The 519,703-nt window shown below is 33.4% G+C and overlaps 14 protein-coding genes across 29 annotated transcripts; 8 read left to right on the top strand and 6 right to left on the bottom strand.

Annotated features, from left to right (window-relative positions):
• Positions 1-6,892: 6,892 nt before the first annotated feature.
• Positions 6,893-25,370, bottom strand: LOC131853036 (G-protein-signaling modulator 2). Its single transcript, XM_059203829.1, has 10 exons — positions 25,204-25,370; positions 22,602-22,831; positions 21,740-22,018; positions 21,082-21,321; positions 16,922-17,186; positions 16,186-16,371; positions 15,445-15,683; positions 13,286-13,481; positions 12,662-12,799; positions 6,893-11,785 (listed from the first exon to the last, which is right to left on the bottom strand). Exons 1-10 carry the CDS (start codon positions 25,246-25,248, stop codon positions 11,732-11,734), a joined length of 1,872 nt encoding a protein of 623 aa, XP_059059812.1. The 5' UTR covers positions 25,249-25,370; the 3' UTR covers positions 6,893-11,731.
• A 29,912-nt stretch (positions 25,371-55,282) lies between these two features.
• Positions 55,283-111,070, top strand: LOC131853027 (LIM/homeobox protein Awh). Its single transcript, XM_059203818.1, has 6 exons — positions 55,283-55,485; positions 89,047-89,228; positions 103,593-103,810; positions 104,583-104,825; positions 105,017-105,112; positions 106,746-111,070. The coding sequence occupies exons 1-6, from the start codon at positions 55,480-55,482 to the stop codon at positions 106,823-106,825; spliced, it is 825 nt and encodes a 274-aa protein (XP_059059801.1). The 5' UTR covers positions 55,283-55,479; the 3' UTR covers positions 106,826-111,070.
• A 1,043-nt stretch (positions 111,071-112,113) lies between these two features.
• On the bottom strand, positions 112,114-119,372 carry LOC131853141 (protein henna). Its single transcript, XM_059203962.1, has 6 exons — positions 119,283-119,372; positions 116,263-116,566; positions 115,716-116,075; positions 115,000-115,262; positions 114,289-114,518; positions 112,114-112,841 (listed from the first exon to the last, which is right to left on the bottom strand). Exons 1-6 carry the CDS (start codon positions 119,337-119,339, stop codon positions 112,685-112,687), a joined length of 1,371 nt encoding a protein of 456 aa, XP_059059945.1. The 5' UTR covers positions 119,340-119,372; the 3' UTR covers positions 112,114-112,684.
• Positions 119,373-120,683: 1,311 nt separating this feature from the next.
• LOC131853050 (ATP synthase subunit gamma, mitochondrial-like) lies at positions 120,684-130,181 on the top strand. The gene is made up of 5 exons (XM_059203843.1): positions 120,684-120,826; positions 121,404-121,615; positions 128,363-128,526; positions 129,002-129,166; positions 129,532-130,181. The coding sequence occupies exons 1-5, from the start codon at positions 120,735-120,737 to the stop codon at positions 129,796-129,798; spliced, it is 900 nt and encodes a 299-aa protein (XP_059059826.1). The 5' UTR covers positions 120,684-120,734; the 3' UTR covers positions 129,799-130,181.
• Positions 130,182-130,349: 168 nt separating this feature from the next.
• LOC131852971 (glycine cleavage system H protein, mitochondrial-like) lies at positions 130,350-138,995 on the bottom strand. 2 transcript variants are annotated; one of them, XM_059203731.1, is made up of 5 exons: positions 138,901-138,995; positions 136,933-137,050; positions 133,752-133,831; positions 132,381-132,509; positions 130,350-131,819 (listed from the first exon to the last, which is right to left on the bottom strand). In XM_059203731.1, exons 2-5 carry the CDS (start codon positions 137,036-137,038, stop codon positions 131,658-131,660), a joined length of 477 nt encoding a protein of 158 aa, XP_059059714.1. In that variant the 5' UTR covers positions 137,039-137,050; positions 138,901-138,995; the 3' UTR covers positions 130,350-131,657. The 2 variants fall into 2 exon arrangements, with proteins under 2 accessions (XP_059059714.1, XP_059059713.1); XM_059203730.1 differs by lacking the exon at positions 138,901-138,995 and adding an exon at positions 137,380-137,519.
• A 2,937-nt stretch (positions 138,996-141,932) lies between these two features.
• LOC131853040 (uncharacterized) lies at positions 141,933-153,954 on the bottom strand. The gene is made up of 9 exons (XM_059203832.1): positions 153,800-153,954; positions 152,335-152,426; positions 151,241-151,382; positions 149,915-150,083; positions 149,308-149,496; positions 148,795-149,033; positions 145,924-146,130; positions 144,118-144,313; positions 141,933-143,371 (listed from the first exon to the last, which is right to left on the bottom strand). Exons 2-9 carry the CDS (start codon positions 152,419-152,421, stop codon positions 143,236-143,238), a joined length of 1,365 nt encoding a protein of 454 aa, XP_059059815.1. The 5' UTR covers positions 152,422-152,426; positions 153,800-153,954; the 3' UTR covers positions 141,933-143,235.
• A 760-nt stretch (positions 153,955-154,714) lies between these two features.
• On the top strand, positions 154,715-315,742 carry LOC131853039 (protein furry). The gene is made up of 60 exons (XM_059203831.1): positions 154,715-154,856; positions 155,784-155,832; positions 156,261-156,372; positions 157,212-157,433; positions 158,301-158,452; positions 159,073-159,272; positions 161,004-161,219; positions 161,693-161,816; positions 162,627-162,848; positions 163,524-163,758; positions 164,264-164,885; positions 165,754-165,937; positions 166,231-166,436; positions 167,002-167,201; positions 167,546-167,619; positions 168,154-168,275; positions 169,066-169,153; positions 169,646-169,737; positions 171,215-171,346; positions 172,695-172,733; positions 174,197-174,364; positions 174,789-174,938; positions 175,398-175,561; positions 175,668-175,825; positions 176,257-176,367; positions 176,690-176,844; positions 189,768-189,928; positions 246,795-246,917; positions 254,118-254,251; positions 255,433-255,534; positions 258,147-258,281; positions 264,715-264,906; positions 268,019-268,110; positions 276,142-276,265; positions 277,261-277,439; positions 278,080-278,196; positions 278,636-278,805; positions 281,754-281,849; positions 282,804-282,992; positions 284,621-284,787; positions 285,181-285,439; positions 287,051-287,179; positions 287,767-287,867; positions 288,445-288,675; positions 289,143-289,340; positions 289,980-290,159; positions 290,767-290,895; positions 291,214-291,345; positions 292,784-292,928; positions 294,273-294,400; positions 296,180-296,254; positions 299,473-299,646; positions 299,843-299,980; positions 301,412-301,607; positions 303,848-303,993; positions 307,237-307,464; positions 311,433-311,582; positions 312,697-312,827; positions 313,277-313,407; positions 313,961-315,742. Exons 3-60 carry the CDS (start codon positions 156,306-156,308, stop codon positions 314,068-314,070), a joined length of 9,195 nt encoding a protein of 3,064 aa, XP_059059814.1. The 5' UTR covers positions 154,715-154,856; positions 155,784-155,832; positions 156,261-156,305; the 3' UTR covers positions 314,071-315,742.
• A 2,315-nt stretch (positions 315,743-318,057) lies between these two features.
• On the bottom strand, positions 318,058-347,749 carry LOC131852972 (H(+)/Cl(-) exchange transporter 3). Of its 10 annotated transcripts, none has more exons than XM_059203732.1 (18): positions 347,582-347,749; positions 345,026-345,105; positions 338,388-338,565; positions 337,784-337,816; positions 333,304-333,333; positions 331,798-331,934; positions 331,512-331,715; positions 329,724-329,874; positions 329,351-329,509; positions 328,699-328,838; positions 328,151-328,333; positions 327,540-327,754; positions 326,600-326,808; positions 326,209-326,349; positions 325,243-325,453; positions 321,990-322,153; positions 321,396-321,609; positions 318,058-320,868 (listed from the first exon to the last, which is right to left on the bottom strand). In XM_059203732.1, the coding sequence occupies exons 2-18, from the start codon at positions 345,092-345,094 to the stop codon at positions 320,778-320,780; spliced, it is 2,529 nt and encodes an 842-aa protein (XP_059059715.1). In that variant the 5' UTR covers positions 345,095-345,105; positions 347,582-347,749; the 3' UTR covers positions 318,058-320,777. The 10 variants fall into 10 exon arrangements, with proteins under 10 accessions (XP_059059715.1, XP_059059717.1, XP_059059716.1 ...); XM_059203734.1 differs by having other exon boundaries at positions 331,798-331,931; XM_059203733.1 differs by having other exon boundaries at positions 345,026-345,101.
• Positions 347,750-351,003: 3,254 nt separating this feature from the next.
• On the top strand, positions 351,004-365,335 carry LOC131853010 (transcription initiation factor TFIID subunit 4). Of its 3 annotated transcripts, XM_059203795.1 has the most exons (11): positions 351,004-351,864; positions 352,941-353,105; positions 353,595-353,750; positions 354,003-354,212; positions 354,656-354,796; positions 356,411-356,545; positions 358,060-358,406; positions 359,027-359,219; positions 362,336-362,509; positions 363,200-363,361; positions 364,058-365,335. In XM_059203795.1, exons 1-11 carry the CDS (start codon positions 351,004-351,006, stop codon positions 364,184-364,186), a joined length of 2,673 nt encoding a protein of 890 aa, XP_059059778.1. In that variant the 3' UTR covers positions 364,187-365,335. The 3 variants fall into 3 exon arrangements, with proteins under 3 accessions (XP_059059778.1, XP_059059780.1, XP_059059779.1); XM_059203797.1 differs by lacking the exon at positions 352,941-353,105; XM_059203796.1 differs by lacking the exon at positions 356,411-356,545.
• Positions 365,336-368,219: 2,884 nt separating this feature from the next.
• On the top strand, positions 368,220-384,604 carry LOC131852966 (coatomer subunit beta'). Of its 2 annotated transcripts, XM_059203725.1 has the most exons (18): positions 368,220-368,308; positions 368,521-368,679; positions 370,263-370,455; positions 370,748-370,896; positions 371,122-371,296; positions 371,381-371,567; positions 371,650-371,783; positions 372,383-372,682; positions 372,899-372,989; positions 375,724-375,889; positions 376,228-376,397; positions 377,470-377,638; positions 377,939-378,200; positions 379,502-379,658; positions 380,621-380,750; positions 381,029-381,348; positions 382,440-382,563; positions 383,826-384,604. In XM_059203725.1, the coding sequence occupies exons 1-18, from the start codon at positions 368,306-368,308 to the stop codon at positions 383,856-383,858; spliced, it is 2,922 nt and encodes a 973-aa protein (XP_059059708.1). In that variant the 5' UTR covers positions 368,220-368,305; the 3' UTR covers positions 383,859-384,604. The 2 variants fall into 2 exon arrangements, with proteins under 2 accessions (XP_059059708.1, XP_059059706.1); XM_059203723.1 differs by lacking the exon at positions 368,220-368,308 and having other exon boundaries at positions 368,509-368,679.
• Positions 384,605-387,538: 2,934 nt separating this feature from the next.
• Positions 387,539-430,460, top strand: LOC131853052 (proton-coupled amino acid transporter-like protein CG1139). 2 transcript variants are annotated; one of them, XM_059203844.1, is made up of 9 exons: positions 387,539-387,706; positions 409,646-409,721; positions 420,606-420,737; positions 423,241-423,391; positions 424,572-424,781; positions 425,091-425,363; positions 427,712-427,887; positions 428,510-428,679; positions 429,397-430,460. In XM_059203844.1, exons 2-9 carry the CDS (start codon positions 409,654-409,656, stop codon positions 429,639-429,641), a joined length of 1,425 nt encoding a protein of 474 aa, XP_059059827.1. In that variant the 5' UTR covers positions 387,539-387,706; positions 409,646-409,653; the 3' UTR covers positions 429,642-430,460. The 2 variants fall into 2 exon arrangements, with proteins under 2 accessions (XP_059059827.1, XP_059059828.1); XM_059203845.1 differs by lacking the exon at positions 387,539-387,706 and adding an exon at positions 409,130-409,210.
• Positions 413,950-415,733, top strand: LOC131853053 (elastin-like). Its single transcript, XM_059203846.1, has 2 exons — positions 413,950-414,297; positions 414,567-415,733. Exons 1-2 carry the CDS (start codon positions 414,295-414,297, stop codon positions 415,224-415,226), a joined length of 663 nt encoding a protein of 220 aa, XP_059059829.1. The 5' UTR covers positions 413,950-414,294; the 3' UTR covers positions 415,227-415,733.
• A 10,340-nt stretch (positions 430,461-440,800) lies between the features above and the next one.
• Positions 440,801-452,773, bottom strand: LOC131853034 (GATOR complex protein NPRL2-like). 2 transcript variants are annotated; one of them, XM_059203826.1, is made up of 10 exons: positions 452,419-452,773; positions 451,311-451,402; positions 450,733-450,889; positions 450,109-450,220; positions 446,136-446,377; positions 445,681-445,791; positions 445,065-445,199; positions 444,161-444,321; positions 442,887-443,075; positions 440,801-441,340 (listed from the first exon to the last, which is right to left on the bottom strand). In XM_059203826.1, the coding sequence occupies exons 1-10, from the start codon at positions 452,608-452,610 to the stop codon at positions 441,337-441,339; spliced, it is 1,395 nt and encodes a 464-aa protein (XP_059059809.1). In that variant the 5' UTR covers positions 452,611-452,773; the 3' UTR covers positions 440,801-441,336. The 2 variants fall into 2 exon arrangements, with proteins under 2 accessions (XP_059059809.1, XP_059059808.1); XM_059203825.1 differs by lacking the exon at positions 440,801-441,340 and having other exon boundaries at positions 442,883-443,075.
• Positions 452,774-481,653: 28,880 nt separating this feature from the next.
• On the top strand, positions 481,654-519,315 carry LOC131853006 (ecdysone-induced protein 78C-like). Its single transcript, XM_059203791.1, has 8 exons — positions 481,654-481,886; positions 510,150-510,274; positions 511,585-511,726; positions 513,294-513,560; positions 515,691-515,869; positions 517,181-517,294; positions 518,619-518,798; positions 519,021-519,315. The coding sequence occupies exons 1-8, from the start codon at positions 481,751-481,753 to the stop codon at positions 519,267-519,269; spliced, it is 1,392 nt and encodes a 463-aa protein (XP_059059774.1). The 5' UTR covers positions 481,654-481,750; the 3' UTR covers positions 519,270-519,315.
• The last annotated feature ends 388 nt before the right edge of the window (positions 519,316-519,703 follow it).

The raw sequence follows: 519,703 nt of genomic DNA, 5'->3' as shown, positions 1-519,703 counted from the left end.
TGAGTATGATTGTATCGGTCTGGGTATTTTCTAGGTACAATATGTATGTATTAACGAAAAAAAAATTATCTATATATTTGTATCAGGTGTCTAGTACTCATAACACAAGCTTTAGCCAGCTTAACTTGGGTCTAGATGGCGCTGTGTGAATTGTCCTGAGATTTTTTTTTTTTAAAGTTCAACTCTTTATTCTTGTTCCTGCACATTGGTCGAAATAAAAAAAAAACAGCGAGTGTAGCGGAATCCTGGCCAATGATAGTTCTTTTTTTTTAAATAGTGCTGCCTGCTTCATCAGCCATATAATTAAGACAAAGCGAAATTAGGAGCTTATCAGCTTTTAGCTTATATTATGGGACAGTTTGTGCATTATAATTTGTGGTAGCTATATGTACCTATGTACATTGGTAGATATACCTACCACAAATTATAATGCAATGCAAAGCTATAATAAATAAATAAATAAGTAGAAACTTGACTGTAGAAAGACTGACGTAATTACTCTTATGATATCGTATCATATTGAAGCAATTACTCATAAATCCCTATTACTGTTTAATCGCAAGTAGTAGTGAAGAACAATCTGAGCAAAGTTCAAATTTATTGTTTCAATTTCAAAAACAGTAATTGGGGTCTAATTTGAACACTGGTGAATAATTGTTAGATAAAATAAAATAGAATAAGTTTGGCCTTGATTAGTTTAATTGGTATTTCATTTAAGAATAAGTTTAAATAGGTTTTACAAAGTTCAAATAGATAGTCTAATATCATGTAAAAGTTTATGAATAATAAATACAAAAACAGTTCATATTCCAGTACAATAACCAAACGTATTTGATATAATGTTTAATTTGCCTAAGTTTAATTTGACAATTTATGTAAATGCCATATAAATTGGAAAGTTCTACCAAAAAAATATTCAGAGCGATATGATTAACAAATTTTTTTTGGCAGATTATTCTAAAAAGTCTACGACCGATCTCTTTGGCACCCAATCTATCCTGAGTAGGTTAAGTAGTGGTAAGGAGTAAAACATGACATTACATCCTTAAATGAGACGATTTTGATTTAAGTTTTGATTGATAAAAAATAATGATAAAATTGTTTTGATTGACAAGAATCAAATACTTATAAGACGAAATGACATAAGCATAGGCAATGTAAAGATAAACAAAAAAAAAATAGTGGTCGTTCGAGATAAGGTGAATAAGGTTACGATCACCATCATTGTCAAATTCAACTAGCCTTATCAAGTATCGATTTGTTAACTGTAACAATCGGCCTGATTGGGTGCCAAATGAAGTCGTGCATAGACACCATTACATTCCAACTGGACTCGCCACACAGGTTTTTGGCAGTTAAAATATTGTGAATTTACTCTCCCATATATTTGCGAAGAGAGGATTGGTCGTCAAAATTAGTGACTTGATCTTAAAAAGAACCCTTGCTTTCAAAGCTTTAATATCCACTACCTACGGATGTTACTCACAATACATTTTTAATTTATAATTTTGTAAATTATAACCGTTTCATTGCTGTAAAAATTCATTCCATTTCTGTATTTTTTACAGGTTATTTCCATTTATGTCTATATTTTGTAATCGTCACCATAACTTTTCTGCAGTTTTTTTCCGACTGCCATACATAATTATCCGGCAGGATGCTTGGTTGCCAACATAATATCACAGTAAATATCCCATTATAATATCCTTCACTGTTCCAGCTGCAATACACATATTCAATTCCTTGTTATTATTACATTTCTAAATATTTTCTCATGCAAAAAGCAAACAAGTACAGTTGAATTATACATTTAATAATATAGTAAAGTATTAAACATTGTTTATATACCATGACCACGCTGATAGTACATTCATAACCAGCGATCTAGTAGTTTAAAGTAAAATTAAAAATATTTTCGCCCCTATAAATCTTAATCCCTTATTCATAAAAATCTTTGGCATAAATTGTTGTTATTGTTTTCATTCGAAGGAAATTAACAAAACAGTCCAATCTACAATGCATTTACGAATTTGAGTGTTTATGAATAAGGGAATAAGGCTGCTAGTTAACTGAATAGGTAAATACGTGGAATTAGACTAAGGTATATGTATAGCAATCGCGCGCTTCTACAAATATTTGTTTAAAATAAACTTGTTAATAGATTTTTCAAGAAGGTCCAACGCGGCCTAATTTTATATTCTATTGATTTTACTTTTCAAGTTTAAATAGTCACGAGTAAACGTCTTAAGACTCATACATACGTGTGTATGATAGTAAATAATACTTTAAGGTATTTTTGTGAAAAAGTGATTCATAACTATAAACGTATTTCCACGTTACTTTTCTATATACGCTTTATTGTGTGCAGTACTATAATTGTGGTCAAACTACCATATACCACTAGATATTCTACATAGAATTACATAATATCAGTGGCTAGTTCATGCTTATTCAATTGATCCAAAACTTTATAAATTTTATAATAATTGTGGGTATGAGATAGATAGATTAATAAACTTGTAATGGAATATTAAATATGGAATTCATAACTGTATAATCTGAACTGTATTATGCGGATAATAGATGACATTTTCAAAGAACTAAAATAATATTATTATTAATACTGAGAGATTACTAGAATAAATTGATGTAGTAATTATGTACGGAAATTCTTCTTTGAAAATTATGAACTACAGAGCATATTTTGATTTGACTAATTTATATAATAATCATTGACAAATGATATACGACATTATGACCAATAAACTATTTCTATCATGCATGAATAAAATACGATATTTATATGTGTGACATGTAACTTGTTATGTATTTTAGAAGAAAACAATTTTAGTGACATTATTTACTTGGAAACAGATACTATAGTCATGGACAAATAATATAAATTTATATTACGAGATACGACACAACAATAAAAATAATTTATAGCTTCCTAATTAGAAATATTGAGGTATTCATTAGCTTATTAAATATTAAGTATATGGGATCTTAAAAGAGAATATTTTTTACAAATCTATTGAAAAATGAGTTACGAGGCCGCTTGTGCGTATAAAGTAGGTATTATTCAAGAGTCTATACTTATTTATCTATTAAGTAACGAGGTTATATTATACAGGGTTACTGGAAACCTGACGTGAGCATGACAAATAAAAAAAACCCAACAATCTCGAAATTCATGAACTTTCGGCGGTCAAATTTCTTGCATTTGAGCTCCTCAATCTTGACGGAAACCCATCGAGTTCCCAGTCATCCTATATAAGGGACTAAAGACTGACCGGTGCATTTATAAAAAAATCTAACTACCTATCTACCTTATACACGATGTAATGTAATGAGTATAATATATGGAAGTCCATTGATAGTATTTCAAAAGACATTTAAAATAAAATCATCCTTATATATGGGGTTAAAGACTGACCGCTGCATTTACAGAGAATCTAAGTGCCTATCTAACTGATACATGGTCTAATTCAATGAGTATATTATCTGGAAGTCCATTGATAGGTTTCAAAAGACATGATAAAAAATAACCCTTGCACATAGGATTAAAGACTGACCGCTGCATTTACAGAGAATCTAAGTGCCTATCTAACTGATACATGGTCTAATTCAATGAGTATATTATCTGGAAGTCCATTGATAATATGTCAAGACATTATAAAATATTCACCCTTACATATGGGATTAAAGACTGACAGGTGAATTTATAGAGAACCTAACTGCCTATCTAACTCATACATGGTTTAAGGCAATGAGTATAATATATGGAAGTCCATAGATAGTATTTCAAAAGACATTATAAAATATTCACCCTTACATATGCTATTAAAGACTGACCGGTGAATGTATAGAGAATCTAACTGCCTATCTAACTTATATATGGTCTAATGTAATGAGTATAATATCTGGAAGTCCATTGATAGTATTTCATTCACTAATACAAGACATATACAAGACAATAAAAATTAACTGTTAGATATTAAATCAATCACTGATTGATTTATATGAAATACTAAACTATTGACCATTCCGTGTTGCATAAATATATGGATACAATACTAATCTGTTTTTTTTAAATTTACAGTACTTCCTAAGAATTATTAGTACAGAATTGAATTTATAAACACAGCATAGTATGTTAACTTATATTACTTGTTTAAATATATATGTACATAGTTCTCAGTTCTAATGAATATTTTTGGGTTTCATAATAATACACAGATTCATTTCATTTCAAGTGCTCAAATATTTCCAAAAACAACAGCTTCATAGTTCTACAATATCTGCCGTTTGTTTGTTGCCGAGACAATAAAGTTTAAACTTCAATGCAAATGTTCCTACAAATGTAAAATTATAATGTCCAAATCCATCTCTTTCATGCCTCCAATTTCCATCCCTCATATTTATCCTATATTAAGATTCATAAAAACATTAAGCTAATGACCATTTCATGTTGCATTAATGTATAGATACAATATTAATTCTAATTGTTTAAATCTACAGTACATTTTCCGAAATACAGGTACCAATATAATTGAAGTTGAAGACAGAATAATATGTTGATATATATTGTTTAAATATATACATAATAATGAAAATGTGTCGACTTAAAAACAACATATTGATGTTATAGCCTCTTAAATATGTATCAACGACAGCTTTACTGTTCTACAGTAACTGTTATTGCCGTGATAATAAGTTTTTAACTTCAAAATGTAGAATAAAAAATGACACATTCATCTCTTTAATCCCTCTCATACTGTATCAATCTTGTATTAAGATTCAATAAATACAACGCTAATTACCATTTCGTGTTGTTTTAATATATAAATACAATACTAATGCTATTTTGAAATCTATAGTAGATAAAATTTGAATTATAGGTACATAATGGAAGTATCTACATACAGAATAGTATGTTCACTTATATCAATTGTTTAAATTTCATACATAGTTCTTATGAACTATGTATGAAATTTCTTATAAACTTCAAAATATAGTAATATCCCGGACTTACGCGATAGCCGTTTAAGTCGAATTTGCGTAAGTCAGAGTTAAACTTTTCATATAAACACATTTTCAATTATATCATCAATTTGTTCAGGATCTGATCAGTTTGATTCAACTTGAGAACAAAAAATATTTATTTTCGAAATATTTATTGTCTTTGATAATATTTGGTTTACACTCCAAAGTGTTTTTTGTTAGTTTATTAGGTTTAAACGACTGTGTACGTAAGACCATGTAACTCCGAATTGGCGTAAAACGAGGTAGCCTAAGTCGAGATATTACTGTACATATTTCTACCTCATTCATATGTATATAGTTCCAGAATAACTTTTATTGACATGATAATACAGCTTAAATTCCTAATTTTTGACACATACATTTCATTCCTTTCATACTATATCATCTTATTTTAAGATTCTTAAAAGACTATACTAATGACCATTTCGTGTTGCATTAATATATCGATACAATACTAATTCTATTGTTTAAATCTACAGTACGAATTAATAATTATAGGTACCTACATAATTGAAGTTTTAGATACAGACTAATATGTTCATTGAATATATACATAGTCCTAATTAAATTTTGTCACTTAAAAATAACGCATTGATGTTTCAACCTCTTAAATAAATATATCAACAACAACTTTATAGTTCTAGAATAACTTTTATTGCGTGATAATAAGGCTAAAACTTCAATGAGAATTTTTATACAATTGTAGAATGTCATATCTATCCCTTTCATCCCTGTCATACTATATTAATCTTATATTAAAATTCATATAAATCTTATATTAAGATTCATATAAAACACTACGCTAATGACCATTTCGTGTTGCATTAATATATAGATACAATACTAATTCTAATTCTTTAAATCTACAGTACATTTTAAGAAATATACCTATATAGTGGAAGTTTCAGATACAGCGTAGTATGTTGACCTATATGAATTGTTTAAATATATACAGTTCTAATTGAATTTTGTGGATTTTAAAGTGACAATACTAATATTTGAATATTGACAATTGCTTTATAGATAGACCTTTATTGACGTAATAATGACTTAAACTTCAATGCGTATTTTCTAATAATAATGATAAATAATATAGAAAGTTACACTAGAATAAATTTCGCGACGAGAACAACTGTTAAGAGTCTCATCGTCCATAATAAAGCCAAAGACTGTCCATTGTTTGTCCGCTATGTGATAACTACTGAATTGATTTTTATGAGATTTCACATGACTACTTGGTAAGTCTAAGAATAGGTTGTTATCTACTTTTTATACTCGGGACGTCCACACCCAAAAAAAATTAATTTATATTTTTGACTTATTTCATTTTCTTTATCAATCGATATTAAAAATACATACAACCTACATTATCACCCTTCTATCGTCAAGTTGAATTACATACAAGTTTAGCATCAACTATTAAAAAATAGCTATATTCATTTATATGGCATAACAATGATTGCCTGTCCCAGCTACAGATATGTATATAAAATACAAAGGAATGCTTCTACCTATGTCTGATACAGCTTTTGAAATGATCTAACTTGTGAACACAAACTAGTATTATTTAAAATTCAATAATGCGAAGGTAAATATAACCTACAAAAGTAAATATTTTCAACGTCGTCTTATCTTATTAGCACACATATTTCTTATTTTGAGTTAGATTATAAAGTATGCCAAAATATACTTAGAATAAAATTGATTTATTAGATATCTTCCATAATGATTGGAATATCATTTGAGATTATTTTTACATGGACGGTGTTTTTGTTGTAATCACATGTATGTATCTCCAATGAAAAATGTAGTTTGGAAACAATCAGTTTAATATTTTACAATCTAACATGTACGTGATTGTTTTAGTTGGGGATATATTTGTGTACTTTAAGCGCTACTTGACGCACTTTAATTTTGTAATAAATTTTAGACTTTTATGTTACGGGAGTAAGTTTAAATTTGAACAATTCGTAAACCCCGAACATTCATTTTTTTATGTACGAAACTAACATAATATGATAGACTTCATAAAACAGTAAATTAGAAGTACTACACATGTCTACGGTACCACTTTATAGCACAGTTGTCATAAAAAAAAAAGATTAGGTTCGTTTCAGATTTGGATAGTCCATTTATCGAATAAGGCCCTAGTTTTACATCGCTCTACGATCAATAAAGGAGGAAACACATACGTGTAATACAATTACATTCAGATAGCCTTTTTAAGTTCGTTACTGAGGGGGAAAGAGAAGAGGGAGGCTATTGTTATTAACGGGGACTAGATGCCCCATTATTAGCAATGTATGTGACATTCACGTCAGTCGATCTAAACCTACTTTCTAATTAAACTACATTCTCATTACATCGTCCTCCACTGCAGCCCCGCCAGCGTATTCAGTTGGTGCAGACGAGAGTACCTTTCATCACCGTCCATAAAAAACAAGAGCATACTGCATATTTTTCAATTTAAATGCATTTGCATCTGGGATTCTTCATTAATACATATAATACACTCAACAGCGCACACTAAACATTCTAATGTAACATTTTAATTTTAATCAATTCCATCAGACGCTATGTTAAAGAGGTTCAAATATTTTTATTAGTAATAATAAAAATAGTTCATAGGTTTACTATAGTACACCAATAGTCTTAACTATCACGGTGACTAAAAGACGTTACATAAAGGCGCCTGCCTTTGCGCAGATTAGTAGCTAAACTAATCGTATGAAACAGACTACTTCGTATTATTTTATATAATTCATTGCTACTGTGTTATTGTTATTGTTCGCAACTGTATTGTAATATAAAGCATTATAAAAAGCTGCGTGTTTTCATCTTCACTCATAATTTCGATACGCATATAATTTAACGATTCGTTACACTTGTCATCTTGTATACAGAATATGTAGATAAGCAGAAAATAAGTAGAAATTAGTTAAATGATTTCAACTCATATTACTTGTAGACTAGTGTAATTGGAAAGGGAGCGACCTCATATTTATGGTGTAAAGTATGAATAAATAGTTGAATCTAAATCTATAGTATATGGTAAATATAAAATCATTTGGTGCAATTAGTGCCATTTATCAATAAGTATATTATTTTTAATTTGAGTTTTTAGTAAGTAATACACAGAAAAAGTACGTTTTATTTAAATTATACAGAATAATTGTAACATGCTTAATAATTGCATCAAGTATAACTCTTTAAATTCATGAGAAAACTCAGCACGAAGACCATTCAGGTTATGGGCCCAATTGATACCTTACGATTACATACCCTAACAATAAACTAACTAACGCTACTTACATGTAACTGTTAATATATTAATGGATTGTCTATGAAATAATACTATAATAAAATAACCGTAAGTCGTACTTTAAATTCATTAATGAGTACATATATTGTATAAACATGATTGATTCATTTTGAAAATCCTCGGCTTCGTTATACAGTAAAAGTGACACTAATAGCAACAAAGTCAGTTCTTTCAAAGCTTTACCATGACCAAGCCAGCCGTCTTCATACATTTTAGATGCCTTTACATGCAGTGTGCATGAAAAGAGAAAGCGACTTCGCGCCGAGCTTCAATCTCATCAATAAAATTAAAGTTTATATTTTTTAATAAATAAAAATAATAATTCTTCCTCATTAGCAAATATAATAATATACTTATGATTTTCTTAAATGGAGTAAGATATAATTAAATTGTATTCCTACCTACGCTAACTACATGTGCTGGAAGAGCATCATTAGGCTTTAAACGACACGCATTCTTAGAATCACACAAGCAATTGCGTTCACGAGGCTAAACACAATATGGACAAAGACAATCACCACACTTTCCTTTTAAAACTTGCATTTTATGATCGCAGTTGAAAGAATAAGTCGTGTAGAAGCAGCCCTTACGGCAAGACTTTGTTAAAATTACATAAATTAATTATAAGTAATCATAAGTATGTATAGGGACTTTTGGTGTCTCTTTACAATAGGCATACTTATTGTACATTTATCAAAGTAATAAGTTTACTTCTCTCATCAAGGAAAAATAACACTTATCATGTTTAACGAAGCCGTACATTCAAAATATAAAAAGCAAATATTTTCAGAACGTGCGTTATTATGTAACTTAGCGTAATAATTACGTTAATAATAACTGATTAATAAATACAGTCACGATTTCGATAACAAGTGTTGAACAGTTTTAGTCTTATTTAAGAGATGGTAGTTTAAATTTAATTTACAGTAATTAAAAAAGAGGTCGTATCAGTTTTCAGACAAAGGGACTTACATCTGTATAGCTTTTAAAAAGTAACTTATTTGTTAAAAAATAAAGTCTATTTAAGCCATTAACTATTCGAGCTATAAAAACTATTTTCGAAGTACGAAATGTTTTATATTAAATATATTGTAATTAGTGAATTTATTGTGGTTATGTTCGACATTCAGTAAGAATATTAAAGACAAGCGATATTAATCTATTCTCAATTTGATCAAAGACTTTAACATTAAAAAACAGAATATAAATGCGTGTGTGTGTCAAATGCATGGTAGTGCGTAATATTTTTTTTGTTGATTTATTTTTACGCTTAATTTTAAAAAATATTGCCTCTCCCTATCTACATATATAATCTAAAATTAGGCGAAATTTCGTACTCCTCCGTTCGCGAAATTTTTGTAATAAGGGGTCAAAGTTTTTGCTTCGCGAATTAATATTTAGATAACGATGGACATTTAGCCGCGATGTTTACTAGCATCTTAATCCCTACGGTATGTATCTTCTTAGATGAAATGTATTAATTTGGATAATTTCAACAGCACCGCCATTGTATTTCATGTTCATATATTCTTTAGCACCTATATATAGGCCAATGTCAACACTGGTCACACGTGTCACCTTGTCGTACTAAATATTATCACATCCTCAAAACCTTTGGAATTGCAATTTGCAAGACTACAATTATTTATTGCTATACATGAACATTTACGTTTTTTACACATCACATAATTTACAAATTGATTGTCTAAAATCAGTTTTCATATCCTACAAAGACAGAACGTATTTTTTTTAAAATAAAATATTTGAACAATTCCCACAGTGCCATCTAGACCCAAGCTAAGCAGATATTAATGTAAGCTTGTGTTATGCCTACTCGACAACCTAAATATTATATTTAAAACACCCAGACCGATACAAACAATCATACTCATTAATATAAATGTTTGTACCGTGCGAGGAATCGAACCACCGACCATTGGAAATGTGACAATGCTTCTTTATGACAAATCTATTTAATATCGCATTGTCTTACATACAATAATGGCATCAAGCTTATACTAGTATATGAATAGTGCAATTGTAATAATTAGGTACACAATATAAAAAATGTTACACCATCTGTTTTTATACCAATATTATTCAGTACATAATTATGGTATATTTTAATTTAAATAACAAGTGTATGATAGAAGTGATTATGATGTGTACACATGTATCACGAATTGCTTTTAGTAACGTGACCGCCTTATTGTATTATATTATACATATTGTTACTTTACATTAATATAGCATATTCAATTTAACACTGCTATTTATCTTGACTAATTTTGATAAAACGAATGCCATTACTAGTTACTAAATATTTTAAATAGAAAAAACAGACTACATTGACAATACTATCAATATAGTAAAAAACCGTATTATTAAATATGACAAAATACTAAATTGTTAGAATATTATTTATTAGTATGTTTTGATAAATACACTCATAACATCCAGTCGAATAGCATTTGATACCTATATGTAGCAGACAGTATGCTTTTTATATAATTATCAAATGCAAAAAGGAATATCACACAACATAAACTAACTTGATAGAAAAGGAATAATACTTAATTACTTTTTTGTAAAATACAGATAAAAAAAGTGTCGACTATATCAAATGAGAGCCTGCAAATAAGCGAACACACAAACATTTTTAAAATACACGCAATTATACACAGAGCCAGTATACACACCAAATTGAAATAAAGCATAATACAAAATATGATACTGTACATATATAATCATATTCAATAGAACTCATGATATTGAACAATAGTCTTCCTCAGCATAGAGTGTAAAATACTAAAAATATATAAATTCATTTTATTTTCATAGGAAGAAAGATTAAATTCATTAAAACCTAATTTAGAACAGATACGACTATATATTTTATCATTGTAATTATGTGGAAGTATAATATCATTACTTAATGGATTTGTTTTATTTTGTTTAATTCCGCTACTAGCATCTCACAAGATCACAAACATTCAATGCGGAAACATGATCACCAATACAGGAACCGTTAAAACCAGTAGATTCGATATAAGTAGGAGTTTGATATCTAGTGGAGAAGGTACTATAATACAAATCGATTAAGTAAAGACAGGACCTTCCTAAGTCTTAAAATTTCAGTAAGTAATATAAAAATATATAAAACATATAATGAAATTCAATATTTTACAACACACAAATTTCATTTACACAAAGAAAGTATTAAATATGTTGCTTATTAATAAGGAAAGCAACGGCAGCTGAGTGATTGTTATTTCGAGTGATTCACTCGGAACACATTCTGTACCTGACATTGCTTTCGTCAATTCGATGTAAACTGTAAAATATAATAAACAAAATCCGTATCTACTTCTTGGTGTTAGGAGCACTTTTGTTTAGGCGGTTTTCTTGTAACGGGATCTGAAATTAGTAAATGACATCTATTTATTTTAAGGTCGGTAGGTGTGTGACTGTGCCAGTGGTTTAGCGAGTTAGCACTCCGCCATACTTCCGATGATGTTTATTATAAACGTGATCAAATGTACATACAGAAGTATAAAATATTCAGTAGGATTGTACATTGATTTGAATAAAACATTAAAAAAAATTGAATAAAATACGTGGGTAGGCATATAAACCAGTGTCGGAAACTTCATGATGATTTTGTATGTTTGTCTAGTCTATAAGCTGCCAGCAGTTACAAAGAGATAAATATCTATCTACAATTTGTTTGATCGGAAATGTAGGTGCATAAAAGTAGATTATTGTATTAAATAAACGTAGCTCCTCCCAACGATGCCCCGGTTCGATCCCTTAACGCCTCAGAGTAAAGTATCGTATCCGTCAGGTAGGAGTTATGCATTGACTTAAGGAGCATCATAAGTCCTTCCGCGGTTTTGGAGTGCTAGTTCTAGTTCAGTGAAAAAAGTCGTTCAAAGAAAAACAAAAAACAAATAACTTTGGTCTGAGCTAGACAATATATGTAGTTACAGTCTCGGTGACTAGCGGTCTAGCTGATTAGCACAACACTTTAATGGATTTAACTCGTATAATGGAATTTAACTTTCATTTACTAAAAAAATAGTAGAATAAAAGATATATATATTATATATGTTGCATTTATAAAATGAAATGTATCTATGTCAGTGTCTAGCACGCGTAACAGCACTTCTTACCGTAGGCTAAGCGGCGCTGTGTTAATTGTTATGAGATTATTATTATTTTGGTTTAAGCATTTTTGTCTGTTTGGCTGTGTAAATCAAAGCTAATATGTAAGTACTAATCCAAGTATACTACCGTGGCTCGCTGGTCCTCCATGCGGCCGGCCTGCGCGCGCATCAACTGCGCGAAAAAGTCATCGTCGGGTACTGTCTTAGGACGCTCCTCGGGCTTGGGCCGAGGCAATTCTGAACGCTGGTCCTCCAAACGGGATCCCTGTGGATACATATCACAATCGCATTATAAATCAAAATTTACATAAAACAAAAGTCAATAGTCTTGAGACTCTCTCTAACAACTGTAGTTTGTTATAAGGCAGAGACAGCAGAAGCTAGAGGCTGAAACTATAGTTTTATTTTTTATTTTTTCATTCAAATATAGCAGCAATGAAATTTTCGAAGTAAAATTACTTGCTGTGCTAAAAAGCAGGATAGCTTAAAGGGCCGTCTACCATATAGAAAATATGCGCTAAATTTAGTACGAGTATATACAAAATTAACATTTGCATTAAATAGTAAACGACCAAGAATTGGATCGAGAAACAGCTGATTTTGAGCCTACTTTATGGTGAGTAGTAACCATTGCATAGATGGACAGAACCACATTGTAATCTGTTGCCATTCTAAAGGACTACGATGCTATGCTTTCGAACCCTGTAATTTTGTGAAATACTAACATCCTCCGCTGAAAAATCTAAGTTACCTGTACACGGGCGATCATATCCAGGAAATCGTCTTCGGGTTTCGTGGAGGTAGTTTGCTGAGGGCGGAGGCCGGGCAACGAAGCGCCTTTACTCTCCTTGCTGAGTTTCTTTGGTGCGGGACGCAGCTCGGCGCGTTGGGAGTCCATCCGCTCGGACTGAAGATCCGTGATCATGTCCAGCATAGCATCGTTTGGACTGGTAAGTAAATAAAATAAATAAATATGTATTATGTGATTTTTAAAAGAACAACCTGTTACGTTTTATCTTTCTGCTTAGATAAACCTGCATTCTGAATGAGTGGCAGTAAAAAAATACATACAAAATTGTTTAATATATTTTAACAGAGTATATAATACGTATGCATGGGATTCGACTTTCTACCAACTTAAAAAGGAGAATCTGTTGACAGTATAATGCTGGTAATTAAGAACTGAATCTTTTGTACATTTTTATAGAACTTGTCACTCTTGTATCTGTACAATTTTTCTAGAGGCAATGTAAACTATCATCATTTTAATAAATTTTAATATTTCTCTATTGAGTAAATATTTATTAAGAAATAATCACATATAATGTTACTGTTAACATAAAAGATAAATCGAAAAATCAAACTCAGCTGACTGATTTACCCTCACCCTCAATTAGTATCCTAAATATGTACATATTTAGGATTACTTGATTCTTAGAACAATAAATAATATAAGTTAATACGTACGCTATAGCTGGGGTATTTTCGTAGTACGCCATTGTATATCACACTATACCAAACAAAGACCTAATAGTATTGTAGTAAATATATTTATCAACGTTACACAGTGTTGTCTGTTCAGTAGCGCAAGTGATAGTATACGGATTATTTATCTGTGTAAGTGATTGAGTCCTGATAAGAGGTTTAAGAGTAACAGATAATATATGATCAGGTGACGTCCGCGCCGGTTCTCGGCCCGAAATAGCCTTTCATGAGAGGCACTAAACAATAAACAGATGCTTATCAGTTTGAAGTACGTAAATAATATGCACTTCAAATATATATGTGTATTTATTTAAAAAACAAATACACACAGTTCTGTCTAAATTAGCATAAGGTTTAATAGGGATTACAGGTGAATTACGATATATAGAGGTGCAACAAAGTTATCTGCATTCTGTGCGATAGGGCATAGAGATAAATAAATATCACAGACAATGTCTGAGAGCCGATTCATTGGACCAGGCTCATCATTACAATTCATAATGAGAAATAAGCAGATACCAGATAGGACTATTGGCAAAAAAATAAACAGAATGCTAACAAGCATCTTTGAAAAGAAAAAATATCATATTGATTCCTTATAGTACTTACCAAAGCGTACTGTAACCAAAGCTATAAGGCGAATTTAGACGAAATGGAATATTTGTAATTATAAAATTTTATTTGTATGAAAAAAATACTACTGGTACTGCTACACTACTGGTATTTTTGTAATGGAAAGACCCAAAAATATACACGCATCACGACGACCGTTGCCCGTATCAGGTGACTTGTTTATCGTATGAACACAAATACGGCAAATGTCTCTGAATATTTATTAGATTTATATTAAATCATTAACATCTTTAAACTAATGACTCTATTCGTGATATGAAAATACTTGGTAGGTAGTGAAATATGGACGATCAAACTATTTTTTTGGATAAAATTAAATTGCTTTAATTGCTCTATAGTTGTCATGTGATCTAGTAATTTCACTGCCTAATCTACCATATTTCGGTTGTAGGGTGAAGATTAAGCAGAAGCACGAAGCTTACAAAAACAAGCGGCTTGGCGGCTGAAATAGTTGAGACTAAGGTACGAACGCAGACGACTTTTGCGCGATTATTGTCACCTCACCACTATAGCATTATGTACACTGGGGTGTGGTGTTCCTACTAATTTATTTGTTTTCTGTATTATTTAGTAGTGATTATACAGGTGAAATGATTGTTCTGCATTATAAGTTTATTTGAACATGTCCAAGGTTTGCATACATGCTATTAAAAACTAAAACTAACGAAACTCAAAGCGGAGTCTTTACATTGAACTTAAATTTATGTTGTGTGGAGTCATAATCAAATAGAAGAGTGCTGAGTGAAGACATTTACAATTGTAGACATCATAACATTATAATTTGACACTAACCTTGAGTTTTTGTTTCCGCTGCTGGCCGACCGCTGCAGCTTGTTGTTGGGCTTGGGTTTGGGCCTGTTCTCTTTGTTTGCGTTGAGCGTTGCGCGCTGCTCGTCCATTCTCTCCGACTGGCATCGGCTCAGAAGGTCGAAGAAAGAGTCCACCGGGTTCTCCTCGGACTCTGTCCTAACCACCTCACGTTTCTTCTCCATTTCTATTTCGGCTTCAGTCTTCTTGCTGTCTGGTGTTATCTGAACATAAAATGTTAATTATAAATAACATTCCACTGCTATTGATAATCAAAAACATGGAATATTATGTAGATTGTATATAGTTGGGAAATATTAGCCTATATCTACTAAATATCCACCATAATCAAACTTATATACTACAAACAGCTGTACAACTGTAACATCCTCAACAATTGCAGCCTCTCTTGTAAAGAGAGGAGGTCTTAACAAGAAGACAACTTACTCATCGCACCTAATTTGATAATGATGTTATAAAAAAAATGTTATTTAACAAAATATCATAAATTTATGTAAAGAACAATTTTTGTAACGACTACAAAGTTGTAAATTGAAAATTGTAAATTAATGAATGAATAAAGATTATTATTATTATACAAACAGTACTTGCATATTAAAAAGACGTACCTATTTATATGAATTGCCTATTATCCGTAATACAAGCTCTGACTAGGGTATAGATGGACACAAAATATAATCTGAGATATTATTATTATATCCATACCTGTATTAGCGATAGTTGTTCCATGCTCTGTCGACGAACACGCAAGGCGTTGAAGGGAGTTCGCGGCGTCCTATCCTCGTCAATAGGAGGCGCGGGAGGGGACTCCACCTCAACTGGCATCCCTAGCACCTTACGAAGGTCGCTGATGTTCATCTGGGCCGTAGCCATGCCCAGCACATCACCAAGCTGGAGAACATAGAAATTATTTATAGATACTAGTGGTCTAAATACGTGATTCGTTATAAGTGAGTTTAATTGATAGACCATTATTAAGTTTATGTTGTAAAATATTATGCGTGTATGTGTTATACGCGTAATTAAGAAAAAATACTAGCAGGTATACACATCCAGTAGCGGCGTTCAGATTTCCACACTAAATTTAGTATTTGTGTGGTTGATGGTAATAACATTATTCTATTACTTAATTACACACTCGGAATTAAACACAATAATATAAATCCATTATAATACTAATATCTCAGTATAGTTCACCCATTGGTACTAGTCAACTGATGTAAATAAATATATTATATATATAGGAATGACTCAGCCTGATACAAAGAAACATACTTATGAATACAAAAGTTTGTACTGTGCGAGGAATCAAACTCGTGACCATCGGAAGTAAAGCAATGTCTAAATTGCTAGACGAGGTCTTCAATGTCAATTTTTCGAGTTAAAGTAAAGTATTACAGTGTGTTATATAAAAGAATATTTATTGAAAGGAAATCGTTACCTCTTTTGATATATTGTAATGTTCGTTTGCATAATAGAGCGCCTTCTCGTGGTTCCCAAGCGCCGCATGTGCATTCCCCAGAGACCAGCAAGCGCGGCCTTCTCCCACTCTGTCCTGGAGCTTCCTGGCGGCAGTCAGATGCCGCGCATGGTACTCCTCGGCGATTCTGTACTCCCTCAGAAGGGTGTAGGTGTTCCCGAGAGAGTAGCAGGCCTGTGCTTCAACTGCCGCATCGCCTAGGTCCTCAGCAAGTGCCAGCGTTCGTCTGTTAATTATAACATTAACAATTGTCGATACACTTGATGGAAGTAGGTGTTATTTTACGGAGGTACATTTCACTACTTAACGGATTTATATTAATTTGTTTAATTCCACTAATTGAGGGATCACAAATATTCAGCAACTCAGCTGCCGCAGTTTGGTAGCCGAACAGTCAACACTAGGCTTCCAAGCTATATCCGAACTCTATTCAATACCTGATGATGGCTCGTTTGGAGTCGAAATACGTATCTCGATATGGGTGCACTGCAGACTCAATCACGGTCGGAATTTGATCACCAAAAGGAAAGGTCGTAATGTATCTATTAAAAATAATAAAGTTTCTGCACTGATTATTTGTGGTCGATCATATAGTAATGATAGTGGAAGTAAACAAAAAAATATATGTCCATTGAGTAGTGTTTGCGATACAGTACATTCAACCAAATCACGATTTTAAAATAATAATACCGTGGATAATATAAACAACGCCGTCTAGAGGAAGCAGAGTTCGTGTTATGGGTACTAGACAACTGATTGAAATACTTAAAAACATTTCTTTTGTTTGCATTAACATACATAATATACATTGAAAACATGCCGACTATAAAAATTACTCATAAATACAATTTTTTAATCTTGCGAGGAATCGAACCCGCGACCATAGAAAGTAAGCCAGTGTGCTAAAACGCTAGACCGTCGAGTCTATCATTTTTTTAATGCAATAACAATGTGTTAATATTTAAAACACTAAATTAATTTACATGAACATAAGTTGTTTTATCGGTTTTAGTATTTAAGTGAAGTAGATAAACTTTGTCCTTTACACTAAATAATTTCAACAAACAGCTCAAAAATTGTGACGATGACACCGAATTCGTCCAAATGCGGAAGCGAATTCATTCGGCAAATTGTCACGTGATCTTGAGTACTAAAACAATGATGTGTTACCGACGGGCGCAATATGGGCATGCTTAATTAATTCTTAGAAGGTTACATATTAGAAGATCATCAATCATGAAGATAGCAGCGAAGCCGCGGACGGTGGCTAGTATTGAATAAACTTAACTAATACGAAGAAAGACTAGACCAGTAAACCCGTTTTACTCATGAACGGGTTGTTTGTAAGGACTGGTGTGCTCTAATAACTATGACTGATTTATTTTGTTACATGAGTAACAAAATAAATCAGTCATAGTCATAGCAGTTTGTATTCACACAAAAAATGTTAATATGAACAACAATTATTTAAAAGAGTTACATTTATTTTAATAGTTAGTATTATTATTATTATCTATAAATTCTCTAAGTAAATATAATATACAGTATTTTAAAACAACATTAAGAAATTATCTGGTGTTTGACTACACGAGCGGAAAATATATAAGTTTAATTAATACCTTATCATTTTTTTAGCACGCCTACATTTTGTGTCGCCTACAGAATTCGCTAAATTAGACATAAAATCTCGCCTCATGTATGATAAGTACGCAATAATATTAGTCAAATGAAAATAAAAAAATCGCTGTTCAAATAATACGATAATATACGATTTTCAGTGTGAAAACCAAACAAATGTATTTTTAACATACACGGGGTCGTCATGATCCAATGGTTTAGTACACAGGTTTATAGACCTCAGAGGTCGTGAGATCAAATTTAGCCGATTGCACTCGTACTTGATGTTGCATTTTTAAAAATTCTCGGTTTAAAACCTATTTCATATAATGATTCTATTTTTGATCTGTGTCGACTGTATTGTGGCAGGTTTTTATGACTAAATTCGAAACAATAATATGACAACCCACGAAATTAGGATTCCTATATTCCAAAATCAGTACAGAAACATTCTATTATTCTTGGGATGGTTGCATCAAAGACCTAGGAACCTGAGAGGTACTAATGGTTATTAGTACGTCACGTGCACATAAAACTATGGTGTTTTGGGGTTCTTACCTCGACCAAGCGACTAATGTTTCTTCTCCCATTAGGAATATTTTTCAAGATACACTTTCAAGAAGAATATTAAAATTTATTTGAATACCAAAAATGAAGTCAAGACCAGATTCTTCTTAGTTAGAGTTTTTATTTACTTACTGATGCCATTTTACTATTTTACTTTTATATAATAATCATTATTTCAAATGTATTGTATCTTCAAAAGTTTAGTGCCGCTATTGTTACGGTTTGTCTCCCTCAGCAAGCAATGCCATGAGTTACGCCTTTTTGCTTCATTGTGGTACACATATAAAACAGGATGAAAGCAAGAAATTTATGGAATATTTATATATTTGTGTTTGTTTCTTCTTTTTCCCATAGCAAACATACCATATTGTAAAATGTGTATATTTAGTTATTAAATATAAATATTCAACTAAATAGTATAGCAAAATTGTTCATCATTGCAACATTCTAGGCATGTATAAGCACATACTTATAACATCAGAACCGGTGACTTGTGATATAATCCAAATACGTAATATAAGTAATTAATAATGCTAATGATGTACGTAAGCCGGTTCAATCAACATGAGTAATTGAGTACGTCATTATGCAATATATGTACAAGCAATGTTCGCCCATCTCTAGTTGTACTGCGCATGTCAAATATAAGTTTCTACTTTTTTTAATTTTATGTACTTGGAATACAAGTTGAAGGGTCACTGGATGTACCTTTTTAGATATATAGGCGACGATAACTACTTATATGGTGGGCCATCAGCTTGTTTGCCATTAGTGTTAAGAAAAATATTGTGAAGTAAAACTGTTTTTTATTTGTTAATTATTTATATTAACCTGACTACCGCTTGCTGCTGCGCTAACTTGCTGGAAGCGTTACGGCATTCTCTATTGATGATAATATTATTAAGATTATAATAATATAAATATTATTATAATAATACTGATATTGAGTCTACATCCATATTGCGACACGCGTTTGTCTTTGAACAAGGCATTATCAGGCATTGAATAGAGTTCTGATATAGATTGGAAGCCTGTCGCAGTTTGATTCATAGATGCTTCGTGCTTCTGAACGAGATACAACAAAACAATAGATAACAACGCACAGCAGAGTATAAGATACTAAACCCCTTAAAATTATATTTAAAACATACAAGTAAAGAAGTGTATGTATACAAAGTATATAGTTATTAGAGTTTATGATTGAGTTCCGATTTATACTCAACTTAAGGCAGAAAGACTATTCTGAAGTGTCTAGCTTTCTCTTCGTCCCCATTTGGCAAGAACGTAATCAAGATTTTCAGTATCATCATGGTCGACAGTATTTAAAAGTACGTCATATTTCAAATCGTCGGTATAAGCAATTTTTTAGATATATAATAAACAATATATAAGGATTATACCGCTGTAAAACTTATTTAATACAAGCTGTGCCTGCGACTTCGCAAGCGTTATTTCTGTTAATATTCGCCTATTGACGAAATTTCTTTGTGAATCAATCAGGAATAAAAAAATCATTAATTGTCACAGAAAATGTGTTATGGCTTATGAGTCATAAACGCATTCAAATTCATTAAAACATTTCAGAGATTAGCTTGCATGCACGCACAGCCAAACAGACAAATATCCTTAACACAATAATAATAAAAATATCTCAGGATAACTCACATAGTATCGTCCAGTCCCGAGCTAAGCATTTAAATACAAAGATATATTTTTTTGTAAATACATACATAATATGTGTAATAAACACCCAGATCAATTTAAATGTTCATGAATACAAATGTTTGACCACGTTTGAATCGAACCCGCGCCTATCAGAAGTAAGGGGGTGTGTTAAATCGCTGAACTACCGAGGCCAAACATAAGTACATGTACAAGTATTGTAATTTATGTATGGACACAAACATTTAAATTTGATATATGCACGATATACATACTTGTAATGTTCTGCTGCATTCTCGAACTGTCCAAGGAATATATGTGAGTTCCCGAGGTTGCTGTTTGCCCTCCTTTCTGCCGCCTTATCCCCAAATTCTTGTGCAATCTGCAAGCGCTCCATGTGGTAGCGAATGGCTCGTGAGAAATCGCCGAGGAGGTAGCACGTGTTGCCAAGATTGCCACAGGCACGCCCCATTGCTTGCCTATCTCCTAAACTACGCATCAGTTCGAGATTCTCTCTGTGAGCAAGTAATAATAACACCACAGTGAAATAACCAACCAACGGTATTCGGATTTTTGCATGTACTTAAAATCGCAACCAGGCTGTTGTCCCACCAGATGGAATATGACAACTTTCGTTATAGACATGAACTGAAATTTAATTACAGCGAGATCCCAAAACGTCGTTAGCCTGGGTATCTAAGTCTCACCTATTGTAGCCTCCAAGCAGCTTGCTTTGTAAGTTGTTTCTATTGTCATTGTTAGTTAACAAAAGTAAAGAATAAGAGGCACGACATCTTAATCTTAGAATAGCAATGGATAAGTTGTATTTGTAGTATTTTAAGATTATGGCTAACCATCAGGTGGACCTTCAACTTGTTCGACATTATTTATTATTAGATTAGAAAAATACATAAAATATAATTATTTACTTACTCATAATATTCAACCGCCTGCGTGAGACAGTCTCGGACCTCTTGTGGGAAATGTCCGGGATCATTCTGTCCAACCCTGCCTAGCTGCTTGCCTTGAGCGTGGTACACGTTCCCCAAGTTGTACAGTGCTCGACCCTCGCTGAGTCGATCGCCAAGTGACCGTGAGATCTCCAGATGTCGTTTGCAGCATTGGATAGCCTCAGCAAACTTGCCCATCACTTTGAGAGTGTTCCCAAGATTACCAGATGCTTTCGCTTCACCTAATTTATCATTCATTGTCCTATAGGAATAAAATTAATACATTACATTAAATAAATGGACAATACTCTAAATGTCTTGATTTAATAATATTTAAAATGTGTTCTATATGTATACATAATAATGATGATGATGATGATGTGAATCATTGCACCTATTTTACTAAATCTTTTTTATTGTGTTTGTTATTATCTAGAGAAGCTTGTTATGAAAGAAAAAATTAAGAAAATAGTACAGAACCTTACAAAAGTTTGCCTACTATATACAATGTGCAGAGTCAATATTCATAGTTTAGACAACTAGTGAAATATAAATATCTCAGTAGGTAAAATAAGTATATATATATATTAGCTGAGCTAAATTAACAGTATATTTAGTAATATATAGTATAACAGTTATATAGTAATATATAATCTTCTCACAAGAGGGACTAATGTGTTGACAAAGTTATAAGAAATAAGCAGTTATAGCAAAATGAGTATTTGTAATTAAAAGACAAACAAATATTCATTTTAACAATAAAGAGTTTAAAAGTTTTCTATCATATGATACTATTATCTACATGTCACTTGAAAAACAGATGATATAATTACAAAGTTACTCACCTAGCTAATGTCAGATCATGTTTGTGGTATTGCATTGCTTTGTTGTAGTCACCAAGGTAGAAGTAAGCATTTCCAAGTTGGCTGTATATAGCGCTGAGGGTGCGTAAATCATCTGTACCTGCCTGAATGGCAGCCTGGAAGAAAGCAACCCCTGCACGACAGTCGCCTGCCTTACAGAGGCGCTCGCCCTCTAGCGCAAGCTCCAGGCACATGGACCCTCCATCACAGCTCTGTTGGCATTCCATAAATAATAACCTTAGAACTGAGAATTAGAATTCTATGTGAGGATCTCACATAGAATAGCAAGAGGCATTGTCAACTGTCAATGGCATGATAATGTAATACATACTGACTTATTTATAATATAATATAAAAATATACAACCAATATAATAAACATATATATAACCATCTCAACTAAAATGTAATGGTCAATCCTTAACCAAGCAAAATAAATTGACGCTGGTGAAATAGCAGATAAAAATTGGTGGTTTAGAAGGTTTAAGTTGCAGACTCCACTATATAAGATCCTAAAATGTCATCGACCTTCCTACCCTAATGACCTTCAGCCATAGTCATCCCATAGATTCTCCAGTTCAGCCTTCTCCTACATTGGTGTCTTTACTCCCAATACCAATAAGGACTCAAGGTAGACTTTAAGCCTATTTCTAGCAATGTACTATATCAAGTTGACCTCCACACAGCTCCTCCTTACATTGCTAAATCTCTAGTGAATTTGTCATGATGGGCTAACTAACCCGATTTCATGTATGACCAATTTATCATCCTACATCCTATATTATGAAAATATACTGGAGGCAGATGCAATATTGCTTTATCATCCATTAAAAAGTGATTAATAATGTAAATTGTAATGAGGTCAAATAAAGTAATATTTCTCCAAACAACTGTTGACCCAGTAGATATATTATTTTATCAGCTTTATAATTACCTCTTATCAGGTTAATTACTTTACATTTCAATTTCAGATGAATTGCAGTATAAAATATTATATAAGACAATTGAAGGAACAAAGATAAATCAGATATATACTGTTTTAATCTTATTTCATGGTGGTATACAATCAAGCAAAATACTATATACTACAATAGTATTCAATATTGGAAATTCATAAACAATATTTTAAATTATCTTTATTTTATACTATGATAGTGGCAAATATGCACATGGCTCATTCGATGTTAGACTACTACTGTAGTCTATGGACGCCTAAAACACCAGGGTGTCACATATTACTTACCTAAAGATATTAAGAAACCTTCATATACCCTTTTTTTAAAACCCAATGCTGTAGTCTCTATAGTAAACCTCAGAAGGTAGTTCATTCCACAATCTTATTGTGGTTTATATAATCTGTATGAATAAGCAAAGCAAAGTTATGATCTGGTTTTTGTGTAATACACAAACTATTCCAGTTACTTGCTTCTTATTAGTAGCAATTATGGAATGTTGTTTCCAGTTCCGCTAATTGCTGTGTACCAGAGGAGATGAATAAAATATGTATTGATGTATTTATATCAATCGTCTAGCACCCATAATTCAACCTTAGCTTGGGACTGGATAGAGTGTGAATTGTCAGGAGATATTATATAAAGTCAATTATGTTAGTGACCACATGACAAATTCATGATGATTGAATCACAATGATCAAGATACAACCACGAGACAGGACTGCATCGGGGTTAATCTGTTGATATATTGTTAGAAATAGCAACCCCATTATACATTATAGTTCCTTTTTCATTCGCCTCTATTATTAAATTATAATTTTTACTTGCCCATTATGGATACTTTTAAAAGTCAAGTTTAATACATATATTGAGTAATTCAAAATTTAAGTCCTAATACCTAAAGAATTCATACCACTAACACATCAAGTGTAACAACTTTTTTAACATAGTCATTTTTAATTTTAAAAAGTAATCAAAAATTTTTTTATACAATTGTTTGGTTGATAATAGTAGATTAAATAGTAATTTAAACTACATATTTTATATTTTATTGTCACAAAATAAAATTATTGATTGAATTACTCACTTATAATCTTTCTTCCTGTCAAAAAGATTCTGTAACATTTATAGGTGTATAAGTTATATAGACATATTGTGTATATAACATTTAAATAATTTCTTGGTTAATTTTTAATTACTACAATAAAAAAATATTATATGTCATATTGTATATATGTATAAGTTTACTTGATTGAACATTATTTCTATCTGTTACTAGCAATTCCATCCTTTGTTAGACATATGGGTTACTAGAGTGTAAATCAGAAAATTTGATTAGAAACAGTAAATTCACTAGTAATATTAACTGCTAATCAGTTAAACAAATAACTAATGGAGGAAAAAATTGTTGGATTCTTCAGCATATGGGCGCAACCATATCAAAAGACGTAACTTGTGGGTCACAATTTCCGTATTAGTCCTTTGTTATGACTCATAATAAACTACTTAAAGCAAGGAAACGCTCATAAATACAATTATAATAAATAGCATCATAAAATGGGATAGCACATGCAGGCATAGACTAAATTAATTAATCACATAATATTAAATTTATAACAAAAAGAATTGTACCTGTGCATCGGTGGAGAGATTCTCGGCGCTCGCGCTGACGGACATCTCCGAGGCACTTGATGACAACAAAGTAACAAAAATAAAAAAGAAATTGAATATCAGTATATTCTCATACTGGGTGTTTTTATAATTTATGTGATTAATTCGATTTTTGGGCGTATGCAAGCGTTACAAATAGGGTAAAGCAAACTGTACTTTATTTTTTAATTGTAGAACGAAGGGGATACCCGATGTGAAAAATGCGAACTGTGAATCGATTAAACTTTAATTTTCTATTCGATAATAAAATCGATTCACTCACACAAACTATTAGGAGTGAGGGTTACGAAATAATTGCCCGAGCCAGTACTAGAGAATCATATAGTCTATATTTGATCTATGATATGTATATATATAAAAAAGCCATTATTGAATCCCACAATTTCATGAAACTAGTCGGATAACAAATTGTAAATTCGTTGTAAATTTATTGTAAAAAGTGTAAATGTTTTCTAATCATATTTACATGAGTAACACCTAGAAAATTGATACCTTTAATGCCACCTATCTTCATTTAATTAAACTGATTTGACTTAATTTTGCAGTAGTGTAGAAGCATACCGGAACAAAGGGATCGATCTCGTCAGACCACAAAGCGAGCGGCTGCTGGGTATTGTGGTGAGAACAGATGGTTTTTATATAGTTTGTGTTAATAAATATGTTGACTTTCAATCATCTTCAGAAATGTGTTGAAACATATCATTCAAATGTTTTTATATGCACAACTTCATGATTGATTGATTACTTATTTATGATATTAATAGAGTAAGTTTTGCTTTTCTGGAAATTATAAGATTATTTGTATTTTTCAAAGTTAATTAATAATAATTATGTAATATAATCATCAATCTTTACTATATAATAATCAATTTTTACTGTAATAAAGATGATTATCTTTATATCGATTCAAATAATATATCTACGCAATTTATATCGATAATATAATCGATTTAAATCTCAATATCGGGCAACCCTTTATATACGTTCCGTTTCATGTATAATGAAATATGTTAAAACGCATTGGAGAGACAGGAAAAATTGACAGAGAAGACGAATCATTTAAATGTATTCTATTAACATAAGTTAACATAAAAAAGCTATATTTAAAACATATTGCACACTGAACATTAAACTAGAAACGATAACTTATAAGTGTAAACGAGATAGAAAACAACTTTCCGTACAATGCCACGAAACTCTATGTTAGTGATTATTTACTTATATGCTATGTTATGAGCATTAATTGGTAAAGTGCGGAAACTATAATAATCTCTGTTAATTTATAGAAAAATATCAGGAATTTCATATCATATAATTTCTCAATTTGTTTATGAGCAAATATTATTTGAGAATAAAATTACATTACCTCAAGTGCTAAGAATCCCCATAGTAGAAATATTGAAGAAAATTTATTTATAAATTAAGTACTTAGTAATATTAAAGTTTTATTAAAGTCGCCATGCAGGTTATTTTGTATCTTTGTTACTTTTGTGGACGAGTTGAGATAAGATAGTGAAAGGATATCAGGCATAGCACCATAGTCATCTGGAATGGCAAGCATGAATGGTATCACTGGTCTAGCATAATAATCTGCCCTTCCCTAGTGCTGTTCATGTACATAGGCCACTATGTATGTGTGTAGGTTACTACTTACCAAATTGGCCGTCAGCTTGTTTACTATTCCGGCTATATACAATAAGAAAGTCCCATTGCTAGTCACCTTGACTCCACAAGTTTCCCCTTTTTACACATACAGACATTTACAAATACAGACAAAATGTAAACATTGTAATTTTTTTTTAGATATTGTTAATACTCACGCAGTATTAACATAGCATCGCATACAGTTATGACACGCTGATACTGCAGATGCGCATTGTGCAATATTGTGTATCTGTGGCGCATTACGTTTTGCGCGGGAGAAAAATACTTTAAACAGACTTCTTATGCAGACATACTGTTTTCTTGTGTAATTAATTTATTCTTCATACCTTACTTACTCAATAGAGTGTGAGCGATTAAGTTATTAAACCTACATTATACTAACCTGATTTGGTTTGTATTAACCCGATTATTAATAACAAGGGCAAGTAATAGAGACGGAACGGAACGTAAGCCAGCTACTGCCTACCCGATGGTAACGGGGCGAAGGGGATTGTTAGTAATGGGGACTGATGATCCCATTGATAACAATGTACCATGTCAGGTTGACTTCCACGCGGTTCCCCCTGGAAACCATCGTGATAAATTCCCGGTGAATTTATCACGATGGGCTAACTGACCTGACTTCATGTTCATCTTATCATCCTCCACTGGTGCCCCGCCAGCGTAAACCGTTAGCGCAGGTGGGAGCATCATTCCATTATCATTCACTAAAAAAAAAATACCCGATGGTAACCATTAGTAATCGTCTTTACACAACACAGCGTAACAACTAACAGGGCAAAGGGAATTTTTAGTAATAGTGATTGACCCCATTATCAGTTCACCACTCAGGTCGACCTCCACGTGGTTATCCCTGGAAACCAAGTGATTTTATTATAATGGGCAGTCTAAACACACCATTAGTGTAGTGCCTACGTAGTCTATTTTGATAAACATTTCTAATATAATATATTTTTGTGTATAATATATTTTAGTTCTGAGTGACTACTATCATAGTTATCCGTGAGCAATAGTTTGATTTGTTGTCAGTTTTCACATCGCCGAAAAATCACTATGAAATATTAACGACCTAAACTTCTGACAAAACTATGGACTATTATAAAAAACAATAAATTATCATATACCTGTCAATAAGTTTTAACATCTATTGAATTCATTATGTATAATAATGCAGTACTCAGTGCTGACACTGAAAAAAATATCTAACTACGTTACAGGAGGGATTTGGTGGGGGATTGACAGGGGAGGCGACAGGAGAGGACCGCCGAGGGGCAGAGGGGGCCTCGTTAACTATGCAAATAGCGCGGGTGCGGGCGGACTGTCGGCAGCTCACAATCTGATCGCCCACCACGCCCCTCTAATCGACAGACGAGTAACCTGCTAATGTCGGTGAAATAGATGTCTACAGATCTTTGTCCTCTGTGCGGACAACGCGATAATGTTGATGGCAGTTGGCTTTTAAAACTTGACAAGTGGAAGAACTTATGGAGCAGTTGCAGGCTAAACCCACCTGATACGACTTCAATCTTAGCACACCATTAGTAGTTACAACCTCTGCTTAGGTCGTCATCATTACGATCTTTGTGTGATGGGACAGGGGATCGATTCTGCACATATAAGGCCTATATTATTATTAACATTATAAATGCGAAATTGAGGGGCGAATGGAATTATTAGTAATTTGAACTAATAACCCAATTTTTTTAAATAGATGACAATAGAATGATTTACCCGCCTGTACTAAAGGTAGGTACACGCTAGCGGGGCACCAGTGGAGGATAATAAGATGGGAGTAAGGTCAGGTCAGTTAGCCCATCGTAATAAATTCGAACTCGCAGTGGTACTGACATTATACGTTGCAGTAATGAGGTCCTTACTACTAACAACCACTTTCCCTTTAATAACCCCATTGCTAGCAATATAACTGTCGTGGTAACGTAGTATCGTGGTGACCTGACTTCGTATTCGTCGTCGTCGTATCACGCTCCAGTGATACCCCGAACCGTTTGCGCAGGCTAGCGACAGGCTGTTAGCGCTAAACATGAAATTGAATTCTTTCCTTATATTCTATATATTTTTTTCGTATAATATATTTTCATCCTACTTTGAGACATAATGAGGTAACTGTGAGATACATTTTTATTCTCTATTATATCTTTTTCCCGTAACATTTTTGAAACAAACGCACGGTACCCGTGTTCCAAAAATGTTTTCTTTATAAACTTAATTTAAAATAGTCTAGGCATGACAATAAATTAAAGAAACCGCTAGCTTAAGACTTCTTCTACGTGACTATAATTAACCAAGATAAAAAATAAACTAGGGCTTTTCTATCATAATCGCTATGTACCTATATGCTAAATTTCATTATAAGGTTAAACCAAAACACAGAAATATATTCATTTTTTTACTTATGATCAGAATGCAAAGGTACGATGACCTAAATCCATGTAACAAGGGCGTGTTTGGGGTAGAGTAGAATAGGAAAAATAGAAAGAATTAGAGGAGACATTTGCCCGGGACAATAGATATGGGTTATAACAATAAATAAAAAAAAAATCAAGATTTATTTTATTATTACAGGTTAACGGAATTTAACTTAAATTAGTACTTTCTGCTTCTACTTTCTTACTCTTTGATATGGTATATATATAATTAGATATTTATATTGTCTACGTAAATATATACCTATCTACCCTTATCGCAAAGTGGATAGTATAGTACCTATATTTATCTCATAACTCCGTAAAATAGCAAAAGTATTCGCAAGAAAACTCTTCTAAAATACTTTCTACTTAATTTATTCGTCATGGTTGTGTTTTATTCATCTAAACTACCTGTTTTGTACAAGGGAAGCATTTGAGTATTGTTTATATGGATAAATAGAAAAAATAATGTATATTTAACTCGTATTTAGTATGAAAATCCAATAAAATTACGGTCTACCTAGTAGGTACCTACAATAGACGCGTATTAGTGAAATTCGATTACCTAGTCCTTTTCTGAGAGTAGTTTCCACAGACACTGAAAAAAATTGTATCAATCATAGTTTTGGGTACTATTACGTAGAAAGGTAAAATCGCCTCTTAATAGTTCTTCTCTCATATTATCTCCCATGGACAGGATCAGTTATATTTTTATTATATGTACTCATTTCCATTTATGGTGTTTAAGCTTTAAGTTGGCGCCAGACACAGTTTCCAATACTCAAATGTATACTAAGTCGCAATATGGCAAGTGACTTTCAGTTTTAGGCCATGGTACATATATTAAAAGTTTAAATAATCTTTTAGTATACAAAAAAAGGAATATATTTATATTAGTTAGATAGTACCCACAACATAATAATTAAGTGCTAAAGGCCAGGACAATTCACGTAACGCCACTTAGTCCTATGCAGGATTGAATATAAAAATAGCCCCTAAATATGTGGTTAATCTGTTTCTGAGCAAATTCTAACAATCAAATTGAAAGATCTAAAATTTGGTATTTTTATATCAGTCGGTATGTTATTAATCGTCTTGTAATATTTTTCTTTTTATATTCTTTTTTATATATTGTCTTTAACAATCATGTTGGTATAGAATACTTTGTTCAAAGTCTACTAAGTACGGTAATTATTAGATTGAAATATGAACATAAGAATAATATTTGCACAGAGTATGGACTGTACGTTTAAATCCATCTCCCAGCACAATGACGTAATGTTCCCACTTATTTAAACAAGTAAAAAAAACATACGAGTATTTAGGTACCTATCATTCTCACTGCACGATTACCGAAATCAAAAATGACAGATATCGATATTGCGTCGAGTTGTTTTGTCGAAACCTACATACTATACAATACTAGATTGGTGCAATACAATATAGAACTTAGTGGTTGGATATAAGGATGACTGTGGACAGGTAAGGTGGTCTCGAGTTGGAGTGACTTGCAAAGGCGCGGTGGTCCTCATAACAATCGCCGACCACTAGACAAGATTCAGAGTACAGTGTAATATATAAGAAAACAGAGGCAATATGTGATATTATATGTATAGACTAACATTATTGTGAATGTGTTTCGTTATGTCATAACTAACCAGCTGAACGGATTTTGAATTATTGATTAGAACGTAAAAATATATTGTATCACAAGGACTTAAGGCGCCACATCTTTTAAAAAAGGCAAAGAATGATAAGAAATCAAACATTAACCAAAAAAAATATATATTTCCATTATAATCTTTTATATTTGAAAGACAATTTTTAAATATTTTCACTTATTGCCATTCCGATAACCGAGATATTGTGGATATGTTTATTAATAAATAAAATACCTTAATAATAAGCAAAAACCAATCGTATCTATCAAATTTTGGGCTAAACCGCTTGATCAACGAGAACGTCATATGAAGATGGAAAAAATAAGCATATCTAATGGCAAACCGTAACTTTTAGACCTTTGTAACATAACTCACGCACATTGCTCAGGATCTCACCTTTTTGAAGTTGGTTAATTAATTATATTCTCTAGTTCTTCGTAATCTGTATAAGATCGTACTGGCGAAGTGAAAAGGTATCGGCACAGAGAGAATGATATATGGAGAGGCTGTGACGCGGTGCTTTGACGGAACGTCAGTCAGGCGATCGAGCAGCCTCAGGGATGTCAACCGTATGTGGATCCTTGTATAAGTACCAGGTTGTTGGTCATCATAACTGGTAAACACGTTTTATGAGTTTTAGACCTAATGAAATTGTTGAAAATACAATAATGTACGAAAGTTAGAGAGCTAGATTGACTCTGTTTATAGCATTCTCCGTTCGAGTCTAAAGTTTTATAGTTGGCAACCCTGAGTGACCTGCAGTGCCCCGAGGCACGTCTCGTGAGCAAACGGACTCAAGGAGTCAGTCCTTACATCCATAGGTATATTAAAAAGTTGCTGATTCCCACGAACCATTTGGGTTCTATTCAAAATATATACTTAGGTTTATTTTGAACTATATACATATTTTTGTTATTAATATTACAGAGAGATACAACTGATTTTCTTATTAACCACGTAATCTCCCGAATGACTGCAAGAACTCCAGAAATTCTTTCATAGTTTAAAATATACGTACAAATGTTACATACTTATGAATGCAAATTTTGTACTGTACAAGGAATCGAAGCCGTTTGGTGCGATATAACTATGCGTACTAGTGTCGCCACGTGGTCGAAATTCCACCATAATTAATTTAACATGCAGTAGGTAAGACTGTAGACAAATAATTTTAAAGACAAAATAATATTAATTTATTCTCAATTTGACCATAGACTTTAAAAAGGAAGAGTGTGTTTATTTATTCTTTTGCACGCAAAAGTGTATACATGGCGGACTTAATGCCTGATAGCATTCTCTACCAATCTATTGTCGCATTGATCAGAGATAATAAAGGGGTGTACTTTAATAATTAATTAAAAAGAATAAACATACATATATGTGTATATGTGTCAAATAAATGGAAGTGTATGTAATGTGATTTTTATTGATTTATTATAATAATATAATATTTTGTAAGGACAATTATGAAAATATATATTAGCATTCTGCACACCTTCTATAAATAAACTATAATTATGCGAATGTTTATACTCCTCCGTTCGCGCAATTTTCCTAAAAAGGGGTACGTACAAAGTTATAGCTTTACTTATTAATGTATATGTACATGTTGAATACTATGAAATTAATCGTGTTGTAGTCGTATAGGGTTTGACACAGCAATATTTTGGCGGGATGATGAGCAACACGCGCGGTGACACGTGACCACCTATGACCAACACGTGTCACGGTTCTTACCACTTAATTGTTAACTAATCAGTTTACCTAATGCTATTTATAATGCTAACAGAGGCAGCGTATGAACATTAATTTCGAATAGCAATTTATGTAGCCATTGTTTAGTTTTAAGTTTTTACAGTCGTGTAGACCTTTTAAAAAATTCTTTTTATTTATTTAATCATTCATAAATTTCGTTTATCTATATTGTGTTAATAAACAACTTATACACTATATTAGTAAACTACAATATTATATTATATTTATTTATTCAAATTTCTATGACACAAATAAAGACGCATGTGGGGCCGACTTACCTACACCTTGAGACATTTTTCCAGTTAAAACGAAGAGAAACTACTTCTCTTCATTGTTTTATTCCACATTCTATATAGGAATGATATAGGCTGTATATTATTATATGGCTATATTTTGCTTTATTATATTTCTATAATAATGCTAACACTCGTAGATACAAAAGTCACGAAGTTATCAGCACCCGCATGAATCTGAGGTGGGCAGCTGGTAAAATATGTAACATAATTCTAATCAATACAAACCCTCATTGAATAGCTGCCTTTACACGGACACGCTACACGCTTTTTCACGTGTGAATAGGCTTTTCCGCGGGATAGAGTGTGCTTGTAAATGTGACATAAAGAATGAGAAGTTCCTGGGTCATTCAAGCGTAAGGAGACCTTCAAAGACATAATTATAGAGTTATTTATAATTAATAAACATTAAACGTGTCTTTGAAAAGTAAAATCAGTGGAATAAAAAAAATAAAATTCCAAACGAAAGGGCAAAGATATTATGATACATGCACGCAATCACGCTCAAAAATGTGAACACAAAAAATAGTTACATGCGCAAGATTGCGCGCGCTTTTTTCCCGCTCTAAAACATGTGCGCTTATGATTGCGCGTGAGAGAATATGTCGTGTAAATCTGTGTTAGAGGAAAGAGGATTACATTTATCTCCATTCCCTGAATGGGCGCATACCTATGCTGTTGCAAATACATAAACAGAATGACGCATCCTTGATATTAATGTATTCTCACATCTGTGTGCATCCGAAAACATAAATCTGATTTTCGATTCAGCTCGGTTCTCGATGGAAACGGTATTTTACTGATTGACATTTACATAAAACAATAATTGTAGCTCAGTATAATAGTACTCAGTATAATTTACTTAAACACACATATGATACAGATACGAAAGAGCCTACAAAAATTATAGTACACGTATTTCATTTGTTTTTAATTCGAATCGTCTTTGTCATATGTCAAACTACTTCTTCTCTAGTATGACGATACAATTATACACTAATAAATTGATCATAAACTGGTCAATAAAACAATTGAAACCTTGTGTTACCTTTTCTTAATGTGTGAAAAAATCATCAAAACTTTGTCTCCCCGCTAATCCCACATACCTATTGACAGTATAAGCAGGAAGGGTTATACCGTTTGGTGGCTGTCTGCTGAAGGTTCCGTTCTCAGCGGGAGTTCATTACTGCAGCAAGCAGCCCACAATTTGGTGCTCCTGGTGCATTCACTTGCTTATCATATGAAGCACGCGTCACTTCGCTCTGATCTGCTGACGGTATACCCTAGAAATAGTTTTGATACTTTCATTTAGTTTATTTTCTTTTACAGCATTCGGCTTGCTATTAGGGTATTTCGGCAAATACAAATCAGTACACTAAGACAGTATACACGCGCCACATCGTCTGCGTCACATTTTTCTCGATTAATTTTGACAGTTTTTATTGCAACTCCGCTCCTATTGGTCCTAACGTGTTGTTATATAACCTATGACACTTACAAATATCGTGGTTTTCTATTGGTAAAAATATTTTCAAAATCGGTTTAGCAGATCCAGAGCTTATCCCCTACAACCTCAGAAACTTTATCCCTTTATGATAATAGTATAATTAAACTGCTCTCTGCTTACTTTATTAACTATTCCAAACAGGAATCTATAAAACAACTGCTAACCGGTATGAAATATATATATATAAATTGGCAAACTTAAAACTACTTGTATTAGCTCAGTTCAGCAGAACACTATGTGAGTCGACAAAAAATATCAAACATAAAAAGGAATGCACTACAATTACTCCAGTGGACTATGAGTATGAGCGGTGATTACACATCCCTAATTCGATAAATAGGATATGTTGGCCCCTGCAGTCCCCGTCCTGCCCTCTCGAAGGATCAGCGTCCCTTGGCCCTCGGCCCACGGCCTTCGTATACGTGCAGCCCTAACTAAATTTTCTGCTTGATTGTTCTGTTCGAATACAGCTCGCGGTTTATGAATTATGTTAACAAGCATATTTTTGTATTGATTGCTAAGTAAACATAAAATATATGATTTTATCATCTAATTCAAGCAATTTATTAATAATCATAATTTACTATAATATAGTATTGTTCCTGGTAACAAAGTTAGTCTAGTCCCAAGCTGAGCACATGTGTTATGGTTACAACTGATATGAATACAAAGTTACTTTGTTTTGTAAATACAAAAATAGTATACTTAGACAACATCCAAATAATTTTAACCATAAATACAAATGTTTGTACTGTGCGAGAATTCGAACCCGCGACCATCGCAGGTAAGACACTGTGCTAAACCGCTAGACCATCGAGACCGAGATTTATGCACTCAAACTTTTCTCAGAGAGTTTTTTATGAACAAAAACCGCATGAAATCCGTTAAATAGTTTTTGAGATTATCGCAAAACTATAGACAGGTGCGGCAGGGGCCTTTGTTTTTCTAGTATATAAAGATTGTAGATGTAAAGTACACATTTATTGAAATATTAACACATTTTTTAAATACATATGAAAATTTTAAAAGAGTAGTAGAGTCATTAACCTTTGTCTAACTCAGTTGTTCTCAAACTTTTAACGCTACGGAATATTCAACAGATACTATGTATTTAATAAGGAACAGCGCAGGAAATGTGAAATTACTGACTTAGAATGTAATTTCACGGTGCCGTGGTCTTTGTATAAAACATTAACATTTTTATATAACATTATTTTGTATTTGTGTAATATAGTATTCGATGCGAAATTCTGTCTCCATAATGTGAATGAAACAATAGCTGTTTGTAAGCATAGAAACCATCGGAGCTTATACAGACAATATTTACACTAAGTATTCAAGCATGAAGGTATTGAAATAATAATTACAACCCTGGACAATTAACATAGCGCCATCTAGTCCAAAGCTAAGCAGAACTTGTGTTACGGATACTAGACTACTGATATAAATAATTAAATACATACTGAATGTATATAGGAAATACTCAGATCAATACAATTATCATTAATGCAAATGTTTGTACTGTGCGAGGATCATAGAACTATAAAGCGCTGTCCTAAACCGCTGGACCACCGAGGCCGTCAAGTTTAATACAAACTCGAAGATGAAAACCCGTATCGAAGATGTGATTCAATGAATCTGCCCACGATTTGATCTCGTAAAGTTGGATCATTCAAGACATACGAGTGGGTCGCGGTCCATGAAAGCGGGCCGTACACGGTGAAAATAGTTCAATCGGAGCTTCATTTTCAATGTTGATATTTTCCTCCGTTTTTTTATCGTACTGATAGAATAGAGACCGATATTAGTTAAATTAAAATACAATGTAAGTACTATCAGTTCTTTTCATCCCAAGAATATCGAACCAGTGGCCCACGGAATTAAGGCGGTATGCAAGTACGAGGACGCAGAGGACGTTGAAATAAAGCGACAAACACATGATGATTAGACGGCCAATCCTGCAGGACACAGATCACAGTAACAGTCTTCGAGACCCCTAAGGCGACTGTGTGAGTTCCCCTCCCTCCTCGACTGCAGCATGCAGGAGCGGCGCACGCGCCGCGCCACGCTTCGTTACCAATAAGCGTGATTTAGCTCGATCGCGATCTGACACGCCGGTAAACGCGATTTATTCCTTATCCTCAACTGGCGGCACTGTACCAATATACAGGATTATTTGTAAAGGTAGTATATGTGTAAATACATATATCTACGCTAAGTCAGGGATAATATTCTTGAAATGGAAAACCCCTTACATAGAATCACAGTACCCCAAAGAGACAATGTGATAGTTAAAAATAATTTCCATACAAACACCATGGTCACACAATAAATGGTTAGCTCTCAAGACGTGTCTTAAATTCACGAAACTAGTGTATTAATGCCTAGAAGTGAACTGGATTGCCTATCAGGATCGATGACGATCCACCTGATTGTAAGTGGTAATCGCCACCTACATACAAGAACTACATTATGAGCATCTACTGCTATTCTGGAAGACTAAGGTATAACAGTACCGTACACTGTAATTTTACTACTATATCTTAACCTCTAACTAATATCAACATACAAAGCAAGTTACTAAGCGTCGGAAATAGGAATAGAAATTGGACGTTGGTACCTAGTTATGTAGTATAATTTCGTACAAAATACACAATGTTAAAAAATGATTTTAATTTTGTTTTATCGAAATTTTACCTAACTACAAGCCTTGATTTTAGTAACGCAAGATTCCAGTGATTTACGCGATATAGCGCAGCGAAACTGTTTTTCAATTACCTTACATTGTGACAACGGGCCGACGGACCTCCGCTCGAAGCCAGAACTAAATGGATTTAATATCTGCAAGGTAGTAAATCAAAAATTTGATTATGAATATAGGATAAAAAACGTTGCCTCGTCCACGACAGCCACAATTCAAGCCGCTTAAAATGTAAGCTTGGATGTTAGGTAAAAACTCGTTTTCATTAGCGGCAAATTTATTCATCGCACTACTAAATATCTAAGTATTACAATGGAGTGGTTGTGTTCGGAGTGGACGATGCTGCCGCGCGAAAAACATCTCTCATTGAGAAACGAAGTTAGTAGGTATGTTTGTAGTAACGTCAGTACAATAATATTATTATGTATACAATATTTTGTAATAATATTTTTTCATTACTTATTTATCTCACTTTTACAATCAATTTATCCTCCAATTTATTCACAGCACAACATAACAGGTCTATATGAATTTGCTATGAAATTTAAACAATATAAAGCACGCGTTACTGGCGCTTCATTAGGTAGATTGGTTCTTCTATGTATCAGTAAAACCAGCCACGGCCTGCGTCGATCATCATCATCAAAAGTGTTGTCCTTAATAATTTAACGAATACGAAGTACTAATACTGTGTTCATCCTAACTCGCAGTTCATTATAGCCTAACATACTCAAAGCAAATTCAAAATAAACTTACTATGTTACGCTTGCGAGGCGAGACGCTGTAACGAACGAGCCGTAAGTATTCACTCTGTAGAAGACTTTCAGAATAAGTAGAAAATAACGCAAAAAGAATAACATAGTAAGTACATTAAATTCTCATACATAGTTATAACAAAAGCAATATTTGAACTGTTCATTATTCTTTATGTAGACTTTTACCTACTGAGCGTTTTAGACCTAATTAAAATAAAGAATCGAACATACCACTATTTGTAATGGATAATAAAGGAATTCTTCTTCTTCTTCTGCCTGCGCTAACAGTATATGCTGGCAGGGCAGTTAGTGGAGGATAATAAGATGACCATGAGTTCATTCATCATGAGAAATTCACCAAGACTGATTTTTTCATTAATAAGGCCTTGATGTGATTATACATGTGTTCTTTATTATATCTTTTGTCCTTTCTTCACAGTATGTTACAAATCAGTACGAGTATATCTAAGATGCAATTCCATTGTATCCTGCATCTGCAATTGAAACACAAGTCACAGAGCGAGTTGCACGACAACTGAAATTGGAAACACAGAAGCACCCGCGCAGTCGACTTTTTGCTAATATGTCATTTATGAGCATGAAATAATATTTAACATCTTTTAAGTACTTTTGTATATATCAATTTCAAACGAAACATCAGATTGTTTCTTAACAACATGTATTAGTTTAGATAATAACAATCAAATAGCCTGAGTCCATCTGCTGTCTGTACGGTTGCGAACAAACAGCAATAAATACGAGAGTCCATATATCTGTCGACGGGCGGCGAGCGCGATTATTTATGATAGCGGACGAATAAATCCCACTATGAGTAAACAGAACCGCGCGCGCACCGCCCGCGCTTGCGTGCTCCCCTTGTCTGCAATTGTATACGTCAGTCAAAGTTAAACATAAGAACAAAATGTTAATTAAATAACTTAGGAAACCAAAATTACTGGAGAACTCGTCAGTTTAGGCTTTCTAAAACGACTTTGTCCACATCACATGTATCACCACAAATGCTCCGCATCAGGTATAGGTAAAACCTTTCATGAATGTATGTTAACAGTCATCTTCGTCCCTCGTGTTTCTCTCCGTATCCGTATAGCCATTTTTCGTTAATACGTTTATTAGTTTGTAATATTTATTTGTTTTTGCATTGATCTTTAGGTATATCTTTTTCCCATAGTACAGTGAAGACAGTATTACACGTTGAGTTTTTTTGGCGTATAATACTGTTAACATAAGTTCATTAAATTCCCGTATACAGTTATAAAATATTAGTACAGGACCCTAAAATGTTAACATAAGGGATTGTATAACTTAGCGAGAATGACAATAGTGAGGGTCGATTTGTAGCTGATGAGGAGAGTACCCCGCAGCCGTCCTCATTATTCAAATTTATTCAGTCTAGTCACAGTGTAGCTGCTACAGCGCTACAAATCACAAATTTATCGGAGCATCCCGATACAACTGCTGACTATTTGTATATTTAATCTTTATTCTTTGATAAATATTTTAATTAGTTAGAAAATATCTTTTTAGATGTAATCAGTAAGACAAACAAGTCGACTGCATACCAGATGGTAAGTGGCAAAGATTTAGATCTTTGTTTTATACCATCTAGTACTTGTAGTTTCTATAAACTCGTCTTGTCGTCGTAGATACCTCTGGATCAACTGTTTCTATCACTAGCTAGATTGTTTAAGTATTACGTATTAAATATTACCCCGAAGTCTGGATACTGACCTTAACTTTTGTATTGTAAAACTTCTTATCAGTTTAGTGTACATTTAGTATGAAGGGCTCAAAAAAACTTGTATTCAGAACCGTTAAATAAATACTATATTTCGATCTGGCAAATATATAAATAATTCTAGAAACGTCTAGTATATAACGAGTGCAAAACATTTTATAATAGACAAAAAGAATATTAGACAAATATACGCTCTACATTCCACATTCTAAAAATTCCACGTGAATAAGCCTCCTGTATTTCCTTAATAATTATATTTATATACAGCTGTATATAGACCGAGGGGGAAAGTTGTGATGTAGGAGTACGGGGGGAGGGAGAAAAGGCGATCAGCAAGAATAATATAAAATCCCGGGGCCGTTCCACTTATACGGAGTTCGTTACTCGTCTTGTGCCGTAACGAACTGTTTGCAACCGTGGGCCAGGTAATCTAATCTCGAACCCCCAGCTCCCTCGTGCCAAGTATGCTAAAATATTCTACGCAGTAGTACTACTGTGTAGTAGTATTTTCGTGTACACTCTCAATAAAGTTGATTCACGATTATTAAATAATGTCATCATCATGCTCGTTATTCCTCATACTTGTCATCGCTCATATTCGGGTACGAGTGATGTATATGGTATGGCCTGGTCTAATTTGATCACTACGAGTGTATTAAATATTCTGACTTTAATGAATTAGTGCTAGTTGGTAGTTTGTATTTAGGTACACATTTATACATAAACGCTTAAAGTTACAACAAATTTCTTTTATTGCTTACTATCATACTTATAATAATAATAACACATTTCCGAAAAGAAGAGACATTGAAGAATATCCTGCGTACATAACTAACACACCTTTGAAGGATATCCAGCTCGAGTATTTTTTTGTATGGATGAAAATGGTCTTGGTAAATGGTGTCCCAGCAACGGCATTGGATAACTGGTAATAGAGCATGACATATTGCACATGTAGCCAAATCAGTTAGCCAATTGTGGTAAATTCACCAGAAATGAACTAGAACGATTTCTAGGTTCCACACCGAGACCACACCGAGATCGTGATAACATTGTTAACGATAAGACCCCTAGTCTCCGCCATTACTTATAATAACTTCCCGATATTGTACATGTTGCTAGTCGATGTTCATAATTTGAATTATTTCTAGACTTGAACACAGCTTGAAATATAGTTGTGTTGAAGGACTGTATTAGTTAGTTTCAAATGAAACATGTGTCCTTGGTGAGGTAAATGTATATAATCAGTTTCTAGAGAAAATAATACAAAGAATATGGCATTAGAAAAACAGTAGGACGAAACATAATCTCAAAATATTAAGTACAATAATTTATATTAAAAAATCTATAACAATAATCTTCAGCAGTAATGTTCTAAAATAAAAACTTTCTTGTAAGGAATTACACTACTGGGCTGTTGATGTGCATCGCGGCCCGACATCCCACGCGTTGAAACAGTGCCTTTTCCCGCTGTTTATTTCGGTATCAGAATCGGACAGCGCGTGATCTGAATGCGAGTAGCTGATCGATAATCGTGTATTGAAGCAGCAATGCCATATTAAGAAGACCTCCCCAAAATTCGGGAGAATACGAAATTGATGAGAGAAATGCTTGGATACATTTTTGCAGGTCTAAAAATAAGATCAAATATCGTGTATGGTTCTTAGAAAAGTGACTTAAAACACAGAAAAGAAAATATCAATGGAGTAAAATTATACGTAACCTTTTGGCTATATTGTATCTAACTTCTTTAAGAAAAAAAAAGAAAAACTGTTGAATTTAAATTTGTCATTATAATTAGCTAAAATGCAGCCCATCTTTTACGATCGAATAATGGCTTTTTTTTGTCATGTAATCAATTTATTTACACCATAAGTAATGGATAATTGAATCGTACTTTGGTTGAATGATCATGTTTTGTTCAGAGGTATGCAATATGGGTGCAGATCAAATAATGGTTGGAATTTAAGCTTTGATATATAGGGTAGTGATGCTTCTACTGCCAGTGATTAGATTTCCGCACTGATCACTATTTTCTCCCTAATTAAACTTAAAAATGAATGTGTTTTTTCGTATACAAGAATAATAATAAATATACAAAAATGCATTTGAAAAAATAAGAAGCATTACGAACTAATTATAGATTTGACATAATTATAATAAGAGTCTGTAATAGACCTACATGAATGAAGTTATTTCGATTTTAATTTTAAAATTTGGGGTCTCACACATGCTAATTATAGTAGAACTAAAACAAAATGGATGATACAATACTGTGTATATAGTTCCTTCTTTTAGGGAGACTTCAGGCAAAAACAGGGAATGACAAAAGAACTGGCAATATTGATTGAATCTAGTCGAAACACTAGTAGCATATTTGGGCGGTATACTCCTGTACATACGAGTCACGTACGACTGCGCGGGGGCTGTGTTGTGGTAAAACAATTTTGACTAATAAAACACAAACCAAAGTTATAGTTCACTGTATTTAACCATTTTTATTTACAAGCTATTAGTCGTTTTTTATTAGTTAATATAAACTCTCCTCGGCTTCGCATGGATAACTATAGTTGATAGAATTCTTAAATACAACTCTTTCCTCTTTCCACACTATAATTTTACTTCTGTTAGGAAATTCAATTGCTTCAACAAAAGCTATCCTTTATTTTTCAATTTTTTTATCCATTATAAACGAAAACTAGTGCTGATTGGGACCGGTGTGCTTTATTCACTACGACTGATCTTATTTAATTACTTAACCAGTTGATTGTGTATTTAATACTTTTGACTCGAATTAATTAATGCCAGTTGGTAGTTTGATTTCACACATTTCTACTAAAAAAATGTAAAGTTATAACAATAATTTAAAAGAGCAACACTGAAGTTTCTTGGTTATTCTTCTTGTGGTGAAATAGTCTTCCAAATGAGCGGTAGATTGAAAACATCAGTACGTGCATTCGAAAGTTCCTGTTTATTTGTTCTAAAGTTTAATCAATATTCTATTATATTCAAAATAATATATACTTGTGATAATTTTTAGTTAGAGAAAACTTAACGAAATGTTGTTCTTTGCCACCATAGTAGTATAAAAATATAATAATAGTCTGCTAAAATAAAAACAAACGAATTTTGAATAACAGTGAAGATTACAATTAAGATTTAAAAATCAGCAAAATGAGGGCATTGCAAATGTATATACAATATAGTTACCATAAATTAATACTAGTAAGTATTTGTAGCTATTGATATGTGTGTACAATCTATAGTAAATTTTAGAAGTTACCAATATATTACTTTCAGCATTGATTAAAAGTATATCATGAAAAATAATTTATTTTATACCATATTCCTTACCCATAGAGCATAATATAGTCTAAGTGGTACAAACTGATCTATTACATTTGAATATTATCGTATTGCAAGTAGGGAAAATAATACATTATAAGGAAACATTGATCCATCAGTTAATCCAGATATTGTTAGTTAGCAGTGCGAGAAAAGTCGCGTGTCGCAACAGATCTCACGCGGTTCATTCGATATTGAATGATTCTGTGCACATTTTTTGAATAGGTGCATAAAATTGTACATAATTGATCACGCACTCAGCACGTGCGTGTCCTATTATAATGATTTTGTGTCTTTATTTACTTATCAGAATTAAACATGCGGAATTACTAATAAATAATTTGACGGCCTCGGTGATCTAACGGTTAGGAGAAAAGTGGTATGTTGTTGTTGTTGCCGCTTTACTCCTAATGGTCGCGGGTTCGATTATTCGCAAGGTACAAACATTTTTTTTACCACGTGAGGAATCTAACTTGCGCCCATAGGAAGTAAGTCGGTGTGGTAAACCAATAGACCATAGAGGACTAAATATTTAATTAAAAAAGATAAAGATATATACAGAAACTTTATTTTGAAGGTAAATATCTTAAAATTACCGGTTTAGTAACATTTATATCAGTAAACTGTTTATGGTTGCATAGCGTTATGGCCTGAGCCTCTAGAGGAATCAAATTAAAAACAATAACACGTACAATTGGTGCAAACTGATAGTAACACAGTAACAAGTCCCTCGGGACTTTGCCCGCTTGTATTGATACCGAATGTAACAATTACACGAGTGTAGACATTATTATTCACCTCACACATATTTGAAGTATAGAGATGTCAGCTAAAATGTTCTCCCGTCACAGATGAACCGCTTGTTTAATTGTGATGTAATTATTTTGGTAAATCCTAAACACACTGACGCTATAATGTAAGAGTAACAATATGTACATATTAACTTCATAAAAAATACACATATATATATATATATATACATGGTCGTATTACAAACCGCCCTCTAATTGTAAAGTAAGCAAATAATTAAAAATAAAATAGGTTGTGAAGTGTATTATTTCTATTTGTTACAATGCCATAGTTAAATTATTTTTCAACGCATTTCTTATAAATATTAATTGTATTTATATCTTCTTATAAAAAAGTACTCAATGGCGAATTAAATCTAACTTTTTATTATAAAGTTTATATAGAATATACTCATTACTAATAATAGTAGATATTATATTATTTTTAAATGAATTCATGGATATAAAAAGAAACATCTATATATAATGAACATAGAACCAGCCATTCCTCAAATACAAATCATCAGCAGTAACAATTTTAATACAAAGGTTCCCAAAGCGAAATCCGTTTAGAAGTAAAAAATAGGGGTGCAGAGGGGGTTGGAGCGGCCGAACCGGGGTGTAATCGCATTGCTCGGTCGGCTGCGCGCGCGCCTCCCGTGTAATCTCGTTGTCCTAATAGTCTTAAGGCGTACAAAGGGCTGATCAAACGCTGCAATTTGACGCGCCAAATGTCGTGGTCGCCCGCATTCTGTCACCTACGGAGAACGTTTAGAATACTATATATGTGCGTCATGTGTTGATTTTGCCAATAAGCATAAAAAACTTAGATATCAGAAGTGCTTACGTACATTAGCTACTAACTTACATCAACTACTTACTTATTGTACATTGAAAGTAAGTAAGTTGTAAGTTGATGCTTGTAGTTTCGATTCCTTGCACAAAATGTTTGCGCAAATTTTGTATTCATAAGTTGTTTGTATTGGTCAGAGAGTTTATGTATGTATTTATAAAAAAAAGATATTTTTATTTGTTATCTAGTCATGGGTATGACATAATTGCTGATTAGATTATTATTATCTTGGAACTAGATGACGTTGTATAAAATATCCAAGGACATCTCTACCTTAATACATGACGCAAGAATGTTGTACCCCTTTTTACGAAAAACGACTTAATTTCAAAAACATTGCGTATTTTACATTAAATTCACCTCGAAATCATCGCAAATAGAATAAAAGAAAGTCGAGTTAAAAAAGTTTTAGTGTCGCTTTCTCCAAATACTTCTTTTAAACTATGCAAAGAACTTTGATACAATTTTCACTATCGTTTAGAAAATTTCTGTTAGAAGTTTTATACGAACTTTGTGTTCCGTGTGCAGTCAAGCTAGGTCGCTAGTTATTCAAACTTAGTCCCTATTGTTATCTATGAGTTTGTGTATTCTAAATTTGTTGCTTTACTTTAGGTACTTACCTAAAGCAGGTGGCAGTGAGGATTAGAGACCCCTTTGCTAGTAATGCACTATGTCATATCGACCTCCAGCTCATATCTCCTGGAAACCACAGTCATTAATTATTGACGATATTCTGATTCCAAGCAATATAGACCGTTCCTTTCATTATCATCTGTTAAGATTATAACTCAATGCAGCACGCTTTCTGTAACACTGACTTTGTTTAATTTTAATCAGTTCACACATACTGTACTGTAAAACTGTAAATATACTGTACTATAACATTAATTACAGTTATTGCCACACCCTATTCTAATTATTACTATTAAAAAAATACCGTATCATAATAATTATATCACAGGACAATTCACAATTCATATTCAGCAGAGGTTGTATTGTGGGTACTAGACAATAGGTATAAATATACAGATATATATTTTTTGGAAATACATACATAATATACATATGAACTCAAATAATCATTCTTATGAATACAAATGTTTGTATCGTGCTCGGAATCGAATGCGCGGCCATTGGAAATAAGAAGGTATGCTAAACCTCTAGACTACCTAGGCTTCATCGTCATAAATTCCACGTGAATTTGTCTCGATTGGTTTACTGACCTCATAATTATCTTATCATCCACTACTGGTGCCCGCCGGCATAAACCGTTAGCGCAGACGGGTGCACCATTCCATTATCGTAAATAAAAAAAAATAGGATACACCAAATTAACCCCAACTCTAAGCTTGGAGTGACAAATATTTGTATAAGGGATTCCATCCTACACTTAAATATTTGCTAACTTTATGTAGCAGGAGGGAGGACATTATTAGTATGTACTAGAGACAGTATTGCTGCATGGTATCATTTCAGTTCGGACCCCTAGAGACCCGCCACTAGCTCGTAAATTCGCCTCTATGATTGAAACGGAACTAAGTTCATCTTCATAATCATCTTCCACTTGTGTTATTTGTTGTAGGAGTCAGTAGCACGCGCTTGTTTACAAATGTCTTGAAGATATCGAATACTTATATAGAAAAAGAGTGTAGATGCACTGCAGAATACTAATATTTTTTAAAATTATGCATAAAGAGTATATAAAATAATAAATAAAATATGCCATGTATTAAAAACACATATGCATTAATACTCTTTTGTTTATTGTTAGTTTGTGGTCAAATTGAGAATAGATTAATATTGCTTGTCTTTAATATTATTTGTGTAGTCTTACTGAATGTCAAACATAACCACGATAAATTCACTAATTACAATATTATAAATATGTTTAAACTAATGATCCAATTTAGACCAGTATGCGGCAATAATTAAAAATGATGAATTAAAATCCGGATTAATGAGAAAGCAGAGTGATGAAGCTTAAAGAATACGATCATAAAAAAAAGATCTAATTTTTAAACAATAATTAATAAAATAAATTTACATTAAGAAATCGCGTCATCGTGGAACAGTTGTCAAAGAATAATAGCAACGTTTGCGAAACAAAATAGAGGGTTTATTCTCAACAATTGACGTTCCCCGGGGTGGTTAAATGGCGATAATGGTCCCACAACTCCGGTCCATTTGTGTCCATTTGTGTCCGGGGCTCGTTCTATTCACTGGGACATCCTCTGCGACCAAATATGACACTTTATTAAATTCCACTTACCAACAGTGCATGTTACATGCTATTGTTGAAATATGACTTTTGTGGCGATCGTAGCGCATTCCGTTTCATTTGATTCATATAAAATCGCCGAGTCTTCATCAATTCGTGTTACGGCTATAGATTAAATTATTTCCCTTTAATAGAAATTTAATTGCTATTTTGCTGGTGGTCACTACATTATCTCTAATTGAATTTAAAAATGGAACTAACTGTATTTTGTAATGATATACAAGCACATCTTAAAAAAAAGAGTCTGAGTACTCTGAACTGACCGTACATTTGACATATAATAAGAGTCTGTGAAAGTCCTACATCAATACAGACGGAGTTAGATATATGGAATGATATCACAAGCAAATAATAAAATAATCATCCAAGACAATTCAAAACGCAGTTCAAAACTAAGCAAAATTTGTTCTATGGAACTAACATATTGACGAAATTATATTTTTTGTAAATACAGTATTTAATAGTCATTATATTATATATTTTTTGTAAGTTGACCTAATGTCAACAAACGTAATGTCAATAACAACAAACTTCTGAAATAAAATGTAACTCTTCATTTCTAATTGGTTTAGAAACGAACTAACAATATATAATATAAATAAAGGGAAAAATAACGTTATCAAAACTCCGAAAAAAACAAAAATCAAAAGAAAACCCAGAAAATTTTATCCGGAGGGCCTTGTGGGTTGCTCCTCTAGCTTAATTGGCATTCAGGGAGCGTATCCCAAATCAATGGCTGCAGAGAAACCCCGAACGATTGATAATTTGTGTTCGCCTCCCGGGGAGTCACGAGGTAAATACCTACATTACTGTATGCACCTTTTTCTTAGTTTCTTGTCGCAATGGACTAGTGATTTACTAAAAAAGTAATATAACTATTTATTGTACACGGAAAAATATTTACAAATAAAGAACTTTACATAAATGCTCTTAACAAAAGACGGCCTTTTTGCTTAAAGCAATATCATCCAGTCAATCTGGGATATTGAAGATTTGAGTCAATTAAAGCCAGGTAGCGCGCTATAATCCCAACAATAATGGTCGCGAATTTGAATCTGATAAACGGTAAAATAATATATTTCATCTTCCATTTTCCACTTCTGACTAACTTTGACAAGGGAGAAAGCGATCTTAAGTAATCACTAGATATAAAGATGATAGACTAGAGTTCAGTCGCTAGCAATATAATATACAGTACCATCTATCTGCTATCTGAACATATCTAGTTTCCTCCATGCTGGGATCGAAAACAAACTTTGTCATATAAATACCCAATTATTGCCACTGAGTTAGTGCATGAATGAATATTCCTAAATAATATGTTTAATATATTTTGAACAAATAACAAACAATAGTACGGTTATTTATAACAAAACTAAGTACAATAAGTTTATCAAATTTCTAGTGCACCTGCACATGATTGTATAGACTTGCACTTATGCGTAAAAATAACAAGATATCTATTGCAATTGTTACATATTCGAGGGTAGATGGTAATCTAACAGTTATTATACGTTATACTAGTTGTTATAGTTTAGTTATAGTTTAGTATTTCAAATTTACAGATCCCTTTCAATATTATTTAATTTGTATTTATTATTTAAATTTTTTGTTAGAAACGTCTTGTGTTAATTTTCAGAAACAGATTTAATAATATAGGCACAGATAACATAATATTACAAACAAGTTGACGGTCCAACTAATGGTAAGTAGTAACCTTCGCTTATGTACAGACATCACATTATCCTATTTAATACCTACTTTTCATGTTGTAGTATTGTGCAAGTAACTAAAAGTGTTGCCAATATGTTAATATGTTTATGGATTCAACAGATCGGAACCAATGGGATACCAAATTATTGTGATGAATAAATAGATAAAAAACCTATTTTATTACAGTATAGAAATTTACACAGCAGTACAATAATTTGCTTAATAAGCATTTAGTGTTCTTTATTTTAATTCCAAACGGTAGCTTGTCATTAAATGGAAGGTACATTCCAGACAACTTGCCCTCCGTCCAACAGAAAGGGGAGAGAGGCAGTCTTCAAATTGGAATTGTAAATTCTTGATTTGCAATTTTGAATAACGAAATGAATCGATCCTTCCGGCCAATCCGGAGGCGCTTCCGGAGATATCAAATATTCGGTGAAAAACTTTTGAAAAGTGAAATTAAAAGTATGAACGCAGCACCGGATGCGGTCCTCGGATGCGGATGCTCGGCGCCGGCTGAACGGATGAATAGCGCGTAATTATGATGGCGCTCTATGAACATAGATAGCACCTACTGCCATGTCTAATTCCATTTCGCGTTTCTGTAAAAAGTTAGATAGATAGTTAGATGAGAATTTTTATTTCTATGTTGGTACGTATATATAAGTTATATATATATTACAAGTAGTAGGGGGAATGTGACTTTTACGAATGCGAATTCATGAACCCATTGCATGTATTATGTTAGGTTGACCTTCACGTAGTTCCCTGGAAACCATCTGATAAATTCCTGCTGAATTCGTCACGATGAGCTAGCTGACCTGGCATGTTCATCTTATCATCCTGCAGGTGATTTTATTTTCATACAAATTACAATGCACAAATGTTAAAAATCAAATCAAATCAATAAAACAATATCGAATTATATCAAATCACAATATAATTTGCTGTACTGCATTATACATAAATTTTTTAACAAAAGTTAATTTAAGGACATTATAATATATTTATTTTATATAAAACAAGAATTTTGCGTTACGATGTTTGGCCGAAATAGCAGGAACTTCTCCACTAATTATATTTTCTTATAAAATTTCGATCACTTTAAATAATTTTATACATTTTTGACCATGAGTAACCCTCAATATTATTTTGTTTTAATAATAAGGATATTAAATATTTATATAGTCAGTAAACAATATATTATAAGACTGTACCAATGAAAATTGTCAGTCAATCAGAAAGCGCGATGAAATGCTTCCTCCCAAACCGCCAATTACATAATTACGGCCTTAACTTATGAAATCGCCAAAAGGACACGTGACAGTAATAAACAGACCCTTAAATTTGTTCCACTGGATCAAATCGAGACGAAATCATAATTGCCAGCCCATTGACCGGGCGCTGAAGACTGCAGGACAGCTTTGTCTAATCCAGAGCCTCTGTACGCGGGGGCTGGGCGGACCAACTATGTTAAGGGAGTTTTCGAGACTTTTTTAAAATAAAGTGTTGGTGGAATTTAAAGTCTTAATATAAATGAATAGCTGTAGTATATTATGTATACAAAAAAATAATAACTGGATAAGTTTCTATATTTAAAACAATTTGACGTATTTCAAAATTAATACTAGATTTAAAGACAAACTTGCTCTCCCCAAGTATCGTTTAGAAAAAGTCGATAGGTCTTTTATGGGAATAGGTATAAAAATTTACACTAAGATACCAAAAGAATATAAATGGAATTACCTTTAAATAAATTCAAAACATCTGTTAATTCATATTTACGGAGCAAAGCCTATTACTAAACGATTACTTGAATGACGAGCGTGCATGGAAATAGTTGTTCATGCACGGGATTTCCATTTAATGTTAGACATAGACACCTATATAAATCTATATATTGTAAATATACTGGCTTAAAAAACAAAAGTAATTCAATTGAGTTTCTTGCCAGTTCATCTCAATTGGATCTATGTACCGAACTGGACGGTAGGGAAAAAAATTATGATGTAAAAACTAGACGTTCATAACTAAAATGTCTAAAATGTCCTACATGAATAAATGATTATAGATTTTGAAAAAAATTAAGTTGGCACTGGCTAGCAATGTGTATTTAAAAATTCTAAATACACATTGCTAGCCCGTATTATTTTCAATAACCTCCTCAAAACTTTATAAATGAGATGCTAGCATATATTTTTTGAAATGTTAAAATATTTTCTTAATTATTTCCCCTTTCGGCTTCTATGAAATAGTCAGTAGTTACTTGTCATCAGCTATTCTTCACAGCGCTCGTACTAGCCGTTTAGTTTAGTGGGTAAGAATACCACACACTCCCTCATCACCCATCCCGTGGAGAAAGGATCTTTTAAATATTTTTACACATGGTAAAAAAGTCTTCCCGTGAGTCCGACTATAAAGCTTACATTTGGAATATTCGAATCTATTTAGACAGATGAAGAGACTGCCGCCGTCTTTCTAATTTATTTGAATTTAAACTGAAACTTTTTTTTTTATAAGTCGTAGTAATAAACCATACGTAAAAATAACATATCCTAATATAAGTGCGATGTTGCATCGTAATTATCTAAATACGAGGCATCCTGTATAAACCGGAGAGAGTTGGCTACCCTAGCTGAGCGCACCCCAAATGCGACAAAATTACAGTAACGAAAGCAGTGGAGTGTCATCGACTGCTCACAACAAGCGCGCTGATTGCGTGCCGCGCGGTGTGCGGTGTACGCTTCGCTAATACCACTTATTATCTGCTCAGCGGCGGTAATTGCCTACGAGATGATTCGCGTGCTAGCCAACGAGAACTTCATATAGACGCAAATACAGCTGCTATATTTACATATACATGTAATTTCAGGTCAAAGTATTCTATATCAAAGATATTTTTTTATGCACTAACCAACAACAACTTCATATAGAAGCAAACATGCCTGCTGTATTTACATATACAGGTAACTTCAGGTTAATAGTATCCTACACATATATCAAATATTAAGTTAATTTACACATATATACATGTAACTTCAGATCAAAAGTATCCTATATCAAAGACAAAATTATTGAATCACAACGACGACTAACGACAACTTCATATACACACAAATACAGCTGCTAAGTCTAATTTGGTTAGCTACTTCATTTGAGTCGATCTGGTAAAAGCATAATTAGTAAATTTTTTGCGACAGTCTAGGATACCTATAATATATCCGTATGAAAGCGACGAGAAGCCAAAAATAACTGTACCTATAATAAAAAGAAATGATAATGATGAACCTATGATCTATCTGCATAGGAAATTTATTTGTATTCGTTATGTAGTTTTTGCATTGTACAAATTATGTGAATGTAATATTTCCTATAATAAATATATATATATAATATGTATAATTAAATATATTTACCTAGTCTAAGCCTAAGAGAAACTTGTATGGGTAACTGATATAAATTTTTAAAAGGCATTGTAAACTACAGGCAATATTATGTGTAAATAATTAACATTTTGAACAGATTAAAAAAATTTTTGTGTATTAGCCTTACAGACAATGTTTAATGTTTGTGATTTATTATATAATATATTCACGTCTTGGGTATTGTCATGTGTATTATGCACAAATACCTCGATGCATCAGCTCGGTTTAGTCTTACTTCCGATGGTAACGGGGTTGATTACTCGCATGATGCACGATAAACTATTGTATTCATGAGTATGACTGTTTGTATTGGTCTGGGTTCTAGGTTCTAATTTATTAGGGTCAAATATAAATACACAATAAAATTAAATTAGTCGTAGTGATAAGAGCACACCAACACTCATTCATCGACAGACCAGACAAGCAGCACTCGTTCACCAGTATGACAGATAAGCCAGCCATCTCTGCGCTCGACCATATTAGGGAGCCCAATGACCCGGCCCATCACGCCGCCACATGTCTGGATATTTTAGTGAGCATGACTACTCATTCCACTCAACCACTTCATAGCTACTTAAAATTACTATATGGTAATTACAGTATTCCCACTTTACATAAGGATGCATGCGGCAGTTTGCGCCATGCATGCAATGCGGCATGCATTACCCCACAGCAGTATGCCATATGATATAATGCTATGGAAATAACTAAACTATATACATTTTGCCGTCGCCATGTCTGTTAATTGCTTTATTCTTCTAATTTCATAAGCAGCAGAACTGAGTCTACTTGCTAATTTTGTAATATGGGACCCCCGTTGTAACATCGTGTCCAATGTTATTTCTAAAGAAACTGTATGATTAATAAAATTTAATATTTCATCATTAAGCAATAGCTGCGTATTTATTTGTCTTCCATTAAGAAGCGTGAATTTAGGACACTTACTTTTCTTGGAATTTAATAATATCTTATTACATGTGGACCAATTTAATATAGCAGGGATAGCATAATTTACATCGTCTAATTGATTACTTTGGCTACCAATTTTAAACACTAACGAAGTATCATCCGCAAATAACACAACTTTCTTTATTATGTAGGTAAGGTCATTTATATAAATTAAAAAGAGAAGTGGGCCTAAGATTGAACCTTGTGGAACGCCCATCTTAATATTAGTTCCCTTAGACTTTACACCATCAATATCTACAGTTTGCACCTCTAGATAAGTTTTCATTACATTTAGGTTATTATCCCTAAAACCATAATGTTCGAGCTTGTACAAAAGTGTTTTATGATCTACGCAATCAAAAGATTGATACGCCTCGAAAAAAAAGATAGCTCATAAAAAACGCCGAGAGCATCCTGTGAGTTCTCCCATGATCTGTGTAAATTGCCCGCTAAATAGGACAAAAAAGTTTTGTTTGTTAAGCTTTTTTATTTAAAATAAGCTAAAATTAAAAACTAAAAAAAATATTTTAAAATACAAGACAAGTTAATAATAACTTGATGTAGATAATAAATATTTTTGACTGAGGACACTTATAAATATTGTTTATATTGCAGCGACCTATTAAAGTTGAAAATAATGGAAACTTTGGTTAAACTATTAATTCTAGTTATAACCGATGCGGCGTATTAGGCGTAAGGCTTAGGTCAAAATTCGAAAAGTCATATTGGGTGTCCTAATCTAGACAATTCTGGGAAGAGGATTATTAGTGATGTACCATGTCAGGTTGACCTCGACTGGATCCGGCTGGAAAACATCGTGATAAATTACTAGTGAATTGTCACGATGGGCTAGTAGACCTGACTTGATTTGAAATCTTATCATCATTAACTGGTGACTGGTCAGCGTAAACGGGTGGCGCAGGTACTATTCCATTATTATCCATATCTATAATAAAATATAAGCAATTATTATTAAATTTAATGATTACATATTAGTTGTAAAAAGTAGGTGTATATATATATACAAAGTCAAGAGTAAGTAAATCATAGTATACCTACATGAACATGAATATTTACCTATAGAATGGATAGCTACTATACGATTATAATAAAGTCTAAAATAAATGTTTCTTAATTTATATGAAATAGAAACAGAAGTAATCTTTATTAAAATAAAGTTAACATTTTATTGCATTGTTGTCATTTTTTTATTCTACTATATACTCGTACTATTTCGATACGTAAATAACAAGAAGAATAACTGCTTGATTGCCACTTTCATGACACATAAAAATTTAGGAATACTTGTATATATATATATATATATATATATATATTTGTTATAAAAAAATTGATGTATTTTTTATACAGCTCTTTAAATTTTTTACCTTTTGTAAGTCTTCCTTCATATTTTTTCATATCAAAACAAATCAAAATATATTTATGATGTAGTATATTACAGACTCTCATAATATATCAAATCTACCGTCAGTTCGGAGTGCTTTTGCTTTTTGTTCCTCTTAAGTATCTGACAAGAAATTCAGCACTTACGTATTCTTTCAAATGAGCTCGTACTTACATGACTACCTAAAAGCAGATTTATTTTTAAATTTGACGCATCGAGCATTATTGCATTTTTGTCAGAATGAAATAATTTAATCAGTGGCCGTTTTCTACCTATTATTACCTATATTATAGGTACGTAGGTACGTTGTCATTTCTTACTTTATATTTTATCTCTTAATAGAGTCCTCTTTTAAATTAATCTACATATTAGATTACCAACACATTATCAGATTCTGTATATCAGTTTCTGTTTCATATTAAACAGAAACTGATATACAGAATCTGAACACAATGACATTCGGAGTGAACAATACGCTGCATAAAACAAACATTGCATTATATAACTGTAATGCTATAGCAGTGCCAACCCTTTTAATCAGTTTAAAATAATATTAAAACGTGGACATGTAATAATTCAGGCGAGATACGGCTTTTTACTGTATTAATCGAACACCTTTCCATAGTGAGAGTGGAGTGTATCGTTGTGGTATGAACGCGCCACGCCCCGGCGTCGCAGTTGCCACCAATGGGAAGCTGCACACAGCTAGGGGGTCGGCCGGCGCCGCCTCAGCACCCGTGAAACCTTAGTTTGTACTTAACAATCGTGAAGTGAGCTCGTGTGGAGCCCGTATCGCTTTTGTCAGATACTGTGTTTTGGCATTCACCGGTCAGTGCGAGTTCCAATGATTTTGTTTTAGTTGAACAAGAGTGTTGAAGTGGAAGGACTCTGATGTTGGTCTCGTTTTGTTTTTTGTGAGAGACCGCTGATACAACCGGCAAAGTGTTGGGCGTAAAGCTGGAAATGAAGGTGAGTGCACACTGTCGTACTGTACCTACTATGGAAATGCAAAAACAATAGTTATAATTTTATCCGTTTATATGTACATGATATATGCATATATTCGCTTATAATTTCTAAATAAAGAAGTGTTTTGCATGTTGATTATATGGCTATGAAGTTACACACATACACAATATAAAAAATAAATGGTGCAATAGGTATTTTTGCTGATAAAATATCCCGAAACTCCTACCAAAGAATGACAATAACATTATTACCTTTGTTAATATAATGTAAATATGTAGTACCTACCTACAAATACTCACAACAGTCACTCGGTACCATAACATTATAGGATTTAAAATAGAGTCTGCTAGCTTCTGTCTTTATCAATTAACTTTACTCTTACGGTGAACCCTTCAACAACATTCATTAATGAGTGCAACATGTGGCCGGCTAAATGCCGGTAAATGCACACACTTAATTGACGATTAAAAAGTTCCTAATTTATTTTTTTATTTATAATCCCAAAATTATTTGTTTTTAATCTGTTTGTTAAAAACAGAATAGCTTTATAATACTATATTATGTATGCCACATGTTCAGTAATATAACATATAACGTATAATGTTGTTATTGTGAATTCACACAAACCAGACATATAAATTCGTAATTTAATACACTTGTAATAATTTTAGCATATATTTACTATATAATAGATGGCGCACACCATTGGATACACTATTGTATTGGGCATATAGATCTTACAGGTCTATAGGCCCAATACAGGGAGTTATGCCTACATCTAATCTACCTCATACGTGACTTGCGGACTTGCATGCATAATGTTCAATCGGTAGACCTACAATCCGTGATTTATGTTGTGTTCAATCACGCTCATGATTTCGTTTTCGTCCTAACACACTAATGACGTAGAGTTTTTGCGTATGATCATCATCAGCTCATTTCAGTAGTGAAATCATAGAGAAAGTCGACATCTCAATCTTTAGGTATAGCAACGCATTAATGTCCGTATAGCTATTTCACATAAATTTTACTTTTATAATTTTTTTGGGTCGGTTTTCTTTTGGAAAACTTAATATGCCTATTTTATATAACATTAATTTAATTAACTGAATAATAAATGCTATCTATCCTAATTTTTACCTTTGTAGTAGATTTTTTGATCCCTGTCTGAATTCTTTTTTTCATAGCTGCTTTACGTAAATAACCTCTGTAATACGTTAAATATCTAAATATATATAACTCAAAGGTGACTGATGTAGTGATCTATCAACGTACAGCCCAAACCACTGGACGGATCGGGCTGAAATTTGGCATGCAGGTAGGTTCTGACGTAGGCATCCACTAAGAAAGGATTTTGATTAATTCTACCCCCAAAGGGATAAAATAGGGGATGACAGTTTGTATGAAACTTTGTCAATTTTGAACCGATCGGGCTGAGACTTTGCATACATAAAGCTACTATGACGTAGGTATCCCCTAAGAAAAGATTTTGATAAATTCCACCCCTATGGGGATAAATTAACGCGAGCGAAGCCGCGGGCGAAAGCTAGTATACCTATATAAGTGAACCTTATAAGTTGTTAAATGAGTGAAGTACTTTTATCTATTACAAAACTTTGGTCAAGTCCAACTAAATAGTTGGACTTGGCTGTTGTATCCATATCATTCAGATGGTTGTAGGTTGATGGTAGTAGAACCCGTGCTCGATCATACATGCGCTGGACCGACCAAGCAGTCATAGCAGCGGTAGGCGGTAAATTCCACGAGTGTCCAGAATGGCAGCTAGTATAGACAAATGGCAATCTGTCGTACGGCGGATGATACCAGCTTCTTACACTACATAACTACCATGATCATTCTGCTAAGAACGTATAGCGTAAAATAGTATAAACATATAAGAAACTAAATATTTCCTTGTTACTTTCATGAATCGAGAACTACTGAATGCAACGCATGAATGTTATCATGGGTCACATGACAACGTTATGTTCATGGTGCTATTATTGTATATATAAAAGACGGTTACCACATAGCATCTGTTGAGCGTATTTCCTAGGTATTAATGACCAAATGAATACAAAATTTTTTATTGTTCTTAAGAAAAACATTACTCACAGCTATTATAATGTACTGCTACTATAATGATGTTTGTGTCAAATACTTTAAACTATAAAATAAAATAAATTTATTGTAAATTAAATTTTCAATAGTCATTAACTGATTTTGTATCTAAACTTTAATTTATTTTAATTGTAATTTATATAGTGCGGACATAAATGTTATTAAAAAATATTAAAGTAAAATACCAATATAACAAATTAACAAGGAATGACGACCGATGTTTGTGGATGCAAATATATATGAATATATTTAATTCAATTTGTTTAAATATACATTATTTAACGTTCTACCTGTAATGAGACAGAATTAAATAAATGAGCCGTTCCGAATGAACGTAGATTAAAAACATAAGACCTAATTGCATGCGAATATATTTACATAATATATTTAATGTAAGCATCTTGTCTAATGGGTAGATATTAGACAACTTACTATATATATGTAAGTACTTAGATATTTTTTTGTAAATAGATACATAATATACATAGAACCTATACAAATTACAATATAAATGTCAATATTTATTTTTATATATTTATGTCACTATTAAAATTTGTCATCAATATAATCAGTGACGGAATAGTAGGCTTTAGTAATAAAAAAAGACTTTAGTGCATTCTTAAATTTATGCAGTACAACAAGATCTTTAATAAATGATGGAAGCTTCTTATATAGTCGTGGAACGTATGTATATGTTTTTTCCAAGCAAAGATTTAAGAATAAATTTCAATTAGCTATTACTAAAGTAATCGATTCTTAAAAGACAAGGGCACTGTTAGGATTATATACATTTTCTTAATATTCCAAAGTTCTAAAATGTAACTTTATATGAATAAAGAATCATCTATTCTATACTATTTTTTTATTTAACCAACTCACTAATGTACAGTTGCGACATCGTTTTAAGTCCATATCTACATATATCTACGAACTATTACGACTACGAAATATAGGCTATTTCGTTCACAGTAAATCAAACCAATTACTTAATACAGTAATTTTTTATGGTGTATGTATAGAATAAATTACTGAGATGATACTTACCACCCGCCGGTGAAATGAGTCGGACAATCAAAGAACTCTTATACAAAAACAACTGTATTCCATGGATGTCGTTGAACCCAGGGAAATAACTAGATGCCAATAATAAATATTTTTTCATTAAATGACAATTTATGGTAGGTAATGTAGAAGGCATTGCTAATTGCCTGGATGAAATTTGGCAGTGGTATTAAAGAATAAAGGGTGCGGAAAAAATAATGCATATTGTCCTCTGGTCTTCCAGCGCATGAGAGATAGGTAGGTAGGAGGTAGAAATAGATACCGCATCTATTTCTACCTCCTACCTACCCATCTCTCAAGTTTGTTTGAAAATAATGCTCTCTGAAACTACTAGTCGGACATAAAATATATTTTTACGTTCTGTATGAGGTGTGTTACATTATGCTTGATGAAAGTTTCGCTTCACCCGAGCGCCTATATATTTCTGTATTTTGTATATATTAACGTATGTATTATAATACTTATGTTTATCTTGAATAATATACCTTCCAGACAACAAAAATTAGATAAACGCAATGGTTCTGAAGAATAATTTTCTCATATGAAAACACGTTTCCTAGCTTTTAAGCGGTTAAAGTCTTCTCTTTAGGGTAGGTAACCTTAGAAGATAGGTATAAAGAGACAAAATTTCAAGCGGATGAAACGTTGTCATCAGTTTCATTGTTATAAATAAAACAGCAGGTGATACCGCGGGGCACGGCTTTACAGTAGACAAATTAAATAAAATGATAAGGTCAAATGTTATTGACTTATGATTTCTTCTATATTCTATCTGTTATTAATTTGATTCCTAAAATTTGCCTATACAACGCAGGGCAGTGAACCGTTTCTCTATGGGTGGTATAATTTTGTGTTTCTCAGATCTGAATTGGAGGTAAAATAGGTCTCATTAGGTCTCGGTTGGCCATTCAATGAGCCGCTAATAATAACGACGATTATTACCGAAATTTACGAACTTGTTTTCATATTCATTTCAGACAAACTGGGGTATTTGTATTTACAGGAATATAACGTAATATTTTCTTATGTAACTGTAACAACATACCGACTGGCCCACCTGTCCCACACTTACATATGAACAGCACCGAGGATATTGAATGACGTCATCATCAATTTGAAGTCAGTATCTATACTATAGCTATTACTACACTATACTGTATAATATACTTTGCATATACAATATAAACCAGTCTATAGTAATATTGTAAAGAGGAATTTTATTTTTATTTTTTATATATATATATTTGTAATGAATATATAAAAAGAAATACTTAATTATATTGAAAGATGTAGTATCTACGAATACAGGGTATTATAAGCGAGTAGGTACTACAGGTTGAATTTCACATAACTAAACCAGTTAATACAGTTAGCGATAAACGATAATACAATAGACATTTGTTTTTTTTTGTACTTACAAAATTGATGTGAAAGAGTTCAACGGGCGCAAGCGTACCTATACGTACCTTTTCAGAAAAATATATTCACCACCACGATTGTAAATTATAGTTACCTTGACGGCATTGTATTGATATAGATATAGGTTATAAAACTCATTCTATTTCTTCTGTATCAAGGTTTTTGAAATTGATGTTTATAAGCAATTTTTGTCATGTAACTCTAGAATTATTATCTGTAAACAATTTACACAGCGCGGATACTATATAAACTGATATAAATACCTATAAAATACCGAGACCGATACAAATACAATATTCATAAATGTAAATATTTTAATTTGTATCGTGCTAGGCGAATTCACAATGTTATTTAAGTACACATGTATAGAATGTATGCAAGTTTAGAATGTCAATCTTTATGATTCGCCTCAGATGATAACCTTGCTTTAATACCTTTTTGAGAAAATTATCGCGTCAAGAATATCAATTTTGTTTCCTACCATAACTTCCCAAAAATTTCAGTCCCAAAGTTTTCTTATTACTACTTATCGTACAAAATGTTATCAAATATGGAGGGCGAGAAACCTCAGTTTCTCATTACCCCAAAGGTCTAGTCGACTTCATCGCTTCATTTGACGGACACAAAAAATTGTAATGATGGCTATTTGTATTGTGCTTGTCTTACAACATTAATAGGTCTTTGTATATAGATGATATCAGAACCATTTGTTTTTAATTATGTTAATGGAATGGTGGACCCGCTAGCGAACACATGTTGACGTTGGCGATGCACCTGTGTAGGATGATATCTTATCATCATGACATATGAGCATGAGGTTAGGTCAGTTAGCCCATCATAACATATTCAATTTCATAGGAACTAATCACGACGGTTTTCAGTAGGTCAACCCTACATAGTATACATTGCTAGTTGCAGGTTCATTAATTCACATTACTAATAATCCCATTCTCTCCTATCAGAACCGTTTCCAATATTATTAAAGTAGTATTAAATATTCTGACTAATATTATGAACTATCTACACTTCTCAGTTTTAGAACCACGGGAGTAATAAACAAAGAGAGTAAGACTGATTATACTATATTTCCCTTACAGTAAGAGACCCATCTCTACAGATCTTGGAAATTTTGTCAATATTATATGTCACATAATATAACTTGACTTGTATGTTAACTACATTGTAAAAGTATGTATTAAAAGAGCGACCACTTTTAGTTGTAAGGACCATCTTGTTAGTCATTCCAGTTAGTTGAAATTGAAAAATGACAATGTATGTAACATCCTTCTTTTCATGTCTAAAGACGAGTACCGATAAACAAGGGTCAGTTTATTTGCTATATCAGTCGATTAACAAAAAAGGAAAATTTCTCCTGTTTTTGATTAGCAACCGTCGCTGCGCACTATATACATATACTGCGGTCGTACATCACGCGAGAACAACGAACCGGCCGTAATCCGGCCGAGTTACATCAAATCCGATTACTGTGGAATCGGGTGCACGCGATAAATCGTACCTGCGTCGGCTGTCATCGGCGGCGATTCGTTACGTACCGATTTAACGAAAAACTTATTCGATGCATCGAGAAATATGGCGGCGGTCGCTTTGGAGACTAATATGTTATTTAAGCGGGCGCGCCGCCGCGGAGCCCCGCGGTGCTGCCGCCACCTCAATGCTGATATTAATGATCGGAATGTATCACCAGTGCTTGTGGCCCGCAAATGTCTTCTTCTAGCCGCTTGATGGGTCAACAGCTTGCACACCCTCACTCACCTAGCTTCTAATCAATAGCACAGATGGCTAGGTAACAAAGTGCAAAGTGGTTAGCGTGGTTACTACTTAACTATTTCAGCCAACCTGTTTGCAAGATTTATTTCGCTTTGAGGTAATGCAATGACATTATAGCATTTGAAAGCAGAATTATCTCTAGTAGAATCTAATAAAAAAATATTTATCAAAATAATTTTTAATTTAAGTACTTTTGAATAGTCATACTTTTTTTTAGACAGCTTTCCGATTGATCCTACATCCGGGACACAAGTCCCGGAAACTGTATGGAGTTTCCCTCTCTCCAACACGATGTGGAACTTAAAACATGGAAAGAATTATCTGGAAAGATAAAAGAAGAAGTACAGGGTTAAAGAAAAGAAAGATCTCATAATATTATTGAATATAGACGGGGAAGTGTTGGGGCTCTTAACATGACTCTTAACATGTTGATAATATTATTATCACAGGAAAAAGTTAAAGATTGACTGAGTCTTGGAAAATGCTCCACCGTCAAGAGCGCGGCACTTAAATTATGAATGAATATGTAATAATTTATCTTTTAACCTCTAGGTTACCTCAGTCTGAAATCCAATACTTACTAATGTACTCCTATATTTATACAGAAAGATTATTATTAGTAATGTATTCCAGAGTTCTATTTTATCTGATAAGATAACTAACTGAAAACCGGGTTCAATTATAATGTTATAATTGTCACTGTACTAATAAAATAAGTAATAATCACGTAATCTTACAGCAACTGGTAAACAGCTACGACATCTTAGGCACTAACGTATTTGAAAATAAGAAAACAAATATAAGTCTATTGTTACTCATCAAACGGAAATGAAGAGGTCTTTGCTGTTATAATTCATTGAATTTTACCAACTTGTGTGCAAGACGCGTCGTTTAGAACGTTTATCAAGGATGTCAAATGTAGGAGCATTCTTGTATAATTTTTGGACCTGTGTAAAGTATGTATGGCCTGTTTTGTACGTCTGTTTTAGAATATATAGCGTAAGAACTCTGAATTCTGTGGCAATATCGGTACAGTGAAGAAAATTATATCTTTTATTGAATTAGGTGTTATTTTGCTGAAGTCCGTCCTTTATGTAATGAAAATAATAAGCGGGCACAGTGATGTAAAATAACAACTTTGTAACAGGCACATGTGGTGGGTGATCTAGCAAGAGTTTGCGTTCTTTCGCTTCGTCAGTTAACATAGAGCGTCTAATTTAATATAATAATAATAAACTCCCAGGACAATTCACTCAGCGCCATGGTATAACCACAACACAAGCAGGCTTGTGTTAATTTTATTCGTTACATTTTTTAAATATATACATATTATACCTACATAGGAAAACACTCAATATAAACAATCATACTTAAGAATACAAATGTTTATCGTGTGCGATAAATTAAACCCACGACTATAGGAAGCACAATAGTGTGCATAACCGCTGCACCATCAAAGCCTTCAAAATTGGTTGGTCTCTTTTTGACTACCTTCATACGAGAGAAAAGTTTCAAAGTAGGCAACCCTGGAATGGATCCATCAACCGCATGGGAACCGCTACCGTCTCCCAGTGACGTAAAAAAGGGACAAAGACAGATGACAGGCGACGGACGGGCACCAATCCTTTGGTGTGTTTATTGAGCAAACACCAGCCCAGCGTGGACGCACTGAGCGCCCGTCAACTGTGAATAGTGGCATAGTGACGGCATGACGCGACCATTCTACCATTACTATCATAGGGTTCCGTATCAGACGGTGGAATGAACGCAACCCTTTATGCATCATTTTTTTAAAGGATGATAAACGCTATTGGTTTATGCTACTGGCAGTGCACCAGTGGAGCATGATAAAATGAGTATAAAGCCACATCAGTTATCTTGGCAAATAGAAATTTGCTACGATGGTTTTCAGGGGTACTGCTTGAAGGTTAAGCTGACTTAATACATAGCAACGTAGCAAGCAATGGGGTTAGCTTGCATTACTAATAATACCCTTCTCTTCTTTTGTGGATGTTAATGGACTGTTGCCGCTGGCGGGACTCTAGTGGAGGTTGTACAGATAAATATGAGTCAGGGCAGTCAACTAATTCACAGCGTCACAATTTATTAGGAATTTATCACCAAGTAGTTTCCAAGGGGAACCGCGTGAAAGTCAACCTGATTTTGTGCATTATTAGCAATCCCCTACCATTCATTCCCTTCCTCCTTCACCGAACTAATTATAACATTTTGAGATATAATAACATATTATAAACCGCGAAAGTTTGTGAAAATGGATGAAAGGATGGATTTTTCTTACTCTTCTGATATATGCATGCATGCATTGGATACTGGTTGAAATATTAGTTCGTCATTAATTTGTAGTTATTTGCCATTGACTTGTCTATAAATTATAAAAGCAATGGTATATACGGAACACCGTCAAAATGCCGACGGTGCGCGCTCCCCACTACACTTTATAATAAGCCCGCCTTGTGTTGATACGATGACGAGCTCACTAATCAATTGTCCTCATAAAGGTTATAAAGATCAGACCCAAAAAGACGCATACACACCTCGATTCGTAAATGTTAAAAAATATTCGATTATGTTTTGTAACTTATTACATTCTTTATTAAATTCCCATTCGAGAATGATGGTGGATTTAATTAATTTTGTTGCCATTAAGTAACTATTAAAAAATCAATTACGACAACCAAATCGTTCTGATGAACTTATTTTTTAGGAGTTTACAACACACGCTATGTATTTATTATGATATATATATGTATGTATTATTATTATATCTACCCGTGCCGTCTTTCAGAGCTGGCAAAGGTCACATTGATAGTTTATATTTTGCTTCAATCGTTTTTCCATACGTGTTCTCGTGATTTCCTGCTGTGTCCTTTTAACATTTGTAGTTGTTTATTACATAAATTTTAATTATCTTAGTTGCTGTAATATACTAGTTGAATACACTTTATTTCAGTATTGATTCTTACACAAACAGTTTATATACTAAATTCTCTAAACTAGTCTCTACTACATTCACTACATAGCTGTAGTATATTATCTACATATCAGTATGAACGTTCATTCTAATCTCGCTAGCAAATAATTTAAAAAACATTTGAAAAAGTTTCTGTCACTGAAATTATGTAAAGATGCTTTTTTTTTGTTTTTAAATAGCCGTTGTATGCCGATTTATTAGTCGTCAGGACAAGTCTTTTTACAGTTATAGAAGCTTATATCATATTCATCAGTTTGTATCATTACATTTACCTTTTATTGTTATCGCATTATGTGTAGGACGACTAATATTAAATCAGCCGTTTCATTAATGGTATGACCAAATGAAGAACAGATAAAAAGAATAACTCGCCAAACGTTCTTAATTAAAAACAATAGAATTATAATCTCGTAACATCAAGATTACGGCGTAGCGCAGAAACAATTATGAAACGCACACAAACCAGCCTCAACAAATTAATAGATATAGGTGTCTGTATTTATGTTTGTAATACTAAAAATTCGCCTCGAACGGATCAGTTACAAATCAAAAACAGTGGGCGGACATTGTTATGAGATACTTAAAACTTGAACATAACATATTACAGCTTCGTCTACACTGTCAAGTCGACAAAAACAATGTAAAACAGCACCGACTAATCAGCCGGCGGTCAACAGTAATTTATTAAGATTGATTGCACACAAAAAACTAACAGCCATAGATTGCGGCGGGCGGGCCGCTAGTAGCGGGAGCGGGGCGGCGTGGCATCGCACGTGTAGCTCCGACGTCGGGACAGTGACAGATGGACGCACCTCTCGCCGTGAACATTTAACACCTACGTTTATCGCGGACTTGTGTGCTCAGCATTAGGGTGCACGTGGCCGGTCGCAGCCGGAACGCAGTCGCAACGCAGACGGCACGCAGTCCCACCGCACCACGGCCGCTGATCGATCAATAGCCAGCCCGCACGGCGAGCGCGGGCCTCAACAATGTACCGAAGATGATTAATATAGCCGCGGTCACTGCGTGCTCTATGCCCTAACGTTCTCGCACCATAGACTCCAGGAATTCAACACTATTAATATTTCATCAAACAGATGCGAGCCCACGGACGCGCCTCGATAATATTAATAGCGCTCTCGATTTGTGATGTCGGCTCGATTTATAATTTTTATACAGTGATGCGCGTCTCGTTGTTGACACAAAAAAACATATTTTGATTGTTGATGGTTTAGGTACAAAAACATCGCATATCTCATTCTGGGTCCGCTTTTTTGTTCAATTCAACTTTTTATGAAAAGGTATGATGTATAAAAAATACTATGCGGACATCATGGTTTCATTGAAGATTTTATAGCTTGTTTCTGTTAACTGGTGGTCTCTCTTACTTAATTGTATTAGGGCTCAAATAACAAGGATCGATGTTTTAAATAAAGGCCTATCTCAAAACTCTATATAAAATTTGTCAGCGTTTGCAGACAAATTTTAATTAAATTAAAACTAAGTATAAAGCATTGTATTTGGAATGGCAGATTATCCTACATATATCAATTAGATTATCCTACATAGTCAATTAGTAATTTTTCCAAATCACGTAAACAAAATTAGGAAAATTAATTTATTAAAAAGAGACTTGACTAGTTATAAGATAAATAAATTTAAAATATCAGTTCGTAGTAAATTAGATTTTTGTCCTCAATCTGATGAACCTAACAAACTTTATACAGATTTCTTCAATATTGTTTCTTACGAATATAATAAGGCTTTTAACAAAAAAACTATCAGTATTAGTAACAAAACAAAATTTTCAGAATGGGCTACAAAGGGAATTCTTAAAAGTAGAAATATATTATTTGATTTATATGATCAAAAAAAATACCGTTTCGATAGTACATTCGTAAATTATGTAAAAAGATACTCAAAAACTTTTAAAAAGGTATGTAATGTAGCAAAGTCTAATTATCTAAATAAAAAAATTAAAGAATCCAAGGATAAGATTAGGACAGTGTGGAATATTATTAATAAAGAAACTGGCAAAGTTAAAAGTCCATATAATGATTTTACGTTAAATTATAATGATAAACTAGTAACGTCCACAAAAGAAATAGTCAATATTTTTGAAAAATTTTTCCCTAGTATTCCAACTGATATTACGTCCTCTTTGGACTCTTCTCCAAGTACAGCTAAATCATTCCTTATTGACAATGTTGCTTCGTGTCCGGTTACATTTAAATTTACATTTATTGACATTGCTACAATTATGAAAACATTTAAACAATTAAATTAAAAAAATACTGAAGACCATTGGGGCATGTCTGTTAAAGTTATTAACACCGCTATAGATGTTATTGCTCCATATTTAGTAACTATCTTCAATAAATGTATTTTTGACGGTGTTTTTCCCAATTTAATGAAACATAGTAAAATAACTCCACTTTTTAAGTTAGGGGATAAAACTGAAGTAGGTAATTATAGGCCCATTTCTATCTTACCAGTACTAAGTAAAGTGTTTGAAAAAATTATGCTCAATCAGATGCTTCACCACTTTAAAATAAATAGACTGCTTCACAGTCGGCAATTTGGTTTCACGGCCGGTAAATCAACTACTGACGCTGGTGTAGCTTATGAAACACATTTTTAACTGTTGGGAGAGGTCACAGGATGCTATCGGTGTATTCTGTGACCTCTCAAAAGCATTTGATTGCGTTGATCATGAAACACTCTTACTCAAATTAGAATATTACGGTATTAGATATGAAGCACTATGCATGATGAAATCCTATCTAAATAATAGAATGCAAGTTGTTGAAATAAATGGTGTAAAGTCTGAGGGAACTAGTATTAAAATGGGTGTTCCTCAGGGCTCTATTCTAGGTCCTTTCTTATTTTTAGTTTACATAAACGATCTTCCTTATATGGTAGAAAAGATAGCTGACATAGTTCTGTTTGCTGATGATACTTCATTAGTATTCAAAGTCAATCGACATATTGATGATATGGACGAAGTAAACGGTTCTCTCTCTTATGTTTTAAAATGGTTTACGGCAAATAATATGCTACTAAATGCAAATAAAACTAAATGTATCAAATTTACTCTCCCCAATGTAAGGCCGGTAGATTCAAAAATCGTATTGGACAATAAATCTATTAATTTTGTTGACGATACTGTATTTCTAGGTATCACATTAGATTCCAAGTTGCAATGGGGTGCTCATATTACTAAATTGGCGAGTCGACTTAGTTCTGCCGCTTACGCGGTAAGAAGAATTAGACAATTAACAGACGTGGCAACGGCTAAACTTGTCTATTTTAGCTATTTCCATAGCATTATGTCGTATGGTATTTTGTTATGGGGCAAAGCAGCTGATATAAATACAATATTTACTTTACAAAAGAGGGCCATTCGCTCCATTTATGGTATGGGTTCCAGGGAGTCATTGCGAGAGTGTTTTAAGGAATCAAATATCCTCACCGTTGCTTCTCAATACATTTATGAAAATATCATCTATGCCAGAAGGAATATAGACAGTTTCAAAAGAGTTAGTGATTGCACTAATAAAAGCTTACGTAACAATAACAAACTGATTTTACCTAAATGTCGTTTGGCTAAAGTTAGTAATTCGTTTTATGGCAATTGCGTAAGGTTTTACAATAAAATACCAGAGTCTGTTATAAATCTGCCAGAAAAAAGATTTAAATGTCAAATAAAACAGTTCCTTTGCAAAAAAGCTTACTATAAAATTGAAGAATTCGTTAACGATAATAATGTTTTTATAGAAAAACTTTAAATCTATAGCACTGACAATATTATCTGATTACGTTAATAATGAGTGCGTAGCGACTTCTATGTTGATTATCGCATGCCTCTTACTTGTTATACTGTAATTATTTATATAAAAAAAAACATCTATTAAAAAGAGCAACACACAAGTTTCTTGCTCATTCTTCTTGTGATGAATCTGCATTCCGAATGAGTGGTAGAATCAAAATATGACTATTCAAAAGTGCTTGTAATGAGTTTATTTGAATAAAGATTATTTCTATTCTATTCTATTCTATTCTATATATCTCCTACACAACATTATTAGTTAGACAGCGTCACGAAAAACAATCAGCATTAAAACACTGCAAAATAAAGTTGGTTACACATAGCTTTACAAAGAGGGAATATCGGAGCACTGGGGCTATATATATATATAGATGTAGATTTATATCTATACATATATATAGTGTATATTTAAACTGCGTACTGCGTGCTCTTTACGACGCAGAAATTAGCATGTTTAAGTTTATATAGAGAAAGTGTGCAAAATTGTAATAATGAAGCTTATACGCCTTGACTGCCTCGTCGCTCTAGCAGTTTAGTAAATCGCATAACTCCCGATGGGCTGCAAGTTCGATTTCTTGTACGGATACAAACATTTGTATTTATGAGCAAGATGACCTGACCAATACACACAATTTTGATCTGGGTGTTTTATATGATATATTATATAAGTAGTATATTTACAAAAAAAACATATATGTATTTCTAACAGTTGTCTAGTACTCATAACTCAAATTCTACTTAACTTACACCACGTGAATTGTCCTGAGATATCATTATTATTATAAAGCCAAAAAGTACATAAAATATATTAAAATACCGACATTAAGTACTCACTAGTCCATTATTATTTTTTTACATTCTGGGAACATTAATACTATAGACATTGAAGTTAGAATGACAAACGGTGAATGTTGACCACTAGTAGTAACGAATACAATTTAACCTACACACGAGGCAATCTACGAAGCAGTCCAGAGTGCTTCTGCGACTTGTATGACATCGCTGCCGATTTTAGGCCCGTGTGTACACGCTATATTCCGGGCGTGATAAATAATGTGCGTTCCTCACTTCTCAGTATTTAGGCACAATGCGGCGAGAGCCTTTTGTGTGCAATGATTTACCACCCATATGTACTCAGCACCAAACTCGCCACAAAGTCAGATTTTATTTTTGTTTCTATAATTTAACTAAATTTTATCTATCTATATATTATATGACATATCCATATTTTTAACAATCACAAAAATGTATTCAATTAAAATGATGAATCTTTCAAGTCATATTTATTTTCTTGTAGACATATTTTTATAATATAGGATATATCACATATCACAATCCAGTCTTAAACTAATAATTGATGCCTACTAAGATAAGATAGTATTTTAGAAGTATATCTACTGGTATTTCCCTCAAACTCCAAACCTCAACAAGCAAATGCTTGAGACAAATTTTGTTGTATCGTCATGAAATTCAGGACCTTCTCGCTCCTTGTCAAAAATTGTCACTCCTCGTTCTTTCGCCCAAGGTGTGACGTACTATATGATACTCGATCGGAACAGCTACAAGCGCTTGCAAACCTTCTTAAACCAAGCCAAACTCGACCCCAATGCTTTGTGACGCCCTATTGAAGTTGACCAAGAATGTTTGAACTTTATTTTCAGAACGCTGTACAGGAAAACTAGTTCCAATTTCTTTTCCAATATAAAGAGACATTTCTCATTAATTATTAATATATGTTACGTGCGTACATTTTTCATATGGAACTGAATATTGGAGCAACAGAACCGTGTACCATTGAGCGTGTTGTTTACAAATGAGAGGAGTCTCGGTGCACAATGCGCGCCATACATCATTCGGGGTTCGGCATTAAACCTTTCGGTGTCGGTTGAAGTGGTTAATGCCATTGGTCAGGGAGCCCGAGGTGTAATCCCCGCATAAGTGTTCATTTCCTCAGGATTAACTGTGTCCAAGCGGTGTAGTTTATCAATTTTGTTTAATAAAAGTGTAAATGTGTGGCGCTCGGGTAACCTGTAGGGTTATTTCTTACAAGCTGCATGTTATTTACTGGGGCAGATATGAAAACTGGTTTTGTTATGTTCTATTACATGGTACCAGAGGTAATGGTGACGCAGATGTTATAATTGCAAATACATTTATTGTTATTTTTATCAGTTATTAAACAGATCTAAATAATAATAAATAATAAACAATACTTTTTAAATGCAGTGCAATACAACTGAAGAGGCATCGTATTATTTTCATCTTTAATTTCTTTCTGACAAAAATGCAGTAGCATATGCTTGTGGCTACTTTAGCTTTACTTTTAGCGTAGAAAGTTGTATTATATTATCATCACATCATTTGTATTTATTGTCCATTATTTTTTATAGAAAATTATTGTGAAAATTTTATTGTCATTCTTCTTCTTGTTTGGCTTTTTTATACATAATAAGCACACTATTTCTTCCTAATAACCGTCGTTCCATAAGCATATCACCAACATAATAATACAGTTCCTTTATTCATAGGCTATATTCCAGTAAATGACTACATATCAAACAGCAAGAGAACAAAAAAAAAGTAGACAAGTGCATGAATAATATATCTGTCACTTAAGTCGTAGCGAATTTACAAGTAGATATTTCTCGACCATTTACCGACGGAAACGGATAAAACTCAGGTTAGATCTTACATGCAATAATATTACTCAAAGATTACTTGTTTGACGAGCGTGCATGGCAATAGTTGATCATGCACGGGATTTTCATTTAATTTTAGATATAGACACCATGTAGACATAAATATACATGGTAAATAACTGGCTTAAAAAAAGTAATTTAATTGAGTTTCTTGCTAGATCTTCTCAAATGGATCTATATACTAAACTGGACGGTAGGGAAAAAATTATAATATAAAATATCGACGTTCATAAACGGCTAAAATGTCCTACATGAATATATAAATTTTGAAAATGAATTTCATGTATATTCATTAGTTCTATATTTACCTTTGATAGCTTTGATAAAAATATTCATCTTACCTATTAAAACACCTTTTTATTTTTTTTAATGGGTGATAATGCAATGGTACACCCACCCGCGCTATTGGTATACGCTGGTGTAGGATGATAAGATAAGCGATCAGTTAATCTATCGTGACAAAATCACGCTGTTCCTCCTGAAAAGTATCACGATCATGATACTTTTCAGGAGGAACAGCGTGATAATCTACCTGACAAAGTGTATATTGCTACGAATAGGGATATTAGTCCACATTACTAACAATCCCTTTCCCCCACGAGCAACTCATGTGAATAGGAATATCCTATCAGCTCGTGTGCACTACAAGGAGCGCCGGCAAGCGGTCGGCGCTATTTAAGCATTTTCAAAACAATTCATCCAAATTACTGACACGCTCCATGCGCATAGAACAGTGTAAAAGCTATCGAATTCCAGTATAGGAATGTAGGTCGGCAGCGCAGGCGGCGGCTGTTTGACAGAAATGCGTGTGAAACGCAAACTATAACAGCAACACTCTTTTGACAACTATATTATACTGACATCCATATAAAATAATGTCACATCTGTAGCATCTCATCAATCAAATAGCAACTTTAAAACACACGTCATAGGTATTCGAATAGAGAAAAATTACGGCTTGTTTGTACTGCGCGGGAGTCACTTGTGTCAATTCTACAGTTGGTACAGTCTTTGGCTATTCCGTGATCAAGTAAACGGCTATGTAAATAATGTTATTATTTACAAAATTCGCTATTTTCATGAGCATTGTATTGTTCTTGGTAATCGCTTTTATTGGAACTTCGAAATAATGTTAAACTTGTTGTTGTCACTTGAATTCAGTCACCTGGTCACATGACATGGTTATTAAGTACTTTAATTTAATAAAGTCTTTATACTTTGTCTGCGTACCGCATGATTTTTCTAATCGAATATTGTGGATTTATATATTGCCCTATTCTATAATCCTTTCTTTTTATTGACTTCAATATTATTATTTATTGGATCAGGCCGTTGAGAGAGAGTAACATTAAAATAATTTAAATAATTAAAACCTAACAAAAAATATAAGTACAATACATATAGCATTGAAGAAGAACAATGTTAAACTGTGGAATCTCTGTTTTCTTATTTACTATTTAATTTACAATTTGATTATGAATTTGTCTTCTTATCTTACTATTTTTATTATTAGTTTATATATTATTATGACTTTCCGATATTTCGAAAGTGTTACAACCGCTTTGATCAGGTTAAAACTGAATAACAGCGCGTAGATGGTAAAGAAAAGTATAGGCAGAGACCTTTACAGGATACCAGGCATTCGAAATCATACAACTGACTTCCAAATTGAAATTTTATGTTTCGATGACCTCGGACAATTCCCGGGATACGATGTCGCTCTGATATTAACATCAGAGCGACATCGTATCCCGGGAATTGTCCTTGATGTCATTATTTTACAATTTTTGACAGAATAGTCTTTGCATTAATACTATTCCTACATATCTATAAACGTAGTTATTCTTCATACGTCAAATATTTGTTATTAAACAACGTATAAAGTATATTAAATATCTAATTTGTCAATATAACTTAATTAATATATTAATGAGCCTTTGTATGTACTCTTAATAGAGACATAACTTAGTTGTCGCCTTGGTTCTAGAAAGGGCAATCGAAAGTGGGCCGTCTATTGTTAATAATGTACTCAATTTAGCAATGTCCATGTCTTCATTGTTGTAACTATTACGGTATACAATCCTGGCAATGGCACTAACATTCCTCGTTACTAATAATCCCTTCCTTCCCGCTACTGTGCAATCAGAATGATTTCTCTAGATAAGCCTTAGTTATATAACTCAATAAATTCGAAAGCTTCGCTGTTCTAGCTGTTTAGCACATCGCCTTATTTCTGACAATCGCAGTTCGTTTCATCATACTAATATTATAAAGAGGAAAAGTTTGTTTGTTTGTATTGAATAGGCTCCGAAACCACTGGACCGATTTGAAAAATTTTTTCACCATTAGGAAGCTACACTATCCGTGAGTGTCATAGGCTATTATATTTCCAAAAAATTAGGAATCCCTACGAAATCTCCGATAATATAACCCAAGGTGTGAAAAAATTACACAAAAAATACCTAACACCGCATGCGCTGCGAAAACTATTAGTGATAGAACAAAATAAAGTACTACAACTTTACAGTACATTATTTTGTTCTATCACCAATAGTATATTATTTTGGTCTATCACCACCAGAGCATATCATTTTCTATAAAAAGTGTCGCGGCATATGTCTATCTGTCACAGTTACGTCACAGCAAGTGTTTTTTTTTGTTTATAAATTTAATTGAAGCGCCGCCGAAAAGTCTCTTTATTTTCTATCTTGGTATTAATCCTTATCAAAATAAATTACCTCATATTAACAACTGCTTCAGTACCTGTATATAACTTTTTTAAATTATTCAATTCGGACATTCCATTCCAAATATATCACGTATTTAACAATGCAAGTATTAGAAAAAAAAACCTACTCCTCTGTTAGCTATAAACCTAATGCGATGTAGGGGCGTCACTGGGGTATGGGTACACAGGTAGGGGGATACTTGCTAAGATAATACAATCGGGGAAGATAGTGATAGCAGTTGCATCGTCAGGAATTGTTCATTGGATGGAAAAACTGCTCATTCTACTTTTAAACTTCCGCTATCCTTAAATATTGAGCAACAATCTACATGTTGATTTGATAAATTATTACAAAATGCCTCATTGATTATGTTGGATGAATGCACCATGAGTCATAGATGCTTTGGATAGAACATTAAAAGATATTAGAAACACCTCTGCTCTCATGGGCGGGATTACCTTTGTATTTGCTGGAGATTTCTGACAGTATCTTCCTGTTATTAACATCGTCTCTCTTATGAACTTTAATTGAAAGTTTAAAATTACGACTTATATTATGTATGAAATTATAAATATTTTTAGTGCCCATATTAAATGCCCTGCTTCATGTGGTACTTAAAGCTGTGCTGTGTGAATTATTATTATATAATGAATCTATAATTATAATTAGGCATGATTTATAACGCTTTAAAATTAAGGCAAATTATTCAAGAGGTCTCTGTACTACATGAATGTCGAATGAGTTGGCAATTGTAAGTAAAAAAAAATATTCATACAGAAACTTGGGATCTGATACGCATTAGTCAGAAAATTGTTATAATTTCATACTCTATAATGTTACATCCTTAGATAACACATATCTTTAGGATTATTGACAAAGCAAGATGCTAGCGATAGGAAAGTAGCTGCAAGCTAGCAAAAACGAATTCTTCTAGTCATAAGGCTCTAATTCAAGTACAAGTACTTTTTTAAGTAAGCAGAGGAGACCAATTCGGCATGCTTTTATCATTACTAAAGTTATAAGTAGAATAATGTACGGCGTGTCTTATAGTCCTACGTTAATTTTGTTGACACGTATATTGAAATGTCACGTGTGTTTATACAGGCGGCTCGGCGTGGCCGCTGTTTCATCCATGTGTTTGTATGTATTGTGACGCACACCATTAACATGGAAGCAGTATTCCCTTTGCTTACCTCTGGGTACGTCATTCTACTTTTTCTAATAATAATGGATTTTAGGAGGCTAAAGAATATATGGAGTAAATGCATATTATATTGAGGAATTAAATAATATGTCAAGGACTAGACTTTTATTGTCATGTTTATTAATATGACGGCCTAGGCCCAACAGTTTAACACACCTTACTTCCGATGGTTGCGGGTTCGATACCTCACACGTTACAAACATGAATGGGATAGTTTGATCGGTCCGGGTGTTTTCTATGTGTATGTAATGTGTAAAAAGAAGTATCTAGGTATTTGTGCATTTGTCTGTAATAAGATTCAAATAAAACTGTGCAACCCCATCGAGTAGTTGCCAGTTGATTTCATTGCGACGACCTTCAAGGCTTGTTTCTTAAACTTGTTTACAACTTGATCGTGTGTGCAAATTATTTAAAGTCTAGTCCAGGCTTCTAACTCCCTATATGTAAATGTACCATTATACATTTTACATTAAAACTGTTGTATTTCTATTCTTATATTTGTCACACGCCCTGGCATTTCTCAGTAGGTACTCAGTATTGTATATGTCATCATAATATTAACAAACAAACATAATATCAAATCTTTAAGCTAGTTAAGAAGCTAGGACTACAAAAAAATTTTTAATTAGTTTAAATATAAAAGTATGTAAAAAATGTCTATTAATATAAATGAAATCTTAATTACAAACAATATAACATTTTCTATTCAGTCTAAATTAAAGTTATCACATAAACATATATAGTCTTTTATTTAATTGTTATTGCAGGTTCAAAATCTTTTAGTATTTTTTAATTATGGTCGAATTTCGAACACTATGAGACCAATAGTATAATAATATATGTAACTAATCTATATTAAGAAATAAATTTACATATGTTCTCCCCTCAAATTTTAGCTCGAGTGATCTCTTAAAGAAACTGACAGAGCTTCCATTACCTACTACATTATGTAAAAGCATTTTAATTTTTTTTCTCTAATTTGAACGGAAAACAGTAACAATTAAGTGACACCAAATGGCAAATTATTACCTGCATACATAATCAGCAATATGGACTTCACGTCATCACTTGACGTACGTAGTTCAACGCTTACGTTATCATTTCAGAGGCTTTTTAGTTATACCTACCTATCTTTATTTCGAATAATGCCTTGAATAATAACTTGACTGCCTCAGTGCAGCGGCTTAGTATAGATACTTTACTAACGATGGTCGCGGATTTGATTCATGAGTAGGTATAATTGTGTCGGTCTCGACGATTTCTATGTATTATGAATGTACTTACAAACTATATCTGTGTTCTAGTACCTATAACACAAGCTTTGTTTAGCTTGGGACTAGATGGCACTATTTGAATTGTCCAGGTTTAATATAAACTCTAAAATATCGCCAAAATAATTACACCACACAATAGATATTGTGTATTGTTTTTTGATACAATAAGAATGGTTGGCGCAGGTGCGTGGGCGTCGCACGAGCGGTTGGATATTGGCAGTGTTGCCATATGAGAGTTTTACATTCTCCCCAAATTTTACATAAAGTTATCAATAAAGAAAGTCTATATCGGCAGTACTGAGCTACCACACATAACTTGATGCTGATATCATCTCAACATTAATGTCCATCTTGATTTTATAGCCTCCGCCTATTATTTGTGCAATATTATATTATATTTTATTTTAATTTATTATATTTTTGTGTTTTTAAGTAATTAGAATGTTAAATAAACAGATGTTCACCTGATGGGAAGTGATATATAATAATAATTTCATTATCTTATCTCAGCTTGCTAAGCAAGCTGTTTGACAGCTGAAGTGCAGTGCAGAAACTGAGGTGCAGTATACGTAAGTTTATTTCTTAAAAAGTCGGCCTTAGTAGTAAAGCATTACATTAGATTATTTCAATAAAAATTCTCCACTTCTCCCAATTACAATTTTCTTCTCCAAAAAATGCGCCAAAAATTTACTTCTTCCAAATTTAGGGGGAATCCTATTAGTCTGACATCACTGGATGACGGCAATAGACGGCCCGCTGAGCTCGTCGCCTGTACGCGTTAATAGTGACGCCCAAACATAATGTCGATATTTTGCCTGTCGTGTTATCACTAAAACCCATTTGTTTATCACACAATTTTCATTTACGCATATTATTGTACGCTTATAATAATAATAATAACCTGCGACACTTCACAGAACATCGTCTAGTCCCAATCTAAGCAAAGCCTTAGAGTATTATTGTAGGTACTAACTAGGCAACTGATACATATTTTGTAAATATATGGATATTATATACTAGACTACATAGAAAACACCCAGTCTAAACAACAGCACTCTTCATGAGTATGATTATTTGTATTAGACTCCAAATGTTTCTAAATTGTATGGAATCGAAATCACGACCATCGGAAGTAAGGTAAACCGCTAGATCACCGAATTTTATGTTCCTCTCTCGAAATTCGTTATGTATGATACAACATATCAACTTTTAAGTATTTACTATGACATATTTTTTTAGTTGATATTAATGGAATGGTGCATTCAACTGCGCTTATGGTATACACTAGCAGGGCACTAGTAGTAGTAGTAATAAGATGAGTATCAAATGAAGTCATTTAGCTCATAGTGGCTAATTCACCTGAAATAAACTACGACAGGAACCGCTTGGTATTTTCTTCCCTTGTAGAGTTTTTACATAGACATCTACATGAACAGCTGTTTTACTTTGTTTTATGAAGGGTGAATGATTATTTGTGTGTTGCTCTTTTAAATAAATGTTGTAGAGCATTACATTTCTAAAATGTTTGTGTGAATACAAACATCATCATCATTATGTAAGTTAATAATCTTAATGTAACTAAAATATGTATACTCAATTTAAACTATATTATATGTTATTAAAACTTTGTTTAGTACCGGATTCATGCGCTCCATTACTTAAAATCAAAACGATTACTATCTAGATCCGTTCAGAAAATTACGCTAAGTCTAAACCGTCAATTCGGAATGCAGTCTGTGCATAGAAAACTCACAATAAACTCTTCTCTGTTCACTTCAGGCGCAGTTATAAATAGAATGTAGATTAGTAGAAAAGTATACTGATAACGACAATGATATGCGCCGTTTCTTCCATTAGTGTCAGTGAAAAAAGTGTAGCGTCAGGGTGAAATTTCATTTAAAGGTCATTTCGCTCACACAGAATATTTAGTATGAAAGTACTGATTTCCAGGGGCTCGAACTGACTTTGTACTTTGGTACTATACTCATTACCAATATTCCTCCACCCGGCCACTTGGACATCAACTCAAAACCCTTAGGGGGGCGAAACTGCGTATTACGGACCTACTTCTAAATGCATCACGGCAGTCCAACACATAACTGTATTATAGAATGCAAGCACAAGACACTAGTTTTCTTGGCCTTTGTCGCTACTATCAATAAAGAATCCTTTTCTCATATCTGTACGTTCATGTCGCATATACCAAACGCAAACAAATCAAAGCGAACGCCCCGAGCGGCCATTCAATCCCAACCGAATATTAACACAAGTTTTAATTAGTTTAAAATTTTGTTTGAAAACGCTATGAATATTAAAAGGGCCTCGCCGATCGTTTAATTTACTACTTTCCACCCATTCGGTTCGTCGGATCGCCGACTATCACCGACTGGACGTAATTAAACCCGAAAAACAGAACTAGCATAGCGTTATTAATATTGGGAAACAACTGGCGCCCTCGGCTGTTTGGTAAGAAAAAAAGACCCGGAATTTATACGTCAATAAGAGTTTGTTGGGCATTATCGTAAAATGTGAATAGCATTTAATAGTTGGCACAAGGAAAGCCGCGCCTATTAAGGTGTGAGTTATATGACAGTTGTAATGTGACGGCATGCGGCACCGCTCGCCTAGCCGCTGCAGCCGGCTTCGCTTGTCACCGTCACCTCTGGAGTTGACCTCCCACTCTACAGACCCCTAAACTTGGCTCCACTTTGCAATACACCTGCAAAAAGATGTAATATTTGAAATAATTTAAAGACAGCTATAATTTATCACTTAACACAATAAACAAAAAAAATAAAGCACTCATAAATATTTCAATAATAATTGACCTATAAAACAATTGACTTGATCCAAACAATCAGATATTATTATTTCCTTAATAATTGCAAGTCGACTCTTCTGTATAGATTAGTATGAGTTTATTCACCGTGTTATAGTGTTTGTGGGTTCAGAGTGTCCGAGAGCTCGCAGCAAGCGAAGCCGGTGAGCGGGTCGAGAGTTGTGCCACGCGGGCGTTCAAATAATTACTACGCGAGAGCCGTGTGAAATTTTACGACCGTCGATCCATGATTTAAGGTCCATCACAGTTGTCAGTGCCGTCGAATTTGAAACAAAATAGAGCCATATTATCATGTTAATCGGAGTCATAATAAAAGTAAAATGTTCTTTCATATCAGATGATTGACTTAGGCCGGCTAACTATATGCTCATTGGAAAATAATAGTAATTAATGTCGAATGATATTTTATAGTTTATTAGCAGTTATTTTATGTTGGCACTCAAATTGCTGAGTGTTAACATGTAACTTTACAGGTAATACAAGAATATGAAGACAGAAAATAAGATGGGCAGATGATATAAAGTATACTTAATGCGGAAAAGGTTGGATGCTGACTGCCACGTACAGAGAAGGTTGGCGGAAGATGGAGACTTTTATCCATGCGGGTCACATAAAAAAATATATAAACTAATAATAATAATATAAAAATTACACTCAGACCGATATAAGGAACCATATTCATGATTAAATATGTTTGTACCCTGCGAGGAATCGAACCCGCTACCATCAAAAGTAAATCCTAGAGGTTTACTTTTGATAGTAGCGGTACCACCGTGTCCGTAATTTTTTTTACAGTCACAAAAAACATTAATAGCATACACCTCACAGTCGGCTTTTTAAAACTGTGGCGGGTGCGAGGCCCAAAAAACAATAACAGCTACTTTTTAGGATCGCTTTCTTGTTTCCAATATGCAATAAATAGAGTAATAACGAGGTGAGCAGGCGCCGCGGCGGGGGGCAGCTAGATGGCCTATAATTGTTCGTAATTAGCATTTGTCTATGCCCGCTCTCGCGTTTATGGACTGTTTATTGCTTAATATTATGATGGCCGGCCTCTATGTTGTAGGGAGAAATGTGAAGATACAGACATACAGTTTCGTTACATCATTATGGACTGTGGGAATGTTTGGAATTATACAGGGTTGGTCGTATACGACCAACCCTACCCTATAGGGTAGAAAGTCAGCCTGATGTTATTCATAAATCTGAATAACTATGAGTAAGAAAGAAATAAATAAAATAAGTAAAGAAGAAATATGGAAATTTATGAAAACAGGTATTTAAAATTTTCATAATGAATTGATAAAAGTGATTGATAGATTTTTTTTATGATAATATACGTAAACTACGTAAGTAGGTTAGTATAAAACATAGATATATATATGTATAAAACGTAGAAACCATAAAGATAGCTATAGAAGGTAAAATGGCGGTTCTCCACAGCGTGTTTATCGAGAAGACTGTGGTATCAGCATCCAGCATTGGTATTTTTGTAACTAACGTAATATTAAAACCTTGAAAAAAAGCTTCTTCCTCCTTAAACTGCCGGCAACTCATCTGGTGTTGCGCATGCTTACGGGCATCGGTAAACCAACGGCCCGTGGTGTGGCGGTTTAGTACACCGCTTTACCTACTATGGTCGCGGATTCGATTCATGTTCATTCGATGAAAAAAGTAAGTATTTATATAAGTTATTTAGTACCCAAGATAAAACAAGCTCTGCTTAATTTGGGCACTACATTGCGGTGTGTGAATTATTTAAATAATAATAAATTATTATTATCAATCATTTACCATCAGGTGTGCCGAAAGATCGTTTGCTCATACTATAAAAAAAACTTACCAATCCTGTTAACATTACACCACAGAATAAACAGCCTGCCAATGAACGATTTCGTACAACATTTCGTTCTCTAAGCGTGATGGTGGAGTACGCATAGTGACGTCACAAATAGCAAACAATGCACATACGGGCGACGATCGAGCACGTGACGTCACAGTCCCGTAGACGGTAACTGCTCGTTCGCCACGCCCAGCCCCGCCCCGACTGTCGGCGCTCGCTGCCAAGCGGAACCACCGTCTCCCATTGCACCTCTATTTAAAACTCTATTGCAAACTCATAGAGTTCATTATCGAGGTATCAATGTAACGAGCATTATTTGAGCATAATCTGCACAGCATACTGTTTCTGTCAAATATAACTAGTCTTGCATAGAGTCGTGAACGGGAGGCATTACTGTGTTGTATTACGTGTAATTTGTGTATTACAAACTGTTAGGGATGGGATGAATAATGCATTCAAAGTCACTTATTTTTTATTTCATTTTATACTAAGTATATACAATACAATACTGCATTATCTCAAAAAATAATATAATTTGGAATACGACTCTAAACTTTTAATTTTAAAATCTAGTTCCAAATCTTTGTTAAATTTCAAGCAGCATTGTGTATTTGAATACAGTATACCTACATACTAACATAAAAAAGTTAAAATATATTTATAATAAACAAAGTAAAAAAAATTTTAATAATTATTTCACAAATAAATCAAATCAATTCAAAATCTTTATGCCTGTTACAGACTCTTATTATACCTATGTCTACTTTACCATCAGTTAGGAGTGCTATCGATCTAAGAAGAAAACAATGTATTCGAGATGAAAATTACTAATGACGTCCTATCCACAGAACAGAGAAGTAGATGTTCCTAATCATATACTAACAATCCAGGAAAATTCACACACCGCCATCTACTCAAAATAAGTAAAGCCTGTGTTAAGGGTACTAGATAACTCTTAAAAATACTTTTATTGTAAATACATACCTATATTATATACATAGGAAACATGCCAACATATAATCCTACTGACGAAAATCAATGTTTGTACCGTACGAGGAATCGAACTCGCGACCATCGTAACTAAGGCGGTGTGCTCAATGGCTAGACCACCGAGGACGTCAATATAAATAAATGCTTTTCAATTTTTAAGGTAGCAATTCATAGAAACGTGGCTATTAAGAGATAGGGCGCGATAACGCGACATTTGCATTTGCATGCGCCGCGTCTCTGCCTTCTCTCATGACGGATAGTCACCATGACCCGCGTCACATGAAAAAATCGACAGCGTAGCGTGAATAGTGTGAAACTCTTCCTATTGTGCTCGGAGCGGCTCCCGCTGGGCCATTCTCGTCGATGCTTTTGTACGTAGCAAACTCCACACCATACCACACCGTGGTGTAAGCATCACGCACACCTATCTGTGCCAAGTAATTTATAACTGACTAGCTGTTACCAGCCACTTGGACTGCAGCCCCTATGTCATTTCCTACTACATTACTTACACACGAAAACATATAAATACATAAATATATACATAGTCATTATTTCTCATAAATCTAAATAGGTATATATAACTCAAAGGTGACTGACATAGTGATCTATCAACGCACAGCCCTAACCACTGGACGGATCGGGCTAAAAATTGGCATGCATAGACGTAGACCTTATGACGTAGGCATCCGCTAAGAAAGGATTTTGATTAATTCTACCCCCAAAGGGATAAAATAGGGGATGAAAGTTTGTATGAAACTTTGTCAATTTTAAACCTGAGACTTTGCATGCATAAAGAATTTTAATAAATTCCATCCCTAAGAGGATAAATAATGCGAGCGAAGCCGCGGGCAAAAGCCAGTTATAAATATATTTATTTTAATTTGTGTTTTTAAGAAGCTTGACTAATTTGTTTTAGTTTAAATATATACGAGTACCTTGCTCTGGAGATGGGCGCTAATAACTGCAGCACAGTTTCTAATTAATCTAATGTAGTTGTTTACGTGCTATTGTTATTGCATTTTTATGGACATAAATAAACAATGCTTCAATGATTTTATTTTAAATGAAAGATTCATTACCATGTACCAAAAATGTGTAGTATGTACCAAATTCTTTAATTTAAAGAAATTTACAAATCCGATTACTTGTTTTTGTGATTAGTATGTTCTAACAACAAAATTTGTCAGTCTTATATGTATATCTATTTCTCACTCGATTTTACATATAATACACCCACACAAATTGATCAATATAAAGGTGCCAACTCGATTTCTAGGGTTCAAAGTGACATAAAACAATGTATCTCGCATTCCGTTACATCAAAGGGTTGTTGGGACAAATATTTTGAATAAATCGCGTGCGATTTCCTTCTGATTTGTGCCTCGGCCCCGGCGCCTACAAACGGTTCACCCCCTGAATATAAAAGGGAAGGAAAATTTCTATTCGCAAGTCACCAGGATTGCATATTGTTATGCTAATATAAAATGTAAACCCAGAATTGTATGGAGTAGGTATATAGTTTGGTACAATTGAATTTATTCCGTTTGTCTAGCTTTATATTCCTAGCGTAGGTACTATAGTGTATAGATATGTATGTACTCTACATACATTCTAGCTGGACTTTGAACGATACAATTTATTATTAATAAAGTCAAGCCGTGACCAGAGCTACTGCAAGGCTGACATGATTGTTTTTTTATTTAGGTACCTATATCATTATGGTATATACAAAATGACAAAGTCGCGGCAAACAGCTAGATTACCATAAAAGAGTTCCGTTAATTATACAATTGAGTGTCTGTTTGTATAATTTTAAGCTTTTCACTAAATGCGTACGTGTGACGTACGTTACTCACATAAAAATATTAGATATTTAAACATAAATTACCTGTCTGTTTGTTTGTTTGTTCTTGCTAATTTGACGGGACTTTCAATCTAGATAGCAAATGTTATAATTGTTATAATATAAATGTTTACAATAACTTAGGCGAGTTTTATTTTAGGATGGTTCTAATGCCTTTATTTCCCTACTGATAAGTCGAATAAGTTCGATTTGCAATCGAAGTGACAACGATACCGAGAAAAAAGGAGCTCAAACAACATTCTTTAAAATTATTTAAATAGCTAAGCGTGCCCATCGGCACACCGAAGCGCACCCACCCACTAAACTTAATCTCCTAAATACATTTGTCATGTTCAGCCGATAAAAATGCCATTGAGATCAGCTGCACACAATGAGATACAAGCTTGGTACCTGATACGGGCCGAAAGTCAATTATATTCAAATATAAATCGGATTTGCAAACGTAAGCTCATGACAATGGCGTAGGCAGGCGCCGTGATGCCACCTTTAGGTCCACAATTCTGGATAATGGTTGGAACCCGGGACAAAAGCAGGACAGTTTGGATACCCTGCTATCACGCCTCCGTCCGCCCGACTGTCTGTCAGTCAAGCAGCGCCCTCGGCTGGCCCGTGTCCGATTCAATTACGTTTACTTTATGGATTATAGAGTCACTAATGCTCGTGAATTTCTCGTGCCATTATATTTACTCTATTCAGTGTTGGGTGTGTAAAATTGCAAAATGATATACTCAGATTTACTATGAATAGAAAACGTACTTCTTACGTTAAGTGAATTCATAATTATTTTATTTTTATTGCACTTTAAACACATTATTATTAAAAATAATGTTAAGGAAGGAATACTTATCTGTAAAATTGATCTTTTCTTGTATAATAATAAGATCAATATAACTCACACAGTATCATTTGGGACTAAATGATACTGTTTAAATTAATTACCTTAATATTATTAACTTAATTAACCAGACCTTGTAAGAGATATTTTATTGTATATTATTTGTTCACATAACTCATGATCCATCGTATAAGTATCTATACAAATTATATTTTTATGCAATTGGATGCCAAACTATATGATAGTAAGTTTGTATTCATTTTCACCTCCAATGCTATTTGTACACAAAATTATGGACATTAATGTTAGGTTTACTATTTATAGAACTCAAAAAGTAATGAGTTACAAACTGGCTGATACAAATAAAAAAAATATATATTCATATTCGGATAACAAAAGAATTCATACGAGAAATGGTATATATATTACTGCTGCTGCTATCACTGATAGACTAGATTAAAAATCAAGAGTACATAGAGATATTTTGCAATGCTTCTGACTACCCGCCCTATCTTGGATTAATGTCTTGAAGGTGTCCTCTCTGATTGAGTAGTAATGTCTCGCATGCATGCACAGGATTACTGGCTCGTTTTAACTCCAATATCCGACCAATCAATGCGATTTGGTAGCGGACCCTGCGTCACGCCCGCCTAATCGAACACACAATGCGAATTTTGTACACGACGATTTTGTTGAATTCACATGGTACTAGGGATGTCAACCGTATCTAAAGTACTATATTTTTGGTTTACGATACGAACACATTTTCATATTCCTGCTCGCATGTTGTACAAGACTTTGAACTACCAAAATATGTAGGTGGAATGTAATTACCAGAATACGAGGATAGACAGTCAAATTAAATTAATATACAAGCATTTTTAGTCCTTTTTAAGAAGATAAAAATCTAAATGTTGACAACCCTATATTACACTAGTGCAGTCTCGTAGCTGTCGTCTAAACGTTTCTGTACCTTTTGTCAGACGTTATTGGAATTCAATGACGGTTAAAAACGACACCCCATAGATATTAATTGTTCTGTGGCAACATCGATATTGTAGAACGTTATGGAAGTCAGTATTAAATTTAAATTTATTTGAGATCTACAGAAACTTTTACTGTCGCTAAAGTATTATGTTGATTTATGTCACATATTTTTTATTATGTGAGGAAATTTAGAAAATTTGATATGACGGTAATATTTTAAAACTAGCAACCAGTACGTCTATGTTGCGTTTAGAATTATTACAGTCTCTAATTATTTTATACAATAATATTTATTTCATATTCCTCCCTCCCTCGGTCATAATAAATCTTGATTGGAGAACGAGAAACACAAGGGCTTGGTAAGGTATGATTAATTTATTTTATATATTATCAGAAAGAACAGTTTTAAAACCATTTACAGGATGCCCCTTTTTAAATAGCAACCATGAGTATGACGTTACATTCACCTCGTAAGACGCCAGAAGTGACCAACAAAAAGTGATCATTTGCATAATTTCAACGAGAAGGCAGAGCAAACAAACCCTTCTAAATGACGCGTTAAATATACTCAAACAACGTTATTATACACGAGTAGCTCGCTCGTTTCGGGTCCAGCAGAAAAAGTGTCGAAAAAAAGTGATATCAGTCAACTGAAGTCGAATCCGGGACAAAGCGGCCACCGGGGCTCTATTATGCTTTGTCAATGGGCCCCTCAAGAAATTTGTTACGAAGACTTTGATAGGTGCCAACTGCTTTTGTTCGAGAGGGTGCAGAGCCGAGACTATTACATATGTGCGGTTATTATAGGTATTGTCCTGGGACGATTGGAGGCTGGGGACGCGGCAGACGGGTGCGCGCAACGCATAACATATTTATTGCTTACAAAACGCTGTGAATTTGTTTTGGGGTGCCAGAGCGGCACTAAACGTTAATGTTCATGGATTGTTTGTTATTATGTGGCTAGGAGCCGAGAGCCGGGTGCGCACTCGACGAGTCAATAGCTTCGATTCCGTACCTGTCATAATAGCGAAGCTCGAATTATTTATTTATTTAAAAACACCAACGGCAGATACAATGCGGAAACGTTAAAAATTTTATGTACTAGCTGCATGCCAATTATTATCTATCATAAACCGAGACAGACTTTGTTCGTTTGCGTGGGTAACTCAGTCACACCTATTTCAGCCAACTAGCAGCTTGTTTTGTCTGATGTTTTTCAGGTTACAGTATAGAATGACATTTTAGTTTTCAAGAATGGTAAAGAATGGTAGAGAACGACTTTTATGTATGCCTTTGACGATTACCATTTACTATCGGTAGCCGTTTTGTGCTCTCAGCTTATGCCTAAACATTCTTTTTAAATAAACCAATAATAAAATACAGCACATATTTGCATATAAATTGAGTCAAATATTTTTTACAATCCGTTAAGTACTTTTGCATATGTCTATAACAAATAAATCATAATATTTCCCAAAGAAATAATATTGTTCTATCATTCTAATTTATATGTAGTTTCATTTGATCGCTTTTTATCAATAACTAGCTACTCATTCCGGCTTCGCACGGATGTACATGTATTATATATATATAAATCTTCCTCTTGGATTACTTTATCTATTAAAAATACCGCTTATAAAATCAGTTGCGTAGTTTTAAAGATTTAAGCATACATAGGGACGGACAGCGACAGCGACAGCGACTTTGTTTTTTACTATGTAATGATGGGAGGCGCGGAGAGAGTTCATGTTTAATTGGCGTTCCTTAATTATTGTAATTACCTACACCAGGCAACTTTTATTACTTTTACGGAGACGAAGTTACACGCTCGGCTAGTATTAGTATAAAGTTTAGTTGTAAATATATGATTTATAAAATGATGAAAATCCAGTCAACAGTCCTTCCCCAGCCATAAATACAGCCTAAATAAAATTACAAAAACAAACGCTTGTTGCAATTGTGACAAATAACACGTGTGATTATTGAATCAAAGCAAGGGGTGTATATATTTACGCAACATCTCTATTAGATTAGACGACACGACACCCCCTGCTCTGCCCCGACACCCCCTGCTCTGCCCCGACACCCCCGCGACTTCCCGCCAATCATATAAACAATGCACGCACCCGGCTTTGTCCGCCGCACATGTGCGCCACTCGATAAACTAATTTTCAGTTACGCGACTGCATTATTACATGTAATCTCGTTATTTGTTGCGCTCCGGTGTTGATTTTACAATTAAATATTGTAATTTTTGATTGTATTCCAATTTAGTTCAATTATTTCGATGTATCTTTGCCTATTGTATATTACGTATTCGAGTAAATTTCTATAAGTTGTGTAGTACCCATAACAGAAGCTCTACTTAGCTTGGGACAAGATGGTGTTGTGTGAAGTTGCCAGGGTTATTATTATTATTACTTCTCTCACTTATCAGATTAAGAAAATCTGATATAAAAGAAGGTAATTCTTTTTAATTAATATTATTATTATATTTAGGCACTGCCTCTTTTGTCTCTTCTTTTATTTGGTATAAAATAAGGTAATACTCACTCACACGAGCCTTAGCTGAGTGTGGAGAGTTGCGAGCGGATATCAATGAGAAAGTTAGAATTTTTCTTATGATGTAGCAGGTGTTCAGTATTATGAACTTGTATACAAAATATTTAGTAGGCTGAATAATAAGTATTTTTTACTTTTCACTGTTTTTTGTATAGTTATATTAATAAGTGAAGGAAATAGTTTATATTGTTCCTACCCTTTTTTCCAAAAATTGCGCGGACGGCTGAGTAGAAAATTTCGCATACTGATGATATGATAGTTTATACAGAGAGAAAAAAATATTTGCAAATGGCAAGGAGTGCAGAATATATATTTATTATATATTATATTTTTTTAATTATGTATAAACAATATGTACACAATACATAGTATTTCTAACGGACATGCATACATACTCTTTTTTATATTGTTAAAGTCTGTGGTCATATATTCTTATTTCTCATTAATTATGATCAAATTTCGTCCACTAGTTATTATTATTTAACTATCTATGTCTACATGCCATTGTACTATTTTTCTAGACGGAGCACCGCACATGTTGCGCGTGCGGCGAGGCGATAGCGGACCGTTTCCTTCTGGAGGTGGGCGGCGGCGCGTGGCACACCGGATGTCTGAGGTGTTGCGTCTGCGCCGTCCAGTTGGACCGACACCCGTCTTGCTTCCTCCGGGATCGGCAGGTCTACTGTAAGCAGGATTACGCCAAGTAAGTCAAACTTGGCCATTTGCGCCGGCGACTACTATTCTCGTACCACAAAAAATACCATAACATCTGTGTTAATAATATTTATGTTTTGAATTTCTAAATATTTTTATAATTTTAATTTAATTTTATTTATATTAAAAATAAAATAGATATGTATTTAATGGAAATAAAATACTTTCGGCAGCGCAGTTTTATAATACGTTTACGTTTTTTGTTATGTAATTACGTGTTTTAATTATAACGTTATAATGAATTACGTACACATAGTTATATTTCCATGTAATTATTAACATGCTTTATATTACACTACATATACACACTTGTTTATGAAAGGCTTTATAAAGTTTACATAAACATAAACTGATATGTACAAAAATATTTTTTTCAACAAATCAACAATATACCCACTTCGCTCAATAGTATATTTTTTAATTAATATTATAACATTTTTAGTTAAGTATTATATAGATAGAATAAATAAATATTATTGTGTAAAAAACCGTAAACAATTAATTATCTTAAACTGACTGGCTCACAGTTAAAACCTTGGCCTTCAAGGCCTTCTCTATACTCTGTTAAATCTCGTTGTCGAGTCTTGAGCTTTCACATCACACAATCGATCTTCGGAATATTTATCATTCAGTTTATAATCTTAAATTTAACAAATGACGAGTTTTAATGAACGAATATCCCTTGCGGCCTCAGCGCGACTCAATCGACCTCGCCGAAGAAACGTGGCGAAGTTTTTAATTTAAACGCACAGAAATCAAATCCCATTATTTTTTGTTTGTAGTTATTATAACACAAAATATGACGGCGTCGGTGGTCAAGCGGTTTAGAACCGCCTTAGATCCGATGGTGGCAGGTTCAATTATTCGCAAGGTACAAACTTTTGTATTGTTTGACTACGATTGTTTGCCTCAATCTAGTTATCTACTTATATCAGTTGTCTAGTAACCATAATACAAGCTATGCTTAGCGTGCACATTACATTAGCACTTATTGCACACATGGACAGACACGCAGAAAGCTATTTGTTTACAAAAACGTATCCCCGTCTACATGCATTGCATCGTTTAGTGAGACGGTCCGCACGTTAATACCTTTACAATACTCATCCTACGTCCAATTAACCTTCGACGTATTAAAGATATACACAGTCATCGTTTCCCAAGTCATCCGTACGGCGAAGCACTCCTCCGCTGTGGATGGACCCCGGCCGGCGACGGTGCGCTTCTTTCAACTAGTCGTTGCTCACTAGACAGGGTTATAGTTGGTATGTGGCGAGGAATGCCGGCAGGGTAGGCGGTCCGGTGTACAGGTGACCTGTGACCTGCGCGCTGTGTGGCGACCATGATGCTGCAACATCGCCATCATGCGACCGCGCCGGCCTTTTTGTGCACGCACAGACATCGATACTCGCCGGAAAATTTACAATTGATACAGGCACCGATCTGATCTCTCGTTTTTTTGTTTCATCGCTTGTTACTAGTCTTTACATTGGAATCGTTGAGTACCATTATTCATAACATTGACAGGGTGACAAGGAAATGAAATCAAAACTGATCTTTGAGATCGACTATATCGTTTAGAGATGTGTTTACAAAGATATATATTGTTTAGATAGTAATAGTGTGAGATCATCTCTCATAGACTATTTAAAAAAAATATTGAATGTAAAATTAAATAAAATAAATTAATTGATTCAGGAAAGGCTCTGTAGTGTCATTGATTTTAATAAAAGTAATATATAAATATACTAAAACTGGTCTCCTGAATAAGCTAATCAATATCCTGTATTAGAAATAGATAAATTAGATCTTAATTTGTAATATTATAAATGAATATCGGCACATCCATTGAAAATTTGAAGTTTTACATCATATAATATTTTTTCTGTATTGTCATAGGTCATATTTTGAATGAATTCACGAATCTTATTTCTGCAATCAAAGCATGTACTGACACAGAGATAAGTTTCATATGTGAATTTATTTTATTACACATGGAAGTGCCTAAATATTAGATATAGAACCTTTTTGTAAAAGAGAAATTTGTCACATGTAAAATCATGTTGGGTCAGAGTTCACATCTTGTACTCGTAACTACTTTATCATAAACATAATTACAAGAATATATAAAATAAATTATAACTATTTTTCATGACGTAGGTATAATCTATGTAATATATAATCTATACCTATACCTATATATGTATAGATATAATTAACAACCTTTATTTTTATTTCTTTATATAAGTCTCCGAGTTATTTTATTTATACATAAACAATATATATTGTGTTTGATTTTTTAAAGTAAGTACCTATACATATTTACAAGTTTAGAAGTTATTATATATATATATATATATATATATTCAATATAGTACAGGCACTTTTCTAATAATAGTGACATACATTTTCTGGCAAAACAACTTAATTTACACATTATATATAGAAATATACCGAGTGAAATGTGGGCATGTTGTGTTGCGTTTACCTCTTTGACAGTTAACAATACCTTTAACTACCCTATTTAGATTACCGTACGTGAATATACATACTGTAATTAACTTAAGCCTAAAAACCGTTACGTATTTCGAAGTGACTTATCATGTTTTATTGCTGTGCAGTCACAGTCGAGTTTATTATTAATTCATAGATATTTATAGACTGGTACGGATATGCAATAATAAAACGTAACGTTGTAATATAAATGTAGATTAATGAGTTTTTAATTTCACGAACATGGCCAATATTCAATGTGCAATAAATTTACAACGTCCGTACTTACCCCGCGGTCATGTAATTTATTTTCAGTTATTGCAGCCATATAATGTTAGGCGACTGCAGTTACATGGCTATATGTTACTAGTTAAGTCATAATGGGTAATCTACCAACAGAGAAGTTAATTTAATGATCATTGTACATATAGTATACCTATAAGTAAAAATTTGTATCAGTATGTTTGTCCTGTATGCGTTCGTAACCTATTGATGACACTGATGAAACTTGGGTAAGATCTTCTGGGGACCTAGAAAATCTACATAACTATTTCTAAAAATTATCTTATATTCTGTATAATGACATTTTGTATTTTGTAAGCCTTTTATAGGTGAATAACGGGTAGGTACAGCGCATAATATTCGGCCCCGGTGGTATAGCGGTTTAGCAGACCGCTTAACTTCCGGAGGTCGTGAGTTCGATTACTCGCATGATGCAAATTGAAAACATTCGTATTCATGATTAGGACTGTTTGGATGTTTTATACATATATGTTGTGTGTAATAAAAAAAAATTTGACCTATACCAACCCTGCTTAAAATTTTTGTGTGTCATGTTTTTATATATATATTTTTGGCTATAGTTCCGTTGAAGACAAATCAAAAATTCGAGAGACGGGAGGTGCGATCTCTGCCACTTTGGATTCAAATATACCTAGCGAAATAAGGGCTAAATAATGTCAAGAGTTCTAGACACAGTTTACACTACCTCTGACTACCACATAAGAGATAATAGTCGCAGCGATATTTATTTATATCTCTATCTTCTCTATACGTTTGTATATGTATAAAATACTTGTGTAAAATTGAGTGTCAGTTGCCATATTTCTCCGAAACGGCTATTTACCGAATTTGATGAAAATTTATATGTATTCTCGAAATTTCTGAGAATAGGTTATTATCCATTTTTAGTTTTTGAACTTTTTTTTTTATGTTGCGGTATTAAAAATACATACACTCCTAAAATTTACCTATTACCAACCCCTATTTTTAATTGCGTTATTATTATATATGTCAAAATAACGTTTGTCGGCTCAGCTTGTATTTAGTATATGATCCATTTAGTGATCTACAATGTCATATACACAGCGTCGTGCTAAATAAGAAATCTTTTTATCTGTGAAAGTTGTAGTGCCGTAGTAGTTAAAGTGCCTAGTTTATGATCACTGTTTATGATATATATTAAAACTTAACTACATAAAGTCTTGATTTATCGTTGTTCGTAATTATTACTTTAAACATCGTTTATGCATAGACAAGAATGTATTACATTTAGTACATCAAAATATGTTAAATATCGAATATTTGTTAGGTAACTAAATAAATATAGCAGATATTATTCAACTTATTTATTCCTTTCATATCATTGTATGCCTTTCTCAATGTATTACTTTTGCGATTCTACCGTACTTTCGTAATGGACATCTGCCGAGAAGAAATTATAAGAAACTCGGCAGGGATTCTTTTGTAACCAGATGCTTACAATAGTCGTATATTATATTGAATGTCCTATATTATAGAGTTAGATTGTGTATAGCTCTCTAATAAGTATACATACAATCTAACTGTAACATTTAAATACCAATCTACTAAAGTAATCACTAATTGTAACATATATATATATAAATAATTCCTGATACAAGCCTAATAGGTACCTAGTGAACCTACTTAATCGAAGGATAGTTGTTAAAATATTATATTTTTGTATTTTCGAATTTTAAAAGTATGCTTATATTAATAAGTCCTTTGTTTACAAATTTTAAAAATTTTCTTAATGTTAATAGTTTTTCAACACAAAAATTTTTTTAAAAATAAAACGTTATTATGAAAAAATCCTATGTTTTTACTTGAATATCATTTCACTTATTAAAATAATACATACATATTAATTTCACTGTTGTTAATACTGCGTCCTTTTTTTAAAAGTCAAAACCTTTTTTTAATTTAATTTAATTTGGATTTTGTAACCCTAATATAGACATACTTTGTACATACTTATATATACAAGAATACTTAGTATTTTTTTATTTATTCAGAATGTAATAAAACATATCTAATTGACTTTAGTCTGAGGGGACCGACTAGGTTTGCACCTCGGCTGTGGTCGTCGACCAAATGTTAACAAAATTCAGTCACACTCAGAAAATATTTTATTTATTTATTTATTTTACACATAGTTGGTATAATTTAAAAGTAAGATAAGACATACAAATCGACTTTGTTTTATTTACATAATAATATATAGATATTAGGGCAGATTGCCTTTGAATTTATACAACAAAGCGCTTACATAAACAAAATATCGATATAGGTCACGCCAACAGGTGTGAGAGTGTCTCAGATCCAAATATTGGATGTCAAATAAGAAAAAAATCCAAGACGGCGATGAGTGGTTTTATTGAAAATCCGACGGCCTAATGGCTCGTCTACACGATGGTCTAACAATATTATAATTGACCGTAGATTTTTCATCTCATAATAGCCTGTAACTGAATTGCACAAATAATAAAAACACACACATAAATAAATATAATTTAACTTGATTACACTAATATACGGCAAGGCAAAATGATATAATGTACTAGTATGATATTATTTTGTTCATTAGTAAAAGATGTATCAGTGCAGTTCATTGTCAGCACGATATTAATCAATAATAACGATAATCAGTGATCTAGTCCCAAGCTAAATAAATTTTGTGTTAGGGTACTAGACAACTGATATGCTATATATACCTATGTGTCATGGAAGAATTGAACCCACCGTTGGAAGTAAAGCGGTTTCTCTGTTTGGGAACAGCGATTCTAATACTTTTACGCTCCTCTGTCCGCTTGTTGTCGATAATGGTCATCACTTTTTTGGTAATATGGTCAGCATTATTTGATTATTTTTTTAGTAATGCAGTAAACCAAAATTAAATTTATTACGTAGTATACATTGCAACTATCACTGGGATATCCCATCGACGATGGGCCATCGTGTACATTCACCTTAATTTAATGTAGGACTACAAAGCGGCCAGTGGGAATGTTGCCAGAGTAAAAAACACACTGGCGCGCCGCGGCCCGCCATGACTTGCAACACTCACGTTTTCATTTGTCATTTATTTTGATTGTGATAACTGGATTTGACGTGATACTATATATTTTAATCGTGGCAACAGCGTATGCAACGGCGAAACAGAGGACCACCTTCAGATCGTTGATGGAACGTTTTATCCCAAGAACAATAACTTTTTATATGATAATGGAATGGTGCACCCGCCCGCGCTAACTGAATATGGTGGCTGGGCACCAGTAAAGCATGATAAGATGGGCTTGAGGTTAGGTATGTTACGCCATTGTGTCAAAATACCTAGGAATTAGTTAAGTACCCCTTAGAGGTACTCGGACTTGACACATTGTCACATGCAATTTATTTCCAAAAAAATATACATGGGTATATTTATACTTGTAAGTATATTCTATCTACATAAAGTAACTAAAATACATGTATATAAAATATAAATATAATATATATTCATTACTAAATTTATTTTTCTCGTATACTATTTTTATTTACTACAGACATTACCTTATGCCTTATCAATTATTGGAGCTACCAAATATTTATTACTTATTACACGCCCGAAAATTATAATAACTTTACCTAATATATATATCGGTCCGTAGTTACAGTATTTTCGGATTACCACCGGTAATGCGAAACATGTATGTAATATTATATTATGTAGTAACGCGAGAATCTATGTACATTTTCAAACCCATCAAACGTATGAAGCCTCTCGCCGCTTGAACGTTCAAGTGGATTCTTGACTTTAAGTGTGGATCGATGATATCAAGAGCAAGAACGTATACACACACATACATACACTGTATATATTTACTATTAAATATAAAACGAAGCCTTTGTTATAAGTCTGGTCAGAAGTAACTACAAACGCGTTATCTCGGAAACAGATGTAAGTTATACCGAATTGGTACCTCTGATTACACTGAATGTGTATTTTATTATACATATATTTATAAAACTTATATATTAAGACTGTACCTATGTATATATACACATTACCTTGTTCGGAATATTTTCTTTATTCAGAATATTCCAAAATATTTATTTATTTATTTATAAAATTACATGCTCTCAGTGAGTATTACAGTACAATACCAATGCAGTCACTATAATGGAATAAACGTATACAATACATATATTAATAATAATGATAACAATAAGGTCATAAAAAAAACAAAATAAAAAATAAAAAAATACCAACACCAACTATACAAATTACAATAATATTAATAATCTAGAAATATACTAATACTGTGACTCCACAAAATATTTACATCACATAAATTAAAATCTTTGTAAAAATCATGCATCTAATAAGCATCTAGAAGAACTTTATCTACTTGTACTTGTAAAATATTTCTTATAAGTATCGTGCGGCAAAATGAAAACCAGTAAAAAATAATTTTAACATTTTTTGTAGTAACTTTTCTAGTAACTGATAGTTTCCGGTTTTGTATGTATTAATTGGAAGTAGCAGTTACAAGTAAAGTTAAGCTAATCTGAGTGCGGTATGCAATTGAAACTGTGAAATGCCAGCGACCGGAGGTAACGAGATTTTACATTTACTCCTTTTGATTTAATATAATTTTAAAATAATGAATTGTAATTAACAAAAATGCGCGGAACATCACGAAAATATAAAAAAATATTGTAACTTCTGTCTATAGTTGTATTTTATGATAAATTAAAAATAATACCTGTTTCAAGGGACAATTCTTAGCATAATTTTTATATAATTACAAGGGGCTTTCCAAGTCTTTATATACTCTCAAAAGTATATAGTTAAAGTACGATATATTTTTTTCAAAATAATAAATTTGAACTAAAAATACTTAAAAGTGACAAATTTAAGTAATAAGTGTGTGAATTGATTAATGAATTTCTATTTCCTTTGCCTTTATAGCACCAGCCAATAATGTTACCATTGAAAAAAAAACAGTCGCACAAGCGCTCGTTAAAACGTGAGCCGTGTCACAGTTTAAATAATATTTGTGTTGTTTGGAGCGCGTATAACGAGTGGTGTTGCCAGGTACGTAAATCGGCGGTCGCCTTCGGCAACAATCATAATTGCTTTTGTTGATATATCATCTGTGCATTGTTTATTTAACGCGCCTTTTTGTCTGGTAGCGGGTAGCGGCGCACGCGTGTTCACTTGCCATCCTGCCTTTTGTTTTACAAGATCCGCCCGGCACCACTCGCCTTTTAAGTTACTACTCTGTCGGAATGTTTCTTTACCTTACCTTTTGATACTTTTACCTTTCTTTACTCTACCTTACTTTTTTGTATCTTATCCGATGATATCTATTCTTTCTAAGGTTTCTTGTTTTTTAGTCGCGTATCAACACATAAAATTTTATTACATCAACAGAATATCCAGCTGAATAGCGTTAGAAAATAATGAAAATTGGCTAAAAATGAATGAATATTTATTTATTTAACGACTGAACGGTTATTACTTAAGTATTTTGAGACTTTTCTTTGGATTTAGTATATAAGAATTTAATAAATAAGGAAAATAATAAAAATACTTCGAAAGAAAATATCATTTAATTAATAAATACGTTATGTTTATAAAACTTTGCATATAAGCGATGATTCTTTGAGTTTGACGATAGATGTTGCCATAAAAAAAATAAGGTGACAAGTAACTCTGTTTTACTCCTTTATAAGTTTATGTTGAGAACAATGTTCTTAGTCCGTTATGAGGGCCAGTTGGTGCGTAATATTGTGCACATATCGGCCGCTGGTCGTTCAGTTCGCTCACGCGATGTCCTCGCCCACACTCCTACTCGGCCGTAAATGCGCGCGCCATGTCTTATGTAAATGCACACTGTTGTCTCTCAGTTTAATTAATCTCTAGATGCATAAATAAACCGGCCCTAAAGCCTCCATAAACATCACATCGGGCTCAAAGTACCTTTTTATCGGACGTGATGAAAATTATGAAGTTACCAAGTTCATAATGATTGTTGGGTGATGGTTTCAAACAATATATGCGATATCTTATTAACGGTAATTACATTAAGTACCAGCGATATTTTTTTTTATTAGTGGGAACTGTTCTGTTAAATTATTTTCTTTTGACAAACTGCAACAGCATATTTTGCCGGTCACTCCATTCTCACTACTTTGATTTAAAAATTAATATGTAATTTTATAATCATGTGCAAAAAGAACAAGAGCCGAGTTTCTATGAATAAAAATATATTGATTTGATTTATGCAAATACGTTGATAAATCTTGCTGATGTGTGATAGACGCCTATAGTAGATATGTATATATATAGACGACGCTAGATATATACATAGATGCGTGAAGATATAAGGGGAAAGGGATATTTATAATGGGACTAGTGAACCTCATACCTGTTATTTAACCACGAAGGGGAAAAAGACCTGATCTCATTCTCAACCTATAATCGTCCTCTGGTAGATAGATATCCGGCCAGCATATACCGGTAGTACAGACGGGTGCAACATTCCAGTGTTATCCATTAAAAAACCGTCCCATATCGGACGGAAAGGGGATTGCTAATAACGACTAATGACCTTATTTTACTAGTGAAGTTCTAATAAATTCCTGGTGAATTCGCCAAGAATTCGCTGACTAACGTGGCCACATTCTCTTCTTTTCGACCACCACGGGTGGATATATTTATTTTGGACATATAATTATATAACATTAAAATTAGCTATAGATTAAACTAATGTAGTAGTGTGAATCAGTAATAGTCCACATACCTCTAATCAAGTATACATGTCCACGTACCTATATAACAAAAATGAAAACAAATACGCTACCATAAAATATTTATTAAGAAGGACTCAATATTGTTGCAGCCGAAGCTATAGCACAGATTTTCAGCGTATTATTCAGTACTCAAACTGCGTGGGTACCATTGTACCAGCTGAATTCGCAACATGTCCTCCCGTGGTAAGAACTTGCAGTAAAATTACAGACAGAACCCCTTGAATCTCAAGTATGACAACATATCTATGTGAGTTACAACAGGCGTCATGTTGTATTTTCTAATATCTACGCAATATTTACCATTTTATAGTAAATATCCATCCATCTATCCATCATCTTGTATTCTGTCAACAATTATCCCTAATTTCGTTCTGTTTATGATGAGCTTTCTGAATGAGGGGTTAATTATATGAGTATGACTATTCAAAAATGCTTAAATTGAAATTTAATGGCATAAATATATTTCTATTCCATTTTTTAAATAGATAACAAAAATAATTACACATTTCATTATCACACATCATAAAAATGTTGTAAATATTTATTATTAATACAAATTGTAAACTTAACGGCAATGATCTACAAACAGCCGAATGTAAATTGTCGCCCGAACTATGAAAGCAATTAAAAGTGTTAATATATAAGCAATCGTAGGAGCTTGTTAATGGGGAAGTAGACAGTCGTCGTTTGTGGCGCATTGTGCCGCACCATTCGTCAACGGATCGCCCGCGGCCCTCCCCGACTCGAAATTGTTCAAACAAACGCTCGTATAATATTCCAATGAATCTCAGATTGGACTTGTATCTAAAACAAATAACTTAAATCATGTCGTCGAATGGACGTACTGAATGGTATTAAAATGGGGGACGGAGTGGGTGCGGACTGCGCGCGCGCCGCGGAAAGCAATCAACGAGTAAGGATTTATGGCGGGCGCCTGCGGTGGTTTGCGATGCGCCCGCGCCGGCCTGCGGTCACCGGACACCGGACATTGAGCGTCGGACACCGGACACTGTCATCGCACCACATTATTCGGCCATCAATTTATTTATCACGCCAAATATCTAACTGTAAATGATGTCATATCCTTATTTTCTTTTTTGTTTTAATTACTTTAACGAAATAAAACCAAAATAGATTAATTTAACCCGTTTAAGTTAACAAGAATATACAATATCTCTTTGTAAGGCTCAAATATTCAATAGAATATTGTATGACAATAGCGTCAATGTACTCAAACAGAATGAAAGGTATTGAATGTGATTCTGGTGACCAATTCGTTGGAAAGTGGTAACCGTCACCTTTCTTTAAGAACACCGACATGACCGTGTTACCATATTCCATACCTGATGACCACGGAGTCATTGCTCATACACTATAATTAGATAGCTCTTCCAACCAAAAGATAGTTTACATAAACTGCAGCTGTGCGGCAGAAATTGGTAATAAATAAAAATGTATAAGGAGTAGACAATTTACAACAGATAAAACAAGATGGAATAACCTTAATGTCTATATTTATGTGCCACAATGAAACAAAAAAGCTGTCGCTGAGAGAGTAAACAGTAGCCGGACCACCCCATGTTCCCAATGAATAGGCATCGGCTCCACGTTTATCAGACGGGTATACGCGACATCTTCATTACGCCCAAGTGTTAAAACTTGTTAATCTGTCACTTAGTTTAATTATTATGCGAGTGCGGCAGTTAATTGATTCGGGCGGCGACAAAATGTTAATAAGTGCTGATAACGCGCGGCGCTGTGCGCGCTGCGTTTTGAAATGCAAATCCCACTTTGAAACATCGGTGTGGATAAGTTAGATAACGATTCTACGCTGAATTGATAATATAGTAACACGCGAGTTTGCACTTCGTTGCCGGTGCATCGAACATATACTATACCAACCCATTAACGGCCCATTATAGAGAGCAAGCCACATCTAAAATGTCCACATACTAAATGCGACCGGAAATACCTTTCATATGCCCACATTTGCTACTAGATTGTTATATCCATTTTGTAGAAATATTTCCTTGACTTCATTTAAAGGGATTATGTATATTAATAGAAATAGTCATATTATAGTAACTTATATAGTTCGAAGGAACAAGAGGATTGCTAGTATAACGAAAAGTCAGGCCGATCAAAACACAAGTTGAAGTTGATGAGAAGTAAGTCTAAACAATTGCTCACTATGCCGCCTTCACTAGGAATTAACCACGACAGTTTCTAGGAAGTCCAAATCCTGGTAACTGCCAGCTCTTCGGTCTTTTGTGATGTCGACTAACCTTTTCGTTTTTTCCTTAAACTTGCATTTAAATTTTATGAAATACGTCGATAGAATATTCATTCAAAACCATTCCATAGATAGGTGTATACAGATATTAACATTACACAAAACTGGCAGATCGACTTATTGAATACGGCTTTAGTAGGTATAAAAACAAATCCTATAAGCAAACGGCAGCTGCATCTCAAACTACATCTGATTATTAATTCCACAGACGATTCATATGAAATTAATTAGATAATAACATTCAGCATATAATTAATTGGCTGCAATCCGTACAACGCAAACTTCATTCAAAAACAGATTATATTATGTAGTTATCTCTTTTTGGAAAAACAAAAACGAGGGCTATTTTTTAGCATAGCGGGAATTGAGGCAGGCTTATCGAGATCTATTACTGGCCCTTCAGGAACAGAATGAAAACAAGGCTTAGGATTTCCCAGTCCACGTCACAGGAAAGCATCGCCAGATCTCCCACTCATTGAGCGCAACGCAGTAACTGATAAACTGGTTTATTTCTTAGCAAACCTCTGTAAAATACTCCGGGTTTGTGTTAGTTCATTCGTAGTAATAGGTAGATAGATAGGGCGTTTATTTAAATTCTTACAAATCACATATGATTATTCTTATTTAAAGGTGAACAATACATTGTGTTATATATAGTTTGTGTCATTACGTGTTATTTACAGCAATACCGAAAGCTCGTCAGCTCAGTGTAGAAACAAATTGCAAAACATTTTTGTTAGTTTATTATGTTATTGCCATTATTATTATTATTAATTTTTCACTATTCTATACTAGCGCCACCTACCACCATGGATACTAGAAACGGCTTAAAGATAGCATAATATCGCTTGATCTAATTAATCAACTGATAAAAGCGAAGTTGACAAATTCTTCTTTACTGCGTTAAAGAAGCATTTAGACCATAGACTTGGATGCTTCGTACCTACAACCGATACTGTAGGTTTTTTTTTTTTTTGAGAAACATATATTATTTAATGTATAGAAATGGTATCTATATTGCTTTATATTTAACCTCATCCTGATAATTATAATTAAAGGAAATCATTGTATACATAAAAACATACAACATCAGGTGACCGTTGTACCATAAATTTCGAGAAGGCGTGCGCGCTTATTAAAAATGCAATAAAATGTGTAACAACAAAGTAATTGGAAAAAGTGACCACCACGCTCCTGCCATAACTCATGCCGTGCCCACAGATAACTAATCGTTATTCATCGACTACCTACATCATACTTTCATTTATTTTTTACATATAGAGCAATGCGAATAAAACCTTTGTGCGCACTGCGAACATGGAATCCATTTGTAACGTAAATAAGTACCTATATACCAAGTTCCTTTGCATTAGCGTATGCGAAAAAAGTTACCCTGTAATAGAGTTACTATTTATTACTTATTATTTTATCATGATTATATTTCAATTTCATTATTAGACTATAAATTAAACTTTCAATTAATATTATACTTCGGCCTCATTGTGGTTTAAACTTTAATTAAAATTTATTTGTGATAGAATAAACGCATATACATGCCGTGACATAAAAAGGTTTGTAATCATTATACAAACGTAGTTATAAAATTATCAATACCTTATATATATTATATATAGTATACCTATACCTTAAAATATGTTTTTACGAAACAGTTATGCTAATATATTATTATTTGTAGACTGGTAGAAAATGCCACTAGGTACCATATGTACTTTTTACTCATGTATGACGTGCATTAAAGTTATTTAAATAAATTTATTTTCTCTAATTTAATAAGATAAACAATTATTTGACTTGATACTGACGGTAATATATTTTTTCCAAAAAAACAAAAATAACGCTTACTAATAATATGCACTGAGTAGCTGAATTAAAACTCATTTTCGACATATTCAACTAACGGTTCGCGTTCTCTCTTCCAATTCAACGTCACAGAGGAAATTGCCCACAATTCTGTGTCTTTAAATTTAAAGTGCGAGAATGCAAGTGTAACGTTCAAACATAATGTCGACAACTTTGTGTTTGTCAAATATCTGTCTCTACCCGATATAAGTTTACAGTCATGAGGATATTATTAATTACTTTATTTATATTATTATAATGCGTCAATTCTGTTAAGAATAAAATTTATCTGTAACGATCTTGATTTAATTATTAAATAGTTTCTCTTACTGATTAAATTTTTTTTTCGCTTTTGTAATATTTTTTATTATGATTACGTTATATCGACTAGTCACGTGACAATGATGCTTGTAATAATGTCGAATATATAAATATGTACAATCTTTTGTACCGATATTACAGACGTAGATACTAAAAAAATATCAAAAGAACCACAGATGCCGATTTATCAAAATATATTTTAAACCATCATAGTTAATACTGATTTCAAAAATAGTTGCCCTTAATCCCGCCAACGTTGCGATTTGATTCCTCATTTGTGCGCAGGAGCTTCGGTGCCAAGTGTTCCAAGTGCTGCCGGGGCATCTCCTCATCAGACTGGGTGCGGAAGGCGCGAGAGCAGGTTTACCATCTGGCGTGCTTCGCATGCGATGCATGTGGACGGCAACTGTCCACAGGCGAACAGTTCGCACTCCACGAGGACAGAGTACTCTGCAAACCACACTACTTGGAGACACTTGACGGAGGATCTATTTCTTCTGACGGTGATGACCCTAATCAATATCAATATACTAAAAAAATTTTGTTTGTCAAGTTTGTTAATATTTTCTTTTTTAAGAGTGTTCTCTTATCATGACGCGTCTCAACTCCATTTTATTAAAGAAAAAATGTTACCTGTAGCTTGTAACAATTTTTATAATTCGTTCTCCACTTGATATAAGTATGACTCCAAGTCATATTTGTTATTTTCCTAACCAATAAGTTAAGAGTTACCTCCAGTCGTCGGTTCGTTATTTTTTAGTCTCTTCTATATTTCTACCATCAATTTATTTCTTCAAGTCACGATAATCTTTTACTTTAAATAGATTGTAAATTACTTGTTTTATATCTTCGTATTTAGTACACATTATTAATAGAGTTAAACAGGTTTTTGCACAAATAATGTTATCGCAAATATAGATATATATATATATATATATATATATATATATATATATATAAATATGCGCTGTTACTCCAGTCAAGTCGTGACCACGGCTAGTGCAACCTAGTCGAAATGTCGAGAGAAATATTTTTTTATTGCCATATATGTTATAAAACCTGTTTAAGTATACTGATAAGACTATAATTTTATTTGTAAAGCATTTTTACATAAATAACATGTCCTACAAAGATTAAATGAGGTATAATTAGTAATTGATAATCTCTTATCCGATGCTGAATTTAAATGTGTTCTTCATTTCACCACAAAATATCTTTCTACACCATATTTTATAGAGTTTATTGCATTGGATCTAATAGCATTTGTTCAAACAGATGGCTGTGACTCAGAAGGATACCACAAGAGTAAAGCGAAACGTGTCAGGACCACGTTTACAGAGGAGCAGCTTCAGGTGCTGCAGGCAAATTTTCAACTGGACTCGAACCCCGATGGACAGGATCTGGAGCGAATTGCGCAAGTGACGGGTCTGAGCAAGCGAGTCACACAAGTCTGGTTTCAGAACAGTCGAGCTCGGCAGAAGAAACACCAGCATACGGGAAAGGGGAAACAAAGTCAGCGTTAGTATCTGAGTAGATTTGTAGAAGAACATGTACCCTTTTGGTCACGTCGGGCTACTGGCGATTGTCTTTCAGTATCTCCTTGCTATTTGCCTTTGCGAAATAATTAGAATGTTAATTGTCTTTGTAGCAAATTTGTACAGTCTCTTTCTGAATTGTGTCTCGTAGTGTAATAGGAATGTTGTTCACAGTGATGTCGCGGGATAGCGACCCGGTGGGGTTTGGCCGGCCCATCAACCTACACCTCACGTACTCGTTCCAGAACAAACCCCCCTTTGTGCCGATAGGTAAGTGTACTTACAAAATTACACTATATTAAATTCATCGCTGTCTAAACTTTATCAGCGCTACAGAATGAAATTTTGTCTTTTTGTCTATGCGTTTGTGTCTTATCTAACAATAAGAGAGGGTTAACCGATTTGGGTGCGGGTCATGAATGTGTCGTAAACTTCACTTAAATATTTAGTGTCCAGAACGATCTAAACGTTAAAAAAATAATTTAAATCATTTTTGTCTGCCTGCAATATCTGAAATGGTTCGGCCGATTTTAACGGAACTTTCAATAGATAGCTAATATAAGGAGTAACTTAAGGAATTATTATTTTACAAATTTTATTTATTTTAATAAAAATGAAGTAAAATTACATGCGGACGAAGTTGCGGGTAGCAACAAGTAATACTTCTTAAAACTTAAACTTTAGAGAATACGGCAACCACTAGTATATTACTAAAAAAATATACACAAACAATTCAATCAGCAACCAAAATAGTCTTAACTTAGTAAAACGGAACATGGCAATCATCTCGTGTCCCCGGGTTTATCTTGAAGATTATTTCACAGCGAGTGGGTGCGAGTGTAATCACCCGAACACAGCCGTGATATCTAAAAGGCGAATATTCGTTTTAATTGGAATATCATGTTTATATAAACGGGATGTTAAAAAAGATACCGTCATATAGTTGACTGCAGAACATTTTTATGTAATATCCTGGCGGCATTTATGCGGGTTGGAAAAATATTTTACAAATACCTAAAAATAGTTGTATATATATAGTATAAAGTATAACATAGAGGATACAGAAATAGTATAGCGAAAGCACTGAATTACGGCGAGATGGTTTTTGAGAAGAAATAGCATTTATCAAAAGTATGAATTGAACAATGATAAATAAAGAATAGTAACAGAATAATATTTTTCTATATAAAATATGTATCATCATCATTATTACGTAGTATAAAATAAAGTCGCTGTAGCTGTCTGTCCCTATGTTTGCTTAGATCTACGCAACGGATTGAGAAGCGGTTTTTTTTAATAGATAGAGTGACGGTAGTTTTATATATATAACACATGTACACCCATGCGAAGCCGTGACGACTAGCTAGTTAGACAATAAGAAACATAAACAATATGTATAAAGGTGCGTCGTGAACAGATAGAGATAGAAACATAGGGAGTTTATAGTTCTTTATTTAAGTTAAATTAGCTTTATTTTATCTTTAGGACTATACCATCATACTAGTATACTAAAATAATTCAACATTGTATTTAGGCAATAACAAATTATCTAATACACAGACTGAGATTCTTATGCAGTTCTACTATTGTAATCATTCTTGTTACACTTTCGTATACTCGTTTTTAAAAGTTTGGGAGATACGTCAATGAAATTCGTCAGGGTCCATGGAATAACAGCCCCGTTCTCTGGAATGGCATCGCCTAACCTACAACCATCACAAAGGTTTTATTTATTTTTATAGACGTAGACGAATAAGGCTGCCCCTATATTTTTATTATCTACCAGCTGCTCTTCATTTTGCCCGTTATGATGGCGGCTGAAACACTGCCGAAATATCGGATTCTTTTTACGTATAAATAACCGCGAATAAAATATTAAAAAGTGTGTATAATGTGTTTGCAGACGGCACCTCATTCACGGACTCATCGATGGACGAGCTGTCGGAGGACTCTTCGATCCACTGCATGCAGAGCGAGGTGTGAGCACCAGTGACCGCGCTGCCACGTCGTGAACTACGTGGGCTCCGTGGTGCTTACTGAACCTCTTGTATATATGAAGCAAATGTGACCTCCTTTATATGCAAAGGTTGCCATTTATTAAGCTTGTATACTGTTCCAGTCACATAAAAATATATTTATTCATTACTATCCACCCGCCAATTTTTATACAGTGCAACTTTTATAAGGATATCCATCTTTTTTGTAAATAACATATTATTCAATAAGGTAGCTTTTTATATGAGTAACATGGAAGATTAAAAAAAAATATTTAATATGTTTTTTAATATTACTATTACAATTTATATTCAATTTTATAATATAATATTAAATATTAGATCTATAATATTAAACGGTAGATCTATCGGTTATACACATATTTGTATACACTGTGGAAATGGCGGACAGGCTTTCGGCCAACCTGATTTAAAATCTGAAACTATTATATTTAAATGCTTTCCGTATCTAATTTCACAGATCTGACTGTCTTATATTCGATTACGTAGAGTTAAAATTTGCAATTAGTCATTCAAACGTGTTGGATCTGTAAATACTTTGTCATATATAATTAACATGTGTAATTTGTAAGCATATCATATTTTTGTTCCAATTTTTAATCAGGGTTGTCAACCTACAGACTTTTTGTATCTGCGAGGAGACAGATATAAATTCGTACAACGTAAATTAACGATGTTCCCGAACCTCGAACCGAACTCCAAAAACCCTTACAAAGGTCCTAGTGCGGTTGGCATCCCAGATAGTAATATTATCTCCAATTTTCTCTGCCTACTACATTGTAAAATGATAAAGCCGTTAGAAATATTCAATTTCTACGTGATTTAATAACTATTATTATTTATTCAGCATAGCGTGGTACAATGTGGAAAACATAAAAGCATCTAAAAACCAAGATGGCGCTATATGCTAATAGGGCCTTCGCTCAACTTGTGTGTATGACTGCAGTACTGATTTTCAGTGGAACCACCACTCAAAAAAAGTTTTAAGTCTCACTAACTAATATATTTTTAATTTAAGCATTTACAGCTATTTTTTTATTAATTCCACAAGTTTATTTCCTTATTTATAAGAAAATGCTAAAAATCTTTTATAAACCTAGTTTTACTAATTTAATTGTTTCGTGCTCTTCTTCACACCAATTTTTAGATTTAGATTAAGATAAAACAGTATACTAGTTAAAGTGGGTTTGTAGGAGGTATTAGCATTTATGTAGAAGGAAGGATGAAGATGAAATACGAAAACTCCCCGTTTTCGTATTTATTAGCAATACGTATATTGAATACTATTTTGGTTATTCAATTCCTATTATAAGTTATAAACTCTGCATCTACAGTATATGAAGTATTGTATGGTACATATATCCTGTACTACAATTGCCATCTAAGCAAATCTTTCTTTTCTTCTATTGTTCACTTAATAATTTAAAAATAATTAAATATTTTTACTGTACTATAAATCTCCCGCGAATAAAAACTCAATATATTTTTAAGCACCCATTTTATTGATTCCACGAAATCAGATTTTATGGAATTGATTTATGCACATTCTTAAAACTCAGTCATCGTTTAGTAAAACGGTAGGAAGCTGAGTTTAAAACAATGTTTTGTAGAATCAAAATCAGGATATTATTGAAAAAATATTTGCCAATAATTAATAAATACGTTTTATTTATATTATAAATAGCGTGCTATTCTACATTTGAGTAACTGTGGAAGATATTCGTAATATTTAGATACTTTTACTGTAAAAGTGGCAGAAATTTTCCATTAATTAATGATTTTCTTTATTTATGCTAGCTATGTAATGTAATTTAAATTATACAATAAAATGTATTTTACCACTTTCATAAAATAATGTAGACAATGCATATTTATTATCTGTATTTTTACCAAGAGTACACTACAGGATAAGCATTAAGAACAGACTGTCAAAGATTGAAATGTTGACACACAGATCTTTCCGCCTACTCCGCAACCTCTTGGAAAAGCGATGTACCTACAATTTTTATATACTTGTTCCGCTCCTTAAATTACTTCATAAATGATTTACAAATACGTACCTATACAGTCATAATTCATTGTGAGAAAAATGGTTAATTAAGATTATTCATAATTATTGTATATTGTACAAATAAATTATAACTTATTAAATACATAATGAAATATAATGTTATCTTAATAATTTAAGTCAACTTTTTTATTTATTGTAAAAAGTTAAGTTATTATAATAATTTATTTGTATCTATTAACTGTGATATGTCATGTGGTAACTATAATCAACATTATCTTAACGTACTCGTTATAAGGTTTTTTAGATTTCTATAATTGTAAATGCGTCAATAGATATAGAGTATATAGATATTTCATAATGAATTCCTTATTGCACTTAATATCTCCCTCGCACACACACTTCAAGTATATTGTCTAGATTAAAAACGTCCAAAATATTAACGTATGTAGGTAGGTATATTGCCAAATGTCTGCTTCGGTCACTAAATACTAAAAAAATTGTTTTTTCATCTCTTTTCGAATTACATTTTGAATCTGGTGGAAAGACGAAAATAGTCATTTTCATTTTCTCTTACTGTTACAATAACAAATTTACGAATTTATGTATCTATAAAAATTCAATTTATTTATTAATTAAATTAAGTAAATAATAATGTCGTCTCTATAACTCTACCACTGCCTGATCATTACCTCTACTATCTATTACTTCTTTACATTAACTATACCTAAGATATCTTTTAGGCGCTTAATTATGTAATGCTTATACTTCGCATTTAAAACAGATTAAAAGAAGCAGTTTCTTCATTTTTGTAGTTATGTCTGAATTATTTCACAGTTGTAATTGCAAACAGTATAACTTAGGATGCACCTGAAACTCTCAAGAGTTTATAGAAAATTGCATGGGATTGCGATTGTCATCCGTTGCAACTGAGAATTGTTAGTATTACATATTATACATAATTAGTCCCCAACTGAACGTTGTGTAACTCATCACGAGATTCGAAATTGTATTTGTAAATAAGTACTCAAGTAAATATTTTTAGCTAATTGAAATTACTAAACTTTCAATTATCTAAAAAATTTAATTTTTGTATAATATCATTTAAGTGTATGTACATAAAAAGAATCGATTTGTGAAATCGTCTGTATGTATTATTTATTCTATTAGGTTAGCAATTTAATAATTATGATGGTCATTTATATTATAAAATTTCTTTGTTGTCATACAATTAAGTGCAATAAATAATTTATCTATAATACTTTACGTTTTCAGACAGTTTGTGAAAATTTTGTTCTAAAAACGTAATACATTATATATTATACTTATATACACATTACGTATGTATAATAACAATGAATGTTTATACTCAAATTCCCTCACGAGATATAAATACGTTTAAATACTTTATCATTAGAAAAACCGGTCTGGTTCATCACAAATACATAGTCAGTTTTTTCTGCAACTGATATCCTACTATATAATATTGCTCAGTTAAATTGAAAAGGCGCTATTAGCCAGTTCAATTCAATCACTTTGCTTAGATTATAAATATAACGTTTTAAGCACTATAAAGTTTTTTATTATCTTTCAAATCATAAAAATAGTTCGATAGGAAAAGACAAAATAATTCATTAGCTACATAATACGTTTATTAGACATTTGCATTTTTATATGATTATTTTTTAGTAAATTAATTTCTAAATTCATAGTCTTTGCAAATCTATGTCTACTAAATAATCTAATATGTATACAAACATGTAAGTAATCGTGTTATGTTGAAATAGTGCTATATTATTTCTGTATTTATAATCCGTATGTATTTTATATTGTAAATAACTAATTTATGCTTAACAGTAAATGCAATGTAAATTTAATTTTTCTCATATTTATTATTAGTAGTCAGTGAAGTTAATCAGTGTGTGTACAGACTGTTATACAATTACGTTAGAAATGTTTAAAATTATTTAATATTATAATGCTTAAATGATAATGGCGTTTCTAAAATGTTTGTCCTTCTATTTATGTATTATTAACTTCCGAGAACGAATAACAATTTGTAAACAAAAGCAACTTTATATTTATAGAGATTTTTAATGTTAAAAATACATTTAAGGAATGACATTTTGGTACCCGCTCTAATGATATGACCGTATTTGAAACCTTCTTGGTACGGACGGTAAATGAGTGTAGATATATAATATTATTCTGTACAAATTATTGAGTAATATAATTATTATGTTGATTACAAAATGTGTTTTATTCATACTGTTTTCAAAGAATATGCTTCACAGGAAAGTACATTATATTTTTTTCTAATAAAATTGAGTTAATAGAATCTAAAACTACATATAAACTTTAATTACAATTAATCTATGCGTAAAATATAGTGCGTAACTACGGTGTTCTCTACCACCGTTCTGATATGCTTAACAATTTTGAAACATCAAGGACCAAGTATATCTGTAAAAGAGAAGAAGAACTGGTAATAATGTCCTGTATGTTTGATTAAATTTAACGGACACGGTGTGACAATGGTAGTGTAAATCCTGCACGTATGAAGAGACGCAGCGGTGGGATGATCAAATATTATAGTTATAATGATTCTATTGTATTTGCCTTTTTATTACCTAAGAGGAAAATCAGCATCCTATATCTAATTACATGAGTCCGTTGTGTAAGGGAGAGAGAAATTCTAATGCCATTGGCCGAATCTGACCATTACTGCTTCAACTGATAGCACTTTAAACCTGATTAAGGACTTATCGGGTGACCGAAGGCCAACTTCTGCCTGACTGATATGACTTTAGTCTGATGGCACATCAAGGGATTCGAACCTGGGCTCATGCGTAATTATACGGAAATCAAACGGGTACCTAGAGAAAAAATTCGATGAATACTTTATAAAGACATGACGCGAGTGTGAGTCTGAGATCCTCACTCTATTGTTTTATTAGTCGTAGTTTAATTGGTATTGTATTCAGTAATGCGGAACAATTCCGATCATATCCTCGATAAGACCAAGTAAATATTGTAACCATATATAACATGTGTAGTTGAACATAAACAAGATTAGGAATGTCTAGTCAGAATCGCACTCCATGATTGGTTATGACAATGAATATAGACGTCTCTAGAAATAAACATTTTATTAAAGAAGTAAACAACTTTAACTCATAATAATATATCATAATAACTTAATGTATATTTAAGTGCATATAAAAATGCACATCAATAAATAACTTTATAATATAATCTAGCATCAATTATATGACAATAAAACTTAGTCTTACTTAAGTAGTTAATCATAATATCGTTACTTATTTTATTTTAATACTAGATATAAAAATAAATAACAGAATACTTAAACGTAATTTGATATCATCTGTTATTTAAAAAAGTATTTATAACTTAGAATATAACAAAATGTTATTGTCTATACAAATTTCCAATCGCCCAATAGTAATAGTGAGCATATAACTTAGTACAACCATCACGTCACCAATATTACAACACCTTCAACTATACACTACAGGAACCGATCAGCTCCGGTCCCATTCCTGGACAATACAAACATTCATGAGTATGATAGTTTGTTAGTCAGGACATTAACTAAGTATTTACAAAAAAAATCATAATTCTTTTAATTTGAGGCTGACATAAACTAATATGAGGCTTTATAACGTTGTATTATTACTTATTCATTTATGTATAGTTTCTTACTGCTTAAATTATACGATAGTACCTATTCTACAAAATATATTTTAATATTCAGGTATATAGTCCCTTGTCTCATTTGTTGGTGTCTTATGTGTGTGTCTATAGTTTCTCCATGGCATTGAGGAGTAAATCCATTTCTTGGTGTACACCACGTAGTAAATCCTGCATTTGTCTCGAAGAATCCAGAATGTCGATGCTCTGCGTATACGGGTTGTATCGCACACCGAAATCACGTGGTATCATTCGCGCGAATTTGCTGAAATACCCAATAAGTATAATAACTAATGTAACAGTATTATACAAATTAAAACGATTGCGAGGTGGTTCTCCATTCCATTGATTTCAAGTAATGTGAGGTAACTGTTTATATATACACTAATGATGCAGCCATATGTAACCAAAATATGTTTTTAAATCTCTGTAGAATCAGCAAAGGTAGTATTGTGTAGCAAATGTACGACTAACTAACTTGCTTTAATGAGATATTATATTTAATGCTTGCTATATACTAGATGAAAGACACCACGCTTATATTGTTGCAAGAAAATGCATACTGAGTTTTTGATTTTTATAGTCCGGAGTTTAAGTTATTAATTTTTTGAAAACGCACGAATAATTACTAATATTATTGGCTGTAAGATAATGCTGTAATATAAACATGACAACTAGTTACTGTAGTCACCAACGGAGTCTGTTAAATGTCGATATCCATAGAAAACGAATAAAAACTAAACCAGTTCAAACAACTTGCAAAAATTTATAAGCTGTTCAAAGCCGGTTTTGAAAATATTTCAACTTGTCTTGCTGCTACTTGGTAATAATTAAAATAACTACCTGTGCATAATTGGTGGAATTAGGTAATTTGTATATGGATTACTGTTTAGATCTTAATTTGTGAACCTTAATGACTAAGGTAAGTTTGTTATATCATAAGAGTCTGTAATAGACCTACATGAATACAACTTTTGATGCTGAATTCAATATCACCCGAAAGGAAATTAAGGAAAAACTCAACATATCATAATGAGCGAGAAATATGATTAAATATTTTACTATTTCACATGTCGACAACTCAGTTAAACACGTAAGTATTGTTTATATTCGATTTCCTTTTTTTTATTTCCACGACTATTTTTCAATAATACTGCGGATTTAGCCCAAATTTAAAATCTTATCGGCCGGATCGAAGAGAATAAGTTAGTCGCAATGGCATGTTTATGTAGAGATAACACACGATCTCGAACCGATGATGACGTCTAGTGAGTAGATGCTAATGGGTTGTTATGATTATGATTATAATAAATAGTAATCTTAAAGTCGATACTTGGTTCTCTCTGGATATATTTAATAATTCAAAATCTAAGTTCTGTGTAATAATGACTATTACAGTTCATTTTATTATACTGAACTTGTATTTTGGTGGTTTTTACAAGCTCTTATTAAACAGGTTAACTTGGCTGTGAACGAATGATTTAGCGCTGTTCGTATTAATTAGTGTAAAAAGTATCCTTTGAGTTAATTTAGATTATTGTATATATTTGTACAATATTTCATAAAATCGGTTCAGTCATTTTCGTAAGAACAAGTAAATTTTCCCTCATATGTCCTCACAAAAAAAAATCCTTTATAATATTATTAATAATAATAGGATTAGCAAATTGTATTTCAAGCCATTGGTAAAACTTCCTCTCAGATCAACTTACATCATTTTGTCCTTAGCATCTTCGAAACTGTTGGCCACGAAATACACTGGCTGGTACTCGGTTATGGGATATTTAGTCGTGCCTGTCACTTCAGGTTCGAACTCCTTGAGCTCTGGTTTGTCCGAGAGACAGTACTGTAATTCTCCAAACGAGGACAGTAAACCAGCTCCAAAAGCTTTCAACTTGCCTTCTTGTCGACACAGACCAAATTCCACGGTAAACCAAAAGCACTGAAAAGAGAAACAATTTTTTTTCGTCTGTGAACGATTCGTCTATAAGAAATTAAAAAATACAGCGAATATAGCTTAGAGGCCAAGTGTTCACTGTTCGGTGACCAGACTAGGGGTCCGATATCCATTAGATAAATAGGTCTCCTTTCAGACCTATAACCGCTACTGCGTTTGTAGGGATCAATATCTCCTTAAAGAAAATTATGCTCACTAATTATCCATATAAATAAAAATAAATCCAGATTTCCCTTGGTACCGGGCGGCGTCACACGTGAACGGCTGGACCGATTTCGCTAATTATTTTTTTATTGTGTTTGTTATTAGTTCTTATGAAAGTACTAAGAAAATTGCGTGGGACATTAGAATAGTTAATACGATAGTTAAGTTGTTGCAATTTTACATTTATAAATTGATAAGTATAATGCTACAAACTGCCATTAAGTAATTAGAGTCCAAAAAATATATGAAAATACCGACTTACCGTAGCTAATTTTTCGATATAGTCATCAGGGGCTCCCAATGAAGCAAGACCGATTTCTTGAGAAAACTGCGCAAACGCTGGGTCTGCGAATAGTGGGGCATGTCCTAGTAGCTCATGGCAGACGTCAGGCTCCGGAGTGTAGAGGGGACGGGAATGGTGTCTTATATACTGGGTGCTGTGGAAGACTCTAAACGCCAGGCCGGCGAGGAAATCGCGGGATGATAGTAAACCAGCTACTGGACGCAAGGTAAAGCCGGTACAATCTGCAAATAAAAAATTAGGATTTTTATGAAGTGGATCATATAATACTGACTTAATCTTCGTACAGTATTTTTAATGGGCTTAGTTTTTAATTATATTTAATGACAGACTTGATATTATCAGTATATTAGTATCGAATACTGAGGACGATAAAAAGATTCACTATTGAATTTGAGCGCTCTTTTGTATACAATTAAGATTCTATTTATTTGTATATTTCAGTATTTTATAATTTTATACATGGTTAAGTATCACTTGCCATTAATATGATATTACAAGTTAATGACGTCTTAGTCCTTTGGAATGACTCTTAGAGTCGCTAGTGTCGCAACATGTGTTGTCCGTGGTGCTGTTCTTTTATATCGGCGAATTTATCGCTTACCATCATCATCCGCTTGTTGGCTATTTCATTGTCATTAAACATATATGCTCTTGTATAATATTCTTTTAATTACCTTTAAGGAAGTTTGATACGTCCTCTAACTGAGGTATATTATCTTCTCTATAGCCACAGTTCTCGATCAATAGAGGAAATACATGGTTATGCTCTTTACAAGCATGCGTCGGATACAACTCTACTAGTTTTCTGAACACCACACCCCAAGTGGCAATTTCGTCTTTGGTGTAGTCTACGTGTGGCAGTGGCTGCCCGTACTTGTAGTTGTAAGCGATGTCTGCAAAATATTTACGGCGGATGCGATATTCTGGATCCGTAAATCCTGGATGGTCAGAATCCAGTTCGGCGCCATAAGATAAGATCTGATTGGCGAATCTGTCCAAATCACGTATACGACGAGGAAACCACGGGACGGCAGCTGTTGCAAAAACAAGGAAAGATAAGTAACAGGTTTCTACTGACATTCAAAACCGAACAATTTAATAACTGATATAATAAGAAAAAAATGATCAACCTTATAAAAAAACAAAATATATTGTTGTTACGTTAAGACATGAAACATTTTTTATTCTATTTAGAAGTTAGTATCAGTATTCACAACTCACATCTGTTATCTCGGTAATTCCTGGATATAATATTTAAATATCCCACATTTTTATTAAGCTCTTCCAGTGCAGCACCGAAATCACCTGCTCCATGTTCACATTCTACCATAAACTCGTAACCTGGTCTTCTGGCGGAAGATCTAGATTCAATATGAATTAAATTAACGCCATGTGCTGAAAATATGCTTAAAAACTTGGCCAATGAACCGGCCTCATCGGGGGTTTCAGGAGAAAATAGTAGCCAAGTAGATTTGGTGGAATCACGGCCTTCTCGGATATAATTGCCGCCTTTCATCAGTTTTGGCTGAAAGAGGAAAAAAGATTATTTACCAAGAGCATTTATTATTTGCGATCAGCAGTTTGAAATGCTAACTGTGGGCAGATTTGAGTGGTGAAATATGGTAGTAGAATTACAATATGGAATGGCAACAGGAGGGTATTAGAGAGCTTAATATGCTTTGTTTCATCAGTGATCCGGTTTATGAATATAGGTGATGGTTCAGACTTTCCATCAGATAAGCTATCAACTGATATTCCATTGAATGCGACAAGGTTATATCCACATTTGAAACTTTTAGCTAATACCTATAATGGCGACAAAAACGTAGATAACAAAAATGTCCTATTTTAGCGTTGATATTCGGGGTCGTAGTCAGAATTATTACAAAGATAACCCGTGACATCAGCTAATGTCGTCAGCCATGAGATACACTTTCGTTTTGTTAGCATAGGGACCTTATCGCCTAGTGACTACTTAATAATATACCATACAATACTAACTAAAGTATATATACCAATTAAGGAGCCGAGAATTAATTTCCCTAATTAATTCTAATCGATTAAATGATGTTTGATGCAGTTTTGAAGCATTGAGCAGTGATTTACTGCATAGATATCAGAGTATGATTTATTATATTGCCTAGTTCTTGTGTTTATGAAGTGAGTACGTAATGAAAATAAATAATCGTAGACCTATAAATGTTATCTTAAATCTATATTTAATTTTGTATGACACATTGCTTACACATCTTAGTTTATATTACCTTTCAACGCTATGTCGGGCTCGTATAGTGCCTTTATTTGTAATATGTTCTTAAAATACATTAAATATTAAGTAAGCAATATTGAAATGACTCTAAAGCTATTCTCAATATTGATTTCAATGCAGTTTAAATTATTGATCAAATAAATTGATAATATTATCAGGAAGATTAATAATCACAAAACATGAAACTGATACATTGCTACTATATAATTTATTACATAATAATTATAATTAAAGAATATAGAATTCATATATCAATAAATTATAAAGAGTAAGCAATGATACTTTTCAATGACGATCGAAATTGGTTGCGATTAAAAACCGGCTGGCAGTTAAAACCTTTACTTAGATTAAATTACACAACTTTACAATAAAGGTGTAATTATCATTAATTGCATACTAATAATTATGAGACTTGCTGTGCAAAAATTGTAGGTATTTCCTGTATTTTATAGTTCCAGGAAATGTATTAAACATGGCATGGCTCCGTGTATGTCTGCTTGTCTACAAGTGCTGTATAGGTATATACAGCACTTGTAGAAAAGCAGATAGAGTAAAAACAAATACTGATAAATTTAACTGTGGTTAATCTACAAACACTTATAATGCCAATCGTATTAAATATTTAAGCTTTATTAACAATTAAAAAATCTTAGAAATACAACACTTACACAACTTCCTATGATGGTACTCATAATTTCTTACTTTAAGAATTTTAGTTAATAAAAATCTAAATAAAATATATATTTTTTATAATATAGTGTCAATAGATAAAACTTAAAGCAAAATTTAATTTAGCGGTAAAGGCGTAAAGTTATAGAGGTACATTTTGCTTTTCTGTATATTGTATGTGAAATTATACATATCTTTTATATCGTAATAATCTATAATAATTTAGAACCTAAAACCAATTCTGATTTTTTTCTATTATTGTTTTAGTTATATTTAATGCATATAGGTGAATAAATTAAATCTGACCACAATAAAGTTAACTTAGTACAAAATATTAGAATTGTTATTTTTAATTCCACCACTCATTCAGAAAGCAGACCTAAATGTTTCTTGTTCAGTCGGAAGAAATAACTATAAATTTGCTTGTTACTCTATTGCAGAGAGAATCAAAATATAATTTAATTGAATTAATTTGTATACTCAAATACAATACAATGTGAGAATAATACAATAATTTCCTTTATAAAAACAGATTCAGTTCCTTGCCCGTTCTTCTCTGTGGAATATATTTAGAAAATTTTACGTCTAAAATAACCTACATAAATAATAAATAACCTACATAAGCGGCTAAAATATCCTAAACGAATAAATAATTTTTAATTCGATTCGATATCATTGGAATCAAACTACTATTTAAAATGTTTTCGTTTGGTATAAAAATAAGGAACAATATGTATCTTAAGAAATTGTTCCTTGCAAGTCGATGTTAAGAAAATAATAATTATCATGTACAATAAAAATAGAAAGCTGTTATTTACAAGTTTAATTGATTGTACTTCCTGTATAGGCGAGTGTTATATAAATCTGTGAGTGCATTTATTACTGAATATAAAACAAAACATATTTAAATAAAAATAACTCTTCTCACTCTTTTTCATTTTATCACTTAGAGAAATGATATAAATTTTTTAGATTTAAATAATACTATTATGTTATAACAACTTCCATAAGTATATTAAGTATATATAAAATATTAGGATTTCGTTGCTATTTCCAAAAAAATGTTAGGATTTCGTTATTTCTGAAAATTACGTTTGTATAAGAAAATTTATGCAAATTTTCTTATACAAACGTAATTTTCATCTTTATTATCATTAAAAATATCTATTTTTCTTATACAAATAAATCATAATAATAACACATTTGCACATTTAAATAATATAACAGATCGTACTTCGCACAGCGCATTTATATATAATCCAATTAACTTGATTATAATGATATGTAATGAAAAAAAGCTAACCTTGTCAGGTGGGGATAGGGACAGTTCCCTTTCCTGAAACCTCTGCTGGATATCCATGGTGGGTGTATTTCGTATGTGAAGGTGCGTACGCTCAGCTGACGAGTAAACAAATTGGTCGCGAGCGTGCACCATTTATGTGTAGATCTGATGTGACGCGGTGGTACACGGCGGGGCAGTGGTGGCGTCGAGTGACGTTATGGGTTACAGGTTCAACATTCCATCTACGCAGATAGCGTCGGGACATAACAAAAAATATTATGCTTCGGGTTTTTCTCTATTTGGTTCAGATAAATTTCGTCACTTTTCTAAGATAAGGGTTTATTATTTATAGGACTATTGTGATATTTTTTGTCGATTCAAGAACAGGAATGGTAAACAAGCTGTAAAATACCATGAATATAATGTTGTCATGTGATGGTTGTGATGCATACATAACATAATGAATATTTAAAAACCCCATTCTAAGTAATGTTAGGTTACGCACCACTCGGTTACCCCCGGAAATTGTTGCCATCATGTTAAATTCCTCATGAATTTGACACGATAGGCTATCTGACTTGACCTCATACTCATTTTATCATTCTACACTGGTGCCCCGCCAGCGTATACCGCCAGCGCAGTATACGTAAGGACACGATTAGACCAATAATTTCCTGCCGCTACCAGTACCATTACGAACACAAACGTTAATATTAAGCAAAATATTGAACTTATAGAAATCCATTATACTGTAATTAGTTAAAAATAATTGCGTCCGTGGTCAGCGCCCTGAAGGGTCAGGGTCGCGGTCGAAACAATTTGTACGTGATTGCAAACATGCCAGTTCATCCAGATAACAATAAAATTATATTCCGACATGTATTTTTTTATAAATATCACTCGCCTCTGTTATGATTTACATCGCTCTGATAATTATTAAGTCAATGCAATGTTAGAATATATAGTTAGCCAAATATATCAAATTGCAATAAACCAATTTAATCGTTCGGTTTTCTAGAAAGCTTTTTCGTTTTCTGTCGTTCATGTTAATTGTAACATGTACATATATGTACTTGTATGTATCTTACATTTAAGGATATTCGCGCCTTGAATCTTGAGGCCTTCTACAAATGTTGGTGGTATATCAATAAAATATATTATTCTATCCTAAAATATATTATCAGTAGATATTACTGGTGAAGAAACGAAACTAAATCACACTCCTATATACCCTAGAATAGAATAGAAAAAAACATTTAAGTAATTATATTTAATTTTCAATATTCAGAATATAAAACAAATTTCATATATTATAATAAAGAGAGGACGACGAGGAGGAAAAAAGATTTCATTTATAAGCGCAATAAATAATAAGCACTCTATGATTTTTATTGATTAAAAAAAATGAAATTGCGGAATGTCAACGTTTGCAATTGAATTATGTTCAGTAAAGTTTATTAATTAAATAGAGAAATGGTCCAACTGAAACAGGTCTCATTGCGCCTGAAGTCGATAAAGAACATTCAGAAAATTACGAAAACAATGAAGATGGTTTCTGCCAGCAAGTAAGTGCACGTATGAAAAAGTGTATGTGTTAGATATTACACTTTACTTGTTTTTCGACTTTATTTGCTTCAAAATAAAGCAGAGAAGATATCCTATGGCCGTCTTCTTGATACAATTTATCACCACACATTAAACGTGGTAGCAATGGATCCAAGATGCGGATCATTTCTCCTGTAATTACTGATTGGTCCCGGTATTGATCACGAAATCTTCTCAAAATTAGACTTGGAAAATACTCCTTAACCCAGATTGTCTAAAAACATGACGACTAAGCCTTTTTTTAGACAATCTGGGATAAGGAGTATTTTCCAAGTCTAATTTTGAGAAGATTCCGTTTTCAATGTTTTTCTTATTGATTTTACTCATGAAGTGTAAGAACTGGTCTGTTCTGTTCATTATGACTGATTTATTTTATAATTCTGGTAAATCAATATTTAAAATTATGAATTAGTGTCATTTGGTACTTGATATTTGTTTTGTAACCAAAATACTTTGTTTGCGAACTGTGCCCTAAATACGATACGATTGAAGAAATTGAAGAAAAAATTTTATATTTATTTTTTTTTTCTTTATCAGGTTTACAAAAGCAGAACGCGAACTACAAGCAGCTAGACCCTTCGGGTATGGTCCTCGCAAATTCTACGAGGCGAGTCACTTAGTGCTGGATAGAGTGGAGGCTAAGAAGGATGAGAAGAACAAAGAGCAACCACCTCCGGAACCAACTCTTGAAAACACTGAAGACACAAAGAAATTTAAAAGAATTTATGTAGCAGTCACTTCTGATAGAGGTTTGTATTGAGATGTGGTACAATCATTCCAAGTTACTTTACACATATATTTTTATGTCATTTGAATGGCAAACTCACCCAAGCTCACGAGGACTCACCTAAGCTCACGAGGACTCACCTGATGATAAATAACATTTTCGACCTATTAATGCTGTTGACCGTAACTGGCATTTCCAATTTCACCGGACGAAAACGAGTGCAGAGCGCACAGTCACACTCAAACCCTAAAATAAAATAAAAATTAATTAGTAATTAGTTTTATGGATTTACTAAGTGCCAACTCCTTCCTGATTTACTACTACCTACTTCCTGATTTACTTCTTTACTTGAGTAACTATTTATTTATTTATGCTTTATAATAGAAAAGTTATTAAAAAGCTACTTACTGATAAATGGTTATGTCAATGGATGAATAATATTTAAATAGGTATTTTTATAAACGATAATAAGACGTTGTCACTTTGCTCTGTCAGTTTTATCTGCGAGATTATAATGTTGTGTGTTATTTTATTAATTTTAATGCGTCAGTTAATCTACTAAAGAACATTAAATTATTGTATGCCTGCTGGTACAGACATTATTTCGAGGAAAGGATGGTGATTAGTGGAGGTGTGGTATTGCTAGCAATATCATCCTTCAATATCATGCAGATAAACCTTCACACGCTTCTTCCTGGAAACAATCGGCTAGTGAATTTGCCACGTTGTATTATCATCTTATCACCATTCACTAATACTCCACCAACATATACTGTAAGCATATGGGCTGGATCTATTCCATCATCATCTGGCATAAAAAAATCTATAGTCGAGTAACTGATATAAGTATTATACATTAGTAATTTTTAAAAGCCAATGCTTTGCGAATTATTCGAATAATCACGCTCAACATTTAGCAAAGTGGTTCCATTATAAAATATAATATGTAATTAACAACTAGAAATAGAAATAATCTTTATTCAATGAATTTAAATAATCACATTTGAATATTCATTTTGTAATGATGTCCCATTTAAAAAGCATAAAGGTTTAGTTTCTTGTCAGTTCTTAGCTCGGACACACTGAACTGACGGTAGATTTGACATATCATAACAGTTTGTAATAAACCTACATGAAAAAGAAAATAAAAATAAATAAATACCTACACATAACTATTTAAGTAATTAGAATTATTTTTACAATTATATAAGTATATTTCAAAATTTTCATTATTTTTTTATATAATATACTGTAAGTATCCTTCAAAGTTGCTTATATTTAAATTAATACTCCACAGATCATGTAGTGGTCCATACTGAAGCATAGTCTGCCTTTAAAATGTGAATATACAGTTGTTATAACTAAAGCCACCCACTACAAGAGTTTATAAACACGGCAAAGCCGCATGTTGAATGCTATACCTATTACAGCTATCACCTACGCGGGTCAGAGATGAACGTCCCACTCAGAGTATGTATTTCTATAAGTGTCCAGGACAAATCATAGTGCACAAAATTAATTCGATTGACGTCATTATTGGTTTACATTAAATTGAAACTAGAACTAGCTATTTATTGCGAGTCTGCCATCTGAAACCTATTTTCTTGATGAATGATTGATGATATGATTCTGATTTTCCTTTCTAATTTTCAATCATGAAATAAACGATGATGGGTTGAAAAGGTTTATTAAAGGTCATATTGGTAGCAGTATCTTAACTAGAAACTAGGAAGGTTATGGTTAATTCCTGGTGAATTCGCCACAAAGGACTACTGACCTGACATTATTATCATAGTATTATGTAGTATAGACACTTCGCCATCGCTTACCATTAACTCGTGTGGGTTGACATTAATTAGGAATGGTACCCGGATGATTAAAAAGAAACTTAAATATATAATTAATTTAATTCACTAAATTACAGCTAATATTTTAGGTCTAACTCCTGTGGATGTTGATACCTAAATTGAATTTAACATTAATTAAATTATATATACAATTATGACTATCTCCAGTCGATGTCGGTATCAAAGTGTGGCTGCCCGCGGTCTTATGATGGAACAGTTTTGTATACATGGTCAGTAATAAATTATAGCTGTAACACATTCATAATTTCAATATCAGTTCATAATTTTAGTTTCTATTTCAGTCCTTCGATAACGTTTTGCTTATCAAGTTATTCATATAAGTCTACTGAACAAAAAATAAGCGTTGTCAGTATCAGCTTATTTACAAGATTCGAAGAACCAAAAACTTTAATTTATTATGCATTAGCGTCAAAACAACAAAATGTACGGCGTAGATTTATGTTGCAACAATATGATGTAACGCAACCATATTGTTACATTACGAGCACCGTGGCCGAAAGCCATCGAATCTAGGGATGACATTCATCGACGTTAAATGAACATCGATATATAGTAGGAAAGTATACATGTTTTGGTTGCCTGGTTACTTTTCGATAACATCGACAAAAAATTTCAATTTTTTTTCAAATAGTAATGCTCAAAATCACTAAGAACAGTAAATATGAAAACGAAAATAGTTGTAGACCTGTAAAAGAAAATTTAAGTAGTGGCTGCCTAAAAAACAAGTACACTTTTAGGTAAAGGAGAAACATCCATGTTTTCTGCAATCGGTATTTGTCATACATCGATATCGACATCGATTACAACATCGATGTTTTTCTAACGTCGATCATCCCTAATTAAATCTAAGTAATCAAATCTAATATTGGGGTACGTATCTTTTATTTGTTTTATTTGCAACCAAGTGTATCTACTTGCGTGACCCGGTGGACTCGAGTGGACTTAAAGGTCGGAAGTGGTTTAGGTAGGCAAATGATTATTATGGTACCAGTTCAATCTGGCTTTTGCCGAAATTTAAGCGTTTCAATCAAAGCGGTTGTTATAATTAAGTACATGGGCGGTCGAGGTATGCGTGTATACTGCAAAAAAAATCTTCGATTTGTTTTTTAGTACATGACATTGCCAACTATTTGACAACTTTACTGCTGATCCACTCATGCGTTAACATCCCTGCATCGACTTGCCAATGAAATAGGCAATTTGATTGCTACAGAACTTCTGCGTTGATGTACAACGCTAAATAATATACTCGTATACTTATAGTATATCAAGATTTAATTTTATCTAGTGGTTGTGATTTTACTTCACATATTAATAACGATGTCGCATTAAATAATACCAAATATATAATGCTAACTCTCTCCCCTCCCCAACCTTCTTCTAGCGAGCCTTCAGAGCATGACACAACGACACGTGTCGAGAAGATAATATCCAATAATATGTAATAATTATTGTGTTTCCGTGACTCGTGTCACGCACAATTATGTTTATTTTTTCTTATGGATGGAATGGTGTACCCACCTGCGCTAACGGTATATGCTGGTGGGACCCAGTGGAGGATGATAAGATAAGCATGTGGTCAGGTCAATTAGCCCATCGTGATAATTTTACCATGAATTTATCAGGATGGTTTGCAGTGGGCACACGCCCTGCACAAATGTCTTTGATTGTAAACTCAGAGCAAATAGAGAAATTTGTGCAACAATCAGAAAAGTTCCACACACATTTACACGGTGTCTTAGGTCTTAATACAATGTTATTTTTTTCTTTTTACATTTTTTGGTATTCATGTTTATGTTACTTTAACCAATAATAACTGTAACAATATTTTTCTGCTTAAGGTACATTATATATCTCATGTGACCGTGGTTATTTAAAATATTATATTATTTTAAAAATAATAAAAATATTACATTTTACAAAGACGTCCAGGATCATTCGCAGGCCCTTATTGACCGCTGGGTTCGGGCCCAAAGGCGACCTCGTGCTCACCTTTATCTCATCAGGGGGGCCGTCAGCTCGATTCTTTCGTATTATATATAAAAATTGTCGTTACAGTTCCGTAAATGGCTTTTATTAAATACAAAGTTCTAGTTAGTCACATGTGATAGAAAATGTGCACGTTTTCCTTGAATAATAATTCTACTCGTTGTAAATACCAATGTTTGTAGATATATGCCATTTATTAGTAAGACGACATTTTCAATATTTTTTTTATATTAGAAGTAGAAGTAATCTTTATTCACAGAAACTTAATATGCACATTCAAATGTGTGTGTTCAGTATTCAAATAGTTAGTTTATTTATTCTATCCGAGAAGAATGAACAAGAAACTTGCATATAATGGTAGGTCCTATTTACCGGAACAAAATAATTGATTTTCTGTGGTCGATAGTATCCATCGTGCTCATAATTTTGATATCCCTTCTAACCTCAATAATCATGTAATTAAATAAATTCAACGATTTGTTGAGACATGAAGCATAATGATGAAATTCAAATCAATGTTGTGATCTCTTTAGCACTCGTTCACGGCCCGGTAGGTACATAATGATTGTTTACAAACACGTTACGCCAACTCTTGACTTGCCAAGCAACATGCGAGTATGTATATATACATATATACACTGATAGTACAAGTTTTGTTTTTATATGTTTAATTAATTGGTTCACGTTATAGATCAGGGCTGTTAAACTAGTGGAGATCTCTGGTAATACAAACCATAAAATAAAAATTCTGGAGCAGCAAGAAAAAGTGCAGATAGGCAATGGTCTGCTCTAATTAATTCGACTAATTTAATCTTATTTAGTTACTTGACCTTATTAACCAGCTGATTGCGTATTTAATATTTTGCCTATAATGAATTAGTGCTAGTGGGTTTTTTGCATTACATATTTCAACTTAAAAAAAACACACGATAATGTGACAATTATCACTTACCAGCAGCTGGTGTCTGCGACTTCCAACGCCTTCGAATAACATTAACAAAACAGATAATTTTTTCTGACAATTGCGTGCTCGCCCACTGGCCATCTAATAAGTATAACGTACAAAAATTACTTTATTAAGAAAATTTTATGTACGTCATATTTTAAAACTTATTTAAATAAAGTAGTTGCGGGCCGTGCCTTGGTCAGATCTGTAACTGTGGGCGCTTGGCGGGGAATTTTTATAAGTACATTATTTCTATTAATCAATGAATTAACTTAACGGAATGGATGTGGCATTACGGTAGGTATAGAAATCATTGTCACTCATTTCATTAGTGACAATGATTACTAATAATAGTGACGTGCAGCAAATAATAGTGTAATTACAATATGTTACGAAGTACCTTCCAGCATTGTTTTATTGGACCAGTATGTTCATACAAATAATACAACCTACCAGGTATTTTTAGTTAATTAAGATTTAGAGCGAATAGAAATTGTTAAACCGCTCCAATTCTCAAGAGTTAATATAGTTTGTAATCTGTCAAGTATCCAAATACATCATTTGAATTCATCAGAGCTAATCTCTGCCTAAATAACGCCCGTTTTAAATATAATAACGTTCTAACTCGAAAATTGACTTTAACGACAACTGGTATTACTATAATACAGAGAATAGGTGTCATTCTTTGATAATTTTTTTGACAAGGGTTTTGAAGATCTCATTCTTAAAAGATGTCGCTTCCAGATAGTTGGAATTAACACATTCTATATCACCCTAGAAATTGAAGATGCGCAATTGACATTATAAGGTATAAAAGCTACGTAGATTATGAATATAAAACATACATAGATTTGCGAATAATAACAATGGACTTCGGATTATTATTCTGCATGTTATTTATTATTAAAAACAATATAGTATCATACAAAACCCTCGTCTTGTTACAATGTTACGATAACCTGTGATTCCACAGTCTCACAATTATTCTTTTCCTAGAAATTGTTATAGGTACTTAATTAACTTTGTTTCGTTGACTTTGGCAATAATTATATAAGATAAAAAAATATGCTGCGTCACTCAACTTTGTTTAATACCATTTTTAATAAATGCCTATTTGCAAATTTAAGGATCCCAACGAAAAGAGGCCTTACGTGGTTTTACATAAGACATAATATTGCGTAAGTACCTATAAAATATATTAAAATATGCTATTATATTTCATCGTGCGACTATTTATTTATTCATAAAATACGCCTGTCAGAATGTAATAGCAAATAATTCGATTTACCGCGTCAACTTAATAGTATGTATGTTAATACATAGATACTGTCTATTGTCTGTATCTAATCAATCCAACACATACCTACTGCCGTATCTGTTGGATTGATTTAGATGATTTTTTCACAATCATCAACTTACAGTAGCTTAGTTGTTTGTTTGTTAAACAAACAACTAAGCGACTTCACGACTCACCCTTCAGTTTTTTGTAATACTATCTAAACTACTTTAACAAATGGCTATGTAAAGTGCCAATTGTTGAAAGTATCTATTTGTATCGAGATCACAGATCAAGCAAGGTAGACGTTATAAATTTGCTCTCCAAAACATCTTGCTGAGTATTATTGAGAACTTGTTGAGAACAAATTTAACAGATATAAAGAGAAATATAAATAATCTTTATTCAAATAAACATAATAAAAACACATAATAGCCATTATTTTTAATCTTTCACTCACAAAAAATCTAGAATAGAATGAGTAACAAACAATACGTGTCCTAAGATATTTACATGCATATGTGTGCAGTGTAACTGTGTGCAGTGAATTTAGGAGGAGCAGACCAAGGACGGTGCTTAAAGTTTATGGATGCTACGTACTTTGGTTTACTCCGAATATTTTTGCTAAGTATTTTTCTTTTTTTTGTGAATTAGTATATTTATACAGTATAGATTTAATGTTTGTATCAGGTTTGTGTGGCGGTGTACATAGCGGAGTAGCACGGCGCATCCGACGTGAAATGAATGCAAGGAAAGCCGAGGCCCCTACCCACAAGTTGGTCTGCATAGGAGAAAAGTCACGCGCACTACTCCGCCGGACCTTCTCAGACAATATGCTCGTCTGCGTAAAAGACGTAAGTGGTATTTTGATTTACCAACTTCTGACACGTTCACGCATGTATGTACTGTATAAACATTAAAATAACGAACACTCCTATATAACGGTAACCTCGATTTAAATAAAATCTATACAATATATACTTTTTTTATACTATTGTAAAGTAGCTGGCTGTAGCTGGCTTTAATGGATGAAAATGGTGGCAAACGCAGTCAGCACTCCAAACACGCAGGAGAACTTATGGTGTGGCTGAAGGGCTACTAAAATGGGTCTAAAACTATCGTCTAGGAGAGAGGATCGATCGGATGAACGGGCCTGGGTAATTCTAGTGTCCATGACACAGGGTTTGAGTTACTTGAGTCTAGAAGGCGTTGTGTGAAATGTCTTGGGTTATTATAATTATACTCACGCTACCACAACTGCAGCGCGCGTCACATATGTATATTTGCGGTAAATTTGAATTGAATTCTTATATTATTCTTTTTGTATAGATCGGACGCATAGCTCCGGTGTTCGCAGATGCGTCGGTGATGGCGACAGCCATTACCGACGCTGGGTACTCGTATGAGATCGGCGAGATATACTACAACAAATACTTCACGCCTGTCAAGTACGAAATGACTATTGTGCCGTTCTTCAATAAGTTTAAAATTGAGGTAAGAATGCCTTCGCATTTTAGAATTGTTCAGTTAATTATTCTGAATTTCAACTTAAGACCTTTGCTTTAGTCGAATATTAAACGATAAGTCGAATAATAAATCTCGGTGGTCTAGATGTTACCGCCATACTTCCGATGGTCGTGTATTATATTCCTCTCATCGTCTCATAGTACAAATATTTCTATTCATATGTGTGACTGTTTATAAGAGTCTTGGTGTTTCCTATATATGTATTTACAAAAAATGTATCTTTGTATTTATATTATTTGACTAGAGTCCGTAATAAAAGCTCTGCTTACTACATTGTGTTATGTGAATTGTTTTGAGATATTCTGTGTTTTCTTAAAAGTGTTTTTCTGCAGTCAGCACCTAACATCAACGTGTTTGATGACATGGACACTGATCAGCTGGAGTGCTACGCGGAATGGACCCTCGCAGCTCTCCTCTATTATGCACTGAAGGAAGGCGCCGCCAGCGAGCAGTCAGCACGCATGGCCGCTATGGATAACGCCACCAAGAACGCAGCCGAAATGATCCGCAAGCTGACGCTACTCTTCAACAGGACCCGACAGGCCGTCATCACCAGAGAACTCATCGAGATTATATCAGGAGCCGCCGCGCTTAAGTAGCCAAGTCAAGAGCATCAGGCGTTTAGGTATGCATTTACTAGTCAAGCAGGCTGCGGTATACATCAATTTGGAAAAGTAATTACAAAATCCAATCAATGTAAACAGGCAATTTTTGAGGATGTAAATGGATTAAAGTTTCGAGTTTTGTTAATCTTTCACGCAAACAATATTGAATAGATTCGTATGAGAATTAGTTCAAACTACTTAGTAGGTATTCTTTTGACCCGTGCTGCCAGGGCTATAGAAGCAACTACACAGCTTACTTATACAGCTTATTTATATATTATGATTGTAACTAAAGTAAGGTGCTAGATAACGAGGTAGAATGTGCTTTAAATATCTCATTACGGCAGTACTGAAATTTGTACACAGTAATAAAGCCAAATCTTAATATTATAACAGATTTATTAATTAACGCTTTATTATGCTATCGGGACTTTTATAAATAATAATTCAGTAATATTGTATTTCGTTCCATATTTGTTTTTTAAATTAAAGTAGCAGTATTAAGTAATATTACAATGAAAGAAGTAGAATAAAATATAATAAAAATGAATAGAGAAAAAAAAAGAAAATGCGTGTACGCATAAACATATTATATGCCCGTGTCTAAGTTGCAGCATTGAATAGCAATAAATTGCTGCAGATTTGTCGCACTTTAGTGCTGTTTTTCACTACAAACCTAGGCAAAAGAAACACAATAATAAGTTAGATTTCTTAAACGTGTACATACAATAACCTAAATTTATCAGATTGAGACTATACAAGTGTGTTGTCATTAAATTTACACAGAATTCTAATTTTGGTGTTCAGTTGAGATTGGGTATTAATAAAATAATATATTCGTTTGAAAATATTTTTTTTATTGGGACAACATTAATATTAAATATAAAATCGTTATATATATTTATAGTACATTATAATATACATTATCAATAATTACCCTGTTTTAAATGTTTGAATTTAGAACAATTACGATATCACGTATACATCAAATACATTATATTACAACTATGCAGTGATTTATGACATTAGCGCTGATAACAATTGATATATTAAGAACAACTAAATATTAATTAATACACTATATTCTAGTAACAAAATTCTCCGTCCATTGTCTAATGAGAAATATTGAGTAATTTGTTAGCACTGCAACTTTAACATGAAGGAAACAAGATCAAATTATAAAATTTTGCTATTACCAATTTTACTGAAGATACTATAAGTATATATACTAAAGATAACCTACAATCTTGCTCATCAATAGATTCTAGATTAATCATCTTAGTGCTACATGCTTTCTCTCAGAATCCAGGCCAATAGATGCTTGGAGTACTCGAAAATTTATTGTGCTACCGAAAACCAAAATACGGGTACTGCATTGCGCTTCACGGAGTTTTACGGAGCTACAGTTACCGCCACGATCGAAGTTTGCATACAACCGATTATACTTGTACTGTGCTTCGAGGAAGCCACCAAATCACCAATACCTAACACTAAAAGCTTTAAATATGTTAAACGGTTGAATAATTTAACTGACTTGTTAATAAAAATTAAGAACTGCTTTAAAACGCAATTCCTTTTAGTATGTTATAAAATCTCTAAAAAGGACGAAAAAGTTCAACGACCAAAATAGAATAATTAAATATTTGACACCGTCATAATTAATAGGGTTATAATTTCTTAGGATTATTTTGTTTAGAGTCACAGATATTAAAATTTTAATTGAATGTAATCTCGTGATATTAATGCAGTTCGTAAAATTATTGTAGATTGATTTACTAAATTACGAGTTTGCTCCAAATATCTATTTAAGAGAATAAACGTGGACTGAAACTTATATGAAATATCTCCTGCCGTCAATGCGATTCTTCCAAGTATTTGTCATAGGTTGCCTTATCCATTAACAGCTTCAGTTCTTCCGGCTTGGACAACTTGACGCGGAACAACCAGCCCTCTTCATAGCACGATTTGTTGATTAGCGCAGGCGTAGACTCGACTGCGTCGTTCTTTTCCGTTACCTATGTACAAATTAATGAAATTAAGTAAGCGAAATGAGAGAAGATAAAAAGGCGTGACTTGTTTGAATACAAATGACTAATAAAATACAAATGAACTAGTTTACGAGTTAACAAGAAATGGCTAATTTGTATGCGGTCAAAGTAGTATCGAGAGTATACCAGCGAAATCACTCTACAATCTTCTGGCCTGTGTAGAACTGCAGTAAGTTCTATAATAGAACGTGTAACTAAGGCAGCGCTAGTAGGTTTTGACCTAACTTGACTGGAAAGGGAGAGAAAAACAAGCGATGAAGTTGAGAGTTGACGTACGTCAAAGGGGCCCCTAAACCTACACCCGTGTAATAAATCCCGAGAACTGCTCGGAGTTACCTTCTCTGCCACAGGTTGGACCCGCATGGTGAATGCTAAGAAGTTTGCCTAACGAACCTCGTTTTTACCCCAGATAATAGGGAATTGACGTAGATTCTAGAGGCAGATGTATCTATAGTATATGACTTCGAAGTTACCTTATAATAAAGATTAAAAGTTCTTATTAATATAGCAAAGAAGAATTCAACTAACTGTGCCAGAAACCGGTGTGTATATTTCGCTGGCTGCCTTCACACTCTCCAAAGCGCCTGTCTCTTCCCCAGCAGATATCTCCCTGCCAACATCAGGTAGTTGCGCGTAGACCACTTCGCCCAAGGCATCCTGTAACCCGATCATGTAGTTTCATTGCTAGCACGAGGCTCTCGAGGAGGCTGAATTTGCCCATTATTTAAACATACTATGATGGTCGGTCGGATGGACGGTCGTTTAATGGTTTAGTACACTGCTTTACTAGCGATGATCGCGGGCTCGGTTCTTGTATGATACATTTCTATTGATATAATTCTGGTATTGGTGTGGGTATTTTTTAAGTATATTAACAATTCATATAGCCCGATCTCTATATGAATTGTCCGGCGATTGTTATGATCACTACTGTGCTCCAGCTGAAAACGACGACGATTGCATGCACGATTAGTGCAATCTAGCTCTTATACTCGCAACAAACTATATTCTTAATGTCCATTTTATAATATAAAATGGATATTAAGTTTTTTATTTTGGTTTTTTATATAATTGGAATGACAAATAAGCTGACATGCAACCTGATAATAAGTGATAACTATCGGCCAGTATCGTGGATATCACATCATCAAATGCCAACGGTGATACCACTCATGCGTTTAGAGACTATCAGAATAAAGTCATTAAAATAAGGACGAAATATTGCAAATGAGCAGGCTTATGTATGACCTCTCTCGTATCTAACTCAAACAGGATAGCCAGTAAAATCTAAACCACACCAGATTGTTTAACAATAATTTCTTTTGATAAACTTTGTCGTTTAAAATAATGATTAGCCTACACAAAATAGTGATACGCGATAATTTTAATTGCGTTCTCTAATGCTTACCTCAGTCTTTGAATAAAATATCCTTACATTTAACTATTTTCATATAGCTTTGAGGACTGTTATACCTACCTTAATAGCGGTCTAACATGGTATCTAAATTTTCTCATTAATAATATACGTGAAAAATTGTACATTATCATTAGACAATGATGGTTGAACATTTTGAAGAGTAATAAAATAAAATATTCAAAGTAATATTGAAATTGATCATACCACTTAAGATCATAATAATAATCATAGAAAATCTTGAATACAAATGGTCAACTGTAGGAGATATCAAGCCTGAGACCGTCGGAAGTAAGGCGGCGTCCTAAACCGATAGACGACCTAGGCTCTTATTAACGCAAACTTATTAGTATTGACCAAATTGGAACTTTTAACTCTTACTTACTCCCTTACTTTTTTAGGTCACAACCTCAAAAGTTTGTGTACATCTTGAAAGTATCAAATTCGATCCTGTAATTATATGAAAATAATGCAGACAGACTTACCTGTGCGTAACTTGATATGCCGACTGTACCAATGTTGTCGCTCACAGAAACCCACTCGTGTTTCTTCGTGTAGAACCGATCTGAAATGCAATGATATATTGCCATTAATTTGATAATTTTTAAGGACAAATAAATATTTACCAACTAAATTGGGCAGCCGACCTGGACGGTAGGTACAATGGTATATAACGTTGACGTGCATATTACGAATCTGGGGAGCGGATTCTTATTAGAGAGCCAATTTAATTTCTTCTTCATTTTAATTTCTTTGTACGAGATTATGTATCTTTTTGTTTATGTTTTAGGTTGCAAACATAACACGAAATCAATACAGCAGCAGTACGTGCAATCCGAAAATTACATTCGCCTTTAGTAAACACTTGTTTAATTGCATGATATTCAATCACGTGTTACAAATTCGCAGAGCTAGATTCAGAACGAACCTAGGCATTAAACCGATCTTATATATAACATAAGATGTTTCCAGTACTTTATCTGCTACTACGTAGCTTGTAATAAGACTATTCCGTGGTTGTTCTTCTTATAAATTCGCAGCGCCTACTATATGCAGTGGTGTAAAAATATCACAAAATTATATTAATATCATTCGCAAAGCTCTTGTAGTTAAATAGGTAGTGCTAGTTGCTCCCTGTGGCTTTGTAATTGTATTCGTGATAATAATAGTTCAAGACATTTATTTGTAAACAATAGAATGGAATAGATTAGAAAAAGCTTTATTGAAATTAAATTTAAGCACTTTTACATAAATATACTTATTTTTGGAATCTACCGCTCATTCGGAAAGCTGTGTCATAACAAGAAGAACGAACAAGAGCCTTGCGTATTGCTCTTTTATAATAGATAATATTCGTAAATTTACATTTTTAAATTGAAATGTGCATGTATTGTGTATGATACACTAATTCATTAGAGTCAAAATATTAATACTCAATCAACTACTTAAGTAACTATACAAGACTAAATCAGTCGTAGTAATTAGTGCAGATCAATTCCTACTGGTAGTAGGTTTGTCTGGAAGAGAGTGTTAAAGCGATTTTAGATACCACCTTCAAGATGTACAATTTCAGATGTAAATTTTGAATGCTTCATATTTCAGTGTTTAGTGTGTTATCTGGTGCCACTATTCACAATTTTTGTAGGTATTAGTGGTAGTATACCAGTTGTGCATTTTCGTGACAGTACAGTAATGATAGCATATTAACTACACAGTACGAATTAATACATTATTGAAGTTTATCGTTGTTTATAACTTGTATAGAGTTTAATTGGGTAGAGGTCACTCGCTCTACATAGCATTGCTACGTATCCATAAAATATCATTATCTTTCGTAACTTGAATTGCTATGTGATATAATTATTGTAGAAATAGATTAATTCTTCCAGAAACAATGTAATAGTCATATTTGTATAGTACTTCATAAAAATAAGAAAAGTTGTAAACGAGAAAAACTCATTTTATTTTACAATACAATTTATTTATATAATAATAACAATTTATAAATAGACAACATAGTATGAACATTATTCCAGAGTGACATAACATATACCTCTGTATATTATGTACTACCCAGTCCGGCTTCGCACAGGTGTACATGTATTATACATATAAACCTTCCTCTTGAATCACTCTATTTTAAAAAACCGCTTCAAATCGGTTGCGTAGTTTTAAAAATTTAAGCATACATAGGGACAGATAGCGACATCGACTTTGGATATACTATGTAATAATGATAATGATTGACCACAAAGTACTACACATAACTAAAATTTTTGTATTTCAAATAGAGTTTTAGTCAGTTATCCCCTTTTTAAATCACGGAAATTTTATACGGGTTTCGTTCCCAATTTTATTTTCTGAAGACTTTATTGTGCTATTTATAGTAACAATAATAAAAATAAAATTCTTAATTTTATTTTTATACCACGTAGGTGGCATAACTAATATAGTAACAATATGTCTTTCTTTTTGGTCATAGTTTTAATATTACTTGTCAAAGTTAATCTTCTACATCTTTAACTGTCTGTTTTGAATACGAAATAACATTAAATAATAATAAAATATTTGTCGCCGTGATTACTTAAGTCTGTTGTCTTTAATTAACAATGAACACAAGTTGCCCTTAGCTGATAACACAAGTCGCGACCAGTTAGCTTATTTTATAATTAATCACAGTGCTATTGTCATTGATAATGTATACACAGCATCAGAACACTGTTGAGCAACGTGTCTACTGAAGCGACATAAAACTAAATTGTAACTATGTATTCTAACTATTATAATACAGTTAGCTATAGCTGGCCTTTACAGCATCACCGAACAATAGGGATGAGTGTATATACTGTAGATGGTACTCCAGCGTACGGAAGAACTTATGGCACGGCTAAAGTGATAAGGTGGGAGGAAAGTGATAAATAACTCCTGTCTAACAGATACGATTTCAGTCTGAGGGAACTGCTAGGTCCACGTTTGAATTTAGACTATGTATATGAAACTAATATCAGTACAATATATGAGGTTGTAAGGGGTAATTTATGGATTTACAAACCGATTTAAAAAACGTTTTACCAATAGAGATCCATGGTATTTGTGAGTGTAATGGTCCATATAACGTCACGCTATGATTAATACGAACCGCCTGCAATGAAAAATGTTCTAACAATGGGGGAAATTTGACGCAGACGAAATTGCACGTGTCAACTAGTTATATAATACTGTTACCAATTCTCAATTGTAATACATCTGTATTAGAACTGCTGATTTATTATTTCATTTTAGTAAATATGATTAAACCAAATTATTATTTTAATTATAATTAATATATATAAATATATGGTTCCAATTCCGTATACAATTTCATTGAATATAATGAGAACTGAATTTTTGTCGGTTCTTCTAGGCTTTCCTATCCAATTTCAAATTTACTGTAGATTTAACTTATCATAACCGTCTTTAATTAGAGCGACATGGGTATAAAAAGATGATTTTTTGTTTAATATGATTCGATTAAAATAAATGAATTCGTGATCTTCTATGAACCAAGTGAAGTTCTATGGTTATTAACTGCGAAAAACATTCCGAACTGACAAGGAATTTAAATATATTAAAAGTCTGTAATAGACTAAAAAAAATAAAGTAACGATTTTGAAGGTCTTGACCTACCTTTGGCATCTGAAGCTGTGCTGTACATCGCTTGCCGGCAGCACTGTACCCTAAGACCGCTCCGACTCATTCTCGTAGCTACACGTACTATACCACTGAGTACCATGGTTATATATGTCTGCAATTGAATGGACACATTTTTTGATTTAAAACTTATGTTAGATAATAAAATGGGTAATGAGCTAAAAATCCAGTTGACTAATGGACGTATATCACAATGGTATAAGTATAACGCATCAATATACAATATTAATATAGGACAATTCACATAGCGCCATCTAGTCACAAACTGTGCAGAATTTATATCATGGACATTGAACAATTTATAGACATATTTAAATATTATTTTTTTGTAAGTAAATAAGTATATACAAGAGAATTAGAAAACAACCAGTTCAATACAAACAATCACACTCGTAATCATAAATACAAATGTATATTACATACCATATATTTATTCGAACCCGCAACCAACGGAAGTATTACGGTTTGCTGAACTACTAAATAACTGAAGTGGTTAAATTACGCAATACAAGTCAGTACGTCTTCTTGTTGAAAGACAAGACAAAAGATGAAATGATTGTTTACGTTACATCCGTGTAGCTATCGTAAAGCACCGATACAAAACAAGTGCATTGCATGCAACTTTCGCGTATCTTGCTTGGTAACTTTATCATTAATTATATTAAACATAAAATTGACCTGTCTTATGCCGTCACTATACAGTCGCTTTTTTTTAGATTAGTACACACCCTAACGGTGTACGCTGGCGGGGCACCAGTGGAGGATGATAAGATGAGCATGAGGTAACATCAGTTAGGCCATCGTGGCAATTTTAGCAGGAATCTATCACAATGGTTTCCAGGAGGAACCGCGTAGAGTTCAACCTGATATGGTAAATTGATAGCTAGTAATCCACATTGCTAACAGTTCCCCCAGCTCAGTCGGTTGTCGTTTAGACCAACGAGGAGGGACGTAGCAACCAAACATGAGAACCGGTATACTTACATCGCAATATAAATGCCAGGAGGAAGGGTATTGTTAGCAATGTGGATTGTTGACCCTGTTGCTAGCAATGAATCATATCTAGTTGGCACACGGTTCGCCCTGGGAAATAACATAATAAATTCCTGCTGAAGTTGTCACAATGTGTTAACTGACCTGACCTCATGTTCACCTTATCATCCTCCACTGGTGCCAGCGTAAATCGTTAGCGCAGACGGACGTAGCACTCCATTATCATCAAAAACTATATACATAAGTCTCATAACCTGGCGACTAACCGACCGTGTATCAGTGGCCTTATATATAAGAAAAGATAAGCAAGAATACTAATAATATTGTGTTAGACTAAAAATCAATAGTACGTTAGTAAAATATATATTGATATATAGTTGTTTAGTTAACACTATCAATAATAAAATTGCTTCGTCAAAATATACAGTTTCTAGCGTAGATTTAAGTCTAATATGACTGATAGTTATCCCTATTAGTTACTATTTAAGATTATTAGAGACGAAATCATGAGCATGAGCGTATGAGTGTATATTTCTTGAAATTAAATATAAATAGGTATAGAGTATACTGATATCGCCTTGAGTAGTCAGGAGGATTCTTAACTATCTGCATCGTGGTTCAATTAACACTTAAAATCCTTTGAATGTAACGTTGCAGTAACTAAAGCTACAGCCGTCTCACATTTACTTTAAACAGTCACAAAGTCAGTCACAATTATAAATAGTCATACAATAACTACACAATTCAAAACAAAAGTTGCATGTCAGCGTAGAAAGCCACACTACTACGACGCTCTATTTAAAAGTCTCATAGTATCTTTATATTGTAGAGTTAAAATTGCCAATAATTAAATATCTTCAAAAATAAATCTGTTAGCAGACATAATTAATGCATTATTAAACGAAGAATTCGCAAATGTGTCGTTTAAAAATATACACATAATATACTTGCCTAATCTGTGTGCTGGGATGAGTTCTAATAGAGCACGTGTGCAGGTCCGCGCAGACGGTCTCGTAGTGTGGCGCATGCATGGTCACCACGCGGCTGACACTTATCACCAATTACTAATGACGAAACGGTCTTCGTATGTAAACAAGCATTGACAATACATCCCAAGTTTGTGCTGGAAATTAAAAAGTATTTTAACGTATAATTTACGTTATAACTGACTAACCGAACTGACTAATCCCACATTTTTGTTAATTATATAGGTATTTAAAAAAACGTGACTGGCATAAAATTTTGGTTCTATTGGTGTTTCCTTTATTGGACAGTCATGAACAAAAGTTGCAAGTCAGAGTAGAAAGCCACAGTGCTACGACGCTCTATTTAAAAGTCTCATTGTATCTTTATATTGTAGAGTTAAAATTGCTAATAATTAAATATCTTCAAAAATAAATCAATTAGCAGACATAATTAATGCATTATTAAACGAAGAATTCGCAAATGTGTCGTTTAAAATATACACATAACACATACTTGACATTCTCCACATTTTGTTAGTTATATAGGTATTTGAAAAAAAATTTTTGGTTTTAGTGATGTTTCCTTTACTGGACAGTCATGAATATGTAAATTGAAACAAAATTTTGTAAATGTTTGTACTAACAAACGTTTACAATGGCTGGAAAACTAGTTCCAGCCGTTTAAAATACTACTATTTCTGTATCATAGGTTCGATTCTACACACGGTGTAAATATTTTTACTGCTGAGTATAAGTATTACAAATTAATTAAATATACTATATTATTTTTCCGGTACCCACAACACAACATCTGCTTAGGTTAAGACAATATGAGGCTGTGTGAATTATCCATGGTTATTATTATTATTTAACTAAAAAAAGTTAGAGAAATTATAATCACTATACAATTTCTCTATTTAAACATTTGCCATTACTTTGTTTATATCAACGCATTGTATTATTTTGCAGAAATATTTATATCGTAACTTACTTTCCTTTTTAAAGATGTCCTTTCACCACCTTGTGTGGTGATGTGACAGGCTATATATATCCTGTCATATATCGATGTGACAGTATCATTTTTTTTCATGTACCAAACACATGTCAAATAAGCAGACGGATCACCTCACGTAAATGATAACAGTCGTCTATATACATGATAGCACTGCGGACATCACGTTATCATGTCTCGCACGTGATTCCGGTCTTGCGTTACCATTCCCGAGGACTAAAATGTCATGCTTGTTATTCTATAATTTCACCACCTTATCTCAATTCAACCGAAATATAGCTTACAAAGCAACCTGTTTGGCACCTGAAATAGGTAAGACTCAAGTACCCACGCAGACGTCGATTTAATGTCTACCTCAAAGTTTTTTTATGTAAGTCATCTTCGCTTAATACTGGTAGAGCTCACTGTATCATGGGAAACAAATGTACTTAAAGATCATGCAATAAAAACAAATAAACATTAAGAACTACTAAACGAATTAACTAATAATAGGTTTATGGTTAATTTATAGGCGATCGAAGTGGGAGCGACACGTATTATAGCGCAATCTCTCTACCATATTTTAAAATATATTGGCATGTCTAGAACTATAGTGGATACTATACTAGAATGTGTATCTAAAGTTACAAGAGAAATATTTGGTTGGGTGTGAAACAGGAACGGTGAAGGTGAGTCTTAATGGCCCTTAAACCTACACCAGGGTCACAAGTCCTGGGAACTGCTCGGAGTTTCTATTTCTCTCTTGCGGCTTGTTAAATTCATGGAATTCTAAGAAGTTCGTCTCAAATATTAAGTAAATATTCATACATCGGATGGGACAGCTCTTGCTTTTCTCACTCGCGGATATGGTGTCTCAATAATAACTGTATAGTTACAGTCTGCACTGATATTGTCCCAACGAATGGAATAATTAACTGTTATTGTTTACCGTTGCTTGATAGCTTATCTATAAAACAGTAGCCGCTGGGGGTCGGCTGGCGGCTGACGTAACGTTAGCGACCACATCAAGTAGTAATCAGATAGCTGTGCCACAATCTGACAGCTCAACATATTGTTTACTTAGTAGGTCAAAGTTAATACATATTTTTTTATGTTACTGGAATGACAAACAAGTTGATAGTACGTCGCGACCGAGGACTAACACAACTCGGAGAACTCATCTCTGTATAAAACTTATTTCCTGCAATAACTTCTTAAACTAGATGAAATTGTGCCCGTAGGAGAATGAAACAACAACATCGTTTCAGATCAAACTTGTCAGTTTTTCTTTTGTTTGTTTTAATATTACACGTAACTGAAAAAGTCGATTTTCTATAAAAAGAAGTACCTATCCTAGCCCATTCGTATGAATAATCAAGAACAATATAGAAATATCAAAATTATTGAGTAAGTGCAAGATATTGAAATTATAATAATCTTTCGTAATAACGAAACAACATTTATATTTACAGTAACAATAGAGTTTGAGCCAAGTAGGGCATAACTTGAATATTGATGGCAAAATTTCGTTTGAAAATGTTTCTGTCGCGCTTGCTTGAGGGAAGATGACGACGACCCAAGGTCTCTGAATGGAGATAAAATGAATACTGAAGAATACCTGCACCGTAATTTTATTTCATATAAAACGGTTTAAGGTTTGTTCATAAAAATAGAAATGCAAGTGTTAATATTTAGTATGAGTAGTACAGAGACTTGTATTAACGTCACAGCATCATCATACAGCTATGACGTGTTCGTCATCCTACTGCGACTGCGCGCCGTGCAATATTATGCATCTGTGGCCCATTATTTTTACTACAAAAACTACTTCAGCAGACATACTAATTTTAATGTACTCCCAATCCTTGTTATATATTATTGTATATAACTATATATATATATATTCTATACCGAATATAATTACGTACTTACATTGGAAGTTATTTAAAATATTGATATTGAGAGCTTAGGTAACCAACCTATCCGTGATTTATTTTATCATTAAAATCATATTGTTTTTGAGATCAGGATATTTTAACAGATTCAACTAAAAAGTAAAATATATCATTAAATGTAAAAAATGTCAAAGTTGGCTAATAAGGAATTTAAAAATGAAGTCATAATGCTTACACATTTTTATAAATTAGTATTTAATTTCTAGTACTGTTTGCGTTACATATTATTATATACTAATGTATATCACGAATTACAGCTGTTATTAACAGTCTCTAACAAACCTTATTGACTATATAGAACAATTCTTTTACGCTATAAGATAATTTGGAGTTTACAAGAACATGATTTTTAAGAATTGAACAATATTCAAGCAAAATTTCAACTTCCTGATGTTAAGTTACCATTTTTACCCATAATACGTCAAAATCGATTATTTTACTTAACTGTTACTCAACACATGGGCTGTTTTTATAAGATTAGTATGAAAATTTAGCTTGCTCAAATAAATCAGAGTATGATTTATTGCTGTAGAATTGAAAACTGTTATTTAAAAATAACAGTAACTAAATAAAATACATTGTTCTAATAAATTATTGCGTTTCTATAATCCGTAGAACACTGTAAAATATTGCCTGAATACCGTTACTGCATCGAGCGTTTTACAAGAAACTTTTTGTCACATACAACTACAATGAGAAATCAGCTCAACTACAAGGAAACGGCAAATGGTCTTACAAATAACTTAATTACAAATATAAAATAAATAAATTATTTTAGAAAGTTAGGTAGTTTAGAATAGTGTATTAATGATATTATTTATCGATAATTATGGAATATTTATAAACTAATCTGTATGTTATCGATTAGAAAATTAAGTACAGTAATAACATTAGCCAAATATTAAATATTTTGTTCTCGTATTTAATGTAATGAGCCCAAATTAATACCTACTCTATTCTCAAAGTGCATAGAAAAGTTTATGCTAAATTAAAATTTCCATTTCAGTAAGTATAAAAGACTCAACGCTTATCTAACGAATCGTTTAAATTAAAGATACCACAGATTATAAAGAAACTAGTTCAAACAGTGCGTAAATTAAACATTGTAATATATGGAATATTCAATACAAGGGATAATAAAACAGAGTAAGTGTTATTAAAGACATCTTTTTAAAAAAATCTAAAGCATCTATCCTTAATAGTTTGACCAAACGAAATGGAAGCGAATGCAAGGGGCCCTCAAAACTCGCAGGAACAACTAAAAACTCTACTAGAGGAAGCGCAAGGACATAGTCAACAATGAGTACCTACCTAACTAGCTATTTCTTAACTTACAAATTGTTAGAACCTATAGTCGAAAAATTGTATTTAGTTATTAACGTAAGTAGCAGGGCGTAGCTTGTGCTGTGCTGAATATAGCGCTGATGGCGCTGTAGGCAGCCGCGATGCCTCCGACCAAACCGAAGGTGACCAATTCCCAGCATACCATCTTCATCCAGCCCGGCATCTCGCTGGAAAAAACCTATATCAGCATATATACAAGAGAACATATATACTCGACCTCGACTTTTCGGATATTAGAGATTTAGCGAGTTCCATTCCTCGCTCGATGCAAACATTGCAATTAATGAATACATTTTTTTGTATTTTTCTGGTTGTTTTCAATAAATAAGTATTTATATCAATTGTTTAATACCCATAACATAAATAGCTTAATTTGGGACTAAATGGCGCAGTGTGATTTTACTATAATCTGTATCACTCCGGATTACCTTAAAACTGAATTAATTTTTCAAATCAGTGCAGTGATTTTGGTTTCGTTTTCTGTTTTTATGTGATTAATATTTAGTACAGAGTATTTCTACTGAGAGCCCATATTATAAATAATTATAAAACAATTTTTATTCTTCTATCTATCGTATTTTTTTAAATCAATGTAATGTAATCCAATTACTACTTATTATTATTTTCAATAATATCCGTAATTCTTAATCTCATTTACTCATGGTTATACTATATAATAATTAAGGCATTTAATAGTTATATTCAATACAAGGCTTAATATTAAACGTAACTCTGTATAATAGAGCTATTTAGTGGAGTTACTCTAATATTCTAAAAGCGACAGTGTATGTTAGACTGTTTTTTCTTTGATATAAAATTTTAAACACATAACAATTATACCTAACCCAATCACAAAACATAGTAAGAAATATATAAATAAACTGAAATTAGTATTTAAGACTAATATACTCACACAGGCGTCTGTCCCCCCTCCAGTGGTTGTTCCATTAAGCTAAGATAGCAGTAAGAAGGTAGTACGAAAGTGAGGAGCACGATAGTGGTGCCCCCGACCAGCGCCAGGATGGTGTAGAACCGAGGGACGCTTTCACCAATGAACAGGATCGCAAGCATCACCGAAACACGTATCACGATGCGCCATCCCATTGAATCTGCCATGTCAATTAGGTAGAACTAAGTTTGTAACACTCGACTTAGAGCCCCAATTTTCAATACGGGTTACTGGAGCCCGGGAACGCGCATGCCTACTAGATACATTGAGTGGAGCAGACAAGCGTGTCTACAGGTAGAGACAGCGAAACGTCAGTAGTTATATGCGTCAGTTATTATTTTTTAATCGATATGTCACTGTGATGCACTTTATATGAATGTCGTATTGCTACCTGAATTTCAATTATTCAGCACCTATGTTTATTATTTATAGTTTGTTGTTTTTTAGTTTACTTTTCAGTTTAATCAAATAATATGTATAATGTAACTTCTTCTACTATTTAGTTCACGCAATAAACATAGTTATTTACGCCAAAGTATGACCAATAAGGAATGGCAGCTATGTATTTACCACGTGAACTTGTGTAAAAACTATTGAAGTGCCGTACTTACTGTTGAAATATCACAGTATTTATGTAAATAATGATGTTTTTCAACATATTTTGTGAAAATTTCTTTCTTTGACTTTATGTAAATCTAGATGACAAGGGCTTTATTTTGTAAAAGTAAAAAATACAATTCTTATTCTTCTTAAACTAAATCGAGGAAGAACACATTAAATAGACAACAGAGGATACTTGAGAATAGGGGGAACTATATGACACTACAAGATAACTATGGAGTACATTATTTTTGGCATTATTCTTATTTTCACATAATGATCATATTTATTGATGAACTGTATATCCAAGAATTGGACTTACCAGATAGAAGTAATATTTAATAATGTGCTCTATGGCACTCTATGCTACACGATGGAATGAACTAGGTCACGTAACACGTAAAGGCAAGGCAAGCGTGCAGCTGAGCAAGTGGTATCATTCCATGTAGAGGATGTACCAGCAATCCGCATGGTATTCCCAACTTCCACAGCTTAACCAACAGCAGTGATAAATTATCAGTTTCTACTATTAATAAAGTCACTTAGTACATCTGAATTAAGTATACAAGATGAACAATGGCTTACTTACTTACTGGCTTACAATGGAATACTTCGAAAAATGAACTACATAACTTGATGGAAGTACAAATGTTGTTGCCTTTATTAAATTTATAAAATTTTCAATTATATTTTTGCATTATAGCTTGACGCGACTAAGGTAAAATTACCGCACTACTATAGCTACTAATCATTATTACTGAATTGGATTAGTTTTAAATAGTATTAAGAAATAAATACTTGCTTAAGTGGCTAAAATAACCTACACAAGTAAATAATTTTTAATTAATTTTAAGATAAATTTGTAATAAGTATCGTATGAAGCCAGTTTGAATTCAAAATAGTATCACACGCAAGTACTTGTTTATTCTTATAATAAGCCTGCTATCCTAGTGGACGATAGAATAATAATAATATTCAAAAGTGCTCCTATTACGTTTATTTGTATAAAGTTTTCTTGAATTTCTATTTTATTTTTACTTCTATTTCATAAAATATAATCCAAACATTAGGTAGTATAAATAAAACGTTTCTAATAATTTTGTGTATTATTCTTTAAATGATTATTAGAACAAACTATTTCCTACTGTTTGTTTCAATATCTATTCATACCTCTTGGTATATTGTACAGCTGCTCCATTTCTTGGCAGACAGGATTGATGATGATCACAAAAGCGGTGACGAGGTGCAAGGCCATGAGAATATTACCAACCAGCGTGAGCGGCGTGGTAGAGAGGGACGCAGATATATTTGATCCTGCTGACTCGCCATACACAGCATAACCAGCTATGGCAATTGGTAGATATATGCCGAGGATTACTGAAATATAAATTAGTATTTCAATTTGTAGTTACAGGAAGATTTTCTTTAAAGACAGCGTGGGGGTTTTATGTAAATGTATATTGATGTTTCTTAAGGGTTGACTACGCGTACGTGACACCCTTGTTCTTTCAGGCGTCCATAGGTTACGATAACCATTTACCATCAGATGGGCTGTATGCTTAATTTCCATCAGGTTGCATTTCCAGGTTGAAAAAAAAGCCACAATCAACGTTAAACATCACAATTACAATATTAAAGGGTGCAACTCATTACACATCGTCTCCCGTCTACATATATCTGTACAGTTTAAAATGTATGACTTTTATTAAATTAAATAATTCATACATAAAAAATATCCAAGAGACGTAAATCCTAAAATAGTCTTGTTTCAAGTACAAGATTATAGTATTATTAGGTAGACTAATTACTCCGGTTACGACATACTACACTGATATACCCATTTTATTGCCTTTAATCATTGTTTGATTGTTTTAATTGAAAAGTTTGATTGTTTATATTGAATAGGCTCCGAAACTACTGGACCTATTTAAAAAATTCTTTCATCATTAGGAAGCTATACTATCCCTGAGTGTCATAGGCTATATTATATTTACAAAAATATTAGGGATACTTACGAAATCTCCAATAATGTAACCCAAGGTGTGAAAAAATTATACAAAAAATACCTAACACCGCATGCGCTGCGATAACTATTGATGATAGAATAAAATGATGTACTACAACATTGCAGAACACAGCATTATCTATAAAAAGTGTCGCGACGGCATATATCTATGTATTATAGTTATGTCACAATAAGTGTTTTTTTTATTAAAAATTTAATTGATGTGCTGCCGCTAGAAAAGAATCTTTAGTTTGCATCTTGGTATTAATCCTTATCAAAATTAATTACCTCATATTATCGACTGCTTCAATACCTGTATATAACTTTTTGAATTATTCAATACGGACATTCCATTCGAAAGATACCACGTATTTAACAATGCAAGTCTTAGAAAAAAAACCTACTCCTCTGTTAGCTATAAACCTAATGCGATGTAGGGGCGTCACTGGGGTATGGGTACACAGGTAGGGGTAGGGATACTTGCTAAGATAATACAATCGGGGAAGATAGTGATAGCAGTTGCATCGTCAGGAATTGTTCATTGGATGGAAAAACTGCTCGTTCTACTTTTAAACTTTCGCTATCCGTAAATCTTGAACAACAATCTACATGTTGATTTGATAAATTATTACAAAATGCCTCAGTTATTATGTGGGATGAATGCACCATGAGCCATAGATGTTTTGGATAGAACCTTAAAAGATCTTAGAAACACCTCTGCTCTCATGGGCGGGATTACCTTTGTATTTGCTGGAGATTTCTAACTAACTCTCCCTGTTATTAACATCGTCTTTCTTATGAACTTTAATTGAAAGTTTAAAATTACGGTAGAATATGAGACCTCATCTTCATGGAATCACAGACAGTGATTTCTCACAACAATGGCTCAAACTTGGGGAAGGAATTTTTCCCACTCGAATTTAAACAGACATTGTGATATCCTTCTGGATGAGTCCCTAGGCCAAGTCGTCCATAATTTAGAAATTTTGATAGATACTGAATATCCTGACACCCAGAATTTGCATGAAAAAGGCTTTCATTGGTTGTCATCTAGGGCAATAGTGTTACCTAAGAATGATACTGTCAACGAAATAATCTGATTATACAAAAAGGTGCTGGATAAATAAAAAAATATATATCAATCGACACCTTGACTAATATCGAAAACGCAGTTCATTATCCACAGGAATTTTTACTAAACCCTTCTGGACCTCTACCATACGATTTGGCGTCAAAAATCGGAATTTCTCAAAAGCATGATGCAATCATGATTTTGAGAAATGTAAACTCATCAGAGACTTACTAAGGAATTGAACGACAATTAAATTGTAGCAAACATTACTACCGTCACGGGCCACGGCAGCCGGGCAACTAGCTTATATACCAAGAATACCGATGATCCCAACTGATCTGCCAATACCATTTAAACGGCTTTAGTTTCCGGTTAAAATATCTTCTATGTAAAGAACCTATGTACCTCTTGATCTTAAAAAACTACGCGCATTTTGATGTTTATGTTTAAAAGACAGAATAGATAGAGTGACTCAAGAAGGGTTTAAGATATATAACGTCCCACTACAGAACACGGATCTTTAAACGCGAGATAATCCATATATTCTGTCCACGCAGGCGAAGCCGCGAGCGGATAGCTAGTTTCATAATATTACGAATAAAATTTGAAATTTTATTCTATCAACTGTAAATCCGTTGGTTTATTTGTAACATGATACAGCCTATATTGTTTTCAAAACTCAGATTTTGTGAACTCAGATTTATAACTGATGCGGGAATTAATGTATTTACTATGCTTTTTATCTTTTATAAGACAAAAAAACATTGTAAGTTTAGTCATTCTCGTGCATACAATTAATGCATTTAACATGCCTAGCTGTGGTGAATTTATAGTACGACCGAAGAAAATATGGACTGAAAATCATATACATATAAATTTGATCGGTGGAATATAAAGACATACTGCACAGATCTCCAATAAGGAAGAGACAAAGTGAAAAGAACTTATTTATACATTTTCTTACCAAGAAAACTGTAATTCAGGCTCTTATTGAACTTCCTCTTATCAGCCATGTCATTCTGAATGGTGGGGAAGGTTGAGGCGCCGCCGAACGCGAACATGATCGTGCCAAATGCTAGGAAGAAGTCCTGGAAGCCGTGGATCCCGTAGCGGAACACGAAGGGCCTGATGTCATTCATCATCTGGATGAAGTACAGGATGCAAGCGACCACAGTCGCACCAAACGCGATTACCCCAACGTAGCTGTGAAATTATTTCATAATAATAATAATATCTCCGGACAATTCACACAGCGCCACCTGGTCCCAAGCAGGGCGGAGCTTATGGGTCCTTTACAGATATAAATACATAGGTTTTATTATATACATAGAAAACACCCAAATCAATACAAACAATCGTATTCATGAATACAAAAATACAAATACCGTGCCAGAAATCGAACCCGCGACCATTGAATATAAGGCAGTGTGCTAAATCGCTAGTCTACCTAGGGTACTATAGACGTAATAAAACTTACGAAATGTCCTTGGGTGTGCCGTGTAGCATCAGCGGCGTCATGGCCCCCGCCACAATCAGGTACCACGCACAGTATGACACATTCGGCACCAGCGATAGGAACACCTGCTCCACTATCTGCGCAGCCAGCAGTAGGTTCACCACAGCAACGCCGAACAGTGTCGTCGTCATTGCCATCGATACCACCACGCTGCAAGACGTATAAAACAAACTTAAATTCGTTATTTTAAATAAAATCTCGAAAAATTGTCTAAAATTTATAAATATTAGTATCAATTTGTCTAAACTGTTGATTTACCTATAACTAAAAAAATAACGAATTTTTCAGTTACTTGTAGAGTTACAGATACAAAACAAACTTGTTTACAGAAGAGAAAAGTTGATATTAGTTTCTATGATTTGACTTTAATAACAAAATTGTATTTAGTTTAATTAGTTTATTATTAAAAGGTAAACAATGTACATCAATAAGGTGTGTTATTAAAATGATGTCGCGCATATAAGTTCTTCCCATGTTGTGGTGAATGTAGAAGTTTTTATATAGCATATGAATGGAATAAACGATATATGATTATTATCTAGGTAATCATCATAATTAGCTGATTTACCTCCACGTCGTCCCCAAAGACTTTTCAGCAATAATAGCGTAAGGGTTCCTTTTCCTGGTCCTTAATTTTGGATCGCGTTCCTCGAGGATGGACCAGCAATCACCTAAACGCTTGCCGCTGAACGCTGCCGCTGCACACATTACGACTATAATCGGTACTCCCAGCCATCCTGATCATAAAAAATTAAATTGTAATTGTCATCCTAAAAGGATTCGTACAGAGCCTTGCGTAAAGTACAGATTCTACAAAAATCTAAAATAAAGTATTGGTGTGTTTCCATCAAACTGTAGCACTTGGAATTTAGAGAACTACACGACAAATCTTTTTGTTTATGTTCAGTGCATTATAAAACTATACTTTCTTACATTGAATTTTCTTAATGTGGATGTAAAAAGTTTGCCACTCTTTTCGACTATTTTTGTTTTCAGAACTGGTTTTTAATGATTTTTTAACTTCTTCCATACTTTTTAATAGAAGAGTTGAGTCAAAGTTGCTTTCGTTCCTTTATGTTTGTAAGTTTAAAGTTGAAGCAATATAAAAATCTGTTTGTATAAGAAAATATTAAGTTTTGCTATCTGTAAGTTATTTCTATATTTATAATTATATGCTTATATGCGACAAAAATGTATGTCAATCAACTCACCGCCCGGTACCTAAATCTATTAACATAATGAACTTGTTAGGTGTGTTAAGAAATTGTATCTTCTAGGTAATAATGTATGCAACTAACAGGCTTTCTTTTTCTTTCATTCATAATATATCGAAACGGATATATAAAATATGGAAATAGTTGTTTGTCCGCTACGTTATACGCACTCGTAAGTAGATCAATAAATTTTTAGGTATTTTATATGATTTTTCCGTGTGATGAAGTAGTATAATACATAGTTTCACCACTTCACACCACCAGGGTATCATTAGACCCCACTAGGGTATCGTAGATCACAATAGTACAATAGTAATTAGTAATTGCTTAAATTAGTAATTGCTATAATATTTTGATTAGAATATTATCTACTAGTTATTTTCCGCTGCCATAAATGCGAATGTCATTAATTTGTATTCTTTTGAAAAGGTTAATAATTGAATTTTTAGCACTCATTCATGTCAGCAACGGGCGTGAGTACTTAGTCAAGTTATTATATCTCTTTTAACCTTTACTTGTACCCTATTAGCGTTTGCGTGCATATCTTTTCGCCTCTGATCTGATCTGATTCAAACGGGGATCGAAATTACCACGGCTCATTCCAATTGAATAAAAATATCATTCTCGTAATTTGTATTACGATTGCATAATCACACATTAAAAACCGTTGAAAAAGGTACCCGTTCTGACAAGAGCTCTGGGTAGCGCCAAAATACCACTGCCTGCCATCTCGCCGGCGATCAGGAATACGGTCTGCTTGACTGATAATCCACCACGGCTATAGTCATCACTTCTAGGATTTCCATCATCACCACCACCGCTCTAGTAAATTGAATAGATCATAAGTAACCTTTTATGAAATCAAAATTTAATAGAACTTTATACAATTTAAATAGCTTATTTCATAAAAATAAATATGTGATTTGTCCGGATGTATTTATGATGTATATTATAATATATTAAATGGTTCATATTATATTCATTCGTAATTTAAGAAATATTTCATGTTAATTAAATCTACTACCATTAAATAGTATTCCAAAATATTATTTTATATCAGAATAATGGATTCAATTATCTACAAACCAATAGATAGTTAAATCATTAACTTGTCATTCAAACTATTTCACTTTAATTATTTTAAGATGATATTGCATCTTTTTACCAATAAATAACTAAAGCTGCAAAACTGTTCCGTTCATTTCTTATATTTATTTTGAAGAATGTGACTAAATACTGCAATAATAACAGATTATTGAAAATTATCAGGTCATAGTTGATGGTGTCAATATGTGCCATATACATATGTAACGAAGCACATCACAGTCATTACTCTAACATTGTAACATAAGTGAAATATACATAGTTACATGTATACATATATGTCTACAGCTGCAGATATTATTTCAGTATTATATTATCCAATCAATCCACGTTCCATTAGTCGTCGTATGAAATTTGATAGTGTGCAATAACCTTAATATATGATTACACGGTGACTCTGACATAGAAAGAACATAAAGAACTATATACACATTAGTATAATTACAAATTATATATGGAATTTCCAAAGAGTGTAGTCAATATTGAAGTTAGCGAGACATTGCTTCCTCCTGGCCCATGAGAAAAAAAAGCTAAACCGCTAGACCACCGATGTCGTCTATCAATTAATCCAAGGGAATGCAGTAGAAAAGTAGCACACTGTCACACATTACAATTTAATAGTAACCAATAAAACGTGATCATTTAATAATGACTCCTGTAGCTAACTTACATTTTTGCTGACGAGGGGTGTTCTCTCCGTGGACTCGACATCTGTGCTCCTGCCCGGTTTCGGCTCTAATGCGCTTTTCATCGACATATTTGCTTTAAACAAGAAATAAAGTCAAATTGTTTTATAAATAACAGCAAGGAATCCCGAATACTCCTGAGCGACAATCAAAATATAAAGACATACACCTTGACAGAAATATGTATACATATAGGTATACTTATCTAAATCTGTATGTGTGTTATTGTAAACATATTTGAAAAGAATATGACCTGAGTTTCTTGTCAGTTCTTCTCTATTCGAAAGTTTCCGAACTGACGGTCGATTTGACATATCATAAGAGTCTGTAAATAGACCTACATGAATATTTGGATTTGATTTGATCGATACGCTTACAGTATATATCCAAATAGAATATTGTATCTTTGAAATAATTAAAAAGATTGCAATAGGCTCACATATACCATATATACACATATACCAAATTCACCACTAGTTCCAAAATAAACAGAGTTTGTGTTAAAGGTACTAGAAAACTGTAAATGCATACATAATATACATAGAAAATACCCAGTCCGATACAAACAATCACACTGAAATGTGATGTTTGTGGTGTGCTATGAATCGTACCCGTCACCAGCGGAAGTAAAGCGGTGTGCTAAACCTCTAGACCATTGAGGTCGTCAAAAGGCCGAACAAAATATAGACAAATAAAGATATCCAATCTTCCTAATACGTGGGGAGAGGGCTGTTTACAATGGGGAGTGTTGTCCTCATTACAGTAATATATTCTATAACAGCCAATATAACCTGCACTATAGATATTGACCTATACGAACTATTCGTTCCAAGAACTGGAACAGTCAGGGGTTTCCAAAGTAAAATCGAAGTAACTGTAATGCATAGAAACGCTTATTAAGTAGGTATACCAACTTACGCCAAAACTCAAGTCTCGGTTGAAATATGAAAAGAAATAATCGCTGTATCTTTAATTTTAATTTGTTCATGCGTTTGAATGACAAACATCCAAATACTTACGCGTTTAATATATTTCAAATTCGTTTTAAATATTTTAATGAATATGATCATTGTCAACAAAACATACTAATGGAATAAAACCTAACCGCTTAAAATGTAACCCAAACAGGTTTCCGGTTTACTTCAACATAGTATTAACTAGCTATTATAAATGGCATATCGACCGCGGGGATTTTACTTCTCTTAATTAAAATAAATAAAATTTCTGTAATAAAAGAAATCTAATTTACTTCTTACAAGCAATCTACGAGTGAGAGTCCCGTCAAAATCGGTCCATCCATTTCAGAAATGTAAACACCATTAGTGTCGAAATTACAAACAGACCCTTCAATTTTATTTATTTGTATAGATAACGTTGCAGCCCTACACAGGTCAATAGACGTCCACCATATGGGCAGCTTCCTGTCTAGCAATGAGATCAATTACTCACCTGGTACGACCACGCTGCCTGTCACCACGACTCCAATTGACACACTGCACTACTACTGCATCGACCAACCCACTGATGTATCAACAGACCTACACTCTAACCACTAATCCATTCATGACACACGACTCTCAATTCTAATGTAATAACTTAAAAACTAATTTACTGTACCGGGCAATTTTATAAATAATCATATAGCAATAGCTATATGATTATTTATCAAATTCTCCGTTAAATGTTACTCTCAATTTACAGTAAACTGCAATCTTACAAATCAATATATAAATTCCCATATCCTTAATGTAGAGTTACAGATGTTCTGTTCAGTCATTAGGAGGTAGTAAACAGACAAATGTTTGCTACCTCCTACTGACTGAACAGATCTTTTTTTTAGATTATAAGCTAGATAGTATTACGAGGATGGAAATACGCTAACTTTAATTTCTATAAATAATCTTCAAAGGGGTATTTTCTATTGAAATAGCGAATAACCAGGTTACGCCATACATAAAAAAATATTTATTACAAGTCCATCATACATACATAAAATATTATTAATTACAAAAATCACAATTTTCTAAATGAAATGAGAGTTAAATATTAAAAAAAGTCATTAGTTATGCATCAATTTTTTTCTACTGTTTTTTCTGTACCTATTTGTTTTGCAAATTGTGGACCGTCAAATCAGTCATCAGAAACATAATTATTTTTATTTGCCTTACGGTACTTTTGAGCGAGCTCATGCAACGGTGGAACGGAACGCAAACGCTAGAGTCAGTACAAGAACAGAAAATAAATCGATCAATTTGTAATGTTGTCAGTGTGACTGACGTCAGTTCTTATTATGGCGCCTTCTATATTTAGGCGCTTAATACGTTACTAATGAATGGGAAGAAATGTCAAAAAGTTAATTCGCGACAAGCTGCGTGACTGGAGATTTTTGTACCTTTTGTTTTCATCTAATATTAGTCATAAAATAAGCAAAAGCATAATTTTATATACAGAAAAATGCAGCTAATTCTAATGTGATCTCCGTAACATCTACATTTAGAATACAAAGGTATAAATTGCTATAGTTTAGCAATGAAATAACGTTTATTTAATTAATACAAATAAAAAATCTGCCTTTACGCCGCTTAAAAGAAACTCAAATGAAGAATTACTAATAAAAACTTATTGGAATACATTTTGTGCCTAACTTTGTGGGCTGTTATACGATAAAATTGAAAGTGAAGGGTTATATCTTATCTGTTGAATTGTAACCGCAGTATATCACTTGTTGGAACCAAGAGCACTCAATGTTTATACATACACATCCGATTGTACCTACGCATTCAATATAGTGCAGTTGATACACGAAGTTCAGTGTTTTGGTGATTAATTGGTGTTTTAATGAACATAGTTTTGTGTTATTGAGAGATGCTTGCGTCCCCACGCGTTGTGCAGATCGTTAGCTGCCGTTTTATATGCATGATAATCAACTGGGCATAACATTGTAGAATCCATTGTCAGATGTCCCGGTTTCACAAGCTCGCGTTTGTATTGCAAATACAACCTTAGTGTTACTTTGAAACTGTCTAATTTGGTATACTGCTATAAGCAGATCAATTACCAACTTGTTGGATAAAAACATCAATTTTGCCTATGCTGTTGATATTAAACATACATAGACATATTTTTATATCAGTATATAATGCTATGCGAATGTGATAATGTATTATATTTTCTTTACTCAAATTTCTGTACAATAAATAGAGCATTGCCATTCACATAGCAGCCATTGCTCATTGCTAAGCTATAGCTGTATACTGATAATAAAGATATGTAGACATGCTTATTGCGAATTTAATTGTTTATTATTACTTTTCCATTCCATTATTGCCACTATTACATCTTATGAAGAACTAGTAATTCAATGAACAATTTAAATAGTCCAAGTTATGTATGTTATTACATATTTTTTAACATTGTGTTTATCTTGTTTTAGGAACAATGAATCTGCTTTGGATTTTATACACTCATATAGATAGAAGTATGTAAGTAATTTTAAAATTTCACATTTTATATTTTGTTAATGGTAACACCATTTAAATATCAGTAATAAATATCATTTCTTTTATATGAATGGTTTGGTAAACAAGTTCATGGTCCACCTGATGGTAAATAGTGACTGTTGTTTAACATATATAAACAGAACTACAAATATCACATTGTGATTGTTGACACCATGACACATCTCAAGCATTTCTATAAAGAAAGTAAGCCTAATCTTATCTTTCTAAATACTTCTTAGCGAGCTGCTTGGTGTCTGAAATGACTGAGGTAGAAATCCATGCATATGACTTTGTACAAAGTTTACCTCAATTTGTTTGCCTTGTTGATAGCTATATTGTATTTAATAGGATAATGTAAGCATGCTTTGAGCTTTACACTGTAAGATTTGCAAAATTATTTTTTTTTACAGTATATACATTAATAATATAAAAGTACTGTGATTACATATTAAGAAATGATGGCAGAAGAATCAGACTCGATAAGCACATTGCCCTCAGATGGACATCCGGAAGATGCATCAGGTATATATGAATTATTTTATACTTTGTTGATCAGGAGTCTTACCAAACCTGTCAACCAAATCTATTTTTGCAGCTTAGTAGTAGGAAAATTCAATTGGAATGTGACATAAATTATATATTAAAAAAAAACTATATGTATATAGTTGATATTATATGTACAATTAATATATAGTACATATATAATAATACTGAAGGAAGAACATAACACATATAAAGTACCTAATCATTATGTGTTGTATCCCATTTGCAACTTGATTTTAGCTCGACTTTCTCAGGCATAGATGTATACGATTAAGAAAAAGAACCACTTCCATCACCAGCTTCTATTAAGTCATTTGGAACTAAAATAATATATAATATTAATTATAAATTAAATATACATTACATTTGTAAACATGTGTATATAAATGTTGTGTCACTAGCTGTTCCTGTCGTTACATCTCTGTGAAATGTAGCCTATGTGTTATTCTGATGTAAAAGCTGTATTGTATTATTTTAAAATTTCATTAAAATCCATTCAGTGGTTTTTAAAGAGTAACAAACATTCATCCATTCATCCACACTGGCAAACTTCCACATCTATAATATTAATAAGAGCTACAAATGTAGTAATGGTCAATTTGAGTTTCGAGAGTTCTTTAAATAACTTTTACATGTATTATCTTATTTTAATTTTTGAATATTTTATCAATATTCTTCTAATACATGTCTGTTTTAATATTTTTTGGAGCTTAGAGATGTGACATGAGATTTTACTATGATCAGCTCATCTGTTTGCTTAAGAAATAGTGTCAGACAGACACTCTTCTGGATTCATAATTTTAATACTGTCCAATCAGGTATTGAAGAGGCTCCTTCATCGATGGTCTCAAGTGAAGCAGAGTCGGAAGGCAGTGTGTTATCAGAAGTGGTACGCCATGACAATATAGAGCCATCTCCGGTACAGGCGACTGATACCATAAACGAAATGGCTCACACTACCCATGACAAACCCATAACTGTTGTGAGTGATGACTGGAGAAATGTTGGGAGCACTGTGTCCTCATTTGTCTCCACTAGAGGTATGTGTTTTAAATATGTATGTAGAAATATTTAAAAAAAACACTTTCTTTATTTAGTTGCATTGGCAAACAAACTAATAGTAACCCACTTAAGGTGTAACAGCCGCCTATATGCATGTACGATAACACCCATATGCTGCCATTCTGGAGAACTCTTATCCTTTATTCCAGCACATGGCTCTTTATAAAATCAAACTCAGTATACAATATAGAATACACTGTATGTTATATTTATGTTACACAAATATTATGTTACAATTTGTACACATTAATCTATGTACACATAAATAATTTAACTGATTTGAAAAGGTCTATATTATAAAGATTTTCCAATTGATTATTTTTGTGATTATAGCATTGATACCACTAATGCATAAAGTATAAGTAAATTGGACAAATATATGCCCAACAGCAGACATGCTGAAGTAGAGGGCTGTATGATGGTTCACTTACATCTATTACCATATTCGGGTTTGATTCAGGAGATATGGCTGTGAAATTACTATATACTGAGACATAACATATGTCTATACAATCCTTTTATAAGCTTTATTGGCCAATAAAATACGGCACAAAAGGCTGACTTAATGCTCTGATCATTCGTATTTTGCTACGTGTATTCTGGTTGACATGTTGTGTTGTAATAACGTTCTTTAAATATACTTTTAATAAGGATTCAATTACAATTGTACATACCTATAAAAGTGTCATACATGTTTATATATACCTGGCATAATTACTGAATATTGCAGTGTTTGCGATCTCATTATTTTGACATCCGACCTTCCTTATTGTTATTGTAAATTAAATTTGTTTTCCTGCTACGTATTGTTAATTGTGGTGACACAAGACAAGGGTGCTTCACAGGCTCGATGCTACCATGGGGTGCGCACAAAGGCCCCGTGATGCCACCTTCGGACACCGACCTGAGGCCGGGGGAGTTCGTCATGAGACTCCTATTCACCGAGTTCACGGTACAGGCAGAAAGGAAAATGGAAGCAGTTATGGCAGAACCACTCGTATGTACATTTTAATTAATTTACATTGCGTCCGGTAATTGTATTTGATAACTACCTAGATATTTACTTGTTTTCCTTATGCATTTTAAATTGTAACTCTAGATATTTACGAACAATAACGACAATTAGTCGAAATTGGATTATTGTTCACTGATATTTCGAGTTTAAAAGTTTTAAAGGTTAATTGAAAAACAGTAAATGTTGTACGATTATATTTGAGTTTGTCCAAAGCATAGTGTTTTTTTTATTATATTACTCTATTTTTAACTGTGTCTAATATCATATACCTCTTTGTTTGTATTTGTTGAAACAAATACAAACAGAGAGGTATATATTAATATTATAATAACACAACAAATAATATTATAATAACAGTGTATTGAACCGAAAAGAAATATAAAAAGACACAAAGTTTGAAAGCATACTCTTAGAGGTAACCTTACCAAAGTGTAAACTACAATAGTTACTAATTATTTATGTTTATTGTATTATGAAGTGTATATTACATATTATTGTAAAGCTACATTTATTACATTATTATACTTTAATTGTTAACATTTATTTCTAGATTCAACTTATAAAAACCTATGTATTGTATACCATGTTTTCTTTTGTTGCAGGAGAAACCATTGAATAAAACACTGCAGCGCGGTGAGGATCCTCAACTGGACCAGATCTTGTGTGCTTTTGGCACGGTCGCGGAGCACTGTTTACCGTCACTGCTGCGTGCCCTGTTCGGTTGGCTGGAGCGCCAGATGGCAGACTCGCCGCAACTCAGCGAGCAAGCCAAGAAACCACACCAGGATTTGAGAAACAAGAGGTAAACCATTCAAGCATCAATATATGAACTCGCTTCTACCTGTAACTATGATTGAACGAGGTAGAAGGCAATATTGTATATTTCAAACAGAATAATTGTGTACTTATAACTGTAAACATTATTGTTACTTATGTAAATTGTAAGTATGTAGTGATAATTAAAGAAGACCATAGGCTATGTGTTTCCCTAATATAAAACTTCAATGTTGTAGCAAAATAGTAACAATATTGTTTATAGGAAGAAGTAAATTTTTATTTGATTTGTATTTATAATACAAATCAAATAAAAGTAATCTCAAATCAGGTGAGAGATGTCAAACATGCTCTTATTTCGTGTTAAAAATATAAATAAAAAACAGACAACTTTTTTTTCATATATGTAAAGTTTATTATTGTAATATTGATTTTTTTACTGTAATAATGTTTACAATTCTATAAGTTCCAACTTTTCTAGTTGTTATTGTTTACAATGCGGCATTACAATGAGAAGGTCAAAGAAATTAGCAGACACACTCTAATGAACGGCCGTCGTTATTTAATTAGTGTGGAGGACAAGTAGATACTTAGTCAGTATAATATATCGGCTACTAGTTGCTGCTATACAAAAGTTTATTGCAATAGTCAACGGCAAACTTTAATTAAAATTACAATGAAATATTAGTAAAATTATTTTTAGCCGATGTCATACGAGGTTTTGAATTCAAATGTGTTTTTACAAGAGTAGTCTTAAATTGGAGAGTTTGTAAATTATAATAATGTTTTTGTAAAAATATATTTAACTTAAAATTCATAGCACTGACAATATTATCTGATTGCAAAAAGTTGTTGCATGCCTAATAATGTGTATTTACTTAGAATAACATTTATTTAAAGGAACCACACGCAAGTTTCTTACTCATTCTTCTTGTGATGAGTCTGACGTCTAAATCATTGGTAGAATAAAAAAAAATATGACTATTTAAAAGTGCTTATATTAATTTTATTTGAAGTAACATATTAATGGACTACTTTTTGGCTTATGTGACTGGGATAAGACCTTGACCGTTAAACCTAAGGAGAGCATCACGGTTATCACGTCATCATGTGACGACGTACCCCTCATATGTTGTGTTAAGCTGTCACGCCTTTATCCCTTGTAAAATCACTACCATATCATTTGAAATGATTGATAGTAACAATAAATTGCGGATGTATTGAAGCAAGCGACAATTTGAATGTCACTGTCAATGATGATCAAGCCGTAATGAATGTCAATGAAAATGATATTGAGGGTGATTCCAATCATGAATTGATGGATCATACACAGGTACATGCACGAGACTGCAGCTCAATGGAATCAATCTACGCCATATTTATATTACATACAGAATGTGTGAATTGTTATAAGTTTGTTCATATATGGATTTGGAGTGATAATTATTTAAAGGTAGAAATAAATATGATCTCAATTAATAATATGAAATTAAAAAATAACATTAACACTGTACAACGTAATTATACTACTTACTAATCATTATATTGCATCTGTTGAAAGATTTTTTTTGTAATTTAGATAATAATAATATTTTTTACATAATAATAATATTATAAATGTGGAAGTTCGTGACTGTGGATGAATTTGGTTTAATTTAACGCAAAAACTATCTCGATTTTAATGGAATTTTTCAATATTATAGCTTATACATCAGAATAACACATAGGTTATTAAATAAATAAATATAATTCATTACAGCATCATCTACATAGTGTCTGGCAGCGGCGCCGGCACTGAGGCGGTGGAACGCAGCTGTGAAGAGTTGCAGGCGGAGCGGCGCGACCTGGCCGTCGAGTTCCTCTTCTGTCTGGCTCTCATCGAGGTCCTCAAACAACTGCCGTTTCACCCTGGTCACGAGGACCTGGTACAATACATAGAGAACGTGGCGTTCAAAAGATTCAATTACAAAGAAGGGTAAGCAAACCATGTCGTCAGATGTCATTTTTAAGATGATCAATTTGTTGCAGTGCTTAAAACATAAGTTTATTTGAACAATGAATTCTAAATAATGCTGGCTACTACAATATTTAATATGCAGCGAGCTTTCTCTGTACAAAAATATCATTTTGTAATAAAAAATTCTTTTATTAATAAAATACCATTCTTGTTGAATAGCATATTTAAAAGGGAATATAAAAAAATGTTATAAAAGAATAGTCAATAACATATAATACTGTATTTTTTTTGTTCGCATTAGTAGATTAGGGAGATTCATAAATTAAAAACATATTAGCATTTTGCATTTCTCTGTATAAACTATAAATGTACGAAATTTCATACTCCTCTGACCACGCAATTTTCGTAAAAAGGACAACGAAGTTTTTATTCACGTATTAACACAGATTATTATCGGTCGAATTGGTATTCAGGTTATCAAATATTTGCAGGTTGCAATCCAATCCCAACGCAGCCAACGTGCACATAATAGCTGACCTGTATGCTGAGGTCATTGGCGTGCTGGCGCAGTCACGGTTTGCCTCCGTCAAAAAACGATTCACTGCTGAATTGAAGGTATACATTGGAATACATGGAATCTGTATTTTTATGTAACTGTATTGGCAAACACGATGATGCCCAACCAAAGCCTCCAGACCTAAGCAATCCCAGACGAAATAGGAGACTATTATATGGTTTGCCATTCTTGAGTACTAATGTGAATATATAATACATTTCCTTGGCATCCATTTATTTATTTCGAAATTTACCAACATAACAAAGCTGATTATATATTAGACCCAGTACTAGGCGAATGTATATCGCGGCAGTACACTATATAATTGCCAAATGTTATAAACTAATACAAATCAGTGAGTAGAGTAGATTGATTGATCATAGTTGTCTGCAATAGACCCACCCGAATAATACATTTTAATTAGATTTTTATGTTGACAGTATTATACTTATTTCTGGATACTTATTAACATGTCTAGTTTTTTTCTATAGTAATTTGATAAAAATATAACCAATTTTATTTATTGTATTTACTGTTCATTACTGTTGATTACAATTTTAAAATTATCGTAGTATTTACCAATACAAACACAGCATCAAATATCTATTTATGCTATTAGTTTAGATAAGTCATATATTTATATAGTATTGTGTCTTTTTATGTGTAAATGGAACGCCTAACATACATGGCCTGTCAGGTGGTTGGCCTATATACATGAACAGCACTTCAACATTACATCATCATGTGACACTAGTGATACCACACATACATTAACCTCTGGAATGGCTATGCATGTGCGGTATTCATTGTGCCTCTTACCATGTTATTTTCGCTTCGCTTAGTCTTTCAAACTTTTGTATTCTGTCCAGGAACTGAAGTCTCGTGAGCCGTCTCCTCACACGACGCAAAGCATCATATCCCTCCTCATGGGCATGAAATTCTTCCGGGTGAAGATGGTGCCCATAGAGGAGTTCGAGGCGTCGTTCCAGTTCTTGCAGGAGTGTGCCCAGTACTTCCTGGAGGTCAAAGACAAAGACATCAGGCACGCTCTAGCTGGCCTCTTCGTCGAGATACTAGTGCCCGTCGCTGCGGTAAGACATTCATATTGAAATTTGGATAAATACATCTTTCTTTTATTGTAATTGGGTTGACAAGCTGACGGAATAGCACTATTATAGCATAGCGTAAGTTGCTTGGTGGCTGAAATAAACGAGACTGAGGTCCACAGGATATGCAGATGACTTTTTATAGTCTGTCCTGATACTAGAGGCTTGAGTTCTGCATATTCTACTATTTATTTATGCTTTGATCCTGATTCAGCTAATTAATTTGAATTATCTATTTTGTTTCATTAGATTTTCTTATTAAGGTAAATTAGAATATTCTTTAAAGGAATTGCTTGTCTTGAGGGATAGTCGCTAATTTTCTCTAATATTTCTCTCTGCCTGCTTTTAAGAGGACTAATTGGAAAGATTAATAACAATTACAGGCTAAATCCTGTAATTATTAAGCTTCCCAAAATATATTAAAGTCCCTATAAATTATTATTGTGGAATTCTTTACCTCGCGAACTAGGAGCCAGCTCCAGTATTGGCCGATTAAAAAAAATATTATCTTACACAAAGCTGACATATTATTATACTTATTTATTTACGTATATATTATAATTACATTTTAACTTAAGTATAATTTATTTATGAACTATTTATTACTTAGTTTAAGAGTCGTCAGTTAGTATTGATACAATAATGTATGAAATCATATAGACGGTGAAGAATGAAGTGAACGTGCCGTGCCTGAAGAACTTCGTAGAGATGCTGTACAGCCACACGTTGGATGCGAGCACCAAGTCCAAACACCGACTGGCACTGTTCCCACTCGTTACCTGCCTCCTCTGCGTCTCACAGAAGCAATTCTTCTTGGCCAACTGGCATTGCTTTTTAGCGATGTGCCTTTCGCATCTCAAGAACAGGGACCCGAAGATGTGTAGAGTAGCATTAGGTGAGTGATACATTGATTTTTAATAGAAATAATAAAATTCGGAATTACTAAAAGTTTATTTATTGTTACTGAAGTAGAGAAGTAAAATTTGACACCATGTTAACTTTTGAGAAGTGTACACATTATGTAAGTTCAAACAATGGCCTGAATGTTGTAGTACTATACCGTCTTACTACTGAGTGCTGCAGGTTCGATTTTTTATATTTTGATGGTAGTAATCAAGTTTATGGCCCATCTGATGCTAAACTGTTACTAGAGCCTATTGACGCCAGAAACACTGGAGGTGTCAAGTCCGCGTTACCGACTCTTAAGAAACATTCTTTAAAAACTCTATGCCATAGTCCTTCGCTATTGATTCCTCATACGATACAAAGATTTTGTATTCATAATCTTTGTATGAGCATGGTATGTATGTAATATTTATCTGCAAAGCTTGGAACTAGACGACACCGTAAGAATTGTTCTGGGTTATTATTATTAATAATATTATTATATGCATCAACAGAATCATTATATCGCCTGCTGTGGGTATACATGATAAGGATTAAATGTGAGAGCAACTCGGCGACGCAGTCCCGCCTCCAGAGCATCGTCAACTCACTCTTCCCTAAAGGATCAAAGGGTGTCGTACCCCGAGACACACCCCTTAACATCTTCGTTAAAATCATACAATTCATAGCACAAGAGAGGCTCGACTTCGCAATGAGAGAAATAGTTTATGACCTACTTATGGTTGGGCGACAGATTAAAATAATTCTCACTCCTGAACGGATGTCTATAGGCTTACGAGCGTTCCTCGTAGTCGCTGATAGTCTGCAGCAGAAAGAAGGTGAACCACCAATGCCCAGGACGGCTGGTACTTTGCCCTCCGGGAATACGCTAAGGGTCAAGAAGACGTTTCTAAACAAAATGCTGACAGATGAAACGGCTAGGTCAATCGGAATGAGCGCATACTTTCCATACGTGAGGCGTGTTTTAGTGGAAATTCTACGAGCATTAGACGCACATTACGGCCGGCCCCTGATGCTGACCAACACTCAGAATGTTACCAAAGAACAAGAAATCAATACCGGGGAACGAAAACCCCGAATCGATTTGTTCCGCACATGCGTAGCAGCTATACCGAGGCAAGTGCGCCATCTTTGTAACGACTTATACCTCATAAAGAGACTTGACTGACTGACGAGTATAACCAAACCTAGAATATAAATATAAATAAATATGACTATTGAAAAGTGCTTAAATTTATTCTAGAAATGTATGCTACAAATATTGTACCCATATATAGAGTTGTATTAAGACAGGATTTCCTAAAAATGACAGACAAAAACTTACGCACGAGGAAAGCCGTGGTAAGCAGCTAGAAGTTAATAAGATCCAAAATCAGTATCATACCAATTTCACTCCAATGCAAATAGTAATAAAATCATTTATTCAGTTATCATAGTTCTTTTATGTTACATTTAGATTATTTATCTATTGTTTGCTAACAAGCATAAACCTCCGTCTTGTCTCCAATTGTCTCAAATTATTAGCAACTGCAATGATATCACCTTATCTATCATGATCTGTCCATCTTCTATATAGTATTTTTTTATCCATCTAACTTCATCTTCAATTCTGCTTTTCAATTTCATACCTTTGACTCCAATTCCAAATAATAATTAATAAGTAATAAATTCCATATTTACAACCGCGATGGTCTAGCAGTTTAGCACACTTCTTTACTTTCTACTGCACGCTACAAACATTTGTATTCATAATTATGATCGTTTGTATCGGTTTGTACTAAGTATATAAAAATATTAAAGTATCTATGTAATTGTATCAGTTGTCTAGTTCGCATAACACAATCTCTACATAACTTGGGACTAGATGGTATTGTGTGAATTGTCCTAAGATATAAAAAGAAATCCTGCTTTCCTATAAGTTTAGTCTAGATGAGTTATTTTGGTATTTATTTCAATCAACATTGTTCTGATATTCCACTAACAGACTTATACCGGAGGGTATGAGCTCCGGCGAGTTGGTAGACCTACTATGTCGTCTCACGGTGCACATGGACGAGGAGCTACGAGGACTCTCATTCCAAAGCCTCCAGACCCTCATTGTGGACTTCCCCGAATGGAGACAGGACGTTCTGGCCGGTTTCACACAGTTCTTAGCGAAAGAAGTGCAGGTAACAAAATTATACATATATAGTTGTGACTCGGCAAACTTTGTATTACTATAAAATAATATTGCTTAAAAAAATTGGTTCTGAGGATATACGGGTGTTAGAAATTTAGGGTTGTATATATTTTTAAGCCAAATCAGTTTATTTCATTTTTTATGAATAATTTAAATAGAAATTGCCTTCTGTACGCCTTCTCTATATAAATAAGAAGTGTACAATTTTCATAAAACGGGTACAAACTTTTCGCTTCACATATTGACATATAAGTATTTAAGAGAGTATACCTGCTTCCTCAGGACACATCGCCTCAACTAGTTGAAAATGGTTTGCGAATGCTGCTCCAACTGTTGACGAGTTGGCGGAATGGTGAGCCGACTACCAATGGTGCACCGACAAAGTCCGAGCCTCTGGCGACTGTCATCCGAGGGGCGGAGGCCCTGGGTCTGGTCATGCTGTGCCAATCCAAGTCGTATCCGAGGCGGCTAGCTGTCCATATATTACGGTAGGTTATGTCCATCTATTGTACATGTTAATTATTATAGTAATAGAAATATTCAGAGGGGAAGGAGATCGTTAGTAATGTGGACCAATGAAGGCATAGCTAGCAATGTACCATATCAGGTTGACCTTCATGAGGTTCCTCGGATACTATCATGATAAATAGTGAAACTGGCACAATAGGCTGCCTGACCTGACCAGTTATTCATTTTATCATCCTCCACTGGTGCGTCAACTGATGGGTGCACCATTACATTATCATCCATTAAAAAAGAGTAGGCTATAAATAACACAAATTTACACAGAATTATACAAAAATAATTCTGAAGGACACTTTAAAAAAGTAACATGCAAGTTCTTTCTCATTCGTTTTGTTGATGAGTCAGCGTTTCAAATGTGTGGTAGATTTACAAAAATATAACTATTAAAATTTTTTACATACTTAAAATATAAAAAAAAAATGAATTTAGATATTTGAATATAGATTATTTCTATTTCTCCCACTCAGTATAAATTAATTAATTTAATTAAAATGAATCCAGAAGTTTAAATAGTTTATTCTTGGTCAGGGAATGCAAGTACCTGCTAGAGAAACTGCAACTATCTCGGGACGAGCCAGCCCTGATAGACGCAGCGGACATACACGTGCCCCACTTTGCGGAGAAGTGCCTGCCCCTACTGCCTCCCGCTGAGAAGCAGGCAATCCTGGCTGCTGGCCTGCTCGATCTCGTGTGGGTAGCGGAACGGAGTCACGCCGTATGGACAGCAGGTATACATTATTGGAATTTATTAAATTTATGAATGACCAAAAAAAGATGTATAGATTGTGTGAAATATGATATGTATAAAAGGAGAGTAAGCTCAGATATGACGGCCGATAAGTATCAGTGGAAGACGACGTATATACATGGACGCTCATGCAAAGCCGAGACGATAACTAATTAATAGATATGCTGGGTAAAAAAAATACAATGAGTATTTTTTTAGAACAATACAAATAAGTTATCAAAAAATAGGACAATTGAGTTTGACTACTAGTTATAATGCCATGTTATTTTAGGTTTTGTACTCTAAACAAATGTTTATAAACCCTTTTAAACACAATATTTGTAGGTCATCAACATGACGACAGCTCAACGAAGAATAGTTGGAGTGGTAGCGCGTCCAATGGTGCAGATCCTTGGGAGGTCAGTACAATGTTATGTCTAAATTCAATGAACAGTTTTATTTGTGTTACAATTTACATATCATGTGGAAGTAAGCCCAATAAGAAAATAATTTGATGATCTAATCCCAAGTTAAGCAGAGCAAGTGTTATGGTACCACACAACTGATATAAATACGTCAATACATGCTTTCGTATACATAGAACCCAACACCCAGACCAATACAAACAATCATATTCATGAATACATATGTTAGTAGCATGTGAAAAATCGAACGACCGACGCCGTCTATATATGACCGCCGTTATGTATATATATATGTATATGCTATAGTTGACACTTTTAAATGTGGGCTGCCGTCTGATTGCTAATTCATATATATATTTAATATATGAAATAGCAATCAGATATAGAATTGCAAAAGAACAGAGATTTATGGTGCTGTTTGGTATGATCAGGACGGCAATTGCCTATTTGGACTGATCTGATTACTTAGAGATAGTTATGTTAAATAACAGTAGACATATTGACATATGTAATTTTTTATATATGTAGGTTGTACTGTTCGGTTTGCTGGAGCGGAGTAGGGTGCCAGCAAAATGTCCGGCAACAATCTTGCAAGCGTGGCCGATACTCCACGCCAGGATACATGCACTGTTCACCATCATCGAACCGGCGTAAGTACATCATCATTAATTCATTTCAATTACACGACACGTTCTATAACGCGCGATCAAACCGCTTGCGATTCGGTGTGGGATAGTCAGTGTTCGCAATCATGAGTGATTACATTTAAATATTTTTGTGTTCTCTCTTTCGCATGTGTTTGCGCAAATATTGGATGCCATTTCACTATTACAATTTTATTTTTTATTACACAAATTTTGGAGATGGAGACACAGATGGACCACATAATTATAGAGTTATTGATAATTCCAAAGACATCTTTAAGAATTATATGCTGTTGCTCCATAACCAGATGTTCGCCATTTTGTAATGACAATTAATTGTTACGTTAAAGCAGCGTTAGTGGTCTCGGATAATACAGATTCAGAGGAGTTCCCTCCCGCGTACATTTATATTGTGGAATGAACTAACTGCCGAGGTTTTCTCTAGAGATTACAGCGTGGGGTTTTTCATGATGGGTATGTTAATGTTTGTTAAAGGTCGGTAACACGCATGTCAACTTTCTGAGGTTTCAAGCGGACATGCCTATGTACGCTTGAAACCTCAGAAAGTTGACATGCTCAGGCCAGATGGGCTTGAGCATGTCAACTTTCTGAGCCTTACGGTAATTTACCATCAAATGGGCCGTATGCTTGCTACCTTCGTGGTATAAAAAAATCCTCAATTAGTTAATAACATATAAGTTTCGGAACGGGAGTAAAATCTAAAATATCAATAATAACATCTCATCATAAATATATAACAGTGGAAACAATTGTAGTTAATTGGGCATTGTTACAGGCCCGTTAATGATAATCGTGCATCGTTACTTTCGCGGAGTCCGGCGTTGCCACGGAAACCAGAAAAGGAACGAGATGGCTATATGCAGGTATATAATATAAATGTATATTTTTTTTAAGTACCATTCCCACAGAACTTTATAGTCCCAAGCTAAGCAGAGTTTGTGATGTGGGTTCTAGACAACTGATATAGACACAGAGATACATATTATTTATAAATAATCCTGTTGGCATTTATAAATAATATGTATCTCTGTGTCTAAATCAGTTACGTACGTACATAAAAAACACCCACACTGATACAAACAATCATACTTCTGAATACAAGTGTTTGTATCGTGTATCATTTGTATCGTAACACAAGTGTATGTTTCTATTCTATTCTATTCTATCCTATCCTGCGAGGAATTGAACCCGCAACTGTCGAAAGTAAGACGGTGAGCTAAACTATTAAACCGCCGTAGCCTTCAAGTATATATAAGTGATGAATAGTTTTAGTTTTTATGATAAAGCCATTATATAATTGGAATGACAAACAATGTGCAGCCCCTGTAATGGTAAATTTGTTGTGTGTACACCAGGTGTGGAAGTACTACATGACAATGGCATACTTGGTGGTCCCCGCGGTGCCTAATCCAGTGATTCGGTGCGCAAGTCCCGATCTCAGCCTCAGGTAACGACTACACTTAAACTTTTCCCCTCACTGCAACAACTACACACCGCCACCACTTACTACACGAATGCCTAAACGATGGATATAAAAAATAAGTCTTATATCGAGTTAAACATATAAATGCAATAACAAAGCATTTTGAACCTAGAAGCAGTCAGAAAAACTCAAAATCTTTCACTTATAATTATGAAAATTAATTAATAATCGTATTTAGTATTGTAATTAACTAAATTAACGCATAATTAGCAATAAACTATATAAAAGTAATAAGGAAGGAGAAAAAGAAATTTACTTTGTTGAACACAGCAACAAAAGATTTACAGTGTCAGAGATTATAACTAGGAGGATACAATGAAAAAGCCATGTAAAAATTTCTTATGGACCGACAACGCGCACGTTATTTCCCAGATATTTTAACTATCCATTGACTATGTTATTATTTGATCTGTGTTTATTTGCCACCATCAGATCATAGTATTTATGCAGTATGCATTTCACTGATTTAATTAATAATTAACAGATATAGGCAATTTGAAATTATAATGTTTATCCATCGTTCAGGGTCCAGAGACAACAACCATACTTTATACAATAAAATCTGTACAAGTTGTATCTGATGCGAACGTGTCTATTGCACTTATGCTTTGTTCATCTCTTCCTTACTCAAGAGAATAAAAGCACTAACCGAAACCACGTTCGCTTCAGAGGCCGCGTGTCACGAAGTAGCAGTCCTTTCATTCGTTACAATTATTTTAATTGGCAGTAACTTGATATCGATGTGTCATTGACTGGATGTGCTGACCAGTAGAGACTTTTGATTTGCTAAATCTCTGTCACGTGTTTAAATTTATCATCGTACTTTTGAATACAGTTTGCGTGTGTCTCCCACGGTCTTTTAGTGTCATAGATTAGAGCGTCTAGTACTTAGAGGTGTCTCCGTGATTCGATGCATGAGACGCCTGCATTTAGTGCTGAAATGTTAAATTATAACCTTGTGTACCTTCTGGTCACACTACAGTGTACTCTGCTTTTTCACATCAAAAGAAACTTATCAGAGACATACAATTAAAAGTTATAAGGAATAAAATCGCATCGTTTAATTAAAACTACATTTCAATTAATACATTATACACACCTACACAAGACATCATTGTAACGACACATTGAAAAAAACTTTATATCTCGCCACGTATATTATATTAAGGAAATTATGGCGTCTCCTACCGCCGGACGTAAAGAGGTACGGTATCGTCAAGGGCACTACATATATGCAAGTGTCGGCTTGAGCACAAACGAATCTGGAAGGTCGTACACAAATAACACGGACAAGATCTTACCACTCCAAGGACACAGTGACATACACCGAATTGTTTGTATTTATCGTGTTACTATACAACGGTTAAACTTACCAGAATGAGCTCCGGGTGAAAAGTTTTCACTCTGTATATGTAATTCTCTGTGGTAACACTCTGTCCAGTAACACTGAGGCGGAAGGTTGGTTCGGGCAGGCTGCTCTCAGTTCTTCGAGCGAGAGCCTCAACGCGCCCGGCGGTTTCTTCACGCTGCCCTTGAGCTATGCGCGCGCACACAGACAACACAAACGGACGAGGTGGCCAATTGTCGCTCGCTATGTGCACGTCGCATTCGATCTCTGATCATCATAGGTGTTGCCGATTCCATCTCTGTTTTAATTCTGTAACCATTATTTAGTTATTTAATTTCTAGAGAGAGGACGGGTGGAATCGGCATCGGGTCATTGCATTATTGTATGAATGTGTACAGTGGCCTCTTACTCATCGGAGAGGACGCCAGCGACGAAGGTCACTGTACGTACGTGCATTGCTCATAGCCACACATACGTTCCGTGCACAGCTAGCGCACACGCGATGTCGACCGAGTACAAAGTTGACCGTCAAATTTGTTGCATTCGGCCGGTGTTGAGTGACGTCATTCCATTAAAGGTTGTGTTGTCTCTAGTTTCTGTCACAATCCACATTCGTGTTACGTCACAGGGTCAGATGCCATCACGTAACTGTCCACTCATGGTATGGATTTAACATAAAAGCGATAATTATATGTTTTGTGTTTGTATATGACGATAGTGAGCTTTGTCTAATAACGATTATGATACAAAATGTAGTGTAGATGTGAGTTATTACGAGAGACGCCTGTGTATGTTGCTTGTCTAGTACTCTTTGTGATGATTACGACCGTGTCTCCGCGTTAGTGAACAACATCCTTGATTAACAATAATTTTATTATTCATTAAAAAATAAATAATAATAAAAGTTTCTAAATGGCTTCATAGACAATTACAGTATTCAATTACAGGATTGGCTAACTTCCAACTTTATTTGTAGTAAATATTACGTTACAATGTAAAGTGTTGAATAAATAGACCGGTTTCGGCCTCATATAGTATGTAATCTGTTTGTTATAGAATTTCAGTTATATTCTGAATTCATTTGCTGTATGACCTATAAACAGGAATGATCTTATATAGCGTCGATAATCACTATTGCGACTTTCAAACTCAATAGGTAGGAAATACGGAATCCCATGCGAAGTACTCTAGTTTAGTATTAACATCAAATAAAATTATATATCTATCTACGTAAGTTTGTAAATTTGCGGATAAAATCAAAACAAACATATTTACATAAACGCTCTTACCACTTTCTTATTACTATGATTACACGTGCAATTAAACCCTATTAATAACGTACAACCTTGTAAATATTTCCAATGGCGGCCGAGCTGAAGTATACCTTAATTCATAAAATTAGTTCGCACATAGTTATCTTTTGCAAATTTAGCTATAATTACATTAATTTGTGTATAACGTCATATGAATGAATGTACAGACATTCTCAGTTAGTGTATACTTAGCTGGACCGCCACAAACTCGTACTTATGTCGTTGCTTACACGTCACACGTTTTGTTTCTGCCTGGACAGTGCGCTCTTCCTCTCGGCGTGTCCGGAGACACTGTGGGGGTAACGAACATGCGTTTCTAACGTATACATCGTACTGTGTGCTAATTGATGTTGATGTGACTGATAGGACACAAGTAGATGTGGCGTGGTTTTTTTGGCACGCAGTTCACGCTCGTTACGTCTCATACCTTAAGATTCCGCTGCTGGTTTGTGCAGGTATCAGATTTTTTAAATGAAACTAATTGCAATTAAAATTGAATGAGAAAAAGAATATAGCGCATACCTGCCTACTCGTAAGTTTGATTTATTAGACTGATATTAGAACTTCTATATTTTTGTACTGCAGTCTCCAAATTAGAAATTTTTGTGTAATGATAGAGAGTAAGAGGTAACCATTGCCTTTTTTATAAACTTCATATGTCGAATTAGTTTTATACCTATATACCCTCAAAAAATCTTAGTAAAAATAAATTTCATGACTGTTAACAGCTATGATTGTTGACTTTTATACCTTGTTATATTTGTTTCTAAGCAGTAAAGCCCTATAATATGATATTTCCATTATTCTTTCAATTAGTTCAAGTATCTTTTAGTGTGTATTATCTGCAGCAATCAGCACTGGGCTCTTGTACTAATAGGAGATATCGGTAGAATTCATAACGCATGTTTATTAAAACATATATAGCTTTGTTATGCCGGAATAGTGGTAGTTTCTAGCCTAGGGAATAATTGGTAAATAATTAATATCGTCATATTATGTGCTTTTTCATTATTATACGGATATGTAGGATATAGAGTGCAGTCAATGTACGTCATATTCATTCATCGGTATAAAATATAACATTACTATGTATATACAACGGAAAAACATGTACACTAGTGTTTTACTTTATGTTAATCATTCTTTTGTTTGTTATTAGTTCGACATTTTTGTTATGACAATGCAAGCTTGTTAGCGACACTTTATGTTTTATGTTTGTCTTTAACAGGATGTTTCGTCACACAACAGGTTCTGCGTTTTATATATATTATAAGCCTTGTAGAAACAATTTTTGTTCCATTTTTTATTCACAGTGACTAGTTTTTGTTATATTCATTTTGCTGGAGGCTACAATGTGTTTATTCATAAGTACAACATGAATATATGCTTGTTACAATTTTTTTATTAGAACAGTTTTTAATAATTAATCAGTCTTCTAGTGTAATGTTAAAGTGGATTTATTTATGCTAACAAACTCCGGCTCCTCCTTAAAGCTGGTAGCAAATCAATTTGATATTAATATAAAAAGTAACTTCTCGGGACTGACTGTCTAAAAAAAATCTCAGTTCCAAGAACCAGCCCTAAAACTTCAAAAGTTCAGGGTAGGTATCCACTTAGAAAAAAATCTTGAAATGAATCATAACAAGCCCTCGCGTGTTCTAATGCTAGTACATATAAAAGCATTTGTAAATAACTTTGTAGAATACTAATAAACTGCGTGCAAGCCATTGGCATGTTATAATCTGTCCCTGTGTACATGCAGCTCGTCACCGGACTCGCTGAGCGAGCGAAGTGGCGGTGAGGCCCGTAGTGCACAAGCGTCGCCGGGCTCGTTACACAAGCTTGCAGTGCCGCTGGCGAGATGCGAGGTGCCCGAGGTACGGGATGCAGCAGTGGCCGCCTGCGGGAACATCAACCCCGATGCGCTCAAGTAAGCATTTAGTACGCCTGTGTCGTCATATGACATTCGTGGAACTCATACTTCTTTGCCATTTCAATGAACTAAGGGAACATGCCCCATGTAATTAGAATTTCATTTTTCACTTTCAATCAAAACTGTTTGTCGGCTGACAATATATTGAACCAAACTTGCCATAATTGACATGTCTAGCCCACGTCTAGTGTTACATTCTCTACTGTGCCAACAATATAATTTCTGGTATGGACACAGTTCTCATAAAATAAAGTTAAATACATAAATAGTGCGAAAATAACTGATCCAATGAACTCTGGGAATTTGAATGTAGGGTCATTGTGATTTGATTGTGGTCATGTAAGTATTAACCTTGTAACGAATGATGAGGAATCCTCGAAAGATATAAAGTTAATAACGATACGTCCATCAATTCCACCAGGGACCTGATGGAAGAGCTGGTGCCACTGCTGCGGGAAGCGGTAGACCGCAAACAGGAGAACATGCGACGCCGGAGGCGACGGGATGCCCTCCGGCTACATCTGAACAAAATGCTGCTCCTCATCGCACAGAGAAAGACCTTCGCTAATAGGTAACAAGATATCTGACATAGCAAGCATTTATTAACCTACAAAAGTAATATAGATTAAACTTTACTGTTTTAATTTTAGAGTCGAATTCTCACAATTTTATAATTCTAGAGTTAATGCTGTTTATTATGATCAATTTTTAGTGTTAACTGCCATAACTACATCGGTACTCGTGGACAATCCAATTATTGACAAAAAAATGGCTGTTTTGCATTTTCATTTCTTCTTTTAGAAGAATTGAATTGATTGTTTTGGGGATTGTTGTCCCCGGAGTTAATGCCGGGGGTTTGCCCCGAGACCCCAACCATCAGTCGCCTAGGGTGGTGCGGGTTACTTTAAAATGCTTGTAACGAAATTATTTAAACTACTGTTTTGCAACGGTATCGTAATTTACACGATTAAGTCAATTTAGCCTCCGAGATTAAAAATCAGCCTATAGTAATGACCATATATTGTTGCAGTACGTTCACGTTGGAGAGTGGTAGCTTGCATCCATCCCTGACGGAGTACTTGGACGGCGCGCGGCAGTGCCTCGAAGTGGAGGCTGAGAAGGACGCGCCAGCAGCCCGGGAACAGAGGCTCACATTCGCAGACTTCGTCACTGAACTCATCAAAAGCTTCCCGTGTAAGTTTCACTTGATATGTAACCGTTAGACCACCGAGACCGTCAGTAACCAATATATTTTTAAATGTAAATTTGTGGCTTCATTGAGTTGTATAATTATGTTTAGTGGAAATGTATGGCTCGCTGATGAAGAAGGAGCTGTGCCGCAGCCTGTTCTCGTTGTTCAGCGGATGGTGTGGTCCGCTGGCCAGGTACCTCGGTAACCTGGTGCCGCAGACGGCATCACACGAGATCGACGACAGGCTCAACTTGTCGGCACTCAAGGTATTCACTAATCTCAATATCGGTTTGAAATAGAAAGTATCGTTTTTAGTATAGACCCTTGATACCGACATAGGACTTTCCTATCCTTTTCCTTATCAAGGACACGTGTTCAGTACTTAACTGGATGGTATAAGAACGAATTCGAAATAATGTTTATTAAAAAAAATCATTTTTATTTTTTTTTATTTTTAGAGACTTTTATTTAAACTATAAGTACATGCCAGTCTAATAACACTAATAATTATATCACTTCAATAGTGAGTAAATTGCCTTTAAAGCACTCTTATTACCTTGATTTTCAACGCAGCATACAAAAAAATGTATCTAAGTTTATCTATCAGTCGTCTAGTACTCGTAACGAAAGTTCTGCTTAGCTTGGACCTAGTAAATGAATGTTATTATTATTACAATTGTGTTTGTGTTTACCATAGGCGATGAGTGCTTTGGTGTGCTGCGGTCCCTGCTTCGCACCGACTGCCCTCGCTGAGGACGGCCCACTGTACCCGTGGCTCAGTGAAATGCTCTCTTCTACTAATGACAAGGTAATAATATATCCTAGAGTATATAATATGGTAATGTGTGTGAAGAGTGGTTGAGGAGCCTCCACAGACGTCTTTATGACAGACTCGACCCAATAGCTGCATTTGCATACGCTCTTTCACGTGCGAATCCTCTTTCATGCAGGTAAGAATGTGCATGTTAATGTAGACAAAGAAAACGAGGAAGATTGCACGTATCGAAAGCTAGCGCATCTCCACGTCCTTCAATCGTATCTCCTTTAGTGTCTTTTTGTAATAATTAATTGTCATTGCCACTACATATAATTAGATTCAATTGGATTTGACATCGCAATGTTTCCGCTAGATATACGAGCTCGCCCGGGAGACAATCGTGCTGTTACTGGAATGTAACCCCGACATCGGGCCGCTACTTGATTGGACAGTTGACAAATGCTTCACTGGACCACCACGAGTTGCAGACGGCTGCTTCATAGCGCTCGCCACCATATTCAGTGCAAGGTTAGTGTTAATGGAGCTATAGAAAAGCCACAACTCAACAACACACATACACAGTATAGTGACGAGGTGAACGTGAAGGGAGGAAGGGGCCTCGGAGTGAACTCCTTTGCCCCGGCATATGTTCCTAACTAAGTTGAGAACTTCGTCTAGGCAGGTTAATAACTTAAAACTAGAGATACAAGATATCTCTAAGTATGTTCTGTTTTTTTTTTATGACAATTTGTAATAATGTACAATCAACCAGCTACAGCGGGATAGGGATACCTGTGAGACCGATTTGTTTAATCTTATTTTTTTGTATTTATCTCGGTAATAAAACAAACAAACTATAGATGGATATTACAATATAAAGTAAACACATTTTGCAATACGTAATTTGTAAATAGCAGAGTACATATATAAAAATGACTACAGTAAGTACAAATATATATAAATAATTATATATGACCTCTGTTCTCCTCAAAAATTGATGCCAGAAGTAGTAACTCACTGCATTGTTTGCACAGGGGACAAACCTTGTCAGCTTGTTTTCAGTTACTACTTAGACTTCATACAAAAGCGCTCATAATAATATCGCCGCTAGTACGAGTGTTATTATTATAATGGTTATTAATTATAATAACGTATATAATGTAAATAAATAATAATGAAATAATATAGTTTAAAAAGGCTGGGTATAAAATCATTGTGGACGAAAATATAGGCTGTATTTTCTACTGTGGCGACTGTGTCTTTTATTTTTAGGGTAGAATTGTAACTTCATGTATAATATTATTAAACTCGGTTCAACGTGCTAATTGTATAATGGTAACGAAGTGATAACAGATTTACCCATTAATAATATTAGCATGTACAAGTAGTCATTGTCATTATTTCCTTATTAGAGAAATTGGCTAAAAATTTATTTTATTTGCTGAAAAACACAGTACAAGGATGGAATTTTATATATAAGTTCACGTGGTTTGCCATAAAAATTGTAGGCATTGATTTAAATTACATACAAATAATCCACTAAAAATAGTACACTAGGATCTTTCCAGTCTATGATTATATGAAGCGTATATTATTATTAAGAAAAACTTTTAGATTAAGAATTCCTTCATGTAAATTTCTTTTATTAATATTTTTTTATTTATCTTGAATTAGAAATAACACCCTCTATGAGATACTTGCAGAACCACGTGTCAAATAAAGGCTGTTAAAGAAAAGTAGTGTCAATACATGTGATAGATTTAGCAATAACAGCGCCATCTGTCCGCGCTGTTGTCGTATTAAATCCACTTGTTACTGCTTCAATACTACCGTAATATAAGTTCTACAGAGCTACAGATGGAGTAACCAATCTTTTGATGGTGATTCTTCAAATACCTAATATACTAAGGGCTCATCCCGGCTTCACACCGGTAGACATAAATTTTTATAGCCTGAGTTACTAAAAGAAAATGGAGTATTCTAATAGTGAAATAAGTTTTAAAATCGGTCCCGTAGTTTTTGACTTTATTCGTTACAAACGTACCTACATACAAATTTGCTTCTTTACGTGGTAGTTAAGAGAGCTGCATTCCATTCCCCAGATGTTTATTATTCTAACTAGACCAAAACGTCGATAGTTCGTCAAATCTGGTCGACTCAATTTATATTTTTTACTGATTATCTGGTGATGGAAACACCGGTAAGAAATCGTTAAGTTAATAATAGAGATTGCCACAAATATGTCCTTGTTACACATTACACATAGTAAGCAAAATGTGAGCTTGTCAGGTGTTGCCTTTGGCTTCATCGGCATTTGACAATGCGTCGTGCTGCACCATCCGATGTTTTTTTAATGGATGATAATGGTATGGTTCACCCGCCTGCGCTACCGGTTTACGCTGGCGGGACACCAGTGGAGAATGATAGAATGAGCATGAGGTCAGGTCAGTTAGCCCACCGTGATAAATTAATCAGGAATTTATCACAATGGTTTCCAGGGGAAACCGCGTGGCGGTCAACCTAACATGGTACATTGCTAGCAATGGGGTCATCAGTCCACATTACTAACAATTCCCTTCCCTCGTCATCCGATGTTAGGTAACCAAATCTATTTTAAAAAAATTATCTATGTAATTATATCAGTAATCCCAAGCTCTACGTAGCTTGGCACTAGATGGGGCTAATGGGAATTGTCCTGATATATTATCATTATAATAATCCGTGAAGCAGAATGTTGTACCACTTTTTATGAAAATAGCGCGGACGGAGGAGTATGAAATTTCGCTCACATAATATATTATAGTTTATATAGAGAAACAAAAAAAAACTATTTAATTCTACTATGTATTTAAAAGAATGCATTGAAAATACATTAAATCGATAAAAAAAACATTACACATACTACCATGTATACACAAAAGAGTATATATATGCATGCTCTTTAGTTTATTGTCCGTGCACCGTGGGAACTGGCAGTCAGTTACTGTGATTATAGAAGTGTAGTCTTTGACAATAGAACCTTAATAATTTTTAAATTAAGTATAGTTGACCACTAGTCTTTATTGGAATTCATAGAATAATGTTAATGAGTAAGGATATGAAATCATAGGAATATTTTTCGAATGATCATAATAATGTAACAAACATGCGCCTATTTGCTGACGCATGCATTTTACGTGATGGTGCATATCACCTGTATCGATTAATCACTGTTCAATTAACATACAACCCGGCAGAGGTTTTATTTACCGAAACGTTTCAGCAGACAGGCATCACGGGGAAAGGGGGATAGATGAGGGGGGGGGGGGGAGGCTGTTTGATTTCTCACAAATGCATAATTTATTGTTCGGAAAATAGCCGCCCTATCATTAAATAAGTTATGACTTTCATTTTAAATATATATTTTATTTATTTTATCGGCAGAACTTGTAGTATTGAATTGTGAGCCGTACTACCTTATTTGTAATGACATATAAATTAATTAAGAAACTGTCGCAGATTTATGTAATCACTGAATCAAATAATTGATGGCCTCGATGGTCTAACGGTTTAGTACAACACCTTATTTCCGATGGTCGGAGCTTCCATTCCCATGAAGTAATCACTACGACTGATTTACTCTTATTTAGTTGCCTAACCAGTTGGTCGTATATTAAATATTTTTCTATTTGAGTATTAATTGAATTTCAACTTAAAATATAAAGTAACAAAAAAGCGCAACACGCAAGTTTCTTCCTCGTTCTTCTTGTGATGAGACAGCTTTCCGAATGGGCGGTAGATTAAAAAATGTGATGACTATTCAAAAGTGCTTCAATTTATAAGTTTTTGTAAGTTTATTTGAATGAAAAATCATTTATTTTCTATTCTATTTTATTCTATTAGCTTAAAAACGATGGTGCTGTGTGATATGTCATAAAAAATACCAATATTGCTCGTGTCACCTCTAGACTATCTAGGGTTGGGTATTTGTCGTTTTATAAATTTTATTTCAACAGAATATAGTATTTTAGTAACATTTTATAATGTAATAGAATATTTGCATATTTTCTATAGAAATAAATCGTATTGAATCTTTGGATGCAGAAATAAAACAGCATGTGGTCCTAGTCAAAGGGAACTCATTTCCTGCCTTCACGTGGGGAAATCGGTCCATGTAATTGCATGCCAATAAACTCCTCTACCGATTCAGTCGCAAACTTGAGCGCTCAAATACTTTACAGAACCTAGAGCACACCAAGTATTCGCTTATTTGTGTTTAAACTGGTTTGACTAGAATTTCAAATGTCTAAGGGATATGAAATTTGGAATGTTTCGCAATAGTTGACTACTTCGCCGTTCTATCTATACAATCTAGCCGTCGCCCAATGGTCGAAATTCGTCCATAATTAATTAAAATTATGGTTATGTTTCACGTTCAGTAACACTATAGACAAATAACAAAAATATTACTCTGTTCTCAATTTTACATATCCGTGTGAGTGTAATGTCTTTTTTATAAATTTAATAATGTATTTTTATACATAATTTAAAAAAATATGATTATTCTGCAAAACCTTCTCAATATAAACTCTTATAGTTTGCGCGAAATCTCATACTCTTCCGTCCGCTCAATTATTGCAAAAAAGGATACAACGATTTTGTTCCATGTATTAATTATAATGATAAATAAAATATGAGTGTGTCTATTTGTAAATTAAAATTGAAAGCTTTTCACTGAATATATATTAATCTTTAGTATTCTTTTAGTGCACGTATACGGTACTTACACCAAAAGAGTTTTTTTTTATTTTTTGTCTATCTGTATGTCTTTTTTGGTAATCTCTAAAACGGCTGGTCTTTCATTCGCAAATAGGTAATGTTATAAAGAAGCCACGTAGGCTAATGGCTAATTTATTTTAGATTTTATTTGTATAAATTAAGTGAATGTTTAATTTCACGCGGACGAATTCGCGAGCTAGTATTGTATAAGATTGGTTAGTTATTCGAATTGACGGTTATTCAAATTGTTTACACAGACCGTATTAGCATTGTGACTGAAGCAAAGACGGAACGGGGGAGACAAAGCATAGTTACATTACAAGCAGATTAATTAAAAAGTTGCAGTCGTGCCGTGTCAACATTTAAAGAGAATCACGGAGCGCAGTAAGTAGATAAAGTGACGCCGAGCGCCGACAAGAGCACTGCTCTCAAAATAATGTATATATGAATCATTAGTAATAATATCATGATCAAATCAAATCAAAATGTCTTTATCCATATATGTATAGGTATTCCAGACACATATAAAAGACATACTTTGGAATGTACATAATTTAAGTGAGCCAACCCTCCGATTAATTTTCCGTGCAATTCAAACGGAGATCGAAATTCAAAATTTTAAATCTAGAACATATCACATCGTCACTTTTGATGATTATTCATTACCTGCTTACCTGTACTGACGAAACCATTTGATTGGAGCATTTTCAAAGAAGGTGGGGCGAAACTACTGATGCGCTAATTAAACAGCATGCACAAATTATGGCACGAGTCCAACTCTGATCAGAAAGATGTAGTCAGAGTGACGAGCAAGGATAGTATTGTTATTAGCTACACAATCGCTAATTATATGAAGACATGATTAAATGCATCACAAGGAGCAAAATATTTATTGTATGTATCTGTTTAACAACTTTTTTCTATTAATTGTGATAGTTTTAGACGCAAATGCAAGTCCGCGTCAATAAAACAAAACATTTATTTGTATAAAACCGTGAATTTTTTTCATTATTAGAAGTCAACGTTAAGGCCGATGCCATCTCTATAAATCGTAATGTTAATTACTCTGTGGACATATTATACCATAGGTTTTTTTCACATTTTACACATTAATGGCTGAACTCATTAACGTGAATATGTAATCCACGATTTACCCACGAATTTTTATTCATTTCTCTTATATTCTGTCTTAATTTCATATTTTATTAATCATAGTCGCGAGGACTAAGTTGCTGCCGGAAAGTAGTATTTCAATTACAGAAATAATTCCCAACATTTAATTTATATATAATTAATATGATTTATATTATGAAATACATCTTTGTACTGCATAGATGCAATTAATTCTGCAATAAATTGCTAACTTTGTATCTCATTTGTAGAATACCACCTCAATTAGTTTGTCTGGCTTTTAAAATGATTTATTTTATAGGGATTTCATACAATAGGTAAAATGTCGGGACAAATATAAACAACGGGAGTGCAGAATATTTGTTTTCGATATATTTTTGACACTATTGTACATGTATGCTACGCTTTATAAGTTATGCATTTTTCAATTTACGCATTTTCTATCTACTCAGTAGGTACGTGATAACGGAGATGTGTGTTTTATCATTAAAGATTTGGAGTATTTAACAGTGGCAACCATTCGATGAAAATTTTCGGTGAGCTAGCAAAAAAATATAACTGTACTTACTGTACGTATTTGAAAAAAGGGGACAATTGATGCACACCGCCCCCTTTGTCGGGAGACGAGACACGGCAGTCTGATACCGGGAAATCCGATTAAATCAGTACAGTTAGCAACCCTTGCATCCACCCTTGTATTACTATAGCTGTAAGTATTGGTCATCGCGTCTATTACTGGATATTGATGATTTTAAAAGTTTTATTATAGTTTTTTTTTGTATTAGTTATGAGATCCCAGCGGTTTATTACTTTTGTTTATTTATTTATCTTAAATTAGGAATCGTAATATTACTTATATAAGAACTAGAAATCCCAGTAAACATTGTTTTGTCCTATACATTAATATCGCTATTAAAAATAGAGATTAATGGTGGAAACCTGAAAGGTTTAATAAAAAATAAAATGAAATAGTATATCAAAAATGCAAAGAAAGTTTTTTTTACGATAGGCCACCCTTACCACTTAGGGGTATAAAAATATGGTAAAAACCTAATTTGAGACATATTGTGTCTACATAAAAAAATCATTAAAATCAATTCAGTAGTTTAGGATTCACGGACAAACAACGTGACATGAATTTTTTATGTATTGGTTTATATTGCACATACCCCCAGCCTAGCTGTTCCAAAATAAATTTGTTGTTAATTTGTATTTTTGAGTGATTCTCTGGTAATAACGGTAACTAAGAACTAAATTAATTCGCTTAAGACACGTAGAATTCGAATATACTTAATAAGCATTTTCAAAGTTAACAATCCCTCTGTCTGCAGATATACAATTGCACTAATGAATATACATTATTAATTAGTAGATAATTTATTTAATAATATCTGAAATATTGATAAATTAATCTAACTTACATCTGAAATATTTAGTAAAAATGCAAAGTGTAATTCAAATCTGAGCTCAATTTATTTTTACAATACACTTAAAAGACAAGAAAGGTAATAAATAACAAGGCAACTAATGGATCTAGCTGTTTAATTAGCAGCTTTCCAGTCTTTTGAAAAATGACTACATTAGCAATGAATAAAATAATGATTTTAAATGTGGTCTGTCTTTATATTTGAACTTCAATTTTGTACCTTATTATAGTACTTAGTTGATTAAACGCAAAGCGACTTAAAGCTCGATCCCTCTTAAAAGTCGCTCTCGTTTCTCTGCTTAATCATATTAAATAAGTTTTCAATAGATACGACTATCATCTTTAAATATATAAAATGAATAACTGTTAAATTAGTCTTGCTAAAACTTAGAATATATTATATTTAATTATAGTGTAATGATAACGAAACAATATGGATATATTGTTTTGTTTTGTGCAATATAATTAAGGTATTGTGCAAATAAACGAATGAAAGGATAAGATTCGCTACATTGAATTACTTCTTAAATATTACTCTCTTTTGATTATTATATTTCATTATTTTTAATATATGGTATTCATGGTGAACATTTTTAGGTCACACGAAGTTCATCCATGTACGTTAATAGTAAAAAAATGATAGACAGAGTCATCTGTCTACATAATATAAGAAATATGCGCTTTCTAACGAGCTCAATATAATCCTCCTTACGTATTGAACCGAATTTTATATATAATGATAAAGAATTCATCTAATATAATAAATATAAAATTCGTGGGTGTCATACCTCATAACTGTCTCGCAAATTGTATACATAGATTGTTGATAGAGTAGATCGGATATCGAACTCTTTGATCCTCGAAATCTCTACAACAGTGGCATATAGTATTACTGAATTATACGTTAAAATATTTCCACAAGTAGGTATCTCAATTTTCCAGAGCGAGACTTTGTAAAAAAACCTCTGTCTGGCCAATTTCCGTCGAAACATGGCAGTAAAATGACAGGGTAGGTATTTACTGAGGCTTAATATAACAGCTTTGTCCACTGAGATTGCAACATGTGTGGCAGGTACCAAGGACACAATGTATTTGAAACGTATGTACATATATAGACAACACTACTCAATTAGTAGGGTAGTAAGATAAAGCAGAATATGTTTTTTATATTTTTTCTGAAATGAAACACACCGAAAGTCCTGAATAAAAGGTCACAAAGTCTGCTCTCTTCTTTCACTCTCTTTATTGAAATCAAATTAAAATTACCTAGTAGTTAACTTTGCATAATACGAATTTACCTGGCCTGCCAATGAGAACTTAGTTAATAACGAGACGGCGACCTAGTTCCATGTACTGAAAAGCCCAGCGTTTTGTGACTACGGAAGCGGCCAGCCACTACCTATTTGCAAGAGCTAAAAGCTCCCGTACATAACCTATGTAATATAAATATAAGGTATTAATATTAGCATAATACTGATTTAAGAAAATAGCGGTCATAAAATATCGCTTACTACACCGAGTTGTACAACAAAAAGGTCATATGTTAGAGTCTAGCCGACAACAAAGAGTATATTATATAAAATTATATTTTTTGTACCGCTCCGGGGCCGAAGCATCAATAACAAACCAAATTAATCCAAGAGACGGCAAGGTGAAGGGTTCGACACCAGCCCAGCATCGTTGATCTGAAATATACTCGCTAAATATGTGCATATCGAGAGCTGCGGTCGTCACGATTGAAATTTACGATCTGGCGTTACAGACATAAGGCATATTTTGATCTAGCATGTTGAAGAATTAATAAAATTCGTTATACCCTCTAATTAGACTTTGTTCGTTTGAACTTGTTACCGTCTGGCTAGCGTATACATTAGTACTAAGACTAACCCTAGGGCTAGAGTTTCATATGAGGGGAGACTCGTGCCCTGGAGTTCTGTTATTACCATAGAAGCAAAAGTTTAATATTATAAACCCATGTTTTACATTCTCCGCAGTTTACATTTGAGACAAATATTATAGAGGCCTAAGTTTGTTAGTACGAATGCATAAATAGATAAGTGTCTGTTATTGTATTACCAAACAAAAATTACTGGAAAAACTGAATGACGTATGAAATTTAGTACCTGCACAGAATATATACATATATATATATATATATATATATATATATATATATATATATATATATATATATATATATATATATATATATATATATATATATATACACAGTATATTTTCGCCGTATTAACACATGGTCATTTTTACTGTTTATGGGAAAATAAGGGTTTTGTGATTGTAAGCTCTTACACCCTGAGGATGGGAAGACCTCTTGACACATTGTGTTGTTATTACGCGTAACTAAATTTATTTTTGTTAAGTACGTCAGTTTTTAATACATGTTTGTAGAATCCCGTCGACTTTTATGTAGTTGGGGTCGGTGACAGTTGAAAAGAACAAACAGGAAACAAAATTGTTGTTAAAATAAATATCTTAAGTATTATAGTTTAATGTATTTGAAAAGAAACGATACAAATAGGCTATGTGCGTTTGTTATTTAATTAAACTCAAAATACTTACTTTCACGGTATTAAATTCGCGGTGTATACGCGAATTTTATCTATTCGGCAGCACTACACGCGTGCTATATGACCTATGAGCCTACATTACTTGCTGATAAAGTATATGTGTAAAGAAGAGAAGAAACAGTTTTCAAAATAAACACAAGTTAAAAAGAAATCAATAGGTGTCAATTGATGTCAAAACCATCGTTTATACTTTTTTCATTGATTTGCAGTACCTGACCTTTAGAGGATTTAGGTGTCTTTTTTAAGTCTCCAAAGAGTGCGATGAAATGTGGAGCATGTTATTCATAGACCTGTTTATTTATTACCAATATTGCCTTACGTTAATATTTAAAATATAACGTATGGGTAATTTTTAGGGCTCCATATAAAAAACGAACGAACGTAACTTGAGAAGGATTTTATTAACACACACATGGTCATATGATTAAAATTTTGCTTAAAATGTCACAAAGTAACATAAACATTGTTTAACAATACACAGGTATGCACAGATGTTACGACTTCGAAAGTATTGTCATTCTACAAAAAATGCATATTACTCTTATTATTCATCTTGTCTTATATATATATTTCAGTACGTAGGAGGAACTAACGGAACGAAAAATTAAGAATTTTAGGAAATTTAACGACTGTTTTAAATCGCGCCATTGACAGTTCGCGCACTCACTAAGACAAGAGAGAAGTTTTAAATAGTTTTAAGTACCTAACTGTTGCGCCAAGATCAAAAAGAAAAAAGCACATTTTCGAAATTTATATTAAATATATTGTAGGCCATATGGCGTAATGAAACACAAAATATATACATTTTTCCAATGTTCTTTCATTCCAAAATTTTAATCTGGGGCTGTTTGTTTATGTTATGAAATATTTAATTCATAAGATTTTAAGAATTCGAGTGAATTAATAGGTGATTGTTGAAATGACACGAATAATACTATCGAAAAACTTGCTTATTTTTGCGGCTATATGTTCTAGACTAGTAAATTAGACATCTATTGATGGCCTACAGAAGAGCCTCTAGCAATGAATAAACCAATTGCAGTGTTCCTGTCTGTCCTAGTATCATTACGCAAAACCTGAGCCCTTGGCAATATTATGCATTTGTTTGCGAAAGCCCACAGCTGAGTTGATTTCGCCCATTCTCCACAGCTCAATTTACATTTCAAATGGGACGTAGAATCTTTATACAAATACTACTATTCGATAGTGGTTGAATAAAGAATTTTTCTAAAATAAAATTGTTTTATGCCACAGAATTTTCTACTGCTGGATCAAATCAAATATTTGTCCATATTTTTCTATTACAGACACTATCGGCCTTATTACAAAAAGATAAACCTGGTTTAGCACTAGTAATAAACCATTCACCGATGTATTCCTTATTACAAAATGAAGTTTATCTCTAAATCGTGATTCGTCTATGGTCTAAAGTTAGACCTGCGATGCCCCTAGTTTAACAGTGGTCTAAATGCAAAAAGTCAAACTCCATTTTAAAAATTCTATTGTAAGTTGTAGTTTAAGGAAAAATATTTTAACTATAATTAAAAATATATTGACTAAAAATATTTAAAGCAAATTTTACGACAATAAAAATATATAAAAGACGTTATTTGTTATTTTTTCACTCATTTGACTTTGGATCGTTCGAATGATGACTATCATCATTCGAACGATCCAATAAAAATATCTCGCCGTTCCTTTTCTCCGTATAGGACTCCTACTTGTAATTTAAAACTGATTTTCAGCCTAATAGTACATTAATAAATATTATATATTAATGAAATAGTTATAATGAAGACAGAGATAAATAGAAATAAATTTATTTTTAGTTTATACATTTTTCTTTGAACTAATATTATTTTTGATCTTTTCAATTTTCTGGTAAAATGGAACGTAATTGTACGGTGACAGACATGAGTGACTGATTTCTGTATGGAATACATAATGAACGATTTAACTGTAGTATTAAGTAGTCCTCTGTTAGATCTGGATTCGTAATAATATTAGGTTTATTCCAAGTATTAACTTTAGGAATGGTTTAAACAACAACCATTTAGACCACGTTTCGTCCGAGTTTTAACAGATTTTTTGTAATAAGACCGTTTTTAAGTTTGGAATCTAGTTTGAGCCGAGAAGAACTGACAAGAAACTTTTGTTTTTGCTCTTTTCAAAATAAATTGTACATATTAGTAGTATTACATGTTCAAGTTTGAGATTTAGGGTGAATACAATTTTAGCCTGGTGGCTACAACTGTATTCGCCCTAAACATGCTAGAATACAATGGTGTATGCTATTAAATTAATATGATTAAATAAATACAATGCAATTCAAACAAATAACTTGAATAATTCAATATCTTAATATTTATAACTAGAGCCTTTTAATTATAAAATAAAACATGAATATTCTTATACAATTAATTGTTCGAATAATAACATAGTAGGTATATATACTAAAAACACAGTTGAATAGACAATCTCGTCCCCCTCGAATACGGTTGAAAAATACATATGTAAAAATGCAAACCGGACCGCGCAGCTGAGCTTTTCATGCTAATGCAATCAATGTATTCTTGCAAGCAGTTATAAAGTAATAATTCAATCACTTCGGGGGTCACTTGGTCGTCAAACTTCGCCGAGTTTTGTTGTGATGCACTGTGTATAAATTCGTTTAAATTGAGCTTATTTCTTAATTGTTATATATTTTGGTTAATTTTGGTATAGTTGTATAAGTTGTTTGTATCTAGTAGTGTATTTGAATTATAAAATTCTTGGTAGATACTACATATTTGAATTAAGTGGAGTGGAGTAATACATGAAGGAAATTGAATGTGAAATAACGGACTTATGCCAAGGACGGCATATGTTCCAGTAAATCATAGTAAAGATAGGAATCAGAATGTATGAATGGTCAAGGGTAAAGTTTGTACAGGCAAGTACCTACTTAATAATAATATTTGTATTTATGTATGTAGGTATTTTAATAAAATATGTATATTGTATGTGATGCGAAGTTCGCCGATTTGTCTTGTATATATTTATATTAAAATAATTTATTTCTCTGTAGAACTGTATCCGTTATCTAATCTGTTATCATTACCTGTGCAACTGTATTATGTAGGCTGGAGTAGATCTCTTTTAGGAATAAGTTCACCTTTGCTCATGTTACCTAAAATATTTTTTTTACATTTATATTTACAAGTTTCGGTAGATGAAATGTATTTTTGTGACGAAGCTTGTTAAAACTTCAAATTTCCATCACACATATAGTTGGTTTGTTTTAGTTTATTTAATGTAACTGCATTGGTAAACAAACTCCCGCCAAACCAGAGTATGTAGTGTAAACTTAGTCTATAAACTTGAACAGAACACGACAAAATAAATAGAAACCCACATGTCATCCTTCGTACGCCATAATTTCCCTGCCATATTTTTCAAACGGAGAGAAAGCTCGCATTGTTATTTTGCTCGACTTGTTTTTCTTTTTTATTTTCCGATGTAAGTAGAACATTGTAAAACAAGCGTGAACCGGCATTGTTTATTGGCAGGGAGTACCCGTGTGACCACTACACGGCGATCATCAATGTCACGCTCATGTGTACGGGGTGCCCACGTGCCCCCGTCCACGAGAGCGCGCTGCAACTGCTCCAACTCCTCGACAAACGGTTCTTTGGTACCGTGGGACCGCTGCCAACAGACGAGGACACCGGTAAGTCCAACATTAGAGGCAATGACGTGTTATATTCTTACTTAGATTACTGACGCTCATTTATAATTGAGAGAATTTACGAGCCCTTTAAGGACGTGTTTACAATCCGCCTCCTGAGTCCTAATGAACACCTGGGTAGACAAGCGGACGACGTTTCTTGCATATCTATTATCTTATTACGGATTTTGTTTTGTATTTATACTTATTAGCAATGACACACAAATTAAGCTAAAAATATATTTTCTAATTTTAGTTTAACAACTTCAATGAAAGTTTCGTCTGTCTGTCGAACAAAAGTAAATAAAACTTTCAATCAAATATTTAAATAATTTGAAAAGTATAATAGTTGTTTTTATTATTGTTTTTGAAAAATATAGTTAAAGAACAAAATCTGTTTCACGGCAGTTATGTTTATTCTATTTTTTTTTAATCTTATCCACTTGGTTGGTTAAATGGACCTCCAAGTAAATGGAATACCATATACCATTTGAAAATGATCTAGGTATTGTACAAATAGATCCAAAGGAAAATTATGTCTTTATATTAGTTATATTATAAAAGTAATTATTCTTAATGATTATATGTAGAAAAAATATTATTGAAAGAATATTTTAACTGCAATTTTAACTGAGTTGTAGTCATTCAGTTTTTAGTTTGTTCCATCGTCTGTAGCGTTTTGACTTTTGTTCGATCCGTGCAAGTGTACAATACAAACTGCACAATTTTTTTTTATTGGGTTTTTAATATTTATTTCATGTTTTAATTTTATTATTATAGTTGAATTATTGTTTATGATTATATTTTTATTAGATAATTTCAGTTAGGTAATTACGAAGTATTCACTGTATAGAAATCTCGTCCAAGTTTGTCATTATAATCAGTGGTCAGGATTTTTTTTATTATGTAGTATATTTGACGGCCTCAGTGGACTAGCGGTTTAGTATACTGCCTTACTTCCGATGACCGCTAATTCGATTCGTCGCACGGTACAAAAAATTTTATTCATGATCGTGACTGTTATTTATATCAATCTATACACAAGCTCTGCTTAGTTTGAGACTAGATGGCGCTGTACACAGGTGTATTATCTTCAAATATCTAATGATAATATATGATAGACTAATGTCGCCTAGATACATGAATAGCACTACAGACATCACACATTTGAATCCTGATATGACAGTTTACATAGCGAACTGCTTGGTGGCTGAAATATGTGAGACTGAGACTCACTCAGACTTTTTAAAAATGTGAAGTTCAATAGATATAAAATTATATTTTTTTAAATTGATTTGACGGATGGTTTTTAGGCATTATTATTATTATTCATAATAATTTGTTTATTTTTTTACTTTATTTGACAATGAACCAAAAATGTAATGTATCCTATATATATTTAGTCAAGGATTACTAAATATTTTATATATTGCGAATCCCTATTCGCAATATATAGAATATAGAATTTGATATAGATGTTATAGTGCGTTAGGTATATGTGCTATATGAAGGTTTGAACTGTTTACTGAATTTTATTTTTAGTTTACTTGTTTCATTACGTATTCTATTTTATGTAAATCATTTTTCTTCGAACGGCAAAACAGTCATACGCTGTTGTATTGATTTTTACAAATTTTACTTATCGATATTGTAGGTGAGCATCTAATGTGTCTAGATTTAATATTATATTGTACAGAGCAATGATTTACATTTATTCTATACATTTTACCTCACTCTGTAAACGCGTCCTTAAAAGGTGGTTTTGAGTTGTTTCAATTTAAATAGGCGAATCATGGAATGTATTATATATATATATTTATTCTTTTTTATGACACTGGAATATAAATAAAACGACAGCCCACCTAACGGAATATGGCATCCGCAAGCTTACACGACCAGGACTATGGATATCACGTAATATATGAAAATGTTGTACAGCAAACATGTTTGTGATTGCCATTCCTAAGGACTCTCTCCGTACTGGGCACATCTCATCCTTCAAGCCAAAATACAGCCTTGTAAGTTGAGTATTTCTCTTTGGAGAATTGGTGATAAGGCAAACGTTTTACATTTTACAATGCTAATGATAAGTAATGCTTCTAGTCGTTTTTATTTTGAATTGTATTTCAAATATTATTCCTTAATTCTTTTAGTTTGAGACAGATTATCTGTCCAATGTGCGTCTACCTTTACAAGACATTTCGATTTATCTTTTTAATTAGTGATTGTCTTTATCATTTCTCATGTGTGTCCACCCATGTTCACTCTCAGAGGGGAAAGCGTGTCATGTAAAGGCATATCATTTCTTCGCACAGAAAACCAAAGGAGTGTATAAAAACCACACGGATTTGTTTTCTTGAGATATTAAGGGATAAAAGACATAGTGGATAATTTTCATGTAATCTGTGGTTTTAATAATTATTTCAGATTATTGTAAGCTTTGTCTATGAGTGATTAATAGGCATAGTTTTGTATAATCTATACTATTTGTTTGCTATCTAATATTGATATTAACAATATCTTTATTGGCACATATATGTATTATTATCAATAATCTCAATATAATTGTAATCCAATGTATACATTGGATTAGAACTGTACACAAATGGCATAGGTAAATGGTGAATTGTAATTGGATAGCATTGTATTGTATGTAGGTAGTCTGTGTGAATCTACATTCAGATCGCATGAACACCTCACATCAATACTCCTAATAATCAATTCATACAATTGAACGTTTACACCATAATTAGCAATCAAATGAGATTCTTGATTGTTTATAGGTAGTTTATATTCACACATTTCAATTTAAAAATGTAAAGTTACAATAATTATTTAAAAGACCAAGTTTCATACTCGGTTTCCTTGTGATGAGACAGCTTCCCAAATACTACATTAATAAAATAAGTAATATTCAAAAGTGCTGAAATTTAATTTTATTTGAATAAAGATTATGTTTATATTAAATATGAGGGTTTATCAGAATACTCGTAGTAATAAGCCATTTGTTGGGCATATTCTTACAAATCTACTGTTAGTACTCAGTATAGAGTATAATTATTATAATTCCAACCAATCACGACTTTACATTGGAGGAGGAAATGGATCACCTCCAGAAGAAGTATAGTCCGCCGGAATTCAGGAGTTTCTAACAAGTAACATTCTATATAAAATATTTATGTGCGATATATCTCAGGTGAAATCTATAATTTACCTAGATTATTAATATATATTTTTATCAAGAAACAAAAATGGTGATATTGTGCATTTATTTATTCACATCTAGACGGGGAAGTCGAAATTATTATGTATTGAAATGTGATGAATATTTGACGAGGGGTATGTCCTTGACCTGGAGCTATATATGCAGTGGAACTTGCAGGTTAATTTGAATAAATGAATTCATACCTGATTGTAGGTTTGTGCACTCTTATTCCATTTTTGAGGTAAAATATGTTCATATATAATATATTGTTCTAATATTAATATTTTCTGTAAAAATAGGTATATCTGCATTTATTATTTGATACATGTCTGCGAGACTTGCGTTTTATACCAAACTTAACACTTGTTAAAAACTAAAGTAGAAACGACTTTCCTTTTACGAAATGGTGTTACGGTAATTGTGGCCGAAGAGGAACAATTTTATAAAACCAGGAATAATTAACGTATATATGTAAATTTCCCAAGCGGGCTCACAAACAAGTTAAAAGTGACTTATAAAAAAGAAGCATCAAAATAATACAAATATATGTAAAAAGAATGCTGGAAAAGCTGCCAGCAACAGTAGTAGGTATATATGGTAATATAAAACAAAATGTCAAAGAAAACGTGTACCTAAGTGAAAGAAAATAAGTATGTTCATATATCATCTCTGATTCTACTACCCTTCACTATTTTGTAATAAACTGGTAACACTAATGCGGAATGAGAGGAATGAATTTATAATAATTTATAATAATTTAATATTGACATTGTATGCCTCACAGAACATTGGTTAAAACAGTCCAATATGGTATTTCAGTTACCAAATTATGAAATATTGAGTACATTTACTCGGCAAATTACAATTAGAGGTGGTTCAATTATTTTATTAAAAAATAACATTAAAGGGAAAGAACGTAAAGATATTGTAGCACTTTCAAATGAATGCATCATAGAATTATCATGTGCAGAACTTGAGAAACACATAATTATATGTGTGTATAGGCCTCCTAACTCAGACTATGAAAAATTTGAGTCTACCATGGAAGATGTACTGAAGTTAGCATTCAAAAGTAACAAATTTATTTTGGTATGTGGGGATTTCAATATAGATCTTCTTGTTGATAGTCCTATAAGTAATAAAATTAGAAACCTTTTTAAAAGTTTTGATCTTGATCATATTTTCTTTGAACCTACAAGGATTACGTCCACTACAGCAACCTGTATTGATAATATATATTGTAATTTTAGTATTTTAAATAAATCTATAATAAATACATTGCCGTCAGACCATTGCGGACAAATAGCAACATTCGCAAGTAATGAAAAAAACGAGATTATATATAAGTTCTACAGACCAACAACAGCATTTAATTTACAGAAATTTAAAATCAAATTAAATGAAAGTTTACAGTTTTTAAAATTTGACAATATTGATCCAAATATATCATATAGTCGTTTTTTCAATATAATAAAAACGCATTTTGATAAAAATTTTACAGTAAAGAAATTTAAAGTCCATAATTCTAAGTATGCTGAATGGTCAACGTTAGGTATTTATATAAGTAGGAAAAATATGTATCAACTATATGATATTAGGTCCTATTTGCGTGATCCTATATTCGACGAATATGTTAAAAACTATTCAAAGATATTCAAGAAAGTATGTAAGGCTGCAAAGGCACTTCATTTAAAAAATAAAATAAAGTCTTCTAAAAATAAAATAAAAGCTACCTGGAATGTAATAAATACGGAAACAGGTAACACTAAGTCGCGACAGTTAGAATATGAGGTAAAAGCAGAAAATGGCGTCGTTATTGATAAAAATGAACTTGTTGCTCAAACTTTTGATAATTTCTTTTCCACAATACCTCTCAAAGCTACGGAAAGGTTAAACTCGTCACCTAGTCTAGCAGAAACATTATTAAAAAATACTGTAAGTCCATGCGTTTATGACTTTCATTTTCACCATATCAGCTGCTCCTGTATAATAAAAACATTCAACGCTCTCAATCTAAAGGGCACTGAGGATATCTGGGGTATGTCAGTTAGAGTAATAAAAACAGTAATAAACGAAGTTGCTTCACATTTAACTGAAATATTTAATATGAGCATTGATCAAGGTATCTTTCCAGATCTAATGAAAGTGAGTAAAATAATACCGCTATTTAAATCTGGTGACAAAGACAATATATCAAATTTTAGACCTATTTCAATTTTGCCAGTATTTAGTAAGATTTTTGAAAAGATATTACTTACACAAATGTTAGCTCATTTTAATACACATGATTTACTTCATAAACAGCAATTTGGATTTACGAGAGGACGGTCTACCACTGATGCAAGCATTAACTTAGTACAAAGTATTTTTGGTGCCTGGGAAGATTCACAGGATGCCATTGGTGTCTTCTGTGATCTCTCAAAAGCGTTTGATTGCGTCGACCATAGGACTTTATTGATTAAACTAGAACATTACGGAATTAGAGAAAAGTCCTTAGAACTCATTGGATCATATCTGTGCGATAGAATTCAAGTAGTAGACATTAAAGGAAGCAAATCTAAGGGGTCGTATATAAAAATGGGTGTACCCCAGGGTTCTGTCCTCGGCCCATTTCTTTTTCTTGTTTACATAAACGACTTACCATACCAGTTTCAAAATATACTTGACATTGTATTGTTTGCTGATGACACATCACTTATTTTCAAAGTGAAAAGAAATAATAAGGATTTTAGTAATATAAATAATACTCTTGAAGATATTCTTAACTGGTTTACATCAAATAATCTAGCGCTTAATTCAATGAAAACAAAATGTGTTAAATTCTCTTTACCAAATGTAAAACAAGTAATGACAAATGTTAGTCTGAATGATCATGTTTTGGACTTTGTTGATGAGACTTCTTTTCTTGGTATTGTAATAGATAATAAATTGCAGTGGGGACCACATATATTCACACTGGCCAAAAGACTTAGCTCGGCTGCTTTTGCTATCAGAAAAATTAGACAGTTAACTGATACTGCAACAGCGAAGCTAGTGTATTTTAGTTACTTCCATTGTATAATGTCGTATGGTATTATATTGTGGGGCAGGGCGGCTGATGTAGAATCAATTTTTATATTACAAAAAAGGGCAGTTCGTTCAATATATAATTTACCGTGTCGCGAATCTCTTAGAGAACGCTTTAAAGAAACAGGTATCCTTACTGTTCCCTCTCAATATATATATGAAAATATAATGTACGTTCGTAAAAACTTAAATTTATTTACAAAGAATAGTCACTTACACGGTTTTAATACAAGGAATAAAAATAAATTAAATATGCCTAGTTTTCGTCTCAAAAAAGTAAGTACATCTTTCATGGGACATTGTATACGTTTTTATAATAAATTGCCCGATAATGTTTTGAATTTAAATGAAGGGAAATTTAAGATACATGTAAAAAATACACTTTGCGCTAAAGCTTATTACAAAATAAACGACTACTTGAATGACTACAATGCGTGGACTTAATTACAATTTTAACTTTTGTTATGAGGTATATAACTTTCTCATTGACATAGATAATATAATAAACACTAAAGAAACTTATCCTAAATTTAGTAATGACATATTGTAATTTAAATAATGTAAATTAAATATTGTAATGGGTGAAAACTGTGATTGGTACAGTTTATGCTGTAAATAATATAAATGACGTAGTGGAGTAACTTGAAACAGTCATGCTCGCTATAAAGTTCAAACTTGTGGCGGCGTGGTGGGCCGGGTCGATGTGCTCCCTCTAATATGGTTGAGTGCAATGATGGCTGGCTCATCCGTCATACTCGTGTACGGGTGCTGCTTGTGGGGACTGGTCTGTTCAGGTTGCGAACACTGATTAGATTTATTGATTTTTTTTTTTTTTATATAGCATATGCTGGTGGTCACTCTATTCTCCCAAATTTGAATTTAAATGAGTATTAATGTAAATAAGTACAACATTAAAAAAAAAAAATACGAGCTGAGTTTCTTGTCAGTTCTTCTCATCTCGAAATCATTCCGAACTGACGGTAGATTTGACATATCATAAGAGTCTGTAATAGACCTACATGAATAAAGATATTTTGAATTTGAATTTTGAATTTTGAATAAGAATATTGATGCCATGGCTACACTAATTGCGCAAAGACTGCTTCGACAGAATACTTAGGCTACAAAGGCAACACCGTCTTGGCATCGTGACGACGTTAAGTCGCGACGGTAAATCCTTTGATGTACAACAGTTATCAATACAGGAGCTCAATTTCAGACGCGAACATTCACGTACCCGTTATTAGTAAGGTGGCAGCTTTACGATACATTGTATATTCTAAGTGTGATGTTTGTCAACGTTTCTATAGAATTATCTGTAGACGTTTTGCCGTTCATGCAATAGAATTGAAATAACAATCAATATTAAGAGGTTTCAATTGTCTAGAAATACAATGAAAAAATACTGGATATATAAGTACTATACACATATATATACAAACAAAGAAGTTTTGTTACTGCGAGTGATTTAAAGACGTACACTAATATATGATATATATTTTTGGTTATTTATCAAAAAATGTTATAGTCTACAGTAGAGTAGTGTATACAATGAAAATTAAATATTTGAATAGCGACGTTACTTTCATGTAGTACGTAGTACATACTAGTATGAAAAAAATTCCATCTGGTAAATATTGACTTGCGAACCCGACGGACACGGAAACGGCCCATCTATAAGTTCTAAATCCAAATGATCCAGAAACTCGCTTAATATGAAAAATAATTAAAATTGATGCAGTCCATTTAGGTGGTCCGACACCTCAATATATATATAAAACAATATAATTAAAAACCATGTATTTTATTTCCTTTCTCTTACAATTTACAGTTACTGGAAATGTAGAATTAGTAGCCAAAAACATTACATAAAGATAATCTATTAGGTATAAGGTATAAACTTAAACTTAACTGACCATCTATTTTGTTACGTATATAAACATATAATACTAATATTTGATGACTTGGTGATTGATCAATAATAAACACACGGATATACTTGATTGACATGACGCAATTGCAGTTTACATTGATATGAACCTCAAACGCTTTGAACACTGTTGGAGAGTACGACACAATCAACGACTGTCAACATGAAGATTATGTCCTTTGATCGTCACAACCACCGCTCATCGTCCCGCAAACTGGTTACGTCGTCTGATCGTCGCATCGGCTTTGTAATGAACACAATAACTGGACGTAATCACTTTCATAGCCATTCAGAAAAATAACCATTTCATCGCGAGAATTTTAAATTTTTTTCTCCAGTCACCATATAACTTTTAATTCTGTTCAAGTCGAATATAGGCAAGTAAGCACACACATTGTAATTAAAACTAAATGTAATGACAAGAAAAAATAATAACTTTCAATATCATCCATTTATTAACCTCCTCGCTAGTGTACTGTGCCTAGGCCTACGCCTTACGTCCGATTCCTCGCACGGTACAAACATTTTTATTTATGAGTATGACTGTTTGTGTCAGTACGATTGTTAAACACAACTTTAATGCTTGCCGATTTTGATTTAAATCATCCCTGTATTATAGCGAAGAACTAAAAATATATTAAATTATTTGAGTTTTATCGGGACTAACAAACATTTATGTTATATATAGATAGACGTATATACGGGTCTAATTTCAAGCACCCCTTTTGCAACCCCCGGTACTTGTAATACTGTACATGAATAGAGAAATCCAATACTGGTCTTGAATCGAATGCCTCGTAAGCCCTTCCACGGAAAGTAACCCGAATCCATATTTAGACCGATGCAATTAAGGTCATGTACAAAACGTTATTGTTAATATTCCACCGACATGGACCCCTTGCAACCGGCTGGACTGAGGGGATGTACTGACATCGTGTGCAATTCCAAGTTATACACAATAGCTCTCTTTACGATACGTTCTGTCACGCGCGATCAGAAGTGCGCTCGATTTAACAGACGAAAGCGCGTGCGCCCTTAAGTTATTTTTTTTATCTTTTTCTACGATCACTTTTCTCGCGCGGTATATTATGTATGCATTATCTTTTAAAACTATAGTTTTATATTAGTTTGATTTTAGTTTCCGTAGATACGTTAAAGATGTATAAATTATAAACAAATATGTAATTTGGTCTTTTCACCATGGTCAGATGTCGGCCATTTTGCAGAGATAATTATTTATTACAAATACGCGCGCTTTGTTTCTTTCTTTCTTTGTGTACTTTTACATGCACACTCTTTCCTGTGTGAAATTCTTTTCACGCTTGAAAGAACACGTGTAAAGGCAGCGAATGTTAACATATGTAATTGACCGGCGCGGCGCGGCGTTCAAATATTAAATCCAGGTGATGCGAACACGTTTTGTCGACACTGCACATTGTGAACTTTGATAAGTTTACAATCAATCATTAACAAAATGTACCTCTTTAAATTATACTCTTATTAGGATATTTTAAATATCTTAGACATACCTATATACTACTTAAATGCTGTTAATATTAAAACTGATAAAAATAATAATGATAAATTCAATGAATAAAGTTCAAAATTGCTTTGTCTGAAGCAATGAATTTATAAACATTATTAATAATTTAAATGAACGTTTTGGTAGAATTATTATAATTTTAAATTTAGGAATACATATAGTAAACTCAACTGACAATTTCTAATCAATTTGCGGACATTGGTCATTCAGTGGTTCAACTCAGCGCCGGCGGCTGTACAATTTAATTAAGCTGCAGTTTTGTAATGGGTTGTACGGTCTACATCTCACCAAACGACAGACAGCATCGCTCTACCCACAAACAGGGTAAAGCGACTCTTCCATGGAATGTCACAAGCAACGGTGGCCAGCCACTCCTCAGGGAAATTAAACCCTTTATAAGACGCTATATTTGAACAGAATCTATCCTCTTCGTGAAACTAAGGTATAGTCTATCACATTAATTGTTATTTATGAAGATTATAGATATTGTCTATAATACAGTATGGTATTTTGTTTTGCCATACTGTATCTATCGTTCAATATTTATCGGTCCGTTACATGTTTAACTAATCTTTTATTAGACATTAAAAAAAACATATTTATATCTTGTATGTACATTAATTAAATCAAATAAAAAAAACTCCTTACGGCCATACTCTCGTGCTCGTCATATTTTTTTATGACTATCCCGACCGTCCTCTTTGACTTGAGTCGTAAGTTCAGTTGAAAAGAACAGGCAAGGAACTCTGATACATTTCTTAAATTAATAATGTCATGTAATTTAGTTTCAATCTTTAAATAAAACATTAAATTCCCTTGTCTGACAAACTAACGCCGCACAAGATCGTTTCTCAAATAATCGTTTGTAGGAATTTTTGCTGTCAACAGTTATTGCAGGCATATAAAAATCTACAACATTATGTTTTTATACTTTGTGACTGAAGTTGTGCTTCTATTGTCGGCAGATGGAATATTACGACGTTTTCTATAGAGACAAACAGATATACTATATGTATACATCTGTAACGCTGTACGTTGAATGCATTCCCGTTTCTGAGAACTAAGACAATATGTCTCTGTACCCAGTAATATTCAGTGCAATATTGTACTATTAAAAGTGAAGCTGTGCTGAGCTTACAAAAGGTGCTTAGCAGCAGTAATATGTATATGGGGCGGAGGCAGTCATGCAACCATTTTGTACTCGGCATCCCTCTGATAAACTACTATCTACTACGAAAACTATTTCTATAGAATACCTAAAGGTACTAAGCTATCTGTTCAAAGCTCTGGTACAACTTTGAAAGTTCACATGAATGCTCTTAAAAGCGTTCACTCCTGAAGTTATGCAACGCTTGCATGCTTCTCAATTTCCGAAATCAAGAACTCATTTTTAATACTAACTACTAACTACCGTACCATATGTATATAATAACATACCATAACATATGTATATATACATATGATGACCTGTTGAATTTATTTAACTTATGTATATTCAATGTCACCTTATAGGTTCACAAAGAATGGCATCTGTTAAAAGTTACCCGAATCAGCTATTCCCGTTCATATGTATGTATGACCATCATATTATAAAAGCGAAAATGTGGCTGTCTGTCCGTCGTTTATTCTTTATATTAACTGATCTTAATATAATTTAAGATGAAGGTAGATTGTCTTACGAATACGAACGTAGGCTAACATTTATGTAAAAAAAATATGTTTAAGAGAACGAAAAGGGAAGGAAATTTTGTTCTTAAAAATTTTTAAATTGATCAATGTCTATGCTATTTCATCTATCTCATTAAATTTATAACTCTGTAAATAAAAATGTAGTAAAAGTCTAGTATTTGTTGCTAGTTTAATCGAGATTGTGTGAGTTATTTATTGTTACAAGTATAAGTGCTAGCTATTTCCAAACCTCGAGCTAAATTACATAAAGTAATGAAATATAGATTTTTAAATTAAACATCTCAGTGGAACAATATGGCGAGTCTTGTATATGTTAGGTTGAGAAGTGTCATTTAATTAATTATTTCGGTACTTCCTGTTAATCGATATTTTTATCTGCCTTAATTTTTAAGTAGAGTCTTCCTTTTGCCCCTTGTATTCAATGTTTCATAAATATAGATGTATACAAGCACCGCAGTCAAGTGAGAACTTAATTGATATTATTTTATAGAAATGTATATGGTATTGATGCTGTAGAGGCGAAATATGTGTCAATGGATAGGCACGATTCAAAATAGCCATATTCATAATATTAAAACTAGATGTAAAGACAAACTTGCTTTTCCTAAGTCTCTTTGGGAAAAGGTATAAAAACTTACATAATATTTACAAAGGATTTACATGGATTTCCTGTAAATAAATTTAAATCGTCTGTTAAATTATATTTAAAAGGCAATATCTTTTGATCACTAAACGATAAATAACAAATGTGTTAGTCATAGACACATGTATAGGTATCTAATGTAAATGGGCTTATAAAAGATATAAATTCTGTTGTTTCATGCCAGTTCTTCTCAATTGAATTTCAACGAAATTGGATGATAGAGTATAAAAATATCAATACTAAAAACTTGACGTTCATAGCGACTAAAATATCCTACATGAATAAATAATTCTTGATTTGATTAGACCTTATTTACTTTTTCCCGCAAAATCTATCGGAAGAACAACCCCTGCATTATAAGTTATTCCTATTCTGTCCTGTTAATTGAGTTTTCCCCCTCATATGTAAGCCACACATGCAATAGTTTGCATAGATGTTATGTACTGCGTGCAGTCCACTGTCAGACCGCTGGATTATTCCCTCGTCCCATCTCATACATATAAAATGCGAATTTGAGTTACAAACTCAAATCAAATGCCATTCAGAAATAACTCCGTCACGATACCGTAATGTCCGGTATGTGCAGTATACAATATATTGTCCTTCCAAACTAATATAAAAATAATAATAGTAAAATAGTACCGCCTATAAGTTGTATATATATATATATATATATAATAAAAATGGCCTAATTACTTCTTATAACATTAGCTATCTGTGAGAGAAATTCCCGCTAAAATCTGTCCAGCTGCTTCAGCTTATTTAATGTTTGCTTTGTAATGAATCTATTATAAAATGATACCGCGTTGAACGCGTGCGACGCCAGGCCAGGTAGCTAGTATATAGATAAGGGAGGAGCGATAGTAAGCCGCCACAGTGGACACAAGATCTGGCTGTAATCCTCTCTGCACTAGTCCCGGTCCGTTTAGCTGCATTAGGTTGGATAGAGCGATGAGTAGTCGTAGGAAACTAGTAATTCTTTGTACTAGAGCCTTTCAGATTGAATCCTCTTGCTCAAAAGCGGTGCTTCAATTACTTAATCCCTTAAGCCTGATAACTTATTTAGAGTGCAGTACGTGCAGTACGTATGTACCGATGCTAAGTAAAATGCAGTTATATGTACATGCATTTAATAGTATATAATTCTACTCATTGCTGTTGTTAATTCCGAGTATGTAATACGCACAAAAATCTCCTACATCCAACATGTTTAAAGTTGCATATCTCCGACCCCTTTCCATACAACCTATTTTACTACGAATTTTTTTTTACAATAACAATTTAAACTCCATGAATTTGTGTCGATAGCATAAGGTCTATCTACTTTACACACCAGTCAGATTTTATTTACCCCAGTTGTATTTTCAATTTCACGTAACTGTAGAACTCGGTTTTCTCGAAAAGAAGGACCTATCTATAACAACTGTTTTATAGATAAGGTAAGAACGATCCAAGATTGTATAAGAATTTGAAAAAAATATGCAAGGTATTGAATTATTAATGTATTTTCAGAATAACGAAAATTGTCCTTTATATTTACTATAATAAAAGTCAAGAAGAGTGGAACTTAAATTTACCACAAAATTTCTACTGAAAGTATTGCTAACACACTCTAGCGAGGGGAGACGCTAGATGTCTGAGTAATGATAGAACGAACACTGAAGAATACATATATTGTAATTTTATTACGTACACATACTTTTTATAGTGGACTATCAAATTCTCTATTATATATTTTGTGAGACCTAGCAAGAAACTTGATAGTGCATTTTACTACTATTACAGTTATTAACATGACTTAATTTTCTAAATGACTCTCGAATCCGAACTCACCAGTGATATTAATCACTGATGTATATGAATATCCGAAGTGATTATTAAATTAGCTTCCAATTAATAGATTCAATGACATATCGATCTCGGAAATGTTGTCAGTCAGAGTTGCGGTTTATGCTTTCTCTTTGTACATGACGGTACAGTTAATACGATTGTATCCACGCTCTGCTGCTTTGAACGGCCGCGATAAAATCAAGTGCAATATTGGAGCAGTGGTTGGGGGAAAATCGGACGGCCGGCGTACTCATATAAAATCGCCTCCACTTTCGGTACCGTGCGTAGCGAAATTAGAGCCGAAGGCGATACAGGGCGCTCCCCACCACTTCTAATTTTTATTACCTAATTTTAGTGTCGTTTGTAGTCCGTTGTATTATGTAACTCGGTGGATCACATTTCCAGTAACAGATTGAAATCGATGGCTTTGCAGTTTTAAATGAAGCCTTTGAGCGTCAATTCAGCCGGTACGTAATTGCTGCTGTTCAATGGTGCATACAGTCTCGCAATACTGTATATTTTAAGTTGTATTAAACGTTATACCTAACGTAATTTGTAAAACGTTATTAAATGAAAATTGCCATTAACTACATCATATCACTGAATGCAGCATCCCTTGAATGCAGAATGTTGACTACAAAATCAAACTCAGAATATTAATAAATTTCATTCAAACAAACTGAATTTCAAGCACTTTTCTATAGTAATTTTTTTCATCCCACCGCTCGGAATGCAGATTCATCTGAGTGAGAATAACAAGCCTGAAACTCGGGCGGTACTCTTTTCAAAGTACTTTTCAAAACTTATGATTTTATGTGAATACAAACTACCTACGTACATAATGAACTACTTTCTTTCCACGACACACAAGCTTATTATATTGTAGATACACAACTGGTAAGTAGGTATATGTAATATGCTTGTGAACTTACAGCTTGTCTACTTGTGGCATAAAATCTAGTATTGAATAAATCCGCTATATAAATAGAAATAATCTTTGCTCAAAGTAACTTAATATATTAAGAACTTTTGAATGGTCCTTTTTGTAAGTTGAGAAGAATAGGCAAGACAATCAACTGTGGCTCTTTTGAAAGCAACAATGTATTAATCTGATGACATTATGAGAATAATACCACGTACCGAACAAGATACATGAATTTGCTCTCGCGACCATTGTAAACCACGATAAACTGATAGAGAGCCTGTGTCCTTTTCCTTTATGATATTAGAGTTCTATCTATTGGGGACAGCCGGCAGCCGTCTCGAGGGGAGTCAGAGCGCGCGCTAAACTGGTCCAAGTTACTCAGTCATTCGGGATTTACAGTCTAATCCCAGTCAAAGAAAAATGAACAGCACACGTGAATCATATTATTATAAATTTAATTTACCATATTTCAATACGTTTTAAATAGTATCCTAAGTGTTATTTACAAATACAGTTTTTTTGCCATTCTTAGCTTTTTGCGTAAAAGAGTAAGAAATATCGATCCATCGTTACAAACTTTAGCGTTCCTAATATTAGTTGGATCATAATGTTATTTGATGTAAATATGTTTACCCTTCATTGCGTCGATTTTAATTGATTATCAAGAAACTTACATTACAACATTAAGAAGCAATTTCTAAACAACCACTTATATTAAGCTCGTACTGTTATGGTATACTCAAATTTCAACAGTGGCCAATTTTGAACAGTACACCAAGTTATTGGGGTGGTAATTTTAATCGTACTCTCGGTCGGCTAGTTGAAGATACCTATGAGCCTGTAATATCTAGTGTAGGGTAAATATTAATTTACTTCGACAAACAATATCTAATAACCTATTAAAACTCTAATCTCTGATCGTCCTATCATCGATTATGTTTTGTTTTGGTTGGAAAATGATTCATTTTACAGAAATAATACAATTTAATTATACATGTGGCGAAATGGGATACAACAATTTTTCGACTGACGACGGCTGCCGTGGTTTAGCGTTCGCGGGTTCGATTTCATTTAGAATAGAAACATTCGCATTCGTTGTACAATCATTTGTATAGGTCTTAGTGTATCCTATGTATATTAGGTATGTATTTATAAAAAATATGTATTTAATATCACTTGTCACGTGTAACAATTATTATTTAGTATCATTTGTCTAGTACACATAAGCTTGAGATGGTGCTGTGTGAGTTGTCCTGGATTTTTATTATTAGATATCTCTTTAGGAACTAAATATGTTAGATTTTTTTTAGATAACTAACTAAATTAGATATATTTATTATTATGAAGTAATTAGATGAGTTTGATCAAGATTGTTAAACTGAGTCTAGTTTCAGTCGTCAGTTTAAATTCATTTATAGAAATGTATAATGTAAAATTATAGTACTTAGTGTCTGCAGGTATGTAGCCTCTGTTGGGTTTCCTATCGATGGCAATCCAACCAAGGTAAAATGAATTTCCGCGCATTCAATTGGTTTTATTTTCATTGCTTCCTATTCATCAGTATAAACAACTAGCATTGCCGCGCATTCTGTTTTATTCTATTCAATTGTACTTAGAAAGACCTAGCCGTGATTCGTATGCCGCAATTATAGAAGCGCTATCAAACTTTTTAAAATATAAAGCAGCCTTACTCATCGTTTGAAAGAATCTCCTAAGTATTTTTTAACTTAAACACTAAAAATATAGTTTATTAAAATAATAAACACAAAAGTATCTTGAAATACTTAATGTTTGTGAATCACATGTATATAGACTCGCAAGACTGAATTACTATCCGTGTAACACTATACAGCATTCCAATTTCGGTAATTGCCAAATATTTGACGGTACGTCTTAGCAAGCGGAGTGTAAAACGGTTCCTCGTTGAGCATTTGTATTTAATCACGTTAAGTAAGTGTACATGTTACTAGTCGAGGGGTGACTTACGATCAATGCGTTTTGTTAATTCATACAGGTAAAGTGCAAGGTTGCACTGAGGGTGAGACCTAGACACGTGACATTACATGGTCAGCAGACAAATTATGCAATTCTCTGTAATCATTTCAATAATGATTTTAAAGCTTCTACGATAATATTTCAATCGATACGATGCTTTGTAGTTATTGCTTTTCTTTCTGACTCAAATTACTTGTACCATTGGAGCATGTAAAATACAGATAATTGCACCAATTTGAAGGTAAGCAAATGCATTATAGAACCACGTAGTATAGAATTTCAAAGGGAACATTTTAAGTAGTAGTTTTTTAACAAATTATTTATTTGTTAGGTAAGGAATGACGTTCAAATGAAGAAATTACTGTATTAACAATTATGATAATGTATAAAATAAAATGACAAATAGTACAATTAATAGTGAATTATATACTAAAAACAGTAAATTGAATAGTCATTAAAATGAAATGTTAGTTCATTGTCGTCGTGAAGTATCAGTAATGACTAAATTTTAATAGTGCTTACTTTAATTAAAGAGCGGTATTTACTGCTATTAAATAAATAGTTTACTTCATTCTAACAGAAATGGCATGCATTGAACATATTGTAATAATTATTATAACTTTTTATCCACTCGGAGATCTAGCGGTTTAATAACAACTGTCTTACTTCCATAGCACGATACAAATATTTGTATTCATAAGTATGATAGTTTATATTGATATGGCTATTTTCTTTGTATACCTTATGTGTATATCTATACATTTACAAAAAAAAATGGTATTTCTATCAGTGGTTTAGTACTTATAACACAAGTTCTGCTTAGTTTGTGATTAGATTAGATATTAATGCTGAATAGACACTGTGTATATTATCCAGATTTATCATTTTAAGTAAAATATATTATACAAAATTATACTAAAATGCCATTTGTACACGTTCACAGAACAGTGAAGTAACCTTACTGCCTTGTTCTGTGAATACCGACTCTATACACTGAGAATACATTGTCAGTTCTTGATCGATGGAAATAAACTCAGGCCGTTTCGGAAGAAATAAAATAAATGTTCTAGATGTAAAAGTTCTATATAGATTTAGTCTTGATTCATCATCATCATCATCTCAGCCCGAAAGTCGTCCACTGCTGAACAAAGGCCAAAGTCTTGATTGCCTGAAATGTATTCTGCAATATGTATTGTAACATAAACAGGTTAGGGTTTTGTTGTTCGTCACTTTATGGCATTTTGCAATATCTTGTTTTATGCATACATAACATTATCTATAGATATATATACCTACAATATGTGAATGTCCGTCAGTGGCGGCCTGCACGAGACGTAATGAAAGTGGATGAAACAAGACATGTAGGGAGAGAAAGGGTTCGGTCCGGTGTTTAATTACGTCTGTCATTTACAGGCGTTCTATGAAAGCTCTACATAAAAAAAAAACAGGTTTAAACTAAAAACTGTAAGGTCATCTTGCTACTCGTATCATGAATGTAGAGTATATCCATTCCGTTGTATAGATATATATAAGTACAATAATGTAATATATTTTTAGTTATTCGCTATAATATAGGTGTGATTATAGCGAATTAAATAAAGTCTGCCTAAAATCCTAATAATATCTCATAACCATTCAGACAGCGCCATCTAGTCCCAAATTAGCAGTGCTTTTATTATTTTTAACTAGACATCTGATATAAATGCTTAGATAAATATTTTTTATTGTTAAAACATACAGATATACATAGAAAACATTCAAACCGATACAAACAATCATACTCTTGAATACAAATGTTTGCACCGAGGAAACGAACCCGCGACTATCGGGAGTAATGCGGTGTGCTAAACCGCTAGACCACCGAGGTTGTCGTAGTCGAGGTGTATTAATTCAGTATCAAAATTAATGATTTTATATTATATAATATATAATGTTAATTTAATTTGAGGTTAATTTTGGTAATAAATTAATATAAGCTATTAACAGATCATCAAGCCACGGGATTAAGGGGGTTATTCATTAATTAATTGATAACGTTACTGTAGCTATGCCTGAGACTTTGTACACGTTATATTCGGAATACCAATAGATTGTGCTTAATCACAGCACAATAAAACCAAATAATAAATGGAAATATAAATTATAAAGCTATACAAATAAATAAAATTAAAGTACAGACACAGACAGACCTTTATATGAAAAGTATGTAGGATAATTACATAATATAATTAATTTAAAATTTTGTCCTTCTATCTGTTTGTTCGAGACTTTCATTCGCAAATAGCTAATGTTATTCAGTGTAACTTAGGCTATTTATTTTTTATAATTTAATAAAAAGAAAGTTTTTTACACGGACAAAGTCAGGCGACAACAGCTAGTATACGATAAAAACTAATGAGCTAATTAATACCTATTAAACCTTTTTTCGGTTTCCTATATATCAATGATAATGTAATTTTAATTGGACGTAGCTACAAATCCCAAGGGACGTATTATTCTTTAACTCTGATTTCATTATGTTCTGTTATAGTACTATGTAAACTTCCAATCAAGGGTTTACAAACTGCAGTTAGTAAAAAATTCAATTAAACTTCCACAATAGCATGTGTAATTTCAATTAACGTTACTTTTTATTTGAACCGAATGGAATCTAACAAAGACTGATTGTTACGGGAAACTTGCTGCATTACATCTGTGAAAACCGCATTCAGACAAGTTCGGTGTTCAGAGCAAATAAACGTACATTGTTAAATGTACTTTTTTCGTAAAAAGAGGTAGATGTTATTATAATTATTGATGTTAGTATGATTAAAAAAAATGCAAATACATGCTGACACGTGTGTTAATTATGATTCTACCGAATCATAATTAATGTACGTAAATACAATTAGTGTTCTGAAGTGCAGTACTAGAGGGTTGGTTGCCACGACTACCACTTATTAGTGGCGAACTGTACGCCAATATCACGGACAATGGGGAATTAACAAGTAACCATGACAACAAGTGCAGGTATCGGATGGGGCAATTGTGAGCCTAGGCAGCCCGGAGCTAGGGGGCTGTATTGATTGTTGCTTGGTACCTAGATATCTGTATGTGAATATTCCGTTACGTAATTATGCCTGTACAACACTGTACGTATTGGTGTGATGTACATTTTCCTCTGATGTCAGCGAGAGATTCATTAAACGTTTTAATTAATTTCGTGTCGCTGTAATTATTTTCGTGCTGGTCATTTTATAATAAACGCGTATGTATGTATCTAAAGATGTAGCGCTGTAAATTAATGTACAGATTACGTTGGCTCTACCATCTGCCGATAATATTAATAATAAAGACACTTATTCTGAATTACATTAATATTAATAATGTTTGTACTATATGTAAATTCAAAGTTGAAACGTACTGATTATGCTGAAAGTAACTCCCACTCAGCATATTTATACTGGAGTATAATAAAAAAAAGTATAACCAAGTAATACGACAGCCCAGAGTTTTAGTGGGGCTACCAGACACGAGACAGTACATATAGATTACAAAAGAAAATAAAACGTTAGGAATAAGACGATTTTATAAATAGGTATGACAATTAAGGTAATTTTCATGAAAGTATCTACAGAGGTGTCTATGACTATTGTTTTCTATTGTGTATGAGTTATTGTTTTCTAATTTGTTGTATGTATTGTATGTAACCAAGTATTTCCACGACTAAAACCAAGAACTTCTTTTATTCCTTGATACGAACTGTGTAAATGTTTCTCTGTATTTAAATTTATTAAATGTAATTATAGTAATGTTTTTAATTAGTTTAAAAACATATATTGTATTTACGAAAAAATAAATATTTTAATGTTTTCGATTGGCGGCTGAAAGCCGTAGGACGATGCCTTATTGTGGTAATAGCTGTAATATGTGATGGTGATATGAATGATCGACGTTACGTAAGAAGTATTGTAAAAAACCTTTTTATTTTCCAATCTGCAACCAATCTGCAATTTTAATCCGCATTTCGAACTGTATACAGTGACTTTGTAACATTGGAACAGTATGAATATTTAAAACCCATTACTGTCAATGGCGTGACATACTGGCGGCTGCTACATCACAACGTTTGCATCGATGTAAGATGTGTTTACTTTACTTTTTGCAGTTACGAATCATGTTGGTATACTCGTGCAATATGGTGTATCTTTGTCCGCCGGTAGAAACGTCATAGCGTTATGTTATTGAAATTACTTATTTTAAATTTAGGTCAATTTTAAATACTCCTAACACACCCTGTGTAAATTTAGAAATATCATCATGCATGGCAATAGTGGTTTATGCATGGAATATTCACTTAATGTTAAGGCATAGACACCTATATATATGTATAATATATATAAACAATGTAAATTAACTGACTTTTAGCCATTTAATATGTATTGAACGGGATGATAGAGAAAAAATATATTAATATAAAAACTCATTTTACCTAAATGTCGTTTGGCTAAAGTTAGTAATTCGTTTTATGGCAATTGCGTAAGGTTTTACAATAAACTACCAGAGTCTGTTATAAACCTGGCTGAAAAAAGATTTAAATGTCAAATAAAACACTTCCTTTGCAAAAAAGCTTACTATAAAATTGAAGAATTCGTTAACGATAATAATGTTTTTGTAGAAAAATTTTAAATACATAGCACTGACAATATTATCTGATTACACTAATAATGAGTGCGTAGCGATTTCTATGTTGATTGTCGCATGCCTCTTACTTGTTACACTGTAATTATTTATATAAAAAAAACATCTATTAAAAAGAGCAAGACACAAGTTTCTTGCTCATTCTTCTTGTGATGAATCTGCATTCGGAATGAGTGGTAGAATCAAAATATGACTATTCAAAAGTGCTTGTAATGAGTTTATTTGAATAAAGATTATTTCTATTCTATCTTATTAACTTGACGTAAAATGTTCTACATGAATAAATAATTTATGATTTAATTTATCAGTACCCAGCGTGCTTTAGTTACATTTAAACATACTTTCACATAACATTATTAGCGTTCTTTGTATGTTTTCTGCACACTCACTATTCTCTGTAAATACAATACTTATTAGAATCTCACCTTCCAGAGGTAGTAGTCTCAACTGACTCACTTATTTTCGATTGTAGGGAACAGATTAGATAGTCAAATTATTGGATAAGCGACATGACATTCTTGTCCTATGAAATGGCAACACATGAATGATATCGCAAAATTTATATATTTTATAGTATTGGAACTGCTTAATAGCACTTATTTGTAGAATATTTTGTATTAATATGTCAATTTAGTTATGTTTACATAATTGCTAATTAGTTCGAGTTTGATATAGTGTACCTATATCAAACTCGAAGAACTAGTAGCAAAGACTTGTTTTTTGAACTTAAATAATTAAACAAATTAATATTTAGACAAATCTTCCATTTTATATTTATAAGGATAAGCTTATATGTTCTTTACATTTAGAAGAAATACCTCTGACTGGGACTGTGTTGCATTATCAATGATTATATTTTGAATAATTATTATATAAATAATGCAATATTTTTTGTAGACTATTTTTCTATATAATTATATATGAATAATAATTATATTATGTTGCCTGAACAGTAGTACCTATGACCAAAATCGTAGTCTCTTTTAGGTTAAACCCAGTAAATATTATTTATTACACTTTGATATACGTTAATCGAGGCATAGTTAGTAGAGTTGATAAAACATACATATTCCTAAATTTAAGTTTCTTTAAGTTTGCTACCCAAATCTTATACACCTCAAAATTCGTAACTTCGAATGCGGCTGATATTATAAAAGTGTACGTCAATTTATATTCCTGACCGGTTTCCGAAATGGAAACTCAATAAAAACTGGGAGGTGAGGTACGTAAGTTTGCCTCTCTTTTTTCAATCTGGTAAAAATCTATCATGTGGACCGCTCGCCTCAGGGGTTGGACGAGCGGGTGCTGCGGGACTCCCACCGGCCAAAAGCCACCACGATATTTCTTCCCTGCGTCGGTGTCGCAGAGTTGCTTTCGCATTTTACAGGGCACCTAACGCTGCAACGCTGGCCCCTCCTCAACTACACGCGTGGGTAGAACTCGCCCCGCCCCGCCCACCATGGCGGACGCAACCGCGTACCCACGTTGCAATCACATGTATTTAATGATATTATTTTACACGTCAAATGTTGCGCCAACATATCAACAGATCACAAAGCCTATGTCTGTCTATTGTTTACTAGAGGTCGCCCAAAGATCTAATTTTGACCACAATTAATTTAAATTACATATACGTTTCACATTCTGACAAATAATATTAAAGGAAAACAATATTAATCTATTCTGAGTTTGACATATGGGTGTGTATGTCAAATATACTTTAGTGTGTATAATGTTTTTTTATGGATTTAATATATTCCTCAGAATTATTAAAAAAAAATTGCATCTTACACTTCTCTACATAAACTATAAGTGTTCAAAATATCATACTCTTCAGTCCACACAATTTTCTTAAAAATGTATACGAAGTTTTTGCTTCACGTATTAATATGATGATATATTTATACATAAAAATTACGTGTCACGTTGTTTGTCCGCAATGTACTCCTAAACTACAGAACGGATTGCAAATTTGATTTGCACATGCGTATATTCATAGATATACTCTTACCTTCGTTAGCTGTCTTCCGAAGTGTTAAAAACTTTTGTGTTTACAAAAATTGCTTGTTATTCTGGATGATTTCCATGTCATAATGAAGTATTTATTTAGTAATAACTGTCTTAAGTTCATCTCTCTTTAATTTGTACACAATGTCACCTCTTTACTTGAATCTAAATGAAATAATAGAATCTGTGATATGTTAAGGGTTATTTGCTATCATTTCCTTATGTTAACACATGTGTTTATTAGCTTATAATTATGTAAGTACTGTCCATATTTTGGTACTTTACAATAAATAATCTCGATATTCTCGCAACTATATGCTAGTAAATACATTCTCCATCATAAAATAAAATCACAGAGCCTCTCTTTATGATAATAAATCAGTAATTATATTTTAAAATTTAAATCTCACAAGCCTCTTTCGTTCGGCACTATATTGCATTCGACCGTGTCCAGTATATTTAATTACATATTGCTAAAATATTAAATTAAATTCTTATTTCTTTGAACATGTACGTTGCGCTTTTGTTCGAAATATCCAGTATAACAGTACCCCTATTACAATATGTCAAAGCATATCATATGGTTCAAGATAATTTGGTGTGTTGTAATGCTTCGTGTGGCAAAAGAGACTTTGAACTTCGGACTGTTTTACATATTAATATTCCCAAAAAGTATAATACAGATCTTTCCATAATTGTTAGGACAACATATTGTTTATAATTCAAAGGCAAAGAAATAAAAAAATATTCATATGGTTAAGAATAGTACGGTTTTTGACTGGCAAGAAATGCGATAAACAAATTAAGATACTTATGTTGATGGCAAAAATAAATCATTATGGTTATTAATTTTTAACGCGTAATCAGGGCAATTTTGAAATTCTTTTGCCTTTTAAAATTTGTTAGGAACTAACAATACGATTTTGACTACAGTATTAGGCGCATTTGTACTTTCAAATCTGTCACTAATTTACTGATTACAAATTTACTTATAAGTTTTAAACTTATTCATTGTAAATACAATAAGAATACAGTGTATTGTTTAAACAAAATATGTTTGATGTAGTTAATTATTTTATATTAATTGTTTCCAAGAATGTTTTAAATTAATAAACGTGCATTTACTATCACGTAAAATTTAAGTAACTATGCGTTAATCTGGTAAATTAGAATTCACTGTATCGGCATACAAAGAAAAGCAAATACTTATTATGAGAAGGTTACCTATTTTTTTAATATCTGAACATAAATAATCCTTAACTTATTAATATAAACCAATTTTTGTAAGTCTTTATAAATTATATTACGAATATATCGGTGCAAGTCGATATAGACAGTAGGCGATTGATTTTCAACGCTGTTAAAATTCCCCATGCACGTAATAATTTTACAGGTTCAGCCCATCTGTATGTAGAATTTTCTTTACATGTGTACGTTTACGCACACATATATGTACTACATACAGTATACGTTTTAGACTATACTTTTCATGTAATAAGTAATGTGTATTTTACTGTTAAATTCATCAAAAAAGAAAATATTCTTTATAATCGTTTCTTGTTTTTTGTATTCTTCTTCTTTATTTCTCTTTTCTGAACTCTTTTGTTTGCTAGGATTCATATTTTTTACTGTAGACTTAATGTATTGACCCTATGTCCCTGTTTCTTGTCCTTAAATCTAAGACCCTATCTCTTGAAACCTTTATTCTATTATTACCTCTTCTTTCAAGTGTATTTTGAAAATTCAAACTAAATATGTAATTACAATTAAACTGTAGTATCGCGCTGTCTCATTATTAGCAATTCTGTGCATATTTATACAGAATATTTTTAGTGAAATGAGAAATATTATCTGAATTAGTTACTAAGCCCAAACATGCCAATTTTTAATATTTGTAACCCAGTCTAGTTCGGGCTACAGTTCTATAGAACTGGCAAAAAATCCAACGGTTGATCATTTTAAAGTAACTTTGTTGACATTATTTAGTGATTTGGTTGATTGTATCTAACATTAAATTGAAACTAATGCCGTACACGTTTGTCATTCAAGTAATCGTTTAGTGAGTAATAATACGGTTTGTTCAATAAGTGTGTTTTTATACAAATTAAAAATATGTTAATAAGTAAGTATAGAACCTTTGAAAAGTAGATAGATAGAATATACTTTATTTGTAACATACAGTAAAGAAAATACACAAATAATATATTACAGAAGACATGTATAAATATAATGACTCATTCTATTCATGAATGTTCTTTCTTTAATTTAACACTACAGGGCACTTGAGGGGGTACATTCTATCTTTGTACAGTTTAAAAAAAGAATTGCTATATTTGTACAGTTTGAATAAAATAAGATTTAAATGTTGCTATCTGTCTATATATCTCAGAAACTCTTGATACTATTATTTTTGTAATATGTATTAGTAATAGTTTTAGATACTGACGAATAACTACCATCTGTATGTTGAATGTTTGAAAAGGGTTTTATATTGTTATGTTTATACAAATGTGAATTCAAATGTATAAAATAGAACAGTATTGTGGTTGTCTTCGGACGAGTTTGTCTGAAGCATTTTTATTCGATGCTTGTAATAACACTATATGCAATGTACAAATTGAGAGTTTGTATTGTAAGTTCAAAGAAATTATTAAAATAAAATGTATAATGTGAATTCGCTTATTTGTTAAATATGTACAAATACAGTAATAAATTGAAAAGGTCTTTTAATTTCCCAAGATGATTGAATATTACATGAATCGCATGTATTAACTGTCAGTTACAAAAAGTACAGTTAGACTGATTATTTCTTTAGTTATTTCTTATTTATTTCGATTATTTCTTTAGTTCTTAAAGTTCAGTTATTTGCTACTTGTGACCATCTTCACCGTCTTCGTCCGTGCGCTCAAAACTTTGTGAGTTTTGTATATTTATATTGACATAATGTTAAGACTATGTCACTCTAGAACAATACACCTTTCAAACTGTAAAATATTTTCCTAGCTCAGTGGAGTGTTTCCTAAATTGAGTTGCTCATAATAAAATCTGATCTCTCTATTTAATAGATATATTATATAATGACAGCCACTGTGATCTAGTCTAAAGATTGCTGCCTTAATTCCAGTTGATGGCAGATTCAATTCTCGCAAAATACAAACAATTGTATGAGCTTAATGGTTTGTATTAGTCAGTTTGATTGTGTGTTTCTTTTTTATTTAACATGTAGATTGATTATTATAAATGTATATTTTTACTTTGGAAGTAGGATTTGGAAATATAATGTTAAATGGAAATTGAGTTTTAACACCTAATAGTCAGCCATTATTCGCTAACATAAAAATATGTAATGTCTGCCTAAAATAACTGTGTAACATTGCAAAAACAATTTGAAATAAAAGCGTTCAAAAACTTTCGAAATTAAATTAAATTTATTGATCCAAGAAAGGTTACAATGGATTTAAGTTAAAATAAAAATAGGAGGGTAGGAGACTGTCTTCCTAGATAGATCAAAATTTATTGATCCAAGAAAGGTTACAATGGATTTAAGTTAAAATAAAAATAGGAGGGTAGGAGACTGTCTTCCTAGATAGGTCGATTTGTTTTCCGAAATGAAATAAAGTAAAAATGGCTAGTAATTATTTAGTTTCAATACTTATTATTCGGATTTATGAGTATACTGGCTGTCCGTCGACTTCTATAAGCTTACTAGCAGGCCTGTATATAATATTGATAGTTTGTACCGAGGCAGACATTGTAAAAAGTCGCCTGCGTTGGTACCTCAGTCTTACACATGCTGCCTGTCCTCTCGGTTTATGTATACTTACCAACTGCCCTTCATAAAGTCAGTTAAGTATAAACTACCTGTCCTGTGGGTTTGTATATACTTACCAACAGCCCTGTAATATAATTCCATAGTTTATACTAAGGTAGACTTTGTGAAAAAGTCGCCTTAAGATGAGGCACTGAAATTACAAGATAGGAGGCATGATATTTTAGCGTTGCGGTATGACAATACATACATAATATCACGGCCTTTACATTATAACTTGAATACGATCATTTTTTGAATGTAACTGAAATGAGTTGACGGTTACCTGACGATAAGCGGTCCTATAGACATGAACAGCACTAACTACACATGCCTCTTATCCTGTAATTTTACAGCCAAATATAGTATATAACTAGATGAAACTGAGATATGGCGGACTTCTTACAGACTTCTACTGCTGTATGTAGTAGTATTGTTTACCATTGTAATTCCTCCGATCGATTCCCGGTCTAATTCAAACAGGGACCGAAATTACAACTGCTTGAGCCGAAGTTCGAACTCTATCGGTACTCTTAAACTAAAGTCGTATTCGTCAGGCAGGAGTTGGCCTTCAACCTCTCCATAAGTCCTTCCGCGGGCTTGGAGTGCCATCTGCACTCCCTCCCTATTATTCGGTAAAGCTGCAAAGGCCAGCTGCGGCCAACAGCATTACAATAGTATAAAAAAATAATTATAGTGTTATCCGTTCGTTTGTCATTCCAAATACATAAATAAATATCGTATTGTTGCCTGTTTCTATCGAGTCTTTAAAATTGAGATCGTAGAACCTTGAACAGCCCATATCAAAAATCTTAATATATGATATTATCTTAATACTGTTATAACGAAGGCGTAATCAGCCATTTTCAAAAAGAGGTAACGTGGTGAATGCAATAAACGACATGTCTATTTTTTGCTATCCAACGAGTTTACCTTTGTTTAATTTGGTTTCTTCTCTATAATTCAATCACGAGATAGACAAAATAATAAATTGACATACTTTTTTTTATGTTAGACATATTAAAACTCTTGTCGATGTAATGCATCGTCAGGAAAGTCTACCTTTCTTAAAAAATTACCTACGTACCTTTGTAAGATGTGTTTCGGTTGAAGGTTTTCAAATTACAAGAGCCTTAGTGTAGCAATGCATCAGTAGTATAGCGATATATAATAAAGTGTTGTTCATGTCTATAGGCGACGGATACCACATACCATCAGGTGGACCGTATGCTCGTTCGGACATTTATACTAAAGATATGTGTCGGGGTAGGTTGAGAGGGGAGTTTAGCATGGTCTGGTAGGTTCTGACGTGACTACTAGGCCACGCTAAAAAGAAAACACAAATTTGACAACATTATAACACATTTATTCTTATACCACAAGTGATATTAACTTCATCCAAGACACGGTACTTCGTACCTAAGAGATCAAATAGTTGCACTATATTACGTTGTAATGAATATTAGTAATGCTTACGGAAATACATTCATATATTACCATATTATTTATTATTAATAAGAGTACATATTACATGAATACCCTAATTTATTTAAAGCTTTAAAAGACAATAAATTATACAATCAATTAATTACAAATAAAAAATAAATTCTTTCATCAAGTCGTACATAATCAATACAGTCCTTTTTACTCTCTTTTATATTCTTTATATCTATCTGCATACATTACCCTCTCAAACACCCAAAGTACCTACAATAAATACTTCGAGTAACAATTTTAAAGCCGATTTTACCGTTTCTTCTGTTCTTAGATGTTATGAACATTACCTTGATAAACTCGTACCTAGAAAGTACAAATTTTTCTAATTTATAAACCCCGCCCACCCCTTGTACCCTTTATGCCAATTAGTTACTTTTATTTCTATTCAATGAACAAAGTACACAGTTAAATTGAAACTGTTAAGTTTAATCCTTACTCTTAATTAAACATCTAGTGACTAGAACCAGAAATACTCTGTATCGATATTGGTGGTTTACCACATTCATATTTATATAATTTAATCATTTATTTACCTAGTAATATTAATATTATAATACCTACGGTGTATCTACGGAACTGCCTTGCAGTTGACTATTATTGAGATCATTATTTTTTATGTATTAGTAATTTATTTACATAGTGTTACTAAGAAATTGTTAATATGTGGAAATTGGTGTAGGATCAGTCGCTTAGGCTGAGAACTCTTTCACGCCGGTAGCCTCGACATTGAATGTGCGTTGAACATGGGGAGTACCGGGGGCCGGTCGGCGTTGTCGGGTGTTATCGAACTTCCAACGCTGGATGAAGGATGCGCGGCGGCCAGATCGGCGGAACACAGGCGCTGGTGATTGTAGTTCTAGTGCCAGAGTACTGGGAGGGCTGATGCTTGGGCCGCTGGTGCTCGCGGAGCTGGTGTCCGGGGCACTGGTACCCTGGTCTCTGGTGCTAGGAGCGCTAGTACCCTGGTCTCTGGTGCTAGGACCGCTGGCGCTCGGAGCACCGGTGGCCTGGGCAATTCTTCCGCTCGGGAACCTCGTGCACGGTGGGTAGACGGAAGCCTCCGTGCAACTCATGAACGCTGTAGATAAATAAACTATTAGCACGCTCATGATCATTATATATGACGTAAATAAACCAGCGCCAATTAGTTTTTAAATAAAATTGAAATGTTACCCAATACTGTACTTAATTATATTATTTTTGTTGCGTTGTATAAATATCAAAACCACAACATATTTTCTACTGTCTGTGTTAAAAATACAATGTAGTGTGTAATTCGACTAGTCCTATCCTAGAGGTATCTCCTATCCTACATGAACATAAAAAAGTACAGAATAGTATTAGATCAAACATAAGAGTATTTATTTAGTCAAACAAATATATTAATAATATTGAAAACATCTCAAACATCACTAGTTTAAGTACTAAATTAATTGGATGGTATTGATTATAATTATCACGTTTCTATCCCAAGTCAAAGCTTTCATTGCTCACTGAATGTCGTATCAGTGAGCACTGAAAGCCTTAACTTGAGAGCTTTGACTATGAAAGCTTTCAATTTGTAATCTCCTGTGGTTGCATTACCTCGACTCTGACTGGAGAGCAACACAGCGCACTGATATCTGATCTCCTTGACTACATCCGACCAGATCGTCCCCTCGGAAGACAATTATAAACTTATTGGAAATTTAATACGACGCATCTATAATGCTTTGACAAACTTCTATTAAAACTTTTGTATACAAAACGGACCTAGTCAGTAAATTTTAGTAGAAATGAGGTCACAGGGTATTAATTATTTAATTGATTTCGCTTAATTTTATATTTATTTCTTACCTAATGGGAATCATGATAATTTAAATAATAAATGAGATTATTAATTTAAACGTAATATGAATGTCCTGTATTCATATCATATGAATGAAAATCGCGGGGGAAGGTGACACAGAATATGTTACATAAATTTTGTGTCTAATAAAATAGTTTACATTATTATTAAGACATAAACATTATTAGGACTCTCGGATATGATAAATGGTTAATTAATCAGAATGGATGGCTGTGTCACATGAACTATTTAACTAAGTGTATGACGCTGTGGTGTCGAGGTAATAAACTATCAATTGAGTAAACTAGATGATATTAATTAAAAGAGTGCCGCCGATGTGTTGCGCGCCGCCCCCGCACTATTATTACAGCGGCGGTGTGTGTACTAATAATCATACCTCTCGTACATGTCCCATTATACAATAATAAAGAATTTATTAGTCACCTATAGAAAAAAAACATATATATCTTACATACCGGCCATCATTTTTTCACGGGAAATCTGATAATATAGGCTCATATTGCCAATAGATTCATTAAAATTACTTAAGGATTAGCAACGCGCATGTGACACCTCTCGAGTTTAGGCGTGCATAGGCTACGGTAACCGTTTACCATCAGATGGGCCCTATGCTTGACTGCCACCACAGTTGTACAAAAAAATACATCTACTAAAAATGCCTTAAAATTGTCCTAGTAATTCTAATTTGTGATTTGTATAATAATTTATTATTCGTAAAAGTTAATTATTAAATATAAAACAAGAATGTCGTCCATTTAAAATGCAATTTTCTACTTTGCTTATGTTAAACTGTTGAGGTTTATTTTAATCGTTTCAACAATATTTGTAACGTCGAACGCAGCGATGCGCGGGCTTTGTCATCCGATGTCATTTAATTAAATTTTGAAGTGTTAAGTAAGTATTGGCTTTATAGTACTTAACCAATTCTGTTTGCATGGTCAAATTGAGATTTTTGTTCGTACGTTCTAGTACTATCAATAAATAAATTTAAAAACTTATTAAATTAATCGTAATGATCAAAACCTTATTACTCGCTATTCGATCAATTAAATTATAAACGTGAATATTGGTTGTTACTGTTGATGTTTTCAATGTAATGTTAGAAATTCATAAATGGTAGAGTACGCTGTATGACGACATGAGGTTGTGTAGCATGAGTAGGCCCGTTCAAAGTGTAAAATATCACACCTCATGAGAATACCGCCGTTAAGTATTACTGCGATACGGTGGGTCCTGACGACCATCCATTTCTAATAGAAATTAGACAAAGGCCCTTAAAAGGCAAGTAAATCACCTGCAATTCCCCTGGTGTTGCAGTGACTCATGGGTGGAGGTAATCACTTACTATCAGTCTCATCTACCACCTTTGCTTTAAAAACAAAAAAGACATACCTAATATAATATAATATTAACAAATTTTAAAAAGTACAATAGTCTAATTTCTTCGCAGTTGATCAACTAAAACTGTAAAATAAATCGGACGGTAACCGTTGTATAATTATAAAAAATCGACTACTAGAATAAATGTCTTTGGGAATTAAATATTCTACATAAATGCATACGGTATAAGATATTAATTGTTGATCTTAAATCTAAAACCAATGGATACTCTATTCGAGCCATTCAATTCCGAATATTATTGCTGCGACGGAATTGGGTAGAAACTCAATTCTGGTTTAAGTAGAGAGAGCGCTGTAATCTCGACGAAACAATTGAGACACCCGCCATCGCCCGATTAAGATTAAACATCTTCTGCGCCCTATATAATTGAGATCTTTTAATTTATTTGTTTTCAAAATAAATAAAGCCACTCCACCGCCGTTTCCTAAAATGAAATAATGTCTTTACTCAGGTCTCTTCTAGTTTTTACACATAATGTAATTTGTACGTTTCTGTATCTTAAATATATAGAATAGTGTCTGTAAAATAGTTTTTAGAATATTTATCTGTTTTTCTTCTCATCAATACGAATAAAAATGATACAATTGTACTTAGACTTTCGTTGTTTCATTTCTTATGCCACATGGTAAACCAGTTGATTGAGCAAATCAAAAATGAAATATCAAACGAATTGTTTGGACTATGCAAAAACAAATGGAAACAAAATTGTTTATGAAACTGTCTGTCAAAATATGCTTCTCTTAATTGAAAAATCTCGACCTTTGCGTTTTAAAAATTGTATTCCACAATGTTCGGCGTAGTTTGTGGATGCAATTTTGGTTATTTGTTTTTCATCCACCCTTCGATATCTCCAATATCGGTGTTCATTACTCGACGCGTAGCATATTCACGCACCACGCTCCAATTACGATTGATTGCGAGTAGGTAGGCAGTATTTTTTATTAATAAGATTTACAACCGTAGCCAAATACCACGTTGTGTATAAAATCTTAAATATGATATATGAATAGAATAGACTGTTTGTATTCACAAAAGATCTTTAAAATTTTAGCACAAGAAAAACAAGTTTCACACAATAGATATTCACATTGTTTGAAACTTGTTTTTCTTATACTAAGTCTGCTGTCCGAATGTGTATAATAAGTTCATTTGAATAAACATAATTTGTATTCTATTCTATAAAATTAATATCATGAGCAAGCATTACAAATAAGTCGTAATATTGTCTTGTCATGTTCAAAGTCCTGAATCAAGGTACGAACTAATTACGTGTTCGTCAAAGGAAAAGGCCAAAGTAAGTGCGCGGAACTGCCGTCTAACTGATTATTATTCATAACTACTTAGTAGTTTTATTTATTTCATCGCTCTTGAAATATGAATTGCATTTTACAAATCTGCCCTATGTTTCGCTCGTGCGAGCTCGTTCTTGTGGAAATTTACTCGTGTACGAGTGTGTATGTGAGAAAATAAAATTACACAGGATATGCGCAGCGGTCTGTTATTGAAAGAATTTTTAAAATCAGTTGTGTAATTTCAGTTTGCTCGCACGACCTCCGGTGAAGCGGAAGTAATATCTTTTAAAAAAGTTTCATGTTCATATTTAAATATGAAATTTTAATACTAACACAAGAAAACCTTTGATGTGCTGTCTAAAAATTCTTTTTTAATACCTAACTGTCTATAAGTGTTTAAAAGTATAGTAGTATATTTTTCATGGGTTAGATGAAGTAAATGGTCCTTTTTATAATCATCAGTGTCTATCTGTCGAAACAACATATGAAGAATGTTTAGTTTAATAAGAAATATTCCGTAGTAAAAAAATAACTCTGACCATAGCCACTCCACTCAATTAGGTTTGAATATCAATAACATTAGAAGATTTGTATGATCTAATAAATAATATTATATATTATTATATTTTATATATTATTTCGGAAGTAATTTTACTGTATATTTTAAGTATAATTGTGTATCATTTGTAAGAATCAAATAAGCGATTTATTTGTCTATCTATCCATCTAAATTAAAAGAAAGTATGTACCCTACAAAATGTATAACCTTTTGTATAATTTTAATGGCCGCTCTACTATTCGATTAACTAAAACAGAAACTGGCTAACGCCGACTTCGTAGTTAACTAAATAATAGGTACGTAATTCCGATCTGTATTTGAACTATGAACATGTTTTCAAAGTTTGAATAACAATTTTCACTTTGCCGTCTCGTCTCGTCTCAACTCATCTAAATCTAACGCCAGCAGCTAACTTTGCAAGCTGCGTTCCGGTCGGATGGGTAAGATATATCAGTTAAATTACAGAGTTTGAAAGCGTGGCACTTTAACTATTTCTGTGGTCTATACTGTATCAACCCACGACTGATACCGAACGTCACATAGTATTTTGTGAAGTATGTGGTAGTGCTGTTTACATAAAAGCAACGGTTAGGTAGAACTTCAGTTTGATGCTAATTTATTTATATATCTAAAAAAATCTTGTACGTTTTTAAACTGATGTCGTTTTATATTTATATTGGTAAATAGCAACATAAAAAAATACTAGGAGAACGGAAAATTATTTGAAGAATTGTCAAGACTGAATTATAAATAGAAAAATTAGGAAATTGTACGAACAGAACTATAAACTTAAATAGAAATCAGTTAGTACAGTTTAGTTATATCTAATGTCAGTCTGTAAAAGTATTGAATTGGGAAGACAAAGGCTTGAAGAATCGTCATAATTGAATATAAGAAAATTTGTAGGAGTCACAATATGTACAAATAGAAAAAGAAAGGAGTAGTACCCATTTACCATCAGATGGACCGTATGCTTAATTGACACCGTTATATACGTCATAGCAAATTTATTGATATTAGTAAGAGAATAGCAAAGACAGATTCGCGGTGTAAGGGAACAGTAGCTTGGAGACCATGGGGACACAGAACATTGTCATGGAAAAAGAAGACGATGAAACGAAAAACTTGGTGGAAATATTATAACTGAGTAATCTAGTATATAAAATAGTCGTGACACGGGTTTCCTATTTAGATTCCTCCGAAACGGCTTTAACCAATTTTGATGAAATTTTAAATGTAGGTCTGAGATAAGTGTATAGCTAATTTTTATACCCCTAAAAGTTAAGGGTGGCTCACCCCAAAAAATATTCTTTTACAGTTTTTCGACAAACTTTTTTATTTTTTTATTATGCGGCATTAAAAATACATACGGCCTTAAATTTTGACTCTTCTACCACAAACCCCTATTTCCCTATTTTTTTTATAGCGGATTTAAATTATATAGCAAAACAATATTTGCGCTGTCAGTTAGTTATATATAAAAGTGACGAGGAAAAACTGGCATACACTAAAACCTTGATAAATAAAGTTTAGGGTAATGACGGTATGTTGTTATTGTTAGTAGATCCTGTGATTTTAGAGTTTCAATGTATTTAAAGAACAAATACTATGGTACCGGTCTTGTCTCTTATTAAAATTAAACAAAATTGCTTAGAGAGGCTTTCGCAGCCTATATGTAGAGCATCGAGAGCATTCGTCAGATGACTAGAAAAGAAAACTGACAGTCATAGGACTTAAGAAGTATAATATTAATTTAATAAATAATAATAATAGAGGAGAGTTAAACGAGGTAGAAAGAATGTATTGGATAGTATGAGTGTTCATCTAGAAGCTCTGACTAGTGTTGCGGAAGATTATTCCGTTCCCATAATTTTTAGGTACAGAGTCATATACTATTAGGAGTTTAGCCGGTTGGAGTCCGGTAGTACCCGTTCGTCTCCTACGACGAATGGGTATACATAGACGGGATTTCCTGATTAAAAAAAAAAAGGTATAGTGTGAATGAATGGAGTGGAATGATGAGAGATTATGAAAAATGAGGAAGGGAATAGGTTATAAAATTCACAAGATAAAATTAGGAGATTTGAGTAACTGTGCGAATTCAGTTAAATGCTGTTTTCAAACATTAATTAAAATCGGAATTAAAGAAGACATTGTCGCAGTCCTTTTCATGTTAAAAATCCTGTATTGCGGGTGACACGAAATTTGTCTGCTTATCTATCGACTTTTTAAGAAGTCTGTCTATGGTCTATGTAAGTCCTACCTATTTCAGCCGCTCAGCAGCTTACTTTGGAAAAGTTGTTTCGGTTGTAGCGTGAGATGATGTAGTTAAATTACAGATAAGATATGATATCATAGTCTTCCAGAATGGCAATGCATGAGTGGTATCACGGGTGTTACATGACAACTAAATGTCACTGTGTTGTTTATGCATATAGGCGGTGAGTACCACTTACCATCAGCCGTCGGTCGGCCGTCAGCTTGTTTGCTATTTCAATTACATAAAAATAACTAATATAATCCATAGAAATATGCATTATTTACAGTTGAAATATATTTAAATACTAGTATCAAACAATTCATAGCGATATTGTCGTAATAGAAGATCGTGTCACGCCCGACGCGTTGATCCGTGCCGGTATCAAAAACTGTAAACATGGATCATATGACCACATTGATATTTGGATAACAAGAACGGGAATGAATGGACAGGCATTTGTATATAGCTAATTTTCTATAAATGTTACCCGCTTCAAATTTACTTGTATATTATTGTATATACTGTGTTACATATATCATTGAAATTATGATAATATACTAATTATTAATTAAAAAGCTGACTTTAAACATATTGTTAATATTAACTTCGTTTCTCGAATACGATTAATGATTTGGACCAAACATTGCAGGCTTATTACGATAATATTTGAATTAATATTGATATTAACATACATTTATACAAGATTTAATTTATTTTGTTGATTAAGAATATCACTCTCAGTTCAGCTTTAAACTAATCAACTGATCATTTATTAAGTATTAAACGATTATGATAAATGATCCACGAAAGGGTTATATGCCTGGTTAAAATCCGTTAAGTCGATATTTTAATTTGACTATTGAAATCTAAGCAGATAAATTTATTAAAATCTATAAACGGATATGAGGAAAAAATAATCTTAACATAATGAAATAAAAAAACAAATTAATTAAATTCATAAAGAAAAAATATAAGGGTAATTTGATGTAGGCGTATAATTAATAAAGATGATTATACGAAATAAACAACTGAATTTCATTATCATTTAGTTATTCGTATTAGATTCTTAAATTAGCTTATTGATACTTTAGTGGATAAAATAAGGAAGTAATATGTTACATAAAAGAGAGACAATTTTATACTAGTATTGTAATATATATATATATGTAAATATATATATATATATATATATATATATATATATATATATTTAGTATATATAAGGTATTTATATTATGGGCTATTAGTAGCATATAGTGAAATAAATAAATAATAAAAGCTGGCAATTCCGTTTTATATTTATTTATATTCAGATCTCCGAAAAAACTAATCTACATAAAAAATACTAGTTCTGATATTTTTTTTTCGCGGTCCGATGTACTTTTTATAAAATGAATAGTGGACTCACTTTGACTGTTTTTACTAATTAGTATAGATAAGATCGAATTATATTTATATAACAAGTAACTGGAAAACGGATTCATTAGTACGGACTAAGTGAGTCCGCGGAAAATGTTTTCCTTGTAAGTTGTCATTAGTGCAATAAAGTGAAATATCTATTTTTCCGCTTTACTTGATTCAGTTCTCGCATCCACCAAGGTTTTCTATAATGTTTTATTTATAGGTCATCCTTATTATTGACGTAGTTATCCTCTATCATGAACTTTCCAATTAATTTTTTTTATCTCGAGCTCTCGATACCGACTTGTTACATTTTTATCTTTTTGTTATAGTTATCCATTTCTGCAGCAAAGAAATAAATATTAATACTATTTTTTTGTTTATATAACGTTATATTTAATAAAAGAAGTACCCAGCGAACATGGGCAAAACAATGGGCGGGCCTTTGTTTTGCCCATGTTTAGTATGTACAATGTAAGTTGCGAAGGTCAGAATATATATAGTCTATGTATATAGATGTATTGTAAGTACATCTACAAAAATAATTTCTGATAGTGAAAATCATAAAAAATACAATTAGCAAAAAATAAACAGACGAATACCACGTATGTAAGAATCATATTTTTTTAATTTATGAATCTACCAGTACGTTCAAACTGGAGTAAGGTAGCAACTGCGGCTATAGGAAATTTAATTAGCTCATGGCGAGTAAAAGTTTAAATCTTGCAGCCAGACGCGCTCAAGTCAAACGGCAAAAGTTGGGCCTTAAACTTTCATCTTAGATTGTCTTATGTTTGATCAGCGTAGTACTTTAAACCGTCGGTGTGGACGCCCAATGCAGTTGTCTCCGTACAACCAATTAATCTATCCACGAAATATAAATATTACTGATCTCTGTCATTACGTAAAATATAATAAGGAATACTAGTAGAACGTAATTGAAGTCAAAATTTTAGTTGTTACATTTTTTGTTTGTCTGTTTGTGTCCGGTAATTTAAAAAACTGCGTATTACATTTCAATGTGGCTTTCACTAATGTATTATATGATAAGCTTTATTTTAAGTTTCGAGTTTATTCATTCCAAATGTAAGTCTATTATTCCAAATGTAACGGAAAAAATAAAAAGTACTCAACAGTTTGGAAAAATATGGATATGTACATATATCATTAGCGAGAGACCGGACATGTATTGTAATTCCAAAAAATACAACATTCCTGTAATAATTGCGCATTTCTAAAACCGGAGTTTGGGTCGCTGTATTTTTTATAAACAAAAATATCTTAAGTACTTTGTTTAGGTCGAGGTACAATGTAAAGCATGTAACTTGAACAACCTGCATACAAAATGTCGTTTAATGAAAGGTTCAAAAGGTGTATTTAAAACAAACCGACCAAACGTAATTTGCTTTGAAAAATATTAGGATGCAAAAGCGAAATACTAATTCAAAAGCGAGTATTCATGTACACGAGAAATAGCGAGTCTTACAAACATTTCTAAAAAAAAGCACAGTTTAAGAATAACCTTACAGTATTGCATTCAGGGCTTTGTTGCCTGGTTCTATTTGAGTACGTTGATTTTTATTATCATAAAGCTCAAATAATCAAATATCTCTGAAATGATTAGTGATCGACCAAATGATAAGTATTCAACAAAGTAGTTTACAGCTCAATTTTGAGTAGGGTTGATTTTTATTTTATTGAGGAAAATAAATATATTGTGGCAATTAGTGATAGCAGTGACCGATAAGTATTACTACAATGTTGTTTATAGCTCCCCATTTTATAAAGTAAATATTTTATTTAGATGCATTTAAGACTAACATTGATGGAGTGATGTACTGATATCGCTCATTATAAGTATTTTATATGATTTAGAATGTTTATTAATGGTCGCTTGAAAGTATTAACAGAATAGATTAATAATTTTCTCGACCGTTTTTTACAAAGATTGGTAATATAACTGATACTGTTTTTGATTGTATTTTTATCATGAATTATTAAAAAAAAATTCTCAGAATATTTTTTTACTCTGCACAAATCTTATTAAATTATATATAAGTATTAGTATAAAAATATTATTATATATAGTATTGTTTCGAGATCGCGATAGTCATATTTGTTATTCTTTCTCTATGTGAATACTGTTATAAAAAGCGAGTGGGATTGTGAAGTGATTTCTTTAGTCCATATGTGCCTTATTGAAAAATTCTTTCATCATTTGAAACGTACAAATTAATCCAGACGAAGCCATAGCACCGTATTAACGTCCCTGAACAAGCCACAAGTCTCTCTTCATACAAGAGTGGGGGATTAAGTTACTATTACGACGCCGTTCAAAAGATTTTATATAATGTTCAATTTAGAAATGACTTCTTTTGTACTTGTGTAATGTAAGTAAAAATTATATGACTACATTTTTTTTTGATAAAAACGAATGGTGTTATGCATACTATTATTTATGTATAATATTAAAGTGTATCTTATACACATATACTACAACAGTGGCTGTATGTTATTTATATTTTTAAACTCGACTAAATCAACATGGGATCTAGCTAATCAGTATGGCACAATTACACTCGGACGAAGACTTGGCCCAAAACGAGCATAAAAATGAAACAACGATCTAGAATTTTAACCATTTTATAAACACATATTACACGGAATTATCGAAAAACGAGTTAAAAACTATCAATACAATGTAATGGAACACATAAGTATGCATTTTGTTTCGCGCTAACCGAGCCGGCGTCGGGGCGTGTTGGTTAAATTATCAGATTAAATGCCTTAAAGTTCATAAAGTATGATACGTAAACGATATCTGCCAAGACTGAACCAAGGATTGAAGTTATGTTCTCTATAAAATAATTAGTAATATTATTCAGACTCTAAAAATAACTTAAATAGTATAACTAAATATGGTAACGTTGTTTTATTCAATACAAAAAGTTAATTGTAGATAGTAAGATATAATAAAAAATGTGACCTTAAAATATAGTCATTAATTTAAAATAAATTATTTATATAATACTATATAAACAATACTTGGTTCAGTTTTGCAGCTATATTTTGAGTTTGTTATACTTATTGTAATTTTATTACACACTGAAAGAGAAACGTACAGTACAATACATTAGAAATATTTCCATGTAACGTTAATATAGTTTTTATAATATGTTATTATGTTTTTATAATAAACCAAGTCATAATAAGAGTTATATGTTATATACACATAGAATTAAAATTGATTAATACAGTAAACCTAAATCCTAAAGTTCATACGTGTTTTCCGATCGTTGTATCAATAATAGTAAATGACAATGCATAGAACAACATCAATACTCGATTCAGATTCATGTCATGCTGTACCAAGTGGGAGAAGGTATAGGATATTCAGAATGCCTTACTTGTCAGGCTGGCGGCCCTGGCTGGCCGGAACGGTGGGAACGGTCGCAACATCATCACGTCCCGCGCCCTGTTTCGCACCCACGGCATACTCAACAGCAGCGTCCGCCGGAAGTTCTGTCCGCTCAAGCAGTAGAGCAGGAAGTTGATACCGAAGTTGGTATTGAAGAACATGTATGAGATCTGTTGCATCGCCGCCCACTTTCCTACGTATTCGTTCTCGCCCTGTCAAAAACATACAATATAACATACGAAACTAATAATATACACACCGATTCTATATCGGATTTAATATCTAAACCGATTTTGAAACGTAATAAACTACGATGTTTATTACGTTTCAAAATCGGTTTAGAGTTACGAAAAATATCGTACAGTTAATTTTATTTTAAAGTTCAGAACTATAGCTCTATATCTCAGGATTAGAGTTTCTGTATATAAATAGTATTATAAAACTCTAATAATAATATTTTGTCTTTAACGGACAGACAGATTCTGATCTTCAATCTCTCATTTGAAATATAAATCTTATGTGTTGCTGGTCCTATTATAAAAATAATGTCAACTCAGAACAGCTCACACAGCGCCACCTAGCTCCAAGCTAAGCAGAACTTATGTTGTGGGTACACAAGGTGACAACTGATAGATATACTTAAATGCATTTTTTTTCTAATGTATACATAATATACATAGTAAACGCCCATACCAATACAAACAAATCAATTATAATTCTGAATACAAGTGTTTGTACCGTGCGAGGTATCGGACCTGCACCCATTGGAGTTAAGGCAGTGTGCAAAACCGCTAAACCACTCGATATTTCAATTTGTTTTTTTTTTTTTAAGTTATATTATAAATTAATAATTTGTATAAATTTCTTACTGTTCTCAAATCGGCGTCTAATATTATTAAGTGTTATACACGTACCTGATGCCTGTTAATATATAATAGAAATAATATAAATTTATTATGCACCAAATTATAGACAAAAACAATACTGTCAAATAACTAGCGACCTCGCCGTTAAAAGCAATATCTTATAGACAAACTGAGTACAGTACACAGTCACCACATACCATCGGATGGGTCAATTATGTTACTTATAGAAAATTATATAATTAGCGAGACACGCTAGTGGTATTTATTTCATTTGAGAATGCTATTATAATTAAATCTGAAGCTAAGATGAGTAACTAGTAGTATACATTAATGTATTGGGTGTATTGGTTTAGAAGTTGTAGTAGGCCATTAAAATGTTATTAAACAACAATTTGGAATCGTTCCGCCGACGGGACAGCGCGCGTCCAGCCCGGGCGGGCGGCAGTGTCTATCATAAAGGATCCTTATCCCGAGCCTCATATTTCATTTTTCCGAGAACTCATAAAAGCGTTATTTTTTGCTTTTGTTACAATTGTAAACGTGGCATAAACACGTAAATATTAATTAATCAATTTGAAATGTAATACGATTGACAAGCTTAATTATTATAATGGTATTATGTTTATGAAACAAGACTGTGTAAAATATATTATCTTTTTAAATGTAATCTCGATCTTTACATACATGTAAAAAACATGTAAAAAGTCAATAATAAAAGTAATCTTGGTGCATTTTATACTTATACTGGTGCATGCAGCTTTTACCAAGAGGGGTTGATATCACAAGTAATAATTATACAACAATGGATGTACAAAATAATAACAAACTATGCAGTAACTAATACTGTGGTACCACATCATTTGTGCGTGTCGTACAATCAAGCAATTTCAAGCCTCATTCCAAAGATGGAATCCCGTGGTGAATATTTTTTTAAAGCATAAAATTTCATTTTGCATGAAAGTTTTGTACCGAGACTGGAATTATATACTTCTATACTCCTAACCCATGATCTTATTACGTTTAGGATCATAATCAGATCACACTAGGCAGATCAGATCAGAATATTATTAAATAAAATCTGACATTATATCACATCATCATAATCACATCTCAAGTGCAACGAGTATGACTTATCATAGAGGTAATAAAAATTCAAGGAAAGCGCTGTTTCCTTTTTTGTATTATTTAAAAATTTGTTTTATGCCATTTTATTCACAAATATAAACGCTACAAACTACTAACCACATATAATTCAAATTCAGTGAAATACACTGGATTAATTTTTGTTCCCTATGTTACGGAGGAATATTCGGGGATATTCCAGATACCTCTCTAGACATGTGTAGTTTTCAACTCATTTCGGTGGGCCGACACGACGCAAACTAACCGGGCCCGTGACCGCGACGACCTCGACTACCACAACCCACACAAATGGCCCGTGTGGACAACGGGACCACGGGATTCACTTCGGTCGGTGTGCCGCTTGTAAAATAATTACTAGGATTCGATAGATAGCCGTAGTTTTACGGTCAACGGCATAAATAACAATTCACGCTTCGACTAAATTTAATCAATTCTAACTCATACTGTGATACCGTTCCAGTGAAAACTTTGGCATTAAGATTTTTGAGAAAATATTTCAGTTTCTCACATTGCAGAGATTCAATTTTTGATTATAAGGATTTTCATCGTAATACATTTAGTCATTTTTGATGAAAACAAAACGGATAGATTTTATAACTGTTCAAAAATGGCCTTATACGCGAAAACTTATTCTTGCTTTATTTTATCTTGAAATATATACGTGTAAATATGAAGAGTCTTCGTCGATCCGTCCTGAAATTATTTACCAAGCGTAAGCTGTCTTCTTTAAAAGTTTGATTAAGTTTTGTGTCTCAATAAAGATTTATTGTTTTAAGATGATATTTCAAACTTGTAACTGCGGAAGAGACCCGCGACTGCATCTTCAATGTTGATGTTGTTTTCATTCTACTTAGAATGCCGAACATATTTATACACAACTAACAGACCCTACCACGCGTTCCTGTAGCAAAGGTTCTTGAATAAATAATATTGTGCCTATATATTCAGATCATGGCAAATATATACCTATAAAATTGTTCCTCATGTTTTTTAGGCGTGAAAACATGGCCCTCAGTAAGGCTTAACCGATTTTAATGAAATTTTCTATGTATCAAGTATACATATACAATCTGAGAATAATCTTATACCCGAAGTGGATCACCTACTCCATAACTTTAAAAATGTTGTTGGACTGTCTTTCTTTTATTTATTTATGTCTTTGTCTTATATACCCGCACTACTACAGTACCTTGGTACCTCCCTTACATTCCTAAAGGCTATACAAATACTCTGTAATTATCTATGTCATTAGCATATTAAATTGTAGCCATGGAGCAGCCGAGACCATGACACGACGTGTGAAAGTGTGCTCTGTGCATCAACCATCAGAATGGTTCAGTTATAGATTTCCAATACCATGATCAAGATCCTAGCTACATTTTATTCCAAGATATTTATATGTAAACAAAGAAACGAAAAGCATTTATTGAATCCGTATGTAATGAAGAAGTTTAATAATGGACGTCTCTTGAACCTTACAGCATAATCCTTTATTTACGCGTTTATAATTGACTATCGGCATCATACGAAGCACCCCTTGAGCTCAGCTCATTAAGGATGCTTGTAAATTTCACTAGAGGGGATTAAATCAACTGAATAATATTAGTTAGTATTTTAATAGCTAGCTATATACCATATATGTAAGATTGATCTGCATGGACATCCTGGAGTCTATCATTTTTAATTCGTTCGTTCGTTCGTTGAGTTGATACTCATCCAGTCATGTTACATTCTCAATAGAAAAATAGATAAACCCGGAGCAAGAGAAAGAAAGTATATACATTGATGAGCTTCTATTGATTTGTGATAGTGATGTGATTGATTGATGATATTCTATTCTTGAATATACATCCTTGGTACTAGAGATATCAAGCCATGTAGAGGATAACTACACTGTATACAATCTAACCTTTTTTAGTAACCCTGTTAGGCTTGTACAGCGGTTTATTTTTTTTTTATATTTTATTGTGCACTAGTGCAAAAAAGAAGAGTAGATTGTAATGTATTAAAATTTTACGGATAGTCTTATTATGGTCAGAAAATTTGAAAAAAAACAACACCCGACCTATTTGGAAGGAAAATGCCCGGAGGGAAACTACATAGTGTTAATAAGAAAAGCAGTTCATTTTTAATCTATAATTATCTTCATAAATCCGTAAATTCGTAATAAATTCTTCAATATACCCGTAATCTAACTCTGCAGTCGACATACCTATAATTCGAACTCGATTCCGTTTTGGTGACATTTGACGATACGGCATAGAAAGGCATCACAGCTAAGTAGGCTATGCTATAAATTATATTTACTTCTTAATTTAAGAACAACAGCGGGTAATATAAATAGATTTTTTTTTGTTTTGATGCCTCATTTATACGTTCGGATATGGGATTCATGTCGGTATAGTAATTAGGCCTCGACATACTCGGTTTGTTCGGATTAATACCAACTTCCAGCTAATGGTTTCTCCAAAACGATACACTACAGTCTAGACCTACAAAAAAAAGCTTATTGTTTCTTAAAAAACCGGCAAAACATTTGCAATTCTCCTGGTGTTGTGGGTTCCCATGGGCGGCCGTAATCACTTACCATCAGATGAGTCTCATGCTCGTTTGTCCCCTGTGCTATAAAAAATCGTATGCCTGTGTGTTGGTGTTGCGATTGTAAACATCTGTTGCGTGTTGAAGTCTACTTAAATGTAGTGCTTACAATGTAAGAGCAGCAGTTAGTGAGATCAGGTATTCCTGCGGGTTCATTAAGATCCTACAAAGTTAAGTAGTTCCTGATTAAACCTTTTATACTTTACTTAGACTGTGGAAGGTACGATATTATAAATTACTGTATAAATTATTAGTTTCAATTGTTGTCAGCATTTTTAACGTATATTACGTTCCTTAATTGAAATGTTCGTGCTATTTATATTTGATTTATTTGTTACGGTTTTACTCTCATATAGATTACGTATTTTACCAATTTCCATAGGGCCGTAGAGGCCATTGGAACTCTACAGAGACTGTATTATTTCAAGGTTGCCAACCCTAAATTTAAAAAAATTAGGATTGGAAGTTGATAATACCAAAACAATTCAATTGAAAAAACTAACGTGTCAGGACAACTCAGTTTAAAAAAGGACGCGTTAATAAAATTGCCGTAAAAAAAATAGTCAAATATTATAAAATTCAAGTAATTAAAAGAATCAAATATTTTAATAATACCATGTTAATTTTCTTTTTAATTAAAACCGAGTATTTCATTTTATTTACTGAGGACGCTGCTTAAAACTATTCAGGACGTCTACCATTTGATCTAGGCTTATATTTATTATCTACTACTAATATAAATTTGAAATGTTTTTTATTATTATTATGATAAATCTTGAAAAATAATTGCCGGTACCTAAATGTTCTAAACTTTGATTCTATTTAACTTCTTATTTCAAAGTTCAAAGAATATTTGGTGCATATTAGCGACTTTTGTTGAGTTCTAAAATCTGTGTATATATATATCTATATACTTCTTTTTGTCAAGTACGTCAGTCCGCATATCTTATCTATGTTCTATTACATGTATAGGCATGCATGTAATATAACATACATATGCGTCTTCCAGAATTTGTTGAGATTCATTTAGTTTTTTTCTGTTTGTATTATACAAATAGTTGGATATCTCCATTATGAAAGTCTATAAACAATCTTTGTGAATAATAAATAGTATTATAGAAAATAAATAGGCGGCAAAGAAAACATTGTCGGTTTCGGTGGTCCAGCGCTTTATTTTGCTTTTCGATTAATCGCGATCACGGGTTCAATTCTTCGCACGTTCTAAATTTTTATATTCTTTAGTTTGATGTTTTTTATCTGTCTGTATATTTGTCATGGACTTTATGCACGTATTTACAAAAAGAAACGTATTTAAGTATAACTATCAGTTTTTTACACAAGCTCTGCGTAGCTTGGGACAAAATAGCGCTATGTGAATCATTATCAACAGTAATGGATTGGATTTAGGACTTATTTTCTTATGCATGGTATTATGTACATGCTTTCTTTAACGAAGTTAGAGCTTTTTTTAAGTTTAGAAGATAATTTTAATTTTATACTTATAACATAGGAATAACCTTCATCAGTATACAATATTATTGAAGTTAGCTTTCTGCAAAACGAAGGATTAATTAATAAATTATAGCCAAACCAGGTTTTTACTACGTTAACTCGTAATATTCATTTTATTAAATAATATTTTATTCAATTCTGTCTTTAAACGTATTGTAATAAATTTAAATTTATTATTTTTGTTGTACCGACTTCTATATAGCTGTAGTCACTCGATGATACTTCTCGTCGTATATTACGTCACATACACCGTCCTCAAAGCCTACATACATACATGGAAAATTATTTGGCGTAAAAAAATTAATAAATTTGTGTATTGTTTTTGACAATAAAACCGTCATTATTCTTTTATTTTATGGCAGGTTTTGCCACTGAAAATACCTCCAAAAATTTCGGGTCACTAATCTTATGCACAGATAAGGTAATGTGGACTACAGTTCTTATCTCCGCGTCGGCTCTATTAAGTACCTTCTTCACGCCCGCGCGTCCTGTAGAGGCCGTCTGTATTTTATGTGATACAGAGGCGAGATATACACTCGACTCGACTGCAAATACGTAGGGATGCCGCCTTCTCCTTTTTCTACCACTCCATCGGGATGGGCCAACGGCTACCTCCAATCCCAGTGTTCTGCCCGACCACGTAGAAGCAAATTTGCGAACTTCTACTTGAATGAGTCCGCAAGTCTGTGGCCTCCAGGAGACCTGTCCTCTGCGCCCTTTAACATTGGGTCTCTCATTCGTAACTTGAAAAAGCATTTAGTACGCAGGCACGGTGCAGCCAATCGATGAAGGATTTCGTTCAGCATCGCAGTTATATTGTATATTTTATAATACTTACAAAATGTTACTAGTTGCAATAAAATACGCGAATTATATAACTTTTACATGACACAAAAGCAATGTTGTTACATGTCAATGAAAAAATATATAATTGTTTTGCAAACTAAATAAATTTTTTGTAATGCATAACAAGATTCTTATTATGCGTTACTTTTTTACAGTTACAGTAACATGTGATATTAGGTTACTGTACTGTAAAATTATTAGGTGCACAAATAAGTTTCCGCCATTTACAGTATATGGTTCCATCAGAAAGGTCGTATACATAATAGGTATTGTTACCAGATATACCATTGAATTGTTATTGATTAATTGTAGGTCACATATTTTTTCAATCAAAAATGTATATTTTAGTTTTTTTTTATTCTTACAATTTTATAGTTCTGTATTTGTGGGGGGTTGTTTTTCATTTTATTTACTTCTTTAATTTGAAGATATTGGCATCTGTAGTTCGTCTATTAACAATAGAACCATATGGTAAAGCCGATATATAAGTGAAAATTTTTATGACATTAAAAGTTCGCGACATTGACTTCAAACACCGTCCGTATTTGACGTTTTGTATAGATAGTTTACTAAGAGGCCTTATGTGTACGAAGACACAGAATTAGACATATTATTGAAGGTATTAATTAGGTAGGAAGATGAGTCCCAAACTCTAAAATAACTAGCGATTTTTATTCAAAAGAATAATTTTACATTAAGTATATCCATACATAGGTAGAAAGTTGGGCAGAAGATTAGAATTTTGATTACTTTGAATAAACAGCGGAAAGTTATTTTTACTCCTAAAGTGACACGGTTCATAAGAAAAAGTATATGTAATTATGATTTTGTATGTAGTATTTACGTTTTTGTGTATACTGTTATTAAATGTGTTGTGGTATGTGGGTGAAAAAATGTTATTGTATAATAACAGTCGCGTAATATTGAGTAGTCGCTTAGCGTTATGAGAATCATTCGCTAAGAAATGGGTTGAAATTGATATGTTATTCGCGGGAATAATGAATCGTGATCACTCACCATATTGTAGGCGTAGGCCAGTATACGCATCGTATAGGCGGGCATGTTCAGCACGACGAACACGGTGGACACGAACAGCAGCATTCTGGTGATGCGCTGCTGTGCGCGCTGGTAGCCCTGCAGCCGCGGGGGCCGCTCTCGTGCCGCCGCTAGCCCCCGCCGCGGCCGCTGCTCTCTCACCAGCTGCCTCCGTGCTTTCTCTAGCCTCCACACGGCCACCATTATCCAGGTGTTCAGAAATATGATCACCGCCAATGGTATTGTAAATGACGCCGCTGTATCCACGATGTTGAAGCGTTCCGCGTGTTCCAAGTACTCGTAGTCGATATTGCAACCATTAGCGTTGGATACCGCGTACTTCAGCACCGGTGCGTTGATCAACAGAGCCGCCCCGATTATAATGCCAATTACGTATCTTGCCCGAGCCACCGTACACACCACATTTCTACGCAAGGGATATAACACTGCCACAAATCTTTCCACAGTAAATGCAACCACTAACCAAGCACTTGTCCCGCTAGTCACATAGGACGTGTAGACAAATGTCTGACAAAAACCGTGTCGGTGGAACACTTCCGTAACTTGCACAGCATTTAACCAGGGCGGCAGCAGTTGTAGCAGGAACATCGAATCAGAAACAGCGAGCGCAGATAGATATTGACTAGTAGATTGCATCCGTAATTTACTTGTTAGAAAAACTATTACGGATAATATATTTCCTATTAACCCTGAAGTCACTAAGAACGGCGTATAGAAGATATTCATTAAATTGACCAGTCGTTCGATATAGAAATCGGCCAACGTATGATTCGCACCGCCGGTAACGTTGGCGGAAAACGCGTCGGATAAAGTTGCATCGAATGTTAAGTTAGCGTTGAGTTGATTCGCGAGAGCCATGTTTAGGCCGTATCACCGTAGCGCACTGAGTCTCAGAACTCACTGACGGATGGCCGACGCGGCCGCTGTTTATATAGCCGCAGGTGCATGGCCCACCTCCGAACCCCCTGCAACCCTGTGCATTTGCCTAAATGCATCAGCCACCCGGGAAATCAGCGACGGGTCGCCCCCTGGAAACACCCCACTCATCTCATTCCATGTGGCACACTAACGCAAATTCAACAGGTCCCACCCACTTTCCCCCCTAACCACTTGTTACTTCACCGCCTCATATTGATATTATGTAATTCTTTTTACAATATGGCTTTTATTGATATAACGTAGTACTTTGTTCAATAATAAAATATACATTGTCCATAATGATTGAGAAAATAACGAACATAATATTTATTGTTATCTATGCTAATGTAGAATACACGCAAAAATTACAGTCTAATTAAAACTTTGTATAAACGTTTAAATATTATGAGATTGAGAAACTGTGTAGTGTCAGCTACGAGGCACGTAGCACGTGCTACGTGCTCGTAGTACGTAGATAGTATTTGCTACTCTGTAAAAAAGATTATACCTATGTATGACTAGTTCAATGTATGCGTTGTAGAACTTGTAGCTTGATTGTTTATATTCAAATTGATGATTATTTTATTCTAATACATAATATTCTCGTGTCATAGTATTTGTATCAAAACTCCTCCGATGTTATAAAGTTCCATGTGTGTCGTCAGTACGTCTGAGAATAGAAGATAAACTATTTGCCGTACCCCCTAGTAAAAAACCCACATATTTCACCCTTCTACCATTCTCCCCCACTTTTTATTAGAGATATTATTACTTTAGAAATTTTTTGCGCTCGGCGGTCGATAATTAAATTATGTGACAAAACAACATTTGCCGAGTAGCTAATGTATATATATATATATATGCGTTAGTTAATATGTACATATGTATACGTACATATCACAATCCCTACAATTGAATTCGACTAGCCAGCTACTTTATTTGAGAAGAATTAACGAAACACTGGTTTTTAAATTAATATCAGTTTCATTCTTTAATAAAAATAACAGTTTAATAGTCTTATATGAGGTAAATGATGTAATATGATGTAATATGTTTTATATGAGGTATTGTTGCAGTTAATATTTGTTTCGTTTCAATTGAATTAAAAAAATATACTTTCTGTAGCAATAAACACGAAAGTCCGGAAGTGTCTCACAGAGCTATCTAGCCTCAAACTAAACAAAGCTTTTACTATGTATACGAGACAAAGACGTGAACATATATAATTTCTGAACAGAACAGATATATTTCTATATAACTAAATAAAATTGAAGTGTCGGTTTATAATTTCAAATAAACATTTTGTCACTAAATGCATATAAAAGTACTAACACTACAAAAAATATGTAATTTTTATCAGCTGGAATAATTCTATTCAATTTCATTCACAGATGGCGACTTCTTTAGAAATAATATTTATTTTAATAAATAAAAGTTATATCAAATCTAGTGAAATGTGAGCATATCAAGTACTGCACCATATATAAACTCAATAATAGATAGTTGTACTACCCTATGCGGGATAACAGTCTTGTAGGTATGGTAGTTAGAGTGATAAATTCAATAAAACCTACTGATTAGTACAAATATTACACAGGAATATCCATAGAAAATAAGGCATTATACTAAACCACTACACCCCCGGTCGTCCGAATATGATATCTTATTATTATATAAATGTATTTTAACTTCAATTAAAACGAGGCCGTAGTGTGTGTGTGTGAAAAGCTTTAAACAAAACTAAAAAACTTAAAATCAATGACTAAATGTAATCTGCGTCAAAGTCTCTTTTCAGCGTGCGACCCAATTTCCAGTGACTGCGTATATAAGATAAATAGATATTTTAATTTAATTTATTTGAATATTTATTGACTAATTGACATGCTACTAGGGGTGGAATTAATGCTATAGCATTCTTTACAATTCAACCTTTGGGAAATTAATACGCGATTGCGGTATAGCTATAAATATGAATTACTTACAAAATAGAGAATTATACTTATAGTAACAGAATACACATAAATACCTTCATTAATATATAATATCACATTTTAAACATTTCCATCTTTACTACAACATTTTAGTTTATTTATGAAAAGAGGAAACTTCGCTTCATATGAAATAATTTATTTTCTGAATACTGTCAGTTAGGTTTCAACAGCATTAAAAATATGTCCATTTATTCAGCATGCTATATAGACGTGCATATTTAATCATTCTTTATTATATTCATGCAGTACAGACTGTTCCAATAAAGTAGTAATGATAGCATTAAAATATCAATTATTTATACATTTCAAAATGAACATTCCATTAAAATTTCTTTATAATTACTGGTACAGATAACTATTAAAGGGAACGCGTAGCATTTGTACACTGCATTCATGAGAATTATATTAATGAAATTTCATAATTAATTAAAATATTCAGTGCTTTTAAAGTAAGCTTGACAGTGTATTATTATGTTTTAGTCTTATGTTTAAAAATCATATACTATAGTGTAGCGAAGTAGACATTATATACATTTCTCTTATAACTATACTTATATCACTGAGGTTCTTATGATTAATTTATAATTTTTGCTCTCGGTTGCCCTTTATTTAATTCATATCATTTCTTCTAAAATGTGGATGAGAATTGACATAAAATCACTCGTCCCAAATAAACTGTCGCTGTCGTCATACAATGCATATTGCTCGAATACGCTGCCTATGAACTCTCAAATCTTTCTCAACCTCTACAGAACTTCCCCAAAGTACTAGAACATAATTTAAAACTCCAGACATATCCATGGTGTGTTGTCAGGTCATAAAAAAAACTCAAAATTAGCATTGTAACTATAGAACAGTTTGGATCCCTTATGCATGTTATTTTTTATCACTAATCCTACTGTCCAGTTCAACTAGCTACTTTAGTTTAGTTTATCCGACAAGAAACTCAACTAGTATATACAATAAAGTAATATAGTATTAAAAAATATGTGGTATATGTACATATGTACATAATATATTTGAAATACTGAAAATTATGAATTCATTAAAATGTAGCTCCAAAATATCTTTTGGTGTTGTAGAATGAAATATCCCATTCGGTATACACGTGAAGTAGTTAACATTTGGGAAATTATTTGAGAATGTTTTAACCGTCACCACGGTAGCGGAAAGGCAGTAGAATTGTTGTAGAAGATTTCACACGCTCCGCTACGCAGTTACGTTCCTAGGTGACACCTACGTCATCTTTGTGTACATAGTTTAATAGCAATACCACAAACTTTACACTGGTCTACAATTATATTACATAGTGAGTGTGTGGGAACACTCACAATATGGCGAACCCTTTGTGCAATATACACGTGGTAATGGTATCCTCACGGCAAATAATTTGGAAACTTGCATATGAGAACTGTCACTAAATGCGGCTGAAGTAAGTTTTCGGTACATAGGTACCGTGAGAGAGATTTAGTTTGCCGCTTGAGAACTGCCGCGTTTAGTGATCTATAGAGATCGTCAGCTTTATATAATTAGACTACAATAGAGAGTAAAATACATAAATACAAAGGCAATATAATGTTTGCAGTTTATATACATATATATATATTTGTCTTTACAACACGTGTGTTTACATTTTTTTAATTAGAATTTTCAGTCTAATGTACACAGTTATAAAGCAGAGTTATACGCACTAACCAACTATGTATTATCTAATAATTTATTATTATTAAATTCCAATTAAAGTCTTTTTAAGTTCTTATCAATCTGAGTCGGACACACTTTTATTACAAGAAACTCCTTACAAGAAAGAATAACTAATGTTCATCACTTTTTCAGTAAAACATCACACCGTTTTTACACTAAAGAATCAATTTTACTACAAATTTAATAGGCCCTAATTTGAAAATTAACTAACCACACCAATTATGCACCTAACACACATGTGGTTTAACGCAACGGGTTTATCAAATTTTCTGTGGTAATGTCATAATGCAGTCGGCAATACTAATAAGACAGTACAATTCAATATCACCTATATTAATTGTATGTGTATAACGTTATTATTTTAATATCATTGTAGCCCAGTATAGCACTAAGCAACAAAGGGCTGTGAGAATTAAATATTATAATATTACTAGCAATGCCCGCGATTTTGTACATCGTAGGCGTGGTATTTACACCTGTCTAGAATGAGTATAAACAATTTTATAGTTTTGTCCCGCATTTTTTCCGATACGTTAAAGGTTAAGCTACTGATAATTACTTCAAATTAGAGATCATAATATTCATGTAATATTATTTTATGTATATTGGTTATTAATAAATTTATTACATACACAATACATGTCACAAGATCCAAATTCAAAACTGCCATTTGTCATAATGTCAAATACAATTACTTGCGTGTCTGGTTAATTCATATTACTTGCAGGGTTGCCGTAATAATATTTTCTAGTATCTTTTATTCCTTAATATCTCCCGATGAGAGAGCCTGGAAAGTCGCCTGCTACTAGTATTAACTCTCGAGATGCTCTAAAGGAAATCGTGTAACGTCTAATTGCTCCTCTATAAAGTAAAGATATTAGTTTTAACTTTGTAAGGTTTTATTATATGACGACCACTAGCTGTAGACCTCTTTCGCGTGTCACACAATAAATAATTTTACTTATTTCGTTCCTCGTAACGTAATTTATATCTGTATTTTTTATATAATTTGCTTGGCAAACTGTGCGGCTACCCAGCTGATAAGAAGTCTATACTAATCATCTTAATAATATAAAGAGGAAAGATTTCATTGTTTGTTTGCATTGAACAGCCTCTAAACTATTGGATAGATTTGAAAAATTCTTCCTAAAATATAATTCCTGATTAATATAGATGATAGAATACTTTCAAAAACGTTAAGGTTCGTGTTTAAATTTCGAAAATGTACATGTGAAAATAAACGCAGCATGTGAAAAAAATACGAAAAAAACCTTTATCGCGTACTCTGAGGAGATTATTCGCACAAAAGCAAATTACAGCTTTATAGAGCATAGCAATCTCTAAATGTGTTTATTTATAAGATCAACTAAACAGACAGACAAAAAATATTATTTCACAGTCTTGCTAATCTCTGAAACAGGTGCACCGATGTTGACGGGACTTTCGCTAGCTAATGTTTATTCTAGAAATTTTAATTCTTTTACTAAAAGTAAGTTAAATTCTACGCCAACGAAGTCGCGGATAACAGAAAATAGTCGCTAGCATAACATATAATAAATTTGCAAATGATCGCTGGGCATATTGAAAAAAGAAACTACTACTGGAACACTTATCGAAAAACGATTTTTATTTTTAAAAATCGTAATTATTTGAGTATGTGTACGCTAATCTCGGAAATGGCTTAACTGATTTGTATGCAGTGTTGACTTTTTCATTATTCTAAACTGTTTGAAAACAAAGTTACAAATCACGAATACGGAGGCCTAAGCCTTAGATAAAATTTACGGCATAAGTTACCTGTACAGTGTGCACAGAACTTTGCATAGGACTACATTAAATTAATTAATATTAGAAGCGCAAATTTAGTAGTCGCATGAATAATCGCAAATTATAGGAGTATCTATTTAATCTATTTGCAAAAGCATAGGACCGATTTATATCCGAGCTTGAGTCGACTCAGGCGACGCTATCGCTGAACGTTTACAATAAGTTTACGCCTCAACGCCTGCGCCTCCCAATCGTACTCTACTCGAGCGACTATTAAAAAATATAAATTAATATTTCAATTTAAATTTGATATCCTAAAGTGAGAATTAGCTTTTATAAATTATTGTTTTTATATTCATTACTAGTTGACACGGCAAACGTTGTTTTGCTAATGCTAATGTTGATAATTTAGAGTTGTGTATATTTTTAATGCTGAAATATAAAAAAAAATCTAAATAATGTTGTCCAAAACTATAAAATAATCATTTACGGTTGGACCATCCTTATCACTTAGTGGTATAAAAATAGTTTACATCCTGAGTATACACAGAAAATTTTAAAGTGGATTTTTACTTGGAATTGAAAGTCCTTTTACTCTACCTAAAGGTTACTATAGTGGGACACTCCCGACGCCTATGTTGTACTTAATTAATATTATTTCACTCGTCCCCATTACTGACAATTCCCTCTCCCACTAAATTTTTGTTTAAGGTTTATATAAATTACCGCAATATGCGTTATAGTGTCTGTTATACAGTAAAGAGCGCTGGAAAGTCTTTTAAGCTACATAATATAAGATCTTTAAATAATAAAAGTTACTTACGTTGCAATCAACTACTTTTATAGCAGTATAAAGTTAACTATTTATATATAATATAGTATAACATAATAGAATTAACTTTGACTAATAAATTTCGCTGAATCAAATCTCAGCAGGACTTATAAGTATTTATAACTTTATTAATATTATATAAATATATACATACATAAAATCTACGAAATAAATAAAATCAATGAAAAACCGCAAAAAGGAAGTTCAAGTTGGTCGGTAAGTAGGTATTACAATGTCTCGACGCTCTCCCACATTATTCCTGTCTCGCGTGTCTGTTATTATGTCAAAAACGATGTAAAAATGGTCACGACTTGGAAACGTACACGATTTTGTATTTGTAAGTACTGATATTATCATTACAATTCACTACAAACTATTTAGAATGATTGGATGATTTTATTTAAGTATCCTAAGAAATACGAGTATACCGTATCGCTTCATTTATCCTTATTTTCTGCGTGCAGCTAAAATCGTCCAGTTTTAGGTGCTCGCAAAATTTTATTTTTGACCAGTAAAGGGAATCTGTACTTGCCGCCAAGCAGTTAGCTTTACAAACTATATACCAGTTTGAAAGTTGAGATGTGGATATGATGCAAAAGATTCTTGTGATAAAGTAACATTATACGAATTGTCAACAGGTTCAGAGAAGGGTCGGGGCACACTGGACGCGCTGCTGTGCACCACATACTGTAGATCGCAGTTGTACCTCTCCCGGCAACTGTCCCAACTGCACCCCGAACTCACTATGCCGATGTTCTCAGGTAAGCTCCCCGATGCATTCATAAGCACGTACGATAAACACAATAACATACGATAATGACAATACAATTCCCAAACTAGTGTTTTCACAGTTAATTATTTACCTACACTCGTATTTAGGTTTCCGGTATAAATGCGTTAACGATGTATGCAGTGAATTAACCTGAATTAAATTATGCGCTGTCAGCACTATATTGCAAAACTAAAATTAATTTCGCTCATTATATAAAATTATTTTTACATATTTCCGAGAATGCTGCTGCTCAACATATATATATCTTAACCATCCTATAAATTTTGTACCGGGAGGAAATTAGTCACTATAATCTGTTTCAGGCCTGCAGATCACTATAACTTATGTGAGGTATCCTTTAGAAGGTATTCGTTACTGCGTTTCAACTCTTTTTTATTGTTCATTATCGCAGTACTCTCAGTAATCTCCGACTGTAGTGAAAAATTTAAAATGATCCTAAATAATTATGGTTAATACAGTTTACAGTTTTTATGAAATTGTCATAAGCTCTCTAGAACCAAATTTAGTTCATACACATATGTGTATTAGCAGATTACATTTTTTCATTAGAACCTGAATGAATGTATACTGGCAGCTTACCAGTTTTTTTGTCTTTATATATCTACTACCCATTTTTTCGGATCTAATTAAAACTCCATAACCTGTGTAAAATCTGCCTGTAATGAACGTCGTGTCTGCAACAGTTCAACTTTGTTTGCTAAGCCGCAAATTCACCCCCGTGACTCGGCTTAACTTTATTTGCAGGAAGTATTATAGCCATGAGTAATGTTTACCGTAATACGATCCATATCCACTGCATCTGTTACACTGAGTACACTCCAATGTTGACACAGATCACGTATATACTCGTATTATCCCTCGTAATTGGAAAGTGAGGATGTTTTCAAATAAGTTACAATTTTGTCCAAGTAAAAAACGTTTCGCTTTAACGGTAATCGCTTTGCCATTATTAAAATTAGCTGTTACTTAGCATTTTTTTATATTCTACTGGATTGACAGATAAACTCGTATGTTGGTAATTGGCAATCCTACAACAGAATCACATCTGAAAAGCTTGCAAGCTACAATTGTTCAGACAGAGATAACCACGCAGTCGCCTCCTATATAACCTACCTCGTTCAAACTACAACTGTATAACGTTTACTAAGTAGTAATATTAAATATTTGAATACGTAGCGGTTCCCCTTTTAATGGTTGGTTACCTGTGCAAATAACAATTATTACTAAATAAAATTCAATTCACAATATTATTTCTTCTTCATTTGTATTGTTCAGATGACTAGAGTATTCGTCTGTTACTGTATATTGATTTGATCCAAAAATGTTGAAAGTTCAAGTGAAGTGAACATCTAACGCTGTTGCATTTGTTGTTGATTTTAAACAGATTTAATTTAAAAACATATGACTGTGTAAATGTAATGACAATCAAAGATTATTTTGGCGCGCACATATCTTAGCATGACAATGTCACGTGCCATAGATCGAAAGGTGGTTACTTCAAATCTGTCAGCTACCTATAAACTTTCGGCGTCAAATATTTCTGAGTTTCAATAACAAGCCTCTCAGCTATAGGTTCAGGAGTAGACTTACCAGCCTAAAATTAGAATTTATATTTTATTTATTTGCTTCTCATATGCTAAGTCATAGATGTTATGTAAAATAAATAGCTACATAAAACATGTGTTACTCTGTAGACGCACTGCAATCAAATTATTATAACTACACTTGCATTGTAATCATTTAAAATTAAAAACTACACAGAATTAATTGGTAATACGGTTGCTATTAAACATAATTAATTTCTTGCCATGTATCATATTATATATATTCCCAGTGATTTGTGGGCTTGTCTAGTAGTTCTTTCGCCTCCCGTTTTAAAGTTGATAATTCTTTGTCCATCCATATTTTTGTATTTATTAGTAGAGGCTTTCGTTTTTAAGAATAAGAACAACTTCAGAAAAACGCGACATCAAACGCATTCATCAATTACTCGCATCAAATTTATATGTACAGCGTGAGTGATGAATTTTCATATTAAAAAATAATTATCAAATCAATTTAAAGTTCTTTGGTAAAAAAACAAAAATATGTATTTCGAATTGAGTATTCCCTCGTTTCAATGAGCCCCTTTTCTATGAACTCCGTCTGCAAAGCTTTTATCAACCTACACAATTTAATTTTCTTACAACCGTATAAAAATATTTAAAATAAGTAGCAAGCAAACGTTTACTTTGATGGTTTACTGTTATACTTAATTAAAAGTTATTGACTCGCGCTGCCAATGTCGCAATGCTAAATTGTATTTGCGTTTAATCATTTAATTTAAAATCAGCGTTATTACTCTTATAGTATACAAGATAATGTGTACATATGATGATATATGTAATGATTTATTACTTCTACATAAAACACATCTTTGTTTGTTAGACTGTAGGTATTAATTACTATAATGTACTCAGTACGTACGTACTGAGTATAAAGACTATATATATATATATATATATATATATTTGTTTGTATGTACTCAAATATAAAAAAATATTAAATTTTCAATATTTCTTACATATTTAAAATCACACTAGCCAGTAATAATAGTACCCTTGTAAAACTGGGCGACTCGATAGTTTTATATCAATATACGTTTGCATTAAGCATTTAATCACATAGTTACGGCAGCCAGCCATGCATACACCAGATGTTGAGTGCCTGCAAACGTCAGTCAGGCAGCGGTCTACCGCAATATCACATGCCAGCACATGTGTACAGGCATCTACAGATAAGGTAATACACATAACACCAAAAGTGATAAAGCAAATGAAATAATTGCGAACTTATCTCACTTCAAGAAGAGCCGAACCTCAAGTCAAGAACCGAACACCGACAGAGCATGCAGAGCCTAATACAAGGCTCTGCATGCTCTGTCGGTACATCGGGACATACTTCTAAATGCATTACAACAGCTCACATAACTACATAACTACATAACGGTATTGTAGAATACAAGTGGGGCTGAATAGTGCGGCTCTGTCCTAACTACCGACCTGAGTAGAAACAAACACCCAGACGTCGAACGATCGAACCCCCAGAACAGTACCGTCGAATTCCAAACTAAGCAGAGCTTGTACGTTTAATTATTTTAATGTTACCATATAATATACGTTGATGTGTGTGTATATATGTAAAAATAAATGCATATATGTGTACATATTTATATGTAGATATAATAGCAAATTGTTATAAATAAAAGGAGAGTTTACTCGGCCCTTATGGCCGATAGAGATCAGTGGAATGACATACCGCGCCGACTCCAAATAATGGGATAAAAGCAAGACAGTGATGATGATGATAGTGATAATAATAAACAAATACAGTAATAGAAAAATACAATAATAATGAACTTGCAAGTAGAAATACGTAGAAATTAATCCAGCCTGTTACAAACTCAAGTACTTATAACAATGACACTTAAAAAATATATCTGTTTACAACTGTTTGGAATGCAACTGATATTTAATCAGAACAATATAAGTACTGAATAACTGCCATAAACAGTTACATATAACAACCAAATCAACTTGAACTATTAGAAACCATTTTCATGTATATGTTAATTATACCTTGCATCAAATATACCACCATCGAAAGGGGTGATAATACCACAGTAGCCGTATTTATAAAATAATATTTACCTACGTTCAGATTAAAAGTAGGAGAACTATACTCAAACATTATTCTATTCCATATGTCATATATAATTCAGTTATCTACTCAAAATACGCATTACGTAACTACAAGTAGAAATATCTATCTTTTAAGAATTTTTTGCATAAAATATAATAATAATTATTATTATTTATTCCAAAACAAATGTAACACAGAAATGTCTGACAACATTTAACCGCGCTCTACAACCTTTTGTAATAATATTGATTTAGTTGTGAATGACTTTAACATTGGTACAATTCAAGATGTAATAAATAACATGGCCCTTACAAAATCTTGACGTTATATCTTACGTTACGCATGTCTATCTATCTATAATACACATATCATAAGAGTCTGTGATAGACTTACATGAATAAAGATATTTTGATTTAATTTGAATAATAATAATATTTATTTATTTAAAAACAATAATTTACATTATACACAATCATTGCAGACTTAGACCGGTACGATACAATATGGTACCGGTACAATACGGTATGTCAATTAACCAAAATTATCAGTGGTGTACATTTACAACAGTCTGCACTAAGCATAGCTTGTATCACATGGGCCAGGCTATGTTTTACCTATTAGATTGCTATTTTAAGGTAGTCGTTTCTGATACCGTAGACAGAATTTACATTTTCACTTACCTGATATATTTAAAATTTGGCTGTAAAATATTCATATATGTCTGTGTATATTTAAAGCCCTGAAACTCAAATCCCCGTGTTATAATTACAATGAAGGACAGTCATACTATTTTTTATAAACTCTAGCCACACAGACTTAGCACAGACCAAGGAAAAAGTGAGACCAAATCTTTACAGGTTGTATGTAAAAGTTTTCTTTAAGCCGCCTTAAGTTGATATAAGGGCGTCTTTTGTTAAGGATAATGTAACGTTTTAGGACGTTACAAATATTAGAAAATTTATTTATCTTATTTACGAAACATGTATAAAACCAAATGGAAAATATAATTAAATAATGTGTTACATTAGTTAAAGAAGAAACAAATTGGAAACTAGTACCCCCTTAAATATGTTGAGTTCAACTAGATAGAACTACACCGATCACATGTTTAAAGTTGTTCGCGTATGCTTAATTAGAATAATAGTAAAATAGCTTATTCAAGAGAAGAGGAGATAAAATTTAGATAGTAATAAGATAGGTGGATTAGTAAGTTGGGATTTATGAAATGTCCAGTGCATGTAAAGTTTTTGGAAGTAAAACAAATTCATAAGTAAAATATTCACTACACCAGTTCCGTACAAGTTCTGTTTGAAATGTTTATCTCTCAGATAACTTCTTAGATAGTTTTATGTCTAGTATAGTTTACGACCGCATATTATTTACGTTCATACCATTCGACATAAATACATATTATGTATGTCGAGCCAGTGCAACGTTTTCTTTTGATTTGAGAAAACCCTGCCCTTACTAGTTCTGGCATTAATAAAATGTGTAATTATTTTCTAAAATAAATCCAAATGCTTACGAAACTATAAAAGTATTTTTCAATCAAAATCCCCATTATCGTTTTTTATTCTACAATCGCGTTCATAAATTGTATTCGCACGGAAAGAGCAAATAAATCAGATTTGAATCTTTTCAAATAACTTAGTGCAGGTAAATATTCGTAAGTCTAAGTCTGTAAATCAACCAACGGCACCTTTGTAGAAGCTTCAGTGTAATTGAAATAGCAGCTGCTAATATTGATCGTAGCAGTTGTACACAGAAACTTAAAACCAAATAATAACTACGATCAAACAAATTGAATTCTGTTGTTGTAACTAATAAAGATTACGTCTGTAAGTTAACGACCAACAGGCGATCAAAAATATGTATATAGAAATATTTTGCCAAAGTATCCTTTTTAAAGAATTTGATTTTATTTCTATATCGGAGCTAAAAGAAATTCAATTAAATCAAAATATAATATAATAATGATCATGAACAATAGACACAACATAATAGGCAACTAATACAAATATTTAAAGACATTTTTTTTAATAATGCACATATCAAAAACTCAGAACTATACAAACAAGCATACTTATACAAATCTTTGCATAGAGGAATGAAATCAGCGACTATAATAAGTAGGATAATATGCTAAACGAGGACGCGAGGCCGTTAAAACAGAATAGATTTTAGTCATGTTGTTACTTAAAAACGCTAATGAAAAACTAGATGTACTGACTGTTTGTAATATAGTTGCATTTATAGCTAACGGAAATCTCAGCGGTCATTCTTATATTAATGTACCTGTACATGAATAGTTAAGCTACGCATGCATAAAATAGCATATACTATTACGTCAATATAAGAAAACAAAGCAATTTAACAGGATACATATTCTGTACTGGACTGTCCACAAAAGCATTTATACGTGTGGTCAATTAGCCCAGCCATCATTGCATTCAACGACATCAGAGGTCCATCATGCCGCCGCAAATTAAGGATTAATCTCGGAAACTAATGAACCAATTCGAAATTGGACGTCTGTTCTATCAGAATAATGCAATCCATATTTCCCACTAACTAATCCGGCATCGGGAATAGAAATAATCTTTATTCCAATAGACTTAACACAAGCACTTATTAATAATTATATTTTTTTTCTACCTATTATTCAGATGTGTTTTCCGAATAATAGGTAGAAATATCACAGTCTTATCACAATAATAATGAAAGAGCAGTTCCTTGCTTGTTATTCGGCAAATTGTTATACATTACGGGTTCAATTCACGCATACATTACGGGGTAAACGCAACAACAAGCCTCAAAATCCATTTTGTCTGCTAAACTTTTTGTTTTCGAGTCTATGCTAATGGTAAATTAATATTGAGGAAACGGCGTGTATTCACCCGCCTAGACAAAGTTGCGAGATATTGTCAGTTTATTTAGACAATGCTTCATTTGTTAGATAGCTTTTAAAGTGATTTAATACCTCGACCTGCCGTATTCCTGAAACGTGAGATTGAATGTGGCTAGAAGTTTGTTAAAAGTTCCTACTAATGTTTCGCTGCTATGTAATAGCTATAGTCAGGGAAAGAAAATTTAGTAAGGTGTACTAATAAGCCCATTGCTAGCAATGTACCATGTCAGGTTGACCACCACACATTTCCCCCTGGAAACCATCGTGATAAATTCCCTGGTGAACGATGACCTAACTTACCTGACCTCATGACCTTCTTATCATCCTCCAGTAGTGCCCCACCAGCGTAAACCGTTAGCGCAGGCAGGTGAATCATTACATTATTATACATAAAAAAGCAATAAAGATATGTACTCGTATTTGAAAAAACAAATGTGGGCATAATCAAGTGTTGCGGTCGGCACGACGCTGACAGTCGATGTTATTTGTAATTGCACTCCTAATTTGTTCGTTTATGTTGAATTTATTATTGTTTCACTTAACGCGACGATTGTAATGAATATAATTTCCTTCAAATAGAGATTACTGCGCGCTTCCAAACTGCTCGTACGGAGGTTCGACAGCTGCTGCTCCAGTATCTGTTGCCTTGGCTCGTCAACATCGAATTGGTGGACCCCAACGTCCCTCCAGCCAACCCGCTCTCATACATACAGGTATTTCAATATCCACTAGTAATGTATACAGATTAGTTTAGACTCTCATACATGTATATATATATATCATCTTATTAATTCGTAATAATACGCTCTATCGTTTTTACGAAAATTGCGCGGAGTATGAAATTTTGCACACATAATTTATATAGAGATGGAGTGTAAAAATAAATATATATATATTTTTTTTTTAATTATGCGTAATAAATACATTAATGAAATAAAAAATCATTACATATACTACCATGCATTACACATACACACATAGAAGTATAGTCTTCGACAATAAATTTTAATCAGTTTTTAAATTAATTATGATAGAATTCTGACCATTGGGCGATCATTAGTATATATACCGTACTAACTATCTACCAAAGGTAGAATTTGTACATAGTTATCTGGTTATATGTGGTTCATCTGTAAAAAGCGTCAAGGATCTTGTAAGCTGTGTTTTTGTTTTAGGCTGAAGGATGGCAGTAAAATTGCAGGGTTGTAATATCTGTATCTATAAGTATTGGAGCTTGTCGTGACTTGACGCAATTAGCTTCGGGAGTGATACTGAATTCTTGCAAACGTGTAATTTTCAAAAACCATTTCAACAATATTCATTGTGTTTCAAGCATTATTTCATGTAATAAATGCTCTTATATCGAACCCAAAAAATTAACCACTGTACAGGTTGCACAAACCGCATCGCTAAAAGTTTTGCAACTGCATTGTGTTTTGCGTGTAAAAATTTTTAACGAACGAACTTTTTTACAATCGAATTCCAAAATTTCAACACAAATGGAATCCGCTGTAATTAAAAAGTAAAATTGTCTCCTAGACTACACACTTGCATAGCGATTTTAGCGTAACAATATAAAAATAAAGGTTTTTCAAACATTTATAGATATTATGTATTTCAAAGACGCCCATTTTTTTAAAGTGATTAGAATGGCAAACAAGCTTACTGTCCAGCTAATGATCAAAAGAAACCTTCATCATCATCATACGTACAACATATGTACATATACATACAAACAATCATACTCTTGAAAACAAATATTTGTACCATGCGAGGAATCTAACACGCTACCATCGGAAGTAAAGCGGTGTGTAAAACGTCTAGAACATCGAAACTTTTATACAGAGTACCTCTGAGTTCTGTTTTTGTTGCTAAATTATATATATTGTTTCAGTACTACGCGTCCGAAGCCGGTCGTAGTGGGCGGCGTGAGGGTCTGGGCTCCGCAGAAGCTACGGAGATGGTGCTAAATAATCTTTTCTACATCACAGCGAAGGTAATTTAATTAACTGTGGGTAATATATCATATTCTATATGAATATTACCCACTGCCTTTAAACAGCGAAGGTAACTATTACCAGTTCACCACCTTCATCGCTGTTATCTAAATAAGGTTATATGCTGTTCGTCTTGTACCTACACTTGTAATATTTCTGTCAACACTCAGCATCCTTCTATCAACACAGTCTGGTACACTCGTGGAGTATACCGCCTACCGCTTACTGCTTCGACCTGGTCGATCTATTGCATGGGTGACCACGAAGTTTAGTACCGCAGTAGTTATATGTAGTAGTCATACCAATTGTCTGCGTCTTGGTGGTGAACTCAACACTTAATATGTTTCTACATCACTGTCTGCACGATAATCGTTTAAAAAACTAAATTCATGACAGGTGAAGTCACTTTCATGTGAATGTGACCCGATGTATATTGTGTATACAAGGTCGGCCCTTGGTGAAGGGTAACAGGATTGCGGACGCGCCTCTGTTTGCACCCGGTCGTCATCCGTCAACCCCGACCTTGCTATGGTGCACACACTCCCTTCAGTACTGATTTGTGTTTGATATCATGTAATGTATTATGTTATCATCCTAGTCACCGACAGTAACAATCTATATATTAATACGAAATTTGGGCGAACTTAAAGTATAAACAGAGTATGAAATTTAGCACACTACAGAAGACGTGTATAATACCATATTATGTTATCTGTGATAATACTAATATTTTTAATTATTGTTACTGAATGTTAAAACACGATTATATTGATTTTTTTATTCAAATTTCATATAATTTGTTAGAAAGAAATAGGCAAATGAACAGTGTAGCCTTGGCGAACTCTGTCATTATGGAAGTATAGTCTATGACTTATTCAATAGGAAAATGAAAGCACTTATAGAATCTTTCAAATTATATGTCATTGTAAATGCGTGATTATACTGTTTAGCGATGTCCATTTTAATGCAACTTTACTGAGCTGGGCTCATATTGCATTCTTCATAACCTGTAAAATGTCGTGGTTTAAACGCAACCCAATAATATATTCCAATCCTAAAGTCATGAGTTTTGCATTTTTAATGTTTCAACTCGCCTGCACGTGTGGAGTAACCTTCCAACAATGGTGTTTCCGAACCGATACGATATTGTAACCTTCAAGAAAAGAGCTTATTACTTCTAAAAACGCCGCCTACGCACTTGCAATTTCCTGGTATTGCCAGTGCTCATGGGCGGCGGTAATCACTTACTATCAGTTGAGCTGCACGCTCGTTTATCGCTATAAAAAAACGTGTGGTGCACGAAATGTATTAACCTATATCCAGAAGTCTTTGCATGCACATATATTTATTGAAATGCATGGTATAAAGAACGTTACTCTCAGAAAGGACTGCTATCATTTTGCTACTTTGGAATGCGATCGACTTTGAATACAGACATAGGCGGCCGGAAAGATTGCTAACGAGTTAACATTTGTTTATTATGCAGAACAATTATATCATCGACTAACAACAAATTAAAACATGTCTTAATTTTGTAACAAATGAAATCAAAATATCTTTATTCATGCTACTAAAGTCTCTCATTAGTTCAAATGTACCTATATTTTGAAGTGCTTTCGAGCTGAGAAGAACTGACAAGAAACTCAGCTCTTATTCTTTTCAAACGAACTAATACATTATTATATAAATAAACATTCCTTTTTACATTAAATTATGAAGAATATAGTGACTACCACCAGCATAGCACGAATATCTACCCTAATAAATCACACTAATTGTAAGGTCTATAAAAATACGTTACTATAATTGTATTAAAAATTAATTAAAACTCAGGTTTCGGTATTCGGAATATTACAAATTCGTATTCGTATTCGTTCGCAATTATACGAATTTGTAATATTTCGAAAAGAATAGCCCAGTCTACGGTATTCATTGAAGATATAAGTCAATATTTTTTAATTGTCTAAGTATTTTAGGGTTATCCAATACAAGGAAAAAAAGTATTGGCAGTACCGTAATAATATTATCTCTGTAAAATAGTTAGCGGTGGTGACCAGAATATTGTTAATTTTTAAAAACCATAAGTTGATTTTTATACCTGTGGATTTTGTGACAACTTCACTCCAATGCACAGAAAGACGCAGCTAGTGAGCGTGGGTAAGAATTCTCAGAAGTAATTAAAGATACTGGAGAAAAGTTCACACAATGAGACGTCGCGCCACGCAGTTATCGTATAATGGAATATGTGTTCAATTGAAACGTGTTTAATTAGTACTCGAAGGGATGTTTCCTACCATATATGTAAGGGGATGGCAGCTGCGACGCGGCCTGTGGTTACATCTTATTATTATGTTTATTAACGTCGGAACAAAGAAATTCCCTGCAAATTTTCTTTTGTGTATGAATACTTTGTAATAAAAGGACCACAAATAACAGAACAAGCAAACCTTGAAACGATGTATAAAATGTTTTTCCTCAATTGGAGTAGCTCGGCTACTTTGTTCTCACTGTGTGGATCCCATTCGATCGATCCTCTGTGCTATTCAAAGAGAGATGATTGATTGATTAAACAATTTTATTAACTTTCTAATGTTTGTTTTGTTGCTCACAGTTCTCGGACAAGCATCCGAAGGAAATTGAACAGCTGTGGTCGACGCTGTGCTCGTGCTGGCCGAACAACCTCAAGGTCATCATCCGGTACCTGATCATAGTGTCCGGGATGGCACCCAACGAACTACTGCCTTATGTGAGTACCATCGTATATTGTCTCAATATTTTAAAACATAAACAAATATCATTTAAGTACTTAATATGTTATGAATATATTTGTATCTTAATGTTTATATATTTAATAGTCTAGCGGTTTAATACACCGTACTACCGATGAGTACGTATTAGATTCTTTGCACAAACATTTTTACTTACGAGTATGATTATTTGTTTGTCTGGGTCTTTTCTATGTATAATGTGTATTTACATAAAAAATGTATATAATAAGTATTTCATTTGTATATTTGGGATTAGGAGACTTTGTGTGAATTGTTCAGTGTTATTATTGTTATGTGAATAAAAAAATATCTGTTTTTCTGTCCATTGTTCTTAATCAGCCGATTATCTTACAAGATGCAGTCAGTACATACACAACTTGACACCAAGTTGTGTATGCGTTAGTAACCTCAATAAGGCGGCGGTACAGCGGCATGTTAAGAGACGTGTGACCATGCAATATTTTTTTTCTATTGTATTATACTGAATATTCTTTAGTAGGTATACCTTCTATTTTTATCAGAGACCTTGCGTCTTGTTTCGATCAAGTGCGATAGCTATACTTTCAAATGAAATTTTGACGTATATATTGAAATATCCACTCTTCTCTATAGGCTATGGAAGCCATCGTACTATAAAAAAATCATGTCAGATTTTTATACTGACTTGGATTGTTCATGTGAATGCAAATAATAAATGATATGTACTTTTTTATGAAACTTGACTTTTCTAGTTAAAATGAAAAAAACTTGTTTAAAGAAAATCTATCAAGTGTGAAACGTCGATATTAGTTATGTTATCCTATAGACAAATTTCATGGAGTTTAATTACTTATTGTGGATTATTTCATAGTAGGTAGCATATTTTGTACTGAGCGGTCGGGGACATACAGCCTTAAGCTTGGCGGATTGTTCTCCGCGTAAATTAATAAAGCACTATTAATATGTTGGGGCGTCTGGCCCCCGCTGCGGCGTTCACGTAAGTCAGCGTTAGAATACTGCACACCGACGCAAAGACAACATAATTGGTAGTTATTTTTCTTTTAAGTTTATATTCCAAAGACCTTTTATAGTGTCTGAGTATATTAAGCCTATTGTAGCCTGAGCTATTACATAAAGCTAGTTCAGTAAATATATACATACGGGCTGATCCGGCAATTATTATTTTGACATATATATTGAAGTACTAAATCCGTTTACTAAATTAAAAATAGGATTTGATAGTAGGGTGAAAATCTAATATATATATTTTAGGTATGTTATTTTACAAAAAATATATCTTAGTATTAATATCAGTTGTCTCGTACCTAATGCAAACTGTCTTTATCTTCTTATCTTGGGATTAGATGGTGAGGTGTGAATTGTCCAAGGGTAGTAGGTATTATTTGGGGTTTAAATATATATATATATATATATATAATAAAAATATGTTTTGAAACCCAGACGACGAGTGTGCGAGCAAGCAAGATCATAAAGTTGTTGAATAAGGATAAGGTAACTTCTAAAAGTAGTCTCATTTTTATTTACATTATAATCATCACATATTGTGTATGCCGTCTTTGAAACATCAGCGAATCGTTAATAGTTGAATAAAATATTGTGCACTTAATCTTACCACAGGAACTAAGAAAATATTCCAATCATAAAGAGAATAAATACCTTTTGTATCAGCCAGCCCAGTTACAAATGTTAGATGCAGGATCAAGTAAAGAGCATGCGGAACCGAAAACAAGTCGTAACATTCATAAAACGGAACAACTTTCTACAATAAGTAAATTAAAAAGATATATGTTTGTTTATAATAAGCTGTCATATATAATATTAATAATTATTGTTTATTTCATTACGAACATGGAGGGTAACAAATACATGTAGTATTTTGGTTAATATCCTAAAAAAACTTTTACAAACAATTTCTGTGAGAAGTCGGTGTCTGAAATAGGTATAACCTGTAATACAGATCACTGGGCCCCCAACCGTGCGTGTGATATAATGTGATTAAATTACGATGCTTATATTACACCAAATGAACTAAAATCATACAATGTTTAAAGGTACATTCCCGCTCGGCCGTTCGCGTCGTCATTTCTAATACGCACTACCAAAGAGTGGAACACACTTCCAGTTTTCGTGTCCCCGGAAAAAACAAACCCTGACAAGTCTTTGGTGAATAGATTTGTTTTGGATATGCGCGCTACATTCTAGGTCTTGCCATCATTTTCTAGATGAGGCAAGACCAAACGGAAACCCATTTATAATAATAAAATAGTAACAAATTAAGGATTGATAGTGAAAGGAGAATGACAGGATACGTGAGACTGGTGAGGTTGTATGTGTGTGTATGTCATATGTCCTATAAACATTGTGGTAACATGATCAATTTACTATGTAACGATATGATATGATTGCATTTCGTTTCTTGGTAGAAGTGTTTCAATTTAATGACTACTGCCCTTGACTTTCAAGCTGCAATCGATTAAGTGATAGTGCCTTGTTTAGATGTCAAGCACGCGCAAGCAATGTCGGCATAGACTTCATAACAGTCTGATCGATCACCGATATGGAAGGTCAGGGCGCCTCCACTTATGTTGGAAATAAACAACCCTGAATACACCACCACCATCTAATCAACTAGCAGACCTTGTCCTACGGGTACTAGATAACTTATGAACTTACTGAGGTTACACATATGTAATTTACGTAGATAAATACCTAGATCGATACGAACCTATGAATAAAAAAATGTATAGTGCAGTGGAAATGTCAGACAATGTATCAAACCATTAGAACACCAAGGTCGGCATTTATTTTAATGTTATACTTTTAGTTGTTTTTGAATGTGAATGTCGATAATTACAATGGCAGAGGTAATGCGAAAAAATATATGGTTGGATCGTGTAAAATATGATATGGAAAGAAAGATGACAGTGCACAAACAGGAGAAGAAATACATATAACGCTGACCTCAAATGAATTCGACAAAGGAAAATAAGACAAAATATTTAGATGTTTTTTAAATTGCTCTATAAAAATTTTGCCGCTATTCTAAATATACTTAATGCAAACTGCATTAAGCACAATAAGTTTCACTGAGGGAAGCGCGATATTAAAATTTTTGTAATCACAAATGATGGAATTGAACTAAATCGCAAATTTATCGTCTATTAGGTATCGGGATACCGAATACATAGTGTTCGCGCGATAGTAATGAACCATTGTTTGGCACGCTGTCAAAATAATAGTACTGTGATTAATTACACAGAATTAAATTACCTTCACGTCGATGTTAATTGTATGCAGTATTATCATTAGATCAGTGTAAGGTACGCATATATTGTTACATTATACATATAATCATTAGCATGTGTTCCGTAACTGTTAACTTTGTAAGAGATAACAATTATTACATAGATCTTATTGATGTTTTTCGTAAGTGTGATGCTGTAATGGATAGTATTTTTATGTAATTATAATGACAAATAAGCACTCCTAGTAATTATGTGATACATGAGCAGTGCCACGGACATCACGTTATCATGTGATGGAATGTTTCTAATCCTATAATTTCACTGCTTAATGTCAGGCTCAAACCGAAATATAGGTTACAAAATAACTACCTGTTTCAGTCACTTTCTAAAATTGGTAATCGGCGCTCATATAAATGAATAGTTTCAAGAATTCTAAAAACTTTGTGACACTAGCAGCATAAGTGTAACTGAATTGAAAACAAACATCATTGCCTTTCCTTTATTCTGTTATTTGGAGTAGATAAAAACAAAATAATAATTTAAAATTTTTCTTTTTCGTGCTTCGTATGTCATGCTAATTGTAATTATTTAAACGTACTTTCAGTTTATTTGAAAAAAGAAAATTTTTATTTCTCTATAGGAATGTGTTAAATTATACTAATTTTAATTACAAGATATTTCTTATAATAATAACAGTACAGTGTGTGGTACTATGTATAAAATAAACAATTATTAATATATATTCACAATTCGATATCACGTGACACACAAATTTGTTGACCTGCTTTTTGCTTGGAGACGCTTAATCAAAAATTATCCAACGAAAATCCTACAGGATTTAATTATCAAATAGAAATGGCTGTTAGTAGTGCGACGCTTTCAATTAAGCAGTCTCAATACTCCTCTTTACCATAGCATATTAGCCAGTAGCTGAGAGTAAATATAGATTTTCATTAATATTTTAGGTAGCCAATTTAATTTCTATTTTTAAAATTAAGAAGCAAATTAAGCAAACAACAAAAGTGCATTCATCTATCGTACATTTACTCCGTGCCTACAGTTAGGCTTTAATTATTTAATAATTAAGTTATTCATTAAAACTTAAACCTCGTACAAAGAACTTACTATTGTTTACAAATAAAGAAAATAGATCGAAAGAAATGTAGAGACAACTAAAATAAAAGATGGCTGTATAATGAAGCAAACTTTAGATATTTTTACTAAGAGAGTAAACAAAATAACTCTAATTATTATGACTATCCAAATGATACGTTTTAATTATTGAATATAATATATATATATATATAACAATAGCAAAAAAAATTATACATTTTACAGAGTATTGAATAGAAAAAACATATTAATCAAATTGTTGCTAACACTGTTTAACACAAATGATATTAATACGAGTATGTATATATACATATTTATTTTTTATGTTGAAGCAGTAATTTCGCCGTTTCTATTTTGCTCTTATTGTTTGTTAATTATTTTCACGTACTCTAAAAGGGGTTGAAGCAGTGTCTTAGTCAGAAGAGTTATCTGAACAATTTTCCACACTGAGCCTCAGACCTTTTTGTATTGCTGATCACACGTAATGGAACAAACTATTATGTTAGGACGTATTGTCCACAAATACAATTGTAATTGTGAGTGGTTTGTCAAAATCGGAAATAAACTATTTATGTATCTACCTACTAATTAAAGCTAGCAAATACCTCAACGCAGACGAGCCTCTCAGTAAGCAATCTCTTCCAATCCAATTGGAAGGAAATTAAAACAGAAAAATTCCAATTCGTTCGAATGAACCCGATTTGTTCCTGTAATCAGAGATTGTTAATTATTATTCAATTTGTACGGAACCAAATCAGTATACAATATCGGTTTTAAAAAGAATAATTGAAGTCAGTATTTACTTTATTGGAATTAAATGTACAGTACTACGAATATCACTTATACAGTTGACTCCTTTGTTACCTCTAATTCGGTGCCATTCCGGAAAACTATGAGGCTATCCCTTCGTAATAATAATAATAACCTTGAACAATTTTTTTTATGTACACTAGACTAGTAAAACGTTACAAATAATTATACTCATAAATGCTTGCACCGATCGAGGAATCTAACACGTGACTATAGACGTAAGGCGGTGTGATAAACCGCTAGACCACCGACACCGTCAAGTATCTTCGTATCCTGTAATTATAAGTGTAGACGCAGGCGATTTTATACAAAGTCTATCTTGGTAGAGTAATGGTGAGGATATGGCATGTCTCTATGGGAAAAATACAATGCAAATTTCGTGTCGAGATTTCCTTCTACTAACGTAGAGACTAGTTTCCTCTGATTAATAAGACTAATTAGTTTTGTTTAACAAGTAACTATACGTAATATTGTACTGATAGAATAGATTTTATACACAATTTGAAATCTCTAATGTTCAAAAGATTTATTTTAAAAAGCAACAGACAAATTCTTTGATCATTCTTCTTGGGTGAATCTATATTATCATCGGTAGAATAATCAAATATTTATTCAAAGTACTTGAAATATTATGTTTATTTCAATAAATATTATTGCTAATATACTTAGCACACTTCAGTGGAGGATGATAAGATGAACATGAGGTCAGGCCAGTTAGTCCATCGTGATGAATTCACAAATAATTTATCACGATGGTTTCCTGGGAACGAGTGGATGAACTTAACATGATACATAGCTAACAATGGGGTTATTAGTCCCCATTGCTAACAGTGTATTTCAAGGGAGGGTGCTATTTTAAATACATACTATATGTATGTATTTTAAATACGTGAAGCAAATATTTTGTACCCTTTTTACAAAAATTGCGCTGACTGAAGAGTATCAAATTTCGTACACTTATAGTTTCTATAGAGAAGGAGCTAATGAAGAATGCTAATATTTTTATTAATTATGCAAACATAATAATATTAATCAGTAAAAAAATATTATACACTCTACCATGTATTTGACACACACACGTATATACTCTTTTCTTTAATGTTAAAATCTGTGGTCAAATTGAGAATAGATGAATGTTGTTTGTCTTTCATATTTTAAATGTTCAATTAATTATATCCGATTTTTGACAATTGTGTGACCACTAGTATATATAAACACTTGTATATGTACTTCGTGTGTACAGGCAAAGCGCGTGGTGCTATACTTGGCGCGGTCCAGGCCCGAGCGTCTGCTGGACGAGATGATGACGGAGCTGCAAACGGTGGAGACCCTCAACTGCCTTATCGAGCGCACTGAGACCCCGCCCTTCTATAGGCTCACGTCCATGCGGAAGGCGACCTCAGGGCACAGCGACGGCCCCGGCATCGGCTCACAGGTACGCACGGCAATATAAATTCAGATATTCCTTACCGCATGTATGAATTCGATTGTGAACTGTCCTGTGTGTCAATCTAGATCTGACTGTGCCTAAAATTTCATTAATATCTGTTTCTTCATCATCTTTTCAGCCTGTATCTATATACTGTTGGATATATTTGTCTTTCCCAATGTCCAATTCACTATATCCAATCTTCCTCCTTCCCCATCCATCCACTCCCGGACACCTTCACGACACGGACGAACGCGATACTCCATCTACCCGAACTCGGTCTCCACTCCATAACTTTTCTGCCCTATAACACCGTTGACTTGGCCGACATCCCCAACCACTATCGTTTATTTTTTGTTAAAAGAATATCAAACACCAAAACATCTATCCATCGACCCATAGTTATAAAATTACACGTTTATGTTATTGGTAAGAAATGCAACCGGCTTCCACTCCAAAATAATTGTGTAAACCGGGAGGAAATGAGAATCATTGAAATTGGCCGACAATTATAAAGAGGTCTCGTATTATACAAACAAGAAAATGCAGCGTACGTTTAAATTAGTAGCGCTGTGTAAAAGAAATAAAAAGCGCGAGTTAATAGGCAACGAGCGCATTAAGGAAAGAGTAACGACATAGAGTGAAACGGAGAATATTTTTCCCTGTATCCTTCCCCTTTTTACCTTAGTCGCCATATTAAGTAAAAACTGAACCAGATAAACGAATACTGGAAGATTAGAAATGTACAAACGAGGAAACATTGGTAAAAAGAAAAATAAACCATCTACTTGACGGCTCGGTGGTGTAGCGGTTTAGCCACCGCCTCATATTCCGATGATCGCGAGTTCGATTCCTCGTACAGTACAACCATTTGTAGTCATAAGTATGTTTGTTTGTTCAATACATTTTTTTTGTAAATACATACATCATATAAATAAGTTATATGATGTATTTACAAAAAAAATGTAATTAAGTATTTATACCAGTTATATAGTTCCCATAACACACGCTCTGCTTAGTTTGGGTTTAAATTGCACTTGTACATATTGTTTGTATACTTCTACATACACTTGTGCACATTGCAATTGTGTGAATCGTCCAGTGATTATATAATATTAATTGAGCCTACTGTTTTTCTTAACACTAAAACATACTACGTTTTCTAGTAATCATAATAATCATTATTAGAATTAATTATTTGGAGTTTTCTGCGTAGAAAATAATCTATACTCATTTTGCACCCTACCATTGTATTGATAGATTTACAAAGATTGTGAACCCCAGGTTTAGTGACTAATAATATTGCTCAGAGATTTGAATTATTACAAAGGTGTTTCCAGAACATTTAAAATTTTTATATTGACATCGTATAAGGTGCGTAACTGACGGACGCTTCTATTGTTGTGGCCTTAAAATAAAGCCTTGAAATAAGCTCCACGTAGCGTGTTAGACGAAAACATCAGTACTTAAGTCTATATTAGCTTTGCGTTGTATTGTACCTAGCGATTTGGACAGCTTAGATATTCGGTCCAATAACTTTGGACCAACAAATTCACTAATGGCGCAAACAAAATGCAGACATTGTTGTTATCATGAGTTTGTACGTTTCTTTTAGATTAGGTGTTTTCATACTATTGACACCACGCCATTCAGTACCAAGCTAAGCAGAACTTGTGTTATAGGTACTAGACAACTGACTATAAATCTTAATAATATTATAAACGCGAAAGTTGGTGAGTATGGATATTTGTTACTACTACTACTACTACTAAACGGATTTTGATGATACTTTACAGTAATATAGTTTATGCATCAGAATAACACTTAGGCTATGTTTTTATATTGAAACTTAACGCGGGTGAATACGCGGGCACAGCTAGTACATACATAATTTTGTGCCAGTCACAAAGTATTAAATGTGTTTCTTCTGGAACACTTCTCGAGATCAATCTGGAAAATTTCAGAACAAAAGTAAAATAAGTTGTGTTGTCTATATTGACCAACCATCAAAAGTAATAATAAACACGCTTTAATTATATAATAGATTAAATAATAAATATAGTTCTGTGTAATTTTAACACTATATTTTCCAAAGTTATTTTCTTTTTTTCTTAAAAAAGAGCTGGCAACACAAAGCCTAAAGAGTACATTTTCTGCTTAATTTGTGACTAGATAGGGCCGTGTTATTTATACAATGTTATTTATTATCGAGTATCGTGTCGATGTTTTAGTCCGTAAAATGTTAGGGCCAGACCAAAGTTATTTAATTAATCTGAGATTTCCATTTCTACTACATGCCATTATCCCAGATGGATCCCAGATCGTCGCATTTACGTGTACAAAATACATCGATCTCATGAGCCGGCTCGAATTACGTTGGTAGCTAAAGGGTTGAGTTCTCTTGCACATAATCATGGTCGGCCTCCCAACCGCCGCATAACTGACCGTCTACGCCACACGCCAGATTCCTTGCGCGCTTTGATCATTTTCTGGGAAGACGGCGGCAATAACAAGTATTCCAGTCGACTCCAATAATTGAGTTCGACGCCACCAATACGGACATTTGCATGTCTGTTTGTGTTGGAGCATGTTATGCACATTATTTAGGTTTGTTTTTATTTATATAAAAATATTACTGTGTAATAATATGATCCAGTTGTTTACAACAATTGTTGGGATTAGATAGTATTGATTTAGTTCATCGTATGTATAGGAATATTTTTTTATAAATATGGTACCTGTCCATCTATGTCGTAGTTTTAACTAGTTTTATCACTGATGGCAAACAAGCTGACTGACAACCTGATGGTAAGCGGCCATACATGAACTGCACTACGAATATCACGTTATCGTGCCACACCCGACTCATACGTTGCATTGTAGAAGAGTGTCATGCCTCTTGTTCTGCTAATTCACAGCCTAAACTGCACCCTAAATCGGTATACAGCTTTCAAATACAAAGATAGACAAATAAGTTGCATCTTCATGACCCATATAACAAACAAGAATTGTATGTATATAAATTAAGCGCATCACAAAACTCATAAGTAAAATGTAACTGGTATGTTGTTCGTACCTAAATTTATGTGCAATATGTCTTAATTATGTGCTCGTGCAGGACGCTACGGGCCGTGCGGGCGAGCTCGCGCCAGTCGAGAAGGGCACTATACACACTAAGAGGCACAGCGGAGAAGACCCCACCAAGTCCACGTGAGTGTAGCTCTATATATATATATATATACACATCAACAACTGACAACACAGTATTATTATATAAGTATCTACCAAATTGTCTGCAGTCCCCCCATATCAGTGTAACTCAAATACATTACGATCATAAAGAAATTTCGCCACTTAGTAACATTAAATTGTTTCATATAAAGTAAAGTAAAGATACTAAAGCAGTTCATTGATCTCTAATGCTCTTGTCGATGGATGATGTAGATGGGAGTGCTGGTAATTTGGTAATAATCTAAATACTTGTAGACATTGTAATCACACTAAATTTAATTTTAAGTTGTCTTTATTATTGTAACTATTTAGGAATAATTATAATGTATAATAATATTTAACAAGAAATTATAGAATAATTTCCAGTTCAACTATGTAGTCAGTTTGGTCTGCTAAACTACTTTGCAAACTCGATAGATAAGCCGTAATGGATATCGTACATATTATTTAAAAGTATTATCTATAGTTATAAAATTTTAATGGAACAGTTTTAGGTGACATACTAACCTACTACTTAACTAAATACTAAATACTACTTAACCAAAATAGGTTCTCGGTAGGTCTGAGAATAAGTTGTTATAATTTTTTATACCCCTAAGTGATAGGGATGGCCATGCACCAAAATTTTATTTATTGTTCAAAATATTTTTTTTTATGTGACGCAATAAAATATATACACTACTAAATTTTCACCCTTCTACCAACCGTTCTTATTGTTTAATAGCGATATTAATATAAATGGCAAAACAATGTCTGCCGGGTCAGCTAGTAGATTTATACGTTTTTTTAATTCCACTATTATTTGCATGTGTATCCCAAATATTCAATGCGGAAACCTGACCACCGCGCTCCGCAAGGAAGCGTTACACCTGCTCTATTAGTGATTAAATTCTGACCATTACTGGATTTACACACGTGTATTGCCTCAAAAGGACATCATCAAGCAATGAATAGAGCTCGGAAGCCAAGGTTTGATTGTTCGGCCACCAGACTACGACGAAGTGTTTGGTCATTAAAGGACGCCCTAATTGATCGCAAATTGTTAGTGTACCTTAGTCAGCTGAGGTGCTTGACTGTACACATCTGTATAACTCTAGATAGTATTCGTTTATAAATTCCTAGAAAAAGCTTACAAGCATTAATGATGTTGAAATTTATAAATGTATCTAGAATTTTGCTCACTAAGCCAATTAACTGTACTTAGCAATCTATTGAATAAATTAAACCAGTATCGTTTTTACGTTGAAAATATTTCTACGTTCGCTAATTAATGTATTATATATAGATCGATGCCTCTCACCGATTTTATTTATAATTAATGCTCATCTTATAATTATACTTACATCCTCTAGTGAGTATATCGCTAAAGATTCTTCATCGGAATATTAGCGGAGCGGCAATAGGCTGCGGTTAATCTATATAGGGATCATAGTGGATATCGTTTAAGTATTCACTTTACAACGTTCAGACATAATGCTGGCAAAGCATAAATATGCAGTACTCTAATTATTAATCACTTGGTTATTAGTTACATTACTTATATTTATTATTTGATTTTAGTCGTTCCTTCTCAGTAAGGACAGGTACAACGAGATTTGCAATTTTGATAATGTACAGAATATAACAATTCTATTAATATTGATACTATTGTAAAAATAAATATTTTGTGATGTAGTTATATTTAAAACTTTTTTTAGTTATCTCTATCTATTAACATAATACATATATAGCACACTTATTCTGCACTGCGAGGTTTGTTTATTTTTACTTGTGCTGCGCCGCGCCGTGACTTCACATGGGCATGGGCGGACGACTAGTGTGTGCTATGCAAATCATATAGTGAGTAATACAATATATGAAAGTATTTACATACAAATTATCTGGTAAGATTTTTCTAAACGACCTAAAAAACGGCATCAAACTCTGTTTCATGGATAAAGAAGTAGTGAAGACGTAGACAAGTCAAAACGGGGACTTTAATTTATAATATGTATTATATTCGTACATAATATAAAATAAAGGCACCCATCGCGGCTGTATGTATGTTGGTGATAAACTCAAAAACTACTTAACGGATATTCATGCATACATTCATAGTGTTTCTATATATCAAGATTGATTTCTAGGAAAGCTTTTAAGTGTAGAATTCCTTAAGGTATTGTATACATTATTTAAATGGTCATGCTAGCCCGTCGCTTGAATATTATGTCTAAATTATATCAGTAGATGCTACAATCGAGGATTACAGTACGTTACATACGTACTGTAATCCTCGATTGTAGTCCCTGCTAGGACGGTCAAAAAGCAGTAATCCTTTGCAAGTGTACTGCTGATAATGGAATTTTAGTACCCACCGTCAGCCGTCCGCCGGCGGGGCGCACACACACAATGAACTGAATTGTACACATTTTTCATGTCTATCCAAGCGTTTACATTCACAAACATCACCCTTTGCAATCCTAAAGCAATAACGACGGGCATCCTACTTACTTTAGCACTTTATAATAATAATAATACCTCTGAACAATTCACACAGCGTCACCGAGCTAAGCAGAGCTTGTGTTTTCGGTACTAAACAACTGATATAAATACTTAAATACATACATATTATTATACATAAAAAACACCCAGACCAATACGAAACGAACAAAATACATATGAATACACATATATGAATCTCGCGCAAAATCGAACCTGTGACCATCAGAAGTAAAGCGGTGTGCTAAACCGCTAGATCACCGAGCCCGTCAAATTTAAGAGCTTTATTTTAAAACTTCATTCAGATTATGCATTTCAACCGTAGTTTTTAAAAAGCTATTTCAAAGGATTATGCACTAGTGCACCTGAATTTAATTTTATATTTTTGAACTATATGTTAATTTTTATATCAGTTATTAATTCAAAATACAATTTTAAATATTTTGACTTAATTTGTATATAATGTAATTTTAATATACTGTTTTCTTAACTAATACTTATGAAATTAGTTGTATATCTATATGATTCGATTTTAATTATAACTTGTTAAATAATCGAAACGCCGAACCAGAAAATGCACAAAAAATTTACAAAATGAGGGTAATAAGGTTTTCAAAGTAATGCCAATAGAGCAAAATGACAAGGACAAGGACCTTTGTTCAGAAAACAAGTACTGAAGAATACCTACATCGTAATTTTATTACGCACACACACTCCTCTTAACGACTAATATGAATTTACCTAATACGCATTAGATATATTAACTATGTTATTGGAAGTGCAAACAAGCTGACGGCCCACCTGATGGTAAGCGTAACTGTCGCCTATATATAAATAAACAGTTCTAAGACACTAGAGGAATAAGATGTCATGTCTCTTATCATATAATATCACTGTGTAATCTGCATCCTACGCCTTGGGTACCTCAATCTTATAGTCGATCCCCCGTCCAATTCAAACGGGCATCAAAATTACGACTGCCTAAGCCGAGGTTCGAACACCTAGCAGTGCCCACAGACTAAAGTCATACTCGTCAAGCGGAAATTGGCCTTCAACCGCAGCACAAGTCCTTCTGAAGGTTTGGAATGCAATCTGCACTCGCCTTCTATCGTCCAGTGAATCTGTAAAGACAAGCTGCGGCTAACAGTATTAGAGTAGTCCGAAAAAAATCTCATCTTGCTTGTTGTATATTTCTACAATAAGTAAAATAAGATTGACGCGGACATCTTTTTACAGTCTGCATGTAGTATATTAATATTATTCTGGTAACATAATTGTAAGTTTTAGAGTATATTTTTTTTGTTAAGAGAATATCATATTTGGACATTACATATTTTTAATACACTAGACTAAAGCTGACCTACACAATAGTATGATAGATATATGTAATTGTTTGTCTACGTGCAGTCACGTGGCGATTGTATGATGGTGGAGAGAAGTGACAAGGGCAGCCGATACATCACGCACTGGTAGGCTTAATGGGTGCGCCTAAGTGATTGCCGAGTCACCCTCGCCTCGCGCAAACATCCCAGCTCGTGTCCTCCATCTTGGATCGGACACCCAACTACACGTATTACCGTTACCTGTTTGTTAGGCGTTAACATTTTTACACTTCATCTCATTGTATATTTCGATTATGCGCCTTTCAGCACCTATTGATGACCTATATTTTTATATATTTGGCATCAAGATTTGTACGGAGTATCACTTTGTATATAGCTCTTAGCATTTTCTATTTGAAGACCTATTGGTTAATTATAATTATCAGTGTCAGTAGTGACAGTATACATTTATTTATTACTAGCTTTTACCGGTCGCATCTCGTTTTTTAAATAAAAAATATCCTATGTTCATTTCGTGAATACCTCCAAGAACACACTTTCATATTGATCGGTTCAGTAGTTTTGAGTGAATGCGTAACAAATATCATTACTTTCACATTTATAATATTATTAAGGATTGTTATTTGTTGTAATTGCTTTTAATATGCATATGAGATCATATATTTGAAATTGACTAAAAACAATTTCTTTAATAAAGCAAAAGTAATCATAAAAAAATATGACTTATTTAAACACTAGAAACTTTATACAAAACCCCAATATGTAAAATAAATAATTTAATAAAGACATACTTCGAATGAAATCTTGTGACAAGAAACTAATTAGAAATCTGCAGATTACTAATCTAGTATTGATTATTTAATTGAATATTGCAAGACAGTATGCTTAATTGCACCATCGTGCTATAAAAAACATTAAATTGAACTGTAGAAAAAGTTTTCACGTAATACATTCACATCAGGCATGTTAGGGAGCTCCGTAACCGAATTCGAAATAAAAGTTTCGGATAATATCGGACAGGGACGGAGCCTAATTGAGGTTTGTTATGTAACCATTTTATTTGATATTTGTATTTTACTTATGAAATTGTTTAAAATATCCGTAACCGAAATTATCCGAAAATAACGGATAAGCCGAAATAATTTAATATCTGCATCTGTATCCGGTATAATAATCATTCCTATATCCGAAACCTATCCGTATCCGATATTTCATATCCATAACATCCTAATTTGTGAATTAATTCTGTTTCGTTAAACATTTATGAAAAAAATCTATAAAATCAGCATGGATATGAAAATATCGTCAAATACAGAACCATGTACTCGGTTTAATTCAGAATATATTTTTCGACAGGTTAATACATGATAATAAGACATTCATATTTTAAGTAAATTATAACCAGCTTACTATTCGTGTTTCTCTATAATCCAAAGTAGCAACAAATTCAACCACACCGTTATAATACGAACCTAAATAAATAAGCGGTATGTAATCATTTTCCACACGATCCAGGAGACGAATAAGCATCCCTCGCACACAGCTTCTAGTCGCCATGGGAACGAATACCTATCTCAGATCTCCGATCAAAGCCCGTCTCGCTTTGGTGAATACAGATTTTACTAGCAAAAGGAAAACGTTGTAACTCAACAATCAGTTTACAGTCACTAATCCCATTAATCGATATCTATACTTCATACTCGTATTGTAAATGCAAATATTCTCTATCTGTTTTTATCAAATATCTATATAATTTAAGACTTGGTGCAAATTTCAATAAATACCTTTTCTTGCTTAATCTCATTGAAATTTGATATGTTCATTATATCATGATCTGCCTATGTAGTGATACAATCAATATATCAACAGTATGGGCTATCTTTTATCTCGAAAAACAATCTGAAATGGGAGAAATAGGAGATGTAAGTTTATACGCAATATATATAACGATGGAAATATTTTGTATCCATTTCAACTATGTACTAGAGATGTATAGGGGAGATGCAAACTGATCGAATGTCTCGTGCATTGTTTGACATAGGTATTACTCGGGCGCGGTGAATATTGCATGGTGCAGAAGTTCGGTCGATGATTGATTGACACTTGGATATTCGGTTTTGACTTGTTTTGTATTATTGATCTGTTACATATACCATACACCCTTACAAAAGTAAAGGCTTTTTTTAATACAAAACTAAACTATGAACCACTAATTTGAGAAATTCTAATTGAAGGAATTTTATTTTTCCAGAGTATCGTAGGTTATATATTGTTTTAGTACATGTAAACAAAAATCACAAAGTTATGAGCACCCAAGCAAGCATAACAAGACGAATCAAAGCAAATGCAAAGTTTATTCCCACAACCATCATTTTTATTACTATTTTTAGTTTGCCGTCCATTTCAGCTGAATGCTTCAGTTGAAAGGAACTGCGAAGAAACTCAACTAGTTTATTTTTTATTAATCAGTTTCTAGACTTTATATTTACAGAGGGTAAATACCTATATGCCCTCTGTAACCTGCCCTAAATAAATAATATATATAAATATACATACGTATTTTTATATATATATATATATATATATATACATACAACTCATTTGAAAAGAATAAGAGCTATTCTTCTTAACTCGGAAGCATTCCGAACTGATGGTAGATTTGACATATCATGAGAGTTTGTAATGAATAAAGATATTTTGATCTGTATACTATGTATGTAATGTATGTTCTATGGACATTGTCTTTTATAATGTAATACGGTTTACTATTTAAGTATGACTTCCTTATTTAATTATATATAATTTTTTATTTGTTGATACTTGGAATCCGAATGTCGATTTATATTATAAATATTCTACAAAGTTTAATGATAGAAAGGCAGTAAGTTTTATAGTACTCGATTCTCGCTGCCTCTCGCAAAAGGCCTAGCGTTTAAACAAATATTTACGGCCTCTCAATGAGTAGTCACTTTAGTTAATTAATTGATTTTACTTAAATTGTGTTGACATTTTATAGACACAGTTTTCCTCTTATAAATATTATAAATCAAAATGGATCTGTGCTGAAAAAGTTTACATAAAAAACCAATACGCGAGGGCGTATAAGAGTTAAGGGTTTAGGGAGCGTGTTGATGACACTACTTGTTTATTTATCCAGGCTCGGGTCGGATCTCGTTTAAAGAATAATAAAGATAAAGTTTTATCCCCCAGTTGTAAAATGTTTTACGCGTAGCGTCTAATAACAGGATCGTTTCCGCGAAAAATCTTATCATCCGGTGCTTATACCGCAAGTCATACTGTTTATGTCCAACCCCTCTAGTGATTTCTTTAATATCAGGACTATTCACATGATGCCATCTTCTTCCAAGCTAAGCAGAACTTGTGTTATGCGTACTAGACAACTGATATAACTACACAGATACATTTTTTGTAAGAATACTACAATAATACATACATATTATATGTATATTACACCCAGACAATACAAACATTCGTACTCATTAATGCAAATGTCTGTACTGTGCGAAATCGAACCTGCAACTATTGGAAGTAAAGCGGTGAACCTGTAGACCTCCGAAGCCGTCTTTTGTCTACGATTGTTATCTATATAAATGAAATTGCTGTTTTGCTAAAGTATAGAAACTAGGTATCGTTTATATACTTTAGTGACTCTTTTATTTCATGAAAAATATAATAGGTAGAGACTGCTAAAGATATATGTATCCGAACGTACACGACGAAATTTTAGGCTGCCCCGAATATTACCAAAATTCGGAGTATTTCAGTGTATTCGATGTTCTAGCGGTTTACCACACGGCCTCACTTCCGATGGCGCGTCCACCGGAAATAAAGAGGAAGATTCGAAGGTTCGATTCCTCGCACGGTACTAACATTTGTATACATAACCTGCATTAACCATACACCAGAACCAGCAATAATGAATATATATATATATATATATTACAATAAGCAAAGCAAAATACGTGTGTATTTCAAATATATGGTAGTTCGTGTAATGTTTTCTTTATTGATTTAATGAATAAATTATGCGAAATTTCAAATATTAGTCGTGCACTCCCTTTCTATATGAACTATAATTGTGCGATATATCATACTTTGTCGGTGCAATTTTCGTAAAAAGGGCTACAAGATTTTTGCTTTATGTATTAATATATAGATTCTGTTACAGCAGTACGAAAGCACCGGAGACCCCAGGCTCGAGGTCGCAGTACAAGCGCACTTCCGCATTGCCTTGCAGTACTCCGCCTGCCGACGATGAGTCCACGGCGCCCTCGGACGGCGACGCCACTCCCGTATGTGCACAGTCGCCCACACATACACAACGAAAACGCCATCCTCTCTTATAATAATGTCTTATGAGAATTACAAACAATCTGATAGCACATATGGATAAGCAAAAACAATCGCCTCTATAATCCCCTATATATAATACATGAACAGACCTGTATATCACGCTATCATGTGACACCCGTGATATATACAGCTCGCACGTTTCCATTACATAGGACTATGATATCAGGCCTCATCTGCTGTAATTTAATTCCCTAATATGACTCGAAACTTAATATGTATATACAAAAGAAGAAAATTATATTCGTTAATTGGTTGGAAACACTACTTCATAATAAAACCCATTCCTGCATTAGAGTTAATGTGGAAGACACAATATTCTAGTATATTGAACCTTTCTCGTTTACAATACTATACCTGAAAAAGTACCTGTGTTGTACTATGTAATTATGTATAATATTATCAGTTGTAAAGCAATAAATAAACAAAAGTACCGCCAGTCACCGAAAACCTGTTAAAATTTATATCGAATCAACATAAGCTGACTGCAGACTCTCTCGATATCACTTATATTAAAAATATATATAAGTCTAATAAAAATATCGCTGTTAGATATTGAATCGTGTCTATTATGTCTTGATTTCGCAGAAATTGGGATTATATTTTGATGGCTGCTTATTTATGATGTGGGTTTGAAGTATTTATTGTGAAGACCTGGTCCTGTCTGAAGGGTACGGGTTTAATCTGAAGGCCTCGCTAAGGGTGCAAATCTCGGGCTAAGGCCGTTGCTGTATATTTCAATCCGAGGAGCCTGCTATAGTCTCACGATTTTTATTTTTGTTTGTTATCGATACTTACATCACTGTAGTCTGTTTGTAATAACAATTGACGTACAAAGTTTTTTAATGCCATCTCACGACCTTTTAGTCTAAATTGGGATAAAAAATCATAGGACACGACGCTCTCGTAGATAACAGGTGACTTTGGTTATCATCAGACGGGTTTGTGCCCGGAGTCGGTGACCCCCACGGGTGGTAGCGCGCCAACCACCCCGCTGGAAGCCCGGGTGGACATGCCGCAGCCGAGGCCGCTCCCCATGCCGGAGTATGGCGGGTTCTTCGCGAGACTCACCGAGTACTTACCTGATAGCAACCAGCCCATCTCAGGCTTTCATAGGTACATACAAACCGTTCGGGAACATTCCATAATATTTAAAAAATATATTTTGTATTATTGTTTTATCGATGGATTAATACTTTTAATTATAAATTTCACAAGTATTTATGACAAGTAAAATCTCTGACGAATTTAAACAATAGATGCCTTTATGCGACACGTTCTTTCACGCGATTTAGCGCGGGAAAACCAGCACGTGCAATTGTGATTGATTACATTTTACTCTTTTTGTGTTCATTCTTTCGTGCGTGATTGCACGAATATTTCATGTCATTTCATTTTTAAAAGAAATATTTTTATTCTACTATAAATTAACAATAACTGTATAATTATGTGTTTGCCCCATTGTTAGATATTCACCATTTTGCTGTAATAATTAATTATTATAATAGGCGTTAAAACACGCACGATAGAAGGATGCAGGAATACCCGATCTTTGCGCGTGAAAAAGAGTACGTGTAAAGGCAGCTCTTTTTACTTAATTTAAAATGAATTTAATACCCTTTAAGTATTATGTGCATTAGCATGTGTAAAATAATTGACGTTTTGAGGAATGAGGTATGAGGACAGGTACTATACATCGTATATAGATTAATCATAACCGGTTAATTTGCCTACGTCTACATAAAATATGTGCCAGGTGTAACGTGGCGGTAATGCTGCTATGCGACGTGGTGCTGGACGGCGTGGAGATTGACTGGTCCATACACGTGCCGTTGATGCTGCACATCGTCTTTTTAGGAATGGACCACACCAGGTAAACTTAACAGCAAACGTTTAGACAAACAATGACAAAATGTTTTATTATTCTTGAAATCATCCGTAGTAGTTGTGATCAGATGCTGAGAGGACTACTGAAACTAAGATTATATGCATAAAACAACAGCAAATCTAGTACCAAGCTAAGCAGAAATGATATTATATAAATTATTTATTTATTATTTTGTTTGTAAATACATACGACATATACATAGAAAACACCCGGACCGATACAAATAATCATACTCATGAATACAAATACATATTTGCGAGTAGACAACCTCGACCATCGGCTATACTGCTTGATCATCGACGCCGTCTATGACATAAAATAAACATTATTGCCATATATGTATGAAAGGCAATGAAACATTAAAATATTGTCACCTTATATTATAACGTCGTCCGTTAACAATGGTTGGCATCATGCTTCTTAGATGGATAGTGCACCAGCACTGTCGCCAGCTGCTGTTGAACCTATTAGTGGCGGTGGCCGCCCACCACGACCATCTGACGGTGGCGCGAGTACTGCTCGCCAGCAGGTCCGCGCTGCTCGGACTGGGAATACCACCACCACACCTGCCTCTGGTGCAGCACAACTTCACAGGTATGTACCTACATCTATTGCTACACATCTAGAGGCTACGGTACATTGCAATGTCTTCAGTCTATGTCCATGTATGATTGGTTAAGTTGATGAAATGAAACGTTGCTTGAAAGATAATATGTGTATAGTATGCGATAGATAGAAAGGAAGTGGCAAAACAAAAGAAAGCAGATCGATAAATAAATGGAAGATTGCAGACATAAGTCAAAGCTAAAATGGTCTAATTATGATTTTTTATTTTTATTAGATATAGTACTGTGAAATTGTTTATCATGTTTAACGTGAATATTTAAATGATGACGCCTGTATATGTAAAAAGAAATTGGGATAAATCTTCGAAATTAGTTTAGTAATGAAAATTAGAAATGGCCTTTATTCTTTTAAAGGTAATTGTGAATTTGTTTTGACTATTTTTATTCATTCAAAATTTAAAAACCACGCTCTTGTTGGTGGAGATCGTGACATACACACGATCTTCACTCATCCTCTTTATATATTGATACACTACTCCAATTCTAATATACATTGAACCAATTAAAAATAATAGAATCATTATGGAATCAAGTTTTCACCTTTCCGCGTTTCAACAACGTACAGCAATGTTTGCTTAAATAACTTTGTTGTTGCTTCTGAACATCGTAAGTTCTAAGAATTCTTTTTAAAATTTTTATATACCAATGTTTAGGATACTTGTCTAATGAAGATATTTTTTATATAAACAGTAAATATTTATCTGTATAATTAGGATTCCTACCTATTTGTTACTGGAGTAGTAACAAATAGGTAGGTTACGATTTTTTATACTTGTTTGTTCTCAGAAATATGATGTTCTGTTGGATTATAATGCTACTTTACCGGCTCATGTACGCTCGAGCGTTCTATTCATTTCGAGGAAGTTCTTTTAATAGTAAACGTAGAACTCAAAGCAAAGAAATATATCGATAGGAAAAACTAGTTACAAGAAATGTGCTCAATAATGTCTAATTCCGGAAAATGTTACATTTGTATTTGAGTACAAAAATTTAGCAAATTATTCATAATACTATGCTGTTGAGTGAACACGTATATCATTAATATATTTTAATATAATATTTACGAATAATATAATGGAATTACATAGTGTTATTTTTTCTATTTAATTAATAATGTTTATGTAATATGACTTAATTTAATGGTAATAATAATTCTATAAGTATGTAGGTTTTATTTTAGTTTCACTATTATTATACCTAGTATATTTTATGGTCTGGCCGGATTATTATAACAAATAGTTTATACAAAAAGTTTACTTTATACAAGTAACTTCAAATATTTATTCTGTCTTCATTGTTATCGATATAATTGCAATACATAAGAGAATTGTACGTCACATGATGTGATGTACACATGCTTACGCACTTCAACGTACACCAGCACGCAATTGTGTTCGCACGCACACGCATTCACATGCACTCAAACGCACTCACACACGTTACTGATACTAACTGTACCACTACTATATTGCTTTTTATATATATGTATGAGACTACAGAATAGGATATTTGCTCTAACGAAAAATTACTGAACAGTCTGAGTCTTTCCATGTGTCACCAAGTAACTTGTTTCTAAGAAGTGCTTTGGTTGAACTCTGAATTAAGGTAGTGAAATTACAGAATAAGAGGCATGATATTTTAGTCCTCTGAAAAGGTATTACGAGTATCATATGTCACAACAATGTATATAGTGCTATTCATGTACGTAATTACAAATAAAATAAAAAAGACAGTGACTGAATAAATGTAAAGGCAATTGTAATAATAATATATATAGTATAGAATTACTATTGAAAAAATATAGTGTGATTGTTTTAATAGTAATTCATGTTATTTAAAATAAAATATTATTATTACATATCCAAGTTCTTTTCACTACATAAACCTGACTGACATCTACACGAGATCAATTTTCTATTCCAATTACATAAAAAAACTGTAATAGATTAGTAGACAATACATGCTCTTGTAATGAATAAATAAAATTTCTTTTTTCTTTAAGATTAAATATGCAACAGCAATGTGAGCAATAAATAGATTCAAAATGAAAATTTATAAATAAAAGTAAATCATCATCAACAACTAGACTTAAAATTAGAATATATGTAATGTATATATTTTTTTTATTATTAAATTAGGAACTTTGTCTATTTTTGGTCCGTGTACATAAATTCTATTATAACTGAAAACATATAAGGTGGACAATAAAAAAGTGCCATTAAAACCTAGTAATGATATCATACACCAACCTCGTAGTTACAGACATGGTTTCCGCTAGCACAGTGTGCAACATACTCACATAATTCTTACAAAGTTGTGTAGTTGGACGACAATACTGTTTTCATGAGGTGTCCGACGGTCCGACGTATACATAGGTATACTTATAAATAGAAATCCGAATTATAATCAAACAACGGTTAGTGTTGAACGCCAGACTGGTTCGAAGATTAAAGCAGTGCGATATGATAATTGAACAAAAAGATAAACATTAAACAAAGTAATATACAATCTAAAAGAAATAATGTTCTGCATGCTCCTTCTTGTGCTTTTAAAGGAAATGTTCAGTATGTAGTAAAATCATTTATAATAGGATAATTATTTTAATGGTAACAATCAAGACATTAAGGCATCTCGCCTTACATAGAATTTAGCTTTTTATATTGATTACAGAAAAAAAAATATTTAAAGAGTATCTCAACATAGCTTCCGTAATTAAAATATATATAGCAAAAATATGACATATACAAATAACAGTACCTAAATTACAAAGTAGTAAGCCTATCCATTACCTATACTCGAAATACAAGTTTGATGCTTTACGTGTCCTAAATGTTTTGTCAAAACTTATAGTTTGGTTTCTCAACTGTTAGAAGTGGTAGGTCCCAAGGACTGAAAGCAATGTTTGTAAACACACAGAGCCGGACGCGGCATTCGACAGCCCTCCGACGTGCGGGCACGCGCAGCGTTCGCACGCTCGCTCGCTTAGCTCTGACCCGCAGGTCACGCCTGAAGGTAAACATTAGGCGGCTAGTCTGCTCTGATGACTGCCTAGCTACACTCGCGTATGCCTGTTAACTCAACTCTTATATATGACTAACTATTCTACGCAATGCAATCCACTCACAAATTGAATTGAACACCGCTTGTATGATTTTAATATACGGTTAGGCGCTTTTTGTGCACTATAGTATTTTGTTCTTCTATAGTTCGACCGTAAACTATTATATATGTACAGAGTATAAGCTTGAGCACTAGCTCGATCTGTGTATCAAACAAGAATTGAGCATTGTTTTTCATATTTATTATGCAATGGTTATAGTTTTCTAGAATGATCACTGTCTGAAAAATTTATGCTCCGTATGTATTAATAACTTGGTTGTTATATTGTTATGGGTTTGCCAACCTTAAAACATTTCACCTCTTACAAAGAAGTCAAAATATTACAAAATCTTATCTCAATTTGGAACTTTGTAGATCTATTTTGATAATGATAAGGGCCGAGTACAAAGTTAATTTGTTATACCAGTAAAAAATAGTGCAAAAACTAAAACTTAATGAAATACTAAAATTATAACTAATTTTAGTGTTTTTAAAAACATTATCCATAATTTTTCTTAGGTAAAATCTTGTACAAGTATATTGCGGAAATTTCGTACTAGTATCAGGGTACTACTGTTCGGTTGGCATACCTGTAGCCCTTCTATCTTGTCGTTCATGTCTTCATGCTACTTCTTCTGCTTTTATGTATTTAAGATAATAGTCGAAATTGGTATTGAGATGTAGGGACCTTTTTTTAACAACAGAGCATTTAGTTACTTCTAATTAAACGTCCTAGCGAGCTTTGAAATGTATACTAATTATTATCGAGGGTCTGGAGTGCTTGATTTGATTCTCTGCTTTTTATTGACCTTGAGAGATGAAAGTAAATATTGGAATAGTGTTTCGTCAATGTAATGGTTTTTGTAGGCGAGACAGACAATTATCCATCGCTGCCGGTGATCGTGACCGGCGAAGCAGAAGCCAACGGTGCCCAGGAATCGGAACCAGAGCCGGCGGACTTGCCCGTCGCTGACGTCATTAAGTCTCTAGTACACTTCCTAGCCAACAGACCAACACACATGCCGCTCTGGCAGTACGAAGATATCACCGCTAAAGGTAGGCATGTAGTACTGTAATGATGTACCTTGCCATATCTTATTTTTATAATTATAATATTTAGTTTGGAAAAGCTTAACATTCATCCTACTAAAGCATATTTGTTACAAAAAGCCACAATCCAGAACTCTCCCACACTTGGCTAAGGTCTGGGTATATTACCTTGTTTAATAAGAATAAAAGAAAACAAAAGAGTAGTAGTAGTAAGTTGGGTAAACGAAGGAAGTACCGAGTGGATCATAGATTTATTTTAGTAATGATAATACTACAAACTTTATATTTACAACATTTTAAATGTGTATCAAAATATTATTCATTTTGGATAATATTTACCTTATGACTAAATAAATATGTTACCTAAAGTTTTGTGTGCAAGCCTCCAGGCAAAGCTTCAAATAAGCGAATGCTAACAAAGCCTGGATGTATATTAAGAGTATACTAATTTAAACTGTATATTCAAAGTTAATACAAATATTTGCATTTTACCGTTTAAATAGCACAATTCTCATGCAGAAAGTGTAGTACTGTGAGTGGACATGTTTATACAACATCTCAGGCAGATACAAATTTGTATGTAATGATGCAGTTATATATGTGCTTTGTAAGAGGAAATTCACGAGTAACGCAATAATGATGCTGAAATTTTGTTTACCTTACTGGCATAGGGTTTTTTTATTTATTTAGCGGCTCAACTGATGGTAATTAATTGCCGCCGCCTATGACAACCTACAACACCTGAGGAACGGCAACTGTGGTCTTTTAATAGAGTATAACCTCGTTTCTTGAAGGTTTCAATATCGTGTCGGTTTCGAAATTTCGTCGAGAGGTTTCCTGGAATATCGCTAATCTGCTCCGGAATGAAATATTTTTATAATTATAACAAGAATGGCAAACAAAGTATGTTTGCCATTCTTATTATAGCTATATACATCGATACTAATAGTAACAGGCAACTGTCGCCTAAATACATATATAATGTATATTATTCTTACCTTATACGCAAAAATATACAATTATACATACAATTATATGTATTCATATTGGGTTTAAATTAGTGGTTTTTCATTAAACTGGTAGTACATTGAATTTATTTACCCATGTGTGATTCTAAGGACATGATTTATCTGTATGCCTATTCACATACATGCCCAAGACGTCTTTTATGCATTGTCATTATTAAAATGTTCGATTTCCCAGCTTATTTTAATAATATTTCTCTGTAGTACAAGTTGTTCGAAAAATAAAATAAATGTATGAAATACAAAAAAAGCAGCAGTTAATTTATTTAATTCGAAAGCTTGAGGTTCTGACAGTTTGTCATCGGGGCAGAGTACCTACTATCTCTCACCTGCTTCTCCGCCTACATGTGATACTATGTGTTGACATAGATTAAGAAAAAGCTCGTTTTTCATTTTTTACAGAATTTATTACTATTTAAAAATTCCAGAAACGTCTCGACTTATACGTCAATGTCTAATTTCGCTGTCTTCGGCGACTCGAGAAATCTCGAGCCTACCTAAGCATACCCTAATTGCCATTCCGTAGGGCTATGGTGTAATCCCTTCGTACTCTCCTGTCCGCCGGGTGCCAGATTATGGTGTCTCTTACTAGGTGTTATGTACCCACAGTGTGGACTCTACGCAGCTGCCAGCAGATGTCGACGCTGGTGCGTCACGTGTTACGCGTTTTCCGCGAGTCACTCCCACAGGCCCTCATCTCAGAGCGGTGGGCGCAAACTGCGCTACAGCTGGGCCTCTCGTGCCCTTCCAGGCACTACGCAGGACGATCCCTCCAGGTACACGTCTCGACTACATAGGAATGTAGGCAGCAGACAACTTTAACATGTAGTATACATAACGTTCCTGGGTTCCTCATAGGGTCCTGAAACAATAATAGAAAAGTAACATATAATACTAATAAAACAGCCAGTGGTCAATCATACATTTAGAGTAAATGTATGATTGACCACTGGCATTATTATGGCAGTATTAGTAAAATAGTTACTATGCTAAGAAATATGAAAATATATAAATGACTATTCAAACGTGCTTATATTAAGTTTATTTGAATAATGATTATTTCTATTACTAGACAACTGATAGAAATGTTCTTAAATCATTATTATTAGTCAATACTAATCCTTATCAATTAATACAAAAATGTAACAGCTGATTAACTGTGTGGGCAGGTGTTCAGGTTCATCGGTGTGGCTATGACCGGTCGCATGGTGTCCGACATACTGTCGCGGCTGGTGGAGACTGTCGCCGAACAAGGCGAGGACATGCAGGGCTATGTCACCGAACTGCTCCTCACCCTCGAGGCGGCCGTGGACTCGCTCGAATCCAACTTCAGGCCCCTGGACTACATGCGGGACATATTCAAGTCAACGCCCAACTTAAACAATAAAGATGGCGGGCCGCAGGTCAACAGCGGCGGATTCGCGGCCGGTCAGTGACTTTTTCATTCTCAATTTCCCTGAAATTGTCTTTTATCTGTCATGCAAGTTTGAATCTTAATGTATTGACAATAATTTTGAAATTTTATAGATTTGAATTCTTATCGACGAAACTCATAAAGCTACGTACTCGACGATATGATATGACATTACACATTCAGACGATATTGCTGAATTGCAATATAGTCAGTAGTATGTTATGAGAATTTCAATATATTTCAATATAGGTACATTTCTGCATTGTCATTTCAATTCGACATGAGATACCTAATATTTTCAAATATTAAAATATTGTTTTATTATTTTTTTTAGCTTTTTTACTTAAGTTCTTGTCTACACAACAAAATATACAATAATATACAAATGTTATAATCCCGGACGTGCGTGGGGACTGCAACACTCAGATATATTTCATAGTATTTCAGTATTGATTTATTCTTTCTTTCTTTTTTCGTAATTTTTTTTTATTTTGTATAATAGAAACATGTATTTTTGTTAAATACCTATAATTACTGTCAGCAACGTAATAAATTGTCGTTGATAGTGTTCAGCAGTACACTTGGATTGTTATATATTTATTTATAATATAATAATTTATTATTGATATATCTTTAAATTTATATATGTACTTGTTTTCGTACAGCGTAAAAAAATATCAATAAAAAACAAAAAAGGCTTTACATATGTATCTTGTCTATTTCAGTTCACACCAAAATATTGCAAATAAACTATATTTGCATCTCTATCGAAACTGAAAAATTTGTATATCTGTACATGTACGCTGACTGTGGTTTGCAATCCTACATTCCGCTTTAAAATACCGCGTTCCAACTATTTCCCGCATGTCGATGCGACCTGTGGAATGTCTGCATTTGTGCGGCATATCCATCCCGTCCAGGAATTTTATCTGATCTAAATGCGGTCTGCTCTGCAATGTATTTGAGCAGGCATTTAATGTTTGTTTCATACTAGTCTGATCACAAACAGACATGTAAATTCTCTAATTATATATTCGTCTATTTTGTTACTATGAGTACGATGCAGCTAATCTATATATATGCTTAATGTTACTATTGATACTCTCTGTACATGTAAATTCATTATATTATTAAATATTATACGAGCATTAGCGTCATTATTTTTGTATATAAATATATGACTATTTCAACTTTATCCCATCTTAATTGGGGTCAGCTTTCCTAATCATCATTTGGTTTACATTTACAACTGAAAAATGTTTTTTGAGGTGGCTATCCACGATTCTTTTGTTCAAGATTGATGTTTAGCACTTATAATTTGTATATATATAATACATAAATATATATTATACTAGCTGTGCCCGCTGTTTCGTTCGCGTTAAATTCCAATATATAAATTTCAATAAGAAATAGAGCCTATGTGTTATTCTAATACCTAAGCTATATTACTGTAAATTTTCATCAAAATCCATTCAGTAGTTTTTGCGGGAAAGAGTAACATACATCCATACTTACAAACTTTCGTGTTTTTAATATTTACTTTTGTCTTTTTGTTTGATTGTTTAATATTACATATGTATTTTTTTAATAATACATATATAAATGGTGTGTATATACACCTGTAGGCAAGCGGTCTCCGGGCGTTTGCGGCGGCTGCGTGAGCAACCACACACGCAGCACCAGCTACTCTGTGACGTACTGCATGCGGAAAACCAACGTGACCTCCTCAGCAGACAAGCACCAGCACCAACACGGTCGGTACACACACATCTGTCGTACACACCTACATAGACTAGACTAGTTGTTATGACTCAAACATGTTGCAAATATTGTATAGCAATCTAATATATAATTTTAATAGATATATACATATATATATATTATTATTTTATTATGAAATGAAATTTCAATGTCATACATGCAGACGACCCAAGTGATAGTGATGTATACTAGCTGATCCGGCTAAAGTTATTTGGCCATATAAATCAATATCGCTATTAAAAAAATAGGCGTTGATAATAAGTAGTAATAGTTGAAAGAGTGAAAAATTACTGTTTATCCTAAAACAAAACGTTTTGGGGTGAGCCATCCTTGTTCATTTAGGGGAACAAAAATAGAGGACAACCTATTCTAGGACCTATCGAGTATACATATAAAATTTCACAAGATTTTTTTATATTAGAAGTATTTCGTAAATTTTGTCGCCAGGCAGCTTTGTTTGTAGGTTGCATTTGAAGTTTGTCATACGTGAATAGAATTACAGAGTATAGAGACTGCACAAAAATATATTATAGATAATATAAATACTATTTGTGTGTAAGCAGTAGTGTTAATGTTATAGATCGACGAGCGGGTAGTGAAGCGGCTAAAGGCATCTGCTCTAACTTGTGCCGATCGCGATCCGCACAGTCACTGAAGTTGCTTGGTGATACTGCCTCACAGGTACCAATTACAATACAATATTAAAGATTATATTAAACTAAAAGAAAAGTCTTTTATTTTATTCATACCATATTTTAAAGTAAGTGTTGTATATATGCATGTGGATGGACTATGGTAAAGATGATACAGTAAGAAATTGAAGTAACGAGATGACAGCGAACAGGGATGAATGAAAAAGAAAACATTATGCTGATCCCGAATGAATGGGATAAAGAATAAGCAGATGATGACATAATTGAATTTAATTTGTCTACTTTTTCTCATCAATATAATGTTATGAAGATTATTATAATAAATCGCACCTACTAAACCGACACAATTTTTTTGTGACTCACTTGTTGTCGGCGTCTTGTACAAACATGCGATACGAACGTTTGCATTAAAATTCTTACCTTTAGGAAATGTTTACCTTTTTATAATTTTCTATTTTTTATTGTAATCTTTATTATAAATAATATGTAAGTATATTAAAAATATTCATATGTGTGCCAAAAAATTGTCCTGTTGATAAAAAAGGCTGCTGTGCTCACACTAGGTGTATATCGTCAGAACCTCAGTGTTATGGTGTAATCGGCAGGACGACAAGCTGACGATATTGGCGACGTTGTTCTGGGTGGGCGCGTCACTGCTGGAGTCGGACTACGAGCACGAGTTCCTGTTGGGGGTGCGTCTGCTGGCCCGGGTGGCGACCCGGTTGCCGCTCGACCGGCTCGACCGGGCGCAGGCGCACGCAGCGCACTCGCATCCGTCGCATGCGGCTCACAACACGCACACATCGCATGCATCGCTACACGCGCTGTTACTCAAGGTACGACACTTCGTGTAACCTCTCTGTAGCCTCTAACTATCTCATACTATATATTATGTCAGTCTCGGATAAAAATTACATCTATCAATATGTAATGTTATTTAACATAATAATCTGTACATAATTGGATCAGTTAAACATACATTTACATATTTTAATTACACATAAATTTACATATTTGATGATATAAACTAATAATTTAGATAATGCAAACTGTTATGAAATCCGATCGTCCCGCCTTCAATTCAAACAGGGGCCGAAATTACGACGGTCTGAGGTGAGCTTCGAACTCCTAGCGGTGCCCTCATATTAAAATTTATCAGTCATCATAGATCAGGTAGAAATTGGCCTTTAGCCGCTCATGAGTGGAGTGCATTTGCATTTACTCCCTATATTCTAAACACCAGCTGCAATCAACAGCATTTGAAATGCTCAAATGAAAATTAAAATATTTAAATAATACACAGGGTTGCACGCACCCAAACACGTACGAACCAGTGGTGGGCGTGCTGGCGGATATGATCCCACTGTTGGAATTGCCCGTCATCGACCCCACGCAGTCACTCGCCTTCCCCATGACCGTAGTGGCACTGTTGCCCTACATGCTGCTACACTACGAGGACGCAAATGAACTATGCGTACGTGCTGCATGCCACATCGCCCAGGTAACAAACTAAATAATTATTACAATTAAGGTTTATGTTGTTCTCTGACAAAAATCTTTATACTGAAGTTATGTATACAAAAAATATTATAAAATTCTTAATAATATAAAGACATTATCACATAACTATAAAAGAATGTGATTAGTACGTCGTAACGTAGTAACAGTTTTAATGTATGATTTATAAAACTTCGTAACTATGAGAATTAGGTAGGTTAGGAAAGTAAAGAAAGAAACTGACGTTAATAAGCGGCTAATTTGTCAAAAATACATAAATAAATGTTTTTTGATTTCTTGACGGTGACGCAATAATTATATTCTATGATGCTTTAAATTTCTCAATAAAAAAATCATCTAAATATAATATTAAAAATATGGTATTTTTTGTTTGAGTTATTATACTTAATAACAAGTGCTGATACGATTTTCACTCTAAAGACATAATAGATATCTGTAGTGTCCTATATGAATAGATATATTTCGATTAAAAATTTATGTATTACATTTTTTTTATTGATGTATTACATAAAATGAAGATTATATGAAAATATTAAGTATGTATAGACGTTAGGATCTTATTTATTTACGTACATTTATGCTAATGAATCCTGATATTATTGAATCCTGTTCTCGATGACAGTTCACCGCGGAGAAGAGCAAGAAGCTGGAGAACCTGGGCACGGTGATGACACTGTACTCGCGCCGCACGTTCAGCAAGGAAAGTTTCCAGTGGACCAAGTGCGTGGTCAAGTACCTGTGGGACACATACTCGCACCTTTCGCTACAGATGATCGCCTTCCTCGTCGAAGTGCTCGAGAAGGTAACTATGAACACGCTTTATTCTACACACCGACACACATATACATTGGTGAGCCTTCAGTGAATAATAATGGGCTGAGGATGAATAGTAATTTACTATTAACTTGCGGTTGCAGAGAGATCGAGGTGGACATGAGAAGAATATTCATTGCTTCCAATCGAGCAACTTTAGTTGTTACACTGTTTATTTTATTTTTTTAAGTATTTATTACGCAAAATGGCTTCTATTTGATACACCCTGATGTATAATCTCAAATGTTTTAAGAAAAGTGAGATAATAAATATATACATATATAATCGAAAATATCCCAGAGCAATCTTACAGAGCGACATTATCTCTTCACCACTGTAGCGTTATATATGATGTAAAGAGGTGTCACTACTTAGTAATGAGTGTACGTCTGTAATAATTGAACTAAATTAGTAAGTTTGATAGTAATTGACTACATAAGTCACGCGTAAACTCAACGTGAAGTCGTAACGGGAACTGACTTACACTAGAGTTAATGAATATATGGAGATCTAAACAAAATGAAAGGGTCCACAATCTTAACGCTGTCTTATATGTCCAGATCTGTATATGATCCATGTATTTGATTGTCCTGCAGGGATCTGTGAGCCTTCAGCTACCGGTGCTGTCGATCCTACACTGCATGCTGTACCACGTGGAGCTGAATGCGCCCGCTGCCCAGCCAGTCAACGCGGACCTACTGCGGGCCGTCGCCAAGTTCATAGACGTGAGTTTTTTTTATTAGGTCATTTAGCCCATCCTGTAAAATTCAAGAAGATATTGTCAGGATAGTTTCCGAGGCGACTTGCGAGAAAATCAACCAGACAGTTTGGAATATTTAAAAAATGGCCGCCTTTATAAAATCCATAACATTTTGTTCATTTCTAACTTCGCGTACTAATTTCACATTAATAAACAAAGGTATGGAGTTTTCGACCCTATTTTTTAATGATCTCTTAAATTCTAACAAAAGTTAAATTATTTTTATTCTGTGTGAATTGTCCTGGGTTATTATTATTATAGCTTTTTTTTTTCTTTTTGGCAGGATGGTAACAACTACAAGGAGGCGATGAAGATCCTGAAGCTGGTGGTGACGAGGTGTTCCACGCTGGTCGTGCCGCCGTATTGGGACTCGCATGCATCCTCCATACTAGACACGGAGCTACACGGCAAGAAGGTATGACAACATATGTTATTGTAGGTCATTAAGTCAAAAGAATAACGACCACACATTGCACTTGTCTCGCTAAAGGTTTACACAGACTTTTTCTTCTTTTTAAATTTACAAATATAAAACAACTGATTATTCATAAAATCCGGCACTAGACGAACGGGAATCCATAAAAGAATTACCAAATATTATTGACTAGCTGTGGCTGTGGTTTCACCTGCGTGAAATTTAAAGTCTGTTATTGTAAAGTATTATTAAAATTCATTCAGTAGTGAAAAGGAGTAACATACATCTATCCACCCACCCATACTCACAAAGTTACGCGAAAAAATATTAGTAATAGATCAGTGAGTAGAATAAATTTGTAAAAACATTGGAGTTTAATTCTATATTACATATGTATAAATAAAGCAAGACGTTTACGGTTCCTTTTTCATCATTTCAATTCATAAGTTTTGTAGGCGTTGTAGAATTTAAATATACAGACCATGACTAACGTGTCTTTACTAAACAGACTCACTATCATAATAATAATTATTATTGTATATATTTATTGCCCATAGAATACATTAATTAGGCATGATCATTAGAAATAAGATTAACAAAGGACGAATTATCTCGAAAATAGATCTCTTGCAGTCAACACAATACAACGTGGAATAGGAAGTGTTATGTGTGTGTCAAAATCTGCAAATCATTGGAGTTGCTAGAGTCCTGACGGTAAGTGGTAACCGCTTATCGCCTATAAACATAAACAGTTCTACATAGATCACGCTAACACGTAACTCCGTTCCATAGAATAAGATGTTATGCCTCTTATGCTGTTATTTCTCTTATTTCCTTTAATGCCTACAATCTAAATACAAAACTGTACCCATCCAGACGTTTTTACAAACTCTACCTCGAATATATTTAATATACACTGTAACATTGAATGTTACTCTCGTTAACCAAAAATACAAACGAGTTTTTTTGATGAGCTTGTTTATACAAACTCATCATTTAATTTAATTTTATTTATTTATTATTTTCATTATATATATGTATCCTGCAAAACGTTGTTTTGTTTATTTATTATTAAAACATAGAATCTCTATGTTTTAATAGTAGAAGGCTAAAAATTTACTTTAGGGTACTTATAGGAAACCGGTTAAGCCAGTAATAATACCGCTATACAAATCAATACATTAGTAATGAAAGTTTTTTATATGAATGTAGATAGATGGTTATAAGAAAATAGGAAAGCCAAAAAAAGATAGATAGACTATGTGAAAGATAATATGCCAGAAAAGGGACTAAGTAACAAGATAACTGCGATCGTGAATAAATGGAAGTGAAATACATGTTACGCCGATCCCAAATTAATGGGATAAGAAAGAAACAAATAACGATGATAATAATATTCTAAGTATGATTATATATTTGTTTGTGTTCATATTTGCAGGAGCTCCCGGGTCGTACGATGGACTTCACGTTCGATCTATCGCAAACGCCAGTAATAGGCCGCAAGTATCTGCCAAAGGCGAACAGTCAGCCAGCCACTGGACCTAGCTCGCTGTCGAATGCATCCACAGTTACACCAGACAAAGGTAAACTTAACATATCTATTTTATTTTAATATCCCTGAATAATTTAAAAGGAGTCTCTAACCTCAAGCATTCCCACATTCTTCAATCGTGAGGGCTTTAGCGCCTTTTTATAATAATAACTAACTATAGAGCAAAGAAGCAGTTGTAAAGTTATTGAAAGTTTATAAATTTTAAACAAGTCTTTGTAAAAAAAAATCTGTGTAAACAAAATCGATTTAAAATGATATTACATTCTTTTAAAATTTCAAACATTCACGAAAGAGTGATTACATATAATAATAAAATGGATATAATCGCGGGCGAAAGAATGTGTCGAGTAAAGGCACCAATTGTAAAAATTTTGAAATTGCAGTATTTATTGTAGAAGTTACATTACATAGATGAGAAGATCTAATAAAAAAGGATATTTCAAAAATTTATAATACAGTTTTAGAAAAGAAATAAATTCATATTCCTTTAGTTTATTGTTTTCTCATTTCGTCTTAATTGCTGAACTGAATGGTAGCAATAGTGATAAAATATTTTGTCCAGTGGATCGGTTAAGTACAAAAATTAGCAATGTACTAAGTCAACTTGACCTCCACGCGTTTCCTCCTAAAAACCATCGCGATAATTTTGTACCTGACACCATTCTATAATCACTGATGCACAATTCCATATTCATTAATTAAAAAGAACTACAAAAAGAGGGACTACAAACTGCAGGGATAAATGATTTTAACTTTTTCTATATTTATTTGTTTATTCTATTAACACAATATAAACTTACAGCTAATTGCCAACGCGTTTATATTTTAAAACTATTATACTTAACTATATAATGACAAAAACATTCTTATATTATTTATTACTAGCTGTTCCCGCGACTTCGTCCGCGTGGAATTTAACTTTACTTTTCTAAAATAAAAGTAGTTTATGTTACTCCTTATTACATCAGCTACCTGCCAAAAAATGTTTCCGTACCGTTACATTCATATGCACGTAGTAAAATACGGTTATTTTAATATTACAAACAGACATTCCAATTTTATTTATGTGTATAGATGGAAGTCAAAGCTTCTGTATATACGTCAGCATCTTAGACCTTACCTAAAAATAAATTTAATAGATGGGATAGCTCGCATAGTGGGATAATTATTAGCGTAGCTTATGCGTACCATCTGACTTTGCCTATGATATGTATATTGTTATGTATATTTATTTATATGGCGTCTTAAAATAATAATATTTACGTACCGTAAAATTAAGTAAAATCACAGCATCTTACTACGTTTCATTTATGGGTATTAATTTTCGTATTTATAACGTTACGTAGTGATGCTCACGTGTTGGTGTGTGTTGTAGGAGCTGCGGCTGGTGCTCCAGCAACATCGGGTGGGGCCGCTGGTGCTGGTGCGTCTCCGCGACGTTCGCTGTCCCTGTCGCCAGTGGACGCGCTCGCTTCGGGCTGGAGACGACCCTGGATGTCACAGGTGATATACACGACTGTTTACCATCATCTGTCCTACTCTTTTACTATCGTTAACACATAAAGTAATGTACATGATGAACTAAATGACCCGTGAACTTTCTATCACCTACAATTATATATTTATATACATTGACTGACCTAGCAAATGATTTTCGATATTTTTAATGTTTTGATAGTGTTATTTTTTTTAAATTTAGTTTATAAATAATAATATAAAAAATGTTCTAGTTGAGGTTCTTGTCAGTTATTCTCAATTGAAGTAAATGGGCGAATTGTACTATAGCGATAATGATATTATGTATACTTACACTAACTGGCCCGGCAAACATTGTTATGCCATATAAATAAATTTATCGACTACCGAAAGTAAAAAGTTATTAAAGTAATAATATCGCTATTTTAAAATATGGGTTGATGGCAAAGGAGTGAAAATTTACGGTTGTTGTATTTTTAATGCTAAATTAAAGAAATTTATTAAAAAATTTATTACACACCACTCAGTGTCATAACAATAGTGTATTCTCAGACCTACAAAATATACACACAAAATTACATAAGAATCGGTCAAGCCGTTTTGGGGGAGTTTTGTTACGAACACTGTGATACGTGAATTTTATATATCTTTACATAGTACAAAGGCGCCGCCGCTGTATGTTCACTTATAAATTTTAAATTACTCAATGGATTCTATTATAGATTTCAGCAATAGACAGAGTAATTCATGAGGAAGGGTTATATGTATAATATGTCTGTTTATTAGTATATAACAAGCAGATAAATTAAAGGATTTGGAATGCATCTGTACGAAGCCAGATCGCTGGTTAGAGATAAAACAATAAATATGAAAACTGTCTGATTGTGTAGATAAATGATTATATATTAAGGTGCATGAAATTTTATAAAATGTATATATCAACTTTTTATAAATATGGATCAACATATAGGGAAAAGGATTTTTATCGAATTTTTAATACACAATGTTCCATTTTACTAAAGAAGTTATAAAAAAAATAGATGATATCTATATTATTTCACACGCACGAAATCGCGATCACGAATAGTGTTTTGCCCCATTCCATTTATATTATAAGAACACATTGTATGAAATGATAAAATTGTTAGCTAAGAACAGTTTGTATACGGTACTGTAAATAAACGTGAGAGTCTTAAGTTACTGACCATATCTCACCAGTTTTCTCCTGTCGTTTGATTTATTTCTGGTACGTGTTTGAGACATTTGGAATTGTGGAAAAGCGCGTTACGTTTGTTATTAAATATGCGTATAGAAATAAACGCTGACAATTTTTGTAGGATACTTATTAACTCATGACGTTTTAATCCTTTGGAATGATAATATATGAGTGGTTAAAGCCGGTATATAATGAAGTGATGTCCGTGGCATGCTGTCCAGTATTATTACTCCTTACATTATTTCATTTGAAATGTATGAAAACATCCTATGGAAAAAAATTAAAAATGTGGAATGTTTAAAAAATTTATATTGAAAAAGAATTATTTACTCAAAAATAACTTTTTTTCTCAAAAGTCGCCATCGTACCTCAAACTTCCAGCTTGCAAGAATGCTAAGTAACCTTCAACACAAGTTCTTATGTTTTATATTTCTGATTCATATTTTCTTGTGTGAAATATATAATATACACAATAATCATACTTACATAGTATATATCGTTTAGGCAATGTGTGCAATAGGTAAAATCATAAATTGATCTAGAACACTACGAAAGTGTGCTATACGTGGACATGTTCGAACATGTTTCAGAGTCGCGTCCGGGAGTGCCTGGTGAACCTGCTGACCACGTGCGGCCAGAGAGTGGGGCTGCCCAAGAGTCCATCTGTAAGTAGCGACGGCCACGTCCACGTGTACGCTGTGCCAACCGTGCCATACAGTGATCAGACAGTAATAACGATAATTTCTATCCATCGCTGCGTATAGGACGATTTAATAACCACTTTATGTTCTAAGGTAACTCGCATACATAATGTATTGTGTCGCATAAGCTTTCATGCACACCCACACACGCTACGTGCTGAGCTCGCCGCGTCGCCGTGTATGACGCGAACTTTCAAACACGACACCCGGTCGCATCGCCACAATCATTCGACATTAATTTCGCAAATGCTTCTCATTGTTTATTTTTAAAGCATAAACGAATCATTAGCTGCCTTTACACGTACGCTCTTTCATCGGTTAGGAATCTGTTTTCACGCAGAAAATAATGTATATATAGACAAAGAGAACGAATAATACCGAGCTCCGCTAACTGACGAAATTTCGTTCTTCATTCATGAGTAGTTTAGCGCCTTTTTATAATAATTAATTAATATGCATCTGACTATAGAACATAGTCATAATTATAGAGTTATTTATAAATTATAAATCCTAAATATCTTAAGAAAATAAAATCTTCAGAATAAAAATAAAAGAGTGATCACAAAAAATAGTATAATGCAATCACACACTTTCCCGCGCTATATCTCGGTTGCTCATGATCACGCGTATCGATATAAAGAATGTATCGAGTAAAGGCAGCAATTGTTTTGCTAACACCGCCTCATTTACGCTTGTTATAAATTATTTCGTCATTTATAATTATACATCACAAAAAATATTTGTCCAGACACACGCAAAATATAACTATTGACTTGTATGACACATATGCAAATATTTATATTGAATATTATGCATGCACCACGTAGCACTTGTGGTTATAAATTACAATTGAATGCATATAATCCCGTTATTACGTAATATAATTTTTGTTAGTATTTATTTCAAATTTATACAAATAATATGTTTCTATATAACGTTTTAATAGAACTTACGTATTAGTTATACAAATGGGTCTAGTGATGCCCAAAATCAGAATAAAAAAAAATGAAATGTACTTAATATTTCGATTAATGTATGTTTTAAAAATACTCATATATCATTATCAAAGTTTGATTGAAGTATTATTGAAGGAATACTATTTTAATTTATTTATTAATAATTACGGTATTTTTCGAAGCGTAATTAATTTATTATTTATTAGTTGAAAAATATCTGCAGTATTTTTAATTTTGTTACTTATAATGTATACTGAATACAGTGCGGTTCTATATATTCGATTCTTATATTATTTTAATATGTAATTTAAATTAAATTAAATGCTTTTATCGTACGTCCCTACGTAACCATAGATAAATGTAGTTTTAGAAAAATGTACTCATTTTTTTCTCCCAATTTATGAAGGAATTATTTTGAAATAGAATTTAAGTATTTAAAACAATTAAACACTTACTAAAAGAGGTATTGTTAAAACCGTCAAAAGTCTGAAAAATGTTACTATTTTCATTTAGTAAGTGCTTGCATTTTAGACAATGAAATATTTGTTTACCTTTTCTGTAAGTACTATTAGAACGGAGTATAGTCTAGCGCGTCTAATTTACGACCGTCTGACTTTCTGTAGTCTACTACTAATACCATTCGTAATGGTAAAACTAATGGACCCAAAGGTAAACACATGTACATTGATTAATATCTGTCGAGCCGCACTGGAAAACAATTTACCACCGACACTGGAATGCGATTGTCTCGCGTTTTCGTACTCGAATTGTATACTAGCAAAGTAATTGTATCAAATGTTGTATCAAATGCCGTGTTCATTGTATGTCCTATTTTTCTAATTATTTTTTAATATGGTTTATTTAATTATAATAAAATCAATGCAAATAGAATAAATCTAAAAGTGTACCAACATAATATTACTTGCAATAAATGGGAAAATCTATAATTAACTCTTAAAAAGTAGATGTCGGTTTAATAAATATACCTACGAAATAACAATTCATATGAATTACCCTTAAATTGCATGATAATATAATACGATACGCTAATATTTGAGGAATTCCATTATTATATCATTATCATTTCACGATTGAAATCGTGATTAACTTACGCGTGCTTACTGAAAATTTTATTCTTGGACTTTTATTCTTTTCTGTTTAAATTTAGTGTCACTGAGAAAATGTTATCAATAATATACTGATTGTATTCTTAAACTTTCGATCACTAACTATTGACACGGTGTTGATATAATTACAATTAGTTTTTACAGTGTCATATCCACAGTTACACACATATTTTCTCACATTCATAATTCATTGTGCTCATTTTTCATTTCCATTGTTTTTTATATTATATCTAATAATAATAATACACGATAGTATATGTTGTGTACGATGTATATGATCGTATATTCTACGGGGATGTAGGAATAAATAACTCAATGTTTGTAGTTTCTGAATATTCTCTAAACTTTTTCTTTCTTCTTACCGCATATAATTTATTAATAATGAATTGCTATAAAAAATTATGCAATAAAAAACTATTTTATGTGTCAATTCAATATTTCTGGCTAACTTTCCGGTGATATAAACACCGTTAACAAGCCAAATTAATCCTAGAGACGGACGTGAGCTTGCCCGATGCTGTGCTAAATTCAAATAGACTACCGACATTCTGAAATGCCTCTGATTACCCCCTCTAAGATAACAGTCGTGAAGGTAGTATTGATTATTATTTATTTCCAATCAAATTAAAATAAGTATACGGTATAAATTGATGATTTAAACTAACTTTCAACTAAACGTCTAATAAACTATAAACCGCGTTATTCTCACTACCAAAAGCTTTCAGTTATTTACATGCTATGTGCATGTAAATAACTCAAAGCTAGAGGCACTATATCGGGCATATAACATAATTTATTAACGCCCCTAACACTACTCAATACGTGACTTTAATCCATCTGACATGAGTACGTAAAAGCAAGGTCAATTTAAAGCCTTTACAAAATAATGGCAAATAAATAAATGAATGGATACTAATTAGATGAAAAATTATAAGGGTATTTATTCAGTAATCAGAAATTCATTCTAAGAAAATTGTGTGGCAAATTAATTATGAGTTTGTGAAAAAATTGTGAGGGTATTTAGTAATGATTTTATGACAAAAATATAAGTGTATTTAATAATGATTTTGTGTGTGTGTCTGTGTGGTGTGGTTTACAGGTGATATTCAGTCAGAGCTCGGAGCTGCTGGAGCGCGAGTCCTCGATGGCGTCCTCGTTGGAGGAGGTGTCAGGTACACCTGGTAACGAACCGTCTGCTGCCGCGCCCCCTACTGACCACTTCGGAGTCTTCAAGGACTTCGACTTTCTGGAATACGAGAGCGAGAGTATCGAGGTACATACCATTTTTATATACGTCAAAATATGTTTATTCATATAGGTCTATTACAAATGTTCGTAAATTAATTGAAATATGAGAAATTATGAAGTATATAAATTTTATTATGATTTGTGTAAATGTATTATTAAAGTTTCAAATCATTTAAATTTGTTAAATAAATTGAGTTACAACTGTGATGGTTGGTTTGTAGGGCGAAAGCTCGGACAACTTCAACTGGGGCGTCCGGCGGCGTCCGCTCAGCGAGGAACAGGACGAAGGCGGGTGTCCCGAGCGAAGTCCGCCGCCCATGTCGGCACGCGCTCCCCCGGACACGCCGCATGCCAAGCCGGTAATCGAACCTCTATACTATGTACACATACGTACACACACACACACATCAAACACGTCACGGCAGGGGATGGGGAGGGGAGAGATGACCAGTTCATCTCACTTGAAGTAAACTGGAACACCTAACCAAACTGGATGGTAACGATAGTGATAAAATATTTTGAAACATACGGCCCTTCTGATGGTAAACGGTTACAGTAGTCAATGGTTTCCTGAAACACCAAGAGTGTTGTGCGTTGCCGACCATTAAGAAACCTTAATATACCTTCTTAAATTAACCCCATGTCTCTCAAGAAAAAATCGTGCTAAATTTATGGTGAAGTTACCACAATGGGCCAACTGACCTAACATTATGCTCATATATCCTTACCTATCATCCACTCATATCTTACTAGCGTAAACTCCAGGCGGATGAACCATTCGGTATTCATCCATTAAAAAAAACACATATGTCACTTAGTTACAACATTGTCTCCTAAACTACAATCATATTATATTGAACAAGTATTTGATTGGAATGGAAATATTCAAATTGAATTGACGATTTTTAAATTTTCGACTTTTTTAAAGTGATACAAGCTACGAGTGTATAACTTATTAATACACAAAACACATAAATAATGGGGCCGGCTCTGTGTTGATGACAGGGCCGGGCAGGCCACTACTATCATTTAATTGAGTTGCCGTGTTTTAGCTGGTTATTTTTAAACTTTCGCGTTTAATACGGTTTATTGATAACGTTATCAAATAATATCGTTATGTCAACAATATGTCAATAAAGCATGTGTGAATGTATATAAATTAAATACAAAATATATAAATACAATTAAATAACCTAACACGATTTCATTTTAATTGTAGGACCGTTTACAACTTGAGACTTGAACACATGAAACTTGATATATATTCTTTTTTATTTATTTACTTACATATTTTTACTAAAAAACAAAAACAAAATATAATCATCAAGGCGCATATTACTACATAACGACGTATGTAGTAATAGAATGGTGAAAACCAGGCAATAACAGCAGTATCTATACTTACATAAACAAAGAGAATGTAACTGTTACGACTCTAGGTAATGTCGTTTTATTTTAACATATGGTCATATTGCACTAATTTAGTTGGACGAATTTGTTCGATTATCTATACAAATAATCAAATTTGTGTCTGTTTGCAATTTTAAATTAACAGCTTTTCACTAAATGCATATGAAATTGTATACTGTTCTCTGTTCTAAAAAGTTATTACACGTGGATGAAGTTTCGGGGAACAGCTAGTTTTGATATATATATATATATATATAATTGTAACCGATATGTTTTAAGGCGAACTCATTTTGCATGCACAAAGCGGTGATGCAGATGCGCTGTGTATAATGCAGATGCGCAGTAAATGCGGATCCTTACGTAACATAATCAATATCCAGGACACGCACACACATGAAGACTCGTCCGATGAAGAGGGTGGTTGGGATGAAAATGTGGCAGGTGGGAGTTCAGGAGGCGCGGGTGCCAACCCAGGCCCCCTACGGGGCGGCGAGGGGGATGCACCCCCCGCGCCCGATCCAGCCCACCGACCCAGGACCCACTCCTACTCCAGCGCCTCCAGTGGGGAGCCTGATGGTTTGTCCTAGTTCTATTTATATTTCTAGCCCCGTTATGCATTATGCAGAATCCACGTTTAATAAATAAAATCATTACATAACTATTTCCTAAATTTCGTACTCGATCAAATGATTAATGTATGGAAATTTGCTGTAACGCTATTTTAATAGTATTTTTCATTCGACCCTGTCGATGCGCAAAATTTCGTAATAAAAAAATGTTTATAAACGACTGTTACCATAGCTTGAATACCTATCGGGAAATAAATATTTGAATGTCGACTAACTGCATTTAGTCATATATAAATATAGTAAATATACAAATACATTGGTCAGTTAACAATATATACGTACAAAAATCGTATGAATGACGTAGTGTTGTGTGGATAATAATAATAATAATCTCAGAACAATTCACACAGGGCAATCTACCAGGGCCATCTACCACCCAAGTTAAGCTAGCTACAGCTTGTGTTGTGGTTACTAGATAAATGATACAAATACATAGATATATATTTTTCACAAATACATAGAAAACATCCAGACCGATATAAACAATCATACTAATGAATAAGGTAGGTACAAATGTTTGTGCCGTGCGAGGAATCGAACCCACGACCATCGGAAGTAAGGCGGCGTGCTAAACCGTGTCAAAATGCAGCACCTCTGCTAGAGTGCTGCACCTTCATAGAGTTTCATATTTTTCTCAGGAACAAATAGATATATATAACTGTACTGGCGAGCAATCCCACAAGCTCACCTATTTGTAAGTTACAACAGTTGCCTATAAACATGAACAGCATAACGCACATCACGTTATTATATGAAGGATGTGGTCATTGGCGTTGCCATACCTCACAGTACATACCAATACACAGTTTACAAAGCAAGCTGAATCATGGCTGAAATAAATAAAACAGAGTTACCCACGCAGTTAACTTTGTACAAAGATTTATAAATGTCGTGCCGGACGACCCGCTAAATAAAGTGGCGTTATGTAGATACGTAAAGTAGGAAAATGTTCGTAATATAATTCGCAACATCTTATTAATATTATAAACGCGAAAGTTTGTGAGTACGGATGGATGTTTGTTATTCTTTCACGCAAAAACTACTGAACGGATTTGATGAAACTACAAAGCTGATACATCAGAATAACATATAGACTATAAATTTCACGCGGGTGAAACCGCGGGCACAGCTAGTATACAGTAATATAGATTATATATGTAATCTAAATACAAATATATTCCTTTATTTTCAATTCAAAGCAACGTCATGTTCCATCCAATATGCTCTATTCAATTCAGGATTCTATTCATATCTATTTAATAAGTACGTCGTCCTTAAGCCTTCCATTTCGAAAATCGCTTCAACGAGAACGCTTTGTGCAATAATCTGTGCCGGGAACACAATAGATATGTTGTCATAGTAACGGGTGTAGTTTGCGTGTATACAGGCACAAGCATTGTAAATCCGCATTGCATGCATCTCTGAGTCGCTTACATCTCTCGCTATATGCTCCGCTTAGTACGTAACATAAACTGTATTACGTATTTAGCGAACCATAAAGCGCCGTCATTGATATGCACCAGGGGTTTGTTATTTATGTAGGTACATACTAACTGCACTTACGGTTTCAACCGCGTTAAATTACAATATAAAATGTAGCCTATGTGATATTCTGATGCATAAGCCACATAACTGCCAAACATTCATACTCACAAAATATCGTTTTTATAATATTATTAATATAATAATAATGTTGACACTATTTTCCATAAATAGTTTTAATTCTTCGAGATCTGGAAAGTAATTACCAACAAAATATAAATGAAACGCATAATATATACCTAAAGAATGTAATCATATATTACATTACAAAAACATATAAATAAATATTATACGTACATACAATACGTATATTTGCCACCACCGTAGGCGTTATAAAGGTCTTTCATGACTGTTTGTACCATGCGAGGAATCGAACCCGCAACCATGGAGTAGAAGACGGTGTGCTAGACCGTTAGACCACCGGGGTCGTCAAAACCATATGATTATGTAAAATACATGTAAATGATGTACATCATCTGTTCGAACGATTATGACTACATCATTACTAGTTCCCACAGCGAGAAATATATCATATCACATCGTTCTCTATGCGGCACCACCTGAAAACAATACAAATGCAATGATCAGCCACGAAAAGTATATTAAAAGAAAAGATACTTAACATTGGTGTGTGCTGGTGTGCAGGTGACCGTGGTGACGTCACGCCAGTGCCCGGCAGCGGCAGCGTGGCGCTGCGGGACTCGTGGAGGTCGTCCGTGTCGGCACTGCTGCGTCACGCGGCCCATATGCAGCCCCTGGCGCTCCTACACCGGCTTCACACCGTACTCAAGGTCACAATCTCATACTATCATACATCTTGTTTTTCTGCATGGTTCGTGGCTATCATACATACCCGCCTATTATAGAATACTAGGTGTCCTGGCAAACATTCCCATATAAATTAAGATCGCTATTAAAAAATAAGGGTTAATGGTAGAAGCGTGAAAATTTAAGAGTGTGTGAATATTTTAATGCCACATCGTAAAAAGAAAAATGCGTTACGCTTCACGCTTATCATCTAGTGGTATATATACATATACAATTTCATCAAAATCAGTTAACTATTTCGGACAACTATTTCAACTAACACATGACACGAGTTTTATGTATGTGATGATAATAATAATAAGGCTAGACAACACCCTGGGCCAAATGATCACAAATTAAACTAAATTAATTGTTGTAATTAGATATATAGTAAAGATACAAGTTAAATACTAAATAAGTTGGTTTGATATAATATTTAACTAAGTCATTGTATATAAATAATGTTAGCCTCCTAACACACCTCAATTTATTTATTCTTTTGCACACAAAATTGTATACATGGTAGACTTAATCCCTAATAGCATTCTATAGCTATCAACCATTGTGCTGTTCAGGGATAATAAGGCAGTGCAATTTAAAATATTAAGATGTATAAATAAATAAATATTTAATATTCCCATATAAAACATATATTTACATAGAAATATATAAACTCATAGATCATATTTACAAATTAAATATAATGAAACTTATAATAAATACCCATATAGTATCATTGAGTATATCTAATTTAATGTTTAGTAGTAATTTGAATTTTCTCTGAAAATAAAATACAAAGTTCACCCTCGCTCGCATATACATACAAAGTGTCTTTGTTGTCGCAATTGAAACGAATATGGCTTAAAAACGTAGGAGAATTAATATTCTTTAGTTCAAATCATATATGTAGTTAAATTTTTACATAGGTCAATTCTAAAAACTATTATAACATTATGTAAATGATATAACGTTCAACTAAATAGATAAAGTACCAAAATATAATTTTGATATTTTATTGTCTTCATGTAACTATTATGCTATATTTTCTGCATGGTAAATAAAATCATTGGGTATACTGAATCATTTTATGAATGACTAGCTGAACGCACCAGTTTACTACAAGTATATTTAAATAAAATTTCCAAAATGTTAGTTTTTAACACACAAAGTCACAAACACACTTTGATATTGTTATTCTCTATGAAACTGTAGTACACCACTGGTCTTCTATTAATAATTTCTACAATTTATGCTATATAAAGATTTTTTCACACATTATCAAAGTTTCCATAAGGATCACTAACTTTTTTAATATTGCATTGCCTTTGTTCGTCAGAATTTCGGTCCACTGCTTCGGATTATACGTATTCAATGCAAATAAAGAAACAATGAAGTCTTTGTTCTTGATATTATAATAATATTTGGATATATTCGAAATTTCGTATAATCTTCTTATTTAATTACTTCTTATTGTTTTTAAAATTATAGTTATTCAGTTATCGTGAGTGAGTTATATAATTTTAGTATTTAATATTTAAATACTATTCGACACTAGAGAGAAAATTTTCAAATATTACGAGCATAAAATATAATGTATATTACTAGGAACAGCGTTTATTCATTTAAAGGCTAAGACTGTACATCAATAATTATTTCTAGTTACTGTATGATTTACACAACACATTTTTTTTATTCATTACGAAAAAATCAATTTTGGAAAATGTCCGTAATCACAAACCACTCAATGTAGCGTCCTTTCACTGTAATATTAGGAAGCGGAGTTGAACCTTACGACTAATTGACAGATCAATGTAATTGGAAATTAAAACTAGGGATGTCCATATTCGTCGATGTCAAACGAACTTCGACGAGAAATTTCGTAGAATGTGATATTTTGTCATTGTCATGTTAATTAAGTACTCGATGACATCGACACATCTTGCAATCTTAAAAACCATAAAAATCCAAGACACTAATAAGTCCTATACTTACTACTAATACTTTTATGTACTAAGTTTTTATGTACATACCAATAAATTCTTTATAATAAATAATATTATTGATTTTGTTGCCTACAATATCGTTCCTTTTTGACAGTAATAATATTTTTCATGTGACATTTGTCACACGTCCATCATAGAAATCATTTATGACATCTGTCATCTCTGACCAAAACACATGCAATAAAATGGAAACGTGAATGACAGAATTAAGATACTGAAGTTTAGAGATATTTCACTGATGTCATATCTGAAACTGATGACGCAATGCCAATCACAGCCAAATGTCAATCTTCATCATGAAATGTATTGAGACTGTATTATCCAAATAAAATAAAAAAAACTATTTTTAATTTGAAATTCATGAAATTGACAGCTTGTCACTAAATACGAAAACATACTTAGATAAAAAAATAATTTAAGAAATGTCGTCTATATGTATGTCTGTATGTTTGCTCATCTCTGAAGCGGCTGGACCGATTTTGATGGGACTTTTACACGCAGTCATAATATTATAAGGAGTAACTTAAGCTACTTTGAATATTTATCTATCTTAATATATCTTTAATGTACTATAGTACATTAATAAACATATATATAGTATACTATATATATGTTCAATGTTTATATATTATGTATATGTTGTGCAATGATATTTAATGTTTCGAGATTGTTACGTTTAAATCATAAAATAAAACATATAAAGTTAATGTATATATGAAATTTACATGTCACAGTGTATGTAACAATACTCCTTCGAAACGGCTTGACCGTTTCTTATAAAATTTTTGTCTATATATTCTGCAGGTCTGAGAATAAGATGTTCTACTGACTATTTTTCAGAGTCCTTAGTTGTAAGGGTGATCCAAACTAAAGATTTTTTTTTAATGATTTATCATTAAAAATACAATCCTTTGTCCCGTCAACTCTCAATTTTTTTTTATATTATTTCATTTGCCATACCTTATCTTACTGATATTATTAACGTAAAAGTTTGTGAGTATGGATGGATGAATGGATATTCTTTCACGCAAAAACTACTGAACGGATTTTGATGAAACTTTACAGTAATATTACTTATACATCAGAATAACTCAGAGGCTATAATTTAAAAAATATTACGAAATATAATGATAAATGTAAATTAAGTGTGATATAGAGGAAGTAGCGCAGTCAGCTAGTATATAATATAATACGATTATATAACGAAGAGTGGGTGGTTTGCAGGAGGTGACCTATAAGACGGTGTCGCTGTGTGCAGCAACGGGCACCGTAGTTGGGTCGGCAGAGCTGTGTGGCGTAATAGAGCGGGTGGGGGCGGACGACCCCCCATTGCTGTGGGTGGGTCCGCTGGCTGCGGACTGCGCACGGGTGCGGGATGCGGTTCGATTCGCAGCGCTCGAGATCAACGAACACCTTGAAACGTACTTCGATAGACGCGAGCATGCGCTCGAGGTACTTTACAAGAACAAAGAAAATGTTTTACACGCTAATTATAAGAATTTTCATATATATATATTAGTACACTCATAATTACAAATCAAATCAAATCATCATATCAATACAAAAATCATAAAAATCATTATTAGTGTCAAAAATTTTTCCCTACCGTCCAGTCATATCAAATTAAAAGTCATTTTTTCATGACAAGTTATCTGTATTATCTTTTTCCTTACTGTGCAGAAAGTCAAATTTACTTTCCATTACTAATATGTACATATATTTCATTAGGCATGGAAAATTTAAAAATATTTATAAATTAAGTCATTATCTAGAACATGTAACGACAAGTAGTACATACCATGATGACCACGACGACCCTACAAATAGTACATTAAAGAATTTTATAACAAACCTTCATGTGTGGACAATAGTAATAAAAAAATATTATGTAACAATGACTATTGTTACATATACCTATATATACATCTATTTAAAACGTAATATTATATTTCTGGGTAGAAGCGATTTGTTAAGTAACATGGACTCCATTGCTAGCAAAGTACTACTCCATTACCTCTGGAAACCATCGTTATAAATTCCTGATGAATTTGTCAGAATCGACTAACTGACCTGACCTCATGCTCATCCTATCATCCTATACTAGTGCCCCTAGTATCATTCCATTATGATTTTTTTTACATATGTCACAACGACTATTTTACATATATACATGTATATAACGTGGACATCATTGCTAGCAATGTCAAGACCTCCACATGGTCACCCCTGGAACCCCTGGGAATCATTGTTATAAATTCCTGAATCATAATGGAATTTTGTGACGTTTATCAATATATATTACGTGAATATTACTTTACTTTCAAGGTTTCATGTAAAATAGTGTATATTGAAAGCATAGATATATAATCCTACAAACGTAACTGTATGTACATACAGTACTGTAGCCTAGTTGCAACGATCGATACAGCGCAGCGGCGCAGCCTCTAAAATCAGCCGGCCCGAGCTAAGTAACGTTCCGCTGAACGTTATCGATGATAGAAACTGGATATTGTATGGCATTGATATAAAGTATCGTAACATTACATTTTTTATCGGTATCGATAAAAAATATAAATACGTAATTAATTAAACTTCGTTAATCACTATTTACATATCCTAATATATTTATATATGAAAACGGTCTCGACGGTATAGCGGTTTAATAGACCGCCATAATACTTCCGATGATAGCGGATTCGATTCCTCGCACTGCACAAACGTTTGTATTAATAAGTATGATTGTTTGTGTCGGTCTGAGTGTTTTCTATGTATAATATGTATGTATTTGAAAAAAATATATGTTTATATATTTACGTCAGTTATTTAGTACCCATATAATATATACTATAGTTTACATACTTATATATATATATATATATATATACGTTTGTATATATTTAATAGTATACACGTATGAATCTAATGTTGAACGGTGACCAACGCCTATATATATGAACAGCACAACTGTCGTCATGTTATAATGTAACACCCGCAATGCCACTCACGGGTTGCCATTCCAGAGGTTTAACTTAGCATGGCTCATATTTCTACTGACTACTGCGTACAATACGTACACTAGTGTCTTATTTTGACAATGCATATAATAACGACATCGCTATTATTTATATCGATTCGGCTTGTCGCAACACTAGCGATCGTCAATAATTTCGGAGAAATCGTCGAATATTTCGCCAATTATGGTTTTATGTTATTATTTTATTTTATCGTGTTAGGTACATTATACGTATAAAACAGTAATTGCCGAAATTAATATTACATACTTATTTTTATGAAAATGGGATGAAGAAAAATGTTTTATAAATTTACTGCATTAAACTAATTAGGATTAAATTACTCTGATCTATATATATAACTAATAATTAACATTTAAATATACCTATATATATATATTATACATTACATATCTTTTTACTTTTTTTATATTATACGTATATAACTATATATGTATAATACAAACGAACCGTTACGCATTAAATAGCTACTTATAGACGTACTTATGTAATTTTATTTTGTTTTATTTATCCTTATAGGAAAGACAAAGAAAGAATCTGACCCCATACATTTTAATTCTTTTTACTTTCTTCAGATATCTTCTAGAGCAGAGATTATATATCGTAAATTTCTTTTCTTGTTATCACGTAATAAAGAGATTGTCATAATTTGCTTTTGACATGGAGAACCCATAGACTATTTTGATGGTAATAAACAAACTAGCTATGTTTTAACAAATGCAACGTTTTTTACCATCTTAATTTCGACGTCATAAAAGTAATAGTAATTTATAGGTGAAATTGCATAGCAACAATTGTAACTTGGCCGGGCCGTGAGGCAGCTTGCTGCGCAGATTGCACGCAGATCGATCATTGCAACCAGGTCATACCACTCACCACCCATGTCCCTACCACCCAATACCCCACCACCCAATACCCCACCACCCAAAACCCCATCACCCAATACCACCTTCTCCCACTAGTTACACCGAACCACTAGTCACCCGCCCTACCCAGAGCTGGAACGCAACACATACACATATCATCTCGTTTGGTGCAGCGACTGCAATCAATGCAGGCAATGACGTCAATTGCGTGCGCATTGCAACGGAAATAAGTCCCTCTCTGTTGCACACGACGACGTATATTATTAGTGTATGACAGAGATGGCTATTGATTGCACTACGAATACGAAATATCCGCAATACGACATTCGATGCAGATATTTCACACATACACACTTCTAGATATTTTAATCCTGTAAACTTGCTATAGTGTATGTATTTTGTATAACACAACTGTGCAATCAATGCAGGCAATGACGTCAATTGCGTGCGCATTGCAACAAAAATGTACCTCTATCGCTCGCGACGTATATCATTAGTGTATGACAGAGATGGCTATTGTTTGCACTACCAGTACGAAATATCCGCAATGCGACATTTGATGCAGATATTTCACACACACACTTCTAGATATTTTGATCCTGAAAAATTGCAGTAGTGTATGTACAACAACTACTTTATATAACACAACTATGCATTCAATGCAGGCAATGACGTCAATTGCGTGCGCATTGCAACGAAAATGTCCCTCTGTCGCACACGACGTATATTATTAGTGTATGACAGAGATGGCTATTGTTTGCACTACTAGTACAAAATATACCGCAATGCGACATTTGATGCAGATATTTCACACATATACACTTCTAGATGTTTTAATTCTGTAAAATTACAGTAGTGTATGTACAACGAATACTCTATGTAACACAACTGCACTGGTATTATATTGAATATCTGCATAGAACATACGTAATATCTGCATTGCGGAAATATGTATAGCTATATATATATATAAATAACTTCTATATACTTATTTGAAATTGAAGCAGTCATTATTTATACGTCAATTTAGGAAAAAAATAACAGGATATAGAATTGGCAGAATATCCCGTGATTTTTCCTAATTTTACGTATAAGTAACTAGTAAAGTTTTATGATTTCTAGTCAGTTGGTTTTTATAATATAAATTATTTCACAAAGTATTATGGCAAATATATTTCTCTCTGATAAATAATTGCAATTAAAAAGAGTATGCGTACGAGTATGTTGCTGTCATAATAAATAAAATTGTCGTAATAAGTAAATGTAATCGACAAGTCTTGTTATGTATTTCATCCCTTGTATCTATGATATATCTATAGCTTCAATCCTACCTAAAGACCTAAGCAGTCTAGTGGTTTGGCACACTGCATTGCCTGCTATGGTGCGGGTTCGAATCCCGTCCACATTTGTATTTGTAAGACTATTTGTATAGATCTAAGTGGTTTTGCTATGTATATGAAGGATATATTTATTAATATTATGTATGTATGTAAGTGTGTATATACATTGTATTATAATCCAGACGCTAGAGTGGCGCGGCAGCATGGACGCCCGCGGTTCCAACGAGGACACCGGTCGCTGCCTGTACAAGCTGATATTCCAGCTGCTGTTGTTACTGGAGACCAACAACAAGATGGTGGTAGCGGTGTACCACGCCGCCCTCGACAACAGGGTACGTCACGAATATATATAGATAGATAGAAAGAAGAAACAATATATATTTTTCTCACTGTTATAAGCCTATATTTATGTATGTATTTGTATATTATTATTTATAATATATACTTATATGTATAAAGGTATTCGTAAAATAACAGTGTCGTGATACCCCGTCACGGCATATTATGCTGGGCGGAGACCTATTTGGTACCATAAGAATCCAAATTGTAATTTGAAATTATTTTGTTGTAATATTTTAAGTGTAATGAAACGTATTTTCTTTCTTTCCATACATATATATGCATGTTGGTATGTATATATATATCTCACACCTCACAACGGCTTGACCGATTCTGATGAAATATATATATGTACTCAGTAGGTCTAAGAATAGGTTATCTATTTTCTTAATGAATATCTGACCATTAGAGGTATAGTTATATATACATCTATACATATAAAAAAATTTGGTCTGTCTGTTTGTAACATTGAAATAACCGTTTTTTACTACATGCATGTGAATCTATATACGGTACATATACCAAAATAATATTTTTTATAATTTTTGTCTGTTTGTCTGTCGGATTGTTCCGGCTAATCTCTGAAATGGCTGGACCGATTGTGACGGGACTTTTTTTGGCAGGTGGCTGATGTAATAAGGAGTAACTTAGGCTACTTTTATTTTAGAAAAATAAAGTTAAATTCCACGCGGTGGGCGTCGGGGGCGTCAGCTAGTTTTGAATAATTTAAAACAGACTAAAATTTATTACGACACGAATGTAGTAGGTATTTCGTGTACTGGATACAGTATTGATTTAATTATTTGTACTACATGTTGATATGCGAGTTTCAGACTGTAAACGTAAGTGGTTTATTTGTTCAACGTTACATGAAATCATTATTAGAATTAATTATATTCAACTCTATTGAGCGTTATATGAAAGTTTCTATGGATTAATATTATAAATGATGCGTAAGTAGAAATGACTTTTGGGAAAGATATACGGGTGTGTATTTTGGGAATATAAATGCACATATACATAATAGTACGTATATATAGAATACTGTTATTACGCCTTATGTCAGATATGCTTAGGCTTAACATACAATACTATACTATGTTACAGGGTAAAGAGATGAGCGGTACAGTATGCGGGGTCCGCAATGCCCTGATCGCCAGCACCGCCGAGAACTGGGGCGAGGTGTCGCCCACACCGCACGACGACGCGCGGCTACTGCAGCTGCTGCAACGACAGAGGTACCACCACCCTCACCACCGTCACCACCATCACCACACTCACCACACTCGTCACACGACTCATATGTGAATTCACATAGTACTCTGCTTTCTATATCATCAATTTTGGTACTTTTATACCCTAGCCATCCAGTTCAGCCGGCTGGTTCATAGGACTAGAACCGCGAGCTCAAATGGTATATAGATAATAATAATAACTCACCACAATTCACATAGCGCCATCTAGTCTAAGCAGAGCTTAAGTTAAGGTACTGGGCAAATTATACAAATACTTAAAACATGTTTTTTGTAAATGCATACATAATGTACATAGAAAATACCCGGATCGCTACAAACACTCATATTAATTAATACAAATGTTTGTACCGTGGCAAGTAAAGCGGTATGCTAAACCGCTAGACCACCGAGCCATCAACAATATAGTTGTAACCAAGGATGTTATGTATCAGATGGGGTGCCGCGTTGGCGATGGTACGTGAGCGGAACGCAGAACAGATCCTCGAACGAGGCGAGCTGCCCGAAGATGACGTCACCAGTCTGCTACACGTCTACTGTAAAGGGCTGGCGCAGGCTAATCCTGGTGTGTATTTTTTTTTTAACAATAACACGAATACCGATCTGCTCATCTAATAACAGAGAGACTAACTTTTTCTTGTTCTCTTAAGTAATTCAGCTAGCTTTTTTGTTACTACATGGCCCGTTCACACTAACTATTATCGTATAGTATTTATAATATAACAATAACTTCGTTATCACATGTTAAAATTTTTTTTTTAATTGCATGATAATTTGATCCTAGCTGATGAAGCTATCAGTAGTCTTTGCGTGGAAGAGTAACAAACATCCATCTATACTCACAGACTTTCGCGTTTATAAAATTAGTAAGATAAACTGTTACTAATTATAAAGAAATATACTTGTTACGCTATTGTATTAGGTTAAGACCTGCGAAAATAGCAAAAGTAGAAAATAAATACATAAATAAAGTTATAGTACTTTACAGTGAAATATTTTCACAAACGGCGGTCGGAACTGTGTACTTGTTGAACGGGTTATAAATTTTTATTTTTTCTCGGTACTCATGAGTACGATGATACGTTATTTCTAATACACAAACTCTGTTTTTTTTACAGATATGGTGGCAATAACCCGCCCCGTGAACGAGCTCTCTCAGAACCTGTCCTTCATGATGGAAAGCCTGTATAAGGTTTCTGTGGCGCTGCAGCGACAGGAGTATGGCTGATCGGCAACCAAGGCTGTTAAACCCACTGTCCCTACAAAACCCTCCCCCCGTCTCCTAATCGCCCGGCGGCTACGTCACGCTCGCACCAAAGCATTCCCCACCAATCACCATACACCTTCCTCATGTAAAGTGATCAAGCGCCCGATCTAATTGACCGGTTGTTATATTTACAGACCACGTACCTACCACCCACATGCATAACAGTAGCAGTGCGCCAACCGTTGTTTACTGCACCCTCGCATAATTATATAAGAACTAAAATACATCGCAAATGTTTATTTAGTGTATATTTTGAAACGAAAATTTTTAATATTAGTTTTTCTTAACGAAAAAGCATAATACCGGGCGCCGCGTCCTTCGGTAGGTTTAGTTCCCGAACTAACGATACTGATCGCCCGAAATCTTCCACTATTATTAGCTTACATATAATTTAATTTTCATTGCAGCTCGCCGCTCGCCATTCAATTAAAATACATCGGTATTTTATATCTTTTTTTTTTTACATATAATTATTTTGTTCGGTTGTCTTTCTCGAAATGTGTAAAAATCTAGTTCAATTATTTTTCCATCCTCAGTTACATATTAGAAAATCAGGCTGTGCACCTACCACCGACGATTGTTCCCTTTACCCAGTTAGATGCAGGGGCAACGGCGGCGGCGTAGCGAAATTAGTATTTAATATAATTTAGTTAATCCCATTTACTAATAAACTTACTCACTTTAGTTTTCAAATAACTGATCTCAGATAGAGGATATTGTACCAAGCGTCCGATGCTGTCCCGCGACAACAGGAGCGAAGGAACAAATTACGAGAGCGCCCTACTCTGAACCAAATACTTGATACATAATTAAATAATTGTACAGTACATTGTGAAGGACACAATGCGCGGAGGTCATTTCGTGTCGGCAAGGCACGCCGGGCGCGTAGCGACAGCTTACAACTTGAGCTTATAATTGTTATTTCGAAATATATTCACAGTTTACCATTAGTACTAGTACATTAACCAACGCTATCAAATAAAACTATAATCGTAAAACATAATTTTATAATACAGTTAATAATTATATAAGTAGCACTAGCAGTATAACTAAACATTATTGAAATAAGTGATACCGTATGTTCGTAATTGATAATGTAATAAATGTACACCATTCCTTTGTTTATTTCGCTTCCAATAATTGGAGCACTGGTGCACTTGCATAACATAACCAGTGCCCTAGTAACGACACCGCAAATCAATATGTGGAGTTGCGTCATGACCTGCGCGCATTCAACGATTATTTATTAGGGAAGTGTGTCACTTGCAGGACTGAACCATTGACCTTTTGTCGTGTTAGCGAAGTTGACTCAACTATTGTTTGTGATATTATGCCCTTGTAGTAGTGGTTATGACAATATTTATTATCTAGTTTAATTTTTTGTCTTATGCAAAACATACTCTCGCGTTCACAGCGCGGCGCGTCCTAGGCGGCCGATTAAACTTTTTTACGTAAAGTATATACGTAGTATAATTATACCTATATAAAGTACACATACATGAACACATTACTAGTATACGTGTGCCGGCCTAGAGAACGCAGCGCTCGTGATCAGCCCCCTAGTGAAATACTAATGTTTATAACAACTATTTAATTATAGAATAAATAAATACATCCTAATATCAATTTGTTTTACTATTTCCTTCATTTTGTATAATAGATTAAATTCGATTCTTGTTTTATTTGCTTTTTGTTGCGAATTATATATATATATATATAATATAAATTAATAACGCTATAAAAAATAGAAGTTGGTGATTGTATGTTGTTGTATGTATGATGTATTTTAATGACGCAATAAATAAATATAAATAAAAAAAATTGCCCAAAATATAAAAAAATAATGTTAAGGGTGGACAACCCTTATCACTTAGGGTTATGGAAAATAGATAGTAGCTGATTCTCAGACCTACTGAATATGCATATAAATTTCATAAAAATCGGTCAAGCCGTTTCAGAGGAGTATGGTAACTAACATTGTGGCATGAGAATTTTATTTATAAGATGGGCCTCTCTCAAGACACGCCACTGAGCACGATGTATGTATGTAGGTATTATAAATCGCAGGTGACATGAAGTTCAGCGGGTCATCTAGTATCTATATTTTACATTTACCTAAAATATATTTTATTGTAAAATTTAATTCAGTACACGACCCATGTCATTTCGTCTTGTTTTAATGATCAGTACAAAATTAGGTCACCCGATTTTACTCAGGAATTTTTAAAACTTTCAATCTCTGTTTATCTTCCGTACTATTCTACGCCATTTTATCGAGTTTTACACTGTTAAACCCATTCTACTGGTAGGTGACGGATATGTGGGTTAACAATAATAGACCCATTTCCAGCAGCTTACCATATCAGTGCGACCTCCACGCGGAGGTTACACTATCTTAATTAATTCATACTGAATACGTCACGATTAGCCAGTTCATTTGACATGCTTATACTATCATCAGGTGTACCATACCATATTTCTTCCACCAAAAAGATACCATTTCACTGTATTCTTCTATTAAATGTTTGCACTGACAGATAGAAAAAGAGATAAGGATTTCCTTTTAGAATATTTTACAGATATTATCCTTTGGATCCGAAGTTTACTTTCGAATTTCAAGGAATACAAATTTTAATAGTTATTGCGTTACTTTTGTACTTAGCAACACATTTCTCGATAAATTTTTATTAATTAGTAATTGTTTCTTGTTTTCGGTTGTTTTTACTGACTACTACTTTTTACTAGAGGGTACTCGTAGTAATGATTTTGACATGACAAATGTTAAATTATGCACATTTTTTTGTAAATATTTCTGTGTACCGTTATAATTCCTAAACTATACTTACAAAGTGAAATTTGTTTAATCGTCCTCTGGCACGATGTGACTAAAGAACATTTTTCGTTTTCATGACATAAAGGAAAATTTCGGTTACATAGGATTACATTATTATAGGGAGCTCTAATTTTTTATACAAAATGAGAACCATGTTTCTCGCCAATAAAGTAGATTCCCATAGATGTAAGAATTTTTAAATTTATCTCATGTTATGTTACCAACAAATAAATAAAACCTCCTTTTTATTCATTTAGAGAGCTACGGCAGTCCTCCCATTGTACTTGCGTATGGGTAACAGGAATTTCATCACAATTGCAGTATTATATATTGCTGAGTCTAATCAAATAATAAAATGAATGGATCAACACTGGTATTGTAGGTTTCACAATTAAATGAAACTGTTTTAATCGAATATTTTATTAGTTTTCATTGTTTATGTTAGTATTTGCTAAAATCAATTGTAACATGACAAACGTTCAGTGGACACGTGGCGTATTGAATAAGAACACCATATACAACTAGGTCGGCCTGTTGCTTACAGAAACCACTCCATTTGGTAATCACATGGCTCCACGTGGCATCTCTACACACCTAGCCACTAAATCATAGCCTGTAATCTCATCCTCGCCACACACGATCGGTATACATGACAATGTTTTATATACAACAATATTACGGCCATTACATATAATTATAAATTGATATTCATATAGTATCATCGATATTTGGGCAGTAATAAAAGGGCAAATTGCCGAAAACCTCGTGAAATCAGGACATGGTCCCGTTTTTTAATGATACACGAGAATAATGAACGTTTTCTATATATAGAAATACAAGTCATCCAACTCGTCCCCGTCACATTCGATGAACGCTCGAAAGTATCGGCGTGCGACAAGTAACAAGTGAATGAGGACTAAACTCCATAAGGCGCCTATTACATGACTTCGAGGTTTCGCATCAGTTACTGCCATTTATTAACAATATCAATAAAATTGTCAATTATATCATAGATTTCATGAACGTAGAGGAAGCAACAAGAGAGACATGTAAATCCGTGAATTTGACGTACAATTGTCTCTGTCGAGAAAGGCATCACGATATGTATGTGTTCATTTAAATTTAATATTTTCCATTAATTAGTTAAATATAATTGCTGTTTTGATATGATTTAAACAATACTTCTGAGTATATATTCGACTCTGTGAATATAGAACGTGAGGCAAGTGATCATGTAATCGGCGCCTGGACGCATACATACGCGCTGGATGGAATGGACACCCCGCACACCTGACAGTGTAATACAATAATGTAAAATATGTTACAAAAGACGCCACCGGTGGAGCGACAGCGCCCCACGCTGCGTGAAGATAATTGTATATTTACATACATTGTACTAATTACAATTTTAAATTGTCAGTCCATTCTTATAGACATACATAGGCATCATAGTACAAGAATCCATCCGTAATACCAATTAATAATAGTGTCAGACCGTGACGGAAATAAGATTCAATATGTTATATGACCCAAAACATTCACGACCGCTACATTGTGTCATATCGATGACCTACATGAGTGGTGCAGTGGCACAAAATAAAAACCAAATGGCCAATGTTTCGCTATTTGATTCATACTTTAGTTACATTCTGTTGATGTGGACTTAAGTTTTACAATCGTTACGCTATTGTTAGTCTTTACATGGAAGTCGATAAAATACTGGGTATATATTTTTACTAATGCTCGATAATCTTAACTTGTGTAAACACACGATACATTGACACTAGTAGCTGTGTTACAATATAGACACACACCATACAATTATACATGTTTCGTGATACAGCAATTTTGGTACCAAAGCTGGTACAATACATTACAAAGTGCAGTTCACTGCTTTACTATCATTCTAAATACATTACTCCTTACTGTTGACCCTGAGCAAAGTACAACGACTCATCATTTTACAATTATAAAACGAAACAGTCTACCGATGCACACAAAATCCTGCCAACGACAGTTCAAATTGGGCATACATCTAATTTTTAAATATATCCTATATAAAATCTCTCTGATTATAACAAGATCGATATAGATTGAAAAAAAAACGTCATCACAATGCAGCTTTATTCACCACAGAAGAGAAACAGATACATTATATAAAATTCATTGAACTATCTAGATTATTATTCGCCAGATTAAATACACGCATACGGCGCGTATATACGTAGTATATAATAGTTAATTTGATACATGGACTTGTCCCTACATTTTTACTATATACAAATTGTACGTTCGGGTGCTGCGCGACTCGATGTCCGAGACTACTATTGTACATAACTATACCTTCCCTCCATTACATCCATTACTAAATTATATTAAAAATATAGTTATTGTGGTCATTGTAAATAGACTCGATTCATTAGAAAATAAATATCATAAAAATTGGATTTCTCTACATTTCAAAGTCTATAGTTGATGATATAATATTTAAATATTAAATGAAATGTACTCATTTTATAGCATTAACTATAGACATTAACAAGTAATATGGTCAATATAAATTAAAATATACAGTACACAACAGGCGGCCGTTGTAGGCGGTCCACATACGTGGCGGTCGGCGGGAGCCGCTCCAATAATAAATAAGTTAATATTATTATATATTTGTATCACAATCGTTATTTACAATATATACATGTCACATTTCAACAACTGATTAAACACAATATATCCCCTACAGGAATGCATGCATACAGATTGAAAACGTTCAGCCAATGCTCATCTTAGAACCTTATATACACACATTACATATAACACTATATGTGCCACCATTCAAGTCAATGGAGTGATGATAATACGCCTAAAATTCGTTCCCACATAGAGTTTATAGTCAAGTTTACGCTCTGTACATGTGCAGTGCTGTGTGCTATAATCAAAAGACATTGCTTACCGAGCTAAGTGCCGGCCCATCCGCCGTCCGCCGCTTATTATGTCCCATACAATAATATTGCAAATTATTATGCCTCAATTGCACAAATACGTGGGCGAGCACGCACTTACCCACGTACGTGTTTAAAATAAAACTGGTAAATATATTCAAATTGTTAGATCTACAATAAAATAAACATAGAAAGGAGACAAATACAAGTTACAATCACTAAATTCTACGGAAAATGAGATATCAATATATAAAATAATTATGAACCATAGAACTAATCTTATATACACTTCATCTCCGAGTCTAATTTATATATGTATATATATATATATACTTAATTATTTAAACCTCGATCAATATGATTTCTTATACACATGTAGTAATAATGTAAATATATTGTAAAATTGAAATACATCTTTGTTCTAAATTATGTAAAAGAATAATAACATCTTCAGCTTAGAAGCATATAAAACTCAATATGAAATGAATATTACAAAGTATAATTGATTCATAAAATGGTTAAATAATAAAATTACATGATTGATTGGGTGTTACGCCCGCGTGTACCTACCACTATATGCCACACGAGTGAACATTCACATATATACAATAATTATTCACTACAAGGCTGCGCGCTCGTATATCCGCAATAAATAACATTAATTGGCGCGTTACAATATGACAATTATACTATGGCCGACGCGTACGACACCCTAAACATACACACACCGCCGTACGCGCTGCGTGCTGCGTGTAGAGGGCTGCGTTGTCGGCCCCAATATTATTAGTAATTTACGCTATAAAATAATACCATGTACGTAATATCTGTCCATGTTCTTAAAACGAATGAAGTGGCGCGTATTGGCGCGTGGGAGCCGCTCACGGCATGCTGCTATATCAATTGAAGAGCACGGAACTGGGGTCCTCGTTGTCCATTTGTTTCACGTGCCGCAACACGTCCTTCTTGGTGATGACGCCCAGCAGCCGCCTGTGGTCACGTACCAAAGACCGAGTGTCAGTTATATCATTCAGTAATATTATATATAATATACTGTGGCCAATCTTACCTACATAGAATTTGTAATAGTATATATAAATACTTCCTCGACCTCGGTGGTCTAGTTTAGAACACCGCCGTAATACCGATTTTCGTATGTTCGATTTCTCGCATGGTACAAACATTTGTTCACATTCATGATTGTATGTTATATTTCTATTATTTGAGAATAGAACTTAGAAGCAAGACAATATGAAAGTTAATGTAGGCTTTGACATTTTATATATAAATATTTTTACTTGAATATTAGCAGCTTTTACACAACCTGTTTTCTCAAGCTCGAAAAAAATGTGAGAAAGCCAGTGCGCGCATTATTATGATTATGATTTTAAAATTTGTACGTGTAAAAGCAGCAATTAACTAATAAAAATACAAATCGAAAAAACTTCAAAATAAAAACGATTAATAAATTAATATTAATAATTGCGGGATTAACAATTACTATGACATGTACTGACCCGTTGTGGGTAACGAGCGTCTGCCGTAGTCCGAGTTTGCGGAACATATCGACCACCGTCTCCATGGGGGTCTGGTCAGTGACTGTGATTGGCGCCATATCCAGTATGCGGTTGAGTGGGAGGTAAGGGGGCGGACCGGGGGGCGGGTTGCCAGTTCCTGCGAACACCACCACCGACTGCCCAGTGATGCCCTCTATCGTGCGCCGCGCGTTTGCTGTAAACATTTATTTATTTGAGCAACCAACAATAATTATTTTCTATTCTTTTAATTTACCTTATTTATTTTATTTAGTTAATTGTAAATATTATTTACTCTTTTAAGTACCTAGCATAAGTTTGATCTCTCGTAACCCGTTCTAAGAAGCTTTTGACCCCATTACCTAGAGGTCATTGTCCCCCAAGGCTATGCCAGAGCAAAGGGGTTCGCCAGGAAGAATTCATTCCAACCATCACCTCTCTGGGGGGTGGGGATAACCATGTCGCTCAAATATTTTGTTATATTTTACAAAACACAACACAGAATAAATCTGCACTCCACTCCAGCATCTATTAATTATCCAACACACAAACACCAAAAAATGCAATATATGATACCTATAGCCAAGTTGAGGTCCCGCCGCAGCACGAACCCGACCAGGTATTGCGATTCCTTGGAGACCACCACCGGGTACCCATTATGCTCCGTTTCCTTCAGCAGCGTTTCCACGTCGTCCACAGTCATCGAGTCCTGCATTATCACAGCCAGCGTCTCGTTTCGTCTACGCGTACAACAAATAGAAATAAATTTTATTTAAGCATAAGTTACTCATTCCAGTATCTTGAATAGTTTTCAATTCTACTGCCACATTCCAAATGCAAAATCAACCTCACAATAATTAATTTAATACATTAATATAATAACACTATCCCGTAATAAATCTTAATGGATACTATTCAGTTAGTAAACGTAAGTTCACTGTAACTTCAAAATTTAATATTGCTCTATAATCCGGCGAAATTGTTGTCTTTGCACACGTATTTTCACGCGCGGTTTAGTATGGGGATGCAAGCGCGCACGATCAGAAGCGACTGTATGTACATTAGTGATATCGCGTCATTTCACTTCCTTTTAAAATTGAATTGTATATTCCACAGATTTTGTATTTCAAACACAGGTTTAAAATTTATAAATTATAAATAACTCTATCATTGTCCTTGATCAATAGTCAGCGAGAGCGGCCTATCTCGTTATCTTTATTTACATTTACATGTACATACTTTCCTGAGTGTAAAGTCAGAAAATGTGACATCCCATGTTAAGTCAACATGCGCACAGCCAGTTTAATTATTAACTTGATTTTTAATTATTTAACTGGTAACAATACCCTCAAATTCGTACACGCACAGCGATCTAAGAGTGTGGCAATATGCGGAAAATAGAGCCCAACATACTATAATATGCAACCCTACTAGAGAATTTATTCCGTAATACGTGTGCCAACACAGAAGTCCCAAATCAGATTTTGCTCTAACGCAAGTGTAAAGCAATGGATAATTTGATATTAATGTAATAAATTGAATTAGTATTACGTATTTTATAGTAAACATCCATAATAAAGCCAATGAATACATAATAAAGCATAACTAAAAAACGATTTTAAACATAAAATAATAGCAAAACAATATGGCCAAATCGTGATTAAGTAATTTGTGGACAATAGTAATAAAAGTTATTCTTGTAACTATAAATCCCACATATAAAAAAAAAATATAGCACACTGCGCAGGTGACTGGCTTGGTACAGCGTTTTTTTCTATTGTAGTCTATTACGGGCAATTCATTCACATATGCAGTGCACAGCCGTTTTGTACATATAATCAAAAGTGCTGAAGAGTAGAAGTCACACGCGCTGGGGAATGACTGTGGCTGCAAAGCCACTATTTCAATATTGTAATAGTTAATTGTATTGTATTAAGCAATTAAAAGTTTTAATTAGAATATTGTAAAACGCTATGTTCTTGTTGCAAATGTGATTTGCGTTACAACTTCTGAGGTACATTCGTTCAAGCATCGAACGGTGTCACTCAAAATGTATTTCAATAGTATTTTATTAATAAATTAAATTTAAATTTAAATTATTTGGTTTTATTTATGTCCGCTGAATGCGACTATCGTAATTGGGTTCTCATGTTTTCCTTTGGTATAGTATGTACTAAAAAAAATATGTACTCTGTATATTCACACACCCAATCATTTTTGGAACAGAATGTTTAGAAAGAACGCACAGCAGGTATAACAGGAATAAATATAAACGTTATACATTTTACACTTTAGTATTATTGGCGTTTGCAAATATGTAACTGTAATGTGATTTAACTCGTAGTACATTTTAATTAATAGCTAGATTCTATTTGCTTGTCAACATTTAAAAATTTTATTTTTACATAATTACGCACAGCATTATTATCATATCATTTAGTAATCTCTAAAAGGAACAAAATTAAACATGCTGTTTTTGTCTGTTTCCCACATTATTTATTCTAAAGTAAGTATTCTTCCAAGTAAAGAATTTTTATTCAGTTTCCACTATAATTGGCAGAATTTAGTAGCCAGTTTGACCGCCTCGGTTGTCTACCGGTTTAGCACACCCCGTTACTTCCGATGTCACGGGTTTGATAACTTGCACGGTACAAACGTTTCAATCATGAGTACAATTGTTTGTATTGGGCACGTATTTAAGTATTTATATCGGTTGTCTAGTTCCCATAACAAGCTCAGCTCAGCTTGAGACTAGATGACGCTGTGTGGATTATCCAGGGTTATTATTTTTAAAGAGATAAAAAGCAGATATTCCTTAATAAATTACATTAACTTGTATACGTATAAACGTACGCCTTCAGCGCTGTGCTACGCTACATTATCAGATAAGGCTGTGTTTACACAAGAAGCCGACCAAGCAAGACACCTCGCTGCCAATTTATATTCTTTTCAGCATTTCAAATTACCAATATAAATTTTTATATTGTACTTTTTAATAGAGAACAATCGTATATTATTAATATATGACCCTAATATTGTCCACGTATAGTTGCATCTAGTAACTATTATTATTATAGCAAAAGTTTTGGAAATATTGAACGACATCAGCATATATAAATATTGCAAAAATCGCTACAAACATAATAATAAGATTTCTTCAGTACCTTTTTACCGAGGTAGATTTTGAAAAAAGTCTGCTTCAGTACCTCTGTCTATCTTTATCTATTTAGCTGTTGCGTTATAAGCTGTGTTTCAATGGAAGGGTGAGATAAGGCAGTGAGTATACAGGATCGGTAATCCATGAGTGATAGTCACGGATGTCACATGATAATGTGATGTCGTAGTGCTATTCATGTTTAAAGGGCGACGGTTACCACTCACCATCAGGCGGACCGACATTTTCTTTGCCGTTTCAATGAAAATGGTAAAGTTCATTATGCGTATTGAAGCCATGCGTGATATCACGCACGTCACATAATAATGTGATGTCGTAGTGCTGTTCATGTTTATAGACGACGGTTACCAGTCACCATCAGGCGGACCGACAGTTTCTTTACCGTTCCAATAATAATGGTAAAGTTGATTATGTGTATTGAAGCCATGCGTGATATCACGCACGTCACATAATAATGTGATGTCGTAGTGCTGTTCATGTTTATAGGCGACGGTTACCACTCACCATCAGGCGGACCGACAGTTTCTTTACCGTTCCAATAATAATGATAAAGATGATTATGTGTTTTGATTACAGTGCATTTATTTTATTTCTCACTTTCCTTAGGAAACGTCGGAACTATATTATTATATTATTACGAATAAGCATACTTACTTGGGTTGCATGACATCTGCTGCAAGCGATGTGTGCTGGAACTCATCCTTGCTATCCAGAAATGGGTACCCGTTGAGCGCTATATGCGCGTCGTAGATACCCTGCCGTCCGAGAGCGTCACCCACCCATTTGGAAGCCATCGCGGCTGCCATCAGAGGCACGATGTACCGCACGCCGCCCGTTAGCTCGAACATTATCACCACCAGGGACACTGCGGGAAATAAAATCATTACAAACGTGCACTGATAGTTATAGTTAACCGTTTCAGTACCACGAGTGTTTATTCATGCTTAAAAATGTTAAGAAAAATCGTTAATTTTGATGTCATATACCCTTTTATGCAAAAAATCTGTACCTCTTAAAAAATGTCCAGTTCTAATTATGCCTTCTCTGGTAAGTGCAAACCTACTACAAACAATTTAGTTTTTACTCTAACAAGTATTGACAATCAGTTGTGAAAATGACCATAATTCTGGTATTTTTGGTGCATTCGCTTCTTGTCCACTTGATTGCAGCCTCACTTGTATATCACAATACAGTTTTGCTCTTACACATTTTTCTTAGTCTACAACTAATATAACGTGTAACGTACTACTACACATTTACTATACTACACAAATTTATATTAATAATATCTCAGGACAATTCACCGAGCTTGAATTATGAGTACCAGACAACTGTTATAAATACATAGATACACTTTTTTTGTAAATATAAATTAAACATCAAAACACCCAGATCGATACAAATAATAATATTAAATGTATTAAATGTTTGTGCCATGCGAGGAATCGAACTCATGACCATCAGAAGTGAGAGCTGGTAGCATTATGGATACATTTATCTGTTAATATAGCAGTTTAACTTCATCCAAGCACAGAGCACAAGTCGTTAACGTACACGTTAATCTCGAATACTTCAAATCAATAGTGTTAGTATATAAAAAAAAGGTAAATATTATCTCACCAGTCATCCTGGTGACGCCGCCGAGTACCGCCGCAGCTCCTACCATAGCGTACAGACCGGGCGTGATGCAGTCATCGCCCGTCGAACACTCCCCGGAGAATAACCAGATCTTAGGGTAGTGATATGCGAGCTGCTCCACACCTGAACATCAGCATTACAAATCACATCATCAGTATTTAGACCAAGACAATAAATAGCAGATATTCTATTTTAAATACAAAAGAACTGATAAACTCTTTTTCGGCCTTCCTTTTTCCTTATAACCACACATATTCATACGTAATACTTTCTTTAAAATTATTTTAATTCCAATGCATTACATACATGCCCACATCATGAGAGCCGATTACAAAATCGGAAGCCGTTGTAAGGTAAAATAGAGTATATTCACCAATGCCGACAATCCTGCCGGCGATGGCGCCGAGAGCGAGGCTGGGTATGAACAGTCCGCAGGGCACCTTGATGCCGAACGTAAACACGGTCATCACCAGCTTGACTATCAGCGCGAGCATTAGCAGCCAGATGGCGTGGTAGACACCTTCTTCCGCGGCCGCCTTCTCGATAGCGGTATTCACATCCGTGAAGTTACGGTCGTAGTCGCTGCATAGTTATTATTATTTAGTAATATATAATACCACTCGGTATTGCGTTGTGTCTACACTTTAATACAAGTACAATTATTGCACCGCATTTACCCACTAGATACTACAAGAAACAAATAAATTAAGTAGCGACACTGCAGTGGTGAGCTGATAACTATCACGCAAGAGCTTATTTCTTCTTAAAAGACCAACAACTCCCCTGCAATTCCCCTTGTGTTGCGGGTGCGGTACACCAGTAATCACTAGTATTATAACAGTAATCACTTACCATTATATATAAAATACAGACAACCCTAAAATTACACCCTTCACCTTCTATCTACCCATATTTTTAATAACATAATTTATATTACAAAACATCATTTATTGGGTCAGCTAGTATATACCTAATGATATATTATATTTGTTATACAGAAACAAGTTGTCAGTGATATAAATCCTGTTAATGTTAACATTCACTTGTCTGTCTACAATGTAAAGCCCAACTCATTATCACTGTATTTGTCTGTGTAATCCATTTTACTTTGCTTCTTTTTGTAAGTAATAGAGTACATGAGTAGAAAATAAATCCAAAAATCAGCAACGAGTTTATATAACTATAAACAGTACACTCTTGGCATGAGGGCCATTAATTTTCGTAAAAGTGGAACATAGTTTTTGCCGTATGTATTACTTGTTTACTCGTAATGTTATGATAATGTTCGGTGAATGTTTTAATTTTCAACTCACCACAGAGGGTCCGAGTTGGAAATGCTGCACTGGTTGAACAGCAGGTAGATGAGCTGGCTGGTGTTCATGCGCGTATACGGGTTGGGGTACGCGATCACCGCCGTGATCAACGTCACTACCAGCACCTCCGTCACCGGGTACTGGCCCAGTTTAGAGTATTTACGGTAGCGGCACCAATAGATGTTCGCCTTTATAAATATAGTCGCTATGCAGCCCTGTCATAATTAATTAAATACATCAGACACCCAGTAAGATCAACGGAAGCCACTCTGCATGTTATGTTATTACGACTACTGCTCAATAGTCAATCGGGCGTGTATATATTTTTTAATAAATTACAGGACAGTGTGTATTGTAGTTTCATAAACTCTATATAATTTTCACATGAAATCCTTTCATAATATGTTTTTTCATGTAGGTCTACTACAGACTCTTATGACATGTCAAAATTTACCTCAGTCTTTTCAAATGAACTTGTACAATTACAAGTGGCAGTATATACTTATCCGATTCATCCGTTACAAAGAAAACAAATTAATCTAATAATTTTAGCGCTTTATGATATTGGTTTAGAAAACTATTAATATATTCTAATTACAGTGTTGACTCACCCCGATAATGCCGAGGCCGACGAAAGGTATAAGCTCGAAGAATATCCAGGGCTTGTTGTATTCAACAAAGAATAGCACAGAATGCTCGTTGCCAAATGGATTGATGGAGCGCAGGATGAAGGCGGCGATCAGTGCGCAGAAGAACGACCGCCACAGAGTCTTCAGAGGGAAGTAATACGATACCTGTCGACCAGTCGTTGAATAAATACTTCTGAGCACCCACGCTTCCGCTGATGGATGTCCCATTCAATTCAAACGGGGATCGAAATTACAAAGGTCTGAGCCGAGGATCGAACCCTAGCGATGCCCTTAGACTACAGTATTATCCATCAGATAGAATTGTTGCCCATAAATCCTAACGCAGGTATAGTGTCATCTGCACTCGGCCCCTATCGTTTCATGAGGCTGTAAAGGCCACTTTAAAGGCCACCTGCGGCCCACAGCATTAGAATAATTCGAAAAAGAGTCCTGTAGGATTGTATATAAATATAATTAAATAAGAGTGATTCACTGATCATTTGTGTGAACCATAGGTTTGTTATACGTACCTCCTCCAAGCTGAACAGTACACCACCGATGGGAGCACCGAACGCTACGGACACGCCGGCGGCAGCCGCGGCTGACAATATTTCACGCTTTTTGGCCTCGTTGCGACCGTACTTGGGAAACAGGTATGACAGGATATTCCCTATGCATTACATAAAATATTACCAAATGTATAAGGCAATCGTCATTCATGATGAGAAGGGAATTGTTAGTAATGTGGACTAAAAAAACTCATTGCTGACAAAGTAGTTAGGTTGACCTCTACGCGATTCGCCCTGGGAACCATCGCGATAAATTCATAGTGAATTACCACTATGGGCTAACTGACCTGACCTCAAGCTCATCCTACCATACACCACTGGTGTACCGCTAATGTAAACCGTTAGCGAAGGTGTGTGCCCTATTCTATTATCATCAATTAAAAAAAATAGTCATTATTCAATTATCAAAATTACTATAAATTTCACTACTATTCATTACAATTGCAAAAGATTGAGTAATATTTAATATGTATTTAAATTATATCTATAATTAAAAAATCTAGAAAACTGTTTCATTGGTTCGCGGAGTAGTTTATCTGTAAAATTGTATTAGAAAAAAACCGTATCTGCCTGTACAAAATTTCAAATGGAATAATTAACATATGCAACTTACCCAAACAACTGGCAATATGGACCATTGGGCCCTCCTTCCCCAGCGACAGACCGGACGACACGGACAGTATGAGACCTACCACTTTGATGATCAATGTCCATTTGCCCAGATATCCTCGGATAATGAACCCACTAAGGATCGTTTTTATCTCAGGAATACCTATAGAAGGAAGAGTATTTGAAGTACATGTTCATTGGGTATGAAATCACAGAATGTGTGAAATCTGTACCTAGCCTATGTTACGCCAACTTTATAAAAGAAAATAATAAATAAGATTAAAATAAAATAAATAAATAAGAACTAAAAAGTTTATAATACTTTCCATGAGGACTAACTAAAATTAAAATAAAAAATATTAAGTTTGCGTACTCACCAGAGCCGCATGCATAGGGCGCGAACATTCTGACGAGTGACGCGGACAGTGCCGCGAACAGGAGCGCCCAGCCAATGTAAAAAATGTAACTGATGATGTATGCACCAGCGCCCTCGCGCGACTCGCCGAACATTTGCGGCCATGTCAACCACTGAGCAAAGGGCGGAAGGGGATTATTAGTACTATATTAGTTTGACCTCCACGCAGTTTCCTTTGGAAACTATTGTGATCAATTCCTGGTGATTTTACCATGATAGGCTGACTAACCTGGCCTCATATAAATCTTATCATCCTCCGCTGCTGCCTCTCGTCAGCGTAAAACCTTAGCGGGTCACCATTCTATTATCATTAAACTTTTTACCGTTTTTATACATACAATAAAATCATAACAGAAGTTCACAGAGTATAAATATACAGAGAATATACAAAGTGCTAAACCGCTAGACCACCAATACCGTCAACCAGTTAAATAATTTAGTAAACAAATGACCTCATGATGGCCTAATAAAGATGGCCTACTCATTGTCTTATTGATTATTATCAATAGATACCAGTCTACAAACACACACATACCAAGTCGTTAATAAATTAATGCACAGTACTGGAGAGGTTTTCTAACATTTCTACGATTTGTTATTGCATTATGAATAAACATTTGAATTTAATTTTCACACAGGATACCGCACACAGGAACCTTGACCATGGCACTGTACTGTACTCAGGGATCATTTACAAACAAACTCTGTTTCAACAACGATGCATATAACAATTGTCAAAAATAACCCAGGAACATATACACTGCAATTGGTGTTGTTGCATAGAGGTGACGTTTTATAAAAAAAACTAGCCATCCGCCTTAAACTTCTTATTGCAGGGATCATTATTTATTTTCCAAATAAAATAAAGCCCATATCCTAGCTGATAATGTAGTGAAATTTACGTATACAATTTTTATAATTACTTAAGTAGTGTTTAAATGTATTACAAATCGAATCAAATCTAAATATTTTTATTTCTTATAATAGTATCAAATCCACTGTAAGTTCGGAGTGCTTTCGAGCTAACGAGAACTAAAAAAAGGTTTTACTCTTTTCAAATAAACTGGTACATGATTACATAAATACATAATACATTTATAAATAAACATACATTGAATGAATTGGATGTATTTTCAAATTGATTGTATGAATAAATTGCACTCTTCAATCTCTGCCCCTTCCTTGCATCAATGAAGCTTTATGAGTAAAATGAAATAAGTGGTGAGATGTGTCGCATTTTGAACACTAAGGGCCATTATCCAATCTAGTACTCTTATCAGGTCAATACATCCGGCCTATTCAGACACTTGTTCAGCTATAACGACGCATTTGCAACAAATTGCAAGCATGAAAAGGAAATCTTCATACTAGACGTAACACCAGGTTAGATTGTCTTCCGAGCGGTCCCCCTGGAATATTGGCATAATGGGCTAACTGACCCAATTTAACTTTTTCTAATCATCTTCCACTGTATAGTGACTATTGTAGCACAGACGTGTGAGCCATTTTATCAGCATATATAAAAATAATAATAATATCCTCGGACAATTCACACGACGCAATTTAGTCCCAAGCGAGGCAGAGCTTATGATATGTGTACTAGACTGATATAAATACTTAAACACATTTTTTTTCTAAATACATAATATATATAGAAAACACCCAGACCGATCACAAACAATCATACTCATGAATACAAAAAGGCCGACAGAAAAAAACACTAATAAATACCATATAAAAAAAAACTCACCTGTGAACAATTTCCGTGATCAAATGTGGTCTCGTTACTGGACCAGCAGCATTGTTCCCTGTTGAACCAGAACGCCTGGCGGCATATGCCGAACTTGAGGTCGGTCATCCACGAGGCGCCGATGTCGATCACACCTGCCACCACTCCTGTGCACACGCCTACCAACAGTACGCACACCCATCCTGACCACGCATCGTGTGCACCCTATATATACCATTAATATCAACTATTATTGTCAAATTACGTTTCAGAGGTTTTTAATTTAATTGTATCTATTATTACTTACTTTGATAAGATCCCATAATGAGTCTTGTCTCTTCTTTACAATATACCTATGTCTCATGCGGTCACGGGCAATATCCCTCTGCCAATCAATTGTATGAAAGTCATCATATTGCCCAATACCAGGGATGTCATCATCTGCTGCAGAAAACAATGTCACATTAGCATGACTAGAGTAACTAAAGAAATAACTTGTAGCCTTAATATTAACCCTAGATACTTCAGTTATATATTACAACACATGTTTAATCCATATATATATATATGAATTAAACAACATGTGTTCATGTTTTACCAACATAATATTGCAGAGAAATTAAGATTAATCAATATCAATACTAATATTATTAATAAAAATTAGGTAGATGGACATAGGCCATCTTAAAGTCTAAGTCTATAAACATACCACTGTGTCTATCTAACCACAACATTGTCGAATTCATAGACCCCATTTTGTAAAAGTTGTCATAGTAAAAGTATGAAAAGTGAATGAATGACCAAACAGACTATGATACCAGTAAATAGCTAGTAATAAGTAATATCTAAGAGATATCATTATTATATAAATAATAAGCTATTCATCACCTAAACTTCTAGATAATCACTGAAATGTTCCTCTGATCTAGAAAGAGGGCATAGCACATGGCCATATATCATATATACATTGGATTAATAGCTACACACTGATTCATACTACAAATGCCAATGACAAATAGTCCATAATTCTTCATGTTCATCATTTTCACATGTACCTATATTATATAATGCTTTCAATATATTTTCACTAGCACTGAATTTTGTTGTAGATATTATTATACATATTATCTAAAGCCATACATTATATAACTAGCTTCAACCCTTGTGTTTTTCTGCTTGACCTGAATGTACTTATTGATCGACAAGAGTAAAAGTCATATATGTTACATGTTTGTACCAAATAGTTTTTATGTAAAAGACAAACTTACACATTAATTTAATAGCAATATGATACTTTATATTTAAGAAAATATAATGGATTAATATGTAGTAACATACTTTTTACATAGGTTCTATTGGACATACTTTGTATAACTTTAAATTTATAAAAATGCCTTGAATTACCTTTGAAATAATCAAAGTAGCAGAACCTATGTAAAAAGTATGTTACTACATATTAATCCATTATATTTTCTTACACTATTTCTGTTTAATATTTTATTCCAATTTGTTCCAACATTAGCGAAGTTAATATGTGGACCAATTTTATAATTAAATTACAACAGCCAGTCAAGACTAATTTTAATACAAACTGATTTATAAAAAATCATAGCTATTAATTATTCTATCACTAAATCAAATTGATATCATTTGGTGATCAATTATATTAATAAGTAAAAAATCAAGGAAGAATTTCATTAAACAAAATGTATGAAATTTATTTAATGATAAAAATAAAACATATGCTAACTGTCAAGTAAAATATTTGGAAGAACGTATAGCTATATAAAAAAAATAACATTGTGTCACTCACCCTGCATACCGGAGAAGATAATTGCGTCCCCTGTAACAATTTTAAATCACTTATTATCTAGAAAACACTCAATCCTGGCACCATAGATTTTATGTGCCGCGCAACACCTGGATACCGACTCACACTGTACTTTCAGCTAATTATTAACACATCATTTTATAATAACATTGTCCTCATGGAATCGAAATATAAATTAAAAATCGCCACGTTACTGTTCTATAAATAATAAAAACAAAAGAAAATCATGACCAACCAACTAAACGAGCAGGTGACGCAAAGCGAAACGTCAAAAAATAGGGTTGCCAGGTAGGGTACGTGTAATATTTTTGGGGAAAAGTGGACGGTCGCGTGTGTGATGATATTCGTATATATTAAATATAATTATTTCATTAAATCCGTAATATTTAATTAAAAAATATTATTAATAATACTTTTATTTATCATAACATTATAATTTAATAATTTATTACTTAAACTAAAATTTCAGAAAAAAATTACTATATTATTTAATAAACCATATAAAATTTTATATACTTCAAGCAATATGTGCCCAAAACAAATTAATCTGACGTGCACAAGTATTCGTAATATTTTAGTTTTAAAAATATTTATTATAATAATTGCTTCTAAAGTTCTAACACATGTGGCCTCTTCTACTGGGGGAACGAACTAATACTTGTTTGTGTAATAATGGGATTTTAACGTTATAGTTACAATGTCGATTATTGGGACATTATTCCTAAATTTAAAATTACCATACCTGGTTATAAGAAACGGGAGGTAAACTACAACCGGGAAATATTGTTCTAAATAACAAAACATTGGACGCTACGAACGTAGTGATCACGTGCTAGGGACAGTCTCAGTCTCACTCGCTTACGTTACGGGCGGCGGGCGTAGTGGCGGATCGTTCGTCGTGGCGCACGTGTTGAATTTACGACTCCGGGGCTTACCATTCCATTCAACCTCCAGACAGATAACATACTTAATGTAAAACAAACTTCGTATATTGTCCATATTTAAATATGGAAATGAAATATAGTATTCAAATAATTGTTCCGTTTTTTAATTATTATATAAATTCCTTAACCGCATTAATAATGCGGTTACATTCCTTGTTGTTCAATAAGGTCAATTAAATTAATTACCTCCTATTATTTTACTATCTATTATTCCTAATAAATTTATTATTACGAAAAACTATGACAACATGTTAACTATTAACATGTCATCGTTTTTCCTAATTATAATTACCTATATATAGAAATTTATTTTGAATATATTATATATTAATTATAAAGATAACTTCTTTATTAGCTAGATAATTGTTTAGTTATGTATGCGTTTGTAATGAAAAGTGAAAGGTGTCACTCGCTTAGGGGGGGTCGTTATAAAAGCAGTAATTACTTAACATTATAGCAAACACATAATTTTCTGACGGTAAGCAGTGGACGCTGAAGGTGTCGTGGCAATTATATTTTAGTAATTCCAGGCTTACGTTGGGAGAAATTATAGTAGGTCCTTATTGTACGTAAAGCACCATCCGCAAATCGATAAATCTAGGCACCATTCATAAATCAATTCAGCCCCTTGGCTCCGGGCATCAGAGGCTCGGCAACGGCCGGGCCGCTGCTTGCATCTGTCTGCATAGATACGTAAATGTACCGAAACTAATTGTTGTCATGATAACCAGCTCAAGTAATTCTTAGGAACACAACTCTACTTCATAAGTTGTATCTCGATTGTGATGGGTCTGATCTTTGTGCTTTTGAATTGAATTTTGCAATTTGTCGGGGGTCATGATAACGTGATACCAGTAGTACTGTTCATATATATATATAGCCGACGTTTACTGCTTACATTCATCAAGTGGAAAGCCAGTTTATTTACCATTCCAATTACACAAGAAAATCCATTTAATAAAATGATAAATGAGGCAAACAATACGAACAATATTTTTATTTAACAAAAGGAATTAGTACCCGTTACACTAAAGTCGACGAACTTAAATAAAATAATTATTAGCAAACTATCGTCAGAAATGCGTTAATTTATGAAACGTAAGTAATGACACATTTTAATTAATTATTATTGTTAGTTATAAATTGGCATTTTTCTGTTTGATATTTTATAGTATTTATTTTAAAAATTATATCATTTAAATAGTCATTTGAACTGTATTTTGAACTGTATGCAATGATAACACAATGTATAATTAAATAAACCCCCCCCCCCCCCCTATCGCCCAATTCTTTAAAATTTTTTGTTATTGTTTATACCAAATAATTCGCGAACAAAAAAATGGAGTTAACATATAATGATTCCGAACATCACGAGCATGACTTGCACTTGACTAAGATTGTTAGTAATGAGGACCAGTTACACCCCTGCTAGCAGTATTACGTCGACTACCCGGTTCTCCCTGGAAACCATCATGATAAATTCTTAATAAATTTGCTACGTTGTGCTAACTGAATTGACCTTATGCTAATCCTATCATCCTCCACTGGTGTCCCGTCAGCGTAAACCGTTAGCGCAGGCGAGTATACCATTCCATTAAAAAAAATCAATATGTTTATAACTACTTACATAGCGTCTTAGTTTCTGCGCAACTGGAATATACATGCTCACGGGTACGATTCCTCGCACTATACAAAGATTTGTATTCTATATAGTATTCTGTATAGTAGTATTCTATATACTTGTAAAGAGTATAATTGTTTGTATTGGTCCAGAAGATTTGTATGTATATTATATATATATATTTACAAAAAAAATTGTTTGTATCCATAACACTTGTTGTGCTTAGGTAGGAACTAGATAGCGCTGTATGAATTGTCCTAAGTTATTATTATACAATAAAAATGTAACTATTGTTATTTAGTCAACACAGCTCCTTTCAACGTCCACATCCATCCATCCCTTTCACAAGATCAAGGGACCGAAGAAAAAAAATTAATACAAGGCAGTAAAAGTGGTGACATCTTAGCCTACAAATTCAACACCACTCAAAACATTAGCTTATAGTCTTGCGATTGGTCGCGGATTAACAAGGAAATGATTACTTTATCAACGTAACTGAATCCAAAACAATAAATAATTGTTAGGTTTTTTGTCTTATTGTCTGTACGTTTGCTTGTAATTTTAGATACGCTTTTCACTTGCAGTAAGTTTCGCTTAACTACTTTAGTACCAATCCGTTTACAAACAAAAATAGTTTACGGGTACGAAGACGCGAAATAAGCTAGTCTAAAATTATAATTATTGTCAATTGTATTTTATATAAAAAAACTGTATAAAAATATAAATACAAAGCACATGCTGTGAGATAAATCAATCATGATGAAATCAGAAAGGAAGATATACTTAAAAGAACTCAGCAAAAGTAGATAGGCCTGGCCACGTATTCAAAAAAAAAAGAAACAATGGGGAACATTATTTTTCAAGTAACATGTCGATATATTACCTGGTATCAAACTGATGTAGTTAATACTATATTGTAATAACAATTAGTAATATTATTTTACCTACATAGTCGACAAGCGGCAGAGTGTCGCTGGCCGGGACCTCCTCCGATTGCATCATGCTGGCACAAACTACTAGCGAACGCAACCCACAAACGACCACTGAAGCTTATCGTGCAACGGGAATTGTTAATCTAATCGAAGCTGGATATACTAGATAAATATAATACGTATCGCAGATTAGTTTTCGTGTTATTACGTGGGGTTCTGCCAAATTTATGGTAAATATAAAATATTTTTATATATTATAACTCATATTCTATTCTGTTGGGAACTATTTTATACATATTATATTTTGTCTATGTTTTTATATTAGTCAGTAAATAATTTGTGACTATACATGAGAATAAAATAAGGCGCCAGGCCTTATTTTACTCTTATCTCATTACATACGTCCTGATCTCCCTCCTCGACGATTGCAATAAACTGTTTACTGTGCGCCACATTACTCGTACATATTTTAGTTAAATAGTGATTACATATCCGATAACGTTTCCATTGCCAGATTAAATTATTAATGTATATAATATACCTATATTTAATTCCATGACTAATATATTACATTGAAGCTCGAATTGGCGATAAATGATAGCTTACAATAATAACAAAAAAATTGCCCTAAATTTCTGAAAGTAGAATTTATTGGGCGAAAAAAACAAAAATGGACAGTAAGTAATAGAAAACAAATATATATATATATATATGAAATGTGTTTTTGATAAGACAACAGCATACATAATAGGCGAAGTGTGAGTGTAACATTTAAATATTCTGTTCTTGCATATCATCCGTACTAAAATACAATAGATTTATGTAAAATTTTAACTAACTAAAAACCAGTGTTTTCTACGAGTTAGGAATTACGAACGTACTTAGCCCAAAATGTATCAAGGATTACAATACATTTATTATTATATAGCATACATGTGCCATAATATATGAAAATATAATCTTACCGGTCGACGAGCTGAAGTACTGAGCTATGTAAGCTAAAACAAAAAAGAGATAGTCGCTTTACTGAATAATGTTGTCATCTAAAAGGATTTTAAATCTGATGTAATGTATTTATTTATATCAGGGGGAGAGTAGAGTATATTGACACGAAAAATACCTAACACTCGTTTCCCACATTTTTCGATATCTCAATATTAATGTTCGAAAGCAAAGCCCGCAACTTTGCCCGTACGAACTTTTTGATCAATGAACATGTCACGATTAATCCTAGATATTGATAGTACGGAAGTTTCTGGTTTATAAAGTTAAAACGTATAATACAGAAAGAAATAGCTTTTATTATGGATTCACAGCTCGAAGAATAAAACACTATAATCAAACTCACATCCACTATGACAATTCACAACATATAAAAAAATCTCGTTGAGGCAAACCAAGCATTTGAGGACGGTAGGTCGGTGGAGTCCCATCTAGCCCTTCGTGACAGATTCATCACGGCTATTTGATAGCTGAGAGTACGTTGGTATCCATAGGGCCAGGCCAGGCCATTTACTGATAATTCCTTCACCCACTCTTTCTAGATTAATTGTTTAGTTGAATACTTACAGTTTGGGCTAGCGGTGGAGTTCCTGCCGCTGTGTTCGTAAAGCTGAAAGGTGCCGTGGTTTGTGGGCGTCGTGTCAGCCGCCTGCTGTAGACCAGCCGCGCCGCAGCCAGGCGTGATATCTACCATGTCATCCTCGCTCGGAGAGTGCCCGCTGCGTCCATTCGTAGTGCTCGAACCCTGCGATGAATACAAACTTTATTTATGCGTTTCAAATGAGAAACTAGCTAACTGCCACACCACCAAAGACATCAAAAAATACAATATTACACGGGCGTAACATTGTACTGCTTGTTTGCCGAAAGACGATACTAAGGTGAATTCTGTATCCTGTACTTTAAAACCTTCACATTCCACAGCTTTCAGAGCGAGCGACTATTGCTGGCGCTCGTGACTGTAATGCCTGCACTGCTTGTAATGATCAGCAGGCGACTTTATACAAACATTCCCTCTGTGTACACCTATCAAAGCTGCTGTGCATTATGTATTACATTAAGTTTTCTTATCGTCTCATATTAGTACCTACGTAAACTATTAACAACCCATTAAAAAGCTCTATATGTTGCATCAAACATGCAAACTCATTTACATACTAACGATATATATTTTCTATAATAAGAAAATCCTAGTGAACCACCCGTGCCTTATTTGCAGAATCTGAGCATTGTGGTTCCTTTGTACAGCACTATATTCAATGTGTAGCGTAGATGAATGCAAAACTGTCCACAATGCACGCTTTTGTGCTCAAAGATCACAAACGTGAACATAAAAGTGTTTGTGAACATCGACACGGCCCTACTAGGTCTCGTAAGGCATTTTGAACGTAAATGTTAAAATGTTCTCAGTAACAGGAATACATACAGTTCTTGGTAAAATAGAAGCTTAAGTGAAGACTTAGAAACCTACATTCAGAAAAGAGACTCGCCTTGAATGTGATATTAATAGTGCTATTTATGTCTGTTACATCTTTGTGCACTTTTGTTTTATCTAAAGATGGTGATCTATCTATAGTGTATCTAAAGAAATAGTGCAAATTTTGACAGTTTATGTGGTGATAATTACTGCAACCTTCTGCACTTGTTCGATTAGATAAAACGATTATATTAACATTCACTTTAGAAGACTAGTTTCAATGGCAGTAACTGTTCGTTTAATATTTTTCCATAATAGGTAAAATGTAATTAAAATTAACTTAGTAAATGCTAAACAAATTAAATATTTACCACTGCTTGCAGTTCCGGAAACAGTTCCGCCGTTTACAGTCAAATTACAGTGCTGTGTACATTTAATATTGTACCTACCTATTTTTTTATATAAATTTCTGTTAACAAAATCTATACAAAATTATTCGTAGTATATAAGTATTACGTAGTTGTATATTATTTCCTAATTACTGCACTTTTTATTGTCTAACCTTATCTGGCATACATTGCATGGATCTATATATTTTAGCTTCTAGGCATACATAGTGTTTGATCACAATCTAGTTTTGTACTAATTACATGCTAAACAAATGCTTGTACTGACGGCAATCTGTTTTGTGTACTAGTATATAAATAAATTTAAAATTAACATTTTCCCTTATCTAAATGTCCACATTACTTCATTGCTGCAACCGTGTGGAACACTTCTGGTAATCACTTAAGTAGAAAAACTCAATAGGCTTTTCAAATTTGGGATACTATTGCAGCGGTACGTATCGTAGCTGAACGCGGGATTAGACAGTTTTACTAAATTGGAACCGCGAGATTAGTGTACTATAGTGATTTTCACAACGTAATGATGTATGGAATTTTAACCTGGGATAAAGCAGCAGAAATACAGAGCGGTTTTGTTTTATAAAAACGTAATATACGTTTATTTTATTGCACTTAAAGTGAAATCGTGACTCATTAGAGTAGATATGCACACTTAACTCCTCTTAAAATAAATACGAAAATGTTATGTATTATATATACGCAAGAACTTTTATTTATTTCTCAAAAATATTAATCTCAATAACCGTAACTATACAGAAACAGATATTCAAATTCAAAATATCAAATACTTGCAATCTTCAAATTTCGTTTATATGAAGTTATAGGTCTTTAATGGGAATGGCAAATTCAAATTTTTTTACTTATTGAATAAAGTCACTCATTATCAATTTTTAGACTACCTTGTTGGACAGTAGAGAGAGTGATAAGAAGATACGACTTGCGTAAGTGTCATGTGAGTAAAATATTTTGTCTTTGATTATATTAATTAAAACTGGAAAAAAATATGTTCGTATGCTAAAATAAAACATAATATTACACATACACATTCACCGAACGACCTATCTTTTGGTGAATCATCGGCAAGTGTAAACTTTAAACCTGCGGAAGGACTTACGGAGCGGACGAAGACAAACTCCTGCCTGACGGATACTTTAATCTGAGGACACTGTTGTGGTTCCAAACCTCGACAAAATATAGATTTCTTGTTTAAAGATAAGTTACGGCCTATAACACTATAATATAAACCCATTATATATATTGATTATAAAGTATAACATCCTTACATGTTTTAATTTTTTCCAAAATACAATATAACAAGTTTTACATAACTTGTACATACAAATATATCTATATACATTACATATCCATAAGTTATATAAATAACCGGTAATCAGAATTACAGTTGAATTTTGTGTTAATGATTATATAAATTCTAATAGATATAAAACAAATTATTTGTTGATTTTCATCGAGTATGTACGTAGGTCCCAATAACCTTCATTAGTGTTGAACAAACTATCTAAAATACAATGTTAGACAACTTATGTATTCACCTATTCATTATTTGCGTTAAAAATAAAACTATTATCCTAATAGTGAATAATATACTTTTGTACCAATTACCATTTCACTTACATCAACTCAAATTTCAACATTATAAAACTTTTATAGTTCACACCGTATCCACACACTACAACGGTTCATTCACTAAAAAAATAATTAACGATTACAAATTTTGGAGATACATGAGTTGCATCAGGGCACCCGACCGTCATCCGCGAGTTCTGTTTGCAGACCGGCCGACGTTGTGGGTCGTGGCGTCGCTACAACGACGGCGCGGACGGGGCGGACGGGGCGGGCTGATGCCTGGATAGGCGGACGAACCGTACGACGGCGAAAATCAATAATACTCTTAGGTTGCAGCACGGATGGAAAACGCCACGTGTACCTAGGTCCGTCCTTCTCCGTAGACGGCCTAGCAACTGGATGTTTTCTTCATGCGCGAAACGAGCGACTATTACGTCTGCGTTCCTTTATTTGAATGCCAACGCTAAAGCAAATAGCATATCTCATAAAATAACCAAGGATGCAGTTTTATTTTTATAGAATTCTAAATCAGCTCTAGATTCTCATTAAAAATATATACAATTTATAATATAAATCTATACACATGACTACACTACTATTAATTTTAATTCTATCAGTATTAGAATTAAATTTACAGATAGCAAAATTAAAATCAATGTATCTTGATGCTTGATATATTATCTCGACGAGTGCACCTAGCGGTATGTGAAGCACTTTTGCAAACGACCGACAATTCGCAGAGGCTGATTCAATTGGTTTGATTATCCTACACAGCTCCAGACGACCCACATCCTTAAAATGTCAGCATATAAATGCATCCTGCACGGCTGCACGCGTACGGGTAGTCAGTTAACGTGCAGATGACGCACGAGACGCACGTCTACTTAATGTGAATGATGACAATAATATCTCAGAACAATTCATACAGCGTTATCTAATCTCAAGCTATGGGTGCCATACAACTGACATAGATACATTTTTTTTAAAAATACATAACAATATATATAGAAAACACGCAGACCGATACGAATAGTCATACTCATGGATACAAATTTTTGTATCGTTTGAGCAATCGAACCCGCAACTATCGGAAATAAGGTGGTGTAAGCACACCGCCTTACTTCCGATAGTCGCGGGTTCGTACCGCTAGACCATCGAAGCCAAATAATAAGAGCCAACAATTTTTAGGTAGGTATTTAATACATTCTCGATGTAAACGTTATTTTAGACGAATTATTTTATAAGAGAGGGCAATTTTGACAAAGCGTATGGTAGCGGAAACCATATGAATGAAGATTATACTTATTAATATATTTTATCGAATCAGGTGTTATTTTACAGAAGTCGGATTCATTACTTCATGTCCGGCCGCTCAGAGTTTGCGTTTCTAACAGGTCGGGATCGACCAATCAACAGTTTGCTTTTGACGTGATTTGATTTTTAAAAACTATTGTTTTAATATTTGTTAAGCAGTTAATAGTTAATAATTTTGGGCAAAATTTATACGTTTAATATAAGTTGGAATAATTATTAAATATTTTAATGTTATCACTCGTTAAAATTTCAAATAAAAGATATTTAAAATTTTACTGTAAATTCTACACCAGTTCTAAGTTATATCGCCTATTCGATCCCGACCTGTCAGAAACGCAAACTCTGAGAGGCTTGACTTTGGACTTGTATTGTATTATTCTGCTACTACTAGCATTTGTGAGACAACAAATATATAGTGTGGAAAGGGAGTTTATTCGGAGTTCGATCGCTGATCAGTGAATACTTTGCTTCCAAGCTACATTCCATGACCTGATGATGACTCATTCAGAGGCTAAACAGCGCGCAATATTAGTGTAGACTCAATAATGGAATTTGATCAGTAATATAGAAGATCGTAGCGCTTCCAATAGCAGTGGCCAGGTAAATAAAAAATAATATAAACAGTAAGTAACTATTTAATATTTATATATACTATTAATAAACAAAAGCTCATCAATAGTCAAATTAATCCAATCATCATGACAACAAATAATTATAGTATACTTATTGAACCTGAGTTGTACGGATTCGCTATTATCCAGATTGTTAACCGTGGTCATATGTATGCACGTAGGTACATTACTAAGTCTTTAACATTAGTTTAGTTTGGTAATTTAAATTAGTTATGTTATAACAAACACGTGTATGGTATGTACACTAGAGTTGTACGTATTTACCAAAAATGCTTTCCTTCATAATGCAAATATTCAGATTCTGTACTATTTCAATGCCATATGCCGTGCTATGCATTTGGTTCGGTTAGTCGTATTTTCACTGTATTGAATAACAACGCATGAAGCCAGACGAAACCTCGTGCATTACGTATCACAGTCGACCGATCTTAATACTGTATACAATGCACTAACAATATTAATCCGAGAATATCAATGTTCCCGTTCTATAATATAAACTATTTCATTAATGTACAATTCCTAGGATATTATCAGCGTGGGTACATCTGACAGAAATAGGTATTGCTTTAGTTCTTGATTTCGTAACAGTTTACTGTTACGAAATCAAATCACTTCACTTACAAAATAGCGAATAAAATTCGAATTAGAATAAGGAGCTCTGAAAAAGAAAACAATAAAAAGCAGATACAACTGATACGCGAGCTTGGTTACATTTTTAATAGAAAAGACACAAGACGTACGTAATTATTATGCGTATCTTACATCATACTACACCAAAATCAATCATCATACTACAACCGGAAAATAGACCCACCTCAACACTCTTTGTAATATCTGCCATGATCTAATAACAAATTTGTCAATACATTAAAGGAAAGCTATTGAACAATGACAATGCTGCCAACAGTATCGACATTGAAAGAACTACCGCATGATACCTTTGACCATGACTTGACCTGCAACAAAACTTTTACCAAATCTCATAGCTTTTGACTGATATCTGACACAATAACAATTAATGAGTAGTATTATATTAAGAGTTCTTTAACGGCGACAATTGAAAGATTACTTAACTTAACTATGACCACTAATCATCTATTTATGGAACTAAATTACACTGACTGCAGTATTAGATTTTGGTAGACATTGCTAATATAGCCCAGAAAGGGGATATCAATAAATAGCTCTTCTAAAGTCAAGGAAAACTGAGATTTTACTTAAATATTTGCGTCATCAATCCCAATCAAAACCACAGGGACGAATATAAATACTTGACCCACCTGCCCTACTTCACGTGCCTATTTTAGTTTGTCTACTTATTTGGGTATAAATAATTAAATAATCCAGATGGTAGGTAGGCATTCTGTCATTCAGAGTATTTAAAACAAATGTGGGAGTTGGTGAACACACTGGTGAGAGTCACTTACTGTGCTATAAGTGGGATCTATCTGTATTCTGGAAAAGTACTCATAGTGGAAATGTGATTCCAATAAATTTGTGCACATGTAACAGAATTGACAGTTTTTTAAATGATTTCAACGAAATAACAAACTTTTGTTGACAGTTGGATATACAACATATAACCATTATTTGTGTTTGGGAAAATGGAATAGGAATGCTGTTTGTTTCCCTTCCTTTTTGTCTAAAAAGGTCATCCTGATTGACAACACATTGGATTATAAAAAACCAGAACTGTACAATATGGACGAAAAAATTGAGCCACAATCAATGTGGACTAATCTAATAACATCATATTAACAGACATAGGTAAGTTATATACAGATATATATATATATATATATAAAGGATGGAGAAGTATACTTCTATTATTAATAGCTATAAACTTACCTTTTTATAAACAGACTGATATGTAGATCCCATTTTAGGCAGTGATAACTTAAGTGGAAACCGTTCCATAGCAGTTCTAACTGAAACAAATAACAAAATATATAATATCTCCATATATGGATTTATATATCTTAATATTTACAACATTTATACTAATGCAATCAAGTAAACTAGACAGATGTAATACCTATAAGGGCCACTATATGCATCTGAATTATAGTTGCATGTTTGCTTAGTTACAAAGAGTTAAAAGAGATTGTTTTAAGTGATAAGACAGCCTTTGTTTAGCACATTCATGTATAGTTTTTGTTTGTAAAAAAAAATTATGTGTCAATTATGCAAATTAGCTGCATATAAGTAAATAGATCATGATAACATCCCAGCAGAATACAAGGTTAGTTGTTTAAATCATTACTACATAATCTGTACAAATAGATAAAATTGAAGAGTCTGTTTGTAATTTCAAATAGCTTTGACTAAATGCATATGAAAGTATATACAGACAGAGTAATTATGTATCTAATAGTTATTGAGTTATTTAAAAAAAAAATCTGCTTGTCTGCTTGTTCTTCCTAATATCTGAAATGGCTGACCCGATTTGGACCAGACTTGTATTTGCAGATAGGTAATGTTATAAGCAATAACTTAAATTGCTTCGATTTTAGAAATTTTATTTTATTATTTAATAAAAATAAAAGTCACCACTAAGTAAATTTAATATCACTAAAATTAAATAATAGCTATAGGCCTAAAATCACATTATATATATACACGCAATTTCGCCCGCATGGAATTCAACTTTATTTATCAACAATAACAGTAGCCTAAGTTAGTCCTTATTACATCGGCTACCTGTCAATAAAAGTCCCATCAAAATCAGTCCAGCCATTTCAGAGATAAGCTGGAACAGACAGATGGACAAACAGACAGACAAAAATTGTAAAAAATATTATTTTGGTGTATGTATTGTATTTATATTCATATGCATATGGTAAAAAACTGTTATTTCAATATTACAAACAGACACTCCAATGTTATTTCTTTTATGTAATAGTATGGACAATAACTTATATTAATATTTAAGTATTTAGAATACAATTATTATAATTTATTACATTATAGGTATATGGTATTATCAATGGATTTAAAATTACAGGTGTTAAAATAAAAATAACCTAAAAATGTGACAGAATGATAGAATGAATATTTGTGTGTTCACAAAGTTAAAGGGAGACACAATATAATAATTTCTCTTCAGATTAATGAAGGAAAAACAGATTTACATAAGTGTTGATGGATCCCTTTATGGATAGATGTAAATAAAATGGTTTATGTAAAGTTTTCAGTACATAGCATATAAGATTACATATTATTACAGAATCTCATACTTTTCGTTCAGCTAATAAAAAATTCATTTGGTTCCATTCAGTAATCATTTTCACTGCTAAATTATTTATATAAATCCATACGAATAATCAACGAATAATATATATAAATCAATATGAAACAAACAACTATATTAGTTTATAGAAAACTCTGTTGCAGTTATTTGCACCCATGTTTAACATCTCCACATAGAAACAAAAAAAATTTTGTATATCTTCTTAAAACATAAGATAGAAAACTGTTTATTTAAAAAAAAACATACATTTTAGCACTTTTGAATACTGATACTTATTTTTTTAAATGAATTTGTGTCTGTCATCACAAGAAGAATGAGCAAGAAGCTTGTTTGTTGCTCTTTTATGTATCATATATATAAATATATGAATCAATAATCAATGTAAATTATAATGCTAAATAAATAATCCCTGTGAACATCTTTTTAGGTCATTCAAATTATCAACATATGATAACAAGATTACCCTATCCCCAAATAAATACACACTAATTTAAACATGCAAAATATATTTATAACTTATAATGAATCAGACATCACTATTTTATACTTCCATTACGGAGTATTCATCCATTGCATGTTGTATGTTAGGTCTACTTTTTTTTGAGGATTTTGGGCTAAGAAAGTCAAGTGCTAAGAACTGTAAGTGTAAGCACAAAAGTAATATAGTGGAGTCTATCTAAAATTATAGCATTAACACTAATGCACATGTTGAATAGAAAATAACATATCAGCTGAGTAATTAAGACTGTCCGTGTGTTGGCACTGATTCCGAGCCGCCGACCTCTGAATATGTGAAAGCACTAATGCACACATGAATAAACAACAGCACTAAAGTGATATTCTATGTTCCTAAAGTGGGAGCAAATTTGTCTAATATAATTCGGGCACTGTACTAAAATTAAACATATCAAGTGCTTTATTACGCGTTTTATGGTATACAGACACGTCCCTGTGACGCCCCCTTTCTAAAATAGAAAATAAACAAATCGGTGTCGCCTCTGGACACGACAATAATACTTTTCACATATGTAAGAGTTATATCACTGTTTCTATTCACATACCACCTAAGTGGCTAGTCTGTGAGGAACATTATAAAATAACTCGTTACAAATAATTCACTTAGTATTCCAAGAAAATAAATGCTATTTACTAACCTAACACATCTTGACCATTTTTACTACAGAAATATGTCGTTAATTTCTCATATATAGGTTCATCTGTTAATATAGATTTGGTAACATGTATAAAAGGCACCAATTAATATAAAATTAAACGAAGTTTTCTTGGAAATGGAAATTTTCCTATTTTTAACAATTGAAATTGTTTGGATATCACTTATGACTGACGTACTGACATATAATGACTAACATTTTAAATTATTGGATTGACGGCTTTGATTACAAGATTGATGTCATTACTTATAGGATTGACATCATTGATTACATGATTGACGCAATTGAGTGCACGATTGACAACTAAAACATGAACTAGAGATGTCGAATCTCGATTGATCGAAAGTACGTCTCTTTCGATCGAATGTTTTTTTTAGTCGATTACTAGCATTGTATTAATATTGGTAATTGTTATTTAATCCTAGAAATTTTAATTTCCTTTTTGTGTTGATAAGAACCATAACATTGAAGAGTAATCGTCTATCATGGTATGGACATGTAATGCGTAGGAACGGGGATAATGTTTTAAGAAAGGTGTTACATATGAATGTGGATGGTTATAAGGGCAGAGGAAGGCCGAATAAGAGATGGATGGACTGTGTGAAAGATGATATGGTAAGAAAGGAAGTAAATAACGCGAACAGGGATGAATAGAAGCGAAAAACATATTACGCCGACCCCAAATACCCATTTATTTGGGGTCGGCGTAATATGTTTTTCGCTAAGGTAAGGAGCAGATTATGAAGAACCATAACATTACATATATACAACTTAATTATAACAATAAAAACAAAATAATAATAACAAAAATAATAATATTAATTATTAACAATAAGCAATCCCTTTAATAATTAAAAAAAAATGAAGTTACTCAAGAATCATAAGGTGGCTCTGTGCTAAATTTTCTTCGCCTCTACTTCACAGAAAACAATACTAACTCTACAGTAAATATTTGTACTCAAACTAATTATATAGACATAACACCTGTACCTTGTACCTATATTTGTTGTTATTGATATTGTTAATTATTATTATACTTTACTAATAACAGTGAATTTGATTATGTAGTTTCTATAATTGAATTTGTATTAATTTATTGCATAAAAACTTGAAAAATCGACTTTGTATAATCTTTATAATAACATCATAAATGCGAAAGTAATTCTCTCTCTATGTCTGTTTGCTTTGTTTTCACACCATAGCGATTGAACCGATTTCAATAAATGAAATTTCGTATACAGACAGTCTAGACCACGAGAAAGGATATACATAGACTACTTTTTTATACGAAGAAAGGGTTGAAAGGGAAGACGAAAGGTTGTATGGAAGTATCGGTAGTTTTAAAGTTCGAAGCGTGAAACTTATTTTTTAGGCTGTTCATTAAATATAAATGAATATAACATTCAAAGTTAAAGAGGGTAAAATAAAATAGAGGAAATGGAAATTCCTCATTCGTCGTCTATTCCAAGTGGACGAAATCGCTAATCTTTTTAAATATGTCTGATTGATTTATCAGATCGATAAAAATTGATGTTTTTGATATGAATCAATTCTAAAATCTATCTTTGTCGTATAACATCGCCACCCCTAATTAAAACTACAAACTCGGAAAAAATATCTATTTTTAGTATATTATCATTGTTTTGAACCTTAATTTTTTTGTGAATCGATTTCATCAGGCTCGATACGAATCTAGTAAAATCGATCTTTCTCGAAAAGTATCGCCATCCCTAAGTGAGACTGTCGAATTGTGCGTGTAGATTATGTTTATGATCATAAAGTATTCGTTATATTCTGACGATAAATCTGCATGACAAGGACGACTCGAGAAATCTCCACCACAACGAACTCAACCTCAGTCATGTTTGACCGTACTAACACATTTTTTTTTATTAAAATGTAGCTTTTACGACTTAATGACTTATTTCGGGAAAAGATATTTTAAATTGGAGGAACTGTGCCCACACTTTTCCCAATTTTAATTATATTTCAATGTTTTAGCAACTTTACGTGGTCTATAAAAAAACAACAGAACAATTTGCATATTGTACTATTGGCAGTAATGGCAATATCATTACTATAAGTACGGAGTATGTATAGACGCGTGCCCTAGTGTAGTAGTAACCACCATGGTAATAATATATAATAATTAGGAAATTGGGGCTGAGTCTATAATTTGTGTAAAAAATGAACAATTCTGCATTCGAATAAAACTCATATGTATACAACTACAATAAAAAAAAACATTATTAGTACATTTTTATATATAACTCACTATTACAACTTGTGCAATATATAAAACAAAATTTCAGAAGTAGTAGTAGTATTAATTTTTTTTATAACTTAAGTATGCGTTATTAATAGATTTTATGTTCTTTAAAAATATGACACTGAGTATTCATTCATTATTAGTTTAAATAATCACGATCGGTAAGATACCTGATATAAAACACATCTTTTATGTGGTATAAAAGATCCAGTTTTAACAAATGTTCATTTTTTTAATAATGATCTCATATATTTTCTTATTATAGAAGAAAGTAGATACCACGTATACACCATAGAATCTATTCCAAAATATATGTTGTTATGGCCGTAGTACAAATACCAGTAATTAAATCATGTTTTAATAACTTATCTGTTTAATTTTAAACGTAATATTATTATAAATAATAAAAAATACATATATAAAATATGAAAAAGACTAAGATTATTCTTTTTCATATTTCATATATGTATTTTTAGGTAAAATTATTTTTTTTATAAATTTCACAAAGAAGAATGTAACACTATGTTGATGTGTTTAATTGCACTTATAAAATTGCTCTATTTCTTACCATTATATTATAGTATATGATGGCTCGCGCTCAGTTAGTTCTTTGTTCGATGACATAATGATTCGATTACTACATCCATTTTCTAATTCTGTACTAATACTATGCTCCTATTATTAGTGTAATGTAAAATATGTTATAAAAGTAATGTTGGCAACACAGCAAAACCTAGTGTTTAAAAAATATGATCATCTTGTTGACGATCATGTCAAAATAAAGTCATGATCATTAATAAATTATATAAAAAACAAAAATAATAAGGCTGAATGTATCCTTATTTCTTTGTCTATTCTGTGAAATAAAAAAACGGTCAAACTGAAAAAATAAAGCTGCTGACATATAGCAATAGTTGCCATTAAAAAAAAGAAATAATTATTTTAAAAATTATATTATAAAATGAAATACTAAAAATATATGTAATAAATAGTTATACTAAGTTTTATTATATTAAATTCATTTCAAGTAGAAATAAGCTTTAAAACATGTTGCCAACTATTTAATGTATGTGTGTTTTTTTTCCCATGGCACCGGTTTCGGCCATCCTTGGCTATATCCGTCGATTTGTATAAAATGGCGTCAGCCGAGTTTTTAGAGCAAGCTTTGTCCACAGACGTTGACGAGAACGCAGTAAACGCGATCGTAGGCTCACTCGAAAACCAATTAGTTACGTCTGTTCCGTCCGTCTCTCTGCATAATAACATTGTGAACGTGATTCCAAATCAGCTTTCTAACATTACGTCCAGTGCAAGTTCTATTATTGGTGTACAAAAATACAACACGGACCAAAGTAACAGTGGTGGAATCGTGACAGGTCTCCAATCATCTGCTACAAACAGCAATGCGCCCTATACCAGTGTTTTAGCGTCCGCGCAGTCTACTTTTATTCCACAGACACTTACGGGGCCCGTGTCAAATACTGGTGAGCCGATAAAAGTGCTATATTCGCAATCTCAGAATTTGCCAATCTCGAACAATCGTGTGACGTTCCCTAACCAAACTTTGGGTAACGGGTGTATTGGACTAGCAGCGCCTCAAAATCAAATAATCCATACTGTACCAGGGAACACTGTGATTTCCCAGCCTGTTAACAAAACTATAACTATGCAGAATCCTTTAGTAATAAAACAAGGCGCGACTACAGGCCAGGTGGGCATGCAGCCTGGCATGGTCACAGTGCCGATGTCGGTTAATTCCAGCATGCCAGCATCTATACCCAATGTAATGACATTGAACAAGCCAGGAGGGCAAAACGTCGTGGTTACTACACAAAACCTAGGCACGGCGCAGTCCGCGATCCTGCCTAATGTACAGATACTGAATATGAGGCCAGGGGCTCCTGCAGTGGCTGCTCAGAAGTCAGTTGCAACAGTGTCCCCTCGGGTTGTGATTGGTACTCCACAAGTGGTCGGTGCCAGACCTGCAGCGCCTGGAGTGAGTTTGTTTTCTAATATACTTGTACTTTAACAATATGTTATAATTGTCACTAATCACATTCATCAGTCACCATTAATTTGAGGTGTCTATTTTTTAATTTGGGGTATTTAAATTTTTTACATATTGTTTAATTTGGAATAATACAACAGATAAAAGTTACGGATCAGGTATAGGTTGCAAGTACTACAAAAAAATTAGTACATCCATACCTCTGAGTACATTTTGAATACCTTAAAAGGACTGTTAATGTTATAATGTAATTATATAATTGTAGTAGTTGTTTATTGTTTTTAATAAAATATTATAAACCTAGAGATTGTTTGTTCACTGCAAGCGCTGATGAACCCTTGCTGACATGCAGTTCCAATGCTATTGAAGTGTCTATATATAACCTAATCATTCATCTTCATGGTGCATGACTGGGCATTATGTGTACATAGCACCCCATTGTAACCGGGGTGCATATCATAGAAACATGTTATGATTCATGCATTGTTATATTCTGTCTCTTTAATTGCTATTGATTACTTAATGCAAATTACTTAATTTCTCTGTATATTCATTCTTCAGTGTACAATATAGGCAAATGTAAATATAATGATATCATATAATGAGGAAGGTGAATCCATTTGCTAATTGTTGTAATGGTTACTTAAGTAATGTGGCTTAACAATTATAATTACAAGAGTTGTACTCAGCATTCCTGGATTCTACTAATATTCCATGATTGAAGGAGATTGATGCAAACCTTATATCACTTTGCAATGCTAGTTGGGCTTATCTTTATTGAACAACACACGCTTATACCATGCTAACCCCAAACAGTCCCGCAGGAGATCGACATGCATAAGTAGTACCAGTTTCTCACCCCCACGGCTGCACTCTCATTGTTAATGTTGAACTTCACCAGTGTGTAATATCTAACAAATGACCTGCTTTAGAATCATTCTTTGGAATATTTTATTATCAAAATCATTTTATTCTTTGTTCTCATGAAACAGTCATATCTACTGCCAAATTAATTGGAATCGTCTATGAGTTGAGTGGAATTGAAATGAGGCGTTCGTTTTTAGATAACGCTGCAAACTCTACAAAGTCTACAACCAGGGCAGCAGGGTCATTTGTTGTTAAAGACTGAGAATGGTCAATACCAGCTGCTGAGGGTGGGCCCCGCGCCCGCGGCCAACACCCTTACGGCGCCGCAGGCACAGACCATCCGGCTCTCGACCGTGCCGGCAGTAAGTAGGCACAGCCACTTCGCTACACACCCACCACACTCAGGAATTGGACAGATGCTTTTGTTCGTAAACAGTTGTTCCCACTCGTTGATAGTGATTTAGTTGCTAGCCCAGTTTCAATTAATCTATCATGCATGTGCAATATGGTGAAGGTGCATGTTCTAAGGTAATTAACAAGGTAAGAAAGAATTGTTCTTCACTCTCATTGTGTACCTATGAATACTAACATTACAAGCACTTTTTTGTTAGGTGCAAATAGACAATAAGTTTATTGATGCCTCTTGTGAAAACTTCGTTGTAGCCTCAGAGTAGTGTAGTGCCTAACATAATATGTTTATGATATAGAAGGAGATTAACAATTTTCTGGCCATTTTCCTCTTAGCTTGAGAATGTATGCTTGAAATTTATATCTTTTGTTTGCAATGTGACACAGGCATGTAGCATGATAAATTTTCTAGCAGTGTGTTTGAGGTGTTTGTATCATTGCAGCACCCTGGTGTTGCGACGGTATCAACAAGTGTGCCTGCCCCCGGTCACATACCGGGCCAAATGCCCCCCGCGCCGGTGGCCACGCCTGTGGTGGCGTCATCGCCTGTGGTAGGGCCGGCGACGCCGCCACCACAACCGCCCACTGTCACCACCCAAGTGAGTGAACTACTACTGTACCTGAGTTCTAAGGCACTGTAAGGGAACAGTGGCCGGTAGTGACTAGTTGCAGAAGCAGTTCAGTACATTCAATTGGCAATTACATATCTGTTTGATACAAGGCTTATTGTTTTTGTGTTCCTTAAAGTGTTCATAATATCTACTGCTTCTGAACTGGTACTTATTTATATTTACTTCATTTGAAGGAAATTTGAAGGAATAAATTATGATTATTTCTTTTTTTTTTATAAGAAACCATCTGACAATACAAAGGAGAAATGCAGAAACTTTTTGGCCAATCTATTGGATCTATCAAGTAAAGAGCCAAAATCAGTGGAACAGAATGTGAGGAATCTCATTCAAGAGTTAATTGATGCACAAGTAGAGCCAGAGGAATTCTGCAACCGTTTGGAACGACTTCTTAATGCAAGCCCACAACCGTGCCTTATTGGTTTCCTAAAGGTAATAGTTATACAACTATATATCTACTATGATCATTTGAAATAAAAATACAATTGTAAATTATTCAATAAATATTCAACACTAACAGATTTTTCGACTAAAATATTTTGTATTAGCACACACCCCTGTATGACATGAGTATCGTTAATTTTAACATAACATCTAATGTTTACATTTCATGTTTATATATAAAACAGTCCAGATATTTAAGTTTAAGTCATATCTAGTTTATGATGAGAGAACTTCCACTTTATGTATAAGAATTGCTACTTATAAAACTGTAGACACAAAATTGAATAATTATAAATTAGGCAGAGTTTACTGACCGCCAGCATATGCGATTACAGGTTTGGGAAAAAGAAATAATTGAATCAATGGTCATTAAACAATCTCTTTTTTTTTTGAGTCAGCTGGCTTGATTTTGTTTATGCATCATTTTGCAGAGGAGTCTGCCACTCCTAAGGCAGTCTCTTGTGACAAAGGAGCTGGTGATCGAAGGTATCAATCCGCCCGCACCACATGTAGCATTCTCAAACATACCGGCTCCTACGCAGCAGGTAATCGCCACATCGAATGTTCAAATGGTAAGCATTACAACCCAAATAATTGAGCAACATTATACTGTTATTTGATATAGTTACATACTATTACATTATAATAAATTTTCAGTTAGAGAAGCGAGTTTGAGATATGACAGTGAAATTTTAGGCTACTTGCAATATTTTAGGTATGTCACTTAAGTCCTCAGGAACTGAAACATTTGAAGGATAGGTATTAGCATAGATGCTACATGTCAATGATGACATGTAGCATCTATGAAGTGATGTATCACGAGTAACATTATTAGTAAATGGGAGAGCTTGAATTGTTTGTGCAGCAGCTCAGCATCTTAATGTGAAAGGTCGGTTACACCATCTACTTCAGTAACTGACAGTGATGCTGCCATCTAAAACTCATTCTTATTCTTTACATAGAGTAAGCCAACATGCACCTGTCATCCTTTGGAAATTTTATAGTCAAGTTGCTGATGTTGCACTGACTTCATACCTGTTGACATGATAATAGTAAAGCTTCGTCAGTGACTCGCCTTAATTCCGACATTGTCTATTGAGCCAATATAAATTATGAAGAATATTGCAGGGTATATAGAATGTATATAATAATGTTGGAGTGGCTACAATAGTTCTAGCAATAGTAACAGTCTTAGTACATGCTTGGGAAACACTACATAAATTAATATTCTATATATTATACAAACAATATAATGAATGAGTCCACCCAGTATTTTAAAATAACTAGTAAGATAACCACAACATATAAAAGGAATTAATAATTTACTGAATAAATAGAATATAAATGCTATTCTTAGCATTTGTATGGAACTCAAATATACATAAATATAATATTTTATACAGAAATCAAATCTGCGTCATATATTTCCCATTCGCGATTCAAATTCGGCTCCACTTTTTTTATACCAGGGTTTTCTACTTCAATCATAACCATAATATTATTTCATATATTCTTAGGGTTTTTAAATTAATCAGGTTTAATTAATTGCAATTTTAAACAGCTGGTTATTTCAAATTCATCGTATGTGTATGTATATATACCCGGTATTTTTAAAGTTTGTGTAAAATTGTATTGTCGTTTTTCTCATGAACAATTGGTCCGCTCTCTTTTCCGTCATGCAATTTATTTTATCAAAACATAGAGTATTTGCACTTTTTGAGCAAGTCTTCACTTTTATTTCAAGTAATATTATATCTGATTTTATTAATAAGGCTTTAGTTATCTCAGTATAAATTTCAAATATTCCGCATAGGAAATTGTCAAATATTTGCTTATTTTGCTGACCACAAGATTGTTTTGCTGTCTAAGCAGACTATGTTCCAATCATGCAGATGACTTGTTTTATTATATTGCAACCGGTGACATGGTAGTGGCTCGCCCCAACTGTGGGTATTGTACATATAAATAACTTTAATCGACTAAGGCCGTTCTATATAGCTATAACTGTACCTAGTAGGCATAGGTCTTATGTAAATAAATAGAAAATTAAAGTGAAATGTAGGTATACTTTGGATGATTGTAATAACAATGTGGCGGGGCGGGTCACCACGTTGCTATCGCTCGTTCGCACGGTACACGCTGGAGTCTGAACTAGTACGACTAAGCTGGTGATGTTCTGACGCCAGCTGAGCGACGAGGAGCGCTCGAGCCCGACGCTCACGCCCCTACTGCCGCCGGTGCTCCCCGTATCGCTCACGTCCCCACTCGTGTCCACCTCAAAGCCCATTAACGTCGTGTCTGCGCAGGCGGCCCCCGCGCAGGTTTGTCCACACCTCTCGTCCGATCTTTGATGACCACTTACGTATGTTTCGAATCATTCACTCGCAAACGGATGCTGCACTTTCAGCCGGGACTGCATCTATATACACTATTTAGCGTTAAGTTAACCTGTTAGCCGATCGGACGTATAAATATGTCAAACGTAAACAATAGAGCGCAACGAAAATATATGTTTCATAGTCTTTTCATTTATTTGAAGCATAAATAATTACTCATATGAAATTACATTCTGACATACTGACACGTCCTAGGGAAAGAGTATGTACCCGTTATATGCTGCTTACTTAAAAAGTGATTGATCCGGTTAACAGGTTAAAATCATCTACGACATTCCGGCCGTTTTAATACAACGACAAATAGTGATAATACTCATGCATAAAATGGACTGATGGCAGGCACAATGGCTTGAATAAAATGTTTTTTGTTAAAAAATAATCAAGGCATAGACTGGCGAATGATTCATTAATTCAGTAACGGACCTGCCGAATTGGTCCTAGAGTCCGAATGTCCTCGCTGTGACTAATATGTAATTTGGTTCAGTTCAAATTGACTCGCAAGATTTTACATAATTGGCATGTCTCATTACCTACCAACAGATTACCGATTTCGAATGGTTCTAAACAATACGAAGCTCCTTTACTTAGATGTTGTTTAGTCCTAGCTGTTAGTCATTATCTGAATGTTAGTTTTATTCCTTTAGCCTCTTGAAATATGGATTTCCTTCGTTTATGATTTTATATATATATATATATATATAGTACGTATTGGATTTAATCATGGTTCCGTTTGGTTGCTATAATTGTGTTTGTAGAATATTTATATCGCAATATTTTCCTCGTCTGTTTATAGCGCACGACGCGGTTTAACAACCAGTGTCATCGTCAATGATGATGTTAATATATTTTGCTATTTACTTTTGATTTCGTACAAACATACTGTAGCCAGTAGAACACTCTGATGAATAATTATATCTATAGAGTTACAATTTATATTACTACTCCTCCATATAACATACAGGAAAAGAATTAGAATATGTTAAACAAAGTAATAGAAAACTGAAATTTCAGGACAGTAGTTGTATGTCCAACGTGACAGTCGACACTTGTGGCAAGATGTAACAGAAATATGCCGCAGAGTTATAATGTTATATTGTGAAGTCTATAATATGTATAAATGACTTATAACATATAAAAAAACACACACATACACATTGAAACAAACATTATTTTCTAATTCCTAAGTACCATCTATTCTACCATGTGAGCAAATAGAATTATTGTTCATCAGAGTATTGCTTATTTACATTTTGGTTCAGAAGTAAATGCTTATTTGTTAATATATAATATAGTCGTATATTATGTAATATTTAGTCTTTTCAACTATTACATTTTTTCTACCAGTGCATGAATTAAAAATGAAATAAACATGCATGATTTTTAATGTAGACAATTGAAAAGGATATTCACTTCTATACCAAACCATTATGTTCCAACAGCAGAAACCAAAGTCCAACAGCGGTATTGCAGTACTACAAAATGTACCGTTCCACACGAAGATTAACGTCAGTAAAGTCAGTGCAAACAAGGCAATGACGGTGAACAGTAAGACTAACTTCCCGAGACCCGCGGTGACCGCTCTCTCCACCGTCCTCACGCCGGGAAAGTCCCTCCTCAAGGAGAAAGAGAAGAGGTCTTCAATGCAGTATACGTCCCAGCCGTATGTCGACGACAAGATGGCCGGCGATGACGACATCAATGACGTCGCTGCTATGGGAGGGGTCAACTTGGCAGAGGAAACGCAACGAATATTGGGTTCCACTGAACTCATCGGTACACAGATCAGGTATACACTGATAGTTACAGTTATGTCTTTATACTAATTAAGAAAATACTACATCACATTAGATATCATGTCTAATTATTAATATAGTTAATCGAGCTTTCACATGAATAATTTTATAGTAACTAAAGGTATTCTCCTGAACGTTTCGACTAGGTTGCAGTAGCGGTCACAAGCTGACTTGTTACCATAAAATCGTATAAAACTCATTTAACTATATTATAATGGGTACTAAACAAAAATGTCTAATTAGTTTTACAGATAAAAAACAAAAAATTAACTTTGTTTAGTGATTTTGAAATATTTGTTAATTATTATGAGCCTAATACTCACTTAACTTATAATATGGTAAGCAATTACATCACTATATGAAGCTAGACCGATTTCTATAGAAAATTCGAGCTGATATGGATGGACACGACTGTATTATCAAAATACACAATAACGATACAGTTAATATCGCTCAATTTTAAAATTTTCTTCCCGTAACTATTGGCTTTCAATTCAACGTAAAAATGTTATTATCCCTTAGCTCCTATACATATAAATACAAGATGCAGCGGTTTCAATAAATCGTAGAATTCTCTTGAAATAGAATTAATATTAATTTTACTAATAACCAGGTCTTGTAAAGACGAGTATCTAGTGCCGACGAGTCATATGCAGGCGAGAGTGAAGGCTGCAGCAGCTAAGCACGGGTTGGAGGAACCGTCTACAGAAGTAGCGGGCCTCATCAGCCACGCTGTCAATGAGCGCCTAAAGAACCTCATTGAAAAGCTAGCCGTCACAGCTCAGCATAGAATAGACGCTATAAAGGTAATCCAGTTGCTATTTTTCCAGACTACTCTAATGCTCTTAGCCGCAGCCTTTTCAGATTCGCGCGGTACATATGGAGCGGCTGAAAGCCAAATTCTGTCTGAAGGATACGAGTGTAGTCTGAGGGTACCGTTAGGGACTCAGCCGAATTGGACGGAGGATCGATGGGAATAGGGGCAGTCTGGCAGTCGAACTACGGATGCACGTTGGACTGTTTAGGTTCTCTAGATACAACTAAATTATTTAAAATTAAAATGCAACTTTCCTGCTCGCTCATCGTAGATTCAAAAAGTAAGAGTGACTATTTTAATAAAATGCCGATATTCGAAATAATGATAGTACTTCTGGACAATTCACACTACGTCGTCTAGTCCAAAGCTAACAAAGTTTGCTAGATAACTGATATAAATACTTCGATACATTTTGTAATACAAATATAATATAGATAGAAAACACCCATATTGATACATATTCATGATGATATCATATTCATGAATACAAATGTTTATATTGTACGAGGAATTGAACCCGCGACCATTGGAAGTAAAGTGGTTTGGGTGTATTATCTGTGTACTTACATAAGGTGTCTAGTACCCATAATACAAGCACTGCTTGCGACTAGATGGCGCTACGTGAATTGTTCTGAGATATTATAATAGAAAATTCTGGAGAACTAGAGTGACATTTATAGCAAATTTATATGAACAATACTATTTCATTCTGAGAAGTAATTGTTAATTTCTATTCTGTAGGAATACTGGTATTATATATAATACCAAATTGTCAAACAAAAAGCTATTGTGTTTATAGTAATTTTAATGGACATTAATAATGGCAATTTTATATCTGTATGCATTATTATATATATAGGTATAATTATATCAAATGTCTGAAGGCCGCACGATTCATTTTGTCATCGAAAAATGCCTATTATATTTCTGTTATCGTTTGAAATTACAAAAATAGTCATTACATGTATAAAACTATATTATATATATTCTAATATGTTGTAATAGAAATTAATATGCTAGTTGGTGCCATGCAATATTTCAATCTGTATTCAATAGGTAGCCTAGAAATATCCGGACAGTATCTACTGTAAATTAACAAGATATCTTGTTTTTAATCGGGTATATTATTATTTTAAGTTCTAAGTAAGAGATTAGGATTTAATTATTATAATATAAATATACTATATCAATTGTTAAAGTAAAATGGTATATAGACATATATGTATAAATCTTCACTTCCAAGCTATGTTTCTAAATTATCGCCACAAGTATACCGATGTATTGCGTCATCATTGTACTTATTATTTCTTTATTTGGGCTCGCTGATACTTTTACGCTACTCTTGCCGGTTTTGCGTCCTGTAAAAATGTATAAATTATCGTCATAATCCTGCTAAAAGGTTCGATCCCAGTCGACCAGTGGACGTCTTCTGTCCCGTTTGCTTTCGACAATTACCTTAAATTTTCTGATGGCATGATCTTTATACGGGTACATCAAATATCCATTCCAAAGAAAACGACTTTCTCGCATTTTCTATTGTATTTGGTCTTTGCTTTTTGCAAATATAATTAACAATTTTCGAGAAGCAACGCTTTTCAGGTTCCTTAGAATTGGTAATTGCCTTATTATAGTTTTTTTTTATGTAATAACGACCTGTTCCATTTAACATATGGTCACAGTAATAGTGAGCGACCATTGTAGGTCAGCACTGAAATCCTTCCAATTTTAATTCCGATTCTGCTAATATTACATAGCTTATATATTACTCTTAAAAATTCTTGCGATGTTGTTCTAAGCATTACAGTGTTAGCTCCGGTTACGTACATAATATAAAAATAAATCGCAAGCTAAGCAGAGATTGTGCAATTGGCCATAGACCACTATTACAAATACATTTATATTGGATGATTTATATTGATTATAGATGCATAACATAATATACCATACATAGTGTAGATAATAACAAATAGACCCATAAAAAACAATCATATACTTTGTAAATTATATACTAAATTATAATTATTTATATAATTATCAATATATTTATTGATATTTTTCAATAATTATATTATCAAACGTAAGATACTTCTCCGTATGAAAAGTATATGATGTTTGATTATTTGTCAAAAAGTATTACTGTATAACTTATTATTATAATAATTATTATTATTTAAATCTACTTTAAAAATGAATTAGCATTTCGTCAAATAAGGCTACCATTTTTTCATAAGTCTTTAATAATATACGAATCTCCTACATGTACATATTATGGTATATATTCTTACGTATCGTAAACAATCCGGTGGTACTTAATTGATCTCAACAGAATATCAGCACTACATATACTCCATATAATTTATTGCTAGTTAGTTACAAGTAGGACAAGTGAATAAAATGTCAGTAACTACATGTCGGTGTGCCTGCAGTAATGAATTCACAATTACATTCGAGTTATTGTCTTAATTTAGCCAAGTCTACAAAACAATTGGCCAGTTAAACTCTATTCGAAGGATGTTTTAGTTATTATGGACATCTGTCTGCGGTCTGCAATTTGTCTCATTCCTCTCATTTCAATGTCACACATACAGCGAGTGACCATCATGAATTCAGTTGTGCATTGTCAATACATGTGAAGTTTAATGTTGTTAAAGTAGATAATAGGCATCCATTCGACTCAATTGGCTATGTCCTATTTGCAGCTGCAAAGCGTACATCAAATATAATGTAATCACGCGTACATCGCAACAATCTATTGACTCCCCACATTTATTGACCACTATTTACTGATCAGTACGATATATACAACCACAATCATTGTAACGAACCTTTGTTGAAAGTCAGCTTTGTTCTTTTTAATAGCAGTTTGCACCATGTCGTTGCCCCTATTATATCAGTGACCAATCGCCTCAAGTATTCAGACAGCTAAGTATTAACTCAGGGAATTGCAGATATTACTGCAGCGGTTTATTGGGTGGCAACAGCGCAGGATATTCTACGTCTGTGTGGGTAATGAACGTTTATTGTCAGTGCCTGAGTGTGTGCTTGTGACAAGTGAATTACTGGCAGGGGTATGCGTGAGTGGCTTACAAAACGTTATTGTTGCAGACTGACTCGCGGTACGAGATCACGCAGGACGTGAAGGGCCAGTTGAAGTTCCTCGAGGAGCTGGATCGTGTGGATAAGAAACGGCGCGAGGACTCGGAACGCGAAATATTGCTGCGTGCTGCCAAGTCACGCTCCAAGAATGAAGATCCCGAGCAGGCCAAACTGAAAGCGAAGGTAAGGCACTTATTTGAATAAATTTAAGTAAGCTTCCTGCCAGCTCTTCTCTATTGAATTTGTAGACTGAAATGGACGACAATCAAATATTATTAAAATAAAAACTTGTGAAGGGATAAATTATACATGAATAATTGATCTTTTAATTAGATAGCATAAACGGAACATGTTATTTGTTGTCAAGAATTCTTGCCATGTTGGTTCTCTTTAGGTTCTTTCTACATTATGTAAATTCATAATTTCATAATTATTATACTATAGTCTACATCATCAAGTACACTGTAATTACGAAATAAAGAATGAAAACTTAAAAAAAAATTTAACTCTATTTCTGAATTAAGCCATCGCCAACTGACGATCAATGTAGACTATTTGGTTATTACACCCTTTTATTCAGACGTACCTGTTTTCAGTACCTTTTTTTTTAATCTTGATTATCTATTTGTTTCCAAGCATTCTCAAGCTCTTCCATTCCGTTTTCCTCCGAGTGACTGTGGTCCATAGTTGTATTTGGTCATCCACCTTTCCTTTCCATGACTTGGGTACCTTGGGTATGTAGTTGCAATTTTATTCCATTTATACTTTCGACGTAATGTGTCTCTAAACCAATGTCATTTCAGCTGTCTAAATACTTATGCTATTATACCATAAACAAAGCATTATATAATTTCTTACTTTATGTTTACATAGGCTAAGGAAATGCAGCGCGCCGAGTTGGAAGAGCTGAGGCAGCGTGAAGCGAATCTCACAGCGCTACTGGCAATCGGGCCGCGCAAGAAGCCGCGACAGGAAGGCCCCAGCAGCTCTAGTGAATCCGTGACCAATGGCAGCGGTCATGTCACGAGCGGTATCGTAAGTAGTTAAACCTTAACTTATAGGGAAAGCTATTTTTGAATCGGACTAATAACCCCATTGCTAACTATGTGTGCCCTGATAAATTCCTGGTGAATTTACTATGATGTGCTAACTGACCTAATGTCATGAGAACCTTATAATCTGGTGCATTGGTGCCCTGCCAATGTATGCTGATATGCTGATAGGGCAGGCAAGTATGTGGTGTATACATAATAATATCATTATATATCATAATGTAACAGAAATTAATTACGGAGGTTTCCAGAAAGACAATTAGTGATAATAACATGTGCATATACTACATTAATTACGTAATAAACAAATACATCCGTTCTGCTCGTAAATGGGTGCAGCTTGGGGGGATTGTTCGGGATACGGCCACTGATTAGATTTTTTTTGACACCATGCAATAGCATATGCTGGAAGTAACTATATTATCCCTAATTTAATTTAAAAATGAAAATATTTTTGTATATATCTACAAGCTTACTTAAAAAGAATAAGGGCTGAGTTTCTTGTCAGTACTTCTTACTTCTTGAAGTCTAGATCTAATTCTACATTTGAAATCATAAGTCTGTAATAGACTTGCATAGATAGAAATATTTTGATTTGATATAATTGATTATATTTTGTATACTTACAATGTGTATATTGCAATATGAATAGACCTAATAAATTTCCATCACCCTTTAGACGGGGCGCAGTCATTTGGCGCTGAGGACGCGGCTAAAGCGGATCAACCATCGCGACATGGTTTTCCTGATGGAACAAGAGCCGGAAACGGCGCACTCGACTATGTTGTACCGCAGCTATCTCAAGTGACCCTTCGTATCCTCGTTCGCCGACGCCACCTAAGTGGTCTGGCGCGTCTCTGGGCTGCAGCGGGAACGAAACCTCACACAATTTTGAATTTAGTTTTTTTAATTTTGTTAAGGACTAGACGATTGGCAACTACTGAGTATGCTCATTATCGCGCTGTTAATGACTGTTCTAAATTTGTATTCAAAACAATTATGTATACTCGTTTACAAAATCCACCTCTGATATCAGTATATAGTTAGTAAGTATATGTCATAGTATAATGATACTATTTATTGTTATAGATGGTACATGTGAAACATCAATCATTTATTCTCTGCACCAATGGGAATCGGTGTTAACGAAAATTTTATTTTCCATTGACTATGTTTTAAGTTGTTTTTTTACTTACAACATTTTTTTAAATTATTGTTTGACCAAAGTTTTAATAGAAATCTAGAACAAGGCAACTGCTAAAACTATATATTAAACAGTATTGGTGACAAATGCAGTTGTGAGCAGTTGCTGAAGTAAAAGATACATTTCTTATTTTTATTCCTTTAACAATAAAAAATACTAAAATGTGTAAAAATGACACAGTGATAAATGAAATATAAGTGAAAATAAATAAATTTTAAAATCTTATCGACATCTGATAAAATGGCGTTTTTATAAAAACGTATATTTGTAATAAATAAACATAGACTAATTGTCCGAAATTTACGTCGAGCAAGAAATTGCTAAAATTGTAATGCTACTATCTAGCGGTTTAGTACACCGCTTCACATCCGATGGTCGCGGGTTCGATTCCTCGCAAGGTGCAAACATTTGTACTCATGAGTATGAATGTTTGTATCGGTCTGGGTGTAATCTATATATATTATTATGTATCATATAAAAAAAAGTTTTATATCAGTTGTCTAGTACCCATAACAAGTTCGATTAGCCAGGGACTAGATGGCGCTGCCTGAGTTCTCCAGGGTTAATATTAAAAAAAAAACATGAACGAATTGTATCGTTTCAAACTTCAACCTTTGTAATGAAATATAATTTGTAATGTAAATACATAAATGCCGTTTTTACCATTGTGATAGAATAGCATATCGACAATATTTATTCTTTTGACTCTAACCATTGGCTGCTGGTTTCCAACCATATATATATATATATATATATATATATAACCATATAATATATATATATATATTTAAATGCAATAGAATATTAAACACGGGTATACTGTAATAGATACGTTATACTGTATCAAACAGAAGTGTTACGCCTCATTGCTTGCAATAGTTGTCTCATTCCGTTTTGTGACAATATCTAGAGAGTTATATTTTTTTAGTATTCTGCGGAGAGCACGGTGGCCAGTAGTGACTATTGACTACCGTGGATTATATGTATTAGTGAATTATTGTTGTAGTGTTATCGTAACAGATTATTTTACTATATTTACAATAAAGTGTAAATAGCTAGTATGTAGGTCAACAATTATGTAAATAGTACTAGTGTAATGGTATGTGTTATCATTTAAATTTCTGTCTTTGAATTGTTAAATATGTTGGCGCATTTTTGTTGAGTTATTGTGTTATTGCCGATTGTGTATTGGTGCTCCGGCGGCCTCGGTACATTCCTATATAAGTAACGATTGTTTTTTTTTTATTAGCGTATAGTATATTTTATTGCAAAAAGTAAAAAATTACTTAGGGTTGTATTATATTGGAAGTAATATTAAAGTATATTATTAATACAGTACGGACAAGTAATTTGAACATAACCAGGAATGATGTATGACTTGTACACTAAAAGTTTTTGGTAACGAAGTGGTCACGGCCCATGCTTCATTGTTCATGGATTTGCTCATATTATTTGGCTAGTGTAATGATACAAAAAAATGTTAGCGAATAGTGTATTGACTGACACATTTTATTTCTCTTATTTTCTATCCATTGCCTTCTTATTTTACATAGTGTTTAAATATGTACCTATAACATATTTATAATTCATAAATAATGGTGTAATTATTATTATTAAATTTTAATATTTAACATTTTAATTTAGGACAAAATGTCTGCTGGAAAGTGATCCTAATTCATATACTACTTATAAAGTCTCATAATTTGCGGTTTGCATAGTTTTTAAACACCATCATTAATTCATTATCGTCTATGGACCACTTGAGGACGCGACAAAATGTAGTGATGAATTTGCAAACCATAGAAAGTTTAAAACAGATTCGGGTAACGATACTGTACCACAAAATAATCGCACAAAACAAAATTGCGGTGGCGCCACTAAGTACTATGTACGGACGGCACCCTGTGAACCAGCAACCAAATATAATTACAGACAGAACGGTCGTACAGACCTAATGCATCATTTTTATTATTATATTATTTTTATTTTTCTAAACGTTAGTGCTGTCAAAGAATTAGTTTAAAAATATATTAAGCTTGTACAAAGTTCACAGAGTGAATTTGTTTAAATGTAAAAATAATTAAGGCTTATTACGAATATTTTAATATATGATTGGCTGTTGGCAATCTTATAGCTATACATATATTTTTCTATAATGAAATAATATCTTAAATCATGAAGTTCTTTTCTTATAATGTAGATACATATTATATACAATCATAGTGTATAAATGGAAAATGTAACCACCACTGCATGTTCATTTTTATTTATAAAGATTCTCATACATTAGAATAAGTATAAATATATGAAAGTAACCACAATATCCCTTATGTTATACAGTCGATAATTATATTTTAGCATAACTATCTGTTCTATATGATGACTGTTACAAAGTCCCATGGTTAATTATGTATTATAATACTATTTTTTGACTAACCAATTGGTTGTAAAATGTTACTTACCACAAACAATTACTATTGTGGCCTGTGTATAATACTACTACATGGAATTTTTTTTGTGTAAAATTAATTTATTAAACTAAACCATGGAAACTTGTAATATCATTGTTTGGAGTTATGAATGTGATACTATTATTTCTGTTTTAATAATTGACCACCCTAAACAAGGGTAACTTTTTTGAACTGTTTTCTTTATTTAAACAATATCGAAATTCAAACACTGCGCTTTCATTTGAATCATTTGACAGAGACTGATCTGACTAACTGGATTTTACGCGGTGATGATTGCAACTACGAGGGCATACGTAGCCGCAAACATTTTATTCAATTTGTTTTAAACAAAGCTAGTACATTGGCAGTAAACTTCCGCCGAATGAAATGTAAACTATAAAATCTGGTAACATTTTGTATTTTTTTTCTTGTCCATATAGAAACAAATAAATATATATAGAACTGTATATTGTTTTAATTTTACTCTCTTTGTGGCTGTGTTATTTTCAAAGCGGGGAAATAACAGGGTTTGAGTTCTTAAACCAATTATCATTTTATAAATAATTATTATTTTAGCAAATAAACCAAAAATAAGAATAATAAAGTATGCAGGGATGGATTACCTATTGTGTCTTTTAGATGAGTAAGAGTCACGCGACTTGTATAATGTATTACGGTAGTACGGTAATAAATAGCAATATTCTGTTTTAATACAATTTCCATTAAACTGGTTTCCTAATTTGAGAAATACATCAAAAAATAAGTCATGTTGAATATAATTTGCCTATATCGAATTATATTTATAGTGTAGAAACTAACAAAAAAAGATGTAATGGGGAAAGCAAATGAAAGTATTTCTTTATGTATTATTTTAGTCTCTGAAAAAAATTAAAACCAATAATTTATTTCGGCAGTAGATGCCGCCATTGTGCTATGAAGTAAAACGTATATGTTATATGTAGTCTGTGGTGCAATGACGGATGAAAAGAAATGCGTAAAATATTTACGTAATCTTTATTTCTATTTAGTTCGTGATTAATTATAAACTAAGCATCAGCGAAGTACTATTAAACAAAATTTTTAACATAAAATATTTTACGATTCCATTTACCAAATTGTTTCATCGGTAATTACCGGTAAGGTTATAGATTGTGTAGAGTGTATCCGATTGGAGTGTCACAAAAAAAAATACAGTGACACGTCCACCCACCCTGTCAAACATCGGAAGTTTTCTGTTTCTGCATGACAATTTTTCATGTTTTAACTATTAAAAATGGTAAGAATTATTATGATTTAATTTTCATATTTACAATTAAGCTATATTGCATTTATCTGTACGAAGACAGATTTGTAGCCACGTATTTGGTGCATTGTCAATAGTGTGTCATCATAATCATATCGGCGTTCTTGGGTACAATTAATAAGCACATAATTACATCTGTGAGCTGGTCGGGTTCATTAACCCAACGTTTTGTTATGTATCCGCAGCCGTTGCGCCTGGACACCAAGAGGAAATTGACAGCGAGGTCTGACCGCGTCAAGTGCGTGGATCAGCACCCCACCGAAACCTGGGTGCTCTGCTCGCTCTACAACGGCGACGTGAACATATGGAACTACGAGACGCACACGCAAATCAAGAGATTCGAGGTAAATTAATTTATTGTTTTATTGCCACTTGAATGATCAAAATATGCACACTGATACTGGTGTGAATTGGTTGGTATGGTTTATAACACATTTACATATTATGATTTATATTACAAAAATCGCAGAACCTTTTTACTAACCTACATTATTATTTTATTATTATAAAAATAAAACATTATTTCAACATCAAATTATATATATCTGTTATATATTAAGTAGTGATATTTACATATTTTTATTGCCGTAACATATCATTGCATTCATCCATCATCAACATTAATTTAATCTCAATTTGATCATTTATTTGTATTTATTGTAGTGTTGGCAAAGTTTTATCCTAATATATTATGTGCAATATGATAATTTGAATGTATAACCATTACATACTATTTCATCATACCCAATAGAAACAAAAAATTTCACATGACAACACATAAAGTGTGTGAACCTCCTACTTCTAACTTTATATAAATCTATATTAGTTTGAGACAGCTCTTTCTCAAAATAAATTTGGACTTGAATATGACATGAAATTAATGAAAATGAGTTCTTTAATTGTTTTTGCATTATTACAAATTACAAATGTATCATTATTACAAATGTTGAGCATCCTCAGTAGAGTGACCACATAATTACAAATTTGACACTTACACTTAATGACACAACAGTTGTCATTAAATTGTCTGGTTTCTAATAGTCTATCTAGTTCAGATATGATGTAACAGTGAATCCACAATTTATGTACTATATATCTTATATACTTTTTTGATTTTCTGATTATATCATGGAATTACTGTATACTTTATCAAATCTTAAAATATAAAATTTAAAAGTTTAATTGGTTAAATTCTGTAAAACAGTAAGTTACATAATATTTACAAAGAAAACTGCAATTTTGGAAGACAACTTTTCACTCTGATCTTACTAATATTATAAATGTGAAAGTTTCTAAGTATGGATGGATGAATAGATGTTCTTACTCTTTCGCGCAAAAACTGATGAATGGATTTTATTAAAACTTAATAGTAATATAGCTTATACATCAGAATAACACATAGGCTATAAATTTCATGTGAGTGGAACACTGTGGGCACAGCTAGTGTATATATAATTATATGCTTTATCATTATTATTACATGGTATTAAACAAAGTCACTATTGTTGTCTGTCCCTATTTATGCTTAAATCTTTAAAACTATGCAAGAGATTTTGTAGTTTTTTTTTTTATAGATAGAGTGATTCAAGAGGAAGGTTTATACATATAATACATGCACACCCATGCGAAGCCGGGGTGGGTAGCTAGTTACTTATATATTAACTGTATAGTTTATTATATTACTAGCTACTGTATGTGATTTTGACTGCAGGATTATACTTCTAGTAGCTTCTTTTCATCTCTAAGGTTCTCTCTATCTTGATATCTAGGTTATTGGTGCTCTCCAGATTAATACATATTTGTCATGCAGTAACTGTTGCACATTATGGATTGAGCATCATCAATCTGATCTTTGATGTAGTAAAAAAAACATAATATAGTCAGTTCTACTATTTCTACATTCATAATATTAATAAATGTTTGACAGGTATGCGATCTGCCAGTGCGCGCTGCAAAATTTGTCCCCAGGAAAAACTGGGTGATCACGGGTTCGGATGACATGCAAATACGCGTGTTCAATTACAACACATTGGAGAGAGTGCACTCTTTCGAGGCACATTCAGATTATGTTCGCTCCATTGCTATTCACCCCACACAGCCTTATATTCTGACTAGCAGTGGTAAGTATTTATTTTGTCGTATTATAAAGTACATAATATAGTATTATTGTATCCGTTTTTTTGTATTTAAAGCTCCTATCAGATTTGTCTGGGTAGGGAGAATAACATCAGCAGTGAAGGTGAGGCAAAGGGACTTTTAAACCTACACCCAAGTCCTAACTGAATAACCTGTTAACTGCTTGTAGTTTCTCTCTCTTAAATACTTTTGTATTTCAAATTGTATTATATTGTTTTCATTTTTACTGCTCAGTGTTATAAAGTACAAGATGTACCAAGTGTCTGCATATTACAGATGATCTCCTCATAAAACTGTGGAACTGGGATCGCAGTTGGGCCTGTCAACAAGTGTTTGAGGGCCACACCCACTATGTAATGCAGATTGTAATCAATCCAAAGGACAATAATACATTTGCAAGTGCCAGTCTCGACACCACGGTCAAAGTATGTAAAGTTGTACTTAATATAAGTAACTTCATTATGTTAAGAAGCAAATGCTATTTATTATGCTATGTATTTACCATAATATATAATTATATTATTTTAAGATTGTCTAATATGTTTCATTAGACCTCTTTACTTCTTTAATTATTTACATATAAATATATTTTTTTATTTTAAGTGTCCATGTAAGATATTTTTGTATTGATTTCCTTATAATTTATTTAGGTATGGCAACTGGGTTCCTCAGTTTCGAATTTCACATTAGAGGGACACGAGAAAGGAGTCAATTGTGTGGATTATTATCACGGTGGGGACAAGCCATATCTGATAAGTGGTGCAGACGACAGGCTCGTTAAAATATGGGATTATCAGAACAAGACATGTGTTCAAACACTAGAAGGTATATTAAAAGATAGTAATTTCTATTCAGTGATGTTTCAAGCGTTCCTTTATTCTTTTATATACTTATTTGTTGTTCTTGCAGGACATACACAGAATGTGTCGGCAGTCTCTTTCCATCCCGAATTGCCCATCCTGCTCACAGGGTCTGAAGATGGCACTATCAGAATTTGGCATGCTGGCACCTACCGACTTGAATCTAACCTAAACTATGGTTTTGAAAGAGTGTGGACAATTTCCTCCATGCACGGCTCTAATAATATTGCTATTGGGTGAATACTTTTAACTTGTTAATCATAGGTAATGAAATTATATAAAAGGAAAGAGTACACACAGATTATTCTCTTTTTCCAGTTATGATGAGGGGACAATAATGATAAAAGTGGGCAGAGAGGAGCCAGCGATTTCCATGGATGTGAATGGCGGCAAAATAATATGGGCGAAACATTCCGAAATGCAACAGGTCAATTTGAAAGCACTTCCAGAGGGTGAGTTTTAGTCAGAATTGCCTTTACCCTCTGCCACAGTTTCGTTTGCTGCTGAGACAGTATGGTGTAGTTGGACAGTTTTTAAATTTTTGTAACGTTCCAGTTTTATATATGACTAGCTGACCCAACAGATGTTGTCCAATCTTAGATAACAAAACTTGTGCAAAATGTAAAAAGTAACTTGAACTCTATTCTGCGCTCTATTAGCCTTTTAACTACAAGAAAACTTGATAACCATTTTAACGTTTCTAATGTACCGCGCCGTTTTCTTAATTCTTTCTTTCAATAAGAACCATTCACAAATGCAACAATTATCGAAATCGGTCCAGCCGTTCACGTGTCGTGCCGTGACTAAGAGAATAGCGATTTATTTTTATGTATGTATAGATTATATTCATGCAAGTAGTTATTCAAGAAATTTATTGTTAGAATATTTTTTTTCTAATAAAAATAATAGTTACTGTTTATGTATACATTAAATTATTTTAATTTAAGTAATAAGAATTATTAATTTAGATACTGAAACTTCATTGAGCCAATAGAGCCAAGCAAATGATTTACAAGTGGCTGTGTGTTGAATGAATGTGTCTTGTTGGCAGGTATTGAAATAAAGGATGGAGAGCGGGTTCCAGTGGTGGCCAAGGACATGGGCTCGTGCGAGATCTATCCACAGACGATCGCGCACAATCCCAACGGTAGATTTGTGGTGGTTTGTGGTGATGGAGAATACATAATCTACACAGCGATGGCACTAAGGAACAAGGCGTTTGGAACCGCGCAGGAGTTCGTGTGGGCATTAGACAGCTCTGAATATGCCACCCTCGAGAACTCCAGTACCGTCATAGTGTTCAAAAACTTTAAAGAGAGGAAGAGTTTCAAACCGGAGTATGGAGCAGAAGGTATTGTTTTACTCTCACTGTGGCATTATCGAATTGAATCTGTGATTATCGATAGCTGTTGTACGGCTAAATAGATCTGTTATCTTCTTTTACAAGTGTTTTTAACTATTCATTGTCAGTTTATGTTTGTAAAGATTAATATACTGTTATTTCTGACAGCTCTTTGCAATGGGAGATGTTTACTGTTATTGAGAATGTATTACAATGTTTATGCAGGCATCTTCGGTGGATTCATGCTGGGCGTGAAGTCCATCAGTGGCATGGCTTTCTCCTTCTATGATTGGGAGCAATTAGACCTAATCAGACGGTAAGCATCACAGTTGTTTCTTGTGTACTTGTAACAATGTATGAATGACCATCAATAATATTATACAAGCTAACTAACTATTGATTGCGTATATGTCAGTGTCTTGTTCCTTGCAATGTATTCATATATGCTTAAGATAAATCCTTGTCAAGTGTTGTTTATGTGTTGTATGCGTTGATACATATTAAGTAATGCTGGCGTAGATGTTCTGAAATGCTACTTGCTGTATATAACTTTTATATATATTACTTATCCTTGTTTTGCATATTTTCTAATTGCATGTGGTCTAACTGTTTAGCACAACGCATTACTTCCGATGGTCGCGAATTCAATTTTTCGCACGTACAAACTTTTGTATTCATGAATATGATTATTTGTATTCGGCTGATTATATGTACTTACAATAAAAATGTATTTAAGTATTTCTGTCAGTTGTCTAGTACCCATATAACAAGCTATGCCTTGCTTGGGACTAGATGGCCTTGTGAATAGTTAGCATTATATCCATATATAAATGCACCTTTGTAGTAAAGATAGACATGTTTATTTCAATAACAAATCCTAAATATTGGCCAGATATAATGAAAGAATCAAAACGATGTAAATGATTTTATCATGGATGATGGGGTCCTATTATGTGAAGAGTTTACATCAGGGCGTATGGTACGGCAATAAACTGTAGACAGGATGTGAGCAATGTGTTATCGTGAAAGTACGCGCGTCACGCATCGCGTCCGTGCTGTGGTTTACATAAATGCTAGATAGTTGCGGCAACTGATTTGTTTACCATAAAAAATGTTTATCTACAAATGGATGTAAGCCGACAGTGTGTATTAATAAATATATTTTAACTGAAAACATTCCTCCAGTTTGGGTGATGTAAATAAAATCATTTCATTTCATCATTTCATTTCATTTCATTAAATTCTAGATTTAATATGTAGCGCAGCGATAATTATACAATACCTGTTTGTTTAATAATCATTGTCTTACGTTTTTGGTATATAAAGAGGCAAAACATTACAAATGAAAAAAACATTATTACATCTGTCATGTTTGCCACTAGCATGCCACCTTCACTACAAGGGTTATAAGCTTTTTGGACAGGTTTATTTCATGTAATTGATGTATTAATATATTTAATAGTATCTCCACTATAGATATATATATAGACAACATCGGTGATATAGCGGTTTAGCACACCACTTTACTTTCGATGGTTGCTGTAAAGTTTCCTCAAAATTGTGAAAGAGTGTTTGTATTGGTGTGGTTGTTTTCTATGTGTATTATGTACGCATTCACATAAAAATGTAGCTATGTATTGAAATGATATGAATTATTACTATATCTACTACTCTTATTAGTAGTGATGTGTTTTTTTTTCAAATATTTTTTTATAATATCTTTTATTTTTAAGTATTAAAATATAATGTTTGTCTTTTTAAGTATTAGAATATTAATTAGTAATTGCTGCATACTTTCTATGCTTGTTTTGTATAGCTATACTTGTATTTTTTGTGCTGCGATGTGACATTTTATTATGAGAATGAGAGAGTATCTTAATTGAGTACTGAATAATATCATTATTATCCTAGTGATTAAGAAATGATAGTCATTCATGATTTCTTAAATTTTAGACCTAAATTATTACTATCTACAGCTCATTCAACTAATTAATTTGGCCTGACATATTACACAACTTTGTATATTATTTTGTAACATATTTAGGTGTCTAATAAGTGAAACAATTGTGACAAGAGAAATCCGAATTCCTTTCGCGTTTCTTACATTGAGACGCAGAACGGTACAGGACAATTAATAAATTGTTAAATTAACATTGAGAGAGGTAAATTTTTATTTACCATAAAATTATTCATATAAAATCAATTTAAGATTTTCATTGTAAAATTGCAACACTTCTCTATCGTGATACACGTTATATTCGTATATTCGTATTATCGTTATATTTGGGAGGACATAATGAGTCATTATGTCCTCCCTCGATTCCTTTAATTTAGTTTATAGTGAGAGTACTATTACGTAACTGTAACTATGAATAATATTTTTATTTTTAGAGTTTCTAGTTCTAGCTGTGCTCTTGGAATCTTGTTTATGTATTTCTATTCTTACATTTTTTTACACTTTTTTAGAATCAGGCTTATCATAATTGTGTAGTTTATAGTACTATGACATTATCTGCCTTTACACATACGCGAATTGGCTTTCACGCAGCAAATCATGTATGTGAATGTAATTTACAAAGAGAACGAATCCGTGTCTTTCAATCGTGCGTGCTACAAAAAGGCACTACTTTTTGTAATCATTAATTTATTTTATTTCTTATGACTTATCACTGCAATCACTGCACTGCACACACAATATTTATTATTATCACTGCAAAATTGCGGGCTTCTGATTGAATAATCTTATACGTGTCTATGTAAATTAAAACCCTCGGATCGAAATAAATGCAGTTTTAACAGAAACTGAAATATTCCCTCCTTTTCGCGTGTGAAAGAACGTGTTCAGTAAGGGCAGCTATTGCATGGTGGGGATTTGATAGCATGCCACCTTCTACAAGAAATATAAGCTTTGTCGATTTGGTACATTTGATATCATTTATGTATATCCGCTATAAATTGAGCATTACAGCATACATCTATTAAATTGTGGTTATTATTAGAGTTTATATAGATTAGATGGTGGTGATTTGATGTGAGGTGTATGTCCCCAGTATCGAGATCCAGCCGCGGCACGTGTACTGGTCGGAGAGCGGGAACCTAGTGTGCCTGGCGACTGACGACTCGTACTATGTACTCAAGTACAACGCCGCGGTGGTGACGCGCGCCAGGGAAAGCAACGCCAACATCACAGAGGATGGCATTGAGGATGCATTCGAGGTAAACCCACGCATATATCCTAGTGCCTTAATACCGCCTGAGCGCAACTGGCATAATGTACTTGGGGCTTTACTTAATTCATATTACTAATGGCCCATTTTATAAATACCTTATAGACTAAGATTAATATGAATGATATTGAAATTAATATGAAATATAAATTGACTGTGTGGTCACAGCACTGATGACAACAATTTTGCAACCGTAGTGCTGATACACCACCCCTTTCGGCTAGTAGTCCTCCTTCATGAAGGTGGTCAGCATTATTGCTAATAGTTTCGTTCTTTATATGTTGCTATACTTGTGGACGAGTATAAATATTGCATTGTATTGCGTAGGTGGTGGGTGAGGTGAACGAGACAGTGAAGACCGGTCTCTGGGTGGGAGACTGCTTCATCTACACGAATTCACTGAACAGGATAAACTACTATGTGGGCGGTGAGATCGTCACCATCTCACATCTCGACCACACCATGTACATACTCGGCTACGTTGCTAAGGAGAACAGGTGAGCGCGCCAACATGTGACAGACATTTACAGATTTCACTATTCCCATATCCTTCCATAAACTGTTTTTATTATTAAATCAATGGAATCAAAATATCTTTATCATGTAGGTCTATTACTGACTAATGACATATACATATTTACCGTCTGTACGCACTGATTTATTTGAAGATCTGAACAGAAGCACAGTTCTTATGCTTTTCAAATAAGCTTGTAAATTATTACAATAATATTATTGAACATAAATTTTATCTCACTAGCGACCAGATATCGCATAAATGAAAAGTTTTTAGAGAAAAAAGTATATATATACAGTCCATGTTATGCTTGTCAATGTCACTTTTATCAGCTGAAAGAATTTAAAAAAAAGAGAAAGAGAGATTGTTTAAATTCTTTCAGCTAATAAAAGTGACATTGACAAGCATAACATGTATAACATAAACATAAACATGAATAACATAGATTAAATATATGTATATATCTGTATTAAATAATACAGATATATAGATATATTACGTTTGAGTAGATATCTCTTTCTCGGCCTCAATTGTATCACTACCACAACTTACAAAGCATGCTACTGCTTTGCAAGTTGTGGTATCAAGCCTCAGAAGATGCTGTACAATTATAGCACAAGTGACTAAATAAATTTAGTCCTATACCATGGGTTCTGTTCATCTATATAGGTCACTGTTACGAAATACCTGACCACTGACATTTGAACTAATACTTGTTAGTAATAGGTGCTACAGACAGTCTTCTTTGAAATAACGAACTGGAATGCGTAGCACTACACAACGTATACAAATGTATGTGATGCCTATGAAGACATCAGAAGGCTTGTGCGTTTCTGGGGGAGCTTTGCTGGCTACTCTAGTAGTCTTGGTTTTACATGCTCTATGGCCTAAACGAAAGGCTAAATGCAATAAGGGTGTCTAACATACAATACAATAGGTCAATGCTACACTTTTCATTACGTGGCCATTTAGTTTGTTACCAATCCTGTTCAATAAAATAATAACCAAATATATTGTCATCTTGTTAAAATTTTGCAACTGTGTGTTGTGTGTAGACTGTACCTGAATGATAAGGAGCTGAACATCGTGTCGTACTCGCTGCTGCTGTCGGTGCTGGAGTACCAGACGGCGGTGATGCGCGCCGACTTCGAGACCGCAGACCGCGTACTGCCTACTATCCCACACGACCACCGCACCAGGGTTGCTCACTTCCTCGAGAAACAGGTCTCACACACACACACACAATACTACATTTTTGTTTTGCCTGAACAAATTGTATTCATATTAATGCTATTAACAGATTTTGTTAGTAATGAAGCAAGTGAAAATCGAGACATGACATGACATGACATGGTCTACCTTAGAATTATAAATATTATGAAGAATGGTGAAGGTTTCCAAGCAGTAAAATTTTTAATTTTAAATTGTGCTCTGATGGCGTGTAAATAAAGCACATCGTCTTGCGCTCCTCTACTCTCAAAAAACCGAACGTGATTTTCTTTAATAAATATATGTGTGTCGTAGGGCTTCAAACAACAAGCCCTAGCTGTATCTACCGAGCCCGAGCATCAATTCGAGCTGGCCTTAGCCCTTGGGGAACTGCAGCGCGCGAAGCAGCTGGCAGAAGAGGCCACATTAGCTGAAGGCGCTCCGTCGAGAACATCCGGAGCGCGTTGGTCTAGACTCGGGGCGGCTGCAGCAGCCGCCGCCGATACGGAACTCACCAAGGCGTGTTACCAGGCAGCTCAGGATTACAGCGCGCTCTTGCTGTTCGCTGCCAGCACTGGTGAGTCATATACCATATAGTACCATAGTTTATTTTTAAATCTCGCAGAATAAGGTCTGTTGCGGGTAAATGATACGATGTTGTTGGTTGTGACAATGCATTATATATTACAGATGATAATAGACTGACAATTTGTACATAGAAATAATGATCTTATATACTAAATAACAATAGGAAAATGTAAGGTGGGGTGACACAGTTTGGACACGGCTAGAGACTCATTACGTCAATGCTTTAAAGAATCAAATATCCTCACCGTTGCCTTACAGTACATTTATGAAAATATTATGTATACAAGGAAAACCTTAGATTGTTTCAAGAAACTTAAAGACTGTACAAGTAGAAACTTACGCAATAAAAATAAGCTAATTTTACCTAAATACCGTCTACACAAAAGTTATTAATTAATTTGATGGTAAGATTCTATAATAAACTGCCAGAATCTACGCTAAATCTGACAGTGAGGCAATTTAAAATTTAATTTAAACAAATGTTATATAAAAAAGCTGATTATAGGATACATGAATTTATAGATGATAGCAATATATAGGAAGAATAAGTTTATTTGCGAACAACAACTGCTTCTTGATATAAGATAGCGTAGCGGCTTTTGTATTGATTGCCGCATGCATCCTCATATAAAGTGCGAATACTGTAACTACCATATAGTAATTTTTAGTAGCTGTGACGTGTGGAGTGGAACGAGTAGTCATGCACACTAAAATGTCCAGACATGTGGCGGCGTGGTGGGCCGGGTCATTGGTCTCCCTAAAATATGGTCGAGTGCAGTGATGGCTGGCTCATCCGTCATACTCGTGAACGAGTGATGCTTGTAGGGACTGGTCTGCTCTTATCATTACGACTGATTTAATCTTATTGTATATTTATATTTAACCCAAAAAAATTAGTGCTGGTTGGTAGTTTGTATTCACACGTTTCGACTTGTAAATGTAAACTTACAAGCATTATTTAAAAGAGCAACACACAAGTTTCTTGCTCGTTCTTCTGTGATAAGACAGATTTCCGAACGAGTGGTAGATAAAAAACAAATTGTTATGACTATTCAGATGTGCTTAAATTAAGTTTATTTGAATAAATGATTTTCTATTATGAATGCATCTGTATACACCATAAGATTCTACCAAGAGAACATCATGATTCCAAGAATCCATCACTTAAACTCCACATAATACTTGCTAATGTCTGAATACACGTACAGTACAAAAAAATATATTTTGAAGAACTTATAACGTGAAAAAGTGGTTGCTATATTAGGTCTGTACTCAAATATATCTGCGCAGGTGACAAGCAGCTGCTGCAAGATGTGGCTCGAATGTCGGAAGCGGAGGGTGATGACAACATAGCGTTCTTGGCTTACTTCACCCTCAACGAGCTGGATGCCTGTCTCCAGCTCCTGATCAGGCGAGAAAAGCTGCCTGAAGCGGCTTTCTTTGCCAGGTAACACTAATACACATACCATATCGGGTTGATCTCTAGGCGGTTCCCCCTAAAAACAGTCGTAATAAATTCCTGCTGAATTTGCCATGGAATAACTGATCTACTTAACCCTGATTGTATCATCCTCCAATGGTACCCTGCCAGTGTAAACCGTTAACGTATACCGGTGAACTATTACATTATTATCCATTAAGAAACATTACAACATTAACTTAAATAACCCTGCGGAACTAACAGATATTCTGAAATTATGCAGATCTTTATGGGTATTAGATAACTGAAAATATTCAGTTGTAATGTTTTTCAAATAAATACATAAATGGATGTCAACACAATGTGACACTAACCAAATTTAAATAAAACACAGTTTTATATATAATTTGGAATGAGAAACATGCTATTACATATAGCCTTAGCCTATTACATAATACCCTTGATATAAAGGAATAATTGAGGAATATGGTATCATCACATATACATATCAATATAGTAACATTACAACAGAGTTATAAAGATTTCCTTTTTAATAACTATGATTCTTTTTTATATGTATCTCTTTTTGTATAATATAATAACATCTCAAGATAATTTCACACAGCCCCAAGTAGTCCCAAGCTAAGCAGAGGTTGTGTTATAAGTACTAGACAGCTGATACAAATATATATATATATATTATAAATTTATACATAATAAATAATTATACACACATATTATGTAATAAATAAGTACATTCATGAATACTAATGTTGCTATGGCACAAACAGGAACCAAAACCCACAACCTTCGGAAGTAAGTTGGTGTTCAAATCTGCTAGACCGCCAAGGCCGTATAGTTCGGTAGTAGTACAGTATCTTGAATGTTGTTCATTAAACTCTCAATTACTTACCATCAGCTAACCCGCAAGTTTGTTTGTCCCCTATGCTGTAAAACAATAATAACGTTTGTGGTGTGTTGTGTTGCAGGTCATACATTCCGTCGAAGGTATGCGAGGTGGTGGAGATGTGGCGCGAGTCGGTCGGCGCCACCAACAAGAAGTCCGGACAGTCGTTGGCGGACCCTCACAACTACGAGAACCTGTTCCCAGAGTACATGGTCAGCGTTAGATATACAATACACTACAAATTGTGTTCCAGAGAATTCAAATTAGAAATTATTAGACATTATGAGTAGGACATTTTAGCCGCTTATGAACGTCAATTTTTTATTTTAATCAACAGTTTAAGTTATATTTTTAGTGTCAGTCACGAAAGAAAGATTTTATTTATTGCTTGTAATGGGAACAAAATAATAAAACGATTTTAGAAATTCTTTTATACATAAATATAACATGAGACAACGCTGTTTGTTCAAAGGCGTGTCTTCGTTTACAGGACTCACTCGTGATGGAAAAATTTCAACGAGAGTACGGTTTCGAGCACAGTTCAAAGCTGTCCAACTTGCCCACTGATTCCAAGCAGTGCAACATAGAGCGGAAGCTCGCTGATGAGATGGCACAGGCTGTGAAAGTCGGCGCATGGAAACTGACAGTTGGCCCCGGTGAATTGAAACCATCCGGTAGCGAAAGGAAGCTGGAGAACTGCAATCAAGTAACACCAGACAGCACCAGCGATTTGAGAACGGACAACACCAGCGATAGGAGGCACAATGTGGCCGCTGACTCCACCGTCGAAGTTCCCGATTCCGCTAGCAGGTCAGTAAATTGATTGTCAATTAACATATCTCATGGTGGAATTGGTATTTGCCCGTAAGTAATTCAAAAGTCTTAATAACGACCTACCAGAATCAGTGTTATGCATGCATAAACGAAATATCTCATTTAGAAAGAATACACACTGTTCTGAGAAGATAAAAACCATCACTCCTAAGAAAATTCTTCAATTCTTTTCCCAGACGGGTCTAGGTAGCGAACATTGAAATAGAGCGAGCACAATAGATCTATGCAGCTCGCAGTGCTACAGGTCTATTCGCAGTTTTTTCTCGTTCTCTTTGTCTACATTTACATGTACATTTACTTATTCACACTTTAAATAGCGTACGTGTAAAGGCTTTCTTTGTGGTGTTATGGTAGAAAACAGATACCCGTTAATATCCAGTACCCTTGCTAATTTTACACACACAAGTATCTCATGTGGTAAAGCATTAATTAAAATGGGATAATTATATTAACTCGTAAACTTTTGAATAAAACTTCTCTTTTAACTTTTATCTTTATAATGTGGGTAAATAATCTTTAATATTTTTTTTTAAGTAAACGGAATCGCAAACAACCGATTTATCCACCTGATGATAAGGGGTAACCATATATATGTAGAGCACTACGGACATCGCGTTATCACACTCGAAATACCATTCATGCGTTGCCATTCTAGAGGATAAGATGTCATCCTGCAATTTCTGTCTAATTTGCTCTGTTTTAGTATTAGGGAACCCTAACAGAGCCTGCAAAGGAAATAATTTGCTTAGCGGCTAAAATAGGTTAGACTGAGGTACCCACACAGATAAACAATATAACTATCAGTTTAGTTGACCACGGGTTTTAATCCTGATTCGTTCAGGACAGGCTCAGGCAGGTATACATATACAATTACATATTTTGTTAGGATATTACAGGATATACATTATTTATAAACAAAGATGTCGTCCACTATTTTTTATAGGTTTTGTAATGATTTTTTAATTTCTTTTTTAATAGACCCCAGTACATTTGTTTTGCAACCCTTATTTTTAATTTTTGTTGTATGATTGATGTAAGTTGATTATAGCTTATTTTGGAAATTCCAGTTTATTTGTTAACACTGACGAGTTGCTAGCAAGAAAATTGAAGCGCAGAGATTCTATTGATATAATGGAAGAGATCGACCGTGAAATAGACGGCATCGAGCTGGACGGCAACGCCGATAGTGTGGTACGTAATGGGGCCTACCCGTCAGTTTTCTTAATAGTACAATCCTCCAATCATAAGGACAGCGTTGTCTTAAATGATCATGATGAAGACTAATACTGAAGAAGTATATATTATACGTATTATAATTATAAAATATTGGAACATATATCAAATAAAATTATCTTTAATCATGTAGGCCTATTTCAGACTCTTATATGTCAAATCCACCGTCTGTTCGAAGTGCTTTCGAGCTAAGAAGAACTGACTAGAAACTCGGCTCTTATTCTTTTCACATGAGCTTGCACATGTCACAAAAAACAGTTTCATTTTTAAATACAAATTAAATTAAATCATTAAATTGTATATTATATATTGTAGGTCTATTAATCTTATTTATTTGTTTAGTGATTTTTATAAAACGTATCCAATCTATATAATTAGTAAAGAAATTATATTTCAGAATAATATCTTAATACAATATCATCTTAGCGTCTTATGTGAAATTTTATTATGCAAAAAGAAATAATGTTTGATATTTTTTTTTCACATTACAATACATTTCTTGTATATATTTTTTCCAAAATCTCTTCATTATATTTTATTTCGATTAAAATTGTGTGTTATCAACTAAACAAGCGAAGAAGAATTTTATTTTCGACTTCGGTAGTCTAACAGACAGTGCACACTGTGCACTGCCATTCTTGCTATTAATTATTCATAAGTATGATTATTTGTAACGGGTCATATATACATATATTATGTACACATTTACAAAAAGAAATATCTCAGTCGTCGTCTGTCTCATATCTGTCGTCTAGTACCCACAACACAGGCTAAGGTAAGCCTGTGTTGTGGGTACAGACTAGTTGACGCGGTCGAAATTGTCCTGGGATATTATTATAATTATTAATTATTTATGAAATAAAACATTTTCTGCGTTCAACACATTATTTTTCCTTACATTATATCTAAAAAATAAAATTTGTTTATATTCCAATACATGAGCAAACAAAATTACATTTTTTGTCAAAGAAATTAAATTGCTTCTTAAATATATTACTTTTATTAAATAACACTTAAACTTATGTTTTATTAGTCTGGGTAAAACTGTGGTTTATTTTTTTAATTTAAGTTTTAGAGAGAAATTATTATTGTCAGTGTAGCGTCGAGTGTATGGGTATGCGCTCGCGCGTGTGTGTGTGTGTGGGGAGGGGATAGGGAGGGGGGTAGTGCCTTACACAGTGTCTGGTGCATAACACTAACTCAGGATGTTTCTTTTCCAGGACTTGTCGGATGAAGCGGATCTATTGGACTAATATATAAGTGTATTTAGATTTTTTATTTTATATATAATACTATTATATAATGTACTATTTCCTAAAGTGCTAATACAATTAAGATTAAAGTATTATACAGTTTTCTTTCAAGGTTTTGTTTCTTTTCTGATTAGATTATGTCACTGTACAAAATATAACGATGTGTGTTGTATAAATACATGACAAATAATGAATGCGCCTCATTTATTGTGTAAAATTGTGTAAAGTCGCGTGGAGGAGGCGCTAAGACAAATCGCTGACGATTAGTAAAATTTATTTTAATAAAGACGTGAAATATGTAGATGTTGTAAAGAGAAATATATTTGAATACTCCCGACACGCAATACCTCTCGACCCTCGCCTCAAATTAAATGTATATTTAATTGCTACGCCAACAATTTATAGTCTATTTTAAATTTTAAATAAATATATTTATCGTAGATATATCATATAGGTACGCTATTGTACAAGGTTTAGTATTTACCTGCATGTAGAGTGCATTAGTAAAATTTTGCAGCGTGACATTCACAAAAATGTTGCATATGTTGCATGTTATTTGTTATTGTTATCAAATAACTATTGTCTATTCCGCCTTGACAGACAGAAAAAAACATAATATATGTCAAATACTAGATTGCACGAAGTATGTAATTAGGTCATAATGACTAGGATTGATTGTAATATTTGCATGTAAATATAACGATTGAGACAACCACAAGTGCATCATGTTTTATTAAATTTTTCAACAATCAAATTAATCCAATTTTTATTTCACTTCACCTTGATCAAGCTGTGTTCATTTTTCCATCAAAACGGGTCTCATTAATCTACCGCATTAATTGATGTTACACTACTATTGTTTTCTTATACTGCACTGTCTATATCACCAAATACTGTTACTGTGCGGGAACTTTATTACCAATGGAAACTTTTTTTTATGACAACGACTTAATTATACATTTTACACAATTTTGAAAAGTAAAGACTAAATTATGATCAACACCGTTTACAAGTTTACAACAAATTGCAGTAATAATATATATATATATATAAAGTAATTATATAATAGTTATATTATCTGAAGTATTGATGCCATGCCAACTTGACGATGTTGATTGCTGTATGAAAAATTATTGTTATTATTGACATTATTTACTATAAACCCAAGGCATGGCTCTATAATATTAATTAAGATCACACTTCAATCAACACCATCTACCACAGGTACACTGTAAAAACTCGTCAAAATGGGTACCTGTCTTACCTATTTCAGACGACAGCCAGCTCGCTTTGTAAGCTGTGTTTTAAATGTAGGGTACATATTAGGGGCATGACATCTACAAATATCTACCTCTAGAATGGCAACACAGTAGAGCAGTGTCTCCCAAAGATTTATGTGACATGCCCCACCTTTTTTAAAATTCTTATACAGCCACCCATTTAAGAATTTGGGAAAAAATGGTAGGAGGAAATCACTTGGAAATTTCCAAGTGATTTCCTCATTTAAAGAAAAACAGAAAGTATATTTTAAACCATGTAATGAAAAACGTAAATTAATTGTAAAATGAAAAAATATTTTAATAAACATTTTTCAATATTTCCATCCATTTTGGAAAAAAGACTTGAAGTGTTGGATACCATAAAACGTAGGAAGTTACAGTACCTAGGACATATAATGCGTAATAAAAAATATGGTCATTTATAATTAATTATCCAAGGTAAAGGCCGCTGCCTTAGATTCTTTAGCCATGAAGTGCGGCGCCTGCCTGATCTTCGGTGGCCTTGGATTTGGGGTAGGCACCAGATCCTTGTTCAGAACAGCGGTGGACAAAATTAGAATCGCCAGGATGATCGCCAACCTCCGGTAGGAGAGGGCACCTAAAGAAGAAGAATATTAATTTAGTGACAAAATTATTAATACTATTATATAATTTGATTTCTTTCCTTAAATTTAGCTTTGCATTTAAATGACCCGAAACGATTTCAAGTCCAATTTAAATAATCCAAATTGTCCCTCTATGTGGCCTAGGGCCCACGGTGGGAAACACTGCACTAGAATGATATCACGGGTGCCACATTGTGACATCAGTAATGCTGTTTATTTATGTAGGCAACCTTACCTCTCACCAACAAATATTGTTACATAGTGTATAACATAAGTGAATGGATAAAGATAGATCATCAAGCCTTGACTGTCTTTGGAAGAGGCGTACATGGATGAGCTTAACTTAAATGAAAAAATAATTGTGTCTAAGCATATATATATATATAAATATAGCGTAAGATCTACGGTAAGGATAGATAAAATGATCCTAAACTAAGACAAATTCTGTTCAGCATTTGAATTAGTATTTGAAATAAAGCAGTTTGTAGCCGCGGTCATAGAGGTAACATAACGTAATTTTGTTGTTAGCTGCCATTTTGCTTGTTTTGGATGCTGTATTTAATTCATCAAGTGTGAGATACGGCAGTGAAATTAGGACCTCTGTTTTTTTTATTTTATTTTTATAAGATACTAATGACCCGTCGCGGCATCGCACGGACGAATTAAATTTTTTTAATTTCTCAGCTTGTTCTATAGTATAACATGCATGTATGTATTATACACATAAACCTTTCGTATCACACATTAAAAGATATAAGCGAACAGACATTACATACAATATTATATTACACCATGTCGTCACGTGACAGTTACCTACCACTTTCTATCAGGTCTGCCGATACCTTTTGTGACATTCCAGTTCATGAACTACTAAATATTACAGATTGTCAGAAGAAACAGTTCTGCTGGTTCACTTGCCACCACCATAGATGTAAATAATTTCTATACTGCACTATTAAAGATGTCAGACAAATAAGAAATTGTAAAGTCGGCATATATTACTTTATTATGATTTTTTTATACAACTGATGGAATTTTAATTGAACTTAGTTACCGCAAGCTAACAGTCCACCTGATGGCAACGGCACAAAATATACATATCCTATGGTACCTCTCATGAGTTGTTACATACTTATTGGGAAGTTTCAAAAATGATATATCGATGCAGCGGTACTTGATTTTTATTTCACTTTCAAATAACTCCACTTTAATTGCGTAACTAAATGATACACACTGCTAATAATTTGTATCATACGTCTGGTCGTCTCGGCGGCCTTGTACAAAATGTCGCCTTCCACTGGTATACTTACTCTTTGGTCGCCACCTTCTCCTTCCCATCTTTACCCTATGCGTATTGGCGGGGGCATAACAGTGGCGCTAAAAATGCTAAGTGCAATTACAAATTAAGTAAAATGAGTATTCTAAATTTTGGTATGTACTGACACGCTATCTACATTCGACTGTCAGCATTGTAATTTCAACCGTAGACTAATTTAAAAAAATGTTAGTCATCTGAGCTCTTTTCTCTATCTCCAGCTTCCTTTTCTTAACACCTCAAGGTCGTAGCGTAATTTTAGGCTTCAGGCATTGGACTGTAGAAAGTAAAAAGAATTTTCCATTCTGACTGATAGTTCCAGAGATTAGTGCGTTCAAGCAAAGAAACTCTTCGCATATATATATATAGATATATATATATATATATATATATAATTCGTTGCACGGTGTTTCCGTAAACACTTGATTAGAGCAGGTATTCTTTCAAACAGCTGAGACACATTATAGGACAAGATCAGCGCGCAGTAAGCATTATCAGCAGGGTCGCCGTCGGCGCTGTGCCACTAGTAAACTGCTGCGAGCCTGTTGCAGTTGACCGCGCGCGATCAACCTGCGCACGCGCATCCACACCTATATTGTAAGAGAGCTGGGAAACGATCCGTCGCGGCACAATACCGACGAACGTACAGTAAGTCGATATTTTATTATCGGTAATTTATTATTTAATTCTACACGTTCAACTGAATTTATATAGTAATTATATTACTTTAATTTATTATAGCAGTATTCTTGTTAGTATAAATGTTTAAAGTGAAAAATGTAATAGTAAAAAAAACTACTACTACATCCTTATTACTCTTTTTTATATGTATACCTAAATCTAAAAGTAACATAATACATAAAAAGTATAATTTATATTCAATTAAGTATATCATCAATAGCAGTCTAATCATCAATATAGGTAGGTATATTATTTCATTTTTTCTATTTGATTATTTGTTTTCTTTATTATATTTTCTCTTTAGGGACGACCATCCCCTTATAATTTATATAGTAGGATGGATAGATATCACAAAATAGATGCTTGCGTATACCTACATTTCATGTGACAGGAGAATTTAAAAAAATCAAACATTAATTTTATACCGAACTCCCACATGTCCCTAATACTCTAGATTCTAGATTATATCCTAAATTATTTGATTTTATTATCATCCTTTTATCCCTTATAACCTGACTTTGTTACTCGAAACCATCACCGTCGACGCGAACTCCTTGCCGCCATCATCCACAAACAATTTCATATTAGTAATGCAATATAAGGTCCCATTACTAATAATCTCTTGACTGACTCTTTGGTCTACCTGACTAGGTAGTCAGGTAGTATTTCTGGAAGTAGTACTTGTAGACTAGTTTCGTAAACTTCTCGAATAACCATCGTCTCTTATTCTTAGATGAATTGTCCGCAATGGGTCAATTAACGCCATTCTACACTGGCGCCATGTCTCACGATCCCCGTAGGCAATATCAATATAGTGATATTATAATACACATAAATCTACATCTATATTTCCTTAAAACATCAATTTCAATACGTAACAACCCTAAAAAGATACGAGAAAACAAGTTACACCACTGTACCGAATACCTATCAAGTTAATAACATGCAGTTGTTGAGTAAAATCGTCATATCACACACAGAATCACATGAACCGAAGCCTCCCAAGCGGAGACTTTTAACATTTTAATATATCTAGGCATCTATATTAATACGACAAGTAAATACTTTGTTATCCTCTTTACAAAATTGAGCGGACGGAGGAGTATAGCATTTCGCACATTTATGCTTTTTATAAATATTGTATTATTTTGGTATCTTTTTTCATATATCACTTTTTGACTACTTCGCTGTGGGCCCTCTTAGAAATTATACACATATACAATTATTCAATTTAATGGTCAATGTGTCCACTACAGTTATACTTATAGTTTATGTAGAGAATATTTTTTTTATAATTAAAAAAAAATATTCTCTACATAATTTATAAGTACAATATAACCATAAAAAATCTATAAATAAGCATTACACACACTAATATATATATATACTACACACGCATTTAGAATTATAGTCTGACAATAGAACATTAATAATGCTTATTCGACCATTGGGCGACCACAAGTAAATATAAATATAATGAGATCAAAATACTTCTTTAATATTGTCTATATCTGATCTGTTTCATTATTTATAATGTTAGCGCAATATTTATAACAATATGTACTTGTTGTATTTGCAAAATAAATATATGATAAATTTATGTATTTACTTTAAACTTACAAAAGCCGTTTTATGTGTAAAGACAAGGCCAGGTGTACGGTGACGGTATATTAGGTATATGTCGTATTTTAATGTATGACGGTGCCTACAGTTGGCTGCATACAACTGGTTTTCTTGAATTTTTTGGTCAACTTCCGTGTGGACTCGATCAGTTCCGCTGTTTAACAGTACCATATGCAAATATAAATTTAAATATTCCTTACTGCATCCACGAAATACTGCAATGTATTCGTGGACCCTCCGTAACTAACCATAGCTTTTAGTATCATCAGATAATAATATCTCAGGATAATTCACGCAACGGCCAGCGCCTTCTAATACCAAGCTGAGCTAAGTGTTATTTACTCTACCTGTAACTAATAATTTCTATTAAGTGAGTACCTAATAGAAATTCTTAGTTACATATTTTTTATCCACATACGCTGTATACTTAGAAAATACCCAAATGTTTTTACCGTGTGAGGCATCGAACCCGCGATCTTTGGAAACAAGGCAAAACACAGTCAATATAAACTATCAACGTAGTAAGCTAACTAACCAAGATTTCCGATGGCTGCGGAGTTGATTTCCACAACACAAACGTTGTACAAACACGTGTTGTGGAAATGTGTTTGTGCCGTGCGAGGAATCGAATCCGCGACCATCGGAAGTAAGGCGGTGTGCTAAACCGCTAGACCACCGAGACCGCCAAATGTATTAATTATCAATAATACGTCAAATCCATCGTCGAAGTCTCAGTTCAGATATTTACTGCCTTGACTAAAAATTTAAACATTAGTACCACATCATAAAATGAAATTATTGGTTTTTGAAAAATCTATAAGAGATTTTTTTATTTAATTATATTTAAAGTTTTACTACAATTAATCAGCTATTTATTATAAAAATAAATAGCCGATTAATTGTAGTAAAATTTTCCACTGGCAACACTGATTTAAGTAGTCTCGAAAAGTAAATATGACATGTAAGTATACACTTTCATCCAATCGTTAAGGTATTTAGACTATAATATGTGTATTTACATTAATAAATAAGAAATGCACGATGTATCTTTTCTTTATTAATTTAGGGGCATTTGTCCATTTTTGATATAAAATGCATATTTGATAAAAAAAGAAACTAGACAATTTAAAACAGTATTAATACCTACAACTAATTATATTATTATATCAACCTTGCTTCATACGAGGGTCCCTGACGCATTCTCTCAGTGCCAGATGAACATCGTCAATAAGACACCCGAACAGTCCCGAAAGAATATGTCTAGAACGTATTCTGTGATCTAGAATTGCTTGTATTACAACACGTGAACCATGGCATACGAAGAGACTAACTTCGAGAATAGACTATGTTCTATACCAGGTTCCTGTAGTCTATGAAATTTTACCAAAATTGTATGACCTAAGGTTGCATAATATTGTTTTGTAAAACAGAATCACCTTTCAACAATGGTATTTCCGAATTGATACAAAATTGATACCTACTAGAAAATAGCTTATTCCTTCTTAGAAAGTTAGCAACGCACTTGTAATTCGAATGGTGTTGCGGCTGCTCATGGGCAGCGGTAATCACTAACCATTAGGTGAGACGTTATAAAAATTATTTCGGAGCCTTCAGTAACAGTTTAGCTAATACGTCTGCGTTCTCGTTACCACTAATTCTGGTATACGATGGAATCCATTGCAACATCAGAGAGACCTTTTTGTTGAAGAAGGCATATTTTTTTCAATATGTCGAAAGTAATCGATATACCTTAGATTGAAGGAGCGCAGTCAACTGAATGTTGAAAGATGTTGTCCATTTATCATATACAATAGACATCTGACGTTTAATATGACGTAAGTAATGTGAAATCTCGATAGTGTCACTAGTTACCACGTTGCTCCTACCTATAGACGCAGGTTCGATGCACAATACAACATACGTTACATACATACATAAAGTTATATAGGATGGATATGTCTATTTGCATTGATTTCTGTGTATCATGTATTTATAGCAATCTTATTCTACATCAGTTTGTAAATTGTTATACATATATTGCATTAAGTAGACAGCGTCATCTACGTTACTGAACAAATGATAGAAACTTTCAAACATATATTTTTTTACATAAAATAAATACATGTTACCAATTATATCATATTGACGAATACGAATGTTTCCATCGTAGGAGGAATTAAACGCGCGACCACCGGAAGTTAGGCGGTATATTTATGCTGTTAGACCACTGATGCTGTCAAAATATACAAGTTTCAGACTGGACGGCGCTGTGGAGTATGTCCATGAGTGTATATTTATTTATTTATTCTGTGCCTCCACTTACAACGCAAGGTCTGCTGTATTTGCTGAAAATTGACCATGACTAGAAATAATCTATAGATTTGTTCATGGGTTCAAGGTGAAATGAGTGGTACCTGCAGAAGGTCAGATTCTTGATTTGTGGTACAAATATATAAATAAATCAGCTCACGGACACTGAGACAGGAACAATAATTATGGATAGATTATCTTCTAGCTCTTTGTCACTTATCTTCTACCACAACCATCTATAATGTACTGTTAGAAGATATAGATATTACTATTCTTAAATAGATTAAAAGAAGAACTCTAGTTACCCACTTACAAAGAGAGATATACAATACAGTTCGAATCTAGTCAATATTAAAAAAAACTGTGTTTAATCATTGTTATACTTTTATAAAAGTAGTCGTACGTCGTAGTACCTCTATCTCTCTATTTCAGGTGCTATGCAGTATGCTTTGTAAAATGTATTTTCGTTGATGCTGAGCTAAGGCAAAAAATATAGGTTAAGGGGCATAGTACTGTAGAGTAACAATGCATTAGAAAATAAGTATATGAAAATTTTGGCTTTACTTATGGCGTATATATTTTACTATATATACATCATTATAAAATTTTCTGCTTGTCAGAAATCTCGGTTGGATGTTGATGTATTGTCAAAAATCCAATTAGCAGTTGTAAACCATGCCTCACACGTTAATAAAGTTAGCAAACTTTACTCGTTAATTAATTCATCTGTTTTAGAATATATGCACTAGTTTTGAAGTTGTTAGTGTCGATTTTTTATAGACGTAACTGGAAAGGATAATGTAGGTTTTCTTATCATACCTACAGTATCACATTATCACGTCATCACATTAACCTGTAGTTACGGAAGACCCTGTAATTTCAATGCCAACGCTTTTCAGCTGAAAAACAGTTAACAAAGCTAACTGTGTTTCAATCGAAGCTATTATAAGGTGAGACAGTATTATTTATGCATATATTTTTACAGCTGTTGCAGTGTACAAATGTATACATTTGGGAAAATCAGATTAGGTATGAAAAATAATATAAATATTACTGAACTATGTATACTTGTTATATGTTATCAAATGATTTGGTACGTACTTTTGTTTTCGCCAATGTTATTATTTTCATACTTATTTCTACTTGATGTTTTGTTAGTTTTCAATATAAATAACATCACCAGTTATTGTTCATTGTCAATATTCAATGACTTGTTGAATAGGGTTAGAATGAGATCAATGCTGTACGTAATTTCTATGCAATGTATTATACATACATACCCATACACACTGGTTCCGCTCATTAGAGTGTGGTGCAGGCGTGCCTCTCACTAAAACCATACAAAAACTAAAGAAATATTTATTAAAATTTACTTTATAAAATAAATAATACAATATATATTTTATTAAAAATGTGAAGAAAAACTCGCGGAGTATATTATCGCAAGTATCAAATCTGCCCTATTATGCTTATTAATCGTACAGCGGCGGGGCTAATATAATTAATTATAATAATTGTGTATATTCATTATAAACGAATACGAAATACAATGAAAATAGTATATATCTCAAAAACGTTCGTTAAAAATATAAAAATATCTATCACCGCCTACCTTTTATCTTTCATTTAAATATGAAAAGTATAAAATATTTTGTAACTTTCTTTTTTTTTAGTGACGTCTTTATTGGAATTAATAAAATAATTCTACGTGATATTTTTTAAATTGTACGTAATTCTATTTCTATCAGATTTTGAACACTGCTTTTGAAGTAATGCAATATTTCGCTATATACAATCTATATTTCAAAAATTTTAAATTGATTACGTATTTATGCATATAGTTGTCAAAAATATGGTGTTGGTGATACCACAGATAACATAATATGGTGATACTTAAAAGTATTGCTTCCCATCTCAAGTCTCCACTAGTATGCTATTGTGTATGGTAGCGACAGAAAGGCTATGTTTTTAATAATTAATCGAGTGAGGGTTTGATTGCGAAACCAATTGTTCAATACGCGACTTGTAGCAATGCGAGCGATAACGGTGGAATGTGGTGGAGATCACATGTATTATACTCATTCAATATGCAGTATACAAGTTAAATTCTCATGTATTATTACATCATTACTTCCCTGGTATAATAATATACTTATTTGTTTTAGATCTATACGAATAATATTTTTTATATCTATTTGTACTAGAGATTACGAAGTTTGATTAAGAAGATCCGCGATGAAACTTGACTATACATTCAAATATGTAATTTTAAAATATAGGTACGGTACAAACATTTGTAGGTATTCATGAGTATGAGTGTTTGTATTGGTCTGGGTTAAGTATATTATGTGGGTATTAACAATAAAAATCTCTCTGTATTTAGGTAAGTTGTCTTATAACACAAGTTCTGCTTAGTTTGGGACTAGGTGGCGCTGTGTAAATTCTTCTGAGATGTTATAAATATAGGTATAGACTTAAATATTTTTTTCTAGTGCCTAATGACCATAAGTAAAGATAATTTCCTGGTATGTTTAGACACAATAATGGGTAAACGTAGAATGAATTTAAATTATGTTATACACATTGCCAACGATCTCAGTCTTGCATTTGTTTGCGCAGTGTTACGGATTTTGTGCTTGACATGAAGTAGGTATGTTTTTATGAGACATTTCATGAATTGTATTGAAAATCTTACAGCCTGTGTCATTATTTGTTTTTTACTGTATTTCGAGTGCGTGTGTGAATAATAAACTGGAGTTTGCCACCACAAATGTCAACATTACACGTGTTTTTCCATGACCACTAATGTACTCAATGCTTATGATAATTGACTTGTGTACCTGTAGTGTTCATCACTAGCAATGACTCGCGACGTCTCTCACCAAACACGTATAGTACGAGTTGATTATACTAATATCCTTGGACAATTCACACACCGCCATCTAGTCTCAAGCCAAACAGAGCTGTGTTATGGGTGACACTGATATAGAACTAATACGACCCATATACTTAGATATATATATTTTTTGTAAATATATGCATAATATAAATATAAAAGACCCAGACTGACTGATTGAGAACAAACAAATAATGAGTATAAATGTTTGTACCATGCTAGAAATCTAACCTGCGACCAACGAAACTAAAGCAGTTTACTAAACCGCTCGACCACCAAAGATGTCATCAATAGCATAATTCGTATATTAAGTTCTGAAGCAAGTACCAACTTCAATAGAATAATAATTTGCATTATTATTTGCATGTTGTAGAACAAACTGCATTTAAAATAATCTTAATGTTTAATAAATGCAATGTAATGAAAATAAATGTATGTATACAGATGGATATAGTGTGATGAAACGGCTCACAAATATTTTTTTATTTTTATTTATAAATTCTTAAGCTTTTGCTGTGCTAACCGCTAGACTACCTAGGCAGTCGGTGAGTCCATGTTATCAATCATCGCCACCATAGTCAATACAATCATAAACACTCTTTTTGACGATATGGCTGCAACGATAACAACTAAATGCTAAACGATAATGTCTCTAGAACTCTCTAATGATAAACTTCATTAAACTCGATGTTTCGTAGGGCATACATATAAGCTTCGCTGCTAATGCCTGCTTTATTAAATTAACCTTTGCATCTACCCAAGACTCATCTGTGGCCAGAGGGACTAGATTTTGCAAGACTGTATATGGAGATGAGATTAGGTACAGATACCTAGCGATGACGATTTGCCGTTGCTGTTACATGCGTCACATTCGTATCGTTTGATTCTCGCAAATTTTCCGCCTCAAATGCTGCGACAGTCCCTAGTTTCTAATCTAATCCTGTATTGATTTGAATGTTACATCATATCGTGTTGATTTTTATTATTAATCTTGAATATCTCCCATTCAAGAAACAGACGAGATAATTTTATCGCATCGGAATTATTTATCGCATAGATCGAAATCAATATATGGTTAGATTAGGGTACTGTTTGTTATACGAAGGTCTTCGTTGAGTAAACCAATAAGTATACTTATTGAAAAAGGTGTCAATGACACAAAATCGTTTGAGATAAATGAGATAATCGAGTACAATGAGTAGATACTTACGAGTACGTAACGACCGATGAGATTCATCCCCGCTGAGATTATGTTTCGATTTTACTTGAGATTTACAGCAAACTTGAAAAAGAGTTCAGTATGTAGAGAGATGGATCAAGCTGATACCATAGTTTAATAATAATCCTGGACAATACAGACAACGTCATTTAGTACACCACTTTACCTCCGATAGTCGCGGGGTCAGTTCCTCACACTGTAGAAAGATTTGTATAAATGAGTATTGTTTGAAGCAGTACAATTTTGTATGTTTTTAAAATAATATTAATTTTTAATTTAGTACAAATATTATTTCTTTACGCAAGGTTCTGAAGATAATGACAGCGTTCCTCTTTTGAAAAGAATTAAAAAAAACGTAAATAATATCAGTATATATCCTATAACACAAGTTCTGGTTAGTTTGGAACGAGATGGCGCTATGTAAATTATGTTGACATATTATCATTATATTTCAGTGTATCTTGCAATTATCACAACAATAATGAAAAAACAGGTTTTTAGAGTTTACCATGACAACAAAATATGATTTTGAGTGATAAGAAATTTCACGGTAAACAATCCATACCGTAGTGTTGGAGTGCGCGTATTGACGCAATATATAGGCTTGTGTATATAGTGTTTATCTCGTAGGCCGCTCTGTCTCTATTTTTCAGTACGTCAGCTATTTCGGAAGGCCAATTGAAAACGTAGAATATTGTACATTTATTTTATCTTAGCTAACCAAAAATGCTAAATGCTTGGTTATATCATTTAATAACTTAATGACGAAACAAAATACAGGCATTTACAAATTCCTGTGCAGTTGTTCGTATTGGTAGCGGCAGATTAACATACACTTGTCTTAACTACCAGGGCACCCTTTCACTTTTTAGCGGCTACAGATTAAAGTTAAAACTAGTATATCTTGTGATTTGCTGTTGATTTTATCATTTTATACTACTAATTGTTACCCGCGTCTTCTTCCGAGTAGAATTTAACTTTTGTTTATTAAAATAAATAAAAGTGTGCAAGTAAAAGTCACACCAAAATTGGTCCAACCGTTTCATATAAGAATGAATCAATTTCATTAAATTGATTTTTTGATGTAATTACTGTTACTACTAGGTATGTACTTTCATTTGCATTTAATGAAATTACATTAATTTGAAATTACAAACAGATACTTAAATTTTAATTATTTCGATTGATTGATTCGTAGGTATCAAAGCAAAATATAAAAATATAGTGTGCCCCTATAATATGCGTTCGTATTTTAGGTAATTCAATCTATTTAAAATATGTAATGTTATATTATAATAAACAAATTTCAGCATTATGAATAAATATAGGTAAAATTATTCGTGTACTAAATTAAATACACCGAATGAATAAACTTTCAGTGCAACATTCAGGTGACTTGGTAGTAGTGATTATGATTGCAGAGAGTTTGTTGGAAACATTATTCCTCATGGATTGCACGTCAATTCACATTCAAACAGAATATGTTGACGACGTGTAATTACATGTCGTTTACACATTCCGTGTGAATCAACTCACCTAAATGTTGCACTGAAAGTTTACTCATTCGGTTCATCTATCTAAACGTAGAGATCTCTTGTACCACCGTGCCTACATCTCCGGTAGATATGCCATAGTAGGTAGTGTATTGTAATATGCTGCTTTTAAAAATATCCCCCGGTATGGGATTAGCTCTTAAGTTAGGATAAATATAATAATAATTTGTAAATTATTATTATATTTAATTGTTAATTGTAGACTTTATCATTAAGTTGTTCTAATTATTTGCTCATTAAATGGCTCTAATCCCGGGGGTTTCGTTCCTAGAGTAGATGACGGGGCAAACAGATAGGCTCCAGGCTCCTACCTTCACCCCATGTGGGGGGAGTTGATGACCTGTCTGTGTGTGCTATGCTATGACACATTGAATAATACGGCAAAACATAACGTGATTTAGTATCACTAATTGTAGAGTTTTGTCCCTCACTAAACAAACTTTCGAGTTTATAATATTAGTAAAATTCAAATAAATAATAGTGCAATTTATATGGTTTTTGTATTTATTAAAATGAATTCAGTTCAGAGATATTGAAATTAGTAATATTTTACATACGCTGGAAACTTTGGGACCTGTTTTAAGACAGCTGCCGGATGAGTTTTGGATAAAACCTGTGTTACGGGTCACCCAGTTCCCCATCGCACTACTCTGTATAGATTACTATTTTTATAAATAAAACAAAGACTTTGTGTCCTCTTTTGCGATTATTGCGCTAACGGAGCTGTATGAAATTACGCACACTTATAGTTTATATAGAGAAGAAGTAAAAAGAAATATTAGATACAGAATTCTAATATTTTTTTAAAAATGATACATTTTAAATAAAAACTTATTACACACAATATCATGTATTTGACACACACGCATAGTCTTTGACAATGGAACCTTAATAATGTTATTTTTTAATCTTATTCTTAATTTAAATGAAATATGGTTGAGATTCGACTACGGGGCAACCACTAGTTTATATTCAACACTTATGATCCGGAAAATGACATTGTAGCTTCCTGCTATTTTATTTATATAAGTAGTTTGTATGTTTCACGAAAACTATTGAATTGTCTTGTTATTATCTGCGCCAGTACTGATAGACATTGTAATAAATTTATGATCTTATTGAATTTATTACATCGTAAATAAGTACTAACTGCATTAGGTAATTGAAGAACATAAGAACACAAGAATAGACCTATAAACGATTACAACCCAATGTTGTCGACCGTTTTATAGAGGTTTACTTTTAGAACACATTTTGTTATGTTTATAATAGTATTATTGTATAGTTTATTGTTTCTCTCAACATATATAAGTGATAAATGAAATTATTTACGATGAAAATATGAAATGACCTTGTGGTCATTTCATATTTTCACAATTAGGCGTGACGTTTAATTTGATTTATATTTCAGTACCATCACAGACTTTGATTACAACTAATTATTATTTCGATAATAATAAATAATCGTTTATATTACTAAATTTGCAAAATTTAAGCAGGATTAAAAGTTTTTTCCTTTATTAGTCGTTCTAGGCAATATCATGCGTCCTTACTATGAAATTTCAGATCAATCAGGTTCTCAAATAGTTCCGTTTAAAGAACTAGAGTATCGATAGATTTGATTATCTATCACGTTATAAGTAGACTTCACATCAACAGGAAAATTAGAGTGGCAGATGCCACCGCGGCGTACATTATAATATATAATTATATGTTATAATTATTCCACTCACATACGCGGACGGAAGACATTGAAAGTTCCAACCTTAGTACAGATCTGAGATCATAGATTTTACTTTGGTACTGTATCTAAGATACATTTGTTGTATTTTTTAATGGAAGATAATAGAATGTTAATCCCGCCTGCGCTAGCAGTATATGCTGGCGGAACACCAGTGGAAGATCATCGGAGTACCGGTGGTTTCCAGGGGTACCGCGTGGAGATAAAGCTGACATGGTACATTGCTAGCAATAGGGCTATTAGTCTACATAATTAATCCTTAGAAAGAATAACAACCCTTAACTAAAATTGGGGGACTATGTCTTTATTTTGTAGTCTATAGTAGTATACTACTCACAAAACAATTCGTCAGCCACATCGAGGTTATATACCTAACTTAACTTATGTTAATATAATAAGTATTCATAAATATGATTACGTGTATGTTAGTTCTGGTTTTTTGTTTCAAATTTCAAGTAAACTAAGACGAAAGCTGCTATGCAAATCTGTCAAGCCAATATAGTCGTGGTTGAAAACTGAGTAATAATCACAAATTTTAATGTACAGTAAGTAGACAATGTTGAATGCTTTCATATATCGTAATGGCTATCATAGCTTGTAGCTGGTTCATGTAGATTTGAAAGATATGCTTTGCATTTGCAAGTAGATACCTAATAGAATTTCAAATTTAAATTTATGCCATAATATAGTATTGATGTCATTTAAAATTATTATACGAGTACCCAGTGGATTTATTGTTGCTTTTTTTTGCTATGTTTTATACTATTTGACGACATTTATTGCTCGAATGGTGGCGACCACGGAATACTGAAATAATACACTAGTAATATTAATTTCGTCATTGTATGTACCAGACGAAAAGTAGTCACACTTGTATTTAAGAATATTTATATTTGGGAAGAGGTACACTTTACATGGGTGTGACTATACGGACTAATATACTAACTACATACAATTCAGTAATTTTACTATTTAGAGAGTCAAAAAGTAAATAGGACAATATTATTCCGTGTACGCTGCAGGAATAGTTATAAAAGATGTGGCCTAAATATAAATATATATATATTTACTTTAAATAATAAAAAAAATGGGACAGAAGAAATCTTATCAAACGAAGTGATATAAATTGATTTGACCTTTTAAAGACGAAAGCGTCGCCGGCGCTGCGTGCGGATGTGTTTTACCCGCAAAATACTTGTTTAAATAAATATTTTTCCTTATGAAGTTTTGAGTGATGACTGAATAAATAAAATGAACATACCTACTGTTGTTTACCTCTATGACAAGCACGTTTATTCACGAGATCGGCGAGTGATCGTGCCGGCTTGACCGTACCTGTACCGACAACTCTACCGAAGTTTGGTAAACTTTTGGTAACTTTTACTACAAATATCTATTATTGCGGTACCTAAATATGTACATATGTAATTCAATATAAAATTCTAGGAATTCAAGGAATTATTAATATTTTATTATAAATGACTTTCGTAAATTAGACTTGGGAGTTCAGGACTGTGTTTATATATTTTTATATTGTCTATTTGAGGTTAAACCAACCAAACCAACAATTTGATTATCCCATCATGTTGAATTTGATGATATATAAAAATTTCAATAACTTCTTATATTTAAATACTAATATATTAAAACATATTTATTATAATCCCAGTGTAATATATACATTTGTGAACACTGTTCTTCGCGTAATTTTCTAAAATGCCAATGTATATTCACAACAGGACTGGTTCCCGCCATAAAGGCATAGGCATCTAAATATGAAGCCGCGAATCACAAACCAGTAAGTGAGTCTTGTTCTAGTCTATTGTTGTCGCGAGTAGGTATGTCATTATGTACATGTGGTCTGTGCAACACGTTTATTTTACGTAATACTTATTTAGAATTTATAATGATTTCATGTTATTGAAATCTTATCAGCTTGATGGGCCTCAAAGTTTTATATCTATCAATTGTTAATTAATTGTACAAGTAAGTTATTATTTATATTAATAAATTAATCGTAATTATTAAATATATTTACTTACGCACTTGTTCAGTTAACTGAACTAATAAGATCACTTTGACATTTGTTGATAGTTATTCAAAGGTTCAATTATGTAAGACAATTCTCATTGGAGTTAAAAATTCCCATCGAGAAACTGTTGAGAAAGTGGATAAATTTATTAATTAAATTTTATTATATATTTTCTAATCCAAATGTAAAACAAAATACTTATATATACTATCTGTACTATACTATATACCTTACTGCCTACAATTCTGTTATAGCGTTTTATAAAACTGAATAATCTCATTTCATATTTGCAATTGCGAAATATACCTACAACTTAGCTTGCAGCTGTGTTGTCGGTCCTTACTAGATCGCAAAACTATCGTTTATAACCAATTAGAATTAAAAATTATTTATAATATCGCAGGTATATTTATTTCATAGTACAACATTTCTTGGTGCGCCCATCAAGGACTCGTCGCGGATACACTATATGCTCTTAACGCTACAGTTTCCTTATCGTTACGTTTTTGCAACGCTTCTTTACGCGAGTTGCTATTGGCGAATCTGGTATTTAATTATGCTGGTAACTGCAGTATACTGCTTGCTATTTCCTACATATTTATAATTATATTTTACTAGAGTTGCGCTGCTGCCTCCTGCTGGGTGAACCCATTACTAACAACCCCTTTCACCCACCAGCGACAATGTAGTCCTCGGATTGGCAACGCGTTCCGTATCTATAATATATAGTTATGCTAAATAAAGGTATCAACGTTAAGACCCTGTTAAAAATATAAAAAATGTGAATAAAACTCGAAAATTTAATAATAACTCAATGACTAATTTTTATTTTGGTATACTGAGAATATTTAACTGTTTCTTATTCACATGAATATTTATGTGTTTATTTAATTATCATACGTTCGTGCTTCAGAGGACAACATTGGACATAGCAAGTGCCGGTAGTCACAGGCGGTACACAGACATCAATGTATGTGTACGTATTGATATTATAAACCAATGTACATGTACAGTTATATCGCCTTATAGAGATATTCTATTGTAACTAGGAGTTACAATATACAGCAAGTAGTACAAAAATGGCTGAGGATTGGTTTTTATAAGATACATATTAAAGTCGGTTATCTATATATTAATAACAAATAATATTGTATTATGCCTCTCAGTGCAGATAAGATGGCTAATTATGATTATGGTATGGATAAACATTGTTCTGTAGACAGTAATGCAAAATATGAAGACACTCGTTGTTCAATTCGAATAAAGTAGCGTTCATTATGGACGTGTGTTTTTTAGCATTTTTTCCCTCTCTTGGCGATACGTGCTGAGATTAAGACTAACCCTACATCCCTCCGAAAATAACGTATATTTTAGTACCTACAAAGAATCTTAAGATTATTAGAACATCATCTCCAAATCCAGATATAAAGTACAATATGATTAATATTCTAAAAAAATCAGGGTCACTCTACATGCACGTATAAAAATTCACATAAAGAATGTGATACTATTCTTTTATACAAATGACTATAAATCCTGATTTGTACCATCAGATTGACTGGTGCATTTTTCCTCAGCTGAGATTACTTTAGTGAGCACGAAACATTACCAGAATGTGAGTACACCATAACACTACACAGAATTCATATTGTTATTTTATATCCACCGATTATAAAAGTTACGAATATGTGGTAGTAAATTTCTGCCAAGTGAGACTCAAGATTTACTTGTAATGATCTTAAGTATAAGAGTATATTTGAGAACGGTCCGCTGGTCGGTAGAGGTTTGTCGTAAACTAATTTGAGGATAGGCATAATATGTACGGTAAGTACACGTTTCGCCCGATAGATGTTTGTACAGTTTTAAGAATTCTTTCCGTTTGAATGGAAATGTATCTGGATACAGTGTACCTATCTTACGCGTGCTCGTTTTATTTGATATTCAGATAATGCAAATAGAAATGGTATAGGCTCTTATCTTATTAAATAATACAGTGTGATACTTCCTCTAATTTTGTTACATTTACGCACTAATAGAGTAGAGTTCCGTAGAGTACTGCTTCTTACGCCTATAACCTATACCATTAATAATTAAGATTATAGAACAATCTCAGGTTGCAGGTATCCAAAATTACACAGCAGCAAATTGAGGACGTTATAAAGCTCTGTAATTGCTTCAATACACTTATCTTTCAATTGTATTATAACTGTAAAAGGTATTTGCCATTACTATTAGCAAAAGACGGAAACCAGATGGAAAGTCATAGTCGTTGCCTGCATATACTGCATCAGTACTCTTGCCCTGATACAGCATACGATTAAGGTTTCACACCTTAGCACACTGAAGTGGGTGTGACGTCAGATTGTGTTTGTCTGAAACAAGAAACAGCTCGAAAAATATAATAGTTGTTACATTTCATACATAGTTTAGATTTAATCTACGTTACACACACATTCATATAAACCATAAGTAAATATTAAGTTGTCTAATCATTCGCACAGATTTCAGTTGTTTTCATGTATAATACAATTATCACAGTTACTGGATGTGGCAACAAAAATTCTCTTAACAAACTCTCATTTTTATAACTTTCTCTGCATCGCCAATAATACCTATATGTAGGTACATATATACATTTAACAATATTACACCATAATAATAGAATCTAAATTTTATCTAAATTTATGAATTGGACCAAATGCTATCGAAGCGCATACTACAATCACCGTACACAAATATAGAGCAGTTTACTAAAATTACACAAAAAATAAAAATACTTACGAGTATAAAGAACTCTGGATGTTTTTATTAAACAATAAATAAGTAGGATATGTACGTTATGAAAATAAAAAAGTATTTTGTCTACTTGTCTATGTGTTATAAAAATACAATGAGGTCGGTTTTTTAAAGAGAAATGTATGGAGATGTTATACAAAAAAATCTAATTGTCATAGACGTGCGCTGGCGTCCATTTGTGTATCTGTGGCGCGACTTAGTTCCGCTACAACGATTAACAGAGGCGACAGGTTCGAGGTCGAATGCACGTGGAAATAAAACCATTATTTACATATCTTTACAATTTACTTCAATTGGATTGTTATAGATAACAATTTACTGCTAAAATTAACTAATCGAAATTTTTCAGTGAGAAGTAATAAGTGCAATTTAATCTAATGTTATTTCGAATTCCGCTCCGAAACTGTTTCTCTTATTTTACATAATTATTTTTAATACTTTTATAAATGCTAATAAAAAAATTAAACACTGTTTTATACAATAATAATAAAAAAATATTACTTAAGCACTTACGACTAAACGTAGAACTACTTCAAAATTCACATGAGAATTTAAGTCTCTACCTATATATGTGACAAATAGCACTTTTGAGTTTTTCAAACGCTTCAATAAAAGCAGGATGTCGTTTTCGCATATTTCATTTAATTTATTTCGCAATTAATTAAGTTTAAATTTACAAAAATATAATTAAAATTTTAATAACATTTATTCTCGTTTTGTTACTACAAAAATGTTTGATATTTAATATATTTTTAAGAGAAATGATGTTGTTGGGTGATATGCCGGCAAATAAGAGAATTATCCAGTTGACTCAATACTCTATTTTCTTAATCTGAGGGTGACGATTTGTGCATGGAGACGCTTACTGTAGGAAACTAAGAAATACCTGATTACATATTATTTTTAACGCACTAACTAGTCTGAACATTTTGAATAATATATATATACGGTAACTAATTGTACTGTATATATACATTATGCAAACTGTTCAGGTTAGCTGCACACTGCATTTAATATTTATTAACATAACATTCGGCTAATTAGCCATATCACAGAGAGTTCATTGATAAACAGTCACGTCAACGCATTTGCAATTCGCCTAGTATTGCGGGTGCTCGATAGTAATCACTTACTATCAGGTGAGCCGTTCATTCGTTCTATATACTATAAGAAAAAATCATAAATATGTAACTTCTAACATCAACTTGCTGTGCTCAATCGAAGTCCTACATTTTACAAGTAAGAAAAAAAAACATTTTCAATACTTTTTAGTTTTAAGTTTAATTATACTTAAAAATAGACAACTTTTACATTCAAATAGGCACTGAAATGGCTCTATGTCAGAACCCTAAACTTATCCTTCTTGAAAAACCCCATGCGTGTAGTTTCAAGAGAAACACTAGGCAGGTAAATAGTTTGACAATATAAGTGTTATATAAGTCTCGTGTAGCTCTTTATCAAAATATAACATACGTATGAGGCTAAAATTCGAAATAGAAAGTATGAAGTGAAATTTCTTATAAAAAAAAGATCTATATATATATATATATATATGTTGAAAACCCATACGTAATTCATTGTAAATGTAAAAACTATAAAAATAAAACCCATTTAATAGTGGTATCGCTTCTGAAATGGAATTATTCAGTGCTCTATGGTCCGACCTATGAAAAAGCATATAGAGAATACCTCAACAGATTATCAATATATGCAGATGGGCGGACTAAACAATCACGTTGTGTTGGATACAAGGCATATCTTGCTGTGGAAATATGTTTATATTAATTGAAAATAGAGTACAAGAAATAGTGAATATTATTTATGTCTCTGAATTATTGGGAACATACAAAATGAAGGGACAATGCAGCAGACTCTGCCACTAGGTTTATATGCTTTCTAATTTTCCATAATTATGGTGGGAGTCCTCCATATTAGCTAAAAGAACAAAAAGCAGAAGATACAGACATATGAGGGAGAAGAAAAACAGGCAAACATACACCATTCAAACATAGTTTATATATAAAGAGGAACTTTAAAAAAAAATTCACATGCGTTGTACGAGTATTAAATTGGTTATTACGTTACCTAAAGAATGTGTGCGTTAAGAAGAAACCTACATGCAGCAAACATTCAACTTTAAATGAATTGAAACAAAATCATAATATTTTAATAACTATATGACGACATTTTACTTTTACAAAAAAGTTGTAACGTGAAGATAGAAGTAACTGTTTAAGTATTACACCATTTTTTTATCACAGTGGTTTATTGAGTATTGGCGGATGGTTTTATTAATTTAAGATACCAACACATAACCGATTTTTAATATATAAAGCTTATATTAAAACTATTCATGCCAGAGTTTCGACAACATTAGCCCATTTACGTACTAAGCTAATACTTACTGGTACCAGAATAGTAAAAGGTAAAATTAACGATGTGCAACATTTCGTTGCTGTAGAACAAGCAGAGCTTATGTCGAATTACCTTTCGCTCCAGTAACTTTGTCCAAATCATTTACATATTCAGATGTAGATTTTAAAGGGAGGTCAGCAGCTGGAGGTAAAGTGCAATAAAGGTAGAGGAATGAATACTATTAAGGTCAATATAATTACAATATTCTGCGCTTCTTGGAGGAGCTGGCTACTTTAGTAGTATCGGCTCTACACGCACAAAGGCTCAAATGAGAGGCTAATAGCGGAGAATAGAGTCCACATTACTTTACATTATAAGGGCAATATAATTTGTATTTGTATGCTGCAGAACAATAGGTGTACACTTGGTTAGTGTGTGGTTTGAGCACTGCTACTTTTCTTGCTACCTTAAAACTTTTCTGTGCTGGCGCGCCACACCAACAGGCATGTACAGTGACAATGGCATCAATTTTGACAGTACAAAGGAATACAGAAAAGTGATATTTTGTTAGATGTGAGCTGATGGATGAACTTTCAGAGTTAAGTGTTACATGGTATTTCAATTCTCCTTATTTGCCTTCCGCTGGGGTCTTCTGTTTTCCAGCGTCCGCACCAAGAAAAAACATCTGAAAAAATTACTTGGGGAACAAAAATTTACCTGCCAGCAGTTAAATACCCTTCTTACATAAGGTGAGGTGTTCCTTAACTCGATACCATTAGTACCTTACTTACTACTTAGGAGTAGATATAGGGGATGATCACTACAATTGGTTTATAATGATATATGTTGTTCATTAAATAAAAGGTACATTCCGTTCTGAGTATTTACTAATTGCTAATGATATTATTGTCGGCCTCAGTGGTATATCGGTTTAGCTCTACAACTCTACATAACGGATGGTCGCAGGTTCGGTTCCTCACAAGGTGCAAAGATTGGTATTAGTGATTATTTGTATCTGTCTGGGTGTTTTGTATGTACATATATTACAAATGTATTTTAAAAAAATCTGTATATAGTAGAATTCATTTCCAACGAATTCGCTTCTAACGACTAATTATTTCTTCTCTTTATTATGATGATACATGCGCTGTGTGGATACCGCGCGGTCAAACTAAACAAATTACATAGACATATATTATGGTATGTACAGTACTTAATCCCTGATCACTTCTTAGTGGGTAGGCCAGTATTATCAGATCCACTCACTCCGAGATAGACCCATAGAGATACCAACTATGTTACCAGATAGCAATTTACAGAGAAGATGCATAGAGATATTTGGAAATTGATGATAACGATGATTGATGTTCTGAACAATGCCTACATACATTACAAACACTTAACAAATTAAATAGACCAAGACAGGACATCAAAGTGGGAATATAGTACAACTGATGGAAGATAACTTGCACTCAAGTAAATTACTATTAGATAAGGCCACTGGCCCTGCAAAGAATTTCAAGTAGGACCTTAAAAACTAAAAACCATTTAGTTCACAAATCAACAGACTATTAAAAAAATATTACTATACCAATAATTTATTAATGAATGGAATGATGAATGACAGTAATCAAACGGAAAACAAAATCCCTGAGTATCTCGTTCCCATTGAGGTAAAGGAAACAAGAACACACGAGAGTAACTAATAAAATAACGTAATATTTGATATCAAATTGCATATTATAAGTAACATACAATATGAAGTAGATATTATATTCTGCCACTACCTAAAATAACGGATCAAACTGCCATTACAGTAATTCCCACGTCAGATTATCTAGCTCCAAATATCGAAAAAGATATTTGAATGTATGAAAACTTAAATATTTGTATTCAATTAAACATAAACAACAATAAAATACATCATGGTATGAAAGTTGCCGAAATAATTTTTCATGTAAATAATTGAAACTTATCTAATTGTCACACATCGATATCGATACACAATGATCAAATTACCCAACAGAGATGCGTCTTACACATATTGTCAAGAATGCGCAACTCGCTTTTTCTGCCCAGATGGAATGACGCTTTAATCCCTGCGTGGTGCAGGTGTTATCACTCTAGAGCAAGGTTGCATTATTAAAGGAGACAACTTGCGATACACTCGCATCAACATAAATGCAGAGACAAATTTCAGCTCTCGACAGAATTCGGTATTAATTATATTTTATATTGAACACATAAATTTATTGAAAGTTATTTTCCTGAGTATCATTCAAGAAGTCTCGACTTAATAAAATATATAATAATATATATACATTTAAAATGTGCGCGTTCAACTCGGCCCACGTTTGGACCTGAGTGCATTAGTGTTGTGAGTGAAAGAAATTCTTGTGAAAAACTATAAGGCTACGTCAACTACTCGGGTGCCTGTAAGAAACTTCTAAATAATATTTTACTTGTAACACTTAGATAGCATTCTCATTAAATTACTTACTCTAGATAGCATTCTAATTAAATTACTTTACATAAGGACTATGTATTAACTAGCATGTTCTTAAATCTATAACATTCTTTGTGTACAACAATAGTCATAATTTAATATTCATATTTTTTAATTTTACATCCTTTTCGTATTTGACAAGGTTCATACCTTTTTAACTTTTTTGTTTTGACAGCATCTTCGAGCTAGCTGCAGTCAATATAATATTAAGTAATGAGCTTACTAGGCGTTCCTGTGTATTCGCCGTATATTGTCATTGTCATATAACAGTGCTAATAAATCACTCAACACAAACAGTCGCTGTAAACCACAGCGACTGTTTGTGTTGAGTGATTTATATATTTTATATATATAGTTAAATGATTGTGTAAACAGCCCGAACACAACACAGATTTTTAGTAAAATATACCATAAATTGTGTTGGCTAAATATTGGGATTGGTAATAATCACAGTTATTATAATTATTAATGCGTTATTTAATTTATTGTGCAGGAAATTTTATTTAAATATGAAACAATTGCTTAAAATATTTATTTATAATATACTTAAGAATTTGTTTTAATAGTATTCGACATATGTAGACGGAGTCTATGTACCGACGACTTCACCACAAATCAGTATATTTAGAATTAATCGATCGCAATTAATACATAATATTTATATCAGTACAAGTTTTGAGCATCGTAAAAAATAACATTAGGCATATATTAGTAAGGTATTTTTCTTATTTAGATACTAGTACTTTTACAGGTCAATGGAATACTAAATTAAAGAAGCATTTATATAATCGCTCTTAGCTATGTTTTACAGATAAAAAATAAACGCAACCTACGTGTATTAAAATATTTGAATATTTTTTTTCTATTGTTTGCAGATATCAACATGAAGTCCGAGAAGCAGACCAATATGACAAAAGCGCCAAGCGTGTTTTCAATCAGCCAAGATGGCAGGTAATGGAATGTTTCAAGTATTGGTAGATAGGTACCGTTGCACTGCGGCGTGATAACGCTGTGCCTATAGTACTCGCATGTGCATGATGTGTACTAAGAATATACTATTTATCCTTTTTATTATTTGCAATGCTTTTTGAAAATATCTATAATGATAAATAAATACTTTCATAGTTTTGTTTGTTCAGTATTCGTTCTATATTTAAAGACCGCAGAGACCTTGTCTCCCTCTGTCGCTTGGGTTACAAAGCGCGATAGCGATACCTTAAATCAAAATTTTGCCGTAAATATTTATGTCCCGCTCTACTCGGGTTACTCGGTAAATGTAAAGGATGTTTTCATTATAATACCAATGTCTTACACATTTATTTTATTTTTATGCGTTCCTGGATTGTTCTAAAGGATAAGGTAAACATAGTTGCTTTTTTATGAAAATATCGATTTTATGGGTCGGTATAATATTTAAAGAAAACCTAACTAATGTGAAACGTCGATATTTGTTTCCTTATAGGACAAAATTTTATCGACATTAATTAGTTAATGTAGAAAATTTTCATACTAGCACGTTTTCTTTGAAAAAGGGGTAATAAACACGCAGTCTCAAGTATAATCTCCATATACACTACTATAACTGTATCATTCACATAGATCTATACATAAGTACATGCAAGTCGAGTGTTAGATGTTAGATGATAGATGTGTAAATAGGTGTATCTGGTGACCATTTGATTAGGTACTGTTATCTAGTGCTGGATGACAACATAGCACTTAAGTATTTTAACGTCACAGAAAATTTTAATCGTAATGCCTACTTAGAAAAAGTAGGTATTACGATTGTGCGTACACTTGACATTAATAACTTTACCCAAGGTGCAATTTTTAACAAACGGTACGGTTGTTTAAAGGCTAGTCTTTTAATCAAATTTGGTTATAAAACAATTTATAATAAGATAGATATTGTTAACTACCTAAGCCGCATAACTTCATCTGGATCACATTTACTTGACATTTATCATTATGTACATAATTCCAGTTTATAATATTACTAATAATATGGTAACCGTACAGTATTTTTCAACTTACTGTAGGTTGTTGTATTTTTATTTTATTAGTTTTTCTATTCTGTAATAATTTTTTTTTATGTTTGCTTACAGAATGTAGAAATTAAACTTAAGTGTTTCTTAACAATTTGTAAATGGTAACCTTTAGAAAACAAGTAATAACAATATTCATATTAGTTAAACTGAGAACTCGTTGCAAACTTCATCTAGATAATATTTCTCAGTAGATAAAGAAGTGACATTTTATGATTTCTGTTTCTTTTCCTCACTCAATTACATAGCCTATAAAAATATAATCTCAATGTTTGGTAGCCAAATGTAAAAGTTAACACGCTGATTACAGCTGCTTGGATATATTATGTTAAGTTCTAAACAAATAATAACTAAATAGTTTTCTAAGCTGGAGTGACGTTGGGCCTGATAATGCGAATACTACTTATCACATATTGTTTACGTGCGGTGCGTATGTGTAAACGTAAAATAGAATTCACAAAGTGACGGACGGAATCGGCAGCGGTTGACGAACTAGTGTTGGCGAATAAAAATATTTCAAATTTAAATCTACATTGTATTACTTATTTTGTTTGTCCATCGTTCTTTTTATAAATATTGTATTATAATATATCTGTTATATATATTGTATTATTATATATAATGTAATAATCAACAACAATCTCAGGACAATTCACAGTGCTGTCTAGACCCAAATTAAGCTATCTAGAGCTTGTGTTATGGGTACTAAATAACTGAATAAATAATTTTTTTTTCGTTAATACTATATATATATATATTAATTAAATATTAGTATACATATAAAAAACCCAGACCGATACAAACAATCATACTCATGAATACAACAGTTTGTGCCATGGGAGGAATCCAACCCTCGACCATCGGAAGGGCGGCGAAATATTTATGTATAATTATATGTCACTTTTGACTATTTCTGTGCGAGGGAATTGGGAATTGTACACATATGAAACGAAAAGAACAAATCTGGAAATAGAGATAGACATACAAATAAAAGAAGAAAACTAGAACGAAATTATACGGAACGGAAGTTATGGAATAATATTTATGGAATTTACTAAAAATGTAATAATCACGGTAGCAGCAAAAAATAAATATATCTACATGTATAGTGGTTATATAACCAACGTTACATAATTAATAATAAATTTTATTTAAATTAAATAATATATTAAAAAAGTACTCTGGTATTCCGTAGTAAATCATTAATTAAGGTAACAAACCTGAAATTTAATATCCGAGAATATGTATTATTAATAAATATATATATACACAAATATATAATACGATGATTCAGCTTTTTAACAAATATTTTTTATGATGTGTCGAGAATACAACCTTATTATTGAGATTACAAACATAAATACCGCTCTATAATCTTATTACAACTAATATGTATGTTGTTAATTAGACAACCCTAAGTTTTTAATAAATTTCTCATGTTTAAATATATAACAATGCTTATTTAAAATATCTGCGGTCTGTTGGTATGTTGGCAAGAAATCAAATTCTACATATGTATATGACCATTGCGTACCGCCTCCTGCAAGGAACGACAACGCCTATCTATATGCTTAGTCCTAGCATGGAACATACGATTTGCAGTAAGTTTTACTGTAGACTGATTATCATTAAATATAACTGTGTTATTAATTGTACGTCGAGGAAAGTATTAATGTACATTGCTGCTTTACAAGCACTTCTAGCACGTCAGATACTCCGCCTTGGTAGTACATAAAGTAACAGTTCAATAATTTGCTTGGATTCCTCCTAGACTACAAAAGATGGCCTGCATTTTTTCTTTCACTTTATTCTGATACATACAGTCATTAAAAAAACTTATATATAATACATTATTACTAAAAAAACAAGACACTGATTGTCGAAACTTAATGTAAAACTGATATTAACTAATATAGTTGCAGTGATTTTTGAACATAAATATTAATTGACGACGAGAATACATAACAGAAGCTTTAGATAACTTAACTAGATAGCGTGTGAATTATTATTATTATAAATTATATTATTAATAATTGATTTATTAAATAAAATTACATCAAAATAATGTTGTAAATAGTACGGGAATGACAATGACCTCATGCCTCGTGCTGGAGACCAAGTATCTATGGCGGATTGTAACCCTGGGAAGGCGCGTGGCGGTCGAACCGCAGGTGTCAAGGTCGTCGGCGCGGTGACCGCGATGCCATAATGTGAGATTATGTACTCATGTACGGTGAACGCATGCGTAGGCGCATGCTTGTGCAACATCAATAAAAATCGCCTTTTACACGAAAGTGTGGTACTTGCTTTTCCAAAAAAAAGCCTGATCGTTGCCCAAGCACTATAGACGATCTCACTCGACACATATACCACAATAACACCACGCCGTGTCGCAAAGACAATACATTACATACACCCGATGACAATAGAGAATGTTATTGAATTCAACTATATATTATTTTACTTGACAATAGGATTTTTAACCGCATTATTATTTATTAAACATGTAGGCTAGTCATCTAGCGTCATTATAGTGTCACTTTATATAATAATGGTAATGAGCATACGGTTGGACTGATGACAAACCATCAGTCGAGGTTCAAGCTAGGCTCATTCATAAGCAATACTTGAGACGACAATTATAATAACCCAGGCCAATTTACAGAGCAAAATCTAGTTCCAAGCTAAGCAGAGCTTGTGTTATGGGTACTAGACAACTAATACATATACTTACATATTTTTTTTGTAAGTACATAAATAATTTAAACAGAAAACACCCAGATAATACAATTAATCATACTCATGAAAAAATGTTTGTACCGTGCAAGGAATCGAATCCGCGACCATCGGAGGGAAAACTTATAGAACGTCACGCCCCATCAACAAATAACCAATATTAAGAAATCGGAAAAGAGTATAACATAATAAGTAACCTGCATAAAAAAATACAACTTTGTAAAACAGGAAAATTTAATTATTTTTTATTTATTTCATTGTTTTGAGTTACAAGTCCCACAAGTTATTTTGGCTCAACGCCCGCGCGGTGCCGTCGTGCCCTGCCTAGCCAGGATGATTCACCCACCTTAACAATCAGAACCAATTGTTTTACAAAATTGGATTTATCTGTAAACTTGTTGAGATCGTAAATACTATTTGATGGATATGTATTACCTAGGCTAGACTTGCACGTAATCAATAAAAGGTGCGCCGATGTAGATCGGCCTGCGCCGTGAGCTAGACGCTACCAGCGCTGCCACTACTGTGTGTTGCTTCACATAGCTGCTCCCATGCATTAACGGCTCGTGAATAGTAGCCATACTTATTCGTCACAAAGTTGCGTTGTTATTATTGTTAACGGAGGATCGGTAACACACTTTCACTTTCAACATCGGAATCCCCGAAGCTGAGATCTCAACTGGCCTACAGTTGAGCTCAGACAAGCAGCATCGCCAGCCGACTTATCCGACGCGACTCCCAAAATGGTAAGAACTATCTATATATTATTATAAACATACACCGTTGGCTATACCTTGCGGCGGCCCTGACGATTCGCTTCTAAATATTTATTTCAACGAAGAGAACTTAGAGATCAATATATATATATATATATATATACATTTTATCACCATGACCTAGACTAAAAGAACGTTACAATATTGCGTCCAAAAACAGAATATAAAGAATTTTGTACAAAATAGTTCGAAACAGAGATTCAAATGAAACAGAAGTAACAAGTTTATTTAACTTTTAGAAAATCGCCACGTTCCTGTTCCTGGTGTTGTACTGTGGCGCTGCGCTCGTGACATGTGAGCAAGCTGCCACTAAAGATCTGAATGTGGAAGACAACGAAGATCTCGGACGGGGACGACGCAAGCGTAAGAAACAGCAGCAGAACGGTGGCAGTTGCGGTTACGGAAGAACATTCGGGGAGAAATTCTTCGGACTTCACGATTATACTTATGTGTCGGCGCCTGTCATGAACTATTTCTTCGGGTGTGGTTTAGCAGCGGTGCCGGTCGCCGCACCCGCCCCAGTCGCACCTATTGGACCTATCGCGCCTGCGCATCCGCTGCCTATATATCCCATACAGGTCAGCCAAAGTCAGAGCCAAAGCAATCAAGGCCACGGGGGGCACGGTGGTCACGGTGGACACGGTGGACACGGTGGACTTGGTGGACACGGGGGCTTCGGTGGTCCCGGTAACTTTGGTGGTTTCAATCAGGGCTTTCCGCAACGCCCGATTTACAATCGTCCTTACCTGCCACCCAACCGCCCCTTCCAGGGTGCTGTGTCAGCTGCAGCGTCAGGTTTTGGAAATGCGTTGGCTGACTATATCTCCCATCCCCGGACGCAGAAACAAATCAACAGACAAATAAATATGTTCTTCAGGCCGATCACCAAACTGTTTTAAGGTGATCCGCATCTGTGTTCTACCTATAGTGTTCTAGTGCAGTGGTTCTAATGTGTTACAGGATAGTAGATAGTAAGTATGAATATGCCATACTATATAGTCTACAAGTATTATCTTTAGTCGTGTAATTTAGGATATTCGTATTAAACTGTTGGCAAAATGATTTAACATGTTAGAAAGTTACAAATAAAGTTAAAACCCTTAAAGATTTTCAATATAGATTGACGTGAATAAAAAAAAATGTTTCGATAAATATTATAGTAGTATAGTAGACTTGTCTTGATTCCATAATGCAAGGAACTCGTTTCTGTAAAGTTAATTGCATTGTACGTTGTATACCTATATCTTTACAAAATTTGCAATTGTGACGTATATTAGTTGATAAGGTAAACCTGTTTTTGAATAATAATTTCCAAAGTATAACTCTAATGTTAACATATTGTAAGGAAACTTATTCCGATGATATCTGTGAATTATGCTGTTCAAATATAATAGTTATGATTATTAAAGTACAATAAGAAATAATATAATTAAATTATTGTTTCATTAACTATAACCGTAGGAAATATAACCTCGTTATTTCTCATATAACACCGTTACGTAAACGCTGTTCTGTTACCCATCCTGTTTAGGATTTGTTAATTTGGTAATACAAGCCACATTCGACAGTTTTCGATATATGTAAGTTTGAACTGAAACTTCTGCTGGAAGTAAGATCGAGTTCACCGTTGTTTTTTATTTTTAGTTGTAAAAGTATCGTTACTTTTTACTATAGTATTATTACTTCAGCGATTGTTACAAATACAGTATTGTACGGACTAATTGCTAAACCAATCAGAAATCGTTATAATATATTTTCGTTACATTTTTAATAAAATTGACAGCGTCTCATTTGAATATCGCAGTAGGTTTTTAATGGCTTTAGAGTTGTTTTGTTTTTGCTACTCAAGTTTAGGTTCCTCTCCATATTGGTCTCTAGAGTAACAACAATATCTGCTGCGACTATAATTAAGTCCTTGTGCATACGGTGAGACACATATATACACAAAGGCACAGATTTATTAAAAATATCAGAAGAAAACTGTAAATTTTGATGATTTTATTTTTGTATTCTTGGACTGAACCTGATCATTCGCAACCCCCTAAGAGGTTACAGGGATAGGTTTCGAGCGAGCCCCTCTGCCTTGGCATCAAATGGATTTACGCCTTATGTGCAGAAAACATAAGAACATTACAGCGTAACCTAACCTCTAAATATCGGCACTATTTATATATTTTGTTTTAGTTTGTTTATTTATGTGTTTTAGTTTTATTATTTTACAATTATTTATTTAAAATTTTCAGAAGAAAACTATGTATACGAAAAGTTACATGTATTTTATGAAATTCAGAGCAAAGCGAATCTATGTTCTCATTGTATCTACTGACGAACGTGTTCCTTCCCCTGCCATCGACCTATCAACTCCCGACTCTGGAGTCGTTTCACCAGCGTCTGAATATTCTACCAGACGTCACATTCTCATTAGATGGATTGATATGTTATATTACTAGATGACCGTAGTCTGAGGCGGGGACACTTCGCGAAAATAATATTTGAAACGCCAAGCTCTCTGAGTGTGTTTGAAACTATTCTCAGTGTTTCCATTACCAAAGAGATAGTTGGAAAAGAAAGTAATATGATATATAGATTATTTGAGAGCGGTACAGATTTTAATTCACTATCTTCTGAGTGTCAAGTAGGAATAGTAAACCACGACGTTATGTCAATAAGTTATTAAATAATACTATTATAGATGCTTACTTTGGTAAGTATATATTTGCTTGCGAATAAACCAGAATTGTTAACCAACAATTAACACATGATTTTACTTTTGTTTATTGTTTCTTAAATTGCTATAACTATACTCAAAGTATCATTCACACGCGTTGTTATTTATATGCTTGCGTTATATATAAGCGTCTTGCTGAGTACCTATATGTACGGGATTAGATTTATGCTAGTACTAAGCAAATGCTATGAATTTTCAAATTATTAGTTTCATTTTGTAAATGACTATAATGTATAGTATATTTGGATAACTGTAATGTATAATATAGAATAATAATATGTATAATCATTGCTTTGTCAAATTTAACGCGTGATTTATATTAATCGTAAATCGGAACACCAATGCAGTGCAGGTACAGTGTGACCGGGCGCGCGTTGAGAATTTCAGAGCGAAATTAAATGCGGTACAATAGAGGATGTATATCATTTGCTGATGGAGTGTGTCAGGAACGATAGTCTACGACATAGAATAACGTGAGACCATATAATAAATATGGATATTGGAGCCATACAAAGTGTTTTAGCCGATCGTTCAGATGGTGTGGCTAAGGCAATTTGTTCACTGTTGATGTAATGGAGTAATTAGTTTTAGGGTACAATGGGACTGTCATGTACTTTTACATTGCACAGAAATCCCTAAATTTTAAAAGAAATTGAAAAAAAGTCTATTATAAATGGCACACTTCACAGTTGTCACAGCAAAGAGGAATATTAAAAGCTCTTGGAAAACAATAAAACAAATAATGCAAAATAAATTTGTAAAAGAATAACATTTTGGTAGGTATCTAAAATTATAATTTTCTTTAAATTAAGGTGGTAAGCCTAACTTTGTTATATCTAATGTATCCATTCTTGGGGACTAACATATCATAACTTTGTACCGTGTAATTAAAAACTTATTTTTAACTAATTTATAGTGTGAGTATATGCTCTATTCATTTAGGTCTTCATCATAATTATCTATATAGATGTCAAATGATTGTCGCTAATAAGTTATATATAGATGTAGTTAGTTATTATAATTGAAAACAATTATCATAACTGACTGGTACAAGGAACATCTCTGAATATCTCTCGGTAAAAGGTTCTAAATTATAAGGAAAAACTACAAGAGGGAAACCAAGTAGCCTAAGTATTTATGTAAGTGATATACTTGGAGGAACAATATTAAAAATAATAATAATAAAAAGCAAAACGACAAAAAATACAATAAACAAAAAGTAAGTATTAAAAAGCACACAAAACAAAAAAAAAATGTCCCCAGGCACAACTTCTTAAGTTAGATTTAGTTATTTAAATGTTATTACTCTCCTTATTAGTCTTAATTCAACCCATCCGGGGCTTGTTGGCCCCGAGGTTGATGCCGGGCAAAGGGGTTCGCCAACTTTCACCTCCCTATGGGAGTGCGGATGATTACTCGTAGTATATCCTCACAGTTCAGCAGCACTTATTACTCACAACAATAATATAATAATTCTAATACTGTTCCGATATCTTTACGGCACAATTACAATGGCGTCGCTATTTACTCTTTACAAAAAAGGTTTACTTTTGTCGTCAGTCCTCGATACTCCTACTCGTAGGACCAATATGTTTAACGGATCCAATAAAATAATACCAGTTCTTTTTATCCACTAGTGTTTAATATTAAGTAATTTACAAAATAAAAAATGAATTATTAATAAGCCATGTTATGGTATCAATCTTTTTATTATAATAATTTTCAAATTTCGAATTTAGAATCATTACGTAAATAAAAAGTAAAACATACTTAGATGGCCATGGAGGTTTTATATTCGTACTTAATCAATATATGTATATTGATTAAGTACGAATATAAAACCTCCATGGCCAATCATGTAAGAACTATATATATGTATATATAGTTCTTACATGATTGTCCCTAATAAGTTATATATAGATGTGGTTAGTTACGATAATTAGAAATAATTACCATAACTGACATCTGGGTAACTGGTTCTAAATTATAAGGAAAAACTACAATCGTCCATCTATGCGAAATACCTATCACTGCGAGTATTTTTACGGCAGGTTTGTGTAATTTAATTTTCAGGCAACTTAGGTTGAGAACTTTTATAGAAGCGCCTATACACGGTCCTAACACGCGAGAGGCTGTGCTCAATCAATCCGATATAGACCACTGATTTTCGGATCATGTGTAGACGCTTCAATATGTGCAATATAGCACACAACAGAGTAGGTATGGTATCCTATTACCAGAGTTATAGATTTTCTGCAACTGCACATTCTGTAATGTTGTAACTGTTAGATTTGAACAATACTAACGAAATCGCGTATTACGTTCACGTGAAGAGGTACTTGTTTCTGTTTTACTAATCTTTCAAGATTGAGATAGTGCTTGAGTTCTGTAATTAGATACAGTTGGTGCGTGAGAACAGATGATATGAGTAGATAAGTCAGTAGCATTATTGTATACAGATTTTAGAAATAGAAAACAATCGGTAGTCTTCATTGGATGTCTGATGTATATATACAATACAAGTTTTAACATTATAACCTATGATTCATATTTTAAGAGTATGGTGGAATATTCTGAGAGCAAATTGGCACACAATAATTTAAACCTCGGCTGGATTCGAACATTATATTTCGGCGGGGTGGTCACCACCAGGCCAAGCCGCTCTAAACTTTTCTGATAACATATTGTGTAAGTTATTTATTACATACGAAGTAATATAAAACTTATTTACATAATAACTTAAAATACATAATAGTCTACTCAATATTTTGCGTTAATGCGCTGTGGTAATCAGCACTTAACAGTGTGTGCTACTGCGACATGGAACTATACTCGGGTGGGCGTTGACATTTCAGTTCTAAGAGACAAATTATCAGATAAAACGATTAGGTACCATATATCGATTAGGTATATATACATGCACACGTTACATATATGGATGCCCAACATAAATTAAAGCGATGTAATATATCCCCCGTGTACGAAACCATTCCACATTCATCCATTAAAAAAATCCAAATAGGTACATAAATCTCGTTTCAATGCATTTAGATGTAACGACAGTTCATTTGTGTTACAAGATTACATATTACACTTATCTATATTAAGTGAGGTTGAATGATATTCATATTCAATAACATTATTAGCGATATGACAAAGACCGTGAAGATCAAGTTTCTATAACATGGCTGAGCGCAAAGATGACAGCCTCACACGTTGTATGTACATACTTGTAGGGACTGGTGAACAGGTGCTGCTTGTAGGGACTGGTCTGCTTCGATAGCTACGACTGATTTATTTTGTTATTGTACACAAAATACACACGTAACAATGTACACGGAATCTTAAAAATGTAATGCTGAACAACATTTATATAAAAGAGCAATACGCAAGTTTATTACTTATTGTTCTTGTGATGAGTCTGGTTTCTGAATGAGTGGTAGAATAAAAAACTATGACTATTCAAAAGTGCTTATATTAACTATATTTGAGAATAAAGATTATTTCAATTCTATGATGTGGATATTGAAATATATTTTTTCAATTTCAGCAATGTTTCGGAAGGGTACGGCATGTTCAAGTCTCGGGAGCAGATCCTGCCTGCGGACAAGTCGCAATATCAATTGGAGGATGGTAACGAGCCGGAACCAGCGCCTGGTTACCAGATCACTCATCCTACATCGTGAGTCTCGCAAATTATAACCTTCCACAACAGACATCGCTGGTAGTTCCAATTAGTTCTTAAAGGTGCTGTTTTTCTATAATATGTCACTTATGAAACATAATTTACGTATTTATCTTTCCCATAAGTATTTTATATAAATCGGTACGATATTGATCCTTTCTGGTTAATTATGCTCCATTTCAGCAATATTATTTACCACCTAGTTAGTCAACTTCCATAATATACTCTATAAATTTCTTAGACGCCTTCGAAATATTATTAGCAACTGATATATTTTATTAAGTGCCCCCTTTTTTCTTATACAAGTATTTTAACAGGAGTTCTTCTTTCTTTTTTCTTATAAGGATATTTATTAGTTTGGAACTTATTTATGTTATTCTATAGTGCCAATTAACGAAATCTAGATAAAAATCAAATAACGTTGAAAAAGAACAATATTTCAAAAACCATAATTGTTACTGTGTTTAGTACCTATTAATTAATTGAGATAGGTCATCTATCTCAATTAATTAATAGGTACTAAGGTGGTTTTAACAGAGCATAGTTTAAATAAATACAGTGTAGAATTGCACTAGAAACTTTAAGACCTGTTAGAACTGTTATGAGAGCACTGTTTTCTTTACCAAAATACATACAGTCGTAAATGTACTATTGTAATAATTATTTGACATGTTCATTTTATTATACATACATAAACGTTGATCTAGAAACTTGTATGTTTGGTAACTTTCCGACTAAGTAGTTTTAGGTAGGCGTTGTCCTAAGTGATTATATCAAGTTGAACAATTTTTTTTATTGATAGTGCTACAACTGAAATGGGATTGTATTTTAAGAGTTCAACGAAAGCCATTTATTATTTTTTATAGAACCACTTAATTACTTTTGTATTTTGTCAAGTTACAATTTATTTATAACATTTATAAATCCATATACATGGCATACAAACACCCGATGAGGCATGACTTATTACATAAAAATGGGTTGAACGCATTAAAACATTTATGACAATCTACGTAAAACAGTGCGTAGGATTTAAGTGTCATCTAAGTGCCAGTTTAAATAGGTATAAAGTTGTCTCAGGACGGCTTATTGTACGAGTTAACACTCGTTATATTCAGTAACTACCTCCTTTTTTATGTCAAGTATTTAATTGCAGTGACGGTACTGATCGTAAACCACAATATGTGGTAGAACCATCAATCTAAATACGTACATATTGCACAGGGAAAACCTATTTCACGATGAATTAATTAAAATACTTAAGTTATAAAGCATTTATTCGTCAGTGTAAGTTACATATTTATGTAGGGTTTAAATTATGGCTGAAGATGTTGCATTTTCAATGAGTATAAGTTGTATAATTTACCTATCTCACAACATTAGCTCATATAACATTAGCTATTATGTCATACACATAATGTTATTAACATTATGCGTTTGTCCTGATGTGAGCTAATGTGTATCAATTAAGTATGAAATAGATACTAATAGAATAGAGTTTTTCCGAACTTATAGTAAAGCTGTTTAACGCAGCTGGCATTTACACTACTGCAGCAACAAATGGAAGAAAGCAATGCAATAATGCATACGACATTTTACAAAATCTATCTAGGAAGGTTCTATGATGAATTTAGCCAAGTACATTGCTATTTTAATATACCTCTTAGATACAACTAGAGGTAAATTGAAATACTATTCATGTATTTGATTAGACTTGAACTCAATTATCTCACGTGAATGGTGCCGGATATGTTGAAATCTCGTTATAACAACAATATGTCTGGAACGTCAAAAGCAATTTAGTACTAACCCCATAGAGGAGGAAACTATTAATGGGTTTAAGACACGTACATGCTGTCGGTGTACATCTTTAGTCTGTATGGGGTGGAAGTCAGTTGCAACGAAATCAACTACCTCGACTGTGACTTGACCTTGACTCTGATTAAAAAAAAAAGTCTTTTATCAACGATACTTTCACGCGCGATCAGGGACGCGAAAACCAGCATGCTAAACGATGAAAACTTACTTTTTTTGGGGGTACTCCTTCGTGATTGATCGTTTGTATATTTTATGTCAATACACTTTCTTTTAAATATTTTTTTACACTATTCATTTTATTTTGTATTTGTATTTTTATATCCCACATACTCGTAATTCATTAATCTAAGGAAATGTTTATGTATTTTTTATATATTTTACAATGATAATTTAATATTTTAAAAAGGCGGGCGGTGTGAGCTGGCGTCGCTCGCGGTTTTATTTATATATATATATTTTCTTTCCTGTATCCGGTATGAAAGTCGATTTGCGCCTGAAAGATCCAAAAGCATGTAATGAGTATAATATTTCAGTTTATTGCCAATTCATCTGAACTGACTCAATTGATTTATAGAGTAGGTTTAAAATAGTACTACGAATAAATGGATATGACTTTAAAGTAATAATTTACATCGTGGCTGAAATACTAACTGAATATTGAGTGCTAACTTTTATATTGAAGGTATGCCGATACCCTTCTCCATATACTCCGCGGCAACATCGGCAGCGGGCTGCTGGCGATGGGTGACGCCTTCAAGAACGGAGGTATCTTGTTCGCACCCATCGTGACCGTCCTACTGGGCATTATATGTGTACATGCCCAGCACTTATTGGTAAGCGATTGACTATCAACAGTTCCTTCTTCTGTGTACTCCCTGAACATCAAATGTTACTGATTGTTGGGAGGACTTTAGGATGCTGGTAAAATATTATTAAATGCTTTTAATTATATTTGAATCTCTACATAGTATAAAATAAAGTCGCTTCCACTGTCTGTTCGATTAGTTTTTTAAGGTTAAAGTTGCGTAGTTACGCAACGGATTTTATTGCAGTTTTTAGCAATATAGATAGTGATTCAAGAGGAAGGTTTGTATAGTATATGTACACCCTGCGATACTGGGGCAGGTAGCTAGTATATTGTATATACTAGTGCTAATATATATATTATTATACTGAGCACCTTATGGTAAAGGAACAAAACCAGAGATATAGTAAAATAATGGTGCCACCTTACCCTACGGTAAGTCTAACCTCAATATATGAAATAATTAGTTGTTGCTTGCAACAATTGATAACCAGTGTTAATACTTATAGTATTAACATCGCGCATACTGCCATAATGCGCTCATCGTCCTACTGCGGCTGCGCGCCGTCCGTAAATTTTGAATCTGTGGCGCGTTGCGTTTGCGCGGCAAAAACTATCTACAAAAATAACTTTTTCTACTATTGTACTTCTGATTACTAATTTTTTATACTGTTCTTCATTACAATATATAGCTGTAAATTACTATTATTAGAATAAACTTCTTACATACAACGAAAACTGGCATATAAATAAAGCCCCTAATCATACCGCTAACAACCAGTGTTATCAATCATGCCAATAGGCTTGTAGTGTAATAATGTCGCTAGTCCTATCAATTATAACCAGGTAGTAGATGATTAAGAAAGTTGTGTTATAAAACTTAGTGAAAGTCAGCTGCGGTTTCGAGGGTGGGAGTGGCACCTTCGCAACCATGTTAAGAAAAACCAACCCTCGAAACAGTAGTTATATATTTTTTTTTATAATTACAAATGGCATATAGCTAGAATTCCCTCTTCCAAAAAAACGTAACTTGTTTGTAGGCGATGCCTTGTGGTGCTTCCTTACTCGTATTAAATATTTTATGTAAATTAAGTTGCAATCAGTAGGTTTTCACTTTCAAGCTATATATAGTACAAACATTATTGTTATTAAACTCTACTATATTTAAACAATTTTTATATTAATGTAAGTATTTTTCTCAATGGCAGTTAAATTGTTCAGAAGAGATGAACCGACAGACAAAAAGGGACAAGTCTGCTAATTTCGCGGACACTGTGTACCTGGTGTTCGCGCACGGCCCGCCACGTCTGCGCCCAGTCGCCTCCACCATGAAGTTCTTAGTCAACGGCTTCCTCTGTATCACACAACTGGGCTTCTGTTGCGTCTACATAGTGTTTATAGCGAACAATCTGAAATTGGTGAGAACTTTAGCTCTCCTGTAGTTCTTAGTCAACAGCTTTCTCTGTATCAACCAACTAGTCTTCAGTTGCGTCTAACTAGTGTCCATAGCGAACAATCTGAACCTGGTGAGAAGCGCATCTGTAATTCTTAGTCAACGGCTTCCTCTGTGTCTCACACATATGTATGTCACAACTGAACTTCTGTTGCGTCTACAGAATGTTTATAGCGAACAATCGGAAACTGTCAATAACTTTTGGTCATCGATTGAATTTTTAGATTAATATTAATGAAGATAAATATACAATAAAGGACACTTCTATTGGCAGATTTGCGACCAGTACGGCTTCAATATAGACCTCTCCATCCACATGATACTGGTAGTAGTGCCGGTGCTACTGGCATGTATGGTTCGCAACCTGAAGTACTTGACGCCTTTCTCCACTATCGCCAACATAATGATGGCGGTTGGCGTAAGCATGGTGGTGTACGAGGCCGCCCAGGATCTGCCACCCGTGAGCACCAGGGTCTACATGGCTACGTGGCAGCAACTCCCGTTGTATTTTGGAACTGCTATATACGCGTTTGAAGGCATCGGACTGGTGAGTAATTAATGTTAAACTGTAATAATAATCCTTGACAATTCACACAGTCTTTCAATCTTTTCTTATTCTTGCTTGTTTTGCTAATTTGTTTGCTAGGAAGTATTAATGCTTCCTAGCAAACAAATTAAAACTGCCAGCTATTAAAGCTATAACTGCCAGCGGAATAAGAAAATATCTCCTTGCATTTTGCTGTTTCGACTGTTGTTGAATTAACGAAAAGGAATGTAGTAATAAAACGGACGGGCGATTAATTGTAGTCCTATGGATTTAAATGGTTTCGAAGAGGTTCTATTATCAAAATATTGTTACGTATCAGGTATTGAGTAGTTTTTTAGTGTTTAATTTGGGCGCGAGGTCGTTTATGTGAGCAGGTCGCCGACACGCTGCCCTCTCTATCTCCGACAGTGGCTCGTCGGCCCTGCCCTACATGCACACGAATACTTCGTACCATCGTACAAAATTAATTCCTAATGAACATTCCAAGAAAGGAAATCTGATTAGAGTTGTTTATTTTATATAAACACTATCTGACCCCGCAAACGTTGTTTTGCCATTATAAATTAGAATCGCTCTCAAAAATTTGTTTTACAAAATACTGTTAAAAAACCTTATATTAAGTTAATTCGAATAAACATTATTTTTATTTTATACTATCTAAACGTTATAAAAAAACTAATAGAATGGATTATAAGTATATTTGATTAAGGACATGATCTATCGATGAAATTTCGATTTGATCTTGATTCAATCGCGACATGGTTATTACCCGGCTGATTACCATTTCCTTATAAATATTTTTTTATTCTCTTTCGGTGTTATTCAAGTTCAGTGAAAGGGAAGGAAAAGGAATAAAATACGCGTTAGTTTCTTTTCCCTTTTTTCTTTGCACATAACGAATATTGTAATTCGTATCCAACGATTAGCTAATAAACTGTTGTTTTGTCACGCTTACTTTTGACATCTACAATCTTAGTTGTTAGGTACTAAATACTAAAACCGATCAGAATTAAATTGAATTTAACAGAGCATTATGAGCTTGAGTAGATAAATGAATTAAACAGCGATCGTTGAATGCAACCACTGGAGCGAATATGAAAAAATACGTGCTATTGTCCGTGTAACTGGGTAACTGTGAGCGGTAACTGAGCAGCAACAAAAGGTGCATGCTAATTGTCACCAAGTTGTTTACATACCGTGGCACGTCCTTGATTGATGACTACCACCTAGGACCTAGTTGGTACCTATCTACTGATGTCCTACAGCGGCTTATAATATGACAGGGCATGTAATAAACCACATGTGGCCTCGGGGCAAACCCTTTCGATTCTGGGGACATCAATCACTACGAATTGAATTTAGGCCTTTTAATAGGCACATAAGTAAATTATATTTTGCAAGATATAAATATACGTACTACTTAGCACTAAGAATCTCAAAATATTAGGATTCTGCTCTCCTTTCTCTATATAAACAATAAGTGTGCGAAATTTCATACTCCTCCGTCCGCGCAACGAATAGTTTTTGCTTCATGTATTAATTTATAGATTTAGAAAACTACTACTAGTGTACTCAACTGCATTAATATCTCTCAACGTTGTGGTGCCAATACTCAATAGGCATTTCTAGTAAGAAACGTGCGAACACTTTTTACAGAGTCGCAAAGCCTCTATTTCAATTATTTCTGCAATGCAGCCTCCTTGTATTTTATTTTGTAGACAAATCGTAGACGAATGGCAACACGTAAGGGGACATTTACCTGATAGAATAAAGTATTTTTGTACCAATAAAAACAATCATATTTAGGTATATATATACAAATGTTGGCATTGTGTGAGGAAACAACCCCGCGATCATAGAATGTAATGCGGTGTACTAAACCGCTAGACCATTAAGGCTGTGTGAATGTGAATTCCTATACCATTCTGAGAATTTATATATAGCTTTTATTATTATTATTATTATAACATATATTTTTTATTTATTATTTTAGGCTTAGCAGCAATTAGCTTATGAATAAAAAATATAGCCATTAGTATGGCTCATATTATAAATACCTTATAGATTAACATACATAATAACAATATAAATCGTCTCTGTGGTCATGGCACTGACGACGGCAATCTGCTACGGTAGCGCTGATACACCTTTTTCAGCTAGTAGTCACCCTTTATGTGCGCAGCATGTTAGTGGAAACCCGAGCCACAAAAAAATCGCGTTGATTCGACTCCACCTGCTTCACTCTCAATGTCAGATTCCTCTTGGTCCGTATGTAGTCGCGAATGTTCTGCTTGGTAATGATTGTTCTCTAGTGTATGTTAATCGAATATAAAATTGATTTTCATCAGGTATTGCCTTTGAAGAACGAGATGCGCCGCCCGGAACATTTCCAGAAGCCGTTGGGTGTGCTAAATGTGGGCATGGTGGTGGTGGTGTCGATCGTGGTCACAGTCGGCTTCCTTGGGTTCCTCAAATGGGGTGATGACGTGCAGGGCAGTCTCACACTTAATTTGGCACCAGGCGTGTAAGGGTCCTTATAATTACTGTTGCACCAGAAACTTCCAAGATTTCAACATTTTCTCATCCATCCACAACACATATAATAACAATAATAATAATCCTCAATAATTTAGACCCAAGCTAAGAAGAGCTTGTGTTATGGGTACTTGAAAACACATAAATTTGTACCATGAGAGGATCGAACTTCGAAAGCAAAGCGGAGTAAGTACGAAATAGATAGACTAACGCGGCAGTTAATGCGATACAATATTAAGGAATTCAATAAAAGAGTAACTTCATTAAAAACCTACAGTGCACCTGTAATTCCTCAAGGGCACAGCCGCATATAGGGAGCACTAAACGCTTACCATCAGATGAGTCGTGTTCCCTTTGTCCCCAAAGTCATAAATTTGTGAAAATTGGCATGGAGAGGAAATATAAAAATAAATGGATAAATGTTTTTATCAAAGAAACACTCAAGTTTCATACTCGTTCTTCTTGTTCAGAGACAGAATTCCGAATTGGTCGGTAGATTAAAAAAAATATGTTTATTTGAATAAAGATTTCCCTTTTTAGTCTGAATATAATTTTAGTTTCTATTATTTCTTAACTGTCCGCCAACATAAATGTACGTTTACTTGTTGCAGTCTGAGCAATGTGGTGCAGAGTCTGATCGCGCTGGCGATACTCTTCACGTACCCGCTCCAGTTCTACGTTCCTATTGACATCACGTGGCCGTACCTGAGGAAGAAATTCGCCACGACCTCACCAATACTCAAGGAACTCGTATACAGAGGACTCCTTGTGATGATCACTTGTGAGTATTAGCTACAATCAATCATTCTATATACGTTACTAGCGTTACGGCTTTGCACGAATGCATTACAAATCTTTGAATTTCTCAGCTCGTTCTATATAATACACGCATGTATTACGCTAAAAACTGCAATAAAATCCGTTGCGTAATTTAAAAGATACGATAAGATTACAGAATTTTATAAACAATAACAATTTTTGCACTTATTTACAAAAATATATTTCAACATATTTCTAAGTTTAGTGCACACAATAATGTTACTTGGTCGACCGTATGTTCTACAATGTTCGATAAACCAATCTAACTTTGAAGCCCGGTTATAGGAAAACCCGATTGTCATGAGACAATTTCTAATATATGTATTTATATATTACATACTATACATATCTGTATATATGTACATTGTACAATAAACATACATTAAGATGTACATACTAGCTGTGTCCGCGAAATTCATAGTCTATATCTTATTCTGATGTATAAGCTATATTACTGTAAAGTTTCATCAAAATCCGTTAAGTAGTTTTTGAGTGAAAGAGTAACAAACACCGATACTCACAAACTTATGCGTTTATAATATTATTAAGATACTATTTTTATTCAATATTAGATATATAATAACATTTAATGAAGAACATTACGTAGTATCTGTACTACACATAAAGTATAGATACTAACATAATATTGTACGTATAAAGTCCTAAATCATTATTGCAGTTATATTGGCGGAGTCGGTACCAGAGCTGGGCCTGTTCATATCGCTAGTGGGCGCCGTGAGCAGCACAGCGCTGGCGCTTATGTTCCCGCCCATCATCGACATGGTGCTCAGGTCGCAGCAACCGGATGGCCTGCGCCTCCACACGGCCGTCAAAGATTGCGCCATCCTCCTGCTCGGCCTCGTCGTGTTCGTTACAGGCACTTACGAGAGTTTAGCATCCATCGTGAGAGCGTTCAGACAGTAATTCAAACTACCTAGCTATATCCTCGTCATTAAGGTAATTGTTACATATAGTTGTAAGTTAAAAATTTGATCTTTAACATTAATTACAGTGTACATCAATTCTTGTATGTAATGAAATTATTATAAACACAAATATTCAGCATTAGTATCCAAATTGTTAGATATTAATAAGAGTAGTTGTTGTAGTTTATGGACTACTAAGTGACATCAACACCTACCTGGAACTAGTAATAGAATAAATATAGTGAGAATATTTTTACGTGTATTACATATTTTTAGTTATTATACGAATTCGTAAAATAAGAATAACAGGGTATCACGGAAAGGACAACAACCGGAAAGTAAGACATGCTCGAAATGGAGAAATAATTCTTGAATTTCATATCTCGTTATCGCGCCTGTCTTCTGAATAGATTTCAAAGAACAAAACAAACAATATCGGAAGACTTATACTTTTCTGAGCTAAAAACTTATTAGAATGTCACTTTTAAGAATAATGGCAAATTCTCGGAATGGTGAAAATTTGGATTATTTTATAGTGACTGTGTACCTTCCTATCCGTTACAACCTACATACATGTATGTAGAGATATGTTTATATAATAATATTGTATTAAAATATAGTAAGAACGTGTGTGATACTAATTGTACAGGGATACACATCGCAGCTGACGCTGCTCTGTTTTATAATATTGTTAATATTTATTTGTATTAAGGCAGGTATTTTAATTTATAATTTATGCTTTATGTGTTTTATGTATAATTAAGTGTAGTATCTAAACTTATAGTTTTATATTTATGTCCATCTGATGTTATACGATAACGCATATTATATTTCATTATTAGTATTAAGTATGTAAAACATGATTGTCATTACATTGATATGCATATTTTACATGCGCAGAAATACATTATTTCAACAATAAATAGGCAATAGACTGTATAAGAAGTACCTACTTTAGTGTTATGATTTATCTTTAATACTTACATTGGGCCGGGCGTTACTAGTAACGAATTTTTAAATCACTCGCAAGTGGTTGTATTATTTCTTCTGTGCATATATTAATGATATGTCAATTGTTATTCACAACTGTTATTCCTATGTTATCCATTTTTAAATAAGGTCTTATATATTACATCTATGTACGTCTTGAAGTGTAATGCCCAAATATTGGTCATGATTATTTGTAAAGTAAATCACTGTTTTGTCCAGTTCGGCTTACTTTAATCGCTAAATCGTCGACTTGACTCTGCTGGTTTCGGTTTTGATATTAAATTACTTAATGTGTGTTATTTTCTAACATTAATTTATAATATAAAAGCCATTTATTATTTTTATTAATAATCTATTTTGTTATTCATCCACCACCTTTGTGTAGAAACAAAACTATTTTTTGTCATTTTGTCTCTACACAAAGATCTTCAAATCTTTCTAAATATCTTGTTAGTATATTCTTGTATTAGATGCTTTATAAAGAGTTTATAAATAAATTTCCAAAGCAATCCGAACTGGAAGTGATTAAAAATAATCCGGCTGTGCGCCATTAAGTAGTTGCGAGTTGGATTATATATTATAGATTTATTGATGTCTAAATGTAACGGTAGGTCGTCTGTGATACAAATAAACAGGGCAGCATTTAATGGAGTCCCATAAATTTATGTAGTTTTATTTGCGATTTTTCTTTATTAGGTATATGAATAAAGCAGGTAACTTAATTACTATGTTTATACCTCTTGCAACAACAAGCAAGCCAAGGTAAATATGTATGTTGGAAACTTAGACGTAAGAGAAAGATTGGGGGCATACAACTAGGAGGAGCAGAACAAAGACACAAGTATACCATTCAGAATACAGTAGTTTATTTCACATTTGTGACAAGAATACCTTAAGTAAATACAATACATGTTTGCAAAATGTTTAAGAATACATTAATTATAGGAATCAATTATTACAATTCTCAGTACGTCTGCCTACCTACGAGTACATCACTTTAGTATGAAAACACATATTTCATCATACATATAATAAATACATAGCAAACTGAACTTAATCGAGTTCCTCTTAATAGCAAACTAATCACTAATTGCGACGGATATGAATAAAAAATTGCCAGTTTACATACTGTTCTCTACAATTAAATGTAAAACATTTTTATACTTTGTCACAATGACAATTTATTAGTCTAACGTGTAAATTGTTTGGAATTGTCCATGTCGTCACAGTGACAAAATACTAAAGTGTTTACAAATTATTGCACGTATAGTATCATACTGTACAGTACGATTGGATGTTGATGATCTCCGGACAAGGTCAGTTTGTAAATCAGTCGGCGCCAGTGGCCGGTGCACAATATCAGTCCGTGCGATATTGCACGTATCACATATTTTAGTTTCATTTACACTATTCCAAAAACGTTAATTTTCGAATCAATATTCTCGGATATTCAGGATGCATTATTTAAAGGCGTAATCTGGTTGATATTATTAAGAGAAGTTTCCTAACGACATGTACGAGATGCATGGCGCACCGGACTGACATGTGTATGTGCACCAGTCAGTAGGCTGTACTGTGTATTTTGCTTCGATGGAAGAATGGGACATAGAAATGAGTTTGATAGGACATAGCAATGGAGGTATGATACCTGAAACCTCCGGAATGGGAACAAATAAGTATAACTATTGTCCAATAGCTTTAGCGTTATATTAATAGAGATTACAGCCATATAAGCACGCATTTATTTTTCGTTCTAAACTCTATCATACCATTGTGTCGATTATACAAACACGACCTCAAGAAGTTCCACACTGCTTCTGTTGTGTCGTGAATGCCCGAATGTTACAAGTAATTCGTAAGTAATGACTCAAACTAGACAAAACCTTAATCTATATACATATTCAACATGATACAAAAAGTAAGCACATGAATTACATAATAACGTATCTACCATATTTTATAAAGTTCAATACACTGGACCTATAATGTCAATCGATTCAATACTATTACTCAAATATAGACCTCAACAAACATCATAAAATTATTGGAGCAGATTTCTCGACTAGTAAAAGGTTCCAATTAACGTAGTAGACATTTACAATACTTATACCTATCGTTAGTTATATATAACTAGGCTTGTCGCATGTTGAGCGGAGCGCGTATATTCTTAAAAACTTTAAAATTAAATTAGTTTCAGTAGCGCGTAATTTTTTTCCGCCATGCTAAGTCTATGGCAATCTTTATCGCCGATTCTTTCATGTTGGGCTGGATATTTTTTGAGTGGCAAACGATAGAGGTCAGTTTTGATGTCGATCGGTCAAACCATTTCGGAGTGTCGTTACAAAGAGTGACTGAAAATCTCATATCGAGATCACTCCTTGCTTCGCGCTCCGTTCAATAACCTTACGTACTACACAAATATAATTTAATTTAACTATGCTATATAACTCAGTCAAAATAATTGGAAACAGTCTGATTTATGGATGGATGGATAATACACTCCATTATGTCGTTTCATTTATGGATTACTATAATTGATTTGCGCTCAGAATAACGACCTTGAGAAAATATGAAAATAATGTCAATTTGTGTTATCTCAAAAATCGTTAAGTCTATAATTTATTTCTCTAGTATGTTTACATTCTTACAATACATATATCAAAACACGTACATATAACATTTGTTAATCAGGTTTTACAACTATACTACTACAATCATAATGAGTATAATTTAACAATTAATATGGATATTCGTACTACATAAAAATAAAATTCAACTAACACTACACAGTCACTATATGTCGTCAAAGCATTAAGTCGCTAATTATTAGTAAATAAAAAAGAACTATAGTCGGTAATAATATTCCAGACAAAAATGTTAATAAATGTATATAATTATTCACATAACTGTAAGCATCCTTAAGATGGTGCTGCAATGGCAATTTGTTCACTGGTAAAGTGACTTAGTTATTTGTTAATACGTCAAAGCAATAAATGAATGCACATTATCCAAACACCTCGTGCCGTTATCTACCAGGCAACTACGGGCGGTGTTGAGAATGATTGTTGGCGGAACAAAATAAAAAAAAAGCAAGTAAATATTACGACACCGAAATAATTGCTAGAACTGATTGCGATCAGAAAAATTATGAGAAATGATGACGGATCAGCTAATTAATTAATGAATAGGAAAACGATGTCAATTTGCATTATCATAAAATCTTTTAATTATATTATTTATGTATAGTAATATAATCACTTTCTTACATACTATACAGGTTTTAAATACATATACATATAATAATTCATCATGTGTTTATACAACTATAGGATTACCTACTCATAATACTTACCAATTAATATAGATAGTCGTACCACATTTAAAAATACAGTTTAACTAACACTATATAATCACTAATGTCGCCAATACTTAATCACGAAGTCAACGTTCGTCAGTTTTGAGAATGCTTTTTTGTTATACTGATGAGAAAAGAGGTCAATATGAATTATCTTAAAAAAATTGTAGTTCTATAATTTATGCAACATAATGCATTCTTATTCAGTATGTATAAATTTTAAAACACATACATATAATAATTATTAATTAGTTTATACAACTATACTATTACCTACTCATAATGAGTATACTCATATGAGTAACTTAATAACTATTTATCAACTTCGGACCACATATAAGAATACTATATAACTAACGCTATATACTACACCTACTACTATACGTCATCAATGCATAATAATGAAAAAGAATTATATATGGTTATGAAATTCCAGACAAAAAATGTTTATAGATTTATTTACATAACTTGAATGAAAATAATACGAATTAAGAGTACCAATGCCGGATTTAACACGCCAACCACGGGTGATTTTGAGAATGACTGTTGCTGATGCTAATGTAACTACATGAAAAAAAAAAAATGTCACCACACCGAAAACTGTAGTTCTATAATTTATATAACATAATATATTCTTATTCAGTATGTATATATTTCAGAACACATACATATAACAATTATTAATTAGTTTATACAACTATACTATTATCTACTCATAATGAGTATATAACTTAATAACTATCTAACAACTTCGGACCACATATAAGAATACTACATAACTAACGCTATATACTACCCACTACTATACGTTACTTATACTATAAGTCATCGATGCTTAATAATGAAAAAGAACTACATATGGTTATGAAATTCCAGACCAAAAATGTTAATAAATGTCATTTAAAAATATATAATAATATATATAAATGAAAATATTACCACAACGAAATATTGGTCGAATTGAGAATAGAGAATGAGAAAACGACGTTAATTGAGTTATCGTATTGTAAAATGTATGTAAAAGCTGTAGCTCTTTTAATAATACATTAATACACATACACATACAATAATACATTTATTAGTTTGAATGCTTTTTTGGGCCGGGACTATATAATATACAAGATAAATCAAATATTGGCTATAATATTTGATAATCCTTATCCTAGTGGATAATAAATAATTCAATAGTGGGTTTGATAGTTCAAACCCACTATTGAATAATTTATTACGATGGTTAAAAACAGACCAACTAATAACCGATATTAGTTGGTCTGTTTTTAACCATTCGGACCATATATAAAATATTTCCGCGCTTACACTATCCTCTGAACTCTATATTCTATACATTTTAAATGAGCGAGATGAGGGAGGCTGATGAATAAACGGCCTCAGGTACTTCTAGAAGTTTGTGATACCTCAGATGGTGTTGTCTCAAGTTCCATGGATGGTATGTCAATAGACAACGTCTCAAAAATGGAGTATTATGTAATCTTCTAAAAGGAATCATACAATTAGAAATCATCATTAAGTACTTTAAGGTCACAAACTTCATATCTAATTGCACCATCACCCATAGTGAGTATGACTTACCGACTAATATAAGATATTCGAACTACATATTAAAAATACTATTTAACTAATACGAGGGAGCGTATTTATGTTCGCGTAATGGTGGATAAGGGGTGGAAATAAAAAATCCGAATTATTTTTCCTATATTATTATCTTCATGACGAATACATTTTTTAGATCTTTCAATTAATTTACGAAAAATGTTTTCTCTATATCTTGAAAATACGCCGAAACAGTCTCCTTGAATTCATCATCGGTGGTGGTAAAAATTTAGCACCGCCCCCGCATTTTCATTTTTGAAAACAGGTAATAATCTCACGGGGCTAGTATTGGGCTGTAGGGTGGGTGGTTAAGTTTCGTCGCTCTATTATTGAAGCGTAGCTTAGTATTCTCCGGTTATAGAAACACCTTTATGTTTATAATCGATCAATACTATTTCTTCCGTGTCCCAAAAGACCGTTGGCATGAGTTTCCCAGCTGACTGTGAAACCTTAAACTTCTTGGGAAGTGCTGTGCCCTTTTTACTCCACTGCATGGAGTATTGTTTCCACTCAGGTTCATAATGATGAATCCAAGTTGATCTCTAGTATTAATTCGACTCAATACAGCATCCATGTCTTCATTACTGAGGTCTAAAAATGCATGTGAATACTCTACCCGCTATTGTTTTTGCGGCGGCGTGAGCATTCTCTGCACCCATCTTGCGATGGTCTTAGTCATGCCAAAATGTTGGTGCAGAATTTTTAAAATGGTTGTATAGGATACTTCAACCATTTCTGCGAGTTGTTTCTTCTTTAGTCGAGTATCGTCGAGTACAATTTCTGCTATTTTTTTAATAAGTTCTGGCGTGGTCACCTCGATTTTCCTGTCCGACCGCGGGTGGTCTACAGTCTTCTTCATTCTTGTTTGCTTAAATAAACTGTCCCACTTGACACCATGGTTTTTCCCTGACAACACAAGAGTAGCCGTAAACCAATGACATCTCATTCATTATGGTTGTGCTTTGTAAGGAAATTTATAACGGCAGAATATACTATTTTTTTTCATATTTTACTTTTCACTCCCGACTATGTTGCTTGGTTGACGATAACTCAAAGACTAATAGTCAAATAACAAAGAAATCTCGCATTTATACTAATTATGAGTCACTGAATACATTTTAATTCTAACGAGCCTAATCACCTCCCACAACCCTCTCATTCCGTGAACTTAAAGACGCACCTTCGTAAATAAAAATAAAATACAAATACAGTTTATCTAACTGCACGATTACTCATAATGAATATGACTTACCGACTAATAAACATATTCGGAGTACATGTTAAAATACTAACAAATAAGTAAGCATACATATTTTTAGTTAATCAAACTGCACGACTACTCATGTATGACATATAGACTAATGTGGATATTCGAACTACATGTTAAAAATACTACTTAACTAATAAATACATACATGTATATTTTTTATTAATCAGTTTATATAACTTCAATATTACTTACAGTGAGTATGACTTACTAACCAATCTAGATATTCGCATTACATATTGAAAATACCGCTCAACTAACACTAGTTGCCGCTGTGCAGTAACATTTTTTGACGCAGATTGAGAATGCATATCAGTTCGATTACTGATGGAAATTATACAATAAAATATTATATTAAAAAAAAAAAAATACGTATATACTAAATTGGACGAGTTTAATACATCCAGTACAATAGTCACTTGACGCTACAAACGATGTAGGAAAAAGTTGAAAATTATATACTACCTTAGATTTCAATTTTTTAGAAAATGTTTTATCAGTTCAATGGTGTACCAATGTTCAATGGCATTTGAAAACAGCAACTCGATTTTTTCATTAACGAACACGACTATATTGCCAACGTTTATGTAGTTGCCGAATACTGCTTACTGGAAGAGGCGCGTTTTCGCCAATTTGCTTAAGATAGAAGCACTAAGTGCGGTGAATCCCGAACGATAACGTACAATTGCATTATGAATATAATGTCGTAAAACCAATAACTTTACTGCACAGTACAGGCATAGAAAAATGAGAATAGCGTACCGGACTTACTTACGGTACTTTGTACTAAAATAAATAATAAGTATGTTCTTCACACGAATATATAATACTGTCAAACCCGATCTCGCATGCGTTCACATTGAAATGGCCACGACGTAAATTCCATACATTGTAAACCTCGTCATCAGGTTCGCCATTTTGTCTATAGGTATAGTCGTAGATTAACTGACTAATTAATCTACCTTATGGACAAAATGGTGAAAAAAGAGCCTAGCGTTGAGATTTACATGACTAAAGGTACGTTTACATTGGTTATGAATTTTATTATGCATATTTTATGTTTTATACGACTACACGTCTACATGGCTAGTGTTAATAAATGCTACCGCCTGCCCTATATACACACTGTTATTAACAATTACGACAAAAATACATTTTAAGCCAAAATATTTTCTAATTAAGCAATATACCAAATCGCATTCACAGCTCTAGTCTCACTATATAGTACATAATTTAATATAAACGATAAAAAAGTGTCCAGAAAAGTTTCACTGGAAAATAAGTATCACTGTACCAGTTACACTGAGTTTCAAATTTTAAGTATAACTTCATATATACGAAGGATTATCCAATATTAATACAAGTACATTTTTACTAAAACATTTAATAATGATAAATAGTCACCAGTCAATAAGTACAATATACATACATTTACTGAACTCCTGCAAGCGTTCAGAGCTGAGTCTCAATTTACACCAACGTGGCGGTATAATCAATTTACAAATCTATATCAGTGGTTCCCAATTAGTTTTTGCTTCGTATCACTTCAAAAAAGACCTCAAAACTTGCGTACCCCTTATTGTAACAATCACACTGATATTATAAAAGCCGAACTGGCGGGAAGCGGGAATGGGTGACAGGTGGCGGGGGCGGCCAAATGACGAGATGCAAGCGCTGGATAGCGCACGGTCGGTCATAGTGCTCGGTGCTCCGTGTTTTTACGATGATGATCGTTATAAAATAATATTTTAGAAATTGTTCTTGTTTTTACTGATAGCCGTATGTACCCCTTGATACAACTTCACGTACCCATAGGGGTAAGCGTACCACTAATTGGGAAACAACGATCATCCGTCCTTTGGGAGTGGCATGACAAGTCCGGAGTCTTGAGAGATCAAACGTTCCCTCAAGGTCCATTCGGTGAAGTTTGTGACGAGCATGCTGCATTATATTACCAGAACTCCACACTACCTGATATATAATATAGCATCACGCTAACCTCCTTACGGACTGCTCACACCCAAGGACTTGCTAATGGATGAGCAACATTCGTAAGTGTACCTTTCAGATACCACTTTCTCTTCTATCCCCTCTTAGCCCTCCGTTTCTCGGTGGGGTGCGGGAGAATAACATTACACCTTAGTGCAATGGGGTCTAGAATATAAATATTTATGCACAAATATGCATAATAAAAAAATATAGAACAATACTAAATCTAAAAAAAATAAAGATAAGTGATGAGGGTGGGTTGAGGAGGAGGCCTTTACAAACATAAAAAAAAAATATATAAAAATAGACCTTTTGCACTATAACTGTGAAGTTCATTCAGTTCTCATATAGGAAATTTATTTAAGCAGTTTATCTACTGCTTACCACTGAATTAAATAAAATAATATAAATCCGTTAAGTAATTAAATGGCCTTCGGCAAAATAAAACGTAATTCGATAAACTAGTTTTACTTCATTACTCACAAAAAACTCTTAGTGAAATTTAATCTAAATTTGTATACGTATAGTCTAAATTTGGGTATTCATATCTGATTTTGTGAGTTTAGGTGTATCTGACGCGTTTAAAACAATAGTATATGTAGTCATTGTGTACAGAATAATAGCAACCCTCGATTCTTTGTAACTAACCCCGTGTACCTTACTTGTCCCTTTAGATATCATTAAGGTAATGAATTCTCCATCGGCTTCTCCGCTAGCATCCAATGGCATCTTTATGTCTGACTACTTTAACTAATGCATGTTACGGCCGCCCTCAGAGACATTCTTAAATTATCGCTATTTTAATCGTACATTACTTAATGGGAACTTGTATGAAGCATAGTAAAGATAGGATTCATGCTATCGAGTGCAAATCAATAAAGCGATAGTATTGCAACTAGTATAAATTATTCCAGTACATAATAAGAATTTTAAAATTAAATATTCTGAAAGTTCAGTAATAATTTAGAAAAATATAGAAACAGATTACGCTGCATGTTGTTCAATATAAAAATATAAGTTTTTTTTGTAATATAGTATAATCAACTTTTAAGAAGTTTAAGAAATATAAAAGTTGATTGAAGTTGACTGTTCTTTGTAAGTTTCTTTAAAGCGATCATCATAGGTATTTTTTCCTTGTATCTTTAATCATGTAATTTTAATAAATTTTCGGTTATTTTAATTGGACGAAGTCCAACAACTAGAAAACACATGTAAAAATCTAACATTAGGCACGTAGTAAACGTTGGCCTGTCTTTAATTGCCTTTATCTCTGATTAATCAACCATTAGGTGTTTGTGAGTAGGATATTTTTGAAATCTGCAACAAGGAGATCCTTGTATAACCATTAGCTAGCTTGTATACCTCTCTGTGTACCGCGGTTAGTCGAGTTTTGTCAGTGAACAGTTTTAGTTAAGTGCGCAAGTGTGAATATTCACAATGTATAAATTTAAATAAATTAAATTCTATATAAATCACTTATTTCAAATTTCTATCTCTACGGGAAGTACTATGATTATGATGACTGTTCAATGCTAAATTGAGTGAGTCAATTAAAAAATAAGTAATCTTTGACTTGAGGTATTTCGAAAACTAGACTAGGCATAATTTTTAAATAGGATGCGAAGAATGTTAATAAAAATTCTATATTTAATTACTATTAAAATGGCTTAAAAATGCAGTGAGGTCCTTGGAGGAAATTATTTATTGGCCATACATTGTTTTCTTCTATTGGGGTACTATCACGAACAACTTGGACTCTTCTTCTTGCAACAGTGACAATTAATATAATTGTAAAGAATGGTCATTTAATTATATTCTTAATAACAAGAAAAGTAAATATTTCAATCGCTGCAAAGATCAAAAATATAAATTGTTCGTGGTTTAGTTGGGCAGTAATATTAAAAAGATTATACGAAATTATATATAAGGAGTAATATAGTATAATATAATATCTAAATGTTATACCAGAGAACCGCTTCAAACTAGCATATAATAATAAGTAACAAACCAGTATGCGGCGTATGTGCATATATATATATTTTGGATGGCATAGATTCCATGGTTCCATTACTGTGATATTTGTGGGGACTCCTCAAACTTTCCTCTCCTTGGCACTCCCCAACGGTACCACCGGTGCAGAGATACTGTTGGTTTTCGAAGATTGGCATAACTTTTAGAACAGTGTTTTGAAAAAAAATATTTACTTTGTCAAAGATTCCATAGAATTTACTGCATTGTGTGTGTCATGTAATATTTCTAGTATAAATAGTCGTATTTCTAGAGGTTGACACAGTTCTTCATTAGCTCTTGCATGGTACAAGCAGGTTGTCAAATTTGTGGAGATGGTCGCTACAATTGTTGTTGACGACGAGGAAAGTGCACCGTTCCTCCAGGTTCCATGGTTGTCTCCTTGTAAGAAGACAAGTCGCCATCCAGCAGTCGCCAGTGCAATGTTCGCTATTTGCTACTGACGAACCGCAGCTAGCTGCGTAATACACTACTTTCATTACATTAGAGTACATAAAATGGAATACCTAACACAAAATTTTCAGCATATTCAAATTTAATAAATTAATCGACGAGTAAGTACAGTACACTCAAAGCAAAAACGGGACGGGCAGCAAGTAATCTTATAATTAAGAATTCCTATTGCTACATCCCACTATATCAGCATTATATTACGATTACATATCAATATTAAACATAAATGCCGTGTATGGTACTATAAATACAGTGTTACCATATTATGCACGTTATTTACTAGAAAGCACGTGAATGCCAAATAAAAATGTACATACTTGTTAAATTAATTAAAACATTAGCCAATGTTATAGATGTGTATAACAATACCTACCATAGTATGGTGCATACTACAAACTCGGGATTATATTGTAATATGTACAAAAATCATCATTTAATGCTAATAATACTTTACATATATTCATTACAATTGTAACACAGTCAGATACCTATAAATATTATTCTGAGATAAATTGTGGGACATCCAAATGTAAAATTCTGTTTAGAGCAATTATACAATGTTGACGCTGACGCTTGTGGGTTCAGATTTATAAAACAAGTACCCCGCGAGCATTAACTACCATATCACTCTCCTAACAATAGTGATTTGCAATGTCAATCAATGTTAATTAAAAAACACTAGCATAATAATACTCATATTACTTACAGACTGGACTATGTAGCATAATAGTACATTATAATTAGATATATGTAGCTCTATTCAAAGCTAAACAATTTCCTTTTGTAATACTACAATAGTACACGCAAATTACATAAATAGGCTTTGAATCGTAAATACCAGGTATTAAACAGGCATTATGATAACTCATATAATTTTGTGACAATAAATGCTAATTATTCTGAACTATTGTACAAATATTTGTATAATACAATTATAGGTATGTATTTATCTGACAATAATCCGATTTATGGTCCGCCAGTCATAAACAGATCAAAGAAACTAATTTCATCCCAGTCTAAAACTACTAAGATAGTTATTAAGTTTGGTGAAAGTCAGCTGAGATTTCAAGTGTGGTTTGAGCACGTACACTCTCACAAATATGTGAAAATTAAATTTCAGTCATTTACTTCCTGTTCAAATTACTATCAAATCATAAACCGATATATTGAAGATACAAAATAGTCGGTTGGCTGTAGTATGGTGTATACTATATACGTAAGCTGATAGCACGAACGTGTAAAAAAATGGACTATCTTAAAAGTTATCAACTGAGAGGAAATAACTGACGAAAGGAGCCTCTGGCTCGCGGACTATTAGTATAATAAGTAATGAACTGTTACATACCTACAGAACGTTAAACTGAGATTAAACGGCGGATATATCAAATAATATTGAATACGAATTATTTCTATATTAATTCTGCATTCAGGCCATCATACTTCAACACTATAACATACTAGCTTAGTAATCGAAAAGAAATAACATTAACCTTAGCGAGTGACGTCATCATATAAGTGTATTAAGAGTAAGAGTATATTGGTATGTCTACCTCCATATGATGGCCACATTGGGATCTTCCTCTATGATCTGATCGAGGGCGGCCAGCTCGATGCGCGCGAGACAGCAGATCTCGTCGGCGCAGTGCCGCCCGGTGAACAATCGCCGGATGCCGGTCATGGGGTCCGCTCGGTTCGTGAACCCGTTAGGCCGCGGTGGGCTGCGGATGTATACTGGATATCTGCACACAAACAGCTATCGTTACTATTATGAGTTAGGATGGGATTAAAAAATGTTTACAAATAAGAATCATGTTTTAAAGTTCTCATATTGTTGCTTACACAAAGTGAATATATTTTATAAAAAGTTCATTATATGTAACTTAAAGTTACTAGTATAATGAACATTTTATAAAATATAGTGGCAAAAAACAATGACACACACACAATTTTTGTTTTCCAACAATTACTTCCAGTTTTTAAATTAAAATCAATATATTTTTATTCATGTAGTCCTATGACACTTAATAAATGATAAACTCGAGCCAATCGGGTATAAACATTCTTTGTCTGAAACGGATTTAGAGCAGTTCAGCTTGTTGTGTAGATATGAGCTTCTTATGTATGTCAAATCTACTGTCAGTTCAGTGTTTTTGAGCTAAGAAGAACCGACAAGAAACTCAGCTCTTATTTTTTTCAAATGAGCTTGTACATGTCTACAAAATACCAATTCAATTTTAAATTTAAATTAGAGAGAATAAAGTGAATAAGAGCATATGCCATTGCAATTTTGTCAAAAGGAAATAGTCTAATCAGTGGCCTTAACCAGAACAGAACAGCCGTTTTCGAAATTAGTGGTGCATAAGATTGTGACCAACCCTAGAAGAGCAGGATCTTCTTATCACAATTAACTATACTTGCAAAGAGATCCCAGCACAAGATAAAAAAGATATATGTAAAAGTATAAATTCAATTCAATTAAATATGTATAGTACCTACACAAGCACACAATCTTCTCTAAATATTCAGATGGTCAAAGAACAGCAAAATACATTTCTGATAAGATAAAAGATACTGATATTAATCAGTATCTTCAAGCTTACTTTTACTATTTACATATTCATGTTTCTTAACATAAACAACAGTTTTTAGAATTCATGACTGTCTGTATTATTTGTACACATATTACGTAAAACTACTGTATTATTGCTGGAGACATCCAACTTAAAATATAAACAGCTGCCATTTTAGAGTACATCCATCTTACTCCGTGAGAACCGAGGGCGGATTTCTAGTAATAAATAAATAAATATAAAAAGGTGATTACCGTTTAAGACATTTAATAAGGCCATGCATCTGTGCAAACACCACTAGGCGTCGTATATCCAAGGTTGCAGGTACAGTGTTGCAGAACCGCTCGCTGACTGCCCGCAGGGTAGTTCCCTGCTGCAGCGCGCACAGTATCCCCAACACGTCTGACAACTTGGGCTACATAGGGGAAAGAGATGCTTAGTAATATGGATAGATGACCCTATTGCTAGCAATGTACTACATCAGGTAGACATACACGCGGTTCCCCCTGGAAACCATAATAATAAATTCCTTGTGAATTTGTCACGCTAAGCTAACCTTTACTTCGTGCTCTTCTTAACGTCCTCCACTGATGCACTACCACCGTATACCGTTAGCGTATTGCGCAGGCAGGTGCACATTACTATTATCATCCATTTAAAAATTGACTTGGACTACACAAACATTACACTCAAGTTACTCCAAACGCCCCCCTCCCTCCCTCACACACCGCAATACAATCTAAGTTATACCATCTTTAGGAGTGTTTTATTTTTAATAGAATAGAACAGAAATAACTAAACCGATAACATAGTAATGTGGCGATACCAGAAACGACATAATATTACTATGTGTACACACGCAAACATAGTGTGTAGTTAAATAGATGAGCTTTATATATAGTAAATCATAAAATATAAAATCAAGAAGAGTAAAAAAATTATATTTATTTAAAAACAGACTAGTCAGTGTCATGCTCATACTTTGCAAATTAGAGATAGTATAAGTAATATTTTACTATATATAAAGCTCATCTATTTAACTGCACATCCAGTCACAACTAGTATGTAGTAACTCATATCAGAAACTTAATCCATTTACAACACTACATACATTGTACATCACAGTCTTTTTATATACTCTATTGTGTATGTGCATACCTTCTCTTTATTTTCATAGCCCATAGTGATGAATGCGAGACAGGACTTCTGTAACTCATGATCGCTAAATAGTCGGCTGAGGCTGGGCGTCGCCCTATACATGTTGCTGAACTTCAGCACCGGTATCAGAGTCACCTAGAAAATTTTACATACTGTAATATATTTCACTACACTAATGCAAGTAAAAACACTACAATAATTAATTTAAATAATTTTGACCATAATTAAGGTTCTATTATCAAAGACTTATATGCGAGTCAATTTCGAGTCGAGTAATTTTTATATAATATATGCATTATCCATACATATGAATAAAATTGGAGGGTCTGCTTGTAATCTTGAAATAACCGTTTTTACTACATGTATATGAATATAAATACCGAGCACACACCAAAATAATGGTACCGCGGACGAAATCGCAGGAACAGCTAGTTAGAAACAAAATATTAGAATTCTGCACTCCCATTCTATAACTCTCTAAAATTTCGTTTCTCTCTCCTCTAGAGTTCAAAGTTTTTTATGTTTCATGTATTAATATTATGTTTAACTATGAGATTTGCTGGCCACATGTATTGAAGAATTATGTAGGTGTATTAAGTATAGTGATCACACTCACCACACCATAGTAGAGTAAATTCTGAATACAGGACTTGACCAGAGTTTTCTCTACATTCGTGTCAGCGGCTATTTTTGATACGTGGTTGTACCCGTTGATGTATGGTAATAGCTGAAAACATTATTGATTTATAATACTCATAACAAAAACAAATAAATTATATGATTTCATTTACTACCCTAACCAGGCATTGCCACCTAAAATATTTCTTTGTGTTGTTAATTAGATACATATACACTTAATATTTATGACTATGACAAAAAACATGGGGTTGTCTTATCATCATACCATATAAACTCTATTGTAAGATTTAAATTATGTTGTTTTAAATTACTTTCACAAAGAGTCATGAGAAATTGCTTTTACAAGGTATAATTGAAACAAGTCTGTTTATTAATTTGTCTTAGGTTCAAGTCGGCCATATATCTAGTACTACTGCACTATAGTAAACTAACTTGTCTGGTAGTGAGATCCCAGTCAGCGTCCAAGTCCACTTCAAAGGGCTCCTCGTCGTCCAGGTCGAGATCGAGGTGCTCGCGGTGAGGTACTTCGGCGCCCTCCGGTGGCGTGGTCCTCTGCGGGCGTCCGGGGCGCGGCAGCCCCACAGACGCCACCAGCACCGGCACGTCGTGATCGTTGACTGGGCTTGGATCTTTACGTACCTCAAGCACTTTCAGGTGCATCACTGTATCACCCTCTGTTGGCAACAGGTACATGATCTATATTATTATTAAAATCAAAAGTTATAAAAAGAATTTATGCTAATACTCTTTGTATTAGCATAGTGTAGTGTACTTTGTAGTGCTACTTGAAAGGTAATTTAGTAAGATAAATTATTTGCATTTGATGTATTAAGTGACAATAAATAGATATAACACCACTAATGGACCTACATAAATGCTGTGAAAGAACAACCTGTTATAAGTATAGAGATCTGTTTGAATATGATAAGATAATGTTGCACTTTATCTGTCTACCCTTAATAGGAGACATACATGATGCATATACACAATAAGTACATATACCAAATTATTAGGGACTGGTTGGTAGTGAAACTGTCTAATAGAAGAAAGTGTATTCTAATACCCCATTAGTAAAACATAAGGAAAGAGTTTTGGTATTCATATGTGTACATTGGTGTAATATCAACATTGATATATATACCTACATTGTTAAATGCACTAAACATATCATCTTTTTCTTTTCCGATAGACAGAGAAAGGGGGAAAGGGATTGTTAGTTATAAAAACTAATAATCCCATTGCTAGCTATGTATATATGTATGTATGTATGTATCAGGTTGACCTCCATGCAGTTTCTCTAGATTTGGCTAACGGACCTGACCTCACCCTGCATTGGAAACCAGCAGTTTAATCATTAGTGCAGGTGCCTGTATCATTCAATGGTGTATAAAAAATATATAATCATGCAAAAAATAATATCATAAGTCTAGTATACTTAAAATGTATAAAATACTAAGTAATTATAGTAATAAGTGAATACTTATTACTATTTTATTTATATTTGGAAATTTTAAGTACTTTTGAATAAAAGTACTTAAAATTTCCTATATTTAGCTAATGAAATTGCATTAGACCTATCTTCATAGATACACTTTTCTTTATAACAAAGATATCACACAACACATTTTTAATTGGTAGAATCTATTCAAATCAATCAATGCATACTTTGTATGGAAAGAAGCTTTATATACTATTCATTGTTTCTGTAATATTCACATAACTGTTTCAGAAATGTCTATTGCAATATCAATTGAAAAAATCTTTTATAGGTATATATCTGCTGCACAATCGGAATTCACAGAAGCTTTCTTTACTTCATTCAAAGTAAAATTAAACTTTAATCTGTACCTATTTGTCGTACCACGTGCCATAAAAAATTATGAGTCAATTTTTCTTTGTTCCTGTCCACCACGACAGCGTCGATCGATATTTACATTTATATGGAACTCAGGAAGAATAGCGTTCATAGAATTACTGAAGAAAACTTATTGCATTTGACTTGAATATCTACAATTTACACTTGTTACAATATAGACACACCCTCTTTATGGGTGTGTCTGGTGGTCTAGGTTACCGGCCTCTTCAGGCAAGAATTCTTCTTAATATTAACTCAATAATAATAAGGATAAAACTATTTCCAATGCACAACTTTCACAAATATAGGTATAAAACTTACTAGCTTAAGAATTGGTGCCATATTTGGTGTTGTATATTTTTTGGATGTGAAGACACCCTATTTCCATTTTGCATACAGGAATTGACAGGAATACTTTTTTTTTAGTTCTCTTTTTCCCGTCAGAGGACGCAGCCCAGACGGGAGACGGGAATACTGTTTAGCGACCTCAGACGTTTGACTCAATACATGACATTGACAGTGACATTTGTTTCCGAATACAGATAAACTAAATTTTCACCGACCTCATTTGATGGAAGCCATTTAAATTAAAACAAGAAACTAAATTCAATTCTAATAAATAGACAAAATGTTCTATACGAGTAAATGATTGCTTAATTCGAGTAATTTAAACACGCATAATTTATCCAGACATCGATCGATGCAACATTATATCTCAGTAGATGATAGGTATACCAATTAAGAGTTAACATTATAATTATCTAATAATATTAATATTGTATGCACTTAGCATTAGTAAAGACAATTACTGATTGTAGCATGAAGGGCGCACATTATACATAAATATAACTTGTGATAACAAAATGATATATGAATGAAAGAAAAAACAAACAACAGACATTACGATAATTAATGACATTAATTTATTTTATAATACAACGAACTGCATTGTTTGATTTATAAAATCAACCTTGTTAGCTTATGTACTTGCACTCACATTAAATAGCTTAGTTCGTGAGATTATTTGAATAAACAACGGAAATGTAACACATAATTTACATCTACATATGCAGATGTGTGCATGCATACATGCGAAAACAATCCTTATTTAATACACATAGAGACATTAAAAATATTGTTGAACAAGGGAATGACTTTTTTATCATATTAATAATTTACAATAATTTACAATAACGCTAATCAGCAGAGGTCGTCGGTAGACATTGTAACGTCTATATATCTAGACTAGGTGTTATACTAACTGCAACTTGATTAGCGATGAAGTTACTTCTATTTATTAAAATAAATAAAATTTGTAAAATAAAAGTCGCCCAAGTTACTCCTTATAAAATTAGCTATCTTTGAGTGAAAGATCCATTAAAATTGTCGAGCCATTTCAGAAGTCAGCAGGAACAAGCAGACAGACATTTTTTATTTAGTGAAAAGCTGTTAATATGGATTTACAGGCTCTTAAATTACATTTATTTGTATTGAATAGACATTGAGTTTTATAACATTTATTAAAAAGAGCAAAACCTAAGTTTCTCTTGATGATACTTCTTGTGACGACTCAGTATTCTGAATGAGTGTAGAATAAAAATACAAAAAAAATTGACAATCAAAAATGCTTATATTAAGTTTATTTAAATAAAGATTTAATTGGATTATAAAAAAAAACAAAGACACAGACCTCCCGCACAGACGAGCGTATGGTATGGTATTGCGTAGGATAATTGCTACATTTACCTGTCTGACATAGTCTGGAACTCTATAGCTATCAACATTCTCATATCTCTATAAACTATTTTGACCTTATATGTCACAATTTGAAACAGTACATAGAACTAGTGGAAACCTAACCTAAAGTAAAGAAATAAATTCATAAAGAAAATATATTTCAAACTCCATACTTTATTAATATTCTCTTTCCTTGTGAGGTCAAATCTGGCCTAATGGGAATTACGGGTAATATGGAATATTAGGTTGACATTCATGTGGGTTCCGGTATACCTGGATACCATTGTGATGAACTTCTGGTGAATTTGCCACAATAGTCTAACTGATCTGACCTCGTGTTCATCTTATCATGCTCCTAGTTAGCAAAGAACCATTTCATTAAAAAATCTGGCATATCAAAAATAGACTTACTGTGATAATTTATTTTTCAATGATTCCTAAAGCATCTATATAAAACCATAAAATTTATCTGAGAGAGGGGGGCTCACGCACCACATCAAATTCAATATGGACCATGCTAAATGTGGGTATGTCAATTTTGCATTCACAACAACATTAATTGACAATGCCCCTGACTACACCATCTTGGATAACAGAGAACAGATCGACTCCAGGTAATGGGGTTGACAGCATCTTGGGGTTGGTTTCTAAAACTAACTATATATATTTCAATTAACTTATCCCATATATTTATGAGATTTTTTAGGGTTCTTTTTCTTTTTCCTTCCCTTTTTTGATATAAATATATACACAACTATAATAGATGCAGATGTGTAACAATATGACAGTGCAATTATGACGTGTGACACTTACCTACTAATGTAGCTTTACGGTGCGTGTTGAGGTCATGTAGAAGGTGAGCCAGCAAAGTAGGTAGCTTAGTGCAACCACTTGACACAAATCTTGTCTCTTCCTCCATTATAGTCTGTAAGTGTATTATTATTAGTAGGTTGCCTTGCAATATACACTACGCTAATATCTAAACTGATTACAAGAAATGTTATTAGTCTTTGCGAAAATTAATTAACATAACACTTAATATTTTTATGTCAAGTAAAATTGTAATTTGCATGCCTTCTGATTATATGGCCAACAATTGTTCCTTGTAAACAAAACAGGTTCCAGCAATTAAATTATCTATCTATCATGTTTAGCTCCTCTAGTCTAGTAGTAAGCAAAGGAATTATGTGAAATGGCTAAATATATACTAATATATTATAAAACTTAGCTTGTTTGGTGGTACACACTACCCTAAAACACTAATTAAAATTCTTTGTGTTGGATAATCCATTATAGAATGGAATTATGTTTGTACAACAGAATATAACCATCCTAATGTAGGATAAATTGGATATATTTATAAGAATTCACCTATGTATGCAGTCATAGCAAGAAACTTATAGCAAGTATAAAATAATACACTTTAGAGTAACTTACCAAGTGTTCTCCTAGCTTCTTAACAACGGGCTCATACTGTACAGTCTTTGACCAACTATCACATACAAAGCACAAGTTGAACAGGTAAACATTGCGCTCATAACGAGAGTTATCTATTCTGATTGGGTAGCCAACTATTTTGTGACCAAGGGCATTTCTGTGAAAATAACATATTATTGTAGTGTGGTGTATTAATTAATTATACAATTAATTGTTGACAACACAGTTATTGTGGCAATCTATAAAAACATTATGTTACATTACAATTGTTATTTATAATTTCATATTTATTATTATTCATAAAACCACCCAATAAACACATTAGTATCTTCTTACATGTGACAAATCATAAGTATGTTCTTCTTACACTCTTGACAGAACAGCCATTATGTATTGTAGTGAGAGGAAGATGTCATCCACCTTATGACAGCTTGTCACTTCTCCCTATTAGGTGTCATTCTGGCCATGTCATGGAGTGAAGAATATAGGTAAACATTACACCAATGACATACAGATACCCTGAGTGCTTTCTGACTGTCTATATGTTATTGGTTCCACATAATTATATTTAAACTTACATTGTCATAGTGCATTTCTGTATTTGTGGTTTGGGAATGATATATGCGCTGATTGAGTCAAATACTTCCTTGGATATGTAATCTTCAGGAAACTGAAAATACAATAAATCATTAAATCAATTCATCACCTTAATTACTATTCAGGTGGTACCTAGACCACCAAAAACTTTGACCAATTATCAACTTTTAAAAATGACTATAATAATTTTCACCAGAAATTAAAATAAAAGGCTTATCACTTATTTTAGAATAGAGATATTCAAAGATAATAAATAAATAAATAAACAACTCTGGGTATGGGTACTAGATGACTGACATAAACTTGTATTGGAATACATAATATTCACAGAAAACATACAGACTTATACAGACAATGAATACAAATGTTTGCATGCACTATGTGAGGAATCGAACCCGAAAGTGGTGTTCTATGCAGCTAGACCTCTAAGGCTGTCAATTGAGGGCCACATACAACCAATTAATTTGCTTTTTCTTAATATCTTCCACAATTTTACTAGCTTGATGGAAAAAGAATATCTAGCCTAAAGCCATATGCTATATCAAACTTGTTAAATTTTATGGCATTATTGTTATTCAGGTATTTAGTTGGACAGTAATCACTTCATTTTTAATTTCCACTATCAATCTCATCGCCACTATTTACACAGTAATATTTTTTGAGAAATCTATTGCTACTTTTTTTTACAAATTACTTTAGTATAAAAACTAATAATTCTCTCTGATGTGATAATCTGTTGTGCATAGTGCTGTTCATGTACATAGACAACTGCTTAACTTAAGGTGAGCCATAAGTTAGTTTGTCATTCTAATCACATGAAAAAATAAATTTATATATAGCCCATACACAAAATGTTTTTAAATTACAGGCTATGACTTATTCTGATATATAAACTATATTATTGTACAGTTACATTGAAATCTATCAAATAGTTTTTATCAACCACATTACATCCAAATAAAGTTTCGCATTTATACTAGCTTAGGATTATTTATCACTAGTTTATAAATTTATAATAAAAACGTTTAGTCTTTTTAGGATTTGATAACAAATATTAGCAGTGAGTAACAGCGAAAAATGTTAACTAACCTGACATGAGATTTTAGGTCCAGCGATGGGGTGAAATTCCCCTAAAAATATGCACCGAATCGGGCCTTCACGTCCGCACCCTTCGTAGTAACGGGTTTCCATCACCTTAGAGGACATTAAGCTGTGTTTCTGGTCTAACGCGTCTTCGGCAGGCTGCTGCGAAATTCCATTGAAAAGATGTTGCACTTGCATTTGATGCGTCTCACTTAATACCAAATCATCACAATGCAATGATTTTCCTATGCACTATTTTAAAAACAACAGTTCTTGAGACCAATAACTTTTAAAGTAAGAATAAATGGTAGACGCGGAAATTGAATTATATTACAAAATGGTATGAGGGACATTTGCTAAGCGTGTTGTTCATAGATCAAAAAGACTGGTGCTGCTGCGTGGTAAATATTCCTGGAATCCGCGCATAAAACGACGACCGCTTTTTTTTAGTTTTAAAGGAAAGGCAAAAGGATTTGTATACATACAGCCAAAAACGACGTCTTACGATGACACGTGACGTTGACGTTAGAATTATTTCAAATGTCAATCTGTCTGTTATGTCGAAAGTCTGTGGCTAATATAGTTATTATTTATCATATAGAGTATATAGTATAAAACAAAGTTTTTGTAGCTGTCTGTCCGTCCCTATGTATGTTTAAATCTTTAAAAGTACACAACGGATTTTGAAGCGGCTTTTTTATTACATAGAATGATCCAAGAGGAAGGTTTATATGTATAATATATGCATAATATTGTAGAGAAACATTAAATAAATAAATATCGAAAATAAACTTATTTTTTGCGCTCATATTATAAGCGTTGGCTGAACCCCATGAGATAAATCAAAATAATGTATTGCAGTATGGTACATCTTAAAAAGGTCAACAAAAAAGTCCATAACATCATGAACTTTTTTGTATGAATGTTTTTCTCTTAAGGATAACCCACAAAGTTAAAAATGGCTTCGAAGTGATTTTAAGCAACACAGCATTAATTTTTATCCAATTAAGTACCTTAAATACATTGTCCCTTTAATGTAGATCAATATGGCCCTTTACAGTATGTAATTTAAATGAATATTTCCGAGAATTTTATAGACTTAAAATGCAGGGATCGCAGGGTCTAACTTTCAAAGTTACTTTACTATGTTGCTCTTTCAAAAGCAATCTCTAAACAAAACATCTTTGAATTATCTAATAACAAAAAGCAGTAAATGTTGTTTATAAAGACATTTAGGTAGGTAATTTAGTATCATCATTACACCCATCCGAAACCGGGGCGGATCGCTAGTTACAGTATACTTTATGTATACGTATTAAATTTTATATAAGGTACTTACTACCAGGCCCCTCTACGGGGCCTCTTTCACACTGGGCACGTGTCCAGGGCCCCGCGATGGATTAAGCCCCCCCTAGTCTAGTCTAGTCCCTATTCCCTTACCAAATGATAATCGAAAGCTAACTAGATAGAGCTAGATAACTACTCTCACCTAAAATTCAGTCTTAACAAATGCTTACCGACATTGGTGAATTTGTTCGTTTTCTTAATCTTTTATAAATGTGGAGCAAGAACTAGAACCCTTCATCACATAACGACTTTCTAAAATTATTTTTGCCTGGTTTGTTTTGAAGGTAGGGCATCCTCATATGCATCTCTAAAGAGTCATGGTCAAAAATAACTTTGTCTATTCTAACAAAATAGTGCTTTATTATTATGGTCACAGGGGCCCCAATATTCTAATGTGCCCGCGGCTTCTAATAGGCGAAAGACGGCCCTGCTTACTACACACAATTACATGACAATTTTTATCGAAAATTTTGTTTTTTACAATTTCTACCGGTAGAGGCGTTACTATGCATGGAACTTAATCCATATCCATCATGTTACCTATCTTTTCACGTCTGGGCTGATCGTAATTCGAAATTCGAAAAAATATTCAAATCAAATTCTAATTAGTATTTTAAATATTTATAATTAAAAAATACATTCATTTAGTGAAATATAATGGGTGTCTCTAGAAAATAGTGCTCGACAGCATTCCTAAACAAAATGGCGACCGTATGGTGGATGTTAGAATGAGAATATTCATGTATGCAATAGGCTAATTGAACTGATGTTCAATTGAGTTGGAAGCGTGGAGTTTGATCGCACATAGACACTAGCATTTTCACTACCACATTGCTAAGAATGGAACCACCAATGTTTCGGCATTATACGATTACCACTTACCATACTCGAAGAAGCAGCTTATAATGCATAAAGAGCACTATAGAAATTATGTCATCTTATGACGCCCGCAGCACCCCGTATGCGTTGCCATTGCGGGCGACTAAGATGCCATACCTCTATATCCTCTAATTTGAATTAAAATGAAATAGTATTTAATTTTATTGACTTACCTCCATCTTTCAATCGATATGCAGCTTTCAAAGCTAGCTGCTTGGCGGCAGAAATAGGACTGAGGACGCGAACAACTTATTACAAAGTCTACCACAGCAGGAGTACAACGATTCGAATTGGCACAATTAGCAGATTTGTAGATAAACTAGGGCGAGGTATATTTTAAGTTTATGCACTACATTATAAACATCCGTAGTCGGAGATGAAATTCGAGACAAAAATGTAAACAAACAGGTTACCACACCACGATATTAATTTACCTATACTCTGCAACTAATTGAAACTATTTTTTTCTTTGGGTTTACACTATGTAATTATTATTCCGTATTTAAAACTATTTGAAGTTTATGAAGTACTGTCGTAATTATTCATATTTAATCAACAGCCTAAAAAAACGCTTCTATCTTCTAGCCTTAAAAATAAGGATACTTTCATACAATCATTCATCTCCCCTTTCAACCCCTTACAACCCTTTTTTCTTTATTTATATTTCATCTACTGCCGAAATATAAGTTTCAAGCTTCTACTTTTAAAAATGACGATGCTTCCATACAATGTTACATCTCCCCTTTCAACCCCTTACAACTTAGTTTTTTTTATTTATATTAATTAATCTACTGCCTAAAATATAAGTTTCCAGCTTCTGGCTTTAAATATGACGATATTTAAATACAAACTTTCATCTCTCCTTTAAATGCCTTTCAAACGTTTATTCCCTTTAAAAAGTAGGCTATGTCCTTTCTCAGAGTATAGCCTATCGATGTACTCAAGTTCACTTAAATTGGTTTGTCGAGACAGACAGACAGAGTAACTTTCGCATTTATAGTATTAGTAAGGATGTTGTACTATTCATTTGTATTCCATTTATTTCGAGTAGAACGCATTCATTTGTTTCAGAGCGTTTGTTTGTTTTTCAATTTTCTTTGAATAAGCTTGAACTGGTTTAATAAATTCTTTTGCATTTACATAGGTATTATTATTAGGTAGGCTAGGTATATAGGTAGTATTTACATAGGTGTAAGAATATTTTCAAAAATGTTAGAGATTCGTAAGGATATCTTGATTATGTAACGCGTGAAAAATAAAAAAAAATCCTTATATCCTGTACGCTGCGATAATTATTGACAATAGAACAGAGTCATGTTCTGCAGTGTCCTAAAGGACATCTATATGTACAAAAATATCCGCGATACCATATGTCTGACTGTTACATTTCTATCACAATAACAAGGTACTATTTATTTTTAACCTTCGCCACTTTAGAATTACGTTTAAATTACGAATCTCTATAATTTTTGGTCCTTACAGAGCGAAGCCGGCCGGACCTCTAGTATATAATAATAATCGTCAAACCACATTTATAATTTTTACTGATTTCAGCGAGCAAGGCAGTTGATTTGAATATTTTTAAAAATATCTGTGTTAAAGATATCTTTTTTTATTGCTAACGGATTACTAGAATGGAATGATATAGAAAAACTCTTTATTCAAATAAATTCAATATAAGCACTTTTGATTAATCACATTTTTTTATTCACACAGTGAACACAAAGTCTTCTCAAGAATAATAAGCAAGTAACTTGTGTGTTGCTCTTTTAAAGAAAGTTGTTTTATGTTGTAAATGAGTATAATAGGATTTACTTATTACAACAAAGATTAGGCATGCGACAATCAATGTAGAAACTACGTACTACTCAATATTTATGCAATAAAATATTATTGTCAGCGCTATTAATTTTAAATTACATTTTTTTCTACAAAAACATTGTCATCATTTATAAATCTTCAATTTTATAATTAGCTTTTTTTTACAAAGAAAGCTTTTTTCTGGCAGATTAAACATTTTCTCTGGCAGTTAATTATATTACTGGCATATTGTAAAACCTTATGCAATGCTTATTCGGCCTGTATCTACTGACGGTATATACTGCCAGGGTGTAATTAGAAAAAAGAATACTGAGATAGAAAAGCTAGAAAGCATTCAAGTTAGTGATGCAAGGTCCCGGGACGCTAGTGAATTCACTAGAAATTGACCAAGATATTTAAAGTATCGCGCGGAGGAGGGCACGAGATGGTACGCTGTCAGCAATTCGGCCATGAGTCCGCATTAGTACCGATCCCCTGCCTGAGTCACTCACAGCATCAGTTAGTTTAAGAACAAGGTTAGTGCACTGCAGATTGAATCACTTAAAGGCGGCTTCCACAAAGAGTAAAGTATGCAGAGGGGAGCTGATGCAACGGAACACTACACATTATACAGCTAATAGGTCCCTGTGTTCTGAATACCTACCACTTGCACACGTCAATTGTACGATACACCTATCGTCTAGGTGTGTATATAGTTTGCGTGTGATATAATCTGTACGTATATACTATGGGTAGATATTAGACAATTCATAGAAATAATAACAGTAATCTCAGAACAATTCACACAGCGCCATCTAGACCTAAGTTAAGCTAACTAAAGCTTGTGTTATGTTAACTGTTATAAATACGATTTTTTCGTAAATACATAGAAAATACCCAGACCGATTCAAATAATCATACTTATGAATACAAATGTTTATGCCGTGCAAGGAACCGAACCCGAGAGCATAGAAAGTAAGGCGCTGTGCTAAACTGCTATACCACCGAGGCCGTCAGAAATGTAATTTATCTTTATTGAATTGAACTTAATTTAAAAATTTCTAAATAGTCTAATATAATTGTTTTCATTCCAATTCTAATTCAAAGTTCTTAACTTCAAGATTTTAAAAATAATATTTATTTAAAAAAATATTATTATCAATAGTCATATAATTGTTTTCATTCTACTGCTATTTGTATCTTATAACTTTTTTGAAATAAGAATAGTAATAATCCTTATTTAAATAATGGCTTAATATAGACAAGAAATCGACTTTTGTGTTACTCTTTTGAATAAATGTTGTTCATATTTAGGATTTTCTGTAAATACAAATATTCAAATAGCAAGATTGACAACAGTAAATAAATATAATAGCTACTTCAGTAATAACATAACTCAGTCATAGTTATCAGAGCAGACCAGTCTCTCCAATTAAGATAATAATAATGTAAACATTAATACATTTCTACTATATATTTTTTATGGATGATAATGGGATGGTGCAACCGCCTACGCTAACGGTTTACGCTTGCGGGGCACTAGTGGAGGAAGATAAGATGAACGTAAAATCAGGTCAGTCAGGTCATCGCGACAAATTTACCAGAAATTTATCATGATATGATTTCCACGAGAAACCACTTGGAGTCAATCTGACATAGCTAGCAATGTGACCATCAGTCCACATTCTTAATAATCATATGCCTCCCAATTACTCCTATTATAGGTAGGTAACTAAATCACGGAGATATATCTGTAGTTATAGTCATATTAATAATAAATGTTTACAAGCAGGTATGGTATGTAGCTCATTTGGAACATTGTGAGGAGTGTGTTCAACTTCTAGCATCAAATAAAGTCGTTAATTACACAGCTATAGAGCTGAGCGAGCGACTTCCTGTCGAACAACTATTTTGATTATTGTTTATAAAACAATTAAAATGAAATAAAAAAAAAATTAAGTGAAGCATTTTCTATACATCAGTAACAACCGCACCCAAATCTGTTAAGTCAGTTCTGAGAGAATATCGGGCACACAGACAAAAAACTGTCAAAGTTTTTAAAAGGTAAGTCTTGGGTTCTATTACGTTAATTAAGCTCCCTAGTAATATTATTTCTCAGTTATTATATCAAATCATCGTCATCTCATATAAATTGTCTTTCAAGTACCTAGATATCAGTTATTTTTATTACATGCGTAGGTAAGTACGAGTGCAGTACAATATTTCAATAATTTTATATTCACTTTTATATATGGATGTGTACTACTACTAAAACGATACTTCCAGAGTATCCTTTTTGTATCTGTTGTAAGAATGTATAGTAATTATAGGAAAAATGGAGATTTATAAATCGTACATAGGGTATCAAGCCAAATCCTGGGTCTACGATACAGGAACTCGAGAAGTATGTAAAAAATAGATTTAGCATTATAAGAATGAATTATAGACATTATAATTATAGAATATCGTCAACGCACACACATAATTCATTGCGTGAAGAGCCACTAAACCTAAGAAATATCATATACATTAATTATCACTACGCAGTAAGCATAAACCCTTCTTGAAAAACCCCATGCTGTAGTCTCACGAGAAAACCTCGGCAGGTAGATCATTCCACAATCTAAGTGTACGCGGGAGGAAGCTCCTCTGAAACCGCTCTGTCTAAGACCACTTAGGTTCCAGCATGTGGGGATGAATTCTGATCTGACATGTACTTGTACTTGTACTTGTAAACGTTGTTATCAAAAATGTGAGTGTGGTGAGTGTAATAATAATATAATATTTCAGGACAATTCACACGGCGCCATTTAGAGGCAGAATTTATGTTATGTGTACTAGACATATGATACAAATACATAATTTCATTTTTGTAAATACATACAGATTATACATAAAACACACCCAGACCAATACAAACAATCCTACTCTTGAATACAAACGTTAATGGGTCTAGTTATTCCTGTTATTTATAACTTATCTCAAACTATATTATATGTATGTTTATATCACAATACCTAATGTAGTACCTCATTTTTGTTCTATTAGTTTCTTTATTATTTGTTGATAGATCATTCTATAATACTTTATATATAATAAAAATAAATTATTACATATTTAAATACATACATATTTACTATTTTATTTGTTAATCAAACAATGATAGCTTTATAATATCCCAGTATTACTTACGTGTAACAATAGTACAATAGCGTATCTACACGAAAATCAGAGATGTGCAAAGTAGCTTAGAATATGTATTTAAATAGAACATGCAAACCCCTTGGTATTTTCCATTTCAAATGCAAAATATAAAATAGTTTTTCCTTTTATATTTACGATATAGGTACAAAATATTATAATAAAATACTTTTGTTTTTTTGCTATGCTTTATTTTCTTAGTAAGTTAGGTTTATTTATTAGAGCCAGTCACTATGTTAACCAGCCGCTAATTTGAGCAGGATAAATGAGCCTAAAAGGAAGAAAGGCGGTATATTAAACGACTAGACCATCGAGAGTTTCAAATTGCATTCTGAATGAAGTTTCTTGTAACGCGTAAGAATTCAATCCAATAAAACCGTACATCACATTACTGCTACTGCCGTTTAAAATATAAGTATATGTTTATAGCTGTGTCCGCAACTTTATCTGTTAGTTAAAAGTAGTTTACAATTAAAATACATATGTACAAATACTATTAACCTTTTACAACCATTAAAAAATAACCAATGTTCTTTCTTAGTACTCAACTCTAGCCTTTCTAAAATTGCCTTTGTAAGGTTTAAAAACATATAATCAAAACTTGAAATTCATATTCTATATAATTTTGATAAGAGTACATTTTGGAATTGACCCTAACCGGGCGCGGGCCCAACCTTAGGAAACACTGGTCTGGACTATCTGCGTACCAACTTTTATTTAAATAGGTTGGCGTAAAAGCGCGACAAACAGACAGACAGAGTTAATTACGCATGTATAATATAAAAAGAATTAAGCATTTTCCCCACTTCGAGTACATTATATATTGAGTGACGCGTTCAGTCCAGATAATTGCGTTGCTTTCTAATCTATTGCGGGAAGCCATTATACATTTAATACAATTAAACTAGCACGCTTCCCGCAACAAATTCCCAAGGGCCCTGATTGCCTGAGTGCATAGTCTACTACATTATCCCCGGAGTAATCAGAGCTATTGGTGAACTATATACGAGCAAGACACTATGCATACGGCGGAGTATGTGTGTGTGTGTATGTATGTGTGTGTGTGTATGTATGTGTGTATGTATGTATATAAACATGTATATGTTTACACACACACGCACACACAAACACTGCAGTTACGTTGTTTCTCCACGTATGTGTGGTATACACCACACAGCTTAACAAATCACCAAAAGTTTAAGTTAAAAGAAGCATTATAATTATACTCGTAATAACCCTAGAAAATTCACACAGCACCGTCCAGTCCCATGCTAAACAGAACTTGTGTTATGGGTACTGGACAATTGATATAAATATATTGTTGTATTTTTTTTAAATAGATACATAATATACACAGACAACACCCAGATATTAATACCGTACGAGGAATTGAACCCACGACAATCGGAAGTAGAGCAGTGTAGTAAACCGCGATCGTCAATGTCTATGTTTGCTATCTTATTCCGCTGCGGAAACGTCCCACCTGTTTTTTATGGAATGATGAACCTACCTGCAATTGGTATACACTGTCGAGACTGGAGTAGAGTGGAGGATGGAGTAGGAAACCCACCAGTGGAGAATGATATGCCTACATCTAATTTCTAACATCACACCACTCACCATCTACAGGGAATTCATCCTCACACCTCATAACCAATATTCTATTTGATAACCTATATTGAGATTGATATTACTTATATTGCCAGGTTTATTTTTTTTTCTAACTACCCTAATGCTCATGGCAGCAGCTGGCCTTTACAGCTTTACCGGACGATAGGAGGTGAGTGCAGAAGTAATTCCAAACCCGCGGAAGGACTTATGGAGCGGTTTAAGGCCAACTTCCGCCTGATGGATGCAACTTTAGTCTGAGAGCACCGCCAGGGGTATATATATATCGACTCAGGCCTTTGTAATTTCGATCCCCGTTAGGGGGATAGACCAGAAAGGGAAATGTGCATTTTTAAAGTAGTGTTGTGGCACTATCAGATATTAATATTAATTATCAATTTTTATACGTCACTCAGAAATAATGTATGGCTGTTTATTTGAAACATATTAAAATAAAATTAATAAAGTATAGGTATAACAAAATATAGAGTTGTGGTGTCAAATAAGATTTTCATTAACTGATACTATATAGTTATAGGTATGAACTACCTGCTAAGATTTTTCTAGAGACTGCAGAGTGAGTGTCTTTGAGTAGAGTATGAGTATAGTTAGATTTCCTAAGGGTCGGCAATCCACACGTGTAGTATATATCCATCCTGCCTGGCGAGACGCATCGTCAGCAGTCTGCACCACCCACGTATGATTCGTAGAAGGCAGCATTCCAGATCGAAATTAATTTACTTGTTATTTTACTTGTCTTAGTATTGAGTGAATCAATATACATATGTTAAGGAGAAGGTTATTAATGCTAGCTCTTAAGAGTCGGCAACACGCACGTGATACCCCTGGTGTTTCAGTGTTTCATAAACTACTGTAACCATAGGTAACAACTCTGTCCATCTGATGGTAAAATCTGATGATGAAAAGATGGACAGGGTTGTTACCTATGTGGTATAAAAGAAAATATGTACATATACAATGTGTGGTTGACCTCCACGCGGTACCCTTGGTTAAATTCCTAGTGAATTTGTCACCATGAGCTAACTGACCTGACCTCATGCTCATCTTATAGTTGTCCTGGTGCCACACCAGTGTATACCATTGGCGCAGGCGAGTGCACCGTTGCATTATCATCCATTATAAAAAATATACGCATGTATATTTAAATAAAAAATAAATAAATGCTAATCTGCTCTTGGTACCCTACCAGGGCAGGGGGGAGGACCATACCATTCATTATCAGCCATAAAAAAAATAATTACTGTCATCCCCTCCCCCTCGCCCCGCGCCGTTTACTGTGCAAAGGTGCCAACGAGCGCAAATTATATACTCAATAATAATGGTATATTTTAATTGCAAGAGTGAGTTACAATTTCTTGTTCAAATTAAAGTTTAAAGAGAATATATTTTGTTTCTAAGAATTATTGTTTATTGGTTTAATAATTATAATTAAAAATATCTTTATTCAAGTAGGTCTATTACAGCCTCTTATGATATGTCAAACGTAACATCAGTTTGGACATCTTTCGAGCAATGAAAAACGGGAAAGAAACATAGCTTTTATTCTTTTCAAACGAGCATGTACATTATTACAAAAATGCGTATTCATTTTAAATTCAATTAAGGGGGGTAGTGCCCACCAGAATACGCTATTGCATATTTGTCAAAAGGATGTAAGGTAATCAGTGACCGTTACCCGAACAGACCAGTCCCCACAAACAGCGCCCGTTCACAAGTATGACGAATCAGCCTGTCATCATTGTAGTCAACAATATTAGGGGGACAATATTAACACATTGATCAACCCATTACGCCACTACGGGTCTGAACAATATATAGAGCATGACAGAATAACCATCTCACATATGTATAGATCACAAAAGGTTGCTAGCTCTGCAATGTGAAGTGTATTGTTAGAAATTCTATAATTCCAAGCACGACGGTGTATTTCCTTACAAGTTTCGTTTGATATAAAATTCTGATATTCTCAGTGAAATGCAGATATTGCAAATTTCGCATCGCCCTTAACGTTAACTGCTATCGGCTGACAATGCATCTCGCAACCTCGCATCTGCTCGTACCTATATAATATCAGAGAATATATTCGTCAGGACGTTCTTATTTTATTGTAGTAATACGATAATAATATTTTTTCGACCCCGACCGTATTCTGTTTACAATTGTTTATATTTACGAAGTCTCTATAGCCTGAATAAACAGGTATACCTCACCTAGAAATAATATAAAACAAAGACACGGTCCAAGGTTGTGTCTATTGTGTAACATGTCAGGTCCACTCTCCTATTGGAGAGAGAGCTCTTGAGATTGCAGAGATGCTTTCTATTCTATAAAGAACTATATTCATTTTTTTTTATTATAAATGGCTTTGCGCTTGGTCTTACCTCATCTGATGGTAAATGATGGAAAGACCTAAGATGCAGCACGCTTACCAGAAGAAATTTATTCACCATTAATTCGGGGTTGTCTGTCTGTCTGTCATTTCTCCGGAAGCACGTAAACGGGAGTTGTGTTCCACTCTTAGAAAACACAACACGAAACGCTCAGTGCAAATATGTGGAATTTTTACAACGTAAACCATTCTTTCTGTCCACTACTCCATCTATCTAATATTATATTTTTAGACGGACAACGATAATGAATAATCTGCAGGTCCGCTCTGATCACTACGATTACGACTTATTCTTATACAGTTACTCATTCAACTGGTTGTTTATTTATTATTTGATTCTAATAATAATAAATTACCCTGAACAATTTACAATAATGGCCATCTAGTCCCATGATAAGCAGAGCTTGTTTTATGGGTACTAGACAACTGATATAAATACTTAAATGTTTTTTTTTTAAATATATACATAATATAGATAGAAAACACCCAGACCGATACAAACAATCATACTTATGAATACAAATAATTGAACATTGAAATTTTACCTGCGACTATCGGAAGTAAAGCAGTGTGCTAAACCGCTAGACCATCGCGGCCGTCAGATTAGTGCCTGTATTCAGACAATTCAAATTTAAAATAAAAATGTACAATTGTTTAAATGAGCAACGCAAGTTTCTTACTTGTTCTTAATGTGATGTGAATGAGCGGTAGAATAAAAAAATAAGTGTTACTATTCAAAAGTGCTTAAAATTAAGTTTTTCTACTTATTAATATTCTATGCCATTTCTATTCTATTCTGAAAAATATAAGGAGGTAGCCACCCATCTAACAAGATCGCGCCGTGTCTTGCTCGTCTGACCTTGAGATTGTTATCGATTAACTAAACTCAGGCGGTAGCTAGTTCCTGGACTAGCTAGCTTGAAAATAAACTTAAACTTCATTTCCACTTTAAACGTATAAACATAACGTTGCTTTTTGTTGGATATGGACTGAATAAGTCTGGTCTAAGGAAGTCGCCCTACAATTTTTCTTATTATTCAGAACTCTGAGGCGCTATAACTAAAAATAAAAAATATTTTCCACATGCTGACAAAAAATGTACTGGAACCGTCATATACTAGAGAAATAGAGGAACAACAAGGTCGTAGCAGCTCTATTAAGTAGGGCTGTTCTGTAGAGTAAAAAAACCTAATAAATTAATCTCGTCATTTAAAGCTATATACGACTGAAGCACCTGTCGTGCCTTAATGGAATTATACTAATAATAAAAGATGGTAAATGACTTATAAAAGATCTATAGACAATGTTTCACTATAATTTTTTTTATATAATTCGAATGGTGAAAACGCTATCAGTCCAGCGGATGGTAAGTGGTAACCGTCGGCTATATGTACTAACAGCATTACGGTTACGTCGTCATGTGACGCCTGTAATACTTAGTACGTTATATCTTATTGCGGAGGTCTATGAAGTCATATATGTACATCTATCAAAGCAAGCTGCTTCATCGTTAAAATTGATACGACAATGATAGCCACTTAGACGACTTTGTACAAAGTCTACAGGGGTAAAACAACAATAGTGTTCAGTGCGCTAACAGAGGTTTGGTATGGTGTGACGATTCAATACAATTCAAACAGAAGCCGTCATGTGTCTGCATCATGTCCCCGGGACTTGCCAATCGATAAAACGAAGTTCCCGTGTGGCCATTTTAGTGCAGCCAATTGCATGCATTTTTCCGTATCACAACTTAGCCACTTCTCTTCCGCCAATTTCTTGAATCTTTTATAAATCGTGAGGATATTTTATATGTAAGAATATGTAGTAGTTGCATTGTGGCAAACTTGTGTTTATTGTTAAAATAATGGATGCTCACCTACATTGCTTTACTGCCTCTCATCTTGGTGGTGTGCAGCTCACGAGTAGGCATCGCTTCGGATACTATGTACACATAACGCACATACCTACCTATAAAGTACTATAAACACATTGACCTAGAAGGCAGGTGACAGAGGTTCTGCCCGTGAACCGGGAAGTGAGCCCAAGGTTAAACTGGCGCATGCTCATTTCCACACCCCCGGCGTACGATATGACTTTTCACAAACGGTCGTTTTTAGGTTTTATACGAGGCATCGTGTTTTTGTATAGAGACATACGTACGAGTATAAGAATAAAAAGCTCCAGCAAATTTCTTATTTGTTCACAGGCCTGTTAACATCGAAACACTAACTTATTAAATAAATAATTATGTCTTCGAATCGGGTTTTGTGTAAACGTGCTAAGACCACTTTACGAGCATTCTAAGAATATTGTTACTAGTCTATGTTCGAGTTCTTTGTTGGTTGTATATTAGTATTAAACTTATCTAGTTCTAAGTTATATTCCTAGGTTTCTAGCAAAAAACATAATTTTTTCTTGATATATTTTTATGACATTAGTGTTACTGAAACGCCGGAGCAAAGTCAGTCCATTCGGTCGTTGCCCTTTTTCGAGTCTTCAGAGATTTCACTCCCGTAATACGTCTATCAGCACCGGGTAGCGAGCGGCACACTTCCCTTTTATTACAATGGCAGTGGCCGATCCAGCTCTCCGTCGCCACTCTCTTCGACACCGCCACCATAGCCGCTGATCTTAGCTGTGTTTTTGTAAACATCATGTGTGATATAAAATGAACTCCTAAACAAAAACCACAGTGACAATACAAGGACTTGTGATGAAAGTTTTGTTGACAACAAACCAGCGATGAGCTGCTCGGTGCTAGTCGAGGCTACGAGCTCTTCCAGCGTCGAAGACGATCTCTATACGTATGTATTTTGATTGTTTTATTACGAGAAACTCAAACTGACATGACGTCCTACTAAGTCATAATCGACGAGTTATAATTGCTCTTGTATTATGTATATAATATTATAATTGGTGTAGGTAATGGTTGAAAGTGCGAAATCAATAATCACATCAGCTGGGCTTCTGCGACCCTCGCATTGACCTTGAATTGCGGCCGAGTGGCTGTAGGCGTCGCGTCCTAACGAGGAAAGCGTGAACGGTGCGTGTACCGGCATATTATGTTTGCTAGTACGTCTGATTATACAGATGTAATGATCACACGGCGGTCACTGCGTGCCGTGGGGGCTGCGGGGCCGTGGGGTCTGACAGTCAGCCATTGTCAGTGGCGTCCCGGCTCGTGGGGTTCTATAAAATCGATGGTGCCCTTGTACACGGGTGCCACTCGGATTCATGAAATGTTTATGGCTAGCGTTTAGTAGTTATCGGCGATACATTATGTCAACAATAACAGCTATTATATTGAAATCATGTTATCTTACTTATAAATTAATAATATAGTTAATATAAAATTGAATTGGTATGTGGGTGTCTATGTAGCTGTAGATACTAGTAAAAAATATAAGTAGGTATAAATATAAATAGTTGTTATTCACGGTTTTGTCTACCTTTCTGAGATAAAAGATAGTCCATGTCTGTCCCTGTGATATAATACTAACTACACATCTCTAAAATATCCGATCAACCGATTAGTAGTGAAAAGGTAATAATCATACACAGAATCATTCTTTCACCACCTTCCTAATAAACATTTTCTTTTTATTTATATAGTCGTAATAAGGATATTAAAACAATGTTCAGCCTGATGGTAGACGCTACCGTAGCCTAGTTGTTTCAAACTGCGACAGTGGTACTGTCGCAGTCGTCACGGGTCACTATCAAATATCGGTCTATTTTGAATTTGAAAGAATATAAACGAATAGACGTTTATATTCTTCCAATCATTCACAAAAATACTATGGTACTTTAAAACAGCGTGAGATTATTTATTTTGCCCTCCATACTAAACGTTATTATGTTCAGCCTCAAATTCAAATTATAAAATCATTTATTCATGTATTATAAGTGAAGTTTTGTGTAGTAGGATGTTTTCCTACCCATTCTAATGTGGCAAAATTAATTTTTAATCAGCAGTAAGATAGGGTGCTTGAATTGGCCTTTCGCAAAGTAACAGCAACATGATATCAAATCACGTCCCACTAACGCCATGTTACCGCTAATGTAATATTTCCTGGATACCAACACGTATTGTATAACATAACTCATTAATCCCCATTCTGCTTGCCAACAATGTTCAGCAGGCGAGGTTATGTCCTATTTAGCTTAGTTCCCGTAGAAACAGGGAGAAGGGTGGTCTACTCATATTCCCATATTATGTACCTACTTACACATACTGACGCGACTATGTCGCTGTTTTGTTTGTCTAATTTAAGTACTGTCAACACACACTAAGTACGGATCAGACTTACACACACAAATACACTCGGATCAGTATAATAGAAAAGTATATAACACATTAAGTATTTTTCCGTATGTGTGGTGACGGAGGGAAGGAATACAATGTTTCAAATGTATTCTATAGTAAAAACACGTTAATTTATAACGTCGTCATATAAGTCATATGTGCAGCTAGATAACAAGGAGCATGGGAATGATGCATACTGCATCCAGAGTGATTGAAGAAAACCGAGATTCGTAATTCTTTACTATGTATAATAGAGAATGATGCCCTAGTAGCTTACTACCTTATATTATCGCCAGGGGGGAAAGGGGATTGTTAGTAATGTGGACTGATGATCTCATTGCTAGCTAGCAATGTACCATGTCAGGTTGACCTCCACGCGGTTCCCCCTGGAAACCATCGCGATCTATTACTGGTGAATTTGTCACGATGGGCTAACTGACCAGACCTCATACTCATCTTATTATCCTCCACTAGTGCCCCACCAGCATAAACCATAAGCGCAGGCGGGTGCAACATTCCATTATCATCCATTAAAAAAAATACCTTATATTATCGCCAAGAGATTGTGGGATCAAATCGGGTCGACACTAAAATAATCCTTTGTGTGTCAATTTATATATATTACTATCTGACTGTCCGGCGAAGGAAACGCTAATATCAAACCAAAAATTAAGTCAGATTAGACAGTCTGTCAGAAATGAAAAAATGAGGCCATGGCAAGTGTAAAACCACCACCTTGTTTTTGACTGTTGACAACGCTTTTGTCTACCCCATCTGAAAAACTAAATGTTGTGACGATATGTTTTATATAATAGTACATAGAATTGAATTTAAAAAAAATTACATGTAATATGTTTTACTCCTCATGTAATTATTTTGTATTCATACAGAATCTTTAAAATGTAATGCTGAATAATATTCTTTTAAAATTAGCAATACGCTAGTTTCTTTCTAGTTCTTCTTCGATACATCTGCTTTCCTGGTGAGTTGGAGGATAATAAAAATATACTAATGAAAAGTGTGTATAGAGTCATTTAGTAAAAATATTCCTATTTCAAACGTTTTGTAGATGCAGAGTTGTTAGACTTTATCATTGCCAAGTGTCTTTGAATGACCCATATCTTCGTCACAAGAAAGTTGTATATACAATAAACATACATAAAAATACATACGTATTTTTAATTTTTGCGGCGGCTTGTGGATACTAAAGAACACAAAGCGACCTATTTCTGTGTCATACGACTTTATAACCTTTTAGAAAGTACCTACCAAAGAGTAAATACTTGGCTACATGTAAAAATGTATCTTCACGTCACACCGCTTTTGATATTCTTATGTTTTATTTGCTCCAAGCTAATCTGTAAATATAATTGGGACCGCAACCCGACGTGTCCACTGAACACATAATGCATATGTGATTTTCGTCAATTCGTTTTACAATTCAAATGCGCACTTCACCGTGGAGCCCTGTGTGCTCCACTGTCCAAGTGACAACAGAAAAAATCACGAGCATGATGTAGCCGCCGCGCCGCACCGCCCCGAGCCGCACCGAGCCGCGCCGAGCCCACCCGTCCTTGACAGCACTCGGTCCCCAGTAACCCACTGGCCGTGTTTATGTTACCACATTATTCTCTGCCAATGGGCCCAAATACATATTGATCATAGTCCCAAATTGTCTTCTGCATTGAATCGCTGAAATTTGACTGCGCTGTCTCTGAGTGACTTTGTATGAACACACTAACAAGAAAATTTGTTTTATGTTTATAATAGGCATAATACCATCTAAATAATTATTAAATATACAGAGTTTTATGATAATGGTATATAGCTAGATATTATTTTCCTTGGGGTTTTAAATAATACATCAATACAAAATGTCTTGCTGCTGTTGAATACGAAAATTCTTTTTCAAAAGTTGTGCGATACCGGGTGATAAGGGTAGCATCGTGACAACACGACGGTTGGCCAGTCGTAATTGTACCTACAGTAATTCAAGTTCAAGTACCTAGACGAGATCCTATTATACTTAATTGTACATAGTTAAGTGGAGAGATTTTCAGATACACACGTACTTTTGATTTTCTGAGAAATCAGCATGAGCGTTCGATGTTCAAGTATTTGTAAACAAGTCTTGTGATCAGGAGCTTATGATATCAATTTTGCGGAGTTAATTTGAATATAGACAAGTATGTATCGTGGCGAGATTCGTCGATTTTCAATCACATTTCCTATAAGGAAAACTACCTACTCTACTACATAAGCTATGCTAATTAAATAAATTTCTTTCATCATTTGTACTTGTTTGATTTCAAATAGGTAGTCTGCCAATTTATATTGCCTTTGTAAATTATGACCTACGTGGAGATATTTGCTATATTGATACGGTTTGTTGACAGGTTCAAGGAAGAGCCAGATTCGCCGCCGTCGGGCTCCTCCGGTATGTATTTTAATTTCACACATATTTTGATCTGAATATATCACTCACCGAACACGGTTGTCTAGCGTTTAGCACACCGCCATACGTCCGATGGTCACGGGTTCGTTTCTTCGCACAGTACAAACTTTTGTGATTATTTGTATTGGTCTGTATGTTTTCTATATACAAAAACAATGTATTTAAATATGTCTATTGTTTGTCTAACACTCATAAAACAAGCTCTACACAGCTTCGAACTAGGGCTGTGAGAATTGTCTAGGGTTATTGTTATTGTAGTTTTTACTAGCACTTAACTAGTCATGTGGGAGGGGAGGGGGAGTACTAGCAATGTAGTGTACCAGATCGACCCCCTCGCGGTCCTCCTAGAAACCATCATAATTATTTCTTGTAAAATTTGTCTGACCGGACATAATCCTCATCCTATCATCTTCCATTGGTGCTCCGTCGGCGTAGCATCATTACATTATCATGCATTACAAAAAAGTTATTCATTGCAAAAAAATATGAAAATTTTAATAACCACTTTGGGGCCCACTTTTTTAACGATTGAAACTAATAATAGTTTCTAGTATAATAATTTCTAGCGGCTGATAGAGTTTGCCTATAAAGGCAAACTCTATCAGCCGCTAGAAATTCTGATGGATATTTCAGCTAAGTTAGAATTGTGATATATATATTATATTATATTATATCATATTATATTCAACGAGGTGTACTAATGTATACTATAAGAACCTATAATACATACAGCCGTGAGGGTATTGTACTAGGCATCGCGTGATATAAATGGAACCCACTACCCCTCCACTCAATTCTTTACACTCGTGCGCTTGCGTCAATATAATTTCGCATATTTCATTTACCTAGAAAAAATCGCACATATTACATGTGTACTGAACGCCCGCTGACGGTTCCGTACATAATTCTTTTAACGATTCTTAGCCAAGTATTCAAATGAAAGAATACTTTTTGAATGTTCACAAATATTTAAGTTTTGTTTCTAATGTAAATAACTAAATACTGAGTATTGAGTATTTAGTTATTTACATTAGAAACAAAACTCAAAGGAATAAAATAAAATGTATTTGTATATATACATTTTATTTTATATTATGTATATAATTCTATATTATTTATTAATTACTATGTCATTTTTGATTAATTATCAAGTTATTATTTATTAAGTCTAATACATATATTATATTAGATGTTAAGTCTACTAATAAACTCCAGTTTCATCTATGTCAGCCGACCAGCAACTTGCTTTGTAAGATGAATTTCGGTTGAAATATGATATTATGTAGTGCAATGCCAGTACAAGAAGATGGCAGTTTTGTTCTCAGGAATGGCAACGCATTGGCACGATTATCCATGATGTCTATAATTACTATTGATGTACTAGGCGACGGTTACCATGAATCAATCCAAAATTCACGTAGGTCCACTATAGATTCTTATTATATATCTTTACAGTCGGTTCGGAGTGCTTTCGAGCCAAGAAGAACTGACAAGAAATTCAGAGCTAATTAAAATAAAAAAAGAAATAATTCTAATGCGTTTGTTCAATTACAAACATACAGATTCAATTACGTATCACCAGATGAGCCGGCAACTTGTTGCTATTCCAATATCAAACAAAATTAACATGGGATGTGTACCGAGTAAGCTTTCTAATTTAAAAATGCATCTGTACAGTAAAAAATAGAAAACAGTGATAGCTGTTTTTTATTTTTTTCTGCAGATGGATCGGATTTAACAAAGGATTTGAAAGCACCCACTATTACACACTGAAATTGGAAAAATATCTGCATATACAATCTATAACTAAAGTCAGCCCCGGATCTAGGTGGGATAAACATGGGGCCCGTACCCCGGGCAAGTTCTGGGGGCGGCAAATTGACACATCTCATCATGAACGCAGCTTTGACAACTTGACCACTGACAGACGGACGTCAAGTAAATTGTGTTCAATGTATTCGAAAATAAAGATATAACTGTTAGAAAGGCCCAAATTACAGTAATTGGACATATTGTATGTTAATATGTATATTGTAATAATGTTGGACGTAGAAGGAGGGCGAGAGAGGCAGCCCTTATAATTTTTGACCCGTTCCGAAAAAAATTTTGATCTGGGACTGCCTAAAGTCTCCATGACTAATGATATTTACTTTAGTTATCATATAGATTCTAAACTTCTGAAAGTAGAAGGAGATAAACCTAAGGTGATATACGATGAGTAGACATTGAGGAAACAGCCGAGACGTTAGCCATTGTCGCGTAGACGTCTAACGGTTCCTTTTACTGAGGAACTCTAATAAAATATCTAGAAATGTATACTAACCATTGTTAACGTTGGGAAAGCTCACCAACTGGCTTGTTAGCACAGTATGAAATGCGTTTTTTCGTCGCGTTATGCATTAATGGTTTCAAGTTGTAACTATTTATTTTTGAATAAATATGAATCGTATGAGTACACAACATCGTCGAGTAAATATAAAAACTCTTATTTATTTTTGTTGTGTTCGATAAATGCGCCATGTTTCCCATTTAAAAATAGGTAGTTATTATTTCAATTCAACGGTTTAAAATATAAATAAAGCGTATTTATATTCGACGTATTTATTTTACCAAAGCTACGTCATATTTTTGCGAATTTTAAACGGATGAAATATTTTTTACATACATTCATGAAAGAACAAATAAGCTGATGTCCCACAATAAATATCCAGCAGTTTCAGAAAAATAATCACTAATAAAAGCCTGTTTAATAATAACAATTTGGTTTTATCTAAATGCTGTTTAACTAAAGTTTGTAATTCTTTTCATGGGAATTGCGTAAGATGTTTCCAACTATTTCCCAGAGAGTATTCTAAATCTGGCAAAAAAATATTGAAATTTATTATAAAACATTACTTTGGAAAAACGATAGTTATAAATTTAGAAGAGTTTATTAATTCATAGTACTGGCAATATTATCTGATGGAACAAAGAATGAGAGCGTAGTGCTTTCTCTGTTGATAGTAGGATACCTCCTCCTTATTAATAATAACATATATTTAATTCAAATTACTATTAATATATATTTACTAAAAACAATATTTCTTACTCATTATTCTTGTGGTGAGTATGCCATCCTAATGAGTGGTAGAATTAAAAAAGTATGACTCGTCTATAGTGATATTTGAAACTTTCAATTGAACCTAATTAATTAGGTTCATTTAAATAAAGAAGAATTTTCGCGCATCATACATGGGTTGCCGTTCCTTATGACTGAGTTATGCAATGTGCATAGTCATATGCCTATGCATATGCCTATGATTATAGGTACTGTATTTCACTGCCTAATCTATGCACCCTACTCAATCGAAACACTTCTAACAAAATAAGCTGTGTGGCTTCTGAAATAGGAGACGATTCAAGTAGGAGGTACTAAGAGGTATTAAGAGGTACATGCTTACACGACTTCATATACAGTCTACCCCGGTAGACTTAACAAAACAACACTGATTTAGAATTAAAAATATACTTATTTATTATACTAATAATAATGATACAGATATTTAATTAGTTCCTAGTTAAGACAATGTTGTATTTTTACGTGTATATTTTGGAATAAAAATACCGAAAAAAATAAAAACACTCATTAACAATTAATTAATTAAATAGATAGTTTCATAAACATTAAGTTTATTCACTCAATCAAACTTTATATTATATAATGGAGTGACATCAATTGTCCAGGTGGTACTTCAATATGTATAACACTTTTTTAAATGACTAACACCAAAGTATCTTCCTTGTTTTTGTTGTTCCGTCATCTTCCGAAATGTATGGTAGAATAAAACAAATATATTCAAAAGTGCTTATAAATTCTAATATTTGAATACAACTAGATTATTACTATACTCTACAACATTTGTAAAAGTTTAAACTTGTATTAATTTTGCATCCAAACTTTTTGTTACTGAATCAATTTAGAGATGTCCTGGTCTTTGTATTGTGCTGAATATGTCTTAGTAGCGTTCTGGTTTTTAGAAATGGAAAGATAAAAAACAATTTATAAATACTTCTATTAAAAACTATGATTACTTTAATTACTTCAATTTAATATTACCTGTTCAAATCCTAATTTTACTCAATGCGGTTATTACCTTACGCTATTTCACATAAAAATATACAGACTAATTCATATAACTATGATTGAATATATTAGGTGTATTTGCGTTATTGTTATCACATGTAAATATATTCTTTAGTTTCTCGTGGTAATTGCAGTCGGATTCCGTGGTAAAGTGAATTTACCACAATTTTCCAGCTGAATAAAAAGATCGCGGGTTTGCAACCCTTTAACACTTGTAGCGTACAGTTATGTAATTATTATTGTTACTATTTTTATTATATATTTTTGCTTTTTTTTCTATTACGGGATCTGAAGTTGGATTTCCAACTTCCTAACGATTTATCTATGAAACCCTAAATATAGTACCCTATTTAGCAATATATGTGGCCACTGCACTTGTAATAGTAGCATTGAACTAGGATGTGGCATCTCCTATCCATTACTAATTCTAAACTTAATCTTGGTTATCAGCAAATCTTATGAGACAGCTCGTCCTCCCCGCTAATGGCGATGTTTTGCAAAACCTTCTTGGCCACCGACAATTCAAATTCATCCGTAGTTTACTAACGACAGGCGTCATTTTAGATTGCTTGTGAGAGGGAACACGTTTGATTAAATATTAACACTCACAAAAGGCAGCGGTTCTGCTAGACTGCATTCTATGTCGGTGGGATTAAGATTAAGATTAGTTTGCCGGAATATTTCTAACAGCAAAGCCGGGTTCGTCGACCCGCGCAAAGGTTTGCTTCCTGCGTAGACTCCACGCAACCAGCATGGCTTTTTACACGGCATGCATCTCTCGGAGCTGGCGCGCGCGCACACATTTTTCTCTTATTAGATTTCACGACAGGTAATCCTGGGAAAAAGATGGCGGAGTTATTGCAATTTATAAAAAGTCGTAAATGTTTCTAGCGTCTTTCTCTCGTTGTAGATTTATTGATAATTAATGTTACTAACCGAGTTGCAGACCAGGGGAGTGACACTGATCCAAACACAAAGGTTGTGGACTTATCTATGCTTATTTCTTATATCTTTAGTACAGAAAGTGATTCTGATTCTGATTCGATGGATTTACCTTTAGTTAAATATAAAAAACCATTAACGACCAGTAGATTTTTATACGTGGTTTTATAATTTACCATTTACTTAATGAAATATAATTTTCGGTTTCACATAAGGATTTGTATAACAATATTTTTTATTAACAATTATGTACTATTATTAAGTAGATAATATTTTTTTTACTAATCATTGTAATTTTTAATTATCGACAGCATTACTTTACAATTATAATAGTACATACTTACTATTTAAAAACAAAACTGTGCTCTTCTTTTTAAATAAGGATATATAAAGTTTTTCTTTAGTTACACTTAAACTCTTATTTAGTTTCTCAACCAGGTAGTTGTGTATTTAATATTTTGTATGTAATAAATTTGTGAAAATTTAATATAACAAAACAATTATTTAAAAGAATTAAAGAATTTTTAATTCTTTAAAATTCTTTAATTTAATTATTTAAAAGAACAACAAGGAAGTTTGTGCATATTCTTATTGTGATGAGATTTCCGAATGAGTAATGGATTTAAAAAATAATTTATGTTTATTGAAATAAATACTTTTCTATTATATTCTATTCTTTTAAGATTTTCAACGAAGAATATAAATATACAACTTTCCCTTTGTTATCTAATTTAGAGTATATATGTATATAGGTAACAAAGGAGAGTTTAACGATTGATCGTACCGATTAAAATAGATTTAATTTTGTATCACTATAAACGTGACAGGTCCGACTACCTTTATAAGTCTTATGTAAGTCAACGCGTAAACGTAAAACAAATACTAATAAATTAATATGATGTAAACATATCAGCCCACCGCTCCTAACATGCACCACCCGTTCACGATTACGACGCAAGCTCTAGTATATTTAGAGTCCTTTTACCTATAATAACGGTTCGAACACATGAATTTTAATTAACTTAGACTTTGTTCTCAGTTATGGCATATGTAAATCAATTAAATCATTAATTAGTTTATTAATTACTACAACTAAGCTCACACTAGTACACTTGTATACATATTATTAAAGCTACCTATTGGCTCTCAACCTCGTTTTTAATCAAAAATGGATTTGTTTTAAAAAAAATTGATAGTTTTTATTAAAAAATGTGTATTGAAATTGACTTCAGAGTGAGCACGGGCATCCGTGTTGCTGTTCATGAACGGCCGACGTTTATTTTCCACTCCACCTTTGTAACAACAATAGATTGCACTTTGTAGAGTATAATGCTGTTAAACATTCATCATTTTTAACTTATTTATCTTATTTTAACTGAAACAGCACTCCGAATAGAACTGTAGTCGTACATTATTAATCAGTTCCAACGGAGCCTAATTTGGGGTCAATAATTGCTAGGGTATAATAGCGAATTTACTCGAATCTGTCTGTATTCGGGATAATAGCATATGCAGAAATATTACCTCTACCTCTACTATTATATTTGCAGAATGGAAATGCATAATTAATCTGTTAGTAATGGTTTACCGCATGAATATTTTCCGGATATTATAATATTATATATTTTGGCGCAACGTACTTAAAACAGCTCCGGGCTTAAAATGGAGCAAATAGAATTTCATTATTAATATAGTTTGCCGGGTTTGAATATGAATTTCTAATGATAAATAAAGTATTCACTACAGTTAATATTGAGGCTACGATGCACTAGTCGTATTTATTTTTTATGGCTTATAATGGAATCATGAATAATGCAATGGTGCATCAGCGTGCGCTAAAGGTATACGCTATCGGGGCACCGGTGAAAATGTTAAGATGAGTTTAAGGTCAGTTGAGTTAGCCCCTATTGGCAAATTCATCATAATTCACCACGATGATACCGTGTGGTCCAAGATGAACAACGTGATGATCGACAACACAAGGTACATTGTGAGCAATCGGGTCACTGGTGCCTATTACTAATCGTACTACCTACTACTTATAGATATGAGCAGAATTTATTGTACTTAGAGCAATGTCACCTTACGTATCATTAGACATAGTAACTATTAATAGGAATGTGCCCAAATAGTAAAATCACTACAAGTATCCTTCAGTAACAGTTCTATCACTATTCAGAGACTTTATGTCTCTCCTCACTCAAGGGCAACTTTAATACTTTCAATCGAAATTTTGTCGAAAATATTTACGCTCCGGTACTCGGATTACTCTATTATAACACATTTTTTCTAATTTTTATACTTTCTTGTATAGTTCATGTGAATAAGCTATGTTTTTTTTACCTTTTTGGAGAAAAAAAGAGTTTTTCAGTTACGTTTAATTCTAAACTAAACTTGTTTATAGTAATCTGGCTGGTATGAAACGTTGATATTATCTTGTTTTCTATGTATCTTATGTATTTACGAAAAAAGTGTATATGTACTTCTATCAGTTGTATAGTACCCATAACACAGGCTCTGCTTAGCTTGGGACTAGATGGAGCTGTGTGAATTTTCCTCAAATATTATAGTTATTGACAAAAAAAATTATCTATTTATGATGATGATGATGATGATGGCGGTGATGATGATGATGATACTATCCTAGCTGGTCTGGCTACTTCAATTACTTTAAGGACTCCCATGTAGGCATTGTATTGTTGTATTATGCATTTATTATTTTTTATCACTGATCTGGTCACCCACAACACATCTCTATTTCTCTTGGGACTAGATGGCGATTTGTGAATTGTTCTAAGATAGTATTACTATACGGGTGTGTAGCTGGCCACATAAAATGGTCAACTTGTGGCGACGTCCTCAATGAACATGGCACTTCCATGAGTGTGAATAAAGCTTCGACGACACCCAACACTGTGTTGCACCTGCTGAATTTTAAAAATACTAAGGTAGCCTCAATTACGACATTGTTGTACCTGGGACTGTGCAGGCCACACACAGGTAGGGTATTTTGCGACAGTGCAAAATAAATACCTACGTACAGTAGTCATAAACTGTCGGAAAACGAATGACTTGTGGGTTTTAACTAATTGCAATATGATTGTCAGCACTTTGCTTTATTTTAGACTAGTCGCGCATAGTTGGATATTTTTCTCTACTTCATTTATGCAAACGGAGTTGTCATTTGCCTATTTTCGGTTATCGGTTCTTCGATCTATATAGCTGGCCTAGTTCCACTTTTGTTTGTCGTTCATCTGGCTATATCTGTCTCCTCAGTTTAGCGGACCTTAGTTTCTACCTATTATATTTCGATGGCCTCGGTAGTCTAGCGGTTCAGCATTGCGCTCTTCTTCTAATCGCTGCTTCTATTCCTCGCATGGTACAATCATTTGTATTAATGAGTATAATTGTTTATATTGGTCTGGGTGTTTTCTATGTATATTATGTATGTATTTACAATAAGCAGTTGTTTAGTTATGGTTACAACACAAGCTCTGCTAGCTTAGGAATAGATGAGAAAGAATGCATTGTTCAGATTTATTGATATTATTTTTATTTCTAAAATACAAAAATCGTGTATGAGGAAAATAAAACCGTACCGGTGAATATACGAATTTCATTTATTTGTTTATTTAATAAATAAATAATTGACGCTCGCCCGGGGTGGTACCTTCATCGCTTTATTGAATTTAAAGCTTCAATTTGTAATTCTTATCCGCGCCGTGGAGGGAGACTGCTGAGTGACGTCCCTGCGTGCGCCAGAACCAAATCTCGCCTCAAATGTATTTTACATATTCGTGTTTAGTTTTGTCCCCTTTGTCCCATTCTTACTGAGATTTTCTAAAGGCTAAAAACTATCAGTTCATGCCTCTGTTGGGCTTAATTTTCGGCTGACATCTGTCATCTGTGTGTTTTTATACCCCTGGAATTGAAAACGTGCTGACGTCATATTCAATGGTAAGTTGACATGGACAAAACTATAGATATTACAATATACATTTACAAATGTAGTAGGTACGTACTTATTACACGTTATCATTTCTGTGTACGTATTTTCTCAGTACTCTGCATTATACTTGTTGTGCATTATACATTTTAACGAAGAAATACGAGCCCGATGACTACTTAGAAATTGTAATAATTATTTTTTTGTACTTATATATACGAAACGTTCGATCGCCGTCCTGTCGATTTCGATACTCACTCGAGATATTGTTATGTAAGATATTCGTAAAACAGCGAACGGAAATTGAGATAAAAATTCAGTCAAACCGAAGACAAAAAATGGTAACTCATGCATATTTAAATGAACCCAGATGATGGCTACCAAATAGAAGCTGCCTCGGAAATCGGTCAAGTACAAATATACGATGTAAACTGACGATATTTTATAGATTCTAGAGTGTCGCCTGTTTATAATAATTTCACTCATTCATTCATTGTTTGTGCTTAGTGGTAACCGAAGGTTTCCTGCCTACATTATTGCAAGGGCCTGAGCTATGTGCATCCATGGACTTCTTGCAACTAAATAAAAGGTTCACGGATCTCTGCCTGATTCCTTTTCATTGAGCAATGAGAACGTGCCACTTATATGGTACCAATATTTAGATTATCCGCGCTTATAAAGTGATTATGCGTGGACTATAAGCTCAACAACGTTAAACCTATTTGAAAAATAGTTTTAACTTTTAATGATACAGTGTTCGATGTGTGATGATACAAGGTACGAAGTACATATTATTTCTATTTATTTATAAAACCCGGTCGAGGTCAATCTATAAAGCAAAGAGGGTCGATCAGGTCTTAATATCATATGGTTTCAGAAATGACGGAAATGAAGAAAACCTGATTAATGTTACGATGTGTACTAAATGTTCGAAATCATACTAGAAATAGTGAATATAGAGTAATTACGTGATACAGTTTTATTATTTAAAAATAAGGAAGACTCAGATAATTTGATAAAGTGGATACCTATATCACACACACAAATACACACAACTACAACAAATTTTATAAATTAAATGAACCTTGTGCTATGTTCGTTCTATTATATTCTTAATTAGACCCAGGAATGCACAGGTATGTTTTCGTAGGTAACAACAATGACTGATTAATGTTATGGCACTACAAAGGTGGAGCCATGAGGCTGCCGTATGCTTATTAAGTACACTGTACTCTACTTGCATAACTCGTGTCTCGTGTTAAGGCTCGCTGAATATGTTTTCATAATAAAACATAGTTATATAACAGTGGTTTGTTCCGCAATGGCGTGCCAACCCCAATGGGGAGGAAATAAACCTAATAAACCTTTCCTATACGTTATATGACACTATTGTGCTTAGGTAAGTTTAAAATATCACCAAAAATTTCACCCGCGTTAATTTTCAATATATATATTTAAAAAAATATAGCGTATATTTTATTCTGACGCATAAGCTATATAACTGTAAAGTTTCATCAAAATCCGTTCAGTAGCTTTTGTAACAAACATCCACACTTACAAACTTTCGCGTTTATAATATTAATAATAATAATATATATACATATTAATATAATATATATATATATTAATATAAGATAATATGCGTGGTATATAATATGTATATGGAATAAAGAAGGTGTATATGAAATAAAATTTAGTTTACCTACATCGGACAAAATTATCGGCTAAATATAATATAATGGATGTAGTCCGTAAATTCATAACCACAGTGTCATTTCCACTGTAGTGTATATCCCTAGGATGGTGGTAGACGGCTACTGACCGACGAAGCCGACGCGGCCGCGACTGCCGTCGGAAAACTACCTCCGGCTTCAGTTCCCAACGGGCTGAATGCCCTACGTCTCGTGACAAGTTGCGGATAATTATTACTTATCTAGTAAAATATAACTTGACGGCGACCGAATATCTTGCCGTGTAACTGTACACGGTGAGTGTTGCTATACTTAACGAAACAATTGTTATGTACATTTGTAAACAGCGCTTTCGAGTCACGCGTCAGCGATATGCATACATACCTACCTAATTATACAAAAACGCGTATACCGAATTCAAAAACTCTCACTGGTTCGTCGAGCGGGCCGGGCGGGCGGCCGGGCGGCGCGAGTGCGGCGCGCGGGCGACGCCGCGCGCTAGCGTCACTTTTTTCGAAGCCTCAAGCTCGAGAAAAGCTCAGTGCTCGGCTCGTGGCGGACGCGAGCAGCCGAGGGTCGCGGACGGCCGGCGGACGACGGGCGCGCACGGACACCGGACATGTGCGCAATATGGACGTGTGGAGCGGCCGCCCGCCCGCCCCCTGCGTACGCGCACCACCGCCCTTGAACATTGAGCCCCGCCACGATTTTGCTCTTACTTTCTTTGAGAGCAAAGACGAACCGCCGGCGCCGCAGCCAAAGCAAGGTCTGTTTGTAGTATTTTTTATGATGTATCGAAATTGATGTGGTTCTTCAATAATGCGAGAGCCATCATTTGTCATCGTTCGGCTGTGGTGATGCTTTGGAAAGACTAGTAGTCCTATATAACGGTTGTCATTTCGTCCTTATGTTCTTCACGTTTGTTCTCCCTCGAGATACGCAGCGGTAACGTTACCGAGTAATATTTTAGTTTAGAACTACTCGCTCATTCAGGTTGCATTGGCCAACTTGGTATAGAATATAATTGTATGTATCGAGTGCATTGAAAGTTTTTTTATTCGATTTTTAACATAAAGCTGTTAATAAAAACGTACGAACATTTTCTACTATTGCAGTTCAGAGTAATGTGAATAACATTTAGCTTAGAAGTTTTTATATGTGAAATGTGAAAAAGTAAATATATATATATATATATATATATATATATATATATATGTATAAACATACAATTCAAATAATTTGTTATATTTATCAATTTCTATTAAACATCATCTGTCCTTGCATATGTGGTGGCTAAAAATTACTGCAACCAAAAGTAAGCGAAAGAAAAATGGGTGCTATGACGAGCTACAGCAAGGAACTAGAACTAGGACTGTGCACGAGCAGACCGGGCAGGTGTTGATTTTTCTTATTCATTTATTATCCCGTCGTAAAGTGTGTCTTTCCTGTCATCATTGTTTGACGGCCTTGGTGGTCTAGCGGTTTAGCACACCGCTTTACTTCCGATAGTTGCGGGTGCGATTCCTCGCACGGTGCTAACATTTGGAATCACGAGTATGATTGTTTATATCGGTCTGGGTGTTTTCTATGTATAATACATATGTGTGTATTTACAAAAAAAATATCAGATGTCTAGTACCCATAACTCTGGTCTCACAAGCTAATCTTAGGACTAGATGGCGCTGTATGCGCGTACTATTAAGAGGAGATGTAGGTATGTAGTTTATCCGTCACTTGGTAAACATGGAAATTTGTTTACGCCGCTGATAATTAATTTTGACGGATATAAATTACTTTGTTATAATTATCCAAGTTGTAAATTAGCACGCAATCTAGTAAATGTATATTACTCATTACATTCTACGAATCAAAACATTAAAAAAATCTTTAGAAACAGGTACTGACTCAATTTTTTTATTTTAATAATGTAGTAAAACAAACAATAAGTAAAGCAGAGGATGTTGGTCCCGTGGTCGACCGTTACATTACTATGTTATGTATCCAAATCTAACTATAACCTATTAATAGGAAAATCCGATTGGCATGAGAATATTTCAAATATACATATTTATATTTTAAATTAATATTATAACATAAAAAACAGTATACATATATATCTAATACAATACAATATGTACAAGAAATATATTTTTTAAATAATATAATAATATTTAATCAGAAATGTAACATAATACATATAGGTAAAGTACCTAATCACATATTCACAACTGTCTGTTGTGTCCCATTATATGTCTCTTCTCAATTGAATCTAAATACTGGTCTGAACGGTAGGGGGAAAAATATTATTACAAAGAATTTCATGTTACTAAGCGGTCGAAATGTCCTACATGAATAAATGATTTTTGATTTGTCTTCGCACAACTTTAACTCTACTTTCTGGGGCATACATATTATTATGTACTCGATAAAAAAAATATAGGCATATATTTATATGCACACTTTATAATGATAATAATTATTATGCACTTATAATATCACCATCAGGTACTCTATGTGACATCAAAGACGATGGATTCAATATAATTGATATTTAAATGGAAATAAAACTGTTGCCGGGTAGCTATTATCCGATTGAAGTGCCACCGCGTCGTTTGCCTAAGGCTCCATCCACTTCATAATGATACGAGAGTAGGCACTTCTTGGTATCACTGAGTAAATTAATCTAATTGATTTATAAATTGGCAAAATTTTGTTTATTATTCTCAAAGTATTTGCTTAGCAATTTAATTGTTTTGACTAGTTTTCTACATACAATATACCTCTATTTACAATAGTAGCATTATGTATATAATGATATAGCGCGGCAACACAATTACTCTAGATCGGTGCAGATTGAATGTGATTTCATAGTATGAAGATAGATTGATAGATAAAACTTTTATTGGCGATAAAAAGCACACACGGTTCAGTAATGTAAAGAAAAAAGATACAAAGTAAACACACAACTATATTGGTCGGTTATCAATATATAATTTAAGTACAAAATCATATGAGTAGAGTAATGCACTGTGTGTGTGCATCGCCCATACGCAAAAAAGCTAGCATCAATATGTTGCTTGCTCTAGTAGAAAAACACTGATTTTCAGGTAATGCCTAGGGACATATGCGAGTTCTTATGTAACACAATCGCCGAATCCACCACCCCAACTACTTTTAATTTAATTATCACTAATAGCAATAAAAATCAGTGTAAATAACAACAATAGTATAGGTGTCACATAAAATAAACTGAAAAATTATTAAAAATCGATAAAATGAAATAAACAAGAAATATAAACGAAAAAATAAAGTTGTTACAGACTACAAGTCTGTATATGGAAATTCTAAAAATTTCGTAGTAACAAGAGTAAAAATATATCATATATTTTTACTCTTGTTACTACGAAATTCGACTTGCATATAATCTTATAATGAGGAGGAGGGGTAATGCAGTTGAAGAGCAGTTAAATAGACTGCCTATCTATTGCTAAAAACAACATTAAAAACCTTTGCAAAGTTTAAAAGAAATCTTATAATGGTAATACTGTGGAAGTGACTTTATTTTATACTATGCAAAGATACTTATAAAAACTGTGAAACTAATACAAATAAATACAGACATATATTGTCGCAATAGTCGATAATAAGGCTGTGTGTTCAGCACCTAGACAACCGAAGAAGTCACATAGTGAAGCACTGGTATGCTTAAGTTTAATTATTTTATCGATAACCAAATTGCACGTCGTGACTGATATAATAATGTGCAAACTAGGTAGCTGACTAAAACTTGTCTACATTAACTGTAGCGGAAGTTATTCATGAGTGTTAGAAGTTTTAATTTTATATATATATATATATATATATATATAATCATGTAATATATATATTCTGTAATTTCATGATAAATGTAATTAGGAATACGAAAATTTTATATTTGAAAGATTGTCAAAAAGTAACGGATAAAATAATCTCCAAAAGATAATATTAGCTGGAAACATTGAAACTTTTTATTATAAATTCAAAATATTATCTCTTCAATGATTACGGTCTTTCTAATAACCAGATTAAAATGAGATCACCTCTTAAATACCATAACGCATATATTTGACGGCCTAGATAGTCTAGCGGTTTAGCGCACCGCTGTACTTCCAATGGTCGCGAGTTCCTCGTAAGGTGCAAACATTTGTATTCATGAGTGTGATTGTTAGAATCGATATGTATGTATTTACAAAAAGAATATCAAAGTATTTATACCAGTTATCTAGTACCCATAACCCAAACTGTGTTCGCGCGGACGCGCCCGCGCCCGCTTCAGCGCCCGCGCCTGCTGTGTGTAAGGTTTGCTCGTGTGGCCGTAATGGGCTCGTAAAGATACATCGACACTGGTCGCTTAATTTATGTAAAACGCGGGCCATTTACCGTTAGGAATTTATTGCCTTAATGTTACGCTATCGCATACATTTTATAATAATAGATTTTTTGTTTTCATCACTGTTTTTATGATATGATTCCAATTCTGCTACAGTGTTGTAATTTACTTTTCTACGACTATAGGTATAGTGCTCGTTAAGGATATATAGGCGTTGAGGAGATGAGATTGTTACTTGAGATTAGTGGCTGGTAAGGTATCTTGTCAGGCTGAGCACCACACCGTCCATCCTAGAAACTGAAATGTCTGACTTCATCTTCAACTGCATAAAATATATAAAAAAACAATTACAGGATAAGTGCATTGTCTCGTTCATTCATTCATAATTTAACAGCCGTGCTCTTGTGCTAGCTCGGTGGATATCTTGCCACTTCCCACGATTACCATCAGTCTGTTTAAATTTATTGGAGATTAATACCTTTTTAAAAACTAATTCAGGGAGATTTTATGATACATGGTCTACTGTTGCTTTCAATTGGCTCTATAGCCCTTGCTGTTTTATTACTTACAAAACAACTTCTTAAAATTCAACTTCTTTGAAATGTTGGTTCGAGCTGGCTGGTCAACCCGAATCTGCAGAGTTTAAGAACTTGATGAGTTGGTATTTTATGATTTTTTTATTGTATTATTCAGGCACATCCAATAATGTATCGCGTAAAATTAAAAAAAGATATAGTGTCCATTTGCGTTCTTTCGTTTTTTATATCGACTGAGGTACATGCAGTGGCCCACGACCGTATCGTGTTTAACAAAAAACATATTTCTCAATGTATCCGAATAAAGATTGTTATCTTTACCCTTACCTAAAAAATAACACATAAAGTGATACCAACATATGACAGACGCATCGACTTGTGCAGCTGAGGCGTCAGTATGAATACCTGAGTACGATACGATACCTGCTTTTTAAAGTTATTTAAATACAAACTATTTATTTATTTAAGATAACATTTTCCCTTCCCTTTTTATTATTGGTCTATTTATCTAATGGCAGATCAGGTTGCAGAAAGCTAGGAAGATCATAGAGCGACGAGCGGGGACGTAGTGGGGTATAGAAGGAATCTGGAAAGGGGGGGGGGCGGTTATTGACCTCGAACGTTATGCAACAAGAGTCTGATAAAGACTCTGCGATGTTGCGCCTTCGCACAACAACGATGCGACCAACCGCTGCCTTCTCGCTCGACTCGGCCGGTTTAGGGTCTGTGTAGTACCACCTACCAGTCTATCGCCACGGCAGCGTCCCGTCACTATTTACTAGGGGTTCGTCATTAGATATACATCTGTGGATATCTATACATTTCTAACCTGAACAGAACTCATTATCATTTTGATTTCTCTAGATTAACTTTGTACTCTGATTTATGAAGGTAAACGTAAAATAACTTTTTTTAATTAATATGAAATGTTTGTAAACTTACAAACTCGTGTTTGATCTAATTACCAATACAGAAAGTATTAATTATACTACGACGTCGGCAAACAATCACACGTTGGGCCGTATGCTTGTTGACTGATAGTTCTGATGGTAACCGTAGCCTACGAACGCCTAAAACACTAGGTTGTCACGCACGCATTGTTGTTCCTTAAGAAATCTTAACATAGACATCTTGAAATACCCCATGCTGTAGTCTCTCGAGAAAACCGCTTTAGAACTTATATACATATAATAAGTTTCATTATATTTCCTTCTGAGGGAATTATCATTTAATGAAAATCAATGCATTTTTACATTGCTGGTCACTGTATTAATCCTTAACCTGAATTTAATAATTAAGGATGTACAATGGAACTCAAAAACAGTGAGAGCAGAGTTGTATTATAAGCGTGTTACAATAGAACCTGCATCAATAAATATATTAAATTTAATAATCGGAAGGTAGGACTACTAGTATGTGGACTAAAAACCCCATTATTAACAATGTAAGATTGACCTCTACACGGTTCCCCCTACAATATGTTAAATTGCCCTTTGCCAAGTAGGACTGACTGACCTGACCTAACTTTCGTGCTCATTTTATAATTCTCCACTGGTGCCCAGCCAGCGTAGACCATTGACGGTATTAATTAAATGAAGCCTGTATTATAAAATATATTTAAATTGATTTGATTTGCAATTGTGGTAATGAAGCCTTGCCAGAGCAAGTAAGGATGTTAAAACTGGTTCCTTACTATGTAATGTTACGAGTGTTTCATTAGTTAGTTAAGTACTGGTCACGTTCAACTAATGACCATCAATTCATATGTCTCGGTCACTATACACCACTGGAGTGAGTGTGGTCATGTACACGGTCAAGGTGACAGTGATGAGATTTAGAATCCCTCTAGAGCGCCACCAGTTCTTTTAAAAGATACATAGATATGTGTTAGAGTATCCAAATACTTAATATTTAAAAAAAGTTATTTTATTACGATGTACTCTGTGCTTAGATTATTTTCCTAATGTTGTTGTCCGTTTCCGGTGCTCGAATAAAGAACATACAATCGTCGTCGTCCGTCTTTATTATTTTATATAAAACCCAAGCGGCTATCCTCACAACACAAGACATGGTGTCAGAAGTAAAACTTTGAAGACATACGAGCATCATATATATTAAGTCGTCAGCGGAACATCGTCTAAGGTAGAAAACATCAATATTTTAATAACACGCCAAACATCACAATATGGCTACTCACAAGTCGAAACTAACGCCTCAAGCCGCAGTCCTACATCATGATTACCTAGACATACAGTCAGAAAATATGCCACTCACCTGGAAGAATTTTCTAACAAGACTCAAAATATACATGCGAGCAAATAATCTTGAAGAAGAAAATGAAAAAAGAAAAGTCGCCATATTATTGCATCATATTGGCACAGACGCTTTAAAAATATTCTATTCATTCAACATAAATATAGACACAATTACCTTCGATGAATTAGTTAAAAAATTTGAAGCCTATTTCCTACCCAAAGTAAATACAACTATAGAACGACATAAACTCTTTAATAGAAAACAGCACATCAATGAAGATATTTCGTCATATGTAACAGATCTAAAAAATTTAGCCTCACAATGTGAATTTGGTGAGAAAGAAGATAGTCTCATAAAGGACATATTTTCTTGGAATTTAAATGATAATAACTCATACATCAGAGAAAAAATACTACAGGACAAACCTAAGACATTAGAAGACGCCATACAGTTAGCAAAATCAATTGAAAGTACTAAAATACAGGCCAAGATGTTTACTGCTGCGGAACAGGTAGAAGAAAATCAATTCAAAAATGTCTCATATGCAGCAAGTTCAATGTCAAGACGTCCAACTTCACGAAGTCAAAGCAGAACAGCTTCAAGACCCAATTCAGGTAGCCGTAACAGATTTTCAACTCGTCCAGGAAGTACTACAAATAAGCAAATAGTTTGCAACAGATGTGGTCAAGTTCATAAAATAAGATGTCCTGCCATTGGAGTCACATGCAGACTGTGTGGTAAGAAAAATCATTTCGCTGTTGTGTGCAGATCCAAGTCATATTCGAACAATTTGTCAAAAAGTGTCAACAATATGTCCATAGAATTAAATAGGAATAATAATAACTTACCATTAGATGAAAATCAATACTTTTTAGGTTCCTTATTTCTGTCTGCTATACATAATGAAAAAAATGACTATTTGACATATCTTAACATAAATAATCAAGATACAAAATTTCTTTTAGACACTGGAGCTGATACAAATATACTTTCATTCAACACTTTTAAAAAACTCAACTTACCTTTGACACATATAACAAAGAGTGCTCATAAATTGTCTACTTTTAGTGGTGAAATTTTACCCACAATAGGGCAATGTCAAATAAATATAATGCGTAATAACATAAAATACTTATTAAATTTTCATATAATAGACCTTAAATGTCAAGATGTTATAGGACGTAAAAGTTGTGAGGATCTGAAATTAGTCAAGCGAGTACATAAAGTCAGATTTGAAAATACTGACATACAAAAGGAATATTCACATTTATTTGATGGAATAGGTTGTCTTAAGGATTTCGAATGTCACTTCACTATGAAACCAGATGTAGTCCCATCCATAGATGCTTGTCGTAGAATACCTTTTGCATTACATAATGACTTAAAAAAAGAGCTAGAATTATTAGAAAATGACGGTATTATAGTTAAAGTCCATGAACCTACAGAATGGGTTAGCTCAATAGTTCTTACGTCTAAAAAGAATGGTAAGATTAGACTTTGTATAGATCCCCGAAAGCTCAATAAAGCAATTATGAGAGCTCACTATCAATTTCCTACAATTGATGAAATTAAAACATGTCTGTCTGGAACACAATATTTCTCTACACTGGATGCCAACAAAGGCTTCTATATGATAAAACTAGACGAAGCTTCATCAAAGCTATGTACATTCATTACACCACTAGGTCGTTACAGATTTCTCAGACTACCCTTTGGTATCAATGCAGCGCCAGAAATCTTCCATGCCGAGATGACAAAAAGATTTTGTGATCTTGAAGGAGTAAAAGTCATGATGGATGACTTACTCATATATGGTTCTACCAAACAGGAACATGATCTCAGACTAATTAAAGTATTTCAAAGGGCACAAGATATAGGCATTAAATTTAATAAGGATAAATCTAATATTTGTCAAAATCAAGTCAAGTATTTAGGACATATATTTACTAAAGATGGTGTGAGAGTAGACCCTGCCAAAGTGCATGCAATTTGTAATATGCCACCTCCCACTAATCTCACTGAATTACAAAGATTCATGGGTATGATCAATTACTTAGGCTCATACATACCAAATTTGTCTCAAAAAACTACAAATCTGAGAACACTTTTGTCCAAAAATGTAGAATGGAATTGGTTAGGAAAACATGACATAGAATTCAGTAACCTAAAAAGTCTTATTACAGACTCACCAGTCTTAACTTATTATGACCAGAATAAGGATATTGTCCTCTCAGTTGATTCATCCAAGGATGCCATGGGTGCAGTCATTAGTCACAATAAACAACCCATAGCTTATGCATCTGCATCTCTCAGTCAAACACAACAAGCTTATTCACAAATTGAGAAAGAGCTACTAGCTATACTATTTGGATGTGTCAAATTCCACCAATACATTTACGGTAGACATTCAACAGTTGAAACAGACCATAAGCCTATAGTTTCACTTTTCAAAAAACCTATTTACAGTATCCCTGCCAGGTTACAAAGGATTATGCTCAGATTACAGCCATACGATATAGATATAGTATACAAACCAGGTAAATACTTATATGTTGCAGACACACTATCAAGATGCGCTTTACCAGAACAAGCGTTAACTGATCTGGAAGTAGATATCGACTTACATGTAAATTTTGTCAAACAGTCACTGTCAATAAGTCCTAATAAATTAAAAGAATTTCAGGAACACACTTGTAAAGATCAAGTTTTAGTCACTATTATTAATTATTGTAATAGGGGTTGGCCTGAACATAAAAAATCCGTTCCCTGTGATGTTAGACCCTATTTTTCAGTAAAAAATGAATTACATGTAGTAGATGACCTTATTTTAAAAAATAATAGTATTGTAGTCCCCATATCTCTCAGAAATGATATTTTAAAACTCATACATGAAGGTCACCAAGGTACAAAAAGTTGTCAAGATTTAGCCAGAAATTCAGTCTATTGGCCTAATATGTATAAAGACATAGAAACCTACATAAATTCTTGTCATATTTGTCTCAGTTACAGGCATAATAATACAAAAGAACCATTACAATACCATGAAATAGATCAAATTCCTTGGTATAAAGTAGGTATTGATTTGTTTGACTTTAATACAGAAAAATATCTATTAGTTGTTGATTATTTCTCAAAATATGTAGAATTGGCTCATCTTAAAAATAATTCTACTGCCAGTAATGTAATTACACACTTGAAATCTATATTCGCTCGTCACGGTATTCCAAAATACTTACAGTCAGATAATGGTCCACCTTTTAATTCAAATGAATTTAAAACATTTACTACACAATGGCAGATATATCATATAACTTCTAGTCCCTACCATAGCCGTTCTAATGGTATGGTTGAAAGAGCCATTGGCATAATTAAAAACATTTTAAAGAAATGTTATATGGATAAAACTGATCCATATTTAGCTATTTTACAATACAGGAACACCCCAAAAAGTAGTCTTTGCTCTCCAGCTCAATTATTAATGTCTAGAACTCTCAGATCTAAATTACCAGTTTCAAATAAAACATTACATCCAAGTGTACCTAATTATAAACTAATAGGGGAAAAAATGAAAAAACAAAAAGAATATTCAGAGATTTATTATAATACACATTCAAAACACTTACCTGTACTTAAAAAAGGAGATAAAGTATACTTTAAAAAACAACCATATAGTATATGGACACCAGGTATAATTTCAGATATAGGTCCACAACCTAGATCATATATTGTCGATAATGAAGAAGGTTCGTTTCGTCGTAATCGTTGTCATATTCTAAAACCGAAAGACTCACTGCATTCTTCTGTACAAACTAGAGGTTTTACTCCAAATGATGTGTCCAGTCTAACAACTCCATCACGAGCTCCAAACCTGCAAAATAATAAGAATATTAGTAGTCCAGTTATACAAAATACACTTAACAATTCGTCAACACAAGAAAATGTCAAATACTCATCTTTTGGTCGAAGAATCAGGAAACCTTGTAGATTCGATGATGAATAATTATTTTAATGTCTTGTATAATATAAAACGTGTCTTCAATTTATTAATTTTTGTAACTTGTAATGTAAAATATATCTTTGTAAACATTGATAACAAATGTTTTGATTTTTCAGTTAATCAGTCAATTGTCAGTCAAGCAGTCATGTAGTAAACTGTAATCATCTGTCAGTAAACGTCAGTCGAACGTTGATTGCGTTTCGTTTATACAAATTTGTTATCAAATGTCACTATTTAAAAGTTTAATTTGTAAATTACATACTCCAAAGACAAATTATTAACACTGTAATAAATAAAAGTTATTTTTTAAAAAAGGGAAGATGTTAGAGTATCCAAATACTTAATATTTAAAAAAAGTTATTTTATTACGATGTACTCTGTGCTTAGATTATTTTCCTAATGTTGTTGTCCGTTTCCGGTGCTCGAATAAAGAACATACAATCGTCGTCGTCCGTCTTTATTATTTTATATAAAACCCAAGCGGCTATCCTCACAACACAAGACAATATGTATATAATAAGAATGACTATAGAACGGGCAAACCAGCTTGAAATTGTAATTTAATATTTTTGTTCACACGTAAAAATATTTCTGAGATTAATGCATATTTAAATAACTGATAGAAATTAGTTGTAACAATAATTTATATGAAAGTTAATTTTGCACTGAAATATTCATATTACATTTGGTATCTACTACGTCTCTTCTTTAATTAATTGGATAATACATTTATCAAAATATTATGTTGGTGTCCAACTAATAAACAAAATGATGAGTTCCATATTAGCACATATAAGTAGGTACAATATATTACTAATATTATAAATGAGTAAGTAATCTCCGGCACTATTGACCAGATTTCGAAAATTCTTTCAGCCCTTTCTTATAGCCCATTATTAAGGAACACTATTCGCCATGTAATATTATCAATAGGAGCAGAAATGCAATGAAATTTTTCCAAAAATAGCCAAAAGGACGAAACGATGTTGCTTTAGCTTCTAGAATTTAATATTCGAACTCTTATAAAATATGAATCTCGGCTAGTTGGTAGTTCGTTTTTAAATAATTTTTATTTGGAAAGGGGAAAAGTTCCTATTCAAAATTACTTATAGCTTTAAATTCAATAAAAAGCTAAGCTAGCTTTTTATTGAATGATATTATTATTGAATGATTAATAAAAATATTTTCAATTGTATTCTAGTACAAACATATTATTTGCGCATTATGCTACCTAAAAGTTATGTGCATTGCCAATGCGTATTATTTTTTTAAAAGGCCTGAAATAGTTTTAAACAATTATATGAATGATATAAAGACATTGCCGTGTCTATACGTCGCGGTGGGAGGGCCCCCATAGCACCTTTCTCCTCTTCTCTAGGCTTGAACATTATAAGCTGCAATGTTTCAGTTTGAAACTTTGGACTCCAAAGACAAACAAAACGGATAATGATTATTCATCATAATATTAACACTACCTTTGCGATTATTTTATGAGAATTACATATAAGGAGTAAGTAGTAAGATAGAAAATAATGACATGTATATATAAAGGACACAAAAGATCTTATTTTTGAATTGTAGGTGACTTGTGGAGATAGGTATTTATAGATAGATCATTTAAATAGAAAATCTCATATTCAATGCAAAATTGCCATTTATTGTTATACTTTGTTTATTATGGTTGTTGTATCAATATATGTACAAGTAGCAGCACCACTTTCTCCCTTTCTTTTCCCATGAAAAATTATAATCAACAAAATTATACATTTTATTTATATATATACTCATATAAGTTTGTACAAATCCTTATTAAATGCTCCTAAAAAGCCGACTCTAGACTGTAGGCATGAGGCACACATGCGCTGACTATCCAATCAACAGTTGTGTGATATACGCTAGTAGTTTCAGGCAAAACTCAAATTTTCTCAAACCTCTCAATTTCTATGGCATGATTATAGAAATTGTATGACTTATTTTTTAAGTGATTGGAGTGTACTATAATGACCGATCCCTTTTATTAGCGTACATAAAATATAAATGGAGTTTAAATAAAAGGATTTTAATAATAATATAATTTTCCTCGTATTCCTCATCATCATCATCATCATATGTAAGAAAAGAAAAATATTTATTGTTATAACTATGTAATGTCATAATTAATGTTATGGAATCTACCGAAGGACCATTTCGGATAAAATTGGAAACAATTCGTATTATAATTTACAGTTAACAATTATTTTTTTCCTCTAAGATAATATTCATGAAAGTTGTAAAAGCACTTACATAACAGCCAATTTATTTGAGGTTCTCTTAAATTGTTCAGCTTCCAGTGATTTGATGTAGTCCGGTAAAGAATTAAATATTTTTCTTTCCTCTTATGTAGGTACTTTTATATACATCATACCACATCATACAGAAGATTTTACAATCCAGTCATAAATATGGTGATCTATCCTTACTAATATTATAAATGCGAAAGTAACTCTGTCTGTCTGTCTGTCTGTCTGCTCGCTTTCACGCCAAAACTACTGAACTGATTTAAATGAAATTTGGTACCCATATAGTCTAGACGCCGAGGAAGGACATAGGCTACTTTTTAATGCGAAAAAAGGGTTGTAAGGGGTTGAAAATGGTAATGCAAGGTTATCTTTATGCGGTTGAATACACACTTATTATAATAATGGCTTAACTAAAAAATTAGATATTTTGGAAAGTCTACTTTATAATTGTGTTATTAAGTCTATTTTCAAAAATTTTTAATTTCTGAATTACACCAGTATTGTACTAGATATGCGACTTATTAACGCTCATATGTCATAAATAAACATATATGTCATTTGTATAAGCAGCGCGCGCAACTGATTATTGTCAATCCGTTGTCTCCTTATGAATTTAAATGAATAAACGTTTGCTCTGCAATTTTATTTTATAAATACATAAATATAATCCTGGTATAGCCTATAACTGATGACCCTGCTCTTGGACAAGAGCGTAAGAACATATTATTAATATTTTTGAAGAATAAAACAACATATAATATTAAAAATGTTGTCAATACATATGAACAACATTTCCTTAGAAGAAACAACATCTACCGTTTCATCCGAGCTATTTGCAGGTTCGGAATACGCGTTTCTCCATTCTGGCCAGTAGAGTCAGAGATATGGTTCGCGCAAGTAGAGGGATAGTTTGCAATTTAGAATATCACATCTATTATTTTGATTTAACAAAATTTTATTATGTTATTGGTCAACTGGACCACCAATTTTCAAAAAAATTTAAAGAAATGTATAAGCTGTTTATTAAATATAAATAAATATGACATTTAAATTTGTAAATATCACATTGTCACCATTCAAGGGGTAAAATAAAATAGCAGATAAAAGTTTTTATGGAAATTCGTCATATTTGAAGCTAGAACGATGAAGCTTTTTTCTTACGCTTTTTTGGGTCAGTTTATTTAATAAATACCTTACTAATATTATGAAAGTGAAAGTGACTCTGTCTGTCTGTCTTAAAAGCCAAAACTTCTGAACTGATTTAAATGAAATTTAAAGTCTAGATCTTGAGATAGGACATAGGTTACTTTTTAATGCTAAAAAGGGTTATAAGAGACTGAAAGAGGAATTTTTTAAAAGTTTAAGCTTCAATCTTATTTTTTTGCGTATTGATTAAATATAATTAACGAAAATGGGTTGTAAGGGTCAAAAGGGGAGTTAAAATGTTGTATGCATGTATTGTCATTTTTTAAAGCTAGAAACTTGAAACCCTTTTTTTAGGCTATTGAGAAAATATCAGTACCTACCGCCACAGGACTCAGCCATAAATGGTTACAGTATAGCGACATCTTATCATTGGTACATGATGACACTAATATAAGTAGCATTAAAAAAAAACAAGAAAAAGGGTTATAAGGGGTTGAAAGGGGAGATGTAATGTATGTATGGTATGTATGGAAGTATCTTCATTTTAAAGTTAGTAGTTTGAAACTTATTTTTTGGCTGTTGATTGAATTGTATGGAATTATGTATGGAAATTTCATTTTTGAAGCTAGAACCATGAAACTTTTTTATTGGGTTAGATTATTAATATATATTTTTTATTATTTGCTCAAGGTCACTATTTTACGCGGACGAAGTCGCGGGTACAGCTAGTATATGTATATAGTGATCTTAAATTATTCCTAATTTTAAATCTTTTACAAAAAAATATTACCATTTTAGGTTTATGTAACCTATACCTATATTAATGAAATATACAACATATAATGTACAACAATGAGATACTTAATGGCATTTAGTCCATGTTATTTCTGTAATCCTCGTCCATTATGTAAACTCAATCTTCTTAGCGAATCGCTTGCAACATAAACATGAAAATAATCCTCAAAGGAAAATATGTGTATCTTGGTAAAATATGTTTCCTTGCTAGGAACATACTGGATCCAAATCGTATTGAGAAATTTCTATGTGCATTATGCAGGTGATATCTAGATAGAAAATTGTCAGAGACAGGGACAAAGGGGATTGGAACAACTATTTTATCGCATCGCAGGTGACGTCTGGCCGTTGTTACCCATGTATTAGATATTCCATGATGACCACCGCTTTAAATCTGTGATATGGTGGACCTAAATTCGATCATTAAGAAATTTTCCACAAAAGGCGTCTAAGATTGAGACGGTTTATTTTATTGTTTTAAACGAATACAGTTCCATTTATTATCCATAAAGTTGTTGCAACAGGATTTTACCAGCCTGAAACTGGCCTACTCCGGAGTCAATTTCGGGTCAAAAAAGCTCGTAAGGCCAGTCAGCAATAACAGCTCAAATAATTTATACGTATGTTACAGCAGGGTAAGAGGACGGACATGTTGGGATTATCTGTCGGTTTTTTCTATAGTTGGCCTTCGACTTTTTACTTTAGAAATAGGAACTGGACCGAGGTTTATTAACTGTTTATCAGTTTAACTGTATTTTTGGTTGTTGTTTTCTCAGGACGTATATGAATAATGCAATATTTCGTTTATTTATAATTTCAGAGACAAATTATAATTTTAGGTGATGTATTAAATTTATTTTCGGATATGAGCTAATTTCGTTGAGGATTTTATCTTTTTAAAACAATACATTATATTATAACCAGTAACCTATTATTTATATAATAATGTCGATAATAATCTGAAAGTATAAAGTTCTATGAACACCTAAAATAAAGTAAACCGAAATTAAAAAAAATATACGGTTGTTGAAATTTACCTTTTAAAAAAGATACTGTATACTAAACTACACTAATTTTTAAGTTTTACTTTGGCCAGCATTTATGAAAATTTAATGTGTTCATTTAATCTCTCTCTGTTTTATATCCTCTATATTTTATTCTTTTGTTTTCTTAATATTGAATCTCTATTTATTTTTATAATCATTTCGTATCAATATTTAGATATGTTTCATTTTTTATCCAAATTACTAACGTATATAACGGTTTAATTTAGAGTACAGTTGGCCTGGAATAGACTCTGTAACATGTTTTGTATATGTTGACATTCTGGATAACAACAGTATGTTCAATCAATCAATAAAGTAAAATGACATGGTATTACCGACAGGTGGTCGTAGCAGAGTTTTCCTTTGTTAATGTGAAGTAGGTACATTGTTGTTAATGTTTAAGGCAGCGGCGAGTTTTGCAATATGCATTTGCTTGGCGAATGTATTGTACAAATTGTATAATACTAACAAGGAATCAGATTTCGTAATGTTAAATTTAAACACTCCAGGACACTGAACTCATTCTGGAGTCTACATATAGTCGTATCGGCTATATGAACTTAGCGAATTTAAATATAACTGAACAAAAATAATATCATGATCTCAAAATATGATGGGGTGAAGACAGATTATCGAATTAAGAATTAAGAATGCGTGCGAATTAAGAATATTTTCTCTGTGCGTAAGAACCACAATATCAGATATTATTTCCATTTCACATTCAAAACCCAGGGACTAGAATAAATGGTAATCAATGTCTTTGTGACACAATCGACCTGTAGTCATCGGAGAGACATTTTATCTCTGTGCATTTTCTACCACATATATCACGCAGAGTGTTCAGATGAATTGTAGGGATTGTTACCATCTGCTGAACTCATCCTTGTAAAATCTCGACAAATTAAAATATCATACTGATCACTTGAGTGAAAGGTGTGCGCTTTTCCGGAGTTTTTTTGTACTCAACCACATTATAGAATTACCTACCTAGATATTGTATTTCCGAACCCATATAATATTAAAACGTTCTAGAAATAAGCTCATTTCTCCTTGAAAGTCCGGCAAGTCACCAACAGTTCCTGCGGTTTTAGGTCCTCGTTGGCGGGAGTAATTACTTTTGCTAACTAAGACGTTAACTAATTTAAACTACATAATTCATGAAATCAAATCAAAAATAATTTAATTATATCATTTTAACGTCAAGTTTTCTGTGTAATATTTTTTTTCTTACCGTACAGTAGCAAAGTAGTTTTGATTAAATAACTCTCATTTTACAAATACTATTATATATTTTTAGAATTTTCCAAAAATATTCATATCTACCATATTCCTCATAATAATTTAACTACAAAGTAAAATTATTATATAGGTACAACTCCAGTATTATTACTTTATTAGTACAGATATTTAGTATAGATTTTATTGAATTTTAGAAATTGATGCATGTTGGAAAATTGTTAGATTTGGAATATTTATACAAGTAATAAATTGAAATAAAATATTCAGATAACGAAGGTATATAGAAGTGAATCAAGAAATAAAGTAAGCAAGTAGCAAAATTGTACAGATACAGGAGTCTATAATAAAATGCGAATTTAGAATATTTTTTAATAACTGCTTACAACGATATCAAATATTACATTCCATATATTATTAATTAAAATTATTGCCAAGCGACAAATATTATTTTATATTTACTAATCTGGGACGCCACCTACCTATTTTATCCCTTTCTTATAGAATTTCACTTTGTCTAAAGGTTTTCAGTTTCCAGTTTTATACAATATAGTTTGCAATACAATTCAAAGCGGATCAAAATGTTCCACAACTAATTATAGTTTGTAATTGTCTCTTTAATCCATTTCGTTTGTTGAAATTCATATTTAGTCTTGAAGTGAATTTGTCTGTTGAATTAGTGTTACTTTATATTTGAAATAAAAGACAACAGAAGTGTAATAGTTAATTACAACTGTCTATCTGTCTGTTTGTTTGTTATCTTTACGTGACAGAACGGCTGATTAGATGTTAATGAAACTTGACGTGTAGGTAGACTGTATCAGGGGGATGAACATAGGCTATCATTTATATCAAAACAACAGACAAAGTCGTAGATAACGTTTAGTATAGCATAAATTTTCGATAATGCATTATAGAGCCAAGTATTGGTCTATTCACATTTTTACTTACAAATGATTTTTGAGTTCATTTGATACAGTTTAATACCGGATTAGTAGCTGATTCTATCATAAAAATTCCCAAATGGATTTAGAAATGTGCATAAAAATTTATACACAAGTATTTTATATCATTTTTGGATAACTCATATCAGTTTTCTAAAAATAAATTATACGCGTACTCACGCATCGTAATTTGTTGTGTTGTTATCACTATTCTTTCCGTCCAGTTTAGCTGGTTAGTTATTTTTCCTTTCATTGTTGAAGTTGCCAAGGATGCTAGCAACTTCAATAACGAAGCCTACTAGCACATCACTCGTACGTTTTCCGATCTAAACTCTTTAGAAACTGCATCTTTTGTTCTCCCTGACAGGTCTAGGTATCGAAGTTTGAAAAAGCGCCCTTTTACCACAATAGATCTCAGTATGCTAATGCTAAAAGGCGAAAGTAACTGGTATAACTCAAACCATAATAGTATTTTAAAGTTACTCCACGTAAGTTAGTTATAGTTACTCCAACTTTTCCTCACGCGGTCGGCCTCCTTGCCTCGTGACTGATAGGGACACAAAGTTACAAATGCCAATAACTGCATTCAAGATTCAGAATCACGCTAGTTTATCCTTGTACCCATTCTTGTTTTATTGTGCCCTAGTTATTTTCCTTTTGTGTTTTGTTCCCCTTTTACGCCGCATCTTACCTCATGTCATTGTATTTTCCTCCTCTATCTTCTCACATATTGCCCTGCTTACCCAGCCTAGTTCTACACCATGTACCTATACCGTACAGCCACTTTTTGTTCTATGAATGCTCTTTTGACTTGATCATATGACCTACATTTACCTATTGGTAATAAAAGGAAACCAGCAATATAATAGATATATGTAAAATTAAGTTTATTTGATTAAATAATTCAAATAAACTTAATTTTACAGACTTTTGAGTAGTGTCATTTTTTAACCTACTCATTTAGTATGCAGTTTCAGGCAAGAGAATAGCCTAAAGAATTCGCATGTTACTCTTTTAAACAAATAAATTATAATGCACAAGTCTTAAATACAAATGTACAATTTGTAGTTAAAATTTGTGTGAATACAAACCACCAAACCTTATCCAACAAACAACCAGCGAAGCGTTGATCACCTATCGCTCGTTATCAAGTAATGCTAACAAGGAATGAATAGCACTTTGCACTCATAAATTACAATCAATAATTTCATTGACAAATATGACGTTTTAAAATTGCTGCAAATATGACATATTTATTATTCTATTCTGTCGCCGACGACCCCGGTTCAAGTCTGAATAATTGATATATTTGAAAATGCCGCTCGTTATATATGGATGGGTAAATTGCTGCACAAATATCCAGCTTTGTAAACTAACTACTGTATATGTAGGTCGCAAATGTGTTATATTAAATTATAGTACAGTAATTAAAACACGCGGGTTTTCTCGTAACAGTAAATTAATTTATATAGATACATATTAAATATACAATTAACATCGGATAATAAGTAAATATACTAAACGTTCAATCCTTAAACGGACATTAATATAACATGTACTCGTTTGCCAAAGTATGGATATAATTACAGAAATAGTATATAGATATAATAATATATAGTAAAGATATAGATGTGAAATGTTCTCAGGCAGGTGACATGTAGCATATATATGCATTTAGGCAGCGTTATCAGTTGCAATCAGCTTTTTGGGCATTCAAATTACTACCGCATAAAGTAAAATGGAAATTTAATTCTGACGCTTATATACGTATATTCGGAAATTGATATATATTAATATGACACACCGACACAGACATATTCGCATTTAATGTTTGCAAACGAGCGCAACGCCGGCGCCGGGGCGTGGCTATTGGCTACGTTTTGGATGTAAGTCGGGGTAGTAATGGTTATCAAATTAATAGGGACTTATTGGCCGACAAAAAAAAAAGTTTCTGTCAATTAAAATTTCTGACTGATTGTTGTATGGAACATTTTATTTTATAAATATATGTATATAACTAACTTTACTACAATTACTTCAAAGTAACATTAAGAAGCTGTGTCCGTGGTTTCACCAGCAATTTATAGTTTGTGTTATTCTGCTGTTTAACCTACATTATTGTAAAGCTTCATTAAACATCCATCCTTCCATGCACATGACAATTTGCGCTTTTATAATATGAAGTAAGATAAACTTAAATCTACTTACGCGATTAAAATATAAGTTTAAAAGACTATATAGTTCTTAATCTTACTGAAAGTATTGAGTTCACTAACACATTTTGATAAAATTCTAAAGATCAGAAATATCCGGTAAGGGCGGAGGAAAGATGCTTTCACGCATCGGCGGGAGCGGTGTATTGCAAGGTCTATAGTGCCTAAACCTCGCTGTTAGGCTCAACTAGTAATAAGATCGTCCGCAAATCATGCGCATAACAGTAGATATTAAACTACTTTAGCCTTTAAAACCTTTGATATACCAATGTTATAACTTAATTTGGTGAAAGTATGCTACCGATGTATGACCAACATTTAGCATACGAACATCAACCTATATCTAAAAATATATTAATCTACTTTATGTTTGGATATCTATGGCTCCACTAATAGACTTAAAATTCAGATGAATTATTGTCGAACGTCTAACTGTGGCCTGCTAGTGCACTATAAATAAATATATAAGTGATTTCACAAGATAGCTCCGATTTATGCTAAGTTATTACTGTAACACAGTTTTGCAAGTGGGTCGAGTAACCTGGCCGAATTCTGTCACTTGTCACAGGGGTAGAAACTATTATTGGGAACTACGGGCACTTCAAATAGTTTCTAACTTAACGGCGTCGGCGACGACGACGTGACGTAACAAACTGGCGGCTCTTGGACGAAGAAAATAGTCACCGACTGGCTGCATTGGAATATAATTAAATTACCGAAAATATCTTACCTATATTTGTCGATTCTCCAAAGAAGTCCGTATTAAGTTTAGGCAAATTTAATTTCATTTATTCATTCATTTCAGTTTGTTTCTTATTCACTTTATTGTTGTATTCAGTGTTACATATATTAAGTAAATTATTTAGAATTGAGCAAACTTAATTCAAAATTTCTAAATTCTTTATTTGGTTAACACAAATTTTACTTAATTGTAACGTATCCTTTTAAGCATAAAAATACCTGTAATAGTGGACCCTCCGGTCCACTATTACATAGCTTATTTATATTAGTGTTTTAACTACATAGTTATATTGTAGTAATTCTGGCACTTAGTTACTTATTGACACATATAATCTCTCGTGTCGCCGAGATTCGATCCCACATGCCGAAAGGTCTATGTGTCGGGCTAATAAACCTGTAGTACGGCGCTTTTAGCTGCACGTTATCAGATGGTCAATAAAAATATTTGTTAAATATGTATGCAATAATTAGAATGGCGCGGCCCTAGCCGGCGACCGAGTCATATTGTGTCGCGGTCAGCCAATTGCACCTATGATTAGGGTAATTTGCTTGCAGTAGGCGAATGTCTAATTAAAATTTATTATTTTCGTGGCGATATGTCATAAATCTGCATGTGTGGTATTTAAAGGCATGTCGCTAAGGTCGTCCGGCAGTATTCACCTGGCAGTAATAAGTGTCGGTTTCCCATAGAACCATAACTTCAATGGAAATAAAAGGAAGCATATTATGTTATAGAAAGGGACACGACTGTTGCTTGGTATAGGTGTGCGAGCAGGACGCTTAACGGTTAGTGCAGGTTCAACGATCGACTCGCGCGCAGTTTGTTGAACTGCAATCATTGCTTTGGAAAATTGTTAGGGTTGACAGTTCAAATTTGTTAATTATTTTTCGGAATAGACACCTACTTGATGGTAACACGAATCTCGTGTAGGTGTCAGCTGCGGCCGCTGCTCGTCGACTCCTGTTTGGCGGAGGTTTACAATTTTACCGTTGCATGTTTTATTATAGTATTTTGTTTGTCCTCTATTAATTTAATCAAACAAATAGTCCGTTTTTGGAGAAATCATTAATTAAATTATGACATTGTTCATGGGAACATCTTAAGTTTGTTTAGTTGTTTTGATTTATTACAAATACATAGTTTTTATATTAATTACTCAAATTATTTATGAAATTATAGCAGAACGTACACTACAGATATTTCATAATCGCCTTAGTACGTTAATAAACATAAAGCATGAATTCGCTATAATTATTTAATATAATAATTAATGATAGATATGAATCTATCATCAATTCGTCGTCATTGCTTAGGCTATTCATTTACGAGATTCATGAAACCTTCACTGCATTTCATACACCTCCACTAAACTCCGCTAAACTTTCGTCTGTTGGTCTGTCCTGCATGAAGAAGAATCCCAAGCAACACGCGATTCGCTATAAAATGTACCATAGAGTGTATTTTTAGCTTGCCAGCCAGCCATTGAAACCTAGTATATTAAATATAAATATGCCTTGAAATATTATGAATAATTAAGAATAAATTATAAAATGTATTGGTGTATAACATAAACGGAAATCTTGCGTATTTAGAACATAAATAGAAGTGGCGGGCAACAGCAAGCACCTAGGCTGCTTTGTATAATTTCATTTCATTAAACTTTCATTTTGATTGATCACTCATCTTTCTAATCCTCATTTCATCTAATCTAATTGTATTTTTTGTACGTGTTTGTTTTCACTAAGCGACACCGTTGTCAATAATAAATATAATTTTGACGATGGTCTTGCATTCCAATGTCACTCTTTTTTCGTGACGATTAAAGCAGTCACTTTCAGACCTGAATTTTAAATTATATATTGTGATATGTCGCGTGCCGATGGACAGCCCTGCTGCGAGCACGCCACAGGCACAGTACAGGCTCCAGGAACGAGTGCGCGTCTCCTTCCCCCGAGTCGCTTAGAGCAGGAGCAAACATTCGCGGAAGAAAGCTAGTTATGTAACTCGTTGCTTTATCGGAGATCGGTGCAAAGTCACCGCGCGGAGCTCTGTGCACACGGCGCGGCGCTCCGTTTGGTTCCTTCACTTTGATGATCTCTGCGCTGCTCTCCGCTTCGCATCAGCGACTTGGCATATTCTTGTTCGGACAAGTGCAGTGCGCTGTGTCATAGTTGAATGCTGTCATACACAACACATAATGTCTCCTGCCATCTAACTCTAATACTATATAGTCTTAGCAAATCTCAAGCTCAAGTCAATTTGTCGGCCTCCGTGGTCTAGCAGTTTAAAATACCGCCTTAGTACCGACCAGTTCCGATGGTTGCAAGTTCGATTCCTCGCAAGGTACAAATACGTATTCATGTGCACGATTGTTTGTATGGGTTTAGGTGTTTCTACGTATATGTTAAGTACAAAAAAAATGTATCTATGTATTTATAGCTATGCCCGCGGTTTCAACCTCATGAAATGTGTTATTCTGATGTATGACTATATTACAGTAAAGTTTCATCTTAATCCGTTCAGTAGTTTCAGCATTCAGATATAATCAAGCTTACACACTAAAATTAACACAGATAAATAAGATATATTTTATTAAAGTAGATGTCTAAACATAAATAAAGTTAGATAAGTATCTGTGGTACTAAAGAAAAGAATCGTTTTTTTATGGAGGTTCATACTTTCTCGGTACGTCGATATCTACTAGTGAATGGTTAACTGATCATATTGTTTTTGATATTTTGCATCTGCGACGCTTCGCGTTACATAAGGTACACCGATCATATTTCCGATAGTCACAACAGGTTGATAAGGTATTAAGTAAGACACACCGTTAACTCATATTGTAAAACTCTAATCTATATATTAATACTTGAAGCAAAATCTTTGTATCCTTTTTAAGAAAATTGCGCGGGCGGAGGAGTATGAAATTTCGGACACTTATAGTTTATATACAGAAGAAATGTAGGAAGCTAATATTTTATTTAAATTATGTGTACAAAATACGTTATATCTATAAAAATATTGGCACATATGCATATATATTTTTTTGTTTAATTAATGTTCTAATTTGGACCACTGGGCGCCCATTACTTTTAATCACGATAAGAAATATAATTATGATAATATTTCTATTATTCTGACTGCAGTGTAATGTCTTGGTGATGCAATGCATAAATAAGATTTATTTCTATTTTTATTGCAACAACACACTCATTTTGCCCCGATTAAAGTAAATACGAAAATATTTTGTAGTAATGGAAATACGGCGTCAGACCTGTTGAATGATTATGTTTGTTTTATCATGCATCTTAGGAGAGCCGTCCAAATGTATGGGACAGTATGTAGGGTGCTGGGGTCGGTGGGTCGGTGCCAACGATGGTAATCAAAGACGTAGAAGATATGACAATGTAATATACTCGTTTATGGAGAATAAACTATGTTTATGTAAGTGTAAAATAAAATTATATGTAATGTGTAATTTGTAAACTAAGAATTCACCCATATTATACTACTCTTACTCTAGGCTTTAAAATTATAATGTATACAAAATTATATATTTCATTTTTTGCATTATGCACATAAGTCGGAAAACAATAACAAACAAATTTATATTTTTAATATTATTTATTTCACAAACGAAAAATGTTCTCTCATATATCTCATTGAATGGGAAATTTTTGAGAAATATTTCATTATTCTGAATAGAAATAATAAACCACGTAAAACAATGGTTTTAGTAAAAAGTCATAAAATAAACGAGAACTTCGATTAACATTACATATTTAAAATATGTATACTATATCCAAGGCAGCCACAGTTATTGCATCTACTTTTGTAAATCGTTCCATTAATATCTACATATTGATTTCAGAGTCTCTGGGCTCAATCTGTGAATAGTGACAGAGATTAGTAGATTCTGGGGTTATGATACATTTGACATTATTTGCACGACTTAATTTTTTTCTTTAAAAACTAGTTACCTAATGATCTACTAGTTTGATACAGTCGGCATGAGAACTAACATGAACGGTCATCGATTATCACAAAGTCCATGGGGAAGTCTTGTTTGCACTGCAAATGGCGCTCAGTCACGTGCTGTAGAGGTGAGTTGAGGTGAGGAGACAGACCGCCGACTGCCGGCTGGATTAGTTAGTCTCCCTACGGAAATGTCAAAGTTCAGCATGTGCTCACTGATGCAACTGTATTAGAGAAAGCTCGTGAAAGTAAACCTAACTACTCATAAAAACACTATATTCCAGCAACAAATAAATTCTGTACAATCACAATTCATTTTAAGTATTCGTACATTTAAAAAGAGATGTGATTGTTGAAAGTCCTTTGTTTTTACCAGAATGCTGTATCTTATAGAAAACATTATTACTACAGTAAAGCAAAAATGGGCATCCGCATGCACTGCTTTACTCTATCTTTATCTCGCGATGACATTGATGTGTAATAAAATATTATTTTTATATAAGATTCATTTAGCTAGTTTTTCTTGCTGAACTTTTTCGCTCTGTCGCCATATAATCACCAGATTGAGATTTATACATTTTATTTTCATTGCATTGCTTGCATCGATTGATACGTATGACTTATTACTTGGATTGTAAAGTCGTCACGTTGCGACGCGACGGTGTCCTGTATTTAGATAGTTATCATTATTGATTCTCGTAATAGGTCGGATGCAAAAAGAAATTGTAAAAAATGGCCAGTTACAAAAACATATCATAAAAATAAAAAGTGCTAATAAAAATAGTAACATATATGAAATATTACTTTTATGAACGATTGTAATTACAGAGAATTAGTGACCAGTCAGTGTTCACGTAATGGCTTTGGTGGAATATTGAGCGAAAAAACCGAAGCTAAGGAACACGAGAGTTACTTAAAACGCCACCTATATAGCATAATTGAACACTACACTGGGCAACAGTCCACCGTTGTAATAATGAATGTTGATAATTATGCGAATATGGCACGCGGTGCACTGTATGCTTGCACGTTATAGTTTTTTAGGTTGCAGTTCTTCTGCGAACTAGATCGTTCGCTCTCGACTGAAGTCGAAGAAAGACGGTAGGCTTGTCACCTCGGAGTGTGTTCATATTTTTTATAACAATGTCCAGTGTCTTGTAGCCTACAAATATGCTCTCGGTTTATCTGGTCTAAGGTGTAATAGGTTTTTATGCGCCACAAATCTGAAGTCTTGTCATTTTAGCTATGTATATATCATATATATAAATATGTCTGTTTATTTTGCCAAAACTTTGAAGAGTAATTATCAAATGAACGAACTAGCAAATTCATTTGCAGCAAGTTAACATAGTTCGCCTTTGAGGCCGCTCTTCCGAACTAATGGGTTTGCGAACTCCCCAAGATTAGTGCATTTCGGAATGCAACAAAGTTCGGCGCGCCGCATCGCACCGCACTGGACAGCGCCTCGTCGGCTAACCTCGGCGCTTCACTATTCTAATTAAATTTGCTATAAATTGTTTTATATATCTTTTATATAATGTCTTCCGTGTTTTTATCTTGTTATCTATGTTTTTAATAATAATTATATTGTTTTATAAATGATAATAGTCTTGCAACATTAATTACGACAACATATATGTAATAATATGCATTTTTTATCTATTTTAATTCAGACAACAAAGTATTATTTATATAACAATATTAGCCCATGTTCTTATATATATATAGCTTACGGAGTAACATACAGAAAATATTAATATTCTCTTTCTGATCAACATACACACGTCAACTAATATATATAAGAGAAATAACCGAATTTATTCATATTTACATTAATATTTTTTTTTATAAAGAAATATGGAAACCCATAAATTAAGCTAAATCTTAATTTACGGTTTATTTCCATATTTTTAAGAAACTATGAAATATATGGGTAATCTATAACAGTTGTAATGCGGTACGTATCCACATGCATCGTACTACTTGTATTAAAACCTTATTTATTATGCAACTCAACTTTCCCGTGCACTTTTTACTCGTGCACCTTTTTATAGCAGCATCCTTCGTCCAGTATTATCAAATACCGAAGGAAAGTATTTTAATATTCATTCAATCCGAACATTTCTGGAATAAGTCTAGAAGTTTCTCTCCTATTATTTTTAAAGTATATTTTAGGAAAGGATTTGATCAATACAAACGGAATTAGGACGAATTAATAGTCTTTATTCAAATGAGCATTTTTGAATAGTATTTTTTTTATTCTGGCTATTCGAAACGCATATTGATCACAATAATAAACCTACGTGTTGCTCTTTTAATGAAATGTGGTACAGAAATATATTTTAGGAATTTTTGTGTTACGTTCACATTGGGTTTGTAGGAACAAAAATGTATGTACACTGAACAATGGATAGTTTATCTAACAATCATGTCGCCATTCTAGCTCTAAACTCGGCAAGTGTTTAGTGATATTAAGATACTAATACATATACTTTTTTTGTACTGCTACTTGTCTAGAAATCCATAACAAAATATCTGTTTAGCTTGGACGCTGCCTATCCAGAGATAGTCCAGAGATATTATTATTAAACCAAATAGAATATTCCAGTTAAAGTACACATATATAAAATAAATTTAAAAATACGTAAATAATGGTTGGGTTGTAATATAAGTTCGTTAGGTTTTTTTCGAAGAGGTATATTTAAACAAAAAACTATAATTATAACAATAGTTTAATAAATAACGTTTTCCCGTTACTGTTTATAACTTCTTCCCACTTCTCGACTATTTTGTTGATCCCGTTTCATCAAAAATCGACCGGTCTGGTGTCAAAGATGTGGTTGAGCCAATTTTTGAGGTGCTCTCCTCCTGCCTCCTGGATAGTTCATTTCAGAGACATAAAAACAGTTAAAAATTATATTATCAAAAAAAAACTAAAACACTCTTTTAAAGAGCAGAAAGAGCCGTTTCAAATGAATATATACACAATGTATAAATTTCTACAAATCGTTGTAAATAAAAAGAATAAGTAAAACCTTAATACAAAGAAGAAACTAAAGTTCCATTATTAGTACAATTGTTATTGCTTCCCACTCAATACCAATTACTTATATTTTTTCAGACCCAAAATGCCATTTACGGGTGACTATACTTTTATGAGAATACAAATACAAATCTACATAATCTACAATACATGTATGTAGCGTCGAGCGCTATACAGTTTGTCATATGTTTGTAAATCATTTAAAATACTCGAGGGTGTTTTTACCCATGCTCGAGACCTCCCCACTTTCATAGATTTCGTTGATGTCTTTTACAAGCGTAGTTATTAATTAAACTTAATTATCATTATGAGCTATTATATGCATATATTACGTGTGTACATTGCGTCGGAACCCGAGTGCGCTGGACATTATCCCCTATGTGATAGCGTGTAGGGCGCGCATGTGCAGCGAGTGCAGGCTATGTGACTAGTTGAGTGGTGCTTGGTCGCAGGGCCGCAGCAGTACGCGGCGGACAGCGCGAGCGCGGGCGGCGGAAAGGCCGCGGCGCCGTGCAAGGTGTGCGGGGACAAAGCTTCCGGGTACCACTACGGTGTCACTTCATGCGAAGGCTGCAAGGTAATGGATCCTTCGGCACCATACACACATAACACCAAGCAAGCACCACTGGACACATTTTAAATTTTATGGTTACGCTAACAAGTCTTTTTTTAAATATATTACGTATACATGAATGTAATATGATTTCTTTACTAAAATCATAATAAGTTTTTAAAATCCCGTCAACAGAGCTAGTCTATCAATATGTCTTATTCCCTCGAGGCGTAGGGTGCGGCGTATGCACGCGTCGATTCCTGTATTGTGGTGTTTTACATTTGCATAAAGACCCCGTCAAATTGAATACTTTTTGTTATAGAAAGCTACACCATATGTAAGTAAAATATTTCATTCGTGCTATCTACTCTATAAGCACTACTACATTTTTGCGAAACATATTTTATTACAAATACCGTATCATATTTTTGTAAAAGAAATATGTTTTACATATTTTTCATAGAACTGCATAACTATAAATTAGTGACATTGTGTAAAAATGAATAAATATATTATTATTATTGTTATTACAACAATAGATTTTGCAGTGCAGTGCCAATTATTCCCGTGTGTATACGAGTATGTTATTGTTATGTACATTAATGTACTGTGTATAAATGTAAGTATGGAATGAACTGAATTCTTAGGAAATGTACAGTTTTACAGAACGTTGCATTTGCGGGTGAAGTACGACATAACAGAAGTAACAATTTCATTTTATAATAATATTAATATAGAATATGAAAATTTGTATCATTATATTACAGTATTACAGTGCCATCCTTCTGTTTGCGATGCCGAGAGAAATTGATTGCTGCGAGCAAAACACAAAGATAATTGATCATTATTTGAATAAAGAATTTCCTATTTTATTCTATTCTTAAGACAAAACTGAACAGGACATAAAACTTCTTTTACATTTTAAATTTAAAATGCGTACCATGTATCTGTTTTAATGATAAAATTATTATTACAGAGATATAAAATTGCCATTTCTACTTATCTTCAAAATTTAAAATTATGAATTACACAAAAACTATAAAACGCAAAAGCTACCGTCCTATATTCATTATTAACGAAACATTATAATAAATACTACTCCTTAAAATTATATAAAAAGGATTTCTATTGAAAAGTGTAATATTAAAATTGAATCATGTCATTGTAAGCAGGTCGTTAAAGTTATTTTTATAGGAAGTCTTTAATGTGGGGTTAGCCTCCGCTACGTAATAGTTAGTAAGTATTCACGTGCCCGCCCCGATCAGGTCGGGGCGGTGTGTCGCGTGACCGCTTTCTTGCGAACTTCATGAACAATTATTGCACTCACTGCGCAGGGTTTCTTCCGAAGGAGTATTCAGAAACAGATTGAGTATCGCTGTCTCCGAGACGGCAAGTGTCTCGTCATCCGGCTGAACAGGAACCGCTGCCAGTTTTGCAGATTCAAAAAGTGCTTGGCGGTAGGAATGAGCCGCGACTGTGAGTAAAACATATACTACCACATAATTTTTTTTATAACTACTATTTACTACAATCTATTCACGCTATCAGCATATGGCCCTGTTGGTGGTGAATTCGAACCCGGAATTACGTTTTTATTCATCATATTTAGTACAATATAAAGTCTACTCTCAAATGTTGCACTATAAAACAAATATAATAAATATGAACTTTTGTAATTAAGATATATGCCAGTTAATCAGCGGTTTCGCAAACTGCCACTCCTTCCGATAATGATCACGTCCGATCTTTTATAAATGCAAACATTCATATTCATGAGAATGTTTTTTTATTGACCGGGATGCTCTATTTTATTCCTATTGAATAATATAGTAAGTACCGCATTGGTGAATTCATCTCGAAGGTTGTCTAGTAGAAAATGTTGGTAAAAAATATTATTTAGAATCTAATATAGTATACCTAAGAATTTTGCAAACACATTAATCAATATTAGTGCCTTTGGTAACTTTACTTTGTAGTTATCTCAACGTTTTAATGGCGTTTGGATATTTAGTCTTAATCTGGATGAGTATAACTTTTTCTGAATAACTTTTTCTTAATCTGAGTAATTTATATTTATGCCTTTGTAATTACAGCATAAAAATATTTTCTATCGGTTATTTAGTATGCATAGTACAAGTTCTACTTATTACTTATTATAATATTCTCATAACAAAAGTATTACTATATATATGTTTACTAGTATTATTTCTTTTTATATACATATTTTTAATTTTTCACTTTCGTTAATATTTAGTTCTTATGGTAAAGGAAATTTTTAATTATTAATGAGAATAAATACTTATAATATATTTTACTCTTTTATCTATTTATTTATATGATAATTCAGCTGCCATTCTTTTTGAATAGACTGCAATATCGTCTCGTTATTACATCCTATATTTTATCAAAGTAATAAGACACATATATTTTTTCCGAAACTCTATATTTTGTCTATAGATTATTATATTTAATAAATGTAATCATTTTTTGACTTTCCGTAAATGTTACCTACTTGTGGTTTAAAGTGAAACTAGAAAATGAAATAAATTAATACCATAATCTTGTTCATTTTATAAACCAATTAAATAAAAAACAGATGAAATAAGAGAACTTAATTATAAACGTGTACACATACATATATTCTAATCAAGGCTAAGTAATATAATAATTTTTTTATCCGTAATTTAAATTAATGTTATAAATACGAAACAGTTGTTATGTAAGTTCTACTTATACAATTGCCGTATTATCAGCGAACAAGACTGTCTGTGAGTTACTTTAAAAATTAGAGTTCCGTTTTATTACGAGTGACACGGGTGAATCGTGCGAAGCTAGGGCGAGACGCTAGCAGATGACAAATATAGAGCGTGGATTCTAGAACAATGTGCATATAATGTGCGAATGTAATGTACTATCACACCTATTTTCCAATTGACTAGTCGAGCCCTCGGTTCGATTGGTGCAGCTCAGTTCGTCACTTGCATCGACCCAATTCGTTTGTGCACCGCCACTCTACATCCGCTAATAAGGTGTACGTCTGCAGCGGTACGGTATGGACGCGTCCCAAAGCGGCCCAGGGAGGCGGTGAACTCCGAGGGCATGCAGGACCTGGCGAGAAACCTCACCGTGTCCACACCGGTGGCCGGTGTTGACGACTTAGACCCAGACGCTCTGCGGTTGGGCGTGGTCAAGGAACTGATCAAGCTGGTCACGGCAGCACATCGGAGCAACAACACCTACACCGAAGAGCTGAGGCGCACGCTCCCACACCACCCCATCGTGCTCCAAGCTGAAGATTCCGACAATGAAGGTATGCACCACACACATCCATACACACTAGAGTGGACTCAGTAACCACAACCACTTCCCAAATTAACTCGTTACTAGATAATAATCTGATTGAACTCGGTCCGGAATTACTCTAATTAAATCGTATCTCTGTATCTCCTTAATGGAATAATACATATTTAGTAGGTACCTGTCCATCTAATGATGATCTCGGCGATCTGACGGTTTAACGCACCGCTTTGCTTCCGATGGTTGCAGGATCGATTGCTCGCACGGTATACACATTTGTACTCATAACTATGATTATTTATATCATTGGGTTTTCTATGTAATATACACAGTAAATATTAAACCCAATAATTAAAAATAATAGAATATGTATGTATTTTTAAAAATTAAATACTTTATATTAAACAATATATAAAATTATTAATCAAGAACTTGCTAGTTACACATCTTATATATTTTTAAAAAATATATAACGATATAGCTGGTACGCTCTGTTTAGCTTGGGACTAGATGGTCCTGTGTAAATTATCCTGAAACATTATTTTTATAATTCTCTATATTAATTTATTTAAGAAGAGGAAGAGCTAAATTTCTTATCAATTCTTCTTCACTCAAAAGTACTCCGAACTCACGTGATGATATCACAAGTCTGTGATAGACCTATATTAATGATAATATTGTTATTAGATTTAAATACCAAGAAATTAGCGTCAAGTTACTGTGTATATATTTATAACATTGTAGGGCGTTTGTTGGACCGCCACGCCATTAGGCAAGTTCATGAATAGAAAATAACAGAAAATCTTTATTAAAATAATCTTAAATTTTAATACTTAAATAGTCATACTTCATTTTTTAATCTACCGCTCATTAGAAAAGTTGTCTCATCACAAGAAGAACGAGAAAGAAACTTGCGTGTTGTTCTTTTAAATGATTGTTGTAACATTATCTGACGACCTAGGTGGTCTAGCGGTCTAGCACACCACTTTGCGTCCGGTGGTCGCGGGTTCGATTCCTCGCACGGCACAAACATTTGTATTCATGAGTATGATTGTTTGTATCGGTCTGGGTATTTTCTATGTATAATATGTATATGTTATACAAAAAAAACATATCTATGTATTTGTATCAATTATCTAGTACCCGTAACACAAGCTTTAGATAGCTTAACTTGGGACTAGATGGCGCTGTGTGAATTGTCCTGAGGTTTTTATTATTATATTTTTGAGTTGAAATGTGTGAATACAAACGAACACTTATTCGTTAGAGTCAAAATATTAAATACACAATAAGATTAAATCCGAGATGATTTGAGCAGACCAGTTCCCACATGCAGCACTCGTTTACAAGTATAGTTGCCTTTACACGACATATTCTTTCACGGGGTATATGGAGCGTGCGCTAAGTATTTAATACGGGGAAGCCAACGCGCGCAACCGTGAGGAATTGCTTATAACTATTTTTTTTTGTTCACTCTTTCGCTCGTGGACTCACGTGTTTTTTGTCCTTTTACTTTGTTTTAAAATATACATTTTTTTTTCGAAAAATATGTTTAGTATTAATAAATTACACTAACAAATAAATAAAAATTGTTTGTTTCCTTCGATTTTTTTTCGTTTCTACCTCGAATTAACGAGTATTCTTTGAATATAGCAACAAATTTTCTCTCACTGTTTTTGTTTTTCAGTTACAGCTAACTTCCTTTATTTACTAGGCATCGATTTGCGTTTTTTATTGTACACTGAAATATATTTTGTTATGACTTCGCCAATAAGATGTGTAATCCTGATTGTTTTTGATACATTTATGGTGAATATGTAAAATATCAAACCCCAATATCGAACTCGATATTTTTTAAAACAAATTGAAATAATTGAAACTATTAGCAATCTCCCAGTATTTTTCTTTATACTAGGAACCATAAAAATACAAATACACAAAAAAATGAGGGAAATAAAACTTGTGTTGTCCAGTGTTATCAATAACTCTAAAGGCACTAAAACGCATGGTTCAGGTGGCGCGCGCGGTGTTACTTGTTTCCTTTATCTACATTTACATGCAAATTCTTTCCTGCGTGAAGCCTTTTCGCCCGTGAAAGAGCATACATGTGACGGTAGCTTATGAATGCAATTATCGTGTAAAGGAAGCGGCGGCGAGGAGGCCGCCAGTTCGACGACTGACCGCGTGACTGATGTCCGCTCGGTGCTCTGGTACAACGTAGCACTCCGAATGACGCCTGGTGTACACCAGGTTGTCGAATTTTCAAAACGACTACCTGGATTCCACACCCTGCCCCAAGACGACCAGCTCATACTCATTAAGGTACTATATTCACTTGCCGTATGTGCCGTATGTGTCGTATGTGCCGGTGTCTAGAATATTAATATTTTTTAATTATGAACAATAAATACATTAAAACAATAAAAAAAATAATTACAGACACTACTATGAATTTGACACACATACGCATATATATGAGTACATTTTGCGTAATTCTTATGACTTGTTCAAAGAGCTTTGTGTATTTTGGTTAAATTTCTACGATGACGGGCATCCTAGTAGCTCTTTGCAAATACAAGATAAAATATGGGAATATCTAAGTATTATATAATAATACTTTGATATCTTCCTGAGGGAAAGATATCAAAGTACTGTAAAAGTGCATTGAAAATATTTTACAAAAAGCGGTTATATCGCTTTATGTTATATCTTTCAGACAACCTATGAATAATATAAGAAAAATAGAAGATATAGAATATTTTCTGAACTCGTCCTAACCTTTGTATCGCGGATGAGTTGTGCCCCAGATGTTCGAATCTATTGTAGTTTCCGATAACACATACGATCGTGAAGAGCAGGTCATTCATACAATTGTGTTACATAATATGTATTATATGTATCTCCATAACGTACGAAGCTTCGGAGCGTTAAAGTACTCAGTTCGTTATTTCCAAAAACCAGACCGTCTGACGAGACTGTACCAATGGTATAGAGTTATGAGTAGATGCTAGAGTTTACGCTCTCAGTACAAGTCTAGTATACTAAAACCAAATCGCTAAAAATATTTAATTTTCATAAAAGTTGGTTATTTTTTAAATTAAGTATTAATATCAATACCACCGTCATGAAGGAGGACTACTGGTCGAACAGGATGGTGTATCAGCGCTATGATGGCAGATTGCCGTCATCGGTATTGTGACCACACAGACAATTTATATTTTATATGATGCATGATATTGCATTCGTATGCATGTTAGTCCGCAAAACATTTATAATATGGGTTATTAGTAACTTAAATATAAAATTATGACTAATTATTTATTATTTTAAAAATGACACTCAACTTTTATGAAAATTATTCAGTTTTCGAGACCTATTTTTGAGGATATAATATATACACATAAGTAATGTGGTGGCTTCTGTTAGTTTAAGAGATTGTATAGTAATAAAATGTGCGAATTATCATTCCCCGCATCTAATCACTGGCTTTGAGCGAATATAATTATATATATGGCCATTAGCGAACTGATTACATATTCGATGTGTCCGTATCATTTGGTACGTTATGGTATGTGGGAGTGCTGAGTGAAACTGGAAGTTCACTGGAAGTGGAAACGTACTGTTTTTTTACAGCTAGGATTCTTCGAAGTATGGCTGACGCGTGCCACCCGTCTTTCCACTAACACCAGTATCGTCTTCGACGACGGCACCGCTATAACGCAAGCACAACTCGAGGTTGTTTATGATGTGAGTTGAATGTTTTGGGTTATACTTCGGAACTTCTTACAAATCAAAATTTTGCATAAATTATAAAAAAGTATCTAGAAACTTAACATATATAAAAAATTTAATAAATTTCTTTATTTAGTAGTAGGTAATGTATAACTATTGTAAAATGAGAATACCGCATTTTGCGTACTTAGTAAATAAGAGAGAACTTAGTGCCAGCAGACAAACCGCGACAGGAGTTTTGTAGAACAGTGATTGTAAATTTGGAAAGATAAAACTTTTTATATAGGTATCTAAGTATTTGGTTACCAGGGATACCTGTCTCACATATTTGATGGATCCCTAGCACCTACTGCTACGTTTCAGTGTAATGGATAAGATAAGCAATACTATAAAGTCTGTGAAATAATACATGAGCAGTTTAGTAATATCCGTAATATAAGAATTCGGGTGTGCTCTTTGTAATTATAATTTCAATTAAAATTAGTTTAATTATACAGAAGGACTTTGTTTATCGTGCGGAGAAAAATATGGCATATGATTGGAATTCTATTGATATTTTTAATAATAAAAGTAATAAACATTTATTTGAAATTTCATTATATTAACATTTATTAGACTGTAATTACAAAGTATGAGAACATACATGCATAATTTTAATAGTCAACCTACGCCTGTTAACGAAATACTAAAAACTAAGTTAGGTATATGTTATATATAAACAAAGTAGGTATAGGTAACGGACGTCCTGTCACTTCGTCGCATCAGTTTTGTGTCCTGTATTTTCAAATAAAATAACAATCATTTAGTAGATAATTTTTGATAGTTCGACTGTATTTCCATCAGTATAACTTTTTTTGTATATGTTAAGTTCATATAGCTTATGTACCCAACTTTTCAATGTACAATAACAGATTCATCTGTTGGTATCAAAAATAGTTTCAGTGATAGGATGTTATCGACATCACTACATATATAAGATATAAATATGTTCTACTTTTATAAATCACTAATAAAGTGACTTGATTTATGAACAAATGTAAGTACAAAAAGTTATATTACTACCCAGTAAATAGTGTGCCTCGAGAATCTCTGATATTGGGATCTTCATATTACTTCCACACGCGAGTACGTAGCTAGCAGCTAGCGTAATAGCTAGCATTGCGTATTGACCAATATGTATTTATTGGTCAATAATACATTTGTAATGGGCGTACGCTTATTGTTGTATTCTCGAACGACAGACAGTCGGATCCACAATAATGTCAATTCCATTTACGCACTTAACACGCCGACGCGCGTGGACACCGGGTGCAATAATTAATGTGCATGCTCTTGACAGGCTCCGTTTGCGACGGCGATGTTTAACTACGTGCGCTCCATGATGAGACTGAGGATGACCGAGGAGGAGATGGCTATGTACACTGGCTCTTTGCTGCTGTGCCCGCAGCGGGCTGGACTTTCCGCGACTGATCGCATCGATACGTTGCATCGAACTATAAGCGAATCTTTCCATCATATTGTAAGTATATTTTTCGCAAAAATTATCTAATTCAGCGAGGCCTGTAAACCAACGTAGGGACAGCTGAGGGTGACTTTTAGTGTAAGGTGCTGCCCACACTAAGCAAGAGATTAGCTGCCGCTAATATAATATGTAGACAATTTTACATGCTTATTCCTTCCTGCGTGAAAGACCGTTCTACCGTAAAGACCGGATCATACGTTCAATTGTTCGTGTTAACAGATAGTTAGCGAGGCGGGCGAGGCCAGCGCGGCATTCGCGAGGACTGACGCCTTCTCGACGGGCATACAGCAGGCGCGCGCGCTTGGCAAACGGCACAACGAGCTGCTGGCATGGTGCCGCGACCACTGGCCCCGCCTCGTGCTGCCCGCGCTCTTCTCAGAGATCTTCGACATACCCAAGTCGGAGGAGCAGGAGCCCACCGAGACCGAGCGCGCCGTGCCCACCCCGCAAGTGCACACGCCTCTTTAAATCCCTTCGCTTGTTCTAGTACTCCTTGACGTCCTTGGAGACAGTATCTATTGCTGCCAGTTGCTACACGAGACGACCCTATCCACTCTTATGTACCTATGACAGCGCATACTCTTTAACAACACTCCAAATTCGTTTATATCACAATTGAACATGTTCTCTATATCTAAGTACAATATAATTCGTATTTCTGAAAACTTTTGGCTATAAAATATTATCCAATTTTTTTTCTCGTGTTGTATTAACCTGATATGTAAAAGCACACTTGCGTGTTTGATAAGTAGGTATTCACGTAGAGTGTTACGTTTGTCTGAGCATTGTCTGCACAGCTCGTACTCATATGTACGATTGCGAACTCATGAGGTCACGTGACTCGTAACATGTTAACGCAACTTGCTCACTTTAAGTCATATAAATATTCAATTTGGAATTAT

This window comes from Achroia grisella, unplaced genomic scaffold, assembly GCF_030625045.1.
Source record: "Achroia grisella isolate CSIRO2021 unplaced genomic scaffold, CSIRO_AGI_Agris_v1 utg874, whole genome shotgun sequence".
NCBI classification, from domain to species: Eukaryota; Metazoa; Arthropoda; class Insecta; order Lepidoptera; family Pyralidae; genus Achroia; species Achroia grisella.
Note: the sequence above shows the minus strand (reverse complement) of the source record. Positions and strands in the feature narration are given on the sequence as shown.

Coding starts and splice junctions, on each gene's coding strand:
- LOC131853036 (XM_059203829.1), bottom strand. CDS start 25,248: ATGTCCGTCAGCGCGAGCGCCGAGAATCTCTCCACCGATGCACAG. Junction 16,372..16,921: donor ATTACAATATATCAAAAGAG/GTAACGATTTCC, acceptor TATGTTCTCCAG/CTTGGTGATGTGCTGGGCAT. Junction 13,482..15,444: donor AGCGGAAACAAAAACTCAAG/GTTAGTGTCAAA, acceptor TTTACTTACCAG/TCCAAACGATGCTATGCTGG.
- LOC131853027 (XM_059203818.1), top strand. Junction 103,811..104,582: donor AGGATCTATTTCTTCTGACG/GTGATGACCCTA, acceptor TTGTTCAAACAG/ATGGCTGTGACTCAGAAGGA. Junction 105,113..106,745: donor ACCCCCCTTTGTGCCGATAG/GTAAGTGTACTT, acceptor ATGTGTTTGCAG/ACGGCACCTCATTCACGGAC.
- LOC131853141 (XM_059203962.1), bottom strand. CDS start 119,339: ATGGATATCCAGCAGAGGTTTCAGGAAAGGGAACTGTCCCTATCCCCA. Junction 116,567..119,282: donor CCCTATCCCCACCTGACAAG/GTTAGCTTTTTT, acceptor TTCCTCTTTCAG/CCAAAACTGATGAAAGGCGG. Junction 116,076..116,262: donor GAATTACCGAGATAACAGAT/GTGAGTTGTGAA, acceptor TTTTTGCAACAG/CTGCCGTCCCGTGGTTTCCT.
- LOC131853050 (XM_059203843.1), top strand. CDS start 120,735: ATGGTCCAACTGAAACAGGTCTCATTGCGCCTGAAGTCGATAAAGAAC. Junction 121,616..128,362: donor AGCAGTCACTTCTGATAGAG/GTTTGTATTGAG, acceptor TGTTTGTATCAG/GTTTGTGTGGCGGTGTACAT. Junction 128,527..129,001: donor TGCTCGTCTGCGTAAAAGAC/GTAAGTGGTATT, acceptor CTTTTTGTATAG/ATCGGACGCATAGCTCCGGT.
- LOC131852971 (XM_059203730.1), bottom strand. Junction 133,832..136,932: donor CACAGCTTCAGATGCCAAAG/GTAGGTCAAGAC, acceptor ATTGCATTTCAG/ATCGGTTCTACACGAAGAAA. Junction 131,820..132,380: donor ACACACCGGTTTCTGGCACA/GTTAGTTGAATT, acceptor ATTTGTACATAG/GTAACGGAAAAGAACGACGC.
- LOC131853040 (XM_059203832.1), bottom strand. CDS start 152,421: ATGTCGATGAAAAGCGCATTAGAGCCGAAACCGGGCAGGAGCACAGAT. Junction 146,131..148,794: donor CCTGAATTACAGTTTTCTTG/GTAAGAAAATGT, acceptor TTTATATTTCAG/TAATCCTCGGCATATATCTA. Junction 143,372..144,117: donor GAGGGGGGACAGACGCCTGT/GTGAGTATATTA, acceptor GGTTTTTTCCAG/CGAGATGCCGGGCTGGATGA.
- LOC131853039 (XM_059203831.1), top strand. CDS start 156,306: ATGATGGCAGAAGAATCAGACTCGATAAGCACATTGCCCTCAGATGGA. Junction 164,886..165,753: donor TGCGTAGCAGCTATACCGAG/GCAAGTGCGCCA, acceptor TTCCACTAACAG/ACTTATACCGGAGGGTATGA. Junction 264,907..268,018: donor GCCCCGGCATCGGCTCACAG/GTACGCACGGCA, acceptor GTGCTCGTGCAG/GACGCTACGGGCCGTGCGGG.
- LOC131852972 (XM_059203732.1), bottom strand. CDS start 345,094: ATGGAACGGTTTCCACTTAAGTTATCACTGCCTAAAATGGGATCTACA. Junction 333,334..337,783: donor GTACTTCAGCTCGTCGACCG/GTAAGATTATAT, acceptor AAATTGTTACAG/GGGACGCAATTATCTTCTCC. Junction 322,154..325,242: donor GCAGATGTCATGCAACCCAA/GTAAGTATGCTT, acceptor TTGTACGCGTAG/ACGAAACGAGACGCTGGCTG.
- LOC131853010 (XM_059203795.1), top strand. CDS start 351,004: ATGGCGTCAGCCGAGTTTTTAGAGCAAGCTTTGTCCACAGACGTTGAC. Junction 356,546..358,059: donor CGCAGGCGGCCCCCGCGCAG/GTTTGTCCACAC, acceptor ATGTTCCAACAG/CAGAAACCAAAGTCCAACAG. Junction 359,220..362,335: donor ATAGAATAGACGCTATAAAG/GTAATCCAGTTG, acceptor TTATTGTTGCAG/ACTGACTCGCGGTACGAGAT.
- LOC131852966 (XM_059203723.1), top strand. CDS start 368,509: ATGTATCCGCAGCCGTTGCGCCTGGACACCAAGAGGAAATTGACAGCG. Junction 368,680..370,262: donor CGCAAATCAAGAGATTCGAG/GTAAATTAATTT, acceptor AATGTTTGACAG/GTATGCGATCTGCCAGTGCG. Junction 371,784..372,382: donor TTTGAAAGCACTTCCAGAGG/GTGAGTTTTAGT, acceptor TCTTGTTGGCAG/GTATTGAAATAAAGGATGGA.
- LOC131853052 (XM_059203844.1), top strand. CDS start 409,654: ATGAAGTCCGAGAAGCAGACCAATATGACAAAAGCGCCAAGCGTGTTT. Junction 409,722..420,605: donor TCAATCAGCCAAGATGGCAG/GTAATGGAATGT, acceptor TTTCAATTTCAG/CAATGTTTCGGAAGGGTACG. Junction 423,392..424,571: donor TACATGCCCAGCACTTATTG/GTAAGCGATTGA, acceptor TCTCAATGGCAG/TTAAATTGTTCAGAAGAGAT.
- LOC131853034 (XM_059203826.1), bottom strand. CDS start 452,610: ATGCAAGTGCAACATCTTTTCAATGGAATTTCGCAGCAGCCTGCCGAA. Junction 451,403..452,418: donor GACCTAAAATCTCATGTCAG/GTTAGTTAACAT, acceptor TTGTATTTTCAG/TTTCCTGAAGATTACATATC. Junction 443,076..444,160: donor CTTATTAAATGTCTTAAACG/GTAATCACCTTT, acceptor GTTTGTGTGCAG/ATATCCAGTATACATCCGCA.
- LOC131853006 (XM_059203791.1), top strand. CDS start 481,751: ATGGACGTGTGGAGCGGCCGCCCGCCCGCCCCCTGCGTACGCGCACCA. Junction 513,561..515,690: donor TGAAGATTCCGACAATGAAG/GTATGCACCACA, acceptor TATCGTGTAAAG/GAAGCGGCGGCGAGGAGGCC. Junction 518,799..519,020: donor GCGAATCTTTCCATCATATT/GTAAGTATATTT, acceptor TCGTGTTAACAG/ATAGTTAGCGAGGCGGGCGA.